Source organism: Hesperophylax consimilis, chromosome 8, assembly GCF_061612785.1.
Source record: "Hesperophylax consimilis isolate HC1 chromosome 8, BYU_Hcon_1.0, whole genome shotgun sequence".
Lineage (NCBI taxonomy): Eukaryota > Metazoa > Arthropoda > Insecta > Trichoptera > Limnephilidae > Hesperophylax > Hesperophylax consimilis.
This window is the reverse complement of record NC_142843.1, coordinates 25,170,499-25,667,845: the sequence shown is the minus strand read 5'-3', so window position 1 is coordinate 25,667,845 and position 497,347 is coordinate 25,170,499. Positions and strand designations below refer to the sequence as shown.

General features: G+C 35.0%; 9 protein-coding genes and 2 long non-coding RNA genes across 11 annotated transcripts; 5 read left to right on the top strand and 6 right to left on the bottom strand.

Annotated features, from left to right (window-relative positions):
* Positions 1-33,274: 33,274 nt before the first annotated feature.
* Nsun5 (Nop2/Sun-like domain containing protein 5) lies at positions 33,275-39,212 on the bottom strand. The gene is made up of 6 exons (XM_089634551.1): positions 39,037-39,212; positions 38,322-38,589; positions 36,243-36,505; positions 35,260-35,373; positions 34,959-35,133; positions 33,275-34,853 (listed from the first exon to the last, which is right to left on the bottom strand). The coding sequence occupies exons 1-6, from the start codon at positions 39,163-39,165 to the stop codon at positions 33,424-33,426; spliced, it is 2,379 nt and encodes a 792-aa protein (XP_089490677.1). The 5' UTR covers positions 39,166-39,212; the 3' UTR covers positions 33,275-33,423.
* A 1,560-nt stretch (positions 39,213-40,772) lies between these two features.
* Pi3K92E (phosphatidylinositol 3-kinase 92E) lies at positions 40,773-75,512 on the top strand. The gene is made up of 17 exons (XM_089634023.1): positions 40,773-41,328; positions 43,988-44,219; positions 51,869-52,098; positions 62,557-62,803; positions 63,309-63,490; positions 63,921-64,148; positions 64,423-64,622; positions 65,515-65,724; positions 65,904-66,110; positions 66,544-66,687; positions 66,958-67,082; positions 67,170-67,314; positions 68,135-68,323; positions 68,405-68,547; positions 68,642-68,793; positions 68,882-69,058; positions 69,167-75,512. Exons 1-17 carry the CDS (start codon positions 41,185-41,187, stop codon positions 69,413-69,415), a joined length of 3,204 nt encoding a protein of 1,067 aa, XP_089490149.1. The 5' UTR covers positions 40,773-41,184; the 3' UTR covers positions 69,416-75,512.
* LOC149421789 (leucine-rich repeat-containing protein 23-like) lies at positions 52,555-55,159 on the bottom strand. Its single transcript, XM_089634688.1, has 4 exons — positions 54,975-55,159; positions 52,938-53,535; positions 52,695-52,846; positions 52,555-52,609 (listed from the first exon to the last, which is right to left on the bottom strand). Exons 1-4 carry the CDS (start codon positions 55,157-55,159, stop codon positions 52,555-52,557), a joined length of 990 nt encoding a protein of 329 aa, XP_089490814.1.
* A 17,789-nt stretch (positions 75,513-93,301) lies between the features above and the next one.
* w (eye pigment precursor family transporter white) lies at positions 93,302-131,913 on the top strand. Its single transcript, XM_089634550.1, has 12 exons — positions 93,302-93,426; positions 94,397-94,635; positions 98,970-99,041; positions 101,052-101,231; positions 108,877-109,034; positions 109,935-110,115; positions 111,513-111,671; positions 111,760-111,891; positions 112,311-112,539; positions 127,801-127,906; positions 129,531-129,702; positions 131,235-131,913. The coding sequence occupies exons 1-12, from the start codon at positions 93,312-93,314 to the stop codon at positions 131,334-131,336; spliced, it is 1,845 nt and encodes a 614-aa protein (XP_089490676.1). The 5' UTR covers positions 93,302-93,311; the 3' UTR covers positions 131,337-131,913.
* Positions 131,914-135,654: 3,741 nt separating this feature from the next.
* On the top strand, positions 135,655-148,755 carry st (ATP-binding cassette transporter scarlet). Its single transcript, XM_089634548.1, has 14 exons — positions 135,655-136,066; positions 138,012-138,165; positions 138,708-138,756; positions 139,902-139,951; positions 142,328-142,464; positions 143,255-143,425; positions 144,400-144,638; positions 145,029-145,221; positions 145,336-145,470; positions 146,622-146,849; positions 146,942-147,077; positions 147,320-147,425; positions 147,627-147,727; positions 148,506-148,755. Exons 1-14 carry the CDS (start codon positions 135,902-135,904, stop codon positions 148,679-148,681), a joined length of 2,040 nt encoding a protein of 679 aa, XP_089490674.1. The 5' UTR covers positions 135,655-135,901; the 3' UTR covers positions 148,682-148,755.
* A 19,666-nt stretch (positions 148,756-168,421) lies between these two features.
* Positions 168,422-172,052, bottom strand: LOC149421785 (tubulin beta chain-like). Its single transcript, XM_089634020.1, has 2 exons — positions 171,996-172,052; positions 168,422-169,702 (listed from the first exon to the last, which is right to left on the bottom strand). Exons 1-2 carry the CDS (start codon positions 172,050-172,052, stop codon positions 168,422-168,424), a joined length of 1,338 nt encoding a protein of 445 aa, XP_089490146.1.
* Positions 172,053-191,143: 19,091 nt separating this feature from the next.
* Positions 191,144-450,214, top strand: RhoGAP19D (Rho GTPase activating protein at 19D). The gene is made up of 21 exons (XM_089634022.1): positions 191,144-191,520; positions 247,273-247,360; positions 381,893-382,558; positions 383,728-383,979; positions 384,245-385,530; positions 386,311-386,525; positions 386,930-387,025; positions 388,147-388,230; positions 389,037-389,423; positions 390,264-390,323; positions 390,949-391,063; positions 405,211-405,297; positions 407,111-407,234; positions 407,729-407,809; positions 437,033-437,215; positions 441,411-441,531; positions 441,622-442,328; positions 442,423-442,546; positions 442,848-443,136; positions 444,150-444,412; positions 446,466-450,214. The coding sequence occupies exons 2-21, from the start codon at positions 247,307-247,309 to the stop codon at positions 447,635-447,637; spliced, it is 6,366 nt and encodes a 2,121-aa protein (XP_089490148.1). The 5' UTR covers positions 191,144-191,520; positions 247,273-247,306; the 3' UTR covers positions 447,638-450,214.
* Positions 341,508-343,581, bottom strand: LOC149421784 (uncharacterized). The gene is made up of 3 exons (XR_016302512.1): positions 343,215-343,581; positions 342,507-342,686; positions 341,508-342,359 (listed from the first exon to the last, which is right to left on the bottom strand). It is a non-coding gene; the product is annotated as an uncharacterized LOC149421784 (long non-coding RNA).
* LOC149421783 (uncharacterized) lies at positions 344,022-346,654 on the top strand. The gene is made up of 3 exons (XR_016302511.1): positions 344,022-344,378; positions 344,907-345,086; positions 345,234-346,654. It is a non-coding gene; the product is annotated as an uncharacterized LOC149421783 (long non-coding RNA).
* Positions 450,215-451,931: 1,717 nt separating the features above from the next.
* Positions 451,932-470,796, bottom strand: dre4 (SPT16 homolog, facilitates chromatin remodeling subunit dre4). The gene is made up of 17 exons (XM_089634547.1): positions 470,617-470,796; positions 470,439-470,543; positions 469,497-469,655; positions 468,987-469,286; positions 467,646-468,061; positions 465,949-466,093; positions 465,630-465,792; positions 464,719-464,958; positions 462,144-462,342; positions 461,783-462,021; positions 461,166-461,324; positions 457,220-457,433; positions 456,195-456,449; positions 455,626-455,779; positions 453,366-453,489; positions 452,725-452,956; positions 451,932-452,199 (listed from the first exon to the last, which is right to left on the bottom strand). The coding sequence occupies exons 1-17, from the start codon at positions 470,683-470,685 to the stop codon at positions 451,932-451,934; spliced, it is 3,441 nt and encodes a 1,146-aa protein (XP_089490673.1). The 5' UTR covers positions 470,686-470,796.
* Positions 470,797-481,080: 10,284 nt separating this feature from the next.
* LOC149421780 (uncharacterized) lies at positions 481,081-486,244 on the bottom strand. The gene is made up of 4 exons (XM_089634317.1): positions 486,156-486,244; positions 485,704-485,752; positions 485,450-485,587; positions 481,081-481,203 (listed from the first exon to the last, which is right to left on the bottom strand). The coding sequence occupies exons 1-4, from the start codon at positions 486,242-486,244 to the stop codon at positions 481,081-481,083; spliced, it is 399 nt and encodes a 132-aa protein (XP_089490443.1).
* Positions 486,245-497,347: the final 11,103 nt, after the last annotated feature.

Genomic DNA, 497,347 nt, shown 5'->3' with positions numbered 1-497,347 from the left:
ATGGATTGATTTACTTTATGCAAAAATGCTTTAATGTTTTAAAAAAATCGTTAGAAAAATTATAATCTTATGGTGAAAAATTATTTAAAAAAAGTTTTCTGTTTATCACTTTATACGAACTGAATCCCACTAGTTTCTAAGAAAACTGCTATACTTTTTTCATTCACGTCAAGATAACATCGGTAAACTGTAAATAAATGTTGATCCCATGTAATACAAGCTTTGCAGCAAATGCTACGCCGTACAGACCGTAGCGCTTTAGCTTAGAGTTGACCAGCATTGACCAGTATGCTATGAAACATGGACGAGAACACTTGTTTGATACTTACCAACTCACAAACAAGTAAACCAATTTAATTTCATATGATGTAATCATGACACTGAATCACAACAATGACATGCTACAACCTTCTAATAGGTTCTTTGGTTCTCAATGCGTCGATTACTAAAGAAAAAATATTTCACGCACTGTTAAAATATGCTAACGACAAAGTAATTGTTAGCGCTGGTTTTACAAATTGCAGAACTTATGAGTAAGCCTTTTTAGCTAAATCATTAGCTAACTTTTGAGTTAAGAGTTAAGCCAATGAACCAAGACGATGAACGATCATTTTAATAACTATTTAATTTGTATACGCGCTCAATTGTTATTTTTTCCGTCTTTACGAGTAGTTGGTACTAACATTTTTAGTACCCGACTTCGCCCGGGGATTTTTTATGTCTTACGGTTAACACTTTTGTTTTAAAAACGAATAAATAATTAGTGATGATGGTGTCCTATTTTTTATAGTTCAAAACTCCATCACAAAGCAGAAAACAACATTAATTTAGAAAATTAAAATAAAAAACTCAGTTACTTTCATAATGTCGGAACTTATCATTCGGGAATTTCGGAAGCTTCATACAAAAGGGATTTCTGCCTTATGCATATTTTAGATATATCACTTCACTAGGCACCAATGCATTTTCAATTCGAAGTTCGAATTAACAATACAGTGCATAACAATTGGCGTTGATCATCTCTAATCTGGATAATATTCTCATCAAGGAGACGCCCTTCTATTTCTGATTATAGGTACATATATTTTTGCAGATTATAATTTGTACCTAGTAAGCTACTGCAAGTTCATTGAACATTTTGGTTTTATTATTTTTAAATAAAACCAATGCTTGAAAAAATCATCTTGTTAAATATCTTGAGACCAAGTTGTAAGAATATGTAAATAAAAAAAAATTCAACTCGGAATAGATAATTTTGGGATCCAGCAAGATGAACACAGTGGGTGTGTTTGGAAAAAAATGAACATCTTTAAATCTAAAAAAATAAACAAACATGATCAAGAGAAGGAGATCGTTTGTTTGATCTCTTTGTTTGACAAAATATACATTTTTATATGAAGTCAACAATAATAAAATAAAAAAAATAATAATAAAAAGTAAAAAAAAATACTGTTTGTTGGCATTAGGGGAAACGAGAAGGCATGTTAAATTATAGCTAAACGGTAGCCGCGAGATGATAATCTGTAGTGAGTCACGAGGTTTGGTTAACAATATACCCGTAATTCTAGGTCAAACTACTTGTTTTATAGTTAATCGAAAGTTGGGCGTTAGCAAGATATTTTCATTTTTCAGAAGAACAAAAGAAGAAAAACACAAAATTCAGGAAAACGATCCACAAATTTATATAAATCATCAGTAGATTTAAACTAACCCCCAAAAGAAAATACGATTACTAAAAGGTTTTAATTGCTAAACTGGGGTGAAAGTACGATTATTAGTCAGTGCATCTACAGAGCTTAAAGCGATCAGATGAGCAAAAAATTGAGGTGTATTTTTTTTACTAGCCTTATAGTAATATAATTTTGAATCTTCCATTCCTCTACATCTACATTATGCCTCAGAATTTTTGAATCTCCAGACAGTCAAATATATTTTTAAATCTTCCTAACGCACGCTTTTTTTTCCACAATAAATGGTCAGTATAAATCGCATACTCGCGTAGGCAATTCAAGATCACCATGGAAAAGGAGTTGAAATTCAAGCATAATATCAAGGTACCTACATAAATCGTCTACTGTTATCGTTCCGACAAAAGAGTGGTCAATAAACCTTTGGCGTCAAAACATCCAAAAAATTACTTTGGACGTTTCTCATTCACTTCTCATTATATTTATGTTTTCACAGTAAAATATAATCACTCTATAAACATCTTATAAGTGTGAGTATTTCACATTAATAATATTTTTTAAATGTTGGTATTTTTATTACCTACATAAGTCAAATGAGTTTGAACCACATTAATTTGTCATGATATTCGCAAGTCGTAAAGTTCAACAGTAGACTTATACAAATAATACACAATATAGCTACAAAGAGTTTCAACCCAAAAAAAATGAACCCATTTCTAAAACAAAAGAGGTTAAGCCCAAAATCAAACATTATCACGCACATGTGCCCCGATAAATTATTATTTTTTTGAAAATTTTCGTCACGTAAATAGTTTCTATTGGTCGAGCCTCGTGCGCCACTTTTTCAGGAAACAACTGCGAAAATCAAGACAACAGCTTAGTAGGGAGGCACGTAAAAAAAGTCCGACATTTTCTTAGAAAAGGCTGCAGTGTACAAGTTACCCTTTTTCAGCATGCCACTTAAAATTCAGCCAGTCAGTTAAAATACTACAAAAATTAACCCTTCAGGAAACGCTTGTGTCGATGTACTTAAATATTTATTTATTTTAATACAAAACGTTTCTAAATATATAGGTAATATTATAATAATATGTATTTGGATCTCATATGAAGAATAAAATAAAAAAGAAAGAAAACGTCAGCTTTGTAATTGAACTTGTGGGTAGGTTGCTTGTCTGGCAGTTTGATTCTACTGTTTGAAAGTTTGCAGGCAAACAAGCAAAATGATGTATTTGCTAAATTTTATTAATACAGGCCGTGCTGTAGAAAATAAACTGCCAGTCAGAGACATGTTTTGGACTTTTTCACTGGGTAAACCCAGGGTTTGGTACTGTCCTGCTAAACAGGGTTCGGTACTACTCCCTGCTACTAACCTATACCAACTATACTACTATATATACTAACCCAGTGCATACGTCCTAAAACAGGTCTCTTTAACTGTCAGTTCATTTTCACAGCTTTATATATAATCCGTTAATGATTGCGTTCAAATAAAAACAAGAAACATAATCAAGTTAGTCTGAATATGCGCACTCATACTATAACACTGTTGTGGGGTTGACACAGGACAGGCCCTAAACAGGCGCAATTGGAGAACTCCGCTCCGGGCGCCGAATTTTCAAGGCGCCAAGGCGTAATAGTACCTAACACCTAACATCACCTTGTGCCCTTGTGATTATTTTTCACAAAAATGGCGCTACACAAATATACAAATCATCCGAAATATTATAAATTACAATGATCGCCTACCTAGGGTTTTAACAAGGGGTGTCAATATTTTACTCTTGCCAGAAGAAGTTTCTTTCGCTTTACACCAATTTTTAGAAATGAAAATCTTTCTCTTTCTCGAGCCTATTAAGTTTTGCATTCGTCTTTGTGTGCCACAGAAACTTTGTCTCTATTTCTTGTCAACCTACCTAGGTATATATACGTCAATACAATTTTTCTCGAACTTATATTTGGTCATGTTGTGACAATAGCTTGCCCTACTTTCAAAACAATTAAACGCGTAACGAATTTATTTAATTCCGAGTCATGTTTTCTAACCATGAATAAATAATAAACAAGTCATTTTGAGAAAAAAACAAGTCGATCAAGAAAATTCTGCCACTCACGGGTTGAGCTAGTCGTCTGGAGGATATTTTTCATTAAGTAGCCCGCGCGTGTGGTGTAATACCCCGCCAAGAAAGTGGAAAGCAGGCACCCCCTCACCCAGTATTATGGGGATTAGCAGGTACCTACTCTACTCTACAATACCATAGACTAAAACAGTAGGTTACTATATTATAGTCTGCTAGAGTAGGCACTATAGAGCCTTTCTTACCTATATTTATTTGCCTCTACCCGTTGTTCACGCTAGGTACTGGGTAGGTACTGGGCAGTTCCCCTCCTGACCGGCCATACATTACCGGGTTATAAACCCCGTGACCCACATTGCCGATCCCGACTAGGGAATATTCCTGCCTTGCATATTGTTGTATTACTTTATATTAATGCACGGCATGAGAGTGATGACTTAACGTATTCAGAGTTTGATATTTGACGTGTAACGTGTAGACTGAATAGGTGTCTCGATCATATTTTGTTGTGGATATATTGAAACTAATAGGCAAGCATTAGTGATTTTTCCCCCTATCGATATTTAAACGTGAGTGTTAAAATTGAGTAAATAACAAAATGTAAGGATTTCAGAAAAAAATAGAATATTTCGTGACCTTTCAAATAAATTAAAAATAACTGATATAATCAATCAAAAAACGCTCTAAAGTATGGTATGATTGCCATTCGTGCTTCATAATATTCACGTGAATGAAGTTACATTAATTATAATTAGAGAATAAAAGGTAGGTAATTTAATTAAACTACATTTATCTGAATCCCAACTACTTCACACCTTAAAACTTATATACAGGATATTAAAGTTACGTAGAACGGAAAACAAATTAACTCAACGTAGAATGTAAAGTACCTAACTACTATTTTTTTCAAATAGTAGTAGAAAATTGAGAAAAAAAGCAATGTGAATTTAAATAATAAAATTGTTTTCACAATAAACGAGAAAAAATAGATGCTTACTAAAAAATAGACCTAACTAACGCATATTTTCCGCTATCGTCTGAAAAACAATAAAAAAATAGATTGCTGTCGATATATTGTTTAGAAAATAATACTTACAAGTGCCATTTTGGTTTTCAAATATCCAACAGCCTCAAAGTCAATGATGGGATATGTATTCTTCTTCTTGGTGTTTTCTTTCAAAGTCAAATCACATAGAGCCAGCGTAATTAACTTTAAGAACACGTGGAAAAGTTAATTAAATTCCAAAGCAAGTATTTTAATAAATGTTAATTTAGGTAGGTATTTATTACAGCAAATACACACACTTTTCACTCAGTAAAATCACATCGTAGAGGTTTTCCGAAATCGTTTGACGTTTGTTTAAACCGAATCCGCGGGTGCATTATGTGAGTTTCCCGCCAGAACTTAAAAATTCTATAAAACACTTCCAAATTCCAAAAAGCAATCAGGGATAATCCATAGATAAAGATGAAGATTGGAATGTTGATAATTTTAACACCGATTAAGTTGAGATCAAGATGCTAAGTTGGAGGCGGTTGAGCGAGTACTGTTAGGAGACCTTGTGGGGATTGTTGTTTACCATGAGGATTAGGTTGGTGTTTGGTTTCTCTCCCGTGAGACTAGCGCTCGGGGCTGTACGCGGACACAGTGTGGCGAGCCGGCCACGGGGCGAGGGTCGCTTAGGGCGCCGGCGGACCTGCCGAAACGCCTTCAACCTACTTAAATGCCCACGACGCGGATTAACCGCCATGCTAAATCATTATTATTATTGACAGGTCAATCGACGTTTATAAATAAATTACATATTTTGGCAGTTTTGAACGCAATTCGTCATCAGAAAAACGACCCTTATTCTTAAACAGCCGGTACATTATTTTTTGCAGTGCCCTACGTAGAATACACAGCATTTTTAAAAATAGCACATCATTTTAGGGCTTGAAACCAAGTAACAATTTATCCCTTTAAATATATATATTTGCAGAAACCGCACAGTATTACGATGATTTAATTCCCTAATTTTATGTTTTTTGTGAAGGTTAGTTTTTTTCTGAAATATAACTTCCTACTAATAAGCTTAATAAACACTAATATTAATAATAGGATATAGGAAAGAAATATATATGAAATATTTTTAACAAAAATTATATTCATCGATTTCAAAAACCTTACAAATGTGTCCCGTTCGATTTGACACACTTACTCGTGTTTAAGCGCATGATTAGGCAACACGAACCAAAAAACTTTCAAGTTTTATTTGCAAACGACATAGTATATGACCTGTTTCACAAGTGGTCCACGAAAACAGGGGTTATAAACTTTAAGCGCCCTAAAATATGTGCTTAACAATTTCTTTCGAAAATTATTTGCCTTTTTTGTCGAATCGACATACATACAAACCTGTTAGATTTGATTTGAGATTTTTACGGCCAAAAGTATTATTGTGATGGACACTGTTTAACGCTGTCCGAAACATTTTTTAAAGGAGGAAGAAGCGCGACACGGTACAATACTCCCAAAATCAATAACAATAATAAAGCTTACAAAATTTGCACAAATATTTCGAGTGACGTGAAAACCAAACCATAATGTTTAATTAAATTTTAACCTAATTTAACTGTCAAGTTTTTGAAGTGAAACTTCTTTAGGCGCGTAATGGATTTTCGGGGACGGAGTAAAACCGAGTCAGGATCGACACGAAAATGCGGGTACCCCCACCACCGCTCACCGTTCACTGTCCCTCTCTCACCATATGCGCTTGTTGAGGTGGGGGAGCCGCTCACGAACGTTCTCTCTCTTCTCTTCTTTCCTCTCTCTCAGACACCAGCGAACTGCGCCACGCCAAGCATCAGCTGCTTGGTTAGTATACTGCGTCGTGAGTGTAATACGAGTGAAATACGTAATTGATTGTGGTTCATACGGTTTGGTACAGAATTTCAGTGTTAAAAATGAGTAGTGACGAGATAGAGGTGATGAACACATCATTGTCATTGTAATTTCTTTGTAATTTTTAATTGTAATATTGTTATTTATGTAATATTGTATACTTGTGAATAAATTGAAAATTTTTGGAACTATACATTAATCGAACGTCATTCATCTATAAGAAAATATTAGAAAAAGCAAATCCATGCTTCGTCGTTGAATTATTTAACCTCTAATTTTCAAACTAACCTAAGAGAGAAAATAGAGATGATGAAATGAAAATAGAGAGAGAGGAATACTAGAAGTTTCACTTCTGTCTTGCGTAGGCTTGACACACCCACTTTTTCTAGAAGCAATCTCTCAAACAGTGAGCTCGTCTCGAGTTTTTCGATCAAAGCAATATTTCAATCTAACAACGTCATGGAAGCTTGGAAATAATTACAAAAATATGTAAATAAGACACTCTATTGCTTTTTTTCTACATTTTCAATTGTAATATATATAGTAGCATTGATTTTAGAAAATTCATGCAGTTAAGCAAGTATTTATAATAACAATAAAGTAATTCAGAATAGAATAGTCTATGTCAGCTTTACAAATTTTACCTAAAACATGTATGTATGTACTAAGACGAACACCTTAGAAAATACAATTGTATACAAGCGCGGTAATCGAACATCATTAAACATACGATAACTTGCCCGTTTGTGCATAATCCATAAAAAATATCACTTATTTACAGGTTTAAGTGACTATTGACCATTCATTGTGGTTCAAACATGACTCAAGAAAATAAAATCACAACCTTGATTAGATTCAGTCACTTTTCCAAGCATTTTGCTAATGTGATGCATTAATACTATAATGCAGAAAAAAAGTATAATAATAACATAATATGAATTTAATAGTTTTCCGAGAAAGGGGCACCGAGCGTGAAAATATTGCTAACTTACGTCACAAACTCCGCTTGTTGACTTATAGAGTAAAAGCCAATATGAGTCACGCCAAACACAGCCTGAGTGGGGTGGGTTACTAGCTACTGGCGTTTCAGGCACAAAACAAGTAGGGCTGCTAATTGCGAATTAACTTTATCTGACATTTAATATAATAATTTTGACATCCATCGATTTGTTTTATAACGATTTATTAGTTTGAGCACATTACTTCTGCTTGTAGCATTTGTTATTTTAATGAAAAATGAGGGCTAATGTATATTTATTATTCGTAGCTAAATTATTAAGATGTGTTTTATTCTATTATATTAATTACTGTAGAATGTTATTGCGTAATATGTGTTTTACATCGTTCATGATGAAACTTTACTTGTTCATGCAAACATGTAAAATGTAATTATTTATATAAAATATGTATAACTGTTTGTTTCCCAAGAGTTGGTGAATTCACCGATATTTCAGCATTCGCGATTTATGCACAAATTTAATTAAAAAAAAATTATTTATTAATTTTAATACTTTTTTTTCTTTTATTAATATAAAATAAAAAATAATGTGTGCGAAAATCGCGAATGCTGAAATATCGGTGAATTCACCAACTTTGAGTTATAAATGTTGAAATATCATATACCGATATTGTTAGATATATTTCCTATGTTTTAATACATTTTATAATTGATACATTCTCATGTTTGGAGAAGAGAGTATTTAGATAATATGGTATTTATATATTAAAAAATATTATAACTATATATATCGTAATAAGACCTATTCGTAGGTACATTATCTAAAGGTAAACTGAAAATACGTACGTACGTCGTTTTCTACTACTCTGCTCGCTCGTTTGTTCGTCTTGACGTAGTGGAAAAGCTGCTCACTTACGGGTGTCCCCGGCGAGCATTCTGAGCATGACGTCACGCGATTTATATACATTCAAAAATGCTCGTCGCTCGCCTGTGCTTGCCGCAGACATGCTCACCCGTCAGTGGGCCGCTTTAGCTCTCAATTGATGTCGCGAGGAACGCATATAGAAACGAGGGACGTTCATAATAATATAGCTGTTTCACCCATACACATATTCTTTGAATGCCTTTCTAATCTCTTTCTAATGCGTTTCGTTCACGAATGATGTTATTTGTAGCCATTTCATTCTCACTCACGCATAATCGTTATGGCTATTATTGTCTTTTGCGTTTCGTTATTCGATTTCAATCTTGAAACAGGAACGTGCTATATGTATTTTTTTGATTAGTGTGAACATAACGCGTCTTTGTATTAATGAGTTAGCCCCACTTTGTTATTTATTTCGCATCATACAAAGTGGAAATTAAAGCCTATTTTTAATGCCACAGTCATTTACTAGGAGCTTTACTTTATTTTTACTGACTTGTTTCAGATGGTTTGTTTTTTTTATACATTTCACGTAGAAAAGTTACTATTCTAAAACCTCTTACAATGTGTGGCGTGGTAGCCCTTGCCCTTAGCCTGTGTCCAATGGTTTTAAGCCGTATTATTGTAATACGAAGTCCAAACCGGGGCTGGGCTCAGCGAAGTCATTTTATATACATTTCGGTTTATATGATCTTCTATGCACCAGGTCAAGGGTGAATAATTAAATGCATTCCGTGAACAAAACCAGTGTTTTATTTAACTTATTTTTACCATTATTAAGTGAAGCCGAAAATATGACAAAAGAACTTGCAGACTTACCTGCGCATATTACCTGCGTTATGCACATTTTGGATGTCCGCCAGCATTTTGCATTATGACTCTTGATTCGAAATTCAAAATCAGCTTTCCTTCAAGTTATATCATTTACATTTAAGGCTATGCACTACGTAGTGTAATATTTTAAATTGAGCCGCTATCAATAATAACCCTTACGTAGATGGCGATAAGGTTTAAATTCCCGCTTAACACCATCCACCTGTTTTGATTTATGCAAGAAAAAAATATGGCCAAAAAGTGCCTTTTATTTTATTTTGTGGATGTTCAGGCCTAAATATTTAATTTTTTTCGATCATTTTATAAATAACTTAATTTTCCACATTATACAATAAAATCTTAACCGAAAATGGGTTCGTAAGTAGGAGATTTTGAACTTTAAAGCAGTTTTCATAGGCCTTTACATTATTTTTTTCTGGGCTTATAAAAAGACTTATCTAAAAAATACTCGATTATTTCAAAGGCCAAGATGTATTCTACTCTCAGTATTTAATTAAAGCATCTGAAACATTTCTAGGCGACCAAATTTTCAAACCAAAAACACATGATTTTGAATTACTACGTATGGCATCGCCTAAGTATGCGTGCCAACAATGTCAAAAATGTGCTGTCAAGAAGTTCTCAGTTGTCACCATTAACAATGTTAACCTTATGACGGTTTCCATGCGGAAAAATTGACGTTGATACTTTTTCACAGAAGTATTACGTAGATTCCAATTTTCAAAAAATATTTCTTCGAACCTTTCATTAAACATAAAATTAGCACTACAAAAACTATAAAAAACACTGCCCTACATTTCCAAAGTTTTCTCTAATAAGACGCCCATGTCGCGCCGTCTGCATAAAAATAGTTGAAAATATTTTAACTATGTTGAAGTACCGTTTTTATATCAACCCAAATCATTGTGACACTTTAAAACAGTATAAATAATACAATTAATTAACACTTGGAGGAATAATTCCAGCTCCGTATCCAGTGTGTTATCATGCTGCCATAAATAAGTAACCGGAAAAAACTGAAATTAGTCCAATATACAGAGAATTCCACATTACTCTTTCTTCCACAAATGTAAAAAATATTCTCCTAGTCCGCAATTTACATAAATTTAACGCACTAACTATAGCTCTATTATCATATTACGCCAGAAGTTTTGTTGGAATGGCTGTTGTACCTACATAAGATACAATAAGCATAATCATTTCCTTATTTCTAATTGTATAGGTAGGAATTCCGAAATAAAACTTTAAATTATTAAACCAAAGTGGCCAATCAAGAATCGTTTTTCTTATTTTTAACTAGATGGCTTCAATTTAATTTAATTTATGCAATACTATAAATTGCAATGTTCTTAAATTAAATATTGACTTTATTAAATATAAACCTATTATCTCTGGCCTAATTAATCAAATTAAAGAACACCATTTAAAGATTCTTGTTTCATTTAGAACGGTTTGTTTCACAGAATTTGAACAATTAATCAAATTTTAAAGTTGATTCAAGTTCTATTAGTAAATAATTATATTAGTTCTGGACAGTTGCTTCACAAATCACAATAGAACTTGAATGTAACTTTCACAGAACTTGCACTGAATATTACTAACCAAACCTAAACCAACACCTATCATCTAGATTTGAAGAAATTGAAAAATGACAGGTGGGTAGGTGTGTAGGTACTGAATAATGAAAATTTAATACTTACTGATAATTAAAATAACCTTTTAAAAAACATTGCTTTTTCGTGTTCAAATCTAAATCACTTCATAAATGCAAATTGCTCTTTCAAGAATGTTATATTTTGATCTAGTTTCCTAGTGGTAATTATACTATACCAACACAAAAATATGCATTATTTGTCATGTACACTGTACAGTAACTTTTGGGAAATAGCTGTGTTTTCTGCAAAAGTGGTGGTATTTTGCAAGAAAAATTAATATATTTAAAAGTTATATAAACTTTTTTTAATTGGAGAACGCCGTTTTGTTTGCTTTTTTTAATACCTACTAAAAAAAATAGTGAAGAATTAATAATTAATTAATAATAATTAATGAATTCGCGAAGCTTTCTACGTGAAGTTTACTGCGTTCCATTTTATGTATATATATTCAAGCCATCTCAAAACAATAGACAAATAAATATCTACTGTCTTAGTTTAAAATACCAGAAAATCGCGGTAACTCTCAAAAATTTGGTAAAATTCGTGATTTTCCGTAAGAGTACAAATTTCTCTTCAGTTTTCGCGCTAAATATGAATTTTATAATTCTCTAATAGTATTACAGCACTAATGATAAAGCGATACAAATAAAACAAAGCTTTCATGAAAGTCAAGCTGCATTCTTTCAGCAGTTGTTAGAAATGTTCATGGTGTGTTATATTACCGAAGGAGTCTATCTTGATTTGTGTATCTAGTATCAACAAAAGTCGTTGTCATGCGAGCGTCGATATCGGCCCGTATCATTCGTGAAAACAAATAGCTTTCCCCGCCCCGGCTGTAATTTTCCCGAGGCGATGCCACTGTCATTGGCCGGAGACGCCCCGCCCCGAGTCATCCCGTATTACTTGAGCCGGAATTATTGTATGATTGGCGGCTTCCGGCCTATTGGAACTGTCAAAACACCTTTAGCGCCCTTTCTTTTTGTCTATGAGTAATCATCACGAAGGGTTTTTTCGTTTTTATGTGAGGGTTAATCTGTTCAGTTAGGGTGATATCATCTATAATAATCGCATTCAAAATTGAAGCTATTAAAAGTTAAAGGTGGAATAATAAATGATCAAAATGAATGTTATTTACGATGTATAAAAGCATTTTTATCGACTTTTTTATCGAAGGAATTAAGTTAATTTTAAAAAGCCTTCTAAAATTCCATGTTTTACTAGTATTAATTTTTCCAGAATAAGCTTTAATAAGAACCGATATTACAATTATTTTTTAAAATTTTTGATAATCCACATTATCGATTTTAAAATTTTATAATTTTTTTACAGTTATTTATTTTAAAACCGCCTGGTTTCATCTTTCTACAAGAATTTTCGCACTTGACCAGTATAGTTCTGAATAAAGGTATTTTTATTCTGCAGTACGAATCAAACCCACAACCTTCCGATTCGAAGTATACGTGAGATTGTAAAAAAGAGAACTAGCCTTTGTTTACATATTTCAAACATTTGTCTGAGAAATAGTAGAAGTCTATAATAGTATCCTAATATATGGAAATCAGTCTAACCTATAAATGAAATATGACAAAAGTAAGTTTTGTTTAAGTACCTACCCTTGTGGAAAGTGTTTTCGCTGCATAAGAAACAGTTCTATTCTACAATAAACGAATATATTTGAAACGTTTCTAGCCTCGGCTATATTGACCCCTTGTTTTAAGCTGTGTGAAATATAGCTTAGCCTAAATGAATTTATCGTAACTTCAACACCTCTCTTATTCTTACAACCGCGTTTAGTTCCTTTGTAAAAATGTTCGTGTTTCTGACTGCCAATAAATCTCGATAAAGAATTGAATCTGGAGCACTTTTCTCCAATCAATACTAATTAGAAAAAAGAGTTGAAGAAACATAAAGTAGGTACTTTACAAAACTTCGCTCTCAATTATTTTCTTCTGCATAATTATATGTTTTGTGGTGAAAATTTATGAATTTACGAATTCATTAAATTTATATTATATTTCGGTTAACTTTATGACCTAAATATATCAAAATATAAATTACTTTTACAGCCGATTGTTTAGTTATTTTCTGTCATCGGGGAACTTATTTCGTTCATTTCGCGAACGTTAACATTTTTATAGTTTTACGGTGCGTGTTTGGTGTCGACGCGCGAAGCGACGTAAGAAAATATGTGGCACACAATACGACTCTGACGTCACAGAATAGGTATTGGCATTTGGAAATGTAGCCAATCCTTAAAACAATCCCGGACGGTAAGTTTTTGCTTCTTGCCAATATTTCCGCCTGGTAAAAGTTCTAATTAAATATTCAATCTAGCGTTGCCGGTAGAATGAAAATTAATATTAAATTTCCATTCGTACAACCACAGAAGAAAGAATATTACAAGAAGTGACCTGTGGGCGTGTTTCATAATCTAAGTATTTGCGTGATCGAGATTTAAATTTCCCATACAAAACTGTGTTTATGCAATTCGAATGAGATGGAGATCTGCGATGTCATGCGAGTGAAAACCGAATGAACTTTTGTTTTCATTCAAATTTGTATGGAAGGCTAATCTAGTGTGATTATCTATTCCATATTTATAACTTATTGTTAATTTATTTTGTATATATCAGACATTATTTTTTTTTTAATTCGCACCGATAAATCAAAACTGTTTTATTTCCTAAAACCTTTCGATAGTTAACGTGAAATCAAATATTTTTCGTCAAAAAACTTAAACACTTATTGTTAGAGGTGGTAATTAATAAAAAAATGCACGCCAAAAGTAACGTATAACTGCTCTATTTCCTCAAGATTTGATTTTTTTTTATTGGTGTATAATAAAGTATACTTTTTGTAGTTAATTCTTTTTCTTCAAGTTCCCAAATTTAAAAATAATAAATCGAGTATTTAAAATGCGTTCAGTATAAGAACATGCTTTAAACATCATTGTTTATTTAATTATTAATTGTCTTCATCTCTAAAATACGTCTTTCAAATCATTTATTTGAATGATTGAATTATAACTATCTCGTATCTAATACAATTCCTTGACCTTTTCCAAACATTCAAGCGTTAATCTCGGCTAAATTTTCACTAATGAACGCCTAAATGAAAGGAAAATTCGACCTCGAATGGAAAAACAACCGCGAGGCCACACACTGAAAATTGGCGCCATTGATTTTTCTCTGTGAACTAATTGCTCTGATAAATATCGTATTGGCATTGAATACTACACGGAAAAGAAACTAATTTCACCGTTGAATAATAACATTGAGTCAATATACTACACGTTGCCGGGAAAATCGTCTCCTAAATTTTCCAAAATTTCAGTTCATGCATGCTTTCAGCAGTAGGTACGAGAATCTGTTAAAAAATGATGTCATCAAAATAATTATTTTCTTTCCTTTTCTTAGTCTGGTCGTTGCCCATCGCTTCGATAAGACGCCTCCAGTCGAGGTCGGCCCTACGTGGGCGCAATTGGAGCAGTACGCTCCGGGCGCCGAATTTCCAAGGTGCTGATAATACCTAACATATCGCCCTTGAGATTATTTTTCACAAAAACCGGCGCTACCCAGAAATCCATATATTGCTATTCACAGAGATCACTAACTAGGCGTGTGCTCACCCAACGTCTCTGTGTAAAGGGCGCCAGAGCAACCGGCCCTGCCTCTCCCTATTAACATTATTGGTTTTCCCCAGCTTAGTCCTGAGCGACCTGGGCCTCAATTCTCAACGAAGTCACTCCACTCGAACAACAAGTGATTCGACCCACTCGTTTTTCGATTGGAATGACTTTTGAAGATTTGCGTATGTAAGTATTTACCTTCGACGGGAATCAAGAATAAGAACGTCGACCAATGTGTGTACTTTCGAAGGCGATCGCGAGCGGCCTGGATTGGAGAATCGATACCCTGGACGCTTTTTCTCTGAAATTGCGGCCATTATCTTGTTCGGAAATCGCATTACAGGCATTCTTGGGCTGTACCCAAGCCACCGCACCTATTCATTATTTTAATTACGATAAATTAATTTTCACCTTGGAATAAGTATCAAATTAGATGATGTTCTGCATCCCCTTTCACTCTATAACCTTATTGAGAACCCTTTACGGAATTCTCATTGAAATGTATCCTTACAAAAGAAACTTTAGTTCATATAAATGTAAATTTTAGCGAGTAAACTATTTGGTCATGGAACATTAAAATTAAACATCGCCATTTTCACGTTAATCCGTAAAATTGTAGCCCATGGTCCCAACTCTTTAGACCCACGGACTGGTGGCATGCCGACTAACAAAAGTACTGTTCTTTTAATTCTTGTTTGGTTTTAACATGATTTTTAATCACTAATCAAATATTATTCTGAGGGCCGTTGGCTGAAATGGTTGCAACGACAAAGCAATACGGGGTTTGTAATACAATCAACAGTAATAATACAATCAACAGTAATAATACTTTCTACAGTAATTTTAATAAATATATATTTGAGTTGTACAGTAAGGACAAGGTGATTAATTGATTGGCGAAATTGTTAGTAATTTTCTGAATATAATTCCTCAGTTGTGGTTTAATGAAAAATAAAAATGCAATTTAGCTTTTGACACAGAAAGCTTTAGATGAAAAGTAAAAAAAAATATATAAGTTACTAAATTGACGACCTGCGAGGTCGAAGGGTAAGGCTCTTGACTGGCAATCCTGGGGAGGTCGCGGGTTCAAAATCCTACATGCGAAGGTAAATTTTAATTGATTGATTTGTGTTATTTCACAACTTATTGATTTAAAATAATTTATAGTAGATAGTAGTTTAATATAACCTCAGTATCGCCCTGGTGTAAGACCACCATTCAGAATTGAAACATTGCTTGAAATGGCTTTAGTTGTGTTTTGTGATCAGATTTGAATAGCCAGGTCATTTCCCACCTTCTTCCTCCTCTTTTCCTTTCCCTCCCGCTACCTTTAGCCTCACAACATACACCAATAGGGGATTCCATAGTCTCACTGGCTCCGGACGGTTGAAAGCAGTAGGGGTTCATGTGCGGTGTTTATTATATTTAAAAAATAAAAATAAATAAATAAATTTATTAAATAATTTTTTTTTCTTTTTTTTTTAATATTATTTATTAATTATCGATGGTTGATAATAACTATTTATCAACCATCGCATTTTTATCCAACGATTAATATTGGTTATTACTCTCCCCACCAAGTGAGTTATGCAGAAATGTTAAAATTTTCTCCTTGAGTGTGTATTTAAAAAATAGACAAAAAAGTTCATCGCTTACGAGTTTTGTGAATAATAAGTTTGTGCGTACAATAATACAATGAATATAACTGTAATAAATTGTAATAATTATTGTAAACACCTCCCACTATCAAATTTCCAACACGAATAACACGAATCATTTCTAACGTTATTTGAAACACAACATATCGCCATATTTAACGTTGCACATTGCATGCAGTTTATCATATTTTTACGACTTTTCTAGAAATTTTATACTTCAACAAATTCAACCCTACGAAGAATAGGCACGTACGTGGCCCTGCGAACTGCTAGCTATGTAGTAGCTGTTGTCACAAAGTACAGGGTTTGCCGATATTCGATATGCGAGCCGCCAAGTATTTATTATGTTTTTATTGTAACACAAAGTTTTAAACATTTTTTTAAATTTTTTTTATTGAATAAATAGTTAATACATATCAACAAACAAGTCCTGCTAAGCCAATTGAATTGGCTTGTCAACAGGTGCTTAAAGTTTAGTTACATATACATTTTTATAAGTTATAATACGGCCCCTTAGGGTCAAAAAAACGTATCTCATTTTTTCTCTACTTTACAGGAGAGCAAGAAAACATAGTTCTCAATTAATCAGTGTTGTATACTTTTAAACAAACGAAACATATCAATAATTTCTTCTCATTTAGTTAAAGGATGGTATTTTGTGCTTCTGAACCATCTTTCGAATATAAAATAGTAATTCATTTTACCATCCGTAACTCAAAATCGATAAAAATTGAGTTACGTTTTTTTGACTCTAAGGGGCCGAATTTACATCTTATATCTACAGAATCAACAATTTTTTCATACAATTTTTCATACATATTAAAGTAAATATTTTTTTCCAATAGCCAGTTTTTCACCATATATTTAACCTTATTCATAGACTTACATTGCTTTATAGTGTCAGGTAATAAATTAAATATCTTCGGTATGTTGTATTCTATATTTTATATTTGTCAGTCATGGTACAATATGGAAAGAAGAAAGAAAGGAAAAATATAAGTAAACAAGAAAAAAATAATATACAGTAGTACAAAATTGGTGAAGGAAAAACAAAAAACCTGTTGTGTAGTGACCTCGTTAAAATATTCACTGCTAAAATATACTTAGTACAGCTTTATATTTAAACAGAGGCATGTTCAAAACATATTTTATTTTTGTATTTAAAAAGACAAACCTTCCCGGGTTAAAAATAACCAACAATATTTAACAATATTTGAAAATCTCCTACTACTACCGCAGTAAGCGGAAAAATTTGCTTATTTTGTGATAGAGAACTTAGCCAGCCGAGGAATTGAACACACTACGCCTGGGTGGGACCCAAACGCGATGTCAACTCAGCCACCGACCGGTCAACGTCATTATTACTCTACTCACTTCCATAATTTGTTTGAATTTAAACGGGCTTTAAAAACAAAATTATTTAAAAATCCTACCAATCTTAACTTATTTTCAATGTTTTATTTTTGTTTCATTATTTTATTTTCATCAAAATGAAAATTCAACACACCTTTAAAATGTGATACAGAGTCAGTAAAAGTGATGAAACAACATCACTTTTTGGAGGTGTGTTGAATTTTCATTTTGATTACATACCCATTATACCCATATACATTGCGGAAATGGTTACAGAGACTGATTCTTCCGGAGGATTTATTTACATTTATATAAGATTTTGTTTTGACACTTCTGTTTTGCTTTGACAGTGAAACTTTAAAAAAGCTTAACGTTCCCTGGCTGTCTTTGGGTCACAGTGGGCAATAATATCAGCAATCATAAACGTTTTCTTCCATGTGAGGCTTAAAAGACTTTCACTCCAGTAATAAATTCAAGTGTGTCGTGCTCCAGCCCGTTATACCATGTATTATATGCTAGCTTTTTTTCATTCAATTTCTTGTGACCGGTATTTTAAGAATTATTTCTGAACTGGAAGACAAAAGAAGATTATTTATAAACGAAATTATACATAAAAAATATGTTTTTTAAACCGTTTTCCTTAAATATGTATTTTGTTGAAGTTATAGTTACTCTGTGTGCACAATATTGATGTGTTTGTAGGTATTTGTCTACTACGCGATAGTCCCAACTGCCCAGAGCCAGTGGAACTCAGACATTCCAAATGTGGGGACTGTTGTGAGGCTGAAGGATGTGAGGAGGGAAAGGTTTGAGAAGTACCTAGCTATAAAGTGATGGGTCCACTAAACATGATTAAAGCCATTTCAAGAAACGTATCTATTTTGAATTATGTTATCTTACCTCCTCATCTGGATGATACTGAGAAAGTGGAAAACTCCGTTTTATTGACAATTTTTTTTTTAAGTTTATGATCTTTCATTCCTCGAAAAATTAAGATCCTAAAGTAATACGTAACGCGATTTTAATAATTATGTTTACATTCTTAATGCATTATTATCTACATTAAAACAAGTGTTTATTTTTATTTGTTAATACCATATATCTACATTAATACATTTTATAACACAAAGCACTCTTTTTAGGGTGCCTTAAACAAACAAAAAAACATGTTATAAAACATGCTGTCTATTAATGCCATGCTATCTACATTAAAACATGTTATAAAAAATAGGGGAGACCTGTCCAAAACCGTATAGCTAAGGCAGAAGCTCTGTAGTTCAGTAATTAAAAATAAGATAAGGTTCATAGTAATTATTTTTATTAATAAATTTAATAAGGAACAAAACTAAATAGAAAAATTTACCAAAATTTTATTCATAAATGTATTTAAAAAAAAAAAACAAAACCTCTAATTTTTCCGGTTTTGCCCCGGGGGGTGGGTAAAACCGTATACCATATACAGTTTCTCAGTTTTGTTGAAATTATGCACTATTTTGTTGGATTCCGCCAACTCGAATGCTAAGCTTCGAAGATCTTTTTAAGTTATCCCAAATAGGCGACGTTCCATGGTAAGAACGTGATCAACGAGTGATTTCGGCACTCCGTAGATTTCTGATGCTTTTAGGTAACCCATAGTTCCTGGGACGACACTCTTAATGACTTTCCTAATTTTTTCCGTATTCTAGTCTTGGCTGGTAGTTTTTTTTGTAATTACGAGTAATGATGATAACGTCTGTAAACACATAAAAAAATGCTTCAATGAAAATACTCCGGGTCAAAATCGTATAATGGCCGGTTTTACCCCGTACGGTTGTGCCCGAGAAATTTCTATTCACACATTCTTTCACAAATGTTAAACTTTTAACGAAAATCACCCAAATGTTTTACTTAATCAAATTTAAAATATACATAATTATATTATGTGATATGTCACTCACCTGCAAATGATAGAAACTTCACTATTAATTATTTCAATAACCGTAAAATTAGATCAGATCACCGAAAAACTTAATAAGCGTATTATCTCGCCAGCGGGCAGGCTTGTTTTGACAAGTTTCTGCTGACTTGCGTTGATTTTGGAGCTTAACATGGGCGGAATGCGTGGCGGGAATATTTAAAGAAATAAAGCTTTTATAGAGAAATACGGTTTTACCCCGGTATACGGTTTTGTACAGGTCTCCCCTACTGTCTATTAATGCCATGCTACATATATTAAAACATGTTATAAAACTTTTTTTTTATTTTTTTTTTATTATTTTAATATACATCATATGGGTTACATTAATACATACATATTTTGCAAAATATAATATTAAGGTTCATATATGGTCATGTATACCTTATCAGAAAAGAGGAGCTCTTGTGCCTGATAAGGGAGCCACGATTCTTACTTAGATTCATAATTCATAATGAGATATAATAATAATAATATATATTATAATAATAATTATTATATTTTTATTTTTGTTTAATATAAGTTTTTTTGGAAAAAAAGTTTGATTTTATTTATTTGTTCTTGTTGGTTCGTAATACAGCGCAATTCGGAAGGGAGATTATTGTAGTTTTTTATGGCTTGGTAAATATAATGGTTTTGCATTTGAGTTGTTTTAAAGATTGGCGTAATAAATTGATTTCCATTTCTCATGAGTTTATAAAATTCTTGATATTCTGTGTTATTTTTTTCTTTACACATTTTTATAATGGAAGTTTGCTTAAATATATCATCAATATTTGGTACTGGAAACAATTTAAAAAGCAATTTTGTTGGGAAAGTAGAGTTTTTTTTAAGTATTACTTTTATAATATTTTTTTGCGAGATTTTTACTGAGTTTAGGTTGTTTTTATAAGATCCTCCCCAACCTATGATTCCGTAAATAAGCAGGGAGTGGACAAGAGCATAATATACATTTTTTAGTATTTTCACATTTAAAATATTTCTTAACCTAACAAATATATATATACATTTCCTTATTCTCTTTACTAACTCCCTAATATGGCTTTTCCATTTCAGCCATTTTATCTACATTAAAACATGTTACAAAACATGCTGTCTATTTTAATGCCATGTTATCTAAATTAAAACATTTTACAAAACATACTGTCTATTTTAATGCCATGTTATCTACATTAAAAAATGTTACAAAACATGCTGTCTATTTTAATGCCATGTTATCTACATTAAAACATGTTACAAAACATACTGTCTATTAATGCCATGCTACCTATATTAAAACATGTTATAAAACAAACTGTCTATTTTGATGCCATGTTATCTACATTAAAGATATTATAAAACATATTGTCTATTTTAATGCCATATTATCTAAATTAAAACATGTTATAAAACATATTGTGTATTTTAATGTCATGTTATCTACATTAAACCATGTTATGAAATATATTTTCACTGTCATTGCTATATCCGCTAAGTTAAAACAGTGGAATTTTGTAATCGGTAATTTCTGTCTTTTGTTGATTACAGTTGAAACTTTCAACTGTAAGCCACAACTGTAAGCGTGGCAAAAATAATATTTTATCATTTTCAGTCAGGTCACTTGCAGTCAGGAAAAGTAGTAAAATAAAGTTCGTTTTACAACCTATGTGCCATTAATTACATCTTTATTATGCTAAGATTTTAAGAAAAGATTACATTTATATGCAATTTCGTTTGGTAGGTAAACTAGAAGTTACAAACATACCTACATTATGTAATTCCATCTGAGTTTTCCGTGGATTTGTCGATAATGTTTTGATTATATTATTATGGGCGACATTATACAAGTCCGGTGTTCCACATACCCTGAGTCTGCATGCCATGCCGCAGTTTTGTTGTAATTATTTCCTTCGATTATCGGGGGCATTTTTAGTTTTTTTCGCCACAACCGTAATTATTTATGCCATATATCAAAATTTGACATAGAAACAAAGTGTAATATGATGAAAGCTAAAAATTTAAAAATTTCTTTATTAATTCCTGTTTGAAATGGCTTTTGTACAGGGCCGGTCGGACACAATTGGAGTAGTTCGCTCCGGGCGTCGAATTGCCACGAGGCGCTGATAATACCTAACACTAACAGTCCTAACACATCACCCTTGATATTATTTTTCATAAAAACGGCGCAGCACAAAATTACAAATCATCGGAATATTATTGAATACAGTGATCAGTGATCACCTACCTTGGCGTCTACTGGTTTTATCAAGGGGCGCCAAAATTTTACTTGAGCCAGGCGCCGTTTGGCTCAGGGCCGGCCGAAACGAAATACATTTTATATTATAGTAAAAATAAAGAAATCAGTTAATCCGACGTGTGCTAAAAACATTTCAGTAATTACGTGACAGTCCATTCTTTATCATTATTGATTTTCTAACACTTCTTAGCATTTAATAATTCGTAATACACCTTTTTTGAGACCAACACGCTCGTATAAAAAAGGCAGAGAAACGTAGGAAAATAAACGAAGTCGGCTCGTATGTGGAACGAGCTACCGGAAACTGTTATAACTCCTTCATATATTCAAGACTTCTTCAAAATCCGCATTAATAAATCCTTTCCTACAACCCTTCCTTAACTCGCCCCACAAAGCTGCTCAACCGGTGGCGATACAGCTCCCCCGTCTTTACACTGTATAGACAGAGGGCACTCTTGTGAGATGTCACTTTTTTTCAATACCTGTTAAAATTCAAAATTCATAATAGCTTAAAAAAACTTTTTTTGTTACTACTGTAAATGAAAGTTACGCATTCTTCGAATTAAGCCGTCGATGTATGGTTTTTACACTTTATTATAATAATCCTAAATAATTATTAATTAAATTATATTTTTTGTATTTTAGACAAATTTAACCAGTGTGCGGTAATGGGCGTAACTGGTTTGACGAGGGCTAGCTTTTTATTGGTTGATTTCCAAATATTTTTGGCTAGTGGATAGCCTTAATATATTTTTTTCAGAAACTATTCATCAAAAACAAGAGAGCAAAAAATGTATAAAAAATAGTGGAAAATAATAGATGTGAAAGAGAAAAGGAAAAATAATTCACCAGGTATGTCAAATATTTTATTATATATTTTTTTAATGTAACAATAACCTCAACACTAATTACTCTATTCATCGATTCCTAGAATACATCCCCTTGCAAATAAACATTGCGAACTTATTGACATATTTGGTGCTGATAATTTCGAAAGTTAATCAACTGAATTCAATAAATTAACTTTTATTATTTTTTAATAAATCCTCTCTTTTGATGTTATAAACTGTGCGAGTCAATAACTAAATAAAATACCTAAGAGAATAAAAAATTCTGTCCAAACAGTAGAACAAAAATATCTGCCAAGATGGCGGCAAAGCCAGACCGTTTCCATGGTTATTATGTCAGTGGCTTGACATTTTATTGACATATGGGAACAACAATTATTTAACTTATAACCTATTCCATTTAAATAAAACACATTTTTATTTGTACAATACTTTATTTAAATATAATATTTTTTCTGGATGGCTAGAGCTCTCAAGGAAATAATAATTAATTTTCAAAACATGTATGTGTATACATAATTTTACATAATACGTAATTTTATTTACTTTTTTAGTTCACAACCTAATAAATATAATAATACCACAGACATAGGAATTAATAGACGAGAAGATAATGGCGAGGGGTAAAATCAACTGTTGAAGAACGAAGGGGGTAAAGCTGACTGTGATTCGTCAGTAAATCAATCTGACAGTAAATAGGCATCTCGCATTATAATATAACCATTTAGTTCTTAAAAGTAAAATCTGCTTTTGAATGAATAGACATTTTTACATGGGAGCGCAAATTACTCGCCACGTTATGAACAAATTTGCGAAGTCCAAATTCGGCAAAAAAATTCTTCTATTTTCAGAGTCGAATATTTCGTTTAAGTATTTAGTTAAGACACTTTTATAAATGTTCATAATTTACTTCCCAGCAACCAACCAGCTTTGTGTTTCGCGTCCAGACGTTTCTCGATGTGATAGTGTGTGTTACTACAACTGATCGATGTGAATATGCTTAAAATAAAGTACAATAATGCTTATATTTATATGGAATGTAATACGACAATTGGGTTTATTCTCTTTTTCACATCTATTTTTACAAGTTTTCATAGCACAAGTCAACGATTTGCCGTGTTATTTCGTAAAATGAACCGATGATGCCTCGACCATAGTTCGCACAAGAATGATGACGTCACGTTTTCAAATTTCACTTGAGGCCATACGCGAGCACAGCCGGCTCCAATGGAACCGGTATGGGGAGTGGGGATAATACGCTTTTAATCACTTAGGGCAGGTCTACTAATATTCATATATCTATGAATAATACTGATAGATAATGTTAGCTTTGAAGTACCTTTTTTTCGCTGCTTCGGGCACCGCTTGGAAATCTGAAAAGTGCACTTATATCACAAATATGTTATGCCTATGAAAATGGAAGGTACTAAACAAAAATAATCATAACGCAACTTGTGCAGGTAACGCAACTAAATTTCAGCAACAGTTGGAATAGTGATTTCCTTATATTCCATTCTTAAAATGTATTAAGAAAAGAAAATAATTTCCCTTTTCAAAAGGTCTTAAATATTAATTGCTGGTATATGATAAATCATTGAATGATGCTTAAGAAATATTTATTTTAATACAAATATCAAAGTGTTATAAATATTATCATCGATATAATGAAAAAAATATATTTGCCCCGGGCCGCGCCGAATTTTAGCTGAACCGCTGTATTTTTACTGTGCAATTCAAATATTTGTATGACGGCTACCCTTAAATTGATAAAATATAAAATTTACCCGCTTTTATTGTCATAAAGAATAAGCTCCCTGTGAATATAATATTAACTAACAACACACTTAAATTTCGTACGCTAAAACATATCTAAACGATCAAATAAATTGAAAAAACTTTGACAGGAAAGCTTTCCTAAACTTTCACTTACCTACCTGTGAAATAATATTAGTATTCAAAACATGTTTACACTCGTTGGTTGAAAACCTACGCGGCATCTTGAATACTTATTTAATAAACATTATTTTGTTTTTAGAAAGGTGTACCTAAGCGATGCTAATAAGCGATTTATCTGTTTTCTCTCTCTGTATTATTAGTGCATTTCCTCTGTCTATTCTTTATTCATCGGATCATAAATAAACCACTCACCAAAAGATATTATATTCTAATTTTTTGTTTGTAACACATCAAATAATAGTATGCATACTAGCTTTTATACATTATAATTTGTTTCATTTACTGTCTCAGGATTAGTTAAATTTAATATTAATCGAAATATTAATTAGCATTTTGCAAAATTGTACAATTTTTTTATAATTTTTTCTTCCCTTTCAAAATCTCGTTTATATTGTTCCATACAAGTACACTTTAGTAAGTAACAAAATAACACACATAAATAATTGTATGCTTATACGTATATACATACTTGCTTTGCTATGTTACACTTTCTTTTACATACAATTCCAAGTTTATGTTATTAATCAAATTCAATATAAATCATCATATTCGTATTTTGATAATTTTCATTAAATGTTATTATAGGTACCTACATGCTATTTTTTCTGTGAGTAAAACTATATTTATCTTGTTATACTTACATACTGTAAGCAAATATTAAATTTCAAGTACTTAAAAAAAATTAATGGTACTTTTTAATTTTAAATAATTTGTTTTAATGTAATATTTATGAGCTGTGGTGGCGTTACATAGTTATAGAGCCAATTACGTAAATATTGTTTACGTAAATAATAAATAAAATAGGTCCCAATACTGTTCCCTGTGGGATGCCAAAAATCCGTGGTCTGTGAAACACTCAGAAAGCCATTTAACTTAACAAATTACTTTCTATTAAATGGATCATTTTTGATCCACATTAAAGCACTATTGGTTAGGCATGCCAATTTTCGCCAGTTTGGAAATAAGGTTAGAAAATTGGAAAAAAGTGAAAATTTGGTCGTTAAAAAAGTCGAAAATCTTTCATAAAAATATTAATCTTTTTTGATTTCGGTATGTGAAGCTTAGAAATTTTGTGATTCCGGAATTTTTTCCCAAAATTTCGTCCAGGAAAATGTAAAAAAAATGGTCGGGATATTGTGTAAAAGTTTTTGAAACTGAGCAATTCTAAGAGGTTAATTTTCTTTATGACATTTTCTAAGGCTGTGGGGATGCTGTCTGACAACTTTAATGGTTCTTTTTGTAAATAACAGGGCGCAACTTCTGTTTGAATTAATCCTAAACTAAATAATGCCATCAGACATGGCACCCTCGATTTCTCTCTTCGGTGCCATGCAGTGGTGAAACTATAGGGTGGCAAGGCTGGTAAAATGCCACGGGCCCCGCGGGGGCCGGGGCCGCGGCCGCCGCGGGGCTGCGAGCTCAGAAGTCAGAAGTAACCTAACATTTTTAACAAAATTTAGTAAAAAATTATTAATTTTACATAAGCACATAAAATCAACTAAAGTTAGACACAACTGAAGGCCATATAAGTACAAATTCAAATAAGTAAGCAAAAATTCAATTCAATAAGGAAAATTATTTATTCCCCACTTTTAAGTATGTTCACAAAACCTAAACAATATAACACATTTAAATAAATTAATAGCTGCTAAATCATTACTAAACAATTAAGATAACATTAATGTGGAGAAAACAGACTTCAAAATACCCCACAGAATATGAAATCTATTGTCACAATTATTTTATCAATAAATCGGTTTAACCGATAATAAAACATTTTAAATTGGGACGGGGTAAAATAGAATCATTAAATAAGTCGTCTAAACGTGGCTAAAACCACAGTTTGAAAATGGCCTTGAAAACCGAAACAGCGGTAAAAATAACAAAAAACAAGGAATACTTGCTAAACTTAATAATTATATTATTAAATTGGATTTTAATTAAATAAAAAAAGTACAATATTGCATCTTCACTATATATTACTGATAAGGGTAATTTTAAAGAACTAATAAGTGAAACGGTTCGTAATCGAAAACGGACATCGTAATCCCAAGGGTCCTTTCTTAAAAGACAATGACAGTCGATCTTTCCTAGAAAAACATTACTATATTGTTTCCAAGTCTGGCGTGAAACTTGAACGTACATAGCTATTTTATTTCTTAATACTTCAGAAGGCGTATTGTGAAACATCCAGGTTATTCGCAAATCGGGCATCTAAAAAAATACAAAATGTTTGGATGGAAGGTTATAACGACTGGAAATATATTTTAGACGCCATAGAAAGACACTAGACATCTAAAATTCTCCTGGATTCTTGTTTAACGTATCAACAATGGCGGCTACATAGAACACTAGATGAAAAGCAAGAATTTATGATCAAGAAAGAAAAATCTTTTTGGCGCCAAGTACTCTCTAGACTCCTTGATGTTACTCTGACACTTTCAACGTGTAATTTAGCCTTCCGTGGCAACAGAGAAAATGCAAATTGCAATGATCCAAGTTTCCGAGGAAACTTTTTGAGTATTGTTGAGTTATTAGCAAAACACGATCCGATTTTACAAGAGTTGTTTAGTAAATCAAAGGGCCAAATAAAATACTTAAGTTCAAACATACAAAATGAGCTAATTTCTGTTTTGGTTCTAAAAATAGTCAAATGCACTCATACATGAAATAAATGCCGCACCTTTTACTCTATCATATTCGATACAACACAAGATATTTCAAAAACTGATCAAATGTGTGAACTTTACCGTTATTGTATGATCAAGAAAGACGAATATGGAATCCCAAAGGCGTTTATCATTACAGAGTCATTTTTAGGATTTCATCAAGTTAGGGACCGAACTGCCTTAGCAATGTCCAACCAAATTATTAAATCCATAAATCACAAAAATCTACCTCTAAATAAGTGTCGAGGACAAGGATATGATGGTGCTAACACAGTGAAAGGCACTTATGGTGGAGTTCAAAAACTCATAAAAGATATCGAGCCAAATGCGGTATATTCACTGTGCTTCTCATAACTTAAATCTAGTACCTACTTAATGATGCAGTAAGAGAGGTTATTGTTATGCAACTTTTTTTTTAAACAGTTCAACAAATTTATAATTTTTTAGCATAGTATCAAAAGATGGAATATCTTATCAAGTTTTATATCAGATAAAGAAGGGGAGTCTTCAACTTCGATAATATTAAAAACATTGAACCCTACTAGATGGCCATTACGTTATGATGCTATTTTTGCTTTAAAAGTTCGGTTTGTTGAAGTCAAAAAAGCGCTAACGAAAAAAAATTTGTTAAATTGCGAATCGGATGAAAGAAATGAAGCTTTATCAATCAAGAAGAAGATCGAGAACTACAGTTTATTATGTTATTGGTTTTCCATTGCAAAATTCTACAAACTATCGATGCAGCCTCTAAAGCAGTTCCGTCCAAATCCATCGATCTTTCAAATGCCTTAAAATGTTTGAAAATTTAAAAAAAGAAGCAAGTAGTGTAGCAGAAAAGTGGTCCATCAACCCTGAATTTTCTACCGTCATAGGAAGGTGAAACGCCATTTTGACGAACTTTGCAAAGATGAGCGTCTCCAAGATCGGGAAAGGTTGTTTTAAGTGAACATATTTTATCGAGTATTGGACATCATCATTAACCAACTGAAATTGTGTTTCCTTCCAATTAGTGAAATTGTTTCCAATTTCAGTGTTTTTCAACCTGCCACTTTGCAAAATTTAAATGACCCTGATCTTAAAAAAAGCTCTAGAATTTGTTGATATATATAAAAAAGACATATCTGAATCATTTGCCAGGGAAATTCTCAGTTCGCGGTCCCACTTCAGAGACGAAATAGAAAAGGCTTCATGTATTAGAGAACTTGCTGATTTATTATTAATAAAGAATCATTTTATGTTGTGCAGCTTTTCTGAAGTATGTACTGCATTAATGTTATTTGTTACAATTCCTGTGACTACAGCTAGTGCCAAAAGGTCATTTTCGAAACTAAAATTAATAAAAACATATTTAAGAAAGTCAATGGGACAAGACAGGCTACGTAACTTGGCTATTCTGTCTATTTAAAATTCAATGGCCCGATCTTTAAACTTTGATGACTTTATTGATACTATTGCGGAACAGAAAGCTCGGAGAAAAGAATTTTATTCATAAATATCTTGTAAAGACTAAATTGTTTTTTACATATGCTTTTGAAAATAAAAATGCACACAATATTAGTAATACTGTTGGGTAACTTCTTAAGTTATTTATAAAAATCAATTACAATGCGACTGTGATTTTTAATGGGGGAGCCCCACCCAATGAATTTGCCACGGGCCCCCGATGGTATAGTTTCGCCACTGGTGCCATGGTCAAAAAACTTACGAATGAAGTCAAACTTTTGTCAAATAATACAGAGAACTAATCAGATGAAACTATAATTCAAATTTAAGATGATATTGAATAAAATATTAATTATATGACAAAAATAATAGCTTCTTAGCCTATCCTATAAAGAACTAATCAGATGAAACTATAATTCAAATTTAAGATGATATTCAATAAAATAATAATTATATGACAAAAATAATAGGTTCTTAGCCTATCCTATCCTATCTTATTAATCAAATTAATAGTGGTAGGTAATAATCTTTATTCGAGAAAATTAAATGACATGTGTTTTTTTTAAGGGTATACTTAAAAGAATTCATAATCTGCTCTTTCATAGATGGCGCTAATACAATTATTTTAGGAAAAAAACACCTTTTATAATATTAAGATGAATTATTTGTTTGCGTCCGTACATATGCAATATGAATATAACACTGACCCCCAGATTTCTACCAACCCCTCATACCTTTTTCCTTCCCAGAACTTTCTTTCCTAAAAAGACCCTCCACACTACCATCCCCAAAGATGACACAGGCCCTGAGGGGAATTATTTTCCTCAGGGTCTCGTGTGCGGATCTAATGTAATATATGAACAATATATGAACGACTCCGAATTCAATATAATGACGCCTGTAGAATCATATTTGGATACCGAAGATACAGCAGCGCATAGACAATGTTCACTGAATTAGGACTAAATGGATTTGCCGGCCTGATGAGACACCGGGTCACTGGAGCCAGGATGCGGCTAATGGCCTCCGCCAACACGTTGGTGACTGCAGCCTACCAGAACCAAACGCCACTACTGAGTGAGAGCTGGGCCCAAGCTCACTAAAGACCATGCCCTGCATAGTTGTTAATTACTTTAGTTGTTAATTTATTCTTCGTCATATATTTTTTCAATTTCACATACCTACTGTACAAAAAATATGTATATATCTTCTTAAAATTTTAAATCTATACAACAATAAATAAAAAATAAAATTAAATTAAAAGAGTGAACAACCTTCCTCACTATTCTCTACAGCCTCACAATTTGCTCCAATTGGGATGCCATAGTGAATGGGCTCCAAAAAGTAATATGCACTATTTTAAAATTACTACACCGTGGTCCGTGGATACAATATTATGTCAAAGTAATCAATGGCAGGTAATAGTAAACGCTCAAATCAGCCGTTGACCGTCTAGAACAACGATACTCAACCTGCGGCCCGCCGAGCTATTTTGTGCGGCCCTCCATACATTTAATATCAGGAACATGATTTACAAAATCTGGCATTCTATATCACGTTAATTTGAGATTAATTGCGACTTTGACGTACAGACGTTGAAACTCGAAGAGGATAGTATAAGTATAATATACTATCTATATAATATAATATTCTATAAGAGTGTTGCTACTACACACCATAACTGCACACGCTAGATCTATCTCTAAAAAACAAAAAATTGACAGACAAATATGCGCGCAAATAATTTTGCCCGTGGCAACACATAAAATTTTGACAGTTCTAAAGTTAAATGGTTACCAGTGTTACTACCAACGAAGAATATAATATGATATAATATTATTTTTCGCAGCCGGAAATTTTCGAAAATGGAATTCCGTAGCTACCCCCCCCCCCCCCCATGGATTTCGAAAAATTGTTGTTGGGAATTACATATGATGTTTTTGGGGAATTATTATGTTTTACAGAAATTCTCTAACAACCCCCCCCCCCCCATGGATTTCGAATAGTAAAAGGGGGAATCAAGCTCACACCGTTGGCAACACTGACCAGTATAGTGTTGCGGCCCGCGTAGCTTTACAAACATATGAATGTGGCCCGCAGAAGAAAAAGGTTGAGTATCACTGGTCTAGAACACCATGACAGAGCTTGACAACATTATTTTAGTTTCTTTTATAGCATATGAAATGGGAATTTATGAAGTGTAATAATTAAAAAGCATTTACACTAGTTTTTACACTGATATTATATAAATTATTATAATTGTGTAATTAGTAGGCAGAGATTGTATTTTAAAATTATATATTTTTTTAATGTGAATACCGCACAAGAATCCCAACTGCTCCCAACCGTCTGGAGCCAGTGAGACTATGACATCCCCAATTAGGGTATGTTGTGAGGCTTGAGGTAGTAAGGAGGGAAAGGCGGGGAGTAGGATGGGGAAGAGTGGTGGTTTTACACCAGGGCGATATTGAGAACATCCTCCTCTCTGGAACGTGCCGCAAATATACTATATATTATTTTAAATTAATAAATTGTGAAATAACACAATTTCATCAGATAAAATTTACATGCAGACGCCGGGATTTGAACCCGCAACCTTCGAATTGCTAGTCGAGAGCTTTACCCCTAGACCACGGAGGCCATCATTGATATATTTATATCAATGTATTATTTATTTTATTTAACCAAAATCTTAAAAGCTTTCGCTATAAAATTATCAAAGTAAATAATGGTATACTCGTATATAAAGTAACATGCATACGCACTACTTTACTTAATTTGTAATGATATATAACTGAAATATTCAGTAATAATTTATTATTACTGCACTTAATATAAATTTTACTTAAAAATGCAAATACCAATAATAGATTTCCACAATTAAAATTTGCACACTATTTAGAAGTTCTTAAAACATAAAACAGGGGGAATAAGAACATTTCAACAGCACTGCACAAAGAAATATAAAGCACTGAAATTGGAATATCTCATTACCTCAACTTTGGTGACTTGCCGTTCCTCCTGGCTTGTGACTAATTATGTAATACTTATAATCTCTTCTATCCAACTATTCCTTAATGTGTTCCAATAATCGATTTGTTAATACATATCTCATTAAATTCTCATTTTTGCAATCATTTTATATATCAGACTATGTGATGCCTCTAGAATCCATTAGATTCTTAAGTACAGTCCAATTTGAGCAAAATGATATTTAGTAATATAAATAAACACTGGGACACTTTTAAAACTTGAGTTAACCTCACTTTTCAACATTTTGGCTTTGAGAAAATCATCTGAAAATTGTTATTTCTGTCATACAATTCTCCTCTTATTCTGTTAAAGGTGTGTGTTCGGGTATAACGCTAATAAATTATAATTATTATATTACCTACATCCTATCGTTCCCACCTTGCCATCGGGAGAGAGGGATTTCGTCTGCCCGGCGCCAGTACAATTTCTACCAATTTCTACGATACGCGTCTCGGGTCATACCTTTCATGGGCATTTCTTTCGTGGTCGATATCGAGTGACGGAACGAGATAAATACTGTGTGAGTTTGGTGCTACCACGGAGGCTGTAAGGAGATACATGTACAAGGTAGGACTTTTCCTTAATTCTGGTGGCATCCTCAAATACCTATCCCGTTCCCGTATATCGTTCAACTTGCACCCGACAAAGACGCTAAGTTTTCAAGAGCTATCGAAACAGTGTGTGTAGATATGTTCAAAGAAAAACAATCTGAAATAGGTTGCGGTTATGAACAAACCAAGTCTTCCTTTTTCCCAATTATGTACTATTTGTAATTTTTTTTTCATAATAAAATTTCGAATTACGTGGGAATTTGTTAATTCGAAATTTGATGTCCACTGGATTTCGAATTAACGAAGTTCTACTGTACTACCATTTTTCTCAATTCTTTTTTTAATAAGTCCTTGATATAATTTGTTTTAAATACCTCAATACATAAAACAATAGACTGTAAACCGTTTTGTATCACATAGCTGTCATATTATGCAAAGATCGCCAACCTCACCAGCGCCATCTGCTTCGAGCTTTCCAGATTACCTGTCATAGATTTAGATATCCAATGTATCTCGAATATCAAATATAGTGCATCTACAAGTACTATGCAATTATAGAAGTTGTAAGCTATATTTACTCACAAATTTAATGTATTTTAAAATTAAAATTATTAGAGTATTTATTAGGGAAACAATATTGCAGTATCCACAGATTTTATTCAATTAAAAATCTTTGTAATAATGAAACAACTTTGACAAGTCACATAATCAAAATAAAAAAATGATTTTGTATCTATTTTACTTTTTCTTCTTCTTGAGCTTCTTTTCTGAGGTCGCATCGTCATCAGATATAATTAAACAATGACTACCGCTCAAAGATTTAGAATTCATTTGCGTATTGTTTTCAAAATTTTCTTCATTGTTTGAATGTTTACGTTTCTTCTTTTTATCTGGGCTATCTACAATATCAATGATAATGGGATCAAGGTCAGTAGCGATTTTAACATTTTCTTTAGAATGGTTTTTACTTTCCTTTCTAGATTTCTTACTCAATTCAGTTTCTTCTACAATCAAGGAAATAGACCTTCTGTCACTAGTTAGTACAATAGTTTCCAATTCTTTTGTTTTTTTCTTAGATATCTTTTTTTGTACTTGTCGCAATGACTTCTGTTTCAACATCCAAGGTATCTAAGTCTTTTTTCTTCTTTTTATGCTTCTTAGAATTTACGGGAATATTATCACTGGCTACAAGTATTGTATCTGTACTTTCAGTGACAATAGTTCCTAATTCTTTTGTTTTTTTCTTATTTTTTGTACTTATCTCAATGACTTCTGTTTCAACATCCATGGTATTCAAGTCTTTTTGCTTTTTTTTATGCTTCTTAGAATTTACGGGAATATTATCACTGGCTACAAGTATTGTATCTGTACTTTCAGTGACATTAGTTTCTAATTCTTTTTCAATAATTATATCTTTCTTGATTTTGACGGGGATATCTTCAGATACATTGACAACCTCAACACCTAAAAGAGTGTTTGATTCTTTAGTTTTCTTATGTTTCTTAGGTTTAATCGGGCTATCTTCAGTTGTGTCTACAATCTGAACATTTGAAAGAGGGTTTAATTCTTTATTTTTTTTATGCTTCTTACTTTTAACGGGGGTGCTTACTTCTTCAACTGATGCTACAATTTCTGTAGTCAACTCATTTCTCAATGAAATATCTGACTCTTTGTGTTTTCTTTTATTCTTTTTTGTCTTTATTGGAACAACATTACTAACTTCAACCTGATCGACAGGCTCAATTGATTCGATTGGCTCTGGCACATCTTTTGGTTTAGATTTTTTAAGTAATGTTTCAGATTCTACCACTGTTTCTTCTAGGGAGAGTTCATTTTTCGATTTTTTCTTCTTTTTTGGTTTTTCATCTATAGTTCTTTCTTCATTCTTCTTCCATTCTTCAGCTTTATTCCAATTGCTCTTTTCTTCAATATGAGCATCAAGGTTACTATTGTAGCTATTTACAACATTCTCGGTGAATGTATGTTGCGCTTCTGATTCCTCAAATGTTTCCATCTCTCTAATGTTAAATTGATTCAATCCTGCAAATGTATTTTTGTTATTTTTAGATAGGTTTCTTGGTTTATCATCTGATGGATTATTGGCATAATTTTTCTCATTTCCGTTTCCAATTACTGCTGTCTCATCATCAAACCTTTCAAAAACGGCAACAAAAAATCCGCTAGTATAATCACTTTCGGGCCTAGCATAGATACACTTTTCCCCAATATCTTCATGTTTCCAATCTCCTACATTATTCCACTTGTTTAACTTTTCTCTGGCGGACACTAAGCGAAACTTTCCCTTGTGATTTCTAATAACATCATCTATGACTGCTTCATTCTCTTGGGAGTATAGAGAGCAGGTGCTGTATACAACCCTTTTGGCAGTGGAATATTCATTAAGTGCATGTCTTAATAATTTAGCCTGAAAAGCAGCTAGTTTTTGTACTCTCCCAGAGTCAAGATCAAACGCTGCATCATTGCCTTCAATTCTCCGCATTCCTAAACAAAATGAAATAATAATTAAAAAGGATGTTTATTGATTTATTGTGGAACTAATATTTACCTACATGACGTAATCTTATATATTATGTAAAGATAGTTTACCTGAGCCGCTGCAGCTAGGATCGAGCAAAACATAGTCTACATTGGGGCAATCATCCTTCTTTACAGTAATGACATCTTTGTTTAAAGGTTTGACACATGTGGCACCAGATTTTTCAATAAAATCACATAGAATTCCGTAGCGTTCTTCATCCTGCTCCACAGCGTATATTGTTCCCTATAAAATCAAACAATCATTTAAGCACAATTTTAATTATTTTCCATTCAAATTCGTGTTCTCTTTGGCTATTTTCGAATGTAACAGAATACGAATGGTGACACATTCACAAAATATAAAACTAACCTCATTCCTTATAAGTGCGGCCAAGTGGGTGGTCTTCATTCCCGGAGCAGCGCACATGTCCAGAATGGTGCTGCCAGGAGTTGGTGCCAGCAGGAATGCCGCCAAACATGTCGCCTGGTTAAATACAAATACATAATATACACATATACAATCATTTATTAGCAAAATCATCAAAAACCTACTTGTTTTGTAATTTTAAAAGAGCATTTGTAGCGTTTCCCAATCTTTTTCGGCTTGGAAACCCCCTTATGGTTCATTTTGCTAAATTTTTTTTTATTTTTTATTTTTATTATTTAACGGCAATATAAAGTAATGTAAAAAAGATACAATGATAAGTAATATAAAGATATAAAGTGATTTAGTTTGTTCTCAGTCCTCATCACTAGGTATTCCTCTTCGAGGCGGACTGTAGGTTGTTGTATGTGTGTTGATCATGATTTCCTCATCTTCTAATTTGTTGGTTCCCACAAAATATAAAATAAACTAAGCAAAAAGTATTTATGTTTGTTGTCTGTAGGTTGCGTTGGGGTTACTTCATAAATTTAATGATTTTCTCATCTTCATGTTTGGTTAGCCATAATTTGATGTCTTTTTTAAACTTTTGTATATCAATGGTGTTTTTAATTTCAATAGGAAGGGCATTATATAATTTTATAGCATGGAAATAGTGGTTCTTCTGGCCGAAAGATGTATTTAATTTTGGAATGTTTATTAGATTTGAGGATTTCGTCCTTGTAGTGTAGGTGTGTTGTTCAGCCAAAGTACTCATATTTTTCTTTAAAATTGAGCAGTGCAATTTTTGAGTACAGTTTTGCCCTACATATTATGTACAAACATGGTACTATGAAATCTGTCTTTTATACTAGTCCCAGGGAGAGATTGTATTCACACCATTGAAAATCTTTCTTCTCATACGTCTTGTATGCAAACGAAAAAGACAAGATGTAGTATTTTTAATTTGCTTCAAAAATCCATTACATTACCTTATCTTGCAGGAATATCTCATTGTTGTGATACAGCTCGCAGTCATAGAAGGGGGTGTCAGGGGCAAAGACAAAAACCACCTTGACATGATAGTCGGGCATGAAGTCATACTGGCCGAGCTTCTCCACCTGCTTCAGGAAATCATCGTAAGAGCCGGCGGTGCAACGCACGAGGTTCCAACCCTGGTCTTGGAAATAGCGGACGGCGTCTGCTGCCGATAGACGCAGCGTGTTGATACGGATGTAACGGGGCTTTAATTCCACTAAAACACGATTTGATTAATTCAAAATGTCACAGTATAATGTAGATATAGTATGATCCTTCGCTGAGAGCTCCATTGTAAACTCTCTTTCCGGTAGATGTGTTGTTTATGAGAAAGATGGAAGTTACAACAAAGGCGTCAGCGATAAACTTAAAATAAATACTGGCCCAGTTGAAATCAACAGTTGAATGTTTTTATGAACCACAAGAGGACGGTGCAATGATTTAGTAATCTGGCAGTATTCAAACATGAATAAATTGGTATAACCAATATATAACCAAAGGCAATGTTCATATGTGTGTGCCCTATAGACGTAAAAATTTAGTAGGATTTTGTTGAAAATTTCAAAGTTTGTTCTAGTGCCAAGAATGTTTAGAAAGTGGTTTGAATGGTAGAAGTGGACGTAGAACGGGGAACACTAATTGAATCACTGATGCATAATACATCTGTACAGAGATTAAGTCAATCAATTCACTGCTGGTGAATCAGTATTTGATTGTAGTGTCATTTAATATAACGAAGACTCATAACTCAACACCCAAACCAGTCATAACCCCGAGCAAGGGCCGGGTAACGTAAGCTAGAGATTTTAGATAGACAACACCAATAATGTGGAACTTTTCAAACTCTATTGCACTCAAAAGTCACAAGCCGCCACTGGCCCCACACGTACCGTAAAGACTGCTGACGTTTCAATGTCAGTAACGTGGGAAATCTTTGGTAAATTATAGTTGAACCCTTGCTAAAACTTTGTTATTTAATACAACCATAATTATTCCTGACCTTGCAATCAGCTCCCTTTTCAGCAAAAAGTTTAAAAAGAGCAAAATCAAATATTACGAGATACTCTAACAGAGCTGACTGATACATTTGATCATCTTCAAAATAGATGAGAACCCTGCTTTAGTACAAATCTTCAGGAACCAAATGTATTATGTATGAAATAATGCAGCAGTAAAAGCCTGCATTAGTTAATATTTTTAGCTCTGAATTTTAATCGTATGTAACAAGTGTTTCAGAATTTTCATTATCTTATGGGACAAAATAAAATTACATTAGAATTCAAAATAAGCATTATTTAATTCATTAATTCTTCACAGTTTACAAAAATTTATTGTAGTAAGAAAACTGTACATAAAGAATGATATTATTACACAATATGTTTATTGTGTACAGCTTATACAATATTAATACTTTAATGTCAAAAATTAATAAAAAAGGAATGGTTGAATAAAGTGCTTTGGAAAAAATGACTATCTTAATAAATTACAAACAAGGTTTCCATCTTATGTTTACATTTTACACCAAAAAATTGGTGTTACATATTAAAAATGTAATCCAAAATACGATTTCCGCCATTGGTATGAAATCTAAACCTAAAATTCAATCAGATTTAGCATGATCTTCGGAGGGTTCACAAGCTGGCTGATTGTAAGAATCGGGATCTATTTCATTCCCTTCATCGTCATATTCCTTCTCATAATATCCTTGGTAAGCATACGCAAAGATGACAAGATATATTGTGATGACCGATGCTACAACCGACCACACGGTGTTGGTGAAACCGGTGACTTCAAAATGCTCTTTCAGAGTATGTTTCGTCCCGAAAAAAGCAGCAAAGGGTAATGAAAACATGGCAACACTATAAACAAATAATAAGAACATCGCCCATGCCGCTGCTTTGGTGTGCTGGGGAAGGAGAGGCCTATTATCCTCTTGTGTGTCCATTTTGACTTATATCACTTGGTCTTAGAACTTTCTTTATTCAAGCTTAGTCACCTGGAAGATAATAAAAAAATACATTTAAGTAATTTACCTTTCTTTTCCACAACTTCTTCAACTTTGATTTCCAAAGATTCCAACAAGCTGAGAAATTGCTTGTGGTATTGCCGGATGGTTTGAACGGGTTTAGATTCACTGACTAGAGTCTTCTTGCCAAACAACAACTCTGTGATAATGACCCGGGCAAGCCATGGATTGAACCGTGGCTCGGCTACAAGTAAACCTGTCTTTGTTATCAACTCACTCAAATGGTTTTCATGTGTAAGAGTTTTCACAACTAACGCATGAACAGCTTGTACAGGCTGGAAGAAATGTTTTGGATAATTAGATACATTTCAAAGGTTTCGTGTATCTTTGAAAGAAGTGAAAACACTATTCAATATCGAGAAATTAAAAAAAAAAAACAAGTCAAATCTGTTCAGACAGAAAAGCCGTTTTGTAAAGTTGTCGAATTCCGCCTCATCCAAAGGCTCTTTAAAAAAATAACACTTGATTTCAACATAACTTGAGAAAAAATGTAACTTTAATGCATCTTTTACCATCTCCTCTGACATAAATAGTTGTTTCTTGTAGTAATTAACTTGAAACCAAGTGATGTTTATACATTTTTTGGGTATTAAGCGTGAGGCGGAATTCGACAAGTTTACCAAACCTTTTAAATCACCATTGGAATATATACAAAACGAGATAATTGAAGAAATAAAATACAAACACCATATATATTTTTTTTAATTTGTTGGTTAACTTACAAAATGTCTGTATTTATCTTCGTACAATAGTGATTTCAAATTCGCTCCTTCTTCTTTGACTAGTCCAGCGATTTTAGCAGCTAATTTGTATGATCTTGGAACAGGCACAGAATGTTCAAACCCAGACATCGCTTTTAGAAACTAGATCGCTATTGCTAGCATATTAGCACATGACATGACCATAAATAAACCAATCACGACATGACATTCAAATCGAACACGAGACCATATCATAGACATGCACAAATTAAAGGCCACAGATATAGCAGATTGCAGATAAGCAAGACTCTTGGACATCTAGTGATGACCGTAATCGTTAGTCGCATAAATAAACCAATCACGTTAGTCGTCTCCGATATATTTTTACATCCCGGAGATATTTCGAAATATTCTTTTTTATGGCTCTTTGCCCCAAGGGAGTGTTCAAAATAGTTGCAACGAAGATAAAAGAATAAAAACATAACGACTCTAGTCAAGAGGAAAATCTACAGTTTTTGTAATATAAATATTACAAAAATAAAGTGAAGTTAAGTTAAGGAAAAAGAAGTACAGAAACAGGTGACAAGAAGATATAAGATGGAGACTCTTCATCAAGAATCCTAGGTGGTGAAGAATCTGGACCAGCTGCTACATCGAGAGAATCCGCCGCGACCACCAACAGTGTCAGCACGAGATTCGTCATCCGCCCAGGTATGTATCTGCTGCTAATAAAAGGCTGATACAATATCCTTACACAGATAACAGACCTTAGCAGCACCGCTGTGACGTTCGGCGAGTCCATCATATATCTCCATATAATCCTGTTCCTGACTTTTCTTTTTTAACGATCATGCACATTTTATTTCTTATTATTTTTTTTAGGTCTTGAATTATTTCATCTTATTAAATTTTCTGTTTTCACCTTTTTAGGTCAGAACTGAACTCCGTGAATGTTCTAATAACTGGTTGTTAAGTTTATTTAAAATGTTGATTGTTTGATTTTAAAAATAATAACAAAGGGATGTTGAATGATTCTTTTTTTATGTGAAACGCCCAACTGTTCCCAACCGTCTGGAGACAATGAGGCTATGGCATCCCCATTTGGGATATGTTTGTGAGGCTCAAAGTAGCGGGGAGGGGAAGGAGATTGGGGAAAGGAAGGTGGGGAAGTATATGGCTATTCAGATCTGGTCACCAATCAGGGCCAAAGCCATTTCAAGAAACGTTTCAATTCTCAATTGTGGTCTTACACCAAGGCGATACTGAGAGTATATTCTACTCTGGAATGTGCAGCAAATATACTTTATAGTATTTAATATGATTAATTTGAGAAATAATAAAAATTAATCAAATAAAATTTACTTGCGCACGCCGGGATTTGAAACTGCAATCTCCAGCTAGCTAGTCGAGCCTTACCCCTAGACACCCTTAGATCACGGAGGCCGTCAAGCTTGGAGAATTTATGACCTGTAAATTGTTTTTCACGTAGGATTTTTTTTTCGTTTGTTTATTTTTTTTAGACATACTTGGCTAATAATTAATAAAGGGAAAATCAACAGAAAATGTTTCAGATTCTAGGTATCTTATCCACATCCTTTTCATGGGTATTGATTTTTTTTAGTCAGTGTTGTCAATGTTATCAGTTTTGACATAAATTATAAAAATTGGGATAAACCAAATATTGAATAGGTTCCTTATTTTGGTTGTAAACATCATTCACGATCAAATTTTATCTTACTGTTGTCGTCTATGGCTATTGCACGTAATCCGTATTTACGATTGTTTGTAATTTTCGTGAGATGCATGATTTAAATAACTATGTAAAAATAAAGTGAAAATATGTGCACTGAGAGCGCAACTCCCTAAAACAAAATATACATAATTTGAGTTTACAGCTCTTGTCTAATTTGACAGTTGTGCTCGAAATAATAGTGACCGACCCTGGTTTTCGCAATACCAGGAAATACTATGATTCAACATACACTAAATGCTTGAAAACAATGACTAATAAGGATATCAGCCTGTAAATTAAATGCATAATGTGAAAATTGTTTTGAAATGATTTATTATTTTTGCAAATCAGTGAAGGGCATGTACTATGCCACCTAGCTCAACAATGTTTGTTAATCTAAAAAGTTGTGTATGCACTGAAATAAAAATATAGTCACGATGGTTCCTCATCCCAGCACCAGTTTTACTGGCGACTACTGGGTGGCACCTCCGGACTGCGTGGAGTTGCATTGTATGCTGCCCAATGGTATTTATATCACTCTCGGGGCCGACAGAAATGCAACACTTCATGAAGTCAAAGAGGTTAGTATTTGACGACGCACTATTTTTTTATCCGTGTTATTTATATTTTAAGTCAATTTGTATATCTTCCTCCACAAATTCACGGCACTTGACGTAGGTGATACGAATATAATATAAGCTGGCTTGTTATTGCAGACATTGATATGTTAGAAGTGATTTTACATTTCATAATAACTGCTTCAAAACAAATATGTTTATTTACAATCGTGTTCGATGTTCCCCTTTTCAGATATAATTTATTCATATCTGTTAAACACAAGCATTGTCTTTAATACTAAAGCTACCTATAACAAAAAATGTATTTGTGGGTACCTTTTTTAACAAAAGTGGTTTATTTGATTGCACTATCTTTCTAAACAGATGAATAAATTCACATTGTTACATATTATTCTATTTGTCTAATTCAGATTAAAGAATTCCATCTATAATGATAGATAATTAAATGGTATATACAAAATCTCTAAATGTAAAACTTTTTGCAATGTTTTTGTGTAAGATTCTGATCATCTTTGGACTTCTTATTTGGGGAAAAGAGTGAAAGTTTAAAATATAATATTGAAATCAGTTTAATAAGTTGAGACGCTTACCATAACAAATGGGATATAAACACGCCATTGCGAGATGCTAAAAATTAAAAGACCGGTTTTTTTGACAAAATTACGACAGCAGCAAGTCGTGATTGACAGGAAGCCATCTTACCGTAATTATTAAACTTACCAGTGTATCGGTCACTGTAAGCACTTACATAAGTTTAACTTCAAACAACTTACGTAAGCATTAATTATCATAAGATGGACGAATATGTAAACGCACTTGTGAGTAACTTATGAAAAACTTGCGTAAGTCATAAATTAAACTCATTAATGTAAATCTAGCCTAATGGCCTTTTATTGATTAAAAAAAAACTAATGATTCTTGTATGATACTTCTATACAAACACTGTCTATACTAAAGAAATATTATGTTCTTTTATTGTAAACCTCTGAATAATTTTTGTTATTGTTTTGATACATATGATAACCTTATTTGGAGCAGTAAATACTGTCTTTGAAATAGAAAAATGTTACAATATTACATTTATAATATGTATAGCAGGTAGCTTTTGCAATATAGGTACTGTTAATTTAAAAAAACGGTATATTATTTTAATCAAATTTGACAGTACCATAAACTTTGGAAAGTGCCTTTCCATTAGCGTTCAAATGCCCTTTAAAAAAAAATTTTTTTGTGCTTATTCTCTGAAGGAATTTTATAATATTTTACATTTTACATACATAACTATATATTGCTGATATCTGGGTGGCATGCCTTTATTAAGCTGAAGAAACTTTGCTAAGAAAATTAATATTTTTGTGGTTATGGAAACCAGGACACTATTGAAATGGAAATGGAAAATGGAAGCTTTCAAAATGTGGCCCTAGGATAACGGAGATCTAAAACTAAATTTGAGAACAAGAATTTTATTATATTTTCTATACAGGGTGTATCGGCACTAACCCGACAAACTTTAACCAGCTATTCCTTAGCACATTTGGAGTAAAAAATGTTATGGGCACTTTGCTGTCCGGTAGCATTTTTTTTTTTCAATTAAAAACAAAAAAAATAAAAATTTCCACACTACATCACTGTCATTGGCATTGCTTTTCATGTTCAACAGCTGTTATAAGCAAGTATGTCGAAAAGCGTCTTCGCTCTTTCGCACACACTAAATAATAATAGTTAAAAATGAGACGAATGGTGCCGTGCCATTTCGTTGTGATTGTAAAAGTGCGCCAATATAGGTACACACGTGCATTATTCAACGGAATTCGAATAAAACATTGCCAGATGGGTTTTCAAACTTTAACAAAGGATAAAACAGTGGTGGCATGTGGTGAAAATATGAATAATAATTTTTTTATTAAAAAAAACGTTACCGGACAGTAAAGTGCACATAAGATTTTTTACTCCAAATATGCTAAGGAATAGCTGGTTAAAGTTTATCGGGTGCGTGCCGATACACCCTGTATAGTATTAAAACATGTACACTAACACAACACAGACATGGAAATGCCCATGAGACACAGGTACACACATTCTCAAGAGGCAATGAACAGGGTGACTAATAACTCTAATGACCCTTAAACAAATTAAAAGAGAAGATAAGTTACTGAGACAATGCGCATGGTTCCATCAAACTAGGTCCAGTGGACACACTTGAGATTTAGTATCGTTTAGTATCGCTCATAAGTTCGTCAGACAACTGCCACAAACATGTCATTCTGGGTTCCTTTTTTTTTAAAAATGCCTTCCTGTGCTAATGAGAAGTGCAAAAATCATTCTCGAGCAAAAAACAAATCCAAAACCCCACCATGAGGTAGAACCACTACCAAATTCCACCAAAAAATATGAATCTGTTTTCCTTACAATAACTGTACCTAAAGCCACTTTTATATATATAAACATAGCCAACCAACATCACAACGCCAAGACTGGCAGTACTGAATATATTAAATGATTAGTCAATATTTTTTTGCATTGCAGCGAGAATCTAAATTGCAACCTCACTAATAATTCTCATTTGTGGTTAATTTATTGGTAACCAAATTATGTTACATCTGCCAAATATCATCTCAATGTGCATTACCGGGTTTCACTTACTGATTTCTATATTTTTCAGGATCTTTGGGAGTCAGCGCCCAAATATCCTCTTCATGGCATGCTCCATGACATGTCGGAGTACATCTTCCAGCACATCAACTCTCTATCGGCGTATGAAAATGTGGAAGACGAAAATAAAAGATTGAGAGATTTGAAGCCTTACTTTGGAATCCTACGAATTATCGAGCGGAGAACTGATAATGCAGGCGATAACCTTCTTAATTCACAAATCAGTAATCTAATTGGAAAAGGTGAGAATTTTTTTATTGTTTGGTGGGATTCGTTACCCTTGTTTATGTTTGTAAAAGTAAGATACATGAAGCTTTGTCATCGTGCCTCGACTTTCACAGTTTTAATTAGGTTGTATGCAGAGTTCACAAGAGGACAGAAGACAGGACAATACTGTTCTGCACTACTGTTCCCAGCTTCATGATCAAACCTCGATCGCGCAGTACAGGACATTGGGACATTATAATAATTCAACCGCAGTTCAAACACAGAACGCTGCGAAAATGGATATACGATGATGCGCGTTAACGAGTTTGTGAAACTTTTATACCAACATGTATTGGAATTGTTGGAGGACGAACTAAATAATATTAAGAAAAATCTATGTATTAGGAATTGGATGGGCGCAGATCCTTCACTGGGATTGTCTGCAATGATCCTTAAATAATTAGAAGTGGAAGATCCTCAGGAAATTGTGGATGAGAGTGTCACCAGAGCAGTTTGAATTGCTGCTAAGCCTTGTTTCGCCAAAAACTCGAGGTGAATCCCAAGTGATGATATGAAGTAAATTGCATTTCTATAGCAGTGACAATTGCCTCCATTGCATTTTCTCTGCTTTCGTTGTCCCTATAAGTTCGGCAATCGATGTGCCCGTTAGCAGTCGTGTTCGCTATACGTATATGGTTTTCAATTTTGTAATTTCTTCCTGGTACCATATTAATGGCGACTGGCTATTGTCCTGTCCGTGTGCATTCACATGCGGACAGTGCAGCCGCGTGTAGTGGTGGGGGTAAGACACTGTCCTGCGGAAATGTCCTTCTTGCCTATCTCTAGGACAATGTCTGTACTCTAAACTTCTGTTCACACTGGACAATAAATCTGTAGCTGGAACAAGACAATATTGTCCTGTCATCGTGTAAGCTACGCATATGAGTTATACCAATCTAACTCACCATATTGTTAACCCTAGAATACTATCCATACCATAAGAGAAATCAATATTATAGATTTGTAATACATTTTCCATTGCTATGTTTAAACATTTAATTAATATCTACCTATCTATTCAGTTCAAGAAGACATGTGAAGTATGGAAAATAATATATGCAATCGCTGTTTGTATTCTTTGTATGTATCTGTTATTTCTAAATTGACATTTTAGAATATTAAAATAATTATACTGTCCTGGAGTTTCGGATACAACATATAATTTAAAAAATCTATAAAGTATAGTAAAATAGTTAAAAACAACATAACTTTTCATTTAATTAAAGTAGTCATTTAAGGAAATTATGCAATTCGTAGAATAAGGAACTACAGAGAAAAATATTATCGCTTAAAAAATATATATTCATATAGATCAACCAACGCTGATTCTGAATATATTAGTTTTACTATGTATTATTTTACATAGAATTTAAAAATCACATTCATCACAACCAGTCTACGTGAGTAATATATCTATGGTCTACATGTCTACAATATCCACATCTGGGTTGCAAACGATTGTTTCGGATTGTGTGATGATTTTTGTCAAAATCGATTCCTTGTTCGATGATGTTTTAAAACAATTGTCTCGGAATGTGTGATGTTTTTTGACAGAATCGATTTGTCCATGACAATGAAACGAAATATTTCGATTGTCAGAAAGATTGAGTAAATAATTGATGATTTATAGATTGTGCCCATCGCTAATTTCGACTAATCTACGTCAGTAATATAGCTATGGTTTGAAACATCCACATCAGGGTTGCCACTTCGTGTAGTATTCCTCGAATTGCGGGGAATTTCTAAGATTTTCAGGATTTCTTTTTTTGCGGGGAGAACCTTTTTGTGGGGAATGCGAGGATTCTGGGCATTTCTTGATTACCAAACCATATTGAAAAAAAATATTAAAATAATTGTGAGAATGTACTATATTTCGTTTTCTTTCGCAGAAAATTTTCAAAAAAAGTCTATTTTTAAAGCCTGAACGAAAAATAAAATCCGAAAATGACTAGATAATAAAAAATAAATGCTAATTTTAATAGAATTTTGTTTCGTTTTGGAGTTAAAGGAACTTGTGGGGAATTTGAACATCTCTTCATCTTGTCTGATTATTTTAGAACATATGCATTGTAGCGATGAGTCATTCATGAACAAGCCGCACAATTGAGCTAGCTCTTTTTTATGATCCTAGTGTGACTCCTGAAATGAGTCATGACTAGTGATGTAGACCCGGGAATATTCCCCAGGGAATATTCCCGGGAATAGGAATATTCCCCGACCTGAAATAAATTGCCGAAAACTTGGAATTTATTTTATTTTTAATAAAATGGTTTCTACACTTCTCTTGGATGCTTTGTTGAGTGTTAGCAGTTATCTAAGACGACATCCCCTGATCTAGAGACTTCCCTACCACTTGCTATTGCTCCAATACATCTGGCTGCTGCCCTACTAGATCCAGGTTCCCAAAGACATCTGCTAAGCCACGCACAGCAACTTGAAGCCCTTGAATTCATTGACCAAGTAACAAGTCATATGGAGACTGTTGATAGTGCAAATGTTCTTGTTGATTTAGCCAATTATAGGGCTAAAGAAGAATCATGGAGCAAGGCATTCCTATGGAAGTGTGTCGATGAAATCACGCCAGTGACCTAGTGGAAGGGGATGTGCGGATATTCTGATTTGTCACAGGTTGCCATAAGAATATTGACTGCTCCCATTACTTCAGCAGCCACTGAGAGATCTTTTAGCACGTTTAGTCGCATTCATACAACACGGAGGAATCGTCTAACAACTAAAAGAGCAGGGAAAATAACATTTGTGGCACACAATTAGAAACTTCTTTCCTCTGAAAGAGGCTCTCAAGTTGCTCCCAAGAAAACCCTTTCTTCCACGGATGAGCAGATTGCTTCGCATCATAACGTTTCAAACCTACCTGGTACTCGCAAACGCAAACATCCAATTGACTGTGCCGAGGAAGAAGAAAACGTAGATAATCCTGAGTCATCAACAACTTCGTCCGGGTCGGATGAAGAAGAAGAAGAATATGAAGGTGAAAGTGGAAGCGAAGTTGATAGTGTCAGTGTCCAATCGGTATCATCAGATGAACAGTAACGATCTGTGAAGTTGTGTCATTTTTACAGTTTTACGATTGATTTTTTATATGTACCGTTTACTAGCATAAAGTGTATATAGGCTACTAATACTGTACGGTATACAATTATATAGAGATACTACTCACTTTAAAATAATTTTGATCGGTGTTTTTTTGTTATTTTTCTCTTGGATACTATTCCTATATATTGGAATAGTTTTTATGGATCTATCCTGCTCTATATGTACCATATGTGTGTATATTTTATTTTTTTATTTAATAAATATTTTTTTTTATTTTTTTTATTTTTTTTTTTTTTATATATACAATAATATTATTATTGGGTTTATAAAAACAGTTTATATTTAAACAAGTTCTGCTGTGTAATTATTATTACGCGTGACAGCTGTTTCGCCCTCTAAAGGCATTATCAAACAGTTTGATAATGCCTTTAGAGGGCGAAACAGCTGTCACGCGTAATAATAATTACACAGCAGAACTTGTTTAAATATAAACTGTTTTTATAAACCCAATAATAATATTATTGTATATATAAAAAAATAAAATGGAGTTCTACAAATTAAACTTAATAACAATAAAAAAATTAATAAATATTATTATTTTTGAGGTATTATGTTGTTAAAATCAAAATTCCCCGTCCAGGGGAATATTCCCGGGAATGTTCCCGGGAATATTCCCCAGAAATAAATTCCCGGGAATTTATACATCACTAGTCATGACCCATCGCTAATGCATTGGCATCCCTGTCCACATTCACATTATTCATACCGATGAAAATATTGTAATACAGGGTTTTAAATAAGGGTAAATTATTTATCAGGTGCGGTCATTTTTTTAATGTGAATTCTGCACAAGAGTCCCAACTGCTCCCAACCGTTCGGAGCCAGTGAGACTATGGCATCCCCAATTGGGGTATGTTGTGAGGCTAAAAGTAGTGGGAGGGGAATGAAAGGAGGAAGAAGAATGTGGGGAGAACCTGGCTATTCAGATCTGGTCACCAAATACGGCTAAAGCCATTTCAAGCAACGTATCAATTCTGAACGGTGGTCTTACTCCAGAGCGATACTGAGAGTATTTTCCACTCTGTACCGTGCGGCAAGTATACTATGTATTATTTTAAATTAATGATTTGTGAAATAACACAAATTAATCAAATAATATTTACTTTCATGCGCCGGGATTTGAACCCGCTACCTTCGGCTAGCTAGTCGAGAGCCTTACCCCTCAACCATGGATGCCGTCAAAGGTCGTGGATGTGTTTTGTACTTTGGTTCAATACAACGAAAGAGGGTAATCTTAAGAATAAAAAAATGTCTCGACTCCCATACAAAATACAGCACTGGTTGAAAAAAAAAAGTAGGCCGATGAGACAGGTGACTGGTGATGTTCATAGATTTGGTGGGTTTTAGGGAGATACAAAAAATTAAAACTTTGAAAAATAATTTAAATACATATATAAAAACAAACTATAACAAAAAAAACTAGTATATATGTTAAAAGATCATTATTGATTTATTGACTAACAATGGACTGGAGTTCCTGATTCAACTTGTCGAACTACGCAACCTTCTGTATGACTGTGTAAAACCAAACCACATTTTATTTTAATCATTATTTGTGGTCTAGATTACAATGCTGTAAAAGTCATAATTTATTTTACCTTAATTTGTCATAAAACATCCACATCGTTTTTTATGATGGATGTAATAGAAAACTTCATTACCACAATTGACTTTTCCCATATGAGAACTAGCTGTTTTTAAGCTAAACATTTTGCCTCCTGAATGACATACTAGCTTTAGTGTCTACTTCCTCAAATGATAAGGTAGTGTAGGGTAAATTATAGGGAGTTTACATCTCCCGAAAATAATGACAACATTACTTTTATCCACATTCATGTGAGGCTGGTATCACTGTAAGCCTGCGCGCGATGCGTCGCGGCAAATATTTTATTCTCTCTCCAGCGGTCTAGCTGCCGGTTTAGCCCTAAATCTCCTCTAATGTACGCAATCTGTTTTGTTCATAAAATTATTGTAACGTGAGTTTTGTTAAAATAAAAAGTAAATTGAAAATATCCAAATTCTCATTTTTTCACACCGAGAGTAATCACGCAACCTTGGATTCTGCGGATTGGAGAACCACAGAATCATTACTCTTTTCTCTACATAAAAATACTACCTGTATGACTTAGGACCCAAGGGAAATATCTTCTTCCGACCTCATTGGACCCTGCAATGCCTATAGATGATGTCAGAAAACTGCTTGTTAAATTTACTAACATTATTATTTTTTAGGACAGGTTGTTTCACAGAATTTTAACGATTATTCATTAAATTTCAAGTTCTGTGAAATTTCTATTCAAGTACTTTTATTTATCATTATGGTCCAGTTGCTTCACAGAACTGAAATAAAAACAAAATTTTAATAGAACTTTCAGAAATTGAAAATTAACTTTGAAATTTAATGAATTGTTCAAATTCTGTGAAACAACCCTTCCTTAGTAAATAAGGGGATTATTTTTCAGTTTACATATGTAAGACGCTATGTTGTTTTTTTATGACAGCAATCAACAGTAAACGCTGTCAGTGAATTTGAACATAGAAAAAATTGGTCATCGTTATGTGATACAATACTTTCATTTGAAAGGTCTCGGTCCAACCAATATCAAAGCCGAGCTAGATTTCACTCTAGGGGAGTCTTTTCCTTCGTTTACAACAATACAATTTTCGGTGGCAGAGTTTAAACGAGGACGTACGAGCTGCACAAGACGAACATCGCAGTGGTCGAGCAAATGAGGTGACCATGCCGGAAATGGTGAAAATCCACAAATTATATTAGATGACCGTCGATTGAAAGTGCGCAAGCTAGCAGACGTGATAGGCATTTCAAAAAGTGCTGTACATCACATATTGACTGAAAATGCAAACATGAGAAAGCTGTGCCTAAGATGGGTGCCACGTTTGCTCACAATGAAACAATAACAGCGTCGTGTGGATGTTTGGCGATGTTTCACCGCAATAAAGCTGAGTTTTTACATCGATTCATAACCATGGATAAAACATGGGTCGAAATCTTTGAAAGAACAGTCAAAACAATGGGCTGTAAGGGGAGAATCGGCTAGATTAAATGTAAAATATTATAACTAAACTAGCTGTACCCAGCCACGTGCAGTTGTGGCTCAGTCTCTCTGTGCAGATAAAGAGAAAGCAGAGAATCAATAGCAATAACATGTTTTTACCTAACAGTTAACACAAGTAACATCTATATAATATAGGTATATAAAAATACACATGTATTCGAATGCAGCGTTGTGTCATAATTTCAAAGCAATCAGTGAAGAACTTTTGGAGATTTAAGATTTTGAACAAACGACCATTAAAATTTTTATTAAATGAAAAAAAAACACATTGCAATACACCACTTTTTTATTGAATTAATAACTGACGGCCAACCAGGTTTCCCTTATCTCAAGCTTCATCAGGGCTATTATATTAACTGGTGGTAAAAAAAAAGTGTATTGCAAAGAGTGTTTTTTTAATTTAATATATAATGTCACACCCCAAAGTATTTGCTTCCTTTTAAAAAATTTACATTTATATTTATGTGGATAATATGTATCATCTATATAAATAAAATAAAAAGAAGGCGAAGACACTTTCATCTGCTGGCAAGGTCGACTTCAGTTTTTTGGGATGCGCGTGGGATAATTTTCATTGATTATCTTCAAAAGGGAAAAACAATCAATAGCGAACATTAAGCAAACTTATTGCAGCATTTAAGAGATTAAATCAAGAAAAAACAACATCATTTGCCGAAAAAGAAAGTGTTTTGAAAGACGTTACAACATTTTGCATATCCGTTATCGTTATGACCAATATCAATAAGTTAAATTCTAAATAATTCGAATTGCTCTCTCGGATTATTTTGTCTTTCCGAACATGAAAGAATGGCACGGTGGTAAAAGATTTGCCAAAAATGAAGAGGTGGAGTCTGCGGTTGATGGGTTGTGAGGATTAATAAACAGGGTATCAAGCTATTGAACATCGCTGGGAATAGTGGATCGACCTAAATGGAGACTATGTTGAGAAATAAAAATAGTTTTTCCCTAATTTTTGTGTTTTCTTTGTTAGGTCGGGTACTTCTGTTTTAACAATCATATCATTTGAAATATCACTGCTATCTTTAAATACCTAATTGTTACACATACTTTGAGATTAAGATTGCCTGAAATACTACTCACTAGGTTTATTTTCCACTGAGCAGGAAAAAGCTTTTATTTTAGCTTTCATTTTCTTCCTTATTTTTAACCTTATCTACGCTGCTACCACATAATATATGCTTCATCGGCCACTATCCCCATATGCGGATGTCACATATCTGATCTATGAAGTTTCACTAAAAGAGATTGTGCCAAAACGTGCCCCGTGATAGGATATATTACATTAAAAAGGCCAGCGCTGCAAAGCTTGAGGAAAATATACTTAAAATAATTTTGTTTAGTTGTGGTTTGATGAGGATGTGATAAAAGAGGATAAATGTCGTTGTTAACCAATATTTTTCCTCTTGTTCCAGACCTGAACGAGTTTGATAACCTTAAAAGTTCGGAAGTGAATGACTTTCGCCTGAAGATGCGTGTGCTGGGTGAGGAACAGGCGGCGGTGCGGCGCCAAGCCGGCTGGCTGCAGCGGCTCTGCCACCAGTTCCCCCCCCGCCTCGCCAACTCCCCCACGCTGCCGCAGACCCTGGCCAACCGTCTGCGGAACAACAACTTTGTGTTGGTCACTAAGTTTGAAAACACTGAGGTGAGGTGCAATGCGGATTGGTTGTGAAGTTTTTTATTTAGCTACGTTGCATTATTGGGCATTGACCTCTTTGGTCCTGCTACTAAATGCGCACTTTAATAAGGCGCGTATGCACTCAAATGTACTTTTGGGAAGGACCTCCTAGTGACTGGAAGCGCGCACTCAAAAGTGCCCATATGTACAATGGCCTTATATTAGCTCTTTCTGCTACATGCCTCATTTATATACTCACAATCTTGTTGACAATATTATAAGGAATGAAACCTGTCTGTGTGTTGGTTCCATCGGGTAGCTCATTTTCATTCATTAGTTAGATGAACACTGAAGTAAAAGCACAAAAAACAAACAAATATATTTGAAGGCCATAAAAGTTACAAGTTAAAAGATTACCAGGACATGATTAAGACAGTACTAATACAATAAGTGGAGAAAAAATACTTATTTATTTTTAAATTCTTATTCCCCAGCTTCATCTTCTTCCCATCCTTGCCTTAATTCATCTGCTGCGTTCCTGAAATTATTGGGATTGTATTTGTTTTATAAATTTTTTTACTAATTTTGAAAATTTTAGCTAAATAAAAAATGTGTATTTGTACCTTTCCTCTTCAGAAACTTGTTCTTTGTTCACCCTTTTAATGGGTTGAACCATGGCCACCAGCTCCGTCCGCATGAGGGACGTTTCATCCTCTTCTTTACCTTCCATTATTGGGCAGTCAGTAATTATCAGAACTTCAAGTGATTTTAGAACCTTAATAACATTATATATAAATTCATTAAACCTTACCTCATTCAACTATAAATCATTAAATATTTACTCAAAATATGGTTATGTAAATTACCTTTAAGTTTTTGAATTCTTCCATCGAGTCTATTTTGCAGGATCTCAAATTGAGGTATTTTAGTTTTGTCAACTTGGCACTAAAATTGTTGAGCTCCGCGATGGGATTACCACGCAGATGCAATTTTTTCAAATTATATAAAACTTCTATTCCGGTAAGGTTAGAAATCTGATTTCCAGCCAAATACAAGGATTCTAAGCTGTCAAAATCCAGCCCTTTAATACACTTTATAAGGTTGTAACTTAAATCCAATGTCTTCAACAGAGTTAAGGGATAGTCAAAATGTATTGCCTTTATTTTATTTTTCCTCAATTCTAGAGTGCTTAGTAATGGCTGGTTGATTCCCTCGCAGCTCTTTATCATATTTTCATTCAATAGTAACACTTGTAAATATTCCATTTCATCTAAAGCTGCTGATTTTAGTAAGTTTCTATCAGCCTGAATTAATATGATGAATTTCATGTTTGTCAAAACTTCTAAATCACCCAGTTTTAATTTGTTCCCTGAGACATTAATAAACAGCAGATATTTGAACTTCAGAATCACGTTGATGTTGGTCAGATCCATGTCCGTTGGACTGATTTTAATGTAGGCATAACTAGAAAAATAATTAGTTACTGGTTTAAATACTACGATAAACTTGTCCGATTCTTGGTTTCAACTTAATTACTACATGAAATAACCGTAATTATTCGGAATCGCTGGCCACGGATAATACGAAATATTTTTAAATATAACCTTCTGATTTACCATAATTATTATAAAAGGAAATTTATTTATTAATTTATTATTTATTTTATTTATTTTCACATATACGGCACAACATGTGCCATTCACATACTAAATTACAGAGAATAGTACAGCAACATAAGGATTGACTGCATTAGGGAAATTTTTAATTTTAGCATTTTAATTTTTAATTACGTACCATTTACTCTATGCTACTACTAGGTAGGTACTGTTTTAACCGAACATGAAAAATAAAATAAAAATATTTAGGTATGTTTTATAAATAAAGAAATATTATATTATAGAAGTTAGGTTGGTTTATGATAAGTTAGGTTAGGTTGGGTTATTAGAGGTTAGGTTGGGTTGGATTATTATAGGTTAGGTTATGATAGGATAGGATAGGTCAATAAAATAATACCTTAATAAATAATTAATGCTTTTTATGTCAGCACTTTTCGGCAGTACTTTTTTATAATTTACGTTATTCAAAAGTCTTTAATACTTTTATTTTTCAAGTTCGGCCAAAATAGTACCTACCTGGTATTTGCATAAAGTAAATGGTAAAAATTCTAGCCACTCATATCAGGAATACCAACAAAAGAAAAACAGAAATTATTGCAGCTGTCATCTCATACAATAAGGCGAATTTTCATTTTACGTAATTAAAAATTAAAATAAAAAATTTCACAAATGCAGTCAGTTTCCTTTTATAGTAATTAAGGTGAATCAAAAGGTTTCATTCAAAAATATTTCGTATTATCCGTGGCCAGCGATTCTGAATATTTACCAAAATGACTATTTGTCAGGGGAGATGGTAAAAGATGCGTTAAAGTTCCATTTTGGTAAAACTTTACCTACACTACCGTTTTTAATACACAATTTAAAAAAAAAAAATCATTTGATCAACTTAATGACAATAAACAACAACTTTTTGAATTTACGAATTTGAAAAATATTGATATTTAATATTATTTACGTAAATAATAATTTACGAGAAAATTTGCCAACTGACGCACCATTTTGACAGAACACCGATATTAACATTGCGTATAATTCGCGTTTGTTTGTAGGCAGTGTAGAAAACATGAAACACATAATCGGCATAATAGACAATTATTCGAGATTGCTGGCCACGCACCCGTTAATTATTAACTAATACCTCAAAAACCTATTTTGTGCATGTTCACTTAAATCCCCGACTTAAATAGTTGTCTTCATTAGATATTTAAGTTGAAATCAAGTGTTATTTTTTGAAAGAGTAAAATACTACATTTGAACTATTATTAACATTCATCAGTTAATAGGTACCTATTGTATGCTTCGGTTTTACCAACAACACTCAACTTCTGCATAGCTTCCTCATAACGGAGCACCCTTTTCGGTGGATATATCTCCTCTTCTGTCGGCTCTGCTTCTTCCCACTCCCCATAGTCGTACCTGAACATATCATCAGTGTAACTTGCAACCCCTTCTGCTATCAGATCTTCAGACATCGTAAATTTATACAGTTTTTGCTAAATTCAATGACATAAGAAAAACAATAAATTGTCCTGTTTATCATTTGAACATTAGTTCTTTTTTTAAATTTATTCTGACTTATTTAAAAAATTATTTATTTTTATGGAAGTAAGTACTGTCACTAAGTATAGCATGGCATTTATATAGAAATTTATTCAATAGCTACTAAAAAATTTTATTACTTTGACAAAACTAATAATTGTTCTTCATTTTTAAATTTCTTCACATTTAAGTTTTTCAAGGGAAACAACATAACTCAATTTATTTTTAAATTATAATTTTGGTCTGTGAATTAGATTTTGTTTTTATTTTGATTTAACATCTAATGGCTATTTTGATACAAACATTACAGAAAATTGTCTTCCTTGTTAAATAATTAAAAAGTTGAAAATTAAAATTGTCTTTGAATATGAGGTAGAATCAGCTCCTTTCGAAAAGTGTTACTAACTTCTGAACATCGTTTGGTTAAATTAAGAAATATGCACTTGGACCATTGTGCTTTTTTAACATACTTTCATTTTTCTATGATCTTAAACATTTTTTTTGGCCTACTACTACAGGTTTTATAATGTATGAAAGGTGTGTAAACATAAATAAATATACATTTGCAGCACTTCTAGCTTCAAAATTTTTTTTGTCTTACAAACATTTTGAATACGTATTGAAAAATTATAAGAAATTTGTCAATTCTTTTATTTTTTTAATGTCTTTTTCATTGTTAAAATAATTTTTGAAGTTTTAATTTTTCATAGTCTGTCAAAAGTGTAGTCGAAGTATTTGACCTAGGCATCATTTTTGATCAAAAACTCTGCTTTGCATCTCATATAACTTCTATTGCTAACAGGGCTAAAATGTTGGGTTTCATAGTAAGGATTTCCAACAATTTAAAAACTATTCATACTTTAAAAATTCTGTACACATCTCTCGTTAGAAGCATTGTAGAATATAACTCTACAATTTGGTCACCTGTCTTTAATAATCATATTAATATCATACAAGTCCAACGTAAATTTTTTAGGTGTATTAATTTTAGACTTCCTTTTGAATTCCTTTAGAATCAATACATTATGAGTTTTTATTACATTCATTGAAATTGTTGAAGTTAAGTGAGGGAAGAAAAATTTTTGATCTTATTTTATATAAAATTGTTAATCAGTTGGAACCCTGATATATTACTGTTGATTTACTTTCATGGTCCTACCATCTAGGTTTCCTATATGTATTACTGTAACAATTATACTATTCTTTCAGGCTACAATTCTGTTATATATATATATATATATATATATATATATATATATATATATATATATATAGGTCCCACAACATTTATTGCGTCCGTGCGTAAATCCGTCTTTGGGCGTCCAGCACTTCTAGTTCTTTTTTTGAGATTGTTTTTGTGAATATTGCACTATGTTTTACTCACGATAATCGCTAATATCATATTTTTTTAATATTCATAATAATGCAGGTTTTGATGTTTATTACACTCTCATACATTTCTAGCGTCACGTACATACTCACGTCCGGGTGTATATTTTTTGTATATTGAAGGTTCCTTTTAATATAGGTTTCACGTCCGTTCACTCTAATTTAATTGTTACGTCTGCCGTATATTGCTGACTATTCTAATAAAGGTTTCACGTCCATACTGAATAATATATTCTTGCGTCCGAGTGTATATTATTTGTTTGTTACATGGCGTTTTGAAGGTCGATTTAATTTTTACGTCTTCCGTATATACGGCCCTTAAGACTCTTGGATTTGTTTTGAGAGTTTCAAAAGGTAAATTTAGGCCGTTGTTATGCCCCTTATATTATTAAACCCCTTAGGATTACATGACTTATTCTGATATGGGAGATATATTTCACCTTAAAAATAATCAATATAAATATTGTTTATTTTAATTCTTTTATATATCGAGACAAATAGACATATATAATTTTTGCAATCTTTTCTTTATTTTGAATATCTACTTATGTGAGACTTCTTATCATTTTTACCAATGTATCTTATTTTATTATACGCTTTTGTTGTAACATTTTTTTTTTTTCATTCTATTTTGTTTTTTCTATTGTTTTAATTTTGAAGAATTTATAATAACTGCGATACTCAACTATTAAACTAGAATGTAAACGTCTATTAGGTGTAATAAATAAATTAACAAATAAATAAACAACACAAAATATTTCTTACTTTTCTAGTGAAGTTTTCACGTTCATAGTGAATTAATTAATTAATTACAGCATCTGTGGTTGAGAGATAAGACTCTCGACTCGCAATCCGAAGCCCGTAATCTGACGGTCAAACCCGGCGTGCGCAAATAAATTTTTATTTGTTTGTGTCATTTCACAATTAATACATTAAACATAATATAAAGTGTGTTTGCAGCACGTTCCAGAGTGAAATATACTCTCAGTATCGCCCTGGTGTGTGACCACCATTCCGAATGGAAACGTTATTTCCAAGCTTTTGCCGTGTTTGGTGACCAGATATAAATAGCCAGGTACTTTTCTACATTTCTTTTCCTCATCTTCTTCCCCTCCCCAATACCTTCACCTTAGTACTCAGATTGGGAATGCCACAGTCTCGCTGTTCCAGACGGGAGCGGTTGAGACTCTTGTGCGGTATATAAAAAATATATGTATATATATTTATGTTTTATTTTTTTGACATCCAGAAACACACCAGACCTGACAACAAACTGTCTATTGATAGTGAGAAGTTTTAATGAATATCTTGTTGCACCTTGTATACAAACGTACCTACTGGGCGCAGGCGTGCGACAATTTTTTTTACAACGATATCCTTAGTAAAAATGTATCATTTCATAACGCGCCAGTTCGCTCCATTGCAGAGGGCGGTCGGACATTTTTAGGTCGGGATATCAATTTACCGTCCACTGTAAACCATCTTACAAAAATGTCCACCCGCGCAAGGCGCTTTTTAGTTCTGAGTGCTAAGTGGCAACGTTGTAAATGAACTGAATGTTGCCAAATCTGGGGTTTTGCTTCACCAAGGACTCAAACAATACATAAAAATGTACAAATTCGCCAACGGCCATGGGGACGCAATACTATCGACGAAATGCGTGGACGCAGCACGGCCGTCGTTATGTATACAAAATAATATCTACTCGTGATTGGTCACGAGGATACAATACCATCGACGCAGAACTTCTGTCGTTACGTTTCAATATAATAATATCTGTTTTTATATTTAACTTAATTAGTTCAACCTCAAATTGCAATATTTTAATTAATGAGTTAAACCTATTAATACCATTAAGTTCAAAATAATTTTTATTTTTTTTATTTTTATTTCTTAACATCTTTAGTGTTACAATATTTACAACATAATATTAAATAATATTTAAATCACTTTTCTGATAAGTAAGATGCTTGTGCTTAGGAGAGGACAACAATATATTTTTACATAGGTATTTATATTGCAAATATTATTACAAAAACTATTAATAGCCTTACAAGAAAATACAATAAAAGTAATAAAAACAGGTTAGTTATAAATAATACCAAGGAATGATAAGCAGAAACATAATATGTGGAGTTTATTAAGCAGAATTGATTTGAAAGTACCTACACGGCACACACGCACATGTAATCTAGTAAAATAAAAATGCTTGTCTTAGAAGAATATGTTCAACATATGTATAATAACATTCTCTCTGATTCTACCTTCGATGTAACCAAAATAAATATAAAAACTATATTAAAAATGTATTAAACGTGTACCAAACTGCATAAAATGTTATAATATTATGTAATGACATATATTATGTAGTATTACGTTATAATAATCTTCTGTTTTTAATCTCCTGTTATAATAATCTCCAGTTAAAATAATCTCATGTTATAATAATCTCCCTCTTGAATAACGTTATATTTTTTACAAAATGAAACAATACTATGTTTTAAACCACTTTATATTTATTTTATACAATATTTGGGTTCAATCCAAACCGGTCGACGAAATATAAATAAAAATAAAGTGGTTTAAAACAAAGTATTTGTTTCATTTTGTATAATGTCAAGCCACTAAGTGTTTGCTTTCTTCGAAAAATTTAATATTTTTTAGTTCTTGTAAGTATAGTTTTTAAATTTTTACATACATAATAGAATAGAATATTGCGGAAATCTGCAATTGGTTTCTCAGTTAGGTAAATTACACGTGTATAAATGAACCACATTGTAAACTGTTGATTTCCCTAAAATAAAATAAATAAATAAATAATTTAAAACAATAAGAAAATTTATTAGGTGGTATTAGAGAATTTTTAATTGTTTTTTTTGTAACTGTCATAATTTTCCTCAGATATATCCAGGAGTAATTTATTGAATAATTTTATACCGTTAAATAAATAATGATGTTTTGCTGTTGTAGTTCGAACTAGTGGTACGGTTAGTCCTCCAATATAAATAATTATTTAGCTTAAAATTAATTATGGAATATTATTTTTATCAAATAAATCTTTATGTAATTGAAGTTCTTAATGTACGAGTATTTTTGTCATAAATTTTTGTGAGAAGGGGAACCGGTAAACCTTGGAAAACATTTATTGTTGGATAGTTATATGGCTTTTTTAAATATGATTTTTATTAATATTTTTTGAATTGTCACAAGTGGACGTAGGTATGATTTATACGCACCCCCCCCCCGCAAACCACGATTTCATATTGTAGTAGTGTAGAATGTGCAAGTGCAAAATAAATACCTTTAAGTATTTTTAATGATACAGTATTTCTAAGTCTAAAAAACATAAAGATGAGTTTTCTCATTCTGTCTACTGTGGAGTTTATTTGACTTTTCCATTTGATGTTATTATCGATAATTATTCCAAGATGTTCACAGCCTAAGCACCCTGATCAAGTTTCTGAAGGAATCGCTTGGGTACCTACTGGATTATAAGGGTATAACGAGCTATGTATTCGATACATGCGATTATATTAATTGGCTAATTATTTAGATTCATTAATTGACAAACAGTTTGCGTTACATATTGGTTTTTTTTAACATTGATATCAGTAAATTTTTCTTTAGCATAGACTACAATTCCACTACTTTTATTTTTGTGATAATTTGTGACATATTGTTTGTAGTTTGGAATACTTGGTATATTTTTATGTATTGCATGCGAGTGTGCCTCGGATAGTATTAAAAAATCTGGTTGTGGACATAATGTTAAATACATAGGTATACCAGAAGTTCGTCCATGTTTCAAATTATACTCCTTATGTTTAAGTGCAAGATTGTTAGTACATTTATTATATTGTTCTAGATTTTAGTGCATTCGCTGTATGTTTCACATACGTATTCTTCTATATTTTGATTTTTTGTTGATTTCATTTAAGTTAAAGTTTTCATTGCATTTATGAAGGTGTGATAAAATATATATTTATAATTCTATGAATATATTAATAATAATCCTCACAATTTGTGTTACGATATTCTTGCTAGATTTCAATTCATATCTTGAGGTTTTTATTTTATTCTATAAGATTTATTTTATATTCAGATAATATTCGGGAACTTATAAATTGTTTGTTTAATTGACAACAATATTTAATTTAAAATAAAACAATAACTTTGTAAACACCACTTTTATTTTTTATACTTTGTGCCGACCGGGTTTCGCTCCCAAAAAAAACGCTTTTTCTTTTAAAAAAAACAACAACGGACGCAATACTACCAACGTAATGCGTAAACGCATCACGATCGTCGTTATGCATTAAAAACTACGCAGGATGCTTCTTAGTTCTTAGTGTCAAGCGGCATCGTTGTAAATTAACCCAACGTTGCCAAATCTGATGATTAACTCAACCAAACGCTCAAATAATTTATAAAAATGTACTCGTGAATGGCCATGGGGACGCAGTACTATCGAAGTAATGCGTGGACGCAGCAAAATCGTCGTTATGCATTAAAAACCACGCAAGACGATTCTTAGTTCTGAGTATCAAGTGGCATCGTTGTAAATTAACCAAATGTTGCCAAATCTGATGATTTACTCAACCAAACGCTCAAATAATATTTAACAATGTACTCCGAATGGCCACGAGGACGCAGTACTATCGACGTAATGCGTAGACGCAGCAAGACCGTCGTTATGTATTCATAATAATATTTCAACGTGATCGGCCAGGGGGACGCAATACTATCAAAGTAATGCGTGGATGCAGCATGACCGTCGTTGTATATTCAAAATAATATCTACTCGTGATCGTTCACTGGGACGCAATACTATCGACGTGATGCATGGAAGCATCATGATTGTCATTATGAGTTAAAAATAGTATATTCTCATGAGCGGCTACGGGGACGCAGTACTATCGACGTAATGCGTGGACGCAGCACGACCGTCGTTATGTATATAAAATAATATCTACTCGTAATCGGTCTTGAGGACGCAATTCTAACGATGTAATGCATAGACGCAGCATGATCGTCGTTATGTATCGAAAATTATATTACTTCGTGGACGCGGCAAGATCGTAGAAATGAATAAAAACATACACTGCTCGATATATACATCGTGTAGCGAACCTGTCGGCAAAATGTCAAACGTTCAATATTCGTTTCCAGACATTCTGAGACATTTTTTGCTTCCACAAAAATTTTTGCCATACGATTCTACATGGGGTAAGCATCGTTCTGGCCAATTTTGAGGTCAAAACATTGCAGCGTCCGTATATCGGACGCTGTAAGTCGGTGGACGCTGCAATGCTATGGAGTTTTTAGGGGTCGGACGCAACAAATGTAGCGGGATATATATATATATATATATATAGATTAAACACCACTGGTAACTCGTATGCTATGTTAGCTGATGTTTTTAATATTCCTCTATTGAAATATAAATCTGTACCGATTGAACATTTTAACAGTCCATATTTTAACAAGATCACTGAATAACATGTTTTTTGTTTTAGTTTCTTCTTTATTTCATTTAATAACTAATGTGTATTCTTTTTTCTTGGTAACTTTTATTATAATCTTATAATTTTTTTTTCTTTCCATATTTTTATTTTGGTACAATATTTTTTACATTTCAGAGTTATCCAGTAATGTTGGCCTCACTGGGTAGCTTACATGTGCTGTTATTGTACTATGACTGTCAATAACTTTCATGTATGTAAATGGCACTTGTGCTGTTAATTCTAAATAAATAAATGAAATGCTCTAGCGGAGTATGTGTGATATCATACGTACGTCAGTTTAGCGGGTTAACAGTAAGGCCATTCCCACATGGGTCGGTATGAAATCAACAAATTCCGAAATGAATAATTAAAATGATCATTGTTCTATACCATGTCCTGTTTGTTGAGAAAGATATGAAAATGTTTTTTTTTTTCAGACCGCTTTTACCTTCAACGTTTCCTACAACATCACCCCTCAGCAACTGCTTAAGACCATTCTCACCAAGAAGGCCAACACCCTCAACACCAGGGGCGAGCAACCTTCGGATTTTGTTCTGAAGGTCTGCGGTAGGGAGGAATACTTGGTTGGAGACAAACCGCTGGTGCAGTTTCTCTACGTGCAGGAGACCCTGTCCAGAGATGGAGTGCCCACAGTGGTTACTTTGGCCATTGATAGTGTACCAAGTGAGTTTCAGAAATATATAAAGAATGCAAAGCTGATGTAAGCTTAATGAATGAGATTAATAATAGGATATTTTGATGGTATGGACATGTAGAGCAAACAAACAAAGAAAGGAATCTCAGAAAATTTTCAGCCGAAACTGACTTTCCGCTTCTGTTCTTGTTTTGGCCGAAGTTATAAAACGCTCTACACTCTGAATTTAGGCATTTTTATGGTTAAATTTGTAAGAGAGGGGGGGTGGTGGGGGTAATTATTTGAATGTTTTGAGATCTCTATTTACATCACATTTGAAGAACAAAGAGATGGTGCAATAATATTGTTATATTTTCCAGGAATGTAATCTTCGAGTACTATTCTCTTCCTACGTAATACTGAGGCCGATGGGGGGGTTTTAATCCCCTATGATAGAAGAGTATGTGTGAATGTGAATGAAGCAGTAGTGTGTGATTGACCACCCCTCAGGCTAGACTGGAGTGATGTGATGATATAGTATTTTTCTTCTTTCAGTTGATCGGGAGAATGAGTATAATGTACCACACATTGAGGGAAAGTCTACAAGACCTTCATTCTCAATGCTAACTATGCCGAAGAAAGGGAAAACTGTTTCTTCTTGGGAAATTAAGGACTATTTTTCTTGTACGGTATTAGCGGTATGCAATTTCAACATTGATGCCACGCGGACAGTTGAGGTACTTAATATCTTTATAAATAAAAATGTTAATGTTCGTTTGTTCAAAATCTTATACCTCGGAAAGCTCTTCACCGATTGCTTTGAAATGTTGACACAACGCCAACGTTGCATTCGCATACGCATGTGTATTTATATACTTATGTTATATAGGTGTCACCTGTGACAGGTAAATACATTTTTTTTTAAAACAGCGCCGTCTGTTGGACAAATATGCTTCTTTTTTTTTAACAGTGCCATCTGTAGGACGTAAAAGCAACACGCTCTATTGTTTCTCTATTTGCACATGCAGACTGAGCTACAGCAATGTGTGGCGGTGTACAGCTAGTAATAAATAAAAGATTCAAAATGACTACTTAACAATGGGAGTTAGTTTGTTTAATTCTGTTCACTGTTTTATTGTGAGTGTAATGTGTAACCGATTATTTTAGGTGGGAATCCAAGCTGGCATATTTCACGCGGGAAAATCTATGTGCGAGTGCCGAAAGACTAGCGAACAAATTGTTTCCAAGGACGGTGAGGCGTCGTGGAAAGAAGAATTAACATTTCCCCTACGAGTATATAATATTCCAAGAATGGCACGGTTGTGTTTTGTCATTTATGAGATTTCCAAAACTGCCAAAGGACTGAAAAGCAAGAGATTGAAGGACGCCAATAAGGTTAGTTGAATTAAGCCTTAGATTTTTCAGTCGTTCACCCATATTAGCATTTAGTGTCGAGTTACGCAGTATCGATGTAAGAAACTGATGTAACATTCTTAGGCTATGTGCTCCTTGGTTTATTGCTGTAAAATGATGTTATTAAAAGTCAAATTAACTGATTTATTAAATATTATATATTTATGACAATGACATCTCTTCCTACCCATATATATTCTAAGGCACAATTTCACTTTGAACAAATTTAAAAGAAAATATGTTTTCTCTTTAATAGGAATTGTACATTAATCCTCTTGCCTGGGTCAACACAACAGTTTACGACTATAAGAACCAATTGAAGAGCGGTGCAATGACCCTGTACATGTGGACCTACGCTGAAGATATGCAGAACGAAGACCTACTCCACCCCCTTGGGACCATTGTCTCCAATACCAATGTGGATCAGTGTGCCGCCCTAACCATTGAGTGTAGCAAGTATGTTTGGCTTTATACTTTTATGTGAAAACCAGACAAAGCTTATTTATAACTGTCTGTAGTTGGGGCTCCCTAATTCTATATTAATAAACGGATATCTTTATTGATATTTATTATTCTTCATTCTTAGAGACAGGCCAATTGCTGCTCCTTCAGTATGAGTTTGAACTCGCTAGAGTCATTTGATGGTCCGTAGTGATTCTTTTCGTCAACCGGTTTTTTCTAGTGCTTTATGAAAACGTCTGGCAAAAATCTTGAGCAACGGTTTTGCTATCAAGTTTGTTTCAGACTTAGGCACAGTACTATGGAAACTTCTACAGGCCTATGGAGACTGTTTTGTCCATGGCCCAGGTTTTCAGGTGGTTTAAGGCATTCTCGAAGACCGGGACTCGATTAAAGATGAATCGGTAGGAATCTCAACAAAAGGCCTTCAACTGCAAGAACTGATGAACTGATGTCCAAAGAAACTGGGTCCTTGTGCATTCTGATCATTGAAGGACGGTCAGAACGGTAGGGGAAGAGTTGAATTTAACTCATAACCATTCATCTAATTTCGACCAATGAATTGGGAATAGGAAAATCTGTGTAAAAATGGTTCCAAAACCTCTTTCGCCTTGCCATATAGCGTTCTCAATTAACGCATTTTGTTTGCGAGTAAAAACATCTCTGTGGCTCCTCAGCCCCTTAATATAACAGATTTGAGTCCTTGTGACTTTCCTTTTCCCAAGATAGATTACGGTATGAAGAGTCGAAAAACTGTCCCCAGCGCTGTGCATCTACTTTGAAGCAAAAAATGTGAAATTATAATTTCAATAGAAGTCTGTCTTCAGTCTCATTACTTTATTTACACACCTCATATTGCATATTTAATTTTTTTTTGTTTTCTTTACAGCTATAATCAAAAGTTCTCAATTGTGTATCCGTCAGACGACGTAGTCCGGGAGTATGTGGAGAAGCACGCCAACTGCGGCTCCCCGACCTTCAATCGACTCCCCCTGGACTATGTATCCGCTGAATACTTGGCCCAGATTAGACAGTCTGCAGAGAAGGATCCCATCTATGAAATGCACGAGCAAGATAGAAAGAACATATGGGCTCTGAGGTGAGTCAACAAACATTATGAAATAATATATTTTCAGGGTTTTGAAAACAAAATTTACAAAGTTACCTAATTTGAAACCCTCGTGAGAATCATAAGAGAGTTTCCTTGTTCTCGGTATTACTGACTTAGTTTTGTGGCATCTGAATGACAAAGTATTACAATTCCCCGTTTCTATTCAGGGACTACTTTTGCAAGCTGCACCCGCAACTGCTGCCTAAGCTGCTAATGTGCGTGGAGTGGAATGAGCGCGACGAGTCGGCTGGTGCGGCAAGCCTCGTTTCCAAGTGGCCCCCCCTGTCCTCTGCGCGCGCCCTCGAGCTGTTGGACTACGCCTACGCCGACAGACCCGTCAGGAGCTTCGCTGTTAAGTGCCTTAGAGATATCAGGTAATGCTCCATTCTTATAATCACTATAATGTTTTATCCGATTACCTCTGCTCTTACACTCGTGTGGCTATCATAATAATTCGCATACACTATAACACTAGACACTCGACTCTGAATGTACACACCGGGTGTCTCACATATCGAGTGTCTGCGTACATTAAGGAGCTTCCCCTCATAAGGTGTCTTAAGGGTTTTTTTAAAGTAGCTCGTCGAGATCACCAATTTATTTATTGTGGATTGTAAATTGTGTATTATAGTGTACACATTCAGTAAATCTTTCAGTTTATATGCTATTAATATAAAAGACAATGTGAAATGTTATACAAACCTATCGGGCTGGAATCGATGAACGGTGTATAATATTTACATGGTATTTATTATTTCCATTATCTTTGGTAGTTTGATTAATTTATTGTATTTTGTCTTATTTCAGTGATGAAGATTTATCATTGTATCTTCTGCAGTTAGTGCAAGCTCTGAAGCACGAGTCATACTACATGTGTGACCTGGTTGTTTTCCTTCTGCAGAGAGCGCTAGCCAACAGAAAGATAGGCCATTTCCTCTACTGGTACCTCAGGTTAATAATACTTTTCTTCATATGAACTAGTGATCCTATTCTAGAATGTGAACATGTGACAGTAAAACCCCCTATAAGATTCCCACGTCTTCTCTTCTGATGCTCTCTGCTATCTGATGTTGTTGTCCTGATGCCCTGAGGCCCTGCAACAACCCATATAACTAAGTTTTTTCTTCGATAACCTTATTTATAAGAGAGTTTCACCAAATGTATTACATTAATTTATTTTTATGCAATATTGTTTAAGCATTGTTATATTTTTATTTCCAGGTCTGAGATGACAGTTTCTTCCGTATCTGTCCGTTTTGGATTGATCTTAGAAGCCTATTGTCGAGGGTGTCAAGAACATCTTTCTTCACTATCCAAACAAAATGATTGCCTCAGGAAGCTAATAGGTAAACGAGTTATTTTAAATGAATTATTTCATCATACCTAAAGAGAACATAACCTAGAATTTTGTAATTAACCGTTGAATATTTCAGATACTAGTGAGAAGGTCCGACAAAGAAGAGATATCCATAAATCCAGGTCCTTCTTGGCAGAATACCTGATGGAGTCTCATGCTGCCGAAGCTCTTAGCGGTGTGGCTAGCCCACTTGACCCTAGCTTCAAGTGCAAACGAATAAAGTAAGCTACTTTCTTTGATGTTTCATTTAGAGAAAACAATGGTCAGTTCTCTAAAATTGCCCTAAATATCACTTTGTAGTCTGCTAACTCAAGTAATATTACAAATTGATCACTTAATATCAAACAACGTTATCTACAAAAAACATACCAATAAATTCGAGGGCTTAAAGTCAAACAACGTTATCTACTAAAAGACATTCCAATTATTATTGGTATTTTATGTGTTTTTTGGCATTAAGCCCTTGAAATAATTTATGTATGTACATATCTGTAAATTCTATTCAGAAAGTTAGGAAAATGTATAAAGTTTTCAAAGTGCGTATGTCATATATGTAAAACTTACAGTCAAACTCTTTTCACTGGAAACCTTATATATTTTTCTAACTACAAATATAGAATTTACCGATGAATCATTTGAAGTATTTCTTGCATTAGCAGACTGCAAAGTGTCTATTTTTGGATGCTGTGCGTTGTGTTGAGAATCTGATTCTCTGTAACTAAGTATGTAATATTGGTTTTTTTTATTTTTTATTCATCGTCATTTTGTTCTTCCTAGAGTGGAAAAATGTCATGTCATGGACAGCAAGATGCGACCATCGTAGCTGGTTTTTGTGTTTCATTCATTATCATTTTGTTCTTCCTAGGGAGGAAAAATGTTGTGTCATGGACAGCAAGATGCGACCATCGTGGCTGTTTTTTGTGTTTTATTCATTATCATTTTGTTCTTTCTACGGTGAAAAAATGTCGTGTCATGGACAGCAAGATGTGACCATCGTGGCTGTTTTTTGTGTTTTATTCATTATCATTTTTTTCTTCCTAGGGTGGAAAAATGTCGTGTCATGGACAGCAAGATGCGACCATTGTGGCTGGTTTTTGAAAACCAGGATAACTATGGTGGAGATATTTCTATCATTCTGAAGAATGGAGATGATTTGCGACAAGATATGCTGACAATGCAAATGCTACGTATCATGGATCGACTATGGAAAGATGAGGGCTATGATTTTAGGTAGGTTAATGCCATGTATGATCAATAATATTTTATTTTTATGTGCATGTTCAATTTCAACATCTTTTGTTATATTTCCAGAATGAATCCATATGGCTGTATTTCTATGGAGCATCGAGTAGGAATGATAGAAGTGGTACTAAATGCAGAAACCATTGCCAACATCCAAAAAGAAAAGGGAATTTTCTCAGCAACATCGCCCTTCAAAAAGGGGTCATTACTGAGTGAGTCTTGTGCTGCAGAAGAATCAGCGATGAAGATTGTTTCTTTTAATGAAACTTTCAAATATGTATTGACTTGTTTAACATTGTTTTTCAGGCTGGCTTCGTGACCACAATACTACAGAAGACGCTCTGAACAAAGCAATAGAGGAATTCACATTGAGTTGTGCCGGGTATTGTGTCGCTACTTATGTGTTGGGAGTAGCTGACCGCCATTCAGACAACATCATGGTAAAGAAAACGGGACAGGTAATTTTACATATTTCGTGCCCATCCTGTTGTTAACATTGTGTATGTTAATACGTATGCGTATTTATGTGTTTCCTTCTTTTTGCAGTTATTCCATATTGATTTTGGTCATATTCTGGGACATTTCAAGGAAAAGTTTGGCTTCAGACGAGAAAGAGTTCCCTTTGTGTTGACTCATGATTTTGTTAATGTTATCAATAAAGGACAGAAGGACGCCAAGAAGGAGGCTCTCGAATTTCAAATATTCCAAAAACACTGTGAAACTGTAAGTTTTCTTTCTATCAAACAGATAAATAAATCATTTTCACGTTTACTTATAGAGAATATTTATCTGTACTTGAAAGCTTTTAATATGGTTTTAAAATGTTTTCAGGCATTTATGATCTTAAGAAAACATGGAAACTTGTTTCTGTCCTTATTTGCTATGATGATATCTACGGGTCTTCCAGAGTTGAGTTCAGAAAAGGATTTAGCCTATCTGCGAGACACGTTGGTGCTGGACCTGACGGACCAGGAGGCCCTGTCCCACTTCAGATCCAAGTTTGACGAGGCTTTGAGTAATTCTTGGAAGACTTCACTCAACTGGGCATCCCACAACATTTCCAAGAATAATAAACAGTGATATTTGCTAGCACTCAAGTACTACTAAAAGCACTCAACCATAAAGCTTGTGTCATCTTATAATGTCACTCCATCGGCCCGTAAGTGCTTTTGTTTTCACTTGATAAGCTATCGCAATTTTATATTTATATGTGATCTTTGTAAGTAACAAATCATTGACTGAATGTGTGAGTATTCATTCATCTTTAATAATTAAGTTTTGAAGATTCGCTCCCAAGAGCATTTCATATTTTATATATGGGGAAAATGTGTTATTAATATATCCTTTGACTTGTATATTGACTGTAATTAGTCTCAATTTATAGAACAAAACAATTGATAGGTTTAACAAACACAGAGAGCTTCATGTTTGTTGATCAGCTGACTTTAGGGGACAAACCACTTTGTGCTCACCTGCAACCAACCTCATGTGTCATGTGTCGCATCTTCATATGCGTACGCGTATTGGATCACCTGCAATAGGTCACTTCAAATACAGTAGACAAGATCATATTATACAGGCTTTTAATACGTATATTCTCTTCTGCGCTTGATTCCTTGAACCATACACCTCATGTTGTGAGGTATTGTAACTACATCTTGGATTTTAATTATTAACCAAATTGTTTATCCAATTTATATCATAATGAAATTTGTATAAATGAGACTTGAACGCACATTATTGAATATCAATTAATTATTAAACATATTGTGTAAAAAGTATGCTGTTCAATTTTGTCACTATATAATATTGTTTATCTTGAAATGCAAATAATCATTTTAGAGGAGGATCGGATCCCCAAGGAGAATAATTTCATAGCTCTGCCCTCGAAATTGATAAACCATCACACAGGGTCGTCTAAATCATTTTAAATTTTACATTATGGATAAATATTTGCATTGTTGCTACATTTACTTTGTTGTAAATAATATGAATAAATGTATAAACAAGGAATTATTGTTTGGGCAGTTGCAATGTGATTGGTTTGCTTCAATGTATGCAGAGTTTATCACCTCTAGAGAATTACTTTGTTGGGGATTTGACTTGGTTTGGCCTTCAGCTGTGTTCATAGATGTTAAGTTTTCCCTTGTCCAGTCACTATACTAAATCATGTTTGTTATTATTACTTGATTCTTTCTAATTATTAATACATTCATCTTTAATTGCAAAACCCTGTACATTTCTGACACACATTTTTATTTTGTTTGATTAAACATGGTGACATTTCGTTCCGGTAAAATGGTGCATTTAGAATAACAACAATTATTACAGTTTTCCAATCAGACATAAAAAAGACAAGATGTATATTATATTTTTTATATGACTGCAATAAAATGTTTCTAGGGCTTTAAACTATAAGTAGTGTTTTTATTATTTATTTGTACATTTATTAATGATTCAAAAAATTCACGGATCATTTGGACAAATAATAATTATGTTTTTAAAATTGGACTAATTCACTGTATTTATCCACTTATCAAATACTAGGGACGGGTTGTTTCACGAATTTTTAACAATTCATCAAATTTCAAGTTCTGTGAATGTTATATTTAATTTCATCATGGGCCGTTTGCTTCCCAGTACTTGCTTCACAGTTCTTAATAACAGACTTGAATAGGACTTTCATAGAACTTAAATTTTAAATTTACATAAATTGTTCAAATTCTATAAAACAACTCGTCCTAGTCTTGACCCCTGGTTGAAAATCAATGAACATTTTCTTTTTCAAATGCTTCACTTTCTTTACAGTCTAAGGGGCCGTCCGTTTCAACAGAAAGCTAAATCGTGAGCTAAATTAAAAATTTAACTGTCATTTAAAGTAACAAGGATATTAAATATGACCACACGCTGTTTCAAGTATAATTTTGCTAAAGTAATGTTTATTAGTGTGGCCAGTCTAAAAAGCAGAATATTCCTCAAAATTATGTGAAAAAACACCACATATTATTTTTTGGTTGCTGCCAAGTCGACAATTTGATCTCTGATCTATGGTGATAGACAATAACTTTACTTCAAAAATATCCCGCACTTTTTACTTTTGTACCGTACCAAAGTTCTAGGATCTAAATCTAAAAATCAAAGTTCTAGTAGAAATATATTCTACTTGTTTATTGCCATGGCCTTATTAAACATTGTGATAATATTATTACATTTTATTATTACGGGAACATGGCTAGCAATTTTTCTTGGGAAGAAATTACAATGTTGAAGTGGTTGCGAAATAGGTAGATACTCGGATGGTAGTGCTCAGTGATATTCATTCTATTCAACAAGAACTCCAATTCAATGGATTCGGACACCTACAAGCAAAAGCTTGAGGTCTGGGACTGCAACTGTAACATGCCTGAACCCATTATTTTAATTGCTTTGTGAAATGGAATCTAATAAAGTCACAATGGTTGTAGTATAAATATGGCTCATAGGTTAGAAAAAACAATTTATTTCTCCCACCGTCACCAAGTGACAAGAGATCTTTATTATAATATTGCGGTAGAAGTCCCGAATCATCCCAAATGAAAAAGTTTTACCTTACAATAAAACTTATATTACGTACTTAGCTTTATTTAAAACCTATAAAGTGAGATAAACATTACCATTTTGCAGTCAAATCGACGTTTCTTACCAATTTAGTGTGTAATTCTTAGTTTAAATCTCCCGCCAATGTCACCTGGCAGTCCCAAATGCGTCCTTCAGGCGGCGCCTGTCATCCCAAATAGCGTATTATTTACGGGTAGGTTCTCAAAATGTTTTCGCTTTTCGCTATAACGTATATTGGATAAGTAATTCATCATCACTGTCATCATATTCTGTAATATCTATGCCTGTGGCAAACCATATTATATTCTCGTGGCTTGGCCTATGTCAGCATATTGCTCGCCATACATTCCCATTAGTAGTGTACAGCAAGAGATATGCTGTAATAGGCCACGCCATGGTGCGCATAGTGTAATGTGTCGCCCGCATAATCATAAGTTATGTTGACGCGCGTAATTTCGTACCTTTCCGCCACCAGAACTGTTAAAATGGCGAGTAATTATCGGTTTTCGGAAAGTAAAGGCTAAAGTTAAACATGACCTAAAACAGGCAGTTAAATTGATTGAAAAACGTATTTTGGTAAAAATTTAACTTTTGCAATTACTCTAGCAAGCATTGAAACAGACGGCCCTTAATATGTATTATAATCAATCAAGTACATACTTTGGTAACAAATGGACTTTTGTGTTATTTATTTTTTCATCAGTCCTGTTTACATAATATTAGGTGCAAAGGAAGACCTTATTTGTATCTGACGTTCGCTCAATTAATTGACCTTTGAGTGTGAAGAAAACCAGTATTCTTTAAAATGTCTTAACACAATCTCGCCAACCATATTTTTTGCTTAAGCTTTGTGGACTGGTAAGATGAGTTCATAATACGTTATGTTATAAAATTAACAAAGGAATGATATGAGTTTCATAATGAGATGAGAAGATTATTTCAAATAAATACTAAATGCAATTGTACAATCAATTGCATCAACGGAACTCATACTTGACTGATATTATTTTTCTTAATTGTTTATGGTGATGAGGTACTTGCAGATTTCTTCAAAATATCTTTATTCTATGATACAATTACATGCTCAACACTGCATAACCGACTGGATACAATCATTGGATTCTTTTGTATATTCGATAATGGTTTTAAAATAAAGTTATATTATTTATACTACAATTTTATTATCGTAGTGGTTTCATCTCTCTTATTTACTATTGTGTAGTTGTTTTAGCCATATCTCAAATATTTGAACATTGCTTAAGCAAGGGAGATTGGATACTGGGAAATAATAATAGAAGCGAAATTAGTGGGAGCCTTGCACCTATTTGATATTGTTATTTTCCAGTTTCCAATCAGCCAATCAATGTAAAGTCTACAACAGTTCCTCTCCAATGTGTCATCAAATAATCACATTAGCTTTAAACCGAATACATATATTATGACATGTGAATTGGTTAATTACATGTAATATAATTATTTTTTAAGAATTAATGATGCCTCTGCACTGAAGAAGAACACAGCCTCTTTAAACAGTTTACATGTTTCGATTGCTCTTCTGGTTGCAAAGATATAACTTTGTTTTACGAAAGTTTCTTTCCGCAATGGCAGTCACTTTGTGGGTAAAGCTAATAATCTGTTCTGTAATGACTTCCATCTTCGTATAAATAATAATTAATTATGTTTTTTACCAACAATATGTTATGTTGGCATTATATGCAATCATTGAATTTGAAGAGTTTGCTCAAAACAACTTCTACCTCAATCGAACTATTGACCCCATATTTTTATTAGCTTGTATTTATCTAAATTAATAACTTTTATTTTACTCTTAATTTCATTCATATATTTATTCAACTTCTTATTATAAAATTAAATATTTTGTTTCACTCACATGATTGATTTTTGGCTGAATGGGGTTTTATTTTTTAATTCTTTCAGTACATTATATTTGTATCTATCCTATGTATTTCTTTGTATCTATACCTCCTGAAAATTTGTAGGGAATATGGATTGTTTATTGAGATAATAAAAGCCCTGCTATTCATTTTTGATTTGCCATATTGACAGCAGATTCCTACTGATTTATTTGGTTGGGGAACTCTACTTCTGGTTTTGTTTGATTTATTTGTTTTTATCAGATTCATAAAACCAAACCACATTTTCATAAATTTGTGTCAATTGTAAAACATTTCATGCATTATTATTTTGTGTTTATGGTCTGACTTACTTTCACCTGATTTGCTCTGGTGTCTGAGAACTGGTGGAATGAATGAATAAATTAATGAACAGCAACAAGTTATTACATACCCCCCTTACAGGCTGGTTTTATGCCACAATAAGTTATAACTTAAGAGGAACTCTTTTTAGCGTAATTTTATAAGCTGATGTTTATTTTTTGTAATTTGCATTTGCTGGTCCAATGCAGTAATTATTCTCATCTTTTTATCATGTGATATTATTGTGCATAATATTATAAACTTAATTTGTTGGCAAGTTTTACCCAAAATATGCAATAATAATTATTATTTGTATTAAAAATGTCATGATAGTTGATTAATTTTGAGAAAAGAACACTTTTTAAATGAAGTCTTGATTTATTAGATATACCCACAATGCTTCTTAAAATTGGCTACAAGTTAAATAAATCCCTGATTTCAGGTGAATCCCCGTGCGCTTGTGGATGTACATGTAATATGAGCGGCATTTGAAGTTTTATTATTTGGGAGTGGGAGTTAGGAGTGCGCTTGGACCAAGTCTTGGGACTGGTATTTTCGAATCCACGCTTATGTGGAAATGATTGCATTGCCAGAGTTAATTTTGAAGCCTTGCATAAATAATTTTGTATGTTCTTTGTATACCTTGTTAAACTGACATAATTACATCATAGTATTGTGTATATATATACATTGTTGAGATATTAGGTACAATATTGTAAAGAATTATTATAGCGAAACCATTAAGTTTGTGAAAATTCCTCTTTCTTCTATTAAAATACTTGGTTCTTTTCCCATGCAACATGGATATTTATTATTTTATGGAAAGCATCTGGTATGTTTCCAATTTACTATGTACATTTAAATCATTACATTATGTTATTGTATAATTTCATGTAAATAAAGTTCTAGCTTTGATTTAATTGTAAGGTAAAAAAATGCCCGGGAATAAATTAATAGGTTACTCGATTATTCAAATTTATGAATGTATTTTATTTTTTCATAAGCACTTTCAAATTGAAAAGATTATAAACTCTGGCTGTATTATATGTATTATCCACTAGCTTCCAGTCTGCATAATGCTACTGAACTATGTACATGTTGCAATGGAAATGAAACAATAATATTCCTATCACTAAAATTTGTATAAAGATAATATATTATTATGCTTCATCTATTTCTTATGTACCCGCGTAAATATGTATGATAATTAGGCAGAATCTGTGAGGTAATCTACAAGTTTTTTTATTTGCTTTAAATTGTTTGTACCGTATTAATTATTGTATGGCAATGTAGCTTTTTTCATATAGCCAATAAGTGACATCACTATAAAATAAATAAAAATAATATCAACTAAATAAAATGAGTATTGTTTTAATTGCCTATAAAGGGGTCACTTTTTACGGCAGTGTATTTATTATACTTAGAGGAATTGGAATAGTACCTTGAGAACATAATACCATTGCCAATATTACAAAAATTATCATTATTGATGTAGCCGAAAACGTGTTCTTTTTTTTTCGAATATTCGGTTTGTATGAAGATTTTCAGTAAATCCGTGCGGTGCACGGCAAAACTGAAATTTCCTGAAAATCTTCATACATATTGAATTTTTGAAAGAAAAAAAAAATCGTTTTGGACTAAACAACATCCATAATATCGAATTTTTCAAACTTTAGCACTCTATCATATTAAAAAGTCACGAGCCGCCACTGTTTGATAGGCACTAGTGAATGTGTTGATTCTGACATCACGGGTCACGGAACTCAGTCCACAAGTCAACGTTTCATTGTGGTTTTGTATGGAGATTGAACCAATTGCACTCAGGTTTTGTTAGTATTTAAAAGATTTAATTGTTGTCGGAATTGAAACATTTAGGCCCTCAAAAATTAAAATCCGGTCGGAAATTGATTATATTTGCGGACAATCTTCCCATAGTTGATACGGAGATGATTATTTTATGAGCATATAATGTAAGTGCAGAATTTAGTAAAAGAAAAGCTTCTAAGTAAGAACATTATTAAGTGATGTTGAAAAGTCATAGTTTGCTATAAAAAATACATTTTTAATTATGTATGTTTGATAAGTTTCAGCCCATTTGAGGTTATGATCTTGGTATATTCAACATTTTCTTAACAATAATATTGATCGTATTTTTGAATTGGTTTCATCATCAAGGGATTTTAATTTACATATTACACAGTCCTCATGATCAGTGTGTTATAAATACCAATATGTTATTTAAACGTAATACAAATCCTTTTTTTCATACTACATAATGCATGTTTTGGAACACTGATAAATTGTTTATCAGGTGGGTTCACAGATGTATTTTTGCACTTTTGAACAATACAATAACAGTAGTGATGAGATAGTGACATTTTATCTAACATTCTTCAACTTTAAAAGCGGTCAAACTTAAGAATAAAAAACTTCTCGATTCTCGACGCCGCCATACAAAATACAGTGCCTGTTGAAATAAAACATATTATGATGTTCGTAAAAACGTGACGTTTGTAAACACACACACAGACAACAAATTTGGTGCGATTTTTAGAGACTCGAAAAATTAAAACTTTGTCAATTAATTATTTTAGCTATTACAACTACAATAACTGTAAAAAAATTTACTCGTATTTAAGTTAGGAGGTCATTATTAATAAAAAAAGACTTCTGTTCCTTATTGTACCAACTTTTTCTTAGGTCCAATTTTATTGAGTTAATTATTAGCAGCAAATAATTATCGCAATAACTCATGAACCTAATAAGGCTTTTTAGGTCCATGTCCACGCAATAACATTCAAACTGATAGACTTATCCTAATATGAAAGCTGGGTATCATTTCTATAGGCTGTAGGCAAATTTTTGGCACCAGAAGATTTCGAGAATGGTTTGAATAAATTAAGGCAAATATTTGCTGTGCAGGATCTAAATGTTCATTTTTAAACTAACGGTATGGTGTAGCGATGCTAAAAATGAGTGAGGTGGGTAAATTATAACACATTTGTAAAAGTGTCTAAATATTGTAACCAAATATTTCATTTTGGAAAAAGTCGAAACTTTCATTTACGCATTTTAGGAATTGTAGTTAAGTTTTTTACGCAGCCAGCAATTTTCGCGTAATTGTAAAAAGGAATACTAATTTTTTAAGCAGGTTTTATTTTCAAGGACAGAATATTACATATTACAATGCGAGTTGCACGAGCAATATATAAATATACACAGACAGTATACAGATACTGTCAGATTTATTTATTGACAAATCACAGACGGTCACGCTGCCTCCTGCGCTCCGCGTAACTGGATTTTCTTCTCTTCCCCTGATTGGCAGGTCTATCAATTTTAATATCTATGCTCCTAACTTAAATTATCTACAATTGTTTAGTGCAATCAGATCTACATTCTTCTTTTTCTTCTCGATTTACGTGATTAATGGCTATGTCAGATGACACTATATACATCAAGTGTTTTTGGGGGGGGTCTATACAGATTATATATGTTATATTGTCACACAATGCTTTAATTTTCCTCTCCCCTTTCTCCCCTTAGCTTGTGCTAGAGGAGGAATGGGAGAGCACTGAATGTCATTTCTTTTCAACGGGATTTGTCTTCTTGACTGCTGCATGACCACAGCTGCTCCCTAATGCCGTAAGCAGGAGAGGGGGTCGGCAGTGGCGGCGTAAAGGGGGGGCGGGGGGGGCGGTCCGCCCCGGGTACCAAGGACCAAGGGGTGACAACGACAACACACTTGTGCAGCCAAATAAGACCTGCGTCACACACAGCTTTAAAAGCGCAAGCAGATATCTTTTGAACCGCGAGCGCTTATCTTTTCTACAGTCACACGACGCTATAAAATATTTCTTCCTAGTGTAGGGGAAGGAGTCAGACGAATTAGAGAGCTGCCACGAAATTCCATTTCTTTGTACTGAATTGACAGCTGTCATCCGCCCGTTTAGGCAGCTCCGAAATTAAAATGACCCCCTCCCCTGTTCACCGCGGAGTGGGGGGTGCAGAACTTTTCATATATCACCTCAGGAGCGGTTACGGCGTAAGATGTGTACTGTCTATGGTTCATCTGTGCATAAAAGCGCTAGGTGTGACAGGTCTCATGGAATTGTATGGAGAGCGATATTTGGCGTGCGATCATCTTTTATATTTTATAGCTGTGTCTGACGCCTACATAATGCGCACAAAATCTCCCTATTAATACTGCTGCGCTGCTCACTGCGAAAATGGCCCGAGATGCTGGTCTTACATTTCCAGACGAGCTGCAGAAAGCAATGTTAGAATGTCACGATAGATTTTACAAAGAACTAGACCATCGTTACAGGGCAATGGATTTTATTCTGGTTATATTTAGTGTTGTTCAGACAAAAACGTTGGTAACATCACCAGAAGGAGATCTTCGTGGAATGGTTCCAAATTTATTAAAAATTTACGATGAATTTTCAGCAGAGGATATCGTGTTGGAGATATTACGATTGAGGCGCCATTTAGAAGCCGCCAACATTTCTGCCCACGTAGCAGTTCAATGGACTACATTGGAGCTCCTCAGATTCATTGTAAAATGGGGCTATTCTGAGTCAGTTCCGAGTTTAGCACTATGTCTAAGATTTTTTTTGACAATCTGTGTTTCGGTGGCTTTATGTGCAAGAAGCTTTTCAAAGTTAAAATTAATAAAATCTTATTTAAGATCCACAATGAGCCAAGCGCGACTATGCAATCTTTCGATTTTATCAATTGAAAGAGACAGGAAAATAAATGTCGATAATGTCATCGAATATTTCAGTAAAATAAAGTCTCGTAAGCATGTTTAGTATTCGGTGTTTTATTTTAAGTAGGGGTGCTCAATACAAAACCGCCCCGGGTACCAATCTACCCTACGCCGCCACTGGGGGTCGGTTCATATATCGCCGGACTAGGAAATCACGGCTCATCACCTGCCTGGTGTGACATGTCTGTACGGGATTGTAGGGCGAGCGAAACGATGATACCTATACATAAGCCACGCCAAAAAAACACTAATGCAATCGTATGACTGTACCATTAGGTTCGGTTTATCAGTTGCTCTATGCTCACGAAGTATGTGATCCTTGCACAATTTTTTTTAAATTTTGCTAGGCTTGAAACTATGTACTTTTGACACATATTTGACATATACTTAATTGTATACTTTCGTTTACGTAAATTGCCTACTTTTATCTCCATGAACTTCCATGATTCATCGAGCGTTGAGTAATGTCGATGATATTAATTTATTTTAAAGGATTACATTCTAAAAATCTAAAAGTCTGATAAGTATGAGAGTGATTTTAATTTTTGAAGTGAAACTTCTTTACGCGCGTCATGCAATTTCGAGGACCGGAGTAAAACCGACTCATGACCGAAACGAAAATGCGGGTACCCCCACCACCGATTAAAGTTCATTTGATCTAGTCAAAGTTTTGAAGTAACATATAAATGCTTCTTAGCTCATCCCGACAACTGGCGTTGGTGGTGTAATGGTCAGCATAGTTGCCTTCCAAGCAGTTGATCCGAGTTCGATTCTCGGCCATCGCACATTATTTTTTTGTTTTTAACGCCTTTTTCATTCAATATCTTATTTTTTAGTAGGTCAGAACATTTTTTAAAAGAAAATAATATTGCAAAATAATAAAAACACTTATCTCACTGTGATAAAACATTACTCCGCTAGAGCGCGCTTTGCGTTATTGTGTTGGATTAAAATTATTATCTAATCCGTATATTATGATAATTGTATTACATTTATTTAATTAATTTATTTATTTTGATAATATGTAATAATTTACAGAAAAAAAAATTAAAACTATCTCCCTCTGATAAAATATCCGTTCGCTAGAGCGCACTACGCGATCTTGTGTGGGATTCTATTTCTGTACATTGTACATTATTTTTAAAAATATATTATATTTTGGGTGTGATGTAGGTAACATTATAAAACATAACAAGCTCTCATATTTTCAGAACCTACATAATATAATCAATTTATGCGGCTTTGCTTACAGTTGGTGCTCAGCGTGGTTGGCTTTCAATCAGTTAAGCGAGGTTCGATTCTCGGCTGTGGCATTTTTGAAGTGAAACCTTGTTGAGGTGGGGGAGCCGCTCACGAACGTTCTCTCTCTTCTCTTCTTTCCTCTCTCTCAGACACCAGCGAACTGCGCCACGCCAAGCATCAGCTGAAACTAGAAGTTTCACTTCTGTCTTGCGTAGGCTTGACACACCCACTTTTTTTTGTTTATCGGCAAAATGTAAACAACATTTAATTTTATTTAGCATTTTAACAAAGCAACAGAAGAAAGCTTCAATTCACATTCCTCTTGGCGAACTTTACGCGAGCAATAATTTCAGTCACATAACATGTCTAAAAATGGTTTGATTTAAGATTAAACCTTCCTCTCCAGGGGCTGGACTGAACACCGCTAACACCTAAGCCAATCTTAATGAGATAGAATCGTGATTTATATCATATATTAACTGCTGTAAGTTTTTAAATACAGGATGTCCGGGGGTGATTAGACGACAGTAGAAGTAAAAAAATAAAAATATTTTCTTCCGTAATTCCAACGTTTTAAGGTAGTTTTTAGGTAAAAAAAGTTGAATTCATTGTATGGGAAAATAAATATTCTTCTATTGAAAAATATTTTGAAACTGCAGTAAAAATATTAGGACTTAAAAATATAAATCAACAAACGCCGATTCTGAATATATAAGTTTTATTATATACATTGAATTTATAAATCCTCATTAAATTGAAAACAAATAAAACACCATGTCATTAAAACAGACCGTTTGGTTGGTACTGGTTGGTACCATAAATATACCACTCCACTCTCGTTGGTACGACTAATCTGCTGATTAATTACAAATTACATCTAGTGACGGGCATGATAAAGAATCGAATGATTAATCACTCGGAGTTCAGTGGGAGCACTAGCTGCGGACAGAGGCAGCTTTTTTTTGTCTCGTTGGTGGGAGGGAGGGGGGGGGGGGGGCACATAGACAAAATATGGTACTTCGGTTTGACAACATTTTCGTATGTAAGTACTTCCTTAGCAATAAATGGATAAAACCAATGTTTTCATATTGGCAATGATTTACAACAAACATACATATCCTTAAAATACACGCCAACCTTATATTATTACTAATTCAGCGCCCTCAGGGTGCTATTTCGAAAAACAGCGCAACAAAAATAGTCAAATATATATTTATTCATAACCTTCCCAACTTATAATACACATTATGTACTGGAGTCGTAAATCATAACCTCTAAAAATAGATGAATTGTTCACATACTCGTAGCTTCTTCGGTTGGTAGATAATATCGTAATTAAACACCTTATATCTAATACCTAACATTCCAACATTTGACAATTACCAAAGAATAATTTCGTAATTCCAAATCTAGATCAAATCAAATCAATTTAGTCATAAACCATCATTTTGATAAAAAAATAATCGTTATCGAGTAAATAATCGATGATTCATCGATTCAATCGATTGTGCCCATCGCTAATTACAACTAATCTACATCAGTAATATATCTATGGTTTAAAACACCCACATCAGGGCTGCCACATCGTGTAGTATTCCCCAAATTGCGGGAAATTTCTAAGATTTTCAGGAATTTCTTTTTTGCGGGGAGAACTTTTTGTTAGGAAAACGCGGGGATTCTTGGCTTTTCTAGATTATCCAACCACATTGAAAAAATATATTTACAATAATTGTGAGAACATACTATGTTTCGTTTTTGCCAGGAAATTTTCAAAAAAGGTATGCTTTTATCCTGAACGGAAGAGAAATTTCGAAAAGAATAGATAATGAAAAAAAAAACAATTCTAATCTTTTTATGTCAAAAAGAATTTTATGTCATTTTGGAGGTAAAGAAACTTGTGGGGAATTTGAAAATCTCTTCATTTCTTGTAGATATTTTAGAGCATTGGCAACTCCGGTCCACATTCACATTTGAACCGTTGAAAATATTTTAATGCATGTTTTTAAAAACCGGTAAATTGTTTAAATCAGATGCGGTTATGGTTTTTTTTGCTCTTTGATTCAATGTGATAATATTTGTGACTAAATTCTGACATTTTAAGTATTGTTAGATGTTAAAAGCGGGTAATCTTAAGAATAAAAAAACGTTTCGTCTTTCATGTTAAAATAAAATATAGCGCCGGTTGAAAAAAGAACGTAGACTTTTTGAGACGGGTGACAGGTGACGTGATTGTTCACTTATATAGATTTGATGCACTTTTTGGGAGACCCGAAAAATTAAAACTTTAAAAATTATTTTAATTATTAAAACCAACTATAACAATAAAAATATACATGTATTTATTTAGAAGGTTTAAAAATTGACTGCAGTTCCTCATTTGGACAAGAGATCTAATTTAAAAAAAAATAGAACTGATGTGATTCACGGTTGTGCGCTAGTTTTACAAAATGTATGTATTAACATGCACTGAATTGCAAAAGAAATATATCTAATCATTACTAAAATATTATTTAAAACTATAATTCTAGTTCACGAAGTAGTTAAGAAAACGTCGAACTTTCTCCCCAAGACGTGGCGAGTCGCTTACTGCACACTAGCAACACTGAGTAAAGCGCCAGGTTCTGTCGGCGAACAGAACGCGCACTAAACTTTCAAATTTAAATTCCTGTTCATCCTAACAAAACGCGCGCTCGGTTGATGATAGAACAATAATAGAGAGATTCGTGAAGTTTACTATGGTTTAACTATGATTCAATATTACATAACAGAAATATTTGTTTTTTTTGATAAAATATCATTCATAGCAATTACAGCCCGTATAAAACATATTTTTTATACTTAACTAAATAGACAAATAGTATGTAAATATTGAATTAACAAGATAAGTCACGAATCTCGTTATGAGAGCACAGAAGAAATCATTCATGCTTGACAGTGCATTGTACTTGAATATTTGAGTGGAATTTGTGTGTTAGTGGAAAATTCAATTTAATAGTTAGTGAATAAATTATAGTTCAAAATGCCGAGCACAGATGAGCACGAGCCTTTGATTTCGACATCCACAGAACATCAAAGGGCAACCTACACTGTAAATAATCACGTAAGTTATTTTTATTAAAGTTACTCTTTAGTGGTGTTCATTTTAGGTAAGTAGATACTGTTGTTGTGTTACATTTACGAAATTTATTTTTTTACATGTGAATCAAAATTATTGTTATTCATGATTTGTAATAATATTATATTCAATATCCCAAAATTCATGGCGTATTGGCACATTTACAAAACAAGTGCATTAGTAAACATACAATGTTGATTACACCAACGGAAAAGATTAGTGTCAAATGAAATACTGAAAAATCTAAAGGAGAATAGTGTTATTGTAAATAAATTACAATCCTATTCATAAAGATGGAATTTTACTTAAAAACAAATAATAATAAATTGTATATCTGTTTGTTCAATACTCGTAAACACTTTTCGTTATTTTTTACCGTAAGAAAATGAATATGCATTAAAATATTTCAGTTATTTTTTCGTTGTTTTTAAATAATATTGTTTTCATGAATGAATGAATGCAAATCTTAAAAGTAGAAATTTACGATATCCGATCGAGCTGAAACTCGACAGATGGACTCGTTGTCGATGACAATGCATTATATCAATAGTTTATAGTTTTATGACCAACTAAGTGTGTTTAAATTATTTTCACTCTAATAAAGATGATGAAACGTGAAAATTTGGTGTAAAAGGATTGATCCTTCATCGCCTCAACTGAAAAGGATTTAGTTTAGTTGAATTCGGATCAGTTGAACTTCAACCCCAAACAGTAATAAATCTTAGACTTATTATTACGATAAACCCCTAATGAAACGAAACTGAAGTGCCAATTTCTATTATTTACATATAATATTTATTATGTCGGTACGACCTTGAACACGTAATGTGAGCACTAGGCCTTGAAGATTCGCATCACGTTACGCAATACCACAATACCATTACCTCAATATACCAAAGGTTCAATGCCTATATGTACATGTACACATGAAAACAGTGTAATTGTGTTGGTATTTGAAAGAATCGTTTTGTGCCTATAAGTTTGGCATACTTATCTTTGCAGATGGCCAAAGGAGGAACTAACGAATGAAATAACTCTTTTTTAAACCGTAAATATTTATTAACCAAAATCTACACTAACGCAACTACTGCAAGGTTAAGCTTGTTAAGCTGTAGATGCCCGCATTTACTGTGAAATCTTTACCAGAAACCAAAAAACGACGAACTTTGGCATCATGAAATTTACACAGCGCTTTTCTGTCTGCAATTTCTAGGTCAACGCGACTATTTTCAGTTCGAAACGTTATTTTGATATTTGGCAATTGCTATGGAGATTTGACGCTATCATCGTCTCACTATGAGTAGGAACTCAGCATTTAATTCTCAAAGCATTTTCGTAAAATATAAAATACACTATTTTTACATATTTTCAAAATTAAAATATGGGTTGATTTAATAAAAAAATAAATTCAGCATGCCACAATATTTTCGATATTTGAAAGTTATATCTACACTGGCTGCCAAGACAGGTATTAGCTACCTCACTTAACTAGAAGTTTTTGTTATAATTTGTTGATAGTAAATGCAAATGTGTTTTATCATACTTCATCTAAGGTTTCTTCGGTATCACGTTACTAGCTTCCTCATTTCCACTTCCGCAACTAACATAATATGTTGCCACCAAAAGCCTCTACGTCAACCCTTGATTTAGTTCAATAAACAAAAATTAAACTGATAAAAAATTCGTATTATTTTTTATAGTTTTGTGTCGTCTTATTAATTTTCCCACTTTCTAATGTTTTGTGGAGTTGTCGCCTCAACCAGCATTTCTGAGCGATTATCATGTTTGAATAACATCACCCTGTACATCCTTCTTTTTTTCAAGCATGCTTTCTGCTGAAATTAACAGCTGTCATTTTTTGAAAGACGGTTTTGGGTTTCTTTTCTTGCCTCGTAGAAAATTTTATAACCGCTCTCTGCTTAATTTTATCGATTGTCATTTGTTCACCCGACTAGACAGGCAACCCGATTCCCGTCCAGTATTTTCACAAACTATGAATATCGTCAAAAAGGTTTGAAAGTTTATTTTTCTGATTCTGCATTTTCATTTCTAATATTTTCATCCATTATTTTTGATTAAAAACGACCTAAAACCGCACATTCGGAAACGGTTTCAACTGTGGAAGTGGGAAGGAATCCAGGGTGGGAGATACTCTCAGTATCGCCCTGGTGTAAGACCACCATTCAGAATTGAAACGTTCTGTGAAATTCCTTTGGCCGTGTTTTGTGACCAGATCTGTATAGCCAGGTACTTCCCCAACTTCATCTTCCACATCTCCTTCTCTTCCCCATTACCTTCAGCCTCACAACATACCCCAATTGGGGATGCCAAAGTTTCACTGGCTCCAGACATGTGGGAATCTTGTGCAGTTTATACATAATATCTACAACTTTGTGTTTAAACTGGCTACAACGTCATTAATACAGATAACACCAATGCCTGGTAAGACAACTAACACCAACGTAGCCCGGCGAGACGTCAACGCCACCGAATTCACGAATTTTGGGAGGCGGGATTGGGTACCGCCGCCCCAAGAACCATTCATTAGATAACCAAAACCTCTGCCATAGGTTCCAAGCCAAGTGGTTCTAGCAGGGGTGCCCGTGTTAATCGGGTGAGGTGTGTCAAGGATGCGCCTACCCGCCAGCGGCGTGGCGACCAGATCGGTGAAGACCGGTTTGGGGAGACCCTTTGACCTCTCCAAGTGGTCTCTCTTGACCAATGACCTTGCGTCGCAGGGGAGGGATAGATTCGCACGTCCGTCATTTCTTGACACAGTGATCCATAGATTCCTAGCCACCCCTCATACATTACTTCTTCGCCTTCCTTTCCTTAAAATGGACCCTACATACAAGAAACAGTGAAAATACCATATAAATGAAAGACTACTGAAAATTTGAGTGATATATTCTTGGTCGGCCAAACTGACCATTTGCTTTTGCCTCATTCCTCGAATTTATTGAGTTGCCATCTTATAATAAAATCTCATAACCATTTTGTATTATTTATTATTCCCCATGGAGCTCTTCCAACTTATAACACCAAGATTCTACCTAAAATCAAGTCAGTTTTTTGTGTTTGCATTTAAGTTTATGATAAATAAACCCAAAACAGTTCATAAAAACCTCAATTTTAATAAATCATTTAAGTACCCCGTTCTATTCGTACTCTACATGCTTTTTGAAAATCACAATTTTCAATCGATCGCATTACATTAATAATATTATAGAGATTAGCCGCTGTACTTGCTAGCGTACCTATCTATAGAATATTTTATTAAATAATTTCGTTTTACCGATTTCATATTTTTTATCGGCAAATATATAGGTTTGTATTTATACACGGTGTCCGGAAACTCGTAGTACAAGCGGGAAACTGGAGAATCTACACCACATGGGGAACCCAAAAAAACATAAAGTTTTTTGATTTGAGCATTTTCAAAAAAAAAAAAAAAAAAAACAAAAAAAAATATTTTTCGGCTATTTTAGGGTTAAAGTTTTTTCTGGTGTTTAGGGTTGAATAACAGATGTTTTAACCCTGCAGAGCAGAAATATTTTATGATGACACCGGGTTAAATGAAGGGTGATTTCAAAATAATGCTTCAAATCCGAGTTTCTTCATTTGTTTTACTTTCAAATAGTTTTAATTAGTTGGGTACTTTGATCTTCAGTAATAATTTATAAGAATTTGATTTAAAAAAAAAAAAAAAATAAAAATAAAAATCAACTTCAAACTCGATTTACTCGATAACGAAAGCTCAAATAAAAAAAATATATACTACAAAATCGACTCCAAATGTGATGTAGATTCACCAGTTTCCCGCTTGTACTACGAGTTTCCGGACACCCTGTATATGGGTAACTTATTATAATCTCCATTAAACATTAAATACTTTCATCTTCCAGCTAGAACCAAACCTAACCACAGATCAAAGATAAGCTCTCTTTTCCTCAATGGTTTTCCCGGCTGAATTGTGTTTTCGCTCCAATAATAATCCATCTATCGAGAAACCAAATCCTTTCCTATTCGATTTACTGGTGGATCGCGTCATTACATTAGCTGCCCGAATCTCATTACAATGAATATAATATGTATCTATTATCTCACATCAAGGCTTTAATTTTAATCACAGTAAAGAAATCATATAAAATCACGTACTTACATATCGGACATATATATTATTATTGCTCCTATGAAATGTTATAACACAATATGTACCAGTATTATTGCGGTTGTAAAATGATCATAAAATATATTATAATTTCTTCCAACAATGTATTTGATAAATATCTAAACATATTGCATAATAAAATTATATCGTTTTGGAGGTAATGAACTTTTTTGTTCTTCATTCACCCGTGTAACATGCGTAGGCATCGTGTATTAATCACGAATAACGAGGGTGTACAGAAAATAACGTTCGAACTGATAATGTGGGTCACAAGAGGAACAAAGGGTAGGTACATTAATTAATTTTAATATTTTTAAGGAAATCTTCATTAAGAAAGTTGTGTAAATTCTCTTGTTTATAAATGCATTTATTTCACGTGGTCAAAAATAAATTAAATAGGTAGGTACCTAATAGGAACTCGAACAAAATGATTTTTACTGTAAAAACTTGTACAATTAATTGTAGCGAATAAATTCAGTTGAAGGTGGTGAAACCACTTACAGATCTATTTATATTGCTCATCTGTAAGTAGCTTCACCACCTTCACCAACTGTTATTATCTACATATTTTTATTACCTACATATAGGTACTAACTTATTAAATTAAAACTAAACATTAATAAGACAAACACATGATTATAGGCAGAAAAAGTACGCATGAGGAAACTTAAAAGTGTAAGAAATTAAATATCTAGGTTTCATTTATGGACTCAAAGCTGAACTTCTAAAAAAATTCGGACTATACAATTTAAAAAAAAATCGTTTCTTGCCAGAGTCAGAAACAAATTAAATAAAGAAACATATCAAATAATAAACAATAAAATTATTTCAAAACACTTTAATTACTGTTCCAAGTATTTTTTTCTCTGCAATGAAGAGAAAATGAAAAAAAAAATCAAATACTTGAAAATAAACCAATTAAAATAATACTCAAACGCAACATACATATTATACATACGGCAATTTGTTATACTGGAGGCAATTTTGAAAGATAAATAACATAATGTGTGTTCACAATGGTGACCTGGAAATTTCCTTCGAACTACGAATATGTTTGATATCAATATATCATTATGTAATATTTAATTGCTCATACTAAGATTCTCCTTTTAGCTTGCCGTGATTTGCAGTTTAGAAAACGTACAATTAAAGCAGACTTTTATAACAGACCTTATACAAAGGGATTATTTTTGGTTTAGTGACATAAATTAAATGATCTGATTTCTTTATAGAATGATAAGAGTACTGAAACCCGGACAAAGTAACTAATGGTAAATGTATTAAATAGTGTGTCAAGAATATTACACCAATTTTTACCACGTTAAATTTCTCTACTCTCATATGAACTTGTCTGAACTAGATAACGAAGCTTATTCAAGATATACAGATTAAACAAAACCTTCTAATGAACACCCAAAGCAAGTATTCAATGAACTTTGTACAGTTATCAAAACAAGTTTATATAAGCTGTCACAACAATGAATCAAATTATACTGAATGATGCACTTAATTCATTAAACTGACACGTGGTTTTTCACAACAATTCGATGATCGGATGAGCAGAGATTACTTTCAGTTATTTTGTCACTATTGTAACTACAGGGTTTTTTAGAATCGTGTTTCTCATGTACTGGAACGATCAGGGATAATATCTTCTTTCCATATTTTCGCAAATTTCCACAACCTTTTTTGTGTTTGAAAAAAACCAGGAACACCGAATTTCATCGTACGAATTTTTTAAAACTTTTTGTTGTTGTTTTGGCAGTGAGATCTTATTATTTCCGGCGCTACGTAAAATCTGATCATATTACTGGAATATGGGGAATACGAGAAAATAATTAGTACTTGTACTTTTATTTAAGACTAGCTGTACCCCGCCACACGTTGATGTGACTCAGGCTGTCTGTGCAGATATAGAAACAATAGCGCGTGTTGTTTTGACGTCCAACTGAGAACGCTGTTTATGAAAAAAAACATATTTGTCCCTGTTTTTCAAAAAAACATGTTTTTTTCCTGTCACAGGTCACATCTATATAATGCAGGTATAAAAGACACGCGTATTCAAATGCAACATTGTTTCAAAATTTCAAAGCAATTGGTGAAGAACTTTAGGAGTTTTAAGGTTTTGAACAAACGAACGTTTACATTTTTATTTATATATATGATAGATAGATATCTGCTGTATTCAAGCATTAGGGTTACGAAAAATGTTCGCCAGTAGCTTACAATCGGTTATGGAAAACTAGTTTTTCTTTTTTTTTATTTTTTTTTTTTTTATAGTGAATACCTCACAAGAGTCCCAACTGCTCCCGTCTGGAGCCAGTGAGACTATGGCATCCCCAATTGGGGGATGTTGTGAGGCTGAAGGTAAGTGGGGAAGGGAAAGAGGAAGGTGGGGAAGTACCTGGCTATTCAGATCTAGTCATTAAACACGGCTAAAGCCATTTGGAGCAACGTTTCAATTCTGAATGGTGGTCTTACACCAGGGCGATACTGGTAGTATCTTCCACTCTGGAACGTGCCGCAAATATACTATATATTATTATTCTTAATTTTTAATTAATTAATTGTGAAATAACACAAATTAATCAAATAAAATTTATTTGCGCACGCCGGGTTCGAACCCGCGACCTTCGGAATGGCAGTCCAATGCGTTACCACTGGACTATGCCGGCCGTCAATCTGTTGCTTATCAAAGTAATCGACGATCCTGCTTAAAATCTATCCCCTCTACTCGTGCCGGATTGTGTGAAGTTCTACTATGTTTAATTCCGCAGACTCTTTTATGTTTACTTACAATTCGCAACATTCAATAAAAAAAAATCGTCAGTTTTTAAAAATTCCAATTTTTTTCATTTTTGTTCTGGAAAATTTGAGTGAAAGTTTGAATTTATTAAAAATGTACCTGCACACTGCACGCCACTGAAAATAATATATTATTAATAATTATTATTATAAAGCTAGAGCGTAACTAGATATCTGGTCGGTGTTGATGGGTGGTAACTTCTAGGTGCCTCGGTGACGCGTGCCTCGGACTCAGGAAGCCCTAAAAGACTTGATTCCAGTATTTAGTCACCGAATATCCATTGCAGACCGCGCGGACAATATATTATATTCTCAGTGAGTATCGATTGACGTTAGGCGGGTAAGATCAAAGTCATGTATTGTGTTGACACAAACAGTCTCTGACGTTCGTATTTTAGATTAATTCTAATGCATAAATGAAATTGGTACTTATAGATAATACGTAGTTTTTTATTAAATCAATAATATTTAAGGTGGTGGTGGTCTGTAGGCTGAAGGTAGTCACATTTGGATATGATGTTATCCTAACTCAAATTATTTTCCTTAACTTAGTTAGGGAACGGTATAAATCCCAGACCATCACACCTACATATATGATCTCGTCCTTATTATTCGTCACTCTTCAATGAACTCGTCAAGAACCATTCTAAGTCTGTTCTTTTCTCCAGAATGCCATTCTCATCAGGTGAGCCTGACTGCAAGAACCAGTTATTTCACAAAATTTGAACAATTCATCAAATTTCAACTTTTGTGAAAGTTTCATTCAAGTTCTAGGTGCGTTTCAACTTTCTATCAAATCTAATAAAAGCTGAAATGAACTGCGAATCGGCATTTAAGGTTAAACGCAACGCTCGTTGTATTCTACGTGTTCACAGATGGCGTTAATTAATTAATTTTATTTAAATACGCTTTTGCAAGGTATTGCTTTACAGTATTAAGACAAATTATTTGTTTGCGCCCTCATATACGCAATATGAATAAATAGTTTTGTCCATATAAAAACTCAATTCTATCGAGAAAGGCATACAAATACAATATTGTATTGAATCATCGGTAAAATATTGTATTTGTGTGCCTTTCTCGAAAGAATTCTTTATTCTCGAAAGAGTCTTTAAACGAACAAAACTATTGATTCATATTCATATTGCGTATATACGGGCGCAAACAAATGATTTGTCTTAATATTGTAAAGCAATACCTTGCAAAAGCGTATTTAAACAAAATTAATTAATTAACGCCATCTGTGAACACGTAGAATACAACGAGCGTTGCGTTTAACCTTAACGGGAATAATAACACCAACAACACAGACAGGTACTTACACTTTCGCGTCAACATATTTTCAGAATCTAAAACGTGACCTCCCGCAGACCATACGATTTAGAATTGAAAGGTTGCTTCAAATGCAGCAAACCTTTTTAGATTCTATACGGTTCCAAACTGAGTGGCGGAGTGTGTCGGTGAGTCTAGAAGGTTCCAGAAATTTCATGTAGTTTCTCGAATGCTCTAGAAGGTTCTGGAAGGAGAAAGTTCAGGAAGATTCTATACAGTTCCAAACTGAGTGGCGGAGTGCGTCGGTGAGTCTAGAAGGTTCCGTGGCGGGGTACAGCTAGTATATATACAGATAGTAACTATCTAAACACGAACTGTGTGGCATAATAAATTAATATAAAATAATTGACGATATTGTCCTAGTCATCATAAACATAACTAGGTGGTCAAATAAATGCGAAATAATTGACATTGATTGTGAAATAGTAAATATTATCAATATCTAAACATGGTTGAAAAGGGGATTTCAAATACACAAGCATAATATCTTAGCTGGGGGCATTATTTTTGTATAGTTAGGGTCATGGGGCAAAGGGTAATAGAGATCGGAGAGCACGGCCGTTGTTCCAGATATGTTATTGATGTTATCTTTGAACCCCCTGGTTTGCTGTTTGCTGTTTGGTATGCCAAAAATAATTAAAATGTAGTTTCCTGTTTTGCATAGCAACTAACTGTTTCTTTCACCAGTGGAAAGTAGACGAATTCAATTCCTACCTGGCAAATACCGCAGCATTCTGTTAAATATCATTTCTAAAGCGCTTTCAATTGGTTACTGAAATATTATTAAACTGATTGTGAATTGGGCAGTGGTAATTCTCATTATTTTTCGAATTTAGAGTTGCCTGAATATCTTATAAAATACATGTTGGAAAGAAAATAAGTTTTTTTTTTAAATTTCATACTCCTAATCTTTTTAATTTTTTTAGAATCAATGACATTTTGTGCATAATGTAGGTATAAAGGATAATATAAGTATAAATTATAATATAAGTATAAAGTATAATATACGTATGAAGTATAATATAACTAGGGTTTCCTATTCTGAGGCGGCCTGTGGTTTTTTAAACTTTTGTATTTAGTTTCAAGTCTTTGCATCGTCTTCATAATGTTTGTAAGTTGGTCTTCATAATGTATCACGTTGTTCTCTAAAATAAATTCATTTCTAAATATATTCATTTCCGTTATTCTTTTCTTTTGGTAGAGCATTGTATAATTTCGTAGCATAGAATTTAATATTTCTCTGTCCAAAAGATGTATTCAAACTGGGAGTAACCAGTATATTTTGGCATATTGCTCTGGTTGATTATTTATGGTGCACAGTGGAGTATTCAGATATTTTTTTTTCTTAGTTTAAATATTTTTTGAATAAAGTTTTTGTACATCGTAGACTTGGAAGTTTATAAATATTTCTTCTGTCGGAGTTCTAACCGGAACTTTTAGAATTGTCTTTAGTCGACCAACTAGTTATGTTGTTATACATCGATTTACATTACACGTAATCCATTTATATTTACAATTTTTATTTTTTTTTGTCTTTGTTTCAGTCCCCTGATGTTGAGTTTGAGGGCCACCACGGCTCCGACTACTCCCCGCCCTCGCTGGTGCATGGCCCCCTTCAGGGCTCCGGGCTGGGCAAGATCGGGGGCGGCGGCCCAGTGCGCCGGGGCTACGGGGCCCTGCCGTCCACCGGCCCGGAGCCCGCGCAGTACAGCTACACGTGGAGCGATATGAACGTGTTCACAGCGGACCCTCCCCCCGGCCAGAGGTCGAACGTGATGAGTATATTCAGGAAGCAGGATAAGAGTCAGCCTCCGCCGCAGAGGAAGCAGATCTTGAAAAGCGGTAGGTTGAAACTAAACATAAGACTTATTTAACACATTTACTTTATACTTCATAACATTGTACATAATTCATAAACAAATATTGTTAATTTCAATTTGCAGATATTATTACATAAATCTTTCGCTAAAATAAAATGCAGGTATTTAAAAATATTATTATTTTTTGGTTCTGCAAACATTTCCAATTATTGACAAATTAAAAAATATTTCTTTTTCCTGTTAAAAACGGGACTGTAGGTCTACAACGATGATTTGACAAATTTCATAACAAACTATCAGTAAAGCACGAATATGTTATGGGGAAGTCGGAACATATTTAGAGAATAATATTTTCGCATATCGTCCATTCTATTTATTTTGACAAGGGCACCTTTGTGAATACGTGTTCAGATATATTCTGAATATATTATTATTAATGATATATTGTATTGATAAAAAAGCCGTACCTCTTTTTCTCCATGTATAAGGAAATGCTTATATTATACCTATATCTAAAAATAAAACTGTAATTTTTTTTATTTTTAAATCTTACATTTTTTATTCGTTACTCAGTATTTCATGATGAAATCAATGATATGGTGGAGTTGTTAACAGTGGTGTCAGGATTCCAATCAAATATGCAGTGGTTTCAAAAATATATCCATCTTGGGCCATCATTCCATTAATTTTTTTAAGTCGTGATTCAATAGAACGAAATCTGATCGAATTCTTTAAACTCACATCAATTTATGGCTTTTCATTACCAACTTTATTTTACATATCTTTCTCTATCTCTTTTTAGAACTCTTCTTTCCTCCACCACGACCTTTCAGTTTATCAAAAAGGACTTTAATGTTTAAGGGCTTTTTTATTTTATATAGACCTTTCAAATTATCTAGTTTCTTTCCTTCGTTACTAATGTGTAAAATATTTTGTTAGCGTCGTTAGGCAGGTTTTTTTTTGCTATTTTCACAATGGATAACTTTCACCAGTTCATGGTGAGGCCTGCCCCGGCGAGCTGCTGGCCATAATGGGCTCCTCGGGTGCTGGTAAGACCACGCTGCTCAACACGCTGCTGTTCCAGTCTGCGCGCGGGCTCGTCGTGGCCGGTGCGCGCGCACTCAACGGCCGCCCCGTCACCGCCACCGACATGGCCGCGCTGTCCGCCTACGTGCAGCAGGACGACATGTTCATAGGCACCCTGACGGTCAAAGAGCATCTCACCTTCCAGGTATATTACATGATAACATGTGTATTTAGGGATAGGAAGTTCTTGCTTGATGTCCGTCACGCCACCTACACGGACATCGGGCATATGACGTGATCTTCCATCCTGTAACCTTCACGTTTTTCAGACACAAGTCGTGGTAGCATTATCTGCCTAAGTGCAGTGAAACAACATAATATCGTTCGTAGGCATGCTGACCGTCAAGGAGCACCTAACCTCAATGTCCAATACAAAAACCAAAATGTCACGCCACCTCAAAAAAATTATTTGTCCCACCTCTTTTTCTTTATACTTTTTTCTCGTATTACTTCAAATGAGTTGGCGATGTGGATGGTGTATTGTCTACACATGACCACTTCTCTAATATTGGCAGCTTCCGTGGTCAAGGGGTAAAGCTCTCTACTAGCAAGCCGAAGATCGCGGGTTCAGATCCCGGCGTGCGCTAGTAACTTTTATTTGATTAATTTGTCTTATTTCACAATTTATTTATTTAATATATGATCTACTATACTTGCGGCACATTCCAGAGTGGAAGATACTCTCAGTATCGACCTGGTGTAAGACTACCATTTGGAATTGAAAGGTTGCTTGAAATGGCTTTAGCCGTGTTTAATGACCAGATCCGAATAGCCAGGTACTCCCCCACCTTCCTCTACCTCATCTCCTTCCTCTCCTTGCAACCTTGGGGATGGGAACACAATTGGGGATGCCATAGTCTCACTGGGTCCAGACGGTTTAGTTCTTAGCAGCTGTGAGGTGGCGGTAATGGCGTCTCATGACTTTTGAGGTTGATAGAGGGCTAAGTTTGAAAAATTAGACATTTTTGATGTTGTTCAATCCAAAACCGCCTACTATGAATGCAAATGTGAAGTATTCCCCAGAGAGAAAGCTCACACATACGTCATCGACGATCGTCCTCTTCCTTCTCACGCGTCTCGGGTGAAAACGAAAAAGACAGAATATACTAGAACGACCTCACTTATCTCTGGGACTCAAGTCCTGGGGGTCGCTCTGTATCTTTTGGGTTAACAAACCAGTAAGTTCGTGGTTTAACCTTTCCTTGCTGGTGCTGTCAACTGAGTGAACATCGTCTTTAATTAATAAAATACCAAACACACAGTTCAAATTTTTAGGTATTCCTCCGCAATACATTTATGTGTTGCATTAAGTAATTACAATATATAAATATTTACCGAGTGTACATACAGCACACCACAAAACAAAGTTTTTAATTGTGGATAGTGTAGGGGGAAACGAGCAGGCAATACTAAAAATTGATAACGTAAACATAGAAAGGGTGAGTAGTATTAAATATCTGGGTGTAATATTAGATGAAAGATTAAAATTTGATGAACAATTAATTCATAACAAAGAAAATTGCTAAAAAAGGTTGGATTCCTAAAAAGGATCAGAAATAACTTGGATCTAAAGACAACGCGCCTTGTTAACAATTCTATTGTTACTCCGCATTTAAATTATTGTTCCAGTGTTTTATTCTTAGGTAACGAAGCCCAAAATAATAAACTACAGGTTATACAAAATAGGGGGATGAGGATGATTTTTAAATGCAACATTTTTACTAGAGTTAAAATAATTATGTTACAATATTTTAATATGATGACAACCTAACAACATATAATATATAATACGTTAAAAATGATCTATAAGCTTCAAAATAATATGCTCCCAAATTATCTGCAAAGAAATATTATGTACCATGAAAATGTTCACAATTCTACGAGAAGACGCAGAGATTTTAGGCTTCCCAAAACTAAACTTTCATGCACAAAACAGCGCGTTTTATAAAGGGCAAAAACTTTATAATAACCTTCCAAATGTCATAAAGGAAGCCCCAAGCCTTAGCACTTTTCGTAGGACATGTGCTTTATATGTAAAAAATAATTTTTGATTTGTGAGTACCAATATTATTTTAGTCACCTAGATATCTTATATAATGTAATTTTGTGTATTTATCTTTTTCTCTTAAAATGTAATTGTTATTTTTTGTATTTTTTATATTTTCCTACTCAAAAACAAAAAACAAAAAACACCGGAGGACGAGGAATTTTTGAATACCGTAAGGGAAGGGTTTGTGACTTGGCTAAACCGGCGGCAGGAAAGTTTAGAAAGATACAGAGTAGGCCCCCTGAAGACGTTTTCCACATTATAGTGCAACAGGGTGAAATGTACGTTCATCAAAGGCTACTGACATTAATAATTTTAATTAAAGTTAAGAAGCGGCCTTATCAATTTCTCCTTACATAAAAAATGTGGGTGAAAAATATAGCAAACATTTTAAAATAGGACGCTTCAAATGCAATCAACATTCCGAATGTGATCTTTTGACATGAACATGTCTATTTTGCATCGACATGCAATAAATAATTATCTCTGCCGCTGCATTGATAAATGGACATATCATGGGCAGGGTAGCGCCAAGTCGCGTGTAATGAGCGTCTTGCTTTAAATTATTATGATCACGGAATATTAGAATTTCAATTTTGAAAAAGACAATGAAAATAATTCTCTCTGTTTATATTATATTATAATGAGTAGTAACCTACTTTAACGATTGTCAGAATTAATCTGCACACAATAAGTCCCAATTTTGGAAGTGACAAATTAAAAGAAAATTTGTGTTCATTATATCAGATTTCAAGTAGGAAGATTTTGTAGAGACAAACAACCACACACAACCGAACCGAAATCAGTATGTCTGATTATAATGTGTAATTGAAGTTCTGTGAGATTCACTGCAAGGAGTTGGGGGAGCGGAAAATCTTCTGGGAATCGCGGTATTAAAATATATACAGGGTGTACCAGCATATACCGACATGACCCCATAGTCTCACTGGCTCGGTTAGCAGGAATCAATTGGATTTGAAAAACATTGTTATAATTTTGCATGCGGTATGGACATGGGTGGCAAATAGGATTTGATCAATATTCCATTATAATCTAATTTCACGGTTATAGATAGGTACCTACCGGATTGGTATTTTTTTCATATTAAGCAGCATTTATTCTTATTTTTAATCATTTACTCCACGACCCAGACGAGGGTAATCCTTTCTTCCAGGGCCCTACATCGTTCGTGGATTTGCCGTATGAAGGATTTCTTTATTGAAGTATAAATAGAGTGTCAATTTCAAAATGGGTGTCACCAATGTCAACCCTGTAATATTTAACATCAACAGTTTTATTCCATTCTAGTTAGTATGTGTCTATTATAATGCTGCGTATTCACATACGAACCGAAGCGCTAGCCGAGCCACGAATTATGGGAAAAAAAAACTCATTTAAACGGCGTTCTTTTCCCATAATTCGTAAGCTAATTCGTGGAAACTGGGTGAACCCAATATCTTTGTACCCCCTGACATGATATATTCACCTAAACTTATTTTTATGTTTTTTATGTATTATCGTGAAAATATTTTTTATTTGACGCTTTGTAAAGGAGATTATGTACAATGTTCACGTTCTCCGTGCCATTCACATGCAGCCGATACAATGTGCTTCAATTATTATTTAATAGTCTCTATTATATTAAGTTATATAAAGGTATCACGTGACACGTGACTTGGAATTGTTTATAGTACCTGGTGTAGGCATAGTTTTACGTTTAAACCTTTGGTGGTCAGTGAACGATTAATCATTGTTCTCGGGATATGCAAGAATTAATTGCCAACAACGATCGTCGTTTGAGCAAATATTTTTCGATTGAAAATATTATATCTTCTAACCAAACTTTTGTTTGATTCATTCATAAACACATTGAGGGAATCGTAAACCTTTTCAGATGATATTTTTGTGGATGCACCTACACTATTTCGATGGGAATATAAAGAAAATGTTTTATGCAAATATTTAATCCAAAAAGGGGCAACCAAAGGGGTTAGTTCTTATATAATTTTGTAGATGCCATGCAAACAAAAACAATCATATATATAGTCGTAAATAATATATATGAGAGCATATTGATAAACAAGGAGCTCTGTTATGTTATCCCGATAACTCAGTCGCGTAAAACGAGAACTAAATTGTTATTATTTATACTATCTAATATGTAATAAGAACATTCAAATTAAAAGCACGGGTTAAGGTCAAAAGAAGTTGTAATTATAGTATGTTTATTATGTTTGATTGAATCTCCCAATCCCCTTCGATATGTTTGAGAATAGAGGGTGTCTACCTCTTTATTGAAATTAATTTCAACATTTTAGGGTAAAATTAATTATGTTTTTATTGGTGTTTTGTTTACACGGAAATTTATGTACAGAGCATTTAAACAGACAAAGAATACGAAATTAATCATTTGATTTTTCCGCCACATTTAGGCCCTCGTACGAATGGACAAACACATCCCCTACGCACAAAGGATAAAGAGGGTGGATGAAGTCATATCAGAGGTAACTACTTAAGTTATAGAATAGGGGAGACCTGTCCAAAACCGTATAGCTAAGGCAGAAGCTCTGTAGTTCAATAATTAAAAATAAGATAAGGTTGATAGTAATTATTTTTATTAATACATTTAATAAGGAACAAAACATAATAGAAAAATTTACGAAAATCTTATTCGTAAATGTATTTAAAAAAAAAAAAAACAAAACCTCTAATTTTTCCGGTTTTGCCCCGGGGGTGGGTAAAACCGTATACCATATACAGTTTCTCAGTTTTGTTGAAATCATGCACTATTTTGTTGGATTCCGCCAACTCGAATGCTAAGCTTCGAAGATCTTTGTAAGTTATCCCAAATAGGCGACGTTCCATGGTAAGAACGTGATCAACGAGTGATTTCGGCACTCCGTAGATTTCTGATGCTTTTAGGTAACCCATAGATCCTGGAACGACACTCTTAATGGCTTTCCTAATTTTTTCCGTATCTAGTCTTGGCTTGTAGTTTTTCTTTGGTAACTACGAGGCATGATGATAACGTCTGTAAACACATAAAAAATGCTGCAACGAAAATACTCCGGGTCAAAATCGTATACTGGCCGGTTTTACCCCGTACGGTTGTGCCCGAGAAATTTCTATTCACACATTCTTTCACAAATGTTAAACTTTTAACGAAAATCACCCAAATGTTTTACGTAATCAAATTTAAAATATATATAATTATAGTATGTGATATGTCACTCACCTGCAAATGATATAAACTTCACTATTAATTATTTTAATAACCGTAAAATTAGATCAGATCACCGAAAAACTTAATAAGCGTATTATCTCGCCAGCGGGCAGGCTTGTTTTGACAAGTTTCTGCTGACTTGCGTTGATTTGGGGGCTTAACATGCGCGGAATGCATGGCGGGAATATTTAAAGAAATAAATCTTTTATAGAGAAATACGGTTTTACCCCGGTATACGGTTTTGTACAGGTCTCCCCTACTTATTTATTCTTATCAGTAACGACTTTCCGCTTTTACATAGTATAGCAATGTATTATGTTTTCATTAAAAACAAATCTTAAAACATCCTATTTCAAGGTTCTTAAGTCGGATATTCAGGGTTCATAGCATTATTTAAGAGGAAGCTACAAGCCAAAAATGTATATATTCTTGGTATGCCTTATATCGTCACAAATATAGGTCATAGACATTAAAATCGCTTGACAAACTGAGCCTAGAAACGCTCGATTTCAAGCACAAAAGTGGTTTTATTTATTTTGTAAACAATTTTATAAGAAAGCAAAAAAAATTGATCAAGGAAATTGTCACAGACAATCTTAACTATAATATATATTATTAAGTTGTTTCTTTTATGCGTTCATATATTTCTGTTGAAAAAATGTTTTTTTTAATAACGTACTTTTATTTTTTATTGAGTACCTAATTCAATTTTTTATTCGTATTTTACTCAAGAGAAACGATAGTAAAACCTTTAATTTATCTAAAGCATATTTTGTATTCATAATGTAAATCAATTCATTATAAAGATTGATAAAAATAGTGATTTAGCATTAAACTTCTCCTTGAAAGGTTAAAAATATGTTCATCCAAGGTTCACGGCTGATGCTGCGTAAAGATACAGCACTATTTCAAGGTTCTTAAAATGTTAATTCAAGGATCACACGATATCTCTTCAAGGTTCACCGCTATCTCCAGGTTCACAGCACTATTGTAAGGTCCTTAGAGTGTTAATTAAAGGATCACAGCACTATTTCAAGATTCTTAAAACATTAATTGAAGAATCAAAACTTTTCGTCATAGTTCACATCTGTGACAAGTTTCCGTATTAAGTCAAGTTTCACATTGACAGCACTATTTCACGACCCCTAAAGTGTTATTTCAAACTTTATAGCGCTATTGTAAGGTTCTTAAAGTGTTAATAAAGTTTTACAGCACTATTTAATATTCCTAAAATTATAAAACAAGGTTCGCAGCACTATTTCAAGATGTTAATAAAAAAGACCCCTTCCAGTTAGCATTGCGGAAGTGCCAGCATACGGTGATCGGGATCCCAGGCCGGTTGAAGGGTATATCCGGCGGGGAAATGAAGCGTCTCTCATTTGCTTCTGAGGTTCTCACCGATCCTCCGCTGATGTTCTGTGACGAGCCTACTTCCGGCTTGGATTCCTTTATGGCGCAGAACGTCATACAGGTAAATATAATTCCTCTATTACAGGTACTTGGAGCATCAACCCTCATTCTTTGTAATATTATCATCCAACAATATTAACAAACAAAAATAATTAACAAAATAATCTCACAAATTATAGGACAAAACAGGTTTTGACTGTGACTATAAAAATGACAAAAATTAATTTTGTTCTGGAAAATGCGAAAATTTCATAAAACGTAAGAACATCAGTATTTTTAAACATGTTTTATCACTACTTTGTATTTGTCCCCCCAAATGTTACGCCTTCAGTCCATCATAATTTATCTACAAGAAGGCGCACGGAAGCGCAAGATAAGCATCTAATATTTAGATAACTCTGTAAGTACACGGTGTTTGGTAAATGACATGTAAAACTAGGAGAAGTTTTGTGTGTGAAGTAGAGATGGCATCAATCAAATCGTTACTTTACTCCTCATCGTAAATGCGTACTTAAAGATATTGTTAGTATTTTCCAAACCTCTTAAAATCGGCCTCGTTCACTGTTAAATATTATAACTTTTTACTATATGTAAGGATACCTACATGGTCAATGTGAAAACTCCATATTTAAAAAAAACTGTATGTCCACTAGTTCACAAAATACTAAATAATTTATTTATTTATGACAAGATAACATTACAAAATGATAACAAATTTATAATGTATTATTCCCAGTGCAATTGGAATATCATATTATCCTCAATGCAATTGTTAGAGGAGGCCTATGCCAAGAGGCAAACTGAGCTTCGGGATATATTATAACAAACAAAATATTTCTAATATTAATGTACCTAACAGAAGTTCAGAATAAAAGGCTTATTATTATTATTATATATATTATTATTCCCAGTGAGTTTACAGAACTCATTTCGGGAAAGACAACATTAGATTAAAGACAAGACAACATAAATACATTAAAATAAATAAACGCAGCAGTTATTTTAGAGTTCCAAAAAAAGAATGTGTTAGTCATTAATAAAACTGCTGAGGAAATAGCTTTTAAGAGCTTTTGCCAATGTTTTTTTGTTCGTTGCCGGAAGTTTTAGATTACTAGGTAATGCGTTGTATTGCTTCTGTGCAATGTATTGTAAGGAGTTAATTCCAAATTTAGTTGTGTAAGTAGATGACGATAAGTGTATTTGATTTTGTGATCGTGTTTTGTGCTGGTGTATGTCGGAATTAAAGACTGGTTTGGTGTTAGTGTGTGAGGAGTGTTGAATTATTTATAGAATGTCAGTTGTGATGTTATACTTTAAAAAATAATAATATATTATTATTTTTGTTAGCATGGCAAAAGAAATGACCTATCGCAATATTATAATCTCAAAGGCTAGGGAGCATGAATTATTTGCATATTGTATGTATTTAAATAATAAATTAACAATTTTAAAATATGCGTCTTACTAGTTGCTATCTCATTAGGCAGGTAATGTTATCAAATTCAATTATTTGTAAAATACAGAAACTACTAACGTTTGTTCATAGGTATAGTGATTATTTTAATGGCTTCTATAAACCGACCGAAGTTATTATTATAAACAGTATAGACCGTACAAACATGTCACAGTTCATCGAAATATGCACATTCATTAAAATTATTATACTTACAAATAACTTAGAATGCTTTAGATTAAAATAAACCAGTAGAATGCGGGAACGTTATGCAACATTTCTAGAAGCTTGTTTACGAATTACAGAATTACTTGCTCTACTCGTCTTTATTTAACTATGTACTACTTCGTTCGAGTTTTAACATTCAGCACTGTATTTTTTAATTTTTTTTTTCTTATTGAACGATTATTATTTAAAAATATGAAACAAACTTGTTTTATTTTATTGCTTTACATGTAAATTAATAATTCAAAGCCCACTTTCTCACTATGAAAATAATTCTGCATGCTGAAAATGGCAGCGTTGAACAAAAAATGCCAAAGAGATAAAGGTGTGCAAATTTCCAGATGCCAGATCTTACCGTTTGAGAGCTGTTAGATAAACTGATCTTCTGCTCTAAAGTTAAATATATATTTTGATGTAAAATAATCCTCATTGACTGAGATTCTTGGCACCATATAATACATATAAATAAAAATTACCCATATACGAGTACACGGAGAAAAATAAGTTTGCTTATATATTAAGATCTCTTCAAAGTATTTGTAATCCGGTTAAAAATGGGCCTTAACAAATGAATTGATAGGTTTCCTGGTAAACTTCTAGTAAAATACCAATCTATTGTCACGATGTCAGAACACGTGTTCATAAAAATCCCAAGGGTGCGTATAAGCAAGACAAAGTTTCTGTGAGCCAATTCACTAATTACGGGAAAGGAACAAAGGAACCACAAGCGGCGTTTCGCACCGTTTGCGGTTGCTTCGTTACTTTCCCATCATTCGCCGCTGGGCTCGTGGAAATTTTCTTCTATTTATACGTAGTATAACATTTTCACATTTCGTCAATATACATGGTGTCCGGAAACTCGTAGTACAAGCTGGAAACTGGTGAATCTACATCACATTTGGAGTCGATTTTGTAGTATAATTTTTTTTGATTTGAGCTTTCGTTTTCGAGTAAATCGAGTCAGAAGTTGATTTTTTTTATCAAATTCTTATAAATTATTACTGAAGATCAAAGTACCCAACTAATTAAAATTATTTAAAAATTTAAAAGTAAAACAAATAATGACGAAAAAATTTGAACCCTGAAATAGCCGAAAAATATATTTTTTTGGTTTTTTTTTTTTTAATAAAAATGCTCAAATCAAAAAACTTTATGTTTATTTGGGTTCCCCGTGTGGGATACATTCTCCAGTTTCCGGCTTGTACTACGAGTTTCCGGACACCATGTATAGTATCAAGACGCAAGAGATTGAACGCGTGTCCAGATATTTTAGGAATTTACTAAAAGTTTATCAGGAAACGGTGAAATCTGCAAAAATTCAGCATAAAAGGCGATGCCATACGTAGTAATGCAAAATGATGTGTTTTTAGTTTGGAAATTTGGTCGCCTAGAAATGTTTCAGATTCTTTAATTAAATACTGCGAGTAGAATACATCTTGGCCTTTGAAAAACAATCGAGTATTATTTTAGATAAGTCTTTTTATAAGCCCAGACAAAAATGTATAAGGCCTATGAAAACTGCTTTAAAGTTCAAAATTTCCTACTTACGAACCCATGATTTTATTGTATAATGTGGCAAATTAAGTTATTTATAAATTGATCGAAAAATAATTAAATATTTATGCCTGAACATCCACAAAATAAAATAAAAGGCACTTTTTGGCCATGTTTTTTTCTTGCATAAATCAAAACAGGCGGATGGTATTAAGCGGGAATTTAAACCTTATGTGTAAGTCCGAGAATAATGTGGATCAGATTTAAAATCGGTTTGACAAGGGTGTTTCTTGTTATTTGCTACGCCCCTGTTAATTCTGAAAGCGATGAAGTGAAAGATGATTTTTGGACTGGTGTGAATGTTGTAATGAGACTAAAAAATATGAACGAAAGGATTATAATGGCAGGCGATTTGAATGGGTGGGTGGGAATTAGACGTGACGGATTTGATTCGGTCTTAGGTATGTTTGGGGATAAAAGAACGAATGACAACGGGAACAGAATGCTTGAAGTATGTTTAGAGTGGAACCTGTTTGTGTCGAATACTTTCTTCGATCATAAAGGTATCCACCAATATACGTGGGAAAGAGGAAATGAGAGGTCAATTATTGATTTTGTAGTAATTGACTCTAGGTTGAGAGCTGTTACCGAGGACACAAGAGTTTTCAGAGGGGCTGAGGTCGAAACTGACCACTTTCTTGTAGTGTCGAGAGTAAACCTCTTTCGCGGTTGGCGCTCTAAAGTGAAAACGGTACCAGCTCCGACAAGAGTCAAAATAGAAAAACTGCAAAACGATAATGTGAGAAGTAAGTATGTGAATTGTGCAGAGATAAGATTGAATGCGAAGGAAATGGATGGTCTAAGCATAGACGAAACATGGAACCACATAAAAGTGTGTCTTTGTGAATCTGCTAGGGAGGTTTGTGGAATAAGTACGCAAGGTAGGAAGAAAGGTGATGCATGGTGGGATGATGAGATTAAAGCACTGGTCTCAGAAAAGAAAAAAGCATGGTTGTGTCTGATTGCGGCTGGCAGTGCTTCCAGCGAAGAGAAGTATCGAGCGAAAGAAGTATATAAGGAATGTAAGAAAAAAGTAAGAGTTGGAGTGAAAGAACGAAAGAAACGCCTGGAAGAGGAAGAAGGAATGAAAATGACAAACCATTTCCAAGAAAACATTAAGTTGTTTTGGAAAGAAGTCAAAAGGTCCCGGAGTGGCCCAGAAAACGGAAGCATGAAAGTGATAAAATCAAAAGATGGAAAAATGTTGACGAATGAGGAAAAAATAAAAGAGAGATGGATGAATTATTTCGAGGAAGTCTTCGAAAGCGAAGTGAATGACAGTGATTCCAGTGGCGAATCAGATATGAATGACGATGGAGTGAATGTTACCGAAATTAGCATGGATGAGATAGAAAGCTCGATTAAATGTATGAAGAATGGTAAGGCTGTTGGGTTTGACAATATTGCTGCTGAATATTTTAAAGGAGGTAGCCGTGTAATTCTCACATGGTTGTGCAATCTTTTTAACCAATGTTTAAAGGAAGGTTACACGCCTTTAGATTGGAGAAGGGCTGTGATCATGCCATTATACAAAGGTAAAGGGTCACGTATGGAATGTGGGAATCATAGGGCTATTAGCCTGCTTAGTTCAGTTGGCAAGCTGTATGGTAGAATTTTGATTGAAAGAGTAAGAAAGGAAACAAAGGATAAAATATGGGATGTGCAAGGTGCTTTCATGAGTGGAAGGGGGTGCATGGACCAGATATTCTCATTGCGTATGCTCACTGAGAAGTTTCTGGCAAAAAACCAGAAACTTTTCTGTGCCTTTGTAGATTTACAAAAAGCATACGACCGAGTCGACAGGAAAAAGCTATGGAAGGTGTTGTCCAAGTATGGAGTGAATACGAATCTGATTCAGGCAATTGCGTCTCTGTATGAGGGAAGCGTTGCATGTGTTAGGGTAAACGGTGGTTTTACGGGGTGGTTTGATATCACAAAAGGTGTTAAACAAGGCTGCGTAATGTCACCGTGGTTATTCAATCTATACATGGATAATTGTATGCAAGAATTGAAAGAGGTGGGATTGGGCGCGAATTTGAATAATTTGAAAGTATGTTGCCTGTTGTATGCTGATGATGCGGTGCTGATTGCTAATAGTATAGATGATCTACAGTCTCTCGTGTCTAGGATGAACGAAGTATGCATGAAGAATGAGTTAATGATGAATGTAAGTAAGTCTAAAGTAATGGTGTTTGAAAGAGAGAGTACGAAAACAGTGTGCAATATAATTGTGAATGGGGAATACTTGGAGCAGGTGGATGAGTTTGTGTATTTAGGAAGTATGTTTACGAGAGATGGGAAGGCTGACAGAGATATCGAAAGAAGGGTAAATGCAGGTAATTCCGTTAATGGAGGACTAAACGCCGTAGGCGCTAACAAAAAATTGTCCAAAGAAGCGAAGTTAGCAGTCCACAACGGAGTGCTGGTACCTACCTTGATGTATGGAAGTGAGGCATGGAACTGGCAAAGAAAGGATGAAAGTAGATTAAATGCTGTTGAAATGAGATCCCTGAGGCGTATGTGTGGTAAAACCATGTTTGATCGTGTGAGGAATGTGGAGATCCGCAAAGAGTGCAAGGCTGATGTAAGCGTAATGAGTAAGATTAAGAAAGGGACGCTTAGATGGTTTGGGCATGTAGAGCGAATGAGCGAAGATAGGAGTGTAAGGAGGATATATGATGCAAATGTGAATGGTAGCAGAAGTCGGGGACGCCCGAGGAAGACATGGCACGATCAAGTGAATCAGATACTCGAGTCGGGCCATGTCAAGAGTCAGAATAATAGAAGAGTATGTATGAGAAGATGTATGAATGTGAATGAGGCAAGGAGTGTGTGCCAAGACCGAGTTGTTTGGCGGTCCGTCCTCTCTGCCTACCCCTGCGGGGAAACGGCGTGATGGTTAGTTAGTTAGTTAGTTAGTTAGTTAGTTAGTTAGTTAGTTTAAACCTTATCACCATCTACGTAAGGGTTGTTATTGAAAGCGGCTCAATTTTAAATATTACACGACGTAGTGCATCGCCTTAACCGTGCTCTTCACACTATTGCCTAAACTCTCAGTCGACATTTTTTCGGATTTTACATTTAAAAGCAGCGTCATCTCTATAACTATTCAATGCGCATATCTACATATTGTTTCACTTCTATATAATAGTTTACCACTTCTCACACCTACAAAACACAATACATGCACAAGTCACCCGATATTATTACTCAATACACTGACCACTAATGAGACATCACAAGGAAACATATTATGTTAGGTACTCACCAAGAAATATATAATATCTGTAAATTGTTTCATCACTGTAACCAATGCACTGTTTTGTTTATATAATAAATAAATAATTTCATAGCCTGAATATGCCTTCAAAAAAATTTGTTGTCATCTTAATAGAGGTAAAGTGACAAGCAAGAAATCCATAATTATTTTTATTTTGCCTGTATACTACACATGTACAAACTGAAGTCCATATAGGGGTAGATGGGGTGTGATTTAAGAGTATCTGGTGGCACTCTTGATCAGGTATTTGTAATTTACAGTACGATTTAGAACTAAAAAGAAAGTGTATTTTCATACGAAACCATAGAGCTATACTATTAGAGGCGCTATTGCAAACTAATATTTCATCTAGCGATAATCGCGCTTATAATTATATTTTACAGTTTCGTTCTGCGTAAGAGCATTTGGGAGCTCTGGAGGCCAAATCGGACAAATTGGACTATTTTTTCGTTTCATGTTTCATCTAAATATAACACATTTGTTGTAAGAAGCAGAAACATTGTGATGCCACATTATAATTTAAAATAAAACAATAACTTTGTTTACATCACTTTTATTTTGTAAACTTATTACCAGGTTTCGCTACTACCACGGAAAAACGGTATGTAGGCCCACCTTCCTTCCCGGGGGTTGAATCCGCTTTTTTGTACCCCATATCCATCGCATCCATGGCGCATTCCATCCTCATCTATCGGGCTTTCAATGCTCAATCAACTTATCCTTATGTTCTTTATAGAATCGACCTTTTTATTAGTTCCACAAAACCTTTCCATTTACAATGGGTTCCTTCTATGAAACAGATTAGGTGGGATATCTGCTTAATATAAAATAATCGAGTATTATACAGCAATGGAGAAGCTAAGGCGGTAGCAGAACCTGGTCGGCAATAAATATAGTAAATAAAAGTGATGTATACAAGGTTTTTGTTATATTTTTTAAATAAAATAAACGCTTTCGAACCAAACTACATATGTACCTATCAATTTTGGTTTTCCAAGCTTCGCGCAATACTTTCTGCTTTCCTACCCCTGAGGACAATTTTACAATAGAAAGCACAATCGTAAAAAATCTTTTATTGGTTAAGTTATCTCAAGTTTAATTATGTTACATGCTTTCTCTAACGTTTGAACTCACGTAGTTAGTCTCTAGCATATTCTTATCATATAACACAGCGGTTCAATATTTCCCCTCAAGGTCTTGAAAGGCTTGGCGCAAAAGGGCAAAACAGTGGTCAGTACCATCCACCAGCCGTCTTCCGAAGTGTTCGCCATGTTCGACAAGCTGCTCCTCATGGCTGAGGGCAGGGTGGCCTTCCTGGGAACACCCGACCAAGCAACCCATTTCTTCAGGGAGTAAGTCATTATGCATTATCAAAATCCAGCATCTTACAATGTATGTAGATCATAGTCACTCAAATTGATAGACCAGCCAATCGGGGAAAGGGAAACAAACCAAGAACGAGAAAGGGAGGCGGCATGATTTGTCAATACGTTTATTAAATGACAGTATACGGGCAACTCGCATTGTAATATTTGATATTCAGTCCTTGAAATTAAAATCTGCTTACGAATCACTTTTTTACAATGGCGCGGAAATTTTTGACTGCTCATAAAACTACCTACAAATCCCAAATCGGGTAGACAAGTATGGGCCATTTTTCCAAAATTAAATATTTTGTTACTATTTAGTGTCGCAGTTTTCGTATTTTTTAGGGTCGCCAGACAGTTCGTTTAAAAACGAACATTCTGATCTTGCGTAGAAAAATCCCACAGTGGACTGCGCTGCAAACCTTTGCCTTACTTTAGCGAATTTTACTTTTACGCAGAGTCTGGTTATTTCAATGTGATCACTTGGTTTGCTTCCAGCTCGTCGAAGTGATACCCAGATTTCATGTTAAGTCAAGTCTATCAATTTGGAGGTCTATGATGTAGTGCTTTAATCACTTGTGCATAGTTGAAATCATTGTTAAAGTTTGGTTGTCGAGCTGACATAGCTAGTGGGGTGGGTTCCGATGACGCCAGAACTCGTCGGGAGCGTTTGCATAAAACATGTGGTGATTTATTAATTTATCAAAAATATTGTAAGTAGGTACATCAAATAGGTATAATAAAACCTTTGTATTTCTTCAGAATCGTTGTCTGTCATCATAATTATTTTATCATTCGAATTCCTAAGTTTGTGCTTTTACTTCCCCTTTTCATCCGGACTGTCTGGTCGCGGCATTTTAGATTTTAATCGTACTATTTTTTTAGATTAGGAGCTTCCTGTCCCGAGAATTACAATCCTGCTGACTTCTATATACAAGTACTGGCCATAGTTCCGTCTAAAGAAGCCGCGAGCAAGGAAACTATAGAAACCATCTGCGACGCTTTTCAGAAAACTGAAGACGGAATCAGATTGGATCTTCAAGCTGAATCTCTTCTATCCAGTCATGTAATACCAAACAAAATTTTCATTCCGAATTCATATTTCTATGCACCTTATATAATGTACCTGCTATATATATATAAACACCTACCATACCTGCATAATGTACTAATACATACTGACATTCTTTAGTTTCTTTATTCTTTTAAGATAACTATTAAGTTTTGTCTAATTATTGCACTTTATCATAAGTTAATGTTATTAAGTATATAGACGATATCGCAATGTATGTAATTAGGTACCCACATTGAAGAAATATTAGGTAGATACTATTATTTTTTCTTCTATGCCATTTATTTATCTATGTATTAAACCGTGTAAAAAGTGATATCGAAGCATCAACGATATGCTTTTTTATAATAGTCATTCCAGAAAACTGCTTCTATTTTTTCCTGGATCCCAAGATCTGGCCTGAAAACTTAGTGTCGACCAAAAAACAAGAAAAACAAAACGTTCGTAACCTAAATAATAAAATATCCGATTTTGTTGCCAAAATAAAGTGCCAGAAACTTTTGGATGCTTTCGCCGAAACATGGTTAAATTCTAGCACCTTTTCCTCGAAATTATTCGGTAATCTGTATCACGTCTACTGGAAGGATGGTGGCAGTCACGAAGAAGGGACTCTTTTTACAATATCTGCTTTGCTGTACCTACCTTTTTTACAGCAACCCCATACATAGGCCCTCAGGGCCTATTTCATCTTTGAGGATGCCGTGTCGAGGGTCTTTAAGGAAAGGAAGGAGAGAAAGTTTTGGGAAAGTAAAAGTTACGAGGATTGGGTAGGAATCTAGGTATCTGTATATCCAAAAGAGAGGGACATATGAATACATCCCTCCCACTGCGGCGCAAGGCGACGAGTCGAGACCAGTTGGAGAGGTCGAAGGGTCTCCCCAAACCATCCTCTCCTGATCTGGCACGCCACGAAGCTGGCGGACAAGCGCATCCTGAACACACCTCACTCGATGAACCCGGGCACCCCTGCTAAATCACCGAACGTAGTGAACCACCTATATAGGGTGACCTATGGTAAAGGTGTTGGTTATCCAATAAATGGTTCCCGGGTTGACGGTACCCAAACCCGCCTCCCAAATTGAAAACGACCGTTATGATTACTTTATATTTTACAACATGCTATTTCTGTACATCTTAACATTTTCATTTAAAGCATTATGACTACCATAATAATTATTAATACCGGTGTTGTAAAAAACAACAAAAAATTGTAAAAATTTAAATTTTATGAATAAAAGCCAATTTAAAAAAATGATGATGTGCTCTACATCTATATGTAATGTTTTTAATTTATTATAATATTGGTGTACAACATTACTGCTTTATGGAGACCATGAAAATAAGTAAATAAATATTGATGATGTGATTAAGAGTTTGTACATTTTCACCAGAAAAAGTCATGGCAGCTGGAGGACTGGGGAGCATCTCCCATCGTCCACTCCCCCTACAGGGCCAGCTGGTGGGCGCAGTTCCGGGCAGTACTGTGGCGTTCCTGGCTCAGCGTCATTAAGGAGCCGATGCTCATCAAAGTTAAACTTCTTCAAACTGTGGTAAGTGACCAACTAAACAAAGTGTGAATTAATGCATAACACACTGTCTAATTTAAAGCCCCATTGATAATATCTTTACTCCTTTCAGATGGTTGCCCTGCTCATTGGAGTTATTTACTTTGGCCAAAAGATCGACCAAGATGGCGTGATGAATATAAATGGTGCAATTTTCATTTTCCTTACGAACATGACATTTCAAAACGTGTTTTCTGTAATTAATGTAAGTATCATTCTCATAATTTAATTTTCCTCATTATGTCTTTCACGAAGTAAACTAACTGTCTTTTATACCCCACGACACAACCCCTCGTGGAGAGGACATGAGCTCAAACAAAGTCACCAGCTACTGACTATATTGTAGATACCTATAATAGAAACAAGGGATGTGACCTTGACCATTATTAGCGTGAAACCGCGCACAAGAGTGTCGCCAACATTGTTCCCCCATACCTACTACTGCCAGTCGCCTTTACGCATAGCGTTGCCCAACCTGTTTATTTTTACTTGCACACCAAACGCGCTGCTTTCATTGGATTCGCCGCTTTGACAGTCCGTGCAGTTTGGTTGTAACTCGTCGAAATTGTGTACCTACGGTTAAGGTTGCTTATCAATTTATTACAACTTTGTTTTCTCTTGCAGGTGTTTTGTTCAGAGCTGCCGATATTCCTGCGCGAGCACCGGTCGGGCATGTACCGCACGGACGTGTACTTCCTGTGCAAGACGCTGTCCGAGGCGCCCATCTACATTTTCATCCCCTTTCTGTTCACCACCATCGCCTACTTCATGATCGGCATGAACCCCGAGCCGCTGCGCTTCTTTACCGCGGCCGGCATCGCGGTGCTCGTAGCCAATGTGGCCACCTCCTTCGGTGAGTACCCACCTACCTACATTTCCCATTGAATTATGAAAACTATAACTCTCCATGCATTGCATTGTATTGCGTTGTATTTTGTTGGTACCAGTGGCGCACGGAGAAAAATTCCTGATAAAAATATTGCTAATTTATAAATAATCTCTTCAAATTATTTTTGTTAAAAACGGGATTGTAGACCATTAACGAATGAATTGATATATATTCTGATAAACTTTAAGTAAAATACCAATGTTTTGTCACGATGTCCGAAAATGTGTTCATAAAATTTTTGTATTTCGTCATGATATATTATAAGACAAACCCAGGTGCATGAACACGTGTTCCGATATTATTATGAATTTACACTTTATCAGAAAGCCAATGAAGAGATTTTTAATAAATCAGCTTTACCCATTTTTTCCGTGCGTTCATTGCTCTATAACCAAATTTAAGCTGTGTGTAGTTTTCAAGTTCGGTAAGACTTGTGTGCATTTTCTTCCCCCTTGCCCTATTCCGGCCAGGGACTCATCACATCGATACAGTGCCTCCAGGCTTTTTTTTCTTAGGTTTGTCAAAAAGAAATTATTAAATTTTATTTTTTTTAATTTTTACTTTTTTTTCTTACCTTTCCTGCGCTTCTTCAGCGGCCTCCGTTCACAATAGGCCCAGGCTCTCCCCGCACGGTCATTTTAATTGATTCTCCCAACTATGTTTGGAGTCTCCCCTCTGGAGTAGAACCCAGAATTATGATGAATTTTGCCTCGAAAATTTAAAACATTTTCTTATCATCTTGCGTTGATTGTTGTAGCCAACTGGATAATTGAGCATAGATATATCTTTCTTACCAAATTCACGGAAAAAATACACTTCTAGTCAGAAATTGGTGATATGTTTCTATTATCTGTCTATTGTTTTTTTTTCTCAGGGAAGACACAGTTTTCGACAATTATGAATTGCACGCCACTGATAAGGTACTTACCCACCTAGGTGTTTACAATGTCGAACAAAGTGACAATTTTTTTTATATGCTCGTTTATGTTTTTTAAGTCTTCTATCTTGATGACAAAAAAAGCTATCAGAAAATCCTAATAAGAAAATATCTAGATATTGTTCAAAACAGTTGTGTTCTCATTGTAAATTGAACGAATTAAAAAATAAATCTTTTGGCGTCTGTCTCTGGCCTAGAATCCATTACATTAAGAGGAACGGCTTGGCGGCCTTTTTCATATAAAACTTAAATTTCGATTTGAGCCCAAAATACTTGACCAAACTGAATAATATTTTTTAGTCAAAAGGTGTACGGATGTATGCTACTTTACTTATCTGTGTTTTAATTATAAAATAAATTCCATTAACGAAATAGCTTTTTCACGATATTAGAGGAAACTTTGGCAATTATTGGTGATGTTATTACTGTGGAAGAATTATTTAAAAGAAATAATTTTGCTCTATGTACGTAAAAAAATAATTCTGCCCTATGTACGTATAAAATAAAATGAATATATGAATTATTAAAAAAGAGTTTTAATGGGCTTAAATTTTAATCACAAACGACCAATTTACGAATTAATTCGAATTATCGTAAAAAAATATAACATTTGGACCCAACAAACCCTCGTCTTACTTTTTTTAATTTTATATTCAAAGAAATAAAAAGATATTGATATGCAGGTCGGTCAAGATATATTTTTTTAGCAATTAAAATTGAATTCTTTATTCGCCTTTATTTGATAATGTAAATACGAATAAGAAAAGTACCACATATCCGTGATAGATATTTGCTATACCTTTTGATTAAAAAAATAATAATTCAGTTTGATATTTTGGCCTCGAATCCAAATTTAAGTTTGTTTGAAAAACGTGAAATTGAAGATAGATATTGAAAAAATATGTTTTTACGTAATCCACAAGTCGGAATCTGCGTATTGCTAGCGGATATAAACGCACGGACAGTACTAAAACCTATTCTGCATTGAAATGGGGATAAAATAATGCAGCCCATATTTTCGACACATATTGTGGTGTAATCAATCCTGCCAACAACCGGATTTGTCTTCTGGTATTGCTTCAGCGCCCAGCCTCCATATAAATCACATCTACCGCAAAGGTCATCAACATTTAATACCTACCAAGGGCCGGCCCTAAGCGGGCGCGATAGGAGCAGTCCGCTCCGGGCGCCGAATCGTCAAGGCGCCAAGGCGCTGATAATACCTAACAGTCCTAACACGTGTCGCCCTTGAGATTATTTTTCACGTAAACGGTGCTAACACCTAAATACAAATCATTCGAATATTATTGATTACAGTGATCACTTAACTAGGCGTCTACTGGTGTTGACAAGGGACATGGTACCTACCCACTCTCAAATAATCTTAACAAGCCCTACAAAAGTTCTATAATAATTTTTGTCCAGCCGTCATTCTGTTTTTTATTAATCTTACAGTATTTTAAAATATTTCTTACCCATCTCTCCTGAATGTAACAATTAAGTATTACCATAAGTAGGTGCCTACATAATAGTCATACAGAGCTGACTCCCGCTTTGTTGTGTGATTCTTGCACTGAATAGATTTCCACACTCTCACCTAATTTTTCTATAAAGTTTTTTTTTTACCTTCACCTTCATCTTTTGTATTTTCTGCTATGCGTTGTTTTACATCGACAAACACAGAATCTCAGCAAATTTCCAATTCCTATTGCAGCTGCATAAGACCAGGATAACTAACTAGAACCACATGCATCACCATCCGATATATGGGTATATTTCCTATGTCAAGCACACTTTTCACACGGTACAAATGTTGATATTATATTATATATTATCTTATATACATACTAGAGGCGCCCCAACGATTTATACAAATATAAAGCTTGGGAAACAAGTTAGTCTGTTATGGGAAATTGAAACCTGTAATCCAATTTCCGTTAAAACGGTTTAACGTTGACATTTCTGTTCCACATGAAATGTGAAATGATATTGAGATGTTGCCGTTTGGGTGGCGTTGCGCCACGTGCAGTGTGAATTAATACTAAAATGTATTGCTGTAATTTGAAACAACGTAATGGGAAGATTGAAAATCGTTACATATCATGAATATTTACTTTTTTATGAAACCTAGAAACTTATTAAATTTTACTATTTACTATTTTACTATTTACTTATTAAATGTTACTATTGACAACTTAAATGTCTTCGCCATATATCGCTCCCCTAAGCTCAATAATGTCTCCCCTTTTCTCTACTCACTCGAAAAAAAAATCGAAGACTCAACTAAAGATCTCATCATAATAGGTGATATCAACATAGACATACTAAACGAAGCCAGCCCTCATACAACAAAATACCTAAACCTAATGGGCCTGCATGGCCTTATACCATACATCAACATACCTACCCGAGTCACACTCACTACTAAGACATGCATAGATCACATCATGGTTATAGAACAAAGCGATCTGCTAAATCAATTGTGTTCGAATCTACTGTAACAGACCACTACTCAACCATCCTAGAATTACATAATTCAAAATCTCCTCCCCCTAAGCCCAGTAATCCTACTCATAAAATTGTAAATATGGATCATCTGATAAAGGCAGTAGAACTATAAAAATGGGAGTCTACCCTGCTTTCTGAAAATGTCAACACAGCTCTTGAAACGTTTTCTGCATCACTAACTGCCCACATTAATTACGCGTCTTTCCCCACCAAAACAGCCTCCAACAAAAACAAGAAGTTGAAACCTTGGATTACGAACGGCCTTATCTTCTGCATACGTAAAAGAGACAGACTCCATAAACAAGCACTAAATAACCCTGACCCCCAATTCTCAAGATTCTATAAAAAGTATCGTAACACTTGCAATAACCTGATAATAATAACCAAACAAAAATATTATAAGAAAAAAATTGAAGAATCAGGGTATGACAGCAAAGTAATTTGGAACGTAGTCAACGACATATCAGAAAATAAAAAAACCTCACTCAACATTCAATCACTAGTTATAAATGGGAAAAATATCCAAGTTCACGAAGACCCAGAAACCTTAGCTGATCACGCCAACCATTTTTAGTAATATCGGCACAAACTTAGCCAACAAAATTTTGAAAGCCACAAATAAAACCCAAAATTTTCTAGCTTCAAGGGTAAGACAACAGAACTTTCTACATCCCACACTTATCCTAGCCCCCACATCCACCAAAGAAATTGTTGACACTATACTTTCTATAAAAACAAATAGTGCTGCAGGTAATGACAAAATTTCACCTTACATACTAAAACACATAGCTCACTTCATTACCACACCGTTAAAACACATTGTTAATCTAAGTTTCAAAAGTGGCACCTTCCCCAACCAACTAAAACATGCTACGGTTATCCCAATCTATAAGAGTGGCGACAAAACAAATATCGAAAACTACAGACCCATTTCTTTGCTAAGTGTCCTATCAAAAATCATCGAAAAAATTGTCAAAAGTAGACTTATCTCCCATTTGGAAACCCAGAAGATTCTCTCGCCCAATCAGTTTGGCTTCCAAAAAAAAATTAGTACAGAATCTGCAATCTTAGATTTGACTGAGAACATCTCTAATAGCCTGGATGAAGGCGATTCCTGTCTAGCCATATTCTTAGACTTAGCCAAAGCATTCGACACGGTTTCCCATCCCATACTCCTAGAAAGGCTATCTCAAATAGGCATCCGGGACTCAACTCTTAACTGGTTCTCCTCATACCTAACTGGTAGATCACAAACTGTAAAAATTAACAACACAGCTGAAAGTAACCCTCTACCAATTCAATTCGGAGTCCCACAAGGGAGTGTCCTAGGCCCTATTTTGTTCCTCATTTACATCAACAAACTCTGTAACCTACCCATAACCGGAAAACTAATATCCTTTGCAGATGACACTGTGCTCATAGCTCGTCATAAAAACTGGAAAGAAGCATTTGACATAGCTCAACACGACATAGGCCTTGTAAAGAATTGGTTAGATGACAATCTCCTGACACTCAACGCTGGTAAAACGAAATTCCTAACCTTCAGTCTATCTGTTGCAACCCAACCTACTAACAATCAGAAAATAACAATTCACTCTTGTCCAAGACCTTATTCTTCCTGTACTTGCCCAAACTTAGAAAAAGTATCCCATATAAAATACCTAGGGGTCCTAATTGATCATCATCTTCGTTGGGATCAGCACTTAGCCAGCCTAACTCCCCGAATTCGCAAGCTCTGTTATGTTTTTCGAACATTAAGAAATATCCTTACTCCTACAATAATGAAAACAGTCTACTATGCTCTCTGCCAATCCCAATTAGCATATGGCATCATAATTTGGGGCGGTTGTGCACATTATCTTATTGATCCATTACAAAAAGCCCAAAAAACGATAATACGTACTATCAACAAGCGACCGACAAGATACTCCTCCACTCGACTCTTCACTGAATACAATGTCTTAAACATACGGCAACTCCACATAAAATTTACTCTAATGCATTTTTTGTACAAATATAAGAAAAAAACCCTCGTACACCACAATTACACCACCAGAACAATAACCAACCGACACTACAACGTCCCTACACTACATACCACGTCAGCTCGAAGACATTTCATGTACCTAGCTCCCAAAATATTTAACCTTCTCCCTGTAAACTTAAAAACCGAAACCCAACCCCATAAATTTAAAAAACTAATATCAAAATGGATAAGTTCACTTGGAGACCACAATATATAAAAATTGGTACATAAATTAAATTATATTATAATTTTATCAACTAATTATCAATTATTATTAATATTTAATACCATTTTTATTACTATAAATACATTTAGAAACCATGATTTTAATATTTGTAATGCAATTAAATTTGTATAATTTAATAACTTTTAATTTAATTTAATTTGTATATTTTTATTACTTACTTATTATTTAATTGTAAATCTAATTAACTTATATTTCAATCTAAATTGCATAACTTTATAACTTATAATTAACTTATTTTATAAATCCAATCTGTAAATATCACCCGCCATAACACAGGGACATCCCTAGCATGGCGGTTGAATTATCAAAAATATGTATAAATGTTCAACAAGTTCTTATAATAAAAAATAAATAAAATAAAATTTATTTTTTATTAAAGTTAAACATTTTTATGTTTACTGGACAGTGTTTTATGCAAAGCACAAAGGATAACAAATTATTATAGGCAATAATTATTAGCCTGTAACACAAAAATAAATTTTAAAAATTCGAGAGAAAATTAATGCCGCCGACGGGAATTGAACCCGCATCTTCTGACTGCCGGTCGGGTGCACAGAACCACTCAGAAGGTGCGGGTTCAATTTTCTAGGAAGATTTTTTGTATTCTATTTGTTTTTCAGGCTAATAATTATTGATTTTAATAATATTTAGAAAATATTCCTGAAACGTTCGCGGTACCTTTTTCTAGCCCATGACTCCGCCAAAGCAACAATGACAACCATTGGCTACACTTTTTTCGCTGGAAGAAGATGCGGGAAGCTTTTAATTTCTTATTAGAAAAATGTGACTTTTTTTCGTAGCTATGAGGTACGCGGAAGAAATTTTGGTAAAAAATACCTTTGAAACCAACATGACCGGAAGGAGTGTTATTCCGGGATTCAGTCTCCAGAAGATTGCCTCGAAGCTAGCCAACCTCTGGTACTAGGTATTCTAAAATATAAAATAAAAATATTATAAAACTCCACTTAAACTTATTAAAACGACTATTGAAAGCTTATATGTAGGTAAGAATATCTTATCTACTGTTAAATCTCGATTCGCAGGTCAATCGAGTTATTTACAAATTATAAAATTCAAGCCTCTCGTCCTTGACGGGATAATGTTCATGAGAAGTCGTCAGCACGTGTTTTACATGATAAACGATACGTTACAAGCAAGTTGTTGCAGATTTATGTATTTATTATATAAGCAGTAATCATAAGTGAGAACGAAAGCGTCTAGGTACTATAATATGTAGACATAAGCGAGGGAATTTTCCACTCAACCGAAGTTAGGAAATGTGTAGCTTGTTTACCGCGGGAAAAGTACACCGAGTATAACCACTGAACTATGATACATCACTGTTCATCGGTTCACCGCAGCATTATTATGTTTCTCGACATAAGACTCCTGATTTATTCAAATGATTTTATTCAGATTATTCACCTCGCTTAGTTGCATTTTATACTGGGCTCTGGAATGCTGGCAGAATCATGATCTGATTAAAATTGTTGAAAATAATACTTCAATGTTAGCCTTATTACTGATCTTACATAATAATATTAATTATAACCAAATATCATCAAAATATCAAATATAATTTTATTCAGTTTTTTTCGCAAGCCTTAAAGTTTACTTAGTAGTTTACCTGTCGCGTCTTATTTTATTTAATGTATATACCGCACAAGAGACCCATCTAGTCCAAGCCGTCTGGAGTCAGTGAGACTATGAAATCCCAATTGGGCTTTTTTTACATTAGCTCCCACACAGGAGGCCCTGAGGGAATCTAGTTCATCTAGGCCTAGCTCATCTTTGGCTCATCTAGCTCGTCTTGGGCCTACCTCATCTTTGGGGATCCTGTATTGGAGATCTTTCTATGGAAAGGTAGAAGAGGAAATTCTAGGAAGGAAAAAGGTGGGTAGGAATCTAAGGTTAATATGTTCAGAAGTGACGGACGTACAAATCCATTCCTCCCACTGCGGTGCAAGGCGATGGGTCAAGAGAGTCCTGCTGGAGAGGTCAAAAGATCTAACTCTCAGTCTCTCCCGTAGGTGGGCAAACGCTTCCGCCGCCAAGACCTAGACAAACCTAACCCTATGAACCCGAACATCCCTGCTAATTCACCAAACGTAGCGAACCACTTGGGGTGACATTTGGCAAGGGTGATAGTTATCCAGTGAATGATTGCTTCACAAATTGAGATATGTTGTAATTGGGGTATGTCGTGAGGCTGAATGTAGTGGAGAGGGGAAGGAGATGGGGAAGAGGAAGTTAGGAAAGGACCTGACTATTCAGATCTGGTCACCAAACACGAATAAAGCCATTTTTGAAGCGACGTTTCAATTCTCAATGGTGGTCTTACACCAGAAAAATAACACGTCGGGATTTGAACCCGCGACCACCGGATTGCTAGTCGAGAGCCTTACTCCTCAACCACGGAGGCCGTTATAAAATATATGTAATAAAGTGTAAAAATAAATAATTGTGGTTCGATAATTTATTACACTAAATCAAAAAAAATCCATTTATATCCTAATTATTGACACCAATGGTCGCTACTGCCGCGATGAGAAATAACGTTAAAGTCCATAAAAATACGTCGTGAGCTTTTTCACTTCCAATATGAACGGGGCTATTATTTGATAAGACAACCTGTCTTAGAGATATTTTGTATTTTCAACATTCTTACGCAACACCTACAACTGAGCGTGTTATACCTGATTTACCAACAAAAAATAGTGTTTTAAAATACAGAAATCTTGATATTTCAATGAATTAAATGAGATTTTTAAATAGCGAGGTCACTGCGAGAGATGGAATAGAGTTCATCGACTTGATTCCCTCGGTTAGATAATAATATGTGTTGAATTTCGTAAGCTCCATAAGTGTGTGATGTTATCAACATTTTATCTTTCTTTCATGCATATTTTTACGCAGATACGTCCTGTTCTGACTACCATGAATTATACAGGGTGTCCCGTAAGATGCGGATCAAACGAAGTTCATTTTCAAACAAAATGACTCCATAGTCCATACGTGGTCCGTTTCTCAACCCTTTCGATGTTATATCGATTTTTGTGTTTTTTTTAAATACTCTAACTAATTAATATTTTTTTCTAATTATGCTGTTAAATGATGTATCTAATCTAATGAATGTATTTTAGGAACTCCGTATTCACATTAGAACAGTAAATGGTAAATAAGTTTTTTGAAATAATATTTATTTCTTTAAAAGTAAAGCCCTTATAGCGTTCGAGTGAAGCTGACACAAAAATTATCATAACTTAGAAAGTTCAACAATAACTAAAAAAAAAACTTGTCCATTTTATTTTGATTCTAGCAAAGTATAACTCATTGGTTTACACTCTATTAAAAAACTATATGAATATCTTACAAGTGTTTGAAGCTTAATTTAATTTTATTAAAACATTTCAAGTTTAAAGTTTCTTATAAGTTAATGTTAAAAGATTTTATTAAAACTTTTCGTGTTTAAAGTTTCTTTTAAGTCAAAGTTAAAAAAATTTACTAAAACTTTTCAAGTTTGAAGTTTCTTAAAAGTCAAAGTTAAAAGATTTTATTTAAACTTTTCAAGTTTAAAGTTTAAGTTAAAAGATAGTCACCCAACTTCGTTTGATCCATAACTTATGGTATATCCAGTTTATTAACATAATTTAACTTATCTAGGGTTCAGATCAGATAGAAACCATCTTGATCGGTTGACAGTTTTCTATTTTGAAATACCAAAATAAGTAGTTAGTGACGTGAAAGTAATTTCTTCACAAAAGCCATCAACATAATTTCTCAATACAACGTATCAAGTTGACAAGTTCCGTAATTCGATCCGTGTGTAGTGTTATTACCTTCCTATGTACCACGACTTATATGTACTCTAATATATGTGACGTAGATTAGACATAATATGACACCTTTTTAATGGACAATAATATGTACTCGTTGATATTGATAATGTCGTCGATAGTCATTTTATAGCTGAAGCAATGTGTTAAAATTGTAATTACAATTTAGGAGTTGGGATAACTGCTTTCTGAGCCACGTGTTTTATAAAACCTCAATAAATATTGATATTTTTAGACTAACCAAAAGTCTGTGCGTATTTTGTTTTTAAATTCCTTTTCGGTAAATTGACAGTTTTAATTTATTTTTATTTTGTACGTGTCTAGTATACAGGGTGTATCGGCACTAACCCGACAAACTTTAACCAGCTATTCCTTAGCACATTTGGAGTAAAAAATGTTATGTACACTTTGCTGTCCGGTAACATTTTTTTTCTTTTAAAAACAAAAAATAAATAAAATTTCCACACTCCGCTACTGCCCACAGTATAGGGGTAAAATAATTGGCAACGCCGCGCTACTGTCATCTCTTTCACACATATTCTGTCTCAAGTCCCGTGTGGTTCCCGCCACCCCGTCTCGTATCAGTGGTCAGTGCTGTTTTGGGAGTTCGCATGTCATCAAGTTTCTAGTTTCGTTTTTGTTTTGTTATCTAAGTTTTTACTGTTGAAATATGCCCCTCAATTATCCACCTGCCGAGCAAGCAGATATTGTTTTTGTTTATGGATTTTGCAATGGAAATTCACGAGCAGCCGTAAGGGAGTATCGCATGAGGTTTCCTGGAAGACGCGTCCCACACCATGCTACCTTTGTCCAGGTTTGTACCCTATCAATTGTTTATTGAAACTATTTACATTCATTGATAATGCCAAAAAGCGCTTTTGAAATTTAAACTGGGAACATTAAAAACATAACAAGGGGCCACCAACTTTAAAAATGTAAATTGTACTTTAGGTGATTTGTGTTCAGTGGTCACTAAACGGCGTTTTAAAAAGTTAATTAATTTTAATCTCTAATAAATGCATCATTCACTGCAATTGAATTCACTCCCTTTCTCACCATGGGATTATTTAAATTACTTGAATTCAATTTCACCCCTGTGAATCCAAGATATCAACCGTACCTAGTTAAGAAAATTATAATTTAAAACACTTTGTTATACATTTTACTATAAAAAAATGAAATAAATGAAGAGAAAACGTAAGTTTTCTGATATGTGCCTAAAATAAGTGTTCTTTAAAAATAAAATGAGTGAAAAAGCCCGCGATTGTTTATTTGACATTATTACTGAGCTGAATAATAAAAGCAGTTGTTATTTGTTGTTTTGTTTCAGATGTATCAACAATTGCGTGACTGTGGCATCGGACGGATTGAAGGCGCCGGCGGAGGACACAACATCGTTCCTGTGGCAGTTGAGGAGAGAATCCTGAACTTAATTACCGAAGACCCCACGCTGTCCGTGCGTCGGGTCGCTCTGATGATAGGACACAGGGAACACATGGCGGTATGGAGAGTTCTGAAGAAGCACGGGCTCAAACCTTTTCACTATAGGCGCTGCCAAGGCCTCATGGAGAATGACCACTTTTCCAGAGTCGTGTACTGCAGAAGAATGCTGCATAATGTCATAAGAGATGCAGACTTCATGAAAAACATATTGTTTACCGACGAAGCACAGTTCACTAAAACAGGAGTGCTAAATGTGCACAACTTGCACCATTGGGCTGAACAAAACCCCAAGCTTGTTCGGGAGTCGTCGAGCCAGGACAGATTTTCCATCAACATGTGGGCAGGAATCCTGGGAAATCAAATACTCGGTCCAATCGAGTTGCCTCCCAGACTAAATGGACCGATGTATTTGGAGTTCTTACAAGTGCAACTGGGCGAGATTCTGGAAGATGTGAACCTCGAATTACTACGGAGAATGTGGTTCCAGCACGATGGAGCCCCACCACACTATTCGATTGCCGTGCGGAACTACTTGGATGTCGAGTTTCCTGGTCGTTGGATAGGCCGTGGAAGTCCGGCCATTGCTTGGCCACCAAGATCACCCGACCTGACCCCCCTGGATTACTACCTGTGGGGGGCTCTCAAGGAAAAAGTGTATGCTAAGCCAATAGCCTCAAGAGAGCAACTGCTCGAACGAGTGATGGAAGCCGCTGCAGAAATTAAAGCAAATCCTGCAAACTTAAATAATCAAAATATAACAAGACTACACGCTTGCATCGAAAATAATGGTAGTCACTTCGAACAAATGCTCCAATAAAAAAATTAACATAAACTACATGTCCGCATTTTCATTTATTATTTATTGGTAAAATTCTCACAATGTCATTCATTTACACATCAATATTACCTACATATCAATATTTAATAAAATCTGTAGAAGAGTATGCCCGTCGGCATTCAACAAGTTTTTCGACAAGTGTGTCGAAAAGCGTCTTCTCTCTTTCCTACACACTAAATATTAATGGTTAAAAATGAGACGACTGATGCTTGTAAGCGCGCCAATACGTAAAAACAACGAAACTCGAATAAGAATTGCCAGGTGGGTTTTTTAATCGCTTTAATCTGACTTTAAACAATAATTAAACACGTAAAAATTATTTAATATAATATTACAGTACAGTACTTTGAACCTTCGCAATAAATTTATTTGATTTTAAGTTTAGTTTGTAGAACTCCATTTCAATTTAGAGATTTTTTTTATTTTAACAGTCTTATTAAAAAATTTATAAAAACAGTGTGTTTATAAACAAGTTCTGCTAGTTGTAATTATTATTACGCGTGACAGCTGTTTCACCTTCTGACGGCATTATCAAACTTTGGTAAAGCCACTTACAGACGACGTAAGTGATAACTTTCTTTTTTTATTATTCTGGCTTTATTGATTTCCGAGTAAATTGTCGTAAATTATTATTTGCTAATCCCAATATTATTTGCTAATGCTAATAATTAAGTGAAATTTTAAACAATGCAATAATAGGATTATTGCATTGTTAATTTCACTTAATGTCGTTGGTATTTCCAACTGATGACTCAGGGGTTTATTTCCCTGAATAATTAAGTATTTTGGGGTCTAATTATTATGCATTTCATTACATCCGATAATTTAAACAATTTTTATGTTGAATTGGGGTAAGTTTTATGGCTAAGGGAAGGAGTGGAAGGTGAGGAAGTACCTGGATATTCAGATCTGGTCACCAAATACGGCTAGTCATTTCAAGCAACGTTTAAATTCTAAACCTGGATATTCAGATCTGGTCACCAAATACGGCTAGTCATTTCAAGCAACGTTTAAATTCTGAACCTGGATATTCAGATCTGGTCACCAAATACGGCTAGTCATTTCAAGTAACGTTTAAATTCTAAACCTGGATATTCAGATCTGGTCACCAAATACGGCTAGTCATTTCAAGCAACGTTTAAATTCTGAACCTGGATATTCAGATCTGGTCACCAAATACGGCTAGTCATTTCAAGCAACGTTTAAATTCTAAACCTGGATATTCAGATCTGGTCACCAAATACGGCTAGTCATTTCAAGCAACGTTTAAATTCTGAACCTGGATATTCAGATCTGGTCACCAAATACGGCTAGTCATTTCAAGCAACGTTTAAATTCTAAACCTGGATATTCAGATCTGGTCACCAAATACGGCTAGTCATTTCAAGCAACGTTTAAATTCTGAACCTGGATATTCAGATCTGGTCACCAAATACGGCTAGTCATTTCAAGCAACGTTTAAATTCTGAATTAATTAATCAATTACGAAAAAGCGTGGGGTTAAGAATATTTTTTTTAAATTATAGTTGTAATTTATTGTCGATTTTTTAAAAAAATTGCGATATTTTAAATAAAATTTAATAATTATTGTTTAAATAAATTAGCAATCTGGCAGCATTCATTTGCAGGTGGTCAATCCAATGCAGTCATGACGTTTGTGTGAGTGCTTTCCTTTGTCTCAGTGTGTTGCGCAGCAGTTTTATATGAACCGTTTTTTGATTCATCGGGATTGTTTTTAAAACTATACATTCTTTGTACCTTCAAATTAGTGGAAATAAACTTAAGTGTGTCAAGCTGCTCGTTATATTCCGGTAATTCTGGAAGGCTTTTAACATAAGCAATAATATTCATAAATCACATTCCGCGAAGTTGTAAATAACTAAATTTATTAAAAAATATACGTTGTAGGATAGCCTAGCAAGTAACATTTTGACAGAGCACTTACGGTGATTTAAAAAACAACGGCGCTGTTCAAATAATCCAATTATTATTATTGATAAGTACCTAAGTGAGGAAAATTGTTTTTAAAAGTGCTCAGAATTATTGGACTTCGATTATAAATTCAGGAAATCTACTAATTAGTTTCTTAGTTTCAAAATTAGACTATTTAATACGTGAAACGCGTAAGAGGTGAAACCAAAGCATTCCAGAGGTGAAACAATTTAGATACAAAAATAAAACTGATGTGTACAATACAAGAAGACAATCAGTGATTCGCATACGAAAAATGTGAATAATCATTATTGTTAAATAAAATATTTCTTTTCTGGTACTGGATTATGTAATACGGGCTTCGTTCGCAGCAACACGCGAGAGTTGCGATGTTGCTTTCAAATTTTGACAAAGGATAAAACAGTGGTGACATGTGGTGAAAATATGTTTAATTAATTTTTTATTAAAAAAAAACGTTACCGGACAGCAAAGTGCACATAACATTTTTTACTCCAAATGTGCTAAGGAATAGCTGGTTAAAGTTTGTCGGGTTAGTGCCGATACACCCTGTATAATCAAAATATGACGAATAATTATGGATTTCCGCCTTATGAATGTACCTCTAATAAGACTACATATAAAAAATGATGATATTTAAAAAAATTATATAATTAAAAACGGTCATGAAAAGTAAGAAAAACATTCACTTGGTATCTCTAATTGAGATGATATATTAAGGCAATGCACTACGTCGTGTAATATTTTGAATCGAGCCGATATCATTAACACACCTTACGTAGATGGCGATAAGGTTTAAATTCCCGCTTCACACCATCCACCTGTTTTGAATTATGCAAAAAAAAAACATGGCCAAAAAGTGCCTTTTATTTTATTTTGTGGATGTTCAGGCACAAATATTTAAATGTTTTTCGATCATTTTATAAATAACTTAATTTTCCACATTATACAATAAAACCATAACCGAAAATGGGTTCGTAAGTAGGAGATTTTGAACTTTAAAGCAGTTTTCATAGGTCTATACACTATTTTTTTCTGGGCTTATAAAAAGACTTATCTAAAAAATACTCTATTATTTCAAAGGCCAGGATGTATTCTACTCACAGTATTTAATTAAAGTATCTGAAACATTTCTAGGCGACCAAATTTTAGAAACCAAAAACACATGATTTTAAATTACTACGTAGTGCATCGCTTTAAGACAAGATTTCATATAATAAAAAATTAGACATGATTTCTGAAACCTGTAAGTGTATAAGTGCGATTCCTTCAAAATAATTAAACATAAAGGCTTACAATAAACGAGTTGTTTAGCAGTTTTGGTATAGGTAGGTCTATTTGGTATGGGCTTTGATATGGGCTATTTGGTATAGATAGGTCATTGGTACCTACCGATAATCGCATTGAATGTGTGGTTTAACTGTGCATAACTTCCTGAAGGTTACCTGATATCCTGCGCCAGCCGAAGTGTGTCCATGGCCCTCTCCATCGGCCCTCCCGTCATCATTCCCTTCATGCTGTTTGGAGGCTTCTTCCTCAACTCGGGGTGAGTACTGACTACTGACTACTGACTACTGACTACATGCAACCTACATAACATGGAATGTCAGGCTCTTTTGGTTCTCAAGATTGCTGTATTTAGAGAATTCGTCTGGTTGCAAAAAGTCCTGGCGTTCTAATTGAGTCAAGGAAATTTTTTTGATAATACCCAATATAAAATCATAACGGTGCGAATGCCAATAAGAATTCACATTCAGATTCTTTCAATTAAAAAAATATTAATCACTCTTAACCACTCCATCGTTAATAATTGAATAACGATTAATGAGACCTGTCACTTGATGATATCATACAGGGTGTCCGGAAACTCGTAGTACAAGTAAGAAACTGGTGAATCCAAAGATATTAGAAGAACGAGATGTGGTATGAGCAGTTCATACTGTGTGGAATTGTTTTGCCCAGTGTCGCCGGTTTTGTTCACCAATACTACTGCACACCTTCGCTTACGCTAAGGTATCCGCACTAATACATCGAACAGATTTCTGTGCGTACACGTCCCGATAGTATTCAAAGTACCCTAATTAGGTAGTACTCCGCCTACGGTCCGGCGGCCAACATAGCATATCTCGTTCTTCTAATATCTTTGGGTGAATCTATATCACATAAAGAACCAAAAAAAAACATTTTTTTCGATCGGAGCAAATCGATTTTTTTTTTACTTTTTCCACTATTTCGGCAACTAAAATGTTAAAAAACTTTTTGAGCCAGGTCTACCTTTCGACGTACTTAAAAGACGTTAAATAGCTGATATTAACCGAAAAAATCCAATTTCCCACTCGATTTACTTGAAAGAAAAGCTCAAATCAAAATATATTTATACCACAAAATATACCCCAAAGATGATGTAGTTTCACCGGCTTACTATGATTTTCCGGACACCGTGTATACAAGAAAGTTGATAGAGCTGGTAACAGTTATTCGAAAATTATTCAGCAAACTAACACGTTGTACCGATATTAATTATTATGAAATAATCTTTTTTTAATAAAAGTAGATTTTTTTTAATAAGTATGCGTTTTTTTCTAGGAATGTTATATGTTTGTCGCTTAGATTACACAATGTATCTTACGCAAATATTTACGCGTAACTGTAAAAAAATATTTCATTGTTAGAGCAATCTCTGAAGTATTTTATCATACTTTTTGAGTTTTTGAAAATAAAATAAAAGGCATCACATTTATAATAAATAATAATATAACTGTGATGTCTTTTCTTGGTCTACGTAAATTATTTTGAAAAGTTAAAAATAGCTGTATTGCCCTAGAAATTCTAGACACAAGAAGCTGTGGATATTTTATAACGTCAGAGCTCAATTTTTGGGAATTTTTGGCAGACAAAACAATTTATTTGTCTGCTTTATAGATAAAATTATTGTAATTTTCTTTTTTACAAAATGACGAAAAAATCTTCACATTTGGCTACAAAAGATCTCCACAGTAACTACGAGACTAACTAATAACACATCGATTCGATCTTCGTGAACTTTCCAATTATTTCAAGATTCATACTCCCTCAGAATATTTTTCCACACCCTTATTGATTTCATCGATCCATCAAAGTATTGAATTGCAATGAGTTCCACTAATAAGTATTCTCCCCGCCATGGGCAGTTCCGTCCCCGCGTACCTGGAGTGGTTGTCCCGGCTGTCGTGGTTCCGCTACGGCAACGAGGCGCTTCTCATCAACCAGTGGTCGGGCGTGGACACCATCGCCTGTACCCGGGCCAACTCCACCTGTCCCAAGTCGGGCCTGGTCGTGCTGCAGACCCTCAACTTTTCAGAGGTTTGTATTGCATTCCTACAACCCTACAACCATCTATTAAAGCAGTCATTCCCGAAGTGGTATATATCGACCCCCAGGGGAAATAGGAAGTTTATTAGATGTAAATGGGGATCCACTAGAGCCTTTTAAGCCACATTTTTTTGGGAATGTCCCTTTTTGTGGTTTACGCTACATTATGTGCGCATAAATTGGGTGTGGCATGTACGTTTTACATGTTGGGCTGACACACTACGCTATAATCTTCCTCAGAATAGGGGGTCAGATCTTTCTTTGTATGATCGATGGGATCTGTCACTTTGACAGATGACAGCCGCGTAATAACAGCGCTCCGTTAATTGTTCTCACCCATCCTCCTGCCGTAGGTAGGAGAGGGGTTCGCATAATTTTTAAAAATAGTTCGGCTGGCTATCAGATCACAGTGCATATCATCGCCACGCTCACACTTATAACACACCATCTTTTTAGGTGTGATAGATATGTATGGGATTATATGGCGAGCAATATGGAGTTATATAAAACGCTTTGAAATTATAGCTTAATCTGTTATTCCCTTTAATGGGGAATGGTTTCAGAACGAAACATTGAAATATTGGGGAATTAGTGCCTTCTCTGAAGTTCTCTAGCTAACAGAAAAAATCGGCACGTGGTCTAAGGGACAAAGTACACCATCCAAACAAATCCACAACTTCTCGACATTCAAAATGTTAAAATCATTATTTATTTATAATAATATCGCCTATTGGGACTTTTACATACATATGTTTTTATATAAAAGTAGTAAGCATGGAGTAAATTTAGCTAATTCAATTATGTATAACCCACGAGTGATACAGAAGAATAATATTATGTTTATATTTTTAGTAATTATTTAGAGGGTAGGTTATAATATATTTTTTAAATATGTCAATACTGTAGTAGGTACCAAAGTTATAGAGATAAAATTAAACACCACAATGGTCATAATATTATTCATGTTGACAATTACTTATATGTTCTTAAAATACATATCTATTCATATTTTGGCAAGTTGTTGGTGAAAATCGGTATTATATGTGTAAAATGAAAAACAAAGTACTGCAGGAGAAAGAAACTTTAAGCCTGTGACAGACCGAACTATATTATCGTGGCTTGGTCCATTTCAGCACATCGCTCGCTAACATTCCCATTGGTAGTGAATAACGAGCGATATGCTGAAATAGGCTAAGCCATGATGCGTATAGCGTAATGTATCGCCTACCTTATGGATTTAGCCAGTTGGTACCTACCTACGATTTGCATATATTTTTTGGTTTATAAAACGAACATTGGTGGGCTTACGCCTCATGTTTATGTGATAGTTAATTAAGCAAATATTTGAATAAATTTTCACATACATCAATGAATTATTCTACCATCAATAAGAATTAAGATTAATTATATAGTTATTTTCTTTACATGATGTGTGTGACCAAAAAGACAACAATTATTTTTCTACGTTTTCTAAACACGTTCTACGAGAAAACGATTTGTTTTTTATAATATTCTGTTTTCAGGACGACTTTACAATGGACATCCTCTTTCTTGTCGGGCTGATTGTTGGATTCCGGTTCCTAGCCTACCTCTGCCTTCTCTCAAGGACATTCCGCACAGAGTAGGCGGTGAACTTATATCTAAAGAATATTAATAGAATACCATTACATTACTTTGTTATGAAAAGTTGTGTAATGTATGATTTAAAAAAAACTTAATTACGGACTGATTGATTTGATCATAATATATTATATATCATATTTGAACATTGGTTGAAATTTTTATTATAATTCATATTACTTAAGTGTAAGTAGGTACCTACATAATAAATAAATAAATAATATTTCCATGGTGTACATACTTAAATATGTTGACGGTCTGTTTATAAAATATAATTACATCCAAAGATTTATTTTATTGCATTATGATATTATTCTTGTTAACAGAAAACAAATTAAGTTATTATACAAATATATACAGGATGTGATATTATTAGTAAAGTGCTAGTCCGTCAAATTATGAATTAGGTGGGCGACACATTACGCTGTACGCATCGTAGCTTGGCCTATTTCAGCATATCGCTCGCCATACACTACCAATTGGAATGTATGGCGAGCGATATGCTGAAATAGACCAAGCCACGAGAATATAGCGTGGTCTGTCACAGGCATTATGGTAGTTTTAATAATTATTTATACTTTATTTTACCTACTCAATTTTATTGCAACTCTTTATAGACTATTACTTTGCGTGTATAAAATAAATTATTTGTAAAGTATGAAATTATGTTTCAATCTTCCTTTTTTATCTTATCACACCAATAAAAATATATTAGTAAATTTTGTTTTATTTCTATGAAATTGTTCATCAAAGTATTCCCAAGCACAGCAATCTATATATAATTTTCATGAAAGTATTTCTAAGCACAGCAATCTATATGTAATTGTTCATCAAAGTATTCCCAAGCGCAGCAATCTATATGTAATTGTTCATCAAAGTATTCCCAAGCACAGCAATCTATATATAATTTTCATGCAAGTATTCCCAAGCACAGCAATCTATGTGAAATTGTTCATCGAAGTATTCCCAAGGACAGCATTCTATACATCTTTGAAAGCTTTGGTCAACCATTTCTAAGATAATGAAAGAAAATATTAGGAGGACCTTTTAAAAGATATATTCCCCGAATTTCGCTCAACTGAATAATTTATGATTTGTTCGTTTCTTCAAAAAAGATAATAAAGGTAACCTTTAACCTTAATACATATATGTATTATTATGTGTATTGTTTGAAGCAATTTGGGAGGCGGGTATGGGTACCGCCGCCCCGGGAACCATTTATTGGATAATTAACACCTATGCCATAGATCACCCCAAGTGGTTCGCTATGTTTGGAGACTTAGCAGGGGTGTCCGGGTTTCATGGGGCGAGGTTTTTCCCGGTCTTGGTGACAGATGCGTCTGCCCACCAACTGCGTGGCAGGCTGGATCGGAAGAGACTGGTTGGGGAGACCTTTTGACCTCTCCACCGCATATATCGTACTGGTAAGATATGTGTATACAAATCTTACCAGTAAGATTTAAAAAATATTTTTTTTTACAGTTTTGTGAATAGTAAAAAAAATGTTTTTAATTTTCTCTCGTATAACAATATAACAATACCAAAATTTCCACTGAAATCATTGTTTTGTAAGAAAGATACTGAAATACTTACCTACTTAATTATAAAGCATACCTGTTATGTAACATACAAAAAATGAGGAATTATACAATTTGTCCAAGGATATCTCAATCACTATTCTCTTTTCAAACTTTCTTCAGGCCCGAAGGTAACATAATATTGATTATTCCAATTCCAAAAAGGTAATATGGCCACCATTTTGAACTGGAACGTAACAAACAAACTTAGGTACTGACAGTTGAAATGCCCAATGGTCCGGTTAAAATAGGACTTACCTACGCTCAGTCAATAAAAATATTTTATTATGTTATCCGGCATTATCATTTAAATAATGACATTGGTATCTAACCTCTTACACGGTAAAATGTGAAGATAAAAATAATTATTAACCTTTTAGGTACTTATGTAAATATTTACGTAACCAAACATAATGAATTCCATTTATGGTTTACCCATCTATTATACACTCGCATGGCTTTTGCATAAATTAGTATTAACGAGATAGTCGAGCTTTTAAAAAAAACATTTATTTACTTCTTATGATATCGGTAATCAGTTATTACTACTTGCCCGATTTTTATTCTATTTTATATATATTTCTTTACTGGATGAGTTAAAATATGTAACTAATATAATGGCGTCTTGTACATACTTCAAAATTCTGCAGCTCATGATGCAAGGAGATAAATGAATATTGCTTTATTAAGAATCTCTTCAAATTAATCGTTATCCGGTTAAAAGCAAGATTGAAGACCCTTTACGAATGAATAGATAGGTTTCCTGTCAAACTTTTAGTAAAAGCGGAATGTATTATCGTGATGTCGGAACACGTGTTCATTAAAATCCTAATATTTTCGCATTTTGTCATTATATGTCAAGGCAAATGCAGGTGCATGAACACGCGTTCCCATATTTTAGGAATATGCTAAAAGTTTATAAGGAAACGGCCTGCAATCCCGTTTTTAACCGGATTACGAAAGTTCTTAAGAGATTTAATAAATCAGCAATTCTCACTTTTCTCCGTGCAGATGTCATATTGCCAACTTAAAATTATTTTGTCGAGCTTGAGGAACCAGTAAAAAAGTGGGCAAATTTGTTGACGCCAGGGCTTACTGCTCGAGAGTTCTAGTTCAGATATTAAATTAACAAATTTTTGCTTTACATGATCATGATGAGACGGTGAGCAATTTTGTTGATAATACTGGACGTAGTAGTCATTCATAATCTACATAATTTATAATATGTACGAAGTTAATGAAATTCCTACTGGTTTGGATATCATTAGACAAAACATCTTAATTTCGCTTTTATCTCTAATGTCTTGTTATCTCTTACGCAAGACGGTTGTACGATGCAGGTTATCTAATACATAGATAAAGTTAATACACTTAATAATTATTGCTAACAGGTTGCAAGAAAATTACCATTGAACACCATTAAAGAAATACAGTTTTTTTTCAATGCATTGATTAAATCATGTTTTGTTCTATTTACCGTTTGTACAAATTAAATGTAATAAATTAGTATAGAATATGTGCTACTATGTATATTATGGACATTGCCACATAATACAGATGAGGGGAGGAATTCAAACAACGTTTCAATGGTGGTCTTACACCAGAGCGGTATTGAGATTATCTTCCACTCTGAGACGTGCCGTAAATATACTATATATTATTTCAAACAAATAAATTGTGAAATTAAATTTAAAGCGCACGCTGGGATTTGAACCCGCAACCTTCGGCTTGCTAGTCGAGAGCCTTACCCCCCGACCACGGAGGTCATAATTACTTACCTCTTAGTATAATCTGCCTGATTCTATATGTAAGTAAGTAAATGTTGGCTAAATTTGTAATAGAATAATCAAGTAATATGATCAGCCTATAAAATTTATATCGTGCAGATAAGTTACGCAAATGATGGGTGGCTACATTGGAGATTGTCTGCGCGAGAGGAGCGTGTATTCTGTAATGATGTGAAGGCAAACATGTAGGCCTTTTTATTCAACTCCTCCTCGTGTTTTGATTAATCCTCGACTCGAATAACAATAACGTACATCACACATAACTTCTGACATAGAAAGGAACTTTTGAAGTAATTTTATTAATCCGTAAGGGTTATATCAACGATATAACGAATACAGAAACATTTTGCAATATTATAGGTGAATAAATAGTAATTATAAATAAGTCTTACTCGATATACAGGGTGTCCGGGGGTAAAGTGCGCTAACTTCGAGAGGTTAGACAACTTCTTCCATATGATATCTTCGAAATTCCAATGTTTGTTTTCCCATACCAAAAATTCCAATTCTTAACTCAACAAATACCTTAAAACCTTGAAATTTCTAAAAAAGACATATATCTTTTTTACTTGTACTATCGTGTAGAATCATCCCCGTAGTTAGCGCACTTGACCCCCGGATGTCGCTCAATTATTACTAGTTGCGAGTGCTGTGTGTAATAGGTGCTAAACCTATAATATTTTTAATCATATTCAGTGGTGACTGTCAAGGGCCAAGGTCTTTAACGAGCTAACAAATCAATAAATAAATGATAATCAAAAGAGACACCAGATATGTTACATATTTTAGGTCTTCTTTGTTAAGTGAGTAGGTAACTAACACCGGAACACCATTGATTCCACTCTTCCAGTGTTCCAAAGTTAGGCTTCTTCGGAAACGACCGCCACTGCCTTCCCTCGCACCGCCCATTTCCCCGCCCTCCCGCCCCCGCCGGCAATGCCAGTCTCGCGCAGAGAACGGTCGCAGTCACTTGTCGAGCAATTTAAACGTCAACAAACATTTTGGTCTCGAAATACAATGAAATTCTGATAAAGAAAACAATAAGATAAAGTGAAGAATTTGTCTTATCTTGAGTTCAACCAACTGAAAGTTGTAAAGAAATCATTTTATTTACTGTGCGATAAAACTGGCAGTAGTGTGTTCATCTTATAAACAATGGTTTTTTCTACGCACTCTTTAAATGCAATGTTAAACTCATACTAACGAATGATATTTTTAAAACATTTACAAATCTTTTTGATAGTAAGGTTTTATTGTGTTCTGAAAATGGTAAAAGAAAATATGTCCTTGCTGCACAGGAATGGGGGTGTACCTGCAGATATACAATCCCTCATCAACACATCCCGCGCATTTGTGAATCCAGATTCAGATGTAAGTCAAATGATATATTTCTGTCAAATGATATGATGTATAAATGTGTAGATAAGTTTAGAATTACCATTAGAAAGAAAAAACAAACTAACCAACCATCACGCAGCAAGGTGAAACACCACACGCATGACTTGGCGTACACTCCTTGCTTTATTCAGATTCATACATCTTCACTCATTCATTATACTATCATTTATACCTTTCATTAATTAATATGAAAACTTGAACAGGATATTCCAATTGTTTTAGTTATTTTAATATTTATTTTTGCAATGCAATACCGTTTTTAATTGGATTACCAATAATTTCAAGAAATTTATAATAAATTCAGAATACCAATTTTCTCCGTGACCTTGTGTATACAATCTTATCAGTTGTTTTCCACTTTAAAAAAATGAAAAATATGGAACAAGCAGTAATATAGGGTTTTCCAATAAGAGGTGTTATTTTGATATTCAATCGTAAAAGATCAATGGTTTTGTTGCTTGTGTGGCACGTAGCGCCGTCTTGTTGAAAGTAAATGTTTTCCAGATCAATACCATCCAATTCCGGCCATAAAAAAATCATTAATCATCTCTCGATAGCGCAATCCATTCCCGTAACTGTTGCTCCAGCCTCATTTTCGAAAAAGTAAGGTCCAATGACTCCGCCCGACCATAAACCGCACCAAACAGTCACTTGTTGAGAATAGAGAGGCTTTTCAACAATAATTCTTGGGTTTTCCGAGCCCCAAATGCGAAAATTTTGCTTGTTGACGAAGCCACCGAGGTGGAAACGGGCCTCATCACTCAAGATGATTTGCATTTGATTCACTCAAGTGAATTTTAATAATTTCAATGCATTATTGAAGCGTGTATCGTTCCATTTTTATTAAGAGTGTAGTTTTTACTTGTCAAATGTCAAAAAATGACAGCTTCAAAAGTAACATCTACCGAAATAGCGGGCTATTCAAAATAACACCTCTTATTGGAAAACCTTATAGTATCATTTTTTTGGCAAGTACCTAAATGGACATTTGAAATCTCTATAGAGATAATCATAAGTAACTCATTATTCATATGATATTATTGCCTAATTAAAATAGTTAAGTTCACCTACAAATTCAACGTAGATAAGCTGTATGAAGAATAATAAAATTTGTGAAGACAGAGTTCAACGTACGCGAGCTTTATGTGAGAGATACTGCGTCTTGTGTCTTTTTTGACTTATTGTCTTTTTTCAATTATTTATTTTTATAAATCATTAAAATTATAAAATTACAGATAAATATGATACCTAAGTATACATTTTTACTTTAGTGTTGAGTACCTCATACAAGATGCACTACAAATGTCCCATACTAAATATATTTGTCCCAACACTTTTTATTTGTATTACTACAAATGAGGTGATGGAGGGGTTAGTGTAATTTTTTTTAATTTGAGACGTGAGGTGGTGAGTTGGTGAGGTGGTGAGGTGTTGAGGTGGTGAGGTGAAGAGGTGGTGAGGTGAGCCGTAGAGCATGGGACCTTATAACATGTGTGAAATTTGTAGTGCATCTTGAATGAGGGACCTCAAAAAACACCTCATTCAAAGGTATTACTATTGTAGTAATGTGTAGTCTTAATTAAAACAAATCCACCGTAGCTTAGCTATACCAAACACATTGTGTATGAGGAGTGATGGGGGTGGTGGGGTGGTAATTTTATTATTTTTTATAATTATATGAATATGTCCCAACTGCACGTAAGGCGGGGTAGGTGATCGAGAGTTAGGGGGGTGGGGGTTGGCTGAGTGGTGGTTGGCGAGGGGGTGGAGGTGAGAGAGGGGGAGATAGGTCAGTATTTATTATTTTTTTTATTATGTGAATACCGCACAATAGTCCCAACTGCTCCCAACCGTCTGGAGCCAGTTGAGTAACTCATACAAATTCTGTAGTCAACCCCTGTTTTTTTGTTTGTTTCAGGATGGTAGTGCTTGCCAAGATAATACTGTCCGCCTCACGAGAAGCTATTCTCAGTGGTCTCCTGAGCTGCAGGGAGCCACCCTTGCCTGGAGAGAACTTAGCGTGTATGCCAAGAAACGCAACCAAACCGGTTTCAAAAGAATCGTCAATAATGGTAAGCATTGTCTTTAATTTCCTGCATTGATCTGTGTTCTAACTCGCCTATCCGGGAACAAGGAATATGTCATCTCATTCTCAACTAGGTATGTTTTACAGTTTGTTTTACGATCATTTCGTGGTGGAATATTTGTAATGTGGATATTTTCAGCCCATGTATCATATGTTCATTTTAAATCGTCAAAGTTGAAAAAAAAACTTTTTTTATGTTGATGATTCATTTTAATGCTTAAATGCTTTACATATGAGTATGCTTTGTCTAGTTTACAATACTTTATTGACACTGGAAGCCTGCAGGCATACCTGGCTAAGCCTACTGCAAGGGGTGAACCCATGGCATTTTTACACTCACTTTGCGGGCCGCAAAGATATTCGCTGCCTGGCCGCACAATGCCCACGAGCCGCGAGTTTGACATGTAGTCTAGTCTTACCTAGATATAATTAAAATCGGTCATTTATCGATCTCATATTTCAATTTAAGAATTGCTAACATTACCCTTAATTATTTTTCCATGTTTAACTGTCACGTTTTGTTTTTAGTGACGGGTGCTGTGAAACCTGGAAGTTTGGTGGCCTTAATGGGATCAAGGTAAATAAGTCTTGTTCTTAATTTGAATGGCAGATTATTCATGAATACATTATTGGACAGTGATTAATTAACATCTCATATTACTCCTCGTCAATCCGACCGATTAAATGTAAATCTATGATATTAGGCTCCGCCACACGTACACTTCGAAGCGGCGGTACCACGCTCCGCTCCAGGCCACCGCGCAGAAAAGTTAAGTCCGAAAGTAAGTTAAGGCGATGCCATACGTAATAATTCAAAATCAGGTGTTATTGGTTTGAAAATTTTGTCGCCTATAAATGTTTCAGATGCTTTAATTAAATACTGCGAGTAGAATACATCTTGGCCTTTGAAATAATCGAGTATTTTTTAGATAAGTCTCTTTATAAGACCAGAAAAAATAATGTAAAGGCCTATGAAAACTGCTTTAATGTTTAAAATCTCCTACTTACCAAACCCATTTTCGGTTATGATTTTATTGTATAATGTGGCAAATTAAGTAATTTATAAAATGATCGAAAAAAAATACCTATTTATGCTCTTTTTGGCCATGTTTTTTTCTTGCGTTAATCAAAACAGGCGGATGGTGTTAAGCGGGAATTTAAACCTTATCGCCATCTACGTGAGGGTTGTTATTGATAGCGGCTCAATTTAAAATATTACACGACGTAGTGCATCGCCTTAACGGTTTACAGCGCAGTCTGTTGTGAGATTTTCTTGCACGGCGGCCTGGAGCGGTGGGTGGTACCACCACTCCGAAGTGTACGTGTGGCAGAGCCTTTTATCTGACATAGCAACAGTACCTACTTGTTCACTGGAATTCAACTCGGGAACATTTTCATCGCAAATATATTTTTTATAATTGAGTGACAGGCTGGGGGATTGAATTTCTCCACCTATGTATAAATACATGTATATTATTTTAGTTAAGATTGTAGGGAGTTGCGTGATATTGTTCGCAGTTTGATGAATGCGTGGTACAATCATCTTGCATTATGTGCTTATAACCACGGGGCTCGGGTTTCCAATATGTCCATAACTTGTGACGAGAAATTTGCACTCCTTTAATACGATTTATGATTGATATTACTTCCTGAAAATATTCAAAAGTTTATTTCCAAATTAGGTAGGTACTAAAGTATGACGTGAATTTTTTTAATTTTCAGTGGAGCGGGGAAAACCACTCTAATGAATGCTCTTGCATACCGCAATCCAGGTAAGTAAATAAATATTATGTATATACTTAAGTACTACATACACGGAAACATTTGTCTATAGTCGCACAAGGGTTCTTTTTTATATTTATAAGTTAATTTCTATATATTTATTAAGTATTTTATTTTTATTTATTTACTACAAAATAATACAAGGTTTCAAATTATAACAGTATGCAAAATAAATATTTTTTTTCCTAATTATTCTACTACTCCATAAGGTGAACTCCAGGAGGTCATGTATATGAAGGAATAAGTATATACAAAAAGAAAATAATGTTTTTTTTTAAGTGATCTGTAAACAGTATTCAAAGTATTAAAAAACTACAAATGTAATTCAACATACAAATTGACATAATTCAATCTTTAAATTAGCTACAAACATAATTCGATATACATAATTAACTACAAACATAGTTATAGCAAGTATAACAATAATCATTATAATATTTTCCCATTTGATCTCTGGTTAGTTGACGTGTTGTTCTTGTATTGTTTTGTATTTATTTTGCTTCTATAATGCACTTACATAGTGTTGATTGACTAGATGATCATTTGTGGAAAAGTGTGTGGAAGGGTTTAGTTTTTTCTATAGGGAAGATTTAACCCGGACATAAAGTCGGAAATTTTAACAATAATAACAGATGTTCGCTATTCCAAATTCCTTTAATATTCAAACAATCTTTTTTGAAAAAATAAGAAAATACACAGATTTAGGAAATGAGATTACAAGAACTTGGCATTCTCAGACTATAAAAATATTACCATTTGGTATTTCGGCTACTGGCATTATACCTCGCTCTCTCATTTAAAATTTAGGCGTATTAGACCTGTCAAAGAATTAATACATAAACATACAAAAATCAGTCATTTTAAATACATGCAGGATTACGAAAGATTTTTTAAATATTTATAATGAGGGATCAGTAGGATTTATAGGTCCAATTAGAATTAGTCAGTGAATTATTTTCCCATTTGATCTCTGGTGATTTGACATGTTGTTCTTGTATTATTTTGTATTTATTATGCTTATATAATGCACTTGCATAACGTGGATTGACTAGATGATCATCTGTGGAAAAGTGTGTGGAAGGGTTTAGTTTGTGGGAAAGATTTAACCCGGACATAAAGTCGAAAAATTAAAAAAAAAAACATAATTACAACATTAGTATTATTACAATAGCCAAAGTTTGTTAATGCTAGATAGTATAGACTGTATGCGTATATTAAAGAGAAGAGGCATTCTATGTCATAGAACGCCCGATAGAAATAGAAGCCTAATTGTATGTAGAATCAACTTCAACTTTTGTAATTCTATTTAGATCGACCATAGAGTAGAACCGTGTGAACGTTAGGGTGCTTATAAACAGGACAATTTCTGCGAGCCGAGCCACAAATTACCGGTGAATAATAAATCAACCGCAAGCCGCGTTTCGCGCCCTTGCAAGTCACCGGGACAAAAAAAAACAGCGACGGAAAAATAGATTTATTATTTTTTATTTATTTATCAATTCACGCCCGGCTGGGCTTTTACATGTTATTTTTTACAAAGAACATCTAAATAAACAACAAAATCAAAAAACAAAAAAAATCAAAGTAAAATCAAAAAACAAAATCAAAAAGAAAATTTAATAAATAATAAAACACAACATCTTAAATAAAAACAATGTCAAAACGAAATAAAGTGGAAACTAGACACTCCACTATGCAAGATGGAAAAATATAATACTAGGAAAATTACAAAACATTTGTAAGAAAAAACAGAGCTACGTAGTTTCTATAGTTAAATTATTTTGATATTATGCGAAGCTTGGAAATTTTTATTTCTCTAAAAAAAATTCATCCGTAAAAATTGGTAGGAAATTGGGTCGGGAAATCTATATAAAAACATATCTTTTAGATATTATCTGGTAATTTTCAAAGTTGCAAATTTTTTTCTAAAAAAAATAATAAATAAAATTCACCTTTTTAATTTTGTTTTGTGACGTTTCGAAATTTTACAACGAAAATTTTTTTCAGGTAAATTGGAAAATCGAAAAACATTGCAAAAAATATTTCGAAAAATGGTTCCGAAAATTGTGTTAAGTTTTTGAAACTAAGAAATTCCAAGTTTTGTAAATTTTCTTATTTACATTTTCTCACATTCTCTCTGGGATGCTGTTTGAAAACTTCAACGGTTCTTTTTGAAAATAACAGGCAATATCATTTTATCAGGAATATCATGAAACGATTAAAGTCTATGATTACTGATCATTCAAATAAATTCATTTTTCAAGCACGACTTTTTTCAGATAAATGTCAAGAGGTTATAAAAATGGTTAAATGGTAAATCTTCACTGAATAAAATAATGTAAATAGTAATTGGTTTTCTATTTCAGCCGGTTTCAGCGTTGACGGGGATATTCTGGTAAACGGGCGGCCGCTGGGTCCCTTCATGCATCGCCTCAGTGGTTTCATGCACCAGGAGGACATCTTCGTGGGCTGCCTCACTGTGGAGGAGCACCTCCTCTTCATGGTGGGTACTAGTACTCTCCTACACCTTACAGGCTACTAGTACCGGGAAGTCTCAGGTTGAAGTCTTTCAAACTCCATCGTGTTTGGTGATCTGATCTGATCAACCTATGTTATACATCAACTATTACAAAACTACATATTTCACTTGCAAGTAGTTTCCAGTTTCCGTCACCAGTTGGGTGGTTTCTTGGAAATTTCTTGCTAGATTTCGCTTTATTATTGAATGTGTTTCATTTTCGTTCTCTTACCAAGCGTAGGCAAAGCATGCTGATAACCCCTGATCAGCGCCTTGGCAATTCGGTGCCCGGCGAGGACTGCTCCAATTGCGCCTCCGTAGGGCCGGCCTTGCCTGAACCCGAACCCAGAGGCTGTGTCAGGGGACAACCTGAGTCAAACGGCACCTGACACTGGTAAAATTCTCAAGGGCGCGCGCTTTGTATGATCTCGCCCGCCGCAAGCCACTTGAGCGCTCGAATGAATGCCCCGTGTGCTTTGAGGCCCCTGAGGGTAAGGACGGAACTGTTCAATGACCAAATATGAATAGCAAGCTACTTCCAAACCACCCCTTATTTCCTTCTGCCCCACAACTTTTCAATGAGTATGCCATAGTACCACTGGCTGCAGATAGAAACTCTTGTGCGATATTATATTTAAAAAAAACTGTTTTATAAAGAGTATCAACATTAATTACCTCTTTTACCTTTTCATGAACTTCTGAGAGTTCAATTAAACCAAGGAAGCAATCCAATGTATTTTTATCAGATAACCATTAGTTTGTTGTATTTTTCCAGGCTAGATTGAAGATGGACCGTCGCACCACCGCATCTAGTCGCCTGCGTAGGGTCCAGGAACTACTTAAGCAAGTGGGGCTCTTTGGGGCCCGAAACACTCGCATAGGACTCCAGGGGGAGGAAAAGCTGCTCTCGGGGGGTGAGAAGAAGAGGCTGGCTTTTGCAACAGAAGTGAGGCTTGATTACTAAAATATTAGAAAAACAAAGCATTTTTAAATAGTCATGTTACTTAAAATAGATGTAAACATTTCAGTGGCAGTAAAAAGAAACAAAATCTACATAGACAATATAAAAATGGCAACAACTAGGGAATGCAATCCTGCAAGAAAATGTCAATCCTGGTATTTGCGGGACTGAACAATCTTAGTCCCGCTGGATCCAGGTATTTGCGGGATCCAGCAGAGTGGACTTATATATCTAATCAATAGTATAATAAAGACCTGATACCTCGATCTACCGACCTTGTTTTTAGACTTTTAAATTTATACCTATAATAAAACAAGTTCTTTGGGACATTTTAAATGATTTATTAATAGGTATACCTTTAGTTAGACATAGGTAAAGTTTAAGTCATAAATTGGCAAAGAATAAGATAATACATAAATTTACATAACATACCCGCCTCGGAACAGACTTTGTCTTGTGAGGTGGGTAAAAGAAATCTATGTACACAAATGAAAATAAAATAAACGCCCGGATTGCCGGCACTGAAACTGAAACTGAACTGAAACTTAAATTTAAATAATAACGTTCACACGATAAACAATATTCTTGTACAGTGAGCATCATAAGTTAAATTAAACATTATTTTGGAAATAGCTTCGTAAAAAGTTAAAGTATTAATTGTGTCATCTGATAAACGGCTTCTGATATTGGACACAAGGTAGCCATTGGCTGAAAAAGCTCGTTCAGCTTCCACGCTGGTTGGCATAATAGTCATTAGCGCATTGTAAGTGAATTGAAGGTAATTCTCTGTAATCCCGCCAGTCCAGCGGGATCCCGCAAAATTTTCGACCGAGATTAGTCCCGCTAAATGTCTGCGGGATCTCGGTATTTCGGGATCCCGGTATACCGGGATTGCATTCCCTAGCAACAACTAATCAATAGGTATAAGAACTATTTATGATTTTTTTTTCTTTTTCCAGCTACTGACAAATCCTATGCTATTATTTTGCGATGAACCGACAACAGGTCTTGACTCCTTCTCTGCCCAGAAACTGGTCACCATCATGAGTAACCTGGCCCTCAATGGACGCACCATTATCTGTACCATTCACCAACCTTCGTCCGAGATATTCACCATGTTCGACCAACTTATATTAGTAGCTGACGGTAGAATCGCTTTCAACGGAAATTCTAGGAGAGCTTTGGAATTTTTTGAAAAGTAAGAAATATCGAAGATAATTTATTAGATTTAAATGTTTTTTTTTCGATTAATATACGCATTTTACCTTCACACCAGATATTCAAATTTTGTAATATTCAGGAAAAGTCAATCATGTTATCGTTCAACTCAAAGACTTCATTTAATTAAATTAGTCTATCGAATGATTCTAAAACTAAATATATTGATTAATTTTGTTCAAGTTTCATTGTGTTTCTGCACTTTCGGTGATTCAGTTTTAGATTCCTTTTAGATTAGTATAATGCATATATTTTCATGTTCATACAAGACGTGAGAAGAAAGATTTTAATTTAAACATTTTAGGACGATCGTCGATGACTTCACATACAACCTACTATGTGCAGCTAACAATAAAACGGTTCTTTTTAGCCATGGCTACGCTTGCCCAAAGAACTTCAATCCTGCTGATTTCTTCATCAGGACCCTAGCTCCGATCCCAGGTTCTGAGGATTCTTCTCGTGCAGCGGTCAGAAGGATCTGTGATCAATTTGCTGTTAGTGATGCTGCCAAAGAATTTGAAGTCATCGTCCAACTAGAGTTTCATATCATGAAATCAGCCGGGGTAAATTATTTTAGCCATTATTGTTGTGAGAATGGAGTTTTTTAAGTTTCTGAAATTAAGTGAAAGTTAACCTACAGGTTTTTTCTTACAAAAAGCTTATAATGTTATTTTCAGAATACATATACCCAGAAAAGAAGTGAGTTCAGAGGAGCACGGTGGTGGACAAAGCTTCATTGGCTAACTCATAGAAGCCTTTTACAAGTCGTTCGAGATCCATCAGTTCAAGCAATGAGGATTTTCCAGAAAATAGTAAGTATCTTGTCTTTTAATCTATTTTTTAATTGTTTATTATCATAGTCACGAGGCAAATGAAATAATTCTTCGGTTAATTTCCAGAGTCTCATATTTATACATGTGGTTAAGATATTAGCAAAACATTGACAGTGAAAAGTACATTGAGTGCGATTAATCAATTTTTATTGTCAAAAACTTTGTTCCTTCTGATAAAGAATTGAGTTTTTATACGGACAAAACCTTTTATCCACATTCTTAATACGTATGTACGGGCGCAAACAAATAATTCATCATAATATTGTATAGCATAGCTAGCAAAAAGCGTATTTTAACCTTAAGAGATGGCAGTACCGATTCAGCGAATATTAAGTTATAATCTAATTATAATTGAATTATTTTATTAAAATACACTTTGTGCAAGTAATGCTTTATAATCATTAGACGAATCATTTTATTGCGCCAGTACACATGCAATATTAATATAAATAAATAGTTTTATCCGTACAAAATCTCAATTCTTTGAAAGGAGGCATGCACAATGCACATACTATTTTGTATTGAATCACCGATACAATATTGTATTTGTATGCCTTTATTGAAAAAAAATAGTTTTCAAAACTATTTATTCATATTCATATTGCGTGTGTACGGGCGCTAACAAATATTTTCAAGCAATACCTTACAAAAAGCAAATTTTGATTAAAATAAATTAATTAACGTCATCTATGAACGCGTAAATTATAAGGAACGTTGCGTTTAACCTTAAGAGATGGCAATAAACGATTCAACTAATATTCACACCTTTTCTAAAAGTATTCCTCTATATTTCCACAGATGTCAGTAGTATATAATTAGACGCAAACCATATTTTCGAGCTATGTTTCAAAATTATGTTAACCCTAAATTCGTATGATGTTTGGGGACAAATTGGGTCTCCTAATAATTAAAGGGAAGAGACGTACATTTGGTATGAAAATGAAAGAATTTGATTAGTTTTTTTTTTTTTAAATTCATTACAATCCACAAATAATGCTAAATATTTTTGATACCGCAGCGAATATTGTTGTTCAAAATTCTTGTACAAAATGATTGGTGTAGCAGTAGAAGTGATAGAGAGGAATAACAAGTCTCAATAAATTTACCAATGTATATATTCTTATTTTCAGCTAATTGCAGTTACAGCCGGATTGTGTTACTTGGGAACAAATGCTTTTAGCCAGTCTGGTATCCAATCAGTGCAAGGAGCACTATTCATCTTAATATCAGAGAACACCTTCAGCCCCATGTATTCTACTCTAGCTCTCTTTCCACAAGAGTTTCCATTGTTTCTAAGAGAATATCGTTCGGGATTGTATTCATGCATTCTCTACTATATTTCCAAACTACTATCATTGGTAAGAATATACTCAATTCTGCTTATTTACCGAATTTCATTTTGAGTGCTTATTACATGTGTATGTTTTTATAAATAAATAAAATACTTTAGTTTCCAGGTTTAGTTGCAGAGCCCGTAGTATTTGCACTGATAGCATATTGGCTCGCAGGATTGCGCGCCACTTTCTATGCATTCAGTATGACTTTATTCATTACTGCTATGGTGATGAATGTTTCTACAGCCTGTGGTAAATACATATATTACTTTGAAGTAATGCTTATTAAGAGGATTGCCTTAAAACAGTAAAATACATACATATCATTGAACAACCTTTACGTTAAAAAAACACTTGGAAAACGTTACACCCTTATTGTGTTGTGCGCCCGTGTAATGTTGTTAGTGTAACAAAACTTACCTTCTGATATAAATTCAAATATTCAATCTATAAGTGTGTTAAATTTAATTTTAAAAATTGTTTTCTTTTTTCAGGATGCATGTTTTCTTGCGCATTTAATTCTGTTGCCTTGGGAATGGCATATTTAATACCATTTGATTACACTCTGATGATAACTTCAGGTCTTTTCATAAAATTGAGGTAATTATTCATAACCTTACATTTGGGTTGCATAAAATTCTACAAAATCTTGATTCTGGATGTTTCCTGAATATGTAATTCTATTACGAAATTCACATTTTAGATAAATGGAGAACATTGCATCCTTTACGTTATTTTATAAATTACACAATATTATGGTATTTTGTAAGGATTCATTTATTTTATTTATTTTACTTCCAGCTCATTACCAAGTTATGTTTCATGGGTTCGTTTTCTCTCGTGGCTAATGTATTCCAACGAAGCAATGACAATAATCCAGTGGCAAGGAATCACAAATATAAGTAAGTCTTTATCCTATTAAATACTTCGTGCTTGGGGATGAATGAGTATATGAACCCGATCCAATCAGGTTATATTTTTGATCATCATTTAGTGCTCGGTCAAGTACAATATGCCTAATGGCTTCTTATAAATCACTCTACAAAACACGAGGCCAATGTTTTGTAGAGTGATTTATTGGCAACTACACCATTTCCTTAATTTGAAGGCACTGCGTTATGGACAATGCGTTTTAGTGTAAAGGGGTTACCGTTTAGTAATAGTAGCCATTAAACACTGGCCTTGTATTAACAGATCAATTGCAAAGATTTAGTCAAGATAAAAATAGACAACTAAGGTCTCTTGAATATTTCTGATGGAACATTAAACTTATTTCATCAGTCACCTGAGTGTAACAAAACTCTTAATTCAAAACACAAAAGCAGCCAAGGTTTAAATCACCCTACTTTTGTGTATTTATTTTTTCATAACCGACGAATAACAATAATGTTAACATATCACCAAACTCAAGAACTAGTTCTCTTCATTGGTGTAGAAATACAAAAACACATATTTTGTTATTATGCCATTAACTATGTATTTTTTTGTAACAATATTATTTTTTTTATTTTTTTTTGTATTTTAAAGTAATAAATTGTGAAAATACATATTTTCAAAAAAATAAAAGCTCTGATATATTATGACAGAACTTAAAAAATATACTCACAATTGTCAAAGTATGTATTGATAACTGGCGCAAAATTAACGTAATTCAACATGACATGTTGTTTGTTATTTCAGCCTGTGACGCTACACGTCCAGAACTTCCGTGCTTAACGACGGGAGAGCAAGTCTTGGATACTTACAGCTTCTCCGATGAAAATCTATATAGAGATTTGTTCGCAATGTTAATTCTATACTTTACATTTCACACAATTGCATACCTGTTTTTGTCTTTCCGAGCAAAGAGAAAATGATCTGATTTGAGCTCTTTTTACCTTGTGTTTTTATTTTTTTATTTAATGTGTTCAAAATAAATACATACTTATCTCAAAACTAAACAATTAATTTTCTTTTTTATCTTTTGCATTGAACATTGAAAGCAGTGTATTGGACACATGGGGTATTTCACCATCCTCTCGATAAGTACTATCCATGGGATAACGTATTATTTTCATTTTACGATTTGACAATCTATAAAGTCAGAATTTACTATTAGTTACTCGAACCAATGAATAGTGCATTTATATAAGGAATAATTTAGCCGAGCTTTCTATCTATTTAAAATATATATTTATTATAATCGATAGTTATCGAGAGGATGGTGAAACAACAACAAGCAATCAATTTTCGCTAGAGGGGGCTACCAACGTCTGGAGTAAGAGGCATTAGTGGTATCGTTATCTCAGCATAAGATGGGTGATGTTTGGTGGTGATGGCGATGAGTTAAGACACCGTGGGACATATATATCACAGATCATAAATATGATCAGAGGACAAGATAAATCTGATGTAACCACGGAGGTAAGAAGGGAGGTTGTAATACTCAATCATGATGTTTAAAAATACACTTTATACAGGATTTGAGAAAATAATGTAGTTATCAACCAATGAATCTCCTGATCATTAGTCACTGTTATTTTCTATATATTAGCACTGCTACATCTTAAGATAAATAGAAGTGTAATGTAATATTATATAAAATCCATAAATATACTTTTACAGACAAACTCCCAACTTTCTTAACTTGAATCAACTCAAACAATTTACTATGCACTAATTTATTTTATTTTTATAAGTCTCTAAGGGTAAACTTAAATTGTAATGTTTTAGTTTTTTCTTAATCATAATATATGGTCTATAAAGCTTTTATGTGTGACTCGTGTTGGGACATTTATCTTGGGCTCTAATCCATGCTGTGCTAGTATTGTTAGTTATTATATTATGCTTTGCTGTCTTTGCTATCTCCTATGATGTACTGTTCAGTGCAGCTAGGAAATGTTAAGTTAAACGCAACGTTCTTCATAATCTACGCATTCATAGATGGCATTAATTAAATTATTTTATAAAAATACGCTTTACACAAAACACTAAAAGCTGGATAGACCATATATTGTGATTAAGAGCCAGCCTTCCGTGTAAAGAATATAGATTTGGGTAAAGGCCCGTTTATAATAGGAATAAGCGGTAAGAATAGGCCGGTGCCATAATCCGTTATCCGTAATATTTTAAGAATAGGCCGATGCCGTAATCAGTTATCCGTAATATTTTCGATCGTCGTTTATAATTGAAATAGGAATAGAATAGAATACGTCCATAGAAGTGACTATGCCGCTGTCACTTGTCTATGTCAACGAGAGTATATTCTTCCTCCATCTTATCAAAGTAATATTGTTTTATATAAATAAATATTGAAACGATTTATTCATCAGATATTGTTGCATGTGGAATGTTTTTGTCAATTCTGGGGCTAGCATACGCTGCAATAGGAGACACACAGTTGACGAAAAAAATAAGGAAAAAACGACGTTGGAGTGTGCGTCCCTTAAATCATAAAAGGAAGAAAACAGGACATTTCCATAATTTGTTTAAAGACATGGCGACAGTAGACAACGATCAATTTAAGAAATCTACAAGAATGTCGCAGACCAATTTATATAAATTGTTAGGACTTCTACAACACAAATTAGTAAAGCGAAGCAGACGTGAGCCTTTAAGTCCAGAACATAGACTAGTTATCACATTATTGTAAGTGATAATATCTTTTTATATTTATAATGTTAAGAATTATATTTATTCATTTTGATGTAAAAAATAATGTACTTATATTATTTAGCCATTTGTCTCAAGGCTGATGCAGTCTGCAAGTAGTTGCATGGTCCTTTATGATTGGAAAAACCACATGTAATAATAAAGGAAACTTGCGAGACAATATGGGATGTTCTTAGTCCCATATATTGCAAACAACCGACAATCGAAGAATGGAGAGAAAAAGCCAAAGAATTTTATAAGCAATGGAATCTCCCTAACTGCTGCGGTGCAATCGATGGTAAACATATTACAATTCAGGCACCTAAAAATTCAGGAACTGCTTTTTTTAATTATAAAAAACATTCAGCATAGTCCTCTCGGCTGTTTGTGATGCTGACTACATATTCACACTTGTAGAGATCGGATCATATGGCTCGCAAAGTGATGGTGGAGTATTCTTCGAGTCAGCCTTCGGCCGAGGTTTGGACTCTGGTAAAATAAAATTACCAGCAGGTACACCATTACCGAACACAAATATTGATTTTCCATATTACTTTGTTGGAGACGAGGCTTTTCCTCTAAAACCATACATTTTAAGACCTTTTCCGGGAAGGAATTTAAATAAAGAAAAACGAATTTTTAATTACCGATTATCAAGAGCAAGGAGAACAATAGAAAATTCTTTTGCCATTTTAGCATTTAGGTGGAGAATCTTGCGAAATAGTATTATTGCCGAAGTTGATAATGTAGAAAGGATTACCGCTGCCACAATATGTTTACACAATTTTCTGCGAATCTCTGAAAAAAATGCCGAACAACTAGTGTTTGCCCTTCAAATTTTTGTGACACTGTTAGAGATAATGTACTTAAATAAAAATAAATAAATAATGGTCTAATTTCAGAAGGCTTATTTCGAGAAGAACAAAGTGAAAGTGCTTTTCAAAGGATAGGACGCATGGGTACAAATAATCCATCAAGATCAATGATCGCTCTACGTGACAGCATGGTACATTATCTTTTGCATGAAGGGGCAGTTCCTTGGCAGTGGGCACATATTTCAAGAGGATCTAGACCAGAGTGATATCGAGAAAAAACGCCTTCGGGATTTAAGTTTTTAATGCGTTTACACTCTAGTAAACTAAAGTCTCTATAAATGGAAACTCAATGTATCCTTAATGTAAGACAGATCAGACATCGCCTTTGTAATTATTATTTTTTTTAATAATAAATGTTAATTAAAAAAGAATAGCAATTTTTTACTGTCTAAAGCACTTGAAGAAAAATTGTACAAATCGTGTTTAGGAAAAAAAATACAATTTATATAAAATAATATATATAAGTTTCTAATTGTTCTGAGTAATACATATTAGAATGTTTTGTGAATATGCCGAGTCCTCTTATTACATATTATTAGGGGTACGTAAATTTCGCTTCTACGAAATAGATGCGATAAAAGCGAAATTTGAAAATTAAATACTTTCGCACCTCTTTACGTTACGTGCTTTCAAATGTTGATCAGACGCGCTAATAATTATTACAACTATGTTCAAAAGAGACAGAGACGTCACAAGTTGTTGCGTAGATGAGGAGCGAGCGTAGGAGCGGGATCGTGTTTACGGAGGCGCGAGTCAATTGCGCCTTTAAGTTCGAGTTCAGGTTTGCTGCTTAGCTAAGATGTAGTGTAGATTGCGGGATCGTGTTTTGGTAGGCGCGAGTCAATTGCGCCTTTAAGTTCGAGTTAAGGTTTGCTGCTTAGCTAAGAAGTAGTGTAGATTGCGGGATCGTGTTTTGGTAGACGCGAGTCAATTGCGCCTTTAAGTTCGAGTTCAGGTTTGCTGCTTAGCTAAGAAGTAGTGTAGATTGCGGGATCGTGTTTTGGTAGGCGCGAGTTAATTGCGCCTTTAAGTTCGAGTTAAGGTTTGCTGCTTAGCTAAGAAGTAGTGTAGATTGCGGGATCGTGTTTTGGTAGGCGCGAGTCAATTGCGCCTTTAAGTTCGAGTTCAGGTTTGCTGCTTAGCTAAGAAGTAGTGTAGATTGCGGGATCGTGTTTTGGTAGGCGCGAGTTAATTGCGCCTTTAAGTTCGAGTTCAGGTTTGCTGCTTAGCTAAGAAGTAGTGTAGATTGCGGGATCGTGTTTTGGTAGGCGCGAGTTAATTGCGCCTTTAAGTTCGAGTTCAGGTTTGCTGCTTAGCTAAGAAGTAGTGTAGATTGCGGGATCGTGTTTTGGTAGGCGCGAGTTAATTGCGCCTTTAAGTTCGAGTTAAGGTTTGCTGCTTAGCTAAGAAGTAGTGTAGATTGCGGGATCGTGTTTTGGTAGGCGCGAGTCAATTGCGCCTTTAAGTTCGAGTTCAGGTTTGCTGCTTAGCTAAGAAGTAGTGTAGATTGCGGGATCGTGTTTTGGTAGGCGCGAGTTAATTGCGCCTTTAAGTTCGAGTTCAGGTTTGCTGCTTAGCTAAGAAGTAGTGTAGATTGCGGGATCGTGTTTTGGTAGGCGCGAGTTAATTGCGCCTTTAAGTTCGAGTTCAGGTTTGCTGCTTAGCTAAGAAGTAGTGTAGATTGCGGGATCGTGTTTTGGTAGGCGCGAGTTAATTGCGCCTTTAAGTTCGAGTTCAGGTTTGCTGCTTAGCTAAGAAGTAGTGTAGATTGCGGGATCGTGTTTTGGTAGGCGCGAGTTAATTGCGCCTTTAAGTTCGAGTTAAGGTTTGCTGCTTAGCTAAGAAGTAGTGTAGATTGCGGGATCGTGTTTTGGTAGGCGCGAGTCAATTGCGCCTTTAAGTTCGAGTTCAGGTTTGCTGCTTAGCTAAGAAGTAGTGTAGATTGCGGGATCGTGTTTTGGTAGGCGCGAGTTAATTGCGCCTTTAAGTTCGAGTTCAGGTTTGCTGCTTAGCTAAGAAGTAGTGTAGATTGCGGGATCGTGTTTTGGTAGGCGCGAGTTAATTGCGCCTTTAAGTTCGAGTTCAGGTTTGCTGCTTAGCTAAGAAGTAGTGTAGATTGCGGGATCGTGTTTTGGTAGGCGCGAGTTAATTGCGCCTTTAAGTTCGAGTTAAGGTTTGCTGCTTAGCTAAGAAGTAGTGTAGATTGCGGGATCGTGTTTTGGTAGGCGCGAGTTAATTGCGCCTTTAAGTTCGAGTTCAGGTTTGCTGCTTAGCTAAGAAGTAGTGTAGATTGCGGGATCGTGTTTTGGTAGGCGCGAGTTAATTGCGCCTTTAAGTTCGAGTTAAGGTTTGCTGCTTAGCTAAGAAGTAGTGTAGATTGCGGGATCGTGTTTTGGTAGGCGCGAGTTAATTGCGCCTTTAAGTTCGAGTTCAGGTTTGCTGCTTAGCTAAGAAGTAGTGTAGATTGCGGGATCGTTTTTTGGTAGGTGCGAGTCAATTGCGCCTTTAAGTTCGAGTTCAGGTTTGCTGCTTAGCTAAGAAGAAGTGTAGATTGCGGGATCGTGTTTTGGTAGGCGCGAGTCGATTGCGCCTTTAAGACGCCGCATTTTGAATTTGGAATTGTAAAACGGCAACGCCCACCTCTTTTAGTTTTCATAAAGTTCGTATAGAGTCACCATCGTCCTAATTATAAGAGAATTTCATTAGTTTGTTACATCTGTTGACGATAAAAGAAAACATTGAAAAATGTATCTAAGATCAGAACCAATATGTCTCCATTATTAAACTTTTACACTAGCGACTTTAGTGAACGGACGCGCGCGGGAGTTAAAATGCCCATCATTTTCAAACTACGGATTTACGGATTTAATTAATTAAATATTTTATATTAAATTAAAATAACTCATCTAAAGATACATACTTTTAAAAAATGAGTACATATTTAAAAATTTCTCCTATAAAGTCAAAAACAATTTTTTTTTAAATAATTAAGGTTTTTCTTATAAGATTTATGCATAAATATATTAAACTTACTTTTGTTTACATAACATACACGTATATTATATATACTTATAATAATTACATATATTAAAAATAATTTTATTGTCTTAAGCTTTTTTATATCAACAGGGTTGGAACTCTAGGTTACTCCTAAGGACTTGTAAAACAGAAGACTTTTTGTAATTATTTGTTTATTCATTTAAACAGTACAATAATTTTAAAGTGTTATCTAATATGTTTACATTATAACAAGGCTGCCCAACCCCAGGCCCGCGGGCCACAATGTGGCCCGTGAACGAATTATAAGTGGCCCGCGTGAACCATTTTCAAAAAACCCGCCAATCCGCCAATTTGAAAAAGTGCAGTTTGCGCGCGGTCACCAGTGTTGCTAACGAAGGCGATTTATCGCTATTTAGGCTACTCAGAACGAGAATCAGCGACGAAAAAATCTAACCTGTTGAACTTACTTTTTAAACAAAAATACACCGGTTTTTGATATAATACTTTATGCGTCCGAAATGGAATCTTGTAGCCGCCCCCCCCCCCCCCCCCATGGAATTCGAAAAATTGTTGTGGGGAATCACATATGATGTTCTCAGCGAAGTTCCGTAACAACCCCCCCCCCCCCCCATGGATTTCAAATATTTTGTGAGGAGCACTCATTTTGATTTTTTTTGTGGGGAATTATGTTTTATAGAAATTCTCTAACAACCCCTCCCCCCCATGGAAATAGGAACCGTCAGGTATTCAGTGGCCCGCCAGTGATTTAAAATCGTCAATTTGGCCCAACTGTTAAAAAGGTTGGGCAGCCTTGCATTATAACATTATGAACTACAATCTACCGTATTTTACCCCTATTACGACGTATATGTGCTGACGGAAAATCGGCTCTACTCGGAAATAAAATCAACAGAACTCGGACTCAAGGCAAAGCTTAATTAATGCTAAATAGGGATTTTCCATTAATCTTTATAACGAATTTGTTTACATTATGAATACCAAATAATATGCTTTATATAAATTGATGCTTTTCTTATATTTTCCCTTGAGGAGAATTCAAATAAAAAAAATTATTTACTCCATATAAAATATAAACGTAAGCTACTAAAAAATGTATTTATTCAATTTAAATGTATGAATGCACAAATGAATCAACTTTTAAAAAATAACATATTATCGGTAAGATTTCTGTGACAGTTTCCGTTGATTAATAAAACTCCATCTCCAATCAATTCTAATATAGGAGACTTTTTTGGCTTGACTATAATTAACATATGTATATATTTATATTTGCTCTGTTAAAGCTGTTTGTCTCTCTACAAAAAAAAAAAAATAAAAAAATAAAATTAATTTTTTGCGTACTTATAAATTTTTATACAAAATAAATAAAAACTACTTATGCGCATGAAATCGAGCGTTTCTTGACTCCATTTTGCAAGCGATTTTTATGCCTATTACCTGTGTATTCGTCACGAAATAAGGCAAACAAACAATATACATATTTTTGGCTTGTAGCTTCTTCTTAAGACGCGGCATTCTGCGTTTCGAATTGTAGATGAGCGACGCCCACCACTTTTACTTGTCATAGAGTTCGTATAGGGTTACCAATCCATTGAATTTTTTCTATAGAACAATATTATTCCATAGAAAAATGTCTATTTATCCTTTAGTTTATTAACTTATTTACCTGAAATCGACCTTAAAGCGTTCGAATTTTGAAAAATTAACATTTTATTTTTTACTTGTACAATCACGCAGAATTACCTGCATCCTGTGTGGAGTTACGTAACAAAAACATCATCATCATTTAATGGCCAATACAAAACAAACTTACTCGGTTTTTCCAGTTATCAATGTGTAACGTATGTTAACTCTACATACTCAATAATAACAATGGTTGTATTATAATATTTATTTGTAAGAAGACTATCACGGTTCTGGACTGAGCGGCTCATTCCCGTTCATACGATCTCTTATATACGTCTCGTACTCGCTGTCTCGCTCTCATGCTGTCCCCCTTACACACATACACCACACCCCCACACTTAAATCATAATTACATCTTTTTATTTTTACAAATTTATATAAGCCAAATATATTTAATTATTTCCATTATGTATTTAATTTCCAATTTATATGTAATTATGTATGTTCTTGACTCTTCATTCGGTGTAGCATGGGCGTTGTCCTCGAGGGCGTAACCTCCCCTCCCATGGTGTAGGTGACCTGCAAAAATCAGAGGAATTAGGAAACTTGGTCATGTCCACGTCCGAGAGTGGACCCAGGTCCAGCAAATCATCAGACCTGTCACTCTCCCCCCACCTAACCTTCCTCTCTGAAATTTGATCATGGTGGCGTTTCCACACTTGTCCTGTAGACATAATTTTTACTAAATAAACCCTATTCCCCAATCTTTTATAAATTTCTCCTAAAATCCATTTGGAGAAGAACTGAAACAAGTTGAATAAAATATACGTATCTCAGCCCTTCCAGAGGTTATGCTCCGAGCCCCTGCCCTGAGCCTGTGAATCACCAACGTCTCAGCACCCTTTTCTGGCTCCGTCTCCCTTCAGCTGCGGACACGATCACCTTCCAAGGTCTTCCTTCCCGCTGTAGCGACAGAACCCCGGTCCCGGATTCCGGCCAATTCACCCTTGATGCCGATCTTGATCCTGGATCTTCTGCGTACCCCGTGTAACGGTGTACTCTCGACAAAATGTTGCAATGTCGGCTCCCACACACGTGTAAAATTGCGTTTTTACCGCGCAATTTGCCCGGCCCGATCTGCGTGCTCGCCTCGGCTGCGTGTGAATTCTCCAATTTGATAGCCTTTTATTATTCTTCTTCTTCCTTCAAAATTTAGCGATCCAACGCCCAAAAGCGCCAGACTATACTGTGATCACCAAAAATTCGAATAATCTTCTTGAATCATCTGATTCTCCGTAAACTTTTAATAATTTACGAACTACCGTGCTGCGCCACTGTAACGTATGTTAACTCTACATACTCAATAATAACAATGCTTGTATTATAATATTTATTTGTAAGAAGACTATCACGGTTCTGGACTGAGCGGCTCATTCCCGCTCATACGATCTCTTATATACGTCTCGTACTCGCTGTCTCGCTCTCATGCTGTCCCCCTTACACACATACACCACACAATGCATTAAATATGTCTTTAAATGGACGCATTCTAAAAAATAATATAAAATTATAAAAACAACTGAAAATATGTTTTGTAATACAGAGTTGTCCCTTGAGGATAATTTCTAATACTCGATTTTTTGCTTTACTTCACTTTTTTCTTTTTAAAATAAAAATTGAATTTCATAAAGATATTTGTAAATTTTATAAAAGTATACGTGATAAATATATTTGAATTAAGTATGTTGTTCAAAATATATATTTTTTTGTTTTAAACCACTTTATTTTGCTATATACGTCGACCGGTTTCGGTTGATCTCAATCTACTACTATTTCTAATGCTTCTAAATTATTAAGGCGTATTCCTATTTTATTTTTATGTATAATTTTGACTCCTGTATTTTTATCAAAAGTATGGTTAGTATTAATTAAATGTTCGGCAAAGTCTGAATAACCAGTATTTGTTAAACACCTGACGTGTTTTACTCTAATATTTCCAGAGTGGCAAAAAACGACTGCGGAATTCATTCAAGAAATAATCTCACAGATTTAGAACAATCAGCTTCCATCGCCTTGTAGCAAACGAATTTTTGGCGAATCGGTATACTTTTGTACACAAGCCGCGGCCTTTGGAGATTTCATTTATGTTTGTTAATTATTTCTCATTTTTGAAAAACAATATTATTTAACCGATAAATGCAATATTCACGTTAAATAAGATATTCAAATATTTTAAATTTAATATTATTTACAATAAATCACGTAATTTTAGATGCCAAAAATTCTGACAAACGTCCACTATGCCTGCCGACTGCGCGGGACTGACGAATGTTTGAAATGGTCTTATGTAAATCCGAATGTTAGAGAGAGCGCGCTAATATTTAACGCGATTGAAATGAACAGACGTAAGCGAGTGCTGAGAAAATATTTAATAAAACACGACACATTTTAAATAGAAAAAAAAACTCTCGTTATAGTTTTATTTGCATTTAAACATACACTCAAATTTTTTTTCATTCCTTTAACATATTAAATAACAGAACAAAACGTGTTTTTAATAAGTTTCGGAGCTTACTTTGCGATTTTTTTCTATCGAGGGAATTTCATATAGTTAAGGTTTCGGCAAAACAAATGTATAGATCTAATCTTCAAAAATAACATTCATTTTTTTTGGAATTTCAAGACTTAAGGAGTTAGCGAGAAACTGCTTATAAATCGGTAGAAATTGAAAATGCCGGGTCTTAAGTTCGAGTTCAGGTTAGCTGCTTAGCTAAGAAGTAGTGTATGTTGGCGTCCGTCCATCTCTTGTCTTTCAATCAGTCACTCGCTCATGCGCGTATGGTATAGTTGTGTTACAAACGTCAATATGGGCCGCCCGAAAGTAGAATTATCTGAACAAGTAAAAAAATTCAAAGAGGATGGCTTGTATTTAAGCGATACTAACATCGTAACGTGCAAATACTGCAACGTGCGTTTGGAAGGAGATAAGTTAGATACTTTGAAGAAGCAAACTACTTCTGTTAATCATTTAAGAAAGAAATCTGATCCTGATCCTCAACCTGGGTTCTCTGGAATAAAAAGGCAATCCACAATAGTTGGTGCTTTTGAAGTGCAATAGCCTGCCAAAACGGAAAAAAGAGGAATTTGTGCTTGGCACTGTAAAAATGTGTTTGAAAGCAAACATTCCGTTGAATAAACTAGATCATCCATCTGTTCGCAGTTACAAGGAAAAATATTTGCTTGGCTCGGGTAACCTGCCTTCTGGAGATAATTTGAGACGTAAGTACGTACCACAGTGCGGTGTTTCGGAGAAAGATGAAGTGAAACAAAAACTAAAGGATCAGCCTGTAGTTGTGGTGGCCGACAAAACTTCTGACAAACAAGGCAGATGTGTCTTTGGAGTTTTACTTAAAACTGTCTCTTCAGAACCACAGCAGTCTTGTTTCTTAGCAAGTGTAAATTTTTTAGACACTGCCAATGCTTCCACTTGTTCTCAAGCAATAATTGATACTTTGAAAGAATACGAAATTCAATACTCTCAAGTACATGGTTTAGTGTCTGACTCTGCAAGGTACATGGGTGCATGTTTCAACTTGCTAAAAGTACTACTGGGTGACCATGCACTGCACTTTCAATGCTGGGCGCACAAATGGTGCACAATCTTGTGGGTGAAATTTTTATAAAAAAATTTAAGGAACTGAACTCTATTGTGGCCAAGACAAAGTCAGCCTTTTTGCATTCTAGAAAAATGAAAAGTTCCTATTTAAACTTTCTACGACAGCATGCTCCACAATTAACTCCAAAACTTTACCCTACGCCTGTTGTAACCAGGTGGAATTCTTGGTTTAAATCTGTGATTTATTTGAATGAGTATATGCAGCAAATTATCGATTTTCTTAATGAATACGAAGACGACAATTCTAGCACTATTTACCTCAAATAATGTTGAAAGTGACATTCTAACCAGTAAAATTCAAGTTCAACTTACATTAGTATCAGAATTCTGTCCGAAAATTATGAAACTAATTGACAATTTAGAAGGTTCTAACTATTCGTTTGCACACATTTTGTGGAGTAAATTAGAAGATTTGAAGTCCTCTCAATATGAAGGCTCTTTTGGCGAAAAAACAATGAATATTTTATCAACCGAAAATTCTATCGATCACAGCATGATGTTGAAGACAGCAGCTCAAAAGAGAAATTGTTGGTACACATGGGGCCGAATCCAACAAATGAGTGCTACAAGCGCATTGGCAGATTATTATCGGAAGCAGCAAATGTGCCCTCTTCTTCTGTAAATTCAAATTCCATAGTGGAAAGCTTCGCGAAAATTCCAAAGTTTACCACAAGAAGAACTAATTGACGTGTACTCTCATTTTCACAGACAATTACTTCGATTGGTCGGCCAAGAAGTTCCTGTGGATGTAATGCAAGTTTTAGTTACATCAAAATCTGTCTACCCTGGATTTGCAAAAGCAGCTATTCAATGTCTAATTGACAGGGCAATTGGCCCTGTCAATAGTGTTGATGCCAAGAGGTACTTTAGTATCTACAATTGCCCTGTCAATAGTGTTGATGCCGAGAGGTACTTTAGTATCTACAATTGCCCTGTCAATAGTGTTGATGCCGAGAGGTACTTTAGTATCTACAATTGCCCTGTCAATAGTGTTGATGCCGAGAGGTACTTTAGTATCTACAATTGCCCTGTCAATAGTGTTGATGCCGAGAGGTACTTTAGTATCTACAACATTGTCGTAACTGATCGCAGGCAAACAATGAAAGATGAAAATGTAGAAATTACAACAATGCTAGCCTTTAATTGAGTTTTTAACACTGTATTTTTTTTGCGAAATAAATGCGAAATTTACGTACCCTTACATATTATGCAATATGTATTACTCAGAATATTTGGAAATTACTTGCATAATTTCTTTTTTGCACTTTATCAAATTAATTTTCTATATAGTATTCAAATCAGCATACAGAGAATTGCAAAAGTTTTGCAATGAATTTTCTTCCACACTCAATGTGTTTTTGTCCGTTACAAACTTTTTGAAAACATCTATGGCTTCATCCATTTTGGCTTGGACGGATGCTTTGTTAGGATTTTGTTCATTTAATGGCGTGGATCTGGAGCGCGGGCGTTTTGTTGCTCTCGGAGTGCAGCCTACAGATTCTACTGTCTCGTCTATTGATATGACACCAAAATCCTCAAGCGTAACTGAAAATTTAATTAGTATTATTACTATGTTTATAATCGAGACAAATCATTATAGATGGAAGAATCACTCATCAGCTGTAATCTCAATTTTACTTTACTCAATTAAAAAAATGGGTAAATATTCGGAATCGCTGGACACGGATTATACGAAATATTTTTTAATAAAACCTTCTGATTTACTTTAATTACTCTTAAAGGATATAGGTAAGGTTAGGATTTAGGTTAGGTTAGTTTAGGTTTGATTATTATAGGTTAGGTTACTATAGTTTAGGTTAAATAAAACAATAATTATAATAATACCTAAATATAAATAATTTAAGTTTTTTAAGTAACATAAAAATATTTTATTTTTCGAGTTTGGCCAAAACAGTACCTAACTAGAATTTGCATTCAGAAATGATTCAAATTCTAGCCACTCATATCAGGAATACCAACAAGAGAAAATGTGATCAACAGAAATCTATATAAGTATAAATCTATATAAATCTATATAAATCTATATCTATAACAGAAATATAATATAAGCGAGTGGTTTATTTATGACAGAAACCATTCCAGCTGTCATCCCATACAACGAAAGTGAATTTTCGATTTACGTAACTAAAAATTAAAATGCTAAAATTAAAAATATCCCAAATGCAGTCAGATTCCTTTCATAGTAATTAAGGTAAATCAGAAGGTTTTATTTAAAAATATTTCATATAATCCTTGTCCAGCGATTCCGAATAATTACCAAAAAATGTGTACATCTCTGATGTTAGTAATAATATATAGAAGTATTAATATTTATCAAACATATTGTATTACACTCACTTGATGCTTTCAATTTGTTACCAATAAATAACCAGGAGTTTTCTACGACATTTCGGTCTTTATAATCTTTTTCTTTCTTGTCATATAAATGACGAAATTGCTCGACCCAAGAAATCAATTCTGCCTCATTTATATTCATTATTTTTATCTCTTTCGTCTTCAGCAAATTTATATATAAAATTCGGTAAAATATCTATTAACTCCGCGTAAATACTTGTTCACAAAATTATTGTTCGATTGTCAAATACATAAATAAACCACTCTTGTCAAAGAGTAGATACCATAGAGCAGGGGTGATCAAACGGTCGATCGCGAGTGCTTTTTGAGTCGATCTCGAGAAAAATTTCCCATTTTTCATGCCTTTTTTACTATTTATTTGTAGCTTGTAGCGGACTGAGTTACTGAACGAAGTGTTCTGGAACAGCTAATGCTTATTGCGAACTAATTTCTGTCGTTCCTCCAAATTCTATGTGGATTCGTAGCCATGTAATTGTGCAACGTCCCTATATATACACATATACCTGCGCCACGATACACCCTACCTACATAGACGACAATCCTGCATCACACATACTTGCAGCCTCTCAGAGTCGATCGATCGGAATATAATAATATTGAGGTAGATCGCCAGCAGTTCAAGATTGAGCACTCCTGCCATAGAGTATCGATCGAAAATACAAAAATCTCGGTATATATCTCAGCTTTCTGCATAAATAAACCACTCTCGCTTTCTGTAATCCGTAACAGTAAAAGATAAATTTGGACCATCTTTTCGGTTATGGAAAAAAATAAGAGATTATTGCCATCTATTATAAACGGATACACAGGTTTTCTATATTCCAACTTCTACGGCCTACGGCTTTACGGCTTATTCTTACCGCTTATTCCTATTATAAACGGGCCCCACAAAAGAAATAATCTCTCAAAATATGGGTTTTATTACGGATTTAATTAATTAAATATTTTTATTTATTTATTTATTACTTGTAAATTATTTAACATTATAAATGATAACAATATGCAGACTTATATATATAATTTTTTAGTTTTTTTATTCTACTACTCCATAAGTTGAGCTCGGGAGCTCGTGTTTATGGGAGGAGTATTTACATTTAGTTATAATGGTTTTTAAACAATAATCAAAAACTTTTGATATAAATACAAACATAATATTAACATAGGTACATAAATTATAAAAGTGTGTTTTTAAAGATAATTACAATAATATATCTTCTTACAGATTAAGTAAGCGTGAGGAAATTAAGGGTACAATATATCAGGTAAACAAATTAGAAAAATAGTTTTTTAAAGACAATTAAATTAATATATAAATATTTCTTTACAAATTGAGTAAGTGTAAAAAAAATTTTAAAAAAAAATTAGGGGTACAATATATCAGTATCCAACTTTAGGGACTTAATTAACTTTTTGAATTGTTCATAATTCACAGTTTCAGTTACACTAATTTTATTTTTGGACAATAATATATTGTACCATCTCACACCTAAACACGAATAGTGGTGCTGAGCCGTGGTCGTTCTAAGCATAGGAATGGCTATTAAGCCATCAGTTTTGAATCTATTGCTTATGCTATCTGAGGGGTGAATTTTATAAATAAAATATTCTTTATAAATTTGATATAAGGCGATTCTCTTATACAATTCTGTGATAGATGGTACATTAAATTCCTGAAATATCTCTAAAGTAGGGGAGTCATATGGTTTTCTAAGGATGATTTTTATATTTATTCCTAGAATTGTAATTATGGGCTGTAAAGAAGCCTTAAAAGCCCCTCCCCACCCAATAATCCCGTACTGCAATAAGGACTGAATTAATGCATAATAGACAATTTTGATAGTTTTCTTATTTAAAATATTTCGTATATTATAGAAAATATAGATAAGTTTTCTTATTCTTTCAACAGTGAGATTAATATGGTCTTTCCATTTAAAATTTTTATCTATTAAGATACCAAGATATTTTATATTGGATTTATGATTTAGTTTCGCGCAGTCCGTATTACATGTACCGTCATTTACACAATTTTTAGAATGAATTGTTATGTTAATTAGGTTATATGGCACATCTTCTTGTAGAGTGAAAGGAATACAATATGTTTTTTCTGTGTTGAGTGATAATAAATTGCCATCGAACCAATTTTTTATAACCTTCATATCCGGATTCGCTTCATTGGTAATTTCGTTCCATGTCTTTTTTTCGATAATTATTGCAGTGTCGTCAGCAAAGGATATAAGTTTACCATTAAGTGATAATTTAAACATATTGTTAAAGTAAATTATAAATAAAATTGGTCCAATAACAGTCCCTTGGGGAATTCCAAATTCTAAAGTTTCATCTACGCTAAGTGAGTTATTTAATTTTACTTTTTGGTTTCTTTGAGTTAGATAGCTTTGCAGCCAATACCTTACCTTACCAATAATACCGATATCATTTAATTTATTAATTAGTTTTGTATGGGAGATACTATCAAAAGCCTTACGTAAATCAATGAAAATGCCAAGGCATTTTTTTTTTTATCTAATGCTCGGTATTTAGTTGAAGTTAGTTCTGCAATGGCATCATGAGTGCCTAGTTTCTCTCTAAATCCAAATTGGCTAGGACTAATTATTTTATTATTTTCAATATAGTATAAAAGTTGCTTTTTTACGATCTTTTCGAAAATTTTTGCAATGTTTGAGACAACAGATATGGGTCGATAATTTGATATTTCTTCAGGGCTGCCAGATTTAAAAACGGGTGTTACAATAGATTTTTTATAAACGGAGGGGAATATTCCACTATTTAAACTAATATTTATAATGTGTGTAATTGGAATGCATAATAATTCATTATAATTTTATGTATTCATTAATTTTAGTATGGAATGTATCGGCAGCATCTCCTATCCTCTTCCTATTTTCCTCTTCCTCTCCCCTTCCTTTAACACCAAATTAATTTTAAGAAACTAAAACTTCATTTCTAATGCACTTTAACATAAGAAACTTCTGTGGCTTGACTACAATTAATTTGTATATTTATATCTATCACTGCATATTATATTAAAGCTGTTTGTTTCTTACAAAATAAATAAATAAATAATTTTTCAATATTTCTACTGTGACTCCAGCAAACCCTGGTGCAGATGCACCTTTTAATTCACTAATAATATTTTTATGTCATCTGTTGTTACCGGTTTGAAAACTGACAGATTATTTTGTTTGTGACAGTCCTTTTCGAAATTATCTATTTTATAATTTTCATCGATCCGTGTAGCTAAATTTTGTCCGACGTTAGCGAAATATTTATTGAAGGCATTAGCACATTTTGTCAGTTCCATTAGGGCATTAATAGAATTTTTTCCGATATTAATTTTTTTTAATTTGAGTTTTTTTGTTTTTTCTACTATTTATTTTATTTATTCTTTTCCATATATGTTTTACATTTTGTTTAGCCACATCAATTTCATTTTTGTAAAAGTTTTCTTTAGTTGTTATTAGTAAACAGGTTAATTTGTTCCTAAATTTTTTATAATCTGTGTATATTTTTTTATCTAAGGGAAATTTCTTTGTCAAGCGATATAACTCTTCTTTTTTTCTAATAGACACGATTTAATTTACATACATTTTTTTTAAGGATATTTATTTATTGATCTTAAGTTAGCTTACATCGTTGTGTCTGCTAATAATTACAGAAATATATTTATATGAAAATTAACATTACTAGACAAACATAATACATCATTAAATATTTTAAATTTAAATATACAAAAAAACACGAACCAAACATGGATACTTAAAAAAAATAATCTTATTTTTAATCACGATTTTAATCTAAAGTTGAACGGCCTGGTACATAAGAGATTTCTGGGTGCTCTATTTCTTCCTTGTGCGCAATCTAATTTTCTTTGTATTTCTCGTCTCATGTCCATGTATCTAGGGCCGGCCTTACGCCGCGGAAATTTTGCCAGGATTCGCCAGGGCGCCAAGGAGCTGATAAAACTAACACCTAACAGCCCCAACACATCGCCCTTGAGATTATTTTTCACCAAAATGACGCTACACAAAAATAAAAATCATCCGAATATTATTGATTACAGTGATCACCTACCTACGCATCTATTGGTTTTGATAATATTAATATTTGATTTTAGAATAATAACTTAAGTAGGGTCTCCTGTCAAATTATTTCAAAACATCGGACAAAATGACGGCCTCCGTGATCGAGGGGTAAGGCTTTCGTTTAGCAAGCTGGAGGTCACGGTTTCAAATCCCGGCGTGCGCAAGTTAATTTTATTTGATTACTTGTGTTATTTCACAAATTACTCATTAAAAATATATAGGAAGATACTATCAGTATCGCCCTGGTAGACCGCCATCTAGAATTGAAACGTTGCTTTTAATGGCTTTGGCCGTGTTTGGTGACAAGATATGAATGTCCAGGTTATCCCCCACCTTCCTATTACCCATCTCCTTCTCTTCCTCTATAACATCAGACTCACAACATACTAATTGGGGATGCCATATTCTCACTGGCTCAAGACGTTTGGGAGCAGTTGGAACGCTTGTACAGTTTCGCATAAAACAAAAACAAAAATTGAGTCGGGGACATAGCGTTTTTGTTTTCCATCAGCCACGAAAAACTAAAACATTGCTGCCATGCCCCAGTTTTCATGTTTGCACAAATATTTGAGGCAAAACCTTTTTTGGAATTATTGATTTGGTTTTCACTTATTTTATGATCTTGGTCATATTTAGTTCAGATTATAAAAAATAAAATAAAATAAAATTATTAGTCGTCATTTTAAAATAGTTTCAAAATTAAAAAGAAGAAAAAACTTTTCAATAATATTTATTCGCAAAAAGGTACATGAACATGAACCCAAAAAATAGGTTCCTCCAAGTGACCTCCAACTCTCAGACCGCTCTAACAAAAACTATGGAATCCGATCTACACGCACCCCTTATCGCGTTCTAATGGCGGACCACGTTTCGACAAGTGATTAATACGTAATAGCGCTTCTAATTATATAGCTCTAGCGCCTACATATTAGGAATAATTTAATGTGATTTTTCCATGCATAGTTTATGCTTTGTTCTTCACCTTTGTTTCCATTGCAACACAATTTTTCTTAAGATGATACTCAATAATCACGGGTTAATTAAATAATCACTCCACATTTCAAATGAAATTTATGAAACTTAAACGTCTTTTGGTTTATTTGGGACTTTGTCATCTGGCAGCGAGGCTCAGTTGCTAGAAATCGCTTCCATTTAATTACACTGGAAAATACAACGTTAGAAAAGTACTTCATAAATAAGGACACATGACATTTCCAAAGCTGCTGCCGTTAAGCCTGATTTATTTTGATATTGTTCATGTTTTTTAGGAATATTAAGGAGACCTCCCTTAATCCGCCGGGCTCTACTTAAAACAGTGTGTGGGGATAATTCAGCCAACAATTATTTTCGCGGAGTTTTTATTTTATCATCTGGAATTAAAATCGGTATTCCAAAGGGTTAAAAATTTGTTCGTACTAACCTAAAAACTGGGTCTCTCTATGTTTGGTCGATAAAAATACAAATAGTTATACAATGAATTAATAGTGTACTATAATATGTAATTATACAAGAAATACACTGACCATAATCAAGGTCATAATAATCATCAAGGCAACATAATAATATAGGCTAATTTCAAAAGCACATTTTTAAATAAATGCCTACTTATACCCTACTTCTAACGCGACTTAAATTTGTTTAAAATAGTCCCAGCTAGAGTTCGTACGGACGTCATCGACGTTCGTCCTCTTCCTTTTCATGCGTCTTGTTTGAAGACAAGAAATACATTAGTTACTAGAACGATGACGTCACGCAAGATTTCTCGCTGGAACTGGTATTTACATTAGATTAACATTATTCAGAACGTTTAGAAACTCGTTATTTCTAACAGCCAAATAAACAAAATAAAACATCATAAAAGAAGAAAAAGAACCTAACCTAAGAAACAACTCGATTAATGATAATTATTTTTAGTTTTATGTTGCTCAGTCTTCGGAAGTCACAACGCGCGCCGTTTAAAAAAACAGACATTTTGGGTGAGTCGAAGATCACTCGGAATTATTATCAACCAAACAATTTTAAATTTGATAAAGAAAAACGACATCAAATATTTGTACTATTTATTTTGTCAGAAACAAATACCTACATGAGATTTAAAGTTTTTAAACATAAGATAACAATTTCATCTTCGCGGGTGAGGGAAGCTCTTTCTAATCAAGCACAATGTGTGACCAATGGGTGTGTAAAAAAAAAGATTTAAGTTTACAGTACCAAAAAAATCGTGATTATATTAACGAATGAGAAGTATTAAGTAGATAAATGATCCACTCAAAGAGTATTACTAATAGAGTTTCAATCTTCTCCGCCTTCTTCTTCTTCATCGAATTCACCCTCCTCTTCAGCGCTGGCCTCCTGGTACTGTTGGTACTCTGAAACCAGATCATTCATGTTACTCTCCGCCTCTGTGAATTCCATCTCGTCCATACCTTCCCCGGTGTACCAATGCAGGAAAGCCTTGCGCCTGAACATGGCTGTGAACTGCTCCGAAACCCTCTTGAAGAGCTCTTGAATCGCAGTGGAGTTCCCGATGAACGTTGCCGACATCTTCAATCCCCTTGGCGGGATATCGCAAACTGCGGTCTTCACATTATTGGGAATCCATTCAGCGAAGTAAGAAGAATTCTTGTTCTGAATATTGAGCATCTGTTCATCTACTTCCCTCATGGACATTCTGCCTCGGAAAATGGCTGCCACGGTGAGGTAGCGACCGTGGCGAGGGTCGCAAGCCGCCATCATGTTCTTGGCATCAAACATTTGCTGGGTTAACTCGGGCACTGTCAATGCGCGGTACTGCTGGCTTCCACGAGAAGTCAAAGGAACGAACCCGGGGATGAAGAAATGAAGTCGGGGGAAAGGTACCATGTTCACGGCCAGCTTCCTCAAATCTGCATTCAGCTGTCCAGGAAAGCGCAGGCAGGTAGTCACGCCAGACATGGTCGCTGAAACCAGATGGTTCAAATCTCCATAAGTGGGAGTTGCAAGCTTCAGAGTTCTGAAGCAAATATCGTACAGAGCTTCGTTGTCAATGCAGAAACATTCATCAGTATTTTCCACCAGCTGATGGACTGACAGAGTTGCATTGTACGGTTCTACAACAGTATCAGATACTTTAGGGGATGGGACAACACTGAAGGTATTCATAATACGATCAGGGTATTCTTCTCTGATCTTGGAGATGAGTAATGTCCCTAGACCAGCGCCGGTGCCACCGCCTAGGGAGTGAGTCATTTGGAAGCCTTGAAGACAGTCGCAGCCTTCAGCTTCTTTGCGTACGACATCGAGCACGGAATCAACCAACTCTGCACCTTCAGTGTAGTGTCCTTTTGCCCAGTTGTTACCAGCTCCAGACTGGCCGAATACAAAGTTATCTGGGCGGAAGATTTGCCCGAACGGCCCAGATCTCACTGAGTCCATAGTGCCAGGCTCCAGATCGACGAGGACGGCTCTAGGGACGTATTTTCCGGCGATGGCTTCATTGTAGTAGACGTTTATGCGCTCGAGCTGCAAGTCAGAGTCTCCGCTGTAGGTGCCTGTTGGTTCAATGCCGTGCTCATCAGATATCACCTCCCAAAACTGTTGAACAAATAAATATATAATTAAGTTCATTTAATTTTTTTACATTAGATCCACACTGAAGGCCCCGAGGAAAAAGATTTCCCTCATGGCCTATGTCATCTGTGGGGATGCTGTGTGGAGGGATTTTTTAAGGACAGGAAGGAGAGGAAATTATGGGAAGGAAAAATGTATGAGGGGTGGGTAGGAATCTAGGTTTCGGTGTATCCAGGAGGTACCGATCCATTTCTCCCTCTGTGGTACAGCGCAATGGATCGATAGAGTCCTATTGGAGAGGTCAAATGGTTCCCCTCAACCAGCATCTCCCGATACGGCCTGCTCATGCAGTAAGTGGGCATCTGCCGTCAGGATCTGGACAAACCTCACCTCATTAACCCGGGCACCCCTGCTAAGTAACCAAACGTTGCGAACTACTTGGGTAGACATATGGCAGAGGTGTTGGTTATCCAATAAATGATTCCCGGGGCGGCGGTGCCCATACCCGCCTCCCAAATACCGTGAAAACAAGAATTTGCATGAGTTTATTGAATTAATTAATTAAAAAAGAACGCTGTTCAAAATAAGATCAAATTTCTGCGAAAATGTTCTCTGCTTGTAGCATACTTAAACAAACGAGCATTAATGTCGGGTACATGGTTGGACATCAGTTGTGTAAAGTTAAAGGAAAAAATTCGGTTTATGGGTGAAATTCCTAAAAATTAAAACTAGTTATTTTTATACTAAATTTGGGCCGGAGAATCCGAATCTGGAAGAATTAGGTGGCGGCAAGCAATATTAACTGAATTACACGACTTTAAAATTTCGACGCACAAACAATTTAACTGGCCATTTTGAACGCTTTCTGACAATAAAACTATTTATCTTTATACATCTTTATACTAACTTTGGGCCGGGGAATCCGAATCCGAAAGAATTAGGTTGGGGCAAGCAATATAAACTGAAATACATGACTTAAAAATTTTAGATGCAAACAATATACAACGCCATTGTCGATGCGTTTTTTTGACAATAAATCCATAGAAAAATAACCAAAGATATATAAAATTAAGTGTTGCTAGTAAGCAATAATATCAATAACGTAAAATAACATGTTTATAATTTCAGTAATATTTCATATTCAAACAGTTAGATTTAGGTTTATTATCACGAAAGGTGAGTTTTTATGTCGGGGGAGACGAAAAAATATGCATTTTATATTTTAATTTTGCTAACATTATTTCATTTACGTAAGTATTTACGTATTTCAGTTTTCAAGTAGTTTAGCGGCTACGCTAGGTTTGTGTAACATGGTTTGTGATAGAAAAGAAAGTGCCCCCTTCGTAGCGCCTACTCGCGTCAAGGCAAGAAAACATCCCAGTTTTCAAGTAGTTTAGCGGCTACGCTAGGTTTGTGTAACATGGTTTGTGATAGAAAAGAAAGTGCCCCCTTCGTAGCGCCTACTCGCGTCAAGGCAGGAAAACATCCCAGTTTTCAAGTAGTTTAACGGCTACGCTAGGTTTGTGTAACATGGTTTGTGATAGAAAAGAAAGTGCCCCCTTCGTAGCGCCTACTCGCGTCAAGGCAAGAAAACATCCCAGTTTTCAAGTAGTTTAGCGGCTACGCTAGGTTTGTGTAACATGGTTTGTGATACAAAAGTGAATAAAATGTATCTGAATACTTTACGTAAATGAAATAATGTTAGCAAAATTAAAATATAAAATGCATATTTTTTCGTCTCCCCCGACATAAAAACTCACCTTTCGTGATAATAAACCTAAATCTAACTGTTTGAATATGAAATATTACTGAAATTATAAACATGTTATTTTACGTTATTGATATTATTGCTTACTAGCAACACTTAATTTTATATATCTTTGGTTATTTTTCTATGGATTTATTGTCAAAAAAACGCATCGACAATGGCGTTGTATATTGTTTGCATCTAAAATTTTTAAGTCATGTATTTCAGTTTATATTGCTTGCCCCAACCTAATTCTTTCGGATTCGGATTCCCCGGCCCAAAGTTAGTATAAAGATGTATAAAGATAACTAGTTTTATTGTCAGAAAGCGTTCAAAATGGCCAGTTAAATTGTTTGTGCGTCGAAATTTTAAAGTCGTGTAATTCAGTTAATATTGCTTGCCGCCACCTAATTCTTCCAGATTCGGATTCCCCGGCCCGGATTAAGTTAGTATAAAAATAACTAGTTTTAATTTTTAGGAATTTCACCCATAAACCGAAGTTTACCCAAATTAAAGATACTTTATTGGTAAAAGGGATTGTGTTTCAAGAACGAAAGATATTTCAATTACCTTAGCACCAATTTGGTTCCCGCACTGCCCCGCCTGCATATGCACAATTTCACGCATTTTTAGTTGCTGAGAATTTATTCGAAATACTAAAACAACGAATTTTGTCAATGTAACACTAATTTTACATGAAATACAAAGTTATTATATTTTGAAAAGGGAGCCGACAAGAAACCGAATTTGCAGTACAACTGTTTTTTGATTGTGAAAAAAAACACGAGATAGTTGGTAGATATAATGAACAAAAGCAGCTCGTTGAAATTGGAACGAAACTTACGATATTTATATTACATACAGGTACTTTTTAATTTTCATAATATGTGTTCTTAATCAGTAGGCACCTAAATTTGAATAAATAATGAACCGTTTATTTATTTATTTTTTATTTATTATTTAACATTATAAATGATAACAATATGCAGACTTATATATATAATTTTTTCGTTATTATTCTATTTCTCCATAAGTTGAGCTCCAGGAGCTCGTGTTTATGGGAGGAGTCTTTAAATTTAGTTCTAATGATTTTTTAAACAATAATCAAAAACTTTTGATATAAATACAAACATAATATTAACATAGGTACATAAATTATAAAAGTGTGTTTTTAAAGATAATTACAATAATATATCTTCTTACAGATTAAGTAAGCGCGAGGAAATTAAGGGTACAATATATCAAGAAAAATTTAGAAAAATAGTTTTTTTAAAGACAATCAAATTAATATATATTTTTTACAGATTGAGTAAGTGTAAGAAAATTAGGGGTACAATATATCATTATCCAATTTGAGGGACTTAATTAACTTTTTGAATTGTTCATAATTCACAGTTTCGGTTACACTAATTTTATTTTTGGACAATAATATATTGTACCATCTCACACCTAAATACGAATAGTGGTGCTGAGCCGTGGTCGTTCTAAGCATAGGAATGGCTATTAAGCCATCAGTTTTGAATCTATTGCTTATGCTATCTGAGGGGTGAATTTTATAAATAAAATATTCTTTATATATTTGATATAAGGCGATTCTCTTATTCAATTCTGTGATAGATGGTACATTAAATTCCTGAAATATCTCTAAAGTAGGGGAGTCATATGGTTTTCTAAGGATGATTTTTATAATTATTCTTTGAATTGTAATTATGGGCTGTAAAGAAGCCTTAAAAGCCCCTCCCCACCCAATAATCCCGTACTGCAATAAGGACTGAATTAATGCATAATAGACAATTTTGATAGTTTTCTTATTTAAAATATTTCGTATATTATAGAAAATATAGATAAGTTTTCTTATTCTTTCAACAGTGAGATTAATATGGTCTTTCCATTTAACATTTTTATCTATTAAGATACCAAGATATTTTATATTGGATTTATGATTTAGTTTCGCGCAGTCCGTATTACATGTACCGTCATTTACACAATTTTTAGAATGAATTGTTATGTTAATTAGGTTATTTGGCACATCTTCTTGTAGAGTGAAAGGAATACAGTATGTTTTTTCTGTGTTGAGTGATAATAAATTGCCATCGAACCAATTTTTTATAACCTTCATATCCTGATTCGCTTCAGTGGTAATTTCGTTCCATGTCTTTTTTCGATAATTATTGCAGTGTCGTCAGCAAAGGATATAAGTAAACCATTAAGTGATAATTTAAACATATTGTTAAAGTAAATTATAAATAAAATTGGTCCAATAACAGTCCCTTGGGGAATTCCAAATTCTAAAGTTTCATCTACGCTAAGTGAGTTATTTAATTTTACTTTTTGGTTTCTTTGAGTTAGATAGCTTTGCAGCCAATACCTTACCTTACCAATAATACCGATATCATTTAATTTATTAATTAGTTTTGTATGGGAGATACTATCAAAAGCCTTACGTAAATCAATGAAAATGCCAAGGCATTTTTTTTTATCTAATGCTCGGTATTTAGTTGAAGTTAGTTCTGCAATGGCATCATGAGTGCCTAGTTTCTCTCTAAATCCAAATTGTCTAGGACTAATTATTTTATTATTTTCAATATAGTATAAAAGTTGCTTTTTTACGATCTTTTCGAAAATTTTTGCAATGTTTGAGACAACAGATATGGGTCGATAATTTGATATTTCTTCAGGGCTGCCAGATTTAAAAACGGGTGTTACAATAGATTTTTTATAAACGGAGGGGAATATTCCACTATTTAAACTAATATTTATAATGTGTGTAATTGGAATGCTTAATAATTCATTATAATTTTTCAATATTTCTACTGTGATTCCAGCAAACCCTGGTGCAGATGCACCTTTTAATTCACTAATAATATTTTTTATGTCATCTGTTGTTACCGGTTTGAAAACTGACAAATTATTTTGTTTGTGACAGTCCTTTTCGAAATTATCTATTTTATAATTTTCATCGATCCGTGTAGCTAAATTTTGTCCGACGTTAGCGAAATATTTATTGAAGGCATTAGCACATTTTGTCAGTTCCATTAGGGCATTAATAGAATATTTTCCGATATTAATTTTTTTAATTTGAGTTTTTTTTGTTTTTTCTACTATTTATTTCATTTATTGTTTTCCATATATGTTTTACATTTTGTTTAGCCACATCAATTTCATTTTTGTAAATGTTTTCTTTAGTTGTTTTTAGTAAACAGGTTAATTTGTTCCTAAATTTTTTATAATCTGTGTATATTTTTTTATCTAAGGGAAATTTCTTTGTCAAGCGATATAACTCTTCTTTTTTTCTAATAGACACGATTAAGCCATGTGAAATCCATGGTTTTATTTTTTTGAATTTTGATTTAATTTTTATAGTTTTAACATCTGTTGATGCTGTAATATAATTGCATAGAATATTATCAAAAATATTTGCGCATGTTTCAGCACAGGTTGATTCTAATACGGAACGCCATGTTTAGTGACTTTTTTGTAAAAGTATTGCATTTTGAATCAATATGATTATTAATATTAAGTTATTGTATATATATGCAAGTGTGATGATCAGTAATATTATTTTTTAACATTATCGTGTGTAATTTGTCGGTATCTTTAGTGTTACTCCATATGTGATCGATACAATATGGACCCGTAATTTCTCTAGTATATTTTTTATACACAATATAAAATTCATTTCCGACATAAAATTGATAAATTCAGTTTTTATTTTGTTACTATTTTCGTTTGAAACATCTATGTTGAAATCGCCGATTATTGTTATGTTCTGTTTATTTTTTTTGATAATATAATGCTTCTTAATTCATCCATAAATGTATACTCGTTTGATCCGTGTGTTCGGTAAATTGCAATAATATTAAAACATATTTTATTTACATTTAGATTAATATCTAAGCAATTAACTCGCTGCATAGGTACTTCTTCCACTGCGATGTTTGAATAGCAAGATTTAACAAATACAACAATACCACTATTTCTATTAATAGCACAAGATGTTACGAAGTAGCTATATTCTGGTATGCAAAATTTATTGTATTCGTTGGTGAATGCTTCAGTCAACACTATGACGTCCGGTTTATGATTTAGTAAATTAATTGAGAGTAAAAATTCATTAAAATTTTGTTTCATCGATCTGATATTTAAATGGAGTACTGAGAATGAATTTGATATTTTATCCACGAATTTATTACAATCATTTAAAGTGTGACAAATATATTCCGAAATATTAAGGGTTTTATCTAATTCCTCAGTGAAGAAATTATTCATTTTTAAAGAATAAGTATACGAAATACAACTCACTCATATTCAATCCGCATTTGGGCATTTTGTATCATTTTTTTGCGGAATTCACATAAGTGACTGTTGGCTGCGTGATCAATTTGATAGCCCTTTCTGTTAGTGCAGTTATGGCATTTGGCAGGTTCTTGTTTTTTGGTGCAGTTTTGTATTTTGTGCTCTTCTGCACAGTGGAGGCATCTGGGATTCTTCATGTTTTCGAGGCATCTCAGTGAGGTGTGTCCGTATCCAAGGCAATGATAGCATTGCATTAGTGGATCACAGTCTTCTACGTATGCTCTTGTATATCCAATATTAATTCTTTCTTTAGATATTATTATTTTTCTCAGTTTTGCAGTTGTTTGAATGATGAAATTTGCTAATTTTTCCGATTTTTTATTCTTCAGCTTTTTTTAACAACGATTGGTTCATTGTCTGTTTCCGAGGTCATGGCATTTTTTAGGTCTTCATTTTGATTTATCAAATCTGTTAGGAGTTCTTCTTCCTTGTAGCCAGCATCAACACCCTTAATGATAATGCATGGTTTTTTCTTCTTTATTTCATTAGCGTGTATTCCAATATCCGGGTTTTTGTTGATTTCATTTATTAATTTTTCGGTGTCATTTTGTTTCTCACATGTTAGTATTATTTTGTTTTGATATGTTTTTTTTAGTCCAGAAATTCCTATTCCTAGTTTGGATACTTTTATTTTGTCTTTTAATATTTTTTCGATTTCATCTGCAGGTTTGTCTTCTTTTGAAGTAATTAGTAAAGCAAAATTTGCTTTCGGTATTGGGTGAAATTTTTCCCGTACCACCATTGCATAGCTTTTAACTTCATTTTTATTTTCTTCATTTGTTCCTTTTTTTATTAATGTTTCTAATTTTCTGATGTAATCATCTTGATCTCGAATCACTTTATTTTGTAGACAAATTATTGTGTTTTGTAGTGACTTTATCTCAAGCTTCCATGAATCTTCTATGTTGATTAGTATTGCTTCAATTTCAGTTTTAGCTTCTTTGGCAGCTTTTGTACTGCCAATTTTGTTGAGTTCTGAAAGTATTTTTTCAATATGTATTTTGAGTTCCATGTTGGAACATTGTCCCAAAGGTGTTAATTTTATATTTGTAGACAGTTTTACAGAGTCCGTCTCGTTAGGCGACCGCTCGCCGCAAGACATGCGACAATACTGAATATATGAATAAATATGTACCGATTCGTGTAACAAAATAAATTATTTCTAAAAACATCAATGATATAATTATTATGCACATAAACATCCGTAGCATTCAAAAAAAATTAGATGAATTAATTCTAAAAATAAATCATTTAATTAAAAAACCGGAATTTAGAGTGTTATCCGAAACATTTACGAACGCTGAGTCACCGTCTTATCACTTACCTGAGTACAACTATATTTCTACCAAAGTAGATATCAATAAAAATTCGGGAATAATAATATTTGCAAGCAATAAATTTAGTATTGTTAACGTAATAGAACATCCAATACACTGAGTAAACTGCATCGAAGTACACTTCAAACTCGGCAAATCAATATACCATCTAATAGCTATCTATAGAACGCATGGCTCGAGTATTATTACATTTATTAATGACCTCAAATACATATTATTAAAATTAAAAAATAAACTTTGCTTCGTCGTAGGAGATTTTAACGTTAATATTAATGAAAAAATAGAAAATAATAACAAAAATGAATACATCAATTGTATGACTGAACAAAATTTTATAACCTGCATAAATAAAAATACTAGGGAAATAAAAGAACATACTCCATCTTGTTTAGACCACATTTGGACAAATGTAAACATTAAAGATCTTCACAAAATAAAATCAATTGTTTGGAAAACTAACATAACTGATCATCACTCATGGTTACTTCTGTATAATAATAATATTAAACATAAAAAACATAATTTAATAACCAAAAAATCAACAATAGATATGACTATTCTCTCTGAAAAATTAAAAAAGGAGGATTGGAATAATGTTTTAAACAGTGATGATACTGAAATTTGTTCGACTAACTTCGAAAATATTATGTCACAACACATTAAAAATTCGACAACTGAGATAAAAACAAACATAAAATCAAAATTAAGATGTCTAAAGCCTTGGATTACCAAAGGACTTATTATATCTATCAGAAATAAAGAAAAACTTTACAAAATAACTTTAAAAAATCCCCAAGATGAAAAAGCATATATTTTCTATAAAAAATATAAAAATAAATTAACATTTTATATTAAAAAAAGTAAAGAAGAGTATTTTAAAAATAAAATATTATCTTCAGAAAATAACCATAAACAAATGTGGAAAGCTGTCAATTTCGCCATAGAAAATACAAAAAAAAACATAAAACATTAAGTACATTGAACATGATAAAAAAATTATAGATGCCAATATACAGCCTAAACAATGTGCAAACATATTTAATTCCTTCTTTGCAAATGTTGGGAAAAATCTTGCGAAAAATATCCATAAGCCTTCAAACCAAGAAAACCATAAAAATAAAAATATACAGAAACGTAATATACTTTCAATGTTTGAAACAACAACAGAATGTGAAATCTCGAAAATAATTGAAAATATGAAAGGAGGTTCGTCTCCCGGTTTTGATTCTATTACGACACACATATTAAAAACTATGAAACCTCACTTAATAAAACCTATCACTCATTTAATAAACTTTTAACAAATGGAATTTTTCCAATGAACTACAAAACCACAATAATATCACCTATTTACAAATCTGGAGATCCACATCAAGCAACGAATTATCGCCCAATATGTCTAATTTCTAATATAGGAAAGATCTTTGAAAAAATAGTAAAAAAACAATAATTGGTAAATTTTCTAGATAATAATAAAATATTACACAAAAACCAGTTTGGCTTTATAAAATCACTCAGCACACAAGATGCTATTGCTAACGTAACTTCATACATTCACGAATCATTAGATAAAGGTAAAAAATGTGCGGGTATATTTATTGACCTAAGAAAGGCATTTGATAACATATCCCATGAGATGCTATTAAAAAAATTGAATAATATCGGCATAAAAGGCAACGCGATTAAATGGATCACCGACTACTTAAAAAACCGTCCTCAAGTGGTAAAAATCAATCGTGTTAATAGTTATCAAGAGATTACAAGCTTTGGAATCCCCCAAGGTACAGTGCTTGGACCAATTCTATTTACTATATATGTAAACGATATTTTTTTTCAACCTCTACATGGTCAAATCACGTCATACGCCGATGATACAGTATTAATAATAAGTGATAAGACTTGGGAAAAAGTAGAATTAAAGGCCACAGAAGACATCAACACGCTCAAGAATTTTTTCGACACTAATTTACTGTCACTTAATAATGAAAAGACATTTGTAATTCCATTTGCAATCCATACAAATGATACTCCTAAAAATTTTAACATTGTCATACATAATAATACTAAAATTCACAGCCAAAACTATTGCAAATCAAACTGTACAGTACTAAAAACAACAAATAAAATTAAATATCTAGGAGTAATTATTGATAAAAATCTGAAATGGAAGGAACAAATATGTCAAGTAGTAAACAAAATTAGAAAATTAATATATATATTTTTAAGAATTAGAAACTGTCGATAAAAAATCTATATTTAATTTACTATGCCTTAGTTCAATCCACTTTACAATACGCTATTTTAAGTTGGGGATCCGCGTATAAATGTAACCTTCTTCCAATTGAAATTATGCAAAGAACAATTGTTAAAATTATATTTAAAAAATCCTTTGACTACCCAACAGAACGCCTGTTCGAAGAATTTCAAGTACCTACATTTAAAGACCTATATATTAAAAACTCATTAATCCAAATTATAAAAGAAAAAGATAAATATCAATTTTTAAATGAAAACAGAACGCGACTTAGACATGTTTTTCTATGCCCAAAACTAAATACGTCTTTTGCACAACATCATTATACTTACCAGTGAAGAACTTTTTTCAATCGTCTACCAGAAGAAATCAGAAGCATTAATGATAAAACCCGAATACTACTCTCTGTCAAGAGACACTTTAAAAATATTCTGAAAAAAAAAACTACTGTCACTTAATTAATCTCACAAATATCCTTAGTTTTCCATAACTTCCTTTCTTTTTTTAAATTTACTATATTAATATATTATCCTTCACTACTATCAAAAAAAATACTACAGCAAACATACATTTATGTACAATGAATTATTTAAGTACTAACTAACAACAACATTTATGTACACTACTCTTCCATACAGAAGCAAATGCTTTCAATGGAAGAGTATTAAAAAGACCCAAGATGTAAAATGAATTATGTACCATGTAAACATATTATTAAAAATAAAAAATAATTACAAAAAAAATATATATTTTTCTTAAATATTGCAAAAAATAGATATACAAATTACTTAACTTTACTAAAATACTACATAAAATACATTTATAAAAGTTAATTTATAACTTTTATAAAATCAATAAATCTTTATATATCAATAAGGTTTTTCTTAAATGGTTATCTTTATAGGGTGTCCGGGGGTAAAGTGCTCAAACTTTAGGAGGTTATTCTATATGCTAGTAGAAGTAAAAAAGAAATGGAAACTTTTCGAATATCCAAATTTTTTACACAAAAATTTGTTTTCCGTAGAAGAATTTTTTTTTCTATACAAAAAATTAAACTTTTTTACTCTAAAACTATCTTAAAACGTTGGAATTCCAAAAAATCTTTTTTAATTGTACTATCAAGTAGAATCACCTCCCGAAGTTTGTGCACTTTACCCCCGACATCTTGTATAATATGCGCAATATAATAACCAAAACAATGGTACTTGAAAACACAATTACAGATCACTAAATGAATATGATAGCAAATGACACCGAAAAGACGTAACCTGACCACCATAAAATATTTACGAAAAAAATAATTGACTACTTAACATAAAATAAAAACTATATAAAATAGACCCAATATACCGATTACAGAATGCTGAAAAGAACTAGGATAAATTTACAACTATGCTAACACAATAAATAAATAATTAGACCAAGCTGAAAATTTTAAAACTTTCACACAAATAAAAAAAACTATGGATAACACAAGGAATATTAAAATACATTACGTAAAATAACAAAATACACACACAAATTAAACATGCTCCGTATGACATAGATCAACTTAATTACTATAAAAGATATGAAAGAAAATTATTACAGTAGCTAAGGAGATATATTTTATATTTTCAGACAAAAAGAAAAAACTAACACAAAAGCAATATGGAAAATATTAAAAGACGCTACATACACACAAAAATACAAACAGAAAATAATATCGAATAACTAAATATTAGCCCAAAAAATAGATGCAAATACAAATACATAAATAATTGCAAAATATGTGAATAACTTCTTCGCAAATATAAGCTTTAGCGAACCGTATAACACTCACACAAACTCACACAGAGACCATATCATACACATAAACGACACAACAAAGACTTACAATAAAAACAACTACAGAAGAAGAAATTGAGAAATTAACTAACACTTTTAAAACAACATTATACCGGGAATAGACAAAATAACCACATATTGCATTAAGAAAAAAAAATATTTATTAAAACCCATAACACACTTAACCAACCTTACGGGGTATTTCACCTTCTTATCGTATTTCACATCTTGCTCATGAGCTGCTGGAAGCACTATGCATAGGATTTAGTATTTTTTCGATTTCACCATCGCTCAAAAACGCTTATGCGTAACATAAAGTCACAAAGCTGCCTTCCTAGTACTCGTAAACAAGGATTGGTGATCTATATTTATAAAGCAAGAGACAAAATGGAAATAACTAACTATAGACCAATCAAATTGTTGAAACTCACTATCAAAGATCTTTGAAAGACTATTGAAAAGCCAAATTATAAAATACCTGGAAGATAACAAATCAATCTCAGATATACAATATGGATTTAGAGAAAAAAGATGCACAAAAGAATCATTGAAATACGTAATAGATTATAAACATAGCAACCCAGATCAAGAACATAAATACATTGCGATATATCTAGATTTAGCTAAAGTCTTTGATTCTATCTGCCACAAAATCCTATTTAACAAATTATAAGACATTGGTATCAAGGGCAAGGAACTCCACTAATGAAGAGTTGTATGAGTAACAGAACTCAGCAAGTCAAAATTAATCACCATACTAGCAAGCCACTGCCGATCACAGATGGAGTTCCACAAGGAAGCATACTAGGGCCCGTTCTATTTACTATCTACATAAAAGATCTATCTATGAAAATAGACGGGGAAAATGTTAGTTACGCAGACGATACAGTTTTACTTTTCAAAATCTAAAGATTAAAATAAGGTGTACAATATAGCGGAATCAGGAATCAAGCAAGTGATTAGAGCAAGTTATACACAAACTTACTTACACTAAACAAAACGAAAACAAAATTCACAACGTACAGTATAAATAACAGACAGTACAGTATAAATAACGGACAGCTAAAAAATAAGACAAACCATAAAAATGCGTAGACACCAACATATGCGATTTCCCGATTATTTCAATCATGATAGACAATATAACACATTACGCTATACGCATCTTGGCTTGGCCTATTTCAGCATACCGCTCGCCATACACTACAAATGAGAGTGTATGGCGAACGATATTCAGAAATAGGCCAAGCCACAAAAATAAAGCGCGCTTATAGCGTCGCCTGTCACAGGCTTAAACCTCAGATGGACACGTCATACCAAACACATCACAAATAAACTCCTCAAAACAATACACATTTTCATGAACATAAGAAACATATTTAAACTAAAACAAATGAAAACAATATATTATGCACTTTGCCAATCCATTATAGAATACGGTATAATTGCTTGGGAAGGAGTAACAAACTAAGCTATCGGTCATATGTCATATGTAAATTACACAAAGAACTATCCTAAAGGTAATACTTAAAAAAATAGAATGACCAAATATTCAACATGTTTGAAGTACTAGACATACACCAACTATACATAAAAACACTACTAAAATCATATTTGAACAAAAAAATAAAATTTCAAGAAACACTAATAGACCAGTTAGACTAGAGTACATCTTTCGATAATCACAAGTTTTGGACAAAGACACCACAAATACCAGGCAGTAAAAGCATTTAATAATCTTACACTCGACACAAAAAATTATGTAACCAAAAATAAGACATGGATAAAAGAACAAAAAAGGATATATTACAAAAAAGAAATTCTTTTTTTTTCGCTAAAACATATTTTGGCCAAAGAAATGTTGCCACAAAGCCATACAATGAACTTTTACTGGCCCATTAGACAGAAAACAAATTATTCCAAATTTAAATTTAGAATTGACCGGTCGGTGGCTGAGTTGACATCGGGTTTGTGTCCCACCCAGGCGTAGTGTGTTTAATTCCTCGGGTGGATAAGGTGGTAGAGAAGATTTTCAAATTTTGTAAGCTTATCCGTAACCCGGAAATGTCTGTCTTTCTTTAAAAAAAAAAAAAATTTAAAATTCGACACCAAGTCGTGGATCACCAGCCAAGACAGACCAAACATCAACGATTTTATGAAAACCCGTATATATGTTTGTATTACCAGTATTACCAATCGTACAATGTTGATTGTCTAAGTTATTTTGAATCTAATTTTTATTGTAAACTACGATTGTGTTGTAATCATAATTTACTTGTTATTTTTGTTTAAAAAAACTGATTGTGTTATGTTACAAATACACACGCAAGCCGAACTGCCGAACTGCAACTGCCGAAATGCCGAACTGAACCTCAACCTATGGGAAAGGAACTAAGCAACCGCAAACGACGCGAAACGCTGCTTGGAGTTGCTTCGTTCCTTTCCCGTATTTCCTGGCTCGTTTGGCGTTTCGGTTCGCAAATGTATACGTACCTTTATATAAACTAGATTTTTTAAATTATTTTAATATAGATCATATGGGTTACATTAATACATACATATTTTGCAAAATATAATATTAAGGTTCATAATTGGTCATGTATACCTTATCAGAAAAGAGGAGCTCTTGTGCCTGATAAGGGAGCCACGATTCTTACTTAGATTCAATGTCATAATATTATGTTATGTGTAAAATATATAATATAAATATATGTATATATATTTTTTTTTAATATAATTTTTTTGGAAAAAAAGTTTGATTTTATTTATTTGTTCTTGTTGGTTCGTAATACAGCGTAATTCGGAAGGGAGATTATTGTAGTTTTTTATGGCTTGGTAAATATAATGGTTTTGCATTTGAGTTGTTTTAAAGATTGGCGTAATAAATTGATTTCCATTTCTTATCAGTTTGTAAAATTCTTGATATTCTGTGTTATTTTTTTCTTTACACATTTTTATAATGGAAGTTTGCTTAAATATATCATCAATCTTTGGTACTGGAAACAATTTAAAAAGCAATTTTGTTGGGAAAGTAGAGTTTTTTTTTAAGTATTACCTTTATAATAATTTTTTGCGAGACTTTTACTGAGTTTAGGTTGTTTTTATAAGATCCTCCCCAACCTATGATTCCGTAAATAAGCAGGGAGTGGACAAGAGCATAATATACATTTTTTAGTATTTTCACTTTTAAAATATTTCTTAACCTAACAAATATATATATAAATTTCCTTATTCTCTTTACTAACTCAGTAATATGGCTTTTCCATTTCAGATTTTCATCGATGATCACACTAAGATATTTAATTTCAGAAGAAGAGTTGATTACAGTACAAATAGGATTAAGTAGTTTACAGTTGACATTGTCACAATTTTCATCATGGATTATGATATTTACTTTGTGTTTAGGTATTTTTTGTAGTGAAAATAATACAAATGTTGTTTTTTTGGCATTAAGTTTGAGTAGGTTATTATCAAACCATGGATATTAATACATTCATTTGCAGGTTTGTTAACTAGTTCCCATGTTTGACCTTTTATTAATAAAACAGTATCATCAGCATAAGAGATTAATTCACCTTTGATTTTCTGTTGGAAAATGTCATTTACATACATTAGAAATAGTAATGGTCCGAGGACCGATGTTAGATATACTGCGCCCGCTCTCAACACAGATTTTCCGAGTGGGACAGGCATTGTACATTATCCATGTTATGTAATTTATAAAGCTGATAAAAGATTATTTATATAAATAATGGTTTTCTTTCATACATTATGTTGGGCGAAACTTAAAATAATTCATATTCTCGTTCTTATATGGCGCTAATTTAATTATTTGAGGAAAAAAACACTTTCTTGCAATTTGTGATAAATTGTTCGTTAGCGCATGTAATAAATAGTTTCGTTCGTAAAAAAAACTTTTTTTTCATTTGTGCAAACTTACCTCCGATTGAATAATTTTTGGTTTCTTAACATTTCTTTAACGTTTACTAGATCGTCTTATCGTTTCTTTTTCTTTACCCCATGTTTAACCTGAAATCAAATGTGTTTTAGACATAAACACTGATGATGGTTTTTATAACTTCAACATGAACACAGAATGCCACAATGAACTAACACAGCGTTGCTGAAATAACCTTAAAGTTTTATGTTTTATTCATTATCGATTGTGTAATGCACTGTTGAATAATTTACTAACAAACCTATCAACGTCAACGTTTTTGGGCAAACTGACAACGAATTGGATTATTTTTGTCGATTCTAATTACTGCACCCGCAAACTGCACACACATAACCTACCGCTCTTCTCTCTAGGGAATTCCTGTGTCGAGATATATAAGGTACGTTGGGGTAAGACTGTGCTTTTTTGATGAGACATTTGTCCACTTTGGAGTTTTTTTTATTAAAGAATCTACGGTGTCACCGCAAAGGGTTAATTTTATTATGTTATCTTTAGCTCTTAATTATGCTAGTATTTTTTTTTTTTTATCGAGTTAAACACCAAAAAACTGCCAAAAAACCTCCTGTAAATAATTTTTCAATGTGGGGTAACATCGAAAACTCAATATTGATCAAAATACAACATTAGAAACCGCAAAACACCGCCACCAAGTACTACATACATAAATTCACTTTGCCGCCATTGAAGGGAATGTAAAACACCTTACAGGCCACACAATTTGGTTGGTTCCGTTAACCGTTGCGTGTCAACTGTTGAGCGTTTCGTACAGACGCGATGGTTGGTTCAATTTCGTTAGTCGCTCCTCGGGGGAACACACGCAGCATGCCTATTACTTTATCGAAAAAAAAGAAAAATTTGCCATCGCTCTTGTAGCATCGTCAAATATTAAAAGAAAAAGAAAAACCAGGGACAAACAATAGCACACGGGACGAAAAAACTCACTCATATGATGCAGCTAAAAGCATTAAAATTATTTTACGTTTCATTCGTTGCATCCTTTTCAATACATTTTAACTGCTCCAAAAGGTTCACTAGAGCTTCGTTCCTGGAATCTCTATCAGAGTACATGTTGCTTGTAGTATCCCATAAGCAGAGATGTGCTTTATTTCAAATAAATCCATTTCAAATGGAAATGCAAAATGCAAAATGGGTATTTTCCACAGACATAGGAATTAATAGACGAGAAGATAATGGCGAGGGGTAAAATCAACTGTTGAAGAACGAAGGGAGTGAAGCTGACTGTGATTCGTCAATAAATCAATCTGACTGAAGAGGCATCTCGCATTATAATATCACCATTTACTTCTTAAAAGTAAAATCTGCTTTTGAATGAATAGACATTTTTACATGGGAGCGCAAATTACTCGCCACGTTATGAACAAATTTGCGAAGTCCAAATTCGGCAAAAAAATTCGGTTATATTTTCAGAGTCGAATATTTCGTTTAAGTATTTAGTTAAGACACTTTTATAAATGTTCATAATTTACTTCCCAGCAACCAACCAGCTTTGTGTTTCGCGTCCAGACGTTTCTCGATGTGATAGTAACAACTGATTCATATTATACGATGGGAATATGCTTAAAATAAAGTAAAATAATGCTTATATATGGAATGTAATACGACAATTGGGTTTATTCTCGTTTTCACATCTATTTTTACAAGTTTTCATAGTACAAGTCAACATTTTGCCGTGTTATTTCGTAAAATGAACCGATGATGCCTCGACCATAGTTCGCACAAGAATGATGACGTCACGTTTTCAAATTTCACTTGAGGCCATATATCAGTCGGTCCTCAACCTCGCTATGAGAGATAATTTACATTTGTCAAGTTGCTCCCTGGTAGGCCCTGGCAATTGAGTGATACCATTACACAAAATACTGATTCAAATACTGAACATGGGGCCATGACGCTGTAATATTAAATGTTAGATAGCAGTTTCTATGTTTTTACGTTGGCAACATTAGTCCCGCGCAAATTTTGTGTGGTTTCATAATCCGTAGTCGTGGTGTTTTTGGATTTACCATAATGGAATATGTTTGTTCTACATTGATTTCCATTATTAAATGACAAAATTGTTTAAAAATTCAATAATTATTTTGATTGTTTGACCTGAGAAACCATTTTGCATTTTCAATGCATTTTGAAAATAGGTATTTTGCATTTTGCATTTGAAATGCTTTTCTACAAACCATTTTGCATTTTGCATTTTCAAATGGAAAAGTTTTGACCCATTTCCATTTTGCATTTCAAATGGTTTTGGGTACCCATTTTGCACATCTCTGCCCATAAGTATATATAGTATCCTCATATAATGTTTAAAAAACATTGAAACTTACGCCCACAAACAACTACACGCGACTACTCCGTAAATAAACCACTCACTAGATCGATATCTTCGGGCATAAATAAACCTCTTCGGGCTTTTGTGTGAAAAAGTTTGTAGACAACTTAAACACAGATATGCCATCGCTTTGGAGCGGTGATATATTGACAGGGTACGGAATCTCAAGGCCATTTTAAAAAAGATCGATCATGGACAATATAATTTCACTCAGTCTATTCCCTTCATTCTTTAGCCGAAAAACTATTTAAAAAATAAAAACGACATTTTAGCAGAAAAATATCGAAATTTTTCCTTAGGAAAGGTTCCATCTAATAAAGCATTGTCCTAATAAAATGGACTTTCGTTTGAAAATGAAGTATAGTTCTTTACAGCTCATTTTCTCAAGAGCAAACTTTGTTAGTAGAAACTTGCTAAACCGAGACGACTTGAAATTTGAATTTCTTTATAAAAGGAACAAGAAATTTGAATGAAACGAAAATAACACAGAAGAAAATTTGCAAACGCGATTGTGCTTATCTACGACAGTCGAATTCTGATATTTTTATGCCTATCTTGGATAGAAAAGTAAATAAAAAAAACTCTTGGTTGCATATGTTTATGTATTTTTATTTTCTCCAAAATCTCTAAATACTATAAAATAATGTCGCTATCCGCATATGTCTGTTTGTGCGCTTATTTCTTCTAAACTACGCAACGGCTTTGATAGGTATTTTCACTATCATTTAGAGAATTTATTTTGGAAGGTTTATATATTATATGTAATTCATGCATATTATATTTATAGAAAGTAGAGAAAAGTCATGCAACGCCGGTACACGTCAGCTAGTAATAAGATAAAACAGGATAGTCATTAATCAATTGATAAGAATGAATAAAGTAGGTCGATGCAGTAGATAACATTTATACACTGTGGAGGTCATTTTTTAAAGAGCTATTCAACTTTTTTGCTTTTGATTACAAAATTAGTCACAAACTGACGCGTAACTTGCGTCAGAAAAAAATAAATTTTGTAAAATCTGTAAATTCGCTTCAAACTTGAACTCATGTAGGTAGTATATTTAGGTAGAGTTGAATATATGTTTTATAGCCGCTATCATTACATGGCTTTATCTTTTTATCACGAAGAACTTTAGCAAGCATCATTTGATACGAGATGATATTACGTATTGATTTACAATGTTTGACAACTGTCATTGAGCGAGTGTCCTAGTATTTCTCTTTGCCTTAATCTAGCCTTAACCTAGCCTAACATAGCCATATTAAAGAGCGAAATACTTATGAAATCTGAGTTTTCAGCCACAGCATTTTTTACTACGAGAAACGACGGTTTCAAAAGGGTTTCAAAGCCAGACCGAAGTTATATGTCCTGGACGGCTCCCTAAGCAAACTGACTGAGTATAGTTGATTAAACCGCTACAGACCATAACTACAGAGGCTACAGACGACATTCAAACGCTACAGACGATTCAACTTGGTTAGCTGTTGGGTGGTTGGATGCTCTGGCGGTACGACAGTTCAACTTGATAGCCACGCCCCCTTATCGCATCCCCACACGGTTCAACTTTATATTCAACACAACCAGATTGACACAACAACTCAACCAAATTGAATGGTCTGTAGCGCCCATTAACGTCAATATGCCACAGTAGCGCCTCTAGCGGACGACGTTGGTGTTCTATTATGCCAGTATTGAAGTGAAACTTCTTTACGCGCGTTATGCAATTTCGAGGACCGGAGTAAAACCAACTCATGACCGTCATCAAAAACCGTGATCATTTCGCTATAGGAGCCTAGCCAATATTATATACCTAATTTCGGTCGCTCTCCAAACTCAGCTTCGCGGTCTAGAGGCAAAGCGCCCGATTGTCGTCGTGAAGAACCGAGGTTCGATCCCCGCTTTAACTATTTTTTTTTCTTTTTGTGATTTTTTTAATAATATTTTTTTTTAAAGTGATAAAATGCTCTCGTGCTGCGACTTTTAGATATTTTGACTATATGATATTTTGGTCGAATACGTAATAACCGCGGTCTAGAGGCAGAGCGTTCGACACTCGTTATGCAGGACCCGGGTTCGAATCCCATATTTTTATAACTTTTAATTTTTTTTTATCAACGATTTGTAATAATGTAGTAAAAAATTAGATAAATTTGTTAATTTAAACTTAATTTACTTTACGGTACCTATATGATATTTTGGTCGAAATATAGCTTACAAATCGTGCCGGTAGAGTCGCTCGGTATTCTGATTAATTATTTTTATTTTGAATCATTAAAATTACTAATCAAGGCCGATAACGCCGCGTCGCGCGAAATATCTCTCCTCGCGGTCTAGAGGCAGAGCGTTCGACACTCGTTATGCAGGACCCGGGTTCGAATCCCATATTTTTATAACTTTTAATTTTTTTTATCACATGCTACTTATAAATATGTCAATAGACAGAAAAAAAGAGAGAATGAAATGAAAAGAGAGAGAGAAGAATACTAAAAGTTTCACTTCCGTCGTGCGTAGGCTTGCCACACACTGTATTTTTTTTTTAAGTTGGACATGTTGATATAAATTATAATGGTACTTATACATTTGCGAACCGTAACGCGAAGAGGAATTACGGGAAAGGAACGAAGTAACTGCAAACTGCGTTTCGCGCTATTTGCGGTTACTTCATTCCCTTCATTCCTTTCAAATAATTTGATGTTCAGTTCGGCACTCTGGCAGTTCGGCTCGCATATGTATGCGGACATAATATGTTGTTATAATTAGAGATGGCAAAATTTCGTTTTAACTAAAAACGCGAAAAAATATTTATGTTTCGAAAATAAGGCATTTATAAGTTTTCTTTGCGTTTCGAGGCATTTGAAAGTGTTTCCAGTGATTTCTTTTTCGCGAATTAACGCGAAAAACGTGATTTTGGCCGTATTTCAGCTAAATTATTCTATTTAGCAAAATAGGCGCGCATTTCCCGAAAATACCGGGTATTAAAATAATATGTGAGAATTTAAAAAAATCGATATTTACATTACGATTTTTTATAATTTTGTTACTATTTTATGTGTAAATATTTAATATTTTTGTACTGTAGGCTAAAATTGCTTTTTGACATTACACAAATTGTGCGAAATAAATTACGCCTATTGATGTTAATCGCAATCTGCATTTGTTGTGTTTGTGTTCGACCCGTACTTAGAGTTTCCTTCCTTATTAATTTAATATTAAAATTAATGATTTATAATCTTTCACATGGAAATACTTGCAAATGAAGGTTAAACATATATTTTACCAAAAATACTTAAAATATTCGCTAAAACATTCAGGAAATACATTTTTTTTCTATTTTGCTACAAAACGCTAAATTATGCCTCATAATGCTATAAAACGCTAAATTTCCAATTGTTAATGCTAAAAAATCTGAAAATTAATGCTAAATTTTGCCATCTCTAGTTATAATAATATATATTATTTTATTGTAATCAATTCGTAAAATAGTGAGCGTCTCCATCTATGTGTTTTAAAATGTAGCTCGGTGTGCGCTTAAAATTATAAAGTATATTATAAAATACATAGATGTCGCTAGTGCTCGGAAACAAAATATTTTGCGCACGCGCTGTTCATTTTGTCCGCCATATTTTTAGTATCTTTCAAGGTGTTGTGCGCTGTCGGGTACGGGCTGCAGGATAAACAAAATTATTACGTAGATCAAACGTTTTATCTGTTGTGATATTATAGTACAACGATTTCCAAGTGCTCTTATATGTTCGAAATACCTTTATGACAAAATGTGTAAAAATGTATCGTATTTATATTCGCAATATTATGCGGTGGCTATCGAGAGTTTAATTGGAACAGGTTGAGTTTCGTCGGTGAATAAAAAATTGTTTTTACTCGGCTCGTGTTTATATCTGCATTGTGCTACTTTGATTGATTTTTACATCTATATCAGCATAAATGCTCGAGTGTTTCAATGTGATGCTGAAGTGTGCTTTTAATTGTTTGTTTTCTTCTCCGATCGCAGCGGTAACAGGTTCGTATGTCAACAATATTTTTTGACAGGTCACGCCAATCCAACGTTTCGTACCTGTATTTTGTACTTACTTGCATTGTATTTATTGTCCTGTGTGTTTGTGATGTGTTTCAAATATCTCCAGTTGCCGAGGGTTGGCCTAACCGTCAAAATTCAAAAATTACCTCCACGCGTAGTTTCGTGACCTAACCCTCCTCTTCCACTTGAGACAAGAAAGATAAGGATTCATATATTTATCGACACACTACACATCATGTCGGCAATTATTTCCGAGAATTCTTCGCTCTGAGTTATATGGTTTAATTCAATAGATACATGGTATCTGGTTCTCACTGCAAATAATATTTTCCCCGGCAGCCTTTTATCAGGCAACGTAGATAAAAGGTGACATTTGAAATTATACCTGAACTGATGCACATTAAAATTTGTTTAAACTGTCCAAAGTCTTAGATTGGTGTGCAGTGTGCACCTAAAACAAATAATACATATACAAGTTTTATTTCGACTGAAAAAATACTTGGAAAAATATACTTTTATTCGAGGTTTTGAGCCTGTTTCATGTTTGGTAAACACAGGCATTGGAGCGATGTGTGTTTTCAATGTAGGTATAACTACAAGCTTAGACTTTTTGTAAAGTAAATATTTTTCTTTTCTTGTCCAATAATGGGTGCACACAGAACACTACTGGTTCCAGAATCGATAACAGATTAAATAAATGTTATTAATCCGAGCTGAACCCAACCGCCAGATTTAGGGTCACCGCACTAAATAACATTATTAATTAATTTTATTATTTACTAAAACTAAAACCTACAATACCTAGTGCTTTCCACACTGTAAAACTATACTACGTGACATTGCATGACATTAAACTGAATGAAACGTGAATAATTTATTAACAATATCGATTGCATGCTATTAATATTTGGCTAATTTATACATATAGCGCCGTTTTCGTGAGAAATCACCTCAAGGGCGCTGGTTAGTGTGTTTATTTTACCTGAATGAAGTGAAATGCACGTAAACATTTTGTCGACGTCGAAGCAATTAGAAAAGTGAGAGCTATCAATTATTTTATTATTTTCATGTACTTATTCGGTAGCCTGAATATAACGAAATTCAATACTTTTGTACGTAGGTAAACCAAATACATGGGTAATAAGCATCGACCAATAAATATAGCTATGGTAATGAGACAACAATTTATTACAAAGTTAGACACCATAAGCAAAATGGAGTTTACTTGGAGTGACAGGAAACGTAACCAATAAAGGATCCTGCGACAAAATGTTTTTAAAACATCTGACAAAAACATTGGGTCGAGGCCGCAATGTTTTTTGTTTCTGTTTTCATCGGCCGTGGAAAACAAAAACAATTGTTTTATTTTTGTCTGATGTTTTGAAAACAGTTTGCCGCATTAATCACGTGCAATTGCTGATCTTCATATTCTGTACATACTGCATGAAAAGATGCAAACTCAGATTTAGAACTAGGGAAAGGAAAGGGATGAACGCCCTACAAATAGTAAATCGGTGGCTAAGAATGCGCAAGATACCTATTATGAACTCTCAGATACCAGAGCTAGGCAGTCTAAATAGACTGTATGTGGTATCTTGGGCACATCGCACATCGATGACCAAACGGAAAACTTGGTATTGGAGAAACTCTTGTTACAGACAAAATGAAAGATAGGGGAAGTAAAGGAAGATCATATCAGTCCAGAAAATGAATATGGTGTTCACAGCTCGTCATTGGAGGAGTTTAGTTAATTAGGGTGTTTGGCGTAGAGGTCGCGACCTTTAGCAACGAGAGAACTAGACGAAAACTCTGCAAAAACTTCCTTCTAAAACCACATATCAAACGTTAGCAATGGTAATCAAATCAATGATCATTGACTCCAACCACCACCATCTAAATATTAGTATGAATTTAGTTTTATTGTTCTAGCAGGTAGGTTTGTAATTAATCAAATCAAGACTGATCTGAAATCTGAAGATTCATTGTGCTTACAAAACCACATCTTCATTTCAATCGAATTTGGATAATAACTCGCAATACTTTTGTCTTCATTTTCAATTACGTCATAATTAACGCTATTTATTAATGACATTATGAATCGCAACTACCAACCTCTACTTATCAGATGTTTGCGCACAAAAATAGGACACTATTTACATAAACCATGTTTATTTTAAAACACTTTTTACTAGTCATGTTAAGTAACGCCAACCAAGTATACAGAATTAGTTATTCGATACGAAAAATATGCTTCAATGCTGTCTATCGTTTTTTGCTTAATTTATTGTTGGTTCACAAGAAAAATACATACCTACACACTACACATATTCATCATATTATATCTAATCGGTAAAACAACGTTTTTATGTTACACACAGTAGCAAACACGATACATATTTTATAGAATTTGAGCATTTGGGAAATAACAATTATTTATTTGTATTCCGTAGGTACTTACATGTTCAATGGAAATGGCGTCCTCCGTGGTCGAGGGGTGAGGCTCTCGACTAGCAAGCTGGAGGTCGCGGATTCAAATTCTGACGTTCGAATAAATTCCTGAAGTTCGAATAAAAATAGCCAGGTACCCCAACTTCATCCACCACATATCCTTACCCCCTCCAACTCCCCTCTACCTTAAGCTTCACAACATACCCCAATTGGGGATGCCACAGTCTCACTGACTCCAGACGGTCGGGAGTATATTACGCTTTATACAACCATGTAAATGTTATAATCTACTACGATACCGGATTGCCTTTGTGGGATTTTCTATATACTACGTATTTTTATTTGTATAAAAATTCCAATGCTGTATCAAAGCTATCAATAATAAAAGTTCTTTACTTTCTACATGATGTATGTTACTTACTTACCAACATTATTTTGGATCTCCGTTAGAGTTTCAGGCTGGCGACAGACCTGGAAAACCTTGAATTTTTGGGATCTCAGGGATATTTTTATTTTTCGATATGCGAAATATCAGGTATCAGTAAAATCGCAATAAGACGACCTATTATCGTGTAAATATAAATTTCGCGACTGATTATCGTCGCGGTCGGGTCGTCAAATACAGAAATTCGAAGTGAATTCGTAACAATACGATATATTTCCGTGTAAATCGTTAAAGTAATTTCATAAAAATTGCGACATATTTCCGAGTAGGTACATCGAAATTTCGCTGACGATAACCGTCGATTACCAGGTATTCGAAGTAAATTCGTGAAAACGTATTTCCGTGTAAATCGAAATTTCGCAGCCGATTACAGTCGCGGCCGGCCTACCAGTTTAGGTTTTCGAAATAATTATACGTATTAGGACGATTTATAACCGCGTAATGGAAATTTTACGTCATTTTACCGTCATTCGTAAAACTGTCAGATTGAGATTTACGAAATAATCTGTTTTCGCAGTATTTTTTTTTTCGAATAATATACAAAACTTACGTGCCTGGACAAAAAACTAATTTGGAATTAAAAATTACGAATAAACGAACGGTCTTTTTTGGCAAAAATTTCGAATAACGCTTTTTTTCGAATTATGTACCTATATTCATTTATGCGGTGTGGATGAAACGTCAAAAACTGTGTAAATCTTTACTGCTTTTCTAATTAGTATAAAACAAAATCACTATCCGCGTCTATCCATTCGCTTAGTTCTTGTAAACTATGCAACGTAGTTTGATAGGGTTTTCACTATCATTTAGAGAATTTCTTCCGGAAGGTTTATATATATAAACATGGGTATTATATTTATTGAAAGCAGAGAAAAGTCGAGCAACACCGGGTACACGTCAGCTAGTCATAAGGGAAAATGTAAAAACTGCTCTGGAATTATCAGGGAATTTTGAAATCCGTTTTCTGTGGCCACCCTCAGTTTACTTCATTTTATTTTATTTTTTATTTATTTATTAACCAATATACATATAATACATAATTAAACAATATATATATATATATATATATATATATATATATATATATATATATATCCCGCTACATTTGTTGCGTCCGACCCCTAAAAACTCCATAGCATTGCAGCGTCCACCGACTTACAGCGTCCGATATACGGACGCTGCAATGTTTTGACCTCAAAATTGGCCAGAACGATGCTTACCCCATGTAGAATCGTATGGCAAAAATTTTTGTGGAAGCAAAAAATGTCTCAGAATGTCTGGAAACGAATATTGAACGTTTGACATTTTGCCGACAGGTTCGCTACACGATGTATATATCGAGCAGTGTATGTTTTTATTCATTTCTACGATCTTGCCGCGTCCACGAAGTAATATAATTTTCGATACATAACGACGATCATGCTGCGTCTACGCATTATATCGTTAGTATTGCGTCCTCAAGACCGATTACGAGTAGATATTATTTTATATACATAACGACGGTCGTGCTGCGTCCACGCATTACGTCGATAGTACTGCGTCCCCGTAGCCGCTCATGAGAATATACTATTTTTAACTCATAATGACAATCATGATGCTTCCATGCATCACGTCGATAGTATTGCGTCCCAGTGAACGATCACGAGTAGATATTATTTTGAATATACAACGACGGTCATGCTGCATCCACGCATTACTTTGATAGTATTGCGTCCCCCTGGCCGATCACGTTGAAATATTATTATGAATACATAACGACGGTCTTGCTGCGTCTACGCATTACGTCGATAGTACTGCGTCCTCGTGGCCATTTGGAGTACATTGTTAAATATTATTTGAGCGTTTGGTGAGTAAATCATCAGATTTGGCAACATTTGGTTAATTTACAACGATGCCGCTTGATACTCAGAACTAAGAATCGTCTTGCGTGGTTTTTAATGCATAACGACGATTTTGCTGCGTCCACGCATTACTTCGATAGTTCTGCGTCCCCATGGCCATTCACGAGTACATTTTTATAAATTATTTGAGCGTTTGGTTGAGTAAATCATCAGATTTGGCAACGTTGGGTTAATTTACAACGATGCCGCTTGACACTAAGAACTAAGAAGCATCCTGCGTAGTTTTTAATGCATAACGACGATCGTGATGCGTTTACGCATTACGTTGGTAGTATTGCGTCCGTTGTTGTTTTTTATAAAAGAAAAAGCGTTTTTTTGGGAGCGAAACCCGGTCGGCACAAAGTATAAAAAATAAAAGTGGTGTTTGCAAAGTTATTGTTTTATTTTAAATTAAATATTGTTGTCAATTAAACAAACAATTTATAAGTTCCCGAATATAAAATAAATCTTATAGAATAAAATAAAAACCTCAAGATATGAATTGAAATCTAGCAAGAATATCGTAACACAAATTGTGAGGATTATTATTAATATATTCATAGAATTATAACTATATATTTTATCACACCTTCATAAATGCAATGAAAACTTTAACTTAAATGAAATCAACAAAAAATCAAAATATAGAAGAATACGTATGTGAAACATACAGCGAATGCACTAAAATCTAGAACAATATAATAAATCTACTAACAATCTTACACTTAAACATAAGGAGTATAATTTTAAACATGGACGAACTTCTGGTATACCTATGTATTTAACATTATGTCCACAACCAGATTTTTTAATACTATCCGAGGGACACTCGCATCCAATACATAAAAATATACCAAGTATTCCAAACTACAAACAATATGTCACAAATTATCACAAAAATAAAAGTAGTGGAATTGTAGTCTATGCTAAAGAAAAATTTACTGATATCAATGTTAACGAAATACCAATATGTAACGCAAACTGTTTGTCAATTAATGAATCTAAATAATTAGCCAATTAATATAATCGCATGTATTGAATACATAGCTCGTTATACCCTTATAATCCAGTAGGTACCTAAGCGATTTCTTCAGAAACTTGATCAGGGTGCTTAGGCTGTGAACATCTTGGAATAATTATCGATAATAACATCAAATGGAAAAGTCAAATAAACTCCACAGTAGACAGAATGAGAAAACTCATCTTTATGTTTTTTAGACTTAGAAATACTGTATCATTAAAAATACTTAAAGGTATTTATTTTGCACTTGCACATTCTACACTACTACAATATGAAATCGTGGTTTGCGGGGGGGGGGGGTGCGTATAAATCATACCTACGTCCACTTGTGACAATTCAAAAAATATTAATAAAAATCATATTTAAAAAAGCCATATAACTATCCAACAATAAATGTTTTCCAAGGTTTCCCGGTTCCCCTTCTCACAAAAATTTATGACAAAAATACTCGTACATTAAGAACTTCAATTACATAAAGATTTATTTGATAAAAATAATATTCCGTAATTAATTTTAAGCTAAATAATTATTTATATTGGAGGACTAACCGTACCACTAGTTCGAACTACAACAGCAAAACAACATTATTTATTTAACGGTATAAAATTATTCAATAAATTACTCCTGGATATATCTGAGGAAAATTATGACAGTTACAAAAAAAAACCAATTTAAAATTCTCTAATACCACCTAATAAATTTTCATATTGTTTTAAATTATTTATTTATTTATTTTATTTCAGGGAAATCAACAGTTTACAATGTGGTTCATTTATACACGTGTAATTTACCTAACTGAGAAACCAATTGCAGATTTCCGCAATATTCTATTCTATTATGTATGTAAAAATTTAAAAACTATACTTACAAGAACTAAAAAATATTAAATTTATCGAAGAAAGCAAACACTTAGTGGCTTGACATTATACAAAATGAAACAAATACTTTGTTTTAAACTACTTTATTTTTATTTATATTTCGTCGACCGGTTTGGATTGAACCCAAATATTGTATAAAATAAATATAAAGTGGTTTAAAACATAGTATTGTTTCATTTTGTAAAAAATATAACGTTATTCAAGAGGGAGATTATTATAACATGAGATTATTTTAACTGGAGATTATTATAACAGGAGATTATTAAAACAGAAGATTATTATAACGTAATACTACATAATATATGTCATTACATAATATAATAACATTTTATGCAGTTTGGTACACGTTTAATACATTTTCAATATAGTTTTTATATTTATTTTGGTTACATTGAAGATAGAATCAGAGAGAATGTTATTATACATATGTTGAACATATTCTTCTAAGACAAGCATTTTTATTTTACTAGATTACATGAGCGTGTGTGCCGTGTAGGTACTTTCAAATCAATTCTGCTTAATAAACTCCACATATTATGTTTCTGCTTATCATTCCTTGGTATTATTTATAACTAACCTGTTTTTATTACTTTTATTGTATTTTCTTGTAAGGCTATTAATAGTTTTTGTAATAATATTTGCAATATAAATATGTAAAAATATATTGTTGTCCACTCCTAAGCACAAGCATCTTACTTATCAGAAAAGTGATTTAAATATTATTTAATATTATGTTGTAAATATTGTAACACTAAAGATGTTAAGAAATAAAAATAAAAAAAAAATTATATATTGAACTTAATGGTATTAATAAGTTTAACTCATTAATTAAAATATTGCAATTTGAGGTTGAACTAATTAAGTTAAATATAAAAACAGATATTATTATATTGAATACGTAACGACAGAAGTTCTGCGTCGATGGTATTGAATCCTCGTGACCAATCACGAGTAGATATTATTTTGTATACATAACGACGGCCGTGCTGCGTCCACGCATTTCGTCGATAGTATTGCGTCCCCATGGCCGTTGGCGAATTTGTACATTTTATGTATTGTTTGAGTCCTTGGTGAAGCAAAACCCCAGATTTGGCAACATTCAGTTCATTTACAACGTTGCCACTTAGCACTCAGAACTAAAAAGCGCCTTGCGCGGGTGGACATTTTTGTAAAATGGTTTACAGTGGACGGTAAATTGATATCCCGACCTAAAAATGTCCGACCGCCCTCTGCAATGGAGCGAACTGGCGCGTTATGAAATGATACATTTTTACTAAGGATATCGTTGTAAAAAAAATTGTCGCACGCCTGCGCCCAGTAGGTACGTTTGTATACAAGGTGCAACAAGATATTCATTAAAACTTCTCACTATCAATAGACAGTTTGTTGTCAGGTCTGGTGTGTTTCTGGATGTCAAAAAAATAAAACATAAATATATATACATATATTTTTTATATACCGCACAAGAGTCTCAACCGCTCCCGTCTGGAACAGCGAGACTGTGGCATCCCCAATCTGAGTACTAGGGTGAAGGTATTGGGGAGGGGAAGAAGATGAGGAAGAGAAATGTAGAAAAGTACCTGGCTATTTATATCTGGTCACCAAACACGGCAAAAGCTTGGAAATAACGTTTCCATTCGGAATGGTGGTCACACACCAGGGCGATACTGAGAGTATATTTCACTCTGGAACGTGCTGCAAACACACTTTATATTATGTTTAATGTATTAATTGTGAAATAACACAAACAAATAAAAATTTATTTGCGCACGCCAGGTTTGACCGTCAGATTACGGGCTTCGGATTGCGAGTCGAGAGTCTTACTTCTCAACCACAGATGCTGTAATTAATTAATTAATTCACTATGAACGTGAAAACTTCATTAGAAAAGTAAGAAATATTTTGTGTTGTTTATTTATTTGTTAATTTATTTATTACACCTAATAGACGTTTACATTCTAGTTTAATAGTTGAGTATCGCAGTTATTATAAATTCTTCAAAATTAAAACAATAGAGAAAACAAAATAGAATGAAAAAAAAAATGTTACAACAAAAGCGTATAATAAAATAAGATACATTGGTAAAAATGATAAGAAGTCTCACATAAGTAGATATTCAAAATAAAGAAAAGATTGCAAAAATTATAGATGTCTATTTGTCTCGATATATAAAAGAATTAAAATAAACAATATTTATATTGATTATTTTTAAGGTGAAATATATCTCCCATATCAGAATAAGTCATGTAATCCTAAGGGGTTTAATAATATAAGGGGCATAACAACGGCCTAAATTTACCTTTTGAAACTCTCAAAACAAATCCAAGAGTCTTAAGGGCCGTATATACGGAAGACGTAAAAATTAAATCGACCTTCAAAACGCCATGTAACAAACAAATAATATACACTCGGACGCAAGAATATATTATTCAGTATGGACGTGAAACCTTTATTAGAATAGTCAGCAATATACGGCAGACGTAACAATTAAATTAGAGTGAACGGACGTGAAACCTATATTAAAAGGAACCTTCAATATACAAAAAATATACACCCGGACGTGAGTATGTACGTGACGCTAGAAATGTATGAGAATGTAATAAACATCAAAACCTGCATTATTATGAATATTAAAAAAATATGATATTAGCGATTATCGTGAGTAAAACATAGTGCAATATTCACAAAAACAATCTAAAAAAAAGAACTAGAAGTGCTGGACGCCCAAAGACGGATTTACGCACGGACGCAATAAATGTTGTGGGACCTATATATATATATATATATATATATATATATATATATATATATATATATATATATTATATAATATTAGTGGTAACAATACCTCCCTAACTTCCCTTTGCAAACAAGCCTTCGCGGAATATGTGCATTTTTGTAAAATTATTATATTATGATTAATACACTGCAGTGGAAGCAATTCCAAACTTTATCGGATTATTAATGTTACTATTGAATAATGCAGTGTACAACACGGAGAAAAATGAGTATTGCTAATTTATTCAGAATCTCTTAAAAATATAGGTAATCCGGTTGAAAACGAGATTGCTGGCCGTTTCTTCATAAACTTTTAGTATATTCCTAATATATCGGAACACGTGCTCATGCACGTGCATTTGCCTTGATAATATATAATGACGAAACACGAAATATTCGTGATTTACTAAAAGTCTATCACGAAACCTGTTAATTCATTCGTTAAGGCCTGCAATACCGTTTTTAACCGGATTAAAATCAGCAATATTAATTTTTCACCGTGCATAATGTGAGACGCAAACTTTAACTGGGATGCATTACAAAGTCGCAGACATCAGATGAACAATACTCGTATATGTAGTGTAGGTACACTATGTCCGTTGTACACGCGTATCTATGCATTTAAAATATTATCGTAATAATCGATATCTTATGACATTTCTGAACTCCAACATGATATTTTAGTTGTTGTCTGAAGATGCCTCTTCTGCGCATTATGCACCGGCGTCCGGCGATAGTCAATTTTGCGAGTGTGGTTTTAATGTAAATCTTATCAATTTATTATGTATTCATTATTGCAATAGCGAATCAATTTTGTTTGATTTGTAAATAAAAGCACATTCATTCAAGTATTTTATATAGTTTACCTAATTCTCCGTATGTATTTTTTAATCGTTTTTTTTTGCATTTAGATAACATATATAACCTCATTTTTACGCAGGTTGTTCGCATTTTTTCATGCATAAGTAAAAACACTAAAACACAATTTCTGATATTCACCGTCACATATTAAGCTCGTGTTCTGTTTCCCTTATAAATTCAGTGTTCACTGTTCAGCCGCACGTTGGGTGAATACAAAGACAAGTAATACAGTCACCTCTTTATGGCGTTTTTTATGCTCAAGGGTTCGTTGAATGTTCCCCGCATATCCATTTAACATTCTAAATGGCACCTTGGCTACTGAACAGTGAACGCCGAGCGACTATAGCGGTGAATTGTCGCGGGATGTTTTGTACAATATGTCATCCATTCCTAAGAGGGAATTAATGTTTAATGCTCATAATCACTTCTGATCAGATCAGCCACCATTTGGAAAGATACCACAAAACGACACGTAATATAGGTTCCGTTTAGAACTTAGAAGTATGCGCGCCAATTAGTATGTAACAGACTCTCGTACGTATATATCTTGGCCGGGTGTCAACGAATGCTGAGACTTGCTCTAGAACTGGAGAGATGCCGTCTGCAGTATTCGTGACTGCCGCTTTTTCGTGATTAATATCAATACCATCGGCATTCATATCCGATAACTGTTTGTTACACATTCTTTATCTAAGATATCTCTTTATAAAATCTATGATCGTTCTATCAACTCAGCGCCTCGTAATTTATGTTTATCTCACAGTGTCCCGGGAAATAAGAGAAGCGTTCAGAAGAATGGATATTTTTTAGCATTCGGCTTATCTATACAGATTTATTTATTTATTAACGCCCTTTTTCGGGGCTTTTATATGAGAATATTAAGAGATATACATTATTTATTGTACATAACTGAATTGCTTCATTAACAGCATTTTATATTTGTTTAAAGATAAATTGATGATGTCCACTGATTTGGTATAATTGTTTCCCTCCATTAGTATTCTGGGCAAAGAGGAATACATACGGTAGTTAGTTCCAGAATTTCTGCACTGAAATAAATCCTGACTTCTAGTATTACGTTGTGGAATCCTAAAGCTTATCAGTTCTAGCAATACCGGACTATCAACTAAATCATTTAGAATTTTATATAGAAATACCAAGTCAGTGAAAAATTTTCTGTCTGACAATTTGAGCATATTCATATAATTTAGCAGAGTGTTGTAGTTAGGGAATGCAATCCCGCAAGAAAATGTCAATCCAGGTATTTGCGGGACTGAACAATCTTAGTCCCGCTGGATCCAGGTATTTGTGGGATCCAGCAGAGTGGACTTAGATATCTAATCAATCGTATAATAAAGACCTAATACCTCGATCTACCAACATGGTTTTTAGACTTTTAAATTTATACCTATAATAAAACAAGTTCTTTGGGACATTTTAAATGATTTATTAATAGGTATACCTTTAGTTAGACATGGGTAAAATTTAAGTCATTAATTGGCAAAAAATAAGATAAGACATAAATTTACATAACATACTCGCCTCGGAACAGACTTTGTCTAGTGAGGTGGGTAAAAGAAATCTATGTACACAAATGAAAATAAAATAAACGCCCGGATTGCCGGCACTGAAACTGAAACTGAACTGAAACTTAAATTTAAATAATAACGTTCACACGATAAACAATATCCTTGTACAATGAGCATCATAAGTTTAATTAAACATTATTTTGGAAATAGCTTCGTAAAAAAGTTAAAGTATCAATTGTGTCATCTGATAAACGGCTTCTGATATTGGACACAAGGTAGCCAGCGGCTGAAAAAGCTCCTTCAGCTTCCACGCTGGTTGGCACAATAGTCATTAGCGCATTGTAAGTGAATTGAAGGTATGTGCCTTTTAATCCACCGGACTCGAAGTAATTCATTTCCTTCTTTATCAAAACCTCAAGGTTGCTCATATTGCCAGATCTAGGTTGTTGATGGGCTGTTGATCTCGAACTCTTCAAACTAATCAAAGTAAGTTCAAGTTCGTCTTGAAGTGACATTGGTGCTTCTGCTGCTGCTGCGTTTGTCTCCAGATTAGCGAGAGAAGTGTCAGAGTAACACGTATGAGCTGCGCTTCTCTGTAATCCCGCCAGTCCAGCGGGATCCCGCAAAATTTTCGACCGAGATTAGTCCCGCAAAATGTCTGCGGGATCTCGGTATTTCGGGATCCCGGTATACCGGGATTGCATTCCCTAGTTGTAGTTAAACATAATTGCTGGAATGCCAATTTATAAAACGAAGAGAAACGTTTGAATTTGTTTTGTATTCTTTCAACAGCTTGTACAAGTATATTATAATGTGGGTTCCAGACAGGAGAATTGTACTCAATATACTCTAATTGTACTCTATAATCTACTCTTATCTGAACGCTTCGTAGCACTGAAGGTATCACGAATAACCTTGTATTTTGAAAACATCTTAGCAAATTAATTATCTTCTAAGCTTGTTTTGCTTTTACCTGTGGTTTTGAATGTCTTTGTTCCCAACTATACAATTCACTTTCAGCTCTCAAATTGACCAATTATATATTTGAGAGCTAACTTTACTATCCATTCGATTTCATCTGCTGCAGCGGCGATGGTTATTAATGTAATGCATAAAAAGTAATTACGGTTGACTATATGCACACTATTAGCTATTAGGTCGGAGTCAATTGAAAACGTGACTAGGTAATGAACAGAATTATGTTCTCATTGTTTGCCGAGCGCCGCTTCGATGGACTAAAAGATTGTACACTAGTCAACTGAATGTCATGTTTTTCTATCGTCATAGATTATTACTTTGCCTTCTGATCCGATTCAGGCTACGGACTACGGGCCAGCTACACTCACCACTCGAGGAACGCCAGCGAATGACAGTCAATTTCTAGAAAAGTAAAGTCTAAACCTCAATGCAATTATATTATTGAACCGTTATCTGTTTTGTTTGTTATAATGGAATTCGCTTTAATCCCTCAACAGTTCATTCAATATCTCGGCCATATACTGCAGGGGGTAAACTTCATGAACTCCGTAACAATGTTCAGTGGCTCTTCCGATCTGAGTCTCCACAAAGATTTTTATTCACAAAAAAACAAAGTACGTGTTGTGCATTTAGTGCAATACATAATGTCTTACAGCCGAAACTATTCCCGCAGAGTTGAGTGAGACTGACGGCTTTTGCTATTTTTGCTTCTGCCATACTTGCACGTACCTAGGGATATTTATGGTAACTGCTTAATTGAGCCGCGGTATAATTTGGTTGACAGTTGGTTGCGAGAATGCACTAAGCGTAAGCATGTTCTACATTTCGCAAATACTCGTGGTAGTGTATTTTTACTGCCAGCGAGCAATGGTCGAAACTCCCGTTAACTCGATCTGCTTCCGGAATTACTGCACTGGACGAGATAAATCCTGTCCTGCTGAATTGTTACTAGCAGACCTAACAACGCCATTCAACAGACTAACCACCGCACTCGGACCACGCTACTTACTACACGTATATGCTAGAATACCTGCTGCCTTAATAGGCAGTTAACATTAGCTACCTCTCAGCTTTCTTATAGTTATCGGGATGGTCCAGTATCTAATCTCCATTTAGCAATGGCCAAACTATTGCTAATAATGTCGTCATTCGTTCCAAAGTTACTCGCAATAGTTAATATTATTATGCTGTGATATTTCGATCATAATTACGTCTAGATGGGATCAGCAATAAAGGTGCCCAGTCCCCAGAACCTACCTGTATCCAATTACATCATTACCAGATTCAATTGGCAAGCCAACCTTTTGGGCTATTTTAAATTGAAGTAAGTCATTTCGTGATATTAGTCACTCAAATTGCTCGGTTATTCTTAGCTACCGTGACAAAGACTCGAGCTCTGTTTATAATATACAAAAACTGGCAGTAAGTATACATTTTTCCTGCTTAGAGAAATGTATTATGGTATAGTCGGTAGTTCCCAAGGATAGCGTCACCAAGTCACCATGCATCAGCAACAGCAACAGCAGCAGCTAGGTCACCAATTGACAGTAATTTATATTCAGCCGCCGACGTCTGTTGCAACATGTTCGCTGCACTAAATATAATATGTATTTTACGTAATATTGATCAGGGTATGTATTGTAGTTAGGAACTGGTAATATTGAGAAGTTTGAGTATTGCGTATCAAGTTATTAGTTTATGATGTGCTTGTATAATATTATTGTATCGGGGTAATCTAATCTGCGATGGAAACCGCACCCAAGCTGACTGTTTAGATTTTTTTGGTTGGATGGAAAGGGTTATCTTATCATCAGATTTTAGTTTACAGGTTGCCTTGAATAAAATTTGAATTCTTAATTATTGTTTCATTGTGAATGTTCTGTTATAAACGTTTGGGTTCTGATTTCCTTCCAAAATGATACCGTGTTGAAATTCTACTCGACATCATCTAGCTCCATACTTTCCCGTTCCCAGTAATAGCTCGTGTTTCACTTCGATTAATTGGAATAATTTGACCGACACAAGGGGGTGGAATGCCACAGACTCTATCTTGGTACACTCATTCACAGTATGTGCACCGTCTTCTACATACTATTCTGCTGTACCGACTCTTGACATGGCCCAACTTAAGTAGGTATGTATTTTAATTCACTAGATCGCTGCTTGCCTTCCCGGGGCGACCCCAATTTATTTTACACTTGCACGTTGAATATTTTCCTGACACTAGTTGAATACAAAATGAGTTCTATTTCCAGTTAACAAAATCTAAAATAACACTTTTTTTGAAGTAATAAAGTATTGGCTGTGCCAGAGTTTAAATTTGGCCGTATAGTCTGCAGCAGATAGAAAACAAAAAATCAATCTTGACGTCCACGCAATCTTGCTGAAAGATGTGTGAACGGTCGGCAGACTTCCGCGAGAGATTCAATCAGCGTGAAAATGACATCGCGCATTCCTTACACACCTAATGTCTGCGAAGTCTACGTTTTAAATAATGAAGTATTATTATAGAGTTTTCCCAGAGATGACGAGGCGGGGGCGGCGGTCGTTCAGTTGCCGGCCGCCGCGGTCACCAGCGCGCCATCCGCACTCCTGGTCCCTGGGCTCCCGCTCCTTGCGCTCGCAGCTCGCACCTCGCACCTCGCAGTGCCGCGCCGGCTGCGCGCCGCCCGTGTCACGTCCGCCTCCCGCCCGACCACCCGACCGCCCGCCCATCGCGAATCTTGTTGTTTTATGCCTCCGCCGTGTTATACATAACATACAGCTTTTGAAAATCGAACATCCGAAGTTTGAATATTTTTCAACTGGAGTATAACCATCCACCATTTCAAAAATCGAACACCCATGCTTTAATATTGGTCAATTGGAAAATACTCATTTTCACCAATAAATCGAACTTTTAAAGTTTGCATGGTCAACTCAGAAAATTAACCGTTTAGTGTTTCTTGTTTAATGCCTGCACCAAACATACACTTTTCGAAAAACAAACATCCGAAGCTTTTCACTAGTACTACTTCTCTTGTTTGCTTCTGTCGTGCTAAGAACAGTAGACAATTATTCCAACATTTTCAGACAGTAACAACAAATATATTATTGTATGTTTACTGCATTCATCGGATAGTAATATTATTACTTTCCTCGGTCATTATTTACAATAAAACTGCTCCTGTGCAATTCCGCATATTATCGAATTGTTCCCGGCTGCAACCTGTAGAATAACGATTGCCCTGATGTTAATCAACCTCCGATAGAAAAGGTCACCAGACGAAGATGAAAATTGCGTGTAAAATAAGACGTGCTATTTATTTACACAAATAAAATATTTTGTTTTCGTTAAATTTTCGCATTGTGTCGTGAAAAGGCAAATTAGGTATTTGCACCAACATAACACCTGCTTGTCACTCCTCTTTTTTATATGAATGGTGGATACGTGAATCGAAATCGTTGGAAAATTTTCCAAGCACATATCTATATAATAATCTGATGATAAGCGCGGTCGCTATCGACCGGGCCGCGGTGCCGCAGTGGCCAGTGACACACTGCCAGCAGTGCCAGCCACACGGAACAGTAACAAGCAGCGGCAGCGGCTCACTCTGATCTCTGGTCGACCATCGAGCTTTCCCTCTACCTGCACCCTCTGGGAAACTCGACTGCATCTGAGACATCTCTTGGTCTCCTCGCAACTTATCATCGCATACGCAATACGCAACGCTTATCATCTGTGGATCAACAAACTTCAAGTGTTTTCGTTCTTTTAAAAGTTCGCCAGTGCATCAAATTGACTTGTTGTTGGTTCTCCCTCCCCAGTTTTTCACTGTTAATTAATTTTGGAGTCTCCTTGTGGTTTTTGTTTATTTTAACAGTCATCGAGTGTTTTCGCATTTTTCGGATTGTCACTGAATGTTCAATATACTTTAGGTTCGTTAAACGCACGTTCGTGTCTACTCTTTGTACCTAATTCTATCTGTGACGTCGAAAATACTTTCTTCTGTTGGGTCTATGGTGATAATTTCTTTAGTGTCACCATGTTTATTGCTGCTTTCTGAAACAGGTATGACTGCCATAATATCCTTTTATTTAAATTGATTAGATTGGAGAACTGATAAATCAATTTTATTCGTGTGTTTGCTTGGACCAGGAAAAATATGTTTCATCATTGTGTTTTTAAAAACATTTATTCTCTATCTATTTAGTATTTTGAAGGGCAGAGGGATCAATTATTTTGTTATTAGCTTGAATTTCTGCCCACAATGTATTGTATTCGATCATTGGGCAGTGCAGTAGCTATCGCGAGCCCATTATTTAGTCTACTTTTAAACTCAAACGTCATTGTTTTCTTAATTGTGCGAATGAAACCAACCAGACAATGCTTTCAAAAATAAATATTCGCACTCTTGATCTCATGCTTATTCCAATTCACTCAAATCGTCCACTTGAAAGTGAGCAAGGAAATATTTTCTTTGTAATTTGGGTGTTTATTTGTCTTATCAGAGTATAATAAGTGAATAAACATTTGCCTGGTCTTGTCAAATTATTGATTTATAATTTTAAGTACCTGCATCATTTATTTATGTATACCAAGTTTTGTTCATCATGTTTATAGGAAATTTAACTGCGAAGGCGAAGGATTGCGTAAAATGTTGATTACTGCGTTGATTTCGTAAGGGCATGTATTTACTTACTTCCAATTGCATTAATATATTGTAGAGTTATAGCCTTATTGAAGATGTTATTCAATTTCCTTCAACCAACTGCCTTTTGTTACCACCAAGGATCACCAGCAATCTTTCTGTCCAAGCTCCTTTAGGTCGATCAGCACGTTATTCGTGAAGTAATCTGTGATCTGCCTAAATGCCTCGTACCATATGGGTTGGCTTCGTACCCCGTTCTCCTCCGCTCGGCACACGTGACCAATCCATGCTAGTCGCTAGTAGATTGGCTCTCGCGCTGCTGGTTGTGAGGGGTTGATGGGTCAAGAATAGTATTTCTTCATGGACTACGTTTCTACTGCAATAATCTTTATCGAAAGGGACTAAGATCATCTTTGACTCTATTTATATTTATATAAACTTGAACTACTACGTTTTTGCAGAAATCTACTGGCTCCTATTTCATGGTTTATATCTTCCCTATTATCACGATTTGTGTTTTTAGGTCTCTCACTCTGAACCTCCCAACACTTTCACTTTGTTCTAAGAAGAAGTAGACGTTCATCGGACCAAACATGTTTAGGACATCCCAATCAATTCTTTGTTTTTTTTATGTGATGAAAATATTAGAGAAAAGTATGACTAAATGACCTGTGATGAATTTATTATTCATACATTTCTGTTCATTTTCTTAAAGCATGGGTGTAGATGATATACTATCTCAGAACACGTGGTAACGCCTCTACTATAATAATATTATGAACATTAATCATTAGCTCTAAATTTACATAACATAAACGCCCATGCACAAAAAATGTGTGACCGTTGAATTGATGTATTGAATCAGACATCGTGATACTAATTCAAATGACGCGACGGCTTCCTCAGAATTATTATTGCTCAAAATGTGTACCACAAAATTACATAGTAAGAGTGCATGAACCACGAATCGGAGTGGGCCTAAAATAACTTTGACGTATATTCGTCTTTCAGAGTTTTGCAGAAATAAAGCGTGTCGTATTGAACGAGACGGAAGCGACACATTCTATGAATATTTATGTCAGCTCGCTTTATTGTTCTTCCACGTAAATTATATTCTGTAAACGTATCTGGTTTCAAAATCTATCAAAGTCATTCATTACATGTTTTCCGATTATTTATAGATGAGAATAATGATTAGGTTTTTGTTTCAAAAGTTTTCACTTCTCAACGAACCTATCTAAGTAGTAGGTACTAGGTACGTACCTTAATTTATAAACACCAATTAATTAATTATTCATGACGAATTGTGTATTTTCAACAACACATCTCCTCTGGCCCTGCAAGACGCTCATTCTTATGCAAATAACGTAATCGTTATTATTATGTATGTCTTAGGTATACAGAATACGTTAACGCGTTTCATAACGTTCACGAATATTACACATATTCGTACCTACGTTACAAGTCATTAAATTAATAAATTAAGGTATTCCGACGTTTTAAAGGCACCCAAAGACTAATAACACTATACATGTGCTGAGATGTTAAAAAAATTAGTTTGACTTATCTAAATGATATTTGTTTTTTCTCTGTCGCCGTTGAAGCTCCTGATTCACACCATAATAATGAATTATTCGCGTTGCATTTCGTTAGCGTTGTTTGTTTTTGCCGACTATGCACATATCACTTTATTCAATGAACTTGAAACGTGTGCACATTTTGACTTGGTTGCGCGGGTAATCTCATCTCGGGTCGGATAAAAAACGACCCGAGATATGTCACCGCGATATAAAATATTAAAAACCCTCCAATGACACCGTGTGCATCTGTTCATAAAATAATTTCAATTACCTAATTAAAGTGCCTGCGGTCATACTTACGAAAATAACTATATTCACAACCCATCATTTACCTACGTATTAGATATTTAGGAATAAATTACTTGTTTTTGTATGGGTATTTTTTTAGTCCTAATTTTTTTGTATAATATTTTTGACATTCTAATATGACACTCGTAGCGGTGTTTATTCCACGTCTTGTCCTTGTCATCTCTGTGGTGTAATTTTGGGGGACAGATCAGCCGATGGAGGAATGGAGCCCGGACATGACGGGCGAAGACTCGGAATTTTGCGGTTTCTCGCTGTCGGAAATATATTTATTTATACGACTCGTACACTCGCTGTGTGCTGTGTCGGGTTTACACTTCACGCGAACGGCGGATATCGGAACTTGCACAATGTACAATGAACACGTCAAATTCGTGATCCGTCGTTCTAAGCGTGAAATGGTGTTTACGCTCCAAGTCTCGATTGACGCATTTTTACACGTCTGTTGTGACTGGTGAAATCTAATCAAACAAAACTATTGATAGCAAAAATATGAATGGATGTGGTGGGTTTTACCACTTGACGAGATGTTTTTTTGATAAATAATTGTTCGCCGATTTTAAGTTCAAGTTTCGCATGAAATAAGTTTAATTTTTGCAGTAAAAACGTAAACATTTACTGCAGCTTGTTTTATAAAGCTCGCAGATAGATAAATTTACAATTCTTACACAAATTTCGCCTTTTGTGTTTTTTTGTACGTTTTTATTTAGTTTAAAAAACAATTTTTATCTAGAATAAACCTTTAGAATCACTTGATGTACAACTTATTTTAATGAACATTTAGGCATACTTTACACTACATCTAAAACATATTCTTTATAGCATTATGGGATGAAGGCCACGATAAGCGGCAAGACTTTTTGTAGTATAATAATTGTCTGCGAAATAAAATTTTATAATTTTTATTTTGTCGAAAAATAATGAAGATTGACATGTCTAGGATACCGTAAATGCTGAATGTCCAAGTAAATGAATTCGCCATCCGTGAACACTGAACCATGCAGTTGTAATCTGTTGTAGAACCATTTCAATAATCTGACAGACTGCCATTGATACGAGCTACGATTTATTTGATATGCACTGCATACGCGATTGCGGTCAGCTTTCGTGTAAATCCAGTGTGAGTTATTCACTTTTGGCTCAATGAATCCTGTCAGTCTTGTCGCATGAGAATACTACAGATGAGATTGGACACTTTTTTTAATCGAAAATTCTTAAGCGTTAGAAGCTTTGATACATTTTTTGTGTGGGCACTTATGAATTTGAAAAATTAGGGAAATTGTTTCAAGTCTCGAGGCATATTTTCAAGATGGTCATTATTTGCTTATTTTCTTCTGGTTAGAATACGGTGGAAAACTTTGACAATCTTATTCTTTTCACCAGCGCGACTCTAATTGACATTATTGAATCCCTATACTCACATCCGTAATGAAGACATTATTATTATATCAGATAATATCAGCTTTAACCTTCACAGTTCATTTAAGTGTTGACAATAACAATGAATTGAAAATACACGTATCTGTAGATCTGTTCTGTACCAACACAAACCTTATCCACTCTCTCTTGTATACTGATTTACTTAATATACATCACAAAAGAATAATTCTTACCATATTTATATTCACAGAGTTAAAATAATATGCCTCATTCACAATATTTATGATATTTTCCAGTTCTATTCCAATGAAAATTTATAATTTGATAATAAGGTTGCAACACAAATAAATGCAATATCAATATCACTGGCGATAAACAAGATACTACTTTGTATCGCTGACATAGATAAAAAAGCACTTACCTTATATCTTATCTACGAAGCATTTTTTTCCACCCTTTTTTATGTCGTCAGTCGAAATTGATATTGGATTAAAGTTTTTTGAGGATTTTTTTAATATAGTATGAAACCGGATACCTGGAATGCTGTAGTTTCTAGCCACCTCGTTCAAAGTACACTAACGGTGACAATCTGGTGATGTTGATTCTGCATAAGTTGTCTCATGAAAAATCCTTAACTTTTTATTGGCTGTCTCCCACGTAACATTTTTTATTAAATTCATTGATTTTAACTTAAAATCATTAGTTTTCAGAACAATCTCAGGCGAAATTACATAAATATAATGAAATTTTATGGACATACGTAATAGGTACTAAATCTATGTAATATAATAGTAACTGTATCTTATTGTACTGTGTATGTCTTAATAAATAAATAGATTACTTCTTATTACTCTAGTCTTGTGAAGAAAGGAGTCCGAAATATTACCTAAATTTAACGTTTATCTAACTTTACATTGAGAGCAATTAATAAGAATAGTTGTAACGATACATAAATAAAAATACTAAGCCATTCTGGTGTCTACAATCTTCATTGCAAAGAATTTCCGGCTAATCAAATATTAACCGCGAGAAACGTAGATATTAGAATAAAACAACACGTCATAACAGGTATAGGTTTTTCATAATTTTCTGTACCCGTCATTAATACTTTTACTTACAGCGAATACAGGGGTGCATGTTCCTCATAAATATGATATACCTAGGTTAGCGCTTTTTAATTTCGCATTGAAAATAACGAAATCAAGTAATTGCCTAATATTAAATAAAATAAAAGATCTAACCAAAACGGACACTAGTAAAGTGATTAAAAACAAAGTAACTTTTCATTTAAGTATAATGTTTAATTTAATTATCAATACTGTTAATTAATTATTATTAATTGTTATTAAGTATAATGTTTAATTTAAGTAAACTATGCCATGATCAATATGTTCGAGACCATTGATGATTTTTATTCACTATCGAAGCTTTTTATTTATTTTTTGAAAGAAAGACAAACAGTTCCAGGTTACGAATAACCTAGCAGTCTTTGAAAATCTCCTAATACCATCACAGTAAACTAAAAATGCTGCTTGTGTCGTGATAGAGGACTAAGCCGACCGAGGAATTCAACTCACGACGCCTGGGTGGGAACCAGACGCCAATACAACTCAGTAACTGACTGTTTGTATAGGCATTGGGAGAAAAGGATGCAATACAAAATGAAAGCAGCCCCTGACCTTCTAGTTTTACTAGCCGCAGGTGGGAACCTGGGAAGGAATGTCTCAGGTAGGTGGCTTTTTGTTGGCGTTCCAAAGGTTTGGTTAGAATTCACAAGTAGTTATTAGCGAAGGCAAGGTAGTGCCAACACCCGGTGCTAATGAACGGCCTTTGGTGCTTTCGACCTTGGGTGTAGATTAATACAACTAGAGCTTTAGAAGCACAGCCAAAGTGACTCGGACTCTGCCAAAACACCGAACTCACGAAACCTCAGCTTGGGACGCTTTTACCTATAATTAAACGGACAAATTCCCAGATAGTAACTTCTGTACCGTAATGCAATGTAATGTAATGGAATAACAAGTCAATTTGATTCTTTATAGGAAAGGAAACCTATTGTGTAGTTAGCAATGCAATTACAAACTTCTTTTTCTGACAAGTTATTCAAAATATATCGTTCGTCATTCTACACCTGATTATAATACAAATATGTATTATTTTAAACAATAAATTTAAAATCTTTCTTCTCTTTTCACCCGCGCGGTCATATTCCCGTAATTTATTAATCCTAGAGTATTTCCATTGAATTCAGACGAAATCCCGGAACGCCGTGACGTCACGGCGTCCTTTGACGAAAAGTAGCGTCGGGACGCGGGGATCGCCAGGCGGGCTGTGCGCTTGGGTGCTGGGCCGTTATGCGGTGTGCTGTGTGCTGTGTGCGGTGTGCTGTGTTTGTAGGTGCATTTGTAATTATTATTATTATCAGCACAGAAGGGGCTGGACGGCCAATTCTGTCCCGGGGAATGCGAGTGCAGCACAGACGGTTTCATAACTCACGGAATGCGAGAAATTAAATTTACTTCCCGGACCCACTCCACTCCCCGTCCCACACCCCGGGAACCGTCACATCATCCCACTCTTTTCGCTTTGATCTGTACAACAGGTAGGACGGGATTTATTATAAAGCGGCACATTCATCGTTTCACGAGCGCGTTTTAGCGACCGATGAAGCTTTTTATTGAATGTGACTCGACACTTCTTTTTTTCTCTCTCGAATACATATTGCGCTGTCGATTGAAGTAGTTTTTCTTGGACAAAATCGATCTTACGATGGAACATTATTTAGGGGGAAGAAATTCGCCTTGTCACTTATAATCTAAAACATGTAATTAATCGGCTTAGGCGCTCTACGTCTAAATCCCATTGGAGATTGATAGTGGCACGTATGTCTACTAGGATAAAGTCCCCCTTCTCAGGGAACGTTCACCTCTAGACGCTATTTGCAAACCCACCTCGCATTTGGCTAATTCACAACTTTGTTAGAATATTCCTACAGTATTTATTATAAAACGTACTTTTCTTTTACGCGTGATATTCTACCCACTTTGAATTTTAAATTTATTTTTACATCTGCCGACGAGTCCGTTAGTCTTGTCATGTTTATTTTTCCAACGATTAAAATCTTAAAAAATAATACACCGTCTGTTACGTTCACTAGTCACTTCTTCTCAAATAGAGTTTGTAGAGATTTGAAATCTGATAAGGCTGTTTGCCTGCGACAACCTTCAGCGGGGTAAACATTCGGAGATGCGACAAAACAAGCCGATATAAGACCAATTTTCAATGGTGAGTGGCCAGTGCTAAAGAGTGCCGGAGATGTCCTATAGAAGGAAAGAAGGGTTTGTGAATTGGCGTGGAAAATCTCGGACAAGCGTCGCATTCATCTCCGCCTAAAGTAATACGCATTTCTCCGGAGCAACGGCCTAGGTTGGCTGTAAAACTGATACAATGTGTTGTGTTGGTTTCGCTAAATATATTATATTTCAGTGTTCGAAACCCATTTTAAATGGTACATTAAATTGTTTAGTATCGCAGTTACAAAATTTCGCGTATTTAAAAATACCGCTCGTGTTCATAATAATATTTTACTATTACCTCAGTGCTGCTTTAGAATATATCCAATATAATATATTATTATTATATATAAACCTTAAAAATACGAGCTGCTCACAAGGATAAAACAAACAAAAAAGCTGTTATTAAGATTTTTACGGGCGACTGTAAAAAAGTTCAGTTTTGTGGAATAAACTGTCACGAATGAACAAATTAAATAAATCTTATGTATTGTTTTTCATTTAAAAAAATCAGTTGACATGTTGACCCCATTACTAATAAACGTTTTTTTTACACAACTGATTGACAACCATTTACGATACATTCAAAGATATTAGAAGAACTTTAATATCTTTGGATACATTAATGTATTTTATAAGCTGTGTAAAACGTTATTATTATTAAGGCCCATCATAATATTTAGAGAAACTTTTGAATAATTTCAGCATTTATTAATACAAAAAGTAATGAATTATTTGTATGCATAGAGCTGGCTGAGGGTTTCAACCGATGGCAATGGTTTGTTGATTCGGTTTCAGCCTCTGTTGGGCCGGTTTGGTTGGCTGCTCGCTCCTCGCTACCGTCACCTACAGTCGGCTACATGGTCGCTCGCTACTCGCTGCTGTGGCTGCTCTGGCACCCGGTATTCGTGCATTCTGCACATTACTCTAAATGCAGATTTCAGGCGACACAACTTGCCTACGTACATACTTCTGCGTGGAATGTCACGCCTACATTCGGATCCTCCTTCTTATCAACAAACCATCAAGTTATTTATTTCACTTTCATTACTGAAACCTACCATATTTTCACGTTTTATGTAACCACACAATAAATAACTTCAGACCGTGTAGTATACTATTACCATACTACGTTTATTAATAAATTGCTGAATTTCAGTACTATTTTTTCTGAATCTTATCTTTATTAAACAATTATTGAAAACGTGGAACAATTTGGCATATTTTCTTATTTTTTTAAAGTTAAATACACTTTTCAAAGATCCCACAATTCTCTATAGTTGCAAGCGAAGAGCGGAGATCAGTTGTTTGATTGTGTTTTGATAAAATTATGATTTATGACCTATTAATTAATTTGCTGATAGTTCATTACCATTTAGTGTCTAGCTCTCCGTGGTATGCCCTCCTAGTTCCTAGTTTCTAGCTCCAGCAATTAACAGAGAGCAGTGAGTAGTGTCCTGAGCACAGTGAGCATTGAGTTGTCACGTCTCATTAGCGCACATCGCTGCCCGGCATTCCTACAAAAGGCAACACATTCTATCAATTAAACCGATTCACTCATATATGTATGTACAAAACCAACCCACTTCGAGCTATACGTGTGTGTGTGCGGCAAACACCGACGCAGTACAGGGCGTTTGGTTATTGAGATAAAGTAAATGCACGGAGAAAACTTACTTATAAACAATACTGTTATTTTATTAAAAATCTGGTCAAATTATTCGTTTTCCTGTTAAAAACGGGACTGCATATAGGTATAACGAATGAATCCTAAGAGAGTATCAGTTAAAGACGCGGTTTTATAAGGACGGCGGAACACGTGCTCATACAAATACTATTGTCATGTCTCTCAAGAGCGCGCTTGAGGTGATTTTATACAAAAACGGCGCTATACAAATCATCCAAATATTATTCTTATATCTCTTTGGAAATGAACACGTGCTCCTGATATATTCTGAATGAATAATCTTTTATCAAGAAACTGGCATGCTATTACTTTTTTAACAGGATCATTGATCTCCGTGTAGGTACCACAATAAAAAATGTAACAACTATCGAACATCGAGTCGTTTGATTCTTGTATTATAGGCGTACCTACTGCTGATAGTTCCGTTCCAACCTCTCATTTCTGTACCATTATTGTAAAGGACGCATGAATCAGAAAGATTTCAACGGAGCTCTCAGTGGCAGTACCATATAATGCCAAAATCAACTTTTTTGTGTTGGTTACTAGGTGAAAAATACACAAAAGCAGTGAGACCATGGCATCCCCAATCGGGGTAGGTAAGTTGTGAAAGATTGTAATAAGTATGAATTGAAAGTATAATACATCTTAAAAATCGTCAAATTTTTTAATATAGCCTTGGCCTCATATTTTGGTTACTATTGATTTGGGTTAATCGGCAATCTTATTTTTGCTGTTCTATAAATAAGGTTTATTACTAATTTTGGCAGGTATTAAAAGATTACTTCAATGCAGTGTTTTTTCAACATAAATATTCTCAGAATCTGTCATTTTAATTATGTACACATCAATTCATAAATTATATTTCTATTTTGGCTGACGCAATACATACTTTTAAAAATACTTAAATATAAGCTTGTCTTTCGCCCATTTAGTCTTTAAAATAACGGTTTTTTTATTTAAGCGTTTCAATTATCTACCATATGAGTCGTATAGTTCCTATCTACGATAAGTCCACTTTTCTCCAAAAATGAACTAATGATGCAGTTTTACTCTAGCGGCTCTTTAGCACACTAATCAAATATCGATGAGTTCAAAACGGCCGTAAAAACCTACGAAAAGTGGATTTAAATCGCAATGAGTTCCAAACAACGATAAATCCACGGAGCAGAATGTTCCAAAAGCCGATAAGTCCACCGCTCGTGCAGGCAGCCAATGAGCGAGAAAGATTTCGTCCAGGCAGCCAATGGGGGGGAAGCATTTCTCAAATTCTAACATGGCCGCTGAAGCAGTTGTTTTGTAAAAGTGTCTGCCTTTTTATACGTTTTTACAGCTAAATAATGTCCGATCTAACCACAAATGTTGTTCAAGTGGCGGGTAATACATCTAGAAAGCGAGTTATCATCAAGGAATCTTGCAAAAAACACGTGGATAGCCGTAATAGGTCCTTAAAAATCTCCTATTTTGAGTGGAATCATTCATTGAGAGTCGGCCATTACTGGGTGATCTCAAAACTTCGCTCAGTTGTTTTTAATAATTTTAAAGTTTGTATTTATTGTTTTCTAATTATTTTTTTTATTACAGTTTAATTTTTATTACAGTTTTTTATTATTATTTCTAATAATACGTAAGGTACACAATACTATTAACAAATTAACAAAAGATTTTATTTATTTATTTCTTGTAATAAGTAAGGTACATAATATTATGGGCCAATTAACAAAAGTTTTTTTAATAAAAATAATACACTTGTTTTTGTTTAAAACCACGAGTTTTTATTAAGAATTAATAATTGAAAATCCTCGATTTTTGTATAAAATATCTGTTTTTGAATTTATCGAGATGAATACAAAAAAAAATTATCATCACAAAATTGCTACATTTCTTTCATCATTTTAATAATATATATTGTTCTATAATTTAGTTCATTCGCACAATAGCTTTTGAATTTATTGTGAAAAATACAGAAAAATTGTAATCACAAAATATCTGCATTTCCTTTTATATAATATTTTTGTGTTTTGTTCTATAATTTAGTTGATTAGCACAATAGTTTTTGAATATTTTGTGATAAATACAGAAAAATTGTAATCATAAAATATCTGCATTTACTTTTTATAATAATATTATGTTTCATTCAATAAATTGGTTTTGTAATTCTTAAATATTGCAATGATTATTTACTTTTGTTTAGAGTACAAAAAATATTTTGTTTATTTTTTTAGGAAAACAAAAAAAAATATATTTTTAGGTTTTTTTTTGTAAACACATTCTAATCCATCGTATTTTTTGTAAAAAATTATAAAAAAAAAAAATTAATAGTACATTTGTATTTTATTTAATTTTTCTTCTATGCACTTTTCTTAACTAACTTTTATTAAAAAAAAATAAAACATTAAATATTTTCTTTTCATTTAAATCATTTTTTTTGTTGGCCCTATACTTGTCATTCACATTTCAAAGGTGTTGAGAAACAAACACCGATAAGTACAGGCTGGTGAGTTCCTATATACGATTAATTTGACAGTTACTTTCAAATGCCGATAAGTCCATCATTATTTACGTAATTACTCTTAAACTATTATGAAATTAATGGTTTTATCTTATTATTTACATCCGTAGTTTGACAACAAAGCCCACCTAATAAATAGTTCTCTAGTTTTTATTTAAAAAACCTTGTAATTAAAAAATATTAATTTGCCAACATTTCACGAAAGTGGACTTATCGTAGATAGGAACTATACGACTCATATAATGATTATATCTGCAAATAACACCATCGTACGTACTAGCTACGAGTATAAGCTACTAGCCTACAACATATGAGGAAGTGCATTCCTGGGCAGGTTTCCTCTTCATCACTTCTTTCTCCGTGACTTATTGACTCAAATACATAGAATAACTACTGCAATAATGTCTATTTATTTAATTACGGTACACCTTTAAATACTGAATAAAACATTTTTTACAAAACAATTATTCAGTCCATAGACATATGAATATTAGTAGACCTGCCCTAAGTGATTAAAAGCGTATTATCCCCACTCCCCATACCGGTTCCATTGGAGCCGGCTGTGCTCGCGTATGGCCTCAAGTGAAATTTGAAAACGTGACGTCATCATTCTTGTGCGAACTATGGTCGAGGCATCATCGGTTCATTTTACGAAATAACACGGCAAAATGTTGACTTGTACTATGAAAACTTGTAAAAATAGATGTGAAAAAGAGAATAAACCCAATTGTCGTATTACATTCCATATGTAAGCATCATTTTAAGCTTATTCACATCGTATAATATGAATCAGTTGTAGAAACATATACTATTACATCGAGATACATCTGGTCGAATGTAGCGATTCTCAAGTGTGCGCATCGTTGTTACTGGGAAGTAAATTATGAACACTTATAAAAGTGTCTTAACTAAATACGTAAACAAAATATTCGACTCTGAAAATAGAAGAATTTTTTTTTGCCGAAATTGGACTTCGCAAATTTGTTCATGACGTGGCGAGTAATTTGCGCTCCCATGTAAAAATGTCTATTCATTCAAAAGCAGATTTTACTTTTAAGAACTAAATGGTGATATTAAAATGCGAGATGCCTATATACTGTCAGATTGATTTATTGACGAATCACAGTCAGCTTTACCCCCTTCGTTCTTCAACAGTTGATTTTACCCCTCACCTTTAATTTCTAGTCTATATATTCTTATGTCTGTGATTCAGTCTAAACATACTAATATAATAAATAAATTTTATAACTAAAATTTACAATCATTGTTATAGGCAACAAATGTTACCTAACAACTATTTTCCAAAAATATGTTCAATGCTTTTTTGCGAGTTATTTCGGTGCTATTAAAAATATCTGCTACTTCTATAAGGGTTATGTATCTTCTAGTTGAGATAATGCCATTCTCAGTGGGGTCCATTGCTCTATGTATGACCAAAGGTTAAACTGTGTATGATTTTATTGGGCGTAGAATATTTGAAAGTGGCATTATTTTATCATCGTCCTCTTATTATTGTGACCAACTGATTAAATGAGCGAACAAAATTCTTGACCTGTTTGTACGTAATATAATGTTTTTAAATGTGTGTTAGAAAATTCGCGTACATTCAATAGTTTCAATACATAGTTATCGGCAGTTTTTTATTTGATGAAATTATTTTAAGTTCCATTATTTTTATAGAGTTTTTGTAATTCGAATAACTAGAAAAGATTGTGTAAATCAAATTAAATTCTCTCATAAGTATGTATTTTTTTTAATTTTGATTTATTTTTACGCTCGGTTTTACGGCAATCTTTACAGTTTTTTTGGACAGCATGCCACCAATACCACTGGCCATTCGTGAGAGAAAATAATGCCGAAAAACGCTTGATTTATTTCCACTCTAAATAATCTACAAAAAATGTAGTGACCGCGGAAAAACGATACCGAAACGGACACTTACTAAATAAACCAGGATGTTTACATTTGCATTACCTACCGGCACATAAAAAAATAAGACCGACCTGTTTTTGTCATTTGTTTCCAACGAATTTTTTAAATAACAGTTTTTTGTGAAATAGGTATATCTTTTCTTTATAAACTGACCTATTTTTTTACCACTTAACTGCGTAACGATTGATTACGTATTACAAACATGAATCAATTTCTTATGAGCGGAAACTTAATTTTCGTCGAATATTCTTATTGCTTACACATTTTCCACTAAACGTGCGACGAACTTTGTTTTGATATATCTAAGTATGTACCTAATATTATGATGAGAATTTGTACAATATTGTCATTTACACAATAGTTTCTACTGCATGTATTTGGAACTATTGCATCCCCATTTGGAAAATTTTAAGGCTGAAGGAAGTGCAATAGAAAGGTTGGGAAGTACGTGATTATTTCAATCTGATCACTAAACATAGCTGAAGCAATTTTAAGTAATGTTTCGACCTTGAACTCTTCTAGTCTCTTGCCGGAGAGAGACGGAGAAAATCTTCCTCTCTAGAATAAAATGATAATTTTCAATTTGAATCACGTGATTTGATATGTTTTTTTAAATTTTTTATTTGAGTATATTTAGGAAACATACAGTTATTCATGTGAATTAATTTTGCATTCAAGATGTTGAGTATAAAATAAACCAGTTAAGTTTAATTTACAATCTTTTATGGTTACAGGTTAGGAAGAAAGTAGATATTTAATGTGATAAGTGAGTGAAGAAAAAACTATAACTGATATGAATAGATTGTTGTATGAGTAATTGATTTATGTATCTACTAGTAAACAAAGTAGTGTTATTCTGGCGCTATGTTTTAAATGATAGCATCGGCATTCAGCAATCAGCGTGTCCTACTCTTCGATTAGGTCGTCAGTGTTTCTGTTACTAACCTTTAGTAGCTGCTGACCTACGTTAAATATGATTGGCTTATTACTTATTACGTAAATATTCCTGACCTGTCTCCGTTTTAACCTAACACGTCTACTTCCATACCGCGCACGCCAATGTACAAAATTGTTTTTTTATACCATCCAATTGATATTTCTGTTTGATTATTTCGATGATAGGCCTTTAAGCGGATATTTTCTTAAATATCCGCTTTTCCTATAACATATTTTCTTGAACTAACATCACGCAATTTCGCTGCAGAGGTAGGCAGATCGGAAATAACTCTGTCTTAGCTCACACTTCTTGTAAGTTCATACACTCTTTTGTTTCAACTTATTATTTAAATTTATTTTAAGTTAAAAGAAATATACACATTTCACTTTCTTAACATAAAAGTACACATTAAAAATAAAAATCTAAATATTATTGCTTACTACCTTTTTATTAACTTACATAATTACAATTTTAGTTAGCTCGCTGATCTTAATTAAGAGCAAACAGTTTTTTTCTTAAATATAATCATTATATTAACGATGTCAAGCTATTGTGAAGGAGATTGTATATGTGCATTGTGCACATCCTCGTGGCCTATGTTTCTTTTACCACTTTCAGCTTTGCTGAATGAATGTATAGTTTATTATGTTGTCTTATGTAATGTTCATGTACTTACGATATTTTTATAAATGTTGTGTTCGTGTGTATAAATCCATTTTGGATTTTAATAAGCATATTTTATATTCGTACAGTTTTATGATTTTCAGTAATTTCATTTCTTAGTAAACTTTTTTTGGTAGGGGTATCTGGGTTATAATTAAAAAGTTTTTTTATAACTTTATTCTGTATTATTTGTAGGTCGTTTAAATATGTAATGTATGTGTTTCCCCATATTTCAATTAAATAATTTATATGGGACTGGATTAAACTAAAGTATAATCCCCTCTTTACTTGTGCTGGTAGAAGATGGGCTATTCTACCAAATACACCAATTAGTGGGATAATTTTTTCTTTAAGTTTTTTTATTTGGTGCTTAAATGGTAAGTGTATCGATATCTTTAGTATGAACTATTCTCACTCACTTCAATATTCTAAAGTATTCCATTCACTCAGTGCAATTTTTTCCTGGGGTGTCCCTGACTTCTGCATGCAATCTACTCGCGTCTTTCCTCGACAAGATCCATGCCTCACACCGGGTTTAGAACTGCATGGTAGACTCACCATAAATTAATAGTCTTCCATTAAATTGTATACTTTTGTCTGATTTTGAAGTAAAATGTATCGCTGCACCTTCTTTATGTTATCTCTCGAATGACATTGTTTTCAAGTGAAATGCTGTTATCTCCGACGTGACTCGTAACAGCGCTCGGAGCTAATAATATATAAAATGATATTTCTCAATGATTGCTGTGGATTATTCTTATCAGTCCTGGATTAAACTGTTGTGTGAGGTTTTGATTACTGTGCTTAGATATTCACGTGATGCCCGGGGATATTATTATTATTGTCATAAGATTTAATGTCGTTCGTACTTTAATTGCAGCCCGTTTGGAATGTCAATTACGCCAATGCGATCGCATAATGGGCTCATTGCACACTTCTTACAGTGGCATTTGTATTGAGAGGCAAGATAAACGTTAAAAATATTACAATGTTTCTAGCGCAGATCCGTAAAAAATAGGGATATTATAATTGTAGAATTTGTGAAAATTAAGAAAAGAACACATCAGATCAAGGACAGTTGCTGCAGAATGATGAAGAAAAAAAGATGTTACTAACTTATAGATAGATACTGTATCGCTTCCGCTTGTCTGAATTCTTAATATATATATTTTTTTTTTTTTGAAAATGACAACTGAAACAATTTCTGTAAAAATATCTTATCGCTTATCGTAATTCTTCACAGTCATTCAGTCAATCAGTTTCGAAAATGACCCTTAAATTCAAAGCAAATCCGATTTCTAGACTTCGTTGAACCGGAATTACGCCGGATAGATACGCAACCGAAATAGTATTTTTGATGATTGGACCCAGAGCACCTTTTTATTTACACCTTAGTGGGTGCTTCAGCATCAGAATTTGCTAAAAGATGTACCTACATTATTAAGTAGTGAGCCTGTAGAATTTCTCTAAAGCAATTTTCACCCGAGTCATAACAAGGAATTAACTTACCCTACCATCACGCCACTTCCCCGCAGTTGTAATGGCAGCACATGGGATTGCACTCGACACAACTCTATCTTGGTAATTAACTCACTCTTTGCTTTCTTACATTATACTCTTCCGTCGTACCAACTCTTGACATAACGTGACTCAAATATTTGATTCATTTGACGCATCGTGTCTTTATTTTTTTATTTTTTGTTTTATTTTATTTATTTGGGAAAATCAACAGATTGTTTACAAATATAAGAATAAACTAAATAATAAAGATAAAATCCAATAACAGATTTTCACTTAAAATTATAATAATAATAAAGAATATTAAAAAAAAAACTAAGGGTTCTGTACCCGTGGCCTGAGAGATTTACAAAAAATACAATATTGTAAATAATAAATAAAAAATAATAACAGATCTAGGAACACAAATAAATAAAAATTTAAAGTTAACTGATATACTAATAACCAGCTAAATTTCAAAAATTTAAATTTAACTGATATATTAATAACCAGCTAAAATTCAAAACATAATGTATTGTAAAATTTCAACACAGCAGCAATCAATAAAAGCACTACACAATTGCAATAATAACAATATAATAAATGTATACCTACAACTAAATTGAACACATGAGTATAAATTGGAAGGTAAGTAACTGGAAAGGATTCAAAGCAATAACATGATAACTTCCAGTAGAATATTTAATATTATTTAATGTTAGTTATTACATATCTTTTAAAGGTTCCTAAATTACTTGTGAATATGTCCATATCATTAAAATTCTTATTAAATATACTACAGGCTCTGAATATAAACGCATTTTGTCTGATATTAGTAGAACATTTATGGAGATGAAAAAGTGATTTTTCTCTAGTTCTAACGCTCGGGACTCTAAAATTAATTTCAGACAGAAGGGGAGAACAATCAATAAAGCCATTGATAATTTTATGGAGATATATTATATCTGCGGAGTCTCTTCTAGTTTTTAATGGCTTAAGTCCATAAAGGTCCATCGAGCTGTTAACGTCAAGGTTTGAATTTAATTTGAAATTTAAATGGTGGACAAATTTTCTTTGGATGGCTTCAATGCGATTTATGTAAATTTTATATTGAGGATTCCATATGGGAGAAGCGAATTCAAGATGACTGCGAACATAAGGAAAATACAATATTTTAAGTGTTATGATATTATTAAATTCTTTTCCAATACGGAATAAGAATCCTAGCATTCTAAGGGCTTTCTTAACAATCATATCAATATGAGCCTCAAATGTAAGTTTACTGTCAAGTATAACACCTAGATCACGAATTTGTGTAACTTTTTTGAGTAGTTGGCCAGCTATATGATAATTATGGTCAAATTTAATTTTATTTCTAGTGAAGGTAATTACATAACATTTAGAAGTGTTCATGTTGAGACGATTGCGGATACAACAATCATTAAGCCTATACAGATCTTCTTGTAGTTTAAAGCAGTCAATTATAGAATGAATAGGCAGGAATATTTTCATATCATCAGCGAAAAGTAGAACATTTGCATAATTAAAGCATTTTATAATGTCGTTGATGAAAATTGTAAACAGTAACGGTCCCAGGTGAGATCCTTGGGGCACACCTGAGGGTATATTTACAATCTCAGAGATGAAGCCATTTATTGTTACTCCCTGAGTGCGCCCATTAAGATAGGAGACTAACCATCTATATAAATCCCCATGAATTCCCAAAGCTAGTAATTTGGACAAAAGAAGACTGTGGTCAATTTTATCAAACGCTTTTGAGAAGTCTGTATAGATTACGTCAACTTGGATTTGATCATCCATTGATTTAGTAATATTTTCAATGAAAATGGCAAGATTAGATACAACCGATCTTTTTTTCATAAAGCCATGTTGGTTCACGAGTATTACAGACTCGATGCAGTTATATAGTTGTTCATGAACAATTTTTTCAAAAATTTTACTAAAGATTGGTAATTTAGATATCGGTCGATAGTTCTGGACATCATTTTTAGCCCCAGACTTAAAAACAGGTGTGATGAGAGCACTCTTCCAACGATCAGGAGAGATACCTTCTTTCAATGAGGATTGAAAGAGCAATAATAGGGGCTTCGAGATTACCTTGCTACACATTTTGATAAAGAAAGCCGGAATTTTATCACTACCCGCACCCAGTGAGCTAGAAATAGTATCGATTATTTTTTCTATTTTTTGTTTTGAAACTGATACCGAGGAGATATTAACTTGATTGTCAAAATGATAGTTGGTAGAGTGTACATCGGAAATAGTGTTGTAATTAAAGGTGGAGACAAAATGCTGTGAGAACAGGTTACATATTGCGAAAGGATTTTCAGCAGTCACTTCGCCCAGTATCATAACATGAGGTAAACCAGAATTATTTCTTTTTCCTTTAACATAAGACCAAAAGTTTTTAGGGTCACGAGATATATTAAGTTCAGCGTTTGTTACAAATTGTTTAAGACATTCTCTAGACAATTTCTTTTGCCTTGATCGAAGGATACAGAATTCATGGTAGTCTAAAGGATTGGACCACCTTTTCCACATTTTAAACACTTTATATTTTTCCTTAGTCAGTTTTATTAGGGCTGGACTAAACCAATAGGGATAAGAATTATTAATATGAACTTCCTTTGACGGGACGTTTAATCGAATGATTTCATATAAAATTGCATAAAAGCGGTCAATAGCAGTATTGGTTGATAGGTTTAAAAATTCTGCATCCCAATCAATACTACTGAAGACGTTATTTATTGTTTCAAAGTTAGCTTTCCTAAAAAGATTGATTGTTCGTTTGTTGTCCACCATAGGAGTTTCCAGAGATATGTTAATGTCAACGAGAATGCTTTTATGATGTTTACATTCAGGGATGAGATACTGGTCAGTATTTGATACATTTACAGGGATCGAGCTAAAAACAAGGTCTAGGTATGTATGATTATTATTTGGAAAGGTGCAGTACTGTGATAGATCAGTAAATGAAAGGGTGTCAGATAGTTTGGAAATAATTTCAGATTTAGAGCCATTCGTAATTTGCATACTATTACCATTACTTAAAGACCAGTTAATTTGAGGTAAGTTGAAATCACCCGATATGACAAAATGATCATCGTGATGTAGTCCTCGAAGTTCACATAATTTATCCATGAATTCATTTATATTTTGTGAGTGATTGCCTCCTGGAGGTATGTAAACACAGCATAAATGAATTTTTATGAAATTATTAATCGTAACAGTCACCCAGATGTCTTCAGCATTCGTGTTAAAATCCTTACGTTCATGAGCTATGAGGTGCTTCTTCAACGCAATCATTACACCTCCTCCCCGTTTTTGTTCATTACGGTCACGCCTAAATACCAGGTATCGGTTGTCAAATAGCTCTTCACTGGCAATGCTGTCGACAAGCCAAGTTTCTGTTATCATAATAATATCATAGTTGCTATTGGTGACATTAAAATGGAAACTATCTGTTTTTGAACGCAGTCCGGTTACATTTTGGTAATAAACATTCAACATTTTAATTCATTTTGGTAAAATATATAAAATATAAAACTTTTAAAGTTGTAGGTATATTGAAGTAAATTGTGTTGTAGTAAAGCAAGAAAACTATTAAGAAGATAATATTGATTTACGTTGGTTGTGTTAGAAGAGTTATTTGTTGAGACAATGTACAAAAAGTGAAAGGATTGCATTGGTTGAATTTTTAAATTAGAAGAAAAGACATAGTAAATATGAAAAATAAGTTGTAAGTATGTAGAAACCATAGGAGACGGTGCTAAAACTAAGAGAATGATCAGCAAAAAACCTTAATTAAGTCAGATTCAAGTGTCACTTGAATAATAGTGAATAGTCTTCCTGGGGTGTCTCTCCTGCCCCACTATCCTCCGTCCATCCACTTTACCGCTATAGATAGGTACACCAATTTGTTTTCAAAGACGCTCCGGTCATTTTGAATTTCTGTTACCCTATTTTTTCTATTCTAAATGATTTAGCCGACATATTTATCGACAAAATGCCAATAGGTACCTAATAATCTGCAAATGTAAGTTTGTTAGTAAGCCAGTTACCCCACAGTATTATTCTTTGGACGTTTGTTTGGAGTGCAATAATTTAACTTGGCGGCGTTATTTATTCTGGTGCGATGGTTGGCTTCTGCAAACAATCCAGTCACAGGTGCAGGTGTTGGTTGGTCGGTTGCGTGGGGCGTGGGGAGGACAGCGCGCCCTTCTCCGCTTACCGCCAGGAATAACACGGCGGAATGTATTTTCGGGTCATTTCGATAATCACTCTTACTCTTCGTTATTTTACCTGGATGCTTAAACTGGGACATCTTTATTTAGCTTTGTTCCTCTCTCGCTCTCTACTGTGCAAGCGCCTGTCTCGGTAATGTATGAGTAATGAATATTATTACATCTGAAATCGTTTGTGTAAAGGTACGGATACACGTGCTCATAAATATGCTTGCATATGGCATGCTTGTTTTAAGCGTAGTCTTGAATGAGCGTGCTCAAAGCAAATAATTGAAAACACATGATATTTAAAAGCAGGCTCTAGGCCAAAATAGAAACTTTGCAAGAAAAATACATGTAATCGGTGTTAGTTACTACAAATAGATTCAGTTCCATTTGCCCAGAACTAAATAAATTATTCGGCTTGCAACGCAACTATTTAATACACTTTTGGCGTCAGAAAAAAAGATTGATCTGGATTCGTAATTGGATAAATAGAAGAGAAAATTTTGGAACAAGGAATCATTTGTTAGCCTTAATCCTTTACGCAAACTTCAGCAGAACTTTGATGAGCTACTCTCTAAAATTAATTATTTATTGAATCGATACTAGCATGTTCATAATCAAACCTTTCCAGAAATGCTAAGAAAACACCTCTCCCACCTGTGTTTCCAGTAGCATGCTTAATACAAGCAATGTAACGGACCCACGTGCCACTATCTAGCAAATGCTCAATAATAGCATGCTTTCGTGCTACTAATGAGCATGCCTGTCCGTACGATAATTGATAGTTTTAGGAGGCATTCGGTAATTACATGTTCTATCAACGTTTGCTTAACGCGGTAACCCGGTTTAAGTGTTTTTATGTCGTGATCTTATTTTTTTAGGGAGACAGATCATTTCGTTTTTTTCCGATTTTATGTCCGGGTTAAATCTTCCCCACTGGAAAAACTAAACCCTTCCACACACTTTTCCACAAATGATCATCTAGTCAATCCACATTATGCAAGTGCATTCTATATGCATAATAAATACAATAACAACACGTCAACTCACCAGAGATCAAATGGGAAAATAATTCACCGACTCAAGATATTTTTATATCAGAGGTTCGGCTCGGTAGAACTTCTAATTGGACCTATAAATCCCACTGATCCCTCAATATAAAAATTTAAAAAATCTTTCGTAATCCTGCATGTATTCAAAATGACTGATTTTTGCATTTTTATATATAAATTCTTTGACAGATCTAATACGCCTAAATTTTGAATGAGAGAGCTAGGTATAATGCCAATAGCCGAAATAACAAATGCTAATATTTTTATAGTCTGAGAATGCCAAATTCTTTTAATCTCATTTCCTAAATCTGTGTATTTTCTTATTTTTTCAGAAACAGGTGTTTGAATATTACAGGATTTTTGAATAGCGACATCAATGATATAAGTTTTTTTATTTAATGTGGTCATGTAAAACAAGATCAGGTCAATTATGACTAATCGTTCGGTCTGTTAGAATAGTTTTATCATTTTTTTTTTTATAAAATCCATTTTCTAAAAATGAATTGGTTTCGTGTACATAATATGGTACTATATTACGGCAGTCAATCAAGTTATGTTTAATTACCAAACTTTAGTGAATTATTTTTAAAACTTGATTCTGCCTAAATGTATACTCGGACGGCGCTAATACAGAACATCCCGATATAATATGTTCTATAGTTTCCGGAAAAGCCAAACATTTTCTACATAAATCATCAATTTGATTTATATCTTTGATTATATGCTTCCTATAATTTTTAGCATTTATAACTTTCCATTAAGATACTTTTATTGGAGTATTTAGGCTTATTGTCCATCCTCTATCCAATTTTTTAAAGGTACGCATGTAAGATAAACACTTATGCCGGATTGTGGTTTTTTATGATTCTTGCAATATTCAAAGAAGTTCTTAATTCTTGTAGTTTAGTAATCCTTGTGATCATTTTATTTATTTATGTCTCGGCTTTCTTTTTTATAATGTAGAATGTATAATGACTATTACTTAGTAGGTATTTACTTTATTTTTTGTTTTTGACTTTTATAGTGATTGCTATTGTTCTCCTAATATAATAATTTTATAATATGAAAAGATTATAATAAGTACCTACCTACCTACCTAATGAAATAATAACACAGAATTAGAAGGGCGAACAATTACCAATATTACTTTACATTTAATTGTTTCGTATTTCTTCACCAACAATAATAATATATGATGCGGCTTACACGGCGTTCAACTCTTGTTTAAACCTTCTGCTCTTCAATTTCATGCCACAATAAACCTCTTTACTTACCGTATTTTTCTGATAGCCAATTCTCAATCGCTTTACTCATCATATTATTATTTTTGATCTACAGTAGATAATTGCACTAATTTCCTTCATCGACGAAGAATTCGCTCGCTCTTGCAAACCATTGATGCCAGCAGCTAACGTGTACCATAGATATTTTATCTTAGGATATAGAAAATGATTGAAGAAGAACCAATAAGCTGGAGCTGCAGGAACGGTACCCATGTTGCTTGTTCCTTTGTGGCTGCCTGTTCTCCACTTCGATCCGCCTGCGCAGATAAACGGTCCGATCGATCTATCAACGTCTTCCGAGATCGATCGATCACGGAACCGTCTAGCAATTTTTAATTATATCGACAACATCGCAAGCCACCGCGGAGATGCTGGTGATTGTGAATCTGACGCGCTCGGTCGAGCTATCCTCCAACCTAAAGAAGAATTACGCAACTTCTTAGAATAGTAGTGGAGCGTTCTGGAGAGAGTCGACTCTTTCAAGGCCTCATTTTTACCATTGTAAACATTTTTTCTCGTACAAAACATTTCGGCACAGGAAATTTAGTCCACATTTACAAAACGGTAGTAACTAGTAACGTTAGACCGAGCCAAATGAGATCATCTCCAATTATTAAGACAAGAAGCTCAACAAAAAAAGCTTCGTTCTCGATTTCTCGTTCTCAATTTATGACCAAATTAGAATTGAGGATGCCAGGCAAAGCCCGAGAAGAATAATAGATGAGTGGAGGAAAAACTGATTCCAGATAAACTGATCGTATAAGGAGTTTCCCAGTATACCCAATTAAAGAATAGTAGAACCAATAAGGTAACGGGGATTGAACTGAAAAGTAAAAATACACAAGAAAATGTATCATTTTATAACCCAAGAAATGTGCTCAGAACTTCCCAAAAGTGCACATGTTTGCAAGATCGCTAACGTAGGCGCAAATAAAAGCACATTGCCTATGATCAAACTTCCCAAAAGTGCACATGTTTGTAAGATCGCTAACGTAGGCGCAAATAAAAGCACATTGCCTATGATCAAACTTCCCAAAAGTGCACATGTTTGTAAGATCGCTAACGTAGGCGCAAATAAAAGCACATTGCCTATGATCAAACTTCCCAAAAGTGCATGTTTGCAAGATCGCTAACGTAGACGCAAATAAAAGCATTTTGACGATGAACAAACGATTCTGAACCCGAAAATGTCAACGCTTAGTAATTTTCAAACTTCATCTCTTTAGAGCACATAAATTACCTGTCGTTAATGAATCTCTTAAATATTTATAAAAAACTTTAGAAAACAGACGAAAAATTATCGACCTTATCTTATTGTTAAACTCTAAATTCAATTGCCGTCAACTCCTGCATTTAATAATTCCACATATACGAACAACCAGACAAGCGATAGCATTTTTGTAAATACATATATATTTTATAAATTTTTCGCCCGTACGGCTTTTACATAGGTATAAGTGGTATAATTTAGAACAAATAGAAGAAATGATAAAATAAGATTACAGTAAACAAAAAATACATACTTATATGAATTTAAAATACAAGAAACAGTTTTTTATAATGATACAGTGATTCGATAGGTTAACAAAGAGACAACCAAAGAATAGAGTTGAAATAGGATTTTAATATGATCCTCAAAATTCACTCAACGTAAACGTACAAAGTCAACATTAAGAACGGGTTGTTTCACAGAATTTGAACAATTCATCAAATTTCAACGTTAATTTTCAAGTTCTGTGAAAGTTATATACAAGTTCTGATATCATTTCAGTTATGTGAAACAACTGGTATATAATGCTATAATAACAGAACTTGAATAGAACCTTGAAAACACTTCGTGTCCTAAACAAATCAATATCACCTAAGTATTGATTCCCCATAATGTGCTACCTCTGTATTGGAGAATTTGCAATGTAGTTACGCTTCTGCACACTGCGGGGGAATAGACTATTGTGTCTAGTTGTTCTAGTGGGTATCTTTAAGTTTATAAGGTGCAGGAGTTCGGAGCAGTTTCATTTAGATTGTATTTAATAGGAAAGACTTTAAAAGTATTTAATATGAAGGATATTTAATTTAAAATTTATAAAACGTAGAAATATTTTTTGTTTTCGCTCAATGTTATTATTATGAATTTTGTTAGAAGTATACCAAACTACTGAGTTGTATTCGATTAGGCTTCTGACTAGAGACACGTATAACAGTTATATATATCTCATTCCAACTATAGTTTACATCCCCGATACAACGTCAACGTACGACTTGGTAATAAAATATTTAAACGATATGGATGTATTTGACAAGTTTTTGAACTTGGCAAACTATTTCTACCTAGTTTATAAATTATTGTTAGCATTTATTATTGTTAGATTTGGAGGATATTGGCTGATTATCTATTTTTATGTTACTTATTTTAATTTTATTTACTCTTTATTTTTATTGTAATTGTAATTTTTCAGAAAAAGATGTCCTGCATTAAATGTAAAAGCCCTTCGGACGTTTAAATAAAATGAATAAACATGAGAATGAACTTCTATTTATTTTACTTTGTACCTCTGTAATGTTTACATTTTTCATGTATGAGTATGAACGTTTAATACTTCCCCGTCTCCTACCTAAGCGATCTCCGCCAACCCATTCATTAAGCCTGGGATCATTAGTATGATATGACTTTAATGATCCCTATAAGTAAAGTGATCATCAGCTTTACCGTATCTTTTACGAACATTCAGGTTGAAATACAAATTGCTCCTCGTTTTCCTTATTACTCGACAGTATTGAAATATTATTGGCTATTAATTGTAACCCTTTTTATATCACATCCTGTAGGGGAACATTACCATTTTATGGAACTTATCACTGGTCGTACTGGGTAGACAATTTCAGAATGATATACGCTAAGAAATTCCTTTCCGGCATTTAAAATAATATTATCATCTATCGAATAATAACAGGATCTAATCTTCCCGGGAAGCTTGTAATTTTATGTTGCAATTTGATGTTTGGATCTTTGAATAGACGCGTTTAATTTATTTAATATCACTCAATATATTTTTTTACTGTTTTCTGAATAAACAACACAAAAAACACCAACAGTATTTAGTCAGTATTCCAGAAAAACATTTGACGTAAGACCATTGTTGAATCAGCGTTTATAATAAGTACCATGACGATCCGCAAACCACTTCATAATGACGTAACAGTGTGTACGTGGTGAATTCTTTCAGTCCTTGGATTATGATAACTATAATGGTAATAATTGTGGGTCAACTTCGTGTTGTGTTCTGCTACCCGCGAGATGCCCCCCAATGATGAACAGCGGCGGTAGAGGATATGACTTTTTGATAATATTATGCATTACGATTTAACTGTTTCATTTGTATAAATGGTTATCGAGACCCTTTTGCAAAACTATTATCATGGTTGCTGCGTGGTGAAATCGCTTAGAAATGTGGTTATTAAAAAAAAACAAAATGACTTTATGGTAGATTCATGAACAACATTAATAAATATTTCCAAATGATTATTTATCCATGGTGGGCTTTGTACCCCAATCTTCGAATCCATTCTTTATAATGTATATAAATGCTCTTGCTTTTTCCATATATCCGTGTGAATAATATATTAATAGTGATCACCCAATAGCTACACTTACTATTTAGTACATTCATTGCTTTTAATAACGCAATGATCTCATGTTTAAATTTGATGAACGTTCAAAATTACTCGTATTCTAATGCATTGATAGAAACCTCTGTAGCGAAGCCCATATAAAGCAAGAGAGGCAATAAACCAATAAAATAATATATTAGGCAAGTGATTTTTTTTTGTTTCTTTGGAAACTTAAAGAAAGCTAAGGGCTAAGGTAAATCCAATGTATTACATTGGTGTATAATCTTAAAATGTTTTAATTCAGCTTTATTGCACTAGTTTTATATATTATCCACTATTTTTGCACGTAACGCGATTTTCCATATTGACTTTATGCTTCTTAACCTATAAAGTAATACGTGGTAGTAGATTTTCTTAACTCCTCAGGCTAGGTTGTTTGGTTTTGCGAATTGTTTACCCGTAGAGTCAATTTGTTCGCTTTTCGGAACGGCTCATATGATCTAAACGGTGTTAGTAAGAGAAAAAACTACGCTTTATATCTAAATCTGAGTTAACAACATAAGAATTAAAACGTATACCTCTATGAAACCAAGGTTCCGACCGTAATTTGAGAAATAATTATGAAGCTTTGTGAATTTTATATTAATTATTTTTATATGAAACGACAAAACGTGAGGTGGCAGTAACGTTCATAATTAATTTGTTTACGTTATAAGTAATTTTAGTTGAGCGTTTAGACGAAAAATCGAAAGGTCAGCCAAGCTTTTTTTTAAATTTTTGAATTCAAAATTTTTATATTCAAATAATTATATCTTTTTTTCTATTACTAAACTTGAAAGCTTATTTCATCACCTTTCAAACAGAGTTCTTAGTTTTCGGATACGTTCAGAAGTATTCCATTTATTTGGATTTTATTGAGAAACGGAAATACATACAAACTCTCCGACAGCATCTATAAGAAATATAGCGGTCAATATGCCTAAGGGGTTAAAATATTATTTTTTTGCGTCTATAACAAACAGTAATATAGATTACTACAGTTGAGATAATTAGCACTTCAATTATTGTACACTATACAGTATTTTATCTTTAAATATATATTCATAAAACAGAAAAAACAGTGTGATTATGAAATGCCAACGTACTCAACGCAACACGGAAGCCCACTTACTGCACAACCTCAAATACAAATGATGTACTCCCTCCCTATGGGTCTATCATTCGATTCCGAAAATGATTATGCGGGGGATAATGGAGGTATTTTCCCAATAATGTCGTTACGGGTCGGAAATGTGAGAAAGTGGTTGGTCGGCGGTCCGAACTCCGCATGATCAGATCTGGCGTGCAAGTACGTCGGTACCTACGGTACTACGATTCACGAGTTAATTGCACGTCAACGAAACCCGTGGGAGAGGTGGGTATTGGTTATGTACTTTAGGTATTTCACCCGTTGATGTTGTTTATTTCTCTCCGTGGTTCCTCCCGGTGCACAATGATGGCGCAGAAACGTGACCGGGATGGTCGTGCCCGTGGAACGAGATTCAATTAATAATAGGACGAAAAAACTCGTTCTCGGCCGTGGCGAATGGCTGCTGTAGGTACTAGGTACCCGTACCCGCAGTCCGTACTCCGTACTCCCGCTGCCGTGCGAGTGGCGGACTAACTGACTGGACAATTATGGCCAGCGTATGGCAAAAGGGATAGCTTTTATACAATTTACATTATTTGTGGAAGCGAATCGCAGAACGAAACATAATCCTTGAAAATCTTAAATCAAATTTAATATGGTACAAATAATAATGAAAATCATTGAAATACTATCAATGTATCCCGTTCGTTGGTAACTACTAACTTATTAACTCGATCTGGCATCGTGTAATTATTTTGACCTGATCTTTGAGAACAAACAAGCAAATTTGTACGGAATTAAATTAGCATAATTCACTCGTGGACTGTCCAAACTACACACCACGCAAGCAACGGAAAATTCTTTCTCACTCAATTCAGAGTTAATTTATTTTGCACACTTAGCTAGCAACATTCATTGCAAGTCTTTAGCATTTTGAAAAAACTATACCACCTCACGAGGGTACAAAAGGAGCCTAACGTAAAAACTTTAAAAAGATGTTCATGTTTTGATGAATGTTGAGCGAGAGACCTGAGTAATTAGGTGGGTTTGAATGATTACTTTTGACTGACGTTACGTGAGGAGAGTTAGATGCTGTGTGCCTCATTAATGTGTCAAAAGCATAGTTAAAACTTGGATAAAATTCGTTTCGCCTTTGGCACTGAGTATATTTAGGCGCAATAAGAGTGACTCCGGAGATGTGATTTGAAAGGAAAATTGGTTCACTTAATCAAATTTTCATTGTGTTGATCTTAGTTTTGTTATTTCCTTTCTGATTTTGAAGTACCTATTTATAGGAGCAACTTTGAATTGGTTTTGAGTGGGTTCGTCAAAATTGTATCTCATTTCATGTGCTCGTTTTGTTAATTTAATTCGGCTTCTGTTGGAAGGCGATATTTGATACGATACGTGCTATCAATTATTATAGGCATTCGATTATAATAACTGGCGTTCAATAAATTGATTAGATTGGCCTTCTACCGAGCAGAAGGTAACCTTTGGTTAAAGCTATTATACAGGTTAATGGATATTATTTGATGATTAGACTTTTGTGAACGTATATTCCTGCACAATATACTTTTAAGTATTAGTCACGTAGTTGCTTAGTACGCCAACACACCCAATAATATTTGCAGCTGCAATTTTTGTAGATTTATTTTTTAATGTTTGCTTGTAGTTATCTAATTTTATGACCGCTGGTGAAATTACAAATATCTTATTGGCGCACTCGGTGAACTGTGAAATAATGACTTACCTTTGAAATGAGACTTACCCAACGGACTGCGATATTTATTTTCCAATTTAACCGTAACTTCCGCGTTTCGCCGCCTATTGTCGTTAGCGTCTGACACCAAAACATTTCCAACAGCTATATTGAAACAGGCAACGGATTCATTTGAGCAGGCAATGTCAGCTTCCAGTTACATGGAAGTGGAAGCAGGCAATATCAGCAGAGCTACCACCACCACCAACCAACCAACCAACCAACACTGGTGCAAGCAAAGACAAACTCAAAATGGATACTTGATACTCTCTTACTTAATGTCAGCTTCCAGTTACATGGAAGTGGAAGCAGGCAATATCAGCAGAGCTACCACCACCACCAACCAACCAACCAACCAACCAACACTGGTGCAAACAAAGACAAACTCAAAATGGATACTTGATACTCTCTTACTTACTTTTTTGAACTAACTCACGAATTCGATTTACAGAATATCGTCAAAGTTGGAAATAATTCCCATGGTTCTTCTGTTATATTTATTTCAAACTAACCGTGAAATATATCATTTTTATAATATAGGTGACCTTTATGAGTCACTTTTCTGTATTTTACTCTGGCTCAAAAGCAGGTTAGATAGATACCTACTACCTACGTTATTATAGGTTACCACGATATTATATTCTTGTCTATACCATTTACTGATGTATGGCTAAAATGTACACTCGATATTTAACTAAACTTGTTTATACAGGGTGTCTGGGGATAAAGTGCACAACCTTCGAGAGGTGATGGTAGAAGTAAAAAAAGAAAAATAACTTTTTTTAAATTCTGTTGCCTTTTCCCAGACAATTTTTTTTCCATAGAAATTTTTTTTTTTTCATACGAAACAATTCAACTTTTGTACCTTAAAACGTTGAAATTTCGAATTTATCTGTAATATCATTGGACATTTAGACTAGAATATTATCCAAACTATCTACATTCAATGCATCTGATATGACATTACTTGTGTTAATTTGTTTTAAATTATTTCCCATTTGCAATCCATCTGCTACTTCCCTTTTAATCTGTTCCAATGTGACTACAGGAATTAAATTATTTTTGAAAATTGCTCGCTTTTGGTCTGCTAATCTTTATTCGTTTACTTGGGCAATTGGATAACTTTGTGAGAAAAGTAAATGTAATTTTTTCCTGTATAACAACATATCTGTTTCTAGTTTGGTTACATAAAAATATGAACGAACAATGAACATATTGACATCGTTTGTTGTCCATTTCATACGCTGTCTAGGAATACCTGCTTTTGTTTTTGGGGGTCTTAGACTTTCCATGTTCATCTGTACAGATGACATAATAATCCCCTGTTCATTTACGTTGGTTGCAAATGACTTATTATTAATTTATTTTATTTTGTGCTGTCGCGCAGAATCACCTACCGGCGTTTGTGCACTTTACCCCCGGACACCCTGTATTATTTCTAATTAATTTTATTTATATAATTTTTATTTTCAATAATATAGATTCTTACCTACAATTTTTTATCTATTTTACATAGACCTTTTTTATTATTTAATATTTGTATTTTTTACAATGGATGTAGGTACAATTTTTACATTTTTGTGGGGGAAAATAAAATATAGCCTTTCCTCGCCATAAAGGCTCTTGTGTTTGGTGAGGAAATTCTTGTTCAATTATATAAAGTTATTTAAGTATGTAAAAGTAAAATATTTTCTATAAATAAATAATAAAACAAATACACAAGAAAAACGCGAGATTTGCCACTAACAGAAACATAAGATTAAGAAAAAATAACAGATATGGACTCTTATTTAGGCAGAGTAGTTTTAGGTAATTCTTCATATTAATCTGAAATTGAACGAATATTTTCGATAAGTTTTAGATTTATATGAAAGAAGGTTAAATTAGGTTATTCCCAGATAGAGGTAGGTATTTTGAATGAGTTTGGTATTCAGTTTTGGGATTTTAATGTTATTCTAATATATTCATTTGTAATTTATTGAACTATTTTTATTTAAAAATTGTGGTATTGAATATTTTTATACATTTTGTCTGTTGCAGGTACATTACATATTTTGTAGATGGTTTTTTCAAGATTCCCTTAATTATCAACAAACTAATTTAAGTGGATTTAAAATGTTATTACCTGTTGCTCCCCAGCCAATAATGCCATATTGTAATAGATTGAACAATTGCATAGTACATTCTTTTCTACATTATCTACATTTGGATTTGAAAAACCAGTAACAATTTATTATAAATTGAGGTACATCTTAAAATTGCCAATGTTTAGTTCCCAACGAGACGTATTGCCTGTTCTAAGGATTTAAATATTATAATTATGGTGGGAATCAAAATATGAAGTTATGTGATTTATTTTTTATTTTTTTTCTTTGTTAATTTACTGTTGTAACTGTTCATTAGGTTTCCAATTTGTGTGAGTTTAGAATTTAAAAAATCTAAATAAGTAACAACCAAACCACCACAAAAAAATCAACCGCAACAATACGGGTATGTGCTTAGCTTGGTGGTTTTAACATGCCCAGTAATTGTAATAACCAAAAAAAACACTGAATAAAGAAAAATAAATATATATATATATATATAGATATATTGTTTAATAGGTTCTCCGACTAATTTTTCCCCAGATAATGAACTCATTTGGTATTTTTTTTATTTAGTTTAGCTCTCCATACAATACAAAGATGTGGGATATTGTATCGTTATGTCTACAATGGGAAATGATATTATTTGATAGATGTATTTCAAATAAAGCACTCCGTTATTAATATTACAACACGGAATCCCCCTCGAAATGACATCATGGGCGTTTTGTAATAACCACAGCGGCATGGCATTTTCCCTTTTCCCCGCATTGTAATATTTACATAATAATATTTATATAGGTTTTCGTAGGCACCCCCCTTCAGCCTTCAGTCTTCAACCCCAGTCCCATGTCCCTACACGGCAGTGAGTCATCTCTCAGCCACACCCCCCCTCTATCGCATGCAGTCGATAGGGCATTCAAAAGTGCATATTATTACACTCCTTTACTGTCGCAAGGAACTTTAACGGTTGATGTAACTCTATTATTTCACGGTTGGCCAACAGCTGCTCATAAAATATCAATCGGTGAAAATTTAGGATTGCAACAGTAGTTACGTCTTATCATCTGCCTTATGTTGACATAATTGTTTTATGATTGTGAAAAGATTTATTGAATTAATCTTTTATGAATAGTCAATGTCTGATTAATATAATACGTAAGGTTTCTTAAAAGTGTAACATACTGAATTGTGTAAGTAATATACCTGAATAACCACATACGCACGAAGTTCCTTTACATTTGCAAGCATTATTCTTCGACATGTACTCCAGAGTTCGTATTTAATTTGATCGATAACATAACCTACACAATGCACACTACATTATAATGTTATTAGGTGCCTAGGTATTGTTAGCGATCACGGACGGCCGAATCTCTACAATGGATAATTCCCACAAATTGCCAATACTCCGCCCCAATCCCCAACCTCGTGACCCCTTATCAATGTTTCTATCCTCCGACTTGGTCTCGTCCATCCAGACTCAGGGCCCTTTCCTTATTCCGCGAATCTAAACAGTAACAATGTGGAACTCCTCCTGAGCGTTGATTTATTCGTGCAAGCCAGCGGTTACCTCTTTTCTGTGCGGTGGGTTTGAATTTGCTCATTTTATATATTATCTGAACCGGCTCTCATATGCATTTCCCCCGCTGCACCGGTCATGTGGGTGGAAGCCAGCCTGATCGACCTGTACTGGCTGTAATATAGGTATACTGGCGAATAACACTTCCTAACAACTAAGCTTGCGTGGATGCACGTGCTCACCGTCTGTCTACCGCCCTGTAAATACTGAACGTGGCTTTGGGTTTCACTTGGATGTGTGTTAAATTAATTAAAATTTAACTCTCTAATTAATTTCGTATGTTATCGGTAATTATTCCTTGGTGTTGGTTCGAATAATATTGTTCAATTTCCATACATACCCCGATTTAATCCGAGGCATAATATTATAAATCCGTAATAATCACATATCTTATTTTATGTATTTTGGATGCATTTTTTGGTATTCATTCATATTATTCACCATTTAATGTTATAAGAGATTTGTCTGTACGCAGCTTGGACATTATATCGCGTTAGCAGGTACTTTGATTAGCATAATATCCACTACTCTCACCCATCCCCCTTTTGGCTCGTATATTTACATAATCTGCTGATGCATCATAAATACAACGAATAGTTAGGGGAATAGAAACTGTAGGTAAAAAGGGCAATGTGTAGAAGCTACAAACAACATCAATTATACACTAAACTCTGAATGCTTTCAATCCTTTCATAAGTTTATACGAATCCATTAATCAAGCAGGCCAACCCTTCCCGTCCTCACTAGTTCGGCTTGCATTTATTACCAAGTCCTCTGGGAATAAGCAAATAGGGTTTCCCTTCCGCCCAGAAGGTACTAAGGTTGCCACGTTGCCAGTACCAAGTCAGTAGATATCTGCCCACTGTATTATGTCTGCATTATGCAAGCGACTGTAATTGGACCCGCGCGCCGTGCTGGAATTACTAATCAAAACATTTGTATTAGTCACAACTCACAACTACTGTACTGGTCGTCCATATCATGTTGGTAGTGTTCTGGTCATGTCATGTATACGCAAAAAACTTTTTCCAATGTGGAGGCATGAATGCACGTTCAAGTTCATTGGTCCTATAATATTGGATTCCACAAATATCCTGATCCAAATGAAGAGTTATTTGAAACGTTTTGATTTATGTATTTTAATCACCGTAAATATTACGATCAAATTATCATCATAAACACCACAATTCATAGCTCCTTTATATCTCTCGATTTATCTATGCCTCTCTCTCCGGTTTATTATTTTATTGTTAGTTTCAGATTCATTCCAGAAAAATTCACACCGCTGTATTTGTAGTCCTCATACTTCACGTATAGCAATGAAGACTCTATTACAATTTTGTCATTTTACGACTCCTGGTATTGCGGTTATTGGTCTCCAGTCTTCAGCTTGTGGTCGAAATAGAATAATGTTCTGCCTTGCAACCCAATACTTAAGTTTTTAACAGTGCCTTTTATTTGCGAGTGTTTGTTGTGTGACATTATTTAGCTGTCTGACCATATTAAATTTATGTCTCAAACGTTAATTTTGATCAGTTTGGACAGCTTCAGTGTGTTATTTGTATCATTTAATTAAACTGTCGAGACACCTTCATAAATTTAACGATTTATTATTTTAATGTTTTACTTTGCAACGCTGTAGTAATTTTCAAGTTAAATAATTGTGAGCATGTCAACCATAGGACTTGCCACACACTGAGGCTTGATGTATTTTTATATTTTGTTGAAAAATAGGCAAGCCTATATTTCCCACACAAGAAACTGTATTTAGATGAGGTTTTCCGTTTTTGAAATCCTTTCTATTAAATCGAAAGTCGATCTTAGGTATCTTTTTAATAACTTTCACATTCTCACGTTTTTCTAACGCCGTTGAATTTTATTACGTCATAAAACAAGCTGTGAGAGACGGGAAGGTAGAAGGTACCGGGAATTCCCGGAGCGGCAGACGGCTCGGAGCCCCCGTTGCATGGGACATGGGATCCTCGAGACACGTCCTTGTGCCCCTTTGTTCCGGCTAACGCGTCCTTACCAACGTAAACCTTGTCCGGACGTGGCGAGCCGGCCGTGGCGCGCGAGTTCCGTTACCCGAGTAAAAGGTAACCAAATATTCAGTTCCCCTGCGCTCGGGCATATCGGAATCGTGACATGTTTTTGGTAAAACTTAAACTTCAGTTAGGAAGCTCCTGAACGCAAAGCTTCGCGTCCTTACACTGTCGTAATAAAGAATGCAGCACTCATCTCGTTTCCACTTACCCACGAACCCTGTACAAAAAGGAGAATGCTATACCGAGTACGTTGGGGTATACCTACTAGTCGTACGGACAAACGCTATCTTTTTTTCCTCTTTAACGCGGGATACGCAGTATTCAGATTTCAATGCTTGGTGATTAAATTCTAACGGTCTTACTAAAAAACGTGGTGACAATTTTATTCAATTGATAAACGACCGTGTATGTGAAAACCTTACTAATAATAAAAATAATAGATACAAATCAAATTGATGATTTGTGTAGAAAATGTTTCGCTTTTCTGGAAACTATAGAACATATTATATCGGGATGTTCTATATTAGCACCGTCCGAGTATACATTTAGGCACAATCAAGTTTTAAAAATAATTCACCAAAATTTGGTAATTAAACATAACTTGATTGACTGCCGTAATATAGTACCATATTATGAATACGAACCAAATTCATTTTTAGAAAACGATTTTATAAAATATATTATGATAAAACTATACTAACAGACCGAGCGATTAGTCATAATAGACCCGATATAGTTTTACATGACAAAATTAAAAAAAAAACTCATTGATGTCGCTATTCCAAATTCCTGTAATATTCAAAAATCTGTTAAAAAATAAGAAAATACACAGATTTAGGAAATGAAATAAAAATAATTTGGCATTCTCAGACTATAAAAATATTACCATTCATTATTTCGGCTACTGGCATACCTAGCTCTCTCATTAAAAATTTAGGCGTATTAGATCTATCAAAAAATTTATATATGTATAAAGATGCAAAAGTCGGTCATATTGAATACATGTAGGATAACAAAAGATTTTTTAAATATTTATGTTGAGGGATCAGTAGGATTTATAGGCCCTGTTAGAAGTTCTACCGAGCCGAACCCTCTGATATGAAAATATCTGGAGTCGGTGAATTATTTTCCCATTTGATCTCTGGTGAGTTGACGTGTTGTTCTTGTATTGTTTTGTATTTATTTTGCTTATATAATGCACTTATATAGTGTTGATTGACTAGATGATCATTTGTGAAAAAGTGTGTGGAAGGGTTAAGTTTTTCCTTTGGGGAAGATTTAACCCGGACAACAAAATCGGAAGTTTAAAAAAAATATATATACTTGGATGACTTGTATAGCGCCGTTTTTGTGCAAAAACACCTCAAGGGCGCTGGCTGACAAAATAGTTCATAGAAAGATACATAAGATTGTATATACATTGCTAATCCATTAAAATGGGGTTGTTTATCTGTTGCGTTAACTTATAATAATAATAATTTTTCTATTTCGAAATTTTTCCAAAGTATTTTAAATGTTCCATATTTTTCTTAATTTTGAAGATGTCGTAAAAACCAATATTATTTTAGAGTCTAGATGAAACTAAATTTTAGATTTTTGTATAACAAAACATATTTTTAAGAAGTGTAATATGTATTTTAATTTCAAACATGAAAAATGTTGAAAAAAAAGCTTATCGCAAACATTTTTCATCAAAACGTCGAAAAATTTCACAGAATTCAAAATACAAAGTCCTATTATTTAAAGTATTTGCAAAAAAATTGTCACTTCACTTATTATCTCGTTCGTAAAATTAAACATTATATTAATAATTCTCAGAGGATAACCAATAAATCAGAAATTTTGGCACAGTATATAAGTTGATTTTTTTTAAATTTGAATTTACACATACGCAGACGGCATTTATGTTATTAAAAAACGTCACTTTCATGTTTTATTAAATTCGCGCGATAAAAGTCTATAAAATAAAATAAAATGTACAAAATAACCTCTCTTTTCCGGTAACATGAAACTATCTTCACAATGTGACATTATTATTGGATTAATATTGACCAAAAACAACACAAATACTAGTAAATATATTGAATTATGCTAATATAATAGTGAATTGGTCATTAGAATAGAATTTACTAACGAAAATTTTTTAAATCACATATTACAAATCACAAACCGAAGCTGTCATTTTAGCATAGCATAGCATCAGACATCAGGCGCATGCGCGAGTCTGCCAAAGGGCTATGTTGTCAGATCTTACGCAGCCAGTTAAAGACATGTTTTATTAGTATAATCCAAATTAGAATTTGTACAGTTTTTGTACAATTTGTAACAAAAACACCGTTAATTTTTTTACTAATAATGCTGTTGGTAATAATACTCTTTAAATATAACAAATACGATGCAGAGCGGTTTAAAAATACATGTTCAGCGTTTATTGTTTACTTGTATAACATATTATTTTACTTGAACTTTAAAACCATGTACCTTGATCTGGATCTGAATCTCTTCATATCAATAATATGAGCACTATTTTGAGTGCGGTGTCAAGAAGGCGGCTGGCTGCATGGCTCGAGGCTCGCGGATGGCGGATCGATTGTGAGGGCTGCTTGGTTGTCTGCGAGAATATTCCAGTAGCGGTTGTAACCTATCCTCACTCACGAGGGGTGTCCGAGGGTGGGAAGTGACGCATTGTGTCGCGATCGTTTCTCAAACTTGGAGATTATTGACATTCGGTACCTTTTCATTAGTCACGTAATAAGGGAGCGACAGGAGGATCAACCAATATAACCATAGGGACCTACTGCCTACCACTGCTCTTTCACTGTGATGTGATAACTTATGTCGTTCAGAATTTCTCGAGAGTCAAAAATAAAATACGCATAAGCTTGTCGGCGATATATGTTATTTTAGTTCGCGTGATAGGCTTCCTTTCTCTTTATAGTGTTATCAGACTTGTCGTAGGTACTTTGGCTCACTTCTAATTAAATTAGCACGAACATCATCAAAACCACCTGCAGTGCGTATAATGAATATTTTCTCTAATCACTAACCACCTCGACTTTTCCCAGCATGGGTAGGCAAAGAGAATGAATTTCAATACAAGCCTTGGCACATACTAATGGCTTCATTCAGACATCGCTTGAACATGTTATATCTTTCTTCTGTTATTCCTATTCTTGTAATGACCCGAAGCGTTTAAAAATTGAATTATGTATTTGATTCAGTTTATCATGCCATGTCTTCTTGCGGCTGGTGCAACTCCGACTTCTTCCAGGAAACTTGAGCAACATATAAAATATCACGCTGTGCTCTTAAAAAATAGGACGTTTGTAAGTTTATTTTGTTGAACAAAATTCGACAAGATTAGGTCGTTGAATTTTGTTTAGCAAAGATGTCACCTTGAAAATGATTTAGCCACCAAACTAGGCGCATTCCCTATGATATTTGTAGAACATAATAATAAAATAATAAAAATAGGAATAATAAAACGAATGTAACAGGATATATTAAAAAAAATGTAGGTACATACTTCTTTTGAAGAAACAGCTCTTGCATAAGCGAAACAGTTAGTGCCCGAATGTAAACCGCCTTGTTGCCAGCAGCACTGGCTGTGCAATACTGTATTTTGTCCACTGTTGCAGTATCTGTAATACTATGTAGACCTCTCCTACGTGCTTTTAATGAATGACGTGTAATTGTCCCCAGCAGCAGCAGCAGCAGCAGCTGTCCCGGTGTCCGCGACATGGCGGAGGGCGGCGCCCGCGCTCCCGTAGCGCCGCTTCGTCGACATCACCAGGTAAGAACCTAACCTATCCGTAACTATTCGTAAACTTACCGTGCTTCTGGCAAAAAAAAAACTAGCACCATCACAGTGATACAAATCGCGCTTTCAGAGCGTCAGTAAATAAGCTTCCACGGTTTCCTAGATATGATAGGCAACATATCCTAAAACGGATATCAGAGCAAAACTCATCTCTTACACTAAACTTATTTCAGATATAGTTTATTAGTCATGTAGTCCACCGGAAAAACGTTTTGCTAATTCTAATTATATTCACTATCTTTAAAACGAATCTTGAATGGAAGAGTTACAAACGGGGATGTTTATATGAAAATGGGTTTACGTTTTCTTTAGTGGGTATTCTATTCTAAAATTGAGAATGTCTAGACATTTCTTTCAATCTTTCAAGGAAAGTGTGGCTCTATGAGAATCAATCATAAACATTAAATTGAAACGAGATTTAAAAATATGTAAGTACTTATTACACTTTCATGTAAAATTATTTATGAGTCGAGATCAAAAGAAGCTCATCTAATCGTAAATCTACCATTTCCCACCTTGTGGCGCTAAGAACTCCTTGAAATTTCTTGGCACGGAAGAACCTTTTGTCTGGCGAACCTGGCTCCAAATATATTATTACTCTTGTCATTATTACACACGTATTACTTCAAAAGAAACTATTTACACAACTTTGCAAATGTATTGTTCTCAAGGTTTCAAGGTCATCAAAATTAATATTTATTGATGCATACATACATACATCATGAATATAAGTTATTATAATCGTTGAGATTTTTCTTATTAACTATAATTTTTAAAAATTAAAATGAGGCAATAAGCCCTAAGATTTTTATTACAGACCGTTTCGTGATCTACATCATCGGGTTACCTATCGCCCTATTGACCCTCTTATAATATATTCTAAGTCCCAAAACATGTACATCGCCAAACAGGTACAGGGTACGGATATTCGATTTAAATAATGAATGTGTTATGAATAATGAGGCTTTAGTGTCACAGGATAGCACCAAATAATCTATCCAAAGTAGTCTCAGTTCTATTTATGAAAGAAAATACGTATGGTGCCAAAAAGTTTGTGGCGTGTAAAACAAGAAAAGTTTTATTGCATGCCAAACCAGACAGGAGCGGGCCGCTCTGATTACAAAAACAGTAGATTATCGCTTATACGTCCAAATCTACGCTCTAAAACAGAAAAGATTTAATCATGAGATTTAGATAATTGCGAGCAACGTTTGCGTGCGACTTCAAGTTCATTTGTGTTTTCCTATTCCCAATCATGAATGATTAATCCGAAAGTGTTCCTGTTGGGAAAAGGAAGACACAACGAAGACAAATGCCTGACTACTGAGAAAGTTTAAAGACCCCTCAAATAATTTTGTGAACAAGAAGCAGACAGTTGTCTAAATTGAATCGTTTTGTTATTTAAACAATTTCACCCCAAAATTAGTCTTCAAATTGATAAATCGGGAAGAAGGGTAGGGTGGGTTCCTCATTGCAGAGGATCGTGACCCTCACTTCAATTTCCATGATGAACCAGTCTCCTCCACTCCTCGCGGTTCGGGGCATTGGTGACTTTCCCCTGCTCCTCCTGCCAAACACTTTGGAAGGGGTTTATTTGCAAACCAACTCTATTTTCGGCTGCACCAATGATGGATTTTTAAATACAACTATTTGAATTTTGTTTTCTTGAATTAATGAATAAACGAATGAATGAAATGGTGTCTTGGAATGGAAAATTAAGCTACTTCCCGACATCCAATCATGCTGAATCTCGGAAGATAAAAGGGTTGTCGATTTCGGTAGCACTAGGCACGTACGAATTTCTGAAATTCCATGACATTATATTTTAAAGTTTACAACAGTTAATATACTAAATAAATGTCGGTACTAGCCAATTAGGATTTGGCTAAGGTGTTAGCGGTGTTGACTCCAGTCCCTATGGAGGAAGGTTCAATTCTTAGTCAAACCAATTTTTTTAACGTTTTAAAAGATATTTTAAAAGTTCACAACATCCAGTCCTTGAGGAGGAATGTTCAATCCACAGTCAAACCAATTTAAAAAAAATATATTTATACTCGTACATCTATTTTTACTATATATTAAGTAAAAAAACTTTTGTTTTTTACAAGCTGATTTTTTTTATTTCATTCATTTACAAACGTTTTTTTAATGTATCAATGATAATTTTTAAATTACATAAGTATTTGAAAATGTTTCCTTAGGTTTTTACTTATTCTTATGACTATTAATGGTTGATTAAGGCCCAGCGGCCTTCGTCGCGTGTTCATGAACCTTTTGCATTCAATTATCATCTGTTGTAAAACTAGGCGTAAGTTGGGTTGATTTATGTTTCAGTTTACACTCATTTGCCACATTCATAAGCTTGTAAATTTATGGCTATTTTAATTTACGCGTTAAATCATATCTAGCCCATTTATTGTGTAGTTATTTTGTTGTTGTTGAACTACAAAGCAGGTCTGTCGTTGGTGGCGGTGGTGTCATGGCGTGTTCATCCAAGAGACACGCAATACGACAATTAATATTTATGGGAACGTGGTGGTTGAGTTCACTAAATTCACGGCGAAATGTCCCACATTTGGATTTAAATATTAAACGGGTCGCGTGAAGTCTATTTTGACAGATAAATTAAAAGATTTACTTCACCTTATTTAGAATAATCCTCCATGTCTGTCGGTAATATTGGAACGTCTGATTTGCAACTGTAAAATACCAAGAACGATTTGGCAACATTCTACTTCAGTGATTGATTAGATTTTTTGTCGAAAGCTTATTTAACTGGAACTTATTTAGCAGGAGTAATGAGATTATCTTGTGTAATTAAGTATTCTATTTCCAATCTAACGACATCTTGATTGCCCGTCACCGAACAATTGTCATAATTATTCTGACCTACTATAAAATTTCTCCTCTGAAATATCATCGCAGTCATCTCGTTAATTAAATTGATATTAAAATGTCTTGAGAGTTGTTTTGATCTCGAAAAACTTCGAAACCTGCTTCATTGCGAATTACGACGACTTTCAAACCTGGGACTGGGTTCTATGTGAATTCATATTGCATGCATATGAATTCACTTAGAGATTTATTCGACCTTTTGCGACATAATACAATAATGATTCTTTATTAGCATCTACCGGTAGTCATCAGTCTTTCCAATAAACTGTAAATCACCTGGTTCAAATTCTGCGCGACAAGACAGTAGCTTTGATGTCAATAAAGAACGGTCATATGATACGCCTTTCAGTTGGCGGCAACATCGGAAAAGGGCTAGATTATCTCCGATCCGCTTCTACAGCCAAGGGCACATAAGTCTAGCTCTTCCACAATATGCCTCGAATGAACTGTTGATTTGTGGAGATTGAGCCTCCAACCAAATAAATCTTTCAACATAGCGAGAGAAAGCTCTTTCACGACAGACCATAAATTTATTTCATCTGTTATTTCTTTGCAGTGTTCTTAATTAGTTAGTTGTTATTCATATTCCTTCACGTATATTTCATAAGTTGACATGAACTTTTAATAATGTTTTGTTGCTACTTATTTTATAACGAGGTATCACATGGTAAGTCCATAATACCAAAATTATTTGTAATCTGCGAATTAATTTTTATATTGCACGGTAGTATTCCGTTATAGTTTAATCACGTAATTCAATGGGTACTCGAAGATCAATTCTTAATATGTAGGTACTAGTTGATAATATAATAAAATGATTTTTCTAAAATATCCAATCGGTCAATTACTCACAATAATTATGCCATTACGCGGGATACCTAGTGGCGGGTGGCGGGTGTCGGGTGCTGCACCTCTGTCGGGTTAAACACGAGCAGAATTAATTGAGTCCGATATCATAATGGCGACCGCGGGGTCTATCACGACGCTGACGCCATTTAAATCTCCAATAAGCACTTGATTTCCGCGCACATCCTTGGCTAACGGTTCCACCTTCTCAGCATTCTCCTTTTGCCTACATACCTCTGTCTCTACCTCCTACCTGATCCCTCCATTGTGCTGGGCGCCATGCTTGACCTGCCGCAATTAATTCCTGGCGCACGCTGCCCTAGCCACTCCGCACTGACTAGTGGCTAGTGACTATCCTCCTAGTTCTAGCGCTTAGCCAAACCAGGACTTCACCTCCGACACTACTTCACTTCACGCTCGCGCTGGGAGTTGGGTCTTGGGACTCTCCACCGCCCACGACCGTGACTCACCGAGACGTTTTCTCTTATTGCTTCAATCAATCATCACCATTCTACATTAGACCGTTACTTAACGTTATACCAACACTTTTTTGCGAGTGATTGGCACAGAGATCTTACGTCATATCAAATAATATCGGGGACGATTCGACATTTGCGTCGGCGTTGATAGTGGCATGAACGGTAAAAACTTGGGCATAACCTATCATTGTGTCTGTAAATTGAACGGATGCAAACGATTAAAACAACATAATATGCTAATTTCGATGTTTAAAAATTAGAAAGCCGGCTTTTTTCTAATGCAACCGATATGAGAAGTAAAAATCGCCACAGGAAATATAATAGTCACCGGAAGAGATAAATCGTTAATAACTTTCCCGGGCGTTGACTGTTGTGAAAAACACGCATTTTGTTTTGCTCTTTAACTATGTTTTACCTCCTAACAAATCTTACTCTATTAATAGAACCTTTGTTAAGATAAGTACGTAGTAGTTTTTTTTTACTCTTGAAATTATAGGATAGTGAAACCGTAATCATTACAGCGTTCAATACCTGACTTTAGTAGGTATACGCCTCAATTTAGCTTGGTGACTTGGGAATATGTACCCGGATTTAATGAGCCCGAAAACAGTATTTTTTATCCAGCCAGTTTCTACTACAGTAAGAACAAAGTGAAATCTGATACCGACGCTGATGCTAGGAGTCTCGAAGTCTAACCACCTTGCACCTTGAATAGAATCAATCACGCCTAATGTAAGCTTTCTTTTCCCTTTGTTCTTAACTGGTGACACCACAAGGACGGCCTGTGATGTGTGATGTCGGGGTGTTTTCACCTGACCGAAGATGAAAGCGATTTGACTTGTGCTCCACACGCAGTGGCTGGGGCAACCTCGGACGTGTAGTCATTCCTTTATCATCGCGGCCCATTCTCGAACACAAAAGTTTAATTTACTTGATAAATAATTACTTTATAACGTCAGATGTTTTCGTTCACTTTCATTGTTGGATTATTTTTTCAAAAATAAATCTCACTAATTTCTCCTTTCAGTTAGATATTCACAAAAGCTAATTTATATGGCCTCCGTCATATTATTGTATATTTGAGCTTACGACGAAATTTTGCCTAAACACGGAGATTATGTTTTATGTCTTCGTTAAGCTTTTATCGTGAACGCAAAATTAGGAGCTCTGTTCTTCAAGTTCATTTTTTATTATTCTATTTATAAATGCTTTTGCGGGTGACTTACTTTCCCGTAATTACGCTACTCGGTAAATTTAACGGTTACCGTTTTTGCTAAACCTTAAATATGATAAAATATCTTCGATGTTACCGATTTGTCTTTCGCCCACTCTACTAGGTATAGAATATTGCACTTTTAAACCTATGTATTCTATCATAGTTTGAAGTGTATTTTTGCTGCTTCTAATTACAATAAGTATTATAATAAAGTTAGTTGCTATTTCGATATTCGCTATGACGCCGAGTTCCTTCCTCACCATCATTTCAACACGATATAATGTACCTACCTACCTACTTTCGCCAATCAGCATTATTTCATATCATGCAGCTGACGTGTTTTGTATGTTTAGTGCGATTCATGATCGGTAATAGTGGAATAACATTGCATTATATAACGTTTAAATGCACAAGTGTGAGTATGTGTTACGTGATCTATATAACATTTAGATTAGCTTTAGATATTCTATGTTAATGGCGTATGGAAATGGCCGCGTGTCTCTCCATCGGACTGTCAAAGTAACAATAAGTTTGAATACGAAATGAGGCCGGGATGTATTAATTCAATGCTCCGATACGACGCTGCATTGTTCTGAGGTGTTTCCGATGCTCAGACGTTAGATTTATCTGTCTGAAGGTTTGTGCTATCCTCGCGGTACATTGGTCCCTGTTCCTTCTTCCCTGCGCCCCTCTGCAGTCTGTACAGAGTGGGGTCTCGGGTCAATGTCGGTCGACTCGGCCAGCTGCGCCGACGCATACGACTATATGCTTCTAAATATTATTGATGTATTATTCTCTAGTCTGTTAGCGGACTTTTTGTTTCACCCGTGTCGTGTTTTTATTAACCCACGAATACTAAATCATACAAACACGGTTTCTTGACTCGGTTCTGTATCGTAGCGTTTCTGAGCTTTTGTGTACCAACCCTATTTATAGATATAGCTTGTTTCATACATAAATCAAGTTCTCTATTCTGTATTGTTTGCATCCTCAACTCCTGAAGAATTACATTCGTATTTGGTTCATCTTTAAATGGACGCTTCTTTGGTTAAAAATCACCATGAGAACGCTTTCAATATGTCATGTAAGTAAGTAGGTATCTCTTTATTTAAGGTTTATTTGAATTTTACTGTATAGATAATTTGATCAACTTTGGAATAGTACTCGTACTAAAATTAGACGAACAGTTGCAATGAAAAGAGAAACTTCTCTCAGTAACCTACTGTAGGATAAACCACAATAAATTATTTAAAAATCCCATAAGCGAACCCGCCTAGCTCATCTAATATAACTGAATAAGTAAGAGGAGTAAAACCTCTGAGATAAGTGGTAATTATGATATTTACCACTTGAAACTGTCACTGGACACTTTCACCTGTTCATATTTTAAAGTTGACTTGTATAGTTCAAATTTATCAAAAACTAATTCCTATTCATGTTGAGATTTCTACACCTTCCAAAGTGCGTTTGTAAAATATGTTGACATTCGATAATAGCCCTTGTGCACTTGGGATCATAATTAATCTCTTTCTATATTTCTCGCCGGAGAATGAGATAAAAATGTGTACTTACCGAGAAAATGATAACCCGTAGGTACCGGTTAATTTATTGAGTAATTGGTTTCACCTGCGCCCCGCCATGTGAAGAGAAGCATATCAAATACTCGGATAATTTACGCACGTTGTTGAATAGATAAATAATGTTTTGTGTGATGTGAATGTTTCAGTAAAAGTTACTGTTCACATGATCGAAGAGTTATTCACTTAACCGCCATGTACTTGCGGCAGCCCCATGAAAAATCGCGTTTTATCCTCGACGAATAATGCATTTATTTCTATTTATGTCAAAATTAAATAAATGTATTTAAGATATGAAGTTCCATTTGCTAAAAACAGAGTGTACCAGTTGTTTTTCACCCTAGTTGTTTTTTATGTTTACTTTGTTTCTTCTTGGGAATAATGATTTATTTATGGTTCAAATATTGTTACAATCCACTCTCAAAGTACCCAACTGGATACGAACGTAATATATTTTTTTCCTTTTTTCTTTCTCCTTGTAATATTTTGTGTTTATGTATGTAGGGATTACTTTATAGTGCTTCACTCCAATGTGTAAATTGTTAACCTCGATTCAGGCTAGTTATTATGCTATGTATAGGCTTTATGTTATGTAAGAGGCAATAAATATCCTATTTATTTTTAAATAAAAGTGAAAAAATACTTATTTTTCAAAAATAAAATAAACATTCCCGGGTTACCAATAAACTGACATTCATTTGAAAATCTCCTACTACCACCATAGTGAGCGGAAAATATTGGCTGTGTCGTGATGGAGGACTTGGCCAGTCAAGAAATTGAACTCATGACGCCTGGGTGGGACCCAATCGCGATACCAATTGAGCCACCGACCGGTCATTATATTACGATTCAAAAAATCGCCACGATCGAGAATCGTACCCCGATCAACTGCTTGGATGTTTGTTTTTTTCAACTTATTCGAATTTGATAAACTCGTATAATTTACTGCAGTAAGGTTCAGTATGGCGTGCTCTGCACTTGCGCTGTGTTGATTTCAAAATTCAAATGAATACAAATTAACAAGCAGTTAAGTAGGTGCCTACCTACAATATTACATTTTATGACATTTTTAAAAAGAGGACTGATGCACGCGTTGTTGATCTGAGTTGATTTTGGGAGTGCTGGTTTTGATTGGGTTCTGTTGAGTTATTTCGTTTTGGGTCGTATTGGGTCGGGATTGGCCGGGTAGGGTTTGTTTGGTTAAATATTTGGGAATAATAATACAATTTAATTACCTCCTTTGGGCGCAACGGGGAAAAGACTGGTACTATAATAGTTTGTGTAATTTTCATAAGGTTATTTAGAGTTTATTGAAGATTTGCATTATTGGATTCGAAGCATAATTCATTTAACAGTTTGACGGAGGTCCAATTTAACGTTAATTTAATAATCGTGAATCTTTTTTTATTAAATTAAGATCCTTTTGAAGTCACTATGTTCAAGCTATAGAACACTTTCCAGTTTTTCCTTCTTTGCTACTTTGATAGTAAAAGTTCCTTCTTACACTCTCAAATATTACATGCGTTCCGTCTATAAAGACCACGAATAAATATACTGCTGATTTCTCTGTAAACTTTGTCTAGGTTCTGGAAAATTGTCGAATTTTTTACGCGAAAGCCCTCATTATTTTCCCCTTGCGGTCCTTAACAATAAGCACGTGCGGTGTTTATCACTAAGTATACAGCGCCTGACGGTGATTTCAGTGGTTCGCGTGAAAGTTTAACACCGAGGTAGGTCTCCGGTAGGTCCCTGGTCTCGGTGTAGGTAGTACACCTATTACCTACCTGTACGTGTAATGCAGCTCTGATCGGCGTGATTAATATTGCAACACTTTATGCATTGTTGAAGCGCTCGGAAGAATTATTATTGTGCAGTTCTCCGGTTCGCGTTTGTTAGACGTTGTTTGTTGGCGCGCGGCGCTGGACAAACGTGCCATGCTCTCACCAGACATTATTAGAGTCGTCTGGTTTCAGAATTCGTGCTTTTAATTACCCATTCTTCTGTTACATACAAATACCAGTTTCTTGGATGTTTTTAATGCTCTATCTTTATTGGTACCCTAATGATATTATTATCAATTATGATATGTGATACGCCTCTCACAATATCAACGATAATATTATTGAATTCGAGTGGGATTCCCAATGAACAATATTTTATTAAAATATTTGTTTGATGTCAAGTAACTTCGCGCTATTTCCATCTATGGAGCATTAAAAAATATATGTTTAACTGTAAAAATAAAATGAAGATTGTTGAAACTCGGTCGTGGCCGGGAGTAGTATGCCTTATGAAACCCCCTTTAAAGGTATATAATTTGGTCTACCGGGCTTGCTCACTGCTTTAGCTGTTGTTGTATTACACTTTCCACCGGGTTCTGCGCCTCGTTGGTTGGAGAGAATGCAAAGCGTGAGGAGCGGCTGCACTATCCTTCACACCATCTCGGGTAATTTGTTGCCAATATACCGGTGCTGGTTTATGTTAGCACTGCCTGTCAGGCCAGACTCTCTAGCGAACACCTACAATGGCTGAACATAGAGGTACTCGGTGCCTACTTAATATCATCCACTACCTCACCGCTTCACTACCTGCGACCCCTGCCGCCAGCCTGGTGGACCGTACATCGACGACCAATCATAACATATAAGACAGGAGTTCAGAAGTACAAAGTGGTCATGTACATGTTATGTTCAAAACTGGAAACGAGGTTCTTAGAGGTCAGAGTGGTCACAAACCGGGAAAACCGGAACCTATAACGATTTATTTAAAGGATACTTGGGATTTTTTGTAATTTTGTTTATTTAGAATATGTGTTAAAATGTTCGTTATTTGAATAGCCAGAAGCTGTTTCTAAAGATCCATTGTTGATTTCCTCATCCAACTTAGGTAGTAGTTACAAACCTGTAAAAAGGGTTATTTTTAGGATGTTTGTCAAAACAATCTCAAAACAACGCATTGTCATAGAACGAGATAGTGATCTTGGCTCTTGTTGGTTTACGTTCGAAATACTAACAGATAAGCAATATTATTTGTTAAAAATATATCAAGCAACACCTCCGAACGAATACAGTCGCGAGTCACACTACCCGCCGAACAAAACAATATTCGGCAACAACTTTCAGTGTTTTTGTGGGTAATTTTTTCTGGCCAGAGCATTCTTAGAATAATTCGGCCCGAATTATGTTTGTTGTTATTTTTATCTTATTATTCCGAACGTAGATAAGTTTTAATCAACAGCGTTAGTGTCGTTAATATATGAATTCGTGTATGAATCAATAATTAATCAGGTATGTACATTTTTCACTTGTACAACAGCAAACATTTATTGTCAGGTAGGTAATTGCTTAATTAAATAAATATGTTCAATTTGATTGCGCGGTGCCTTATTAGGCCCTCGACTAATAGCTCCATATAATTTATTGCAGGCACTCCGTGGAAGTAAATTCTGTTGAATAAAGATCAAGGACTATTAATCTTCGCCACAATATGCAGTTTATCGTATTGTTGTAACCTGGTTCTGGGACATCACCCTAATGAATTGTAATTCTTTCTTCTATGGATTTGGGCTTTATATAATGATTATTCAAATAATAAATATTTTTCTCTTCTATTCCTTTTACCCTCACTTACATCTCCACTCTTAATTTTTACTTTTCTCTCTTGCATTTGACATAATTATGGATTAGATGAAATAATAATTATGGAGACATTAAAATTTTATTTTATTTATTATTTTTAAATATTTTATTTCTGTACTAGCGCAGAACCGAGCAAAATTACGCGATGTTATAATTATAGGATTTGAGAAACTGAAACTAAGTAGGTAATTATAAAACATTTGACTCGGGATCATATTCTATCGAAAACAACTATTGCCAATTTTATTTATAATTTAAAATTATATTTTTTGTTGACAAATAATTAGAGAGACGATCAGAATTACCTTTCGAATGAACACCGTTATTAAATTTAAAAAATCATTAGTAATTCAGATATAGATGTGTTATTTTTTGACCGATTTAGCAGTACACATTTAAAAGACATACATACAGAATTATTATTATAATAAAAAAAAATTGGTACCTGCTTTATCGCTCGTCTGAATTGATCATTTCCAATTTTGATAATCACTACGCAGATATTACACATCATGCAACATTACAATATTAAGACCGAAATTAGTATGTTTAATTATTTACTTGGTTGATGTACTTTGCTTCTGCCGTGGAGAAGGCGCGAGTGTATTCGCAAAGCTGGACACACACGACGGAGCCATTCGGCCCAGAACCATTTGGAACCATGTTTGGACGCGGTCCAAATTTGGGGAACACACGACCGATGCGGTTAACGCCGAACCAGGTCAGTTTGATCTACGTCACCATCGAGTGTACAACTCGAACTAATAAATAGGTTTTTTTCATTAATGCTATAAAGTATTAAAAAAATAATGTAGGTAAATTAAGCAGTTCTTAATCACAAATATTCAACAAAGGTTTTTTTTTTAAATTAAGTACCTAGAGTAGTTTTTTGACGGCCTCCTTGGTCGTAGGGGTAAGGCTCTCGACTAGCAAGCCGAAGGTCGCAGACTCAAATTTTTTTTTATAGTGAATACCTAACAAGAGTCCCAACTGCTCCCGTCTGGAGCCAGTGAGACTATGGCATCCCCAATTGGGGGGTATTGTGAGGCTGAAGGTAAGTGGGGAAGGGAAAGAGGAAGGTGGGGAAGTACCTGGCTATTCAGATCTAGTCACTAAACACGGCTAAGGCCATTTGGAGCAACGTTTCAATTCTGAATGGTGGTCTTACACCAGGGCGATACTGGTAGTATCTTCCACTCTGGAACGTGCCGCAAATATACTATACATTATTTTAATTAATTAATTGTGAAATAACACAAATTAATCAAATAAAATTTATTTGCGCACGCCGGGTTCGAACCCGCGACCTTCGGAATGGCAGTCCAATGCGTTACCACTGGACTATGCCGGCCGTCAAATCCCGGCATGTGCAAGATTTTATTTTAGTAATTTGTGTTATTTCACAATTTATTAATTTTAAATAATACATAGAATACTTGCGGCACGTTCCAGAGTGGAATATGCTCTCAGTATCGCCAGACCACCATTCACAGTTAAACGTTGCTCGAAATGGCTTCAGACGTGTTGCTTACAACACAACATACCCCAGTTGGGGATGTCATAGTCTTACTGGCTCCATGCGATTGGGAGCAGCTGGGACTCTTGTGCTTTATTCACATTAAAAAAAGGTTTGATAGGTAAATTATACATATTAATCATCTGACAAAGGTTTATTTAATTAAGTGGTAAAAAATAATAATGGCGCGGGAATTTTCCATATACTGTACCTTTTTTAAATGTCTGCTCAGAAGATTCTCATTTCTGAGCACAAACTGCCTCCTGTTTTATATTGTTTCAGTTTTAATGTTCTCGTTTTTTCCTGTCCTGCTGTTATTGTTATTCTTTGTTATGTAATCGCTTTGTAAAAACTGTTTATTTAGTGTTATATTATTAGATCTAAATTGGTTGGCACACTATAGGAATAATTTTAAGAACATGCTAATACTAAATTACCGTTTTTAAGTTTGCTATAGTAAAGCGCACTTGAAGTAAAATTACACTACAATGCGCTATATAAATGCTATTTTATTATTATTATACGGCTGTCGATGTATTTTAGACTCGCCGAAATCAATCGAGCCTCGCCGAATCCTCTTGAGTTTCCGCACACGCTGTGTGTTTTGGCTCGGGGCGGGGTCATTTGGCTCGTCGGCTCCGTCGTGTGTGTCCAGATTTATAAAAAATATTCGTTTTTTAGCAGACCATATTTTAAAATAAGAGGTCTCTCATAGTTTTTTAGCTGCCCATATTTTAAAATAAGAGGTCTCTCGTACTTTTTTTCTCATTGTTCTTGAGTTCAGTGTTTTGTAAATATCTAATATTTAGGCTAGATAAATAATAGGTTTTTAAAAAGAACTTGATGAGTTTGTGATAACCGGTGCACCGTGACTTGCAGTTTTTATTCTTCTAATAATATTATGTTTTCAAAAGCAATATAATAAACCTCCTTATTATTGAGACATATCTCATTTTATTGACTGCCCATGATGTTAAACATTTTTTCGATGTCTATGTTCAATGTCAAAACATACAGTTTTCACATTTTTATGAAACCTTTAACACTAGTATGATCATTCACATCGCTTCACTTCTGCGGATCGTTACTTCTGACACCTGTAAACATACACACACACACCATCCCTTATACACTTGGTCGACGTCACCCGGCAATTACTCAATATACTTATCATACCGATCGGTGGCCGAGTTGACATCGCGTTTGAGTCCCACCCAGCCGTAGTGTGTTCAATTCCTCGGCTGGCTAAGTCCTCCATCACAACACTAGCAACATTTTCAGCTTACTGTGGTGGTAGTAGGAGATTTTCAAATATTGTCAGGTTATTCGTAACCCGGGAATATTTGTCTTTCTTTTACAAGGTATCATAGGTACCCACAATGTAATTTAATATCTTTAAACTGTTTCTTACTGTAACTAATTTACTGTTTTGTCTCTAAATAATAAAATAATTAGTCACTTGTTTTAAAACTTTAAGTAATCTCCTTTTTTTATAAGGTACGTTTTTTATCTACTATCGTTAACATTTAAAAATAAAGCGTTTCCTATTATGCAGGTATACATTTTTGTTAGTAGCGAAAAAAACATTTTTAAATGTATAAATATCTATTTTTTATTGGAATAACTTTTCTTTTTAACTTTTGACGGTTATACTTGGTTACACGCATCAGTGTAATGTATCATTAGGTCCCAATAGCGAGTCGCTAGGGGCGTTGTTGAGAGATCCTACGATTCCCAGTTGAGACCGTTAATTTTCTTTCTGTGTCTTGTTCTGTTTCATGTTTTGTTTAGATTTATTAGTATTATTTTCTTCTTCGATGATGTATATATATCTGTATTAAAAGTAATTCCTCCTTTGTGGCTTTTAAAACTACTTACACAATTATAAGCTTTAAAAGGAAGCTTGTGGACTGAAATTAAAAAAAAATGTTTTGTTTTTTGGTGAATTTCTCTACTTCCCCCCTGCGGTTTACCTATCGTACTAAAATAACCCAATCAAGTTATTTGCGATTAAATGCTGATAACCCGGTAACCAATTTTATCTGAGATTGATAACGACCAGGAAAAGGAGACTCAATTAATTCTTATTATACCATCTAACGGATGTGTTTATCTTGTATAATGTAATAACTACATAAATTTAAAACTGATTTCATCTCCCCTCCCAGACATTTAGCTCGTTTTTAATATTATCAAAAAAGCATTGATTGTCATTTCCATCAATGTTCCAACGGATTATTTTATAATAAATGCAGCTATTTAACGCAATGAACGGATGAGCGGCGTATAAACATGCATACGTAATATCTAACAAATAGAAAATAGGTTTAGCTATTGAAGACAATATTAGCGCTTCCTAAACGAAAATTTGGAACAAAAAAATCAGAAAGAGATTCGGTCACATCTAGGACATGAACCCAGGACCCTTGCCTTGCCGGGCACTGCTCTACCAACTGAGCTAATGGGACCCTATCTCCTTCGGTCATATTTAACTGTATCATACATACTTCGAATAAGAACTACCAACATTGTCTTCATTTTCTCACCGCACATTTTTATTGGCTGCTATATTTATGTATGATCGCAAGATTCAACCCAAATTAAATGCAATCTAGACAGTGAGATGTGAGATGTAAGATGTGAGCTAACTTAAGATTAATAAATCAATAAATAAATAAATAAATAAGTGTCTCAGGTAAATATATATAATTTTAATGTGCGACACCTATTGACTTTTTCTGCAAGTCTAGGATGAATATTTTAATTTTGAAATAATTTATTGAATAAAACCTCAAATTTTAATATTTAATTATTGAAGACAATATTAGAGATTCCTAAACGAAAATTTGAAACAGAAAAATCAGAAAAAGTTACAGTCACATCTAGGACTTGAACCTTTGACCCTTGCCTTGCCGGGACATTTGAAAAAAAAAAAACTCGACTTTTGCATTACCGGGGCACCACTCTACCAACTGAGCTATTGGGACCCTATCTCCTTCGATCATATTTAACTTTGTCCTCGATGTGACCGTATATTTTTCTGTTTCAAATTTTCGTTTAGGAATCGCTAATACTGTCTTCAATAATTAAATATTATAATTTGAAGTTTTACTTATTAAGTTATTCCAAAAAATAAAAAGAAAATATGTTTTTGGAACCACCTTCTCGGTTAAATCACCACGACTAATACTCTTCAATTGATTATTTTTTTATCTATGTGCCGTACGCCATGTCAAATGATAAAAGAATAAAAGAAAACATATTTTGCGTCGAGTTAAACCATCTGTTATAGTATAATACTAACGTTGTCCGTAATAGTGTTACTGAACTCGATGGAGTATTTCTAATGACACGTTAAAATTTCTTCTGCGTCTCGGTACATGACCAATTCATACTCGTATGAGCTTGTGTACTGTCTGGCCTCTTTTCTTAAATGTGGGAAATAAAAAAACAATTAAAAGGAACTTCATATTAATAAAATTAGTATTATGACAATCTCTTATTTTACAGACATCTTGATTCTAAGCGTTAATGAATAATCGCATTAACGAATAGCATAATACATGAACTCCGGAAATCGAGAAATTAATTTAAATAAGGTTTTTTTCTGATCCGAAATCTCAACAGTAATCTCAGTTGCATCCGCAAGGTTTGTGAGATTTTCACTCCTCTTATCCGGAATATCTGTCGCATGGACAGACCCAACAAACGGGTCTTGTGTCGAATTGTGGCGTGAGTCAGAAGTCAGAACAAGTACGCTATTAATGCCTCATTTGTAGAATAACTACATGTGGTTGTGGACCCCCTGAAACACGCTGCAATGACCAAAAATAGTAATGCGCAGTGCAAATTGCAAACGGCGAACTGCACACAAGTCATGGTGGATTGTGAGGACGCAAAGCAATAATTGGCTGTAAACGTTTGTTAGATTCTCGCCGCGATATCCCCACATGATAATTACGACGTTCTACATGTTTTAGTGTTGCAATAGAATACAATTATCTAGGCGATAGAACCGCGCAATTCTCATCTAGATCCGAGTTTCTTCGTCGGAGATGAATATCAGACACCTGTTTGGCTATGCAATGTAAACATATTAGTATTTACCACTTGCAAAATGTTGCACTTTGCAAGTGATTAGAGTTCCCTTTGTCCACCGCACGTGCACCGGTGCAGTCGGGTAGGTCCAGCGTCCAGCATCCAGCGTCCAGCGGGCCGCGGCTGCATAGCAATTTAGCTGGGTAATGATAGTGTAACCGCTAAATTATGTTGCAATAAAATTCCTATATTTGTACAAAATTATTGTGTTTTCAAGAGTAATAATTTGCCTTTCGTATTCAACTGGCGACTGGCAGCTTTATTGTGCCCTGCCTCCCTGTCTAATATAATATCTTCTAATTTTAATATCTCATCGATTTACGATGTTTTGTGTTAAGTGAAAATAGATTTTAAATGTTGAACTTTATTAGATACTAGCGCAGACTCGTAAAAAAATCATGGGATATTAGTAAAATTTGTGAAGATGAAAGTATTTATAAAATATTTGCCGCAGGATGATTGCCTATCATAAAAATAATAGTTAGAGATCAGAAATGAACCTTTCAAATGAACACCATTAGTCAACTTTTAAAATCGTTAGTGATTCAGATTTAGATCTCTCATAAATATAAACAAACGAAATACCTACACATTTAAAATTTAGAATTATTATTACAGTAAAATAATGTAGTATTAACTTTATCGCTCGGTTCACACGATCGGTTCCAATTTATCAGAACTTTATTTTACTCATTACTTTACGCAGGAATATTTTACATCACATACATCATCTTAGACAACCGAAATAAGGTTTTATTAGTAATAAACGACGACAAGTTGGTATAATACAATAATATAGATTTTAGATCGAGTGTGTTTATAGCATGCTTTAATTGTTAAAACGGATTCGTGTATACTGCTCATGATGATATCTACCATCTAATTGAGGAACTTTAATTTAATCAACTTGTTATCATTGTATTTCCAAATGCCAAACTCGTATCACTTATCTCCATCTGTGGAATTGATTTAAAAGTGACTTCCTCTTCCCAATAGTACCTACCTGTACCTAGGTATATCGGATCGGAATGAGTTTGTGCATACCTTGCATGGAGTGAGTGAGTGCAGAGCACAAAGCACAACTGCTGCAGCGTGTCTTTGTAATAATAAAAAGCTGATTCCGCGGTAACTCACCTCCATTGTATCCTCGGCTGATCCTTGGCCGGTATGGATTACAAAGTGGCCCTTTCACTTTCGTCCGTGGCGAAAAGAAAGTTCCAATAGTTAGTTAGTTACATTGCATTGGATGCATTTAGGTAGGTAACTCCCGCTGTTGGCCTGTTCGCCTGTCCGACTGTTGTGCGTTTTCTCATTTTCATTTCCGCGTTCGGTGCACTTATCGGCGCAATTGAATTGCGCTCGTGCAATTTTTGCCATTAGATTGGGCCTCTACATGCGCCGCCATTAGACTTAATGATACCTGGGAAATATCAAACCTTTGCAAACAATAAAACCTTCGGCCTGCTACATAACACGCCTCAGCCTCAAGTAGCTATCATTCCTTCTCTCCAGGGTATGCTATTTATATTCAAAACGAAATTGAGTCAAGATACTTTCTCGCAAATAACTCAATTAAAATATAATTGATACATGTGCTGTTCAGTCTGTCTTTATCTAGCTCTTGAGTGATATTTACTGCAGTCGTTATTTCGTTCCGTTAAACAATTATCTTATCATTTCACTTGTACAATAAACATCATACCTACACCTATTGATTATAATTAAGCCTCATTTTGCGTAGTCAGCGATGCTCTTGCATTTGGGTCACAAAAAATAACGATTGGCAAATAATATAGAACATAGAACCGTTAAAGTGACATGAAACGCTGAGTTTACATCTTGCGAGTTGAGAGTGAGCCACGAACTCTTGGCTATTGATCATCCATAGATTCTATATAAAATATTAGCATATTTTGATTGGCACGGACGCTTGAATGAAACTGTTAAAAGCATGATGAATTTTGCATGTTATGTAGAAACCTTCAATAAGGTACGTATCAGATTGTTTATTCCCCTTACGAAACCATCTGAAAAAATGAATCATGGCGGTACTACATACGCATAGTGGCTTATACTACGCATAAACAGGCGTTGAAATAGTATTTTTACGTAAGCACCATTAAATGCGCGCCTGGGTTTCTAATAAAATTTCGATTGTAGTTTAAGTATTGTTTATTAAGTGTTGTAATAAAAAATAAAATGGTTCCACAGTCTGGCGTCATTTAACGTTCAACCAATGTGGAGTGTGGGTATTCGCTGGAAAAATCAATTCCACCTAACCTTTGACCTTAACCGATAGTACAAAACCAGACCTCGGTGCCAGCTTTTTGGATACGTCCCACTCTGCACTCGGGCGATTCAATCAATATCTCCCATCGCTCAATCGCTGGGGAATAATAAATAATGTTGGAGATGTGTCTCTGCTATTCTACACTTCGCTATAATTCGCTTGGCCGTACTATTAGTAATTAGTAGTTGAACCGGTAACTGCTTTTCATAATTGAAGACTCGACTGGAAGTTATTACAATTTTTAAAACACTGTATTAAACACCTTTTCCTGGTTGGTTGACCGATACGTTTTGTATTTTTTTTATAATTAGCATTTTATATATTAATGTTTTGCGATATTTTATTTCGTTTGGCGGTGTTCTAATGTGGTGTTCAATAATAATTACACAGATTCTCTCTTTTGACTTGCATTTCGCCACACGATTTAATGAAAAGTCAAAATAAGCACAATGCCGTTCACAACTCAACCTGGAGTTTATTCTCCAATCGCAACAAGAATAACGAGTCGGATTATATTATTTGTGGGGCAATACCTATGTATTTATATCGCCTTGAACTACTCGAATCCGTAAGAAATCGGTTTATATTATTTACGGCCTGGCCTGACCTTCAGATTTGCCTTCGCACCTGGTATATATACCTGCGACAGCCAGCTTCATTTGCAGACTCGCAAACGTTGGGTAACTTCGTACTCTATTGTTATATACAACCGAGTGTTTCAAACTTTAAAATAAACTTATTTGTATTATGTAGCTCAGAAATATAATAATTTACCGGAAGGAAGGGAACTAAGCGCAGTCCCAGATTTAAGTTTGGAGATTGCACTTTCTTCCATGAAAACTGTATTCATGGCTAAACTCAAACACATCTCATCAAAAAATTATGTCCTAAATTATTGGTTTTAAATCCCATATTCAAAACGAGCCCGTATTCCTAATTTATTTACTGAAGTAGTCTCTTTTTTTACTACTTTCATAATTTGTAGTCTTGTAATGTTTTTTAAAAATTTTCATTCTTGAAAGTTTCTTAAAATAATATCGTTTGAACCGTTTCTCAGCCTTTGAAATAATTTTAATTATTTCATAAATTATAACTTCTTGACAAATGTATGTGAATAGCTAAGCATTTTAAGTTTAATTACTGTTTAAGTTTTTTTCTAGCTTTGTAGCTCCCTTTTGGTGTTGTGTCGTCATAATAACGCCACAAATAATTTTGGCCAAGCGTAATTTTTATGTTTTTTTTCTTCTTTTTTTAGTAATTTGCTTTTTAATTGGTATTCTACCATTGATGAGATGACTGTACCTATTTTAACGTATAATAACTTCTCCGTCTGCGAGATGCGTCTGACTTGACGGTGCATTTTACACCAGCGTCCGTTGTGTTTTACAACCAAAGTCAATTCACAGTTTATTGAATCATATTTTAACGCAGCGTACTATAAATATAGTATAGTTGTCCACTGGCTTTTATGCGTTGGAGAAAGTGATTTTACTTTCACCCCTACATATACGAATCATATAATAAAATTACAGGTACACATGTGATTTATTAAGATACTATACATTTCAGGACCGCACTCAGTGTTTGTAAATGTGCATATTTGGTATTCTTGCGTTTTTACCATTGGGAGATATTTCGACTTATTCCAGTTTTAATCTAAATCCCTTCCATGTCATTGCTCTTTCTACAATCGATGTATTTTTTAACTTCCCCTTGCGTTTCCCTATGATTGTGTGCGATGCGAAGGGGACGCAGATGCCTTCGAATTATACGATAATTATATGAAACGTGCGCGGCGTGTATTGAATATCTAAACTAGGCCCGTTGCCTACTGCCTGCTTATTGCTTATGTTCACCTGGTATAATAAACTGCTGGTAGATGCGGAGAACACACGGTAGCCGGATAAGCTACTATTTAATTACGTATTCTTGCTACCTTCGTGGTTCAGTTCTCACGGTTGAAGTAAGCATTTAAAAGTCTTTAAAAATGTCAAAATCTCACTGCTCTTCTTCTATAATATTACGAAAGTATGACGTATTATATTTTACGTTTAAATTATTTTCTGAATTTAAAAGAAAAGAGAGTAGAGATTTTGTTTATAAAAATAATAAATTAGTGAAACCCGTAGCATTTTAAAAGTAAGAAATTTAATTCAAACCTGTACCTATTCTTATTTATTTATATTTTGTACAAGCAGATAATATACAGTACCAGACCTGGTAGGTCATTTGGAGATTAACACTGTTTATTGTTTATTATAGAAATTTATATCCGGTTCGCACGCACAGGACATACATAATTCGAAAATTGGACATAATTGGACTTTCCGATATTTCTTTTAATGATATATATTTATGTTCTTTAATGAGAGTGTTTAGGAAAGGATAAGAAAATGTTATGCTGGGCGGTACTACAGTATAAAGTTTTGATCTGAATTCATCTTTTTAAAGGTTATTCGTCTTTCGGTATAAGTCAGATTTCGAATAATGTAAATCCAATAAGAATATTTTGATTCAGATATATGATAAGCAATACAAGCATGTTACTCTCAGGAATGGCATATTTAATTTCAGGTTATGAGAGCTTAAAAGGGTATTTTTTTAGTTTAGACCTGAATTCTGTTGGACTTGTTATGCATCTTAGTTCCGAAGGGAGTTTATTCCAAGCCTTCGGCCCAGATGCTCCGAATGCGCGAATCTTAGTATTTGGCTTGTCCGTAGGTTCCATCAGTCTGCCTATAGCTGACCTAAGAGTTGACTGCCTCAGACCAGTGTTTTCCCGGACGCATAGTTCAGAGATGTAGAGTGAGGCCGTTTCATTGATGGATTTAAACACAATCCAGCACAATTTGTACTCGATTCTTTCAGGGCATTTGAGCCAGTGAAGTTTACGAAGTTGTTCTGAAATGTGCGAATATTTAGAGACCCCAGTTGAACACTGATTGAAGTTTGTCAATTTGATATTTTGGAAGGCTGGTATATATGCCGTTGTAACAATCGAGACGTGAGACTACGTAAGAGTTGGTAAATAGTTTTGTTTCCTCCGTAGCAAAGTTTCTTCGGACGGACTTGAGTTGTCTTAGGTGAAAAAACGGTGTTACAATCCTATTTATTTGACTTTTAAACGAAAATTCTGAATATAAATTGACACTGAGCAGTTTGACTGTTGTTTTTGTGATCATATCGCTGCCGGAAACAGAAATAGGTGAATCGTCTACGAAATATTGACGTTTGCTTGTGGCCACCCAGAGAAACTCCATTTTAGATGGATTCAGCTTCAGCTTGTTTGAAAACGTCCAACGATTTATTACTTCTAGACATTCAGTTATACGGATCTTGAGATTATTGGTTTCGTTAAAATAAACTTGCTGATCGTCAGCGTTACAGCGAGACAAGAGACCAAAAGACTCGATCATTTGTAAAAAGGAAGAAGAGAAATGGACCCGAAACGGATCCCTGGGGTACCCCTGACGAAAGTGTTGCGAAGTTAGACAGTTTATTTCCAACCTTCACAACTTGTAATCGATTAGCATAGATAGGATGTCAGCCAATTTGTGATGTCAGAATTCAAACCAAATGTTTCCTCTAAATGAGGAAGTCGTGATTAATCGTGTCAAATGCTGCACTCATGTATAGGAGTGAGATAAGTGCTAACTTACCTGAGTCTAAATAGTCTGGTTTCGGTTGAATGGAACTTTCTGTATGCAGATTGACGATTTGCGAATAATTTATATGAATTCAAGTGACGGGTATTTGTGCAACAGCAATTTTCTCCAGAATTTTTTGAATGAAAGGTAAGTTTGAAACGGGTAATATAGGTAAATAATAATTACCTAAGATATAGGAGTCTAGTTGTGACCTTTTCAGTATTGGTGTATCTACAGCTGACTTGAGTGGTTCAGGAAAGTCACCCGTGCTGAGTGATTTATTAAAAACGTGTACCTACTATGAATCGATCTAAAACCATGGAACGTTGTTTTAATATCCATGTCCGTATAGGATCAAGACTGCACTGGTTATTATGCGAGCTTGAAATGATTTGAAGGAAGAAAAAAATCCTTTAGAATTAACAGTGAATATTGGCGGAAGGGCATAAGATGTGGAGGCACGGATGGATTCAATTTTTTCCCGAAAACAAAATTGAGAAAAAACTAAGGTTTATAATATCTTCTGCTCCAATGCTCGGTTTAGTGTCCAAGTTTTCTTTCCATGCGGAGGAATAGAGAAAACATAACTATGAACCTTTATGATTATCATATTCAGTAATGTGGTGGAATTTTGTTTAGCTAGCAGTTTGATGGTTGTAGAATTTAGTAGTGGATAACCACGCATTCCGCGTATCGCACGTGCGGCACACCCCTCGGCACGTGCGCGCGCACTTGCCCCGCAGCCCGCGCTGTATATTGTGGTGCGGCGGTTGTTTGTCGAAGGAGGGAATGGTAGACACGAGGCAAAGGGGTGCCGCGTGCCGCCAACTATGACTCGAGACGATATTGAGTTATTTCTATGCGGGAGACGGCGCTAACTCTTCTGGTGTACGATGTACGTCACAATACAAGTATGTTGCCTTTTTGGTAATATGAGACTTTTGGCAAATTACCATTTAAACAATAGATATATTATTATAATCTCTCGTGAAAGTTATTGATTACTTATTGGAATCAGGTTCTGGTATTACGTTGCAGATAAATTTCATATCTCGGCAGGAATATGGGAAGTTAAGCGATTTCAACAATATGAAGGAATGCGGGTCCCCTGATTTGGGGAATATTATTAGGTTGAAGGAAGCAAGGGCAAGGGAGAGGTAAAAGAAGATGAAGAGTTAGTTGAAAGAAGCTAGCAAGGTAAGTTATCTGTTTGTAAATAATAAAATTAGATAGACACTAGGAATTAGTAATACATTGTACAGAGCCCTTGATGCGATTTTTCACATAACGGCGCTATACAAGTTATCAAATTATTATTATTATTATAGAAGTTAAATTTCACGCAATAGGTAAAATATAAAAATATTTTTAATAAAAAGTATATTTGGAAAATAAATAATGATTATATTTTTATTTATTCTTTCCCGAACAAGAACCGCGACCTCCCGGACCCAGAACCAAAGATCATACCATACCGCCATGGAATTAGTGAAGGTTTAAAAAATAGTAATTTAATGCATTTAATTTACGAAACAACAGTATAAAAATATTATACGTTAAAATCTTTACAACATAACTCTACTATTATGTTAAACTGACTTATTGAAATGCAATATTTTCAGCAACAGAGTAATGTAAATATCAGCAATTACAAAGCGAGTACCTAATCATATCTCGTAGTGGAGGATGGTCAGCATTTCGCTATGAAAAATGATAAAGTATCGAATGAAACATTAGACATTATAGCGATGTTTTATTGAAGTTGAAATGTATCCGCGAGTAGCGGATACATTTAATATACGATGCAGTAAAGTAAATGTAAGTTTCATATTTTGACGTAGATGTAATTGAAAATGCGAAATTAATATCGCGGCGGATGTTATTGAATTATGTATATATAAATATATATTTCTAGCTTGATGACCAGACTTAACTTATACTGTAATAAATTATCGTTTTCTTTTATTTGTTTTTATACCAAAGCCTCGTTTTTACCTGTCGTAGGTGACATATATACTATAATATATGTATATAAAACACACGCGTATTCGAATGCTAAGTTGTGTCAAAATTTCAAAGCAATCGCTGAAGAACTTTCGGAGATTTAAGATTTTGAACCAACGAACATTTTTATTTGTATAGATTGCTTCATAATTCGTCATCGAAATGCTGAAATGATAAATGGCCCGTGAAATAACATCGACTATAATTTTTTTTTAAATGGATACTAATGGATCAGATATCTGACTATTTTTGATATTAAGAGAAAATGATATCAACTTAATGGTGTTAATTATGATCATCTGTCATTCATGTTGAAATTTCATTGTTCATATTATATGAATTCATACTGGCGACATCTGTAGGCAAATTGCCACAATTTGAGATGAACTATTTACGGGTTTCTTTTGATATATTGTTTAACATATTTTTTTTATCACTTCACTTGAGGGTTTACGGGTTATACCGGGCATTTTTTAGCGTTACCATATTTTATATGTATTAGTTACAAATAAATTTAAAAAGACTCTTCTTTATGCAGTCAAAACAATAATAACTGTCACGGGACGTCTGGCAGATGTCAAACATCCAAATTAATTTTTATTGAAGGAAGTTAAAATGAAAGTAAACAAGTCTTTATATTTTTTTAAATAAAACTAATTATTAAACAATTATTTTTTATTATTAAAATGTACACAAAGAAATACATTACAAATGAAAAATTCGTCATTACTTAGAATAGATCCATTGTCAACGTTAGTGTAATAGAAGCAAATATACCGCCCAGAGTTTTGGCGTGGCGAGGCTGGCCGAATGAACGTCGTTCCGTGCAAGAGCGTCGTCCCGTCTTGCTACGTTGCTACGAGAGTTGGTTTTACACCTCTAGGCGCGCCAGAAGATGTTTCGCAAAAAAATAATTTAATTTAATAATAATTTGGTTTTCGTAGGAAGCTGGAGAATGAAACCAAAACCTAAAAATAGCATTGTCTAATTCAGAGGTTCCCAAAGTGGTCTATATGGACCCCAGGGGTCGATATCGGCATGCTGGGGGTCTAAGTCAGCGAGAAAAAAATTTGGGGGTCCACGAGATTCAAATGGGGGTACATACGAGCGGACCCCCATTTACCTCAAGTCAACATTTAGGAGTTCCGCAAATGACACAATAGACCTAACACAAATATAATAGACTGAGAAACTACTTGTTTAATATTTGAATTTTTATATTTCGTAAAGTTGTTAATTGAGGTATATAAATAGAGTCTACGTTCCTTTTCTCGTCAGAATTAATATATTCAAGCAAAACATTGCACATTGGAAGCGGCCAATTTTCCTAGTTCCCCAACTTGTTTTTAAAAACGTCCAGGGTAATAATGACGTTCAACATTTAAATGCACTTCACACAGACTTTGAGTTTGAGAGTTTGAGGACATTTTGACTATGGAAATGCAACGTTGAAGAATCGGATATCTTGTGACAAGAAGAACTGACTGGAATAAGCACTGACAAAGAACTTAAGGAGCAGTTCTGTAGGGCTAGCTACAGAAAGAAATTCCCGTTTTTTATCCTGCTTCATTTTCATTTGGTGTAATACCTCACAAGGGTGCCCCTGTCTGTACAATGTAAAGACAGAGCAACTATACCGCCACCCGGTTGTTGGGCAGGCAAGGTAAGGGAATATTTTTACTAAAAAATGATTATCACATGAGACGTTAATAGTTTTAGGAAAATTCAATATTCGGCAGGCAGGGGGTCTACGGAAAAAAAATATTTGACAAGTGGTCTACGGGGCAAAAAAGTTTGGGAACCTCTGGTCTAATTGAATCGTGAGTCTAAATTCAAACGGAATTGATAATCGTCATTATAAACCCAGTATGGGCATTTTCTGGGTAAAAGGGGACTGCGTGCAGATGTTCCAAACTAGTTTCATAGTTCTAAAAACGTTTTTTTTAAACTTTCGGTGCAATAAAAAAATACCAAAAAAACTTGTCCTCTTTAAATGATTTGTGATCCTGCACGTAATAATTCAGTCATATAGTGTGATTAAATATAAATTTTAGTAACGCAGTATTAAACTTATTGAGATAGCGTATCGTAGTTAGCCTATCAAATAACAAAATATACTATCGTAGTTAGCCTATCAAATAACTAAATATACTATCGTAGTTAGCCTATCAAATAACTAAATATACTATCGTAGTTAGCCTATCAAATAACTAAATATAGGTACTACTAACGCTTACAACTAACCTATCGCTATCTTAATATTAAAAGTTAGAAAGGCAATTTATTACTCCCTTGATTGTACGAACTGACCATGAAATGATAGATTGCCATAGATACTGTCAAGTTTTCGTTAATTAAATTGAGAAATGCCATCGGGTGATGAAGAACCGTGTCCGATTCCTCATTACGTAGCACTTATTGTCGGAAGCGCGGTACACACTTGATTAAATAAAATATTTCCAGCGATAGCCGCCAGATCTCTTTCTCATTTTCCCCGGCTAGAAGCTAGAAGCTGGAAGAACCCGTGGAGTTAGTTTGACACGTCTGTGTCTGTTGATATATGATGTCGCTCGGTCTTCGGATCCAATCAGATACGCCAGACGCCAAATCAGCTGGTTCGCTGGTCGGGTGCAAAGCGACTCCCATTATACCGGATCACTGCTGATAGCTGATAGCATCGCACTCAACAACACCGACTCTTCCACGAATCGATGGACTCCTATGTACTTTCTTTAGAATAGATCTTGGAAGATCGTTTTCATCTTTGATTAAATTCTTTCAGACTTGAGTAGGTATCATTTTAGCATTTATAGACCCGGTGTATCGGTAGGTCCGTATCCTCACTATGTGCGATATTTAATAATTTAAGCGGGCTAAATCGGCTGCTCAAGCCTTGATAAGCCATATAATAATTCCATTTTTAGACGCCGAGGCTGTAGCAGTAACACATAAATATCAGTAACACATCTTACCGAAACGTAAAGTGACTAATTTTATCACATCGGACCATTATATTCATCATGCGATCAGGGATGTTGATGTTTAAAAATATATAATAAATCTAAAATAGACAACTAGTTTGGTAAGATATTATATGAGGAATTTTTCAACGTCGGAACAGCGGTTTATTCGTCATAATTTCATGAACAGTGCATTGACTCCAGCAAAACTAATACTATTTAAAATCCGTCATAATATAGAGTCATTAAAAGTGATGACACTAAAACTAGGTTTAATAGTTACCTATGTAGCCTATTTAACGTAGTTTCTGTTTCATCACTTTTCATGACTTTATATCACTTTTTGTAGGTCATTTTCATGAGATAACCGCCCACCTTCAAAATCAACTGTTACACCGGGCCATAGAGAAGGAAGTTCGCTTTCAAAATTACCTACTGTATTTTTTTGCGCCTATGCCATATTTATCTCCTATAATGCTTCTATACAAATATGATCAGAAATCATGATTTTCACTTGCTTATGAACAAGGCAAATAGTTTTGAGAAAGAAATATAATTATATAACGTTTCCGATGAATGCTATATGCTATGCTATACCTAAGTCTAGACTTATTTCGGATCATCTTTTTACAGATATTTATTTTCAGTCGTCGTTGAATTTGTTTTACTTTTCAGCTTGTCTTCGAAACTAGTGTTAGGCATAATCAAGATAATTGAGATCAAAACTAGGACCACTTTTAGCGCATTATTATAATATCTGTTTTTTTATTTCCAAACATTTGTGAAACCATGCATCTCGTGTGGTGACCGGGTGAAATAAAGCCATGAAAAATTATGAAAAAAATAGATTAAATAAGTTACATAGGTAACTTTTTTACCTAGTTTTTGTTTTAGCACTTTAAATGACTCTATATCACGTTTTAAATGTGTGTTTAATTGTACACCCCGGTAGGTATTTTACAGCTTTCCAAGTTAAACCGTTAAAATTGCTAAAATTGCCAAAATATGAACAAATTTTATATCTCGAACACTATTAAGTTTACAGAAACTGTTTTGATTTATTAACTATGGTGAATTTAGTGTACTTTGAAAAGTGTAAACATTTTTGCTGAAAAATTAGCCTTCCGGGTCGAAATTGGCAAAAACTGAAAAAGATTAAAAAAAATTGCGGAATTTTTGATTTTTGACATTGATCCGGACGTCTGCCGAGGTCGAAAACTTGTTTTTTCACTAGCCCTCCGTCAATTAAAACATACTAAAAAATCATAACTACCTATTCGAAGGAAGGTAAGATGTTTAAATTTACTATATGAATAATTTCCGACTTTATGTCCGGGTTAAATCTTCCCCACAGGAAAAACTAAACCCTTCCACACACTTTTCCACAATTGATCATCTAGTCAATCCACATTATGCAAGTGCATTATATAAGCATAATAAATACAAAATAATACAAATCAAATGGGAAAATAATTTACCGACTCCAGATATTTTCATATCAGAGGGTTCGGTTCGGTAGAACACCTTACATGGCATATAAATCCTACTGATCCCTCAACATAAATATTTAAAAAATCTTTCGTAATCCTACATGTATTTAAAATGACTGATTTTTGCATTTTTAAATATTAATTTTTTGATAGTCTAATACGTCTAAATTTTGAATGAGAGAGCTAGGTATAATGCCAGTAGCCGAAATAACAAATGGTGATATTTTTATAAAAAGATATAGTCTTAATTATACAATTATTATTATGTCTCCTAATAATAAACTCATACATAAAAACACAGAATTCATTAATATCACAAGTACACACACACTTTACAAGACAACACGATAACATACATTTAAACACCACACATAGACGATATGTTAAGCATCAATACGCTACGAGGGGGAAATTTATATAATTGCCTTCCAGGTGCCATAAAAAGGTGTAGTTATATTAAAAAAAATTCTCCTGCTGAAATTAACTGAACAAAATAGTTGATGTGGATATTAAATATTGTAATGTATTGTAGGTAACCTTTCTAGTTAAAATGTTTTTTTTTTAAGATACTTTTTCTGTCTACAAAATTCATTCGAATGAATTAGTTATCACACCAATGTTTAGAAATGATTTTCCAAACATTGTTTAAAACTACTAGTCGCAAACGTGTTAAGCAATACCCATAATTATTCCGCAAAGAACAACCTTGTGTCTTGTATTTCAATGTCGGTATTGTTTCGGTGTTCGCGTGTCTGGTGCCATGCGGCAGTGGCAGTGCGGGGACTTTACGACTGAGGTCAAGGTCTCGGAGGGTGCGTCTATCAGACCCCGTTGTTTTCTAATTTCACCCGCTGATTAAATTAATTAAATCTCAACCGGGTCTAATAAACTTTATGCGCAACACGCACTATGATTTATGGAACTTGCTATAACATCTCCTTTCGCAATAACTATCAAAGTGAGTGTAGTTATTAATGGCGAATCAAAGATTCTTTCACTATTTCGAACGAGAGATTTTCACGAGAGAAATTAATTTAATCCATCGTTCCGAACGGTTTTTACTAGTTTTTCTCCAGCTATATCTCATGACGGGATTTAGATTCTTGCACAAGCATTTTCCACTAGTTTCTTTCCCACCTTCTGCAGTTCTCGGGTCTTCCTATCCTGGTGCAATCTTCTTCTACTTTTACTTAGTAAATCCATCTATTTCTCGGCTGTATCCAGTACGTTATCACTTTGGTACATACTTGTTCATGGCCTTTATCATCCTTTCATTTGACATTCTTTCAACGTGTCCAGCTCATCACAGACTTTTGGATTTACAAAATCTCATTATGTTGGACATGCTTTCTTGCTTAGGTTCTAAAATTTTAATTAAATATTTTGTTGTGCTCCCAGTTGGCCATTTCATACTGTACGTGCAAGTTCCTACCACTGATATATGAAATATATATTATGGATTCGGGCAATTTAGCCATGTTTTGTTATAAGCTACTCTATATAGGTACTCGTAGCGGTAATACTACAATAATTAAATCCTTTCTCTGGTGAATAATACAATGCAAATGTGCAGTAAGCATTTGGTTTACACCTAGCATTGTCGAAGTGTACCGAATTCATAAAATTTTTTTTCTGTAGTGGGCAGTTCCAATAAGCCCTGAGTAGGGATGTATTGCTTGAATGGGATGATGGGCCACGCATTTAAATGTTATTAAAAGCGTTATGCTTTCTTATCATATTTTCAATATCGTTGTCATAACTCGGCCTAACCCGGACAAAGCTCCCCATTGTACATTTGTTACTTATGTCACTTGATTTTCTACTAAGATGTGTATCGTAATGATTTATTCATAAATTCGTTCTGTACTAGTGTGGCTTATCGATACTAATGCACCTAAAGCTGCATAAATATATGTGAAGGCGCAATGGTACTGCGTTTCTACTTACGGTCGAGGTCTAAAGCTTATCTACATTCTCGACTGGAAATTTAAAGGTAGAATCGTTAATTTTTTGTTGTTGTAAATAATCTATTTCATTAGCATAATCTCTTTATTGAAGTGGTTAAATTAACCTTAAGAATAAGTGAATAACGTGAGTAACATTGGGGTCAAATTTGTAGTACTGTTATGAAAAAACTCTTCAGTTTGCAGGTAATACAAAGGTTCACAGATGTTTCAGAGATATCTTATTTCTTTGAGAATTTATTTTTTGAAGCATCTCCGGCGTTAAAGTTTCGCAGCTGTGTAGAGAATGCAGAGCGATTTTCACTGCACGTGATATTACTCACGATGACACGAATCAGCCAAGAGAATGAGCTTTACAATAATACCCATTTCTGTTCCTCCATAACACGGCATCATAAAATAATGATGAATATCATAATAAATCACGTTGAAAGCTATGCTTTTACTAATCGCCAAGAGTAAAGCAGGAAATGGGCGTGAAGAGAGCTGTGGTACCGAGGCTATCGAACGTGTGCTGTGCAACTAGCGACCAGTGACTAGGCCAGCCGTCCAGCCGACAAACCGACCAACAGACCAACCGACCAGCCCAGTATCTCTTCTAAATCGTCAGTACGATACTCTTTAGTGGGAGTTGTTTTGAAAGCTTTAGCGATCCTGCAACGTGAACATTGTATTATATTTTATAAGCAACAGTTAACCACTATCATAATTCGCTCCGAGATCCCAATAGCCGGGAATCATTTATCATTATTCAGCTTATTCGATTTGCTTGTCGCACCCACGCCCTTACGCGGCGCCTTTTGCATCGATCAGCTCGCCCCTTGCAACGTGCTTTATTCCGCACTATAACGGAAACGCATGACTTAATGATAATCTGAACCAGATCACATTACTCGTAGGTATAACTTTAAATGTCACTACATAGGACCCGTAATTGTTTTTATGAGCTTTTCACTGCATCGAAGAGAATGAAACCCTGGATGTCCCCCTTTGTTTATTTGTACCTCGATGCCATCTTATCTCTGTAATTCGCCGCGGTTTGTATCCGCCGCATAGGTCGTTTAGTAGTTGGATATTATTTATATCTGACGCTAAATACAATAAATGATGCAGCCGGTAATCTCCAGCGCAGGATTTCTCCAGCCATCGCTTCACTGATTATAGACCAGGATCGTTGCAGGGCTTCGTAATGGATTCCGGTTGGACGCCTCTCTTTAAATTATGATAATGTATTCCTTTATTTGTAACCCATACACTCGTGCAACCAACCAGCAAGCCTGCCTGGTTACCATGGCTCGACCGTGTTACATATTATAAAGATAAATTAATTTAAGCGAACATCCTGTAGGCTATTAATAAGCGTTCTTAATGATTGTCTCATTTCACTTTATCTGACATCACAAATCCTAACGAATTGTTTAATTTAGCCTATTTTGCATTTATATTCCCACTTCCTAAAAATTAAAGTAGCGTGATTAATTACTCCACCAAATGCCCCTTCTTGTTTCATGCGCAGCAGCTCACAATGCCCAAACTTTCCATGCAGACTTAGCGAATGACGAAGGTTGTCCAAGATCCGAACATAACGATGAGAAATCTCTGAGTAATTTGTCATATTCTAATCTCCGGACGTCACAGGTACATTTCCAGAATATTTCACAGTGGGTTACAAACGAGGACAGAGAGAGAGTGGAATCTTCCCGTTATCCTCCTCGCAGATCAAAGCGGCCCTGTCGCTGTAAATTTTCCGCCAACTGGCATAAAAATCCAACTGGTAAACGAGGAAGATGGTAGGTACCATACGCCAACATGTTTACGACTTCACGACTATAATATTAGCGATGTTCACCGTGCACCAGTAGAGGTTACATCCCGACCTGTGCTTTATTCCACCTCTCCCGATTCTCTCGCAGGGTACCTAAAATACAGAAGACAGATTAAATAAGACTACAAAAAGGAACATTTTATAACAATGCTCTTGGTTTGATAGTAATCTCACTTTTTGAATCTTGAATCTCAACAGCCCCCTTTTCACCAAATTCATTAGCTCTGCTTGTTTTGAGGATACCGGCTTACCCAGAAAACATGAATACGCAATTTGTTTACGTTCTTATGTCTACCTTGAGTCATATTAATCACTGTTCCTCATTCGACATAAGATTGCTTCGCCAATCTTGATTTACAAGTAGGGTTTGCAAATCCCGTGGGATTGCGGGATGGAATTCAGAATTCCCGCGGGATATGCGGGATTTTTATTAAGGTGTATTAAATTGAAATAATGCTAACATTTCATGATTTTTTTTTTAATTATTTGAAATTAATATGACCTTTGATACTAGTATATTATAAAAAATAAATTGAAAAGGTAACAAAGTCAGTGATTTAAGAGGACTTTTCGTATCAATCATCTTTGGTACTAGTAATATTATAAGATATTGAAAAGTTTTTTTTTTTAATTTTGAAAAAGTATTTTCACAATTTCTTTATGTAAATTGATAACATATAAAAACAATTTAATTTATAATATTTTTACGGGCACACGTAGTAAATGGCATAAGAACAAAATAGTGAAATATATGTTTTTTTGTATTTCTACACTAATGAAGAGAACTAGCTCTTGAGTTTGGTGTAGGAGTAAAAAGTTATATCATAAAGGGTATGATAATACAGGATTTGCTAATATTAAAAAACATAAAACTGGCTCGAAATGAAGTTACTGCATTTTGTTAATGATGTTACTAGTGTTTTTTTAACCCCTCCAGCGTTATAGGGTCATATATGACCGGGCGTCCAAATTTTATAAAAGTATTTTTTTTATATTATGCGGAAAAACATAATTTTTTTTTACATTAGATAGTGAAATAATACTTATTTCCATATATTTATTCTGAATTCCATTAATAAAATCATTCAAACATTCAAAATGAATAATCATATTTCGCGCCGCTATCGGAACAATCGGTTAAACTTAATAATTAATTTTATTTTTCATTATATGAACGAGATAAAAGTGAAGGTACAGTTTGCTTACAAATTCCCCAAACTTGTTTTCGAAATATCGAGTTCTCTCAAATTTTCTATGAATGAAGTAAAAAATTAAGTGAAAATGTGGTTATCGTTTTTGACAACATTTTTCACTTTAGATAATATTTACTATTTAGAAATAGGAATGTTTATTTAAATGCATACACCGGAAAGATAAGTTTATCTTGTTTCTAAAACAGTATTTGCTTTTACGGAAAATTAATAAAATAAGATTATATAGCGCATTTGAAATACACAGAAAACATTGCAAACTAAGCAAAAGTGTTCAAAGTTCTGAAGGGTATTAAGGAAAAAAAGAAGTAAAGAACTGAAGGGTTAAATTTTTTTTTACTTTTTTAATAATACCTATATTTTTTTAATAATACCTATTCTGTTATTTTTTTTTAATTCTTCGGAAAGACTATTAATATAATTATTGTGCATTTGTTGTGTAAAAAACAGAGGAATTTCGATGTTATATTTATGTCTTAATGATAAATCAAGTTTTAATAGTTTCAATGTATTTTCTTCGAATACTTCTTATATTAAGTCTTTTTTATAGATAACTTTTTAACAATGTTGCTGAAGGGTATGTAGGTTTTTTTTCAAAATTACTTTGATAATTAGTCTTTGTACCATTTTTACAGGGTTTACAATTTTTTCATAAGCACTTCCCTATTCAATAATTCCATACTGAAGTAATGACGGGACTATACTCTTTTTAAATTATCTAACTTTAGAATATTTCTTAATCTGATAAGTAGATATTAATATAATACATTTCCTAATGCGCTTAACAAGTGCACATATGTGTCTGTTCCATTTCATATGTTGGTCTATAATTACGCCGAGGTACTTTATTTCAGTTGTTTGATAGTTCAGTAGTCTTGAGTTTATTTATTGAGAAGGGAATATAAAGAGTTTTTAGCATTAATTGAGAGAAGGTTTGTATCAAACCATTATTTGCATTTCCCTTTACAATATTCCAGTAATATTATCCGCGTAAGAAACAACGCTTCCAATGAGGTTTTATTTAAAATATCGTCAACATACTGAAAAGTAATGGACCTAATGCAGTGCCTTGCGGTATTCCAAAATCACTTGTAAGGAGGCAGACTTAAAGTATTGTTTATTTTTACGACATGTTTTCTTTAAAAGTCTTTTTTTTTTTTATTTTTTTTTTTTATATATATTCAATAATATTGTTATTGGGTTTATAAAAACAGTTTATTTTTAAGTTCTGCTGTGTAATTATTATTACGGTGAGGAGGGATTCAGAGGGCGAAACAGCTGTCACGCGTAATAATAATTACACAGCAGAACTTGTTTAAAAATAAACTGTTTTTATAAACCCAATAACAATATTATTGAATATATAAAAAAATAAAAAAATTAAAAGTTAGTTCTACAAATTAAACTTAATAACAATAAAAAAAAAATTAAAAGTCTTATTATTTATCTTTTAAGGTAACATAATGACATGACTATCCGCATTCATTTGATATTAATGATTTTTGTAATACTTTAAAAATACGTTGAAAACATAACGCAATAAGTATTTTAAGAAGACGTTGATAAAAAAATATGATCGTAAAAAGGTACTGTCTTCAGGGCATTCTGGCGCTTGCATATCACGTGATTCGCAACTCAAAAGCACATACAAATCAAAACAGCATGTTTTTGGTGTAAGTTTTGTTTTTTTTTTCAATCTCGCAAATGCCGCACATGAAAATCCCACAAAACCGCGGGATATAAATAATAAATATTGCTTAAATCCCGCAGGATTGCAAACCTAGCTAGAACTGCCATCTGGCGAATCATTGTCAACTACGAGGGTCACTTGAGGAAAAAACGGTCGGATGAATGAGAGGTGGTGCACGATCGGTTTTGATTTGGATGGTGGGCGACACTGCCCGTGAGCGAAATCATACGTCATTAAATTAATATCTATTATTTATATTCTGTCCAGATTTCGACAGTCTATTTGGCGCAATGCCGCCATTTTTTTACAGGACGTCTTATTGATCGTTCCTTTTCGCCATTTGAATTTTTGCTGTATGTTCGAATGAATGATTGGGTCACTTAGACATTATTTATTTTTTTAGTTTGTTTTTTGAACCGGAATGAAATAAATGTTTTTTTGTGTTAACAAATCAATTCTTAAATCCACACATTACGAACTTACGTATTATGATTTGTAAACCGATGAGAAAGTTGTGCAACATCGATTCAAGACCGTGGCTATCTGACTGAACAGCCTCTAGGCGTAATTTGCAAAATGGGCGTGTGATAGATGAATTTTTCAAGTAATCGAAATATATCACAGACTTATTATTGTTATTCTGACATCTAGTTTGTGGATTGCAAGGGCTCTTAAGACGGGTTGTTTCACAGAATTTATACAATTCATCAAATTTCAAGTTCTTTGAAAGTCCTATTTAAGTTTTGTTGCTATCCAAGTACTGTGAAGCAACCGGCCCGTGATGAAATAATAACAGAACTTGGATAGAAGTTCCACAGAATTATTATCGGGTTTGTTTACATTAAAATTTACTGTATGTTTTTTATATTTTCTTGCAGAATCCATCATTGGTTAAAATCTGGAATTCCAACCTTGATTATTTTATTAATTTAAGATCAAAACTTGTGAAATATATTCGAAAGGCACTAGATCACCTTTTAAAAGCTGGTCTTATCAGTCTGAAATCTACCGGCGTAAGATTTAATCAGCATGTAGGTTACCTGTGGCAGTCCGTGTTCCTGAGATAAAGCTGCTCAGAAAAATAGTATTTTCCCTTCTTTTGTCCGTGACGTTCGTTCAGTCTGTCTTGTAACTGGATTGTAAAACATTACTCATTCAGTTCATTCGTGCTTACCCGGGTAGCAAAAACTTCATTAACCTACTTTATTATTATCATTTAACTATTTGTTTACAATACACCAGGGAACGTAAAATTCTGATAGCTACGGCCAATAACTAGATCATTCAATTTTAAAAATATTTATTTAGAAGTTCGGTTATCTTTTTACACTGACTAGACTGGATATGGTTCTTTCATAGGTTTTACAGAGATCTATCACTCAAACATGTATTTAAAAAAAAACATTGCTGTAATAAGTAGGTAATAATAACTCACAGAGAATATTAATCAAATCGAGCATTATTTTCTATATAATCAATGTTTCTTTTTCTCCGGGGTATGTTGTCCTAACCCAGACCAGACAAGTTTTTTTTACCTCCACCATGAACACTTCTTATACTTTTTTATGGGAGATACGACTTGACACTGAGAATGCCAGGAGTGGATTAGCTTACTTGGTTTCAAAGCATATATAATTAGATAGCACATCCTAACAGCATGTCTTATTAAAACCTATTGATATTATAAAATATAGCAATAAGAGCAGTTTAATGTATTTTTAGCATTCGAATATCCGATCTTTGGGTTCGCAGTGTTCTTCCCACTCAATGTATCAACTCTTTATACAATGTGTACATTATTCTACCTTCATTTGGTATTAAGATATAATGATCAAATAGCTTGTTATATGGTTATGAGTTTTATTTTTATGTCAATATCATATTATTTGAGATGGTGCGTACCCTGCACCAAAAACTTCACGATCCGTGTCAACTTTAAACAATGTTTTTTTTCTTGTTTCTGGTCGGTAAATGGGTTCCAGTAATAGGTCCGACACGACACAGTCTCCGGTGCTAGACCCGGTGTCGACAGATCCCGGTAAGGAATAGTGACTGGTGACCAGTGACCAATGACCATCGGACACCGGCTCTACCAGACCCTCCGTCTGCGGCTGAGGTAGTATTCTTTGTGAGCGGCTCGGCCATATGGCCTTTTCCCATCTTCGTTCCTGTCCGATCCGATCGTTAAGTTAACACAGGTAGTAGATACTAATTATTATTATTACAATGTGATGCCAGCGCCCATTTCTATGTCGGTCATTAGAAGGTGTGAGCTTTTGTCGTATCGACAGGATTTTTATGGATATTTTTTTTCAAAACCTTGGTTTCAACTATAATAATATTTTCTCTTTACCACTCGCTATGAGCTGTTTCTAATCATTATTTTATTTTTTTCCTATATTTTTTCCCAATTTTTACATTAATTACATACAATATTATATAAATCAATACGAATAATGAGAATCCACTGAGGCGCAGCCTGTGGGTGGGTAATATATATAAGTTATTACATTATTGTACCTAGAAATAAACAAACTACGGGCATATAAAACAAAATCAAGATTACATTTTGTCTAAGCGGTTTGTATATTATTAGTGACAGTTTTTTGCAATAAATGGAAAAATAGATATGAAGTACCTGTTATACAGTATTTCCATGGGTATGGGTAGGATATGTTGAAAATAAAAATGCGAATTCCGGTAATGATGTAAAATTCGATTTTTTTCGAAACGGAGGATTTTTTTAATTTTTTTAATGTTTTGATAACGAATAATTATTGGCACAAAAGAAATGATCCAATTTTCCATTAAAGTGTTTATATTCTCATCTGTAAAACTAGAAGTTGTCACCTCATTAGCATAATACAGAAACGATATATTAGTTTTGTGAGATTTGATTTACAGAACGTTCTCAAAGTGCATTAAGGTGTGTCGGTTCCAGTAAGCATGCAGTATGTGAAATAAATCTATAAGGGTAATGAAGGCTTGTCCATTATAGTTATCTCCCCAGTATCTGACAGCTTGAGCATTATCAGACGGCTAGTATATTGCAGCCGCTAACTTTCACGTCTAAATAGGCGCAAAAACTGAGAAGACGGGTCTAATCTGTTCTGGCTAGGTTCCCGCACCGAGCCGCGTGCACTGTGTAGTACTGTGCACTACTGTGCACTACCTCTACCTCGTCAGCTTCGGCCAGTTGTTGATCTGACAGAATATGCATCCTACTTATCGCGCCGCGCCGGTCAACTTGCCCACTTTCTAATATAATTCCAATTATCACTTTTGCACAGGAAGCTGTTAATATTAGCACATATTTAATAGCTCTAAAGACTATCAATTTTGACAACGTAAGACCGTTTTACAAATGGCGGCTCCATTTATTTCCCGCACCTGTTTCGCTCGAGAAATAATGTAATATTGGATAGACATAATAACATTGAAATTATAAAGATTATCATTGAGATTGTATATTATTTTGTAGTTCGGATAAATAAAATGACCGAGGTGCGCTATGGCGTTCCCATTCGAGTCACGAGCGTGATACCTGTCCAATGCTTTTTTGTGCCAAAAACCGTATGGCGTGGTATCTGCACAGCTGCAATACAGTAATGCAGTGTGGGTGTTGCGGATCTTACTCGTGATCTTTACAAATATTATGATTATTCGACTGTTGAAGTAAAGTACTGGAATGCGGGAATTAGAGGCGACGATGTTAATGATCCGTTTTTGATGACATTGTAGTAGTGTAATGAGCAATTGTATGCATAGGGGACGAGTAAATTATCGAAATAATAATCGAAAAGACGCTCGACGCGACGTGACTAGTAACGTGTAATGTAAACATACAATAATATCTATTAATTTAAAGTGCAGTAAAACTACAAAAACACAAATACATTTTGTAACATCCGTAATGCTGCGCACAAACACGAAAAAAATTCCGCGAGCCGAGTCACGAATTGTGGGAAAGGAACGAAGCAACCGCAAACGCCGAAAATATTTTTTTGAATTATGAAGGCAGAATAGGACAACAGATAAAAGAAGATTTAAGGCGATGCACTACGTAGTAATGCTAAATCATGTGTTTTTGGTTTGAAAATTTGGTCGCCTAGAAATGTTTCAGATGCTTAATGCAAATAAATACCGCGAGTATAATACATCTTGGCCTTTGAAATAATCGAGTCTTTTTATAAGCCCAGAAAAAAATATTTATAAGGTCTATGAAAACTGTTTTAAGTTCAAAATTTCCTACTTACGAACCCATTTTCGGTTATGGTTTTATTGTATAGTGTGAAAAATTAAGTTATTTATATAATGATCGGAAAACATTTAAATATTTATGCCTGAACATCCACAAAATAAAATAAAAGGCACTTTTTGGCCATGTTTTTTTCTTGCCTAAATCAAAACAGTTGGATGGTGTTAAGCGGGAATTTAGGCCTTATCGCCATCTACGTAAGGAGTTTTATTGATGGCGGCTCGATTCAAAATATTACACGACGTAGTGCATCGCCTTAATATTTCCACTCAAGAACACCGAGGATAACAAAGTCTCCGAGGGAAACGTCAGATCTCCTCCTGTGGTGTTAATATTTAACTAAATTATAATAAACATTTATATCATATGTAACTCTCAATGTGATCAAACACATTCCGATAGTATAAATGTTTTATGTTGCTCCAGTATCATACTAATAGTTAATCTACCTGGTAATGTTAGACGACCAGCTCGCAAATAGCTCATTAAAGAGTGACATTCGATTGGTTCTTTCCGTTTGACGAATTACCGATGGTAAAGTAATGATAAACCGGTTCCGTAATAATTATTATAGATACAAATACTATTTTAAATCTACGATCAAGCCAGTTATATCTCATGAACATTTGCGTCAATTAGACGGCGTGTTACACGTTTGTCATTTGACAGCCTCGCGCCGGCTCCCAATGCAACGAGTTATCATCAAAGCTCATACATAAAGCTGTTGGAGCAAAATGGCTCGGAGCATTACTTTGCAATCTTAGGTATCTCACTTTAATTATACGATTTTATCACAGCTCTTTCCCTGATAATAGTATAGCATATAAGTACAAACGCTTACCGAACAGAACCCGACTATTTATTGACCCCAAAAATGTAAGCCTACGTCAAATCTACAGAGAAACAAATTAAGTATATACTTCTTATTAACTAACTGCACCCCGCCACGTGTGGCTATGGCACAATCTCTCTGTGCCAATAGAGAAACAATACCGCGTGTTGCTTTTACGTCCAACGGATGGCACTGTTTTAAAAAGCATTTTGTCCAACAGATGGCGCTGTTTAAAAAAAAACATGTTTTTACCTGTCACAGTTGACATCTATACAGGGTGTATCGGCACGTACCCGACAAACTTTGACCAGCTATTCCTTAGCATATTTGGAGTAAAAAATCTTATGTGCACTTTGCTGTCCGGTAACGTTTTTTTTTTTAATAAAAAATTTATTATTCATATTTTCACCACATGTCACCACTGTTTTATCCTTTGTCAAAGTTTGAAAACCCATCTGGCAATATTTTATTCGAATTCCGTTGAATAATGTACGTGTGTACCTATATTGGCGCGCTTTTACAATCACAACGAAATGGCACGGCACCATTCGTCTCATTTTTAACTATTGTTATTTAGTGTGTGCGAAAGAGCGAAGACGCTTTTCGACATACTTGCTTATAACAGCTGTTGAACACGAAAAGCAATGCCAATGACAGTGATGTAGTGTGGAATTTTTTTTGTTTTTTTTTGTTTTACATGTAAAAAAATGCTACCGGACAGCAAAGTGCCCATAACATTTTTTACTCCAAATGTGCTAAGGAATAGCTGGTTAAAGTTTGTCGGGTACGTGCCGATACACCCTGTATAATATAGATATATATATATAAACTCATGCGTATTCGAATCCAACGTTGTGTCAAAATTTCAAAGCAATTGGTGAAGAACTTTCGGAGATTTAAGATTTTGAACAAACGTCATTTACATTTTTATTTATATATAGAAGAAGATAGATTAGGAGATAGAGTTGAACAAGGGCGATGAGGGTTTTGACATGTGACGCCTCCGATTCTATTTTCATTCGCTCTTCGTAATTTCAAAATATTTGTAGTATTTACTTCCCGTAAATGAAATATTCTAGTAAGTGTGATATTTATAATAATTTTTGGAAAGTATCCAATCTCTGGCTGCATTGTTATTCTGCATATTCCATTTATTAAAAGTAATTTTAATTTATACTTTTAGGAATTCAGCACAAGACCGCTATTATTAGATACAGATAAATGGTTCCACAACAAAACTAATCTAACCTAACCTAGTTAATCCGGTTTTTTTAATCAATTTTTATAACTTCATATCACTTTTCAAAATTGTTCTGTTTTGTCACTGCTCTTTTTGTCCAGTTACAACGGATAATACTGACACTATATCACGATCTTATAATTTACCCGTACCGCAGAAAAAAAGGACCGAGTCGCATTTCAAACTTTATTTCTGGCAGTCTAATTTATTTTTAGTAGGCTAAGTAAAAAATATCTCAAACATTTTATTCATTATTCATACTCATAACATAACTGACATATGCCAGAGACTTTTTATTCGAATCTAATTAACAATTTTGTATGCAAAAATTTTCCTCAACCTGTTTAGGTTTTTATCATGTTTAGAAGTGTACAATAAACTATAATGAAGTTAACATTGTCATCATTGTATGTATTATTTTTCTGTTTTCTATAAAGACTTCTGATTTTTTTAAAGTAGAATTCAAGTGGTTTTTGGATTAGACACTCATTGGGTAATTACAACTCTAACGTAAATATATTAAAATATACCAGGCTTGTATTATTATCAATCCAGATTTATATTTTAGCCTAGTCCTCAATTTTGCCAACAATCCTGGATTTGAATGATGATTCGAATAAACCTAGGATGGTTGACGCAGATGTTATGCGAACGCGATAGATAAAAAGCACTAGGTCGTTCGACGCTAAAGTTGATATGTTTCTGATTAATACCTATAATATGTTTTAGCGAAGCTTTTAGTCTCTTTACAGTAAGTTATAGCAGCTTGTTATTGCTAATAATTTTCGGAGAAGAGAACGAATTGAATGATTTTGTATTATTACTCTTGCAAACCATACAAAACGTACAAGCGTTACATGCAGTTTTTTAAAGAAAGGCAAACATGTTACGAGTAACCTGACAATATTTGAAAATTTCCTACTACCACCAAAGTAAGCGCAAAATGTTGCTCTTGTTGTGATTGCCAGCCTAGGAATTGAAGTGTGGTACCCAAACGCGATTTCAACCTAAACCTCCTAGATCACAAGGCCGGGACACTCATTCAAAGCAGCCTCCTAACTTGTATGAGATTCTGAAAAGATTTTCGTTTTAATTTTTTCATTCAATTTATTCATTGAAACATTTAATTTTTTTAGTTAGTTTAAAAAAATAATAAAATATATTTTTTGGGGGTTCCCATACAAGCGAAGAGGCTGATTTCATTCAGTGTCCCGGCCTTGTGATCTGGGAGGTTTTGTTTCAACTCAGCCTCTGACCGGTAGAATGTAGTATTCGTCGCAAATACGAAAATGCCGCCCCCTATCTTTTATTTCGTTCAAACGCACATATACTTTTAATGTTTATCTTTGTAATACATGAACAACGAATCAAAACTGTTTCTCACTTGCCACATTTTATATCGAGTTTGTGAGACAACAGCAAGTCTAGATGCATTGTAACGTCATTGCAAAAAGCTTATTAATTTGCACTTATCTAGTACAAATTTGAATGATTGAATCGGATTAATTTTATGTCGTGGAAAACAAAATCTTTTTTATCGACATTAGTAATTACAAAGTGATTTTAGACTGAGGTGGCGCTGTATTAATCCGGTTATATCAATTAGGTGAATAGCTCGCTGATTGTAATCTCAGTTAAACAAATTGCTCCAAATCTTTTAATCAAAATAATCAAACAATTATTGGATCGATAGATTGTTTGAGGCAATTATTAGATAAATATAGTGGTACTTTAGCAAACCGATCTTTGTACTTTCCATTAGAAATAAAGCGATGAAAATTTATAATTACATGTCAAAAGCTTGTTCTATCAGAGCAATCGTAACGACATCTGTTACAAAAGACAAGCAACAGTTTAACCATTTTGGTCGGGCACAGATGCTAAGCCATGACCCAATGGACAAAACAGGGTTGTCAAAGATTAACTTTTTTTCATCATATTGAAAATAATTTTAACAACTTTTAATTTTTAATTTTAAAAATTTTCTCAATGAAAATAGAATAAGGCTAAAATAATAAAAAAAAGTTAACGGTCGCAACTGGGAATGCAATCCAGATCCTCTAGTCTTACCGGGATTAACACTGCTAACTAAGCTTCTGAGTCCTCCCTCACGACACAAGCAACATTTTTCGCTTACTGTGGTTGTAACAGGAAATTTTCAAATATTTTCAGGTTATTCGTAACCCGGGAAAGTTTGTCTTTCTTTAAAAAAAAGAATAATAATAATACATAACGGGTGTGACTGAGATAACAAGATCTTGATTCTAGATCGTCTTATAGAGCGAGTAAGCGCATCTATAAGACGAACACGGAATAGTGTATGAGAAGACCTATTGATATTAGGTTGTCGTTATTTATTGCATCTCACTATATATGCTTTTTCTCATAAAAAATAACCTCACTAGGACTAAGCCTGTATCGAGGTCAACAATTTACATTTGAGTGAAGCAAACATAGAGTAATCACAAACATTAAGTAATACTACATACAAATACAAAATATTTCAAAAATAAAGAAAAAATGTGTATTAGATGAGTTACCAGATGGGTAATTTGATGGTATATTGAAACAATATTTTAACCATAGCTAATCATTATTCCCAAGATGAAACAAGGTAGATAATAAAGACAGCTAGGGTGACATTCAGTTTTTAGCAAATGCGACTTATATAAAATCTTCTTATTTAAGAGAGGACCAGGATGAAAAAATATTAAGACAATCGTCTGTCTATACAAACATCTAAAATAACTAAGGAATTGGTAGACTTAATATGATTTGGAAGAATATTAAACATAATATACTTATTGTACGTGTTGCTACGTTCGCTATATCACTTTCTATAATGGCGCTGAAAATCTTCGGGAAACAATCGAAATAATTGGATTTTTTTTAAATAATAATAAAATAAATTGTGTGTATTTGCGAATGAAATCTTATTTCTTGGCATTCTCTAGTGTCTGTCGAGTAATGAAAACATTTTCTCGCCACACACGAGTGCATTTTAGCACTTTTTAATGCAATTTACATAGACCTAGCATGCGATGCGTGGCAATTTAGTATTAAAACTTCGAATCAAAAGCACTACAATTGTCTTGCTTTTTCAAATTCAAATTTAAAAACATATTGTACAAGGATACTGAAAGTACAAAGGATATATCTTATATGTACCTATATCCTATTTCTTACAGCTGACTTTGGCTTGCCACTTTGAGATTTCTACAGCGCTTCTACCATAGACATATTATGTCTGTGGCTTCTACATATATTGTAACGTCATTGACTTCTTGGCGTTTGTTATTTTCTTTAAAATGATATCTTAAAATATTCAGCAAATAAAGTAATACTATTGATTATAGGCATCGTAAAAATTGTGATCACGATGGTACTTTCGCTTTCCCTGTATTGTCGCATTATGTCGTAAATAACAGAGCACTTTTTTTAAAAGCCAGGCAGTAACGATTTTCGCAAAACAAATTCATCGCACTGCGGGAGATTCGACCTGATTTGTCTCAAATACAATGTCACTCTATCCAATCAAATGAATTAAATAAATCCAAAATATGGTATTATTCTGAAAACCCACAATATTATGTATAGCTGACCTTACGCTCGCGTCACTGTCAATCGCCGATGTTAAAAAAAATCGTCTGGCAACATTTCACAGCAGCTCATTTGAAGCTTGAAGTTATGCCATTACGATTTAAGTTAGTATTTCACCAAGTCCATAGGCGACCAATCGCGATCGATGTATGCGACTGAAAGCGCCGCGGCGGTGGCTGCAGTTGGCACGCCATATGGCGCCTGTGACCACCATCCTTAATTAATTGAACATCCACATTTCGGTTGTGGTTCGCTTTTGAGAATTTTTCGGATACAAAGGGATGACTATGACTAATATAAGTATCCTTATTAGATCCTGGAAAGGAATATTGCTGCAAGAAGAGCTTAAAACACAAGCATGTAAAGTGGATGGATGACATTAAGGAGTAAACCAGAATTCAAATATAGAGGTGCTAAAGAAATCCGCAGTTTGCTGGGCGAACAACATTAACACTTAGTCGGCGCCTGATTTTAGTTATAGTTTTTTTTTACCAAAGCCAAGGAAATAATAATAATTATCTTCGAGATTCACCAACAAGTTATGTTGGTTTACTTAACTAGCATATTATTGCTGACACTATTAGATAAATAAGGTATCTGCTCTGTTTGATTATTAAACTACATTTACAAATAAATTTTCAACCCATCACAATATTGCAATTCGATGCATTACATGACATTGCAATGGTGACAGACTGTATGCATATATGCATCATATTATGTGTTCCTGCGCACCGGTTCACACACCTTGCTAGATAAAGGAGGACTACTAAATTGAGGTTTCCAGAACTTCCATGACGAATGGTCTGTGCAGCTGCGTCCATCTTCCACCTGTAATTTTAATTGCCTGACGTATTTACATACTGGAGGATAAACTGGAGTCACTACTCGCCGCTTATGGGCAATGCCAGTCTTTAAATTAACTCACTCCGAGTTCCTCCATGCGCAAGCGGGTTGGCCGATTCGGCTGGCACGATGACTTTTATTTTTGTGCAAGACAAAGAATGTTACCCAGGTCGACTTTTAGAAAGCTGGCACTGTGTTCTTTTTTTCTTTCTTCGTATAAAGAACTCTACTCCTAATACGATTGCATCACGCGGAGCTACTTTCCTCATATCTCCCGAGATGATCTGATTGTGTAAAGCTTGTTATTTTTCTTCATTTTAGCAGCGTTGATGTCTCTTTTGTCTCTTTGACTTTAAGTCATTTCAATCAGCTGTTATATTATTTGTTTTATGTCTTACTAAGTCGTCTTGCTTAAAAAACAAGATAAAACAATAAGATAAATTGTTCCCGTCTGTATGATGCCTATACCACAAACTCGTTTATTCATAACCATACAAAGAAAATGAAATCTACATAATGATGCAAAAAATGCATCTCTGCATAAAAAACTGACGATTAACTAGATATTGATCTTTGATATTTGACTATTGTGTAGAATTAGTTAATGGCATTCACCTTTCGCTTAAGTACCTACTCGCTGAATCGTGTTCAGACGATCGATTCCTACTTGAAGCGAACAACCCCTTACAGCTTGTAGCCCGCACAGCGCAGTCACACAAGCCTTGATGCGATTACTCCCGGCTTTGAGGAAACTTCTTCCCGTTGCACACAAACGGAAGGGGTGACTCTGCACGTCATTAATTCCGCCCCACTGGAGCTTTGTTTTTCCAACGGCATTTCAACGAGCACTGTCGCTTGTGAATGCATTAGGGGGTTTATTCGGTGCAGGAAACTTGTCTCCCGTTTCAAATGTGAATTGTAGAGCGCTATTAGTGTTGGTGTTTTGTTTTCATTTCAATTGTTAAATATCACTCGACCGGCAGGAATCTGCTAACAATGTATGTATAACTGTACAACATGAACGTTTTTCTCATTATGCACGCTCGTGAATTCATTGAAATATAACTATATTTACATAGCGTTCTTATTTTTTTGTCGGCCTATGTACTGAGAAATTAATGTTTATGAGAGTTTCGGTACCTGCATATTTCGAACTCTGTAAACTTACCGTATCTACTCTAATATTGGCATGCATGCGCATTATTACAAAACACCTGAAATTATGAATGCTTTTCAAAATAACTTATTAGTATACAAGATCAGTCCCTACCCGATTATTTTAAAGAATTTGATTCAAAGCATTCCTCGATCACAACACCAACAAATTTATTATATTATTTGCCTACCTGTGAAGACTTTTTTCCCTATAGTTAAACCATGGATTAAAATTATTTTCAGCAGAGTTTCTTCGCTCGTATTTCTTCTACACTTACCTACACGTATACGAGTGGGTTAAAAATAAAATTCTTTTTTCTTTTCGATTAATGTTGAGTGCTTGCCTTTTTAGCGTGCCATGTTCAAATGAACGAAATAAATTAGTTTTGTTAGTTTCAAGAACCCAACCCTTTCAAACTCATTGTTTCTCAAGAACTCTAAAATGAAGCAATCTTTCAATCATTGTGTTGATTCACCCTTTATACAGTTGCACATTTGGGGTTGCTTTAGGAACACCTGGTTTGATACTAAAATAAATAAGGCTATTGATTTTTCATTCTTAATATACGTAACTACTCCTGTAAAATATGCAGATACTACACGTGTTCTGAATGTTGTGTTGTTTACCAAAGATTGACCTTGCTATCAATCAAACAAAATAACGAACCAATAAAATATACAGCTTACCAATTAAATAATTAGAATATCGTATTATCTATTGCGATTCATTTACTGAAATTTTTTATTTAGCTATATATTTTTTCAATTCATATCTAATGTATGTATATCTGCGAGTATTCTAAAACTACAATAATACAATTCTATCACCTACGTACAATTTGGACTTCAAAACATTAAGGTATAACCCACGAAAAACTGCAAGACTCTTAGCTTTATCGAATACGGTTATGTTATAAATATATTCCGAATGATCAGGATCATTATAGATGTTTGTTTCTTTTGAACTTTTCATTAAATAAATAGTTTAACTGTTCCCTCCACAATGGGCGTGTATATAATATATTATTTAGGCTGTAAAGCTGTGCACTGTTCAGCCATAGTACAATAAAATATTCATGAATAAGTTATGTTTTTTTCGGTATGATTTACTCGCCCCTAAATTTAATTTTTCCTGATTTTAAAATGTTTAATTCACGATGTCTGAGATGATGTTTTCCATTAGTATATCTGCGCGCTAGGCTGTAGTGGCTGTGGTGGCCTCTCGGTGTAGGAATCTGTTGGTCGATGTCGCTCCGTTTAGACTTGACGTATCAATCTGTTTAGTATCAGCTCCGGCAGCATCGCTCCCACACGCGGCCACAATGCTCTCATTGCTTTCTAAACACGTAAACATTGTTTACATTTACAGGCAAATTACACTTAAAATCTCAACAGATAACTGGATTGTTTCGTTAACAAGCTTTCCTTTTCATTAGCAACTTGACTCTTATCGTTCTTTAAACATCAGCATTGATTTTTCTCTTGTTATTATTATTAAATACTGATTAATTGCGTGAGAAAATAGTATATAATTACGTTGCCAATTATCTTATCTCAGTGTTTTGCATATCTATGAACCGTTACGTTGTTTTTTTTTATTACTGTTCGATTGTTTTTCTTTTCAGTATTACACAGATTCATAGAATTTTACTTTCTGTGGTTGAGTTTGATCAGAAATCTAATGGTTGTTTTCTTTGTTTCAGGTAAATTTCTTCCCATTCGCTGGCTTCGCCGAAAAGGTTTTAATATTACTTATTTATGTTCGTTTAAATCTCTTTTCTTCGTGTCGTTTAAACGATCCACAAAGAATTTCGTTAATTTTACCTATTATTTTTTTGTTATTATTTTAAAAATAGATGTAAGTAGATGATGTATAATAATTTCACCCATTTTTTTTGTTTTACGGTTGACATTAACACATTTGATAACATTGCAATGTTTAATAACTGATCATCTCTACGACTCGTTCTTGTTTTCAACAGCTCGACTGTGGCTCACATTTCCCTAAAAAAACACATCAGCATCCCCAAAGATGACACAAAAAATAAATATAAAAGATTTTGCAAAGTAGCAATCACATTTTATGTCATTCATTTCATCAATTTTGACTCGTCAAAAAACTAGAACCGTTTATTGTTCCTGGAATTTGTATGTCAGTGTAAGAATGTTCAGCTCACAATGTCGTATCCATCGATGAATATAATATATATTTTCATTTTAGCTGTCGTATTATTATTTTTTTTAATATTAATTAGTCCAAATGTTAAAAAAAGAAAGAAAAAAAGGTGCTGAAACTCAGACGAAACCATGTAGTAACTAGGTAGGTACTTAAATTATAAATTCAAAACTTTGGCATATTTTGTCTATCGCGTAATCAAGTGTACTCATAAATCTTCGCAATATAAACGTGCAGTCAGATAATATCAGGCATTGATCGAAAGGAAAATAATAATATTACTCACAGATCACTTTCCCCATTTTATGAATATTTTAGTTTACTTTGAGATGCGCGTTTTGGCCCCTCGCCAGCCGCCGTTACGGCTCGCATCTCAGAAGCCCAATAACCGCCATTTTTTCTGCGCTCTTATTCCGCCTTTTATTTTGTATTCCCGGTCGCTGATTATTCTTAATTGATTACTCAATCCTGCCGCAGCCGCAGCCCTTAGATTATACAACTGGAGAATCCATCACAACTCTGACGTCCGTAGCTAGAAATATCCCAGGAATAAGTTTATCTTCTTCTCTTCATAATTTTTTGTATTTATTTTAATTATATTCACTGCCCAAACAGCATGCAATGTCATCTGCAATAGGAGTTGTTTGCATTGTGTGCTTCTCTCCTTACATCGCCTTTCTTATCGATGAGCCTTTTGGCGATATACAGAAACGTCCCTCGAGCGTCTCCTGTTTTCCGATTCTGGGCACTGACCCATCCAAAACAATTACCTATCTTTCGTTCGAATGCCCAAAACATCTGCCGGTGACCTGCTTACTATATTTCCAATTGGCATCGCTGTTCGCATAGTTAGGATTCCTACCCGAGTGTCTAAAAACAATGTTTATCACATTTCATAATCGTCATTGAATTTCCTTTTCCCTGTTTTTTTATTCGTTATCTCATTGATATTTAACGATGTAGTTGTGCTAAAAGTGTCCGTGTCAGATTTTGACGTTTTGAGTACGTATTAAAACAATCTTAAGTATGTTTTTTAATTGCTTGATTTGTCTATTTCAGACGCAGTAATTTTAATAATATAAGCATATAATATATTATTTTTTATGTAAAAAATTTTACAAAGATCATGTACATTAATTGAGAAACAATCACCTTTCGGAAACGGTAATCTTACTATAAACTAAACATGTTATTCATTATTTTTTTATTAAATTGCATCTAAAATACTACGAGTTCTCCAATTTGAATTAAAAAAATGTAAGGCAGTCAGTATCGGTGAAAAATGTGCAAACATGGGTGCAATTTCATTATAATTTTTCTACCCCTAGTGAAGATTCTAAGTTCTTCTGTCATTGCCATGACCAAGTATCTGGTGCCTGGTGCCTGTTTTGTTAGCCTCCACGGACTTGGCACGTGGATTTTACGAGAGCCGAATTAATAAATGAATTTTATCCCACTGTGATGACGTCGGTTGCCGTCTATTTCTGCTGAGTTGAGTCGGTGAGGAATTGGGTGCCCCTGTCGACAATGGCGAATAATTTCAACCTGGAAAATAACAGAATATTTCATCAAACTAGGCCGTTCTACGATATTTTTACTAAGTGGGATTAAATAAAAGAATTAAAGTTGTGTAGTTTTCGTTTCATGAATGCTTCAAAGTGACCTGATTTGAACATTTTGTGGGTCCGTTCATGTCCCATATCCCTTCAGAAAATAAAATGCCCCTCTTTTGTGGAACATACTTGCGACTTGCCATATTAATAATTCTAAGAGACGTTGATAATATATAGCCAGTAGAAAATCTCGCATCACATTATTAAAATAATAATAGCGACTGAGTTGCAGATAACTTCTCGTCCTCTATCTTGTGCCAACATCCTTAAGCTGACTTGTCCCGCCCGAACATGATCGCTGAAAGAATACATTTGGAATACAGGTGTGTCTGTCTGAAAAATGTGAAACGTCGATTTGCGTAATACGGTTTGGCTTTTCTAAGATCTTAATAATAAACACAAAATGTCGCCTGTCCAAATAATATAAGTCGCAAAGTTAATCATATTAAGTTTGGACACGGTGCAAATCGCAAAATGGGACTATTAATCACGAGGACATCACTCGGATGACTGAAATCAATAATCAGTCCGGTTTATTACTATCCCCCTTCCGTACTGAAGCTCCCAGCACGCTTGGCGCTTGCCAGGCGAAGCTCGGAGATACAGTCGACGACGTAGATTAGAGGTTCCCAAACTTTTTGGGCCCATTGCCCACTTTTCAAGTATATTTTTCTTCATCGCCCCCTCCCCCCCAAATTTCACTAAGCCCAAGGATAAATTAATTAATTTAGTGGATTCTTACCGTTTGGAAAGTCATATTTAAAGAAACAAATTGAAACGAAATCTTTTTGAATTTTATGAATCGGAAACTTTTAAATGCGTGAAACGTAGATATAAAAAAGCACTGAATTATCTAGGGCGATATTGTCCAGGTTGAGAAAGAATGACGTAGATACAGGGAAATTCGTGTTTAGTAAAATCCTTTATCTAGTCTACCTTATCTTCCGTAGTCTACTAGGTATTTTTATTATTTTATTTTAATCGCACGCTTTTTGATTCCTTGTGTCTAAATATTCTTTATTTATTAAAACAATCCCTTTTAGATTTTTAATCAACACGTCAACTTTTTTGTTTTTTGTATAGGTTACAGATTTATTTACCCTTTCCGGACGAATCCCGCGCACTGTCGGCAAGCATATTTAATCAGAATGTTCGTAACCCCGCGCACTGCGCTGAACAGTGTCCAGCCTGTCTGAATACATTTTCTGAAAAATCGGTAGTAAACTCTCCCTTAATTATGATTGTACCAGGTATGCAAAATCCTCGAAAATGCAAACTACCCTATTTGAATGAGCCGTTTATTCGAAATTTCATATTATCCCAACAGAGTTATTATCCCGTCTGTACTTTGCGTTCGACCCGGTATGTTTATCTACCTGCACATCTTGCATAAATCTGGAGACAAATATTATTATCTTCTTTTATTTAAATGAATAGTCATATTGTTATATGTATGATCACAATGTTGTCATAAATGTCTGTGCTACATGAGTTTGTTTATCGGTATTTGAAGAAATAAATAATGCCTCGATTTTCTACAACATATGAACATGAAGACAGTAACAGTGAAGATATTTAATAATGTAAAGTTCACTAATGTCGGGTCGTGGTTCTACATGATTGTAGAAGTAAAAAATATAAATAAACTAGATAAAAAGAGATAAATAGACATTAGTGGAAGATACTCTCAGTATCGCCCTGGTGTGAAGCCACCATTCAGAATTGAAACGTTGCTTGAAATGGCTTTGGCCGTGTTTGGTGACCAGATCTTAATAGCCAGGTACTTGCCCACCATCCTCTTCCCCATCTCCTTCCCCCTCCATTGTGTGACCAAGTTGTTGCAACAAACCCCTCAATTAACTGATGAATATTCTTTCCAAGAAGAGTTCCATGCAGTTTTGTTGTTTTCCAAGAATAACTTTTCCACTCGCTTCCTGCATTGTGGGATGTTATGTATTGACCATATAAATAGCGCTTCCAGCTTGCGATTTCCTCCCTCGCGTATTATTAGACGATCAAAGCGAGTGTGTTTGACGTAAGTTTCCCAGGTAGCGTTTCCTCTTCAGCTCTCAGCTCTCCGGCTATTCAGTTACTGTTTCCCTTGGGACTGTGGCTCGCTTTGTCTTACTTGTTACCCGTTAAGCTAACGATAGTTTTCATCTCACGTTTTCCTGTTAGAGTTATTCTCGCTAACGTCCGCTGTGCTTTCCTATCTTGTTAACGAAGCTCGGAAAACTCATTTACCAGTATTAATATTTTTCGCTTTGCGCTAGAAACTGGATATCTCATTCAATTAACTAAAAATATCTCGTGCGATCAAATTTGACGGAAAATCGCGATGAACGGTTGTTAAAATATTCACTTATGTATAAAACTTGATATTATGTATTATTATTACTGAATTCCTATATTAGAATTTGGTCGTTCCTTCTGGTTAATTAATAGTTTAATTATTGTTACTGAACATGAACATGAGATACGTGTCGAGTGTTTTGTTCACGTAGTAAAAGTAAATAATATGAAAGCAAACAAACATCTAAATCCCATCGCCTTTCCTCTGCCAGATCGTGCTGTGCGCAAGGAATGGTGTACGTTTCTCATAAATAAACTATTTACGGTTCACGCATGCCCGTGAAAGCTTGTTCCCTCCGCAGTCCGCACTGAAAAACAGTATGAAAATCTCGCACCTTTCGTGCACAATATTCCCCTGGTCCCGCTTCGCCTAATCACGATTGGTGGCCAGCTTTATACTAGTATAGCCAGCAGCATGTAGCATGCACTATGCACCGGGCATGCCTTGAGAGATGCCGACATCGGCTCGGCCTCGATGCTGTCATGTTGTACGACGGTTATATAGCTCAATGAATGAAGGGGTCTTGCAAGAAATGCAAGCGATCCCAGATCAGATGCACACTTCGGACAGTTACACGAATTGTGAGCAAAAACAGGAGATTGTTGCACACGCGCCACTCTTTCCACTTAAGCTTTTTTTCTTCAAACAACCTTTTGCATTATATCTACTTGTATTACTGAGAGATAAATAACGCATTGTACACTGAACAACGTATGTTTATCGTCGCCGGCTCGCTTCTCTCTATTAGGTGGGCAGGAAACACTTTGTTTTAATTTGTTTTATTGGTCGTATATCTGAGCTTAATCCCGATAACCCGCGAATAATAACGTTTTGGTTTCCGTGTGTTTTCAGACAATGTACTTCCTCTATCGTCACAATGGGCGCAGACGAGAACCCCTTTCAGAGAGTTCCGCCACGAAGGAAAGTTTAGTCGCCGTAAGTTTGCTCGCTGATTTGAATTCCGATATATTCCGGTAGCGCCGATCGCATTACTTAACGCCGTAATACGCTCGACTTAGGCTTTATCAATGATACTTTACGAGTTCACTGGATTCAGTACATGGCTCGCGTGGCGGAACTGAGTATCCTTACACGCATTGAGAATATACCACTTGGCTTGGTGTGTCCACAGCATTCCACCCGCTGAGGAGCGACTGGCATTCGTTTCACTTGAAGCTATTTCGGTTGTTAATTTACGTCTACACTGCAATTTATCAAGCTTTATGTACTAGCAGTTTAAAACATCTGCAATATGGAAGATGTCGGGTAAGAACTACCTTTTGGTGTTTTATGAACGATTTTACACATTTTTATTTGACGCGGGTCGATAAGTGCTGTATCTGCTAGCAATGTATGTTTGTACAATTGCCTGACTAATTATTGTGAATATTTCCCCGCCATTCCGTTTGATCAATTCAAATAAAAGATTCGCCAATAATTAGAATAAATTTGACGATAAAACGAAGTGATGGCGATCGATTTATGTATTCTGTACACGATTATATTGGTTTTGGAACGAAGAAGCGCAGAGGCCCCGATGGCATACAGCCGGGAAATCGCGTCACCATAACGAGATGCCCCGACATTGCTATGGGAGGGTATTATTAAAGCCGGTAGACGATTTATGCGATAGCGTAATGAATCGAGCCCCCGGCCTACAGGCGTACAGGCGCGCCCTTCATATGGCCTTTTACTTTTGAATTACGGCTCATTCTCCCGCGAATTGTGTTTTATTGGGTATTCATTTCATCGACATTAGACCGTATCGCGGGTCGTTGTGTTGCTCCACTAGTTGGTAGTTGTGGCAAAAGCATGTTACTCCTCATTTGCTTATCTTGTTTTACTTACCTACGCAGTTGTATTTGTGTTCGCTTGCAACTCCTGAATATCTGTTGCTCCACTGGTTCTTGTGAAAGCTTGTAACATTGTATTTGTTGTTCCTTCACTTTTTGTTGTAGTCTAGCAACTACTGGCTTTCCTTTAATCCCTGTTACAACCTGAAATTCTTTAAAAAGTTGTCCTTGTATTATAATATTATATCCTTCCTTACTTACCCTGTCTTACCCTGACTTACCCTGTCGCCATCATTCAGTGTGTCTTGAAATTCTGCGGTTTTTATTGCCTGCAAAACCCCCCTTATTATTTTTTTATCACACAAAAGCTTGTAATAGATTATTATCAACTTCTCTTGTGTGTACAAACATTCAATCAGCTAAATTAAAAAAAAAATGCTTCCTTAATATTATGGCATTTCGACGATTCATAATTATTTGTCTTGTGCTTAGGATTTTCTCGGCTTTAGACCGTATCTCTATAAATTCCTTGGCTCCGGCGGTGATTGCGAAAGCTCGCATTCATCGCTCCGCAGATAAGACAATAATATTATTCATTAATCTCGAATTTTCCGTTTCCCACGTCTCGTTGGCGCTGATGAACGTTGTGCAAACTGGGAAGATGCGCGTCTTGTGCGAATTAATCGTGTTATATTTCAAAGGAATAAATTACACTATCTTTGGAATGATTGAAAGTATGGGAAGCATATCAATATGCCCGATAGGTGATGAAAATGATGAGTAAAGTTGTTCGATTATCTTAGGTTCTAATGCTTTTTGGAAAACAGCTCACAGTCGTCAATTCGTGAAGATCTTTTGTAAAAACCCTTGTATTTGCAACAAGTGCTGATTTTTCTTTACGTTATTATAAATTCAAAAAATATTATTGTTTTTTCGAGATAAAACTGATAACATAGGCACGAGTTCCAAATGGTATAGTATTTTATTTATTTTTTGACTGATTTTCATTGTGTTTTGAATTACCTAGGTAAATGAACCTTGTAAAATCTCGTGAAATATAAAAAGAGATTTGACGATAGTTTTTTCCATATCGTATTCCACAATAGTGATAGAATATTCTAAGCAGTATACGAATCCATTTAAGTTAGTACGGTATTTTTTTATCCTACTTGTTATCTCCCGTCAATTTTACCTTTATCTTAAATCTGCACTCGCAGATAATAATATATATTTTATGTGAGTGTTCGTATATTATCTTACGTACGTTACGAAACAAGCCGACTGATAAAACAATTATAAGTGTTTTCAACCATAAAACATGAACAAAGAATCATAGACAATCTGAAGAGAAAATCTCAAACGGGTTGTAATAATTATTATTTTCTGTACTGTAGCCCCCGGAGGAATATACGCAATGGCGGCCGGGTTTATTGTTTAATAATACCGGAATCTAATTGGTGCGACTCATTTGGTTTATATGGGTAATGCAATTATCAAAATTTAAATATTGTTGTTTTTTATGTTACGAAGTAGCCACGTTCGTACGTAGTTGTGTAACCTTTAGTAGTGGAAATCTTTTATTTCTCCATTGTTTACTTTTGGCATTTTATGTAATACAAATGAATTGTATGAATACTATTTTACTACCTGTCTTCACTGGTGACGTAGATTCTCGCATATTAATTTAATTTTCACTTATTTTTTCTGAAACAACCATACGAAAATGTTGCTTGTGAGATAGAAAAAATACCATTTTTTTCATTATTTTTCAAATATTGGCTGTCAAAAACATTGTTTTTAACAATTATCATTCTAGAGCTCCGTATCAAATGATGGAATGACGTGACGCTGCGAACTGAAAATAGTTGCGTTTACTTAAAATTACCGAAAAGCTGTGTGCATTTATTGACGGCATTAACCGTTCCATAGCTTTTGCTGCTTCACAACAAGTTTTTCTGCTTTATTGTCAAGATTATGTATGGGAATGAAAGTTTTTAAGTTGATTTTCAAGTTCTGTGAAGGTTCTATTAAAGTTATTTTATTTTATCATTATTGGCCAGTTGTTTAAAAAACTGATGAAATGATGAAAGAACTTGAATGGAACCTTCACAGAACTTGAAAATCAACTCTGAAATTTGATAAATTGTTCAAATTCTGTGAAACAACCCGTCCTCAATGAAATCATTTTTTTTAACTTGCGTTGTATATACTAAATTAAAATGAACTATCAATCATAATCGTGAAAAAAATTAAAGCAGAAATTTTTAGTAGCTAGGCTACTGAACTTAATTAATTTACGATACGTTCAAAATGTTGGCCCAGTAAACACTGAATGTAAAATGTAATTACGTTACGTATTAATGAGTGCACAGACTATCGCATTGTAAAGGTAATGCCTTCTTTGGTGATGATGAGATAAGCAAAATGCCTTTATTGTTGATGAGATAAGAAAACCCATCACGTTTGACCTTATTTTAGTCTACCTACCTTGTGCAAAATTAGGCATTGAATTTAAATTGTGGTGGTAACTGCGGATTAAGATGTTGGCAACACCTTTATTTGTGAAATGCGTGATTGTTAAAAAAATATTTAAAAGATGTATGGCCTCGTGCTGAGTAGGTAGGTACGTTGATACATTTAGGTACCTGTGCAATATATTTAAGCAGTTTTTTTTTTAATTTGCCCTTTATTCATAGCACGATTTTTTATCAATGCTGTTTTTTTTTTACTTACGAGCAGCCATTAGTCATGTTATCCAAGTGTCAAATCTGAAAATGCAGTCGTCCTCGTAAACATGACCAAAACATGTTGGCCGCTATTCTGTCTGCACGCGTTCTGATTATGCCCGGACTGAATACGCTAACCTTCGGCTTGAACGTTTATTTATGTATATATTTATACATATATATCTATACTTTTATATAGTTAGATATACTCTTGTTATCTTGCTACACTAAAAGTCCATTGGTCCATTGTATTCAGTTAATTCATTTTCAGTGTAAAAATACAAGACTTAAGTAGCTTTCCTTCATAATAAAACAAAAGACATTACATTGCATAAAACCTTGCTATACTGCTTATTTCACCTTAGATCCCGTTGTTTTTGTTTTGTCATTCATTCTGTGGTAAGGTACGTTACTAAAATCTATGGTTATTTGGTCAAAATTGTTTTTATTTCCGTTATACCATTTAACATCTTAGTTTTTTTTAAATATTATGAATTACAGTCGGTAGTACAGGTAGACATGCTGAACTTTTCACTCGTGAGCGTCGCCAATACACAAAATTTGGATTTAAAAAAAATGTATAGATTAAAAATTTAATACCTCTTTTATCCCCGTGCAAAGTCAAGTGTGTACTTATACCAAGCTGTAAATCTCGATCAAACTGAATATTCATTCTGGAGAGGGGTTGGTCGCGGTTATTTACAAGTTGCCTTTAATTCGCCTTGGTAAGTTTTTTTATTTTTATATATTATAACCACACAGGAAGCCCTGAAGAAAATAATTTCCCTCAGGGCCTATGTCATCTTTGGGGATGCTGTGTGGAGGGTTTTTTTGTGGAGAGGAAGGAGTGAACATGGGTCTTGAAGAGTCCTATGTTGTAGGAGGGAGGAAACACAGAGGCCGGCAGTTCGTTCCACAGCCGAGCTGTTGAACTCAAGAACGAATCGTAGAAGCGACCCGTTCTCATGTGACAAATGTCAACCGTGTACAAATGTTGGGCGCGCGTTTGGCGTGTATCCCGACTACGCACCGGTGCGGAAGGGATCAATGACGCTAGTTCCTCAGAGCATCTTCCATTGTAATACCGATAGAATAAGGACAGCATACCTACCCGACGCCTGTGCTCTAAAGATTGCAGTCCGTTTGTTAAGATTGGGGAATCTATCAAACGGACCGCCCGTTTTTGCACAGAGTCAAGGGTTTTTTTCAGGTATTTAGGGGCTCCGGACCAGAGATGGCTGCCAAATTCGACAGTAGGGCGCACTTGTGATTTGTACAGGGTCAGCAGTTGTGTACTATTAAAGTATCTGCGGGCCCTGTACAGTACGCCCAGCTTCTGAGAGGCCAGCTTTACTCTGGCTTCGATGGAACCCCCATACCTGAGCTGGTCACTTATAGTCACACCAAGCATATCAATGGAAGGCCTGTTCGGAAGATTGCTTCCGTTGAAGGAGACTAGATTAGATTATCATTTAGATCCCTTTTAGACGTAATCAGACAGGATTGGGTCTTTGAAACATTAAATTCGACGAGATTATTTTTACCCCAGGAGGAAATACTCTCGAGATAACCGTCCATTCTCTGCTTCAAAGCCCTCCGAGCCGTTGGAGTTTGTGTGCCCTTTGGGGGCTTGTCAAACAAAAAGCTATCATGAACTGTACTGTCATCCGCGTAACAATGAATCGGTGCACATGTCAAAAGGTCATTGATGTGCAACAAAAACAAAGTCGGAGACAGAACCGATCCCTGTGGGTCGCCAGCATTTATAGAGTGTGAGGATGAGGTGAAACCGTCAGCAACTGCCTGAATCGACCTATCCCTTAAAAAGTCAGCAATCCACGTACACAGGGATGCGGGAAGTCCGTAAGAAGGCAATTTGTTGACAAGTCCTCGGTGCCAGACCCGGTCAAAGGCCTTGGATATGTCTAGTGCGACCGTTTGGGTCTCACCGTGACGTTCCAGGCACCGCCCCCAAACATGCGACACATACGCGAGAAGATCACCGCACGAGCGGTTCCGCCGGAATCCGTATTGACGGTCGTTGATAATTTTGTTCTTCTCGAAGTATGTGAGCAGTTTGTCGTTGATCACACGTTCCATCAGTGGCTTGGTTGTATTTTATGGTACTCGTACAAAGGGTCTACCATTATCACTTTTATTTCCATGTCTAGCTATCCTCACCCTCCACAGAAGAGAGCTGATCATCCCATAATCAACCACCTTGTAGCTTGTAGCTTATAGCACCTTCCTACCACCTGAGCAGAGGTTGTGCTCGTACTGCCTGAGCCTATAAACCCCAAATACGATTCCAGGCCATAAAATATAAAAAATAGGGAAACGGAAAACATTTCGTATACATAATTAATATTTGGATTAAAGAACAAGAAAACTGTATTGCACAAATTTCATATCTTAAAAAGTATAAAACTTGCAGACATACACAATATACACATATGCACAACATTCCTAAGTTTTCATTACCGCCTTTATTATTTAATGTATTTATTGTGTTACATACAATTGTAAAATAGGGGCCTCAGCACCGGATAGCACCCAGTGAGTATAAATAATGTTTTAAAATAACTTCATTATACCAATAAACAAAATTCCTTCGTGAGATTTCGCACCCATATGAATCCCATTTTGCCTGAAATATATATGTACCTACCTGGTTACTTTAATTTATAATCGAACTTTTTTCCTTTGTTAATTTTTATCAGTTTATTGAATTATTCGTGCGTTCATATTATTTACTGTTGTTAAATATTCTATTTCTTTGAAAAATTGTGGTCAATATTTGAGCTGTCACCGAACTGTGTGTTAAATGTTAACTGGGTTAACTGATCGTGTTACATTAAGCAAAAGGACGGAACGCAAACATACAAATCACGAAAAATAATGATAATTTGTTCAAACCGAATTACCTCAACCCAATGTCTCCGCCATGTGCCATTTTCCAAAAACATCGCGCCAATCGACAACTAATAGTTTTCCGATATCTGAAACTGGGTCAAATGATATAATGAGTGCTACGTAGCGTAACGAAAATTTCCCGATTTTCTTCGCGCCGAAATTCGACCACGGCGAGGCACCAAGTTGAAAAGCTGGTGCGTGCCGCGGCGAGTGAGTCCGCTTGAGGGACTCGCTGCTGGCCGCCGGTCGCCGGTGTCAGGCCGCCCTCGCCCACTGTTCAGTCGGTCTTCGGCCGCCGCCAGATAATCTAGCTTCGCGCAAACAGCGATAGCGCCACTCGTAGCAAGGCTCTCGGTGACAATTCCCAATCACCCATGCACGCGATTTATCGCCGATACTATTTTTTCACGATTTTCCGCAGCGGCAATTCGGGAGTGTATTCGAATGATCTTTAATAAAAATTGAATCATGTTCATAGTGTGACGTTTCTTGTTGTGTTTACGAACAATTTGTGATTTACAAGGTGGGCAATTACGGCATGGTCGTGACATCTCCGGTATTTTTTGCGTAGCCGTCACTCGCGTAATTTGGCGGTCGGGTTTGTAATATCTTTAAATTGGTTTTAGTTTTTTTATTATTATCTCGGTTTGTGTAACCGTGTATCAGTTACGTTTCATTTGCCCTAATTTATATTATTTAATAAAAAATACGTCGTAAAAATTTATCACCATTGCGGTATTAGGAATGTTTTTTGATGTAAATACTTGTACGAAATTTGATTTTTTTTGTTATTCTGTAAGAACAGCGAAAAATCGATTCAGTATTTTATTTTGAAATTACGTGACCGTTGATTGATTATCTAGATAAGGCATCAGTACACATATTTGCTTTTTCTCTTATCTCAGATATTCAATAAATATATTCGTTGTAAGTTCTCATTTCTTTTTGATGTTGATTTATCTGTTGAAGTGGTAATTTGGGGTTTTCATTACTCCGCGCTATAAGTTCAGCATTAGTGACGTACCTGCTCGTACTCCCGATGGAAGTAGATGTATTTGGCTACCGTTGATCAAAGCTGCGATCTGTTTGATGAGTAGTCGAGTGTTATTCGGCCACTAGTTAAATATGTTCTATGTTAAACAAACAGCGAACGTTGCGTATTAAAAGTGTGCGAAAAGATATAATGTGTAAACATTTTGATTTACGCGCACACATAAATTGTTTATTACATCCATAAATCCGCTAATTTTGTTGTGATCGCTCAGTGTTTATATGAAATTGAGAAGTGATTTCGCGGTTTGTTTACGGAGTTGTAAATTACCGGAGTTTCGACTGAGATCAAAAATTTGACCATTCGTGTTTGTACATTTGGTGGAGCTACAGGTGTTTGGCTCTTAATTAGCGTTCAAATTGAGTCTTGACCAGCAGTGTCGCCGTAAGTGATAAATTGCAAAGCAATAGTGGTTCTGGATTCTGGCGGTGTGGTGAGGTGGGGTTGTTTGGTTGCGGAGTGCAGAGTGCAGCACCAGACCTGTAGCGTTGATAATTGGCCCCGCTGTATCGGGAGCGCAGAAGGAGAGACAGCAGACAGCTCGCCATACATAACTAATTACCGGCCGCCCACTGCTACACTGCTAACAATCCTACAAGGGGGTGTCAACACATCACAGGTAGGAGCCAGGAACCGAAACCCTTTGTGACTTCTGCTTCCCTGACCCTTCAATCATCCCAACTCCCAAGCATTCGCATTTTGCTCATGTCAACAAATTCGCCATACAATGTGCATATCGCGTAATGTACGGTTTTATGAATGGAGCTTCGCAAGATATGCAAATTTGTGAATTTAATTTGTTAGCTGTTAATTTATACTGGAATTTTACGACGAGCACCATATCTAAAAAAGATGAGCTACATATTCGTGAGTTGAAGAATACGTATATAAAAAATGAATGTTCGTATGCGTATGCATGTATAGGTAGATAATGAAATCACATAGTGCCACAAACTCGGCCAGGAAGTTTATACATGGCATATTATTCATCAACACTCTTAGTAAAAGAATGACAAATTTGACATACATAAGTAGTACCATTAGGCGCACTAGCATCGTAATAATTTTATTTTACCCAGCATGATACCATCACATTTTTGACCGCTATAATTGTATCAATTAAGCGTATTTGTTATACTATGAGCTCTATACTTTCCACTACATACCTCCTTGGTTGATTTAATTTAACTTCAATTCGAATTTCAAGTTTATCCGTACGATCCCTTTTTCGTAAGTCGGTCGTAGGAACCATAACCGTTTCACAATTCTTTTGAAAGACGCGAACCGCATCGTACTCGTCATTAAATTTACCTTGCCACCCGAATAGCCGAAACAACGGGTTTTAGTCTTCTAACAAAACACTGCTTTGTTTGCAAACCGTAAATTATCAAACATTTACAGTGAACCGCATTTTTTTTAATTCGCCACGGTCGTACGACTGCGGTGAATTAAAACCATCTTTGTCGTCATATTTTCGACATCAAAAACAGAATACCTAGCTCGCCAATGATTCACGAATGAAGCCCTGGAAAGTGATATTAACGTTTCCTTTTAGTATCAGTCACATTTTCAAACTTTCTAAAAAGGCTTGTGTGATAAATTCACGAAATTAGTCTCGTAAAATAGCATTTTATGATCCTGATCTGAAGATAAATAAATTGGGCAGCCTTTCTTGTGCGCGAAGCAGCTTGGACAGAAACCGAAATACTTCTCGTAAATATGTCGTCTTACCTTTATGTGGCTCACCTTTGATAACAAGAACACGGACAGTTATACGACTGACCTTTTTGAGTAATGCTCGCGCCACTTAGTTCTTTCTATTTAGGCGTATCTCATATAATCCTGACATTCGAACAGTCCAATAAAGAAATGCTTGCTCTGGCCCCGTTTAATCCCTTCAAGGTCTCCCGAATGTTTCTATGGATTTGTGTTGTTTATCGGGGGGCGAATGTCGATATTAGGTAAACAAATAACTAACGATTACAATCAAAAGTTTTTTATAATTATTTATAGTCAAAACTACAATCCAGTTATAGTTATAGATAGTTCTACTAATACATTTGTATAGTGAATATGTAAATGTTTTTTTTATTAGCTCTAATCTCAAAAATTGTAACCCTTATGTCACGGTCCTATGGACGTGACTCATTAGGTAGGTAATAGTAATAGCACCCACCTTTGATCGAGAGGTTCCCTCAATATTCAGGGATGATAATGGCTCGCAGATCTTGATGTCCCCCTCTGACCCCCCACCATACGAAAGAAGAAGAAGTAATAGCATCACGGCACAGGTGTCGTTGAATCTGTCCATCACCTGTGTGTAGTATGTGTGCCTTTAACATGTATTGAGTCAGGTAGCCGTGATGAGAGTTGACGTAGGACTGATGTTGTATACTCCGGATGCAGGCGGTGATGTGCTAGTCAAGCGCGGGTCAGTGAGTCGACGCCGCTGCTGGTGACCGGACTCGTTGACGGTCAGGAACTGGCGAAGAACGTGGGTCTTCAGGTACTCCAGTGCTGACAGGAAAGCCGAAGGTGCGGTGGACCTTGTAGGCGGTTGTACGGGAGGTGCGTAGACCAGGGAGGAAGCTGCGTGGTCTAGGTGCATGCTGGTCCGGATGTAGCGCTGGTCAGATGCGCTGGAACCAGGGCGCTATGATCCGGTGTAGCACTGGCCAGGGACGGTGGCCAGGGCCAATGCGCTATGATGATATCCCGATGGAGTCCATGGTTGAATCCGTGCGGAGCCGGGAAAGTTGCATCTGTATATGTAATTACTTAGTCCCTTCCTTTGCTAAGTTTGTTTTACATTGGTAAATACATTCTTGCAGCACTTTTGAACCAATTTACCTGTTATCATTCTTCTGTTCATACTTTTTTACAATTTTTACCTGCATGAACTAATTTTCATGCAGAATCTGCTGTATACTCCGCAGCTATGTAATCGTCTGTGCTTTAAAAAACGGAGTGAATTTGACGTCTCTTAGTTTCAATCAGTCCGCACGTTTAGTAACGGTTCCTTTCCGGTATCTTCCTTTACCTTTTGTTGGACTGCTTATTTAATTACATTTTCGGTCTTGAGTACCGTCGAAATGTGTATTTCGCTATTTGTTATAGTGGTAATCACGTCGGAATACAATCTACAATGACACATCAAAAGCGCTGTGCTTAAATTATTTCGCTATCTAATAACAGGCATTTTGGCGTTTTAACGGGATCTGGAACATTGCTGGCCCATCACAAAAATCTTGAATATTACATTTCAAACAATAGAGAGATACATTAGCGAAAAGCACAGATTCGTTGAAGTCATAGTTATTTTTTAGAGATACCGGTCGATGAGAGTACCACATAAACAATAAGCTGCGATAAGATTTGATCGTATCAAATGCCTATGTACATTGGTGAAAATGCTGCAGGGGCTCTGAGCGGTGCTCTGAGAGCGGCAGTATTCGGTGGCGTCATAATCGACAGTGGTCGCCTCCCCTCGGGGATCTCGCCATTAGTCATGCACTTGGCTGCAGACTGCAGATTATAGATCTTCGTTCATTACATCTAATCTGCTTTGTTGCGCTCAGACTACAAACTCGTGGAAAGTGTTCAGTCAAGAGCCGTGCTTTTATTAGCAATCCTTAGTCCACTTCTGATATCCGTGCATCGGAAGTGCACATTTATCTTCATCTTCGTGCTCTTGAACCTCCACATATTGAACCCAATATTGCTTTTGCTAAGTTACTGTGCTAGTAACAGCCATGAATTACATACGGGAGACCACCCGATAAGATTGGAATCAATCAATTTTATTGCCTGCCGTAGTCATTCAATCCAATTTCACTCTTATACATTTAAAAATATTTTTATGCTATTCGTCACTCAACTTTAAATACAGATTTAAAATAAGGAAATATATTTTTTAGCTAATAGAGATTCGCATGAAAAATCTCCCGTCGAGTGAAGGGCGTCTCGTTTTATTGATTAGTCGTGCTCCCATCGTGTACAATGTAATCCAACCTTGCAATCGTCAATGCAATCTGTTTGGGATTTATCTCTTAATCCGGAGCATCCACAGAAGCAGAGCGAACCGATTGTTTTGTTATATAAACCACATGTGGTTGGTGATGAACCAGATCAGTGAGTTGGTTGCAATGCAGAGTGCAGCATCCAATCACCGCCCGACTCTATACTGAATTATTTGTGCGTCGGAATTGCAGAGCACATGGCCTCGGAGCCGGAGCATGATGAAACAGTGGCCAAGTGATTATTTTTTTAGTGCTTTAATGAATTTGCTTCTACTGCATAATGAAGCTGAACACATGCCCGCCGTATCAGAAATGGGCGTCTCCCGGTTCTGTCAATGTGTGTTATTAATTGAATACGCGATAAAATAGAGGATATCGATCCATTGGTAAATACCGTTCAGTTGAAGTTAAACTGTAATCGATAAGACAGTTTAAGCCTTGTTACATTCTCATAACGATTGTCGAACATAAATAACGTAATCTCAACTATTTGAGCGATAGTAACTTTGGCTACTGCATTTATTTAGCATCTGTTATAGGCATTGTCTGTTCCTAATTAGGCAACAAAGTATCTTTTTGGAACACTAGTCATGTAACTGAACAAAATTTCAACATAGGTATTTTTTTATAATCTTAAATAAATAAAGAAATATTTTTGTAACCGAAATAGTAGATCAGTTGCTTCTTTGGTTGCTTTTCAATATATCATATTCCAATACTCAGAAATATCGTAAGTAAACTTCCGCTGCCGCCTTCACTTACTTACTGTGTTTGATGTGCCTTTTTAGAGATACTCCTATACCAGCTCACACCGTTCGCACTGTTCGCAGTGATTGTGATTGCACAGTGTCGCGCCGGTCACATATCTTCGTGGTAAATCGGACGGAGGCGATGATGTTTTAATTGTGTATCCATCTGTAAATTGACATCATGAAAACTTTTATGGTAAGCTCGCCACCATTATCAAATGAGCGACCACTGACCAAGACAATACGGCCCCGTGGCAAAATGCGCGCGCGCCATCACGCCCCTCTCCGAACTTCGCGTCGTGTAGGGCTGGCCAGTGACCGATGATCATCTCTTTTAGTGCCACTCCCCGCATTCAGAAACTCTTGGTCAAATAAGGTATTTTCCACAATTTAGACTATTTTATTTACCTCCCGCTGAACTCTTTCACCATTTTCTTCTACAACATACTCACCGAACTAATATTATTCAGTGAGTTCTACAAAAATAAACACGATAAAGATAAAAAGTGAAAAGTATGTAAATAATGCATTTGTTTTTCAAATTGCTTATAAATGTGCTCACTTGACCACGGGAAAATATAAATTCGCCTTCATACGTTTTTAGAATTGATGACGAAGCCTTGAAGGGCAAAATCCAAATAAAATAAGACAAAGTACCAAACTGATTCACTTATATCAATAAAGAGTATAATATCAGTTTAATGTGGTAGGTATAAAGGTCTCAAATTATATATATATATATAATTTGATCTATTTGATCAATTTTTAAATAGAATCGCTTCTTATCAAATCGAGTAAAATAGCAAATTATACAATAAACTATCCACGTTACCAGTTGCCATCCCTAAAACACATCTCCAGCTGATGCAGGAGGCCAGCGTGCGCTAATTAAGAGGGTAGCAGAGATAACGATTTTGTCGAAATTTACTAAAATAGTTAAAAAATTGGTCAACTGTGTCGCCCTCATCGTATTTTGTAGACAATTCCGCCAAAACGTTACTGAACAAGTGGTTTGATGCTAATATCCGGGCATAAACACCCGAGGTCTCCCGATCGACAACAACGAACATTCCCGATGACAAATTAAAAATAGCGTGTTTTATCTTAGCCGTTTATGTGGTAGCTGGCTTTCAATTTTTCCCTACAATGTGGGAATTTTCCCTTGAGATTCCCTAATGTGTTGATAAACATTATATGAACGGCTTTTTAAAAACTGGCGGATATCCACGATTAAAATAATTTGATTTTATAAGTAAACTATGAGCTTTTTACTGGGTTTAACCACTACTATTTATGCTTATTTTAGTTTCAAAATACATAAATGTCGAAAGAGATCTCAAAGTTTTATGTAAATCTGCATCTTCTCCATATGAAATAATTATTAGAGAGGTATTGATTTAATTAACATGTAAACTAAAATTCCCTATAAAATTGTAAGAATTTAGGAAAAAATATTTTTTCCCCAAATATTGGAAATATTTCAATTCAATGAGCACACTCCCCAACGGCCGGCTCTTCCGACTTGCGACTGATGAGGGCTGTCACAACATTGAAATATAAAACACCGTTGAGAATACTTTTATTTATTTAAAAGTTTAGGTTTTTACAGTGAGTAGGCTGTCATAACATTGAAATATAAAACACAGTTGAGAATACATTTATTTAATTAAAAGTTTTGGTTTTGACAGTGAGTAGGCATATAAAAAACAGTTTTTATAATTTTTTTTATGCTTCCGATTTTGTTGTCCGGGTTAAATCTTCCCCATAATCTTCCCCCCCGCCCTTGAGGTGTTTTTGCACAAAAACGGCGCTATACAAGTCATCCAAGTATTATTATCATTATTTATTATAGGAAAAACTAAACCCTTCCACTCACTTTTCCACAAATGATCAGCTAGTCAATCAACACTATGCAAGTGCATTATATAAGTAACATAAATACAAAACAATCAAGAACAACAACACGTCAACTCACCAGAGATCAAATGGGAAAAAAAAATCACCGACTCCAGATATTTTCATATCAGAGGGTTCGGCTCGGTAAAACTTCTAACAGGGCCTATAAATCCTACTGATCCCTCAACATAAATATTTAAAAAATCTTTCGTTATCCTACATGTATTCAAAATGACCGACTTTTGCATCTTTATATATAATTTTTTTGATAGATCTAATACGCCTAAATTTTTAATGAGAGAGCTAGGTATGATGCCAGTAGCCGAAATAACGAATGGTAATATTTTTATAGTCTGAGAATGCCAAATTCTTTTTATTTCGTTTCCTAAATCTGTGTATTTTCTTATTTTTTCATTAACACATTTTTGAATGTTACAGGAATTTGGAATAGCGACATCAATGATATAAGTTATTTTTATAATATTTTCATGTAAAACTATACCGGGTCTATTATGACTAATCGTTCGGTCTGTTAGTATAGTTTTATCATAATATATTTTATAAAATTCAATAATATTTTATTATTATTGTTATGCATTTTTATTAATATTATTATTGTTTTTTGTATTTCTTTGGCATTCACTATGTAACAATTTCTAGACATTTTTTGTAATAGCTAGTTAATGACACGGACGTGTCGAAACCGGTCGCTAATTTAATAAAATTTATACGTAACAAATGTACATTGTGAATAATAAAACTCGTTGAAAACAAAAAATGACTATTATAGTTTCCTATGAAATATTGATATTTTCATATAAACACTAATGATTCCACTTTTACGTTAAAACTTTTTAGGCTTATAAATAAATACACATTTAAGATTCTTCCAAGGTTCTCGACTTCGATTGCAGAGGTTGCGGGTTCAAATCCCGGCATGTGCGAATAATTTTTTTTTGGGAAATCAAATAATTGAGGTCAGGTTTGTGTTGTTTGCTTTATCTGGTGTTTCTGATGGGGGAAAATTAATTTAAGGGATATTTACAGATTGGAATATTCCAAATAATAGAACTTTTGTGCTATTTTTTTTTTGCCTAGATCGTGATAGTGAAAAAGTTTGGCAGTAAAATGATTTACGAATTTTTTACAATATTTATGTATTTTTATATATGTATTTTTATAACGTCCCGATAAACCATTTTTTGGCAGATTGACTAACGGGTTCAAACAGTTATATATAATCTTTTACAAAAAATATATATATATATATGTACATATATTATATTATATAATTATATTTTATTTTCATTTGTTCAATTCACGAAGAGCTATAATAGCCAAATTAAATAATCAAATTATTATTATAATTAAACACCTATTTGCACAGCCCTATAACACTAGGCACATGAAATACGATACGTCTGCCCGTCTATACTGCTGGAAGCAATTATAATACTGCTGTCTCGTTCGTACATATCCACAGCGGGCGCAAGCAAATGAGATGAGTTGACAATAATTAAGACCTGCTACATATTGTTCAGCTGGAAGGTAATATATAACAAGGTACAATCATCTCAACAACGTTCGCCTCAACGCTATTCAAATTCTTGTTCACCTTTGACACGCTCCCTTCAAATTACATGAACAAAGTCTACGTTTTGATTTTATGTCTACAATATATACGTATATCGAAAATAAACTATTACCCTTACGTTTTTTAACACTACTTTACAGAAGAGAGCGTCGCGAACGACCGCTTGTGGCGAACGATCTTCGCGTTATGATTGAATATGTAAAATGCAATCATTTATATGTGTTTAGAGTTTAAATGAATATAGAATATCACCAATTAAATCTTTAAATTAATTTAATTTATTTATCAATTAAGATAGTATAAATACTGTTAAATTATACGGTTTTTTTTTTTTTCAAATTGCTGTTTTTTAATACATAAAATTGACTTCAAAGTAAGTGTATTTACATAGTTTTTCAAAATAATATCACACAGTTACTTAGCTATTATATAAAAATATAGAAGTCGGGTCCTATAGGTTGAGATATGTTCTATCAAAAAATATTTTTTATATATTTTTGTCATGTTGTATGTAGTAGCAGATGAAAGTAATCTTGAGGTCGATTGGCGATTTATTGAAAACTACTATTTTATAGACAGCTGTAAAGTAAGAAAAATATTTTTTTAGATTATTTATTTTTAACAGGTTGTATATAACATACATGTATCTAAAAAACATACACGATAAATATTTTTTTGAATATGCTGTTACGGACACAAGTGACTTCGAAAATACGAAAAAAACCGCAAAAATAGAAAAAGCCCTCTTGGACTGTTAAGCCGGCATAATAGTGGTTTGCTTTTCAACCAATGCCCAAACCGAAATCATTTTTGGTCGGGCGAGCATCCAGACGGCCAAACAACGTACGCTTCCGTCTTGTCCGGCTCCATTGTACAACAATCGTAAAAGCTTTTGTGCAACTAAACTCGCATCAACTTTTAAAGCACCTGGGAATTATGTTTTAATGGACACGTACGCAGAACACAACACAGTCCACCTCACACAGACACGTCAACATGAAATTTTCAATTTTATTAACTACCGAAATTTCACAGTTACCTTATAGTTTGCAAGTTCAGCGTGAAACTATGTCTCTTGGGTGTGTAAAGCGTAAACTATATTTCGAAGATGTCTGATTTTTTATCAGAGTAAACTACTGCTTGTAAGTCACGTCCTCATCGATGTTATATTGGATTTCTTTACCGGCTCTGTATTGCTGTTGTCTTTTGCAAATATGATTCTGTTTCGTATTAATTAATGACAATACAGATTTTTTGGCATAATTACAGAAGTATGATAAAAGGCGATAGTTGTTACTCTTTCTCGTCTTTCATTGGCAGAATTTTTAATTCTGGTTTTTTCCTCCACTATAATGTAAGTATGATGGTATAATGAAAAATGCTAACTTTCTTTCTGGACTGGGTTTTTATTTCAGTGAATGGTGTTTTGTCTGTGTATGGCAAAGTGCCCTCAAGAATATAGTTTCACTGATTTGATAGATAGTCGATCGATGATTTGTTCACATCGTGTATGTTTCTCAACAAATATTGGATATCACCATGATGTTACAGTCGCATGGAAAACCTACAATTCCATTTTTATCAGAATGGATATAGTTATATCAATTTTATTATGGTCTTCGGTGTTGTATGAAATCAATAATAATATTGTTTTAAATTGTGGCACATATGCCATGGTTTATGGGAAGGTATGACAAGGCGTGATTATATATTCGAAGCGTGTCTTCACCGCTGAAGGCTGCCCGTGACCATCTCTTTGTATTTGTTGATGTGTGCCAATGTTGCTTTACGTTTAACTGTTCGCCAAGCGCAGGAGGTATGGATATTGGATACCATCACGTATTTTAACGGGCTTTAGCCATCGATATATCAACTCTACAGCCAATACTTGAGTCAATCATCGCTGAGTAAGCCCCAAGATCGCCATCAATCTCATTTTCCCCTTCTGTTTTTACTAATTAACAACCGACACAATTGAAGTTGTTTTTTTGAAAGTACTATATAATAAATTTCAATGCTATATAATAATATATTATAAATGATGACAAGGATAACGTGTAGTAGTGCTGCAAATAAAGCTCGCCATTCCCGTGAATACTTACAACAAACCCCATTTGCAATTCAATTATAATGACTACATCGATACTTCATCAATTTATTGCAGCGTCTGTTAATCTTGCTTGTTTTGGGTATGCACGCATGAGAATGTTTCTTCGTGCAGTATTTTTTTTTGTAAACCCGGTGATGTGTTTACTGCCGTCATTTTTGATTTTGACTATGGGGTTTGCCTTGAAATTCTTTCTACAATTTATTCATATTCGAAGCTCGGGTTAATTCGGTATTTTTATTGATACGATCGCACGGTCACAAGTAAATCCTCAGTTGAATAATATAATAAAAAATCAATAAACAACAGGTTTTTTGTTTTCAAGCATTTAAATACATCTACACATTAGATATCATTCGTCGCCGCAATCGTACTGGACACCTCGTTTATCTATTAAGTACATTATACGAGTACTGGCGAACGCACTGGCGTGTCGCGACGTCAACATGTCTAGGCATTCGATGCTTGGCTTAGATTTTATTTGCTTCACCTTTTGTTTTAAATGTTTACCTAATGTTGCTTAAAAATGTATGGATTGAATAACGTAAACATTTGAAATGTTAATTTATTTATTTATTTATTTAGACGCCGTAAAAGGCTTTTACAATATACATGATTTATGTTTACAGTGGTTCACAGGAGCGAAACAGTATTATGTTAAACAGAATAATTACTGAGAAATTATGTTGAAAATTAAACAAGAATAACATCTGGTATACATAGGTACAATAGCATTTATCCTTTTTTTATTTAATTTATTGCGTTACATACGATGTACATCATTCGACGGGTCTTTTTTTATAAAACTGAACAATACTTTCCTATAGCCACGTTTTAGGCATATTTTTTGCAAAAATTGATTTATTTTTCTGATGCATCATTACGCACACACTAGGGAACTTTTATGCTAAAATCGCAGATACTTTTAATATTCCCCTTGTAAAGTATAAAGCTGCACTAATAACACATTTTAACGCCACTTATTTTAATGAGGGCACTACATAACAGGTTTATGTCATTGCTTCTTTCTTTACTGTTATTTTATTTGTTATGTTTTAACTAAATTTAATTCTTTAATTTTTCTCATCAAAATTTAATACTGCACTATGTTTGTGTAAAAAAATAAATTAAAAACTTTTGTATGTAAATGGCACTTGTGCCGTAAATTCTAAATAAATAAATATTTGTAAACGGTCATTACCGTTCCGCTTTTATAAGTAAAGTTATCTGAAATCCTCTTTTAATATTATTTTAGTGTGCAAATAATATAAGTTAGACTACATTTGCATGTAAGTTTATGATGTTTAAAATAAATATAATGAAGTTTCTTTGCAAATTAGCATTCCTCCGATGTTATCGATTGCAAATTATGTACCCGCGTAATACGAACTAGCTTGCTGATTTGTCAGGTTCATTAAGAGGCCTTAAAATACGTCGTAAACAACGTTAATATGCATTCTACAACTTTTTTCAATTCTTTTTCACATTGTACAAAAAACTAGCATAGTTTCAGCTTTATAACGACCGTGCTATAAAAACGCACACGGAGCGCTTAGGGGTTTGCAAAACCTTTCAACCGTAAAAACTGGAATGGCTTATCGAGTAGTCGTTTATCCTACGTAACATGATCATTTTCTCATTATGATTTATCATAGCTCATAGCAGTACCTACGTGACTCCGTTGATACGAGAGCTCGAATCCCCTCAACACGTAATTACTCTTAAGAGTCCACACATACGAGTACAATATAGAAAGCACAACGGATGAGATATGTCCACGTTTCCCCTGGCGAGGTGTCCGCATTGATCACACAGATAATTGCTAGAATCCATCAAATTAAGTTTCTAGCGGATCCTGCTGCCAGCAGCCGGCAAGTCATGATGCCATTCAGGTTCTCGAGAACTCGTCTTCATTTCGATAGAGATCGTTTGTAACAACTCGGGTTTGCATTTTTCTATTACTTGCCTTTATAACCGTTAGTAAAACGCGCGTCTGAAATAACCTAAACGCCCCACTGCTTCTGATAACCGGAGTCTATGCGAGATTTCATACTTAGAATGACAGGAAAAACACAATCCGTGGCGGTGCTAGTGCTAACGCGTGAAATGTGGATCATAATGTTAACGAAAGTAAGATATTGACACGTCCGACAAAACCTGTTAAACACAATTATTTTTCCATATCTTACTTGTTTGGAAGAAAAACAGAACTCTTTTAATACCGTCGCTTATAGTATTATTATCCATTTAAAATAATCAGATCGTTAAGTTCACGAATATGAACATATTATACACAGCATTTAAAATGATACAATGAAGCTTTTGGTTGAAAAATCGCTCGTAAACTAGATATGAAAAGCAATTATGAAGAAAATGTTTTTATTTGTTTAAAAAAAAATTGTCGCGTTACTCCACAAGATGATAATGCTCGTTGCCCCATAAACATTATTTTAATTTTCTTCGTAGTATGTGGTGACAAAATTTTCTTAGCAAATTTTGTTTGCGTTATCCGTTCAGAAGGTTTGTTCGTATAAACAAACTTTAATCACAGGGTATGATGATGATGTGAGTTTTTTTCACGATATATCTTTTTTTTTCTCTTTTGTACCTACTAAAGTAAAACTGACACATAGTCTTAATTTTTACGCTGTGACTGATTTTATTTATTTATATTTTAAATACATATTTACAGAATAAAAAATTCCAATAACAAAGATACATTATACAAATACCCAATCATAAGTGCCTAATTAGCGATTAAAATTTATCAATGCTCAGGTGGAAAATGTCGATGTCAGAGGCTAGTGAGTTTAGAAGGACTATCATTCTTCCGAGAGGCATTGCTAATGGTAAGTTAGTCCTACATCTCGGAAGAATGAATGGTTTGTGTCTACGCGCTCTTGCGAAGTTATCAGGGACGTAAAAAAAAAATTATTCAAAATTTCTGGATTGTTGATGTGACCGTTCAACATGTTATAGGTTATAGGCCATCATCAGCAACGCAGCTTTCCGCCTGTTGACAAGACTATCGATACCTAGCATTCCGGAAAGGAAGGCTGATGGGTATAAATAGGGATAGTACCCGAAGTCTCTAAGATAAAGATAACGTAGAAACTTCTTTTGTACTTTCACTACACGAGGCTTACGATCCTGGTTAAAAATGCTAAACATCTATAAGCTATTGTTTCTATACTCGAGAGATTTTTATCCGTGTCGGTTTAAATTATAGAAGTCTTAAACATGTTTTCAGTATGTACATTGAAATAGTTTGAAGGCAAAAGTCGCGTCAAATGTCTGTATAAGCTGTCAGTGGATGGATGTCAGTGACAATTATCACACAATTCGCTTTTAGCGGTGACAGCTTTTCTTGTTCCGTTTTGGAAATGTCACACTTTCGCTGATCATTATACAATGACGCGACACTAGACAGTAAGTAGTACCAGCTGAATACTTGTTTTAAAATTATCAGCGAGATGTTTCAAAATGAAGCCTACAGTCATGATCTGGTGTGTGAAGCTTTGAAGTAATTCATAAGTTGAATTCTTTTGTCATTAGTGATGGGAACTCGTTCAGCGTGGGTAGGTACTTACAATTTATTATCGTTTGATTGCGAAAAATTCTTTAAAGTGTTTAATTACTCTTAGTAATAAGTTCAGTAGATCCATAGAGAGTTTTTACGGATCCATACCTTTTTTGTACAGTAATATTAAAATTATTATGTCTCTCATTTTAGGTATGAAGTTTTGAAATATTCATTTAACTCCTTGGGTCTTTTGTGATTTTGTCATCAGGTTTCCTTGTAAGATCTGTCAGATTCATGATTTATTTACAAATATTCCCGGTTGAAATTAATTTAAAAATAGATTTGCTGTTTTTGAACGTACCCAAAATAAAATACTGTTTTCGAAAGCAGGTAGGCTGTTTCAGATTATAATATTACCACCGAACATATGGAATTTAATATATAAAAAAAATGATTTTAAAAATAGAGGATTTTTTTGATGAATCTTTTGTCCCTTGTAAACTGTAAAAATACCACTTTATACGAAACTAACGCATTTAAAAACATAAACGTATGACAAAAGTTATTGTCACTTTTTTCGTCAGTTTTTTTCGTTTCATATAAAAATAATTCGTAAAAAATTCACAAACTTTGACAAATCCTTCATGAACAACATGAAAGCAATGGCGGTCGATGATTGGTTGGAGTATTTAAAAATAGTTTTTATTTTTTGTATAATTTTTATTTTATTATGTAAGAAATAAATATACCAAATAATATATAAACTGACTGTCGAACCAGAAAATTGCCGTTTTAGGATAGCCAAATTGACAATATTTCTGGCAACAGGTAGCTGACAAGATTAGCAAACTGTATAGAGTTATATCACAATATAAGGCAACATAATTACATATTATAATTAGTTGGAGGTATCTGCAGCAATTTTTTTAAATACAAAAGCGTGGCGTTGCCACTTCCTAACACCGCTTAAATCATATATCTCACAGTAATACAAAAGGAGATAGAACTTCGTATCTGCTTGTGCAGTAAAGTATATAAGAATACTCTACTGCTGTCGGTGTTCTTTATACAAAAGAACCCGAAAAGTCACAAAAAATCCAAGGGGTAACCAAACTTATGTAATGAAATAAGACATGACGTCATATTCGTCGTTCCATATTTTTCAATATTAATAAATGGTGTTATAACTTGGGTAGAGCCGAGTAGTAAAACTAGACTAACATAAAAATTATTTTGTTATTGTTACATTCATACAGCATAATCTTAATTTTTGCTTATCACATAAGGTGTACTATATAATTCTCTATTCTAAAGGACCCAAAAGAAGCCATACGAACTGTCTGTAATCGCACAGCTGCTGGCTTCACGCACATACCCTCATTTGGCACTAACAAGGTTAAAGGGTGCAAGAAACTCTACCCTAATCCCGGCTCAGACGAGTGTAATGTTGCAGGTAGAATGGATATTCGTACCTCGTACGTGCACCTCGTGGTCGTGTCTTCAATTGCACTGAACCAACAGTGTACACTGTAGAGTGTAGGTACTATCTGTCAATCGAATTATACCGGATTAGCCAAATAGGATTGACTATCGTATTTCGCTTCTCGCATCCGCGTGTCAATTAGGTACACCACTGTGATATATCTCCCATCCTCCCCTTCTAATCGATTTAACAAACGGTTCAGACAGGTAATTCAATATTTCAATACCTTCTGTTCAGAAACAAATCCCTATATAATCAAATCAAACCGAAGAAATTTTTATTTCAAATTCATCTGTCAATGTACATTGCAATATGTTGGTTTATATTACGGTTAGATCTTTGTACACAAATTATAATAAATGTAATATGCTATCGATTATCTTATTAAAATAGATATTTTGTCTAAATAAAAAATATCTCTCCCCTTAAATTTGCACTCTGTGGACCTGTGTGAATCATACACTTAAAGTACCTACATTCATTATCATTCTCTATTGTTTCCACAATGGCTTAAAACTTAAGCATATCTGATTTATTAATAAAAATAACAATAAGATAACATCTACAGATAAGTAGTATTTAAAAAGTTACCTCTGCTAAAAGCCCAATAGGTATTTAAAAAAAATAATATTCCGTAATTTATCACACCTGAATGTACCTACCATTTCTACTCCATCTGATTACGCAACTTTGAACGGGAAATTCGTAATAGTATCAATATTGATGTGTTGTTCGTCGTTCCTGTGGATAATGATGAGTTCGCTTAGAAACCGTCATTCACAACCCGCGGGCATCATCACAAATAGTAATTTAAGATTCCGTTAAGTTTTCCCATCGTCTGCCGGGGAAAAATTCGTGCAATTTTACGTTTATATCGGTAAACTGACTGACCGAATGACACTGAACTATCGGCACAGTGCTCCTAGCTGCTTCTACTAGTTGCCCGACTGGTCGACCAGGAAACCGGGAGTCTGTCGGTGGCAGGTAGGGACGTAATTAGTCATTATACTTATTATTATTATTAAAATACACGTTCGACGATGTTCACGATTTATGTTTCGTGTCATGTTTTGCTCGTCTCGTCATGTAACGTGTGTACAACACTTTTTATCATTTATCAATAAGAAAATTGAAAGAATTTCTAGAAAGTATCGCTTATTGGGTAGTAACAGCATCATATTATTATAATACTTATTGTTATCTCTTCGACTATACTCTATACTAAAATCATTTACATTTTTTGTCTTCTTACGTATTTTTGGTGATGCACAATAGCAAAAGACATGGTATCTTAGCTGATCAGATCACACTCCTCTATATCACATGACTTTATATGACTCCTCTATATCTATATGACTCCTCTATATCACATCCTTCCCCAAATCGGGGTCATTGATTGTTTTTATGTTGTGATTTTCATTGAATCCTCCGAAAAATACCCACCGCGAATTAACTCTGAGAAGCGTGAAATCTCCGTGATTGATGATCTTACGTACTCATTCTGACAAGGATTTTGAATGCTGTCCGTACAGTAAATTCGTATCATTAACATTAGGCTCGGGCCATGTGTTTCGCATTAATTGCGATATAGTACATAGTACGTAGTACGTAAAACTTAATCGTCTCATTGTATTGTATACCCAATCATCTCCGCAGCTTTAGCTCGGATCATACGGCCAAGGACATATTTACTATAATAATCATTATAGTATCTTGGTACACAAATTCTATTGTTCCTCGTGTTTGGAAGGCACCTACCCTATGGAAGACGTGTGATACGTGATACTTATAATAGTATGCTACCTATGCATGTGAGTTGTGTTGTAATATTTTAACATTTATTTGAATATAAAATTAAAATACGCAATCAATTTTTTTTATATGAAACGTGACGGACCGTTGTGGTGTGCCAATATATTTTTTTATTATCATTATAATTTTTTTAGGATTTCCATTCCATTTTTTAACATTTTTTTATAATTCTATCTTAAATACCAGTAAATGTATTTATTTGATCTTATAGTTAGTTTTAATTTTTCGTGTCTACCGAGAACGCACCAAATCTATGTGACGTTACTATTCTCAAAAAGACTACTTATTTTGGCGCTGTATTTTGTATGGGAGTCCAGATGTTTTTTATTCTTAAGATTATATAACATTGAAGAACCCTAGGTAAAATATTAGCATCTCGTCACTAAGGTTATCGTACTTAACCTAAGTGCAATAATGCGTCCATGATCGCACAATTTAAAGGTGTTTAAAAACCTGCATTAAAACATTTTCATCGGTTCAAATATACGGTTAAAAACCCGAGTTGCCAATGCATATACATATTCTAAAATATCCTCAATAGATGAAGAGATGTTTGAATTCCTCACAAAATTGTAACAAGTTTCTTTACCTCTAAAATGAAACAAAATTCTATTGAAATTCGTTCTTATTTTTTTATAATTTAGTCATTTTCGAATTTCTCTTTCGTTTAGGCTTTAAAAGTTGATTTTTTTAAAATTGTTGCGATCAATGCGAAATATAGTGCGTTTTCACAATTATTGTCAATATAATTTTTTCAATATGGTTGGATAATCAAGAAATGACCAGAATCCCCGCAAAAAGGTTCTCCCCGCGGAAAACTCAATTCTTGCAAAAGTCTTATAAATTCTCCGCAGTTTGTGGAATTTTCCACGAATTTTACACGCTACCTCGTAATGTTCTATGTGTGTGTTCTATTACTCAATTCTATGTGGATATTGTAAATCATAGTTGTGATGAATAAGTAGATTCAGTTGCACCAACCAAACGGTGTGCTTTAATGGGATGGTGTTTTATACGTTTTTAAACTATGATTTATACATTTTACGTATAATAATATTTAATAAAACTTATATGTTCAGAATCAGCATTTATCGATCTATATGAATATAACCCATAATATTTTTCACCGGAGTTCATAACGGTAAAAATAATATATAAAGGTAGGAACCAAGAGCATTGATTAAAAGTTTAAACCTTTTAAACAAATTAATGCCTACAGCAAGTTCACGCTTACGAATATTAGGTAAATCCATAGACATATGAATATTAGTAGACCTGCCCTAAGTGATTAAAAGCGTATTATCCCCACTCCCCATACCGGTTCCATTGGAGCCGGCTGTGCTCGCATATGGCCTCAAGTGAAATTTGAAAACGTGACGTCATCATTCTTGTGCGAACTATGGTCGAGGCATCATCGGTTCATTTTACGAAATAACACGGCAAAATGTTGACTTGTGCTATGAAAACTTGTAAAAATAGATGTGAAAAAGAGAATAAACCCAATTGTCGTATTACATTCCATATATAAGCATTATTTTACTTTATTTTAAGCATATTCACATCGTATAATATGCATCAGTTGTAGAAACATATACTATCACATCGAGAAACGTCTGGACGCGAAACACAAAGCTGGTTGGTTGCTGGGAAGTAAATTATGAACATTTATAAAAGTGTCTTAACTAAATACTTAAACGAAATATTCGACTCTGAAAATAGAAGAAATTTTTTGCCGAATTTGGACTTCGCAAATTTGTTCATAACGTGGCGAGTAATTTGCGCTCCCATGTAAAAATGTCTATTCATTCAAAAGCAGATTTTACTTTTAAGAAGTAAATGGTGATATTATAATGCGAGATGCCTATTTACTGTCAGATTGATTTATTGACGAATCACAGTCAGCTTTACCCCCTTCGTTCTTCAACAGTTGATTTTACCCCTCGCCATTATCTTCTCGTCTATTAATTCCTATGTCTGTGGGTAAATCAAAGCATTTTCGTCTTCGACGGAACTTCCTAGATTTTGAAAATCAAATCTATTTTCCTTCTTTATTTCCAACGGAAACATTGTTTGTTAAATATTTACTTAAAAAGTTACGAAAAGTGTGGAAATCTGCTCTGAACGTGGACACGATTTATAAACAAACCTTCAACATTTTCCCGCAAATGCGTACCTACTGTAATTAAGATTTTGATGTGAGGATCGCGTGAATGCGTGCTATAGAACACGTCAGTAACTACAAATAATTAAACTGTACACACACATTGGCTTGCGTAATAATAATTGTTTTATTTATCACATTTCCACGAAATGATTGTCTTTAACAGTGATTACACAATCTCGGTGTTTTAAATTGAGAAATTTACAATTTTTTTATGAATTTCGAGTTTATCGCAGTTTAAGCTTATGTGTCATGTAATTATTGAATGTAATGTAATGTTTGCTATGCCCATGGTTTCCCTTTGGTCATAATTTGTCACTAAAGTAAGCCCTGACTATCGATGAGCGTATTTCAAATTTCAACGCGCTACCAAAGAACCAAGAAGCACGCATGACGAATAGGAAACCATTGTGGCTATTGTGTGAGCCTGATGTCAAGTTATTAACCTCTCTTGTGGACAGGTTGACCCAAAGATGGCGTCACGATTATTAATATAAATGTTTGTATGGACTGACACATGCCCAGATAGATAACGTATACAATGAAGATACTTGGACCCGAAATTCCAACAACTCATTTTTGACATTTCATCCGCATTCCTTCTACAAAGTATTGCCTTGTCCCTACCTATCCTTGGAAGTTTTTTTTAGGTTCGATTGCTTGACGTTTTACCATTTTTTTTGTAAGTAATTTTCTCATAGTTTTTTTGTAGTTAGCAGGCTTTTGCAGATTGTGTCAAATGCAATAGCTACCATAATAATGGATACCTATTTCGTTATTCACAAATTGGGTATGGACAATGTCATGTTTGTTTTTTCTATCAATATCCAATCTTCGATATTGACCATTCCATAATGGATGTCAAGGTACCGTACTGTGTATTATGTACTGTAGGTACTGTGCTGGGGATTCGTAAACACTCGTTCGTGAAACATGTCCGTCGTTACTTATTTGCTTTGGCTGTATTGTTTGGATGTAGCATTTTTGTGTCGCTTGCTACGGCGAATGCTCGTTTCTACTTGCCACGACAAAAGACCACGGCGATAAACGACCGAAATTATTTATTCATTCAGATTGCTTTGTAGCTTTGCCTATTGACTCGTTCAAATTCAAACCAAACGATGTTTTGCATCTATTTTATGTCATCTTATTATATTCGCAAGAATTTGATAAATCGTTTCCTTTTAAAAAATATGTGTAATTAATTAACTAATGATTGGTTGATTCACAGAATTTGAACAATTCATCAAATTTCAAAGTTCTGTGGAAGTTCTATTCGAGCTCTGTTATTATTTCAGTTTTGTGAAGCAACCGGTCCATAATGAAATAATAACTTGAATGAGACATTCACAGGACTAGAATTTTAAAATTTGAAATTCGATGAATTGTTCTAACACTGTGGAGCAACCCGTCCTTGGACAAAGAACAATGAATGATTTGATATCTCTTTTACTTATTTTTTTACCGTCCTAAGACTCACTGCCTGGAATACCAATTTCCAAAAAATGCACTTATCGTTATCGCGGAGTGAGCCAAGCGTCACGCAAATAATTGCAACCACGCACTCTTTCATTCATAAATAAAGAGCAAAATCAATGATATTTCTTTTTGAATTGGCTTTGCTGCAATACGAAGGTCAAAAAACTCTCTCTGCATTCATGGAAATAATATATAATAGTTAATTGAGCCCAGCGACACTAGGTCTTACTAGTAGTTATATATTTGGTAGCTTACACGGAGAAAACTTACTGATATGAAATATTGTTTATTTATTAAAAATCTGGTCAAATTATTCATTTTCCTGCTAAAAATGGGATTGCGGTCCTGTAACTAATGAATTCACAAGTTTCATAACAATCTATCAGTAAAGCACGAATATGTTATGAGGAAGTCGTAACATATCGTGTTCTGAAAAATAATAATACTTTCACATCTCGTCCATGATATTTATTCGGACAAGCCACTTGCGTTGAACACGTGATCAGATTTTTTTTTTTTTTTATAGTGAATACCTCACAAGAGTCCCAACTGCTCCCGTCTGGAGCCAGTGAGACTATGGCATCCCCAATTGGGGGATGTTGTGAGGCTGAAGGTAAGTGGGGAAGGGAAAGAGGAAGGTGGGGAAGTACCTGGCTATTCAGATCTAGTCACTAAACACGGCTAAAGCCATTTGGAGCAACGTTTCAATTCTGAATGGTGGTCTTACACCAGGGCGATACTGGTAGTATCTTCCACTCTGGAACGTGCCGCAAATATACTATATATTATTTTAATTAATTTTAATTAATTAATTGTGAAATAACACAAATTAATCAAATAAAATTTATTTGCGCAGGCCGGGTTCGAACCGGGTTCGGTTGGACTATGCCGGCCGTCATAGTATTAGTATTCTAATTGACTGATATATTACTAGGAAATGGTGCGGCAGTCACATTTTTAAGAGTATCTTGATTAAAAAAAAGACGTACACATTTTTCTCCGCGTAGTTATTCTTTTTTTAAATTTTCTAGTATTAGATTTTCTTCTCACTTTGCTTTACGTTTCAATATGAGATTGATGTTTGAAGAAATCAATTAGCGGGAAGCATTAGTACAACACCTCTGCCATTGGTCACTCCAAGTGATTCGCTACGTTTGGTGTTTTAGCAGGAGTGTCCAGTTTCATGGGATGAGGTTTGTTAGGGTCTTGGCAGTGGATGCGTCTGTACAACAACGGCTCGGCAGGCCGGATCGGAAGATGTCCGTTACCCTTGGACACAATGCCCCTGATTCCTACCAACCCCTCCTACATTTTTCCTTCCCAAAACTTCTCTCCTCCCTATCCTAAAATGACCCTGCATACAGCATCCCCAAAGATGACATAGGCCCTGAGGGGAATTATTTTCTTCGGGGCCTCCTGTGTGGAGCTAATATAAAAAAGTTGTATTTTCTTCCTGCGTAATAGACCGCTAAATATGAACGTTCCGGTACGCCGAGGCCGGCTTGTGTTCCCTTTCAATCATGTTTTGTTGTATTGAAAACCACCTGTAAAAGCTACGTGGATCCAACTATCATTACTGGCAGCCATGATGCGAACACGGGCCATTGTTTTCTTTCGGTCAATTTTCTATTTAGGCAGAGTACAGAACCCTCGGTACGTGCTGGCACGAGCACTTTGTAAAACATTTTCAGATCGCAACCGATGCTTCGTATTTTGTTTTCAACCAACACTAGACAGTGATTAATTAACGCCCTGAGAATCGGCTGGATGTAATAATGCTCTGACTCTCATTATCAAACAAACAAAGCCCTGGCAAACTAGTGAATACGTAAAACTGGTACACTCGTTCAATGTAACAGCTCCTAAGGCAGTTTTTTTGCAAACCCAGCCCATATTATGACGCGAGATCCGTGAGGTCACATTCGGTGATCGATTGTAACAATCATTGTGTAATGCACAATAGGCATAGAATGAGATATGACTGATATTAATCTTGGCCAAAATAAAATGATTTGTTTAGGATCTCGTGTCTTTCTCCATCAATCTTTTGAAGGCTAAGAACTGACCTGTTTTAAATCGCAATTAGTTATGTTGAAATTCTGGACATAGATTATTTATAATTCTTTATACATCTTCTGTATATCCAGAATTTAAATGATTTCATGATACTAAAATTCATTGGATTTATTTTGTTAAGTCGATGCCGGTAAAATCGGTTATTTGTTATTACTGTAAGTTTTGAATAATAATTAATCATGTGTCTATTGAGATGTTCATTTTGGGAGTCAAAATCACACCTCACAGCTAAGGTAAAAACCATTTGATCAAGTCATCAGACGGTGACTCCTGTCCGAACACCCCTGTCAGGCTCCATACAGAATATTTTATGGCAGTATTTGCAACCTGCTAAACCAGTGATGCACAACCGGTGGCCCGTGGACGTTTTCGTGCGGCCCACTAAGCTAAATAAAATAAGTACAATCAACAGCATTGCTTTATTTGTTTGAGATTTGTATTTTTCGCTTCCGGCGTTTTCTTTGTGACCGATGTAATTGATATCTTAAAAGGGTTCGATTTTATAGAGGTTTACGACCAAATGTTGTTTTTGAAAACATATAAGTAACCGAAGTGAGTTCTTAAATTTCAATTTTTTAATTTATTGTATATATTTTTGGAGGTCTTGCTCTTTCTGAAAAGTTTCAGAAACTATGAAGCCAGGGTTTTCAAATAATATTTGGTCGGGTAACTTTTTGTATTTTGTAAAATAGTGACCATTTAATAAAGCACTCATCGAACGTAGTATTCGAAGGTTAAACCAATAAATGCTGTTGATTTATAAAAATCTGCGTTACTGATGAAACAGGGTTATGTATTTTAAATTTAAGGCCTGGCTATTTAACTGTGTTTCACTAAAAACATGGCTTTTCTTGTTTTTTTCATTATTCTGTAGTGCTGAACTAATCTCGTTGTGAACTGAGCATATTTTATTTTTTTAAAGATATTTCCCGCGGAACGACGATAAAAAATAACGACAAACGTTACAATATAAAACATACGTAACAATGTGTCGTAAATAAAGTACTTGACAATAAATCGTCAATATTTTTATACTCGCCATTGTCGAGCAAATATTGATTTACATATCGGTTAAGGTATGGCATTACGTATTGTCGTTAGTAACTACCTCAGATTTTTTGTAACCTTGCGGAGCGAGTTACTTTTGATTTGTAACCACAAAATATTCCATAAATAATATGTAATCATTAGTATTATGTTAGGCACTCAAAAGATATTATGTTCTATGACCTGTCATGGTAAATAATTACCTCCCCCTGTTTCTAAAATAATACTTTGCATTACATAGTATGTCGAATATAAAATTACCTACCTATACCAAAATTGGGAGCCCTTATTATGAGCATTGATTTGTTCTTTGTAGTGTGGTGTTGTTTATATGAAATAGAGGTATTGCAAGTTATGTCGTAATCAATATATACAGGGTTTTCCAATAAGAGGTGTTATTTTGAATAGCCCGCTATTTCGGTAGATGTTACTTTTGAAGCTGTCATTTTTTGACATTTGACAAGTAGAAACTACGCCATTAATAAAAATGGAACGATACACGCTTCAACAACGCATTGAAATTATTAAAATTCACTTGAGTGAATCAAATGCAAATCATCTTGAGTGATGAGGCTCATTTCCACCTCGGTGGCTTAGTTAACAAGCAAAATTGTCGCATCTGGGGCTCTGAAAACCCAAGAGTTATTGTTGAAAAGCCTCTCTATCCTCAACGTGTGACTGTTTGGTGCGGTTTATGGTCCGGCGGAGTCATTGGACCTTACTTTTTCGAAAATGAGGCTAGAGCAACAGTTACGGTGAATGGATTGCGCTATCGAGAGATGATTAATGATTTTTTATGGCCGGAATTGGATGGTATTGATCTGGACAACGTTTACTTTCAACTAGACGGCGCTACGTGCCACACAAGCAACGAAAACATTGAACTTTTACGATTGAATATCAAAATAACACCTCTTATTGGAAAACCTTGTATTATAAAAGTAAGTGTACAATGTGCGTGCCGCTAAAACTCGACGAGTCCCGGTACGATCAAGGGAGTTATATGGTGTGGTAGCCCTCTATCCCCCATCTATTAAGAAGGTTCCCGTTTTTACCTGAAGGGCGTGCTTTTGAAGATATACGGGCTGGAAGTTTCGCACTCTAGACATTTCGAGAACATTCGAGACAATTCAATGTTCAAACATCCCATGATCATGATGAACTAAAAACGGGTTTACAGGCCTTTTCCCGTTAAACTTTTAGTATATTCGTAATCGTGCCTTTCATATTTCTAAATACATAGTTTAATATCGTGATTTAAGTTTGTAGTCTAATAATAAAGTCGAGACGTACGGTGAAATCCTTAAATGGTGAAATATGTGTTTTCAAACACCAAATGCCATACAACTGAAGAAGAGTACATATCTCGAGTGTGTGTGTTTGTTTATGTTTATGATGTTTTTCTGCAGTAAAATGCTCCGGTATGAAATCATTTTCGCTTTTTTTTTTAACAAACGTTTTCCTTTTTTCAGGTAAGCAATCTCCCTAAGATCTTCACACTTTCTCTTTGACATTGGAGTCAAGTACTACAGTCCAGTGGAGGATGGCCGTGAAGGTTAACCACAATTTACGTCATTACAGTTAAAAGCAAGTATTTACTATCTTCCTCGAAGACAACAAAAAGATTATTTTTTTAAATACACTAATACCTAAATAAACTATTAATTTCCATAAAATTATGAAAGAAAGTTTTTTGTGTAATTGAAAAATGTTGCAAATGGGAAGTCAAAAAAGCTTTAAACGAATGAGATAACGAGCCCTGTTTTAAACAACGGATGTAAAATTATATATCTTACTTCTAATTTTAAAAGAGGCATTTCTTGTTAAAACTCCCCATGGATTTATTGTCATTCACTCCCCATGGATCCCATTGTCTGTCCTAGAACGGGAAACTTTCCTAGTTGGACAGGCAAAGCATCCAATATGTAATATGTACTTTCTTTTGATAAATAAATAAATAAATTACGTGGGGTACTTAGCTAAAATTATATTAAATAACAAGAAAACCTTCAGCGAGGCTTAAATGTAGGTCTAGCTGACTTTTTAACGCCTAAGCATGACCAACACGCGTGCTGCATTAATTCTACGCCTAATGTTATTAGCCTTTGCTAATTTATTATATGGTGATCCAATCTATAGTAGCAGCAGACCGCAGGCGCAGGTAGGATCATCATCTATAGAGCCAGTTATTTGACCTCCAGGTGAGTCATACGCGCTCTTCCCATAGTACATTATTTACTCGGCATAATAAACTTTTGACGTCACCGCGCACATTGATGTCGTGTGCTTACGTTATTTTCTACCTTCCCCCGTGCTATCGTTTTACCTCTGTCGTCATTATTGGTATGGTCCTGCCACTGAGAGCGCCGTTGCAACATCTCTTTCTGTTACTTGCGTCGTGGGAAAGAGATAACAGTTCTATCAGCGGTATGCCTTTTACCGACGCAAGTTCTTTCGTAAATAAAGTTATACCAAGTGGAGTAAGATTATGAATCGGGCTGACAACAACACTCTTTATGTAGATGACGATAAGGTTTAAATTCTCGCTCATTGTTTTGGTTTATGCAAGAAAAATATGGCCAAAAGGTGTGTTTTATTTTATTTTGCGAATTTCAGGCACAAAAATTTAAATGTTTTAGTATAATTTTCTAAAGAACTTAATTTTCCATATTACACAACAGACCCATAGCCGAAAAGGAGTTCGTAAGTAGGAGATTTTGAACTTTAAAGCATTATTTATAGTCCTGATTCTTTATTTTCTTCTGGGTTTATAAAAAATGCTCGATTATTTCAATGGCCAAATGTGTTCTACTCACAATATTTGATTAACGCTTTTAAAATATTTCTAAGCGAACACATTTTCAAAAAAAACACTTGATTTTGCATTATTTCGTAGTGCTTCGCCTTTATTCTGCTTACATTATGTTGGCGCCACTCTCTTAATAAAATATATTCTTTTATGAAATACAGGTGGGGCAGAAGTAATGACCCGGTTTTGAGTAGGTATTAAAAAAGAAAAATAAACTTAGAGACTTAAAACTTTTATTATGATCTGTATATAACCCCATTTTCAACAGCAAAAACCTATGTAGTCTATTTCTGAAGTACTATTGATCACTATCATTTGCCATAAACAAACGTTTTTGGTATTTAAAAATATTTACAAATTGTAAATATTTGTCATATAAGATTTAAGATTCAAATGGCCAGTGCTTTTTTTTCCATTTAACGCGGTGGAACGGCGTTCCGGCACCTTTTGTCACGGTTTTATTTAAAAATTAATTAAACGAAAAAATATTTGCGCTTAAGTAATTACAATAATAATTCGTTAAAATGATAATAGTGAAGTAACCGTATAGTTTAAATAGCAAACCTGCGTATGTAACTAGCTTCATACGTATGTCTTTGCGTATTATGATTTTGACAGTTTGACGCATTTATTTATGGTTTGACGTTTATCGCATGGCGGCATCTGCGTATATTTTTATTTACGTTTGTTTAGTCAGTTTGTGTTACGATTACGTGTTGTTTTATATATTATTTAGTGCAACTCCAAGTTTAAATATGAAAAAAATTTCCTGTTACTTCTCAACCACCGGCAGCGGCGCCGATTCCGTAAATAAAAAGCTCAAAACAGTAACAGAAACGATGACAGAAGATATGGAAATATCGGTACATGTAGATGTTCCTGAATCATCTCGAGCTGATCTCGGGGATCAAGGTCGAACTCAAAACGATTGGCCAGACTGCTGGTCATTAGATCAAAAAAACGATTTTTGCTCAAAAAACGAATGGTTGAACGTACACAAAATGAAACTTGGCTGCACAATTTGCAGAAACGTTGGAACTCTTGGAACTGAAACGACAATGGGAATGAAAATATCCAAAGAATGGGCCAATAATGAAATTACGTATTCTGGGAAAGAGAGGAAGCTACAATTGGGGTCACTTCGAAAAAAAATTTTCGATCACAGAGGATCTATTGCACACAAAGCAGCGTTAAAAATCATTTCTGAAGCCAAAAATAAGCGGATTGAAAATACTTTTTTAAAATCGTTATCTCGCGAAAAAGTAATAACAGCAAACATTTTTCGAACTGCATATAAAGTAGCTAAGGAAAATCAATCATTCAATATGTTTGAAAGTGAAATTAATCTCCAAGAACTAAATGGGATCGAAATGGGTCATATTCTCCATTCCACTAACGCATGTATCAACATTGTAAATCATATATGTGATGAAATGAGAAAAAATGTTTTCAAAGAAATTGTTCAGTCGAAAAATATAATTTCTTTGATAATTGATGAGTCTACCACCATAAGCCAAAAAACCACCCTCATTGTGTATGTTCGATGCTGTGTCGAAAGTGTTGGAATGAATTCACCAATTAATTTGTTTTTGGATTTGATTGAACTTAAAGACGTAACGGCAAAAGGAATATTTGAATCATTACTCCAATCTCTTGATTTATATGGGATGACAGAAGAATATTTAAAAAAATATTTAGTTTCGGTTGCATGCGACGGCGCTGCTGTGATGTTAGGTTCTAAAAATGGAGTGAAAAAATTGCTGACAGAAAAATTTCCTTCAATTATAGTTTGGCATTGTGCTAATCACAGGTTAGAATTATCAGTAAGTGATGTTGTAAAGAAAATTTCAGGGATCAATAGATTCAAATCATTTATTGATAAACTTTATGTTTTATACCATGCGTCGCCGAAAAATAATAGAGAGTTGCATTTATGTGCAGAATCACTAGGCGTTGAGGTACTGAAAATCGGAAGAGTTTTAAGTACCCGTTGGGTGGCATCTAGTTTTCGTTCAGTTTCGGCTGTGTGGAATAATTATGAATCCCTTGTGCGTCATTTTGAAGAAGCGATGAATGACCCTACAAGAGATAAAAATGACAAGTGTACTTACAGTGGCTTAAAGAACAAAATAACATCAACAGCATTTTTATTGGATCTAGCATTGATGTGCGACGCTCTCCAAGAATTGTCGGAACTTAGTTTGGATCTACAAAATCGCAATGTGAACCTTTACATTGCAAATCGAAAAATAAATGAACTCGTTCAAGTTTTTGAAGAAAGAAAACAGAATTTTGGACCCTATTATAAATGTGCTGCAGCTGCTATAAGCAATCTGCATTTTCGTGGAGTTTTACTTCACGAAAAAGTTTCTAAAAATGATCCTCCTATTGATCCGAAAATATTTTATTCCACGTTGAAAACGTCGATTGAAAAAAGGCTGCTAGATAATAAAGATGTCGAGTTTGCACTTTGGGCTCGCGTACTTGACCAAAAATATTGGCCTGAAGACATTGATAATCGGTTGACATTTGGAGAGATGGAAATTAGAAACATTTCGATCAGGCTACAACTAGATGAACGAGAAATGATTCGTGGATTTCGCGAATACATTCTCGAAAAGACATATTCTGAAAAACTCTTGCGTTTGGTATATGCTCTGAATTCTATTCCCATTTCTTCAAGTGAATGTGAACGGGGGTTTTCGCAAATGAATCTTATTATTACCCCAACAAGAGCTTCGTTAAACACTAAAACAGTTTCGGCACTCTTGTTCATCAAACTCGTGGGACCACCCTTGACACTTTTCGATCCTTCAAAATATGTTGATAGGTGGTTACTTAAAGGAAGACATTCGGCCTTAGACTCTAACACTTAGGGCGAGTTGTTTCGGAAAAAATCACGTGTGAGAAAGTCATCACAACGTCAATCCACTCAATTTTCCATAAATTGGGTTGTTTCATCGTCCGTCAAGAGAAAATTCAACGAAATATTCATGAAAATGTGATCAGCCGAAATCGGCCGGTTAACGCGATCCGCCATTTTGAAAAAGATTGACGCATGCGCGAACGTCACAATTGCGGTCTGACATATCGTATGTGCCAATTACTGGTGATAACGACCCTCACTATTTTGGCAAATAACGCAAAGAAAACCCAACGATTAAAATTTATGAAGTTGAAGGTTTTGTGGGAAGAAGTTTAGATACCTTTTCTACATAAAACATTGTCGAAATTCGTTTTTATATCGTTGGTTTCCGTGATTTAAAATGACGAAAAAACTGGTAAAAATATTGAAAAACTACAGGTTTGTTTCTTTTGTCGACCAACATAGTAGCCAGGTGGCCTGGAGATACCCATCTTTTTAATAGTAGCAGCATCAAAGTAAGGTTGGAATGCGGTGAGTTTGGAGATGAAGTGATTGTTGGAGATGGTGGTTATGGAATAAAGCCATATTTACTAACACCCTTAAGGAATTCCGTTTCTCGAGAACAACATTTATATAAAGAAAGTCAGATCAGGACCAGAAATGTTGTTGAAAGAACTTTTGGAGTTGTTAAAAGATGGCTTCCAGTCATTTCTTCATAAATTAAAATGCAGGTAGGTACAAGGGATCATTGTAACAAGATCAACCACCTGTATTCATAGACCCCTTGGACGAGGTTAACGATGTACTGGTGCAAGCACCAATCTTTAACAGGGGAGATGACCACGTTCGTCAAACCCTCATTAACTCATATTTTGCCAGATTGATGGACTAATAAATAGTAAAATACTACCCAGCACAAAAAGCCCTATCTTACCTCCTTCTGTACCATTAGGCCTATCGTCCCACGTGTCGGTAAGGAATCCACATAAGCCGAGTGCTGTAAAACCCTGCATTGCAAGAGAGGTTCCACAGTAGACCGCCTTATAAACTGTTTTCTTACTTTACTTCTCTGTGCAGAACTCGGTTTATATTGATTCTTTACCAACCCATGGGGCAACACTTTCTGTAACATCTTCCGCCTGGAGACTCCAACACATGTGTACAATCTCTTGGTACATGAGCGAAGATAATAAAAGTCTTTTGAATTTCAAAACAATAATGTCTTTATTCAAAAATAGCTGTACCCCGCCACATGTTGCTGTGGCTCAGTCTGTTTTACCTGTCACAGGTGTCATCTAAATAATGTAGGTATGTATATAAAAACACACGCATATTTGAATGCAACATTGTGTCTAAATTTCAAAGCAATCAATGAAGAACTTTCAGAGATTTTCAACAAACGACCATTTACATATATTCAGAGATAGATAGTTAACATGTACTAAATAATTAATGTAACGATAAATCTTCTATTTATTTTATACTTTAATGTTTATAAACTTAGTAAATTACTTTGTTTAATAATAGAGAATACATACTATTAGAAATGTTTTGAACAACTATCTCACATATACATATATTATGTAATATGCATTGGATCATTATTGAATGTGAATAACTTAAGTGTAACTGCATACTCCTACCTAATTTCATAAAATAAATAGAGTACCAAGATGTAGTATATTCTTTTATTTGTATTTTACATAAGTGAGGAACAAAATATATCAAAATAATATAACAAATAAAAATAAAAGAGAAAATAAGTAAGGCATCTAGGTACCTACACTGTAGAAATTGAAAAAAAAAAGATAAATGGACAAATAGAAAAAAAATGAATAAATCGGAAGGTTGCGGCTTCAATTTCCATCAGCGGCATTTATTTTTTCTCAGAGTTTATTTATTTTTAAATATGTATGGGTGTTTCAGACTAATATTTATTGATTATAATAATTTGTTTATATAAATTCAGTTAAAAATAAGAAAATAAAGGTTTAAAATAATGTTTATGGTATTTTCCAATTATGTCCTAAATCCTGTATTAACAATTAGTTAATGTTAATTAAGTATTAATCTTAAGTGTACCGTACCATACCGTCTACAGTACCATACTTATCTACCAGGTAAGTATGGTACTGTATATTATCTCCATATATAGTTAGTAATAACATAGATCATTCTAGAAATGTATTACATAGTAAATCACATCAAGGTCGCTGTAGCGACTTGATTAGCGATTGATTAGCGATTGTGATTATTTATTTTTTATTAATGCCCTGAAAAAAGTAAAATTATACCAGAATACTCTCTCGGAAGAAAGAATAATTTACAGCAAAAATACATACTTATACAATGGGAAAGAAACATTTAAGAACATAATATAATGGACTAGTTAATTGTGTGCGAATGCATTCATTCATCTTGTTCTAACAATAATTGACAAACATTAGAAAGAACACAAAAGATTATACGGCCCATAAAGTAAAGGTCACACCGCATTAAAAATATGCATAATATAAAAACCTGGACATGCCATGCATAATATTGCATAAGATGCATTTTTTTCAATTTACAGTTTTAAAAGGAAAGAAAAGAAAAATGCGGTCTTACTGGAGTACCCCGTCGTAAGTACACAATGTACATTTGTTAGTATTATCATGTAATATAATGTAGGTAATTGTGAAGCCAGAAAATACTTCTTAAGAATTGTGTACATAAAAAAGAGAAAAATTATTAAAATTAATATTAGTGTATTAAAGAATTCACCCAGTAGATAGTGAACAGAGGGGAATAAACTGCTTTCATCTCAGTTTAGTTTTAGCATGACTCCGATATTACTCGTTCTTGTCTCAATAATCCAATTTTTTTTAAACCGGAAATCGGTATGTATAATAGGGGGCACTCCTGTCAAAAGGGTTGGATTTGGATGCTTCAACAACATGAGAATACATTAACTAATAAGATTATTATCTTAAGTAAAGCAACGATAGTGAAATACAAATATTTTGTACTCAAATCTACTAACAGTTTGTTTGAAAACTTGTATTAAGTCAGTCAACAAATTCGTTTACATTTAAATGAGATGAAATTGCTTTTAGGATTGAGGTTTCTGGGGCGCTGCTATCTAAACGGTTGGATTTGGATGCATTAACAACATTAGAATACATTAACCAGATTATCTTAAATGAAGAACTGATATAAAACTAGGAAACATTGTTTGAAACACAAGTTCTTACAAGTAGTTAGTAAACTGCCGTCAACACCATAATAAACCTCAGCTGTGGCGCTAACCAAACTCCCACCTTCTTCCACCACCAGATAGCTCCTGCAGCACCAAAGTGCTGATGTCATCGTCAAACACGCTAGGGAGTCCGTCAATCGAAGTAGCCACTATGTTCCGCATAAAATTTGTGTCCACCGCTAGTCCTCTCCTGAATTTCTCTGCTACCGTCCTTGAAGCATTATTAAAAGTCAATTAATAAACATATATACCTGCATGAATTAAACAAAGCATCAGGGCAACGAATTACTAAATATAACAGTTCATTTAACAGCATTATGGCGTTAAGATTAATACCAATTAAGAAATATATTCCAACCTGCCTTGCCCGACGCTTCATATTTTCAAACCGAGCTCGGAGCTGTTTGACAGAATCCATCGCCATTGAAATCGGATATAAGAGTAAGCCATGTCGCCTCTCGTTGTTTGAAGATGACTGCGTCGGTCTTTTTATTGGTGAGAATATGGCTATACTTCCTCACCAACATGGCATCGTTTCCTGAAAACACATTTCATATTTATAAGTAACAAGATCGTACAAGGAATTGCTGATATAAAATTAAATATGCACGGCAAATATTATATTTATTAGGTTCAAAATATATATAGATATTTTATAGTTTCTTATAGATATTTTATTACACATGAAAGCACTATAATATTCCTCGGTAAAGCATTATTAAAGTGTGGCAGAATTCAAAATAATATATAAAAATAAACAAAAAGATTTGCCACCATTGCATGGCAGAACATTCAAAAAATAAAACGCAATGCTTTTAGAAAGTTCATTCTCACAAAGTTCAAGTAATTTTACTAACGATAAGTATATACACGTATCGCAAATGTTTTCATAATGATCGTTTATCTCGTTTAGAAGACGAAATTCCACAAAATATTATCAAGCTTTACATAATGGTTTTACGAAAATAAAATGCTCACTTACGTATCTATACGGTTCCAAACGTGTATTATTTATTAATAAGGTTCATATTTATTATGGCAATAAGGTATAATTTACAATACTTACAGTAAGTTGGGATCCATTATAAGTTGTCAAAAATTGAGATGCCTAAATGAACAACAAAAAAATCACACAAAACAAGCAATCCAACGAAGTGACGGCGCGGCGGGAAAAAGTTTTGACAGATTGATAAAAATACGAGGTGTTGCCAGCGTAAAAATAATTCCTGTCTCGCAAAAAAATTATTCTCTGCAATAATTGCCCGATTCGGCGGGGAACACTGGAACGGATTATTCAAATATAACGGAAGCTTTTTCGGAGTTGAAACAACCCAATTTGTATTTGAATAAAATCGACGTGAAGATTTTTTTACATTTGAATAGAACTCGGGAATCTGAATAATTGTTCAGCTTTTCCGAAACAACTCGCCCTAAGAAAAGGAATCGAGATGATGTATCAGACGAGAATTGGAAAAAACTTTGGAAATCACTCTAAACTTTTATTCAAGTTCATAAATAAATACATTACATATGTATTTACAATTATATTTTAAATTTAGTATTATTTGTAAAATATATTTCAAATATAATGTATGTATTTTATTGTTTCTGTAGCTTAGTCTTCACTAAAATAAAAAAATAAATATCGTAAAAATCAACCTTTTTTTGTTCGCTTCGTGGCATAGCTCCTTTAAATTTCATTTAAGTGACATTTGAATATAATTTTATTTAGTAAAAAGATTGACATGAAGTGAGTTCCGGCACCTTTTTTTTAAAAAAAAAAGCCCTGCAAATGGCCAATAGTAATACCGACATGTTTGGCTGTTTAACTTTTGGGGTGTTAGGGCCGGATTGTGTTCCTCACTTAGGGCGAGTTGTTTCGGAAAAGCTGAACAATTATTCAGATTCCCGAGTTCTATTCAAATGTAAAAAAATCTTCACGTCGATTTTATTCAAATACAAATTGGGTTGTTTCAACTCCGAAAAAGCTTCCGTTATATTTGAATAATCCGTTCCAGTGTTCCCCGCCGAATCGGGCAATTATTGCAGAGAATAATTTTTTTGCGAGACAGGAATTATTTTTACGCTGGCAACACCTCGTATTTTTATCAATCTGTCAAAACTTTTTCCCGCCGCGCCGTCACTTCGTTGGATTGCTTGTTTTGTGTGATTTTTGTTGTTCATTTAGGCATCTCAATTTTTGACAACTTATAATGGATCCCAACTTACTGTAAGTATTGTAAATTATACCTTATTGCCATAATAAATATGAACCTTATTAATAAATAATACACGTTTGGAACCGTATAGATACGTAAGTGAGCATTTTATTTTCGTAAAACCATTATGTAAAGCTTGATAATATTTTGTGGAATTTCGTCTTCTAAACGAGATAAACGATCATTATGAAAACATTTGCGATACGTGTATATACTTATCGTTAGTAAAATTACTTGAACTTTGTGAGAATGAACTTTCTAAAAGCATTGCGTTTTATTTTTTGAATGTTCTGCCATGGAATGGTGGCAAATCTTTTTGTTTATTTTTATATATTATTTTGAATTCTGCCACACTTTAATAATGCTTTACCGAGGAATATTATAGTGCTTTCATGTGTAATAAAATATCTATAAGAAACTATAAAATATCTATATATATTTTGAACCTAATAAATATAATATTTGCCGTGCATATTTAATTTTATATCAGCAATTCCTTGTACGATCTTGTTACTTATAAATATGAAATGTGTTTTCAGGAAACGATGCCATGTTGGTGAGGAAGTATAGCCATATTCTCACCAATAAAAAGACCGACGCAGTCATCTTCAAACAATGAGAGGCGACATGGCTTACTCTTATATCCGATTTCAATGGCGATGGATTCTGTCAAACAGCTCCGAGCTCAGTTTGAAAATATGAAGCGTCGGGCAAGGCAGGTTGGAATATATTTCTTAATTGGTATTAATCTTAACGCCATAATGCTGTTAAATGAACTGTTATATTTAGTAATTGGTTGCCCTGATGCTTTGTTTAATTCATGCAGGTATATATGTTTATTAATTGACTTTTAATAATGCTTCAAGGACGGTAGCAGAGAAATTCATGAGAGGACTGGCGGTGGACACAAATTTTATGCGGAACATAGTGGCTACTTCGATTGACGGACTCCCTAGCGTGTTTGACGATGACATCAGCACTTTGGTGCTGCAGGAGCTATCTGGTGGTGGAAGAAGGTGGGAGTTTGGTTAGCGCCACAGCTGAGGTTTATTATGGTGTTGACGGCAGTTTACTAACTACTTGTAAGAACTTGTGTTTCAAACAATGTTTCCTAGTTTTATATCAGTTCTTCATTTAAGTTAATCTGGTTAATGTATTCTAATGTTGTTAATGCATCCAAATCCAACCGTTTAGATAGCAGCGCCCCAGAAACCTCAATCCTAAAAGCAATTTCATCTCATTTAAATGTAAACGAATTTGTTGACTGACTTAATACAAGTTTTCAAACAAACTGTTAGTAGATTTGAGTACAAAATATTTGTATTTCACTATCGTTGCTTTACTTAAGATAATAATCTTATTAGTTAATGTATTCTCATGTTGTTGAAGCATCCAAATCCAACCCTTTTGACAGGAGTGCCCCCTATTATACATACCGATTTCCGGTTTAAAAAAAATTGGATTATTGAGACAAGAACGAGTAATATCGGAGTCATGCTAAAACTAAACTGAGATGAAAGCAGTTTATTCCCCTCTGTTCACTATCTACTGGGTGAATTCTTTAATATACTAATATTAATTTTAATAATTTTTCTCTTTTTTATGTACACAATTCGAAGTATTTTCTGGCTTCACAATTACCTACATTATATTACATGATAATACTAACAAATGTACATTGTGTACTTACGACGGGGTACTCCAGTAAGACCGCATTTTTCTTTTCTTTCCTTTTAAAACTGTAAATTAAAAAAAATGCATTTTATGCAATATTATGCATGGCATGTCCAGGTTTTTATATTATGCATATTTTTAATGCTGTGTGACCTTTACTTTATGGGCCGTATAATCTTTTGTGTTCTTTCTAATGTTTGTCAATTATTGTTAGAACAAGATGAATGAATGCATTCGCACACAATTAACTAGTCCATTATATTATGTTCTTAAATGTTTCTTTCCCATTGTATAAGTATGTATTTTTGCTGTAAATTATTCTTTCTTCCGAGAGAGTGTACCGGTATAATTTTACTTTTTTCAGGGCATTAATAAAAAATAAATAATCACAATCGCTAATCAATCGCTAATCAAGTCGCTACAGCGACCTTGATGTGATTTACTATGTAATACATTTCTAGAATGATCTATGTTATTACTAACTATATATGGAGATAATATACAGTACCATAGTTACCTGGTAGATAAGTATGGTACTGTAGACGGTATGGTACGGTACACTTAAGATTAATACTTAATTAACATTAACTAATTGTTAATACAGGATTTAGGACATAATTGTAAAATACCATAAACATTATTTTAAACCTTTATTTTCTTATTTTTAACTGAATTTATATAAACAAATTATTATAATCAATAAATATTAGTCTGAAACACCCATACATATTTAAAAATAAATAAACTCTGAGAAAAAATAAATGCCGCTGATGGAAATTGAACCCGCAACCTTCCGATTTATTCATTTTTTTTCTATTTGTCCATTTATCTTCTTTTTTTTCAATTTCTACAGTGTAGGTACCTAGGTGCCTTACTTATTTTCTCTTTTATTTTAATTTGTTATATTATTTTGATATATTTTGTTCCTCACTTATGTAAAATACAAATAAAAGAATATACTACATCTTGGTACTCTATTTATTTTATGAAATTAGGTAGGAGTATGCAGTTACACTTAAGTTATTCACATTCAATAATGATCCAATGCATATTACATAATATATGTATATGTGAGATAGTTGTTCAAAACATTTCTAATAGTATGTATTCTCTATTATTAAACAAAGTAATTTACTAAGTTTATAAACATTAAAGTATAAAATAAATAGAAGATTTATCGTTACATTAATTATTTTGTACATGTTAACTATCTATCTCTGAATATATGTAAATGGTCGTTTGTTGAAAATCTCTGAAAGTTCTTCATTGATTGCTTTGAAATTTAGACACAATGTTGCATTCAAATATGCGTGTGTTTTTATATACATACCTACATTATTTAGATGACACCTGTGACAGGTAAAACAGACTGAGCCACAGCAACACGTGGCGGGGTACAGCTATTTTTGAATAAAGACATTATTGTTTTGAAATTCAAAAGACTTTTATTATCTTCGCTCATGTACCAAGAGATTGTACACATGTGTTCGAGTCTCCAGGCGGAAGATGTTACAGAAAGTGTCGCCCCATGGGTTGGTAAAGAATCAATATAAACCGAGTTCTGCACAGAGAAGTAAAGTAAGAAAACAGTTTATAAGGCGGTCTACTGTGGAACCTCTCTTGCATTGCAGGGTTTTACAGCACTCGGCTTATGTGGATTCCTTACCGACACGTGGGACGATAGGCCTAATGGTACAGAAGGAGGTAAGATAGGGCTTTTTGTGCTGGGTAGTATTTTACTATTTATTAGTCCATCAATCTGGCAAAATATGAGTTAATGAGGGTTTGACGAACGTGGTCATCTCCCCTGTTAAAGATTGGTGCTTGCACCAGTACATCGTTAACCTCGTCCAAGGGGTCTATGAATACAGGTGGTTGATCTTGTTACAATGATCCCTTGTACCTACCTGCATTTTAATTTATGAAGAAAGGACTGGAAGCCATCTTTTAACAACTCCAAAAGTTCTTTCAACAACATTTCTGGTCCTGATCTGACTTTCTTTATATAAATGTTGTTCTCGAGAAACGGAATAGGCCTCTTGCATCCCATTTTTTTATTTTATTTTCCGGTTTAGGCAAATATTCTAAGACATTCTGTATTTTTTTTTTTTTTTTAATCGTATTTTTGAAACCATGGCGATTTTTTGAAAATTTTAATCCGAAAAATCGGACCATTTTTTCATAAACCGGAAAGACGGAACATAATTTATGGGTGCGAAAACAAAATAATTACATAGCCCAAAAACATTTAAAAAAAAAACGACGCATTTCACACGAATGGCAGAGGAGAATAACGAGGCATACCAAAAATATTACATCTCATAAATATTTTTTTCCTTGAACCTTCTTATTGATCATTAATCCTTATTAATTTATTTAAAGTTTTATTCCAGCAGTACTGGGAGGATATTGCAATCTCAGTCTGCCATATTAAATGAGATGACATATAATATAAATATACTTATACACAATATTATAGGATTGATGAATATATACGATTATAATGTTCAGTCACTTAATCCAAATATTTTACAATAAAACCTAATGTACATAAAATTAAATGAATTAAAGGGGAAGGTTTATCAACAATATGAAATATATAAACAAGTATAAAGAAGGTTCTCATAAAATATATTTAGTTGGTCGAAGTACCTATATATTCTATATGTACCAAGGTTGGTTTTTGTTTTTGCAATGAGACTATTTTTAACAGCTGCACATTCTAGTTATATAACATATAACTTGATATTGTACCTCTTGTTTGATACTATCCAAATGTTGCGATTTAAATTATTCTTGTACTCATAAACTCATAATAATATATTATTAAATTTGATTTTGTTAAAATCAGGACCATCACCATTATACTTCTAAGACAGCCGCCACGGAAGGATAATCTGTACGATTTTCACATCATAACATCTGTCACTTCTGAATAATATCTGTCATGTCAAAACGAAGTACTTCCAATTCTAACGCTGCGTTTTGTTACTGTTTTGTTATTTAATTAAACATGGATTCGTGTAGTAACCGTAGGATCCGAGATCGTAAAAATAATTATAAATATTGTATGGTTCCTTTGTGCCCAAATACTTCGGCGACTACTAAGGAAAAAAGATTTTTCGTTGTACCGCGAATTTCAGCAATTAGAAAACAATGGTGTATTGCAATTCATAGGTCCAGTCAATTGGGTGAACTGTCAAATAAAACCGTACGATATGTCTGTGAAGATCATTTTAATGTAAGTATATTTTTTACAATATTATTGTTTGAACACAATATTTAAAAAATACATATTTTTCTTTGTTGCATGCTTCACGAATAGTTTGCTGTACAGTACAGTAGGTTGAGTAGGTGGGTCTATTACCTAGTGACAACAAGCCTACACACATTACAATATTGTTACACTTTTGCAGGCTATTCTCAAATGAAGATACTTATTATATTTGCATTGTTAAGTTTGTATTGAATAAATACAATGTCTCTTGATAAGTTGTATTTTTATTTTCAGTTAAGCGTGGATGCTCGGAAATGGCCCCAACATCTAAGTAAAAGGGTGCTTTTAAAAAAAGGAACCATTCCTCATAAATTTGAATGTCAAATTGGAGCTGATGGGCGAGATCTACTCAATGTGGTGGATCAGCATCCAAGCTCATCTAAAGGCGGTGAAGTGTTTGTTGCAAGTCTCGAGCCAATGTCTCCTTGCCTGTCTGATGTGGATGAGTCTGTGCCACAACAGATCATCAATCAACCTCAAGACTACGTTGAACTGGAAGTGTCGTTTCCTCTCGAGAAGCCTCAATGCTCTGGACTCCAAATACTTCAACAACATGTGGATGGACCACAAGATACATCAAGCTCCGAAGAAAACTTTCACATGTTGATAGTTGAGAACGCAACTGATTCGAAAGCCATTCAATGCAATTTGAAAAAGAAATTCAAAAGTAAATTGACAAATACAGGAAAAGAACACAGTAGGGGTCCAATCGAGTGTTTAACTACTCGTGACGTAAGTACTTCTCCTGTGAAGCATAATAAAAATACCAAGAATGTACAACTAAAGCATGTCACTCTTCAGCCAGACAGTTCTGCCTCGGAATCGGCATCTGGTTCAGAATACTCCCAACAAGCTACGTCAGATTCGTACGTTGATAGTAGTTCAAATAGTGATTTCAAAAGTCTGTCATTGAAATTAACTCTGCAGCATATTGAAAACAAACCAAAGCTGTATTTAGGAATCCTTAAAGATTTTTATTGGATTGTTAAAACCCTAGCACTCCTTGAAAATATAAACATTTTAAATGTTTTAATCGTTTTAAAAAAAATTAAATTAAACTCTAGTTTCAGCATTTTAGGTGATGAATTTGGCCTTTCTGAGGCTCAAGCTTCAAGAATCTTTAAGCAAAGTTTACCGAAGTTATCTCGTCATCTTGCAGAACTGGTATTTTGGCCTAAGTCAGAAGCAATAGAAGCCTTACTACCAATTCCATTCAGAGCAAGATACAAACATGTCGTATCAATCATAGACTGTTTTGAAATTCAGATAGAGAAGCCATCAAATCCACTGCAGCAGGCACTAACTTGGTCAGAATATAAAAAATGCAATACACTCAAGTACCTAATATCAATCACTCCTGATGGCTTTATTAACTTCATTTCAAAGGGCTTTGGTGGACGTACTACAGATATGATGATTGTGGAAAAGTGCGGCTTCTTGGACAACTTGTCTGAAGGCATGTCGGTAATGGCAGATAGAGGTTTTAAGCAACTAGCTACTATTTTAGAAGGCAAACATTGTCAACTTGTGCGTCCACCAAGTGTTGTTACAGGTGTAAATAGCACTAAAAGAGAGGTGAAGTTATCCAAGCAAATAGCAGCCCTGCGTATACACGTTGAACGTGTAATAAGCCGGCTCAGAGAGTATAATATTCTAAAGCCACATTCTTGTATAGACTTCCATTTGACTCAACAAGTTGACCATATTGTTATGATTGCATGTGGACTCATAAATCTACAAAAACCAATAATTTGATCATATTAGTCTTATTAATATTATTAGTCTTTTAGTGTTTTGTGCTCTACGCTAATGTTTAGTTTAAAATGTTATGTGCGCTTCATTATCATATAAACTTTAACTTGAATATAAATATTCATAATATGTACCAGTGTAATTTTGTTTATCCTTCATGTAATGTATATAGAATAAGTCTAAAGTGTATAATATTATGTAATTATAGCGCCAGTATGTGTTTTTTATAAAAACATATGTTGGAGCTTTTACTTAGAGTTTATAGGCAATGAAGCCACCAAAAGGGATAATATCAAATACTGTAGAATAATTTATGTATAACACCTTCAACTTCTTACATTTACCATACATTCTGATTATGCTATACTAGCGCCTCCTAGCCCCGTGACTTCTGTGGGTTGGTTTTTTTTAATGCATGTTATTTGAAATGTTTTCTTTATTTTACGTTAATAAATTATATAAGTCGAAAATAAAATATTTAGTAACCTACATACGACCTTACTGTTCTTATGCTCACACGTAAAAAGAATATTAAAGCCCGCCATTAGGTTTGTATTGTCCCGAAGAAATGCAACATGCTACACTAGCGCCATCTAGCGGCCAGCGTTACCAGTCAGTGCAAGTACTGACTATAATAATGCTTCCAATATTTTACTGAGAGTGGATTGATTGCTATTCATTCATTACGCCTTACTTTTACATCAAGTTTATATAAATACAGTTGTGTTGTAGCAAAGTGATCATGTTCCACTTTTTAATACATTTCTATTTGTGTTAGAATTTCCACTTTGTAATCATTTTCTTACTTCCAATAATAAATACAAAAAAAATCTATGCGATAATACAATAACATGTGTACGTATTATCAAATAAATACTAGGTATAAATGTAAAAATATGTCTTATGTAAACTTTTTGTTTTTGTTTTTCTGTCACTTTATACAAATACATATTATACTATGGTGGATGGGATGAAAATAATATGATGCTATTGTACATAATCAATATAATCATGTATTATTATGAATAAAGAAGCGAGTGTAGTGCAGTAAATACGTGATTTATTTCAAATAATGTATACCTATACATTTTTTTTAAGTACAGGAAATATAGCTCTGGACCAAAACAGCATGGCTTTATTAATAGCTTCGACACAGAATTCTTCATCGTAATCGATGTGGAAAACATTTATTTTGCCAGATGATTCAAAGTTGGGTTCAGCAACACAAAACACTCCCTTGAATTTGTTCAGTACAAACATTTGTATTTGCATTTGTGCATAATACTTTCTGGCAACAACACCCTCAAAAAAGTAATTTTTCATTGTACTATGTTTGACTGGACACTTGACCTCAACAATATAATCATCAGTGACTGCATCCGGGGAGCCACCGATAATTGGTAATTTGCAACTGATTTTGAAACCACATTCTTTATATTTGTGTCCCAGTTGGTTTGCTAGTACCTTTAACACCAAAGGTTCTAAAAGCCGACCTCGTTGCATAGCCTTTGTGTCTGGAATCTTGGCTGCCCCTAAGATGACTTCAGTCAATGTTCCATCCAATGTTTTGCAGTTAGCTGCCTCGTATAGTTTGGATGCAGTAATTCTGCCATATCGCATTTCGTACCATAACGGGCAGTTAGCCTGCTTTCTTGTTAATGAAAAAACTTCCTCGAAGATATTTGGAGGAATATTTAGATCACATGTAATAAAATTGATGAAATCTGTAGCACTTGTATTGTGCAGGTTTCGTGTTTTCTTAAAAGCAGAAATCATCCTGTGCATGGACAAACAGTCAGTGGGCTTCGGATCCATGTAAAGTTGAGTCAGTTGGCATCGAAGCCCCTCCTTAAGACTCCTTTGGAGTACTGCTGCCAGGAAATCTCCATTACCTTTTTCCACGCTTTTTACTGCGTTCTTGCCAACTTGGGATGCCAGAATGAACTTTTGGGAGGTTCCGACACACGATAACTTTGATTTTCTCCAATAACAGTCGACAGATGTCGACGCTGGTTCTTCACTTCTCCTATGGAGCCATGTTAGAAATGCCAGTGCATGTTTACAGCCACCTGAAAGCAAAATGTTCCAAATATAAATTATTTGTCAACAGGTAGCTGGCAGAGACCCTCGCAATGATTCTGTGTTTGTTACATCACACAAGAGTTTGCTCTTCCCCACATCTCCATAGGGTAGAAGAGTGTAGAGGTTAGAGGAGAGAAACATATTTTACAATATAGCGACATACAGTTCAACTAACCTCTAGAAGCTGCACAGTCTTGACATTCTAAGACTTGTATTTCATCTTCCATCTCATCACACAAAAGTACAACAGAGTATGCTTTTTGGCGGACACGGTGCTCGGGGGTTATTTTTGCTTTCACTGTGCAGATAGGACCTTCTCTTTTTACCTGCACATACCCGATAGCATTATCACCATAACTTTCACGTGCAGACCTTTAAAATATATAATAATAACACGTTGAAAACAAAAGACAGTTGCATATAACTGAATGTTAACAATTGTCTTAATAATAATAATTGATGGAAACATAATATATAAGTACATATTAAATGTTGTCAAAATATATAACATAATATTCGTATATTAGAAGATACAGAAAAAATACTAACCTTTTTGTTTTGACATTTCTAATTTCGCTTCCAATGAAATTCATATTATTACTTAGAAAAGTAGCCATCATAAATGAATCTATGTTCGGCAAATTGTCAGACTGACCCTGAACAAAACCTACTTCAATCATTTCCAAATAATATATGCTTAATTTCTCAACAAAGTTAGCGGACTACAATACAAACAGCCAAACCCCAAACAAGTGTCAATATTCAAATTCACAAGTCGCCGGAAATCAAGGTGTTGCCATATAAAAAAAATAATCAGTGTGGAATTTTACAAAAATTAATTCAATAATATTGGAGACGGAACATTTTCAAGTGGTGACGTCACAAGCCAAAAATAACAGATTTATTTATTTTATTTAAAAAAAACTATACATTTCAAAATTTTTTGAGTAACATTTTCGTAATCTTAGTAGAGAAATCTATCCACTCATTTTTTTCCAAGTCATTAGAAAATCCTTGCAAGTGGCCTATTCCTTAAGGGTGTTAGTAAATATGGCTTTATTCCATAACCACCATCTCCAACAATCACTTCATCTCCAAACTCACCGCATTCCAACCTTACTTTGATGCTGCTACTATTAAAAAGATGGGTATCTCCAGGCCACCTGGCTACTATGTTGGTCGACAAAAGAAACAAACTTGTAGTTTTTCAATAGTTTTACCAGTTTTTTCGTCATTTTAAATCACGGAAACCAACGATATAAAAACGAATTTCGACAATGTTTTATGTAGAAAAGGTATCTAAACTTCTTCCCACAAAACCTTCAACTTCGTAAATTTTAATCGTTGGGTTTTCTTTGCGTTATTTGCCAAAATAGTGAGGGTCGTTATCACCAGTAATTGGCACATACGATATGTCAGACCGCAATTGTGACGTTCGCGCATGCGTCAATCTTTTTCAAAATGGCGGATCGCGTTAACCGGCCGATTTCGGCTGATCACATTTTCATGAATATTTCGTTGAATTTTCTCTTGACGGACGATGAAACAACCCAATTTATGGAAAATTGAGTGGATTGACGTTGTGATGACTTTCTCACACGTGATTTTTTCCGAAACAACTCGCCCTTATTGATTCCTTGTCTTGTCATAGTCTAAAATATGCGTGTGTACGTGGCCTGTTTTTGCACTCTGGTGCTGTAAAGTGCTATAGCGATATATTGTTGTGGTACTATCACACTTGGTGCCGGCAGCGGAAATAGAACCGGATCCTCGCTCCGCCACCCTCCAGTTCACAGCGGGCGCACTTTGGCGCATTCTTTCTTTTTGCTCAACTCCTCGAACTTCGCTAATTTCCTTTGGTTTCCTCTCGCCTCTCTATTTCGCATGGTGTTATTGATGTTTGAAAGGCGGTTTGATCGAATGCATTACATTCCCTGAAGCCGGTATTCTGCCCACAGGGATATTTTAGAATTTTTTCTATGTACTTCATTTTTATACAGCTTCAATTCAGATCAGGAATTGATCGCATATATGTTAGACCACATACCTACCTACTTTAGATGGAGGAATGAATAAATGTCAGTAAATACATGACGAGGAAATAGGTGGAAGAAGGAGTCGGGTGCGTCCTGGTAGACATTGCACGATCGGGTGCTTCATGTGGTTGAGGCGTAATAAAATGGCAGTTTTTTTCAGAAGTAGTGTCAATGTGGTTGAAGAAAGGTGGCAGAACAGAATTAAGTGGCGTTCCATTATCTCTGTTTACCCCTGCGGAGAAACGCGTGATGGTAGTTTGTCATTATTCATTATTCAGTATTTATTTATTCACCATAATATTATCTCGGTAGTAGTATTACGTAACATGATACTTATTTTTACTTAATTTTTTATGCAAAGCATTGAATGACATAATCAAATAAATCTAATGTCTGTATCCGCCACTTATTTTTTCTTGAGAAATCGATGAATTGATCATAATATTTATAATTGTTTAAATTTGTTTGTTATTTCTCTACATTGTTTTGTTTGACTTGGTTTAAATTCCATATTATTTAAATTTATTTAATTTATATCATTGATGAAAACATGATGTTCATATCGACAACAGATTTGATACAAGAAGGTTGCATTTTGTACATGTTATAAGACTTTTTAATAACTTTTAATTTACTTTTTCTGATCAGGTGCAATATGTATCTTACAAAATTTTAATAATATGGGCTGCTTGCCCACATAACGTATGTCCTGGTTATGTTGGTCAAAAAGCTTATAAACGCTTCAATTTCACATTTTTACTCTTCCACGTATACTTGCCCACCTGGCTATCGCCCTGGTGAAAGATCACCATTCGGAAACGTTGCTTGAACTGGCTTTAGGCGTGTTTAGTGACCACACCTGAATTTATTGCCAGATATCCAAACATCCCATTTCCTATCTCATTCTGTTCCATACTATATGTATGTGTTTAGAGTTCCAATACTGCTGGGTTACTGGGGTAATCTTATACACACAATTTCACATACATACACGGAGAACACCTACTGATATAAAATATTGCTAATTTATTAAGAATCTCTTTAAAATTAAAATTCTAATATTTTCGCATTTCGTCATTGTATATATTATCAATTACACAATTTAACGATAAGTTCGAACATTTACCAATTTTCGGGTTTTGACAGTAACATAGTTATTGTAGTATAGTATATGTCAAAACCGTTGTTTTCTTTCTTCTTCTTCGCGTGCGTTTGCGATGTTGTAAATCCGCTGTGAAAGTTGGCGTTTTTCAATGCTTTCCTAGTACCTACAGAGAGGGATAAACGCGAGATCCGGCAGTAAACCTTCACCGCATTTGGGTCACGCCAAGTCCGGCAGATGCGTCCGAACTATCCGGAGTGAATCCGTGCGATACGGTCGGGTCGGGATCAAGGGCCATGTTTCTAATTAATCGTTCATTGAAATCGGCGAATCGCGTTACTCTGATGAATCAATAATCAATCACTGACAATAGTCAGTATCTCACTTGGAGTCGCATCATTGACTGGGCGTAGCGAAGTCCTGTTCAATCGAACATTTGGCATTTCATCTGCCTGTAAATATGTTTTTTTGCGTTCCGGTTCAAGATGGTGGATAAGCTGAATACTACAAATGTTCCCGCCAGAGTTCGCATGATCGTGGTTCCTATGACGAGCTGTCAAATCGGAATACCTAATCAATGTTATGGTACCGGACTGAAGAACGTCTGGTGAATGAATTATTGTCATTATGAAGAATTATTACATTTATTTGGAAAATTTTGACATAGTTCCTAATTTGAAAAAATAATGTTACGAGAAATTTTTATGATTTATGTAAGTAGGTAGGTAGGTATTTAAGTACCTACTTACAAATCTTATGATTTTAGAGGAAATTTTGGCTATGATTTATTAAGTAAGAGAAAATTTGACATACTTTTTTGGACGCAAGGTCTTACTGTTCACATAACTACTAGTCAATAAAATTACTGTTTTAATGCCATTGATTAGTTTCCAGTAATGCTTATTTGAGTTAGGGCCTACAGCAAGGTTGTGATTCGTAGATATTTCAATGATTGGTTAGTAAAAAAAATTGCAGGTTCACAACATTTAAATAGTCGCTACAATTAAAAAATATATATCCCGAGTTAGGTGTATCTAGCTACTCGAGAGATCTGATGCAAATTCACACCAATTATTTACATATATTTCTATAATTGATTCATAGTTAGTATGTAATTGAAATTCGTTACTTATCTACTAATAATCAGTTATAGCGTTATTTATTATTAATTATTAATCGTAATGAAAATAGATTCATATAATATACCTATAACCTGCAAGTTCGCTTCCTAAAGTTATATCTGTTTTAGTAAAGCGTCTTTTGAGGTGGATTTTTTTTAAATGTATACATATATTATTATAAGTTAATTTTTTTTAAATTTTATGTGAAACCGCACAACAGTCCTCCTACTTCTCCCAGTCTAGAGCCAGTGAGACTACGGCATCCCCAATTGGGGTATGTAGTAAGGCTGAAGGTAGTCGGGAGGGGAAGAGGAATGTAGGGAAGTACCTGAGTATTTAATTTACATTTCAAGCAACATTTCAATTCTGAATGATGGTCTTACATCATAGCGATACTGAGAGTCTTCCACTCTGGAACGTGCCGGAAATACAACATATATTATTTTAAATGAGTAAATTGTGAAATAAAACAAATTCATCAAATAAAATTTACTTGCCCAAGCCGGGATTTGAACCCGCTGCCTTCGGCTAGTTAGTCGAGAGCCTAACCCCTTGATCACGGAGGCCGTTAAATGACACGTTGAAGCGATACCTCAAAAAACATTTACTTTTCACTCTTGTAGGTGTTGTAAGCTCGAGTATATACCTGATATTATTATCATCTTCTATGTTTCCTCGATTGAATTCTCGGGACTTCATAAAATTATTTAATCTCGCACGCTACCGAAACATAAATCGTCGACCACCCAAATGCGATTCACCCATAACTCATATCCTTGGCTCGGGCGATAGATCTCCCGCGCGTTGGTTGATCGCTACCATACGGCATCACAGATTCACAAACTGTGCCCTGGTTGGCCATTGAGCGGATTCGTTCTCAGCATGTCCCACGGAATTAGATTAGGCTCGGGAGCTGATGAGAGGCGCGCGTGACGGAATGCGCCGCGGAGAGAGCTGGAAGCTGGACGCTTGGACCGATGGACCATTGGAACATTGATCGCTCGGTGCTCGATCACTGTCCGGTCTAAGCCGAGTGAGCTGCAGTAAGATGCACTGCATTGCCCGCCGCAACTGGCAACTGCACTATTGATCCAGTGGTCCATTTGAGAAACGACGATCGTTTGGAATATTAGAATGCAGTGCGATGAGTACTTGTATGCGGACATTTGGGCGATTGAGCTTAGTTTGGTGGCTCGCGAGGAATGTCGATGCAATTTGGAGATGTGAAAATATACTTATGTGCAAGTGAAAAATTTACATATACACATTATTTACACAACCGTGCCTCATAATAATATATTTATTCACGCCATGAAGGCTTTTACATGAATACATTATTAGGAAAGTTGTTCAGGAGTACAATAAATAATTAGTGTATGCTATATAACATAATAAGCGGAGTATGAACAATATAAGCAGGTACAATAGAAGTTAAAATAAAGAGTTATGTTGTAAAAAGGAGATAAATAATTATACATAATAACAAGAGTATAAAGTACATAAGTACTTAAGGTACTATGAAAGTAGTTAGAGCCATATGTAGTAACTTTGTTGATATTAGTAAAAATAACATGAAATTCTTGTTTCAAAGTATGTTTGTATTTAGCCAAATAAATAATTTTAATTTAATAAAGTTATTTCATCAAATAATAAGCTAAAAGTATTTCAGTTTTTGTGGGCTATGTACGCTTCAATGTTGTGGTCCAAATTTTAGTACGTAGATAAAAAATAGAATATTATTATAGTAATTTTAGAATAGATTTTAGAATAAACTGGTGTATAGTTATAAAATATTTTAAAAAATAGTTAGATAACACGTACAATATAATATAAAAATAATTAAATAGTTTAAATTAAATTCTGTTATTATGTGTGCGTTTTGTTATGCATTAGGGTAATCCCTAATGCATAACAAAACGCTAACCGATTTCGACATAACTTTCGGCTCAACCGTAAAGTTTATATTAATTTATCTTCTTTTAATAGGTTGTGCTGAATTCGATTGGCGTTCTGTAAATTAAAATGATGTAGGTATACAAAGTTAAAGTATTTCGTTTAAAAGTTTTCCATCATACAGTAGCTATTTTCAAAACTACAAAGTTAGTATTTGTCACTCGATTGATTATTAATCAAATTAATTCCAAAAGTGGTGTATTTCACTTCGATTCAAAGTGAAATACAAACTATAAATTAATTGACATCTCGGGTGATTTCCCGCTGCCCCATGGATGGCAACTGGCAACCCACAGTAATGTAACACATGTATAATGTAGTGTATACCAGTAGTATAATGTAATGTATACCTAACTAACCTACTCGTATACCTATAGGATGTAACTCGTATCGCGTGATGTGTTTTTGTGATCGGAATTCCGCCGCGAATGAAAACCTACCCGGAATGTGTTGAAAGGATACCGGCACAATTTCACGGAAACCGAGTATTTGATCGTTGATAAAAAATCAAATTTATCCGGTTGTGGATATCGAGCAACAATGCATCGTGACAACCGTTGTAGGACATTTTCTCTTTCATTGAAAGCTTTTTCGTGTACAAAAATCAACACGAATTTCACCTTTATTTGGTTCATCATCTCAAGTGTCACTATCGAAACTCATATTTAGAGGATTGCAACAGACTTAGGGATTTGCTCTTAACGGAAGATTCTAAAGTTAATACTAGTGAATTCTTTGTTTCTGAGGTTTTGAAGTAAAAAAATCGTTTCCTGTTCAGAATCCGGTTTGAAATTTTAACTTGGTTCGTATTTCTAAATTGACCTAGTAAGTAACTTCCAAATTGTATCTAAATAACTCATTTTGACAGCATTTCAGTCGAACACCATAATACAAATTTAAATAATGTATTTTTGTGCTCGTAAGTCATTTTTATTTGGTATAAATATAGAGTCGATGCGTCAATTGTCTCAGTGATATCGGTTTTCCTAAACAAGTCGTTGGCAACATCATTACAATGTTAGGTCGTAATTTATGTATACCTGTAGTTAAACCAAATAAACAGCAATCTAGTTTCTTTTATATCTATTAACTGTTAATTATCTTATTCCTCTGTTTTTTTTTTAAATTGCCTTACAACGAAATACAGAACATTCTTTGTAGACTGTTCCCATCTTTCATCTCGTATTAACTTCCAGAGTGTTTATCTGAGCCAGAGGCTCTGTGCCTGTGTAACTCTCGGATAAATAAACACTTCCGCTAGCTGGACATAATTCGTGCATATGCCGTAGGTCACCGGCGCAACTTCACTAAAAAGTCCCAACCATTTGATCATACAGTTTATTTTTTTAAATCTTTTAAACTCTCGTTTTTTACTTAGTTTATCTTTCTAGCAAACGATCAATTAAACTGACTTTTAACTGCTTAATCACCCTCTCCACAACCTTCCCACGTAAGCTAATATGTTGATGGTCCATCGGTAAATTTAATCAATTGTTATATTTCCTGCGGCTAGTAGGCATCCTTGCCCTGCATGTGTGGACTCCATGTATTCCCGTTTTATGTCTTGAATTTGGTTCAATGACATGATTATAACTTCCCCATAGCATCTTTTCTCGAAGCTAATTAAATGAGTAGGTAAGCTTGTACTCTGGGTGTCTTAAAGATTTGCACTAGTAGTAGTCTCGCGATTGGCACTTTACTTATTTTTGACTTGACTGCTTCATTCCCAAATACCTACCTACATATCAACCTAATGGCGGCGTTTTATCTTATTTTATCAAACAACATCGTATCAAATAATAAATCATTACTTATTCGCCAAATGCAAAGTTGGTCATATTGGTCATTATTATTTTTGAGAACTTCGCAGCTGGCACGCAATACTTTTATTTGTTGTAACCCACTCAAATGATTGTGTTAATGTGTATTCCGTCTTGAAGCAGTGCCATCAACATGAAGGTGGATGTTAGCCATATCATAATAGTAACGCACTTAACACAGTCTGATCTCTAATATACTCTTAGACCATACGCACATAAACAATTAAGTACACGTTTTCCATTAAAAACAACATATTAAAAATATTCCTCGTATGTTTTAGCTGTAGATTGCAATAAAGATATGACGACGAATAGCCACTAAACAATATTGCGAAACAACCCATCCTTAGGACGGGTTGTTTCAGAGAATTAAACAATTCATCAAATTTTACAGTTAATTTTCAAGGACTTTGAAAGTTCTATTCAAATTATATTATCATTTCAGTACTGTGAAGTAACAGACCCATGTTGATATAATAACAGAACTTCAATAGGACTTACACAGAACTTAACTTTGAAATTTGATGAATTGTTCAAATTTTCTGAAACAACCCTCCTTGTATTACTGTCGTTTAAACATTATGAATAAAATACTTTTTATGTATATTTACACAAACCATCTCTGATTAGCAAAGCATTGTTTCAAGCAATGTGTAAATTCCATTAAAAATATGTACATATTCAAGCATTTTACTGTCAAAAACTATTCTTTCCTATAAAGTGACCTAGCGCAATGAAAATGTAATAATAGATTTTACTTTATTTTGTTTTATGTTGTTCGAAAGTGTTCGAAACGCATTTTCTTCGGTTTTTTTCAGTTCATCCAAACCAATTTCTTAACTGAATATCGTGTTTTCACTATTATTCTCGTCACAGTTGAGATTACGGCTCTCACTGCTTTCACGGTGTATATCTGGTGGCCTGATAATTTCACGTTATTTTTTGTGAAAAGTGGTGATATTTTTGTCGAAATTCGTGTTATTTCTTGGAAAAAGTGGTGTTATTTTGCAACAAAAGTTATGTCATGTTTAATTTTTAGTATTCTTACATAATTTAACCTATTCAGCAAAAAGTGGCGTAACGGTTCTCATAAAGTTCTAATCAACCCGTAAAAAAACATATTTTTACTATAATACATCTATTTTGAAACTTGAAAAAAATGGTTTGACTCAGGATTCAGGATTGAACCTTCCTACCCAAGAACTGAAGTCGCCAATTCTACCAACCTCGAAAAATGCCGATCGTGTAGGACTGACATTAATTTTGTATATTAACTGTTGTAATGTCATCCGATTTAAGAGACATGCGTACATGTCGGTGTGTGTGTACGTGATTGCCACTACACACTAGTTGATAGAATACTTTGTCATAGACAACGAGTCTACTTGCCGAGTTTCAGCCAGATCGGATGTAGGAAAGTGGGTTAATTTCTTTTCGTTTGATCTGGATCTGGCTCTAACTCTGGATCTGGCTCTGAATCTAGATCTGGATCTAACCCCGGCCCTGGATCTAGATCTGGCCCTGGATCTGGTTCGGGATTTCCTCTGGATTTGGCTCTGGATCTGGCTCTAGCTCTTGATCTGGACCTGAATCTGGCTCTAACTCGGGATCTGGCTCTGTATCTGGAACTGGCTCTTGGCACCATCCCCAATACATCCCCATTCCACGCCCCTTCATGGCTTCTATTCGAAGGGGCATATTGTGCAAATGTACTGTGTAAAATGCACATTTTTCATTCAATGTCAGATATATAATTATAACAACAGATTTTAGGAATAGTTAGAAGTATTACAGTTAGCATCGCCCTCCATACCTCGTAATTTAATTCAGTTATTGAAGGTCCAAAATTCACTTAGATTTCTTGTAAACCTGACACTAACATTCCAAAATAGACGCTTTACATTAAAATGCGCTTACTTTGGTTTTCCCTCCAGTACACACAGTTAATAATAATACAGGGTTTTCCAATAAGAGGTGTTATCTACCGCTATTTCGGTAGATGTTACTTTTGAAGCTTTCATTTTTTGACATTTGACAAGTAGAAACTACGCCATTAATAAAAATGGAACGATACACGCTTCAACAACGCATTGAAATTATTAAAATTCACTTGAGTGAATCAAATGCAAATCATATTGAGTGATGAGGCCCATTTCCACCTCGGTGGCTTCGTCAACAAGCAAAATTGTCACATCTGGGGCTCGGAAAACCCAAGAGTTATTGTTGAAAAACCTCTCTATCCTCAACGTGTGACTGTTTGGTGCGGTTTATGGTCCGGCGGAGTCATTGGACCTTACTTTTTCGAAAATGAGGCTGGAGCAACAGTTACGGTGAATGGATTGCGCTATCGAGAGATGATTAATGATTTTTTATGGCCGGAATTGGATGGTATTGATCTGGACAACGTTTACTTTCAACAAGACGGCGCTACGTGCCACACAAGCAACGAAACCATGGATCTTTTACGATTGAATATCAAAATAACACCTCTTATTGGAAAACCCTGTATATCGATGAAAACGCATTAATTATATATTTTTTCTTTTATATAAAATGGGCGCTGTCAGGTTTGGTTAAGTTTGTTGTAAAGTTTTTTTAACCTTAAGGCTCTCTAGGGGGGCCGATAATTAGTTTAGTTGCGTTGTCATATTCCGAGTTTATTTGATTACCAACCAATTACCAATCATCAATGATTTATTTCATCAGAATACAAGTATGTTTATTTTCGTTTTGCAAATAATCGACGTAACGAATGGGTAAGTAAACAAAGCGCCGATGGTTCTTTTAACGAGCTTATTTCTTTTGCATCGGTTTAAATCTGTGCGAATGTTTATTTAACCGAATACACCTGTTTACTAGTTGCCTAGTCACTCATACACTTTAGCCTTTTGTTTTAAGTATCATCTCCACATCCACACATACCAGTAAAGGTTCCAATTTCTTAGTTGTGAGCAAGGAACAAGGTGCTACACGCAGAAGTAGTAACGAGCGGCTGAAAGGTTACTTCATACTTCTGAAGTGAATGCCAAAAGTTTTCTCGGCACGATCATTGGAAGACTGCATCATTCGTGGTGTTATTATTATTTGTTTCTTGTAAAGTTTCGCCGACGAAAGCTAAGCAAACAAATAATTTGGCGTCATACCTGTCATGTTATACTTATCAAATTTCTAATTTTACGTGAGAAATGTCAGCTTCCTTGCTTTTCCTTCTAAATTTATATTTTTGCTGTGACACTTTTTTAATGATAAGTAGTTGCACTACACAATATATGATTTTATTTTTAAATCTTCGTTATTTATTTAATATCGACAATCAATTCGTCCTACTGGGACGGTTTTAAACTAAGGTTACGGTGTTTTTTTATACATTGACGTAAACAATAGGATTAAAAATATTTTTTACTTTAAATTTCTATATTCAATAATATAATTATTCAACTTTAAAAAAGGTTTATTTATTTACAAGTTCTGTTGTCTATTTTGATAATGCCTTCAGAAGTTGATAACGTTTATAATGTTGATAACAGTTTGATAATAATGCCTCCAGAAGGTGAAACAGTTGTCACGCGTGGTAATAATTACCCAGCATAACTTGTTTATAAATAAACTGTTTTTGTTTAATAACAATATTATTGAATGTACAAAAGAAAACTTTAAATTAAAATGGTTTTGTACAAATTAAACTTGATACCAATAATTAGATTAAATAAACTTCACCTCAGTTACGCACTTTTATTTGAATATTATCTTGTAACAAAAATATTTTAATTGAAAATGTTCTAGGTACTATTATTAATCAATACTCACATAAAAACCACCAATCGTTTTAGATTTATATATTTTTTTAATATGGCCACGAAATTCTACTAATTAAATTAACATATTTCATTTCTCTGTGATACATACATATCATATCCACACTATTGTGATGATTTTATTCACTATCAAGGGTTTCGCTGATGTGAAACAGAATAATGATACTGAAGATTATACTATATGCACAGTCGGGTATGAAAGTATCAGGTATGTATAATTTTATCACATATTTTTTTAAGGCTGGCATAATACCTAAACTTTGACACCCCGTTTAGTCGTGATGAAAAGAGGTAAAGATAATTAGAATAGCTGGAAAGCTGCCAACTTCAAATGGAACGACAAAAGCCATTGAAAATAGCGGGCATAGATAACTTAGGAAATTACCTAACATAATATTGTATAATGATAATATAAGTTTATCATAATTATTTACTCTACGTTTTATTACCGGCCTCTGCAGCATTTGTGGAAACCGAGGTCCTAGTCGGAAGCGAATAGTTTTTTTGATCTTATTGTTAATACTTAGTATATATACATACCGATCCGATTATGAAACCGTCTCGCCAAAAATAATGTCATGTCGCTTAAAAAAAGAATATCATAAACATGCAAACAATGAAATACACGATCGTTTTTTACATCTCCTTAGCCTTTGATGATCATTCACGATTCCAGTAAGATAATAATCACATTTTAGATAGAATTATCATAAAACAGTCATATTGAGGGAAACAGCTGCGCGGCATTTTTCATACAAAACTTATTTTTTATTTTTGTTTATTGCAGAAACAAACAGTACATAATTACATAGATGACAATAGTTACAAAGTTATAAAAGTTAGTATAATAATTGGTACCAATGACATGTCGCTGACATATATACATAGGAGGTATATTATACATTTACGGTTAAGTTACATTTTTAAGTTAAGTTAATTAGTGTGCTGGGGAAGGAGAGAGGTGTGTGTGAGTGTTTGTGTGTGTGTACGTGTGTGTCTGTGTGTGGTTGTATGTGTTATGTTGGCGAATTTAGTGTGCTAAAAAAGTTTTTCTTAAATAGAGGGAGAGAATCAAAAAATATATCGGTACTTGTGCTTGTTTGAATTGAGTTGAATGTTTGAAGGATGCGAGAAAAAGGGGAATTGGCTGCAGCGTTTGTATTATTACTAGTTGTGTAAAAAAGGTTGGTGTGTCGAGTTCTTTTAGATGGGGTGTTAAAATTTATTTGGGATAGAAGTTCTGAGCAGTCTATTTCGTTGTGTATTATTTTATGGAGAAATGTCATGTCAGCTACCGTTCGCCTGGATTTCAGGGATTGGAGAGTGCAGATATAATTATTGTTGTATTTATAACCTAGGTACTTAATAAATTTATTTTGTATGCGCTCTATATTATTGACATAGTAAGTGTATTTGGGATTCCAGACAGGCGATGCATATTCCAGTGTACTTCTGACTAGTGAGGAATAAAGCATTACTAGCGTACGTGGATTTTTAAATAATTTACTCAGACGCAGTATGAAACCTAACATTTTGTTTGAATTAAAGACCAAAATACCGAACTAAACCGAATAATTATTTTTTTAATTTTTCAAAAGAAGCAAACTCACTGTGACTTGACATTTTAAATAAATTAAATGAAAATACTTGGTTTTATGTCACTTTATTGATAAATTTTACTGTCTACCGGTTTCGGTACCTCCGTACTATCATCAGGACAATCAAAAAAATTGACAACAAAGTGACCTAAAACCAAGCGTTTTCATTTCATTTATTTAATTATTTCTTTAATCAAAGGATAAAGCAAAAATCTATTACAGATATGTGCTACTTTATTTATTTTTATGAATAGATACGTAGATTTATGATTTTTTAAATGTGAATACCGCACAAACTATGTGGAACAGAAGGTTTATCCTTATTATCAACCAAAAATTAGGTAGGTACATTTAATTTCGTAATAACTTAATTCTAGATGTCACATAAACTTCTTTTTTTTCAAATATAATATCATTTTACAAGTCAGGGTTTTCCATTCAAATTTAGTTGGGTAAATAACCTTTTTTGTATTTTGTAAAACGGAAACTATGTAACTATGCAACAGTGATGCACAACCCGCCACCCGCGGGTCTTTTGTGCGGCCCATTCTAAATAAAATATATACAGAAATCATTAATTTTACCTAAGGTCTAGAAAAAATAAATAAAAAGCAAAGAAGAGCCTAGAATACACAATGCGCCCCAGGCGTAAAATTTTCTATCTTCAATTTCAATCTAATAAATGCTGTCGATTTTTATTAACCCCTCAGGCTAATTTGTTCGGTTTTGGGGACAGCTCATATTTTTTTATTAATTTTCAATTGCAAAGTTTGTTCATGATGTAAGTATAAATTATAATAAAGGAAATCCATAATTGGTTTTCATGACAGAAAAAGAGTAGTTTATTAAGTATAATTTCAATTTTTTTCACCAAGGGTTTCCTTTAAACTTTTGTATTTAGTTTCAAGTAGTCTTTACATCGTCTTCATAATTTTTGTATGTTGAATATCACTTTGTTCTCTCAGCCATGTTTTTTTTTGTTTTTTTAAATGCATATATTCATTTCAGTTTTTTTTTTGTATTTTGGTAGAGCATTGTATAATTTCGTAGCATAGAATTTAATATTTCTCTATCTAAAAGATGTATTCAAACTGGGAGTAACCAGTATATTTTGGCTTATTGCTCTGGTTGAGTATTTATGTTGGGCAATGGAGTATTCAGATATGTTTATTTTAATTATAAATAAAATATTGATTGAAAAAGGTTTTTGTACATTGTAGACTTGGAAGTTTTTAAATATTTGTTCCGTCGTAGTTTAACCGGAACTTTTAGAATTGTCTTTAGTAATTTTTTGGGCTATGTTGAGCCACCTGTGTGAATGCTCAAGGCAGACCCCAACCAGTTATCCCGTACTCTATTAGTGATTGACACAAAGCGTATTCACTTTTTTAATGTCGTTTATGTTGATGATATTACGGATGTTTCTAAAGAAATATGTGTACCTGGTGAGTTTTTTGTAATTACGTCAATGTGTGATGGTCTCATAGAAATCGTTGTCTCCCTCACTATCATGGTTAGAAATACGATCTAAACGATGTTGGAAAGAGAAAACACCACCCTTTATACTTATAAATTGACAACAGAAGAATTAAAATGTACAATTCCATAACACCAAAGGTTACGACCACAATTTGAGAAAAAATTAGGAAACTTCGAGAATTTTTTATGAATTATTTTTATATGACGCGAAAATAAATAAAGTGACAGTGATTTTTGTAATATATTTGTCTAATAAAACATAATATATGTCGTTTTGCTCTCACTAATTTTAGTTCAGCGTTTGGACTAAAAAAAAAAATTTATTGTTGCGTTCAAAATTTTAATATTTCAAAATTATTTTTAATAAAAAAACTGAAAGCTTATTTTATCACCTTTGCGTTCAGAATTATTCAATTTATTTGGATTCTATTGCAAAGCGGAAATATTCCGACCTTCGGACAGAATATGCCAGAGGCCTGAGGGGTTAATCTGAATTTTTAAAGAACATGTATGAAAATGCTTGTAATTTTGGGCGCTGAATCAAAGTGTTGATTACAGATAAGTTTGTCGCGATATCCTTTCGTAATTTTGTAAAACTGAATCAAAATTGTATTTATATCATCCGGAAATCCTAAAATGATTTCTATTAGAAGCCAAATATCAAATGTCACTTCGGCGAATAATTAAAATATCAACATTATTTAATTATAATAAAACATGAGAAATATCAAGTTTAGGGTTCACAAAAAAGCGCCGCTGTTTAAAATTTTTTTAGGCCTGAAATTATTGATGTAGATTTCTTTATATTTTATTTGGAGTGGGACGCACGTCAAGGCCCGCGGGCTGCGGGTTGTGCATCGCTGTCACAATGTTGCATTCATCAGAAAGACAGGTTACGACAAAGTTCTCAGTGTCTGGACCATTCTGCGACGTTCTTATCCCAAGTAGGTCGATTTATAATATAGGTACATAAAGCAGTTAGCTAAGTGCAGAGGTATGCATAATCATTCATTATCATTACTCGCTAATTCGTGGTCTATTTCTCCTTGAAATGTTAGTTGATGTTAAATAAGAATAATAATTGTTTGCATCAAGCCAGCCGGAGCAATGTTTCTATTTGGCTTGGAAATCCGCTCAGTCAGAAGCGATTCTAGTGAAGACGATACAAGTATTTGATTGAGAAGATGGTAATCAAAACTTGTGGCGTAATTGCGCATAATGTGGGCTACACACAACGATAGAAACGGATTTTAATAGGTACCTAAAATTGGCTCTTTGTTGTAAATACGATAAACATAAATTTAATTTATTTTGGTAACCAAGGAAAAGCTGGCATGGATTGAGTATTGAAAGATCGTGCTTTGAATAATGATCTCAACTTCTGTGTATATTGGATGAAGATTTTTCAACGAAAATGTGAATATTTTTGGGTAGAAAATGGGTTTTTATAGACAAATTACTATCATTTATGGTAAATGATTATGCTAATATTTGTATTTATTTACCTTATACTCGGCTGAAACCTGGTACACATGCTAAGTTGTCGATTCAATTTAGAGAAAAAATATTATCTAGAGAGTCCTGTTTGAAAATGACATTCCATCCAATTAGTTGTATTATTTGTAAAATCATAAATTGTTTGGCTTCCGGTTAAAAGAGGCGGTAGAGGGTCGCGGCAAAGGCGATGGCTTTACCCCATCAAACCAAAGCGCGAAACCTTGGTAATTAAGCCAAACAGCACTGAATGCTAAGTGAACCAGTGCTGCATTTGCGCTTATTCCGATTCCAGTTTGGCCGCCATGGCATTGGGTAAAAGTAGCCGAATTAAAATGATTCCCAGCATTACACGACCTATACCATTACCTTTGTATTGATTAAATCCGGTGACTTGGCCGAGTGCTGCGCTGTTTCGTAAGTTAGCACAGCGGTATTATTCGCCACTTTTATGATGGCACGGTATTAGCCCAGTTCTAAGATTATCGTAAATAATTTACGACTTTGTTGAAAGTATTTTAAACCTCGCCCGTGTCCTACGGGGTGTGTGCAGGGAAGAAATTCACGGTTTTCTTTGCCAATTCGTGTTTATCGTCTTATGCCATAGCAAATTACACGCTTTTCAATCAATCAAGTCATTTAAATTATCAGTTGTCAGGACTGCAATTTCTAGAGTTTATTCACGTGAAATAACAGTAATAACAGTTGTAAAGGTGGAGACTTACGCAATTTTTGCATTGTTGGAATATACGCCAGTGCATGTACCTACAAGTATAATCCTAACTAATATTATTAACGCCAAACTGTGTTTGTTTGGCCTTCTTTCTTGCATAGGGATAGTAGTAGACCGGGAAGGCTACTTTTCATCCCGGAAAAGGATTTCATATTCCGTGGAAAAATTCTTTGTGCAGTAATTTAATAATATAAACTCTGTTCTATAATAATATAAACCCTGAGAAATACCTACCTGAAACTATTTTTTTCGTGGGCTGATGTTGTCGAAGCCTTGAGACAATCAGAACCCCCTTGTATAATGCGAACATTGAATAACGGAGTAACAATTTAATGCGTGTACGTAAAGCGATACACGGAGTGGGAAGGTATATAGGATAATGAAGGGATCTTATACGAACTGGAAAGACTTTAAAAGCGATTTATTGTACCTGTGGGGATTTATTGGCCGAGTTCGCTGTTGGATAGCTTTATTTTTACTTGTAGACAACCAGCCTTGAGTGTGGTACTGTGTTTTACGAACTGCCCGTAAATTTTTTGATTTATGTACTTTTCACGAGGATCGTGTCTTTCGTTTGCTGGCTAACCAACTAATCGTGTTATTAAAGTCATTATTTTATAGGGTCAGGTGATCGAGTATGTGGGACACTCAATTTACAACCACGTCCTTACCGCTATATTTTACGAACTAGACAAACTATGCAGTTGATTAACGCAGATACTAAATAACCAACATCCAAAACTTTTATATTTACCAGTAACTACTGCAAATTCTCTTTTTTTAAATTGATGTTGCGTTTACCTATAAATTTCAGACAGAAAAATCTGTACAAACTTCGTGACGTTACACGGAGAAAAATGATCCTGTCACAAACGTGATACCATGCACTTTCCTGATAAAATATTAGTCATTCAGAATATATCGAGAACTCGTGTTTATTTTCCTAATAAATATCTTGACGGAATGCGACAATATGAACACGTGTTCCGCCGTCCTCATAAAACATTCTGATACTTAGTTTGAAACTCATTCGTTCAATAGTCTATTCATTCGTTGAAGGCCTGTAGTCTTGTTTTTAGCAGGAAAACGAATAATTTGACCAGGCTTTTAATAAATTATCAGTAAGTTTTCTCCGTGCAGAGTTCACTGTTTGATCATTTTTGCTACATTTGAAAAAAATTGGAAAGTTGGCTAGACTCTAAACACCCCCCCCCCCCCCAACCTTCTGGTCAAAGCTTTCAAAGCATCACGAAGGCTGACCTTTAATGTCTTCCTAAATCCAGAATTCCATAAAATGTACATATGACATAAATGTGAACCTTTTATCGCCTGCACATTAAACTGAAATAAAACTTGTGCTTGTTTTCTCGCAACAGTTTCTCTAATAATCTCATGATAAATAAATTGACCAACCTTGTCTCGTTTATGCATTTATGGATAAATCACGTCAATGCAAATCCTCAACTGGCTATTCGTAAACTTTACCAAGGCTAGTTGCATTCTGTGTTCAAATTCCCATCAGAAATAACTCTAAATATGTAGCGTCTAATTACTATAGAGAACAAACATTGCTAATTCAACTCTCAAATAGGTCAGAGAGTTTTTGTTTTGTAAGGTTCTGCCATTTATCATGACTCACGACAATCAAAACAATCGCTCATCTAGATCTCCTGGAGTTGGTTCAACATTCTGTTCTTCTTCTTGACTCGTTTCGTCTTTTGAAATATCCATTTTGTTATTGTTCGTCGTTCTTAATTAATGAAGCTAAAATAAATCTTTGAAAAATATGGAATGAAATTATAATATATTCTCACATATTATTATGTCATCATGTATATGAGTAGTTATTATATTTTTATTTTATAGCGCCGTAAAAAATTAAAATAATGTACGTAGTTGCATTGACCTAGACAATTTAGACAGAAAAAAACAGTGCAAATTTCATGACGCCACGGCACATCATTCAAGACTTTTTGTTGCTTTAGAATACTTTTTTTGAAAAAAAAACTCTGGTGTCATAAAATTTGCACAGCTTTTTTCTGTCTAGAATTTCAAAGTCAACGCAACTACACTTTTCATTTCCTACGGCGTTTTAAAATATTAATTTAAATGTCAAATTATTAACAAAAAAAAATTTTCGCTATCATTATTATATTATATAAACTTACCTTTTATGTAAAAATTACTTATTTTACTATGTAAAAATTTTACTTAAATTTTTATTTTTTTGTTATTTACTCCAGTATTAACATATTTTTTTCTCTTTTTTTATATATTATATATTATTATTTGTATATTAATTTGAATGCACTGTGTAATATAATTAATTTATACTTGTTTTTTGTAAAAGTACGACGGGCGTAAATGAATGAATTAAAAAATAAATAATATATATGCTGACACATAACTTTATTCCATATTTTTAAATTGTCCATAATGAATAAAACGTGTGTTGAAACATGGGCGAAGCCGGGTAGTAAATGAATAATATGAACATTTTTGAAACCGAACCAGCCGGTATACATTCGTTTATCGACTTAATAGTGTTGCACTTGACGCGGTCGCCTGTGCCCTGTGCCTGCATGAGATACTCGCATGAGATACCGCCCCGCCTGTGCCCGGCGGGCCTCGTTTTCCCGTCCGCGTGTGAAAATCGAGTCCTTCGCCGCCATACAAATTAATTTATTTCGAGAGTCACCCGGTATCGGAAAACATTTGTTAAAATCGTTAACATTGACATTTCACTTTTATTTCAGCGGATGACAAGTCGTTTAATATCCACAGGTTTTAATTATGAACACGCTGTTGGTACGGCGTACCTTCGTTAATTTTAAATGTAAGCATTCGTGTGATGACAGTTATTTGGCCTCCTGTTGTCATTACACCGAATTGTGAATATTTTCATATTTTTGTTTACATTTCGGAGTACCATGACAGCTGCTCTGAAGTCATTAATGAAGTTAAGTTTTAAAATATTAACACAGCACTAAGGCCTTACTTTATAAATCATTATTAATAATTATTATTTTTAGTAATATATATTTCGTTTTTATTTTATTTTATCAAGTCAAAATGATAAGCTTCAAATAATCCGATTATAGTATAGAATCAGACCCGGTCTCTAAATAGTATAACACAAAGTCGCTATCCGCGTCTATCTGTTTATGCGCTTATTTCTTCTAAACTATGAAACGGATTTTGGCAGGGTTTTCACTATCATTTAGAGAATTTCTTCAGGAAGATTTTTATGTTTATAATACATGCATATTATATGTGTAGAAAGTAGAGAAAAGTCGATATTTTGTAATAAAGACAAAACTATTTTCGAGCGTTTACATTGCTAACGCTGGCTAAACTTTATATCTTAAAAAGGCCTACAGAAAAGTCCGCGATGGTATATGTCCTATGGATAACCCCCAGAAACGCCGGGTACACGTCAGCTAGTTTTCAATAAATTGTAATTTTGCAAAACATTTCAAAAGTTGTCAACTGCCCATCCTACGTTGTTTATTGAGACAGTATAGATAATAATGTCAAAAGAATACAATATAGCAAATCTTTCATTGACATATTATATCATTAGCACCGTGCATCATGAGCCCCTTCAACTCGCAAATACGGTGAAGAGAGCAGAGGGGGCCTCTTCAGGGCTCCAGCATAAGTAACATGGGAGGCCCAGCGAGTGTGGAGAAGTATGGATTACAGCCGCCCTTCAGACGGGTTCTGGATTCTATAAATACCTCGGATTAATGTAACCGGTAAGCTGGTACTCTGGTACCCCCTGTCTGCTTTTCGCAAGGCGGCTGACTAGGCGCCGGTTGCCGGTGGCCTGCCGCTGCCACCCCGCCGCCCCCGGTGATTATTTCACGGGCACAGTTTGCCATCCGCCCACGCACTCCGCCTTGCGCTAATGGACCCGGCTAATGGAGTTTGGTCGCCTTCGTACCCTACCACCGCTAATGACCGCTCTCTGATAGATAAAACATGCGCATATTTATTAAGCGAATATTTATTCGCAGGTCTACGTTGGTATCCATATTCGTTCTCCTACTCGCCTGGGAACTAACAAAAATCTCCAAAACAATGTGACATTAAAATGATAGAAATATTAGTTACCTGTAAGTATCGTTGATTCACTGCTCATGCTCCCTGATGAACAGCGTGGACTGTGGACTGACTGTTATTTTGTAGGGCGGGTGCAACAATAAGAGACCTCTTTCAGATGTATATTATTTTGATTAGATGCTAACTTTATTGGAATCTTCATGGATAGATAATATTGCCGTGAAGACGGTCTCCGGTCGTGCAACGGATCTTTGTTGTTGGAAGTAAGTTCTGCTCCGCGGGGGTAATATCGATTTAATTTCAAGTTTAATTTGTAGAACTCCATATCAATTTTTTAATAATATTATTATTGTTTAATAATATTACTATTACGCGTGACATCGCGTGGTAGACCACAGTTTGATGTGCGCAGGCGAAACAGCTGTGACGCGTAGTAATAAATACAACAGTACTCGTTTAAAAATAAACTTTTTTATATAAATTAAATAATAGGGGTAATATCTATAACCTAACCGGTCGATGTTGTTACGATAATATTCTAACCGTTAAAATAGTCGTCTGCTAAACAGTTAGGGCTCTTTTAGTCAATTCGTATCAATGGAGGTATATTTTTCACTGTCGGAAATTGATGTTTTTGTAATATAACGTCGACGCTTGGTATCCGGTGCATGTTCAGTGTGATAACTTACGGAGCTTTTGATTTTTTAATCTGACATTTATCCGTTGGATTAACCGGATGCCTTTAATGCATTTATATTCAACGTTTCGGGAACACCCAGTCGCTATTAGATATGCTATTAGACATGTCTACATTCGGTTCCTTAAATCAGTCAAATTAAGGTCTTTCGTTTTATTGGGAATGTGGTAGACCTCCTGCCCTTACATACATTCATCTACATATATTTCGATTCGTTTCTCAATCTCTAAATTTTCTGTTTTACAAAACAACATTTTATGCTAATTTTAGTTAATACCATTGCCTGGAAACTTAAAACAAATAATATTTGTTTTCGAGTGCCAAATTAATAAAAAGAAAAATTTTACGAATTCAAAATAAGCAAACGTTCTCGTCTGTTTTTTTTGAGTTTATTTCTTTACATTTTTAAAAATATTTCTATTTCTAGTAAATTGTACGATTCATAAACGCAACTTAAGAATGTCTTATGTCAAAACTACCAAAGTCTTGAACACTGACTGAACAGTCAACTTAGTCGCATCCTGTGTAGTGCATTCAGGTGTAGGTGGATAAGACAAGACTTAATTCTTGTAGTTGTTTGTGCCAAATTATTGTAATGATATAAATCGCTGTAAGTTTTATTTAATGTAATATTCAATTAAAACATTTATTATTCGTGTTTTCATGGCACGAGTACCTACTATAATTAAGCACAGCACACTAGTTAAAGATTTAGACTTTTCCATCTCAGAGAGGGCTGACAGAGCTGAAGTCGGTTCGGCCCCACTATTTATGGCCCGAGTTTATTTATCACTCAGCTGTTACCGCCCTGCAAAGCCTTCGCTGAAAAAAGGCCACCAAATAGACTCCAAGTACCTACGTAGTTTTTTATGCTGTCGTTTCCTCTTTTTTTCTTGTAAAGCATTGTGTACATTTCCTATTTAAGGAGCTTATTATTTTATCTGTCTGATTTACTTTGAACTGGACGCTTGAGAAAAATAAATGACTCGAATAAAGAGTTACTTCGGTTTTATACTTGATTATTTATTTCGCCTTCATAAAGCACACAAGCCAGCTTTTGTCGTGTTGATATTATTTATTTGCGGCTGACGTTAGCGGTTTATTAGCGGTGCCAAAACACTCCCTTGGATTAAATAAATTATTACATCAGACGTAAATGGATATGTTCTAAATATGAGCCGACATCGAGTGTCCGTACTGTTGATTGCTGATTAAGATGTCAACCCCAATGTGCGCCTGACAGCAGACAGCGCGATAGATCAGAGTTGGCGCAAGCCGATACTGGCGACATCATGATAGTATTATGCTCTTGACGACTTAAGTCTAATGCATATAAATATTCCGGTATAACCTGAGCTGAATTATTAACTATACGCGAGTATAGAGTCCAAGCACACCGAATACCTTTGTATTTGAAAAGCGCCTATTTATTACATGTATCTTTTTTACATATTGAATTATTTATAAAGGGTGGCCATCTACGGTCGGCTCACGGAGTGTTTAATGTCTCGATATCCGTGAAATAGGATCACGGTGTCAAGGTAACCTCCTTCATTCCATTTGTGTTCAGATTTATGCCTTTCAGCGTAACTTTGGTTAATTAATTGAAGCCGCCATTATTTTGAATTACAAATATCGAACGCTTCAATAAATAGATACCTCAACCTGCTGCGATAACTCACCGGATCAAAGCTCGAAATCCATAGCTAGTACAGCCAGCTATAGCTACCCGATCTACCCACAGGGGATCTATACAATACCACAATAGCCGATAGATAATGGCTAGTAAAGCTACCCATAGCCACACATAATAGTATCCACTAGGCTGGTGTTTGTATTTCCCTAAAAAGGACGACTCGTTCGGTTGCCACGTCTGGATCCGGTTAATTGAAATGGGAGACCTTGGTATCACTTTATGAGAATGCGCATGCTTTAGTCCCGAGTTGTTTTTTTTATCCTCGTGCATTTTTAAGAGGGCATTGTATGGCATGCGTTCCTAGTCTGAACGATATGTCGTTTTTATAATAATTGTGGTCAATTCTCATAATTGATATCTGGGCAGCGTTTATGTCTATATTAAGTGGATATTGTGGTTTTTTTATTGAATGTTCAAACTTCATGGTCTGCTCTTTTTGTATGCAGAAAATTGTTCAAATTGTGCTGGTTCTTGCCGACTACTAAATATTTTATAGTATTTAGTTGCAGGTTAAGAATATACATCCCGCTATGTCATAGGATATATATATATATGTAATGAGCGTGTCAGTCGGCAGTACTGAGTGTGAGTACAGTCTACGGTGGTACTGTGGCGTTATGCGAGCACGTGATGTTAGTCATTATTAACGCCCATTTCACTTTGCTTCGCTTCGTATAAAGTTGCCGATGACGCCAAGATTGGCGAGGGATCATCTCCCCTTGCCTCCATCCGACAATCTCTGAGGCGGTTCAATTTCACGTCTGTTGTGTTATGCTGGGTTGATTCTAAGGGTACGTACATATTTGCGAACCGAGACACGAATTACGCGAAAGGCACGAAGCAACTGCAAGCGGCGTTTCGCGCCATTTGCGGTTGCTTCGTTCCTTTCCTATAAGTTGAGGTTCAGTTCGGCAGTTCGGCCCGCGGATGTATACGTAGCATAATATCTCGTGTTTGTACTTGAAATCAAGTCCAAGGAAAATCCTATTGCGATGTCTGTTATACATTTACGTTATTAAATGCTTACTTCTATTATTGGTTTACGTACAGGTACAGGCACGTGCAGGAGTGAATGCCTCGCCCTCCCGAAACATTCCCGAGTTATATAGGAATAGTTGCATGACGAATTGGGTAAATTTTGACCAAATAGGATCAGAACCGATTTGGAGCAAACACCTTGTTGGGCAGCAACCTGCGTATAGCGGGAATTCTTCAAATCGCTCCGCTAACGAGGGCTAGGGCGAGGGCCCGCGTCACAAAAGTTGTCAATCGCAATCACAAATATCTGAAAATTGGCGGGAAATAGTCTCTCTACTCGCTACTAGCTAGATAACACGGTAAAGTCCTTATTGTATCGCGCGTATTTAATCGAATTGGTATAATCCCAAGGACTCGGGAGCGAGGGTAAGGATGCGGGATGCGGGATGCGGGATGCGGTCGCTATTCGGCCCTTCCTTTTAAGGGCCCCGCAGCATCCGATAGTCTCCGCCATCTCCATACTAGGCCGCCTTCTGCACTGCCAATTCAATCAAAGCAGCGCGATTTTTATCCCACCAAGCTTTATCCGTTGTGCGGATCTCGGGGGGTAATAAATTAAAAGGATGCAGCGAATCGAGTTGATATTATTTACTCGAGACTCGGACTCGGTACTGGGTACTGGATACTGGGTACTGGGTCGTGCTTCACTCGAGGTCGGTGGCGAAAGAATTCAAATAATTATTGTCTTCTCTTTACTGAATTTATAAACTAAGTACGTGCAACGAATCATATTTCGCGTCCTTAAACCGTAAATTTATTATGGGATACTCAAAAATAGATATTTTATATTGTGTGACTTCGTTTCAATTCCTAGGGTACGTAACTTTTGTTATTGTCCATTAAAATTTCGCAATGGTCTTCAAATATTCTCCACTATTAACGGGTAAGGTGGTTTTAAATGTGATATAAGATATAAATATGGTTATAAAAACACAAATAAGACGTTCTACTGGGACTAATAATAATTTGGTCTCCTACTTTGAGCAGAAATGGCAAATCGCATTGCGCGCGGCATGCAGATCTGTAGGAATGTAGGAATGTAGGACTGTGGACTGAAGGTCTGCCGGCAATGTGGGGTATGTGGTAGGTATGCACTGAATGCAGCATCCAAACCCAGATTCCCGCCATACAAGGAAACCATTATTGACATTGATGGGAGAATGTTTCCAATTTTCAGATTCAGAAACAGTTTGAATCTCATTTTGCGTGTGAATCATGAAAACTTTTGCAAAAACTCACTATCGTTGCTCTTTTTTGTGCTTTGAAATGTCATCAAATAAAAAATCGGAGAAATCTCAACCTTTTTCCAGTGACAAAAGTGCAAAATGGGTCATCGTGAAATGCAATTCAGGACAAAAAGTATAATCTAATTTTAAAATACATGATATTTAATTGATATCTACATTTCAAAAGAATATGTGTATTAAATTACCATACCAGGCGGCTGGTGATAGTGACCAACGGAATATAGTCTGGTGTAAACATATGGATTAAATATATAAAAATGCTGAAAATTTGAAAAATTATAATAGAAAGTAAAATAAAAAAAATTGTTAATCGATAATTAGCCACCATTACTTTTTTGAAGATTTAGTATATTATGTTTTATAGTGATTTATTTTTGCGGTATTATGCAGTGTTGCGTTTTCAACATATCTAATCGGTTTAAGCAAACTTGGACAGTAGTATTTAACTGAAATGTATTGCGGGTCGCAACGTAAATAAATAAATTCATTGCCAAAACATATTATGAAAGACAAACCCCGATTAATCACTTCACCGACTTTATTCTACCTAAAGATTTAAATTCTAATTTCTACGATTGTGACTATTGTTTCCTAATGTTTCTTCCTTCCAAGCAGCCTTTTATTCTCAATTTTTAAAAAGAAATCATAATATATTTATGATGTTTAAGAAACACTTGGTTTAATTGACGTTTTATTCAAAATAAAATTAAAATATTTTCATTTAATGCGAAAATTTACTGTTTTTTTAAACACTTTATCATAATTTAAACGTCATTATTTCAACTGGATTTAGTTATAAGTTATAACCCAACCTTCTTCATGACAATATTATTATATAGATACATATAATGAATTCAACTTTAAAGTTTATTTTTTTTCCTGTCGTGGGTATCAACTATTTCTTTCGAATTGAATTCGAGTCACACAAACTTCAATTTGTTACGATATTTGGAAACCGACTGACATCGACCGCTAGTTTGAGACCCCTGATGAGCTAAAAAATCTTATCAAGGAGGAAATCAAATAAAAGCTTACGATGTAAAAAATGTGCAGTGTAACAAGCGCTCTTTAAAATGTATAACACTTCAATATGATAGTATTCTTTTTTGTTGTCTTTAGTTTTTGTAGTTAATCATCGTCCTCCTGTTCTATAAAGTTATTTATGATGAAGTTTACTTATTCAATTATAGGAGAAGTTACGTGTATATTATAACTACCATAATTTATTTATTACAATGAAATTCCAGTTAGTAGGCCTCACTGGTTCCCCACCGGCCATTTCCAAAGCAGACCAAGGTGGAGGAGAGATGCCCGATCCCCTGACCCCAAATAGTCGAAATAAAAACAGTCAGATAAGAAATAAAGTCAGTAGTGTCTACATTATTTCCCACAGTGGCCATAATATGATCGCATTATACCGTACGATGAGGCGGGAATTCGGTCAGTACGAGCCGCACAATGAAGTCGATCTGATGAAATGTATCAAACCACGGGCGCACCATTGTAATTTAGTTCTTGAGAACTACACTTTATTTTATCGTAAAAACAAAAAGCACTTTCTGTTTCGTTACACCCGTACGTAGGTATGTAGTATGCAATGTAATTTCTAACAATGTGGGATTTTTGTGTGCGAAAAAACGAATTAATCACCAATCCATAATTTTAAACTTATTAGTTTTTTCTTCTTGGTAATGCGATCTAATTACTTTAGATTCTCTACAGAAGAAGGGTAAAAAAGTAACTTACGTATTTTTCTAGCTAATGAATGTCACATAATAATTACTCTCTACTCTAAAACTTAAAACTCTTAAAAGCTATATTTTATATTGTATATTTTCTTTAATTTTTTTCTGCATTTCATACTTGATATATTCTTTTAATGTACTTTACATATAATCAACCACCACAACACGGGCACGTGCCTTGCTTGGTGGTCTAAACATTTTTAATGACTAATAAACAATGAACTGAATAAATAAAAAAATTGTCAGAAAAATGATCATCATTGGCGACACTTTTTTTGAAGGGCTAATTGGCTTAACTCTGAGAGTTGATTTGTTATGTTCGTAGTGCGTCATTCTGCGTAACGTAATCCATTGTTCAATTGAATACGGTCATAAAAAAAATTCCGTAAAACAAGTTGAGCAAATCTGATATTACTGTGTGAAGATTTTGTGTAAAGATCGCTCTCCTTGAAAACTCCTTGAACAATGCCGACTGTTTGTCGGGTAAAGGATACGGATAGTATCGAACCTTTAACCGTCTGCTTTTATTGTGATGATCCCGCGGCCCTCTTGGACAACTTGTCTTTCAATTGGAAATAAATGTACTTTCGGACATTGCAGAGCATTAAATAATGGCCGATTGGCGTCTCGTCTCCTTCCTTGGCTTGTTCAAGTGATTCAAGTTATAAAGTGGTCGGATACCTATCCCGTGTCAGATTCACAACATCAATTTCACTGAAATCAATAACCAACCACCCCCTAATCATCCGTGAAGATAGATTACACATCATAAATTATTAACATTGTTTTTACAGTTTGTTCGTTTCCTTACTGTCATTATTACTATTATTAGTAATTTAGATAATATATGTCGAAGGATGCACAGTCTTCTGACAATTTAAATATTATTTTGTAATAATGATAGAAGATTAAAAACCCCGTAAAACAATTATTTGACTCTCTAGAAGCATTTAATAGAGTACGATAGTCGTCCAAGTTCAGTAGTTCATGTATATTATGTTGATGAGTAGGAGCGAATTTATTTACACGTTATCCAATGCAATTATTGTGCCTATAATATATTTTTAATGGACTAACTTGTCTTTTTGTTTTTGTTTTTAGCAAGCAGCGCTAGGAGCACCAAATGGTGCGCCGCCCCAGGGACATCCCTCTGCGGCGCAGCAACACGTCCTGGGAGAAGCGCAGCCGACGCAGCAACAAGCACAGCAACTCGCCCAGCAGCATGCGCAGCTCCAGGCTCAGCAGCAGGCCCAACAACTAGCCCAGCAGCAGTACAATACGCAGCAACAAGCACAGCAACTAGCGCAGCAGCAGTACAATGCGCAGCAACTAGCGCAGCAGCAGTACCAAACGCAGCAGCAGGCGCAGCACGCAAATCATCAAGCACAACAACGTGCGCATCATCAAACGCAGCAACGAGCGAAACAGCAGGCGCAGCAACACGCGCAGAAGCAACAAGCGCAGCAGCAAGCGCAGCTTAAAGCCCAGCACCAGTACGCGCAGCAGCAGGCCCAGCAGCAACAACTGGCACAGCAACAGCACGTCCAGCAGCAGCAGCAACAGGTACACACGCAGCAGGCCCAGCAGCACGCCCAGCTAGCGCAGCAACCTGCCCCCCAAGTGCTGCCCCCTCCGCAGCCCGCCCCGGTGCTTACCCCGCTGACGGCCTCCCCTGTCTTCAGACAGTTGGTGCTCCGTCGCTGCGAGGGTCATGGCTTCGGCTTCACCCTTCGCCATCTCATCGTGTACCCGCCTGAGACATATTCGGTAAGTCTGTTTACTGGCTAATATTATTTGCACCCTTTACATCCAGTCTTCCCTGTAGTTCCTTGCTTCTAGGCCAGAATCCATATAAGGCCGTGTTGTTTCAGTCAGGGTATAGTTAAAGCCGGGGTTGAGCCGAATTTAATTTTATGTCTTATTTATATTTAGCCTAAGCTTTGTCTTTTCTTTTTTGAATGTTTTTATGTAGTTTAAAAAATATACATTTTTATATCTAGTATAAAACAACAACTTATTTCTATGACATTTATGCATACTTTACACTACATCTAAAACTTATTCTGTGTAGCATTTAGGCATAACCCACAAAAAGCAGCAAGGCTTTTAGTTTCTTTAACATCTGTCTGTAGTTCATTGAAAATTCGGAAGTCCAAAATCTCCACAGTTTCTCGTAGGGTAGCCATGTATTTCTAAATTAAAGTTCACATTCTTAAACATGTATTATTTTGAACTTAGTTCTATCAAGATTCCATCATTTACAACTTTATTATTAAAACAGATTGGAATGTTTGGAGTGGTAGATACTCCCAGTATCGCCCTGGTGTAAGACCACCATTCAGAATTGAAACGTTGTTTGAAATGGTTTTAGCCGTGTTTGGCAACCAGACCTGAATAACCAGGTACTTCCCCACCTTCCTCTACCTCATCTCCTTCCCCTCCCACTACCTACAACATACCCCAATTGGGGATGCCATAGTCTCACTGACTACAGACGGTTGGGAGCAGTTGGGACTCTTGTGCGGTTTCACATAAAAATAAAAATATAAAACCGAACCAATGACCGGTCAGTGGCTGAGTTGGCATTGCGTTCGGGTTCCACCCGGGTGTAGTGTGTTCAATTCCTCGACTGGCTAAGTCCTCCATCACAACACAAGCAACATTTTCCGCTTACTGTGGTGGTAGTATGAGATTTTCAAGTATTGTCAGGTTATTCGTAACCTGGGAATGTTTGTCTTTTTTTTTTATAAATTAAAAAATATATGTTTTGGCTCAAATGTTAAATGGTGTTGAAATATTAAGATTTGTTTTCAAGCCCAAACAACACAGCCTTAGAGTATGCTTATTAGTGTCAATATAATTTATTTATTTAACTGCTGAATTAGAATCAATATGTGTCTGTCTATTATTTGAACAAGAAAATTGTAACTTTACAGGAGCTGTACAGCGATGTCCGGCACGCGATGGTGGGCGCAGTCAGCGAGCCCATGGACACGATCTTCGTGAGGTCGGTGCGCGTAGGCGGAGCGGGGGCGCGCGCGGGCCTCGTACCCGGGGACCGCCTGCTGGCCGTGGCCGGGCAGCCTGTGTCCGGCTGGCCCTACGCCAAGGTGGTGCAGCTCATCCAACAGGCGCCTGCCGTGCTCGTGTTGCACGTCGTGCCCAAAGAAGCGGATGTTCTGCAGAGGGTAAGTTGCTTCTATTCCTATCCTTGTCTTACAGAATAAATGTCACATCCTATGCTTTTGAAAGCTACATGGCTGGTACGAATTACTACATGAGTAGTACTGATTATCAGATTTGGAATGACCCACATAATAAACTGCGGGGTGAAGATTGCCCTGATGTAGGTCTATTCAGTAGCTTAGTTTGATTTGTTAATCTATTGAATACCATAATAAATTGATGTTTCTTTCAGTGTTTTTAGTACTAATCTATTTTCTATGTTTGCAGTACTTTAGAGAGGCAGCATATAATCCCGAAACGAATCAACGACAGCAAAGTCGGACCAAAGAGAGACGCACTAGCGGTGGAGACATGCCGCTAGTGCGAGAAGGGGGACCTGCCCCCTCCCATCCCCTCTACACTCCGTCCTCCCAGCTGCACTACCGACCCATCAACCCCAACAACATTAAAACCTCCCCACATCAGCAGCCCATCCCCGCCGAGTTACAGCAGAGACTATCAAACGATCACAGAAAAGTGGAGAAGAAGCACAATGTGGATAGTGATAATGTTCAGCTTGATGTGGAACAAAGAATAAAAAACACAATGGGAAATAATGGAAGAAACGACATAACCGAAAGAATAAATCCCTCTGTAGAAGCGAGCAACTTAGGTATGGCGCAAGTGGCGGGACCGATGCGCGCTTCTCGCCGCGCCAGCGAGGGCGCGCGCCTACCCTCCGACACCTACCCATATTGTGCCTCGCCCCCCTCCAGTCCCTTCAACTCCTCCAGAGACTCTAGTTCAGTGTACACCAGTGGTGAATCCTTACAAAACTCTTACAAGAATCAAATGCCATTCTTAAAGAGCGGTCTCCCCTCCCACATACAGCAAGCGAACCAAGCCCAGCCAGTGAACAATAAAATATTAGTGCAATACAGTGGCAATGAGAATGTTCCCGTACAATACACAAGTAGATTTAATTTTGATGATAGACGAGAATCCAACGCCTCTTTGACATCGTCGGCTGCCGAGAGCAAGGATAGTTTGAGTTCTTACGAATCAATTTCAACCCTCACTGGGCATGATACTGATGATTCTGTATTTCTATCGAGGATGCGCAAGAGCCTCGAACAAAAGGAAGAGTTCCTAAGGCGTCCCAGTCAACCTACTGGCTGGGCCAATCCGGAGGAACATAATATCATCCAGCAGAAGGAATTCTACGCCAGGCCTCAGAAGCTCCACAAGCCCGTGTGGCCGCCCACCGCGCCCAGTGACCAGATGCTGCTGAGGACTAAAGAGAATGTACCTGATGATGCGTCAAAACTTTTAAACAATCATTCAGTGGACAGTGTAAATTCTAACCTTGTGAGTGCTAATGATTCTAGTGAAGTGTGTACTGGTGCTACCAAAAATGATTCGAGTACATCAAACAATAAACAAAAACAAGACAAAGCTTTTATAAGTACTTTAAGTAAAATACATGAAAATTCAACGTCTAATGACAGTAATGGTACTCTAACTAATGGTTCGCCAGGCTCCCCTTCCCTGGAAACTATGCTGCAGGACAAAAGGTAAGCATTCTTTAGCTTCAACATAAATATTTGTTTTATTATTATTGTAGAAAGCAATCACTTTGTGGTTTGACATATTTAATAAAATAAAATAAAATACTTTTTGTTTTAAAACCACGAGTTTTTAATAATTTTTAGAACCGACCGGTTTCGCTTTACTCAAGCATCTTCAGGGTACAAATTATTACTGATACACATTACAGTACTGATTACACTAATAATTTGTACCCTGAAGATGCTTGAGTAAATCGAAAATTTAAAGCGAAACCGGTAGGTTCTAAAAATTATTAAAAACTCGTGGTTTTAAAACAAAAAGTATTTTATTTTATTTTATTTGTTTTATTATTATTATTATTCATGACAATGTTCCCATTTCAACTTTTTTAAATCTTGAAAAATTACTAATATTTTTTATATGGTTTTGAAATTAATTTTTATGAATAATTTTTGACAAAATTTTAAAAATTCCTGTTAATTTGTGTCAGGTTAGATTTTGCAGATAGGTAACATTGATACACATAATATAGTTTATTTTATTCCGAATAAAGAAACAAATTTTATTTTAAATGATTTGTCCACTATCTTGAATTGTCAGTCCTAATAAGTGGTACTAGAATTGTAGTACATATTACAATCTGTCCCTGTTATTTTTGAGAATTAAGTATCTACAAATAATGTATCATTCTTTTGAGGGGCTATTAATTATTTCCAGGGTATTAATTATATTACTAAACTAATACTAAATATAGATATTTTGAGAAATTTGTGAATTAATTTCAGGTACCCAATACCGTCAGAGGTGCAAATAGTGTCCAATAGGACCAAGCAGTTTGAGTCGCAGCCGACAGAGGACCGGACGGCCATGTACAAGAGCGAGCTGTCCCGCCTCAGCACCAAGAAGCCTGAACCAACGGTGGCCCTGCGGAGGAAGGAGTTTGAGTCCCGGGGTGGCAAGCGAGACGCTAAAAGTTTGGAAGCTCAAATTTCATTAGAAGGTAATTTTTTTTTTATATCTTCATATTCAGAAAGCCAGCATGCCCCGTATTTCTTTTGAATTAGGGAATCATACAATTTCTTTTATGCTTTTTATTGAGGCAATGAATAAATGCATACAACGGTAGGTACATATTGTATCACTAGCATACCTCAACCGCCCAAGTTTTGCAACGAATGTGGGTTATTTATTATTAAATTTATTTGTTATTAAAAAATATTACCTTTGACATTGTTATAATTCGCGATTACACAACCCTCATGTTTATAATGGTTAAAGTACTTCTATTTGAGTTACATTCTGACATTCCGCACTTGAAGTGAAAAAGCCCAAAACTGGGCTATACAAGTGTTATATTATTATTCTGTTATGGTTTTTATTTATATATAATGTTTTTTCTTGCAGAATCAGACGTAAATGAGTTGAAGCTGTCTGGCAATCGTATGATGATCACGGGCAGCAAACATCTTACATGTCCACCGCCAGAAGGGTTTGATCCAGGTGAATAACATAGTGCATTCTATGTTTTTTAAACCTTCTTTTTCTCTAGGTTTAGTCTACCCTCTACTGGGTAATATCTCTTCTTTGGGTTTAGTCTATCCTCTACTGGGTAATATCTCTTCTTTAGGTTTAGTCTACCCTCTACTGGGTAATATCTCTTCTTTAGGTTTAGTCTACCCTCTACTGGGTAATATCTCTTCTTTAGGTTTAGTCTACCCTCTACTGGGTAATATCTCTTCTTTAGGTTTAGTCTACCCTCTACTGGGTAATATCTCTTCTTTAGGTTTAGTCTACCCTCTACTGGGTAATATCTCTTCTTTAGGTTTAGTCTACCCTCTACTGGGTAATATCTCTTCTTTAGGTTTAGTCTACCCTCTACTGGGTAATATCTCTTCTTTAGGTTTAGTCTACCCTCTACTGGGTAATATCTCTTCTTTAGGTTTAGTCTACCCTCTACTGGGTAATACCTCTTCTTTAGGTTTAGTCTACCCTCTACTGGGTAATATCTCTTCTTTAGGTTTAGTCTACCCTCTACTGGGTAATATCTCTTCTTTAGGTTTAGTCTACCCTCTACTGGGTAATATCTCTTCTTTAGGTTTAGTCTACCCTCTACTGGGTAATATCTCTTATTTAGGTTTAGTCTACCCTCTACCTGGTAATATCTCTTCTTTAGGTTTAGTCTACCCTCTACTGGGTAATATCTCTTCTTTAGGTTTAGTCTACCCTCTACTGGGTAATATCTCTTCTTTAGGTTTAGTCTACCCTCTACTGGGTAATATCTCTTCTTTAGGTTTAGTCTACCCTCTACTGGGTAATATCTCTTCTTTAGGTTTAGTCTACCCTCTACTGGGTAATACCTCTTCCAATGTTATATTTTGAGCCTGGGACTGTTTAACCCAAGTTAAACCCGCTCCATCTCTCTGCGGTCTTTGATTTAGCAATTTAATGTTTATTATTATACATATTGTTTCTTTTTTCTTCTTTTTATAGTATTTCCCTGCACTATTTGATTCCCAATATGCCACTATAATATGATTTAATAAAAGAGTAGACTGATAGGTTAGTTATCAGTTATCACTATTCACCTATAACACAAACTGACATTATTTGAATTATTTCAGAAACTGAGAAAGTGCACGTCAGGTTGCGATCCAACTCGACAGGAAGCGAAGGATTGCCTACAACGAGGAGAGCTCATGCTTCAGGTATTATGATTATCATCATTCATTCTTTATGCAAATCACAACATGTTTTCTGCCACATAGTGCACAGGTTTTGGTATTCCTCTCTTTCTTCAAATCACAAATCAATTATTTTCACAATAATCTGCCCATGAATGAATGTTAAAGTATTTATTTACATACACCATAAGCTATTGCAAGCATTACACTTTTATCTTTAAAAATATACACGCAGTGATTGTAATTATTAAACTGCACTGCTTATTAGACTATCCTTAGTGATTCTGTATGAAACAATATTTTTAATTTGACAAAAACTTCACCAGATCGAAAAGTGAACTTCGTGAGTTATTTGCCTTTTATTTTGAAAGAGTAAAAAAAAAATCCCCATTATTTCTTATAATAAAAATTATTATGCTTTTATATTATTTTATTTTCATTGCACTTACCTATTCATTTTTATTGGTTTAGATTTAAAAATACTGTTTTTAAGATCAATCTGGCCTGCAGCTGGGGAAATGCACTTATGAGCTTAAATTTATTTTTGTAAATTGATTTTTTTATTTATTTCCACATTAGTTATTTGTTGTAAATAAAAAATATATTTTTACCAGTTAGTTATTATTATTTTGTCAATAATTATTTTTCTTTCTTCTAAATTTGTTTGGTACATTCTCAATCACTGCTTAATTTGTAAAAAAAACACTTTGAATTGATTTGTGAATTAATCTATTCTCCACCCTTTTACGCAGAATGTTTATGCCCCGCATTGTTTGAATTATTTTATGCCTCCCGCCACATAAGATTTTTGTATTATATTTCATCTCAAGACGGCAGCTATGTGAAGCGAAGGTTTGCACTCAGTAAGGAGCAAATAGAAGAACTGTCTCACTCCAGAAAGGAGAATGGAACAGAGACAGAGCGGCCAAGTAACGGGGAAATATCTCCATGCTACCAACAAAATGGTTATAGTGATAGTAAACATGTTCCTAATGGTTTTAAGAATACCAGTCATAGTGGTAATGATAAGAATGAGGTGACGGCGATGGAGACAAGTGAAGATCCCTCTGAGGGCTTGAAGAGGGCGGCAGCGGGAAACCGACCTGAGAGGCCCGAAAGGCCCACCCAGCTCAGTCTGGCCAGCTCAGTGGCAGTGGGCGGCTTCGCCTTCACCTCATCCCCCTCCTCGCCTCCCTCGCTGGCCCCCTCGCCTTCAGGTCAGCCCAACGCATCCATCCCCAATCTATACCTCTTTCTTTCTCTCTCTCTCTCTCTCTCTCTCTCTACTCTCTTCTCTTCCGAGGCATGGGATCGCTTGCATTGCCCTAACCAACACTAACCCTAACAGTTCATTACTCGGATTCATACTTTATCGACGTTATCATTGTTTTTTAAATACAAAAGTTACGCTTTATTCCGTACAAGATAGTTTTTGTAAAGTGGAGTGGCACTCCGTAATATTAGATTCACGATATTGTAAACTTTATCTGAGGTTTACATCAAATCAAAGGAAACATTTGAATGAGTTTCACAAAAATCTTAATAATATAAGGATAGTATTATGTTTTCTTATTTTGGTTGTATAAATATTTACTTCTTGCTTTTCCTTTCTTCTATTTTTCATCTTCATTTTGCTTCTTCATCGCATGCACATTACATACTTTTATTTTGTATTTATATTTTAAATTGTGTTGGTTCATTTTGTGAATAATATATGTATGTACAAATTTTTTATTGTTGTTTTTTTTTTTATAAATAATTTTTGTTTTGTGTAAATCTTTGTCTAACTATGGTAGTTTTATTTTACTTTTATTATTTACTGGTTTGATTTTTTTATGCATTTTTTATTGATCATCATATTTATATTACTTATCATCATAATAAAAACCTATTTCATTTTTCTTGATGTTTAAATTGATTCCTTTAGATAAATGTTTTGAATTAAAACCCTAACTGCTTATGACATTTTGTTACAGCATCAAATAAACCTAGTATTAATCAGTACTTTGGTGATTTTGTAAAAAAAACATTCTAATTTAAATGTTTTTACTTGGCAGGATTTTCTATGGATGATGTCGCTGTCGTTCGAAGACAGAAAAATACTTCCCATTTAGGAGGTAAGTTGATTTATGCTGTAGGGTTCGGCATGAAACTTCAATTAATAAAAAGATATTTTCGCTTAAGCCAACATGTAGACAATACAGCATTTGATAAAGTGACATTGTTATTTTTGTCTGTATCTAGCTAGTAGAGGTAATATCCAAAGTCAAAATGAACATACGTCGACACTGCAATTGCAGTGCTTCGTACCGAGCGTAGGCATGATTCTTTCAACACTGCAAATGTAAATGTAGGGGTTAATTAACATACAAGGTCGACACTGCAATTGCAGTGTTTCGTATCGTGCGTAGTCATGATTCTTCAACATTGCAAATGCAGAGGTTAATGAACATACAAGGTGGACACTGCAATTGCAGTGCTTCGTACCGTGCGTGGGCATGATTATTCAACACTGCTAATGCAAATGCAGGGGTTAATGTAAAAATGTAAAGGTATGTATATATTTATTGACAATCCCCTCCATTCAAGAGTAGGTGTGTTAATAGCCGATGACATCAACTTTACCAAAAGGTTACTTTAACTGTGGTTTGCCCAAACAAGACGGCCAGTTGCCAGTTTTCTGTACCCAGATTTGAAAAAGGCGGGAGTTTGTTGATTTAACAAGTAATATTTTTGTTTTAGCTGAGGAGGAGAGAGCTATGCGACGGGTTTCATACCTGAAAGCAACTTGGGGAGACCGTCTGCATATGGATAGTGATCAAGAACTTAGCGACGGGGAACACCAAGTCCTACGAAGGTTTGTAGTTTGCACCTCACACTGTTTTGTTTTCTTTTCTGTTTTACCTTCACTGTTTCTATGATTAGAGAACGGAAGATGGATTTTGAGTTTGGGTTATTCCACCAGGATTTAAATTACAATTTACATTATTATGATAATCCTTCATTCAATATTTCATTTTGTATTTTAACATTCTATTGCTCCAATAATATTTCGTAAGGTGTTAGAAATCATTTCCCATACTATCCTTTATCCATGTTAACACACTTCGGCTGGGGAAGGTAGTTCTACACATTCGGTCGATTGATGCTTAATGCCGGGAAGGGTAGTTCTACCTTTTGCGCTGGCCTTATTTCAATGGCAGAAAAGATATAATTATTCAATGTTTTTATTTATTTATTGGATAATTTGTATAGCGCCGCTTTTGTGAGATATCACCTCAGGGGCGCATTTTATATGAATATTATATAACAATCTCTTTGTAAAGTCCCAACTCTCTCTCTCTCTGGTTTCAATCCTGGGATTGGTTTGCAGCAATTTTATCTAATCTCCTCTTCCATTCAAGTCATCAATCGCCCTCTGTATATAAGCATTAAAAAGAACAGGTGACAGAGAGCATCCCTGTCTCACCCCTTGGCTTATACTAGCTTCTTTTGTTTCATTGTCACATCTAATTATAGCGGCCTCATTCTTGTATAGCGCCTGGATTATTCGTCTATCTCTATATTTTATGTCAATTCTCTTCAGAATCTCGAAAAGTCTTTTCCATTCTACTTTGTCGAAAGCCTTCTCCAGGTCTATGAATGCGATGAATGTGTTTTGGTTTCTTTTTATTCTTTTTTCTAGTAGTATTCGTAGCGACAATATTGCTTCTCTGGTTCCTACACCTCTTCTAAAGCCATACTGGTCTCCGGAAAGGATGTTCTCTACTTTTGGTTCGATTCTTTTTAGAATGATATTAGTCAATATTTTTGAGGCATGGGATATTAGGCTAAGAGTTCTGTGTTGTTCACATTTCGTCGTGCCTATCTTCTTTGGTAATGCGACAATTAGGCATTTCTCAAAATCCTCTGGTATCTCTCCAGTCTTATACATGGTTTGTATCATTTTAACCTTTTCTATGCGTCATTAATTTGTATCACTTCGTTCACACGCGGGGCTATTTATCATCAATCTAATTTATGACTTTAAACAATAATCACGCATGGATTTTAAAATTTGTTTTAAAAAATACGTCGCTTATGTCTTGAATTATCTTTTCAAGTATAAATAAACAATCCGAACATCAATGGGGCTTGATAAAAATTCGAAGTATATATTCACAATGTAACTGATATGGTATGCCCGGGCGGCCATGTTTATTTCAAGGATAACGATACACATGATTATAAACATGCCGGAGTAGAGCTCTTCAACTGTGGTGCGATGTAAGTGGTTGATTTATGGGTGCGATGTCGCGTTTGACTGGATACATGAAATATTGACACACTTAAAAAGGTTCATATAATAAAAAATAACTACACTTAAATTTACAAAAATAATGAAATAATTTTTCTGTTATTATGTCACCGTAAATATGTATCACTTAATATATTTTTTAATCGTGATTTTGAAACAGTTCTCAACGCATAACGGCAGAATCATGGCTTTCATGTATTTCAGCAGCTTTGCAATTATTATCGACGTCACTGTCACTAATTTCAAAATCTGAATCTATTTCTAAAGTAGCACCAAATATTTCTTCGTCATTAAGACCACGACCCGACATTTTGTATTTTGGCAGTAAAAATACTTTCAAAAATTGATAAAAAGTCAAACTTGTACAACTTTACACTTGATTTTTCACTATAAAAAAGTTTTAACCACGTATCTTTATTTGAAAATAATCTAACACTGACGAAATTTTATATTTCTTCAATAGTTTGAATGAATGTATGTAACTGAACTTATTTTAAAATATGATAAATCAGATTAATGTACACTGTAATTAAAATAGTTCATATCCACGAAGAAGCAAACAATAATTCGATAAAACAATGTAATCTACACGGCGAGCGTCTCTGTTTGAGAATCTTATAAAATGCGCCTGCGCAATAACGTGTGTAAAGACGCGGGAAGAATTCAAACTGATTCATTTTTCGCTCTGAGTTGGAAGATCCCTTCAAATCTTTGTATCCATGATTAGGATACGTATTATGGATAAATATCGTAAGATGTCAGTAGTGTAAAGATGTGAGATTTTTTAGGAGTATAAGTTTTACCGTGCTCAAGGATGTTTCATACCCATAACGCCGAAGAAACTTTGCGTCGCACAGATGTGCCACCCGCGTACAGGGCATGCACAGTGCGTCGCAGGCGTGCGTCTCCCGCGGGGATAGGGTTAAACAGGGCATCTGTGGTTCCTTTTCCTGCTGGCTTAATTAGTTCAGCCGGAACGTCATCGATTCCGGGTGCTTTCCCGTTTTTGAGATTTTTCATTGCAAGGTCAAACTCTTCTCTAGTGATTGGATCTCCCAAATCATCTGCGTCTACCTCATTTTCTCTTTCTATCAATGTTTCGTTGTCACAATTTCCCTTTCCATTGTACAGCATTTCGAGATATCTTTTCCACCTTTCTCCTATTTGGTCATTTTCGAAGAGTATTTTACCGTCTTCTCCTTCTATTGCATTACCCTTTCCAACTCTCATCCCAAAGAAGTCTTTCACCGCAGCGTGAGCTCTTTCTACATTTCCTCTCTTGAGGTCGTCGTTTATCTCATCGCATTTATTCTGGTAGAATGTTTCTTTGGCTATTCTTGACTCTCTATTTATTTTGTTTCTCAGCACTTTATATTCCTTTTGTGATTCAGCTCTTTTATCATTTTTGAGCTCTCTTCTATCTTTTATCATATTTAGGATCTCATCGGTTATCCATTCCTTCCTTGCTTGGGGTTTTTCCTTGCCTATAGTTTCCTCTGCCGTAGTTATAATCTTCGTCTTTATCACTTTCCAGATCTCATTCACGTTCTCCTCTTCCATTAAGTTGCACTCTTGCGTCTTTTCCCTAAAACTGTCGCTGATCTCTTTTATCTTTAATACTTTTGTATCCCATTTGAAATTATTTCTCTATTTTATTTTTTTCAGTTTTAGAAGACTTTTGGCCATTACCATATTATGGTCACTGTCTATACCTGGGCCGGAATAGCTTCTACAGTCTTTTATTTGGTTTTTAAATCTATGTCTAACCATTATATAGTCTATTTGCAGTCTTTGTCTGTCTCCAGGGGATTTCCAGGTGTATCGCTGTCTTGGGTGGTGTTGGAAACAAGTGTTTGCTATCACTAATTTGTGTTTTTTGCAGAATTCTGACAATCTGTTTCAAGTCCCAACTTGTTCGAAAAACGAACAGGGGTTGGAATAGCCGCCCTTTACAGGGCTATTCCACACAGATAAAGTATAAATTAATTATATAGCTTGTGACAGGCGATGCGAGAACACAATGCATAACGTTAATTCACAATCAACTTACCGGGAGGAGATGGTGAAATCTGCATAGTGAGCATCATCTGTCAGCACTGGAACGTTTAGCGTGGTTGGTAGCACTCGTTATTTTAGATTAAATTGCGATAAAAAATACGTAAGATAATTATTTCGATAAGGAACCGGCAATGTTGTTATGACGGGACGAACGGTTTTTTTGCGACTGGTCGGCCCACGGCCTCCGTGATTCCAGCTGACATGTGCGAAATTAAACTATACAGTTTAATTTCTGACGATACGATTGGTTATCACACAGCCTGTCAAAAGCGATCGGCGTTACGGAACATTCCGCCCACCAAAATACAACAACGTGTATTTTAAAGAAAATTTAGAAAACGAAACGGGCAATGCTGTGGAACGTTGCGTGAACGAAGAAACAGTGAAAAAGAGAAGAAAAAGAAAAGAAAAAATATATATATTAATAATAATAATGAAAATGATAAGAAAGAATGCGCCGCGGAAGCGAAGATGATTAGTCACATTGACTAGGCAATGGACATAATTTGGTTAATGGTCTCGTGAGAAGAGAACCATTCGATGTACGAACCGTAGCGATACGAACAACGCCGTCGGGGCCTGGGTGACAATGTTCTCGATGTAGAGCGTCTATCACAAGAGAAGTAAGCTTAGATTCGCGAGGAAGTAGGGCAGGATGTTTATACTCGAATTCGGGCCCGGATCGAGATAACCTGCCACCCACCCTGAGCACACCGTGGTCGTCAATGAAGGGATTAAGCTTCCGCATTTGTTTCGACATAAGGTTGCCCTCTTTCAAGCGCGTGATATCATCATTAAAATGTACATGTTGAGTGCGTTTAACTACTGTCAAAAGTGAAGTGTGAATTTCGGCACGGTTTAATGGAAGATACAAACGACGAGATTCTTTATTCTGTAGGTTGTAGATGAATCTAAGACAGTAACCGAGAATGCGTTGGATCTTCCGAATCGAAGAAAATTTAACTAGTAATAGGTCCACCAGATTTTCGTCCTGTTGGACAAATAAAGATCGAACTCGTTCCTCAGAGTGAAGTTCAATTTCGTCGAAATTGCCATCGAACGACGGCCAAGAATCGGATGACTGGATCAGCCACGAAGGCCCCGCCCACCATAACGTGTGATCGATCAGATCGGCTGAGGATTGACCACAATAAGCGACATCCGCTGGATTATCTCCAGATGACACGTGATGCCAGGAAGTCCCTTCGAGGGCATCTTGAATGTAACTGACACGGTTAGCCACGAAAGTCTTCCAGCGACACGAAAGAGAACGTAACCAGGCGAGCACGATGGTTGAATCCGACCACGCAAAGGTATTGGAGATCGGAAGCAATGGTACGTATAAATCTTTGACGAATTTTAATAGATCTGCTAGAAGAACTGCCGCACACAGTTCAAGGCGAGGCAATGAAATCTTTTTTGTGGGGGCGACTCGAGACTTGGCGCAAACCAAATATATTTGGACTTTATCGTCAACATCCATGATTCGCAAGTAATTGAGGCAGTATTCCGGAGGCAGATCGGCGAGGAATTCTGGTTTGTTACTAGCCCACTTCCGCAATTCGAATTGACCTCGTTTGAACAGCTCGATAACTTCGGTTTTCGTTTGTTGAGCTTGTTCCAAGCTGTTACAACCGGTGACGATGTCATCTATGTAAATATCCGAAGTTAGCACACGACGCGCTAGCGGTAAATCATAACCTTCATATTTGGTCAACTGTTTGACAGTACGACAGGCTAAAAATGGGGCGGAGGAGACACCATAGGTTACAGTGTTTAGTTGGTACTCTTGGATGGGTTCCGACGAATGAAAACGCCAAAATATTCTTTGGAAAGCACGATCTGGTTCTTGAACCAATATTTGGCGATACATTTGTCGTACATCAGCCGTAAACACTACCGATAGTATACGGAATTTTAGCAAAAGCTCCAGCAGGTTCTTTTGAAGCTTTGGACCGATAAGCAAGGTATCATTTAACGAGGATCCGTTCACATCCGTCGCTGAGGCGTCAAAAACCATTCTTAGGTAAGTGCTAGCGCTGCCTGGACGAAGAATGCAATGATGAGGTGTGTGATACTTTCCCTTGTGCAAATCTTTTCCAGGAACACGAGTCATGTGACCACTGTGTAAATAATCAGTCATGAAAGCAGAATGTTGTTCACGTAAGGTTGGATTTGCTATGAGTTTGCGCTCGAGTGAATGGAATCTGCGTAAAGCGATCTCACGCGACCCTGGGAAAGAGATATCCCTTCCCCTTTCTCGGAAAGGCAAGGATACGATGTATCTTCCCGAAGATCCGTCCCGTGAGTGGTCAGTGCAGTACATTTGTTCACAAAGTTGTTCCTCAGGAGTAAGGTGTGAAGATTGGGGAATGGTGTCTAACTCCCACAGTTGCTGGACCTCTTCGTGAAGCCGGTCCTCGTTAGTAACGATGAAAGATTTCGTTTCGTGAGCAGTGTTCGAACCAACTGAACCTAGAAGAAGCCAACCAAATGCAGAATTGAAAGCTGATGGCTGACGTGGACCACCATTCACATTACCAGGTCTCAGAAGAGAAGAGAAAACCTCAGCACCCAGAAGAAGATCAATCGGTCCCGGTTTGTGACAGTCAGGATCGGCAAGAGGCAAGTTTCTCAACTGATGCCACGATGACTTATCTAGACGAACAGTTGGCATGTTGCCGCAGATACTAGGCAGCGTAAGTGCCTTGATGTTGAAGAGAACCCGTCCCTTAACACCGATCTCTAATTGAATGACTCCCGACGTGGTTGCGGAAGATTGGCCTAAGCCGCTAACTCTCTGAGAACTGGCTTGACGAGGGATGCCTACGAGCTCCGCAGCACGATCGGTGATGAAGTGAGCTTGACTGCCCGAATCGATCAATGCGCGAAAGGTTTGGAAACGGCCGGATGAATCGCGAATGCCAACATTGGCAGTTGACAATAGTACTATGGACTTGTCTCCTAAGTTGGTGAGGACCTGAATTTTAGAGTCGGAAGACGTCTCCTGGTCCGTAGACGTCGTGGAGTGTTGATGCTGATCTTCCAAAGAAGCGTTTTCGTCTCGATGAAGCAAAGTATGATGTTTTTGCTGACATTTTTGACATGCAAACAAAGATTTACAATCTTTAAGATAATGAGAAGAATGAAGACAATTGAAACACCAACGGTGTGATTGAACAAACTGTACGCGATCCTGAACTGACTTGAGTGCAAATACCTTGCACTTGGAAATGGAGTGGTCTTCCCCGCAACAGGAGCATTTCAGATAAGTGGTGGAGTTCGAGGACCTATTTGTTTTAGGCTGTCCTTTCTTAAGATCGCAAAGAAGCGCTGAAGTGAGTTTTTTGGCAGCCTGATTAAAGTTCCGTGCAAGAGGTTTGTCAATAGTACTGCTATCGCGAGTTGAAAAATGTAAGTCTCGTACAAGAGCTTCGCATTTGTTATAAAGAAACTCTTTGAGTTTCAAATATGAAGGCAGCTTGGTAGGAGACTGAAGTTGTTCGAACGCGCATCTTGTAGGTGAATCTAATTTCGACAGAATTAAATAACAAAGCACGAAGTCCCAATTATCTGTTGGGAGATCCAATTCTTTTAAAATTGTTAAATCCTCATTAAATACATCGAACACGCGACGGAATTCAAAAGGATCGTTGGGCGGAAAATTTAAATTTAGCATTTCCCGCCAACACGTAAATGCGAGTTCACGCGCGTTACGATAGCGCGCGATTAATCTTTGATATGCTTCAACGTAGTGAGCTCCTTGTACTGGAAATGTCCGAATTAACCCTAAAGCTTCTCCAGATAAACATGAGAACAAATACTGCATGCGTTCGATGTTGGATAAAGATTTGTTTTCATGAATCAGAGCGTTAAACATGTCGTAAAATTCGGGCCATTGCTTGACATTTCCAGAAAATATTGGAATGTTTATTTTTGGTAATTTAACGTTTGTGCACGCATTCGCGGTCTTACAATCGAGAGGCTGACTGGTTAACTCCTGGTAAATTTCGACAATTTGATAATACATCTCGTCAAAGGTTTCGCGAATTTTATCCTCATCAATTTCGTTTGTGTCATCTAAAGCTAATATTTCCGCGTGAGACGTTTCAAATTCAAGAACTATCTTTTCCAGAGTAGTATAATGCGCTAACAGTAAGTTGCACTTAGTTGCATCGTGCAAAGCGCTTTTTGCTATTTCATGTGTCTTGAGTAATCTATTATTCGCTAATGTCCGTTTCCGGCGCAATATTTGAATTGCTGGGGCCATGTTGAATAAACACGATTGGAAACGTACCCAAAAACGAAACGAAAATAAATAATAATAATATAATCTATTACAATTATATGCGCGGTAGGTCGTAAATACTCAAGAGCTAGGTACCTACCTAATTACTGTTCGAATTGATTATTATTCAAAATTTAAGAAACATTCCACAGCATTATCCGTTTTGGCATAGATAGATAATAATCTTAAAGTTCCCTGATTTCGGCACCAATAATGTTCGAAAAACGAACAGGGGTTGGAATAGCCGCCCTTTACAGGGCTATTCCACACAGATAAAGTATAAATTAATTATATAGCTTGTGACAGGCGATGCGAGAACACAATGCATAACGTTAATTCACAATCAACTTACCGGGAGGAGATGGTGAAATCTGCATAGTGAGCATCATCTGTCAGCACTGGAACGTTTAGCGTGGTTGGTAGCACTCGTTATTTTAGATTAAATTGCGATAAAAAATACGTAAGATAATTATTTCGATAAGGAACCGGCAATGTTGTTATGACGGGACGAACGGTTTTTTTGCGACTGGTCGGCCCACGGCCTCCGTGATTCCAGCTGACATGTGCGAAATTAAACTATACAGTTTAATTTCTGACGATACGATTGGTTATCACACAGCCTGTCAAAAGCGATCGGCGTTACGGAACATTCCGCCCACCAAAATACAACAACGTGTATTTTAAAGAAAATTTAGAAAACGAAACGGGCAATGCTGTGGAACGTTGCGTGAACGAAGAAACAGTGAAAAAGAGAAGAAAAAGAAAAGAAAAAATATATATATTAATAATAATAATGAAAATGATAAGAAAGAATGCGCCGCGGAAGCGAAGATGATTAGTCACATTGACTAGGCAATGGACATAATTTGGTTAATGGTCTCGTGAGAAGAGAACCATTCGATGTACGAACCGTAGCGATACGAACAACGCCGTCGGGGCCTGGGTGACAATGTTCTCGATGTAGAGCGTCTATCACAAGAGAAGTAAGCTTAGATTCGCGAGGAAGTAGGGCAGGATGTTTATACTCGAATTCGGGCCCGGATCGAGATAACCTGCCACCCACCCTGAGCACACCGTGGTCGTCAATGAAGGGATTAAGCTTCCGCATTTGTTTCGACATAAGGTTGCCCTCTTTCAAGCGCGTGATATCATCATTAAAATGTACATGTTGAGTGCGTTTAACTACTGTCAAAAGTGAAGTGTGAATTTCGGCACGGTTTAATGGAAGATACAAACGACGAGATTCTTTATTCTGTAGGTTGTAGATGAATCTAAGACAGTAACCGAGAATGCGTTGGATCTTCCGAATCGAAGAAAATTTAACTAGTAATAGGTCCACCAGATTTTCGTCCTGTTGGACAAATAAAGATCGAACTCGTTCCTCAGAGTGAAGTTCAATTTCGTCGAAATTGCCATCGAACGACGGCCAAGAATCGGATGACTGGATCAGCCACGAAGGCCCCGCCCACCATAACGTGTGATCGATCAGATCGGCTGAGGATTGACCACAATAAGCGACATCCGCTGGATTATCTCCAGATGACACGTGATGCCAGGAAGTCCCTTCGAGGGCATCTTGAATGTAACTGACACGGTTAGCCACGAAAGTCTTCCAGCGACACGAAAGAGAACGTAACCAGGCGAGCACGATGGTTGAATCCGACCACGCAAAGGTATTGGAGATCGGAAGCAATGGTACGTATAAATCTTTGACGAATTTTAATAGATCTGCTAGAAGAACTGCCGCACACAGTTCAAGGCGAGGCAATGAAATCTTTTTTGTGGGGGCGACTCGAGACTTGGCGCAAACCAAATATATTTGGACTTTATCGTCAACATCCATGATTCGCAAGTAATTGAGGCAGTATTCCGGAGGCAGATCGGCGAGGAATTCTGGTTTGTTACTAGCCCACTTCCGCAATTCGAATTGACCTCGTTTGAACAGCTCGATAACTTCGGTTTTCGTTTGTTGAGCTTGTTCCAAGCTGTTACAACCGGTGACGATGTCATCTATGTAAATATCCGAAGTTAGCACACGACGCGCTAGCGGTAAATCATAACCTTCATATTTGGTCAACTGTTTGACAGTACGACAGGCTAAAAATGGGGCGGAGGAGACACCATAGGTTACAGTGTTTAGTTGGTACTCTTGGATGGGTTCCGACGAATGAAAACGCCAAAATATTCTTTGGAAAGCACGATCTGGTTCTTGAACCAATATTTGGCGATACATTTGTCGTACATCAGCCGTAAACACTACCGATAGTATACGGAATTTTAGCAAAAGCTCCAGCAGGTTCTTTTGAAGCTTTGGACCGATAAGCAAGGTATCATTTAACGAGGATCCGTTCACATCCGTCGCTGAGGCGTCAAAAACCATTCTTAGGTAAGTGCTAGCGCTGCCTGGACGAAGAATGCAATGATGAGGTGTGTGATACTTTCCCTTGTGCAAATCTTTTCCAGGAACACGAGTCATGTGACCACTGTGTAAATAATCAGTCATGAAAGCAGAATGTTGTTCACGTAAGGTTGGATTTGCTATGAGTTTGCGCTCGAGTGAATGGAATCTGCGTAAAGCGATCTCACGCGACCCTGGGAAAGAGATATCCCTTCCCCTTTCTCGGAAAGGCAAGGATACGATGTATCTTCCCGAAGATCCGTCCCGTGAGTGGTCAGTGCAGTACATTTGTTCACAAAGTTGTTCCTCAGGAGTAAGGTGTGAAGATTGGGGAATGGTGTCTAACTCCCACAGTTGCTGGACCTCTTCGTGAAGCCGGTCCTCGTTAGTAACGATGAAAGATTTCGTTTCGTGAGCAGTGTTCGAACCAACTGAACCTAGAAGAAGCCAACCAAATGCAGAATTGAAAGCTGATGGCTGACGTGGACCACCATTCACATTACCAGGTCTCAGAAGAGAAGAGAAAACCTCAGCACCCAGAAGAAGATCAATCGGTCCCGGTTTGTGACAGTCAGGATCGGCAAGAGGCAAGTTTCTCAACTGATGCCACGATGACTTATCTAGACGAACAGTTGGCATGTTGCCGCAGATACTAGGCAGCGTAAGTGCCTTGATGTTGAAGAGAACCCGTCCCTTAACACCGATCTCTAATTGAATGACTCCCGACGTGGTTGCGGAAGATTGGCCTAAGCCGCTAACTCTCTGAGAACTGGCTTGACGAGGGATGCCTACGAGCTCCGCAGCACGATCGGTGATGAAGTGAGCTTGACTGCCCGAATCGATCAATGCGCGAAAGGTTTGGAAACGGCCGGATGAATCGCGAATGCCAACATTGGCAGTTGACAATAGTACTATGGACTTGTCTCCTAAGTTGGTGAGGACCTGAATTTTAGAGTCGGAAGACGTCTCCTGGTCCGTAGACGTCGTGGAGTGTTGATGCTGATCTTCCAAAGAAGCGTTTTCGTCTCGATGAAGCAAAGTATGATGTTTTTGCTGACATTTTTGACATGCAAACAAAGATTTACAATCTTTAAGATAATGAGAAGAATGAAGACAATTGAAACACCAACGGTGTGATTGAACAAACTGTACGCGATCCTGAACTGACTTGAGTGCAAATACCTTGCACTTGGAAATGGAGTGGTCTTCCCCGCAACAGGAGCATTTCAGATAAGTGGTGGAGTTCGAGGACCTATTTGTTTTAGGCTGTCCTTTCTTAAGATCGCAAAGAAGCGCTGAAGTGAGTTTTTTGGCAGCCTGATTAAAGTTCCGTGCAAGAGGTTTGTCAATAGTACTGCTATCGCGAGTTGAAAAATGTAAGTCTCGTACAAGAGCTTCGCATTTGTTATAAAGAAACTCTTTGAGTTTCAAATATGAAGGCAGCTTGGTAGGAGACTGAAGTTGTTCGAACGCGCATCTTGTAGGTGAATCTAATTTCGACAGAATTAAATAACAAAGCACGAAGTCCCAATTATCTGTTGGGAGATCCAATTCTTTTAAAATTGTTAAATCCTCATTAAATACATCGAACACGCGACGGAATTCAAAAGGATCGTTGGGCGGAAAATTTAAATTTAGCATTTCCCGCCAACACGTAAATGCGAGTTCACGCGCGTTACGATAGCGCGCGATTAATCTTTGATATGCTTCAACGTAGTGAGCTCCTTGTACTGGAAATGTCCGAATTAACCCTAAAGCTTCTCCAGATAAACATGAGAACAAATACTGCATGCGTTCGATGTTGGATAAAGATTTGTTTTCATGAATCAGAGCGTTAAACATGTCGTAAAATTCGGGCCATTGCTTGACATTTCCAGAAAATATTGGAATGTTTATTTTTGGTAATTTAACGTTTGTGCACGCATTCGCGGTCTTACAATCGAGAGGCTGACTGGTTAACTCCTGGTAAATTTCGACAATTTGATAATACATCTCGTCAAAGGTTTCGCGAATTTTATCCTCATCAATTTCGTTTGTGTCATCTAAAGCTAATATTTCCGCGTGAGACGTTTCAAATTCAAGAACTATCTTTTCCAGAGTAGTATAATGCGCTAACAGTAAGTTGCACTTAGTTGCATCGTGCAAAGCGCTTTTTGCTATTTCATGTGTCTTGAGTAATCTATTATTCGCTAATGTCCGTTTCCGGCGCAATATTTGAATTGCTGGGGCCATGTTGAATAAACACGATTGGAAACGTACCCAAAAACGAAACGAAAATAAATAATAATAATATAATCTATTACAATTATATGCGCGGTAGGTCGTAAATACTCAAGAGCTAGGTACCTACCTAATTACTGTTCGAATTGATTATTATTCAAAATTTAAGAAACATTCCACAGCATTATCCGTTTTGGCATAGATAGATAATAATCTTAAAGTTCCCTGATTTCGGCACCAATAATGTTCGAAAAACGAACAGGGGTTGGAATAGCCGCCCTTTACAGGGCTATTCCACACAGATAAAGTATAAATTAATTATATAGCTTGTGACAGGCGATGCGAGAACACAATGCATAACGTTAATTCACAATCAACTTACCGGGAGGAGATGGTGAAATCTGCATAGTGAGCATCATCTGTCAGCACTGGAACGTTTAGCGTGGTTGGTAGCACTCGTTATTTTAGATTAAATTGCGATAAAAAATACGTAAGATAATTATTTCGATAAGGAACCGGCAATGTTGTTATGACGGGACGAACGGTTTTTTTGCGACTGGTCGGCCCACGGCCTCCGTGATTCCAGCTGACATGTGCGAAATTAAACTATACAGTTTAATTTCTGACGATACGATTGGTTATCACACAGCCTGTCAAAAGCGATCGGCGTTACGGAACACAACTATATGTACATAATTATCTAATGTAATGCTTGTCTTTTTTAAAAATTTATTTTCGTGCCTTTCGCTTACATCGGTATTTTAACAAGGGGATAGTACATTATTTGTTATTGAAATAATTCAATTCCTTGAATGAGGGTTTTTATGACCGTGAAACCCGATTCGAATCTCTTTCTCTGTTCCGCACCCACTCAACTCCTATGTGCAAGCGACCGAGAGATGTCGGGCGTATTTTAAGAAAGCAGGTATGGGCAAATACCGATAGGCTGACCTTAATAAACATATTACAAGGTTAATTGAGTTGCATTTCTAATAATAGTCGATTTTCGTTTAGTACTTTTATAGCTTGGGTATGTTGAGTTTTTTTTTTTCTATTATTTCTGGCTTTCACCCTTCAAGGGTGTTCTTGGCCATCATTTAAAATTATGGAGAAATGAAAGGTGAATTTAAATATTAATTTTATTTAAATAGGCAAATTTTAAAATTATAATGAAAATTGGAGTCGAGTTCAGACTCCAATGAAGAGATGAGATGTTGAATGGAGGGGAGGCAATTTTAGATAAGGCTTGATAGAAGAGAGGATATTTGTTTAGAGAGGGACAACCAAAAAATATGTGATCTAAAGTTCCCACTTCTAGACCACAGAATGTACAATCTGGGGAGTCAATTTTAAAAAGGTGGGAAGGAACGGAACAATGTCCCTATGTAGAAATTTTGATTAAAATATTTTAATTATTTTCGAAGATATAGTGATTTAAAGCAAATTGAAAAAATTCGTGCGGGACGTTTATTTTCGTTCGGAGACAGCGCAGCGCCAGCGCAAAAAATATCCACCAGAAATGTGTTAATAGAAAATATATTATATCTGAATACATCATACAAATGTTCATTCGTACTTTGTGCTGAAAAGGATCATGTTAAAGATGTCATCATGTGTTTAATTTCCCATTATATGTGTGAATAATATCCAGTACTGTTCATTTGTACCTGTTAACGGAATGATTGATTCCCCTATGATTAACAAGCAATGTAAATATGTATTGGTTGCGGTTGCGGTGGATAGCTCCCACAGAAGATGGCGCCCGCCTCGCTTCCCCGATGATATTCAGCCTCTGCGGAGACTCTTCGAAGACCTGACCACACAAACACGGTAATGAGAGAGCGAGTGTGAACACGCTAGCACGTGCCCGTCATCACCAAGCTGTGTAGAAATGCTGCTGATTTTTGTTTGTTTTGCCGTCGGACATTCGGACGTGATTCAGAAATAAATTCACACTTTTAACACGTTGCGAAATAAATAATACAATTGTGTTTTATATTTAATTCTGTACACATCTAATGTTTAACCTTTCATCAGTTTGTATTTGAACTTAATCTGTATATGTATATTATTGGAAAATTGTTTACTCAAACATTTACACATGATGTTCATTGTTCCACACAAACATGTTATTCATAACAAAGATGTAATTATTGTTATACTTTCTCATCTGCCGGGCTTATAGCTCAATGTTAGAAACTTTAAAAAGTCTTCAGCATGTTGTTTTGTATATTACAGTAGAACCCCGTTAATTCAAAATCCACGAGACCTCAAAAATCAAATTTTGAATAAACAAATTCCCACGTTATTAGAAATTTTATGAAGAAAAAATGTTCTGCAGCTAGCCCGTCAAATCGGATAGGTATTCAAAGTAAATTCATAATGCTACAACTTATTCCTGTGTAAAATATAAATTTCACAATCTTTTACACCTCTCAGATTCAGATTTGCAAAATTACAATTATAATTTATTTTCGTTCAAATTGAATTTTTATCAATTACACGGATAAATTTTCATCTGCGGACCAAAATAAATTTTGATTTAAATTTCATATAATTTTTTTTCTGTGTATTTTATGTGGCCAAAATTCCGAATTATCAGGGTTCTACTGTATAGAGTTCAATGTTTACAGCATAATTCACAATCTACATTTTATAAATATCGAAAATTGTTTTAGGGAAGCAGTTTTTTTACTGCTTTTTTATTTCATAAGTACAATTAATAATTATTCATGTAGATCTTTATAACACTGAACGTGGAACATACACAATACATAATTTGTCGGTCACCCAATACATGCTTTAGGAAATGTAATGTTAATATTTAGCTGATTTACTTTGGTGCCCGCTTTGGATGGCTGAACATTGGAAGATGTGATATACATATTGTGTCTGTTTGTACAGAGATATTGCATGAACGGCTTATTGTCATTATTAGGTTACCTATTACCTTTCAAATCTTTAATATCTAAGGCAAAGAATTGAGTAATAATTATAATAATAATTGGATAATCTGATCCGTTTTTGTGAAAAATCACCCCAAGGGCGCTGTTAGTTGCTGAGAAATCATAAATCAAACCATTTTAATAACTTTTAATTTATGTAATAAATTTAATTGAAATCCAGGTATAGGTAATATCCTTAGATTTTCGAAAATATAGATTTTTCAATAACTTTGTTCTTAATTACATTGTGTTAATCTAGGTACATAATTTACTTGGACTAAATTTTGATATTTTGTTTAATGTGTTCACCCATGTCATTTGATTAATTAGAAACATAAGAATAAGTTTTCTTCATAACAAATTACTAAGGACGGGTTGTTTCACATTACTTGGATAATAACAGAACTTTCACATAGGAGAACTTGAATATTCATTTTGTAATTTGATGAATTGTTCAATTTCTGTGAAACAACCAGTCCTTGGTAATTTAAATGTAAGATATAACTAACATATTTTTGGATTTAACTAATATTATTGCATCAGTTTTCATTTTGTATTTTCTTTTATTACGATGATTGTACATTTTGATTACAACTTACTACTGGTGAACACTCCTGGAGGTTGTTGTGTTGTGTTACGTTGGCGTGTATGTGGCGAGTGTCAAAAGTCTAATGTCTAATGATTGGTGGTTGATGCAGCGGTGAGAAGAAGGACCGAGAAGAGTTCCACGAGGTGGGAGCCGTCATCCATGAGGATCTGGAGACGGCGGACATCAGCATCGAAGGGAGTGTGCAAATCAAGATGGTCCTTACCAATGGAAAGGTGAGATCTTATTTCCTTTCATATTTTATTCAATTTCCATTTAACAAGAGAATAAAGCAACTGTTGGTGTAAAAATAAGATTTCCTGATAAATAAACTTGTTTCTATTTTGTACTTCAATTATTATAATTTTAATAAAATTCAATATTAGTAATATTACACTCGTGTTTTGTTAATATTACAATTTTGTGCAAAGGTGGAATGAACCAAGTGGTTTTCTTTGATGTGCATTATTCCTGCCTGAAATCTGGTTGAATGAACTCATATTTGCTTTGAATTTAAGTTAATCGATAGTACCTACATAATATTATATAATATTTCAAGTGGAAAATCTATTTTACTGCCATTTTCAAAATTTAATAATTTGTCGAGAATTCAGGATACCCCTTGGTTTTTCACAGGTCGGCGCTAGTTAATTTTAATTTTTGACTTATCTTTTAATTGTCATCTTTTATTTTGTGAACGACCTTTTCTAAGACAAGTTTTTTTCAACAGCGGGCAAGCGATAGGTCCTGGAAACAGGTGTGGGCCATCCTCCAGGGTCCCAAGCTGACCCTCTATCGCCATCAACACCAGGTCAGTTCCTTCTCGTTCATTGTTTTTAACATTTACCTATTATCACAGCATCACATTAACCGCTCCTCATACCTCATTCGATTTCTATATAACACCAATATGGGGCAGTGTAGGACAACATATTTTTGTAAAAGCATGAAATTTAACTCTTGTGGAATATTTTTTAGAGTTATTTATTGCAAGTGTTAATTATTTAAAAAAAAATAACACTCCCGAATGGGCGCTACAGACCATTCAATTTGATTGAGCGGTTGTATCAATCTGGTTGAGTTCAACGTTCATGTTGAATCGTGCGGAGATTTTTTTTATTTAATTTTTTTAAATTTTTTTTTTATTTTTTTTTTATTTAGGAGAAAAAAACAGATACAGATATCAATTGACAAGAATATACAAAACGTCAACTAGAGAATTCACCTGCATCCAAACTATTTCTCATGAATTGACTTAAACAGCAGTTAAAAACATTTACAAATATTTTGTATACTTATAAATAGGGGAAAAATATATACATTAGAATATTATTTTACAAATAGAGATATCAAAGAAATGCGCAATATCCTTATTAGAATTTACAAATTATTTTTGAAAAAATTTAGAGGGTAAAACAAAAAAATATATATATAAATAGATAAACATAAATTAAAAAAATATATATATTTAAACTAAGTAAGTCAAGTTGTTTACTTTGAACTTTGTAGGAAAACAGTCTTCATTTTTCTACTAAAAGTAGTGCATTTATCAAAAAATAAGTCAGAGTCCTTGAGGTTTTGATTCTGATTAAGTATTCGCACATTCTTCTGATTGGATCCCTGACACCAGCATTTGTACGCGTCGTGCTATTGGGGAATAAGTCGTTAAGCCTTGTTACTCTGGGTGGTACTTTGAAGTTTATTAATTTCAGTAAGTCGGGACAGTCAATAACGTTGTTACAGATTTTATACAGAGTCATGAGATCAAGGTATGTTCGCCGGTTAGATAGAGTGAAGACGTTATAACTCGAGAGCATATTTATGTACCCGCGTTTGGGTGCGCTCATTCTGTAATTGAGGCATCGCAGAAATTTCTTTTGAATACTTTCAATATTTTCTTTATAGATATCGTAAAGTGGATTCCATATGGAGGTGCAGTATTCAAGTTGAGAACGGACCAGAGTGTGGTAAAGAAGAAGATATGTTTCAGGTTTTCGAAATTCACGGCTGTTTCTGATGACAAATCCTAGCATGCTGTAAGCTTTATTCACAATATTATCAATGTGCGCATCGAATTGGAGTTTGGAATCAAAAAGTACGCCTAGATCTATTACAGTAAACGCGCTCGAGTAAATAATTACCAATACAATAATTGTGTTTGATAGCGTTGTGATTTTTAGTAAAACTTATTTGTTTACATTTATTGTAACTTAGGTAAATTTTGTTTTCATTGCAAAACGTTTCGAACCTTACTAAGTCGCTTTGTATGAGCAGACAATCGTTTAAATTCCGAACAATGGCAAATATTTTTATGTCATCAGCGTACAAAAGATATAAACAATGCACGAAACATTTAGTAACAGTGTTAATAAAAAGAATAAACAAGAGCGGACCCAGGATTGACCCCTGTGGCACGCCAGAAGTAACTGGTTCCCATGTAGAAGTGTGTCCTCGTAATGATACGGCTTGTTGTCTTTTCGTTAAATATGAGATAAACCAACGTAATAAATTTCCTCTAATTCCGTTGTACATAATTTTTTTAATAAGAATAAGGTGGTCTAACTTGTCGAAAGCTTTTTTGAAATCGCAATATATTGCATCTACCTGGTGGCCTCGATCCATGCTAGTAAATAAGAAATTTGAGTAAATAAGTAAATTACTCATGGTAGATTTGCCTTTTACAAACCCGTGTTGTTGTTCAGGAATTTTGGCAGCAAGCTGAGGATATATATTGTCATGGACAAGTCTTTCCAATAGTTTAGGGATCGCCGAGAGAATGGATATTGGCCTATAGTTTTCCACTCTTTGACGCGAGTCACCCTTGTGGACCGGTATAATATAGGCCAACTTCCACCTATCAGGGAAAACCCCATCACTCAGGCATTTATTAAATATTATGGTAAGCGGCACACACAGTGACGACGCAGCAGATCTAAGGAAAAACGCCGGTATTCCATCGTGACCCGCACCCTTGTTTATGTCTATCGATTTTAAACTCGATTGCACTTCTTTTTCCGTTAGTTTAATTGTGTGAATGTGCGCAAGTCCAGAGTCCTGAACTTCCTCAAGTTGGTCAATGTTAATAATTGGGTCACTGATAGAGGAAGGTTCAAATGTTGACTTAAAGAATTCAGAGAACATATCACAAATTTCCTGGGCATCGTTAGATTTGCGCCCTTCGAAGGACATTGCAGCAGGGTATCCATCAGACGATTTTAATGAGGATATGTATGACCAAAAGCTTTTGATATTATTTTGCAATGAACTTTCGATGTTGTCAAAAAATAACCTTCGGGTTTCATAAGTCAATTTTTTGTATGTAGCACGTAAGAAGGAAAATTCACGATAATCAGAAAGACCTTTATATGTCTTCCATTTGAGCCAGTCTTCATCTTTTTCCTTGATAACCTAATAAGTTCTGGAGTAAACCATATGGGGAATTTGTCATTTCGTCGTGCTAATACTGGAATAAGCTTATCAATTACATTGTTTATTTTTAAATAGAATCGATCTACTGCTTTTTCGGCTGATAAATTTGCGATTTCAGATAACCAATCAATACAATTAATGTCCTCATTAATCTGAGCATAATTAGCTTTCCTGAAATTGCGCTTACGCTGTATTTTGTTTTTGATTTTTGGTTGAATTACGAAGGATATATCAAATTCAAGGGCTGGGTGGTGTCTATCCTCTGAGAGGAGAGGGTTGTTGCTACGTGTAACATTTGTTTCGCGACTGTAGAATACGAGGTCTAAGTATGTTTCATTATGGTTAGGTATACAGTTATATTGGAGTAAGTCCATCAATGACATTGCTTGAAACAAAGTTTTCGATGCAGCCGTATTTGAGGAGGCGAGACCTTGACTGCTGTCTTCGGAAAATGATCAAGTCAGAGTTGGTAGATTCATGTCTCCTAGTACACAAAAAGTATTATTTGGTTGTGATGAATATACAGATTCCAGGTTTTTGGAGAACGTATCATAGACCATAGATTGTGAGGCAGGAGGTATGTATACTGCACATATGATGAGATTGAAAGACCTTACCGGAATAGATATGAAGATTTGTTCGATTTGACCATTTTCCCAGTCATCGAGCCGGGAAGATCCAAGCTCCTTGCGCACTGCTACCAACACACCGCCTCCATCCATTTTACCAGTGAGTGTACGGTCCCTATCACGTCGGAACACCGTGTAATGCGAATCTATGAATTCAGCCGTATTTATACTTGCTACAAGCCATGTTTCAACTAGAACTATAACGTCGTAGTTATTCGATAATACATTAATTAGTAGCTCCTGGGTTTTGGTCCTAATACCACCACAGTTCTGGTAATAAACAGATATAGATGATGATGAGATCATTTCACCAGAGTAGGAGTGCCGTTTGACATATTCCACAATCGCACGAGTGATACATTATGCAGAGCATATGAGGCTTCGAAATTACATAAAAAACATAGACTACTTATTAGATCAAGGAATGTAAAATATGTTGACATTTTAGAATGTGAATGAATATGTGAGAAACATGGTATTGGTTTAAAGTTATAGGGATATTGCGCGGTAAACAAAAATATAAAGTAGCTTTGAAAGAAACAAATTACAGGATACAGAATACTGTGAGAAAGCGGATATCGAAGACAGCAGGGATGGATAGAGATCTTCTGGCATAGAGATGCGCTCTATGCCAGAAGCGTGGGTTGTACCACCAGAGCATCCAACCAACCACCATCCAACCACCCAAATGCCAACCAAGTCGAATCGTCTGTAGCGTGGTTGAGCGGTTGAACCAACTTTACTCAGTCTGCCTAGCGAGCCATCTTGGGTAGTCGTTTATGAGCGAGCATTTAACGAATAAAAATAAACAAAATCACAGGCAATACTAGTGTCATGAAGTTTTGACGGATTTGTTACATTATATGAGGATTTAACTTGCTTGATGGAGATACCAGGAACGAAGCTCTTGTGATCTTTTATGAGTAGTTGAAATTTATTGAAAAGGATACAATGAATGAAACCATTAATTTTTATTCTTTTAGTAGCATCTCATGACTGAACTTTTTTCTTTCCATGAGCCATTTTTTGCTCACGTTTGTCTTTTCATGTTAATTGTTAACGAAGCTCCTAGAGCCATTGTAAATTTTTATAACGCAGGAGGCATGCTGCGTATGTTCCCCAGAAGAGCAATTGAGGAAATTAAACCAAACATTGTGTCGTCTGTACGCGACACTTTATGGTTGACATACAATGCTTGAACCTACCAAATTGAGTTGTCTATAGGGGATTTCTCATCATGAGCTTGGCTTTTCATATCACTTACGGGTGTGTCAGCTGCGGGTAAAAAGTAAATAGGGGAATGTTGTGAGGGAGAAAAACTTGAGGAATTATGCAAAGAAAATGAATGTAAGCAAAAATGACTATTCTGTAATGATTGCTGCATAATTTTATGTTTCTGAAGTCTGATTGTGAGGTTGAAGGTTGTGGGAGAGGGGTAGGAGAAGAGGATGAATGAGAAGTACCTGGCTATTCAGATCTGGTCACTAAACACACCTAAAGTCATTTCAAGCAACATGTAGCTTTGAAATGGTGGCCTTTCACCTCTATGCTACATAATACAGGGTGCAGTTTTGAAGGGCTATTAAAAAAAACAGCGCAACCTACAGATATAAGGTTTATTTTATTTGGTACATCATACTGTTTTATGCATCATGTCCTGAAGATGACATCAGAAAGATACATACATTGATGAAGGTAATTTCTGAAGTTTTCGGCCGCATTTTGGCACATCTCGACGGGTATACTGGCGATTTCTTCCCGTCATCATCTTTCTGATGTCATCTTCAGGATTTTTTTTCATCCGAAAATTTTTTTACGACTTGATTACAAAACATCGACTTTTCTCTACTTTCTATAAATATAATATGCATGTTTTATATATAAACCTTCCGGAAGAAATTCTCTAATTGATAGTGAAAATCATTTGCTTAGTCTAGAAGAACCAAGCGCACAAACAGACAGACACGTATAGCGGCTTTGTTTTATACTATTAAAAGATATTTATATATATATAAAAATAAATATTCACCTATTTTTAAATATATTTAAAGGTTGGCCTTGTGATATTGTGATGTCATGCTCTCTAACCGTCCCTTCTTTGAGATATATTTTACAGTAGCCCAGTGCATGCCGATAAGTTGGCATGGAAAACCAGTAGGCATTTTTTTTCATATAATTTATTTATTTCTGCCGAGCATCTTTCTTTTCTTCTGGCATGGAATGTCTCACCCACACTCGATTGTTTTCCCAATGATTATGTAATTGCAGAGAAGCATCACAATCACAATTCATATGTACTAAAAAAAATATAGCTACATTCCGTAACCTGAATAATATTACTACTTTATTGCTACTTTTATTTATTGAATAAGGTTTGTTAAGTTAATCCTCGGTTAGTTGCACTGATCTATAAAAATTAATATTTATTGAAGAAAAGAATTCATTGTCATATTCTTTCCAAGTGAAAATCTATGCAATACAATACGCTGCGAAAATCACTTCTTTATTTTATGTGCGACTAACACAGTCACAGAGTAACGCTATATTTTAAGATTAAACATTTGTAATCATTTTTTTATTTAGAAAAATTTCAATCGATAACAGATGCTTCGATTATGCCCACTTTTAGCACAATGACAAAATTTTGTGTTATTTTATTTTCGAAGGTCTCGTCAATCGAGGCCAATTCGTGACATCGGGTATGATCACCTAGTCCTTCAAACCACTCGGTCATAAGCCGACTTCTACAATAAATAATACACGGTGTTCGGAAACTAGTGGTACAAGCGGGAAACTACTGAATCTACATCACATTTGAAGTCGATCTCGTGGTGTAATTTTTGTTTGATTTGTGCTTTTGTTTTCGACTAAAACGTGTCCAAAATTGGAATTTTTTGAGTTACTTAATGCTGTTAATGTTGTTTAAAATGCGTAGACGTGTAGATCCGGCTCCAAAAGTTTTTTTTAACCATTTAGTTGCCGAAAAAAGTTTAAAAAAAGAACAAGAGAAGATCGAAATGTCAGATCAAGAAAAACAAGTTTTTTGTATTCTCCATTGTAGATTCACGGTTTCTCACTTGTAGCACTAGTTTCCGGACACCGACCGGTATAAGTATAAGTAGTCTAAAATGGCAGCCGAATGAAATAATTGATATCCTTCCACTGACCTTATTAAAACATCCTCTTCCATTCTTTCGTCTTAGTTTTTCCGCTAATGACATGTTGGCGAGCTAATTACGGCGTCAATGTTATTGCTTTTCTACAATTTAACGAACTCTTTTCAGTTCGAAAATTTCCCAACCGGTGGCATTTTGTTTTTGAAACAAAAACAGTATTGATTGGACAAATCATTGCAATTTATCAACATACCTAAATAGAAAAAAAAACACAATTTGACTTTGTTCTCTGAAAATATTGAATACCTACATAATAATGTTAACCCATTTATAGTGTTAACTAAAATCGATCTAATGAGTTTATTCTGAAACTTTTCTCAGTGTGCTTCCCAAACTTATTAAAAACGATAAAACGTTTTTGTGAAAGTTAAATTTAAAGCGGTAAAAGTTAAATTTATGAAGTTATTTTTCGCTTTAAATTGCAATAAACAATAAAACCAATAGAAAAATCACCGTGCGTGCTGCCCACATTTTCAATCTGCCCAAGTAGGTACCTATCCTATATATCTCATTATTTTACACATTTTGTTGATATTTTACGCAATAATAACTCAATTTTCTAATAAAAACGCGTGTTTTAGAACTCTGCCGAAGATTAAATCCGAGTTCTGGCGGTTTTCACCAGAAAGGCCGCAGCGGTTAGCAAGAAAGTGTTTTTAATTAATAAGAACTTTCACGAGTATTGTGTAACGCGTAACTCGCATAATACACAGCACACACACTTACTGCATTTTGTCTCAGTAACATCTCATTATTACGGTTACTTGCTACTTGCTACATGCTACTTGCTACATGCTACATGTCTTACACATAATCTTTCATTACAAATTACAACCAACCTAGTGAATTAAGTGCCGGATTTCTCAGTTTTTATGAAAAATGGATTGTTTTCCAATGCACATAATAAACGGCGTAAAAGAGCGTAACAGTTATAAAAAATACTTAGCGAAGCACTACGAAGTAATAAAAAGCATATGTTTTTGGTTTGAAAGTTTGAACGCTTACAGATATTACAGATCCTTTTATTAAAAACTGCGAGTAGAACCCATCTTGGCCTTTCAAATAATCGAGCATTTTTTTGTCTAGAAAAAAATAAAGTTTAAAGTGCAAAATCTCCTACTTAAGAATCCCTTTGCGGTTATCTTATTGTATAGTGTGGAAAATTCAGTTATTTAGAAAATTATCAGAAAACCTTTTAATATTTGTACCTGAACTTCACAAAATTGAAATAAAACACGCTTTTGGCGATGTTTTTTCGTTTGCATAAATTAAAACAGGCGGCTGATGTTAAGCGGGAATTTCAACTCTATCGCCACCTACATAAGGAGTGTTATAGTTAGTGGCCCGATTCCGAATGTTACACGATGTGGTAATAATAAATAACAAGCTTTAACTGGATTAGGTACGTATTATTAAAAATATTCTCATTAACCTCATTTTTTTATTTAATCATCACAGAAAAATGATTGAAGAATTGAACCCAGGAGTTGAACTCCTAGTTTTTATATTTATGCGAATATTTACGTTAGTTATTCAATAAAAAAAAACTATCTGCATGGGAGACACGGGAAGGTTTTTATGGGCACTTATAGAACTGCTAATAATTCTCAAGTATTGACGTACTGTAACCTGTAACGATATTTTAAATAGTACCTACCTTATCCAGTTTAATCGAATTGCTTATATTAGTAGGAAAATTTTGTAAAATAAAATCGTAATTCAAAGTTAAAGCTAATCGGTAAATTGGTATTCAATTTTTCTTCCACTTAACTTTCTGCCTTTTTCAATTAGAGAAAATATGTATATTCATAAAAAAAATATATAACGTTTTTTGGTACTCTTTCGGTACCGGTATGACACCATGTTAATCGTACGTTTTATGCGAAATTATAAACAGTTAACGCGTGTTACATCACCACTGACTGCTTCCGCTTTCCACGTTCACGCACACTATACGCATTAATATTGTATTATGTGTAATTATACTTGTATTACTGCCCTGCACTACATGTCCCATAAGACCGCACCTAAAAAGCTTTTTCATTACCTTTTTTATTATCTGAGCGTTTTTTCGCCTTGCTTTCAGTATCAATGACTTTCGTAGTACGTACTGAAAAAAAAAACATTTTTGATCAATAGTTGATATTATTACTCTCTGTATGCAAATCTGATGCTTTTTCTTTTGTTATTTACAAGAACCTTCATTGTAGTTATTATTTTGTGTTATCACAAATTATCCTGATAAATTGATGTTTTATAGAACGTACAATTACAATAATGACTAATCGGACATCAACTAGGGGTACCTCAACAAATTATTAATTTTCGTAACAATTGCTAAAAACCCAAATGACTTGTTTTGTCTAAAACATTAATTTTATTTTATTTGATACACTAAGCATTATTTGATAATTGCGAAGTGCTCTTTGGCAACGTGAATTATACGGATAAGATCTCGTGTACCCATATCCATTCACGGTTTGGCCGTTTGGCGGACGATAAGCACGCATCGCGAGTGCACCTAGTCCGCAGTTGCGCAGTGCGCCTAATTTAGACTTATCCAGTTATTAAATTGCCTTATCCCTTTATCCATGATATGTTTTTCCTTAATAATAAATATTTACCTTTGCTAAACAATTTACACCCTAACATTTGTATTTTTAATTTATAGAGATCAAATAGTATATATCCTTCAATTTTTTTTTATTTACTATATTTAAATTTTGAAAACTTTACGCTTCTTACCGATTCTCTTGCTGAACAGTAACAGAAATTTTGTTCGGCAGTAAAAAAATAATAGATTGAATTGGAGATATGTGTCTTCTTAGAAGTTTTTGTCAGTTTGTCTTTCTCTAAAATGTGTCTTGAAATTGGCTTCTAGTAACTAAACTACTGTTTGTAAGTTGAAGTTAAATAGTGTTATGCATACTGGAAGGTTTGCTTCTGCCAGGATGTGTATTTTTTTCCCCAAATGTGAAGATTATTCCTTGAAAAGGCCAACTTTTCGCAGACGGCATACAAATGAAATCATTCACGAGTACTCGAGTTTGTTTCTGCACCTACTCTGATGGCGCGTGCCTATTATCCTCGCATAAAATGAAAAGCTCTATCGTCACTGAAAGGTTAACGAACGAGTGACATTTACCAATAATCGCGGTTCAAATACCATAGCAAATCAGCCAGTCCATGGGCTCCTAGCTCGTGCTTACCTTGCCGAACCATGGTATAATAGTTTCGCAACACTTGAAAGTCTCGTCCACAGTGACATTGTTCCCAATAAAGAATAGCCCACCATGTGTGGACACTGACTGGCCATATCCATCAGAAGACCTCTTACTCCAAAAGTGGACAGATCCATATTTAATTGCTTTTCATACCCATCAAATAATAGACTATTACTACATTATCAGAATTAACTTCGTGTCGATGTCGATAATAGCTCTGTTGTGTGCTATTTAACTAGTCGATCGTCAAATCGTTTAGTAAATGTAATTATCAATATCTACAATTTTACGAAATGTGATTATCAATATCTAAAATTCTACGAAATTTTCGCGACCAGGAAAATGTTTTCAATTAAAATTGTATTTAAAGGTTTCACAAATATTTTGAACAACTTAATTACTTTTACAAGAATATCATAAATCGCTTTGAACGCTTCCTACTTTGTGTTCTTTATTATGATATCCTGGATATTTTAATAATGAATGAATTATGCATTCATTATAATGTAATTGCATGCCTAATGTTATAACGATGGTATTTCTATATCGATGTTTATTGAGTCATTATTTGTGCGTTGCAAAATATTATTATGTATGCAATAACACGTCGCTGAAATTTAATCATAAGTTAATTGTCATGCGCCTTTTTTATTTATTTTTTTAACTGCTCCCAACCGTTTTGAGCCAGTGAGACTAAGGCATCCCCAATTGGGGTATGTTGTAAGGCTGGAGGTAATGGGGACGGGGAGGAGATTGAGAAGAGGAAGGTGGGGAATTACCTCGCCATTCTGATCCGGTCACCAAACACGGTTAAAACCATTTCAAGCAACGTTTCAATTCTGAATGGTGGTCTTATACCAGGGCGTCACTGAGAGTGTCTTTCGCTCTGGAACGTGCCGCCAATACAATATATATATATATTTTAAAAGGAGTAAATTGTAGTGCATGCAGGGATTTGATTGAACCAGCGAGAACTATTTGTTAGTCGAGACTAACAAATAGTTCTCGCTGGTAGTTCCTTACCACTCAAACACGGAGACCGTCTGCTTTAATGCATTATATTAGTTAATGATAGCTTTGAATTGGTTTTCAGTGTCCCGAATTTATAAATATCTTTCTTCAATTATCATATAAAGTCAGTAAATTCATATACAATTAATTATTACTGATTGAACCGTGCGTTTTTACGAATTACAAATAACATTTATTCGGCCCTTATTGTAGCTAGGTTTGTACTATGAACGACTTTTGTCTACACGCACTGTTGGCCATAATGTTTTTTAGAATAATAACAATGTTATTAGTATGAGGCTTTTGTACGCACAAACTTTTACTGATTTCCGTAATTAGCGGCTCTTGCGGGTTTAATGAGTTAAATTATGGGGTACTCGGAATTAATAATCCACAACGCCAGTGTCGAGTTCTTGGACATATTCGTGTTCTTTCAGTAACCTACTTACGTTAATTTTATGTGCGGTTTAAGTACACTTTGGCAACCACGGTAATTATAAAATGTGCAATATTATTATACACTTTCAATCCCGTTTAGTGTGATAGATAGATTGCGTATGTTTTTAAACACATTCAATCCCGTGTAGTGTGATAAATAGACTTTCGTATATTTTTATATACATTCAATCCCGTGTAGTGTTATAGATAGACTTGCGTATGTTTTTAAACACATTCAATCCCGTGTAGTGTGATAAATAGACTTTCGTATATTTTTATATACATTCAATGCCGTGTAGTGTTATAGATAGACTTGCGTATGTTTTTAAACTCATTCAATCCTGTGTAGTGTGATAAATAGACTTTCGTATGTTTTTATACACATTCAATCCCATGTAGTGTGATATATATAATTGCTTATATTTTTGTCGGTAATAGTGTTAAAATGTCAATCCCTTGGGTACTCCACAATAGTTCGGTATCCACTCAAATTCTCAAATACTCTAATAAAAGTAGCACCAATTCTAATGCTACGTATACCTACGCGAGCCGAATTGCCGAACTGAACATCAACTTATGGAAAAGGAACAAAGCAACCGCAAAGGGCGCGAAACGCCGCTTGCAGTTGCTTCGTTCCTTTCCCGTAATTCGTGGCTCGGTTCGCGTTCAGGTTCGCAAACGTATACGTTCCATAAGGGTGCTTATAAACAGGATTTTCCGCGAGCCGAACCACCAATTACGGGAAAAGAACAAGGCAACCGCAAGCAGCGTTTCACGGCGAATGAGCGTTGCTTCGTTCCTTTTGTTTCCCCATAATTCGTAACTTGGCTCGCGGAAATTTTGTCCTGTTTATACGCAGCATAAGATTCAATCAAATATGGAAGTTATAAATGTTAAAATGCGTCTTTACAACCCTAAAGTAAAAAAAACCTTTCTTTCCATTTATGTTTTATTTTCTATTCTGAAACAACACAAATTTTAAACACGGGATTTATACCCTACCTTAAAAGCCTTACCCCTCGGCTACGGAGGCCGTAAGATAATGTCCTCACTTAGGTCTATAAAAAATGGATATGAAAACGTGGAAATAGATAGAAACTGTTTTTATGCTCGGGTGGCTGAGCTAAATTTTCGATTTTTTTGCGATTTATAGCTCAGATCTTCAAATAAATCTCAGATTTCGTAATACTTGTACAAGAATGTGATCGGTAGTGTTTTCTTAAGAACAGTACCTATTCTCCGTCGAAATGCATATCTTACGTATCTACTCCGTATTTAGTCGGAAAATCCAAATACTGATGTATTTCACACGGCTTTTGTACGACTTCGGTCGTGGTTTGGTGGCACTCGCCGCTCGCCACTCACCACGCACTGCGTCAATTAGTTTTCCTCGAGTGCTTTCGGAAAATGATTGCTTCACCTCGGCTACCTACCGTACCCTACCTACCGTACTGCCAACCGTCAGTCCTATCATTATACGTATTATGCTGTTAACTTGGTTCGCGATTTTTCATTGACTGCTCCGCTTACATAACTCCACAAACAACAACTCCAAGTTACTCATGAAAAGTCATCGTTGAGTACCATGCCCAGAAGAATTTATATCTTAAAATGGTTCCATGATAACTCAGCACAGTGACTATTCAACACACCTTTAAAAATTGATATAAAGTCATTAAAAACTATGATTTTTTTTTAACCTTTAAAGTTTTTGTTTCATCACTTTCCATGACTTTATATAACTTTTTAAAGATGTGATGAATTATCATTTTGATGATTTATCCGGTCACCATTAAAAATGTATATTTATATACTGTTATATTCTCTTTCTCTTGTGTTCTCGTTGTATTGTGTTGGCGTTTGTCATTGTCCACTATCCCCTATCATCATGGCGTGTTCTATTTTTTGTTTGTTTTTAATATATTTCATATTAATTTTGTCGTACCCTGTATTTGTAGTGTGTCGCGAAACAGTTTCCATTTTCGTGTTCATCCCGATTGTGACACTGCCATCAGACTAATGCAGTCTTCATTATATTAATTACAGACTTATTTAAGGTGGAATTAAAGAACAACGTCTCGTCGTTATGCTTCGTTAACATGTTTCTGGTTAGAATTAAATATTTATGACAAAACGAGATTTTAATAGAAATCTTAGACTACCGATTGTCAAATGTTAAAATAAACATTGGATTGAGACAAAAACAAATATCAGATGTATTGTTCTTTAACAGGCAACCTTAAAATAAGCAACCCAAATTAATAATATTAACATTATTATCGAAGAAAATACTGAAATATACTTTTTTAGAATGTGGTTAAGGCCCTGTAGTAAGTGTTCAAAGGGTTCCATGCTAACTCAACACAGTGACTATTCAACACACTTTTAAAAAGTGAAATAAAGTCATTAAAAACGAAAAAAAAAAATAACCTAACCTAACCCAGTTAATAAAGTTTTTGTTTCATCACTTTCCATGACTTTATATAACTTTTTAAAGATGTGATGAATTATCATTTTGATGATTTATCCGGTCACCGTTCAAAGACGTTTCTAAAGGGAAGGTAAATTTGAATGTTAGAGGAAGCGCGCTAATATTAAAAAACGATAATAATTAAGCAAAAATGGTGAAAATATTTGATAAAACACGACTCGTTTGATATAGAGCAAAAATCTCTCGACAAATGCTTTAGTTGCTTTTAAAGATACACTATGAAGTTCAAAGTAACATATAACATATTAAATAATAGAACAAAACGTGTTTTTAATAATTTTCGAGGGAATTTCATATAATTAACGTTTCGGCAAAACAAATGTATAGATATTATCTTCTAAAATAGTTTTTTTTTAAAACTCTAAACTTAGAGTTAACGAGAAACTTGTTATAAATCGATATTATTACAATTAAAGTTAAACGCGACGTACGTTATGATCTATATATTCATAGATGGCTTTAATTTAATTATTTTATTAAAATACGCTTTTTGCAAGTTATGCTTTTTTTTATTTGCGTCCGTACGTAAGCAAGCTGAATATGAATAAGTAGTTTTGTCCGTATAAAAACTCGATTCTTTCAAGAGAGTCATACACATACAATATTGAATTGAATCACCGATACAATATTGTATTTGTAAAATAATTCAAATAAAGCCATCTATGAACACGTAGATTATAACTTATAACGAACGTCGCGTTTAACCTTAGTAACACTCACCCCTCCCTCCTCAGTTCAATGAATTAATTGCTTTAAATTATATTAATTATTATTTTCAAATGGAACGTATTTAATACTTGCAGGCTTACTGGAAATATTATATTCATACTGGATTAGGTAAATTAAATTCTTGTCCGATTTAATTTTTTGTATTTCTTAGAAGACATTTATTTTGTATAAGTACAGTTGTTACATATTTTTTAATACTTTTTATTTTATTTATTATTTATATATTCGTCAAGGTTGTATTGCTCGGTTCGCTGGTCCACTTCCGTTATAGACAGCCTTAATATCCGTCTTTTCTGCGTTTGTCTCGAGTCTCGAGTGATGGTGGGCGATTGTAATTAATCGTCCTTACCAACACAGACAAACTTCCGAAGTTATTTTGTGCCTACAATATTAATATTTATTCACATAAATTATCTCATCCACATTGTAATTATGTGCGAAGCTCAGTCAACATATCGGAATGCAATAATAATAATAAATTTTATTACATTTTCATTGTTCTAGATTTCAGAACGTGTTTTAATGTGTAGCCAGTGTTCATTATTCGGAAGGGAAGGTTATAAAATAGTAATCATTTTGTTACATCCTATCACGGCCAGAGTTTTTATTCACCTTTCTCATTTATTTAATTGTTTGTAAAAAAATAAGAATATTTAACGCATTTGCCTGCAGCACTGATAATAGTAGTGTATAATCTTTTGTCTTGGACCATTCTTGGGGTGATGGCGCTTTCAACTGTGATTCATTATCTGTCCTGGTGGCTATTAGGGAGGCTTCACGAATTACTGGAATTCCTGGTATATCTACACGTATTCTATACTACTTAACTATCACGCGATTTCTCCGCAAAGTTACATAGTGATCCCAAAGAGGGGAGGGTATCTAGTATCTTGTGTTTTTCGTTTAAGACGTGTCAGAAGGAAGATTTTTCAAGTTCAAATTATGCAGTCTTCCTTGGGTTTTCCCGAATTTATTTTTATTTTAATATTTTGTTTCGTATGTGGATACCGCACAAGAGTCCCAACTGCTCCCTGCTAGTCGGAGCTAGTGAATAATTAGGGTATGTTGTGAGTATTGGGAGGGGACGGAGAAGGGGAAGAAAGGGATCAGGAAGTACCTGGCTATTCAGACCTGCTCACCAAAAATGACTAAAGCTATTTCAAAAACGTTTCAATTCTGAGTGGTGGTTTTTCACCAGGGCGATACTGAGAGTATGTATCTTCCACTCTGTAAGGTGCCGCAAGTATACTACATGTATATTTTATTTTAATTAAATGCGCTCGCCGAGATTCCAACCCGTGACCTCCGGATCCGTAGTCAAGGACCTTAACCTCGACCACGGAGGCCGATAAAATATTATGTTGATCCTCTTTTTTCGCTCATCCGCTCTACATGTACAAACATTCTAGGTACAACTTTCATAATCTTCAATTCTTATTTTATCAATATTTTTTTTGAATTCCACAGTATTTTGAATTCCTGAATTTTTTCGCCACATTTTACGTACGTTTGGCTGCTCTTTTCTCAGTACAATAAACCATTAGTCACAATCTAACCCATAAATGCATTAAATCATTATAATCTTCTTTATTATCTGTCATAAACACATGAACAAAAAATTGTAACCGAATGTTGACTAGGATATATAACTATTAACCTTTTTAAACGGCGATTTCCAACGTAAAAGTGTAATCATCACCTGCTATCTGGTCCGTTCTCAAATGCACATAGTAATTGACTTAGTAATTGTTTCCTCGCCAAGTTACGCGATATACTTAATACCCGTGGTTTGTACCGCTTTGTTTAATCTCTAGAATCGGCCCGGTGCGCGATGCGATAAAGATATTACAATTAATAATATTATGAAGCGCCCTTGAGCACATTATGGCTAAAATTCCTGACAATGCGGCGATTTCACACTTTATCTGTACACCGACCAAGGTTCTCGGATGTCACGGAGGAAGTGAGATTGCAACAATTTATTATATAATTTTACCAAAAACATCTTATTTGCTAATTTAAGTTTGTTTCCCTTATTGCATTAAGATTTTTTATTGAGTTGTTTGAAAACAATTCTTGATTACTAAGGATGTGATTTACAGAATTTGAACAATATAATTGAAATATTGATAGAACTTGAATATAACCTTCACAGAACTTGAAAATCAATTTTGAAATTTGATAAATTGTTCAAATTCTGTTAAACAACCCGTCCTAAGGCTTTTTTGTTTGAATCCCTGGAACATTATTTGACGTTGCCACAAATTCATTTAGCACCATTTTTTTATTCTTAGTTTTTGATTTTTCTTAAATGACGATATTCCCGGGTTACTTTTAGCCACTGACCGGTCAAACATTTGAACCGTAAAGGCCAATTCCTCAATCTCTCAACCTGCCAACGTTTGGTTAAATTTTGATGACCGTTAGGGTTAATGGCTTAATCAGCGGCTGATCAATTAACCCAACTAAAATGTTGACAAACCGCTGACGGGCTGAAAATAGGTGGTTGACGGGGAGCGTTCAAATGTCGAAATGTTTAAAATGGCTCTGATTAACGATTTTAGACGATGTCAAATGTGACGGTGTCAAATGTGACAATGTCAAATGTGACGATGACAAATGTGACAATGTCAAATGTGACGGTGTCAAATGTGACGGGGGTTCAAACAACTAGGGCTAAGTAACAACTCTTTCAATCGTGTCTGATTTTTATTCGTCGTATTTATGTTTACCAAGTGATTTGATAGCTCAATCAATAGTAACTGAAATAGAAATAAAAAGTGATTCATGTATTTCTTCAAGGCGCACCATTGTAAAAGTAATCAATTTGCACTTCTGTTGTTTTCCTTACAACTTGCCCAACAATTAAAACATTACGCAGCGTTCTGCATTCTTCGCTATTACATATTGCCAAAGTTCTGGTAAGATATGAGTCATTTCCCAATCATTCCGGAATGCTAGCCGGCCGCTATTTGTTATCTACCGTCCGTTCTATCTGCATTTCCCCGGCTGCGCGCGCGCCGCTGTCACTTTCCATTTCCACCTGAAAGCGAAGCTAGTGGTGGGAACCGAAACTCCTCGGGACTCGGGGCAGTCGTCTTACGTCTGCCGAGCGTCGAGCGTACCACTCAAATACTCAGTACGAACATGTGCCCTTAACCAATTGCCTGATTTCGTTACTTACAGATTATTTTAACCCCTAATTTGCTGTGTATGTGCTAAATAGTGAATATATGTTTTCTTTCGCTCGTCAAAAGAATTTTTATTAAATATTCGCTAAATAACTGTAAAAAGTGATAATTTAACATACTTTATCAAAAAAAAATAATCGTATAAATCCAACCTATCATAATATCGTAAAATATGTTTTTCAGTGTTGTGCAGTAGTTTTAGTGGTCCATTCAACATGAATTCTGATTATTGAGTCGCAGTGTTGTGAGTTGTGTTGTGTTGTGTTGTGTTGTGTTGTGTTGTGTTGGAGGGATGCTTGTTCCTGGTTTAAGTAAGGGTGGGGGCGGCAAGATGCAGCCGGCCACCTCCATGTCCTGCATCCCCAGGCACTTCTCCACCCCGACCTTCTTCGGCAGGCGGCTCAAGAGGTGGGGCTCCGCTGGCTCATGGGTGGGAACTTTACTTCTTTTCTTCAACATTAATTCTAATTTCATTTACCAAACCTTCAATAAATATTATTTCCCTCTGCAGCTACTACAGTAAACAATCGAAACTATTATAGGTAAATGTAGATATCTCCCCCCCCCCCCTTGTATATTTAAAAAAAATGTTCTTGGTAGCACTCGTCATGATTGCAGTACTTATTGTAACTGTTATTTTATTTAGTGAATTAATTATGTTCATAATTTTGATTTACTTTTATTATCATGTTTAATTTATATCAACACATCGATTTGCCATAACACTCGAGCCGGTAATGAGTAAACAATCAATACACTAAATTGTTTCAAGTCGTCGTTGTATATTCTTCAAGGCTTTGGAAACCGTTAGAAATTACAATTTTACTCACACGTTTTTTAATATTTTCATCAGAGATGGCACGGGTACTTATAACCGCCCGGTGCAATTTGACAATTTATTCTAGGTTCCTTTTCATGAGTAACCGCCCAGACCCTAACTCCGTCCCTAACTGTCAAATATGTACTGATGTTTTTAGTTTTAAAAAAAAAAGTTACCGGAGATCAAAATGACATCAACATTTTTTACTCTAAATAACCTCTGGAATCACCGGTTAAAGTGAGTCACGTAAGTCTCTTAACACCCTGTGTATATATTATTGTGATAATGAGGATAAGATTTATCGATTAGGTTACTAGGAGGTTCCATCAGATTACTTTGCCTACCGTTTACGGGAATTAATTGTTAATTATCAGCGTTAACCGTTTCTAATGAGACCTCTTTACTACCAATTAAGTGTATTCTGTGTTTACGTTTTCTTGCTGCCCATCCAGCGTCGCGTGCTTTATCACGCTCAGCCTTGATAGGTTCCTAACCCTCGGCCTCTACCTACTGCCTACTACCTACTACCTACTACCTACTACATACTACCTGTCTATATAGATACATCTAACAACTACTGGTATCTACCCAGGGCTTGCCGAGACTTTCGGAACTTTAAATTTGGAATATTCCCTCTGTTTTTTGGGTGTAAGTCTTCTTGTTCAGGAAACTCAAAACCGGTAAAATCAGTTGATATCTATCAAATTGTATCAATATCAAACTATGATATCAAAACTACGCCTCGTTCGGATTCGGAGGTAAAAATATGATCGGAGCTTTTTGATGTGGATGTTGTCAGCGTTTGGCCATTCACACGACAAGGATTTTCGAATACATAAAGAGTTTGAATATCAAGATGAACAAAACAATTCCTTATTTTGTTACTTTCAATTTTAAATATAAACCGTTGATCAAATATGGAATTGTAGGTAGTAGCATGTTCGATACCTAGTAAAACTTTTAGTTTTCATAGAAACAAACCTCGGACCGTACAGTGGTCGCAACTCCATTGCGTGGTAAACACTTCGGTCAGATTTCACACAAAACCAGGATGGCAGTAATTGCATCACGGATCTGTTCACGAGACAGAACAGTTCCGAGACAGTTCAGCGCCCTTGGGGTGATTTTTCACAAAAACGGCGCTCTACAAATTATACAATTATTATTATTATTATTATTAACAGTTATGAGATAGAACCGCGACAAAATAGTAGGAGCGGTCAAACACAATTAAAAAATATTCGTGTTGCTGCACCGAAAGGAATTTCTTACAAGTAAAGAAATCCTCATTTTTTCGTGTTGTGGCGGTATGGCCCAAGTTGCCATAGGTGATACGCATCGGCTAATAAAGTATAGACAGGGCATGTGGATGTTAAAAATGACCGAAACTAAAATTATTGGTTCAAAAAATTGGGTTACGAAAACATTTAACAAAAAGAAAGTGCATTATCTAGAAGTCAAAAGATGGCAATAAGCATTACTTTTAACCCTTCGTTGGTCAGGAGCAAATTTGTCTCCCAATATATTACGCTTTCGAAGCGAGGCGACGGAATTCAACGGGGAGTTTTGTTGTGATATTACTGGGCTATTGGTGGACCGAATTATTCGACCGAATTTGTAAGACACGCCATGTATCTAGACTTGATAATATATCGATGGTCTCAGGTTATAGACACCAGGTCCTGTAATGTTTCATCTTATTCCTTTAACAAGTAGCCCACTTCCTTTAATACAGTTCATTGGGTGTTTGGACATGTCTCTGGTTCCAGATCACGAGTTCCCAGGTAACTGATCCTTTCATGACCTACTAAAGTTTATATTTGCTCCTGTAAGAAGAAATTGAAATATTAACTTGTGACGTGACGTTACCTAACCTAACCCAACACCTCCTCCTCCTTTCTATCCACTACCTACATAATAGCCTCTTCTTCCCCATGATTCATGAATGCATTACAAAAAGTGTATTGCTACCCCGGATTTACATACTAGAAAGCTACCCGACATTACGCAACACGGAATAATCATTTTTGACTTAAGAGCGCGCAGGAGCGCCGAGAAATTTTAACGATAGGTATTTGTAAAAATTATTTCTATTTCGTTCATCTCAGCGGACACAGCAAAAGCGCTATCGGTGTATTGGTGAACCCCAATGCGTGTGTGTGCGTGGCTGCAGGTGTTCGAAGCACGAAACGTCGCGCCGCGCCGGATAGCGACTTCGCGTCAAATTATCGCGATCAGTTCTTATTATTTCATTTACTGTTATTCATTTATTCCAAAAATTAAGTAGGTGCCTAGGTACATATTCGTAATAAAATAGCGAGGTCTACATTATTTAATATTGTATTGTACTTAACTTTATTATTATTATTACTTACTAAAAATATGTACGTAGATACATTTATTTTGCCTCCGTGGTTGAGGGGTAAAGCTCTCGACTTCGAGTCCGGAGGTCTCGGATTCAAATCACGGCGTGCGCAAGTAAATTGATTTTAATTAATTTATGTTGTTTCACAATATTAAAATTAATATTCATTAAAAAGAATATTAATTAAACATAATATAAAATAATTGTCTGGAGAAATAATGATACACGCGGCGACTTAGTTACGGCCAAATCAGCTATCAGCTTACAGGGTTTTGTAATACTAGTCCAATTAAGTCGCCAATTGGGGAATCCACAGTCTCACTGGCTCCAGACGGGAGCAGTTCGGACTCTTGTGCGGTATTCACATACAAAAAGTCACGTCGCAACTCGCAACTAGAGCGCCTGCTGTTCGCTCATCACCTCAGTCACATCGCGACTTGTGCGTAGTTATATACATGTGACTGCCTGCTCCGAGCTCATCTTCTGCACACGCACAAGTAAATGAGACTTGTGGGTGCGTGTATACAGGTTGCTGCACACATAAAAAAGTCATGTCGCAACTCGCAACTAGAGCGCCTGCTGTTGACTCATCATCTCAGTCACATCGCAACTTGTGCGTAGGTATATACATGTGACTGCCTGCTCCGAGCTCATGCCATGGAAGCCCACATTATAGCAGAAGGGTTCTCGAGAAGCATGGAAATGCATGGATTGAAATTTAACAAACTAGTTGGTGATGGCGACTCCAGCATCGTGAAAAAAATAATGCAACAAATGCCATATGGTCCTAACCTTATTGTACATAAAATAGAGTGCAAAAATCACTTACTCCGCAATTTTTGCAACAAAATGAAAGCACTTGGAAAAAAAACCAACAACGCTAAAGGCTTTGTACCAGTTCATATAAGGAAAAAGGTTGAAGCAAACGTTTTACGCATGAGAAGAGCTGTAGTTGGAGCAGTAAATTACAGGAAAGAGCAAGAAAACACAGTACAAAGTGATAAAATAAAAAAAATTGAAAATGGACATAAAAAATACCGCAAATCATGTGTTTGGTGATCATAAAAATTGTGCATCGTACTATTGCAAGCCGGAGAAGTATACTGATGATCCAAATTTAGTAAGCGATCTTCGAGATTGTGGAATATGGACTGATATCCAACAATTCTTATTGTCTCTAATAGCAAATGCAGAAAGTCTTATTATTGACGTGACAAATAACACTGTGGAGCAATTCAACAACGTTATCGCCAAATTTATAGGTGGAAAAAGGGTAAATTTTACTACAAGAGGATCTTACCAAGAAAGATGTTTTGAAGCAGTAGCTTCGTGGAATAGTGAATTGGCAACCCATTCAAGAATACAAAAGAAAATCCAAGGCCACAGTCCCGGCAAATACACGAAGCACTTTATAGAGAGAAAACGACGTTCGAAGGAGAATACACAAATGTGTCAAAAAAAAAACTAAAGTATAATGAAAATACGACAGAAAAAAGAAAAAAAGTTACAGGGCCCGATGAAAATTATGGTCAATTGGAATTAGAACCAGATATGCCATCTGAAATATTTGAAACGAAAAAAGAGGAATTTCTCAAAGAATTATCTTAACGAATAAGGAAGAGCTCGAACGGAATACGGTAGGCCAAAGCAATAACAATCTGTGGGCAATTGAAAGACGTAAGCGGATAACGGCGTCTAACTTTGGAAAAATATGTAAGCTTCGGCAAAAAACTTCAGTTACGGGAGTATTAAACTCTTTACTGTACTCACAATTCAAAGGAACTATGGCCACAAATTATGGAAAAGAAAATGAAAGCCTATCAATAGAGCAATTTTCAAAAAAAACAAGTTTGCAGGTATCCGCTTGTGGGCTATTTATCGATAAAACCAAAAACTTTTTAGCGGTGTAGTGGTACGCAACTACTTCATTCGAACGAAATTCTAGAAGTCTCGATTGTTCCAAACAAACTTCTTGGATGTTCTTTTATTTATTTGTTTGGAAAATTCTACATAGCAACCAAATTGTTCCAGAAGCTTCTTCACCTTTTAAAATCGACAGCATGAAGAAGTCAGTCAGTCATCAATCCGCCATCAGTTAACAAAGTGCTCAACAAGTGATAATCCACGCACCTTATTTGCGCGAAGGACATTCTTCCCGGCTCTCATCATGGACTCCATCGGGACATCATCATAGCGCTTTGGCCCAGATCGTCGTTCCTGGCCAACGCTACGTGGATTACAGCGCCCTGGTTCCAGCGTCTCTGACCAGCGCTTCATCCACTCACCATGACCACCACGAGGACACGCAGCATCCTCACTGGTCTACCAGCTCCCGCTCAACCGCATACAAGGTCCACCGCACCTTCGGCATTCTCGTCAGCACTGGAGTACTGATTGCCAAGATCGCCAGTGCCTGACAGACAACGAGTCCGGTCACCAGCGCCCGGCGTCGACTCACAGACCCGCGCTTGACCTGCCATCACCGCCTGCATCCGGAGGATACTACATCTGTCCTACGTCCACTTTCTATCACGGCCCTGACTCCTCAAATAAAACACTCTGACCTTCATAACATCTTTCATTCTGTGCCTCCTCACCAGATCACCAAAGCGGCAAGTCCGGATGGCCTTATCGGTGAGGATTCTATAATTGAAATTAAATGCCCTTATAGTATAGCAAATATGTCAACAGAAGAGGGAATTGCACAAAAGATAATTGATTACTGTAAATTGGAAGACCATTCTTTAACATTAAAACGGAATCATAATTACTTCTACCAAGTACAAGGCCAGTTACATATTACTCGTCGTAATTATTGTTATTTTGTTGTGTGGAGTCCAAAAGGTTTGCTGTATGAAAAAATTGAGAGGGACGATGAAATCTGGCAAAAAATCGTTCCACTGTTAGAAAATTTCTACCACCAATGCGTTTTACCAGAAATAATTGACGGTCGCATACCAAGAAATTTACCGGCGAGGGAAAGGTCTGGACCATAAATTGTTTTAATTTCATTGTGTAGATGTTAAACAGTAATTTTTTTTACAATAAAGCGTTTAAAAACAAAAAATATTAGATCATTGAAGAAGATTGAAAATGTCAAGTGATGTAGGAGGTATTCCCAAAAGTGCATTTTTCTGTAATAATATAACGTATTAAAAAAGTTAAATAAAAACTAAACTAGTTATGTGTATGTACCTAATATGTAGCACAATAAACAATATGGTGCCTCTTATACATAGATTTCAATATTCATTTGTATAATATGATATTATAATAACATAATCGATTCAACAACATGTGGTAGATGCATGTACCACTGAACATACGCTGTACCAGCATTCCATCAAACGATCAGTGGTGTATGTACTTACCATCACACATTTTCTTGTAAAATATAATTTATTTATTTTTAAATCTAGAACAATATATTTAGTCAAATATAAAAGTTTTTTTTGGTTCGGTAGTTGTATCTTAAAAAAGTGTCCTATAAAGGGATAATATTATGTTGAGTACAACCTTCAAAAAAAAAGTTATCAAAAAATATTTTAATTAATTTTTGTGTTCCATATCCAACTCGGCAATACGGAACGGAATCATCTCGGGGTCTGTCTGTAACAGGTGTTTTTTTTTCAATTTTTTTTCCATTAATTTATTTGACGTAAACAAATTAAATTTGTCACAATAACTTTAGTAAATAAGCTCGGTAAGTATTGGCACACTCAAGATAAGTCACCAAACAGAAAAATAATTTTAAAAAAACATCGATAACTCGGGACATGACAACACTAGTGGACTAGTGTATCGATATAATTATTGAGAATGTCACATCACTTCGTTGACTGTATACGTATTCAACAAAACCCTCTCCGCCCTCCCTCACCCCCGAATACTGAGAGAAAGGGACACATGCACCTCAGCCTGATAATACCTAAATAAAATTGTCCAAATCGAGGTTTTGTAGTCCTCATTTTTCTACTCCAAAACTGAACCGATTTCCAAGATTTTTTTTACCAAATGTATTGGAAGAAAACATTCTATGTCTGTACGTTTTGCTTTTTTTAAAAATACATCGTCTTATTTGTATACTGAACGTTTGTTGATGGCGTTAAAAAAAGGCAATTTTAACAATTTTTGAAGGGTTATAACTCCTATAAAAAGTAACTTATCAAAAAAATCAAAACGTACCGACACGCTTGCGGTCAATATTCATATTATGTAAAAAAAATATTTTCTCTAGTGTCAAAATCCAGAGAGGGAAATGAGGAATACGTTTGTATGGAAAAAACACCACCCGGTTTCCTCTTAATGTCTGGAGTCGTGTGATTTATTACGCTTTCAACATCCTTGCAAATTTCAAATAATGATTTTTTGTTGGAATATTTTCATATTGTATGGTGGGTTTGGGTCTCTCGTAGATCTTATTAGGTTCTTAATGATTTCATATTTGAAAAGCTGCACCCTGTCTGAAAATGTACGTTTTTGTACATTCATCGACGGGAATCTTAAGAAAATCCCCGCTTTCGAAATTCTTTTTATAAATTATTAGATAAATTATCAGTTCCCTCGTCAGGAGGGACGAATCCTATTTATTTCATGTAATGATATTTGTGAGGTTCCAACCCATAGCTGAAAATGTTCATTGTTGTACGTCGACGGGAATCTAAATTAATAGCAAGTGTGAACCGATATATCAGTACACCAAGAAGGTGCTTAGATGTCGTAAACCGAAAAGGACACAAAGAAGATTGCGTCACTGTGGTAATTGTTCCCATATTGGTGATTCACGTCGCGGACACGTGCCGCGAGTCCTGTGCGCCATCGCCAGTCAGATTCCTGCCCAAATGTGTCGCGAGGAATGCGTCTTCCGACACTTGCCACCGCGCACCACTCGCACCAGCACCAGCACTAGCACAGCACTAGCTCCTCGCAACCAACCAACACTTCGCACCCATCGCCTGACTACAATAACAATGAGGTTTCTCTTTTTGTCTCTGAAGGTTACTATTGTTCTTTTTCATTTCATATCGCGCCGTTATTAATATTCTGGGTTTCTAAACGGCCGCGCCAGGTGCAGAGATTGGGGTATGGACTGTATGAAGTGCATATTCTCTATTACCTACTGTACACAGTGTACACACACACGCGCATGCATCTAATTCTAATTATTTGCCATTAGTTTAGTCGCCGGTTGCCTTTTACTCCAATATGACCATATTGACGAGCTGTGACTTACTTCCAAATCACTCATTTAAATTAAATTAGATCACAACTCGCAATTCGACGAGAGTGACTTGCATTAAAAAATAATCGTCGATATACGAAAATTTCGCAATAAAATCATTTTGAATAATATTATTGATCGAAATAAGTAGTACCTACCTATATAATTTATTGTATGCTAAAGTCTAACTTCTCCCAATTTGAGACTTATTTATGGTCAGCCCTTCTAGTTATTTGATATCGATGAATTTTTGCCTCTGGTTTGATAAATTATAATCGTTGTTTTATCTTGGTATGTACAGAAGAATGGAATGACTGTACCATGTCTAGAAACTTCAATTTAATGATTGATGTTAATAAATTTAAAATATTTAATAGGTATGTTTTGTTGTCAGGTCGCGATGTCCGACGAATTAAATCATTATTAGACGTACCTAATGCACGCAGCACAGCTTTTTGTGATTTGTTCTACAAACTACTACGACTGCCGTGAATTGTAACGATGTAAGTAAAGATAAACGTTGAACGATTAAACGCAAGATACGACAACCAAGCTGTAAATTGTGTAAATCGTCACAATCTGCAAATGATACGACACATACGTAGTTTCTTGCAAAAGCATCACAGTGTGTACAACATAATATATAATAGTTTTATGTTATGTATTGTACACACAGACTTTCCTGATGAGGCATGTTATGCAAAACCTCCAATAACAAGTATTAACTAATTAATTACACATTTTAACATTGTTCTTATATCATACGTTATGTTTAATTATTATTGTAAATAATATTTACAATAAAGATCATTATTATTATTTTACCCAAATAAGTATAATAATTACGCTTTACCGAATTGAATAAATTATCAATATTATTGTTTAAATCGTATTCAAACGCGTGTATATTTTTATAATTTAACTTTGCTTGTTTTAAATACTTCAACTTTTTCCACAAAATGTGTTTTTATAGAAATAGAGCAATCAAGTCAAAATGCGTTACAATCACTGATAAATACACCACGTATGGGGTATTCTCTTTAATTATTAGAGCGTGATAAAACCAATCAATTTAAATATTGAACACCCTCTTATGTAATCAATCGAGTGCGTTTGTTTTCATTCTGAAGGCCTGAATTGGCGTTTTCCTCCGAAGCCTTATTTTCCAAGGCTGGGGCCAATTAGCCCGCACATCGGAGCCTAAAATTAATTCATTAATTCGAGCTAATAATGTCGAAATGAATTGTCTTAGCACGAAGATCACTCATGCAGTCACAGTGATTTATTTGTGCTCCATTTTCAACGCTCGCGACACTGAATAAATGACGGAATGAATCGTCCATCTCCTGTTCCGACATATTAAATGTATTTTAACAATATTCCCACTTTGCTACCAGAAAACGAAAGTTTAGTTTGCCATCGTGATTTTAGAAAATATGTTTTCAACGAGGCATCGCATTTACACGAAATCATCTTCCAACTACGAAATCGCAGGTAATGATAATATTGATGATAGCTAGGAAATTTATTCCACCTATCGACTAAAATATGCTTAGCAAAATATGTACTACATCGTGATTCGATTTTATATTCTGTTTTCTCTTGACTGCCTTCAGTTAGTTAGTTTTTTTAACACTGCCGACGTTTTGCGTCACTTTTGAAACGGTTCTTCAATAAATTTATTATGTAATTATTTTAATTAGTTATTTTATAAATTTCCATCAACCAACAACCCTTCTTAATTTTTAATGGACCCTTGTCCATTCGTGAAAACCAATTTACTGCATCCAGTCGTAGTCATTTTCATAAATTGTATCTGTGTCTTAATTTAATGCAATCTGTTAGGCATTCTCAATATTTCGCATGTGAAATAATTGAATATTTTTACTTGATTTGAAAGTGGTCATAACCAATAACAATAGTTATTTATAAGAACAGTGCCAGTATTGTTTGAGCGAGATAAAGCGGATTGAATGTGAAGTATTGTGCAGCATTCAAAACTGACCTGCACTTCTGACTGATAAATGTTATCCTTTTTAGAGAAATTCATACGGGTCTGTCTTTTAGCGATGCACTTGTCTGGCCTTAAGTCTTAGTATGCCTAGCTGATAATTTGTCTTAAGTCTTAGTATGCCTAGCTGATAATTTGATGCGGTGATTCATCTACATAATGATACGTAGTTGACAACTTCATTGTATTTCTTAATGTTAATATTTGAGTAGGTACCTTCTTACGGCCTATTTGGCGCATTTCTATAAATATTTTGGCGGAAGCATTGAGTAACCTTTTGCAAGCAGTACCTACGCATATTTTATTTTCTCTAACCTTCTTGTCTCTCAACATTTTTATCGATATTTTACTGTCACTTTTTTGAAATGTCACTGCAGTAACTATTTGGTCAAATCAGTTGACGTTATTTTTGTTTCCTGCAGTGAAACTAATTCCTACTTACAAATACTATATAATCACTTTTCGGCAGCATTTTATCGATATTTAAATTGAGAGGTTTTAAACTTTGCAGAGAGCCGGAGAAACTTTACAATTATTTCGTTTTCAAATTATTTTTTTTGTTATCTATAAGATTAAAGATTGGTAGCAAAGCTTTTCGATGATACTATTTTACAATAAATTTTGTTCCCTGTACCTTCATTAAATTTATATGGGGTTTTCTAATATATTTTAATAATACTATTCCCTATTGATTATATTATTTTGAGCTCCGGATTCACAACTCGATTAAGTACAAATCATTTTTATTAATATCTACGATATGGATGTTTGCAATGTATTATACACGGTATCTGGAAACGCGCAGTACAAGCGAGAAATTTGTGAATCTACATCTTTTTTGGAGTCGATTTTGTGGTATAACTATTTCATTTCCATGTATAGCTTTCGTTTTCGGGTAAATTGAGTACGAAGTTGGAAATTTTTAAATCAAATTTAAATGAAAACCGGTCGCTAGGGGGTCAATATCAGCTGTTAAGTGTATTTTAAAAATGCGTCGAAGTGTAGACACCGCTACAAAACTTTTTTTAACCCTTTAGTTGTCAAAAAATAGAAAAAAATCGGAATGCCTTGGATCAAAAATAAAAGTTTTTTTTAGCTTTTCGTGATGAAGATTTACCAGTTCCCGCTAGTAATACGAGTTTTCGGACACCGATTATACACGATATTAAAATCGAAACCAAATCTGACTAGCCAGGTACTTCCAAATCTTCCCCATTACATTCCGTCTCGATATATTTTCCAATTAGGGTTGGCAATTGTAAGGTGCACATGAACTAACCCATGTAAATGATGTTTTAGAGCCCGACGCAGGGCGGTTCCAGCGAGTCGCTGAACCTGCGCTTCTCCATGGCCGACGTGGCGGGCGACTACACCAAGAGGAAGCACGTGGTACGCGTCACCTCCATCGCCGGCGCCGAGTTACTGCTGCAGGCGGGCAGCGCCGCCGAGGCTGCCCGCTGGCTGCACGCCCTCAGGGGGCAGGTAAGCAAACAAACTATTGCCATTGGAAGCACATGTAAACACACTGCACCAAGAGGAAGCACGTGGTACGCGTCACCTCCATCGCCGGCGCCGAGTTACTGCTGCAGGCGGGCAGCGCCGCCGAGGCTGCCCGCTGGCTGCACGCCCTCAGGGGGCAGGTAAGCAAACAAACTATTGCCATTGGAAGCACATGTAAACACACTACACCAAGAGGAAGCACGTGGTACGCGTCACCTCCATCGCCGGCGCCGAGTTACTGCTGCAGGCGGGCAGCGCCGCCGAGGCTGCCCGCTGGCTGCACGCCCTCAGGGGGCAGGTAAGCAAACAAACTATTGCCATTGGAAGCACATGTAAACACACTGCACCAAGAGGAAGCACGTGGTACGCGTCACCTCCATCGCCGGCGCCGAGTTACTGCTGCAGGCGGGCAGCGCCGCCGAGGCTGCCCGCTGGCTGCACGCCCTCAGGGGGCAGGTAAGCAAACAAACTATTGCCATTGGAAGCACATGTAAACACACTGCACCAAGAGGAAGCACGTGGTACGCGTCACCTCCATCGCCGGCGCCGAGTTACTGCTGCAGGCGGGCAGCGCCGCCGAGGCTGCCCGCTGGCTGCACGCCCTCAGGGGGCAGGTAAGCAAACAAACTATTGCCATTGGAAGCACATGTAAACACACTGCACCAAGAGGAAGCACGTGGTACGCGTCACCTCCATCGCCGGCGCCGAGTTACTGCTGCAGGCGGGCAGCGCCGCCGAGGCTGCCCGCTGGCTGCACGCCCTCAGGGGGCAGGTAAGCAAACAAACTATTGCCATTGGAAGCACATGTAAACACACTGCACCAAGAGGAAGCACGTGGTACGCGTCACCTCCATCGCCGGCGCCGAGTTACTGCTGCAGGCGGGCAGCGCCGCCGAGGCTGCCCGCTGGCTGCACGCCCTCAGGGGGCAGGTAAGCAAACAAACTATTGCCATTGGAAGCACATGTAAACACACTGCACCAAGAGGAAGCACGTGGTACGCGTCACCTCCATCGCCGGCGCCGAGTTACTGCTGCAGGCGGGCAGCGCCGCCGAGGCTGCCCGCTGGCTGCACGCCCTCAGGGGGCAGGTAAGCAAACAAACTATTGCCATTGGAAGCACATGTAAACACACTGCACCAAGAGGAAGCACGTGGTACGCGTCACCTCCATCGCCGGCGCCGAGTTACTGCTGCAGGCGGGCAGCGCCGCCGAGGCTGCCCGCTGGCTGCACGCCCTCAGGGGGCAGGTAAGCAAACAAACTATTGCCATTGGAAGCACATGTAAACACACTGCACCAAGAGGAAGCACGTGGTACGCGTCACCTCCATCGCCGGCGCCGAGTTACTGCTGCAGGCGGGCAGCGCCGCCGAGGCTGCCCGCTGGCTGCACGCCCTCAGGGGGCAGGTAAGCAAACAAACTATTGCCATTGGAAGCACATGTAAACACACTGCACCAAGAGGAAGCACGTGGTACGCGTCACCTCCATCGCCGGCGCCGAGTTACTGCTGCAGGCGGGCAGCGCCGCCGAGGCTGCCCGCTGGCTGCACGCCCTCAGGGGGCAGGTAAGCAAACAAACTATTGCCATTGGAAGCACATGTAAACACACTGCACCAAGAGGAAGCACGTGGTACGCGTCACCTCCATCGCCGGCGCCGAGTTACTGCTGCAGGCGGGCAGCGCCGCCGAGGCTGCCCGCTGGCTGCACGCCCTCAGGGGGCAGGTAAGCAAACAAACTATTGCCATTGGAAGCACATGTAAACACACTGCACCAAGAGGAAGCACGTGGTACGCGTCACCTCCATCGCCGGCGCCGAGTTACTGCTGCAGGCGGGCAGCGCCGCCGAGGCTGCCCGCTGGCTGCACGCCCTCAGGGGGCAGGTAAGCAAACAAACTATTGCCATTGGAAGCACATGTAAACACACTGCACCAAGAGGAAGCACGTGGTACGCGTCACCTCCATCGCCGGCGCCGAGTTACTGCTGCAGGCGGGCAGCGCCGCCGAGGCTGCCCGCTGGCTGCACGCCCTCAGGGGGCAGGTAAGCAAACAAACTATTGCCATTGGAAGCACATGTAAACACACTGCACCAAGAGGAAGCACGTGGTACGCGTCACCTCCATCGCCGGCGCCGAGTTACTGCTGCAGGCGGGCAGCGCCGCCGAGGCTGCCCGCTGGCTGCACGCCCTCAGGGGGCAGGTAAGCAAACAAACTATTGCCATTGGAAGCACATGTAAACACACTGCACCAAGAGGAAGCACGTGGTACGCGTCACCTCCATCGCCGGCGCCGAGTTACTGCTGCAGGCGGGCAGCGCCGCCGAGGCTGCCCGCTGGCTGCACGCCCTCAGGGGGCAGGTAAGCAAACAAACTATTGCCATTGGAAGCACATGTAAACACACTGCACCAAGAGGAAGCACGTGGTACGCGTCACCTCCATCGCCGGCGCCGAGTTACTGCTGCAGGCGGGCAGCGCCGCCGAGGCTGCCCGCTGGCTGCACGCCCTCAGGGGGCAGGTAAGCAAACAAACTATTGCCATTGGAAGCACATGTAAACACACTGCACCAAGAGGAAGCACGTGGTACGCGTCACCTCCATCGCCGGCGCCGAGTTACTGCTGCAGGCGGGCAGCGCCGCCGAGGCTGCCCGCTGGCTGCACGCCCTCAGGGGGCAGGTAAGCAAACAAACTATTGCCATTGGAAGCACATGTAAACACACTACACTAAAAGGAATCATGTAGTGCACATCACCACGGCCTCCGATTTTCAAACACATTTTTTTTAAATTTTCATTGAAATTTATTTGTCTTATGTACCTACATCTCTACATTACCTGTTGTTAGTTTCCGAGTATAATTACGTATTTTTTTATTACCTTTTCTTTTAGTAAATAACTACCTTGGTCTGTGAGCCTTCGGCGATATATCGCTTACGCAAAAAAAAAATTCTGGCAGTGGGAGATAATTTGAAATAAAACTAATTATTTTAGGGTTTTTACTATTTATTAAAACTATAGAAATAAAGAAAAACTTTTGTTACCGGCTATTGCCAGCACCTTGGCTCCTTGGCGAGTCGGCGCCCGGAGTGGACTGCTCCAATTGCGCCTGCACAGGATAATATTCTAAACATAGGGATGGAATGACAATACTAAAAGATGTTTAGAACTTAATCTGAATATTTGTTAGCTGAGATGAATAATACATTAAAAACTACTATTTTTTAGGAAAAAAATTCAGTGAATTTTTACAAAGATTTGGGTACAACTGAAAATCAAACAAATATCACTTGTCAGGAATTGCGCTGCCAAACCCATTTTCCATATTTTTATCAGCAACATATTTGAGAGACATCCATCTTTATGTTTGTAAGCGATGATTCTATCGAAACTTTTTTTTGGAAGCTTATTTTCTTTTAAGTTGGTTTTTATAATTCATATTGCTTGAATTTTGTTTTAATAATTAAAAATATAGAACCTTGTTCTGTGCGTAATCTAAATCGCAATCTTTTTAGAGAGTACAATATTACATACATATTTACATAATAAGTCCGGGAGCACACAGTGAGTTAGTTGTGGGTAACAGTTTTGTCTTTTCATCAAAATTCACTACCATGTAAGGAGGTTATTCACCAGACGATGTGACACTGGGGAAACTTTTTGAATTTGTATGAATTTTGAAATAGCTGCCAACTGTCTAAAGTTGCTTATGTGCGCCTGGACTAATACATAGCTACATAGCTTGTGATGATGGATTGATTTTCCCTGTATGATTGTTAAAAATAGCACAGCTATTGTGAAACCTTGTTTCATTACAACTTATCTGAGGTTGTATTGCATCGGGTATTAATGGGTTATGAGTAGGTGCTATAAACTCTTGAAAATAATTTGATGACATGTATGATCGGTAGATTTTTAGGGTGTTAAGCCGTGTTGTGCTATCTCCGCCTACTTGAACCAATGTTTCTTTTGATCTGCCTTATTTTTTATACCTTCCCTGATGATAAACATTGGAAGGCTGTCCGAAACGTGGGCTCAAGAGGGAGGATGCATTATAATACGTGATCTAAACATACCCTTTCCTTGCATGAACCAAAAGACGACTACCGGATCCGCAGGGATACGGATATTATTATCCGATGTAATTTATTTGGTAATTATTTAAATTGCATTATTTGTTGATTTTCAGGCCCCCAGCGGGCAAGTGGCAGAAGCCCAGCGGCCCTCGGAGGGCCCGGCTGAGATTGCCGGTCTGTCACCTCCCTCACGAAGCAAGAAGCCTGCCAACACTCGCACCATGTCCCCCACAGGTAACTATAACTTCCAACTAATTACATAGTACTGCACACATACATCTTCCACTCAAATTACTCAGTAATATCGCTTAATTCACTTTACAGAAAACTCATCAGCATCCTTGACAGCATCACCAAAAAGCAAGACTTGGAAAGGTCGCGTGGCTCGGCAGTTGCGCCGTATGCAGGCGGGCGGGGCCCCATCCGGGGCAAGCAGCCCTTCGGGGGGTATTGTCCCGGGAGGCGTTGGAGTCCCCTTGGAACGCTGCCAGGGCCTAGCCGACCGCCCCCTCGTTCCCCACCTCGTAGGTCTCTGCACCCGCGCAGTAGAAGAGCGAGGTCTCCATGTAATCGGTGTATACAGAGTGCCTGGAAACACAGCCAGTGTCACAGCGCTCAAAGACTCCCTAGAAAAGGGAATACCGCCGGACCTTCAAGACCCGCGATGGAACGACGTTAACGTAGTCTCGAGCCTCCTAAAAGCTTTCTTCAGATGCCTCCCCAATCCTCTACTTACCAAAGAACTCTACCCCATGTTCATCACAGCTGACAAACTCACTGATAATTCTGTAAGGGTAAGAACAATAAGGAAGCTGGTCCGAGGACTTCCTGACCACCATTACGAGACTTTGAAGTTCCTCATGGAACATCTCAAGAGGGTGGTCTCTGAGAGTTCTATCAACAAGATGGAGGCAAGGAACCTGGCCATCGTTTTTGGCCCCACTCTGGTGCGAAGTGCAGACGATAATATGCTGACCATGGTCAATGATATGTCCAGTCAGTGCCGTATTATAGAATCACTAATCAATCATGTAAGTATATTAAAATATTTTTGCAACTTAAGTAGTTACAAACATTATTTAATATTTTAATATTTTTGTCACGAAATTGTTTATATTTTCGCAGATGGATTGGTATTTCGATGAAGAAGATAGAAATTCCCCCATTACAGATTTATTATGTGATGACGAATTACCATCAACTACTTCCAATCAGGCGTTGCTGCTGCAAAATGTTAAGAAGATTGAAGGTAAATATTATACCTGCATAACTTATCATATCCCCCCCCTCCCCCGCACACTAACTTCTTTATTAACTGTACATCTCCTCATACATTTTTTGTTTACTGACTTAAGATGAAATAAGTATATTTCATTCACTTAACATGCCATGTGTTGTTGGAACGCCCTCTGCTATTTCCTTATTCTCTTCCTATTCGCCATGTGCATTTGAAAAGCACACGAGGAAGAAGGTTATAACTTTTCAGGTGTAAAACCTCAGTACTCCTTGCTTTTTTTTGTTACTTTATTTTGTTAATTTTATGTTTCAAGGTATAAGTACAAAAGACATAGTCAGCTCCATAATATCGGCGGCGAATCGCAAGATTCAGCGCAAGCCTCGCTCCAAGCACAGCAGTGTTCTCCACCCGGAGTGCAGCAGCCCGAGCCACAAGGAGCTGGAGCCCCCGCAATCGCCCCCAGAGGTGGCCAGTCCTGGGGTGCCTCATGCCCCCTTGCTCCCCTCACAACCCTCCCCGCACCACCCTGCCGCTGAAACAGACAACTACCCCATCAAGACTTATACCGGGCTCGACCAGACAACGCAGGAGAGGGTCAAAAGGTGGGTTTTTATGAATGGTATATAAAATATAAAACGGATTTACTTTACACTTTCAGCCACAATTTTCATCTACTTTGACCATTTTCAAATTAAACTTCACTTCTATTCCTGCTCGAAAAGCTGTCACTCAGCTCTGTCAGCTGAAACACATTTTAAACCCTTCCTGGCCGGTTTATTTTATTATTTCAATATCTCTGTAAATATACTAAACACAGAGTTCATATTTTAGGTGTTGTTCCTCAGCAATACATTTATGTGCTGGGTAAAATAATAAAAATATACAAGTATTTATCGAACACAACAGAAAAAAATGTTTTGTTATTGCGTCTGACTGGTGCGGTAGTAAGGAGGGGTGAGGGGTTTCGCACACTGCCACAATGCGCGGTCGACAATAGTAGCCGGCAGATCACCCAACGTATGATGGACGTATCATGCGTGGCCAGTGTTTTTTTTCCTTATTTTCAGCACTTACACAAAATATGTTACTAATGTACGTATCCATATGTTCAATGATTTATAAAGTAATTAATGTAAACTGTCCATTTATATTCATTCTCAGTATTACAAATTTCTATGTATAACCTGTACACTGAGTCTACAGCACCGGAGCTCGAGGGATTTTCACCATAGGGTGACACCAGTATGTACTCAGTACCCTGTTTTTTTTATTACTCCATGGTAGAATATCAATTTATGTCATTGCAGTGGAAATCCCTGGAAAACCTGGCTGCAACTGCATGCAATGTTTTATAACTGATAAAGTTATATTCATGCACCCGCCATCTTTCTTCACGGATGTTACCACGGCTATATCAGAAAATAAAATGTAAACAGCACAACTTCATTCTGAATTGGTATAAATCAACTCCTACTATATTGGATTTTTTCTGCGTTTCAACTAACAAGCTATAATAACGAGTGTGCTGTCATTTTAGCGGTGTGTTTTTCTACTTGTGGAATTCATAAAGACATTCAAATAATTCGGAATAACGTAATAAATGTCATCATTTCAGATTTGAAATGGAAACCAGAGCCGTGCTTCGCAGGGAAAAGCGGCGAGACCAAGCCAATGATTGGCACGGCAACTCGAGGCAGGAGACTTCTTCACCCCTACCGGCTTCCAACACTCACGTCATAGCAGTTGAAACGGAAAGTGATGGATCGAGCAGGAGCAGTGGACCTTATTTCCCCAAATCTACCAAAAAGACCGATTCGGGCACTACGGGAAAGCGATTGAAGACTGACTCAAGTGTATCCGGTGAAAGTTTTAGTGATGGTGAGTATTTATTATATAATTCTTACGTTTATATTGCAAGCTAAAGACCGGAATGACATAATGATGCATAACTCCTCAGGATATTTATTTTGTAAACAAACAGCTATTACCCGTAGAGTCAATTCGTTTTGTCTCCCTTACAATTATAGTGAGAAATATCATCTAATTATGATACTTTGTGAATTTTTTATAAATAATTTTTATATGAAACAACACAAAAGTGAGGTGGCAATACATTTTTCTAATAAAATGTGTGTTTTTTTCGTCATCCGTAATTTTAGTTCAGTGTTTAGACGAAAAAACGTAAATACACTTGAATTTTCCGACTTTCTGATAGCGTTTTTAAGAAATATAATGGTCAATATGCCAGAGGCTTGAGGGGTTAAATGTATAACAGTTTTACATACATCGTATTAGCATTAATTGTAACACTATCATAGACATATTCAAATTGATAGACCAGCCACTCAGGAAGAAAGGTAATAAATCAAGTTCGTGGGGGGGGGGGGGGGAACTTTATTTTTCTGCGCAGGGTCTGGTTACTTCAATGTGCGCTCTTCAGTGGTCAATGTACGACTGATGTTGTAGTTTATTTAAAGCACTCTCGAACCCTCCTGGTGTCAAAAATGTGGTCACGTGCTTTGCCTCCAGCTTGTCAAAATGATACCCAGATTTTATGTTAGGACAAGTTATCAATTTGTATAAGAACTACATATGTACCACTTAATTCTGCAACAAACTGCCTGGGTATCTATTCCAGAGTCTCTACCACGAATTACTCGCTATGCGCCATCTACGAACGAAAATCTCTACGACTTTTGTCATAAGTTCTATATTTATACATTCTTGAGTGTCGCACGGTTGAAGAGATGACTGTGTTGGCAACCCTGTGAATATTGTCTATGTTTCTGATGTGTTTGAGGTTTCTATGGTGTTAATTTGAAATGTCAAAAACAAACCGTTGCCGCGTCGTTCTGTTAACGTTTTTATTTGCTACCGCACTTTTTCTGAAATGAATGGCGGTGGTGGATACATATCGAAATGCCAGAAAAATGGTTAAAACAACTTTGCAGAACTAAACGAATCCGATACCAACTTCGAAAAGCGCTGGAATCGATCTTTTTTTATTTTGTATAACGCAATTCACCAGGATGCAATGAGATTTTGACAGTTTTGCCGATCTCTACTGCTTCGACCCACTCGTTGTTTAAGTCGAATGAATTTTGATGTATGGCGTGTAGTATGTACTTTCGGTGAGACTCAAGAATAACAAACTCTACCAGTGTATGTACTTTCGGCGGAAATTTGCGAGCGATCGAGACTGGGGAATAGATACCCTGGTCAGCAATAACAATTGTAGTATTCTTACAATTTTATTGTCACAGTGATGAACATTTTTCGTTTGTTCCATCTATGAAAACAGCTTGTATATGTGTAGGTTTAAAGGAAGATAGATTGTTACATATGATGTATTTTAATGCAGACATTTTTCCTAGGTAGTTACTATGCCGATATGAAGAATCATCCGCACTTTTAATGAGTTTGCAGGTAGATCCCAAATTGGCCATAGCAAGGGCAGAGGTTGTGTTGTTTGAATTGAAGTTTCTGTTTACATTATTAATGCGGTGCTTTCTTTTTACTTGAAATTAACATTTTCCTCTACCACCAGCTGACGACATGCGCTGTTTGTGTTTCCGTCAACTATCTCCTTTGACGAAATGGAAATATGGTCTGATAAAATACACGTTCTTAAGTGCTTTTAATGAACTAGTGTTATAATTATTAAGATATTGGAAATAAGTAAAGAAAGTTTTCTGTTGTTTGTTGTATGTTTGTATAAATATGCTTTTTAATCATTAACGATTAATGTTAAATGCATTCTACTTAAATGGGAAATCTGTGTTGCAAAAGTGGAATGAACTAATAGTGATATGCTTCATAATTACATATGTATAACAGGAGTAACCCTTTTGACTTTAAGGCCTGTTTGTAACAAACAAGATGCTATAAGAAATATTTGGACCCAATTTACTGACTTTTCCTTATGTTCCAGGTATTGTGGATATGGTTTCTTCTTTAACATCGACATTTGATCAAAAATTGCGTTCGCTTCACAACTATTCACCGCTGAATGATCAAACTATTCCCTTCGTGGACGACAGTCATGAAGAAACTCAAGACTTTGGGGACCCAAGCCTCCACCGCACCCCGGAGCTGCAGTCCTCCCAAGACATGGCCATACACAAACACAATGACGATGATAAAACAGAATCAGATTGCACCGACAGCAGTAGTCCTCATGATGAAGAGTCCCCCAAATTGTCATCTGACAAAAATTCCTTTGAAAATTGTTTGTTATTAAATAACAAAGAAGATAGTGACACCCATTCTGAAAAAGAGATGTTAAGTAAAGAAAACTCTGTCGGAATGAATCAATCATTTTTTACAAAATCAATAGAAAGTAAAAATAAACTCTTTTCAAAAAGTATAGAGAATGAAAGCGAAAGTGAAAAAGATGTGGATATAACTTCCATTCAATCCTCTCCCAATGATTTACCCGATAATGACAAAAGCAAAGAAAAATTCTCTTTCCACAAGTCAATCGATGAAGATAAAGGTAGAGAATTGTCGGAATTAATGAAAACTGAAGCACTCAACAAAAATACTTTGCAAGATATTTTTTTTAAAAAGGGAACTTTCAGTACGGAGAAAGAATCCATAAGTGTTCTTATTAAAAGTAAATTAAAAAGATCAGAATCACTAAACAGAGAAACTGAAAAACAAATAACAACAAATAACAATACAATCATTCTGACTGAAAATAATGTAAGCAGTAAAAACGAAGCCAGCGATTCCGGCATAGAAACTGAAAAATCCAACTCTCCCAAACTGAGAAGATCCGTATCCCTGAACAGGTCCGACGGTAAACTGAAGCGTGTCGACAGTCTGACAAAGAATGAGAAAACAGAGAGCAACCTCATCAAGCGCAGAGAGATCTACTATGGAGGTCTCAACAAACCCTCTGCCAAGTTAAAGCGTAAGAATGGGATGCCGGAGAGGTCCATCAAGCGGCGTCACACGGTGGGCGGGACCAAGGACTTCGACAAGGACGAGTGGGTGGCGCTGGGCTGCTCGCGCACCTCCTCCCCCGACCTGCCCGCCACCCTTTTGGACACCCACCTCCACTCTCATGTTACACCACTGCCGCTAGAGTCACATGTCTAGATTATACTATATCCTATATATATTAGAATGGAATGTCGGTGAGTTCTATCAAGCAGGACCAAGGACTTTGAGAAGGACGAATGGGTGGCGTTGGGCTGCTCATGCACCTCCTCCTGTTGGACACCCACCTCGGTGTTTAATGTTTTTTGCTTTAGGCTTCCAATATTATACTATATACATTTATTATGTAGGAAAGTCTTCTCTTGTTGCATTTTAAACAAAGAATTCTGGCGAATCTACAATTTTTTTAACAATATTTTGTGGATGTCCCTTAAGGACGGGTTGTTTCGGAGAATCTGAACAATTCATCAAATTTCAACATTCATTTTCGGGTTCTGTGAAAGTCTTATTCAAATTCTGTTATTATATCCTTACAGGCTAGTTGCTTGACAACACTGAAATAAAAACAGAACTTGGAAAAATCTTTCACAGAACTTGAAAATTAACTTTGAAATTTGAATAATTCGATCAAATTAAAAATTTGATCAAATTCTCCGAAACAACCCGTCCGAGTTTCCCAACATGAATTCAATATGACTAAATTGATACATATTTTAAACTTCCTATTTATAAACAATATAAATGAACATATCATCATGTGCATTAACTGAATTTATTTAGAATTAATTATGAATTACATATATTATTATTTTACAATAATCACAAAAGTTTTATCTGCACAATTTCCTTATACACATAACTTCCTTAGCGTAAAACTGTAACAGCTATTTGGCAATCAGTTTTATAAGAGAAGGCGTAATACTTGTTAGATTTACACCATGTATTTGTTAGCATTTTTGTAGAGTAATGCATTTTGGCTGTAATTAAACTTATTTAGTTAAAAATTAGGTAATATGCATTAGGTATTTGTAAATAATTATTTTAGATTGTATAGCATAGATAGAGCTTAAAGAGTATGTTAGGCGATGGCACTGGATTCAAAGAACTAATGAAGGAATGTTTCATTTCGTTACTTTGCTCCTCGTTGCTATTATTTTAATCACGTGGCCTTTGACATTCCCCTAACACCAAACCAACAACCACATCATCATCTCGATAAGGCTGACTATGTATGTTTATATAAACAAACACTAGCTTCGTAGCTTACCTGCATAATATCTCCTACATGAAAATTGTAATCGCATTTTGGCTATTTCCAGTTAGACATACAATTTAATAAATTTATAATTATATCGATTTAACGCAAATATGAAAAAATATATTTAATAGAAACATCAAGTAGCCAAGACGCAGTTTTCACAATTATTATTATTAATAAATTCAACAATAAAAGATAATATATTTTCAAACATGCACAAACAGCCAGGTTGAAACCTAACCTAAAACTGTTGTGTTGGATATTGCTATTAATGGCTAAGCTTTGCTGCAAAATATGCGCAGCTAATTTTAAACTTCTTAGACTGACATTATTAAAATTTGATCTTTCAGCAACGGATGGTATAAATATAAATTTGAAAGGAAACAAATACAGAATTGAATGATCTGGTTGCTCCCCAACTCATAATGATAATGAGTGACGAGCATGACGACCAGCACCAGCAAGAGCACCCTTATAGCCTGCAACAAGTAGTGCTTGTGGGGGAGCTAAGCGGTGATTTCCACGTTTAAAGTCTTAGAGCTGAGCAAATAAACAGGGCTTAAGCATTCATTGAAATGCATCCTTTGTCCTTTCTTTATTAGTATCACATTCTTATTTTTATTTCTGAAAAAATTGTATTAGTTGTAAATATTAGTAAATTATTAATGAAATGGTTCCCATACTCGATTCTAAAAAATTCTAAATTTGCAGGTTTCTAGTATGGAATGTCCCCAGATGTAATTGTGTAATATATTGCAATTTTAGCTCATATTATTAGATACACTAGATCTCATTAACGTGTAAGTGAATTGTGTTACTAAATCAATATTAATTTCTTTACTTCACTTGGCTTTAAGGCAGAAAATAGAAACGGTTATTATATTATGAATGTACATAAAACACCAATAATTTATAAGCAATTTATTCCAATTAGAAATCGGAATTTATTGAAAGTTATTAAGTCTTTAAAAATTATTATTGCATATTGTAAAATATATTTATGTTTAGTGATTTTATTTCTTTAACCTGTATTAAAATATTTTTGTTGCTTTTATGATTGTAAAAAAGAGATTACTTTGTATATTTTGTTTCGTTTGCATCCTATGAAATACATACTTAAATTATTGTCATTTTTGTTTGAAAATTATATCCAAATGCCAAAGCACGTTATTTAAGATTCCAAATTGGTGATTTATGATTTCCTCCACATTACTTGAATTGCAATAACATCTGCATCTGCAGAAGAAGGCTACTCGACTACTATCGGGAGAGACGATTGTCTTTAATGGTTCTAGTATTTTATTTGGATAAACATTTACACTTTAAGTAAATTATGGAATCATAGAATAAGGAATATGCACTGTTCCCAGTTATGTATGTATTTTAAATTATCACTTCAATATTTTGTAGACATGAAGAATGTCAAATTGTATTGATTAATAATATTGCTATTATTTCCCAGTGTAATAAAATTGGATTTGGGAGAGAATTGTATTTCTTGTTTTATTTTATTATTTCATGGCTGTTTTGTATTGAATTTTTCCACTTTTCTCAGGGGTCTCAATAACTATTTCACTTGATGACGATGAGAAACCAAGAAAATAATAAGTTAACCAAGATCTAATTACAAATTAAATAGCAGTAGAATAAAGAATAATACAAGAAGTGCCTCGTGGGCGTGTTTCGTGATCCAAATATTTGTCTAATCGAGGGCTTAACCTTCCAATACAAAACTGTGTTTACGAAATTCAAACTGGATGGAGATCTACGAGGTCAGGGGAGTACTCGTGTAAGTGAGACAGAGCGCTGGGCTAAAAAGAACTTTTTTTTCTATTCAAATTTATATGGAAGGTCCTTCTAGTGTTATTTTTTATTCTATAGCAAGTTCATAAATGGGAAGGGGAGAAAAAATAATTCGAAAAGAATGTGTTTAGAAAAGTTATTTTTTTATTTATTTTAAATAACTACATACCTACACAATTCATGGAAAGTACAAAGAAGAACAAAATCATTTTGTATCACAAATATTACTTTACGGATTACCCAATTGTAAAAATTCAATACGATCATTGTTAATATTTTCAGTCAAATGAAGTAGAATCCTCACCACGGTGAAAATAAAATATTGGACAAAAATACATCTGACTATAAGTACCTCCCCAGAATGTGATCATCCACAATTTAAAGAGAGATAATCTGCAAAATATTTACAGCATCTCAATGGGGATGAGGTGAGTTTAGAAGGAATATACACAATAAATATCATTTCAAGCAATGTTTGCAGACAATGTCTCTCCTCACTCTTCTAAATCATTTAATAATAAAAATAACAAATTATCTGGACTTGATTACAAAAGATTATGATTACAAAGTTGTTACAAAATAACTGACATAAATAACATATTTTCACTGGTTATAAAGAAAGAAGGTTTGGAGTAAGAATTACATTTAAACAGCAATGTGGTTGATGTGCATACAGTCCACAGAGGTTGTATTATTATTATGTGTAGCTTTACAGCCCCTATGGAGTGAAAACAGGGCGAGTAAATTGTAGGGTTTTAATAAAGAGAAATAAGGCCATTTTCTTCTACGGGTGTGTGGACTGTGTATGTTTATTATCAAAAAATAATTTTCACTGACAATAAGTTTTTAAACCTTGACAAAATTCACTTTGCAACTTTTCACTTCTTACACAAATACATTTGAAAATTGAACAAAGTTATTTGGAACTACTACATTTATAATTTAAAATGGAGGTATTTAGATTTTTTCACTTCAATTAAAGTTAGGTGGTACTAAATTAACAGGCGAAGTGGGCTGGGATGTTTATTTCCTGGAAAAAAGAAAGGGAATTTCAGACAAGCATTTATAAAAGTCATCTTTATATTTACATAAATTAAATGGCAAAACTTTCTTGGAGGGAAATTTGGGATGTTTTTTAAAATGTAAGGCAAATAGAAGAATCTTCAAGAGAGATTCAATTGAACTATTTATCTACCACTATCTGGATTAGATAAGTTGTTACACAAAGGAAAGCCGATTCTGTCATAAAAAGCCTGCAGGACAAGCGAGTATTGGGATGCCTACATTTGGCTGGGGATGGTGTGGCATAATAAAGAACTGGAGGGAGACCTCCATGAACATGAGCCCAGGCGTTTTCTAGGATTCTGTAAAGGCAGTAGTGCCGATGATGACTTACTTGTGTTTCTTTGAGCTATGTCCATTCTTATCTCGGCTATCGTCCCTGGACCTCTTCCGATCGCTGGAGCCGTGCGAGGACTTGTCACCGGAGGACTTGCTGGTGCTGTGGGAGGACTTGCTGCTGCTGTGGTGGGAAGAGGACTTGCCGCCACTGGCTCCATGAGAGGAGGACCGGCCGCTGGTGTTGTGCGAGGAGGACTTGCTGCTGCTGTTGTGCGAGGAAGATTTGTGATGTCTGTCTTTGTCTCTGCTTTTGGACGGGCTGGACAAATGGAAAGAGTACTTATGAAATCAATAGTGCTCAATAATGATTGTGAATAACTTTTTATCTTGAAATTTCTAATGTATGGGGCTTCATTCGTAATTGAGGATCTGGATGCAATAACAAACCTATGATGAAAATTGTAGTTTCAAGTGAAACACGTAAACGTGTAGTGTTTAAACTTCTGTAATACTTACAGAACTAATATTTACCCACAGCAGATAAAGAAGGGATTGGAGAAACCAAAAAGGCGACAGAAACGAAAACAGCTAATGCGCTTTTAAGTTGTTATTGCATTCAGCTCCTCAATTTTGTGTCTCAAGTCCCTTGTTAACTTAACAATGTCACTCGGTACTATAAAAAACGAATGCTTATCCATTATTTAGGTAAACAATAACAAATTCTCACAAGACAATAAATTGGCGCTATTTGGACGGGAATGATTAATTTGTATTTTCATTTCGATTTCAATGAAATAATAGTTAGAATATTGCAGTCTAAACATGATAACTATGTATAACAAACCTATGTTTGCTTGATTTGTGGTTACTGGAACTAGAATTGTGTTTGTGTTTCTTGGGGCTGCGCTCCTCCCGCCGGCCGCTGCTGGAGGGGCCTACTCGTCCCGGGGGACCTCCTTTGGCCCCGCCCTTGTAGCCTGAGGACTGTGTGTCATAGTTGCGCTCCTTGTCCTCCTCCGCTGCCTCACGCTCCAGATCTGACCAGTCCTTGCCGGACTCTTCTTCTGATCCCAGTTCTGGACATAAGGAATTGATCACCATAAATAATTATGTATCTACTCCATTAAATATAATAGGTATGTTTTTTGTAGATAATGTGGTTTGATTTAAGCCCTGGTATTATACAGGGTGTCAGGGGGTAAAGTGCACTAACTTCGGGGGGTGATTCTGTATGATAGTACAGGTAAAACAAGTTGAACTATTTGTATGGGAAAATAAATATTCTTCTATGGAAAAATATTTTTCTATGGGAAAATCTATCGATCTTTTTTACTTCTACCATCATTTAGAACCATCCCTCGAAGTTAGCGCACTATACCCCCGGACACACCCTAAAACCCCTATACCCTAAAAGAAGGTGAATGAAAATAAATTTATTTAGTTATTATTTATTTTCTTAGGGCTTTTAATTAAGAATTTACAAACCTTCACTATCGTCAGAACCGCTGGCGGAAGCTTCCGAGTCATATTCAGAATCATCATCTGACTCTTCCACCGAGTCTACATCAGTGGGGGAGTACGCCTCGTCCTCATCTTCACTGTCTTCCTCCTGGAATTCAATTATAATATATATAAAGATTGTTTATTGCAGATATCGCGGTGAGCATTTCACATATGAGCTGCTCGGGTGTAGACCATGTTAACTGGCATTTTTGCAAAAATCATTTATATTTTGTATAAACAGTGTTTTTTTATGTCTTCTTTAGCTGGAGATCACTCTCGTGGTGGTAGCACTGTTAACGGAAGACTTGAGATGTGTAATCTATGGTATCCAATGTAATGTTTCAAGTAAAGAATGGTAAGTAAGTAATACAAGATGGCGGATGGCCGACACATACCATGTTTTGTGTCATCATAATTAACGGATGAAGTGATTGCAAACATTGTAAATTCTGTGTATTCTTTTGACAGTGACACGTTTTCTACCGAAAACAATAACCCAAACTCTTCAAGTAGTGAAGATATGACCACGATAAGTGTTTTCCAGTAACACATTTTACATGCTACAACTTTGATTGATTTGAAAGGCTTTTAATGGTATTTACATGTACATGCCATTGTTTACCTGAAAATGTTGTTATTTCATGGCATGTCATATTATTAATCGATTACATCTTCTGTGATTCACAAGGATCCAGATGATTAATTGTGGATGTGGAACTAACATTAATTTCACTTTCAATATACATATTTGCTGTATATTTTGCACTGGTAATTTTTTTTCCTTTTTTGCACTTATTAGATTTGGAACATATAAATATGTTATATACCATAAATTGGTTCTTGTGTTCATGTAAAGGATGGTAACTAACCAAACGAGGCTCATCCTAATGTTCACTCGTGCACTGAACCGCCAACAAAATTAAACAACATTTTATAACTTATTGTAATCTTACATAATATTTTTATTTATTAAATTAGAAATTTTAAGAATAAAATTAATTACCACCCAAAATATACGAATTTTTTAAGTGCGGCTTCATGAGCTATTCCAGCTGAACCGAGGTAGGTTCCAATCAATCCGGGCGATGGAGTGAAAGGCGCGGCTGGATAGTGTCATTTTGTACAAAACCCGGCAAACATAACCAAACCGTTATAATGACAAAATATACCTGTGGTATAATACCAACAGCGTCGCACGGTTTATCATTCTAACCATTCCGGAGTAAGGGCTCAAGCTAAGTATTTCTACGAAAGTGTTTAACGAGATAGTAATATTTCGCTTGCAAAATGCGTCAACGGGTCAGCTAATATCTCGTGCGTAATAATATTTGGATGATTTATATGGCGCTGTTTTTGGGGCAAAATCACCTCAAGGGCGCTAGTCTATAAGTGTTGAAAAATTACGTCACTAAACAATAAAAATAATAAATAACGCATTCCTTCTAACGGAGATACCCCAGACACCCAATAATAATCTTTTTAAAACGTTGAATGTTGCAACTTCCACGTTGAAAATATTAGGCGTTGGAAAATATATTAGCATTGATAAAAAATAATCATGCTAAAACCTATTCTTTACTCGCCATTATATATTTGCTTGATGCTTGGCTCTACCTATTAACCGTATCAGGTAGAAATGTTTAAATTACGCATAACATTGTTCACCAACTGTGAACTACTGTAACACCTTTTTATTTATTAGCCGCCGACAGTGCTAATGTTAGCAGGCATTGAAAATATTAGTACCTATTCATAAATTCACGCTTAATGCTATTTTGTTTGCCACCAATAGATTTGCTTGAAGCTTGGCACTGAGTATCGGGCGTATCTGATAGAAAATACAAAAAGCGTCCATTAGGAAGGTACATAACCAAAATAACATCCCAAATTTTGCATAATATCGCTCACGAAGTGTAAACTGTTATCCCTTTTTCATTATTTGGCGCCAACGCTGAAACAATAGGTATATAGCCTGTTAGATCGTAGACTGTATTGAATAATTTTCGCATGTTGGTATTATATTCCAATTCCTGATTCAATTTTTTTTCAATAGCATTGAATGTTGAAGGAAAATAGCTATTATTATCAACAGCCAGTTATATTTTGACGCAGTACTAATCCAAACATTTAAAATGCTATATCTAAAAACTTGTTTTTGTCAGTTAACATGGTCTACACCCGAGTATCTCATATTTAGAAGCTCCATGTTAAAGGTGAAAAAATTCTATTCAATTAAACTTACTCCCTGGGCCCCTTTTCCTTCTTCATCTGACTCAGGGTCGAGGAAGCACCATCCACCAGTTTCAAAGAAGCCTTCTATATCGTCTGTGATGGTCTTCATGACCTTAGTCCAATTCAAAGACTGGATACCTTCAGAATAACGGATGTCGCAGGAACTGAAAATGAATCACAATATTTTTGTATTTTTGATATAAAAGATTAGTCAAAGATATCAGAATATAATACAGCTAGACCGCAAGCAAAACAATATGCAAACAAAGTGATTTATTAGTAGTCAGCTATCGTTTGTTGGTGGTCTTCATTCCAGACGATGCTAAGGAACGGTCTCTTTTTGTTGTACTATAATAAATACTTTTCATGCAATGATAAATGGATGCAGTCACCCAATGTAAAGCAAACAAAAGTTTCAAAGTTAACATCACAAACTCTCCGTAATTTAAATTTCAAAGGCAAGCCACGCTTCCAGCGATAAATCTCTTAAGCTCTCCCCTTTCCTTATAAACAACAAATGTAACAGAAAGAGATAACAATGGAGTTCTCAGGGGCAGGACCATACACTTTTGTACTCACTTGAGCCATTCTTTAACATGATCCAGCATGTTCATTGGTATAGCGTTCACCATCCCGACCTTCCTGGAATAGTCCTTGAAGATGAAAATCATGTCAAAGTTCTTGAGGTGGAACTGCACTCTTTCAAAGTGGACCAGCTCTACCTCCTCCAGGGTGATGACGAAGGGGGGCCACTCCGTGAGGTTCACCAGGGAACCGGAGGTGGGCTGCAGTAGCACCGTACTACGGAACGGCGCTCCGGGGAAACCAAGTTCTCTGAACAAAATTATGAGTCCACATGAATAACAGACGTGCAATAAAAATGAATAAAATATTAAATGGGAGACAGATTCTTGATGCAGAATAATGAAACATTATCAACAACAATGAAACATATTTAACCGTTCAAGCGATGGCGTATAAAAAAAAGCCTCGAGCGATAGAGTTCTCTGGTTTTAGATTCGGCTGAGCTTTTTTCATAAATCATACCTCCCAATTTAAATATGGAAACATAATACAAACTGTTTTAAGCCAATGAATCCATCTATATTTCACCCTTTATCCCAAATTTTTATGTTGTATAAAAAAAAATCACCTTCCTACAGGAACCCAAATTCGGGTAGCCATCGCTCGAGTGGTTTGAGAGATTTCAGACAGACGTTTCAACCAGTTTCCGTGAATTGGATTCTTGGTCCGAATATATTTCACCTCTTCAATAAAGTAATAATTTTGATGTCGAAAAGTGTCTATATTAACTAGATTATGCCATAAATCTTTAATGATACAAAAGTAATGTTACAATTTCATGAAGAAGCTTCACTAGAGTTCTCCCAAAATTAGTCTTTAATTTGTAAAAATTCATAATATGTATCAGTTGTTTCAGAGCTTGAAAAACTATCAAAAACATTTGTAGCCTCTCCAAATCAGCATTTTCAGGCTAAAACTTACTATTTATAGGTCAAGATAAGCTGCTCTATCGAAGGCGCTTAATAATATTTGAGACACAATGGAAGACCAAACATTTGTTCCCAAAAGATTAATCTTACCTATAGGGCGTGTCAAATTCAATCTCCTGTTTGGTCATGCCCTCCACCTTCTCGCAGAAGCTTTTGAAGGCAGTCTTGAGTTTGTGTCTGAGCTCCCTCTCGCTCTGCTCAGCAGCCAGGTCATCTCTGTCGTGCATGTGTTGGTGCTTGCCCAGATCTGTTGTGATTTCTCCCACCTCCGTGTAGAACTGCACGTCCACATGCTTTTTCTTACCTGAAATTAATCGTAAGTAAAAATATCCATATTTCAGACATCAAAAAAGGGAATAAAAAATATAAATGCTTGTGAACACATTCATACAAATGTAAAATTACCCGTTGTTGAGTACCGACAGTTTACCAGCGTTAGTAAAGATTGTTGTAAATATTGTGAGGAAGATTCAGAGTAATCTTTAATGAGCTTCACTGGGAAATTTCTTGTAGTTAAAATACGAAATAAGCATATGTCTAGTGTGCTGACGGTATCACTACAATATTTGTACCCATCATGTGCCAGCAGTGCCGTCCGTGGCACCGGCATATAGTGATGTATAAATTCCCGGGAATTTATTTCTGGGGAATATTCCCCTGGACGGGGAATTTTGATTTTAACAACATAATACCTCAAAAAGAATTATATTTATTAAATAAAATATATACATATAAAAAAAAAAAAAAATATATATATATATATATATATATATATATATATGGTACATATAGAGCAGGATAGATCCATAAAAACTATTCCCATATATAAAGGAATAGGATCTAAGAGAAAAATAACAAAAAAACACCAATCAAAATTATTTTAAAGTGAGTAGTATCTCTATATAATTGTATACTGTACAGTATTAGTAGCCTATATACACTTTATGCTAGTAAACGGTACATATAAAAAATCAATCGTAAAACTGTAAAAATGACACAACTTCACAGATCGTTACTGTTCATCTGATGATTCCGATTGGACACTGACACTATCAACTTCGCTTCCACTTTCACATATTCTTCTTCTTCTTCTTCTTCATCCGACCCGGACGAAGTTGTTGATGACTCAGGATTATCTACGTTTTCTTCTTCCTCAGCACAGTCAATTGGATGTTTGCGTTTTTGAGTACCTGATAGGTTTGAAACGTTATGATGCGAAGCAATCTGCTCATCCGTGGAAGAAAGGGTTTTCTTGGGAGCAACTTGAGAGCCTCTTTCAGAGGAAAGAAGTTTCCAATTGTGTGCCACAAATGTTATTTTCCCTGCTCTTTGAGTTGTTAGACGATTCCTCTGTGTTGTATGAATGCGACTAAACGTGCTAAAAGATCTCTCAGTGGCTGCTGAAGTAATGGGAGCAGTTAATATTCTTATGGCAACCTGTGACAAATCAGAAAATCCGCACATCCCCTTCCACTAGGTCACTGGCGTGATTTTATCGACACACTTCCATAGGAATGCCTTGCTCCATGATTCTTCTTTAGCCCTATAATTGGCTAAATCAACAAGAACATTTGCACTATCAAAAGTCACCATATGACTCGCTACTTGGTCAATGAATTCAAGTGCTTCAGGTTGCTGTGCGTGGCTTAGCAGATGTCCTTGGGAACCTGGATCTAGTAGGGCAGCAGCCAGATGTATTGCAGCAATAGCAAATTGTTTGCGCTGCGCCGCCTTTTCCAGTATTTGCTTCTCTTCGGCATGTGACAGTAGAGACGCTGGAAGAGTTTTACTTAGACTGCTCTCAATATCCTCAAAAGCATACAATGCTTTGTGTGTTAGTGGATCGTCTCCCTCTAGCTGTGTAATCCAGGAAACAATCGGTCGCAGAACATCGGCTAATGATGTCACTCTTGTCCAGTAAACATCATCGTCCAACAGGCTGTTCTTCATATCACGAGGTAAAGATGAGGCAGCTTCGTTTATTGCAAATGTTTGCAGGCTTATTTTACATGCTAACACTCAATAAAGCATCCAAGAGAAGTGTAGAAACCAATTTATTAAAAATAAAATAAATTCCCCTTTTTCGGGAATTTATTTCAGGTCGGGGAATATTCCCGGGAATATTCCCCGGGGAATATTCCTGGGTCTACATCACTACCGGCATACAATGTGATATTGATCTATTTATGGGTTTTTATACTGTAAAAGATGTTTGTAGCATATTTAAATGAATCACAATCGCTTGTTAAAAAACGACCAAGCAGAGGTTTCGTTTTGCATTTCTTGAAGTGGGGTGCAAGTGATATAAAAAATATTTTAATACTGTATATTTTAGTACTGACATCAACAATAAATATTTTATTGTTGATGTCAATGAGGCTCGCGCCTTCGAGTGGTCAGGTTGTTTTGTTGTTTACATTATTGTATGTATTTACAGGAGAAATTTGAAAGAATTTATTTTGAAGGACATCTATTCAACCGTTCCAAAATACAACCAAATGATAAAATTTCTTGTTTAAACTTTTCTTTTTAAACATTATGGAAAAAAAAATCATTTCTCTGAATATAAGTAGCTATTCTGGGAAAACCACAAATTTTATTAACATAAAATTTTGATAAATACATATATTATGTACACATTATCTGATAAGATTACAGTTAGCAAGTGCACGCCACACAATGGATAATGAAGTTCGCAGGAATCCAGCATTCCTTAATTAGCATTGCATATTAATATCTCGTCGAAACTTATTCCACTATTAGTTCATGTCTATCTAAATATAATAATACAGTGAAACCTCTATCTATCGTTCCTCGAATAATCGTTTTCCCGGATGTATCATTTATTTCTTCTAGTCCGAATTCATTTCATACAAAAATAGATCGCATCGATCGTTTCTATGTCCACCATTTTCCCGCATTCATCGTAGGAATTACGTCGCGTATTTGATATTTTTTGTCTATGTTTAAACGGCGCCAGACGGCACTCGTTACGATGCGCGAAACTTTTGAGAGAGAAAGAGAAAGAATAACAGTTTGTCGCCGCCATCAGTCGCTAGATACCCGAACTTAGTGGATTGTTTGCAGTTATCCTTTTTGAGCTTTTAAACTATTTTCGAAATGAGCCGTTTGATGAAAAAGTACATACTCTTAAAGAAAGATTGAAAATTATCGAAGAGGTGGAAAAAACCCCGCTGAAAAACGCATCGATATAGCCAAGCGTTTAGGAATCGCGGCATCCACGATAAATTCTATTTTCTTGAAAAAAAAGCGAAATTCGGAATTCAAATTCAAAAGTGCGGAAAATCTTCGAAAACTAGAAAAACCAGTAAAGAATCGAAGTTTAGCGAACTGGAGAAAATTCTTATCTCTTGGTACCAAATTTGACAAATTTTAACAATTTTGTTACTTTCGACGACAATATTCCAACTTGTGGGATAGAAACTATCGAAAGCTTGTGTGTGCAAGATTGACGGAGACAACAAAAGAGGTCGTTATTGATGAAGAGGAGCCCCTGCCTGTACCTTCATTTTCAGAAGCATGCACACTCTTTGAAAGATTGAAAACTTTCTACTACGCACACTCAATAACTGATGCCGAAAAGAATATCATTTGCAAAGCTGAAAATATACTGTTGACTTGCGGAAATAAAACAGTAAAAAAACAAATGTCCATGAAAGATTATGTATTTACAATGCAATAAACTTTTAAAAAAATTGGTTCTGTTTAGCTTTGTATTTTTTTTAAATAAATACATTTATTTACATCTAAAACTATTTTCTTCTTATAATTTTAATCTACCAACGGTTATGCAGATTGGGAGGACGGTATCTTTACTGGATCGTATCTCCTTGTGTTTTGTCCTCTTAATCCCGCATTCATCGTTTATTGCGATAGGTCCCTTTAAAACCAATAGATAGAGGTTTCACTGTATATCAATGAGGTTAATGACCTTGGTCCAAATTTGCTTTGGTATACGAGTAATTTATATAGAACATATTTTTCAACAATAATAAAATGCACTTAAAAGTCTCACCAAACATGATAGCGTGCTTAAGATGGAAGTGGAGGAGTATAATCATTTCACCATCGCAAGGCTGGAAGTACGCATTCTTAATATTGTTATATAGGATGTCCACCTTGTCTCCACGCACTGATGTGTATCTGAAGCCGTTCATGTGAGCTTCCAGTGAACCTACAAATTAAATATGCGCTGTAAATAACAATTGAGAAAAACTGAGAGGAAAAAATACAATATTTATGCATGGAAAGTTGATATTACAAATAACGTCTCGGAGATCTCATTTACTATGGAAAGTCTCTTAAAAGGCTATGAAAATATAAAATATTCCCAAAATATTAAAAGGATTCAATCTTTAAAAGATTAGAGAAGAAACTACAGAGGCTGTGCGAGGCTGTGCCAGCCTGCAATGGACGGAGGCCGCTGAAGTGGTCCAGGACAGGGAGGTCTGGAGGCACCTTGTTGAAGCAATGCGTCCTCAACCCCAATAGGAAAAGGGGTACAATGAATGTGACATGAAAAAATTTTTTTTTTAAGCTTTTATATGCCTACATATTAAATTACTTACTTATACTTCTTTATTGAACAGAATTTTACGTATTTTAATATTGTAATATATTATAATAAATCACCTGTCATTCTTTTAGTAACAATATTGGGCCTAATGTACAGATCCTTCAGCTTGGGGTTTCCTTTGTTTTGTGACAGCACCAGTGTGTCCTGCTTCACCAGATCTTCCTTCTCCCTCTCCTCGGCTTCCCGGGTCTTGAACTTCTTTTGTACTTCTTTGATCAATCGGAATCCAGTGTTGAGGTTAGATGAGGGCGGTGATAATTCTCCGGGTTCCTTAGTGTTTGTACTGCGGTAGGTTCTGTAAACAAATAAAATAAAATTGGCTATTTACACAGCAGTGTTGAATGTGCAATGTGAAATTATTAAATTTGATAGACGTTAAATGTGAACATAAATACAAAACATAATGTAGGCACTAACACTTCTTTGACAAAGGTGGCATCAGGCTGTGCGTACTGTCCCCCCTCGTTCCGGCCCATGGTGGCTCCGGGGTGGAAGAAGTTGATACGAAGGTAAGTGTAGTCTCCCTCAACCGACTGGGATATGTTTTTCACCATGGAAATGTGGAAGGGAACGGGCACTCCGAATATGGGCAGGATTACAGTCTCGTATTTTCTATCTGAAATTTCATTCAATTAAACAGAATGATATTATTATTTAAGATATTAAGGACGGGTTGTTGCGGAGAATTTGAACAATTCATCAATTTTCAACGTTCATTTTCGGGTTCTGTGAAAGACTTATTCAAGTTCTGTTTTTATATCATTGTAGGCTAGTTGCTTGACAAAACTGAAATAAAAACAGAACTTTAAAAAATCTTTCACAGAACTTGAAAATGAACGTTGAAATTTGATGAATTGTTCAGATTCTTCGAAACAACCCGTCCTAAGATATAAATGGGTCAAATAGTTTTAGTCAATAACAAAACAATTAGCTAAGTTTGCCTTACGTAAGCGATAAAATTGACCTAACCCACATCGGGGTGCTTTTGGTACAATGCAGTATTTAGATGATTTCAGCATTTTTTTTTAAAACACCTCAAAGGCGCTGTACAAATATATAATCTTAATACTAACTAGACAAACTATTATAACTTAAGTCTAACAGATTCCATACACCGGTTCATCGATTACTAATACAATAATACTAATATTATAATCTAAGGATTCAATTAGAATTTAACCCTTTGTACTCCGGTGGGGCCGTGGCAGTACAAAGGGTTAAATTCTAATCAAATACTTGTATCGCCCCTACAAAAAAACATTCTAACTCCGATGGCGCCGCAGCGGCGACATAAACAATACGTATACATTTTATTCTTTAAAAAATAATAGGGTCCTTTTACATGTTCTATTCAGTTGTGTACAGTAACAACTGGCGATAGGTTGTGCATTTTGCTCTGTTTTTCATTCATAAAAATAACTATGCATTCATTTAATTTGAATAATTTTTACAGAGCAATAAATATGGAGGAAAATTTTGAATTCAGTGGTAGTGAAGATGAGATTGTTTTCGAAGTGAAAGTAACTTTTCCGATGAAACATCGATAGATAGTAATAATGATATTATAAGTTCAAGCAGTGAGAGTGATGTCATAGGACATAGACAAAAAAATCTTGTGTTTTGGAGATCAGTAGCGGTTTAAGTATTTCAGACGTAGATAATATACAGAGGAGGTTTGGGTTAATATGACCGAAGAGGACGACCTCATGGACACTGTAAACTTAGATATTGGCTAACAAAAAATAGGTCCACAGGTTCCTGCTTGAATCTCAGAACCTATTCAAAGTATTAAATTATTTTTTACACTCGAACTTGCCAATGAAATTGTTAAACAATCCAACGTTTACGCAAGAACAAAATTGCAATCAAAAGAATTATCCACATCCATTAGAAGGATGGTGGCGTCATCATTAAGGATAAACCAAAAGTTATCATCGATACTAAATACATGGGTGGGGTTGATCGTGCTGATCAGTGTGCATCGTTGCATTGCTAAGAATATCGCTGAAATGGTGGTGTAAACTCTTTTTTTGGGGGGATGGAGATATTTTTTTTTATTTTAAAGAAAGACAAGACATTCCCGGGTTACGAATAACCTGACAATATTTGAAAATCTCTTACTACCACCACAGTAAGCTGAAAATGTTGCTTGTGTTGTGATGGAGGACTTAGCCAGCCGAGGAATTGAACACATTACGCCTGAGTGGGACCCAAGCGCAATGTCAACTCGGCCACCGACCGGTCCATTAATATAAATTTATTAAAAAATAATAACAACGAAAAACCTTTGAGCCATTTGAAACTTATCAAAATTTTAGTAGATCAATTAGTGGGTGAGTACAAAAAGCCTCGAAGTAGACCATCTACTTCTACTCCATCAGAGATCAGGCTAAATGGAAAACTCCATATTTTGAGAAAAGGTCCCAGGAGAGACTGCTCGAAAAGGGCAGAAAAAGATGGCAGACGGGAAACCAATGAGTACAGTGACAAGTGACCTAACAAGGTGACTGCCTTCTAAAATACCACACGTTACAAAATTATAAAGATTATAATATGCAAATTTTTCTTTTCAATCAACAATCTTATATGATAATAAATATACATTTCTTAACATAACTACATCTTTTTATTTACTGCCTTACAAAAAAATATATTTTTCTAATTTTCCAAAAATATTGTAATTTTTCCTCATATTTTTACATTACACTTTATGGAGTAGCTGGTATACCATATAAAAAAAAAATTGAATACAAAGGGCTAACTTCCTAAATCTGATTCGTTCCTCAGGCAATGAAACAAACAAACTTTCACATCCCATCGTTTCTACTAATATAAACCAATTTAAAGCTCCATTGGATTCTTATTTGTAGAAAAGAAAGGATTAACTGATTTTAAAATTAAAACAACTCAATTACGAATCTCATAATTCCAGAGGGAGTTTATTCCGAGCCTCAGAGCACAATCTGTTAGGTATAAGTAATTGTCAACTCACCAACATACAGCTTTAACTCCTTGACTTCTGGTTCCCGAGGCATCTGACTGACCCCTTTGTACGAGATAGTATTCTTGCGAACCTTCTCACTCTCCTTCCCGCCAGACTGCTTGGCCAGACGCTCCTTTGCCTTTTCATTGAGAGAGATGGCCAATTCCTTTTGGTGCTCCTTCCGCTTCTCTTCAGAGGAATGTTCCGATCGCAACTTGGATTCGATAACCGCCGTTCTTTTACCTCGACCTGTATCAGAATTAAGTTTATTTATCCAGCCAATTTAATCCATAATGTGTTTATTCTAGTGAGCTAAATAATAAGTTCTTGTACTCACGTCCGTTTTCTTCAGATCCAATTGAAGAATTCGCCATAAAACAAGTAAACACAAATTAGTATGGCTGTGATACAACCTTATTGAGGGTTACATAGTAAGTTCCAATATTTTGCACAATATATTTTCTGGCTGGTCAGTTAAGTTTGATAATAAATCATTAATAAATAAATAATAATAATAAATCATTAGATTCTCTCGAGCGATAAGACATTTCGTAGTGTCCGATTTTCGGATTTGGCCACGCTCGTTACAAAATCATACCTCCAAATATTAATATGGAAAGATATGAACTTCTTACTACGGTTATAAATCCACCTAGATTTCACCGTTTACCCATATTTTCAGGTTTTATAAAAAAATTGATAAATTTATAATTCATAAAAATCACCTACCCAAATTTGGGTAGCATAGCTCGAGTGGTTAAAAAAAAGCAGCAGAGTAGTACCACGAGTTTAAAACATAATCTTCAACCATAATATTAAAAGAATTTTCAGATCGTAATACAATCATCAATAGTCATAAAAAGTGAAGTTTGTATGGTAAAATCAAATAAAAAGCAAATCATAATAAAATGAATAGTTACCTAGAATTTCGGATTTTTTATTTTCCTTTTCCTCCTCTTCATCATCATTCTCATCTTTCAAGAAAATACCAATATTCTTTATTTTCTTTTTGGACTGGGTCAATACGGTGGCAGGCTGGTCTTCATTCACTAGTGCTGTGTCTCCAAGGAATAGGGCATAGACCTAAAATAAAATTTCTTATTTCAGTCAATTTATTCGCCCTTATCTTGGTAGTAAATATTCTTACGTAAATCATTTAAGCTTCCGTGATATGATTTTATTACAAAATGGCGTCATTTAAAATTAGCCATTTATATGTAAATAGTGGATGTTACTAACCTTTCCTTCCTTCTCTGACGCATCCTTATTAGTAAGACCCGACAAACCAACGTGAATATTGAAGATCATTCCTTTTTTTACGATAATATTTGTTTTGGGACCAATTACCATTGAACTTTCCCGAAACTCAATTCCCATACCAAATCTGAAAACAGACAACAAAATTGTGAAAACGATATTTATTTCAGAACAAATAAATGGCAAATAGAAGTCTGAAGCTGGCGTGTGTGTGGTGTTGTTTACAGCATATAGAAGTCTGAAGCTGGCATGTGTGTGGTGTTGTTTATAAATGGCAAACAGAAGTCTGAAGCTAGCGTGCGTGTGGTGTTGTTTACAGCATATAGAAGTCTGAAGCTGGCATGTGTGTGGTGTTGTTTATAAATGGCAAACAGAAGTCTGAAGCTGGCGTGTGTGTGGTGTTGTTTACAGCATATAGAAGTCTGAAGCTGGCATGTGTGTGGTGTTGTTTATAAATGGCAAACAGAAGTCTGAAGCTGGCGTGCGTGTGGTGTTGTTTACAGCATATAGAAGTCTGAAGCTGGCATGTGTGTGGTGTTGTTTATAAATGGCAAACAGAAGTCTGAAGCTAGCGTGCGTGTGGTGTTGTTTACAGAATATAGAAGTCTGAAGCTGGCATGTGTGTGGTGTTGTTTATAAATGGCAAACAGAAGTCTGAAGCTAGCGTGCGTGTGGTGTTGTTTACAGCATATAGAAGTCTGAAGCTGGCATGTGTGTGGTGTTGTTTATAAATGGCAAACAGAAGTCTGAAGCTAGCGTGCGTGTGGTGTTGTTTACAGCATATAGAAGTCTGAAGCTGGCATGTGTGTGGTGTTGTTTATAAATGGCAAACAGAAGTCTGAAGCTAGCGTGCGTGTGGTGTTGTTTACAGCATATAGAAGTCTGAAGCTGGCATGTGTGTGGTGTTGTTTATAAATGACAAACAGAAGTCTGAAGCTAGCGTGCGTGTGGTGTTGTTTACAGCATATAGAAGTCTGAAGCTGGCATGTGTGTGGTGTTGTTTATAAATGGCAAACAGAAGTCTGAAGCTAGCGTGCGTGTGGTGATGTTTACAGCATATAGAAGTCTGAAGCTGGCATGTGTGTGGTGTTGTTTATAAATGGCAAACAGAAGTCTGAAGCTGGCATGTGTGTGGTGTTGTTTACAGCATATAGAAGTCTGAAGCTGGCATGTGTGTGGTGTTGTTTATAAAGGGCAAACAGAAGTCTGAAGCTAGCGTGCGTGTGGTGTTGTTTACGAATTTGGAAAAAGTTTATAGATCATACTTTAAAAATTCCATTTGCCAATTTACAATATGCGAATTCACTTCAGAAATACTTTGTGCAGCGATTAGACGCAAGAATAAAGGCTGCATCACATACCACTAAAAACAGGAAAATACTTCTGTGATTGTATCTATTTTGAGGTATTTAATAAGTTTACCAGATAGCATGCTATTTTAGATACCTGGCACAGATTACCATGATATTTTCTTGTTTCTTTGTCCCGACCACAAAGGATAACTTATAAAACAGTATATCGTATTGAAAACATTGATTATGCATTTATTCGGCTTAATAATTCACATGGACGGAGAGAAGAGTCAGTGGAAGTGAGATAGATAGCAACATAGTGAAGAGCGCTTTTATTAGATGTCTACTACAAAGTTCTTATGTGGAGTGAGTGAAGAACAAACTCACCCGAATGTTTTGATGAGACTGTCTACAAGTTTGGGTTTTTCCTTCTTTGCAAACGACAGTCCAGCATCATAGACATTAGACAACTTGACTCCAGCCACCAGCTTCTTGCACAGTTCTTCTTCCAAAGTGACGAGGAAATTATAATTATCCTGCATTTCCTCAGTGGGGTTAACCAGTAAGGTGCGGATGATGTTGGAGCAGTATGACTTGTAGCGGGAGCCCAGGCAGCAGACGATGGCACCAAAGTGGAGGTAGTTCTTATCCGAAGTGGCACTGAACTTGAGGCTGTAGTTGCCTCCGGATTGTATGATGGGAGGGTAGCACATGTCTACTAAAGATGAATCCACACCCGTCACGTATTTCTTGTCAGATATAGCCGAGTCCACTCCCTCCGCCAACTTGGAATGCTTTACTTTCTAAAAGGGTTATATTAAATATGAATAATTCTGTCAGAATGTTTATGTAAGTAATGCACAAGAGTACCGACTCCCAGTGAGACTAAGGCATCCCCAATTGGGGTGTGTTTAAGGCTGAAGGTAGTGGGTATCTGGTCTGGCTGGTCAAGCATATATCTGACTCTAAATATAAGAGGAAAGTGGAACATGAACCCAATTGGTTCACTAAGAAGGAAGGCACACTTTTATGAAAATATAATAATAAATCGGACAGCGAACCCTGAAGTTGCTGTGTGCCCAAAATATTTAAAAAAATTGAGAATTACCAACTAGATTCAGATATATGCAGAAAACGTGGCTCCTAAGTAGAGATACTTTATACTTATTATCATTATATATGTATAATTTATAATTATATCAATCAATCAACAGTTTGTATATTCAATGTAGCATGCAGATTTGGTATTATTTTAGATTATTATGTATGTGAATGGTAATAATCTATTTATTTATAATTAATGTAATCATATTGTGTTTAATAAGGAAGGGTTGTTTCACAGAATTTGAACAATTCATAAAATGTCGAAGTTGATTTTCAAGTTCTGTGAGTTCTATTCAAGTTCTGTTATTATATCATTATTGGCCAGTTGTTTTACAAAACTGAAATAATGTTAGATCTTGAATAGAACCATCACAGAAATTGAAAATCAACTTTGAAATTTGATGAATTGTTCAAATTCTGTGAATCAACCCGTCCTAATTGTTGTATATTTGCATTGTAATTGAACATCTTGTTGACAAACTGTTTTATTGCAGTTTAGTGGGATAGTACTTCCGAAGAACAGTAAAAAAAAAGAAGCAACATTTCAATTCTGAATGGTGATCTTTCACCAGGGTGATAGTACGTTGTCATATTAAACACTGATAAAGCCAAAATATAACACACCTTATCTGAGTCAATAATCTCCATAATCTGATCCTTGAGGTACTTGGTAAATACGTCCACGGTGACCATGCAAGCTTTCTTCACATTGATCACTTCATTCTCCTCCTTGGGCCCCATGAGCAGCGCCAGCGGGAGGCTCACGTCGATGCTCTCCAGATTCTCCTTCTTCAGGGCGTTCTTCCAGGACGTGAAGAACTCGTCAGGATATGTATCTTTGGAGAACACTCCCAAAGTTTTACCATTTCGGGATTCTTTGATAGCTTCAATAAGCTTTTCAAAGTTAGCTTTGTCCTTGTCATTCTAGAAATGGAAAATTAAATAAAACGTGAAAAGCTGTCGAACTACATGAAATGTAAAAAGGGGGTTCTAAGGGACGAGAAACCAACAGGATGTTGATGTATGCAATATTTTGACTGAATCAATGATACTTTCTGATGACAAACACAGCGAGACAATCTTATTGCGCAAATACAATTTTGTCATTGGCGTAAAACTTGATATTGAACATACCCTATCTCTTGTAAGCAGTTTAATTTGTGGGACATCTTCTTCTTTGTGTTGATCAACCTGCTTCATAAATTCGATTTTCTTCTTGCTCGCGAGGAATAGGATGCATTTTTCTGTCAATACAGTCACAGTGTCGGACAATTCATAGCCATATAACCAGATCTGAAAAGGTTATGAAGTGATAAATTAGAAAATTTAAAGTTGATTATAACTAATGAGAAATTACACACTAACTCATAAAACTAACTAGCTAAAGGCTCGGTCACACGGGGTGACTGTATCGCTCCTACTTTAATAGTAGCAACAAAATGGTTTCAATAATGACAAGGTAGCCACTACGAGTGACTCAACTAGCAGCTACTAAACGTAGCATAACTCAATTAGAATATTAAATTATAGTTGGCAGAAAGGCACGAATTTGGCAATCATGTGACCTATTCGCCGCTACACAACGCTACTACCGCCTCATCTGATGTCTCAGATCGATAGTTACTTTCTCAAGTCGTTACCGGTATAGACTGCAGGACATTTCACCCGCTACTACATGCTCGCAGTTCCATTATTAGCAGCTACAAGAAGTGGTGATTACTCACTGCCGCAACATAGCGACGACAAAATCACCTCCATGCGACCGGGCCTACATATTTTTAGTGGTTTCAATATGGGTACTTGTTTGTTACTAAGTTGGTTAAAATTAGTTTCAATTGACTTTGAGATGTACGTACAAACAATTCACGCATTATTTGTGCAATATTCTTTCAAATATACACAAACCATCTCGAATCGAGCGATGTTTTGAAAAAAAATAGCACAAGAAAAGGTATTTTAAACCCCTAGATACCACGAAATGCCGGCATAGCAAGGCATGGGCGCATTTTTGTCGATTAATTTTAAGATCGAAAGTATTGAATTTGAAAGCATAAAATCAACTGCCAAATGTCATACATGCAATGATGCTGATTTGCTGTACAGAGTGTCTTCGTCCACACCGAGGGCCGTAACAAAGCAGTCCATTTTCCCCAGAGGATCATCTTGCGAGGATTCAGCACCCTGAAAGCCAAAAACCACATTTTTATAAAGTGTCAGATCCTGTCATGCATTCGGCGTATTCTATAACACTGACCTTCCAAGCCGCATAAAAACGTTTTATTCGTCGGAAAAATGTATCCTTATCTAACCCTATGCTCGCCATTTTGGTATAATAATGAAAAACGAAACGAATATACGTAACTTTTAGAAAAACAATAAGACCGCGTTACCCGAACGCGCGACGATCAACAACATACAACATACAACAATGGCGTCAGTTGTAATGGCGGGATTTATTAGAGATGGTCGATTTACCTATCCCGGTTACATGGAACCGGTTCCTATGCTGTCACCGGATTCGTCGATGATATAATAGCACGGACCTAATAAGCCGTAACTATACGGAACTATTCGTACAAAATTTGAAGCCATGGGGTGAGGGTGAAGAGGTATAAAAAATAAAAAACCTATGTTAATTTTTTAATGACATAATATTTCCCATTCCCTATCTCAGTAAATACCCAAAAAATCAGGAGTTATAATTGCATTAACAATACAATAATAAAATTAAAATAGTTCGTTATGTAGCAATTTACATGCAAATCATTTCAAAAGTTTGTCATATAATACGGCTGCCAAGCAATTTCCCTTCACTCTAGATTTGGCTTCAATGCCGCTCATGGATCATACAAAATCGCACGGATGATCTGTTCAGGGCTTTTTAATGCGGTGAGCCTATGATAGCCTATTATAAATGGGGAGCATAGGGTTAGATGAGGATACACTTTTCCGACGAATAAAACGTTTGTACGTGGCTTGGAAGGTCAGTGTTGTAGAATACGCCGAATTTGGTATAGAATACCGACCTTGGGGTGAGCCTATTATACTTTAACATAAAAAGGCATAAAGACGGAGCTATTCGAGAACAATTTAAAGCCGTGGTGTTAAGATATATGAAAATGCCAAAATCTGTTAATTTTTTTTAATGATGTGCCCCAATCCTTGTCTCATCAAATTCTTAAAACAAAATAATCATAAACCGTTATAACTGCACTACCAACAAAAAAATAAGGCATGGCGAGGTTCCTGGGTTCCGTATAGTTTTCCGACTTTCGGCTTCAATTTTTAGTTTAAGAATGTCTTCAATATTACAATTTCAGGTTTTACTTAAAGTTATTTAAAAAATAAATATTTTTCCCAGACTTAACTAAATAAAAAACTAACTAACCATCACGCCGTTTCCCCGCAGGGGGGGGGGCAAATAGGACGGACCGCCAAACAATTCGGTCTTGTCAAATATTCCTTGCCTCACATGGCCCTACTCAAGTATCTGATTCACTTGGTCTTCGGAAAAATTATAAAAAATATATAAATAGTCGTTTATATATTTTTTATATATTATACTCCCCAGGCTTTTACTTTTGAGGAACCGGTTCCAAAAGTATCTGGATAAAGAACCGGTTTCATATCGGGCGAGCGACCATATATATATATATATATATATATATATAGGTATTTCGCAGAAAACGCAAATCTTATTCCCCCGGAGCTCTGTATGCCATATATTCAAAAAGTCAAATCTTATTCTCGGTTCTCGCGCATGAACCCTATCCCATGCCTATCCCGTCGTCCCAAGGGTCGATAAGCAATCGACATAAACCAAATGTTGCAAGACCTTGCCCATAAAAGTTCAACAGCACTCGGTTTATGTCGATTGCTTAATTACCCATGGGGCAGCTTACTTACTTATGGGACAACGGTCTTAGGCCCTGGATAAAACTATTCGAGAACAATTTGAAGCTACTGGGTGAGGGGAAAGATGCGTGAAATGCCTTTACCTACTCAATTTTTCCCACAAATGACATGTCGCACTCCCTGTCTCATCAAAACAAAATGGATAAGCCATTGTAATTGCATAAATAATATAAAAATAAAGAGTTCATTTTATACCACTTTGCACACAAATCATTTCAAAAGTTTGGCTTACAAATGGCTGCCAGGTAATTTCCTCTCACCCCGGATTTGGCTTCAATTTCATTCATATAAAATCGCACTAATGCTTTGTCGGTTATCCGAGTTTGTCCGGCCTTTTTGGGTTCATGTTCTCGCGACCAGTGTTGACAACGGATCTTGGCCTAATGTCGCCGTTTTTCAAACATTTAGTAGCCTAATGTAGCCGAATTTCAGTTGCAGTAATTCTGCCCACATATTCCCCACAAATATTCTACGTGAGCTTGATTCCCCCTTTTATTATTCGAAATCCATGGGGGGGGGGGTTTGTATTAGGCAATTCACCCTAAAGAGAGTGCTTTGTGCCAATTGGGTTCAGATATATAGTTAAACTGATGTGAATTATCTATAAGGGGACTGGACATATCATATATTAAATAAAGTCATTCAAATCTATAAACTTATAAAGAATAGAGTATTTATTTATTTATTTATTTAAACGCCCATAGGGCTTTTACCTATAATAATGTACATCTTTATTTTTTAGTTATACAGATTACATATAAAAAATTTTAAAAAAATAAAAAAAATCAGTGTTAGCAAAATACAGGTTACATAAAAAAAATATCAGAGTTGACAAAATATGTTACATAAAATATAAGAATTTTAAAAATATAGGTATGGATAGAGTAAGTGAGACGAAAAATATAAAATCTTCCAAAATCCACAAAATCAACCATAATGATAATAAGAAAGTATAACAATAGTTTACAAATTAGGTAAAAATAGTTCGCACATACTCCGTTTAAAGTTGGCCAAGTTCAAATTATTGTCAAATACATTTATATTATTTAAGTATTTGTTACCAAGACTGTGTAAACGTTGTATTGGAGAGTGAAAACTATAGTTGGAATGAGATGTATGTATGTAAAATGTTGATATTTGCCTAGTTGTTCGTGTAGGTATGTGTAGATTTATTAAATGCAGGAGTTCACAACAATCGAATTTAGAGTTCAATAATTTTAATAAAAAGGTTAGGTCGTTTTTTTTTCTTCTGTTTTCTAATGTCGGAATATTTAAATGATTCAATAATGACTGGTAATTTATGTGTTCTAAAGGGATGTTAAGTTTAAAATTGACGAAGCGTAGAAATTTTCTTTGAATTCTTTCAATATTATGAATATGTACATTGTAGAAGGGCGACCAAACTATGGAGTTATGTTCTATCAGGCTTCTAACAAGGGATATGTACAATAGTTTTATGATTTGTGAAGATTCAAAGTTTTTAATTGTTCTTAATATAAAACCTAATGCTTTCATACCCCTATTCACAGTTTGTTGAATGTGGGCCGTAAAGTCTAGTTTCTCATCCATTATTATGCCAAGATCTCGCATTTCCTTTACTCTTTCTAAATTTGTTTTATTTATTGAATAGCCAAAAAATTGTGATGTTTTTTTTCTGGAAAAGGTCACAATTTTGCATTTTTCTACATTTAAATATAAATTGTTTTGTGAACACCAGTTATTTAGCATGTCTATATTAGATTGAAGAACTTGACAGTCGTTTAAGGAAGTTGTTTCTTTATATAATTTAATATCGTCGGCGAATAGCAGTACATTGACATTTTTAAAGCAGTTGACTATGTCATTTATAAAAACAATAAATAAAATTGGGCCAAGATGACTACCTTGCGGTACGCCACTAGTGGCCAAAAATGGTTTAGATAAAAAAAAAATTATTTTAACAAGTAAAGTTCTACCAGATATGTAGCTACTTAACCAGCTTAACATATTTGCTCTGATTCCTATAGCATGAAGTTTTTGGATCAGTACTTTGTGAGACACTTTATCAAAGGCTTTCGAAAAATCAGTATATATACAGTCAACTTGTTTATTTTTAGAAAAAGACTCCAATATATAGTTTTGAAACAGTAGTAAATTTGTTGTAGTTGATCTACCTCTAATGAAGCCATGCTGTTTGTCATTTATTAACTTTGTTAGTGTGGGATATATTTCTTCCAAAACTAAAGATTCAAAGATTTTGGGTAATACAGATTGTATGCATATTGGTCGATAGTTTGAAATGTCAGTCTCGTCACCTTTTTTAAATATTGGAATAATATAGCTGGATTTCCAGTAGACGGGAAAATATCCAGAGGATAGTAGGTGGTTAAATAAAATGGTTAGTGGTTTAGACAATACGGAGGAGCACTGTTTTAGAAAAATTGGCGGGATGGAGTCCGGGCCTGCAGACTTGTTTATGTCTAAGGAACTTAATTTTTTTTGCAAGATTCTTCGGTGATGTAGCAGTCTGTTAAATGTGTGGTTTTTTTGAATGTGTATGAAGGAATATTTTCTTCTAGTGTTTCATCATCATAAACATTTTTAAAGAAATCAGAAAAAAGATTTACAATGTCTTGCGTATTGTTGGCGTATTTGTCGTCCATGTGCATTTCTGGAGGATAGTCTGTGCTGTCGTTGTTTATTTTTTTAATAAATTTCCAGAGATTGTTCGAGTTTAAGGCTGTGTTCTCGATAGAATTTATATATGTTTTATAACAGATTTTAGAGAGATCTTTGCATTTTTTCCTACTTTCACTGAAATTTGTATAGTCGATTTTCTTCAGAGTTTTTTTGAATTTTTTATGAAGTATTTTTTTTTGTTGTAGTGAGGCTATTAGTTCTGATGAGAAGTAAGTTGGATATGTATGTTTTTTAGGAGTAAATAGTGGTACATATGATTTGATAGTGGTGGAGAATATTGAATATAGATTTTCTAAGGAATCGTCGGTATTAACGTCAGACAAAAAAGACCAGTCAACATGCGAAAGATGAGAATTTATAGATTCAAAATCTGCTTTTTTGTAGTTGAGAGTTTTTTCAACGGGTTTCGGCTCGACGCCACATATATTTAACTTAATATAAAGAGGGGGGTGATGATTATCAACAGGTAACAGAGGATCATTACATTTCTCAATGAACAATTTAGGATAATTTGATATTGCTAGATCTAGTAAACGATCATTTATGTTGTATATAAAGTTATGTTGTAAAAGATTTAAAAAAAATTTCATATCTAATATCTCACGTGCACGATCATTTTGACTTTCATTAGCAATGAAACCACTATCACTTGTTTTCCATTTTAGGTTAGGGAGGTTGTAATCCCCGAGAATAATAATTTTAGAGTTAGGGTATTTGTAGAGTAGATTTTCAACGTCTTCGCTGTGGCTTCGATAGTTTCCGGCATCAGATAGTGGCGGTGTGTATAAAGTTGCAATTATTATCTTTTCTACAGTGGTATCAATTTGTACAAATAGTTGTTCGAGTGTATTATTTTTTGTTTTGAGTTTTCTCGACATCAATTTCTTCTTTATTGCAATTAGTACTCCGCCTCCCCTTGTTTTGGAACTGGATTTAGAGTTTCTATCGCAGCGAAAAATTTTGTAGTTGTTAAGTCCGAGTTCTTTTGATTTTATTTCCGAGTCGAGCCAAGTTTCTGTCAGCACATATACGTCGTAATGGTGTAGCGATATTGTAGAACGTAGTTTATTTAATTTGGTGCGTAGTCCCCGCGCGTTCTGGTAGTATATCTTGAGTTTGCATCGTTTTTTGGCGGTGTTTGCACTATTTTAGGGTTTCCGTTTACATATTTTATAGTAATATCATATTCGCCATTTGACTTTCGTTTTTCCAGTTCTTCTTTTAGATTTTTTAGATGTTTTTGTTGAAAAATTGTAGCATCGGGGTATATCCTTGTGTTGTTTTTTAAAAGATGACGTTTACTTAGTAATGTTCTGGATGTTGTGGAGTTATTGAATTCTATTTTAAGGGACCTTGGTTTTTCAACACTTGGTTTTCCAATGCGGTAAACGCGTAGCATATCACGGTTTGCGGTATCATCGAGAGCAGAGATTAAAACCGTTACCTTGTTTTTGTCATCTATTAATTTGTTGGCCGCAGTCGTTTCAGTGCTTTCGGGTATATTACAAAGAATGATGTTTTTAGCTCTTTCGCTACGCTCATTAATTTCAGAAATTACCTCGCAAATGTCGAGGTTGTTTTGTGGGGCTGGAATATTTATTCCGATTTCCTTATAAGCCCGTAATTCACCCTCTAGACTAGCGGTTTTATTAGACACCGTTTGCGCCAATCTACCAATAGCTATTAAGAAATGACTTGTAATTGGGGTTAGTTTTGTTATTTGGTCTTTCGTGAACTTATTTGCTGGATCCGTTAAATAGGTATTAAATGCAGCCACAGCATTTTCTACATTTGTTATCAATGCTTCGACATCCATTATGGTAAAAATTGGATTGCAAGTAGAAAAAGGTTATTATTTTTATTTAATTATTTAACTGCAATGGTTTCACTCCCCTGAAAGTTGGTTTACTCCGAGTACCTATGCAATATTTCTATGAGTACTTATGTAGGCAATACACTGCGAGACAGTAAGTTTGACAAGGCAGGTAGCAATAATAATCTTCCAGATATTCGCACTGAGTCACTTTTAATTATTATTTTGTTTTCACTTTTGACACTTTAAAATCACTTTTTTAAAAGATGTTAGACCAGTTACACTTGTGGGCAATTGAAGCCACGTTTTAATATACTTTTCGCTGCTTTTGAGTATAGAAATTCACTGGTTTTCTATTAATTTGTATAGAGCGAATATTTGATGTGCTCACCGTGTCACTGTTGTTGTTGTTATAGATATATATAGATATTATAGATATATATGATGTTATAGTATACGCGAGAGTTGTTGAGGGACAGCAAATATGGAATACTAAGAGGAGACTGGTAGGTGATTTTAATAAACAATCGATATATGCTTTTGAAAGAAGAATGGTTTTTACAATTGAAGAAGACATGGTCAAGAGTCTCATCCTCCACACCACACTGGCATAATGAACTTTCGAGCACCCGAATTTTAAACAAATGAGTTGCAATAGAGCAGTGGCCAATTCTCATTCTCGAGATACAGGAAATAAATCTTTTGGACTTTTTTTTGCCGTGGAACCAAGGTTTACTTGGAATATGATTTTGTATTCCAGCATAGAAAGATCCAGTTTGAGTTTTCGTGACTGTCCAATTTTCTTCCCAGGAACGAGAAATGTTGGATTTAAGAATAGATAAGACGTCAGAGACAGGAATTTTAAAATCTAAAGGAATAGAACCAGACACAGTTCCAAGTTTAGCGAGAGAATCAGCTTTCTCGTTACCCTCAATTCCTAGATGGCCAGGCACCCAAACCAGTATTGTCTCAAACATAGATTCGTTTAAAGAATCGAGGATGTTTTTAATATTACAAATAACATAGTCTTCTGGACATCGAACGATATTAGAGGAAATTTTTAATACTGCACTTAGAGAGTCAGTACACAGTAAGGCTCGACGAATATTGAGGAGTTGGATTTGAATTAAAGCTTGTTCAATTGTGAAGCATTCTGCAGTAAATATGGAAATTTCTTTAGGCAATTTATAAGACAGATTAACATTGAATTCAGGAATATATACCGATGCGCCACATTCTTTGTGGTCGGATTTAGAACCGTCTGTGAATATGAGGGAAAATCCAGGAAACTTTGAAAATATAATGTTTTTAAAATGTTCTTCAACATTTTGAAAGTTATTAGCTGATGATAAAATGTTCGTCCGGAAGTCAGAAATTATTACGTTTGGGATAAAATTAATAGTATTAAACGGGGTACTGTAAATAGGAAGGATTGGATCATCTTGTAGATTTTGAAGGTAAGAAGACAGAGATCTAAATGATAGAAAACTTTTTAATAGGAGAGGGAATCGATCTCTATCTATTACTCTCCTTCTGTTATTCAAAATACTGAACAAACGATCGAGACTTGTTCCAATGAGTGACGCGATGAAGATAACGCTTTGAAGATATATCTATCCGCGAGGTATTGTCTTCTCAAAAATAAGGGAGGATCTACACATTATACCTGAAGAGCATTAATTGGAGAAGATTTCATTGCCCCAATAATCATTCTGGGCCTTTTTGATTGGATTCTTTCAAGTTTTTTATCCAGATATTTAGGAAGTGGGTCGAAAAGAAATGTGCCATAATCCAAGTGACTTCGAACGAGGGAATTATACATTAGTTTAAGAGTAGTAGGATGGGATCCCCACCATACTCTGGAAACAGCTCGCATCATATTAAGCCCCTTTTCACACTTAGCAGAAATGTTCTGAATATGCGGGAGCCAGGAAAGCTTATGGTCCAAAAGCAGGCCAAGAAATTTTATTTGCTTAACGATTTGAAGGGGGAAATTATCAAAAGAGACTGTAAAGTGAGGCAGTTTTCTTTTGCGAGTAAAAGCCACTACCTTGGTTTTAGAGGTAGCTAAATTCATTCCATTTGTCAACATCCAAACTTTAATATTATGTAAGGCCAAATTTAATTCCTTCGCAGCATGCGATAAATTTTTGTGAGATAAATATATAAGAAAATCGTCCGCAAAATAAAGTCGCTTGATAGACGAAGGGATTACAATGTCTAAATCACTCATATAAATATTAAATAATAATGGACTGATTACAGACCCCTGGGGTAGCCCTTTCCAAAGTTTGCGCTTCAATATGTTAGAGAAGAGTGGATAATAATTTTAATATTTTTGTCTGTAAACAAATTGATAATAAATTGAACTAATTTTATGGGGATTTTTATTTTAATTAATTTTTCCTTCAAAACATCAATTAATACATCGTCGTGAGCTGAAGAAAGATCTAGAAATGTGGCCAATGTACAAGAGTTAAAGGCATATAATAGGCAAGGCAGATTTCCGAAACTACCAAAATATGTTTATTATTACATCGCTAGGTGGCAGTAAGGATGCCTTCACCGATGTACAATATTCAACATTATACGTGAGTTATGAAGAGACATATATTATTCAAGTAAAAAAACAAACCAATATCAAAATGTGGCTTGTTTATGGAACTTACTATTTTGGTAGAGTATTTAGTATGATCTTTTTTACAAATGTTTCATCATTTGCTTGTTATTGTAAATCATATTAGGTTTGAAAAGCTGACAATAGGTTTTTAAGTTCGCGATATTATGTGAAAGGAGGAAAGCAACCGTAAGCGGCGTTTTGCACCGTTAGCGGTTGCTTGGTTCCTTTCGTGGTCGCGTTTCGTTAGGGACTGAAGTGTAGGTAGGAGTGAGCGCTATTCCATTATAAACGGTGTTTGGGATCTCATGGTTCAAGTAATCCATTAAATTATTATCAATAAATTTTACATGTTATTTAATGTTATCATGTTATACATTTTATTGTTACTGTATTTGTAATTTTAAAGTGTTGCTTTGCTTGATTCTCCGTAATGGCAATCTTGTATTATTCTTCTTATATATTGACCTCGAGAAATAAAATAAAGTTTTTTTTTATATTTTTTATTTTTTAATTTTTCTGTGTTATTTAGTACAACTAAACAACAATATTTTTTAACCATGGCAGTAGCTGTCGTGCAAGGCCGCAGAAAACCATGACAAAACTGCAGCGACACTCACTCTTTATTTTAATAAAACAAATATAATAATGAGAGTTTATTCCAGAATGTACAAAAGTAGTACAAATATTGACAAAATAACAATGCATTCATACATAGAATGGAACAAAAAAGAAACAAAAAAAAAAGTGGGTGTGTCAAGCCTACGCAAGACAGAAGTGAAACTTCTAGTTTCAGCTGATGCTTGGCGTGGCGCAGTTCGCTGGTGTCTGAGAGAGAGGAAAGAAGAGAAGAGAGAGAACGTTCGTGAGCGGCTCCCCCACCTCAACAAGGTTTCACTTCAAAAATGCCACAGCCGAGAATCGAACCTCGCTTAACTGATTGAAAGCCAACCACGCTGAGCACCAACTGTAAGCAAAGCCGCATAAATTGATTATATTATGTAGGTTCTGAAAATATGAGAGCTTGTTATGTTTTATAATGTTACCTACATCACACCCAAAATATAATATATTTTTAAAAATAATGTACAATGTACAGAAATAGAATCCCACACAAGATCGCGTAGTGCGCTCTAGCGAACGGATATTTTATCAGAGGGAGATAGTTTTAATTTTTTTTCTGTAAATTATTACATATTATCAAAATAAATAAATTAATTAAATAAATGTAATACAATTATCATAATATACGGATTAGATAATAATTTTAATCCAACACAATAACGCAAAGCGCGCTCTAGCGGAGTAATGTTTTATCACAGTGAGATAAGTGTTTTTATTATTTTGCAATATTATTTTCTTTTAAAAAATGTTCTGACCTACTAAAAAATAAGATATTGAATGAAAAAGGCGTTAAAAACAAAAAAATAATGTGCGATGGCCGAGAATCGAACCGGATCAACTGCTTGGAAGGCAACTATGCTGACCATTACACCACCAACGCCAGTTGTCGGGATGAGCTAAGAAGCATTTATATGTTACTTCAAAACTTTGACTAGATCAAATGAACTTTAATCGGTGGTGGGGGTACCCGCATTTTCGTTTCGGTCATGAGTCGGTTTTACTCCGGTCCTCGAAATTGCATGACGCGCGTAAAGAAGTTTCACTTCAATATAGTATATGATAATAAATGTTCATGGGGGATATTTGACAGGCTCCTGTTTCGTTTGAAGGCCATCAGGGGGGACTCCATCCAGGCAACCATGGCAGTGATGATGGTATTCTTCGACTGGCGTAGTCTGCGCCATAAGCTTCCCCTGCGGTGGAACAAAGGTTTATTTTAATATACACAGGATGTTAAGGGACGTACTTGACTTACTTTAACCAGTGATTCCTCACATTATTTAGAGAAAAAATGTAAATAAAATTTTGTTCTCCTGTGACTTTTTCAAAATGTCACCGGAAATGTCACATCGAACATCGAAAATGTCACCGGTGACCGTAAATTCATTTACAGTTTTTACTGCAAATAATATCAGGATTTACTGGTTAAAGTAACTCAAGTACGTCCCTCAACACCCTGTGTATATGTTTAATACATTAAATAAAAGGAACTTCAAGGAAGGGTTTTTCAGAGTGAGCTCTTCAGGAAGTTATCTAAAATCGTATCAGAATCTAAAATTTGAACAATATTTACATTAGTTTCAATAACACGTAACAGATTTTTCTTGCATTTTTAAAGTTTTTCTGTTCGAATTTGTGTCGCTGCTTTTCGTTTTTTCTCCAACGCGGATATAATATACTGTGGGTCACGAATGGGCATTGATCTTTTAAATCTAGGATCTATGATTTCTGGTAATAAACAATCCATAAAGAAAGTACTTAATCTGCTTTCCATCTTTTCTCCCCAAAATTTGTCATCTCGTTTTATTATTTCTATCTTTAATGGAATTGCTTCACCCAACCAGACGGCAAAAATACATACAGACTTATTGGAAATGTGAAGTTGACCCTGTACTTGATAATACCAGTTGTGATTTGTATTTGTAAATTTTTTTTTTTTGTTTTTATCTTCCTTCCAGAACGTAATTTTTTTTTTTGCTATTGCTTCTTCAAATAGCATCCCACTAGCAGAAATCGGACATTTAATTTCTAATATTGTACTATCATTTACCAAACCATCTGGAGTGGCTCCTAAGAATGGGAAAATTTCATCAATAAATAAGCCACAGTCATCGACCACAGTATTTTCTTGAATGCAAAGTTGCCTTTTTGCAACTTGCTCATGGTCTCTACCATATTGCACAGATTTTATATTATCTAGAGAGCGGCCGTATAGTATTGATTTAACTAAATTAGCACAACTGATGGTTTGACTTCGTTTACAGATATTACCAAATAAAGAAGCTGTTAACATGTTTCTTCTGCGTTGCAGCCACTCCTCGCTATCAGACTGCAAGACAGTTCGTCTTTCAACTGCCTTCTTTTCACTTTTTGAAATGTCGAGTAGCTTTAAGAATTCTGCCTTAGCACATTCATATGCATCATGTTCCATATCCATTTTTTCGCACAATTCGCCATAATGGATATCAGGTGCTCCTGATTTTGTAAGTAAATGTCTCCCTTGTTTTTTTCGTAAAGATCTTTTATCGTTTGTTTTAGAAGCCATTCTTCTTTTTTTTCTTTTCAATTCTAATCGTTTCAAAAAATTACTAGGGCTCCTGTTGAAAATCTGCTTATGTAAAGAATAATACGGTCGCTTGGAATTGAAAGAAACTACTGCAGCTGCACAACGACCCATATATGACTGTTTTAAAGAATAATTAATTCGTTTTCCACCAATAAATTTTGCAATAACTCCATTGAAACTCTCAACAAAATTACTGTCTAAACAATGTACTAGACTCCGGGCATTGTTGACAAGACGAGAATTAGCTTCCATAATTTTTGAAAATATAATATTGTTTTGTAACTTTGGAACGTGATTGTGGTCTAATGTTTTATTTGGATCAATTTTAAATTTGCAGAAGTACAGTAAACAATCTTTATGTTCACCGAAAACATGTTTGGGTCCATTTAATAAATCTTTCCTTAAATCGATAATTTTTTGGTCTAATGTACTATTTGATTGCATCCTGTAATTTGCAGCTCCAACTACCGCCTTCCTAAGACGAAGTTTGTTGGTTGAAACAATTTTTCTAAATTCCAAAGGAAAGCCGGTATCTTTCGTAATTTTTTCAATTTGATTGCTGTAGTTTCGAATTAAGTGGTTAGAGCATTCTATTTTCTGTACTGTAATATTGGGATATGGGTGACTACTTCTGATTCTGGCGTAAGTGCTGGAGTCTCCATCGGCAATGAGGGTTGAATATATAAGACCGTACATACTTATCGATTGTTGAAATCCGTCTAAAATTGCTTCAGCTTCCATTCCGCTTGAAGAACCAACATAATTTTTGAAGCATGTGTGCTCGGGCACAGGAATTTTCAAATTTATAGCTCTTGCGCAGTTCGTACAGTACTTATTTTTAACTGCCATGTAAATAATTTTTTTTGTGCGGTAACCGATTATCGTAGCAGCTCCTGAGAGGGCGGAGTAGTTGGTTTTATAAGATCGTTTAGACCAACATGCATCAGCTACTACAGTGATCATTGGCGTCCCGTTTTCATCAACATCGCCGCTTTGAATAGCCAGTTTTTTTTCTTCATCGGCTGCCGCAGCCATACTGGTAAATTTGGTTTTCTCCCACCATTCACAAACCTTCTTATGGCATTTTCCATATCCAGCAATAGATAAGGACGGAACTTCAAGGGTAGCACATAGTTCTTCCATGCCCGAATAACCCGATCCTATGCTCATTATTCCCGACACAAAAGATTCGTTGATGCCAATGCCTTCTTGTATGCTTTCGGACGTTTTAAGTTTAAAATGTTTACCACATAACACACATTTTAAATTAAAAGTAGAGTTCAAACCATTTCTATTTTCTGAGGTAAATCGTAAATGCTTTAAATTGCAGTTAAAAAGGGAATAATGTTGACTAATACATTGGAGTTGTTTAAAAAAATAATCAAATTGTACTACTCTCCGCCCTTCTATGCAAATATCATCGCTTTCTTCTATCGCCTTTTCAATAACAAGCTCTTGCTCTGATTCTTCACAGCTCCATCCTTGGTCATTGGTCACAGGTTTTTTCCCCAAAAAATTGCTGTCTTTTTGGTCCTGAACATAAAATAAAATTTTAGTAAAATACAAACCTATCATTACGATGTTGGGAACACGCGTCATAGAAATCATAAAAATTCTCGCCTTTCGACAATATACTTCATGAGGGCTAAAGCAGGTGCATGTAACAAGTGTTCCGATATATCAGGAATATAGGTAGAGATGGCAAAAAAAACGCGAAAAAATATTTATGGTTCGAAAATAGGGCATTTATAAGTTTTCTTTGCGTTTCAAGGCATTTGAAAGTGTTTCCAGTGATTTCTATTTCGCGAATTAACGCGAAAAACGTGATTTTGGCAGTATTTCAGCTAAATTATTCTATTTAGCGAAATAGGCGCGAATTTCCCGAAAATACCGGGTATTGACTGACAGGCGTACGAGAATGGAGCCCACTATTGAAACGTGCGCAATGCTATCATTCAATCAGTAAAGTGCCACATCCATTGTTGCATGTATTTACCTGTATTTCAAATATGCCTACTTTATTTCATTTTTGGAAGCCTGTCCTACCTCTTTTTACAATTTTGTTACTATTTTATGTGTAAATATTTAATATTTTTAATTTATACTGTACGCTGAATTTAAACGCTTTCCGAGAATATAGCGTATTTCGTAAGTCAAAGAACCATACAAATTGGAGAAGCTGATACAGTAATATTTGGTCCTGTACAACTAAAGAATAATTGAGAAAAATGCATAAGGAAGGTAGTTTCATGTGAATGTGCAGGGAAAAGTATTATGCCTACTTTATTTAATTTTTGGAAGCCTTTCCTACGATTTTTTATAATTTTGTTACTATTTTATGTGTAAATATTTAATATTTTTATACTGTAGGCTAAAATAGCTTTTTGACATTACCCATTTTTTGCGAAATAAATTACGCCTATTGATGTTAATCGCAATCTGCATTTGTTGTGTTTGTGTTCGACCCGTACTTAGAGTTTCCTTCCTTATTAATTTAATATTAAAAATAATTATTTATAATCTTTCACATGGAAATATGTACTTGCAAATGAAGGTTAAACATATATTTTACCAAAAAATACTTAAAATATGCGCTAAAACCATTCACGAAATACATTTTTTTCTATTTTGCTACAAAACGCTAAGTTATGCCTCAAAATGCTATAAAACCCTAAATTTCCAATTGTTAATGCTAACAAAATCTGAAAATTAATGCTAAATTTTGCCATCTCTAAATATAGGTAAATAGGCTATGAGAAATCGTCTTTTCAAACTTTGACACCTCATATCTCAGAACAAGTTAAATGAAGTTAGAACCCTATCCAAATGAGGTGACGAATAGTAAATGCGAGATATTTGAAGTATATAAGTACCTTTTCGACAGTAGTGGCTGATGAACCAATAAGAATATCCTCGTGGTCTAAATCTTCCAAGTTTGGTCCTTTGTGTGCAATATTTACAGTAGACTCATTTGGTTCTATCGTATGTTGGTGTTTTTGCTGTATTTTTTCCTAAATAAAAAAGCAAAAAAAAAAAATATATTATGATGAAAAAGTCCAGAACCCACCCCCCCCCCCCACCCCCGTGACTCCAACGCACTCAAATTAATTTGTTGCTCGAAGCATACCTTGTTTGGAGTATTTTTTCCGGCTGCTATGGATAAATCATGTGTTGATCTACAAAGAGAAAAATAATATAATTATTTGAAACTGTACAACACAACACATAGATAGAATATCTTTGATTTGACAATGTGTGAATGGTTACGTGTTTATACGCGGAAAGGTGATATGAACTAAAAATGATCCGGCGTGAAATGGTAATTTTTGGTTCAATTACCAAACGTGCCCTATGAAAAAACGTTCAATCTCCCACTTAGTCAGAGCGCGTAAAGACAATGAATTCTCTCACACACACTTGCATAAAGATGCCGCCAGTAAACAACATGACGTTAGTGCTAACCGTTAGGAAAAGGAACGCATATTGAATGTTGGATATTACACGTTTCAAAGAATTTGACACTTGAAAATATACAATGCGACAAATTTATATGAAAAAAGAGAATTTGTGAGTACTTACTGTTTTCGTAGCTTCTTTAGATTATTGCAATGCTTCAAGTGAGTCGGTATTCTACTTTTAGACCCATTAATGAAACATTTTGATGACATTTTCGAAATATATACGCCGTGAAACAGGGAGCGATAGATTCAGTACCGTTCACGGGGGCTTCTCACCCGTAATAAGTAAAATACTGTGAAATGTCTTGAAAATTTGGTGCAAGATGAAGTATTTATTTAATTGTTAATATCCACAGATATCATAACGATAATAAGAGGCCGTACTTCTACAGATGTGTGTATTATATACATATTTTAAATTAAAAATATTGTGTAAAAGCGTTTTTAATGCGATAATCATGGATCGAAGTTTTAAAAGTGGGTTGTATGGTGTATCAATGTTTTTATTTTTTATAGTCGAATGCCTACAACAACTACAAAAAATAGGCAGACTGAAAAATAATAGTCCATTAATTGGTATAAAAAAATATGAAGTCTGAGAATGACATACGAAAGGTAGTATTAAGCCGTTTTAGGGAGCCGTTTTCCAGCAAATCACCATTATGCCCTATAACCCACTCTTAAGGGATTGAGAAATACGGAAATCTGTTGTTAACAAACTTAAATTATCCATAGTAGATTTCTTTTTCCGAAAGCCGTATTGATTAGGAGGGATAATACTGTGATTTTCAACAAACCATTCTAATCTGTTCTTTATCAAATGTTCCACTACTTTAATTAAACACGACGAAAGAGCAATAGGACGATAGGATGAGACTTCGGACGGATTTTTACCTGGTTTTAAAACCGGGAGGATTTTTTGAACTTTCCAGACATCCGGAATAAATCCTGTTTCAAACATGTTATTAATTAAGGATAAGAAATATTTTTATTTATTTATTTATAGAATACATGATAATACAATAATACATTTTCTTACATGTGATACATTAAATCACCACACTAGGCGACTGCCTGTCTCGTGGCGACCAATGGTATATAGTTAGTATGTGAGGTCTAGTGTTAACATATGAATTAAATATTTATACGTGTTTAAAGTATGAAAGATTATATTAGAATGAATTATAATGGAAATAGAAAATATAAAAATGTTAAAGTAGAAAGCAGAAGACAAAAAAAAAGGAAAATAAAAAGAATAAAGAAGAAATAAAAATAAAAGAAAAACAAAAAAATAAAAAATTTAGAAGTCTAAGACATGCTATTATGCAGGAAAAGATCAAATACATAACTCTCTTTTCTGGTTGTGTAAGTGTACATGCATGTATGAGCGCGTAAATACGCGTGTACACGCATACATCCACACACACACTTATTCATATTTATAGATGCATACATATTCATACAAAGATATACAAATATATATGTATACATACATACATACACATATATATATGTATGCATACATACATACACACATATACACATGCCTACTTGTACATAGTTGTTTATTCACTATCTGAGAATGAGAAACAACTGATTAAAACTGTCACAATCATTAATCAAAAAGTCATCAAGCGCCTTTTTGAAAGTGAGATATTTGGTTATTGACTTTATTTCAATTAATAAATTGTTAAATATTTTAGGGGCAAGAAATATATTCAACTTATTCAAATATATTCAATTATATTCAACCGACATGTCAGAGAATGCTTTAAAGAAGCTATATAATATTCCATCAGGACCCGGAGAAGAGTCAGAAAGAGATTTAATTACTCGTTTCAGTTCACTAACTAAGAAAGGAGAGTCTAGCCAGTTAGAGTGAGATGAATATGAAATAAAAGAGGGCATTTGCTCACATCTGGCAACTGAAGGAGGGGCAATCTTATCAGCAAAACCTATAATAATTTCCTCTGGAATATGTTTGGTACGCTGCGGAGCATATGACGAACCGAATTTTTTAAAATTATTTTATTTTATTTTATTATTTTATTTTATTAGGAACATTAACAGGTTTATAACATAACATGCACAGATAGAGAGAAAAAATAAGTAAAAGAATTAGGTTACAACCCAATAACCAATGTTCACATCATGCAATAAAGATAAAGAAGGTTTAAAAGCAATAAACACACAAAGAAAACAAAGAAAGGTTAAAAACAAAGAAATGTTAAAAACAAGGAAATAATAAGAGAAAATGTATATATATATATATACACGTATAAACACATACATACATATATATTTACATACTCATGCATATACACATATAAATACATACGTACACACATACATATACATAGTTGCATACATACATACGCATACATACATGCATACATACATACATACACACACGTACACACACGTTATTGATATTAAATACAAATAATATGAAAGAGTGATAATGAATAAATGATGAATGTAATGTATTAAATTTAGAAAAGGGTTAATTATTACAATACTCTGTTAACATTTTTTTTAAAAGCTCCTAAGGTACACGACAGGATATCAGCATCAACATAAGTTTTATTATAATGATTGCAAGTTCTTAGTAAGAAAGAATTTTGCCTGAGACTCGTTGAAGCAATTTCGATATGAAACAATGATTTGTCTCTAGTTTTCATACTTGGGACTCTAATATTGATTGATGACAAAAGGGCTGGACAGTCAATATGACCACTCAAGACTTTGTGTAAGTAAATCATGTCTGCAGTGTCTCTCCTGCTTTTTAATGTTTTAAGTCCGTAGTGCTTGATAGAGCTTTCCATATCGTAATAACGTAATTGTCTCCTGAAGTTCAAGTGATGTACAAACTTTCTTTGAACAGCTTCAATGCGTTTTGTGTGAATGTTATAAAAAGGATTCCATATGGCAGAAGCGTACTCAAGATGACTACGGACGTAGGAGTAATACAAAATTTTGAGTGTATGGATATTGTTGAATTCCTTTCCAATACGGAATTAGTCCAAACAGATGACTGGGGAGTTTCAGGAGACAAGTTTTCACAAAATTTTCGCCATCCAGACCTCTTTTTATTTTTCAAAATACGTTTAGTTTCGGATTGGACGCGTTTCACTGATAAAATTTTTTCAAAAGACACGCATTTGCGGTAAATGGAAACTGTTTCTTTTCTAGAGTTGTGTTGACTCGACCTCCTAATTGTCCTAACTCGCTTGAATGAGGTTTTTATACCTCTTTCTCTCCAGCGTTCAGTTTCGCTTTTGCAAAATGATATCGTGCTGAGCCTAGCTAACTCTGAATATCCCCCGCCCCTGTGATATTGCACACAGTAAAATAAGGCCTTCGCTTTGGGGTTGATCTACAATAAATCCCTTAACTTCACGTTGTGTGGTTTGTTAATTCGAAGCCCACCGTTATGAGGTTGTAGGTATTTAATGTCTCCTTTCCATGGTAACTCCCGGTTCTTTTAGCCAAAGTGTGGGGAAAACGTCCAACGACCCTCAGCGAGTTCTACAAGAAACGAGTACGTGTCTCACCTAACTTTCGAATACTGGACCCTATTACTAATTGACCTAACAGTTTCTATCATATCCCTACAATTGCCTTGTATCCCCGCCCTTATCTAATGTCCCCGTGTTTATAAATTCTAGATTGTGACATGGAACCGTACCCCCCCCCCCCCTTTTGTGTACGCGCTATTAAACCCTTCGTTGAATAGGGTGTTGTTTCCGCATAAGTACTGGGACTCCCTCGTCGACCTCTGTAATGGTGTACTGAAACTAGATATATGGATTTAGCAGTGGTTAGTAAACTTTGGGTGTTGCGGATGGAAGTGGAAACGAGAGAAAAGGAGATGGGAACGGATTGAAAGACGAGAAAAGGGGTTTTTTGCAAACTGGGTCGGCACCTCACTGCCCCAAATGAAATGGTCGCTATTCTTCCAAATGCAAAACCCCAAGAACCAATACGTGTCTGGCTTTCCCCGAGGTCTGGTCTAACTTCTTCTTATAGTCACCCTGACACCTCCGGACCGCTCACGTCAGAGGGAGAGGTAATGCACCTGTTGGAATATCCCAAATCACCCCGCCCCGCTTCCTCCGACGGACTACGTTACTGACTGTAAAAGGGGAATTTCATTGCGTCCCTTGTCATGATGCTAAACGCGTGCATGTTTCAAGTAGGTTTGTTCTGGTGGGGCTTTCAACGTCCACTAGCCGCCAGGCCTACTATCCACCTCACGAAGGCTGCTGCAAAGGATCTCGAGGGATTTCCAGTCGAGTTGCATCAACCTCCGGGTAAACCCCGCTTTAGTATGTGTTCGCCCTCCGATTTTGAATCCTCGTTCATCACGCCGACGTCCCCTCCACGCGATTTTGAAAGACTTGGAGCCCGTTCAGTTAAACGCCTTCGCAGCGAACCAAGGCCCAAACATTCCAACTTGACATTAATTTTCATACTGCCTTTCGTGTCCTCTCACCCGACCCGGCTCCGCGAAAAGGGATGACCTTCCGAACTCTTCGTGATTCTCCATACAACGTTGACGCCCCGAAATCGCGTGATGAGGAAAGTAGAAAATCTTCTGAGCTGAGGAAGTTGTGTGCTTTCCCAAGACAGCTTACGGACAACATACTCCAACGGCGAGTCCTAAGCCGAGGCCAAAGGTATTCGGGAATTTGTTAGTGAACATATAAGGTTATACAAATATTATTAATTTGATTTTTTATTTGTTTTGAGCATGAGTTGGTTGCAGCTAGTCGCTTCCATGTTGATTTGAGGTGCCTTTGAGGTGCCAACTCGGTAGAATGTACGACTTTTGTCGTCAGACACGGTCGTCAAGTGATTTATGGGGGTCCCTTTTCTTCCTTTTTGGGTCGTGCGTCGACACTAACTGCTTACGAATAAGTAGGTCATTGGCCTCGTGCTAAACACAGCTGTTAGAAGCAAGCAAACAGTTCTAAATGTGATACTATCTTATCAGTATCGCAGCCCTGTCCGAGCTGCTGGTTGCAGCCCCATCTTCGTCGCAATTTTAACGTTCTGGAAATATATATTCATGCAAGGTCACTTACCCAGAATCGTAATATTACCAGTCCAGTCGGGATATCGACGACATGTACATTAATCCACGTCCAGGAACTCATAAGGCAGGAATGAGTAGAAGCCCCAAGTGGTACTCCTCGTAGCGCGACGCGTATACTTCCTTAAAAGGTCCCCGGCGATTTGTGACGAACTATCTCAAAATTCACTAAAAGACTCCAACCCGTGAATTTAGTATTGTCTAATTATGAGTTTACCCTTTTTTTGGTTGAATCTAATTAAATTTTAAAACACTTCAATTATTTCAATTAATATTAAAACCACTCTAACTTCGTGAAAATGCCTTGATTTTCTAAATACACAACTTCACTACATTTAAAACTCTATCAGTTTAGTTTAAAACCATCACACAAAAGCTGTCGCGACGTAAGGATCTCGAAGACCGACTCCAACCAAGTTAAAACGAAAAGAACCCTGATTTCCTCCAAAAAACGCTATTTAATAATGTTTTTTTATCAATTGTCTTTATCAATTCGAGGTTTACCTTCCCGTTAAGTTTAGAATTGCATAACCCCGTTTCAGGTTTTTAGGTTCCCGCCTTCCGATTTGAGGTAAACACCTACCAACCTGTCGAGGCGGGTACAGACGCGTACTCGGCGGCCTGACCTTCGGGCGCCCTCCCGTAAATGATATTCGGCGATGTAGACTATTGCGCAAAATTATTTGATTATTTTTTCTCGTACACGTGTTGTGTCCGTAATATTGGTTGATTTCCGGCCTTTAGACTAGGTGTAGCTCATTTCTATATCGTTGTTTTTGAAATCTTTCCGAGAAATTCGCTATTGATATCGATAATATAATCGATAAATTATCCCAACTAACGGAAGCTTTTCACCTATTATGTCCAGCGCTTGCGCAATACAAGTATCCTTCCTTGTGTGCTGCCTTCTAGCATTTGATTGGCGTCTACACGATCCGTGGGTGATCCCAGGACACATATACCTTCCTCTCGGTGATGACATACGTAGGCATTCGTTCCAAAATTTGATTCGACACGTTTTGTAATTTTGCCTACCTGTTTTGACTCTTTTCGTGATATCCGCCGCATATCTTCTGGTAATCTTTCGTAACCCATCGCTGTCCACTACCCGAGTCGTTGAAACCCCTTCCATCATGAGCTAAACTACCTTTCGGATTTCTTTTCGATTCCCGGTCCTTTCTTTTCGGTGATCTACGCCCAGTACATCCCTGTTTTTACAGTTTTTTGCGTCTAGTTTTAGCCCAACCCATATACTCTTTTCTCGCTTCATCTAGGAATTTCAATATATTATCCTCGTAACTTTGTTTACGCGCAAAAAAGGTCGTAAAATTTTGATCGTTAATCAAAGACTTCGTGACCCATTAACTTTTATGTCTTTTATTAATTACCCAACTTGCATCTCCCCCGTGTTAACATAATTAGGCAATTTCGGCCAAACGTCCTATCTTAAGTTAAAATTTGTGTTCACTGTCGCCACTTGAAACAGCACTCAGAAGTTCAGCGAACGTAAACAATTCTCTCTACGAGGATCGCCTCGTAATATGTCTTCTGGACCAAAACATTCTAAAACACCCTCTTCTTCCACCAAACCGTCACCCCCTTTTTTCGTTATCGATGGTTGGGTATCGCTTCGTTTCTGCCTTAGAATACAAATTTATCGTCGATTCCCAAGTGCCTTTGCACGCGTCGTGAGACCGGATCCTAAGGTTAACTCAACAGTAAATCAACCTCGAGTGTATCGTGTCTTAGACCGCCCTTAATCTCCGTGATTGGCGAAAAATTATTTAATTGATTTTGGGAATGGTCTGTTTCGCTGATACCCATCACGCCCCTTTTCAATTATTACGTGGTTAACACCTATTACCGACGTAGGTTTCTATAATAAAGCTTCTAGTATGTCCCAAAGATGTCCATAGTCTGTTCGTTTCTCCCTATTCTCTGAACGTATTTTAATTTATGAAAAAAAAAATTCTTTACGTTATTTTACCCCAAACAGGTCCATTACAGAGTTAACAGCACGAGTGCATTCACACGAGTTTAGTTATAATGTTAACTTTACGCTTTGGAATGTATTTTTCTGCTGCTTTTATAACTATACTAGGAAATAATTCAGATTGTGTTCTGATGTTTCCAAGAGAAGATTTTACCGAGTGAACAAGAGAGTCTAATTCAGAAGAAAAAAATCTCCAGTTCACATCTTTCGTTTTAAATTTAAAATTATTGTTAATTGTAAAGGAATGCGAGGTGGTTAGATAGTGAAAGAGGATTATAATAGGGAAATGATCACTGGAAAGGGGGTCTTTAAGTATGTTCCAAGAACATTTACGTATCACCGAAGATGAACAGAGAGATAAATCAACAACACTTTTCCTTTGTTGAGGGGGGATGAATCGGGTTGGAGATCCGTCGTTTAAAATACATAAATTATGGGAATCAATAAAATCTAAAAGATTACGGCCAGAACGATTCGTTAATTCACTACCCAAAGAGGTAGAATGAGCGTTAAAGTCGCCCAGTAACATATACGGGGGACGGATCTGAGACATAAATGATGACCATTCGTTTTCATCAAAAATAGTGGAGGGAGGGACATATATTGATAGTATTGTAATATCAGATACAACAGCTGCTACTATCTGAAAATTGTTAGAGAGAGTATGAAACATGATTGGTTTGAAAGGGATAGAGTCATGGATGATTAAGGCAGCGCCACCTTTACCATCCAGTCTATCATGTCTAAGACAATGATAACCAGAAATCTTAAATAGATACGAGGGTTTAAACCACGTTTCGGAAATAGCGGCAACTGAAATGTCCTGTTCATCGAGTAATTTCACAAGTTCAAATTTATTACAGATTAGACTTCTGATATTCCACTGAAGAATTCTGTTCAGTTTTGGAGACATTAGGAAGACAGGATAATAAAGATTTAATGCAATCGGCAGCGTTGGACGGTATATTATTGTTGTTTGAAAGAATAGAAATTAAGAGGGTAATTAAAGTCTGAATGAAAGCAGAATTTTCATTCACCACTTTCCCTAAATTAGGGGAAGATTGGGAACTATTTAAAGCACTCCCATTGATTGTCTGAGATTTATAATTCCCATTTGGGTTAAACAAAATATCATTATGTTGATTTTTATCAATAGAAGCAACAAATTTTGGTTTTGGTTTTAGTGGTATAAAAATTGTTTCCCTGTGAGAAGATGATGGAGGAGATTTAGAGTAGGATAGAATGCAAGGAATTTAGGTAGATGTTACCTCTGCAAACGATTTTATTGCAGGTGGGAATAATTTTGATGCCTGGAAAAACAACGTGGAGGGGAACGAAATATGGGTTTTGAGTGTCCAAAACGGCAGCAGTTAAAACACTGGATCGTCGGGAATTTATATACTTCCACAGGGAGTGCGTTGTAATAAATAAATACCCGAGATGGCAAAGTTTGGCCTTCAAAAGTAATAACAACCGATTGTGAGGCTTTCCATGTAGTGGTTCCATTAGATGTATCTTTGTAATTTAATCTACGTGCTTTTAAAACCTTAGGGGTCACTTGAGAATCATTAAGTGCATCAACAATTTCAGATTCTGAGAGATCGGTTGGTATACCTCTCACTCGGCCCATTCTAGTAAGGTTGTAAGTTGGAATATAAGATTTAAATTTGTGGTGTGAAAGTGTATCAATTTTTTGGACAAATTCATTTGCAAAGTTTGCGGATTTAAATTCTAGGGACAATTTATAGCGGCCTTCCGGCTTAATAGATCCGATAACTATGCCAAGGTTACTGTTTTTTTAACTAAAAATGAATTTCCCGAAATCCAGAGGATAAATGATTTTTCCTTGTTCAGTACTTTGGACATTGACAATGAATGGAGCCGAGGAGGATGGGGAATAACTTAGTTCAGTATTTTTATTTTCTGATAATATGGTATCCTTACGACTTTCCTTAGGGTTTGAGGTTTCATCGGATTGCGAAGGTTTAATTTTGGGTGGTACATTAAGACAGAGCGATGGTCTTCGTTTTCTGGAAGGGAGTATTATAGAAACATCCGATTCATACCCATCTCCAATATTAAATATGGACTCGGGGTCAGGAGGGCGATTTTCATCTTCTTCCATATTAAAAAATTAATTAACAAAAAAAATTAATAATACAGTCTATTTGATTGACTGTACACACGAATTTATTAAAACCTAAATATAACAAACAAATAATAGAAAACAAAAATGTAACAATAATTTATTAGCTGTACGAAGTCCGCGACAGCAGGTAAGTAATTCGTCAAACACAGAGCACGACTATCCACTACCGTAGTTCGATGACTAATCGGGGGGGGGGGGGTTGTTAGAGAATTTTTGTAAAACATAATTCCCCACAAAAATGTTTCAAAATAAGTACTCCCCACAAAATATTTGAAATCCATAGGGGGGGGGGGTTGTTACAGAACTTCGCTGAAAAAAAAAATTCCGCACAGCCAAAAACATTATATGATTCCCCACAACAATTTTGAAATCCATGGGGGGGGTCTGTGGAATTCCATTTCTAAAATTCCTCACATTTTTTCAAAATTTAAGGTAGCCTAATCGGCGACCAGTCGCCTTTTAGATTTTTACGTCGCCGATTCTCATTATGAGAAGCCTAAATGGCGATAAATCGCCTTCGTTGGCAACACTGCTCGCGACAGAGAAATAGAGATGGTAGATATCTGAAATAGCCTATGATTGCGGTTCCAGTTAACGGAGACCGACATGAAGCCGCTTCTTTTTCCCGTTACTTTTAGAACCGGTTCCAGATGGCGGGAAGTTTGATCGGTAACTTATTCATACTAGGAATATGTTTGATTTTTTTTATTTTCTGAAGAAGGGCATGGATAGCAAATCCCTGGGAAACGAAAATGAAGGTGCATGAATATGAATGAATTGGAGAGTCCTGTTTTTCGATCTATCCTCTCTGCCTATTTTCCAGGGAAAACACAGGCTTGTCCTAGTGAGGTGATCAATTCTAACATAACGTAAAAAAGTAGGTATTTAATACTTGACAGTATTTGTTGTTTCTACTTAGTATCCAAATCGGATCATATTAACAATTAGCATACCGATATTCCTTCCGAATAACTCTGAAAAGAGTACTGAGACAAATTTTGAAGTGCAATAAATATTAACGTTATAATTTTTTATCTTCAAAGTTTTTAACAACTTACATAGGTACATAAGAGAAAAACTTCAATTCTATAAAAATTCCACACACATCATACAAGACAGAAAGAATTTATTAAATTAAAAAGATTGAACAAATCAAAACACAAAATCGTTTACTGTGTAAAGGCATATATATCTTAGTTAATAGTAAAATTAAAAATGTACCTACCTTGAAAAATATTTGAAGAAAATGTTAAAATTATTCATGTAATAAGTATTGGAAATAAAAAGTGTAAATTAAAATTTGCATATTTTTATATCAGACCAATACTTCAATAAATACTGTTCCGTGTTCCCACAAACAGTTCTCCAACTCGTCGTGGAAGGAGATTTTAAATAATAGGTTCTTTGTGTTAAATCAGGGATTTATTAATACTTCGCTTATTACAGTGGTGACTCGATAGTCGACCTAACTAGAAGCTGACTAAATGAGATCTGAAAACACCAAGTTTGTCTGGGAGCATTCTAACTGGTCCTGGCGACTACTGGCTACTAGCTGCCATCTTGCGGACTTCCAAGCATGCTCTATGCACTGCCCTCTATGAGAGCATCTTTGAAGCTCTTAGCTAACTTACTTCCATGGCGATCAAAAAACCTGGCTAAGATATTTTATCCCTATACATACTTTTAAAACAAAGAGTCTATAAAATTCACAAACAGATGTCTCTAAATACTTCACACAATCCAAAAGCAAAAATTAAATAATCACTGCTGTCGTATTTAAAAGTAGCCGTATTTTTCCTAGGTAGAGGTAACCCAAGTCATGCAAGTCCCAAGTCCCGTAAGAATGATAATTTTTCCCAGAAATGCAACTTACCGCAGATTTTGTGACTGATTTCGCTTAAGACCACGATTTTAACAACGATTCCAAAATTTCAGCCGATTCGGCGCCACAGAACCTGAAATAATGGCAATTTGAGTCCGAACCCAAGTTCTGCAATAGTGCCCGTAAGAATGATATTTTTTCAAGAAATGCAACTTTACACAGATGTTGTAAGTGATTTTCCTTGAGACCGTGAT

Excerpts from the sequence above, each read along its gene's own strand:
- Nsun5 (XM_089634551.1), bottom strand. The coding sequence starts at position 39,165 with ATGTCTGGGTTTGAACATTCTGTGCCTGTTCCAAGATCATACAAATTA. Across the intron at positions 35,134-35,259 it reads CCGCACTTATAAGGAATGAG|GGAACAATATACGCTGTGGA; the intron begins GTTAGTTTTATA and ends TTGATTTTATAG. Across the intron at positions 34,854-34,958 it reads TCCTAGCTGCAGCGGCTCAG|GAATGCGGAGAATTGAAGGC; the intron begins GTAAACTATCTT and ends CATTTTGTTTAG.
- Pi3K92E (XM_089634023.1), top strand. The coding sequence starts at position 41,185 with ATGGTTCCTCATCCCAGCACCAGTTTTACTGGCGACTACTGGGTGGCA. Across the intron at positions 44,220-51,868 it reads CAGTAATCTAATTGGAAAAG|ACCTGAACGAGTTTGATAAC; the intron begins GTGAGAATTTTT and ends CTCTTGTTCCAG. Across the intron at positions 67,083-67,169 it reads TTGCCTCAGGAAGCTAATAG|ATACTAGTGAGAAGGTCCGA; the intron begins GTAAACGAGTTA and ends TGAATATTTCAG.
- LOC149421789 (XM_089634688.1), bottom strand. The coding sequence starts at position 55,159 with ATGTCTGAAGATCTGATAGCAGAAGGGGTTGCAAGTTACACTGATGAT. Across the intron at positions 53,536-54,974 it reads AAAACCGAAGCATACAATAG|TTATGCCTACATTAAAATCA; the intron begins GTACCTATTAAC and ends TTATTTTTCTAG. Across the intron at positions 52,847-52,937 it reads AAGAATTCAAAAACTTAAAG|GTTCTAAAATCACTTGAAGT; the intron begins GTAATTTACATA and ends AATGTTATTAAG.
- w (XM_089634550.1), top strand. The coding sequence starts at position 93,312 with ATGAACGTGTTCACAGCGGACCCTCCCCCCGGCCAGAGGTCGAACGTG. Across the intron at positions 93,427-94,396 it reads GAAGCAGATCTTGAAAAGCG|TTCATGGTGAGGCCTGCCCC; the intron begins GTAGGTTGAAAC and ends AACTTTCACCAG. Across the intron at positions 110,116-111,512 it reads AATCTCTTCTATCCAGTCAT|AAAAAGTCATGGCAGCTGGA; the intron begins GTAATACCAAAC and ends CATTTTCACCAG.
- st (XM_089634548.1), top strand. The coding sequence starts at position 135,902 with ATGATATTTTTAAAACATTTACAAATCTTTTTGATAGTAAGGTTTTAT. Across the intron at positions 145,222-145,335 it reads ATATCATGAAATCAGCCGGG|AATACATATACCCAGAAAAG; the intron begins GTAAATTATTTT and ends TGTTATTTTCAG. Across the intron at positions 147,728-148,505 it reads GCAAGGAATCACAAATATAA|CCTGTGACGCTACACGTCCA; the intron begins GTAAGTCTTTAT and ends TTGTTATTTCAG.
- LOC149421785 (XM_089634020.1), bottom strand. The coding sequence starts at position 172,052 with ATGCGTGAAATTGTGCATATGCAGGCGGGGCAGTGCGGGAACCAAATT. Across the intron at positions 169,703-171,995 it reads GGAACCAAATTGGTGCTAAG|TTTTGGGAGGTGATATCTGA; the intron begins GTAATTGAAATA and ends TTTGTTCAACAG.
- RhoGAP19D (XM_089634022.1), top strand. The coding sequence starts at position 247,307 with ATGGCGGAGGGCGGCGCCCGCGCTCCCGTAGCGCCGCTTCGTCGACAT. Across the intron at positions 391,064-405,210 it reads GAACACCAAGTCCTACGAAG|CTCCCACAGAAGATGGCGCC; the intron begins GTTTGTAGTTTG and ends TGCGGTGGATAG. Across the intron at positions 405,298-407,110 it reads GACCTGACCACACAAACACG|CGGTGAGAAGAAGGACCGAG; the intron begins GTAATGAGAGAG and ends TGGTTGATGCAG.
- dre4 (XM_089634547.1), bottom strand. The coding sequence starts at position 470,685 with ATGGCGAGCATAGGGTTAGATAAGGATACATTTTTCCGACGAATAAAA. Across the intron at positions 461,325-461,782 it reads TGTTACTAAAAGAATGACAG|GTTCACTGGAAGCTCACATG; the intron begins GTGATTTATTAT and ends TTTAATTTGTAG. Across the intron at positions 457,434-461,165 it reads TAAGCACGCTATCATGTTTG|GTAAGAAAAAGCATGTGGAC; the intron begins GTGAGACTTTTA and ends GATTAATTTCAG.
- LOC149421780 (XM_089634317.1), bottom strand. The coding sequence starts at position 486,244 with ATGTCATCAAAATGTTTCATTAATGGGTCTAAAAGTAGAATACCGACT. Across the intron at positions 485,753-486,155 it reads CTAAAGAAGCTACGAAAACA|ATCAACACATGATTTATCCA; the intron begins GTAAGTACTCAC and ends TTCTCTTTGTAG. Across the intron at positions 481,204-485,449 it reads CAGCCACTACTGTCGAAAAG|GGGAAGCTTATGGCGCAGAC; the intron begins GTACTTATATAC and ends GTTCCACCGCAG.